The 436,355-nt window shown below is 33.4% G+C and overlaps 25 protein-coding genes across 30 annotated transcripts; 11 read left to right on the plus strand and 14 right to left on the minus strand.

Annotated features, from left to right (window-relative positions):
- Positions 1-524: 524 nt before the first annotated feature.
- Positions 525-1,601, minus strand: LOC106713614 (neuralized-like protein 2). The gene is made up of 2 exons (XM_014506450.2): positions 834-1,601; positions 525-748 (listed from the first exon to the last, which is right to left on the minus strand). The coding sequence occupies exons 1-2, from the start codon at positions 1,525-1,527 to the stop codon at positions 639-641; spliced, it is 804 nt and encodes a 267-aa protein (XP_014361936.1). The 5' UTR covers positions 1,528-1,601; the 3' UTR covers positions 525-638.
- A 575-nt stretch (positions 1,602-2,176) lies between these two features.
- Positions 2,177-12,679, plus strand: LOC106713637 (leukotriene A-4 hydrolase). 2 transcript variants are annotated; one of them, XM_014506475.2, is made up of 11 exons: positions 2,177-2,395; positions 2,879-2,937; positions 3,056-3,168; positions 4,466-4,608; positions 5,888-5,999; positions 6,109-6,329; positions 7,404-7,602; positions 7,791-8,012; positions 8,459-8,606; positions 9,328-9,499; positions 12,072-12,679. In XM_014506475.2, the coding sequence occupies exons 1-11, from the start codon at positions 2,199-2,201 to the stop codon at positions 12,514-12,516; spliced, it is 2,031 nt and encodes a 676-aa protein (XP_014361961.2). In that variant the 5' UTR covers positions 2,177-2,198; the 3' UTR covers positions 12,517-12,679. The 2 variants fall into 2 exon arrangements, with proteins under 2 accessions (XP_014361961.2, XP_014361962.2); XM_014506476.2 differs by lacking the exon at positions 2,177-2,395 and adding an exon at positions 2,489-2,699 and having other exon boundaries at positions 12,072-12,678.
- Positions 12,680-14,839: 2,160 nt separating this feature from the next.
- LOC106713634 (RNA-binding protein spenito) lies at positions 14,840-18,182 on the minus strand. The gene is made up of 2 exons (XM_014506472.2): positions 18,030-18,182; positions 14,840-17,929 (listed from the first exon to the last, which is right to left on the minus strand). The coding sequence occupies exon 2, from the start codon at positions 17,901-17,903 to the stop codon at positions 15,651-15,653; it is 2,253 nt and encodes a 750-aa protein (XP_014361958.1). The 5' UTR covers positions 17,904-17,929; positions 18,030-18,182; the 3' UTR covers positions 14,840-15,650.
- A 346-nt stretch (positions 18,183-18,528) lies between these two features.
- LOC106713615 (peroxisomal membrane protein 11B) lies at positions 18,529-19,987 on the plus strand. Its single transcript, XM_014506451.2, has 4 exons — positions 18,529-18,550; positions 18,694-18,813; positions 18,912-19,027; positions 19,103-19,987. The coding sequence occupies exons 2-4, from the start codon at positions 18,755-18,757 to the stop codon at positions 19,645-19,647; spliced, it is 720 nt and encodes a 239-aa protein (XP_014361937.1). The 5' UTR covers positions 18,529-18,550; positions 18,694-18,754; the 3' UTR covers positions 19,648-19,987.
- A 594-nt stretch (positions 19,988-20,581) lies between these two features.
- Positions 20,582-21,430, plus strand: LOC106713624 (28S ribosomal protein S17, mitochondrial). Its single transcript, XM_014506460.2, has 2 exons — positions 20,582-20,812; positions 21,045-21,430. Exons 1-2 carry the CDS (start codon positions 20,687-20,689, stop codon positions 21,402-21,404), a joined length of 486 nt encoding a protein of 161 aa, XP_014361946.1. The 5' UTR covers positions 20,582-20,686; the 3' UTR covers positions 21,405-21,430.
- Positions 21,431-21,855: 425 nt separating this feature from the next.
- LOC106707522 (RNA polymerase II subunit A C-terminal domain phosphatase) lies at positions 21,856-28,236 on the minus strand. Its single transcript, XM_045681595.1, has 11 exons — positions 27,939-28,236; positions 27,337-27,484; positions 27,092-27,229; positions 26,636-26,886; positions 26,126-26,268; positions 24,982-25,318; positions 24,452-24,687; positions 23,801-23,946; positions 23,093-23,251; positions 22,581-22,764; positions 21,856-22,037 (listed from the first exon to the last, which is right to left on the minus strand). Exons 1-11 carry the CDS (start codon positions 28,199-28,201, stop codon positions 21,919-21,921), a joined length of 2,124 nt encoding a protein of 707 aa, XP_045537551.1. The 5' UTR covers positions 28,202-28,236; the 3' UTR covers positions 21,856-21,918.
- Positions 28,237-32,376: 4,140 nt separating this feature from the next.
- On the plus strand, positions 32,377-64,256 carry LOC106713639 (ceramide transfer protein). Its single transcript, XM_014506477.2, has 12 exons — positions 32,377-32,690; positions 33,227-33,343; positions 34,373-34,472; positions 36,000-36,170; positions 36,805-36,958; positions 37,617-37,677; positions 60,119-60,301; positions 60,886-60,992; positions 61,513-61,634; positions 62,078-62,259; positions 62,614-62,737; positions 63,183-64,256. The coding sequence occupies exons 1-12, from the start codon at positions 32,472-32,474 to the stop codon at positions 63,308-63,310; spliced, it is 1,668 nt and encodes a 555-aa protein (XP_014361963.1). The 5' UTR covers positions 32,377-32,471; the 3' UTR covers positions 63,311-64,256.
- A 16,639-nt stretch (positions 64,257-80,895) lies between these two features.
- On the minus strand, positions 80,896-110,232 carry LOC106716784 (high affinity cAMP-specific and IBMX-insensitive 3',5'-cyclic phosphodiesterase 8). The gene is made up of 16 exons (XM_045681485.1): positions 109,598-110,232; positions 100,250-100,315; positions 99,698-99,903; positions 97,450-97,509; positions 88,618-88,675; positions 87,288-87,455; positions 86,961-87,163; positions 86,621-86,801; positions 86,200-86,376; positions 84,382-84,474; positions 83,702-83,953; positions 82,676-82,892; positions 82,201-82,382; positions 81,874-82,007; positions 81,515-81,669; positions 80,896-81,257 (listed from the first exon to the last, which is right to left on the minus strand). The coding sequence occupies exons 1-16, from the start codon at positions 110,039-110,041 to the stop codon at positions 81,088-81,090; spliced, it is 2,766 nt and encodes a 921-aa protein (XP_045537441.1). The 5' UTR covers positions 110,042-110,232; the 3' UTR covers positions 80,896-81,087.
- Positions 110,233-165,904: 55,672 nt separating this feature from the next.
- Positions 165,905-169,073, minus strand: LOC106709808. The gene is made up of 3 exons (XM_045681626.1): positions 169,004-169,073; positions 168,104-168,957; positions 165,905-166,003 (listed from the first exon to the last, which is right to left on the minus strand). Exons 1-3 carry the CDS (start codon positions 169,071-169,073, stop codon positions 165,905-165,907), a joined length of 1,023 nt encoding a protein of 340 aa, XP_045537582.1.
- A 17,883-nt stretch (positions 169,074-186,956) lies between these two features.
- Positions 186,957-290,283, minus strand: LOC106716620 (protein dead ringer). Its single transcript, XM_045681527.1, has 10 exons — positions 290,065-290,283; positions 252,591-252,851; positions 252,079-252,351; positions 223,318-223,390; positions 191,328-191,511; positions 189,239-189,380; positions 188,780-188,957; positions 188,280-188,427; positions 187,797-188,092; positions 186,957-187,180 (listed from the first exon to the last, which is right to left on the minus strand). The coding sequence occupies exons 1-10, from the start codon at positions 290,110-290,112 to the stop codon at positions 187,056-187,058; spliced, it is 1,728 nt and encodes a 575-aa protein (XP_045537483.1). The 5' UTR covers positions 290,113-290,283; the 3' UTR covers positions 186,957-187,055.
- A 5,257-nt stretch (positions 290,284-295,540) lies between these two features.
- On the minus strand, positions 295,541-298,055 carry LOC106716767 (protein lethal(2)essential for life). The gene is made up of 3 exons (XM_014510355.2): positions 297,960-298,055; positions 296,266-296,496; positions 295,541-296,068 (listed from the first exon to the last, which is right to left on the minus strand). The coding sequence occupies exons 2-3, from the start codon at positions 296,494-296,496 to the stop codon at positions 295,724-295,726; spliced, it is 576 nt and encodes a 191-aa protein (XP_014365841.2). The 5' UTR covers positions 297,960-298,055; the 3' UTR covers positions 295,541-295,723.
- A 1,330-nt stretch (positions 298,056-299,385) lies between these two features.
- LOC106716764 (GPI ethanolamine phosphate transferase 2) lies at positions 299,386-308,248 on the plus strand. Of its 2 annotated transcripts, XM_014510353.2 has the most exons (13): positions 299,386-299,971; positions 300,191-300,377; positions 300,941-301,006; positions 302,705-302,914; positions 303,377-303,580; positions 303,890-304,026; positions 304,320-304,513; positions 305,072-305,262; positions 305,351-305,931; positions 306,110-306,222; positions 306,291-306,895; positions 307,457-307,629; positions 307,907-308,248. In XM_014510353.2, exons 1-13 carry the CDS (start codon positions 299,814-299,816, stop codon positions 308,145-308,147), a joined length of 3,060 nt encoding a protein of 1,019 aa, XP_014365839.2. In that variant the 5' UTR covers positions 299,386-299,813; the 3' UTR covers positions 308,148-308,248. The 2 variants fall into 2 exon arrangements, with proteins under 2 accessions (XP_014365839.2, XP_014365840.2); XM_014510354.2 differs by lacking the exon at positions 300,941-301,006.
- A 3,117-nt stretch (positions 308,249-311,365) lies between these two features.
- Positions 311,366-316,005, minus strand: LOC106716696 (peptidyl-prolyl cis-trans isomerase FKBP5-like). The gene is made up of 6 exons (XM_045681627.1): positions 315,832-316,005; positions 315,618-315,764; positions 314,383-314,645; positions 312,860-313,106; positions 312,437-312,682; positions 311,366-311,440 (listed from the first exon to the last, which is right to left on the minus strand). The coding sequence occupies exons 1-6, from the start codon at positions 315,988-315,990 to the stop codon at positions 311,366-311,368; spliced, it is 1,137 nt and encodes a 378-aa protein (XP_045537583.1). The 5' UTR covers positions 315,991-316,005.
- A 6,259-nt stretch (positions 316,006-322,264) lies between these two features.
- On the minus strand, positions 322,265-326,305 carry LOC106716803 (peptidyl-prolyl cis-trans isomerase FKBP8). The gene is made up of 7 exons (XM_045681430.1): positions 326,121-326,305; positions 325,806-325,997; positions 325,592-325,738; positions 324,626-324,888; positions 323,490-323,736; positions 323,028-323,309; positions 322,265-322,377 (listed from the first exon to the last, which is right to left on the minus strand). The coding sequence occupies exons 2-7, from the start codon at positions 325,995-325,997 to the stop codon at positions 322,291-322,293; spliced, it is 1,218 nt and encodes a 405-aa protein (XP_045537386.1). The 5' UTR covers positions 326,121-326,305; the 3' UTR covers positions 322,265-322,290.
- Positions 326,306-326,647: 342 nt separating this feature from the next.
- Positions 326,648-328,090, plus strand: LOC106716624 (cyclin-dependent-like kinase 5). The gene is made up of 2 exons (XM_014510175.2): positions 326,648-327,468; positions 327,633-328,090. The coding sequence occupies exons 1-2, from the start codon at positions 326,811-326,813 to the stop codon at positions 327,869-327,871; spliced, it is 897 nt and encodes a 298-aa protein (XP_014365661.1). The 5' UTR covers positions 326,648-326,810; the 3' UTR covers positions 327,872-328,090.
- Positions 328,091-329,199: 1,109 nt separating this feature from the next.
- On the minus strand, positions 329,200-330,257 carry LOC106716682 (DNA replication complex GINS protein PSF3). The gene is made up of 3 exons (XM_014510249.2): positions 330,094-330,257; positions 329,740-330,008; positions 329,200-329,513 (listed from the first exon to the last, which is right to left on the minus strand). The coding sequence occupies exons 1-3, from the start codon at positions 330,185-330,187 to the stop codon at positions 329,289-329,291; spliced, it is 588 nt and encodes a 195-aa protein (XP_014365735.1). The 5' UTR covers positions 330,188-330,257; the 3' UTR covers positions 329,200-329,288.
- A 343-nt stretch (positions 330,258-330,600) lies between these two features.
- On the plus strand, positions 330,601-344,626 carry LOC106716781. Its single transcript, XM_014510377.2, has 18 exons — positions 330,601-330,844; positions 331,081-331,192; positions 331,798-331,913; positions 332,219-332,289; positions 332,401-333,951; positions 334,241-334,304; positions 334,598-334,702; positions 334,785-334,915; positions 335,427-335,505; positions 335,860-335,943; positions 336,105-336,154; positions 337,053-337,171; positions 337,914-338,088; positions 339,678-339,804; positions 339,888-340,090; positions 340,488-340,671; positions 342,295-343,832; positions 344,220-344,626. The coding sequence occupies exons 1-18, from the start codon at positions 330,837-330,839 to the stop codon at positions 344,573-344,575; spliced, it is 5,073 nt and encodes a 1,690-aa protein (XP_014365863.2). The 5' UTR covers positions 330,601-330,836; the 3' UTR covers positions 344,576-344,626.
- Positions 344,627-345,093: 467 nt separating this feature from the next.
- LOC106716644 (TM2 domain-containing protein almondex) lies at positions 345,094-346,751 on the plus strand. Its single transcript, XM_014510198.2, has 4 exons — positions 345,094-345,251; positions 345,486-345,724; positions 346,174-346,295; positions 346,370-346,751. The coding sequence occupies exons 1-4, from the start codon at positions 345,158-345,160 to the stop codon at positions 346,647-346,649; spliced, it is 735 nt and encodes a 244-aa protein (XP_014365684.2). The 5' UTR covers positions 345,094-345,157; the 3' UTR covers positions 346,650-346,751.
- A 173-nt stretch (positions 346,752-346,924) lies between these two features.
- Positions 346,925-348,899, minus strand: LOC106716600 (X-ray repair cross-complementing protein 6). Its single transcript, XM_014510141.2, has one exon. The coding sequence runs from the start codon at positions 348,773-348,775 to the stop codon at positions 347,006-347,008; it is 1,770 nt and encodes a 589-aa protein (XP_014365627.2). The 5' UTR covers positions 348,776-348,899; the 3' UTR covers positions 346,925-347,005.
- Positions 348,900-354,215: 5,316 nt separating this feature from the next.
- Positions 354,216-392,827, plus strand: LOC106716736 (guanine nucleotide-binding protein G(o) subunit alpha). Of its 2 annotated transcripts, none has more exons than XM_014510313.2 (8): positions 354,216-354,586; positions 359,954-359,996; positions 368,285-368,426; positions 372,275-372,435; positions 389,043-389,171; positions 389,527-389,656; positions 390,027-390,180; positions 391,863-392,827. In XM_014510313.2, the coding sequence occupies exons 1-8, from the start codon at positions 354,469-354,471 to the stop codon at positions 392,048-392,050; spliced, it is 1,065 nt and encodes a 354-aa protein (XP_014365799.1). In that variant the 5' UTR covers positions 354,216-354,468; the 3' UTR covers positions 392,051-392,827. The 2 variants fall into 2 exon arrangements, with proteins under 2 accessions (XP_014365799.1, XP_014365798.1); XM_014510312.2 differs by lacking the exon at positions 354,216-354,586 and adding an exon at positions 355,533-356,026 and having other exon boundaries at positions 391,863-392,825.
- Positions 373,343-378,999, minus strand: LOC106716735 (probable cytochrome P450 49a1). Its single transcript, XM_014510311.2, has 7 exons — positions 378,516-378,999; positions 378,200-378,316; positions 376,706-376,782; positions 375,987-376,461; positions 374,443-374,521; positions 373,757-374,074; positions 373,343-373,457 (listed from the first exon to the last, which is right to left on the minus strand). Exons 1-7 carry the CDS (start codon positions 378,851-378,853, stop codon positions 373,347-373,349), a joined length of 1,515 nt encoding a protein of 504 aa, XP_014365797.2. The 5' UTR covers positions 378,854-378,999; the 3' UTR covers positions 373,343-373,346.
- Positions 392,828-396,200: 3,373 nt separating the features above from the next.
- Positions 396,201-397,234, plus strand: LOC106716638 (cyclin-Q). The gene is made up of 2 exons (XM_014510191.2): positions 396,201-396,953; positions 397,088-397,234. Exons 1-2 carry the CDS (start codon positions 396,288-396,290, stop codon positions 397,175-397,177), a joined length of 756 nt encoding a protein of 251 aa, XP_014365677.2. The 5' UTR covers positions 396,201-396,287; the 3' UTR covers positions 397,178-397,234.
- Positions 397,235-401,112: 3,878 nt separating this feature from the next.
- Positions 401,113-421,618, minus strand: LOC106716808 (cAMP-dependent protein kinase type II regulatory subunit). Its single transcript, XM_014510425.2, has 7 exons — positions 421,171-421,618; positions 419,014-419,204; positions 415,841-415,978; positions 414,040-414,252; positions 402,353-402,524; positions 402,020-402,109; positions 401,113-401,451 (listed from the first exon to the last, which is right to left on the minus strand). The coding sequence occupies exons 1-7, from the start codon at positions 421,382-421,384 to the stop codon at positions 401,321-401,323; spliced, it is 1,149 nt and encodes a 382-aa protein (XP_014365911.1). The 5' UTR covers positions 421,385-421,618; the 3' UTR covers positions 401,113-401,320.
- Positions 421,619-422,218: 600 nt separating this feature from the next.
- On the minus strand, positions 422,219-428,992 carry LOC106716793. 2 transcript variants are annotated; one of them, XM_014510403.2, is made up of 7 exons: positions 428,701-428,992; positions 428,013-428,285; positions 427,232-427,573; positions 426,627-426,970; positions 423,726-426,359; positions 423,057-423,162; positions 422,219-422,780 (listed from the first exon to the last, which is right to left on the minus strand). In XM_014510403.2, the coding sequence occupies exons 1-7, from the start codon at positions 428,986-428,988 to the stop codon at positions 422,256-422,258; spliced, it is 4,512 nt and encodes a 1,503-aa protein (XP_014365889.2). In that variant the 5' UTR covers positions 428,989-428,992; the 3' UTR covers positions 422,219-422,255. The 2 variants fall into 2 exon arrangements, with proteins under 2 accessions (XP_014365889.2, XP_014365888.2); XM_014510402.2 differs by having other exon boundaries at positions 427,220-427,573.
- Positions 428,993-431,977: 2,985 nt separating this feature from the next.
- On the plus strand, positions 431,978-433,780 carry LOC106716622. Of its 2 annotated transcripts, none has more exons than XR_001357287.2 (3): positions 431,978-432,194; positions 432,726-432,815; positions 433,032-433,780. XR_001357287.2 is itself a non-coding variant. In XM_014510172.2 (3 exons), exons 1-3 carry the CDS (start codon positions 432,500-432,502, stop codon positions 433,740-433,742), a joined length of 954 nt encoding a protein of 317 aa, XP_014365658.2. In that variant the 5' UTR covers positions 432,456-432,499; the 3' UTR covers positions 433,743-433,780. The 2 variants fall into 2 exon arrangements, 1 of the variants encoding a protein (XP_014365658.2); XM_014510172.2 differs by lacking the exon at positions 431,978-432,194 and adding an exon at positions 432,456-432,652.
- Positions 433,781-436,355: the final 2,575 nt, after the last annotated feature.

Consider the following 436,355-nt stretch of genomic DNA (forward strand, 5'->3'; position numbering starts at 1 on the left):
TTCCATTATTTGTATAAATAAATAATTTGAAAATTGTGGGATAGGATACTTTCAAATTAAATGTAGGAACTTGCTATAATTCTTAAATGTTATATACAAATATAATCAATAAATGATTGGAAGATTTTTAAATGAATAGAGGTTAAACAAGCAGTGTTACCCTTAAGGATATGCGGATTATTTAATTAAAATTACAGCTGGCAATTCTAAATTAACTTTTGTGCTTCATTATTACAATGATAAAAATATGTAGAATATATTTTGAACTGTCTGTGATTCACTTTTCAACTTTCTATGTCATTGTCCATAATCAAGTTTTACAATAGTTTCAATACAGAAATGTTTGTTTATTTCATAGTCTTCAACAGTATAAAAGAAACATTTATGCTAATTGTCTTTTGAAGCCATTTTAAAATACGTCTCAAAACTCACTTTGTCTTTAATATTAAATTATCATTTAATCAAATATTAAAACTTTTAAAGTATTTATTGCAATATTTATTTTTAAGCATGTGTTCAAATACATACTAAAACGCATACATACGTTTCATAATTTCAACAATAACTGTCAATGTTTAAATTTAAATTCCCACAAATAGTCTTATTATTGTCACCACAAATTAACATTATCACATTTTCTATGAGAGGAGAAAGTCTTTCAAACACTTTGGCAATGGTAGTGCTTTGACTGATCCATCATTCACATACTGAAGTATTGCATCTCTGCAAACATTTTGTAGGGATTTTACTGAAATAAAATGTTAATTTTTACATTAGACAAAATATGTTTTTTCAATTTAAAGACAGTATATGAGAAATAACTGATAACTTACCTCCATATAATTGTACAATTTTAACTTGCTTTGTTGTTCCGTACACATCTACCACAGCATGAAGTGGTCCACTAGTATATGGTATGGCCTTAGTACATGGCCCTTGGTCTTCGCCATTAATTATAAAATGCATTTCAGCCATATCTGGTTCATCCCTACTAGTTTTAGGGCATGGAACAAACATGACCCCAATTCTACTGCCAGCATCCATAGGCAATATACCTTGTGGTGTACCATTCTGTGACAATATTTGTGGTCTCAGCAGCATTTTAGATATAAAGCCTCGAGGCGTACGCACAGTATGTCCATCACCTAGGACTGAAATTCTGGGCTCATTTTCACGGCGGCCGCTCGCCCCTTGGTTGACAAGCTCAATCAGCACATTGTTCTGTGATTTCGAAATGGGAAAGATCCATGACATACCAGTGTTTGCTAAATCAGGTAAAGCGTACTGTGGAAGTCCTTTATCTCCGAGCGCAGCAGTTTGCGGATCAAGCAGGGTTAATCCTAATCGCATATGGCCACTCCATCCCCTTTCTGTTTTCTCTATTTCAACCAAAAATATTTCACCAGGTAATAAAGGCTTCTCACTAAATGTCAATCCATGCGCAAAACTTGCCTTCCTATAGGCCACGGTGTTGTCTTCGAAAAGAATAATATTTGATCCATGATAATGATGAAACTTAGACAACATGTTTTCTGTCACTAAAAAAACATTTAACACTTCACCACTTTTTAATTAATAACTTAAGTAAGAATAAATTATTTATCTTTAATGCTCTTTAAGAATACATTTAGAAAATATTAAAACACTTCATTTTTAAGAAACCAATTGAAACCAATTATAAACATTGACACCGATGGTTTATTGTATTTGCATAAAAAATGCACAATACATTTTTTTGATGTCAAACTTGACAGATACGTTTCAATACGAAACTTAAAAAAACTAATGTTATAAATTAATCATGGACAAACATTGTTGTGCCAAAATATATAAAATTTTATAGTTATTAAGATAATTAAATATGTTTCGCAATTTTGTTTATCATATCCTTGTAAGTGTAAGTTGATCAGTAAAAGGATGCTTATTGGATGCTTATTTTTATTTCCATCACCACTGTAATATAGTAATATAGCATACCGTACCGCTACCGGCCGGCAAGTCACGACATCAAGAATGGAACGTCATAAACTCATAAATATAACAAATGAAAACCGATGTACTCTGAAAAAAAATTTGGTTTCGTATTGTTCGATTTAGTTTAAACTAATGTATCAAATACACAAAAAATTTAATGTATGAAAAGTACTGTTTGTGTTTCAGTAACTGGTTGATGAGCCTAACTTTTTTATCTGTTAAAAATGGCTGTCATCTGCTCAAAAGTTGTCAAGCGGCATTTTTGCCAAGCTTTGCAAAAAAGCACAAAAAGTCCAATATTTTATGGACGTGAAAGAATCTGCAGTAGTGTTTTAACCAAACCTTTATTTTCTAATACCTATAAACATAATATAATAACCTTCTCCAATTCTGCAATAAATAAACATTTCGCAATACCCAAGTAAGTGCTTGCGTGACATTTATGATAATATCTTATCATTGTGCAAAACTTTTATAATACAAATATATCTTTATCTCGGTACTTGTACCCGGTAGAATACAATGTTTACATAAAAGATTTTACACATATTTATGTCCTTAACTCTTTAAACATAAGGTATATAAGTCCTCATATACATTTTACTTAGCATTGCCCCTACGTTAATCGAATTAACAGAAGCAAGTTTAAAAGTTAAAAATTAGTCGAGAGTAACTGGTAACTTATTTAAGTTCGTAAGTTCCTTCTTCCGCTTATTGTTTACAAGGTATACCCTTTATTTTATTTTTTCATATAATTGCCTATTGAATTGTTGATGCGAAACTATCAATTTTGATTTTTATCTTGACATGATTGTTCATTGTTGAATTGTATTTCACTGGTGAAGTACATGAACTCTGTGATGGGCTACTATTGGACTTATTTCTTAACTTTTTTTTGTTATAGTCAAGTGAAAGCCATGGGTGCGCTAAGTCCACTAGATCCTTCTTCATATTCAAGGCCAGGTATTTTTTATTTTTTTTTAATATTTTTTTAGTATTTGAACGGACTTGCATTTCCAACGAAAACATTTTATAAGCTTATTTATTTATGTTTTGTTAAATTGTCATGTTTTTTTTACAGAAATAGCAGTTATAAAACATATACATTTGGTGTGGGATGTGGATTTTGACACCAAAGTCCTATCTGGGATTGCTGTGCTAAACTTTGATTTACTGCAACACACTGATGAAATAGTATGATTTTTTATTTTTTTAAATACATAAATGTAATTTGTATACAGCCTAAACAATTGTTTATTTAACTTTTTATCAGTCAAATATTTATATTTTATTATAATTCTACTTCTAAAAGAAGCTTTTGGTGATGTACATTGTTTTTAATGGATGGATATTCTTTCTCAACTTTTGTATAGTTTTTAATGCTTGACTTTTTGTCTTCTTCAATATTTCCAAATAGATTACTACTAACTTAGGAGGCCTAAAAAAGTGCTCACTTCTTAAAGGCCGGCAATTCATCTGCGGTTCCCCTAGTGAGTTGATGTCCATGAGCAATTAATATTAGACAAACCATTGTTTGTTTGCTTCCTTATCCTATATATAAATAACTTCCGTTTCTAAAACTTCACATATAAAAATAATGGATGCATGAACAATGTTTCAGATATCTTTTATACTATTATATACTATATAGATGTCTTATATACTATTTTTTAACTGTGATATTGTCCAGTTAAATGTTTGGACTAAGTACAATTTTCTTTTGTTGATGTTATAAATGGAATTTTTTTTATTTAAAATTTCGTATTTCCGTCATTACTCAAGTCCAGTTCCAAGTAATCCTATATGTGACATTTGCAAGTGCAAAAGATAATGTCCATCAAAGTTTCATTCTTATCATTTGAACTGTTCCTGTCAGGTTATCATTCGAGATAACAACAATATATGATCTCATATTATTTGTGTCAACTTTTACATATATTTCACTAATATTGTTTATATTTATAATAGAAACACATTACTTAAATTAATCGAAACACCTTTAGTGTAGTTATAAGTAAGAGATGTCTAAGTTATTTGATCTAAGTCAGTGTTTCCCAAAGTGGGGCATACGCCCCACCTGGGGGACATTTGAATTCAGAAGGGGACAATTCGGAGATTTAAAAACTTAAGGCTACATCCTTACAATGATAGCCAGTGCTAAAAAGTAAATAAAAACGTTTTAGAGACAAAAATCCGTTGCATTTAAACTATTTATATGTGTTTTCGTGTTTAAATTTTTTATATGAAATTGATCTAGTCAGCCAAAAGTAGTATTTAATTATTTCTCTAACATTGTAAATTTAGGCCTCGAGAGAAATTTATTTCTAAACGAAATTTATAAGGGGGTAATAGTCATCCTGAAAAATGGGACATGGATCCAAAAAGGTTGGGAAACACTGGTCTAAGTGATCATAACAATATGAAATAATTAAATTCATCGAACTTTGTGATATTAATGCTGAATTGTTTAATTTATCAACCAATTTTTCAGGTTTTAGATGTGAACAATCTAACAATACATTCCGTAGAACTATCAGATGGCTTAAAGTTGAAATATACAGTGGACAAACATGTACCTAACTTTGGATCTAGATTAGCTATCACATTGCCGCATTCACACGGACCGCAGGAGCCGTAAGTAGTAGTCATACTTTTGAGACGTTCACTGCTTTCATTAACTAACTCCATTCAACTATAAACATATTGGCAGCTTTCTAAGGGTCCGTTAAAATAAACAGGGGTACAGAGAGCAGATTTTTTGTCTTTTCAGCTTTATACGATTGAAAACATAAATTACATACCCGATATGACGTCACCGTTATGCAATATTTAGGCCTCATATTATTGTGGGTGCGGTCTTTTAGCTACAAAGCATCTAACAGTTCGAACATTATAAAGAAAACTTCAGGCACCCAAACATTTTTGTATAATGAAGTTACATTAGGTCTATTCTCCTAAGTATTTTGTTTTATATAATGTTTTGTAGACAATACCAATCACTTTTATTATATTATTGAATTTATTATGTTATTGAATGTTAAGATTCAATTTTTATTTCAATTGGAGTTAATTAAATAATGCAGTGAACGGCTTAATATATATTGAAATTGAAATCTCCTTTTAAATTGATAGAATCAAGCATAAAAATGTCTTTTAAAGCGTTATAACAAAAAATGTAGAAATTGAAACCGCCATCTCAACGATATTTCTAGACTTTGAGGATGATGTGTATAAACCTCATGCGATTGACGTTTGTTATGAAAATAAACGAAGAATGTACAAAGAAGATAAGGTTTCTAACCGTGTATCTAAATTGGAGAGGATCGATGAAGAAACGGAATCCTCTAGGTTAGAAATTAACTATTGCATTATATTTAATCATACTTATATTAGAAATGCGTAAGTTTGGAAGGATGTCTATTACTGCGTAAATCCGAAACCAATCTGGAAGAACATATAGGCTACTTACTAAGTTGTTTTTATAAATCTGCCAGGACGAAGTCGCGAGCAAAAACTAGTAAATTTTTAATTGGTATCCACATCAAACAGGTATGAAATATTGAACAAATTTCATAAAGTTCACAAATTAGTTTCGCTACAACGAAAAATGTAGTCAAAAATTGTTTTAGAGTATCTTGTTGTATGTTATTCAATTTTTGTATGTAAATTATCACATTTTTTTTGCTTGATTATATCAATTTTATTCTTTTGTGCGTTTATGAAGGCGAATGAGCATTTACAAAATCAGATCGACTGAAAAATCTTAGATATATATTGCAAACAAAAATATAAATAAAATATGTCCTGTGATTATTACTGGTTAATTCAACTTAATAGAGGAAACTGTAAATTATGCTCCAATGAAATACCAAAAAATGGGTACATTTTTTTTTACTGTAGTATTTTCCTACAGAATAGCAATAAAGGTAAAATATCAAACCGCGCCGTCAGCTTCCGCGCTACAATGGCTGGAACCAAATCAAACATCAGGAAAAAAACATCCATACATGTTCAGTCAGTGTCAGGTAAGCTTTTTTTTAGTTATTCTAATCCTTTACTGTAACTATTAAAGATTCAAATTGCTTAGTTTAAATTTCCTTGTCACTTAAAAACTTTTTTTTAACTTTTTCTTAGCCTATTCACGCTCGATCTATCTTACCATGCCAAGACACACCGGCGGTGAAATTTACGTACGACGCTGAAGTATCCGTCCCCAAGAACTTTAAAGTTCTCATGAGCGCCATCAGAGGTGATAGTAATAACACCGTGACCAAGTTTTACCAGAATGTGCCAATACCTTCGTATTTACTGGCTATTGCCGTGGGAGCGTTGGAGTCCAAACAGCTTGGACCTAGGTGAGGCTATTTAAATTCAAGTTTTAAACTGTTATAATATTACACCTAAAATTGTGTTTTCGCAGCGACTTGCCCCAATTTAAAAACCGGCAAGATATTTGAAATATTTTTACATTGACGGTCAAATATCTTTAATCGAAAACTTTTCCGTTCCGAATTAAACAGTATCGTGGTTTGTTAAACGAAAATACGATCTCAGGGTGACAGACAAAACGTGATACTATGTTACCTTTCAAATTTCAACACGTTAACGTTATTGTTATAGATTCCACTTATAGTTTTCGTAATTTTATTTGAAATTGAATATCACAGAAACGTTTGGTAATGTGCATATTATGCAATGAATAACCTAGTCCTAGTTGTAATAAACATTACTATTACATTAACATTTAACTGACCAATTCAAAACGTAAACCAATGAATAGCGTTGTTTTCCTTAACCACAATAGGTAACTAAGCCAAGGTTCCTTTATATATTTATTATCATTATTATATAACTTACACATAATTTACTTATCGGTTGGCGTATGATTTATAGATAAAAGTTCCATGACATTAACATCAATTATTAATGAAGCCTTAAGATAGATAAAGTCGTCGTACGATAAAAATGTAAACAAGATTATTAGACTGTAACTAAATGGTTGATATTTGAGCTACAAAATCTACTAGTCTTCTAGTTATTTGAAAAAAAAAAAATGGGACCCATCTGCAAGCACTTCCCTTCGATTAAAATAATTTTTATCAAAATCGGACCACCAGGGGCGGAGAATCGCAGTAACACACATAAAAAAATACAGTCGAATTGATAACCTCCTTCTTTTTGAAGTCGGCTAAAAATGCTTTACTCAGCACTCGACGTTTAATGTTTAAGTCTCTTAGCTGTTGTTGTAAAAACACTAAATAGAACACGGACGGAATACGCTCTTAGTAGCCATTTAATGACTGCGGTAGTTGAATTTAAACAGTGGAACTTTGTTTGGTTTGTTATAATTTAAATTTTTAATAGAATTCTATTATAAAAAGGATGGTTTTTTGTGTCAATCGGGTAATAATTATTTTAATTAATTAAAGATCTTACGTATGGTCTGAGAAAGAGGAGATCGAGCGCAGTGCGTGGGAGTTCGCAGATACAGAGAAGTATCTGAAAGCTGCTGAGAGTCTGTGCGGGCCGTACCAGTGGGGGCAGTACGACCTGCTGGTCCTGCCGCCCTCCTTCCCCTACGGCGGCATGGAGAACCCTTGTCTCACTTTTGTCACACCCACCTTACTGGTGAGTTATTTTTTTGATGTTAAAAACCTGTAGCAGCACACACTCAGGGTACAAAGAATTCGTGTGTATTTCAAGAGATAGACTGTTGACCTCTTACCTTTCCCCCTCACCGCACTTTATATTTCACATACAATTTATATTTAAAAAGTATTTAGTGTTTTTTTTGGAAACTTTGGATACCTTTTTAGGCTGGGGATAGAAGTCAAGCGGACGTAATAGTCCACGAGATAATGCACAGTTGGACAGGCAATCTGGTCACCAATAAGAACTTTGAGCACTTCTGGTTGAACGAGGGGTTCACCGTGTTCCTGGAGAGGAAGGTGGGCGCCTCCCTGATCGCGGACCCCGCGGAGGCCAAGCGTAGTCGCGACTTTCATAGCTTACTCGGACTACAAGAACTCACTGAAACTGTAAGCTAATTGTACTTTGATTATAAAAAAATTATCTAACTTCGTCTTATCGTGAATTTCTGAAACCAATATCTCTGTATGAAACATATCATATGTTTTAAACCAGTGATTATCAAACTTATTTCTTTTACCGCCCCCTTTGAAAATCAATTATTTTTCAGCGCCCCCTTATTTTTATTCAACCTTTAAACTTAAAAACCACAATTTCATTACTTTAATTAATTTCAACGCCCCCCTTTTTTTTGGGCTCCTTAACGCCCCCCTCTAGGTTTTAAACGCCCCCAAGGGGGCGTTATTGCCCACTTTGAAAAACACTGCTTTAAACGGAGATTTTGGACTCGGAAACCTACAATTACTAGATGTACTATGACGAAGCTAAATTCTAACCAATCAAATTGCTTCGTATATGATGTTTTAAAAACTTAAATGTTTTTTTTTCTTTGTAGATAAATGAAGAATTTGGACCAACTAATCCATTAACACGTTTGGTGCCGGACCTAAATGGAGTCCATCCGGACGACGCGTTCTCACGAGTCCCATATGAAAAGGGATCACTCTTTCTACGTTATTTAGAAGACCTTGTAGGAGGACCTGGTAACATCTTAATATTTATATTTACGAAGAGATAAAATACATATTTTGAAAATTTAAACCCACAGTAATCTTACTAATATTATAAATGCGAATGTTTGGAATGGATGTTTGTTTGATGGTAACTCCGGAACCGCACAACGGATCTTGATTAAATTTAGACAAATCGCCTCTTTACAAGAACAACGTGATATTTTTAAACCACAACTTTACAGGAGAGCAATTTCAAACATTTAAGCGTTGATAAATTAATTTAACACATTAATTACCGTAACAATTTTATTGTTTTCCGACGGTAAAATTATCAATATTTTAGAATTTATCAACATTTAAATGTTAAAAATTGCTTTCCTCTAAAGTTGTGGTTTAAAAATATCACGTTGTTCTTGTAAAGTGGCGAAATGTAAAACATAATCTAGAAGAACAAATAGGTTACGTACTAAGTTTCTTTTAATTTCGCGCGGACGAAGTCGCGGGCGACAGCTAGATATATATATAAACGGGTTTCGTCTATTATGTTGAAGAGATGTTCTGGAAAACATTTTAAAATTGATGGAAATATACTTAAAATATCCTGTCCTACATATGTTTTTTTATCGTAAAATGCCTTAAACATACCACCCTTGTGGGGACAAGGGTGGTATGCATAGCATATGCATAGTTATGAAGAGGAAGAGTCGCTCAGGTGTGAAATGTTTTATTCATTGTTGTTATTATTTTTCAGAAGTCTTTGACGAATTCCTCAGATCGTATTTGAATTATTACCAGAGGCGTTCGCTGGAAACGAAAGAGTTCAAGGAATATTTGCTGGATTACTTCAGTGGTAACAATAAGTTGAGCAACGTCGACTGGGACGCTTGGTTCTTCCATAATGGCATGCCTCCTGTCATACCCAAGTTAGTATTCTTCTAGTAAATTCAACCTATTTAACTTAATAAAAGTCAACCATAGACAGCTCTGTCTATGGTCTATGATGGACATAGCTGTCTATGGTTGACATTTATTGAGTTCAAACTTTACATTGTCAGCAACATTTTAAATCTAATATATAAAATTCTCGTGTCACAGTTTTCGTTCCCGTACTCCTCCGAAACGGCTTGACCGATTCTCATGAAATTTTGTGAGCATATTCAGTAGGTCTGAGAATCGGCCAACATCTATTTTTCATATTCCCCCCCCCCATTTTTTAACTGCGCCCGGACGGAGTCGCGGGCGACAGCTAGTCACTTTGTAAAATTTAGCCGAAAAATATTACTAACTTATATAGAAACGGCTAAAACACTCATGTATATATGTCCGGTGTCGTCACCGACTAGTTTCGAGCCCTTCGGGGGCTCTTCATCAGGGTGAGTGGGATTGGTATTATTTCGCGGACGCGGCCCGTCGCTCACTGCGCGCCTGCGCTCTTAGGGCGCGTCTTGAGGTGGCGGGGGGCGCGGGGTGCGCCGGCGTCGTTGACGAGGTTGATACCAAAGCAGTGTTGGTGTTGTTATTAGAGTTTCCGGGGGCACAAAATGTACTGATTATATCCACAATATCGTCTTCAGCACTGTTGATGTTGTGTCGCGCCGCGTTCATTAAGACGGGTTCCCATGTACGTGGCAGAGCCCACCCCTTGTCTCTGTTGAAATTAGGTCGACGACCTATTTCAATAGCCTCCCGAAGCTTCCGAGACACGAAGTTCCTCTCACGGGCCAGCACTTTAACTTTGTCGAACCTAATATAATGCGAGGTTCCGGAGTTAAGTGCGTGATCCGCAACCGCCGAGGTGTTGCCGTCTAATTTACGCATACTGCGGATATGCTCAGAGAGTCTCGACTTTATATTGCGCCCCGTTTCGCCGACGTAACTTTTACCACAGTCGCACGGGATCTCGTAGACACCAGGACTATCTAGGGGATCCCGGTCCTTTGGAGATCGCAGAAGTTGTTTGATCTGTGTCATTGGGCGGAAAATTGTCCTGATGCTGAACCTACGGCGTAACAGGTGTCCAATTTTGTCCGTGACCCCTCGCATAAATGGTAAATAGACCGGGACCCGCTCTGCAACTTGAGGCCGTGGTTTGCTGGTCGTGTTCGCTATTCGGTAACTCTGTCGCCAGTTGTATCCATTGCTCTCTAATACGTGCCGTACGTGCGTCAATTCAGCCTGCAGGAATTGAGTGTCGCATAAACGTATTGCGCGACTTATAAGCGTGCGCGGCACTGAAGATAGCTGAGATGGATGGTGATGAGAGTCCGCCCTCAAGTACCGATCCGTGTGTGTAGGCTTTCTATACACGGTGTGTACTAGATCACCACTAGGTTCCCTCTTCACTAGTACGTCCAAAAATGGGAGAGTTCCTTCATTTTCCTCCTCCGTAGTAAAATGGATTTTTGGATGTACGTCGTTCAAATGGTTTAGTAGTTGAGTGACGGCTTGTCTGGGAACTATAGCGAACACGTCGTCTACGTATCTCCACCAGTATCTGGGTTTAAAAGGTGCATGCTTCCACGCCTCCTCCTCGAAGTATTCCATAAATATATTAGCCGCAACTGGTGCTATTGGCGAGCCCATCGCCACTCCATCCATCTGAAGGTAAAAATCCCCTCGCCAACGGAAATAGCCACTCGTAAGGCAGAACTCTATTAAACTCATGTAATCAGTAGGTATATTGTGTGATATAAGGCGTTGTCTTATAATATTTATAGTTTCCGCTACCGGTACATTTGTAAATAGAGACGCCACGTCGAAACTCACCATTATCTCGTCGTTTTGGATTTTGACGTCCTTCAACAATTGAATAACGGCGCGACACAACATCAACAGTGCTGAAGACGATATTGTGGATATAATCAGTACATTTTGTGCCCCCGGAAACTCTAATAACAACACCAACACTGCTTTGGTATCAACCTCGTCAACGACGCCGGCGCACCCCGCGCCCCCCGCCACCTCAAGACGCGCCCTAAGAGCGCAGGCGCGCAGTGAGCGACGGGCCGCGTCCGCGAAATAATACCAATCCCACTCACCCTGATGAAGAGCCCCCGAAGGGCTCGAAACTAGTCGGTGACGACACCGGACATATATACATGAGTGTTTTAGCCGTTTCTATATAAGTTAGTGATAATGTCTCACGAAAGTTTGAATAACGAAAAATATTACTTCAAATTAGAGGGTGATTGTAATATCGAAAAAAACATCCGTCATGTTTGTGGTGTATTTTGTTTGGTGTATAAACAAATTTTAAATATTTTTTTAATGTGAATAACCGATTTAATTCTTTTTTTATCTGAAACGGCTAGTTAGAGTTTGGTGGGAAAGTAGTTGATACATGTGAACATATTATAGACAACTTTGTTATTTAATCCTGCGCTAACGAAGTCGCGGGCGAGTCCAAGTCTAGTAAAAAATAAATCAAATCAAATTCTTAATTATCGAATATTTATTTCGGGTGTACTTTATTAAATTTAATACTTTTTTTTTTAGTTACGACACGTCAATGACGAAAGCGGTTACAGCACTAGCGACAAAGATCACAGAAAGTGGAAACATTTCGCCTGATGATATAAAAGGCTTCACACCGCATCAGTTAATCAATTTACTGCAAGAGCTTGTTGAAAGAAATGCAATGACCGTTGAAAAGCTGCACGCTCTCAATGACGCTTATAAAATCAGCGACAGCAAGAATTCCGAGATCCAATACAGATGGATGAGATTGTGCGTAAGAAGTAAAGACTCAACTAAACTGGAAGATGTGTTCAATTTCCTGAACCATCAGGGACGTATGAAATTTGTACGACCAATATACAGAGACCTCTATGCTTGGGAGGAAGTTAGGCAAAAGGCCATAGATAATTTCCTTCAACATGAGCCCTATATGATGCATGTCTCTGCCTATACCCTTAGGAAGGACTTGCATCTCAGTGAATAATGTTAGCGTAAGATATGTTATACTGTACCCGGATTACAAAATTGTGTCTTATTGAAAAAAAACATACTTTAGTATGGAATCCCATTGATATTGTTTATGTAATATATTTATCAATTGTAAGGTGTCAGTAAATTATTTATTCACTGTTTAATAAATGCATTTGACATTATCACAAACTGTTTGTTATTCTCCCTTGTGTTGAAAAAGAGTAATACATATGCATTGCTAAAATTAAACACGCGCCTGCTTTTGTCTCCATCTTTCATTTTTCAGCAGTAAATTTCAATTTACAAGGAATTGCTAGTGTAAAGCCTACAGGCGCAACATAATTTTATTTATGTTGGGTATAAGTCCTTTGGACGACACGGTGGGCGGGACACGTTGCACGCATGGATGATTGCAGAATTCCCAAACGCCTGTTGGAGAGTTAACCGGATGGACGTAAAGCACATGGTAGGCCGAAGTTGAGATGACGAAATGACGTCGAGCGCGATCTTAAAAATATCGGCATTAAGAGCTGGACGCAAAAAGCACAAAGTAGACCAGTGTGGAGGAATTTACTTGACCAGGTCCAGGCCCACCCGTGGCTGTGGCGCCTCAGATGATGATTATAAAAGTCCTTTAATATTTGTCTAAATGAATAAATATTATGGTAGTCATAACAAATAATTTAATTTGCTATTGTTTTAGTAGTAACAAGGCGCGTCTACAGACTTGTTTCCTCCACCCCATCCATCTGCTCAATGCTTAGATCAAATTCATAATACGTTGTCTTATTTATGTTGTGTGACTCCAATCTTCAAATTTAAATAATCTTTATTTTACTGGCATAATAGTCTATTGAAACTTGATTATTTTAGGACTTGTTGAATTAAAAGACTGTATGAGATAATTAATCATTTATTTATTAAAAAATATCAAACACTTTTACAATAACAAAATGCAAAAGGTTAAGAAAATAATACCGATATGTTCCAAGTCTATCACAGATTACCTGTTTAATAGAAATAGTTGATTAGCCAAATAAAACTAACTAAATATACTTAAGATGAGTATTTTGACCTGACTCACCGTCTTTGGTATGAAGAAGATTAATGACATACAAACCATTTACGCTACAAGCCACCAGTACTGCAACTATACATACTTTGAAGAACTGCATTGAAACCTGGTCCAATGAAAATATAGGTTTTAAAAAATTTAAAGGGGTATTAAGCAAGGGAGATGAAGCTTTTCTTTCATGTATTTGATGCACTGGAGATGAATATAGCTGTTCTTTTCTTTTTATAAGACTGTTTCATTCTAATCGTGGATTTCTGATACCAAAAACCCCATTTAAAACATATTATCTCTGTTTTGTCAAAGGTAATGACAGGGATGTTTTTTAATCAGATTTTGGCTTTGGAAGCCAGCGGCAGCTCACATAATGTAATATGGCATATATCTACTAGACATTTCTAGACTCAGTCTTCTATAAAATTCCTTGTTAATTCTTAAAACAATACCCAGACAAACCTAAACTCTTTCAGTGTTTCCATTGGAAGCTAAAATGAATGGAGGGGGTAAAAATGTTTTAAATAATACTGTTCGTAAGAAACGGGATTCTTACCTCGATTAGGCTGTTTGAGACCATTGACCATCAGTCAACCCGTGAACATGGCGCATGCCCGAAATATCGGGAGCTCAAACAGCCTAATCGTGGTAAAAATCCAGATTCTTAGGAACAGTAAATTAGTAAAAAACTTGCGTGAAGTTTGAAGTTGTTTTAAATTAATTTGTGAGTAACAGGCAAATTCCATTTTAGACATTAACATTATTTGCGCGAAAGTAATTTAACACTTGATTTTGTTTATTTTGGAGACAAAAATTGTGTCTCGATAATTTTATCCTCTAAAGTTAATTAAAGATTGACAAAACGAATCATTTCTTCTTTCATTGTAAATTACCTTCACCAAATATAAATCCAAAACACATATACATTGCTCGAACTTGTGAAAGCATCAAATGAAAATTTGTAAAGCGGCACCCAGCCACTGACGATACTCCTTTATAATTATTAATATTTACCTTCTTAAAGACAGTGGTGTATTTTTCTTTTACAGCAGAAAGCGGCACCTAAATAACTTAAAGAAGGTATCATATATCCTAATCCCATCTCATTATCCTAAAAAATCGGACCATCTGGCAGGTTGAAATTTTATCCTCTGTTCAACATAAAGGCTGATAAAACATGTGCTACTATAGAAATGTACTAATGTTCATAGAGTAGCATCAATTTTAATCATCTATAAAAACAATTTGCCTAATGAGGAGGAAAAACGTCATTTAGACTTTCCATTAGTTCTTTTCAAACACTATACAGAAGGCCCTAAATATTATTTTTAAACAGTATATATTTATGGTAATATCCTTTGCTTGATAACATTTTAGTGTTGTTACTTACAGATTTGGCACCCCATTTTTCCACAATAACCACAATATGTAAATAAAACTAATTATTGAATCTAAACTGACCACCAGCACCACACTTAAGCTATCACAAAACCCCACAAAACTGTGCTTAACAAAGCATTCACTTTTATGCTGCACAAATTATTCCCAGTCTCAAATTTTTTTTTATTCAGTATCTGATATATGAAAAATTTAGCACCTTCATTTACCACAAACTATTCACAAATTTATAAAAAAAACTGCACTTTAAAGCAATACACTTACTCACAAGGTGTAAAAAAACTACAACTTCAGATTTAATATTCTATTTGCATATTCACACACAACACAGTCACCTAACTTACACTGGATAAAATTATACACTATAACTTGCCTTTGCCAACATTAATACACAATTGAAATGTTTTGTCCAAAGTTAATCCTAGCAAAACTAATATAAACTTTACCTAGATATGTGCAATAATTATTGCTTCTCACAAACTTGGTAATTACATTCACAGCACTACACAATAACAATATTTTAACCTTCACAAAACTAAGTTAGAAACACCCCACAGTGCACTACACGCCACATAAATTACATTATAAAATAACTCTATAATAAAAATAAAAAATTGTCGTAACCTATATAGAATACTTTTATATGCTAAATGTTTTGTCTAAGCAAAATAAAAATTTGTGATTTACGCAGAGCCCCCACGGACAACTACAATAACAAGATGATCTTCTTTCAGACTTTCCTCTGTCAAGTTGTGGCAAGTCCTTTTTAGGAGCTCTGTTGAAAATTCACAAGGAGGAAAGGAATAAAGTACACCCGTGGCTTCTGTTTCTTTGTTCAACAGTGATATTACTCCTGCAGCCTCTTTCTGTTTGAGGTATGAAACCAAATTTCGCATAGGCCTTGTCTGAATACTTGTGTCTTCATTTGTTATAGATGCTGTTGAACCTGCCACCCCTAAGAATATAGCATGTGAGCTAGAAGTAGCAATACGTTTCTGTACGTCGTCCAACTTTGGCTGATCCAATCTCAATCTTTGAGTAATTCTTAACTGATTTTTTCCATCTTCGTCTTTCATCAGACTATCAATTATTTCAGAGTCACCATCAGTTAAATGGAATTTGGTTGGGAATAATGAATTTTTAAGAATGAGAGCACCATTCCATATTGTTGCCGCTTTACGGACTACTTCAGGTAGAGTCCTTGCTGATGATAGCATTCCACTACTGCGCCGAGGAGATCCATCAGAGTCACTTTCAGGTGACCGGCGACGTGGCGATCGGGATCGAGATCTATCAACACCCGGCTCGCGTGATCCAGAGCGTCTGACTCGACTCTCGTAGTCGCCATCTGCGGGGGCTCTTCTCCATTCCTCATCTCTATAATCCCCTGCACCATGATATGCCCCCCTATACATTCCCCTGCCACGACCACGATGTCCACCGCGACCTCTATAACCTGATCCATACCCATATCCTTCATCCCATGATCCTCCTTCATATCCCTCATACCCTTCGACAGGTCTGCCATCTTCACCTACAGGTGGAGCATAAGGCTTAGGTCTATAAGGACCCCCTGTACCTACATCAGCAAAGTCAATACGAAGACGTCTATCAGGTCCACCTAAAGGAAAACCTCTCATTTCTTTTACAGCAGCCTGAGCTGCATCTATGGAATCATATAAAATGTATGCATGAGCCTCTCCTTTAGCATATTCAATCTTTTTAATGGCACCAAATCTATCAAATTCTCTTTCTAATTGAGCTACTGATGTCCATGGTCCCAGACCACCAACCCAGACACGAGTTGTAGGTGTTGCCTTGCCATATCCTATCTTACATTGGAATTTTCCAATGTACTGTCCAGAAAGTTCTACTTTGGCTCTATGGGCCATATCTAAAGTTTGATACCTTACAAATGCAAAAGCATTACCAGTACCAGGAGGGGGACGTTTTATGTCAATATCTTCTACAATACCATAACGGCCAAATATACGTCGGAGTTCCTCATCAGATATGTTAATTTCTAAATTACCTGCAAAAAGCGTTCTGGTAGCTAATGGATCATCTTCAGGCTGAACATGGTGCAAATAGTTTGGAAATTTGTCTTTTTTGTTTTCCATTTTCTCAAAAGGTGGATGGTGTGGTCTGGGCATGTAGGGCCTTGGCATATAATGTGGATGGGGAGGGTGGTGCATTGGGGGTCTGTGATGCATTGGAGGCCCATGTGGGCCTGCCATTGGATATTCATGCATTGGAGGCCGAAAATCTCTGTGGTGCGGGGGCACAGTAGGTGGGATGCCATATGCCCTATCATCTGGTGGCGGCCTCCTTCGGTCAGGCACTGGTGACCAAGCATAAGAATATGGACGGTCATAATCTGGTGGAGTAATGCTTCTTGGCCTACTTCTATATTCTGACCTAACAGGTTCGTAAACTGGGTCAATAATAGCTACTTTATCGTATAAAATAATTCTTGGCTTGGCGTGCTTCGCATCCCTAGCGTCTTCTGCACTCCTGAAGCATACATATGCGACCCGCTCATCAAGTTCGTGAGAAATTTTGATGGTAAACTCACCATATTTTTTATACTCCCTGTAAAGAGTATCTTTAACAATTTCATCGGAAGCCTTAGGGTGCAGCGCACTAACACATAGCACTTTGTAGTAAGGACGTACGGAATCTTCACGAATCTCCCTAGAACGTACGTAGTCGTCACGATGGGGTGAAACATACCGACCTCGGGGACTCGGCGACCGCACACGACGCCGAATGCGCTCTGGCGTAACCCGTTCATCAGAACTATCGTCATAACGACCTATACTACTTCGCGTCCTCTTCGATCGCGGCATGCTATCCCTTGATGAGCTTCGCTTCATGTTACGAATTTTCACCGTTATACGATCTCTATCTCTATCGCTACGCGGTAATCCAATCATGAAAGCTCAGTTTGGTGAACCACTATCTGAAATGCACAACATTACACGTCACTTCAAAATGTCGTCTGTTCCAGAAGAAATTGCATATTGTATAACACTGCACGTTACAAAGTTATCAAGTCTTACCACAAACTATCGCGACCAATGTTCGCTTAAATCACAACACCTCAAATCAACCAAACAAACGATAGCTTCCTGGGAACACTATAAATTAACATAAAACGCTTCACTACAACGTGAGTCACAAAATCAAGACAATCTTATGATACAAAATGGTTGCCGGCCGTATCCGTATCCGCAACCGCAATCCGGTTGGTAGTGTTGTCTGCAATAAAATGTTTGCCTTTTGGCCTGCTTAAAAATGTCAAAACAGCACCAATTGGCGAATGTAGGAAAATGTCTCTTTTTTTTTAAGTAGTGCTACGGCCTGCTGCTAATCTTGTTCCATGCAAACACGGATTTTTTTACACAGTGCACACAAAGGCTGAGTAAAAATAAAAAATTTTCATTGGCAGCACTGAGTCAAGTTGACAAGTCCAAAAGTACAAGTGTTTTGATTGTTATGATATATTTATATTTATTAACAAATTATTTATTTACTCAATATAAAAATTATACATTGCAAATTTTAAGCTTTGAATCTCGTTGTAAGTTGACATAAAATATGATGACAATTATTACATTTCAAATAAGTTTTATTTAATGTTATCAGTAAAAATTGTTTTTTTTTTAATTGGTTGGTGGTAAAAGTAAAATATATGTTTGATTTGATGAAATATATTTATTTCAGATTCTGGAGTACCTTTTCTATATTATGTGGTTAATACTACTACATTAATATTTCTTTATCTATGATGGATATTATAATAAAAGTAAACAATCAGTCAGTGGGAAGAGACAAAATAGCCAGGTTAGTAATACTAATTTGGAGGACTTTTTACGTAATTCTCAGTGATTGCTAGCATCAAATGGTCTCAATGGTGTAATATATTTTTTATATTATTATAGGTTGTTGCAATATACAAGTCGGCTAGTTTGGCATCAGCTTGAATCCAGAAATGCTAATAAGTATTCTGTTGACAGAGTAAAAAGTTTAGAAAATACTCTAAGCTCATTTAGAAAAGGTAAAATATTTCCAAGTATACCATTTTCTATGTTTAAAAACATAATTAAAGTTTATTAATAGTATTTTTTTACAGTTCTTCGACTCGGACGGTGTGTGGATATTTTCTATACTGCACTTAGCACCATACATATTGAAGATCCCATCCTGCGTTTTACTCTAACAGCAAGTAAATTAGCGCATGCTTTATACCTTTACGCAGACCACATAGTATGGTTATCAAAAAATGGCTTTCTAAAGTCTGATTCAAATGGCTGGAGTCTGACTGCAAATAGATTCTGGCTGTTATCAATAATTGCAAACTTAGCAAGAGATTTTTATGAAATTCTACATGTTTTAGATTTTAAAAAATCCATGTTTCTAAAACCTTCAGACTTAGTAAATGTTTCTGTGAGAAATTTCGATTTGAATTCTAGTTTAAAACACCTTTACGCCATTTTAAATTGTCATAAAGATATATTTGTTGATACTGCCAAGAATTCTTGTGATTTATTCATTCCATTGACTGCATTAGGATATACAAAATTAAGTCCAAGCACAGTCGGGGTGTTGGGAGCTCTGTCATCTCTTGCTGCCTTGGTTACTTTAGTTAAGCCTATCACAAAATTAGTGCCATCTTGAATTAACCGTATACATAACAAGGAAAAACTGACATCTTTTATAATTTTATTGTTGGTCAACTTTCATAAATTTTATGTATGTGATATCAGGTGGTGGCAGGTTGATATTGATACTGGGATTTTTAAGTAACAAATATTGTCTTATTGTTTTTCTTAATATTGTAACAATTATTTCTGAAATTGCAAACAATTTATCACAAATGATACTTATTTAAATTGAGGTAAATGTTGTAGACCTACCTACCATTTTTGAATCGATGTCAGATACTGTTGTTATTGTACATTTGAAATTGAAACTTAATTGCCTTAAATTTGTATGATTAAGAAATATAGTCAGTTACTGGGCCTTAATTAAAATATATTCTTTTGATAATAATAATGAAGTGTTATTTTGTAACAAATATCAAACTTTTTAAATGTTATATTTGGGGACTGTTATAAGAATAAAAATAATTCTTGATAATATTTCTTTTACTGCCACACATTCCATGTACCCCCGTGACCTTTTTATCTTAGAGTATCGCTTTAAATAGCTTATTATTGAACAAGTCTACCGAAAATAAACTATTCTGTGACCTTATTTAATGAATGATTAAAGTTATGTTTGTATACTTCGTACTTGTATAAGCGAAAACTCTATAAACGAGAAACCTCTATAAGCGAGACAAATATCACGGTCCCGTAGATTTTTACTTATCCAGGTTCGACTGTAATTTGAACTAAGAAGAAATGGAAGCATACTAAAGCCATGCCCGTGTAGAAAAGAAATCATTTATCTGTGCCTGTTTTTTCAATTTACGAAAGTGAGAAAAATAGTAATCATTTCGGACACTGAACTATTACACTTTAAAAAGTAATTGGAAATGCTTGGTAAGAATTTAGGTTTTCAAATTCCTTTCATTGTTAACTAATTAATAAGTATCAAAGTTGCAACACTGGCTGTTATGTCATTCTTTAGTTGAAGTTTCTATTTCTAACCTATAATTAAATACCAAATAATTCTTAATATTACATTATTTGCTTTGATTTTATAAGTTATAATGGCACGTAATATAGCCGATAATGTACGAAAACTGTTATTGCTTGGACAGTGCGTACCAACAGTCAAGCAGAATGCCGCTAAAATCAGAGTAAAGCGGTTAGAATTAGATGAGAATTTATTAATGGTTTGTATTATAGATTTAAGATGTTACTATCAAGAGAACTTTCTGTTTTTGTACGACTTTCTCTTTTCCAAAGCATTGTTAACCATCAAAATATAATAAATCTTATTGTGAGTAGTCATGTGTGAGTGTCAATTATATACATCTACTTCAGAGTATTTTCTTATTTCTATTTATTATATATAAATATTCAATGCCTTATTCTATTTATTGTTATACTTTTTGATGTTTTCAGTACTTCAGAAAAGATGAATTCTACTACTGTTCAGATCCCGACAAAGTATGTAAAACAGGAGACATTGTACTCATAGAAGCTTTACCTCAAAAACTAACAAAACTCATAACTCACCAAGTTAAAGAGGTTGTATATCCATTTGGCGATGTTACTGACCCTGTTACTGGCAAGAAAGTAGCTAAAGAGAAGTATAGAGAAGACATTGAGAGACAATCTGAGCTCTATGGGAAGTTGGAATCAGCATTTAATTACAAGAAAGCCCCACCTCGAGGTTGGCAAGATGGAAAGAAAGACTTTACTTCCAAGCCTACATATACCAAATTTCATGTGTTTGATGAAAATGATCCTTATGCTATTTAAATTAACTGTTATTTGTAGTTTGTAAATAATTATAGGTAGTCAAGTATGAGATATTTGTTTTTATTTTTTATTATGTTGTATTGCTGACAAAGTAGGTAGGCAGTATACTTGTAGATATATTAGTGTTTCACATTTACTAATTGCAGTAACATGTCATGTATAGTTTGTTACTAACTGATTTTGTTGAAGTCAGTAGTGACCCTGGCAGCTTGATTCCAGGGTCGCTAATTCTCACAAGACTCAAGTTATAGAAAGAAAAAATTTTTCAACAACTTTACAATTAACACATATTTCTATTATATTATATTATATATATATATATATATATATATATATATAAAGTGTTGACTAAAAGAAAACAGATTTGAGACTGCTAAATCTAGCACACCTTGTGTTAGACACCTTTTTTTGGATCTCGAAGCTAGAAGGGTGAATGATAAATAAAAACACTTATGAACCATAGAGAAATGTATTGCGACATATTACTTTATAACTTATGTTAGTAAGACTGGCATCATTCTGCCAAGAACTCCCGCTCGAGCGCTGCGCCCATTAAATTCCAAGAACTGTCATCGTCATCTGGTGGCACGTCATCCGATGACCTTCGCCGTCGCTTTCGTGGCCTTGGTGTTTCTAAAGAGAAAAGGTAAAATAAATAAATAAAGAATCAATATTACTGTGCCACTTTAACACTGGGCAGACACAAAAAAATTTAGTACCTGTCAATCTTAATATATATAAATCTCGTGTCACAATGTTTGTCCTCAATGGACTCCTAAACCACTTAACCGATTATAATAAAATTCGCACACCATGTGCAGTTCGATCCAACTTGAGAGATAGGATAGTTTAAATCTCAAATTATAGTCGCAATTTTAATTTATTGCTAATTATTTGTCTGTTTTATCTGTTAACTCCAAATGATTCTAACAGATGTCGATACCTTTTGACTGGGTTGAGTAAGTAATCAATAGATGGCGCTGCTATGGTAAATCTACGAACGTGTCATATAAACTACATTTATTTTTATCTATTTTTCATACCCCAATTAAGTTTTTTTTAACTGCGCGCGGACGGAGTCGCGGGCGACAGCTAGTTGAAGTTATATGTTATGGTATGCATTTATATGTTTAATTTACATACATTTCTTTTTCATATACGTAAAAGTAATATTACCTTCATCTGAGTCACTTGAAGCATTAGGATCTTGTGATTTTCCTTGTGAGCTATCTGATTCTACTGACAGTAATTTGTCCTCGGGTGGGTTTTCTTCATCATCAAGATCATCTTGCATTTTGTTAGTTTTTTCTTCATCATCTGAAGATGCACTTTCATCTGATTCATTGAAAATATCTTCCACCTAGTAAAAACAATAAAAAATTATTTGAAACATTCAAATTTCGTTTTTAATGAAATATCTACACATATAAAAGAAAGTCATGTTAGTTACACTATTTATAACTCAAGATTGGTCGAACTGATTTAGCTGAAAATTGACGGGGAGGTAGCTTAGAACTAGGAGACAGACATAGGAACTTTTTTATCTTGTGTGCATTTTTTTATTCCGCGCGGACGGAGTCGCAGGTAAAAGCTAGTTTTTAATAAATGTCTGATAGAATTTTGTAAATTTAACAAACTAATCAGGTTAACATAAAAATTAATTATATAAAATAAAGTATGAAGTATACCTCTCTATCCATATCAGCAATGTCATCACTTGAGAACGAGAGCAGTGGATTAATGGTGTCCATGAACCGTCCTGATGGCGTGCGCTTGCGCAGCGCGGGCAGCGGCGGCGGCGCGGGCGGCGGGCTGCTGCAGTGCGCTGGAGGCCGCCGTGAGCTACTCTGTACACAATATACAATTACTTGCTTCTTATTGTAAAATTGATATGGGAAATCTACGCTATGGGACTCATTAAGTATGTATAAATTGACATTAAGTCAGGTAAGTCTATTAATTAAGAAAAATACATAGTGTTTTATCCATTTTCTGTAATAAAAAAAAAACTTGAGTGGTGTCAAGGGACACCCGGATGGAACGAAGTTCCTTTCAATTAATTAGTGAAGGAACCAATGTTTATTCTATGAATAAAAACTTAAGTCTTCACAAGAAGTACATTTTATTTCTATAAATTTTCGTTATATATTGTCACGTCGTTGCCATGGTGAAGTAGCGCTCATTCGTCTATAGCAAAAAGTGTCGTGACAACTTTTCGTAAGAATTTTTTCCGACTAGCGCCCTTTCACAACGCGCGATAAGGAACTTTGTTCCAATAGTAGTTTTCCCAAGTAACACAAAATTTGAGTTCCTTCAAATTACATCTTGAATGAGTAATTTTTTTAACTTATTTATTACATCAAGATCTATCAATAAAAGTATACTATTATATTTACCTGTCCACCTCGTTGTAAAGAATATAGCCTCTCATCCACCCTCTCCCATCTCTCCGCACATGTCCACAGCCATTCTGGTGTCACTACATAAAACTTTCTTCGTTTGTCCTCCGCCATACGTCGCGCTATATTCACTTTCGCCGTACCTATAAGAAAAATATATTTTTAATAACAAATATATTGAACGATTTATCTAGTGATAAGTAACTTGTATTTCAACTACGTATTAGTTCAATGAAATATAAATTGTGATGGTTTAAAAATCTTTTCTTTTATTTAACTTTGGGTTTGATTTAAGTATTTGTGTAATCACAGATTATTTTTATTATCTTTGAAAATAACAGAGACAACTATAAGTTGAAATACACAAATAAGTGTCACGGCAATGTAATTTTACAGTAAAAAATACTCTGGGTAAAGTTTTTAAACGGTAATTTAAAAAAAAATAATCTTAAATCTATATATATAAAAGAAAGTTGTGTTAGTTACACCATTTATAACTCAAGAACGGCTGAATCGATTTGACTGAAAATTGGTGGGCAGGTAGCTTAGAACCAGGAATAGGACATAGGATAATTTTTACCCCGTTTCCTTTTTTTTTTTTTATTCTGCGCGGACGGAGTCGCGGGAAAAAGCTAGTTATTTATATACCTGAACGTACTGCAACTAGATGTGTAGATTTCTCCGTGAGATCTTGTGTGACTTCCGCACCCAGGCTCCTGGCCACTAAGTACGCGCGGGATGTCTCCAGCCTCTGATGAGTGGGCACCAGGCCACTGAACACCAGACTGACACCCGCTAACACTTTGCTCTTCACCTCAGGTATTATAGTCTTCAAGTCTGGTATCTGTTTACGTCCCATATTCTCGTAAAGATCGTAAAAATGCCTAAAAAGTAATTAATTTTTTTTAGCAAGAATCTTGACTAGGCATAAAAAGCACATAATTTACTAAAACCAGTGGATTCTTGAATATTTCCGGCATGCATCAATTTATCGTACAATATTCACAAAATAATTGAAAAATTTAAATAATGCAGTAAATTGAACTTGACATTCATCTGCTAACATACTTTAGTAGTTAAATTGAAACATGTTTACACGCTAATATTTGTTAAACTAAAGTTTTTACTAATCAAATGTAGGAATGGTTTAGAATAAGTAAATCTAAGTAATGACTTACTGATGTATCCTGTTAAGTATGTCTTCTAAATAAATAAGATAATCATCAGGATCATCTATTTCAATCTCTCCGTCTTTTGGTTCAGGCCACTGAGGTTCACTTTCCGTAGTCACTTTGTTTCCATCATTTTCATTGTCCTTTACTTTTGAATTCACATCTCCATTCTCTGTCACTTCATTTGATACTTTACCATTTTGTATGTCACTCTTTTGGTCTGTATTATTTATGTCTTTAGTTTCTTCTTTCTTTTCAGGTTCATCGTCTAATGTTGGCATTTCCTGATTAGATTTTTGATCACCATTTTTAACATTATTTGTTTCTTGTTTTGATTTTTCATCTGTAATAATATAAAAATTAATTATAACATTAACATCAAACATTATCTTTTTATTTAAATTTAAATAAAATCCTTGATTGAAAAATTGTAGTCCTCGTATCTGTCTTTCTTTCAAGGCTTGAGTAAAAGAAAGTCTTCAAAAGGAAAACAATGCTCTTGGATTGTTCATGAAGTTACAAAAATTATAATTTGTAACTTGTATCTCAACCCATATTATTTATAAGTTCATATAAAACAAAACATATAGTAACTTGGATTGTTTAAACGTTTGTAAGACATATAGTAAAAAGAAACAACTTCAATCAAGTAAACTTAGATTGCTTCATATGTGAGCGGAAAGGTTTTTATTTAATTTATTACTTTTTTTTAGCTTTAAATTTATTTAAACTCTAGTCAAGTGTTACAAGTAATGGAATGAAACAAGAACAAATTAATGTCAAACTTTGAAATACCTAAAACATTTTTACATCATCATGATCATCTTACTTAGGGTAGGCTACGTCCCCACTGAGGGGCTCGTAGCCTACCCTAAGTTAGGGGTGACTAGGCTATAGTCAACCACGCTAGCTAAGTGCGGGGTGATTCCAACATATCTTTTGAATTTCTTCTCAGATATGTGCAGGTTGCATCACGATGTTTTCCTTCATCGTAAGAACGTCGGATAAATGTAAATCGAAAATCATTACATGGCGAGATTCGAACCCCTGAGTCACCGACACTCTTTTTTTTGACGCTCGACGAACATTTTTACATACTTGGTCATAAATATTGTATTGTTCTTTTCACAAACACAATATACAAACTTACCTAATGGTGGAGGTGCATTTATATCTCCAGTAGACTGAAAGAATGAATATGGTCTAACTTGTATCAAGTTAGCTGCATGACGCCATACATCCTCCCTGTCATCTATAATGCACACCATGTTATCTCCACATGGGAATAAAGCCCTAAAAAGTAATAAAACATCATTAAACCTAGTAAAAAAAACTTAGTACACCATTAGTGTTCTTTCTCAATTCAATTCTCAAATTTTTATTGAAATCCATTTTGGATACTTAACAAACATCCATATCCATCCAAACTTTCACATTTATAATATTAGTATGTTTAGTTAGAAGTCAGAAAAGATAATTTGTAGGCAAATGAAATTGAAAAGTGGTGAATTGTATAATAGAAAATGTACTTAGAACAATGTGGTGTTAAATGGTTTGGTATTGGGTGGTAAGTTATTTACTTTTATCTGAGTTACATAAATTTGAACTTTTCTATTTTATTAAAATTACATAAAAAATCAGAAAAATTTCTATAACTTACTTCAAATTAGCAGATTTTGTTCTAGCATCAAAAAATTCATCCCGTGATAGTATTCTGTGTGAAAAATATTTTTTCTCGGGATCCAATAATTCGGTAACAGCATGTGCATACTGTCTTGCTCCAAATGTACATACATGCAGTTCATACTTTTTGGAGGCGGATTCTAGGAAAGTTTTAGTCCTAGGCCTTAATCTAGTGTGACACCATCTTCCAGTATTTCCGGGACCACGGAGGAAAAAGTGAAGAACATCCTACAAAGAAAATAAACATTATCTCTGTATAAGGATTTTTTTATTGTGTAGCTACCTTCCATCCTATAGTGAAACATAGCAATGTTGTCAAAATGTAAGCAGTTACCAAGATTATTAGCATAAAGTTGACAAAATAATCATCTAGTGCAGGAAAAAAACGAAGAATTAAAAATGGAAGTTAGGAAATTTGCTGAAGTTTTGTTACCTTAAGATTTGGTGGTATATTATCATTAGTTGTATGCACTAATGTTTGATCTAAATCAACGAGAAGAACCAGTTTCCTATTCCTCAAGTGACGTTCAGCATCTTCACGTCCTAACTTTAGAGCTAATTCCTCAGAAACCTGAAAGATCACATTTATATGGGTTTTAAAATAATTGAAGCTAAGTTAATAATGTATCTACCATGCATGATGTATTTTACTGATCTTAAATTATATATTCTTTGTACCTTTAATTCAGGTACGGAATGCACCATAGGGACACTAGCAACTTCGCCTTTGACACGTTCATCTTTACGGAGGTCGGAGCCGCATTCCGCGCACATTTCCTTCATCACAGTTGAATGTTTGCATTCTTTTAATTCTGCCACACAACCCCTAGAAAATTAATTATTATTTCATTGAATGAAAATATAAACTTTACAACATTTACAAATAGAAGTTTTACATGTGCATCTATGTTAAGTTGGTTAGAAAATGATATTCTGTTTACTTCACAAGACATTATTTACAACTGTGGTGATATTTATTTTAATTATGTATATTACGAGGTTTTAGTCCTTTAATTCCTTAAGAAATAGAATTAAAAATGTATTTAGTAATACCAAATATCTCAGCGTAGTTTGCAATTTTTTTTAAATTACATTGCTCATATTTGTATTTTGCCGCGCAAAATTGAATGTACTTTTACATGTTTGATTCATTGACAAACATAACAATAATTCATGTAAATTTTATAAAATAGTCTGAAATCATTATCACAATGCAAGAAATACCAAAACGTACAGAAAAAAACAAATAATAATAAAACGTGTAATGTGACGTCACTTACCCAGGTTCGGCGATGTCTCCTTCTTTCACCTTGATTGACAAGATAGTACCACCACAGGCAGCTTTAAATTTCTGCGGTACACTACTTTTGCCCGAAGAGTCGCTGTATAAAAAGAGTATTTGGCCATGCGATACAACAGCACCTTGTTTAACTTTCCACTTTATCACTTTAAGAGGCTTTTCTGATGGAACAAAAATAGGCATAGTTTTTTCGGCCATCTTGAACGGAAATAGTGCTTCAAAACTTGGATGGAGGATTTTCATTGGTTCTTATGACACGATTTTGGCGGTTAGTTAATATCAACCAATGATATTCATTTCTTGAAAAATCGATTGAAGTCATTAAAACTCCATACGTCAAAAAACACCTATCACATGAAAGTAATGTTGCTATAACTTAATAGTAACTAACACATTTCATTATACAGATTTGAAATACCCATGTACGGAAGAAAATAATATTTACCACTATTTTTCTATACACTTACATTTGACATTTTTTTACCGAACAAAATTGTTTTATTACTTAAAGCAACATCCAGCGGTCCAGCAGCTTCAAATAGCAATGTTATAGATTATAAAATATTTTATTTATATGTGATGTCTACTCAGATGAAGAATTATATAGATATGGCATGCGCAAGTCTATGACACGGTAATAATAATACCGTGAGTGAGAGAGATACAGTTATACACAATTCCTGTGACGTGACAAAGACAGGGATAACTATCTTCCGTCCCTTTCTGCGTACCAGGGTTTGGGCTTTGTTTGGAACAAAGGTTGTCCCCTACAAACAACCTAGGTTGTTCCTAACAAAGTTTGACATTCGTGCTATTTTTCGAAAATTGTGAGTACTTAGTGGCTGTAATTGTGCAAAAATATTTTGATATTACAGTTTTAGTAAGGTAAAGTTTATAAAACATGGTATACTGCTGTATCGTCGGTTGTAAAAGCCGTAGTGAGCGAAAAGAGAAAAACATAACCTTTCACTCGTAAGTACTGAAACTACGCACTTATTCACATGTATTCATACAAAATAAGGAAGAAAATACAAACTAGTTGTTCTTTACAGTCTTTGTAATAACTAATATGTTAAAATACGGGTAAAATCAGCTAAAATAAAATAGTATTTTTCGAACATTATGCGCCCAAACGCAGATGTCATTTGTGTCAAATAATATACTGTAGATCTGGGAAACAAGCGGCCATATTAAACTTCTTTTCAAATTGGTTGGTTATTACCCGTAAAAATAATACCACCATCTTGTTGTAAAAATTACCCTGAATTTAGGGGAAATAAATTATAGTATGTATAATGTATATAAATGAAACAATTCACATTTTTTTATACTATTTTCAACAGATTTCAAAAGGAGTTTTTAATTCTGGTATATGCTGTGTTTTTAAATATTTGATACTTTCTTATCCCGTTGATTTTAAAGAGTATGCTTTTTAATTTGTCCCATGTAAATTTTGTTTCTTAGAAATTACAATCAAAATAGTTTAATATTAAGTAGTTTTACATGTAGTGTTCACTGTAATGATATACAGAGTAATTTAAAATTATATGACTATAATATTGGTATGTTTTTTGTAGCTTTTTATGAAGACTTAGGGCTTCGTGCATATCGAAGAAAAATAGGACATCGTTTGAATGCTCGTCTAATGGACCTAAGACTGAAGAGATGCCGCGCTTTGTTGAAGCAGTACGCGGGAAAAAAATATCGGGAAATTCTTTTTTTGGAGTCACTCAAGACATCCTTGATTAAGGCAGCCGCCGATATTGACATGGACCTCGTTCGTGCTGTGATAGACGACTGGCCGAGCAGATTGAAGGCCTGTATTCAAAATCACGGATGTCATTTTGAATAAACTTTAGTGTCATAAGAATCTATGTTTTGTTAAGTTCATTTTGGTATATAAATGGTCACATAATGAATAAACTTGTTTCAATTATTTTATATTAAACATGTAACAGAATTTATGACCTGACTAAGTATTACTAAAAAAAACTGTTTATGTAATCTTAGTCACATAAACAAAAATTACGCATTGTTTTTTATATTTATTACGTTTATTAATTACAATTTAATTGGGAATATATAAATTGGTCTATATTAAATTATATCGTAATTATTCATTTTCGGGACAAAACAAATAACTGGTAACCCCAATCCTTTTACTTATATATAGGTATAGTCTATAGTACTCTCTATCTGTCCCTTACGGGTGAACGCGCATGCCATATCTATATAATTCTTCATCTGAGGGCATGCGCGTTCACCCGTAAGGGACAGATAGAGTACTATAGACTATACCTATATATAAGTAAAAGGATTGGGGTTACCAGTTATTTGTTTTGTCCCGAAAATGAATGATTACGATATAATTTAATATAGACCAATTTATACATTCCCAATTAAATTGTAATTAATAAACGTAATAAATATAAAAAACAATGCGTAATTTTTGTTTATGTGACTAAGATTACATAAACAGTTTTTTTTAGTAATACTTAGTCAGGTCATAAATTCTGTTACATGTTTAATATAAAATAATTGAAACAAGTTTATTCATTATGTGACCATTTATATACCAAAATGAACTTAACAAAACATAGATTCTTATGACACTAAAGTTTATTCAAAATGACATCCGTGATTTTGAATGCAGGCCTTCAATCTGCTCGGCCAGTCGTCTATCACAGCACGAACGAGGTCCATGTCAATATCGGCGGCTGCCTTAATCAAGGATGTCTTGAGTGACTCCAAAAAAAGAATTTCCCGATATTTTTTTCCCGCGTACTGCTTCAACAAAGCGCGGCATCTCTTCAGTCTTAGGTCCATTAGACGAGCATTCAAACGATGTCCTATTTTTCTTCGATATGCACGAAGCCCTAAGTCTTCATAAAAAGCTACAAAAAACATACCAATATTATAGTCATATAATTTTAAATTACTCTGTATATCATTACAGTGAACACTACATGTAAAACTACTTAATATTAAACTATTTTGATTGTAATTTCTAAGAAACAAAATTTACATGGGACAAATTAAAAAGCATACTCTTTAAAATCAACGGGATAAGAAAGTATCAAATATTTAAAAACACAGCATATACCAGAATTAAAAACTCCTTTTGAAATCTGTTGAAAATAGTATAAAAAATGTGAATTGTTTCATTTATATACATTATACATACTATAATTTATTTCCCCTAAATTCAGGGTAATTTTTACAACAAGATGGTGGTATTATTTTTACGGGTAATAACCAACCAATTTGAAAAGAAGTTTAATATGGCCGCTTGTTTCCCAGATCTACAGTATATTATTTGACACAAATGACATCTGCGTTTGGGCGCATAATGTTCGAAAAATACTATTTTATTTTAGCTGATTTTACCCGTATTTTAACATATTAGTTATTACAAAGACTGTAAAGAACAACTAGTTTGTATTTTCTTCCTTATTTTGTATGAATACATGTGAATAAGTGCGTAGTTTCAGTACTTACGAGTGAAAGGTTATGTTTTTCTCTTTTCGCTCACTACGGCTTTTACAACCGACGATACAGCAGTATACCATGTTTTATAAACTTTACCTTACTAATGTTGATTTGGTAATCTCAGAATATACCTATACATACTCCTTTGATAATTCTGACCTACTTGGCTTTTTATGTAGTATGTTTAAATTATTTTAAATAAGGAATGTCAGTATTATTTTCTTAAGTTTGAAGTATGTTATAATAAATTAATTCCGTTTATATTCTCAAATAAGTAAGATGTATAGTATTCAAAAATAACTGTTTAACTTTTATATACATATTTAATAATAATCTTGTATCAACTAAATTATATCCAATATGTTTGAGTTAGAATAAATATTTTCCGAATCAGTCTATAAGTGTTTATTTGGTTTGAGAGTGATCCCATCATCAACATCCACCATTTCAAGAGGTTATGGGCCCAGCACGCTTCCACATCCACCATTTCAAAAGGTTATGGGCCCAGCACGCTTCAACATCTACTATTTCAAGAGGTTATGGGCCCAGGACGCTTCCACATCCACCATTTCAAGAACTAAAACTGTAATATCAAAATATTTTTGCACAATTACAGCCACTAAGTACTCACAATTTTCGAAAAATAGCACGAATGTCAAACTTTGTTAGGGACAACCTAGGTTGTTTGTAGGGGACAACCTTTGTTCCAAACAAAGCCCAAACCCTGGTACGCAGAAAGGGACGGAAGATAGTTATCCCTGTCTTTGTCACGTCACAGGAATTGTGTATAACTGTATCTCTCTCACTCGCGGTATTATTATTACCGTGTCATAGACTTGGATGTCTATCACATCTCACATCAAACCTTCATATCATCACAGATTTTAAACATCAAACCTTTACATACTCTATACTCTTTGTATCAAACTTTTGACAGCAACAATATTATTAGGTGTAACGACATTGTGTACATATTTAGTAATATTTTGTTTTGTTAAAAATTTGAGTTCATATATTTTGAAAAATGGTCGATGAAAATATAACAGTGAGTGATAATTCAGACATTGACGAAGGCGGTACTGCCGAACTTCGCGGTTACTTAAGTAAATGGACGAATTATATTCATGGTTGGCAAGATCGGTTCATCGTTTTAAAGGATTCTACTTTATCATATTATAAAAGCGAATTAGAGAGTAATCTTGGATGTCGAGGTGCATTATGCTTGAAAAAAGCTAAAGTAAAGGTAATACAAAAAATATTTATTGGTCAAAATAAAAATTGATTTGTCCTTGTTCGTCTTCCTCAATGAAACAAATAATATCAAATCAGGTGCAATAGAACAATGTATTCGTTTTATTGCCCACAGCGACCCTCGTTTTTTATGTATTCTGACACGTGATTTAGTTTTCTTTATCTGTTATGACTGTATTGGGTTTTATTTATCAGCATCATATTATTTTCGACATTGTTGATAATGCTATAAATTTTATATATTTAAAAATACAGTGGCGATCATTTTTGTGACCAAAATTTATAATACACTCAATGTAATACTAAAAAATAAATTTTTATCTTTAATTGATTCTTGCCAAGTAGGGTTGGCGATAGGCAAGCAGCCAGCTCTTAAAAATTAAGCCAAACATTAAGGTTTATAAAACCTTGTGTGCCAACCCGCGGGATAAGACCAGGGAGATGGAGAATATTATGAAAGCTTTTAAATATGAATTGATAATTTCGTTGTGGTAAACATAAATGAAATTCTTTAATATTTTTTTCTAGCCACACGAATTTGATGATTGCCGATTTGATGTATCAGTAAATGATTGTGTATGGTATTTAAGAGCATCAAATCCTGAAGAGAAGCAGCAATGGATTGACATATTGGAATCATTCAAGGTAAGAATCAATCAAAATATTGTATTTAACAGTAAAATATCAATTCATGTTCAAGCAGATATGTGTCTGAACTAAATTGTAAATAAAATACAACATTAACTATCAAAGCCTCAACATGCAGGAAATTATCAGCTTTATCTTTAATTTTTACACACAAAATACCATAAGAAATGAGGATATTTTCCTAGCTTAGCTATTTAACTAGCTGAGAGTGACACAGTGATCCAAAGTTGACAACAATAAAACTACATGTTTCTTAACCTTGACTAAGTCTTAGTGCTTGTTTATATCTAATAAGAAAAAGAAATTTCAAACATATGAAACCTGGCGATTTGGATTTGGTGCCAAGTTGGCTGATTAGCTCTACTAATACTAGTAGTTCATATCTTTACAAATCTATCCTTTTTCATTTGAGTTAGTTATCAGACACAGTAATCAGTTTTTCAGCTCTATAGTAAGTGATATTATAAAGAGCCTCTAAATTATTTTTTTAATATATAATAATATTTATTTATTAAAATAGGTTAGGATTACTCATGTGTTATCAGTTAGACTTTCATATCATACAACATGATAAGGCTTGTTTAGCAAAGAATTTGTATAATTTAAAATTGTGTGGTACTATTAGCCTTATGATCAAATCATTTGATCAAACCCACTATTTTAGTATTGTAAATCTGAGCAGAAACCTAGAACTTAGTAAAAATGTTTAACACAAATTTACTATTAAATGGTTCTTATGTATAAGGGCCAAAGTAACAAATTGATAATTTTTACTTTTTTGTATTTAAAGCTACCTCTTGGTTTAGTTAACAACATGCACTAAACAATATAAACATTTACAGGTGTAATGTTATTTTTTTGCTGAAGTAAAAGGGCCTATGTGGACTATTTTCTTATATGGTTGAAACTTTGAGAGCTTCTCCTGAAAAGTTGTCAATTTGTACATTGACCCTTATTCATAGGAGCCATCGTAATATTTCATAAAAAAAAACTTGTTATAGAATGACCTTTTTTATATTTTTCAAGGTGGAGTCAGGGTATGGAACAAGTTCAGACAGTAGTTCTAATGGGGGAGGTCTTAGGAGACATGGCTCCGTTACTTCACTGCAATCAACAGGTTCAAATGGTAAATATCATTACTATTTATTAGAATACTAGCGGTTGCCCACGACTTTGTTAGCAAGGAATTTCAAAAAAGAAGCCTTAGTTACTTCTGCACACATTAGTATTAGCTATCTTTCAGTGAAAGTCTCAATCAGTCCAGTCTTTTCAGAGATTACCTGGAACAAACGAGGACTTGCGGACAGACAGACAAAAATGGTTTTTCATTATTAATTAATTAATTAGCCTTTATTTTTATGACAGTTTGATACATTAATTGTTTAAATTAAAGTTAACAAATATAGTTAATTTAAAAGAAACAGTCATGACCCCTGTTGGGTTTAGGCTTCCTCCATTTATCTCCATTTTTCCCTATCTGTTGCCGTTTTCCACCAGGATTTTCCTGCTAATTTTATTATGTCGTCTGACCATCGGGCTTTGGGTCGTCCTCTCATTCTTATCTTATTTTCATTATTAGTAAAGAAAACACATCATGTTCACAAAATATAAAATTTTGTATCGATATTACACACAGATGCTCCAATTTTATTAATTGTATAGATGTAAAAGTTGAGGTAACTTTATAACGAGTTTCCACTGTTATACCACTAGTATGACAGCAATATTGCCATGGTGGCATGGTAATATGTTGGCATGGTAACATGTGGAAGTTCGCTATGAAAAAGAAATAAAGGTATGCCAATATCATAAGCATGATGCAGGTGTGTTACAGTTGCAATTGAGTGATCAATATTAATGATTTTTTTTTAGCTTATTTAAACAACCACATTATTGACATTCGTATTTCGTATAGTATATATTATGTATAGTCGTATTTAATTTAGTATAATAAATCGTGACTTGATGAAAAAATTATCATTGAAATTCATACATTAATTTGAACATGGGTTAGTTATCATTTCCTTTGTTATCTAAATAGCAACATTGACTAAATATTTCATTTTTATTTACTTGTTTGCAATTTATATGTACTCATGGAGATAAGTGTTGGCTGTGAATTTAAATATAATTATTATTTTTGTGGTATTTTTTACGTTTATCTAACTTTGAAATTGTTATGTTAAAAACTTTCTTGGCTAATTAAATTATACTAAATTTGATCTATTATTTACTTTTAATATAAATAGATAAGGTTGAAATATTTACGAAATATGTATAACAAAAAATCTAAACTTTTTGTTTAAATATAAAAAACAGTCAGACAAACTTTGTCAGTCTGACACGGTTTCACGCCAAAACTATTAAACTGATTTAAATGAAATTTGTTACACATATAGTCTAGAGCCTGAGAAAGGACTTTTTAATGCGAAAAAGGGATGAAAGGGGAGATGAAAGCTTGTATGGAAGAAATTTATACGTCTGTGTTTTATTTGTAAAATAATTATCCTAAATATTTAAAAATGCTACCAATTCCACGCGGACGAAGTCGCGGGCACATCTAGGAACTTATAGTTAAGTTAGTTAAGAAAGCCTTACTTCTTGCATTTCTTTCAATGCGTAAGATCTTTATAAAGTTAATCTATATTTACAGGTCGTACATCACGACGTCTGACTGAGAAGATAGCAGAGTTGGATACATACAGTGAGTTGTTGTCGAAGCAATCTGTTCAGTTGCAGCAGTACTTCGACAAGTGCGTCGCTGCTTGTCCCCAGATCAATGACGAGATTGTTGAAGCTATTGATGCTGTTAAACTGGTCGATGGTAAGGTTATGTCAAATATAATTTTATGTAATGTAGCAAGTTTTTCGACTTAGGAATCTCTTGTTGCTTATAATTTTCTTTATATGCAAACCTTATATGTACTTGGAAAACGTCTTTAGGTTGGGTGGAATTCCTGAATGTTATTTATTGATGAAGCTATAATTGCTTTGAGTACAATAATTTATAAAGTTTCTACAAAAATCTAGAAATAAGTTACATATAGTGTAAATCCGATAATGTCTCTAAAGGGACGTTAAAATTGCGACGTTATAAAGACTGGACGTTAAATGGAGAGAAGTAAAATATAAGTCAATCAATTTAGATGTTTTAAGGAGTTCAACATTATAATACATTAGTAGACAATTGAACAAATTACAATTTGTGTTACTTATCTCCCAGCTAATTGATAAATTACCAGAATTATTGACGAATAAAATAAAATTGCACATATCTGTGAAGAAATTCAATGATATGTGTGAAGTCAACCCGCACTGGGCCAGCGTGGTTGATTATGGCGTATTCACCTCTAACTTGGGGTAGGTTCCGAGCCCCTCAGTGGGGGCGTCATAGTGAGCTGATGATGTCAAAGGAAAAATTGTCACAACTGTATCCAGTGTCCCCTATGTATGTGTAGGGGGGGCGGACATGCGTACGTATACGGGCGAAGTACGCGCGACTGGCGCGTCGTTCCGTGCGACGTGCGGCGCCACACTCGCCACGCTACAACACTGTGTCGACCTGTTGCGTCGCAGGGAGAAGCAGGCGCGACAGGCAGAGGAGTTGTATATGTAAGTCTGTTTATACTTTTGAACTGCGGTAATCCGCCCCTTGTTATCAGAAGTCTACAATTTCATGCTTCATTTTTGATTATTTTAATACATATGTACATGAATTTGTTACTACACAAATATTTTCTTATGTAAAGTTATTGTTTTTTTGTAAGTTTTATAGCATTTATGGATAAGGATTTATGTGTAATGTTGGTGGAAGGAAATTACGATTCAAGGCAGGGAATTAGGTGCTTTCTCATAGTTAAACGAGACCGCGAAATTTCAAACATATGAAGTTATATTGGAGTGTTTACATCTGACTAGCTGTGGAGCTCGCGATTTACTCGCTATGTCGAGGAAATTTAGGTTTGAACCGATCGCGTAAACTCTTGGCGACTATAATGAACACGCGCCCACGTCCGCTTGGTAATTTTTCGCAACGTTTACTAACTGGCTCTTTAAAAATCTCTTATCAAGAAGACATAATAGTGTATTTACCTGGAATATTATATAGAAAGTGAGGTATGATTTTAGACGTGTTTCATTATTCATGTCTTGCTGCTATTATGATTAGGACAATGTTCTGAAGGATTTTTATTTTTAAATGAAATAAAGATGCAAAAGTAACACAAAATTGATAACCTTTGTGATAGCTAATCTGACCATTTTGTTTTAGGGCATTAAAGAATCAATTGACCGAAGCAAGATTGGCGTCAAAACCTGGACCTGATCATGAGGTTAGTGATTTATATGTTATCTATTTGTGTGCTTCTCCAAAATATGCTTGTTTAAATACAAAATTAATGCAAGTTTACTTTAATTTTGTATTTAATTAACTTATGAGTTACTTATGAGTTACTAACTTGAGGGTTTGAAAGCAATTTTACGGAAAGATCACTAAGCGAAAATAGAGCATAGGTGTTTCAAACGTATTGCACAGTTAAAATTATGCTGGTTTTTTTATAATTGGGATTTATTTTGGAACTGAAATAAGATGACTTGCTATTTTGTTTTGGCACGCCTTGGAGTTGATTTCCGTGTAAATTAGCGCTTATTTTCATATTTTCTATGCGACCTAATGGTGTGATAGCTATAAATAAAACGATGAATGTTTTTTTTTCATTCCACTATCTTGTTTATTTTTAGATATGTGATTTTTTTACATCACAACGTAAGATAAACACTAAGATCCATCGTATGCAAGGCGACGTAATTCTTCGAAACCCGGCGATTTTAGTCGCTAAGTGATTTACACAATACAATGTCATAGAGCTTCGTACACAGGCACGCGTCTCTGTCATTTTGTTTTTGTGTCACCAAAGCCAATCGCTCGTAATCTGGGAGCCTAGAACGAAAATCTGTCAGAAAGTATTTGTAACGTCATAGACATTTGTATTTTGTTGGTAGGGGCACTGTACAATTGTCATATACAGTGAAACTTGGTTAAGTGGGACCTGGATAAGTGAGAAACCTCCATAACTGGAACTCATGCTGAGGTCCCAACACTTTGGCACTGAATTACCTCTGTTAGTGGGAAAAGGGAAACCTCTATATCTGGGATTTGTTCTTTCGATTTATCATCATAGTTACCTCTATAACTGAGACAGCGAGTAAATTTTATATGCATAAACCTCTGTAACTGAGATAACATTGTTTTTTTTTGAGCTTCGAATTTTGAGCTTCAATTAGCTTCAGTTTTAGTTTCGCTTTACTATCATACAGATGTTTATTTGAAACTGAAAAACTGAAATAACCTGTATTCTCACCTCTATTAATGGAACCCTCTGTAAATGAGACAGATATTTATTTATACCTGTATATCTGAGACACTGGGTAAGTGGAATACCTCTATAAGTGAAACGACATTGCAGGTCCCTTGATGTCTCACTTAACCAGGTTTCACTGTATATTTTGTCGAAACCGATACGAATACTTTCTCGCAAATTTTCGTACTAGGCCCCCTGTTTATCAATTTCGATTTTTATGATGGCGGTGTAAGTCTATGCAGTTGTACGTGTAATTGCTATACCTGTACTGATCAAATAGACAACTCTCGTCTTCAATTCACCGTTGTGTGCACGGAGCGCACCACGCGATACTCGCGACGCAAAGAAACAATATTAGTTTTAAAGATTTACGTTGCCTTGTGTACAAAGGGCCTAATAAAATATGAGGAAATTAAACAAAACGGAGAAGTATTATGCATTTAGGGATTGCAATCCGGAAAAACGGATCCGGTAATCCGGCGGATCCGGCATCATTTAATGGTTACCGGATCCGGTACCAATATACCGGATCCGAAAACCGGATCCGGTGCTAGCAGTTTGTGGGAAAATAATATAGCTGTTGCATGAGTAGGTACTTTAAATGCGTTGTGCGTATATATTTGCAGCTCTATTAGAAGTCGTTTAGCTGATGACACAATTAACAATATTTGTTTTCTACGATCTTATTTTCAAAATCAATATTGATTTTCTTTTAATAGTTATATTTTTTACAATTATTACTTAAAATAATTATTTATCGTAAGTTGATTAAACTAAAGAGTTCTAAACTCATTATTGTGATAATTTTTGCCATTCATTCGTTCTGTTTTGCGGGCGGCGCTGGGGTTCTTTTTAAAAAGAAAACCCAAAACTTTTCCACACACTTTTTAATTGAAACTTATATGGTCTCCGAATCCGGGTTGTCACCTCGAGCTCTAGCAATCGACTAAATTATTTGAATAAATTACTTATAAAGAAAGCTATATCTGCTGATGGCAGATATTGCACAATAATTACAACAATGGAAAACTTCGTCTTCAATATAATGCTGATTAATCAATACGTCCATACTGTGAAGGGTTATAACAGCTCCCCCTTTTTGACGAAGCTTTATCCATTTAAGATGAAGCGAAGTAGAATTAGAATTGGAATAAGAATTAGAATCGCGAATTAGGAGACCATTGAAAATAGAAATAACATACAAAAATTGAACATTATTAAAAATAGAAAATTAGAAATTGGACAACATTAAACATAGAACATAGTAAAAATAACTTAGAAATAGCAATACAATGTTGTTATTAAAATAGTAGAATTATAATTAGACACATGATATAGTAAATGTAGTAAAATTTCTTAAAAATAGTAATTGAACAAAATGTCCATAATTCAAAAATAGTAGAACTAGCAATTAAACACATTGATATAGTAAATATAGTAATCATTCTTGAAAATAGTAGTTGAATAAAATATTCACAATTCGAAAATAGTAGAACTAGAAATTAAACATAATTGATATAGTAAATGTAGTAAAAATTCTTGAAAATAGTAATTGAATAAAATGTTTACAATTCAAAAATAGTAGAACTAGTAATTAAACATAATTAAACAAATGATATAGAAATTATTAATTAATCTTAGAAATAATAAGTGAACAAAATTAGTAACATTCAATTACTTAAAAGTTTATATTTCTTTTTGACATTGTCAGATTTTTACCTGGATTAGATTTACATGATTTGTAATTCATAACTGGCAGAGATCTAGTAGATTTCTCATCGTCGGATGTAGAAATATCTGTCATTTCTATGACATTTGACAACTTATTACTTTGTTTAGTTGATTTTTTATTATGGCATTGATTGAATATTTGTATGCAACAGCCAACACTGCTGTGACGACTTTGTTTGTAACATTTATACAATTTGAAACAAATATAGAAAATTAAACAAACAATAAAGATATAAGTAAATGTAGAATAATATGAGACATATTTAATAAAATGAGATTCGTTTTGTACATTATTTAATTCTTTCTCTAAATCATCCATTTGGTGATTTGCGTATTTTAATGAATCTAGATTAATTTTGCTTAAAGATATAGGAGTAAGATATGGTAATGATTTATTGAATATGTCTTTCTTACAACAATCATCAATAGTTATATCAAAATTTATGTCTAAAGGAGACGATATTTTAACAGAAATTGAGCTATCTGGCATCAACTGAATAGTCTTAGAAAAACCAATACAGTTATCGGTGATTTTGACTATTCCCGTTCCGATTAACGAGTGATCACTAATTGAGTCATCGCATTTTATTGTAAGTTTATTTATATTTGACTGAACATAAATCCATTTATTATTATTCAACTTATGCCAAATATCAATTTCACCATATAATAGTTTAGAATTACATTCGGGTGGTAGTGTAAGGACTACCTCTGTTAATAACTTTGATTCACAACTTGGATTTACAAGTGTTGAAAGTATAGTAGTTAATTGACATATAGAATATTCGTCATTTAAAGATTTACAAGTTTCTAGACTATCCAACATTGCATAATGCATCCTATCGGTACTAATGGCAATATAAGAGTTAGAAGGTTGGATAAGTGCAAATGTTTTGTAATGTGAATCTTCATGAGCTGTAGGCAGAGGAATGTTTTTATAAACAATGTATTTGTCTTGTGTAATTAGTGGAATTTGTAAGACAAAAATAACCTTATTATTATAATAATAAGACATTAATTCAGAGACATCAATTATAGAATGAATGTTAGCTAAGTTTAATTGAACTGGAAAATCGAGTCTTTTATTTATTTGGTTACTATGTTTTGATAATTCGGTGTATAAACCTAAGGGACTAATTACGCTAGGATGTAGTACATTTACCTTAGAAAATAAAATAGCATTTAATGTAGTATCTAACAAATTAGAAATCGTTAATAAAGAGCCTTCAATAATATTTAAAAATGTATTTATCTTAGAAGTATAGAGTAACGAATTATCGATTTTAGTGATTTGAGATAGTATTTCATTCATGTTATTAATTTGCGTATTTAACTTTAATTCGTTTTGATTAAGTTTGGAAATAGTAGAGTTAAAATTATTTATAGTTGATTTAACAATATGTATGTTATCTTTCATAAGACGAAATAATTCTGTCTCACTCTCTTGACAGGCGTTAATTGCAGCGTCATATTTCCTTGCGTCATCGGCGTCTAAGGTACCGAAAATAAATTTTAAAATTTCTCCACCAAATTCTAGAGACCTTCTGGTCTTTGTGGAAGATTTATTAATAATGACGTGAGACAAAGATTGCAATTTAATGTAATTTGATTGTATTAAAACTTCTATAGGACTACAGATATCTTTACATTGAATTTCGTCTTGCGACTGAATTTTAATACATAAATCTTGAGTTTTGTGTAATTGTTTTTCAACATTTTCAAGATAAGGTTCTAAAGAAATTAGATCGATGTGCGTTATTACCTTCCAATAATCATTATAAAAAATAATATTAGTAGTAGGTTCAAAATAAATTCCGGGACTATGCGATATAGGAGTAATCTTGAATTCAGCGCGAGATCCATAGCATATGGCTCTGGAAATAGAGATATAGTAATTATTAGAGATATAGTATTCATAAGATAAATTAGGATGTAGAAGGTTTAATCTCGTTAGTATGATATTTCACGTGTTTTCGACCTACTTGTAACGTAACATTATGTTTATTGTGAACTTTTATTATTTTAAATGGACCTTTCCATACGGGAGATAAGGCCTTCCGGAGCCTGTGGTGATGTTTCAAATACACCATGTCGCCGGTTTTATAAGTAATTTCGCGAGAATTAGAATCATAATATTGTTTAGACTTTTCTTTGCTATTAATTATATTTTGTATTGCCTTTTCTCGGCTAAACCGCATACGATATTGTAAAGCACGAATGTAATCGTTATAAGTGTTATTATTATTATTTTCATATAATGAATTAGGAATGTGTGGTTTATAACCATATAATAATTCGTATGGGGTAAAATCAGTGGTACAGTGAGGAGTAGTATTGTAGGTTAAAATAGCAGTGAATAGATAACAGTGCCAATCATTTTGATTTTCATTTGTAAATGACTTGAGATATTCTTTTAAGGTAGCATGAGACCTTTCTAATGCTCCATTAGTTTGAGGATGATAAGGAGACGTAAATAGAGCTTTAATTTTTAAGATTTCAGTTAATTGTTTAAATAAATCTGAGGTAAAACAAGTACCTAAATCCGTTAAAATCATTTTTGGAAAACCGAATAGAGACATAAAATGTACAATGTTACGAGCTATCTCGTCACTTGTAGATGTGACCATGGGATAAGCGCTAGAAAATTTAGTAAGATCATCTTGAAGAGTTAGAATGAATTTGAATTGTTGGGGCCCTGATTCTGGTAAAGGACCTACAACATCAAGAGCTAACCGCTCAAATGGTCGTGTGGAAGTAGAAGTTATCTCCATTGGAGCTTTGTTTGATTTACGTAAAGGTTTATTAATTTGGCACAATTTACATTTCTTTACATATTGTTCAATGTCAGAGCGCATGCCTTTCCAATAATAGGCTGCTTTAATTCGCTTATACATGCGATTTGATCCTGGGTGACCTGCGATAGGAGAGTCATGATTTTCTTTTAATATCTTTGGAACTTCGACTGGAGTAGGATAAATTAATTGATTTTTGTAAATATGAATTGTAATATTAGTATTATGAAAAATATAAGCAATCATATTATAAATTTTAACATATGATATTTTAGAAAAAGGATCTGAGAAATCTGATAGAGCGAGATCAGTAATATCTGCATCTTCGCTTAATATTTGGTTTCTTAATTTTATTAGTAAATTATAAATATCTTTGAATTTAGTTTCTTCGTAATGATGGATTTTAGTAAATAAGAAATAGTATGTTTTGTCTTTATCATTAACACGTTTAACTGTGAACGGCTCGCGTTCGGAATTTAGTAACTCAGCAGAATTATCGAGTTGCGATAATATTTCTTCACAATGTGGCAAAGAATAATCAAAGTCTAAAGAGACTGGACATGCAATTGTTTTAAACTTGGATAAGTGTAAACCTTGTGAACATTCTTCGATAACGGTGTTAAGACTTGAAATATTTTTTGTAAATTGATCTTTGAAGTATTTTTCATAACTTGAATTATTTAAATTATTAATCTCAATTGTATTTATTGGATATCGAGATAATGCGTCAGCGTTAGAATTAAGACGACCTTGTTTATAAACGATTTCGTAATCGTATTCTTCGAGCTTTAGGCGCCAACGAATGAGTCTACTGCCTGGATCTTTGACATTAAATAGCCAAACTAAAGGGCGATGATCAGTTACTATTTTAAATTTTTGACCATATAAATAAGGACGGAAAGTTTTAACTGCAAAAATAATAGCTAAAAGTTCTTTTTCCGTAGTAGAATAATTACCTTCAGGCTTGTTAAGCGTTCTGGACGCATAGGCGATAGGTTTATCTTTACCTATGTCACCTTGTGAGAGTACTGCACCTATGGCGTAGTTAGAGGCATCCGTAGTTAATACAAACGGAGCAGAAAAATCTGGATATTGAAGCAGTGGTGCCGTGGTAAGCTTATCTTTGAGAATTTGAAATGAACTGTCCTGCTCAGAGGTCCAGTTAAAAGGAACATCCTTCTTTAATAAGGCCGTAAGAGGCTTGGTTAACTTAGAAAAATTTTCAATAAAACGTCGATAATATCCAACAAGACCTAGAAATGCTCGAATTTGTTTTACATTGACTGGAGTTGGGAATTCAGAGACAGCTTTTACTTTATCAGGATTTGGAGTGACACCTTTGTCGGTGATAATATGACCTAAATATGCAACTTCGCGACGTAGAAATTCGCATTTATCAGGCTGAAGTTTTAAATTGAATTGTCTGAATCTATCAAACACTAATTTAAGCTTAGACATGTGAGATTCGAGATCATGTGAGTATATGATGCAATCATCTAAATAAACATATGCGTGAAGACCTTGAAGACCGGATAAAACCGTATTCATGAGACGCTGGAAAGTGGCTGGAGCATTCTTTAATCCGAAGGGCATCCTAGTAAATTCGTAGTGCCCAGACATGCTAGAATTAGTACTAACAGTGAATCCTGTCTTTGGCGCATCTTTGGCGCTCATCTTCAATTGATGAAAACCACTTGCTAAATCCAGTGTGCTGAAATATTTGGAATGACCTAATTGGTCTAGAATATCAGTGATAAGAGGCAGTGGATAACTTTCGGAAACAGTGGCATCATTAAGTTTTCGATAATCAATAACAATTCTCCATTTCTTTTTACCAGAGGCATCCATTTTTTTCGGGACAACCCACACCGGGGCGCTCCAGGGCGAATTAGAAGGGCGAATAATGTTTTGTTCTAACATTTTCTGAATTTGAGTGTCAACTTCGTTTTTGTGACATTCAGGAAATCGATAAGATTTTACATGAATTGGGGGCGTATCCCCTGTATTGATATTATGCTCGATTGCGTTTGTGAAGGATAACGGTTCACCTTCAATATGGAAAACATCAGAGTACTGAGAGCAACATTCGAGAAGAGACTTTTTCTCTTCTTCATTTAAATGAGAACAGCGAATTAAATTTAGTACTTGATTGAGACGATTTGATTTAGTAGTAGATATAGTATTAATATCGCGACATTGATCTGAGTTAAAATTATTGCGATCTAGAAAAGTCAACTCTACGTAATAATCTTTGACTTCAATATCAGAATCAGTTGTATTTAAAACTGATATATTTATTTTACCATTGGGTTTAATTTTAACAATGGAATTGGCAACGTAAACACCTTTACATATGACGTGATGCAATACCAGAGCTTCATTGTCGGGACAATGTTCATAAATGTAATTTGATATGCCGCATTCAATAACCGTTTCAGAGCGCGCGGGAATTATATAAGTTGGTTGTGTATAAATAATAGGTATAGAATATTTTTTTATTAATAAAGACTTTGAGGCGTAATTAATGTTTGCTTTAAAGTAACTACAAAAGTCGCTACCAATAATGCCGTCGTAGTGATCTAAGTTGACGTCATCGGTAGTAACGTGAAATTTGTAATGTAATGTTTCATGACATAAAATAAATTTTAATTGGAATGTACCTAAGGTTTCGACCAACTGCTCTGAGTTATTAATTCCTTTTAATTTTACTTTTTCGGAAGAGAGATTTGGAAATCGTTGTAAACTAGATTTTTTTATTATACTGATACTAGCTCCTGTGTCAATTAAGAAGCATAGCTGCTCTGTGGCATGTTTAGTTTTAATAAAAACATGAGGTAACGATATCTTTTTATTGTTAGCATTTATTTCGCAAATAATTTCAGAGTTAAGATTTGGTAAATTAGAAATAGTAGATATAGTAGAACTCAATTGCTTTGATTGAGATGTATTTGATTTAGTAGAACTCAACTGCTTTGGTTGAGATGAATTTGATTTAGTAGAAATAGTAGATTTAGTAGAACTCAATTGCTTTGATTGAGATGTATTTGATTTAGTAGAACTCAACTGCTTTGGTTGAGATGTATTTGATTTAGTAGAACTCAACTGCTTTGGTTGAGATGTATTTGATTTAGTAAAAATAGTAGATTTAGTAGAACTCAACTGCTGTGGTTGAGGTGTATTTGATTTAGTAGAAATAGTAGATTTAGTAGAACTCAACTGCTGTGGTTGAGGTGTGTTTGATTTAGAAAAATTAATAAGATTAGTAGAATGTGTCGTGTCTTTGCATATATACGATTTCTTAAGACACGCGTCGGAAATCGCCTTTAGTTTAAATTTTCATTAAAATCGCACAAGTGTACTTTTGCCTTAACGTTTGAGTCACGCGATGTACATTGTTCCGGTTTTGTAAGCGATGCACTCTCGCGACGCTGTTCATTGAATTTGCGCTTGCGACATTCCGCGATCGTGTGACCCAAAGTTTTGCAATAATTGCATGACTTAATGTTAGAGTTTATATTGGAACATGAGTCACGCTTCTTATAATACTTGGCGTTGTAATTTGAATTCACATGAAAGAAGCTTTGCGGTTGCTGTTTATTTATATTATTATTTTTTTTATTTTTGAAACATTCCGAAGAATTGTGACCTGTTTTGTTACATATGTGACAATGTTTTTGATGTTTAATTAAGTGTGTTTTTGATAGATTGTATAACTTTTCTTCCTCTATAGCATGTTGTATTGCCTCGTTGAGGTCAGTCGGATTCCTACATCTAACAATGGTTGATATTGTTGAATTTAATCCCAGAAGGAAGGTATTGAGTGCTAGATCTTCCATGGCCGCTATTCGACCCGCAAGTTCGCCATCAACTTTGCAACTATAATGTATATCTGACTGTAGTCGGGTTAAGATTGATTCTAACCTCAGAGAAAATTTAGTAACGTCTTCTGTGCTAAGTTGTTTACAGTTTTGTAAGTCTAACAATAAATGCGTAGAATGTTTTTTTTCTCCAAATGTATTTCTAAGGAATAATTTTATTTCTGACCATGTATTAAATGATTTTAGACTACATGCTATTTTAGCTTTTCCGTCTAATTGTGAAATAATGAATTTACATAAAATACTTTGTTGTTCTGCTGTTGCTAAAGACATTGCGTTGTCACAGTCAGTTAAAAATGCGGGGAGCAGATCTCTGTCCCCATTATAAGGTTTAATGAATTTAGTAAGAACTGAGAGAGTAACTTTTTCCGTCATGATTGCTTTGGAACTTTCTGATCTAGTAGGTGCCATTAGCATTTATGCAATTTGCGGATAGAATAGAAAAATATATGTTTATACACACAAAATTCACAAGAAATGGTAAATCATAAAAATAAACACATCAAAAATGGTAAAATAGCAAACAATAAAAATAGTAAATAATTAAAATCAAAATTGGTAAAATGTTGAAAATAGTAGAATGTAGAAATATTAAAACATTTGAAATAGTATAACATCAAAAATGGTAAAACATAGAATATAGTATAAAATTTTTAAAACTTGTAAAACTCTGGAACTTCTGGAAAACTTCACTGAACACAATAAATAATTTAGAATCACTCACTGTATGATGATTAGAAGATGTAGCTTCATGAGGAGTGATCAGTTGGTGAGTCGAGTTGCTAACTCGCCTGCAGCGGGCTCACGTTGTATAGTGGAGGCTGACCGTCGTGCAGCGGATCGGAGTTGCGTGGAGCGGGCTCACGCTTTAAGCGGAGGCTGACCGTCGTCCTAGTAGTGTGTTGGTAGAGATCAAGACGCAGGCTTGAACGAGTCAAGGCTTACTGTCGATCTTGCAGTGCCGGAGCCGGGATTCAGATGTCAGAGCCTTAAATGTTAAGACTTACCGACATCCCACTTCTGACACCAATTGTTTTGCGGGCGGCGCTGGGGTTCTTTTTAAAAAGAAAACCCAAAACTTTTCCACACACTTTTTAATTGAAACTTATATGGTCTCCGAATCCGGGTTGTCACCTCGAGCTCTAGCAATCGACTAAATTATTTGAATAAATTACTTATAAAGAAAGCTATATCTGCTGATGGCAGATATTGCACAATAATTACAACAATGGAAAACTTCGTCTTCAATATAATGCTGATTAATCAATACGTCCATACTGTGAAGGGTTATAACAGTTCGACAAATTCATCGAATCATGATGGTATCTGTTATAATCATAAATACCTATAAGACTTGTTTGTTAGCATTCTCAAATACTTTAATAATGATTTTGATCTCATTTCAGTTAATTACGTAAGGTTAATTGTATCTATTAGATATTATAGTTACTTGATAATTAATATTGTTACTTATAAATTGATCTATCTGTGAAAGTGAAATCTAGAAAGACTAAGCTACTCGTTACGTCGTAAAATTATTACTAGTTACCTACACTACTAAATTTTAATTGTTTTCTTGTTGTCTATTTGTCTTAACATTGGTTAAGAAATAAAGTCGATTTTATATATTTGTGATTTATTTTTAATAAACTACCTACATATAAGTGCAGTGACACTTGATTAACTTATTTATTTTGTACTAAAAAGCGAAAATCATTTTGATTTAATCAATCCGGTCGGATCCGGTCGGATCCGGCCGGATTGATGGGAATCCGGTCGTATCCGGCCGGACTGAAAATGACACCGGATTGCAATCCCTATATGCATTATTCCACCAATTTTAGATATAAGAATAGACATGGACATAATTTTGTCATAAGACAGATTTATGTACCAAAAATACATGTAATACGTATCATCATCATCATCAGCTAACTATACGTCCCCACTGAGGGGCTCGGAGCCTATCCCAAGTTAGGGTTGACTAGGCCATAGCCACGCTGGCCAAGTGCGGGTTGATTGACTTCACACATATTGAATTTCTTCTCAGATATGTGCAGCATCACGATGTTTTCCTTCACCGTAAGAACGTCGGATAAATGTACATATGTAAATCGAAAAACACATTGGTACATGGCGGGATTCGAACCCAGGACCTGCAGATTTCAAGCCATATGCTTAACCCCTGAGCCACCAACGCTCTCACAATACCGTAATACCTCGAAGTTATCAGAATTGGTAAATTCATTTATCTGTCAGCAGATACGTAGTTATACGGAATCTGCCACAACATACAGTTTCAATACTTTATCTTTCACTTAATACTGAAATAATATCACAAGTGTATCTTTATAGTTATGTCACGGATAAAAATAAAACAATCTTCTAGAGATTATGTTGTCCAGTTTTTTTTTGTTATTTACCTAAACTACTCACATTTCAGAACAATTCTTTAAACACACGAACAAAGACATTGATATCTCATTTTTTTCTTCATATGTAGGCACTGGATGAAAGTTTTGTCCAGATGTTTCACCAGTGAAAATACAATGTAACCGTAGAATTCGATATTACAATTGTGACGGCTAAGTTACGGTTATGGCAACCCATAAATTGGTTAATATAAACAAAAGTATAGCGTACTGTGTACAACATACAGACCGGGGTAGTTTCACCTCGGCAGAGTAAAGGCGGCCGTGTCGGAGCACGGACGTGTTGCGCGTTATAACTTCGTTCTTTCTGTTTATGTTTCATTATCAATACTCTTCAGTTGTTTCCTGTTCAATTATCTCTGGTTTATTCGATTTGTTATTTTCGTACCTTTATCTGTGTATGTTGCCTTAGTAATGTTCCTTAGTCGTGTGTAATATTTTGTTTATAGTTATTTTTGTTTCCACCTGAAATTCGAGAATGAAATTTAAACTGTTTAAGAAAATTTTGCGTGAGGTTAGTTGTGTTTATTTGTTTATTATTGGTTGTTGTGTTTTTTTTAATATATTTTATTATATTTGTAGAAGTTATGTTTGTTGTACGACATTTCATATCATAAAGGTATGTTTGTTTTGTGCATCCTTTCTTAATGTGTACATATTTGACTGAATTTTGCTATGCTAACCAGGGTTTGAACTCTTACTGAGCTAATTTATAGACTAATTAAAATTTTGTGTAATTATTCCCACTTTTACATGCAAACTTCATGTAAATTTAATTAATGGGTCAACTTTGAAACTTCTTTAAAGTTTTTTATTTTATTAGAAAGCATCAGTGTTGACTACCGTAATTTTATTTCCCCAAATCTTTACTGTCACCATATAGTTCAAACGTTATTTTAGATATGGTTCGTAAAATTTGTAAACAATTTTTAACATTTTTGATAAAGGAAACCAAACATTTACATTTCGTAATAAACTCTATGTTTACTTGATAAAAATAACGCTTAAATAATACATAATAGCGAAGACGTCTGGGTCTAGAGACTTTAATTTTTATATAGAGGTTTCTGTTACTTAGTAGGCGTCCTCTAAGAAAGGATTTTACGAAATTGATCCCTTAAAGGTTCAAAATGGGGATCCAAACTTTGTATGCAGCAACGCTATTCCTTCGGCTAAGTTTCACATATAATTATAAAAAATTTATATCAATCCTACATCATTTGATATTGAGATCGATCGAATGATATCATCCATGTTTATTTATAGCCTATGTATTGTTTTATGTTTATATACCGTGTTGTTCTGTCAACATAATATTTGAATGACGTATTCGAACCACCGACCTAATATAACGCTTTACAAAAGTGCGTTATGCCATTGGCACTTAAAGGGATAGCATTTGGCTCTTAAACCTTGTTTGTGTTAGTTATCGTAAATCAGACGCCTAAAAGGTAACCATAGCTTGGTTCATTACAATGGCCGCGATGACAACGTTAATGAAAGGTGTAATTGTCAAAACTACATTTCTATGTAACCGAATTAGCAAAAATTATAAAAAAAAAAAGTTTTCTTCGAAAAATTTTCATTTTCAACGTAAATTAATTTTAACCGTGCAATTTATTAATTGGAAATATTTCACGCTGCCGCCTTTAAACGCCTCATACGTTTTTATGTGTTTTTTGTGAATGTGCTAGGTTTACGTGAGCCAAATTAGAGCAGAATATGTCGAAGTTCGCCTCGTAAGGATAAATAAAGATACATCTCTAGTACCAAATTTGAAGAATGTAACTGGAGCTACTGATTACTTTATCTTTATTCCATTATTTCTTAATATTTGTTTCTGGCTATTGTTTACTATGACTGAAGGTTTCGTTTGACCCCCTGCGTGTCTATGATAAATATCATAAAATTATAATTTTTCCCTTTGAAAGCGGTTGATTTATTCGAGGTCATGTGATCACTTTTACATTGTTTAGTTTAATTTGGTTTGAAATTAGCCCGTTACGTAAGCTCGGTCGGCCACGTTCGCAACCATTACCCGTCTAGCATTGCGGAACGCGTTTGTTTATGAAAACGGAAATACACTGAATATGCTTGATTGTGAATTTAGACAACCTAATCATATAGTATTACATGCTTTCTTTGTAGAAACAAATTGTATTCTAGTGAATTTTAATCAGTAATGAGTTCAGAAATAACTGGAAATATCGTCTGAAATAAATTAGTTTCAAGTTAAACTGGTGTATGTTTGAGTCATGTTTACTTTTGGTGCATACATGATTAATGTGGTCATATTCCACGAAATCAGTCGATTTTGTGTATTACTAATATTGTTTATAAGAGAACTTGTGAGTAACACTAAATTTACTAATATTATGAAGAGGAAAGATTTGATTGTTTGTTTGTATTGAATACGATACGAAACTATTGGATCGATTTGAAAAATTATTTCTTGTTGAGAAGCTACGCTATCCTCGGGTGACATAGGCTAAACATAATTGCGCTAACGGATGAACGTGAAATTTAACACAATTAAATATAATGTGGAGGAAATGTGCGTAAGTTTATTTTTAATCAAAAATTGAAAAACTTTATTAATTCGACCAATGGGCGAATACAAGTATGTTTTAATTATGTCAATGCCTCTGCCCTTGGGTCTTCAGGTTACATAAAGGTTGTTCACATACATGGCATCTGGTAGTGGAATTCTGATGGCAGCCGGTTACTGCAGTGTTGCCGCCTTTATATTCCATTTAATTTTAGTTTCAAGGTAACTTAAGTCGACGACGGTTCAATATTTAAGTTTACTACACTTAAAGTCGTTATTTAGGTTTAGTAAACTGTTTGGCCTTTTTAGAAAATCCATATGTATTTAGAATGCGGACGCAGACTACAAAAAATGATCAGTAGTATATTAGTGAACTATAAATAAAAATTAATTTAGACATCGTTTACTCGCAAAGTCCTGTCTGGCTTCTTCCAATCAATTCTAGTTCAATTTATTCCTTTACCCAACAAGTCGGTTGCTACTGTGGCTTGTTACTTGTCGACTTGAAATTGACATATTTTTGTGAAACTAATATTACATTTCACAAAACTTTTTATACTGCTTTCAGTATACTTTATGTGTATTCATCTCTTGCGATTGACGTTGATATAAATAAACTTTAATACAATTGCCCACAATTACCAATTTAAGGGTCCGTTCACACAGGTCGCGGCGAAGAAAATTTTACTTTTCACATCTTTTTTACGCTTGCCCTTGATAATAAAATACGTCCGTAAGTAATGTTAAACGTTGTTTGTTGTATAAAGCCATATTATATTTGCGATTAAAAATCTCTGCTCTTCGCACTGGTTTGTCTAAACAGACACGTTCAGACTCACTGTCTACGAAAAAATCGTAGAACGTGTTAATATCCTAAAGTTATTATAAAGAATTAGGATTCTACCGTATGACAAGCTCGTGACAGCCCTGCCAGGTTCGCTAGGTCGGTGCGTGGCCCGGACGCCTTGTCCGTTCGTTGCACTCGCTTATCATTGAACATGCGCCAACGTAAACATTACTCCTTTTTTTTGCTTCAATCTTGTTATACTCTTATTTCTAATACTGTTATTGTAACTAACTACTTTGATTGTAAGACAAGACTGCTTAGATATTTATATTACAGAATATTCGAATCAAAATTGATTAGGTAATTGGATTAAAACAAAGAAATTTTTTTATAAAAATAAGTTATTATATTCTTGTCAACTAAGAGATAAAAGAGACAAACTAATTGTCAAGACGATTCAAACGTACCCAAAACTTGACGAGATTGTGTCATTTCATTGTGAAGTTACTATGACCGCTTTCGAGTTCCATCATCAAATCAAGTACCATATTTCATTTTCACATAATTTACACTCATTTGCAAAATTTCAGCTAAATCGGTAACCGGGAAGTGGATCTAATTTAATTTGCAAAATTTGGTGACAAATATCGGGACAGGTGAAACTAAATAAAAAGCGTGTAATTACTGATTTGTTCTGTACTGTTTAACCGATGATTGTCCTTGAAGAGGCAATGCACATTAGTGAACCTAAAAATAAGTGTAATTTAATTAAGACAAAACATTATAAAATGTATTTATAAATTTGATGCAGATTCTTATCAATTGATTCAAGATTCAAGTTCATAACAACACCATACGTGCGTTAGTAACGAAAATTCGACTATAAAATATTCCATTGAAGAGAAGCTTACTCATCGGCTATTCATGTTTGAATATCTATCATTGTATTCCGATGCCATTAAACCTCTAAACCGACGTTCCCCGACGTAATAATAGAACAAAGTTATGTGTTTGTTTATTAATCAATAGGTTTACGTTCATTATCGTATCTTGTTGCTAATGGTTACGATTTTGTGTTTGACTGTATCGCGAGGTTATACAGAAGTACAGAAGTATTAAATCATCATACGTAACTTCTTGTTTTGATGTTTTTAGCGGGCCACTAAATATATATGTATTCTCATAGTGATAGTGATGCACTATCTATAGTTCAGATGAGAGAGAAGATGAGTTTATGGTTCACTTTTCAATACAGTGCATGAGTTATGAAAAGTCTAGTTTTGGTAATACCATCGACAATCAAGCAACACTACTTTAAACTTCATTTACCATAGAAATTATGCGATCAATTTTTAATGCCGGTTGCTTTAAGCTGTCGATACAGACTGTAGTTGTCGTACGGCTTTATGACAAATAAAATTACTCATAATTTATGTATGGACTTGAATTGGTTTGTGAGGTAAATGAAGTACCATCTGTTACCATAAAGTTGGAGGTGTGTCACACGATGACCGGGCCAAGGCAAAGGGTGTATCGATTTGCAGTACACGTTGACTTAATTGCATGCAATTAAATCGCGCACATGCATATCTATTGTCATGTAAATATCATATTAATATATGTATTGGAAAGAAATTATATGGTGGATATAACATGATGGTAAGATATCAATTTTTGTAAGCTCTTACAGTTCTAGTACATAATATATTTATAGTCTAAATCAATAGTTTTATCCGTTAAGTGGTCTCCCCTTAGTATAATCTTACTAAAACAAGTCTAAGGGTCTTCACTAACTTCGTAAGAAATATGTTCATAAGTAATTTAAACCAGTGTTGTAACGGAGTCCTTAGCGGAAGTGGAGGCGCCTGCGGAGGTGAAGAGCTTCGGCTCTGCGGTTTCGTTGGTTAACGTTTCGCATGTAACTTATCATAAGTAAACCTCCGTTACAACTCTACAAAAATAAATGAGGACGCATTTATTCGGAGCCAAGGTTTCATTACAACCCTAGTTTAATTGACAGTTTTTGTTACAAAATGATTGTCTAGTTCATGCGCCTTTCCAACTTTAACATCGCCTGTGGCACAACTCACTTCCCGCAGTCACTCTTCATTCTTTCACTTTCTTTCATGCTCTAGAAACGTGTCTCACGCACACGTTTCTAGAGCAGCTTTAACAAAAAATCTAACACATATAATTTTATTTCGTCATGACGTAACCTCACAATTGGCCACTGGTTACGACAGCTGTTATTTCTTATTATGTTAATTTTGATTTTAATTGTATTATCTGTTTGTATATTGTTTTCAGAGGGCCTAGCACGAATATTTGTGACAATCGCCATCCTATCGTCATATTAAAATTTGTGCAGCGGGCGTAAAGTTCTCCCAAAATCTCAAACCAATTTTGACATAATTGACGACACGCAGGCGATTGTCAAATATTTGTGTTGGACCTACAGTACTTAGTAGTGATACAATTTTAAATGTCTTCATTTCTAGTTTATATCAACATTAGTGCTATTAACGATATCCTTATTAAAACGCTAATTTTGAACTTATTAAAGAAATTCAAAACAGGGAAATTGTACCATTTATCTTCATCCGTCAACCAATCTCTCATGATCATGCACACAATCCACTTTGTCTTATGTCACAATATTATAAACAGATACTAAGCGAAGAAGGCTATGACTTGTATAAGGGATAATAAAGATCCCGTCGGTTGCTAGGCACAGTTTGAAATCTATGGGGCGCGGCGATGTCGGAAAGGCTGCGTGTTGCGTCATTGTATATTAGTGAAGACATAACATTGGACGGCACCCTCATAGCTCGGGGGATAAGCCTGGAGTGACGTCAGTGTTTTATTTACCCAGAGGTTTTGTTGCTACGGGGGTGCGGTTGGTGCTTTTTTATGATTATTATCCAGCATATTTGGTGAACATTTTTTGTTGTTTGTGATTTGTACAGACGTCATTGTTGATATTTTTTTCAGAGGTTATTTTTGTTTTTTCGTTTGTAGTTTTGTGTTATAGGAGTATTTTGGGATAGATATAAAACAGTTTATGTGGATGTGAAGAAATCGAACGATAAAAATGAAATATATGGACATGTGTTGAGATGTGAAGGCGAATAGTCAATATTACATGCTAATTAATGTAAGTGGCAATTAAATAATTTAAAATTTTAAATATATAGCTTAAATTAATTTATCAATGCCATTGTTTTTGTATCACTGTAATGGTGTTGAAATGCTGAATTTTTAACTATTCTACTCAACATGACAAGATATTAAAATTTAAAAAAGGATTTCGTTCCTTTTTTCAATTTGGTTTTTACACCAGTTCGTTTAATTTAAAAGGATGAATGATAAATGAGTGTCGTTGTTGAAATGGATTTAATTTTATCTAATTTAAATTTACTTTAGTGTTTTATAATTTAATGAGGTATTACTTTTTCAGAATATGGTTTTTCCCAGACACAGAGAGTTAATTCCTATTTATTAAGTTAACTGCTCTCTCTGAAAAACTGAGTATGATATAAAGGCTTTCTTTGGTCTTAAAAGAATGTATATTACTTTTTTTTTATTATTTAATTTTTTATTTAGATGTATTATAAACATACAACGAAATGCTGTGTTATAAGTAAAAGTTTTTTTAAATACCATTTTAGTTTTCATCAAATAATTAAAGGTTCAAGAATTCGTAATACAATGCCGAGAGTTTTAACAATTATATTTCTAAATGTCGATTTGAAATGCAATTTCAATAAAGTTATTGATATGTTTTAAATTCCGATCCGAGACGATCGATATTCTAAGTTAACTCTACGATAGTAATGTATTTTTGAAGTGCTTTCTAAGATACCTGTATATTTATATGTGAAGCGAAAACTTTGTACTCCTTTTTATTTTCACCGGTCCCGATGTTTGTCATCAAATCTTACAAATTCATCCATTTCTCCGTTACTAATTGGGCTGAAATTTTGCCTACATATGTAAATCGCGTGATAATGCAATATTATGATACCATGGTGCTGATCTGATGACGTAGCCATAGGAATTACGCATTGAAATGACACAACCTCATCGAGTTTGGGTTCGAATAAATTGTCTTGACGGGTGGTTTGTAGTATTTTTTTATAACTAACAGGAATATAACGAAAGTTTAAAACAAAATAATTATTTAAAAATTGGTCGAACGGTTGAACTTGAAATTAACACTTAATTTAAAAAAAAAACATTTTATGAATTATGTTCGAATTTCGAACATTAGACGATCACTAGTTTATTTAATGCCGTGGTTGTTCTTTTAAACTCTATAATGTTTCATAAATTTCTTATCGTAACTAATGAAGGCTTACGAGCTTATGTTGATGTAATAAATATTTGCTACATGTGACGTGTCACCGATAATAATATAATCTTATATAACATCATGTAACGGATTAGAATATATGTACAGGATGGTTACACGTTCATTACATTCGATCGTATACAGTATGTTTAAACATTATTGCTTGAAATTTTAAAAACACTGCTTAATCGTACTCTGTTTTATGAGGCTAGTTAATTGACTGATCTAGTATGTTAATAATTAATAAAATTGTTTAAATTTTCGTGAAACATTATAATAAATTTACTAGTGTTTATTTTGAGATCTCATTAAGCCGTTTTTAATTATTTTTATTTGATTATTTGTTATCGGGAAAATTTTAGATGGGTGCGTAAACAGGTTTATTGCTTGAAGATGATAAATTGCACAATTTTTCCTTTATAGGATAGTTTTCCAATCGGAAAATCTTTAGCTATAACATATTGCATAATTCGGAAACTAGGAAACTAACTTTTTATAAGAATTTATAGGATATATTAAGTAATAATACATCCGAATGGATGAATGCGTTTCCTGTATCCTTTTCAATTCCTGTCGAAATTAAATTGCATATACACGTAGTCGAAACTAATGGTGATAACGTATTAGTTTCAATAAAGTAATTTGTAAAGAACACTACTCTAAGAAGACTTTAATAATTGGACTGAATCTCTTTCTGAATGTGTGGTTGGAAATAAATTTAATATTATATGTAATTTTTTCATTTTAAACTTACGACATTTTCTACATTCAAGTAATTTAAGACTCGAGTGACGTATTTTATACGAAAATGTAAAAGTTAACAAAAAAAAAAACTGATGGCATTTCAATTGTTTTTTTATTATATATAATGGTAGTTTCCATGGCACGTCCACTTGTCCTAGATTGAAACCTCTCTGTGTATAGAAATAAGAGAATAATAATAAAGGTCTTACACGTCAGGGGAGTATTACGGAGAAAGTATTTCCAAGTAGTGTTAGGGCTGCGCACTGACACACTTTACAATTGAATTTACTTCGTTCTTTTAATATAAATGCGAAAATATGAACGATTTTATCAGATATCTTAACGGAATCGGATGAAATTTAGCATAGAAATAGAAACTCATTGGAAAGTGTGTAAACAATACTTTTTATTAGGAAAAAATGTACGATTCCCAGAGTATAGATTTTTGTTTTTACATAATTTTTAATAACTAATAACCTCGGACATAAAACACAAGTTTTTTTTTAATTCAACACTGACGATTTCAACTGCATCAGCTGGATATACTCTTGGCAATTTTTAGTGGAAAAATTGAAGTATGAGCATTGAGGACATTACCTATATCGCGGTAGCGTCTGTCAATTTATCTTTGTCATTAATCAATTCATATCCCTCACCCTTTATGATGTCATTGTTTATGATGTACCCTTAATTGAGTCGTGCCAAATCACAGCTGTTAACGAGACTAGCCTGACCCTTTGTTCTTTTGGGCGCTTTGTCTAGTTAACCTATATATCGTTAAAGGTAATCGGGTAATCTAGATTCTCTATTAGGACACTGATTTAAGTAGGTTATACATTAAAAAAAAATCTTTTAAGACAAACAATAAAGCTAAAAGAATTCCAATTTCTTATAAGACTATTAACTAACTATACATTGTTCGATTTGACATTAGTTTTTTTTTTAAATATTAATCTTAAAGCGACTTCTGCATAGGTTGTAATATTTCTAGTCTTTCAAGCAACCCTAAAGAACCGCTCTCTTCGTTCCTTTTTCCTCGTATAATGTACTATTGATTCGAGTTCCTACTGTTCCATATTAAAACTATCTGTCGTTTTTTAAAACAGATTGCTAGACGACGTGTTGTTTGAAATTCTAAAATCGACTCTTTATGAATAAATACTAAGTATCTGTAACTATTTTTCCATTCGCCATCATCAATCTCGGTTAAGAAATAGGCACTAAACTTTGAAAATGTAGATTTGTAGATAAATGATGAATGAGATTTGCTCACCATTGGTTTTCGTTGTCATACAAAATCTTATTATTAACTTTGTTTTTTCAATGAGTCTGAGTAGGGTACAAAAATGTTTTTGTGCAGATGTTCTGCAAGTGAAAACACACGGTGACGTTGAGTTGTGCGATTCTCGTGTTAATATAATGTCTCCATTTAGGAAATCTGATTAATTTTTAGCATACGAGGTCAGGTGTCCTAAATAGTTTATAGACCTGACCTACAAAGTATGACGTACTTCATTGTTATGCTGTCGTTTTGTTCAGTATATTACGGATGCCTTGCACGCTTATGTTCACGCAATCGGTGAAATTCGTTTCTTAACCCTAACTCAGGTGTTTGAAAGCGACATTTTAATGAACCATTCTATCATTTTTTATGCGATGAATGTTCCTAGATTAATGTCATTTTTGGAAAAGCCTGATGAGTTTGAAAGGTTGTATTTAATTACCTCATCATGAAAATTAATGTTAGGAATGCACTTGTTAATTAGTAATGTTATATGAGGTTGTTAAAGGAAAGCGCTTATCAGCGATGTATGACGCCGGATCAGGAACCTAGCAAGGTCGCACGCGTTCACGTTGCAATCTTCGTCTCTACAATGTCTGCGAAAATAAATATTTATAATGCTTGTTTTAGTACATTTCAAATACTTAGACCGAACTTGTACCAAACTGATAATGTGCATTACTGACCAAAAATATCTTTTGATGATACTGTATTTAGTCTTCTTCCTAAGGTTAGCGTTTATTATGGTTAAGTTGTCTTCAAACAATGATTTCTAGTTCAGTCCACTAACGTAGAGTTTCTCATCCGGAGTTAGTTTTATTGTTATGTTGGTTACTGCTGTTTTTTTAAATATTGTATGTTTTCCAGGAGGGGCCGCACTCAACGTTGCCCGACGACGAGTTCTACGATGCGGTGGAGACCGGCTTCGACAAAATGGAGGAGGAGAGGTGCGCTCGCGTGGCGCCACCCGCGGAGCGGACTCGCGACCAGGTTGAGCTGCCGCCTCCCGCGCTCGACAACCGCCTCACAGTGCACTCACTATGGCCAGAGGTGAGGCTCATATCAAATTTCAATCCCACACGCAATATGTAAACAGAACAGCCATTACCATATTTTACTTGTACATTTATTTCATGAAAATAGTGAGATAAATACAATTAATATTGTGAAATACGATTAAAGGTAGGCGACGCATCTGCAAATGCGGATGTCTATGGGCAGCGGTCGCTTTGCTATTTAGGCGTTTTCAGGTGACCGCTTGCTCGTTTGCCATCGTATGACATAAAAAGTAAGGGTGTTATTTTATAGTTTTATGGGATAAAGTGTTATAACATAAATATTTCACAATTTTAGATCCTTGCCGAAAAATATACAGTTTGTCTATTGTTCAGTTTGTGAAACAATTAATGTTAAATAACCAATATCGTCGAGTGACGCCCCTTTGCCGAGCGCTAGAATACAAACGCATATCATATCAGTAATGTCTGCTATCTCCACTTCCCATTTTAAACTTATAACTATATTAACTTTAACTCTTTATCTATTCCTATATTATGTTGTAAAATGCTAATGTTAGTTCTAATTTCATCATACTTGCAGGATTTTAATATGTTATCTACTCATACAATTTGCAGATAAACAGAATATCAACTGAACAAATACAGGCAGCCTTCGAAGAGGTCGGAGGAGGTATCGGCTGGCAGCTGTTCGCGGAGGAGGGCGATATGAGAATGTATAGGAGGTGAGAATTTTATTTAGATCTATTTAAACCTTGTTGCAACTGTAATGTCTAGTAATTGCAGATATTAGGTAAGTTTAGATAAGGAGCCTTATTTTAGATTTTGCGCTTTATCTTGAATTTTTTTAATATAAGTAATGTTTATTATTTACGAGACAGATTAAAGAAATTCTTCTTCTGAATTCTACTTCTCTTCTTTTAAGACTTCTACTAAATACAAATGTTGCAGGCCTCGTAGTAATAAGCTTCACAAGTAAGTTTTTAATTATAATATGGGATCAAGTATGTGTTATTTTTAAGCCTGTACATTTTATGGTGATGGTGTTATTCATAAGGATAATTACTTGATTTGTGATCTTTAACTTGTTTTCAATCAACTTTCAAGTGCATTGATCTTGTTAAGAATGGACTAGGCATTTTATTTTCATATTTTTCTTGAATATATGAGGATTAACATCAGTGTAACTTTTACACATTATTTTTGTATGTTGTAATAATGTGATATGTTGTTTGCTTTGTGTAGGGAGATGGAAGTAGACGGAATGGTGATGGATCCGTTGAAGGCGATGCACAAAGTTCGCGGAGTGTCGGCGCGAGAGATGTGCCACTACTTCTTCAACCCACGATACCGTTACGAGTGGGAGAGTGAGTTAATATAAATAATACGAGAAATCTACATCTATATATATAAAAGAAAGTCGTGTTAGTTACACTATTTATAACTCAAGATTGGTCGAACTGATTTAACTGAAAATTGATGGGGAGATAACTTAGAACTATGAGACGGACATAGGAACTTTTTTATCTTGTGTGCATTTTTTTATGCCGTGCGGACGGAGTCGCGGGTAAAAGCTAGTATTCGATAAAAGAGTTACATCTCTTATGGGATTTGAATAGATAACTGAATAGACAAATGGCTTGAAGTTTGTAGTTGATTGCGTGTACAAAAACACATTTTTATTTTTAAAAGACAACGAGACGAGATGTCAATGTGTTGTTATACAGATGTTTCAGCAGTGAAAACCCAGTATAAAATGGAGATTTTTGTTTTTTCGTGTCTCGATTTTTACATAGAAATTGCATTCCAGCAACATTGGAGACGATGACGATAGTGGAAGAGATATCTTCTGACGCGCTGGTGTTCCACCAGACGTTCAAACGTATCTGGCCTGCATCACAGCGGGACGCCCTCTTCTGGTCTCACGTCCGCGCCGCAGAAGACAACACCTACGCCGTCACCAACCACTCCACCTCCAACACTGATTACCCTGTAAGTGAAGATAGAATAGTTGATTAACTCTTAGGCTCCTTTTCCACTAGTGCGACAAGCGATTGCTATTTTGTATTTGATTGTATGGAAATCATGAACCCCGCCTGATGAAAATGGTATCATAAAACTAGAAGACAGGATGAGCTAGTTGAAAAAGGGTCTATTTTTATGACTAAATAATCCCTTTTCCACAAACCCATATGATATTGATTCCTAATGTGGTTAGAAAATAGACGATGGATTTTTTATTTTTTCATAAATGCGTTCGTAAATTTTAAATCTTTTAATATGGTTTATGATGTTATGTAAAATTGAACCTTAAAGTAAGGTGATAAGGTCGATATTGTATTGCAGCCCAACAGTGGTGCGTGTATCCGTCTGTTCGTGACGGTGTGCCTGGCGTGTCGCAGCTCGTGGCCGGCGGGCGCTGCGCCCACACGAGACAACATCACCACCAGTATAGCATACTGCAGCACTGGTACATACATACATACATACATACATACATACATGTCTCTCTCATCTCACATTTTAACTAATCTAAAAGTTTTGGAATTGTCGAAGGTTGATGTTTCAAGGTTATGGGAATACAAAAAATTAAAATTTGAGGGTAAAGATTTTTATGGCTCAAAAATTAGGGTAAACTATACAGTAATGGACATGTGGTTAACTGAATTTTCATCATTTTTCTGTTTTTATCCCACATTCTAAATCATGTGCATTAAGTATTCCATCCATCTCTTCCTAAACAACTACATATATATTTAAAGTTTTCCTTGTCACATGTAACTGTTCCCACATACTATGGCTATCTGCATGCATATGCAGTTATAAGTTTTCCTTGTCACATGTGACTGTTCCCACATAACATGGCTTACTGCATGCATATGCATATTAATATATATTATTAATGTACTTTCCAGTGAACCCCGGCGGTTGGGCACCCGCTGGTGTACTCCGTGCTGTCTACAAACGTGAATACCCCAAGTTCCTGAAGCGATTCACCAGCTACGTTGTCGACCAATGCCGGGGAAAGCCACTCGCCATCTAGTGTATGTTCACATCGAATGTGATATGCGATTATACACCTTAACACCTTGAGATACTATTGTAAGTGCAATTATTTAATAACATTGTATTCGATTATGAACCTTATTGCAACGTAATACGGTTGCGCAAAGATCTGTCTCCAGATATGAAAATCTTTTTAAATGCCGTTATCGTATACCTGTGTTGTAGTTTATTGGTAATAGATGGCGTTGTTTTTAATATAGTTTTTTTTCCACAAATTCATTTAATTACTTAACTAAAATTTTTAATAAATTAAAGAGCAAAGCATGACTTCTGTCTTACTTTGAGAAAATTTTATTTTTAATGTCATAATCGATATTGCCACAATATAATTCATAGTCGTCTAACATGTTTCTGTGTAACTGGCAACAAATATAAATATTTATAATAAAAGCTATGTTTTATGATGTCCATGGAGACCATAGACAAGTGAATCTTGTCATTATTCCCGTACCACTGATCACTAAAGATGGATAGAAGTAACATATTTTGGTTTGTTCCGATTTATTATCTGTTAACATTCCTGTCTGTTAATTCTATTTCTATTATTAATTCGAATCCTCACCACCGCAACAATCAGCGCCAAAATGGCGACAATCAAATAGGCACAAAATTAAACAGCTTATAGCCTATTTATAGCCATTAAATAGAGATCAGTGTAACCACCCACCAAGAATTTAACAGTGTATAATATAGATTATTTTCATCTGTATTATTTGTCTAATGTAAATTAAATATTTCAATGTAAAAGCGGGTGAAAACTTGGGTTCATATATTTTGTTTTATATTTGTTATTATGTAATAAAGAGGTATATTTAACTATACGTACCTGTAATTTATATGGTTATTAAGGGTTTTGCACAGGGGGTGAATATTTAATTCAGTTATTTTACGTCATTACATTAAGTTAGTCGAAAATGAAAGTATACAAAGAAATTATTCGTCTAGGGTCTTATACCAGTCTGTCGTATGAAAAATATCATTTTTTTTTTAAATGTGAGGCTTAAATCAAACGATCTGCTAATTTTCCAGGATTTTAATACTTTTTTTTAGATAAAAGTTCTATAATGTTTTATATTTTTGAATATTTTTTTTAAATTCACTAACAAACTCAAAGTGTGATTTGATTAATTAGTCAATAGACTTTTTCGTTATTGTCTAAATTTGTATTGGTGTCATAAATAAATGTTAAATCTCAATTTGCATTCAGAAATATTATATATAGGACATAATCCCAGGTATAGACCCTAGAACGAGATGTCTTCTTTTAGAACAAAATATCATTTTCGCAGAGCTTAACTTCATTCCAGTCTTTTATAAAAATGAATGTAGATATATCATAAAGATTGTTTTTTTTCTTAATTTTTTTTTGAAGTTGTCTACGTATTACGTCATAATAATTTATATCTTGTAACGTCTGAAAGTTGATTTATTCTGGTTGCATTTATAATAAGGCAATTTTAAAAATTATAATGGAAAATAATATATAGATGAGGTCTGGGAACAGTTGGGTATGCGTGTACCGTAACTTTGTAAGACGCGGTCGCCTAACAATGGGTTTCCACTGTCGTGAAACTTGTTTTAATACATATTTTTGAAGAAAATTGAAGCGATGATAATATGTATCAATACAAGTATCATTGCAGTCGAAACTGAGAAGGTTATCACTTATTACATCTACCTGGCAACACTGCCATCACACGATGTCGCTGCGTAACCGCGGTGTTCACTCGTTCTTAACGCGTGTACGCCGCGGTGAGGCTGTCAGGTGGAAGCAATGAGCGGTCGCCTGAAACTATTGTGATCACCTCTTCGACGTTTACATTATTCGCCATAGAAGACTGTTATTGGATTATCTGTATATAATATTATAAAAAAAAATATGTTTTTTAATTATTGTTTATAATAAAATGTTTTATCATAATTATTAGGTGTTTTAATATGAAAAATTGGGGTTTTCTTTATATAAAATGGTGGCAAACGAGTAAAGTCATCTGAATTCGTTGAAATAGCGAGACGATTGTTTCCCATAGACATCTGCAAATGCAGATGCAGAGGGGACACACAGAAGGTGGATATTTCTCCTTCCGATGTGTACCCTCTTCCGACAAATCCACTTCCCCTTCCCATCCTTTCCTAATAAGAAGAGGGTGGGAAGGGAAAGAGGACTAAAATTAGGCCTCCTGCACCACATTTTCCAGACTGTACGCGGAATTGCTTCCGCTTCACACCTGTCTTCTGTGTGGTCGTGATTTTTCAATTAAGGTATATTTCAAATCTTGGTAATTTGGCATTTTTTCTAACCTTCCTTCCTTTAACTTTATTTCCTACCATATCTTTTACCGTATCTTTCGCAGTTCACTGAGAGTTCAACAGGAACACTTTGGGAATTACTGATTGGAGTTGTAAATGACTACTCATAAAGACATATAAAAGATAGTAACCTTTCTTTTATTATCAACTAGCTATCGCCTGCGACTCTGTCCTTGCGGAATTAAAAAAAATAGTAGTCTGTGTTCTTCCAGACTATGTTCTATGCCAGATTTCAGCAAGATCCATGCAACCGTTCTGGAGATAACTTCTAAAACTATCCATCCATCCATCCAACCAAACATTTGCATCTATCTATATATATAAAAGAAAGTCGTGTTAGTTACACTATTTATGACTCAAGAACGGCTGAATCGATTTGACTGAAAATTGGTGGGCAGGTAGCTTAGAACCTGGAAACAGACATAGGATAATTTTTACCCCGTTTTCTATTTTTTATTCCGCGCGGACGGAGTCGCGGGTAAAAGCTAGTTTATAATATTAAAGAGATTATGTGCGATAATAAAGTTACCCACATTTACCGATATAACAAGATCAGAAGTGGCCATTAACATACAATTTCCAGAAGGCTGACGTAAAAAGTTATTATTCGACACATAAAAATTATATTGGATCCAGTTACTCATTTTTTTCATTATACCATAATAAAGATTTAATGGCGATTATAATACGTGCTAAATGACTCATTTGTCTATGGAATTAAATTATATACAAGAAATATTATCTTTCTACGTATTGATGTAATAATTTGAAATTAACTTTTTTAGCCGACTTCAAAAAGAAGGAGGTTATCAATTCGACTGTATTTTTTTTCTATGTGTTACCGCTATGCTCCGCCCTTGATGGTATGATTTTGATAAAAATTATTTTAATCGAAAGGAAGTGATTGCAGATGGGTCCCAACATTGACAAGGCATTTATCATGGTTTTGGATAGCCTAACTAACCTAACCTAACTTTTGTTCGAATACGAACCGTGTCGCTAAATATAAAAAATGCATCTTAAACATTAATAATAATTGCCTAGTACATTTATATTTTTATGAATAATAAACCTGCTATTGCTTGAAGCCTGTAATATTTCTTATTACTTATAAAATATTATAATGGATTGAGATGATACGCATATTGCGGAGAGTTCTATTGTTAGGTGAATTAAAATATAGATATGAGGAAAATAGTACAAAAGGTTGCTCGGAGTTACTGGAATCGGGACGAGTTTCACAGATATTAATAAAATAAAAGTGTAGTTACCGGCTAACTATGGAAATTGCCAATTTACAATCAGACTAGGTCATAGGACCTAACTAAAAATAAATATATTAAAATAAAAAAATAGTAAGAGACGGACTTGAAAATTGAACTTCAGACAGTGGAAACTCTTAAAGTTCGTAGCCAAGGTTAATCTGGGTCGGTAACTCTCTTAGGCCTACATCCATCTGAAGCTTTAATTACTCAAGCTATTAAATAAAAAATATATAACAGCCACCTTATAATGTGTCGCATGAAGCTAATAAAAGCGACCACAAATCCGTACCTAACTAAGTTTGAAGTGTTCGAGGATTTTCACATAATTTAGCAAATATTTTCGTTGATGTTACATTTCACAGAGGAAACTATGTCAGGTATTCATGAAATAATGTAAAGAATCTAACAAAGGCATTATTACTGAATATGAGAATTTGTCCTTGACCTCGGAGACTAAAGTATTCTCCTTAATATTAATAATCAGGTCACAAGGTATGAGATAAATTGTATTTATTTATTCTTTCAATTAAAATTAACGCTATTGATTTTTAGCGTTTTATGATTTAATAAAATATATTTTGTAAATTTCGACAATTTTGATAATGATGACATACGCTAATATTAATTATCTACAAACTACTTCAACTTTAAATAACCAATCATGATTAAGCAATTTATTTTTAATAAATGGCAACCCAATATATTTTGTGGGTCTAACTACCGACATCACTTATGGGTACAACAACAATTTTTTGCAGATTTCATTTAAAAAAAGATTTTATTATTAAATGTGGGAGAGTATTTTTGTGATTGAGGGTACGTTAATTTATATTTATTATATAAATAAATAAAGAAATCATAAGTGATATATCAATCGTGGGTAAGGTATTAACAATTTCTTTTGTTTATATTGAGATTTTTGTTATCGTAAGATATTAATAGCTGTCGCCCGCGACTCCGTCCGCGCGGGATAACAAAAAAAATCATAATTAGCCTGTGTGTTCTTCCAGACTATGTCCTACATCTGTGTCAAATTTCATCGAGATCCTTTAAACAAACATCTATCGATCCATCTAAACATTCGCATTTATAATATTAGTAAGATTAAGAAGTAGTATTATTTTTTTACAATTTCATGTCAATAAATAAAGATAATAAACAAATAGATGTATCTGTGTTTACACAACATACCGAGAAATCTTTGCTAGTATATTCAATTGAAAGTCATCATTGCGAAAGAAATATGTCACGTACTTGCGAAATAGTTTCGGCAAATACGCAAACGAATGCCTCTGCTCCGATCATAATAGAGAACGTATTTGCTAACTGCAAATATTTTCTTCGGATTTCGTTTCGGGTAAAGTCCTTAATAGAATGGATTCTGAGGATGGCGCGTATTTGATATTTCACGTTAATTCTTTTGTTGTTTTTATTATACACAAGAAATCATATATTAATATCATCAAATATTTTCTAAAACATTGAATTTGTGAGAAAATTATAGTTTCGCGGCGATAAATAATTTAGTTTTGTTAACTATCGTCCGACATCGTTAAGAACAAATTAATAAAAAATAATATAGAAACAAGAAATAAATGAAGTTGTGTATTGAAGAAGAAGAAGAAAGTCAGTCGTCATCCATCCATACATCCATCTGTTCGTCCGTCCGTCCGTCCGTCTATCCGTCCGTCCGTTCGTCCATCCATCCATCCATCCGTCCGTCCGTCCGTCCGTCCATCCGTCTATCCGTCCGTCCGTTCGTCCATCCATCCATCCGTCCGTCCGTCCGTCCGTCCATCCGTCCATCCGTCCGTCCGCCCGTCCGTCCGTCTGTCCGTCCGATCGTCCGTCCGTCCGTCCGTCTGTCCGTCCGTCCGTTCGTCCATCCATCCATCCGTCCGTCCGTCCGTCCGTCCGTCCGTCCATCCGTCCGTCCGTCCGTCCGTCCGTCTATCCGTCCGTCCGTCCGTCCGTCCGTCCGTCCGTCTGTCCGTCTGTCCGTCCGATCGTCCGTCCGTCCGTCTGTCCGTCCGTCCGTCTGTCCGTCCGTCCGTCCGTCCGTCTGTCCGTCCGTCCGTCCATCCAGATATAATGGTCATTTTAGTCCATTTAAATTTATATAAATTGTTTTGACACAACACGAAGTCAATTATTGGATAGAACGTCACTCGATCGTAATGGAATTGTGAGTTAATGTGTTCCGAGCGAGTTAGGACAGACGTCATTTTTGATTAATTAAATAAATTACTTCAGTATTGGATGAAAGGGGAAACAATATTAGAATTATGTTTAAAATTGTTCTCTTGGAATGTCTATTTCTCGAACGAACGATGGAAGTAAAATAGAATTAAAATAACCAACAAAACTTCACCTAACATTTTATTTTATTACAGTACTAGCTTTTACCCGCGACTCCGTCCGCGCGGAATAAAAATTAGAAAACGGGGTAAAAATTATCCTATGTCCGTTTCCTGGTTCTAAGCTACCTGCCCACCAATTTTCAGTCAAATCGATTCAGCCGTTCTTGAGTTATAAATAGTGTAACTAACACGACTTTCTTTTATGTATATAGATAAATCTTGATAAATTTAACTGGAAATGTTACTTTCTACAAGATTCATTAGTTTTTGTTTAATATAAATAAAAACGTATTTACAACGTAAACGGAATAATATTGGCACAAAGTTTTTGTTTTGCAAAACACTAAACAATAATATTGTATTGATGTTTATAAACAATAGTTGCTGAAGATTTATAAACAGATGTTCAAAATTAAATCTCAAGTTTGTCGGACATTGAAAATAGTTATTTTTATAAAACAAATTACAGGATAATGAAAAGGTAACGTTTTTAAAAATAAACAACGATTAATTTGAGCCCGCCCTTTGATTGAAAAATACGCATTTAAGCCTTGCCATTAGCAGTCTCTTCAGAAGTAAGACAGGGATTCACAAGGAAGGGTCCAGCTGATAATACGACCTCGACCTTTATTAAGTGCTCCTGAGTGCTACTCGGGGATCTTAGATTTGCAAACAACAATCTTTCTGGTGTTAACTTGAAATTCGACTGCCGTGACATCTGTATTAAAGCAATTGTTGTCTCCACTTTTCCAAAATGAGTGTATGGGATGACAGTATGTTTGTTAATGAGTCTACAGTGGAAATCCACCCATGGAATTAAATTGTTTTTTTCGAATTTCTTTACACAACGATAACTTATCAGTCATTTTTGTTACTCTTTTTAAGGGAAAGAGCACAAACAAGTTTACGTAAAAGTATCAAAGATGTTGCAATTAACTCTCACGTTACATGTCATGTAACAGTGCTATTCTAACATTTTTAAAACGTCGTTTTGTACTACTAAAAATAATATAAACAACTAATATAAATGACAACTTACAGTAACACAACAAATGATAGTTCTTTGTGAATAGAGACGTGTCGCCACAGTGATAAATACAGCATTCAGGCTTTCAATACGACTAAAATACATGTGGATCGGTGTTTCTCAACCTTTTTCATGAGGCGACCTACGAACATGTTTTTCACAAACCGCTCACTACCATGGCGTACGTAAAAAAGCTTTACTTAGTTATTTCTTCATTACTGTTTAATGTATGGTGAACACAATTGTTGCGGAAATTTATCAAAGCTTAGCACTAAGAAGGCTCTGCGAGCCGCCTCTGGGACGTAACAGGTTGAAAAACACAGTCTTAAATAACATCACATACAGCTGTAGCACACTGCTGTGGAAGCGAATAGAGGCTGAACTGCACGTAACTTTGATATGAACCAGGCTTGAATTTGATTTGTTCCAGTGTACCATTTAGTATTTAGATTGAACACAAAATAAAATTCACCTTTGAACAAAATCTATGTTGCCGTTTCTGTACAGGTTCGCTTTCGAGATTGTGTGCTACGGAACTAATGCCGTTTTACTTTTTATCTCGTCGACCTTTGATAGGAAAATCTATTGTGTTCGCGTACAAAGGATTTCTTAGACTTGAAATAAGATATTATAGTATTATAGGTAACAATTACGTGATATGTATAAACGCTTTAGAACATTTTTTCAATGGAAAATTATAACAATAAATTTCTGTACAAAAATAGACTCGATACGTAACGTAAAAAAATATTTTTGATGATAAATGTACTCACGATGAACGTTGATAGTTATATTATAAGATTCAATTAATCATAACCGATGGAGTACTGAGACATAAGATACGATATCTAATATATAAAATTCTCGTGTCGCGGTGTTTGTGGTTAAACTCCTCCGAAACGGCTTGACCGATTCTCATGAAATTTTGTGAGCATATTCAGTAAGTCTGAGAATCGGCCAACATCTATTTTTCATAACCCCCCATTTAGTTTTTTTTAACTGCGCGCGGATGGAGTCGCGGGCGTCAGCTAGTATCTGATAATAGATTAGACATATGGAATTTTCTGTTACATTTGCCACTTATATCTCATAAGAAACCATCAATCATTTCTGGCCAACGTAACTAATATCAATACTCAAAATCGTTACTATTTTCTGTAAATCAATTTTAGTCGATTGGAAAAGAAATTGAATCTGTACTTCAATTTGCTGCGATTGAATTTTTCAATTGAATCTAAAGTTTACTTAGACAACAAGCCACTGAAATTCATCATACGACTTCGGTCTAGCCCGTATTGATTGACAAGGCTTTATAAAAAATTGCTTTTGTTGAATAAAATTGTATTTGTATCCTTTATACAGCCCTTTTGTCTTTTCTACCCTTTTTAAATTAACTTGACTTCTGAATTACATGGTGTATTTTCGATTCAATTAATTTAGTTATTTAAATAATCGTGTTTAGTGTATTATTTTTTATTTAACTGTAATTTAAAAGTACGTGGTATAACACACAAAAAATACAGTTGAATTGATAACATCCTTCTTTTTGAAGTCGACTAAAAAAGAGCTTGTAACATTTCCATAAAACGACAAGCTTAAAAATAAATTACTTTTACTTATTTTGTAATAAAATTTGTAAACCATTTTATTAAAATGAGTATACGACGTAATAATGCGGTGCTAAGTTGTTGAGTACAAGCTTTGTGGAAGCCTTTGTATACTCAGCTAACGATTGTGTTATTAATTATGAATTTATCGAAATTTAAATATATTTACAGATAATTTAATTAACATGAAACCTGTCTGATTTTAATCACAATTTGGAAAAGACTTGATGAAATACACACACACCAACACCTTGGTTACATAAACACCTTACATTTAATATTAATCAGTTTAGTTTCCCCTGGTTAATCATCATCAGCTCACTATACGTCCCCAACGAGGGGCTCGGAGCCTATCCCAAGTTAGGGGTGACTAGGCCATAGTCAACCACACTGGCCATGTGCGGGTTGGTTGACTTTACACATATCTTAGAATTTCTTCTCAGATATGTGCAAGTTGCATCCCGATGTTTTCCTTCACCGTAAGTACGTTGGATAAATGTACATATGTAAATAGAAAATCGAAAAACACATTGGTACATGACGGGATTTGAACCCAGGACCTGCAGATTGCAAGTCAAGTGCTTAACCCCTGAGCCACCGACGCTCTCAAATAAAATAAACACTCATACTTACTCATATTCATTTGCACGATACATTTATTTTGATTAATAGAACACTAACGGAAATTTTCAAAACATAAATTTCAAAACATAAAGAGTTGTTCAAAGTATCCACTTTAATAAGGCGGTGAAATGAATTTCAGACTTAAAATGTACATATTAATTCAAGTAATAATTCACATTGGAAATTCCTCGAGAGGGAGCTAAGCGGAATGCGCTTGTGGAATTCTGAATATAATAAATTCATGGGACCGATCGTAAATAGAATTTCGACCATAAGGTTTTTTTTTGTCTAATATTCATTAGCTTTGTTTCTAACGATAGAATTATGAAGAAATTTGAGATGCCAGAAAAAAACATTAAAATTACCGAAAAATGTCAAGGAATCCAATATTTGTAGTCTTGGTATGATTAAAATTACCGATTAAACGTAATAAAACCTTTAACATTTTAGTAAAATATTTACCAACCTATAAAATAATTGTCAAGCACAACTCCTTACCTTCTTAACTATGTCATGTTCATCCTTCACATTTTCTTGCAGAAAAAGAAACAATATGTTCGTCTTTCAACAATTGAAATTCATGATTATGTCATCATACCTTATTATCTTCGATTATGTATACCGACAATGGCGCCCTAATGACTACAAGTATTACCGTTCACACATAATGTCGCCCATTTCAATGTAAATCGACCGTAGCTAACATTCTGTTTTGCATTTTTAAATATGCAAATCTTGGTAAGCGCCCGATAAACAGACATTATCATATGTCTTAATCGATGAAAGCAGAAACCTCTTATGTCAACATTAATCCCATGTTACAGTGAATAAACAGAACAAGCGGCTTAAGAAACATTTTTTTAAAATGACTTACAAGGTCTGCCTTTTAAGTTCTGTCGTTTCAATATTTCCCGGCAGTTTTGGATTTTGAACTGTTTTATATTCGAGTGTGTTTACATTTTGAATCTTAAAACAGTTGAAAGTATTAAGATTAATGCTATTGTTTAGTCACAGCGTCGATTTGAATCTGCCAGGTAACGTACGAAAATGAATCTTTCTAAGGAAACTGTTCGTGCAATAATTTTCTACAACTTTAAAAGACGCCTGACACGGCATCAGTGTTTTGAAGAGCTAACATCTGTGTTCAGTGATGAAGCCCCATGTCTGCGGACTGTCGAACGCTGGTACTTAGAATTCCAGCGTGGACATACTAGTCTTAGTGAAAAATCTCGCGAAGGACGTCCAAAATCCGCCTTCACCGAAGATAACATCATTGCTGTGAGACAACTAATTCTCGAATATCGTCATGTGACGTATCGAGAGATAGAGGTTCTATTAGGCATCTCAGGGACAACCATTCAGAAGATCTTGCATCAAGCGCTTGGTGTGAGAAAGCTAGTTTGCCGTTGGATACCGCATCTGCTTTCAGACGATCACAAGGCGGCCCGCGTCAGATGGTGTAAGAAAACTCTGCAAAGGTTGGACCGAGGAGAGTCAAACCACGTCTACGACATCATCAGTGGTGACGAATCTTGGATCTATGCCTACGATCCTGATTCCAAACAACAATCTACAATCTGGGTCTTTCAAAACGAGCCAAAGCCGACTAAAGTTGTGCGTTCGCGAAGCACTTCAAAGAAGATGGTGGGCCACCTTCGTTGGAAAAAAAGGCCATGTTGCGACTATTGCACTTGAAGATCGTAGAACTTTGAATGCAGAGTGGTATACCATAGTTTGTTTACCACAAGTCATCGCCGAAATGCGAAAATCTAACTCAAAGCGACGCATCATCCTGCACCACGACAACGCAAGCTCACACAGCGCTCGTCAAACGATTGAGTATTTGTAGCAGGAAAAAGTAGAAATTCTTGACCATCCTCCATACAATCCTGACCTAAACCCTAACGATTTCTTTACATTTCTTAAAATTAAGAAAAGTCTTCGTGGTCAAAGGTTCCAGCCCGGTGAAGAAGGAGTCGACGCTTTCAAGTGAGCCATTTTCAACACCCCCACTTTAGAGTGGAATAAATGTTATAATAACTGGATTCAGCGAATGGAAAAGTGTATTAAGCTACGTGGTGAATACCTTTAAAAACAATAAAAAGTACTATAAGATTCTAGTTGTGTTTTTTTCTTCAAACGACAAAACTTAAAAGGCATCCCTCGTATTAGGCATATCGTCGTCAAAAAATCTGATAGTACATAGATGTAAGTTAAAACTGAATAAGGGGAAAAATATACAAAAAAGAAAATTCCAGAATTTTTACAGCTTTTCGCTTTCAAGAATATTCCTTTTCCCTCTCTAATTTAACAATAGCTATGATAGGTACGTATATTTATTAATATGGAATATGATAGTAAAATAATTGCAGCTTAAATAAATCTTACACCAAACGTTTTCCTCGATTTATTGATGAGTGATTTAACAAAATCATTTATCTTATGATGTAATCTTACTAATATTATAATTGCGAATGTTTAGATGGATAGATGAATGTTTGTTTGAAGGTATCTCTTGAACGACTCAACAGATTTTGATGAAATTTGGTACAGTTGTAGAACATTTTCAGGAAAAACACATACTTATTATGTTTTTTTTAATTCCACGCGGATGGAGTCGGGGGCGACAGCTAGTCTTATATAAATAAAGAAACAATTTATTGGTTTATTTTAATAAAATACTTTGTAGAATTTTCTATAACCTAACATTCATTATTCATTCAAACTTTTATCCATCATTCAAAATTTCGTTCGCTTATAAAAGGTTTAAGATTACTTTAGGGAGAGTTTGCTTTGTAAGTTGTAAATAAAACTGGGGAACAAACTTTTAGTCCAGAAAATACCAGTCATTTGGGAATTTGTATATTTCAAAAAATTACATTATTTTTATACTTTGTAATTCTATTTAATTGAATATACATGTTCTGGCATTGTATGGTAATGTGTTAATAATTTTGACACCCCCCCTTTGATATAAGTATCTCAGATATTAACCCTTTTATACTTAGCGGACGAAAATACACATAAAAGTTATTTAGAATCAAAGACAAACATAGATTTGTTTTTTATATTTCTAAAGAAAAGCCGAGATTTTTTTTTTAATTATCACTTATTGATTTTATTTTGTCACTTGCATAAACTTGGTTTCACTTGGACCAATATTAAAAATCTCTTACATGCATATGAGTGGTAATAAAAGGATTTGGAACTTGTATTATTCTTCTCAACTGATTCACGCTTCGTGAGTTAACCTCATTTATATTTATAATGAAATATATCACATTTACTTCCCGTTAGCGCTGGAAAATAAATAACAATATCTTGCGGTCCGTAGCTTCTTCCCCTGGGCATTACTGCTACAATAAAGTTACTTTATTCCACTGTCTAATGTTGTTACGATAAAAATACATTAATTTTATTCTTAACGCCAACTTATTATGGTTACAATTTAATAAATGTATAATAAATATTATGCTAGTTGTCGTCCGCGCTTTCGTTCTTTAAAAACTTAATTAGTAGCCTATCTGTTCTTCTCGGTCTAGAATATGTTCTACATCTATGCCAAATTTCATTGATATCCGTTGAGCCGTTTTGAAGATACCTTCCAATACACATCCATCCGTCCATCTATACATCTAAACATTTGAATTTATAATATTAGAAGGATTAATATTCTAAACGTAAAGAATGAGGGTGAATGTTTGTTTTGAGCACAAAAAAAAAGTTATGACATAATTGATTAAATCGTATAACAATTATCTGTGCGTATTAAATTAGTTATTAAAAATTACGTGAATGTTTTAAGGTCTGATTTTGCCGTTCTATATTTGCAAAAGTTTTTGTTCATATTTTTCTACCTTTTCATAGTAAATCTACATAAATAAACAGCAATTTTCCAGTATATGGAATGATCTTGTTATACGTTAGAAACCTCTCTGATACATGATCGGATCTATTTCTAATCTTAGAGAAACTCTCGGAATCTATTCAATTCTGTATACGAAGACGGAGTTAATAAATGCAGTGTAATTCTTAACGTTACAGAAGTTTCCTCGAATCGAAATCCAGGTGTATTTCTAGGTATAAATATCCAAATACTTCAAAATATATTTACACCTGGAACTTCACTTGGTTTATATATGTATTGTTTATATTATGTGTCATTACTGGTTTTATATTTTGGTTCATATTTAAACAATTGTAGATTAATTAGAAATTAAATTTTCGTTAAAAATTTATTCTTAGCTAAATGTAAACTTTTAAAACTTGATATTTTAATGTGACTTTAGCTCATCGCTGCTTGAACAATCGAGAACAAATAAAAGAATTTCATTAAAGTAAGATTACTTCGAAAAATGTCGCGGGCAAAAAAAGAGCAGGAAATGGTTGTTACTTAACCGGAAATGTGAAAATCGTCTATACTTCTTCCGGTCGCCGATTCAAAATACATCTTGTACCTTTTCAATAGAATCTCAATAAAAGAGTAGCTATTTTCTTAATAAAATGTTTTTAGGGTAAGGTCACATTACATGTATCACATTATATTGTATTTCGTAGGCACTTAGACAACCTTTAGTTACAAATTAAACATAATTATAATTGATTGGTTCAGAATAAAATTAAATCACCATCTTTGTTAAATCTATTTAAAAGATAATTAAGTTATCATTTTTGAGTCTCTGAATAAGTCGACAATTCAGACACCAACTTTTGCAGTGGAATCTCACGGTATATAATATTCGGCGAATTCTATAAATTAGAATAAATGAGACTTCAAGATCTAAAGTTTTTTAAGTTTTTTTTTAAAGTGACAATCGAAAGCGCTACTTCCATGTTAATACAATTTCTGTACAATTCAATTTCCAATCCAATCTAGTGAGTTAGTGTGTCAATATGGTCCGACAGCGAGCCACTAAGTGCCGGCGGACATTGATCGAGTGGTGATATGTTTGATATAAACCTAACCTACAAACATTTTACTAGACAATTGCATTTAAACAGTTATTTTTTTGGTAGGGAAATTTAAACTTTACATGATTTATCACAACATGCAATACTTAATATAGAATTAAATAAAACCGACAGATAACAGCTGTTACATAAAACTTTATGAAAACGTGACGTTACGTAACGGCAAGTTAATGTAATCGTCGATGTAGACGTAGACGTACTCGTAGAACAAGCGGACTTAGGAAATGTAGGCGTAGGCAGAGCCGTAGACGACAACAACAACGTCTGTCGTCTCAAATAAAAAAAAAATAGAGAATACATTTTGTTTTAATTCCTTGTTAAAGTAGTGTATAATATCAGCTGTAAGAAATTGTTTGTTTTGTAAACACTTTTCTAAAAGTTCTTTATCGATATGAGATTTGACGAAAGTATTTGAGGTTAGCAAATATTTGTTATGTTCGGTTAAACTGTGTTTGCCGAAACTATTCGTACGAATACGTGACATATAGCTTGTATATATGTAGGTATATAAATACGACATATTATATGTGTATTTATAATTACTCTACTCAATATTTTTTGATTACTACTACTTGAAGTTTATCAATGGTTTTGCTTCCGTTTTTTTGGATTTGATTGCAGTGCTACACGCCATAGGTTGTTTGTTTATACTATACAAGCTTTTACCCGCGACTTCGTCCGCGCGGAATAAAAAAAAAAAAAGAAAACTGGGTAAAAATCATCCTATGTCCTTTTCCTGGTTCTAAGCTACTTGCCCACCAATTTTCAGTCAAATCGATTCAGCCGTTCTTGAGTTATAAATAGTGTAACTAACACGACTTTCTTTTATATATATAGATTATGCTTCAAAACTGATGACTGTATTCATAAGTTAACATGTAAATCGCTGTTTTTTTTTTTAAATAAAACTAACACACGTTTTATGTATTTCTTTATTTACAACACTTAACAATGTCAATTTTATTATTTCAAACATAGACATTCATTACAAATTCTTTCCACTTGTTTATTGATTCATTTGCAAATAATAGATTTTGTCTACAAGTTTCAATACATCGAAAAACCGTAATAGTAATATAGAAGTATATGTAAATCAATTCGTATGATTACAATATATGTTTTCTGTTATGTTTGTATTGCATTTTTAATCTTTTAGTTGATTGTCTTACAGTTGAAGCAATAAACAACTCTTACACTTATTTCAATGTAAAACTACAGTTAAAATATTTTTTCCATCGCTTTAAGTCTCATGTGTGCTTTTGTAAAGTCAACAAAAAAAAAACAATAGAATTTTATAAAATTAAAATTCTGCTTAAACTTGTTTGCTGTAAAAAATAAATAACACTTTTTAGTTAACGTAACTTTAAAGTTAGCTTATGAAAATAAAAATCGTATTTCATTTTGTTTAATTTTTTTGTTTCTAATGATATAAAAATATTCGGATGAATTTATTAGTGCCTTTATATATTTAAGACTTAAAGCGATTATTGTAGTGGAAGAGTATGTTACACAAATAGAAAATATTTAGTTTTAATACAACATTTATTAGTTGGTAATCATTTCACGCATATAATTATCGCGTTAAAAATTCATAACAATATATCATTAATTCCGTAAATAAATATAGGGACCAGCCCCCCGTCATCTCACGCACTCTCATCTTAACATAGTATATTATGTAATATATAAACATTGAATATAAACATGAATAGCTTAGGATTTTTCCAATCATTTGGAAGCGAATATTTATATATTTACTTTGTGCATGTAATACATAAGGTTAAATTAATTAAAATTCAATTTTAATTATATGAAAATTGAGCTATTCAGCAGTATTATTAAATAAATACATGTACAGTCAGCTGCACAAATAGTACGTGCGTTTTATTATATATTATATAAATATGAGATTGAACACACTGATCTACAGTAAGATATATACTTAATAATAAATATATAATATAAAACATTGGTAAATGTAGGTAAGAGTAAAGTATACAAACGTTGAAGTATTTTTTTTTAATTTTAGACCGTTTTTATTGACAATGACATTGAGCACAAGAAAGCGTATTCTTAAAAAAAATCAATAATGTTTTTTATAACGTTCTACATCAATACATATTACTTATATATTACCAGCGTCATAAAGACGAATTAAAAAAAAAACCTTAATAAATCTTATAGACATATAATTTATTCTTATTCGAATATAATAAATTATTAAATACGTACATTAAGTAATGAAGCGATTAGTAAATAGGTTGCTTAAATATTACCAGTTGTAACATACAATATATTAAAGATATCAAATTTAAACACTCAGAAAGGAACGTAGAAATGAAATTGTAGATAACAAATGCTACGTCGGAGGAATTTTTAAATCGTTCGAAAATTGGAAATTTTGATATGAAGTTGCCGAAATAGTCGGTAAATAGGTTATATATAAAAGTTATTATAAAAATAGGAATTCTCTGAAAGCTCAAGTGTTAAAAGTGGACCAATACATTCAATGGGAAAAGGATTTTACTGTATCACGTACGGCGATTGAAAAGAACGGTTTAATAATTAGTACTGTCATGGCGCGCGACCAGAGACAAACTCTGCCGCTTTCCGATTGGCTGACGTTACATGTCTATGGCACTCTAATCACGGACACGAATCGAAACAAAAAGACTTTACCTACACAAGATAAATTACCCGTCTCAAGGCATACTTACCTTCATTCCAAACTACGAGAAAAACCTACATTATCAATGAACCAAATACTCACACAATATGAGACAGCTACAATGAAATATATAGAATCAAATATTATCCTAATATTATATGAATATATAGATAACAATAGAATTTAATATTACTTATATACTAATACGGTTACAAGTAGTATAAAATAAGCGTATTTTCGGACACATCCGTCAGGCAACTAGCGTGCCTATGATCCAATTCAGACTTTTTACGTTGACACCCAAATGCGTACCGTGCTCTTTATCCATCATAAATCTCAATCCAGCCTTTTTACGCATCGTTTTTCGTGCTTTCATTGGCGAAACATCTTTACAAAAACATATTGTCAACCCGCTCATTATCTTTGAAGAAAAAAGAGATAATAATAAATTATAGAAATAGTTTCAAATACGAAACATGTAGAAAAGTGTCGCATCGAAAAACAATTTCCAAAGTGCTAACTTACATAACATTTATTCCCAGCACAATGTAATGTAGGTTTGTCAAAGACACAGCACACAGTTAAAGCATATTCCAAAATAGGTGTCAATTTACTTGACACAACATAGATCAACGAGAATGCTACATAAGAAAGTGTAGTTAACCTTTTGCATGCTGTAAAATGTTATAACATAACATAGTCATAACATTGGAATATTATTATGCACGAATATGTTGCTCCCGTAAAAATATTTCCAATTGTACTTTACTCCATAATTTGTGACAATTTTGACTTCAAATTTTTATTATATACTTTACGTACTCGACTGTACTTTGTGTATTATCTGGGAGACTGTACTACATTGATATAGGAGTCATCGCTCCCTTGCGTGAGGTTCGCTTGTGAGACATCCATTGCGCGCTCACTCCTCGGCGGTGGGCTCTGTAGTTGATGTAGGCGGGGCTTGTATGGCTTGCTGGCGCATTGCTCGCTTTACGTCCGCCATCGAGCTAACGCCGGCTTCATCCAGTTCCCGCCAGCGCGTGTGGTTGTTCCGCGCGTGGTTCACCAACTCCGGCATATCAATGAATGCTATAGAAAGTTCATCAGTTAGTGTCAATTTGGGTTATGATGCTTTTCAATAATAATCAGTGACTCCCAAAGTTTATTGGGAATCGATCCATCTAAATTTTTTTTTAATTGTCGAAGAAAAATGGGACAATAAATATTTAAAGATCGGCAAATTGCGGATCTAAGGAAAAAATCAAGGTATTAAACCTACTAATGTTTTGCGACCTATTGTTTTCTTATGTTTAAGTAAGCACATATTTTAAAATGGCATTACTAACCGGCCCAGGCCTCCATCATGTCGATAATGATGTAGTCAATGAAGCCGATCTGTGAGCGCGGCACGGAGCAGGTGGCGCGGTCGAACATCGGCATCACGACCGGCAGCGCGCGCGCCTTCTCCTCCTCCGTCTGCAGGAAGTACTCCTCCGCGATCCTACACCACGAAGAGATGGGAAACTGACGTAAATGGAACCCAACAATAACCCCTTCAACAGGCAAAGACAAAAGACACTAAAGCAGCAGGAGTTGCCACTGTTTTCTTCTTTTGCTTCTTTTATTACATTGGCAACATTTTTTATTGGTAATATTAATAAAAGTTGTGTAAGTTTTTAATATTGTAGCAATAAAAAAAAATCACCTCCTCGCCCATTCAAATGCGAACTTCTGGGGTCGTGATGCATTGGATACGTCAGCGCACTTGATCATCATTCGCTTTACAAGTATCACGTTTTCAGGAAGAGATAGTGCTGTAGTGTCCAGTGACAAAGGTTCCTAGTATAAAAAAAATTAAAATAAAGTTCAATTTTACATACGATTTTTCACCTCGATGTTTATAAGTTAATAAGTAAAATTATTAATGTTAACAATAACACAAAAAGTTTGGAGTGAAAAAAGAGGTTAGACATCAATAAAAAAGAAAAAAAAATTGTTTTGTTACTGGCAGGTTGAAGTATAGTTTACTCACGTCAGTGTTCATGCCATCCTCCTTGCTGCCGCTGGACTTAGCGTAGAAGACGTTCACGAACTTGGCGAGGTGCTCGAAGTGTTTCGTCATCTCGGTGGCCAGCACCATGTCGATGACGTTGTGACGGACCGTCTTGTACGTGTCTCGGTCGAGATTCTTGAAGATGTTCACACGATCATCATCTACGAAAAAAACAACAAGTTATAGAGTATTCCCTGATCCTTTTCTTATCTACTTTTCTCATCTTATATTCATTAAAAGAAAACAAACATTTAGAACGAAATCAGTGACTATTATTAACTTGTCTTTTTAGTTCATTTCGTTTTTTACTCATCATTAATTTGTCTTGAGTAAGGCCTTTCCAAGTTATGTCTACTTTTCCTTGTGCAAGCAATTTGTACGGCTTTCAATTAAGGATTCCTCTTTCAAGAACCTTTACTATAGGAAAGCGTGTACTAACTGTGTGTTAACTTACTGAGTGTGAGTTTGAACGTGAGCGCAGCGTGGTGGGATTCGAGGACGCAGATATCGTTGTAGAGTATAGCGAGTGGATGTCGCGCGTTGCAGAGGAAGGCGGACGAGGTTCCGGGGTGGTCGATGTCGTGCGCCGCCGCAGCGATCAACGCCGCCGCGGCCTCCAGCGGCTCCAGGAGTGTCTTCAGACGATCCTTCTCCAGGAAGTATGCTACGGCCTGCGTTACATTATTCTTTATAGCAGAAGGCAAACAGCGAGTCCTAACAAACATTTTATACTTTTTGCAGATAAAAAACAACGTTTTTCATCTACGTTATTACATAGCAGTATTTCATTTATAAATATTGGACGAAACGAACAATTGTTGTTCAACAATTGTTGAAAAAATTCAATTCATTTTTTATATAATTCCGCCAAATTTCATGCCAAACAAACGGAGATATATTATGAGAATAATTTTAAATAATAACAAAATTGTTGCAGAAATAAGTAGGTGAATACAATTTAATCTACCGTAAGCTAGATACGAGAGTGGTTCCGCCATTTTATACGTTTGCGAATCCTAATACTGTATAAGCCCTCTTGGGACCTCTACCGGTTTATTCAGTTGAGTGGACCATCTTGTTTAACTCAAGCACCTTCAGTTTCCTTGTAATCCGGGAAACTAACATAAGAGTAAAGAATGCTTTAGCGGATTAAATGTAAAAGTATTCTAGTTACGAAACGACGTTTGATGAGTATTGCTTTCTGAATAAATAAAATTAATATTCGATATTAGACATCGATCCAAAAATTCTTTAAATTAATGTATGAAATGAGTACAAATTATTGGAGCGCCCTTTAACATTATATTTCTCGACTGCTATTCCAATCTTAAGATCGATTAGAAATGAACTAAATGAATTTTCATTAAAGATACGAGATAAGCAAAATTTCAGGCGTAACGTATTAAGTCCGCCCTGTAAACCATCACGAGATATAAGGTTGCCTTTATTAGTGAGGAGAAAATCAAAGTCATAGGTTTACCTGAAGCACATCGGCGGCATGTGTAGAGTTATGATAGGTGTTAACCGCGTGATAGTTGGTCTCTATGACGGTGAGCCAGTGCAGCAGTGTGCGCTCGTCACACTCGAGAGTGGCGCACACGTCGAAGCGGCCGCCCAGCAGCGCCAGCCCGAGGTGCGCCAGCGGCCTTCCGCGTGTTAACTCCTCCAGACGGAAGATCTCAAACTCCCAGCTCAGTGCGGTATCCAAGAGCTCGCGGAGCTGACCCGATGTCTAATTGGAAGGGTTAACGTTGTTGATAAATAAGCAATAGTGTTATGAACTTGAAATAAGTTTTTTAAATCAATTTTAATGTTTTGTTGGCTTAAGAGCCTTGCTTCTTCTACGTCAAATGATCAGTTAAAAATGGGATTAAAGCTACTTTACAACAATACATGTTAAATACGACTCTATATATTTTTTTTTAAAAGATAAGGGGACAAACGAGCAGCGGGAACACCAAGGTGTTCATCGACGCCCATGGACATCTGCAATACCAGAGGAATCGCAGATGCGTTGCCGGCCTTTAAAATATCCATTCCAAATATCTATTCAAAATAGGTACATTTTAGTTTAACCTGACCGTTAATTTGCTTCCCAAAAAAAAAAAAACAGATTGGATAAAACTGTATAAAAGATGAGAAAAGTAAAAGTTTACTTACCTTGTGTTTGATATTAGTCCTGTTCGTCTGAGATCTGACAACTGTGGAATCATTGCTGCTCCGCCGCGATGACAACACGTTAGTCGGCCCTTGCTAAACAAAGGTAAATACCGCATTATATTTCTTCAATATATTAAAAAAATCAATCTATCTACATCTAAATCCAAGATTAAAAAGTAAACGTTTGTGTTACCAGTATAGTTTGAATTTACATGCTGAAGTTGGTAGTATTAATAGTAGTTGGTATATTAAATGTATAAAAATATTATAGGAAAATAATATAACAAGAATACGGAAGAAATAGAATATAGATAAGGTAAATTGGTCTATTGAAAGAAGGTAGATAGTTTAAGCAGAGAACATAATATTAATTTAAGTCTTAAAATAATAAAAACAATTATATTTCTTACATTTTATTAATTAACTATTAAATTATTAACTATTTAATTATTAACTTATGTTTGTTTTAAAATTATTTTTTCAAAGTTTACAATACGTTATTAAAAAACAATATTCATTGTTTAATTTGTTATCCAATATCAAATGGACGTTTTGACAGGTGTTTGCGTAGAAAGTAATTACAAACATTGAAAAACACGAGCAATCGATACAAAATTTACTGTCGTTTTTGTTTTTCACACAATAACATTTTAATGAATTATTATTCCCATAATTTCTAATGATGAATGAAGATTGACGAGTGAACAAAGCAATTGGACATTCGCTTTGTGTTTAAAAAAATCTACTAAAGTTCAGTGTCAGGTTTTGACAGATTATTTTCTTTGAGTGTTTGTGGTATAAAGAACATTTTAAAAAATGAACTCTGCTTAAACGTAAGAATACCATGGAAACTAGTCTATTGAGGTATTTCAGGCAAGATGTGAAGGTCAATTGCAGGTTACGGTAAACATAACTTCCTACCATATAGAACAAATTTGTGTTCACTTGCTCCCGCTGTCCGAAGTTATTCAGGATTGTACGCAAATAAATAACAATTAGTCGACATAATAAATATATTAAAAGTATATTATAACAATATTGTTAGGGAATTTTAAGGTTTTTTATAATTTTATGGCATGTGTAAGTTGGTAGAGTTAATTTATCTTACTAATATTATAAATGCGAATGTTTAGATGGATGGATGTTTAATTGAAAATATCTGCGGAACGGCTCAACGGATCTTGATGAAATTTGGTACAAATGTAGAACATAGTCTGGAAGGACACATAGGCTATTTGATTCCGTTTTTTTCCGTTTTTTTTTGATTCCGCACGGACGGAATCACGGGCGACAGCTAGTAAAGTATAAAGTTCAGTGATCGGAAAAAAAATAGTAACTAGAATAAAATAGTCCGCGAAATAAAACATTCAATATATGAAAGTAGAGAAACATCTGCGAAAATTTTTAAACTACATCTGAAATATTCGTCTCGTGTTTTATATTTTGTGACAACGATTTTTAAATTGGATTTCACAGACCCAAAAAAATACACCAGAATTTCGCAATATTTCTTATTAACAACCAGTGAAACAGTATTTTCACTAAAAAGTCAACGCAAATTACTCTGTAAAATAACATATAAGTTTTTTTTAATAAAACAAGTAATACGAGTATATTGCAATGTTTCGATGTAATCTCATAGCAGTACACACTAGTCAAATATTAACCTTTCAACTTTTCTCTTAACAATCTTAAAGGGCCAATCGATGAGATTGAATTTTTTAAGGTATTCTCGTCATGAAATTTCGGGAGTGTCAGTTTCCGAAAAGAGACAAAATATGTTTGGACAAATTTTTCATGATATAAGTGTGTACTTACCGACAGTAGAGCTCCAATGAGGTCGGTAGCTATGGGATCTTCTGCTCTGAGTTTGGGGTCCTCCTTCATCTGAGGCGAGTACAGCTCCGAGGTCCGCAGCATGTCGACCGCGCGCTCGATGCAGGCGACAGTGGCGGGCGGGGCGCCCTCCGTCGCCGCAGATAGTAATGATATCACCTGAAAAACAACCTTATTTAATTTCTGCCTTCATTATAATATTGGTTAAATATGAATGATACGCAGGCTACTAGATCTGAGAAACTTCGTCGATTTTTTTATTTTCTATGCTTTCTAAAGTCTTTTTACAAGCATTAAAGGTTTTCTGTTATAATCTACAAGCTTCTGTGATGTGTAAAAATGTTTAGCTGTCTATTGTTGTCAATATCTCAATTTATTGTTACGTCTTTCATCCATCCATTACCTTAGTGATAGGAGCTTCTAGCGGCAGTCCCTGCAGCTTGGCTAGAGACGTTCTACGCAAGCCGTCGGAGGCCACAGACCGTACGTCGAGCGAGCCCCGTCTGATGGAGTGCAGCGAGCCACGCGCGCGCTCTCCGTCGCCTCCGCCCGGTTCGCAAACGAACACTACGTGAGATGTGCTCCTACGTAACACACAGATAATTTTTTAATGGTAATTCAATTGAAGGAACTTGTTGCACAATTGACCATAGAGTGATTTGTAGGTATTTAGTTCGCACTTAGTTACTATAGTCTGGTTTTTTACTGGTTTCTTGATGTTGTGGGTATGTGTAGGGTGTTACCTGGCCAGTGCGACGGAGGCGCCGCGGCAGGGCAGCAGTATGGGGTCAGGCGCGGCGCGGCGGCGCAGCATGACGGGCGCCTCCCAGTCGCGTGCGCCGCTCGCAGCCAGCCGCAGCGCCTCGCCACCCACAGTCTCCGCCAGGGGGCGCGGGCCCTCGTCGCCGCGCCAACCTAGCATGCGGCCCCACGCCTTGTTTGTCAACTGATGGAAACAACGATCTTAGTGAATACTAGTTGATATCGATAGTGAAAAAAGCAACAAAAGATGCAACTTCTTTATTTCTTCATTTCTGTATATCTTCATGTGTATATAGTATAACACTCACGAGGATCCTTTGTTGGTCGTCAGTAACGGCAACCAGGTCCCGGCAGCGATCTGCAGCGGCAGAGAGCGCGGCGACCGCGGCGACCTGCGCGCGGGCCGTAGCGGCTGCAGCGCGCGCCTGCAAGATTTCGCCGCACCACGCTGTGGCACCAACTGTCTCCACCATCACCTGAAAATGTGGTCACTTACAGATGTCTGACATAAACAGTTGTAGAGTAACAGCGGTTTTATAAATATACAGAATGTACAACTTTTCCATACATGTATGTATCTCTTACAACTACTATATCTGAAAATTTTACACATTCCATCCATTTTTTGTCTGTTTCATAATCGACAATAATATATGCGGAGATGTATGAAGTATATATGTATGTAAGCGGTTTTCATACTGTCGTAAAATTATAAACTAATTTATTATTTAAACCGTGACAAAACTATTTGCAATTCAATATGATGTATTAATGAATGTAGTCTGGAGCTGTAAAACCTCAAACGCAGGTGTTGCACGGATCGCATTAAAGTTGCTATAAATAGATACTGCAAGCTGTGTTTTGATCTAATATGATCGGTTTCTATCAGTTGCAGTATTCACATGTGTATCGAAGCAGACACGAGTATTAACAGCTGGGTACTGTTGCGTGATCTTTGTTATTGTTATTTAATTTTATGTTATGTAATTTTATAATCTGATCAATTTTTGCGCTTAAATTCAAATATTAGCACTGTTTTTTCTTAATTATCTCTTATATTTTTTAAGTAGGTTGAGTTGTGTATTTAAATGTGAAATTCGAAAATTGATGATGAAAAATTGGTATAAAGTATCTATACTTTAATTTGAGTCACTTACACAACTTATACAACTCGGACTTTTACTTCAGCTTACTTTGATGTTGATGACCTAAGTAAAGTGATATAATAAAGTAATAGAAACATATATATATTATGACAAAATACAATATATCTATTATCTGTAGGATTGTATGCTATGACGAGGATCATCTAAGCTTCTCAGGTATTCTATTACGAAGATATTGCGAATTCCGCAAGGCAAAAATAATCAAGAACTTAACGCTAACGTTCTAAGAATAATTTGAACTTCCCACGAGGATATAAGATCTTACATTTTATTATTTATTAGTTTAATGTTCAACAAATGTTTACAGACGCAACGCTATAGTAAAAAAATCTTTAGCATATTTTCGGGCACTGAGTGATTTTGCTTTAAAAAATATTAGTAGTTTTAATGTTTGAAAAAATTAAAGAAATGTAATATTTTTAATAACAACTTGTATCGTTTAAAATGGCGAGTAATTTATTGCAAAACTTACCCGGTTGAAGCCTGCTTCCAGGTATTGGAGAACTGCAAAGTCGTCTTTGAGGTAAGCACTAAAACAAATGAAAACTAGATTTTATGAAGGTTATTTTTTACTTCCCTTCATATATTAAATTTCTTTAATACAATATTATTTTTACGCTATAATATTTTTCAACAAGTGCAGCTTTCGAAGAATATTTTTAACAAAGGTTTTTATAAAAGTTTTATAAACTTTTCGGAAATTTGATGAAAATCATATCGTTACTACATACAGTTACTAAACTATACTATAAATAAAAATAAAACTGGCAGCAGTTAGTGAAAATTAAAAAGAGTCACAACAGCTTTTGTGCCCTTTTCAAGTTTTATTCTCCTGCCATTTAAAATCATGTCCAGGGTTCAGTGCGTTTAGAGTAACTTTTTTTTTCTGCTTTTGACTTTGTTATACTGAAGGTCTACTTCCAAAATGTTATCGATATCACGCTAAATTCATAAATAAAGACAGCCATACGTAACGGGTACGATTACGAATAAATTATTTAACAAATAACCATATCTAAATGAGAAGTACTTGTAGTTATACACATTCAGGACAAAGACAAAGGTCTTCCTTATTTTTTTTTTATTTTATGATCCATTATTGATTGCGGAATGCAAAAGGCAACGTAACGGAAATTATGCCTAAAAAATATTTGGTATGTAACCTTGATACGTTAACACAACTGTAAAGCCCTAAAGCTTTTTAGTGTCCTGATGGCAAGGGATCACTTTGTGGGTTCTTTATGGGCCGTAAAAGGGATTGCTTCATTAAATGGATTGTGGGACGCCAGAAATCGCAGTGCCTTTGAAACTCAGATTCGTAATATTTTAATCTGTATGGAAAAAAAATTGCAGCACTTCCAATAGCCACACTCCGAATTGTAAGTCTATCTAAGTGTAAATTAAATTTGAGAAATCAGCACTAATGTCTCCCTTAGTAACCAATTACCGAATCTGAATGATTCAATTAGTCTTTTTCCTTAGTTAGATTGTGTGTAATTTATGCTAGCGACCTTTGCTAAACTAGTAGACCATAGTGTTTTGAAGCGTGAGGTGTGATTCGATTCATATTCTTTTGCAAAATCATTAGAATCAGTAATTACAGATTGTAGCTTTTTAAATTAACTATTGTTTACATATAACTTCAAACTTTCGTGGTTTTTACTAATATACTGTTCGTAAGAAACGGGATTTTTACCACGATTAGGTTGTTTGAGCTCCGGTTATTTCGGCACAGTTGCATGCGCCATGATCACGGGTTGACTGGTGTTGTGCGGTAGTGTGAAAAATGTTAAAGATAGCCGTATCGGTCTACCTTCTTTCTGATTCGGCGACCACTACTACTGTCCGCGTTCTCACTGCACATTAAGTCCGCACTCGATGTTATTTTTTGTTGTCGACAAATATCGGGAGCTCAAACAGCCTAATCGTGGTTAGAATCCCGTTTCTTACGAACAGTATATAACTATTGTTTATTTTAAAACTTGATTGCAATACGCTTCTATGTTACATTATTTACAGCAAGAAGTTTTGTACCATACGACTCGTATCTTTCTTTCTTACTCGCCTCGTTCTTTGCCCTGTAATATATTCCAGAACATTTACCTTCCGGCGAGCGTGCATTTCCTGCTGCTACGATGTTTATAGAGCATGATTCACTCTAGTATTTCGGAACAACGTTCAAAAGCATGCCTAGTTTTCTGATAACAAGTAGTAAGTACTTTAAAAGAGCTTATATTACATTTATAATATAATAATTTAGTTTTTTTTGGCAATAAAATATTTATGATTTTTAAATCGCACTTACATAGTCCTTAATTATATAATATAATAACACATATTTATTGTAAAACATATGAATTAGCAGTGTCTGTCATGTTAGTTGTATTGCTGTTAAGCATACCTAGATTCGCGGGTCGCTGTTGGTGTTAGTGGGAGGGAGTCATCGGCAAACCTTCTGCGCGCGGCTAACAGTATTTCGTTTTGATTATTAATTTTATTATTGTACTATAAAAGTACGTTAAGTAATTTAAATCGTATTGTGCAGATGTCCAATCGATTCTGTTCTACTCTATGGAATAATAGAGGCTGATATATTCAGCTGATCATATTTCAATTGGTTCGATCCCTCTTGGATATGTTGTTTTAATTACGAACGGCCATAACTCGACCCTCGAGCACTAGATTGCGAACCTTTGTTCGACATAACAAAAGAACGCGTTATCCACGATAAGGATTAATATCTCTGTAGATTTTATTTTTCTATCGGGAAATATAATACGACAAGAAGTTTTTTTGTTTTAAAATTTGTTCGATATAAGTAAATGTAAATAAACCTCTTGAATTGTAAGTAGGGATTGCAATCCGGAAAAACGGATCCGGTAATCCGGCGGATCCGGCATCATTTAATGGTTACCGGATCCGGTACCAATATACCGGATCCGAAAACCGGATCCGGTGCTAGCAGTTTGTGAGAAAATAATATAGCTGTTGCATGAGTAGGTACTTTAAATGCGTTGTGCGTATATATTTGCAGCTCTATTAGAAGTCGTTTAGCTGATGACACAATTAACAATATTTGTTTTCTACGATCTTATTTTCAAAATCAATATTGATTTTCTTTTAATACTTTTTTACATTTATTACTTAAAATAATTATTTATCGTAAGTTGATTAAACTAAAGAGTTCTAAACTCATTATTGTGATAATTTTTGCCATTCATTCGTTCGACAGATTCATCAAATCATGATGGTATCTGTTATAATCATAAATACCTATAAGACTTGTTTGTTAGCATTCTCAAATACTTTAATAATGATTTTGATCTAATTTCAGTTAATTACGTAAGGTTAATTGTATCTATTAGATATTATAGTTACTTGATTATTAATATTGTTACTTATAAATTGATCTATCTGTGAAAGTGAAATCTAGAAAGACTAAGCTACTCGTTACGTCGTAAAATTATTACTAGTTACCTACACTACTAAATTTTAATTGTTTTCTTGTTGTCTATTTGACTTAACATTGGTTAAGAAATAAAGTCGATTTGATATATTTGTGATTTATTTTTAATAAACTACCTACATATAAGTGCAGTGACACTTGATTAACTTACTTATTTTGACCTAAAAAGCGAAAATCATCTTCATTTAATCAATCCGGTCGGATCCGGTCGGATCCGGCCGGATTGATGGGAATCCGGTCGTATCCGGCCGGACTGAAAATGACGCCGGATTGCAATCCCTAATTGTAAGTGGTTAGAATTTTAATATTATAACGTGGACGATGCGTTATTTATTATCTATATTATATATTGATAAGTGATAATCGATGAGCAAGCGACATGGCGCCAACGCAGACTTCTTTATTACGCGTCAATATATACAAGCAGAAGTGATCATTACTAGTTTAAAATTAGCTGTAAGTATCTCCTTCAACTTAATATATCAACAGGCAGAATGTATTGAGATTGAATATATCTTATACTAAGACCATACTTTGCACCTGCATTATATACAAGTAAAGATATTATTATTTTTCTTCATACTAATTCTGTCTCCGCCTGGCTGGTTTTTATATGATAGATAAAGTAAATAAATAATGGTTAAATAAAAACTAATAAATATACTACGTATTTACGATAAATACATATATATAAATCCTAAATTACATACATACATACATAAATAATCCTAGCCAGGCGGGAATCCCTCGGCAGGGGAGACCAGACGGCCAAGGGTCAGGGAGAAAGGGAAAGAAACCGGCGGACAATTCGGGCGGTATCGAGAAGCACCGCTTTCTGCATTTGAGCTCGGAGCACACCGTCCCGGAGCCCCAGCCTCCTCAAGTATCCAGAGAGGCTGACTGGAATTAAACCATTTGCAGAAACCACTATCGGTATAATTTCAGTCGACAAGCTACCCCACATGTCAGAAACCTCGTGTGCCAAGTCTAGATATTTTCTTTTCTTCTCTGTTGCGGCATTCTCGAGATTCTCGTCATGGGGGATCGCTATGTCTACCAAAAATATCCCTGACTGTGCCCGGTCCATCAGCACAATGTCAGGCTTATTCGCTGGAATAGTCCTGTCTGTGATGATGGACCGGTCCCAGTAGAGCCTGGCGCGGTTATTTTCGAGCACGGCTTCCGGGACGTACTTATAATAAGGCAGTCTAACATCCAGAAGACCATACTTCAGAGCGAGCTCCTGATGGACAATCCGGGCTACTAAGTTGTGTCTGTGCAGATACTCAGTGTTAGAAAGCGCCGAACAACCGGAGATAACATGCCTAAGTGACTCACCGGGACGGCGACATGCTCGACAAATGTCGACGGTGCCGTCCTTTAGGATGTATCTCCGATAGTTGTTGGTCTTAATAACCTGATCCTGTATCGCACAGACAAAACCCTCGGTTTCCCCGAAAAGGTCCCCGAAGCGTAGCCAGTGGTGGGATGATACAGTATCTACAAAGGGCTCATGAAGAGCCTTGTAGAACCTCCCGTGGAGCTCTTTCTCTTTCCATATTGCCTCCCGGTCAGAGACGCTCTGCACTGCCGGGTCCTGCCATTGTTCGTTGGCCAAGGATAGGGGGGTTAGTCCTTTATCACAAGATATGACATCCGTGTGGATTCCATCACCCGATTTCGCCAAATAGTAGCTACGGAGGCTGCACACTTCGCGATTATGCATGGTGAGGGCACTTAAAAGGCCTCGCCCACCATGCTTTCGCGGTAAGTACAGTCTCATAATTGACGATCTCGGGTGATGCATCCTGTGGGACGTCATAACTGTGCGGACTTTTCTGTCCAAGGCGTCGAGCTCGGTTTGAGTCCACCTGAGTATGCCAAAGGTATACATGAGGACGGGCATGACCCAACAGTTATATGCGCGTGCTTTATTCGCGCCTGACAAAAGACTGTTAAGAACTTTTGTCAGGCGATCAAAAAACACATCACGAACCGATTGTTTTACGCTGCCCTCATCAACACCGACATTTTGTGACATGCCCAGGTATCGGTATGTTTCAGCCTCAGAAAGGGTTCTAAAGTTCAGAGGATTATCAGTGCCCTGTGAACTTGTAATTCTACCTTTCTCCACATGAACGGCCGCACACTTATCCGTCCCAAACTCCATCCTGATGGCATTACTAAAATCACTAGTGATTTGTAGCAACTCCAGCAGTTGGGTATAATTAGGAGCAAATAATTTGAGGTCATCCATGTAGAAAAGGTGGGTCACTTTTGCTCCTCCTCTCCGAAGTTGAAAGCCCCGGCCAGAATCCTCCAGCAAAGTACTGAGGGGATTCAGGGCGAGACAAAACCAGATTGGACTCAGGCAATCACCTTGGAAGATACCCCTCCGTATCCTTATCCGGTCTTCGGCAGCCGTCATGCGCTCACCCAGGAGACAAAGGGTCGTACTCCATTGGCCCATACAATGTCCGAGGAAGTCTCTTACCGTACAGTCGACCTTGTACAGCTCGAGGACCCTCTTTAGCCATGAGTGGGGCACCGAGTCGAAAGCCTTTTTATAGTCAACCCAAGCAGCGTCAAGGTTGCGACGGTTGCGCTTCACCAGTTTACCAATAACCGCATCGATGAGGAGTGGTTCCTTGGCCCCTCGGCTACCGCCCCTACATCCATTTTGGGCATCCGAAATCACCTGATTCGCATTTAGATGCCGAGTGATTTTTTCGCATAAAATGGAAGTCAGTGTCTTATAAACAGTAGATAGACACGTTATAGGGCGGTATTTGGCCGGATCAGCCGTGATCTGGTCTTTAGGAACCAAGTGAGTGACCCCCATAGTGAAGAGGTCCGGCAGTGACTTGCTATCGAGGGCTTCCTGGAACTGTTGGGCGAGCACAGCATGACAACTCACGAATCCTTTGAGCCAGTAGCAATGCAATCCGTCGAGCCCTGGGCTTTTCCAGTTAGGGGTCCGCCGTAACGCATGTGCTACATCCGCAGCCGTAATGGCTACAGGGTCCATGGGTGTGATCTTAGAGCATGTATCCTCCACAACTTGCATCCAGGATCCCTCACTGTGGTCAACGGGCACAGACCAGATGTTTCGCCAAAAGGCCACTGTAGCGGTCTGATCTGGGCCTGCACCCGTTCCTTATTATTATTATTATTATAATTAACATAATTGCAGATATCCTGGCTAAATAATTTACGCTAGTTCGAAAATAGCTTAGTCAGAGTCAAGGTTTAGAAATTAAAGGTTGCTCTCATGATCGCCGACTTTCGAAAGAGGATGGTGCTGTAAGAATACGAAGTATTAACTTTATTCTTATCTTAATAAAATTTTTAAGACTATTAACGTTTATTCATTTTGTTCAGGGTTTCTTCACAATGAATGTTCATTACTTAGCATTGCGTACGTTTTTAGTTTTATATGACGTCAATTGGCCATAGCATAGATAGATATCTTTACATATCATAGTTAGATATATTTGTGAATTATTAAAAAGTCAACGTAATCCAAGAATGTTGTACGTCACAGCCTTATCTACGTCACTATCTTAATAGCCCACTCCATCTACTTGAGCAATTCGACTTCAATCGAGTGTAAACATACTGATAATGTTATTCGAATTTATTACATTTCCTCAATCGCATAAATATCTGAGTTATTTTCATTGCACTTCTAACCCCTACTATTGTATAAATATGTACACTCACTTTCATACACATAAGTAAAGTATTTATGCGTAATACAGTGGTAAGGGACGACTTATAAACGAAGTGAACATCCTTTAGTACAATTATTGACAGGTTTTAACAGTGGTTGAGACAACAAAATATTTGCAACAACATGACCACTAGAAGACAGCCGTGAAGTGGAAGAAATACTAGTTTTAATAGAAAGGCCAAAACTGAACTTGAAAATATTAATAGTTGGTTGTTATATAAAATATTTTAGTATAATTTAATTAAAAAAATACATAAATAGGAATAGAAAGTAAATGATCAACCATCAGAGTAAAAGAAAGTTATCTACCTCTGATGGAAAACTTGGTCCTTCGAGCACACAACAAAATACCAACAAACTTTGCAAAGTTATCGTCAGAGACAATAAAACAATACAGCCTGCTGCCAAAACGGCTACCATTTCATCCGCTGTCATCGCTTTTATTACAACTTTTGTTATTTTGACGTCTTTTACAGGATGAATATTAGTTAATTCACATTTAATCTAACAAATTAATTGATAGCAAACTTTTATAAAATATATCGAAACTAGCTGTCGCCCGCGACTCCGTCCGCGCGCAGTTAAAAAAAAAATCTAAATGGGGCGGGGGTATGAAAAATAGATGTTGGCCGATTCTCAGACCTACTGAATATGCTCACAAAATTTCATGAGAATCGGTTTCAAGCCGTTTCGCAGGAGTTCAAGTTCGAACCCCGTGATACGAGAATTTTATATATAAAATATAACTTATATCGAAGAAAATTATATTAGTAAAACAATTAAGAGTATGGTTCTAAAACTGTATGTAATACAAAATGGTTGCTATCAGCTTTAAAGTGATGTCATGGAAGCTTTCAAATCGTTTATCGATCCCGTTTAACCGCATCTAAAGAATGTTACGACTTATTTTATGGTCGCAATGTTATATACAACCACAGATAATACAATACTAGTAGCAACTAAATACTTCTTTTTACTGGATGCATATTCAATGAGTATTTATATATTTGTCCGCGATTATGCGAGAGCCCTTTTATGTGTATTTTAAAATTGATATGCATGTCTACATAATTCATAAAAAACCTTTTCGATGTATAACGTGTTTTTCACTAAAATTTATATAAAACTCTTGTTTTTTCCTGAAAATCATATTGTCTCTGTAAACAATTTATAAAAATCCTTTTCTTCAAGTAAACTAAGTTACAAAGCGCTGCGACGTAAACTAAATTATGTTTAATTTTGTCTGGCGCTAACAAACGGCAATTGTCTCCGTGTGATGAACAGCGACATCTCGTGGGAATTTTATGAAATATCGAGCTATTCAATTTAGAGTGGATATTAGAAAAAAAATCTTTCAACTAGATTGCAAGTAGATCGTTCAATTTATGATCCTTCAACAGGAGAGCATTGTTCCTTAAATCGGCAATATTTAACATCAGCTCCTCTGGTTTTTTCTTCCATTCGCCTACCGAATAAACATAGAATAAGCCTTCTGAACCACTTAGCTTTATTGTTTCTAACTTATAAATAAACGATACATTTTTAAATCCTACTTTAAAAAAAGTATAAAGAAGTATTAAACTTTCTAAACCTTAAAAGACGTGCCTCAAGTTGATAAGCATGCTTTAAGCTTAGTTATTATAAATTCCCTACGTTTCAATCCACGGAGAAAATTCCCTGGGTGGAGAAAATTCTTTTGTAAGTCGACAAGATTAAATAAATCGGTTATTCCGAGTAATATGAGATCAGTTTTAAAAAAGGAAAGAAAAATACAGTTTCCTCTTTGTTTGTTATTTACAATGGAACCTTTGTTCTTGAGATTTTATTTTATACGAGTTGTTTTTGAGTTTATCTCGGAATTGAGAGTTGAAACATTTTAAAAAGACATTGTTTATCGTAACATGGATAGGAATAAAATAAAAATTGTTGTCTTAATCATCTTGAAAAACAATTGCGTCTTTTGTTTACTTTTTAGGAATAGCCATAATAAAATAGCCTATAGAAATATTCATTAGATAGAGTACAAGTAACTTCACCCTTCAATTTGAAATGAAAGGTAATAGAATTAAATGTAAGGTCTATTTCTAATATGTAATTTGTTTTACCTTTTCTTCACAACAGCTACAAGTACTATATGTTGAGTGTTCTTTATTCCTCTGATAGCTCTGTAACAAATTCAAAAATATTACGATTATTTATTTATTATGCACGTTGTTAGTTTTGGGATTAGAACAAAGTCCCACAAAACAATATAAAATGAAAACTGCAGGATCAAAACAGAATTATAAATTTATAGTAGTGTAAAAGGAATGTAAATTAAGTTAAATTTAAAGGTAAAGTAATATTTGATTCATTTTATAATTTTTAAACATAAAACTATACATATTTACCATACTGTCATATATTATCACATTTATATATCAGAATTAAAAATACTTCACTACTTATTGTACATTGAAAGTTGTTTACATAAACATCTGCATATTCTCCTCTACTTTTCTACAAAGAAATCTCGAAGAGTTTTCTAAGATCTCGTATAACTCGCATTACACGTTCGTGAGTCCTCGTAATTGGCGTCGAGTATCAATTGATGCGAAATGCGAATTTAAATGTAGAAAATATTTCTTTTCAAACATTATTAATATTAAATATATTATTGGAATCTGTAGCGTTCTCTGCAGAAATTAAAAAAGAGCATCGATTTAAGATAAAGGGGACACATAATAATATTTATCAAAAAATACAAATCAAAATTAAATTTAAACAAACTTTACCTCTATGTATTTGTAAATATGTAAATATCTTTGAAATATTAAATAACACTAACAAACAATTATTTTATATAAAATAAAACCGTATATAAAGTATTTAAAAAAGCACGTTATACATTGATAGATAGTGGACATATTAATTCAAAGTATATAAAACACCTAAAAAGGGACGAAGGGACCTTACACAACTGTCAAACCTACGTCAAATAACTTTGGTTCATGATAAATGTGGCTTAATATTATGTAGCTTATGGTCTTCATATAATAAGATAAAAGAGACAAGGTCGGATAATTCATACGTATTTACGATCCTGTGGAACATATTTTATTACATTTTGAATACTTTTAAGAAACATAATTAGAAGTGTACAAGTTAATTGATTTTGAAGTATAAATTACGAAGTTAATTACTTTTGAAGACATAATAATATGTAGATACGTAAAATTAATTTATATCACTACAATATCAAAATCAGAAATATTTTGCAGGCTATATTAAAGTAAAATGAAATTTAAATATTATGTAGTTGTATGTAATACAAAATATATAAAATGTAGTTGTCGCCCGCGACTCCGTTCGCGCGGAATTAAAAACAAACGTTAGAAGTAGCCTATGTGTTCTTCCAGACTATGTTCTATAACCGTGCCAAATTTCATCAAGATCCAGTGAGCCTTTCCGGAGATACCTTCAAATAAACATCCATCTAACTAAACATTCGCATTTTTTATATTAGATCTGTCACATGTGACCACATTTCCCTGTACGTATTATGCGGGAAGCTTAGTAAGTAAGCGTAGGATCATATTGAAATGGAGAAATCTTGTGACACGGTTAAACTTATTGTATTTAGTTACCTTCATATATCTCTATGTAAATCATTGCACTGAGATATTTTATTGTAAACTGAATAAACATTCCGTATTTGGGCTAGTCACCCCTACCTTAGTGTAGGCTCCGATCCTATCAGTGAGGACGTATAGTGAGATGATGATGATGATGATATTTAAATATTGTAATAATAATTATATGGAAATCCTTTCTTTGATTACTTTGTGCTAAATTTTAGATTAATTAATTTAGATATTATGCAAATAGAATTTAGATCGTATCTTATAATTTTAATGGAATTATATTTGCGTTTATTTAGAACTTCACAAAATAAATTGATGATAAAGTAAATGTTAAGTTTGCGAATTGAAATAGTAAAGTTTATTGAGAGCCTGTAACGTCTGTGACTAAGTAAAGATTCATGTATGTAGGTCACAGACCTCTATCAAAGTCGACACAAACCACTTCGCTCGCCGCACATCGCCGTATTGATTTGCCGACATTAAGTTTCAGTGAAAATTAAATTATCTAAGTCGAGAGAGTAATATGTTTAACTGATTGATTGGCATTAGTTAATTTGTGTTGAACTGAATATCGGATAGAATGCTTCTTATAAATTAAAGACCAAATAGCTCTATTCATGTTGCTTCCATCCCAAAACACTACGGCTACAATGGTACGAAGTCGTCCAACATGTTTTAAACTAGATATTTAAGTAAAATTAAGACGTTAGATATTAAAATACTTACGTACCTAGCTAACAAAGTAGCATCGAGTGTCTGCGGTTGACGCGCGTCTACCACCACAACGTGCGGCAGACGCGCGTCCGCGTCCCGTCGGAACGTGTCGAGCGCCTCCCGCGCTCCACGAACCGCACGTGCCTCGCCGCCCGCGCGCGCCGCCGCCGCGCACGCCGCAGCGCACACGCGAGACCCGCGCTCCGGGAACACGCATACCAACTGGACACAACCGACGGTACTTTGAAACACACATATAGTATATTAGTGGAAAAGGTCTCACTTAGTATTTTAAAGTGAAATGATAATATAAATCGAAATATAAAACGTACAAAAAAATAGGTTTACCTATATATATTTTAGGCCAAAGTAATAATTTTTACATCCAGTTATTGACTCCATATTTACTCTAGATACCAACGATGCAGTTTTAAATTTAATACGTCACTTTCAGCATTCCTTTGATAAGATATTTCTGCCGACTTTTTACAATTTGCATCGGAAAATTAAAGGGGTACCTAGTATTTACGATTGGTCAGTGACTTGACATATAAATCAATAAGTTTACCTCAAGCGGCTCCGGCGGCGCGTAAAAGAGGGCTGCCGGAATGTACGACGGCGGAGGGGATCTGTTCTGCAAAGATAGAAACACACGTGTTATACACACGGATAAACAAACACATGCAACAAGCGTGGTAGTGCCCACATGAATGGCCGACGAGTGCAATACCACGAAGTAATGTAGGCCCAATTCTAGTCCTTTTCTCTTCCCGCCATTTTCTTACTTCCTCAGTCTCGTTTAGATAATAATAGATTCAATAAGAGGGTAATTCATAAATGTAAAAAGAATTCACCTTAGGTATATCAGTCTCGTAAAATGGTAGAAAATTATTAAATTCCCAAATATTCCCACTCGTTACTCAAATGATGTCTAAAATGATGAAAGAAATAGCACAGTCGAAGTAGTAAGGCAACGAAGCGTTATAATGCGGATCTCTTTTGACGCGGGGATGAAGTTATTTCTTTTATGTTCAGGTAGAAAAATTGACTGAAAATCATCATTGAATTTCAGTCTTTTTTGCTGAATTTAAAAGTTAATTCTCGAAGCTAACACAAGCTAAATAATTTAATGGCTAAATTTAAATAACCCATTTCTCAGATATAATTATGAAAACTAATCTTACTAATATTATAAATGCTAATGTTTAGAAGGATGGATGGATGTTTGTTTGAAGGTATCTCCGGAACTGCTCAACAGATCTTGATAAAATTTGGCACAGGTGTAGAACATAATCTGGAAGAACATATAGGATTCTTATTAAGTTCTTTTTAAATTCCGCGCGGACGGAGTCGCGGGCGACAGCTAGTTTATAATAGAAGTCCAAAATGTCACCCAAGTCCACCATTTTGGACTTCAGTACCGAATTATTTTGCTCGTTTGAATGCCTTTTCTGATATCATAGAAAGATAATAATTAAGGTTTTTAAAGTAGATCAGAACACCATCAAACATAATTACAACAAGTTAAATTAAAGGGGTTCGTTGTTGACATGAATTGGACAATTATAACATCGGGTTTCATAAAAGCATCCATTAGCCGCTTTTATAGTTACAGGGTAGTTCCGTTAATTATTTACAGTGTAACTTAACTTTTGGGAGTTGGTTAATTAATAACTAGGACACGTGTTGGGCCGTATTACGAATTGGTATTAGTTTTACAAGACTCGTCACGAATTACTAAAGGCCTAATGGATAATTTAAAGTCACGCGAGTCGGTTTTCTCTTAACAAGCTCTTGCTATTTGCAAGTTTATAATTCACACATAATTTGGACACCTTCTCCTCTGACCTCAAGTCTTTTCTTTAATCAATAATTGAAATTTTATTAAATTCTTACGATTACAATTTTTTTAATCAAATGTTTACAGCCCAGGAAACGGTAACTTGTTAACTACTGATTATAGTTTTAATTTTTTTAAATCCATGTGATTCATTTGCAGTTATAAGATGTATATTTTAATGAAATATAAAATAAAATTATGTAACTTTCTAGCCGTAAAACTTGATGGATGAGATACAGTAATATCACTTTAATTTAAATAATGGATCGTCATTGAATACAATGTAAATGTTATGTCAGACCACACGGCAGTCTCTATTCTGAATTTATAACACAAATTGTACGCCAGGTACATTGTGTGATACAGTGTGATAAAATTTATATACCTATCATTTCTGAGTTGCTACGTTTTCTCAGCTTTTACCAACAATCTCATATATTTATTTATTTATTTATTTAGCCTTTTTATTCCAATATTTGGACCCCTTTCTGAGTATAGGCCTCCTCCAACCTTTTCCACCTGTCCCTATCTCTTCCCTGTTTGATCCAATCTCTTCCCACCTCTTGTACTATATCATCTTCCCAACGTTGTTTTGGTCTGCCGACTTTTCTTGCGCCTGATGGACCTTTCCATTTGGTGGTTTCTACTGTCCACCTTCTGTCTTTGCAACGTGCTATGTGACCCGCCCACTTCCACTTTATTGATAGTGCGTCCCTCAGAGCATTTCTAATCTTTGTTTTTTGCCTTATCTTCTCGCTTCGTACTTTGAAAATTTTTCTGATCCGCATTATGCTTCTTTCCATTGCTTTCTGTGTGTTTTCTATCTTTTGTTTTATCTTCTTTGTGTATATCCAGGTTTGGCATCCATATAATAGGCATGGCATGATACACGTGTCCATCACTGTTTTTTTCATGTTTAAGTTATAATTTCCTTTTAATATTTCTTTTAACGACCAAAACTTTTTCCATGTTAAAGATATTCTTCTCGTTACTTCTTCTAAGTTGCTATTTACGTCGAATGAGACTTGTTTTCCTAAATAAATGTAGCTATCGACATATTCTATTGTGTGTCCGTTTGTCTGTATTAGTCTTTTGTCGCTGTTAGTCATTATTTTTGTCTTATTCGGATTCATGTCGAGTCCAACCTTTTTGCTTTCCTGATCGAGTGTTGTTATCATTTCTTCTAGATCTTTAGGTGTTTCAGCAATAATTGCAATATCGTCTGCAAATCTCAGATGGCTTAGGTATTTACCATTTATCATTACGCCTTTTCCTGTCCAGTTTATGTTTTTAAATATATCTTGAAGAACCGCTATAAAAATTTTCGGTGAAAGCGGGTCTCCTTGTTTTACACCTCGTTCAATTTTGAAGGGTTCTCCACTAGTTTTTTATTGTTTTTATTGAAAAAAAACAATCTCATATATATTCCTGATTAAATTAACCCGTATCATCAGTCTGCCTTTGTTGTATCATCATCAGCTCACTATACGTCCCCACCGAGGGGCTCGGAGCCTACCCCATGTTTGGGGTGACTAGGCCATAGTCAACCACGCTGGCCCAGAGCGGGTTGGTTGACTTCACACATATCATTGAATTTCTTCTCAGATATATGCAGGTTGCATCACGATGTTTTCCTTCACCGTAAGAACGTCGGATAAATGTACATATGAAAAAAGAAAATCGAAAAACACATTGGTATATGGCGGGATTCGAACCCTAGACCTGCAGATTGCAAGTCAAGTGCTTAACCCCTGAGCCACCGACGCTCTTTGTTGTATAGCGGAGTTCTAATTTCAAAATGCAAGTATAGATCGACAAGGATGTCTGACCCGGTGGGTATATGTCGAAATAAATTATGATAGTTCACTAGCGCCCCTGGTCGTACTGTAGCAGTCATGTCATGTTTTTTTTATGCCATTTTCTATGAACACGTAGGTTTTATCTGTTTTAGACAGAACTAATCGCGACAACAGCGCCTCTCTCACGGCTCAGATATGTTTGTTTGAGTATACAAGAACATCTTTTCGTCGCGTTTATTCTTTTTGAAATATTAGTCATAGGAAAATGTAAATGTTTTGAAGTATTGAAAAATTTATAATTATTTTCAAGATGTCTCTTTTAGTCACTTCATTAAAGTACCATTAATGTAATTAGCTCTTCGTATTATGTTATATTTGAACTTTGAATTAGTACATGTAAAATATAAAATTCGACCCTTGTAACGTTGGCTATCGTGATCGGATTTCTTTAGGGCATTAAAATAAAGTTAAAGGGACAGATTTGGATAATCCAGTTTTATGTTTCTATCATATCCTTAACCCTTCCGATTTAGATTTAATTTACCTCGTATACTAGAGATGATATAAAATAATAAATACAGCAGCTAGAAGTATGGTGTTCGTGTATACATTTATAGGAAAAAGGAAATAATAGAAATAGATACTCAATCTAAAGTTTGCATAACTTCATATAAAAATAACAATTCGATATTGATGACAATTTGCATGTTTAACTATAAAAAAATACGAAACTATGAACCTATTTATCAACTATTTAATTGAGATAGTTAACTGTTAATATTTGCCTATATTTTTATTATGTGTTAAAAATTCTAATAAGATTAGTCTCTCGTTTTTTTCAAACTTGGAAAGCAATTTCGATTTCATCTAACTTTCTAAGTCGTTATTTACGATATTGCGCTAACTTGTATAATTTTATTTACAACTTCCCTTCTAAGGCTCTTCGTACACATGGCAATGTATATTCGAAACCTGGCAAGTTTAGATGCTAAGCGACTTACGCAGTACGATGATAAATAGAAGTTCGCACACAGAGCGCGTCGCCGACATTTCTATCTGTCATCGTCAAAGTCTGTCCTTCGGAAACTGTTTGCCAAGGTCGTCGTGAGAAAAGTTGCTGTTATTTTCAAGACGGTACAGCAAATTTTACAATTGCCATGTAGTCGCTATACCTGATTTGACTGAATAGACAACTGGCGTCGACAATTCAACGTTGTGTGTACGGATACAGTATTATTTTCATCTTTCCTTGTATACGAATGGCCTTTGTACAGTCCAAAGCTCTTGGAGTATTATTAGGAAAAACCGGATCATAAACATATACTGTCACACTAAGGGTGTCCTAGTGAGAGTTATTAACGTCTTTGAGGGTGGATTTTATTTATGTATCATTACATAATGTGAATTTCTTATATCAATGTATCCATATACATAAATGTATCCTGTTTGATGGATTGATATACCCATTCTCGTGAAAGGGTTGGGCCGAGTGTTTGAGTTTCTAAGTATTCATAAATGCTTTCACCAAATATTATAGTTTGAAGTAGGGTTGCCACTAATACTTGGAAATATACGCAAAATATTTTATCAAACAGCGAAAGTGAATACCGGGATTATATAAAAACTTTGTTATATTTCATCAATCATTTTATAACTACAATCTGGTAAATAGAGAAACAAATAAAATTTATAGCAAACCGACCCATTCGTAGCTCTCGCGGCCGTATGCTCGGTACAAGAGTTATAATCTATGTCTGATATTTGACAGGACTTAATCTTTGATTTTTTGACAACTTCAAAAATGGCTTTCGTTCTGGATGTTTTTTTTTATGTAGTAAAATCACAGTTTTCTTTCGATTAAATATTTGTATTCCGTAAAATAGTGTTTTTCTTGTAACTCAACTCACAAGTACTTTTTGTGACTCATATAAAGTGATAGTCGACATACGAACCTTTTTTCTGATTAGTGAGTTGCTGAATCTCTTGTCACGTTTTATTAACGGTTTCACTGTCATAATAAAAAGTTGAACATACTGTATGAGGTATGAATGAATATGAATGTGGTAGCCCTGATTTTGAATTATTCATTGAAACTAAAAGATAATTGAGGTATATGTATACAATGTATATTTCTGTCTCTGTATTTATATTGATGTATATCATTATGACTTATGAATTAATTTACAGAGCATTAATTGTATGAAAGGGAAGATTTTTTTCGATATCGTAAAGATTTTTGAATAGCAAAGTTATAGACCGACAAGGACGTCTGACTCGGTGGTCATAAGTTATGCTAAAATATAATAGCTCACTAGCGCCCTCCAGTCTACGTCAAAAAGTGTCATAGGATCCTTTTCGTATGCTGATATAGCATGGTTTTACTTTTTATGCCATTTTCTATGCCCATGTTGGTTTTGCTGTGGATATGTCAGATGTCACCGCGATAGCAGCGCCTCTCTTACCTTGCCAGATATACTTGTTTGAGTATAGCATAAACTTAAAAGTCACTTTATGTCACTAATGAGTTGACAACAAACTTCACATCATTTATAAATAGATGTACATAGACTTTTCTAGAATGGACGTACATAATCTGTTATAGGTAGACGATATAGACGTACCAATTGTTGACGGAGTCACGGGCAACAGATAGTTTAGATATAATAATCTTTTAGTCTAATTTGTTTAAATCAATATGCAACTGCTTTAAATTAAACTCGTAAATCAAAACATGTCGGACTTTAAATGACTCTAATTATGGTTACATTTATTAAATATTGCAACGAATAAATTGTGCTCAGTTAAACCTTAAAGCGTTTGTTTAATTTATGGTCTGGAATATTATTGAACGGCGAATGTGTACGATTTGAAATGACGCCTAGAGTAGATTCCGATCGTTTATTTGTACATAGGTGGGTCGCATGAATTATGCATGACTTTTTTTTTCTTCATTTATAGTCACCAGTTATCTAATGATCGATTACGTGATCTCATTGACTCGCCTGAGGCATCGAGTATTGATGTACAGTCAAGACTATCTATAACAAACGCACACGTCCCATTACACCAAAATTTAAATAGATAGAAAATAGAAAGAAAACTTTTTATTCGTGTTTTTCGAGTCCATCAAATTCGGTGCGTCCGGGAAATTAACTTTTGAAAATAATTATAAATTACTGCAGGTTGAAATAAAAAACTTCGGTGTCTCGGAGCAGCGGAAAGTAGCGCTAAAATTATCAACGTCAGCGTTTTAATTTTTTTTTTCATCTTTTAAGAGCTTTTTAAATCATAGTGAGTTCAAATATTTAAAAAAATATAATTAATTTATAATAGTTTTTTGGCGCAACTTCGTCTGAGCAGAATTATAAAAAGTATCTCATATGTTACTGGAGACTGTGTTTTATATCTGTGCCAAATTTCGATAAGACATGTTGAACAGTTTCGAACGTTTCCCACGGGAACCGTACACATTTCCTGAACTATAAGTAGTCTACGTGTTCTTCCAGACTGTGTCCTAAATATATACCAAATTCCATCCATGAGATCCATGCAGCCGTGCTGGAGATACCTCCTAAAAACCTCCATCCATCCATCCTTTTAAACATTCGCATTTATAATATCAGTAAGATTTCAACGTTGTTCGACTGAAACTAACTTTAAAAAATTTAAAATTATTTACTTCACTTCCGTGATGAAAAGCTTCTGTTACTTGAATAATATAGCTTGTTACGGTAAACTTTTTTATCAAAATTTCTTAATTATATTATTCATTAATTTTATTTTATGCATAAATACTGTAAAATCGTGGTTATTCAGGTATTTTTTATAATTAACTAGTTATTTATACGAAATTATGAATCTTTGTCTGCGTTCGTTAGATTTATCTACTTGCTATGGAAATCCGACGTTAAATTTTAAAGAAAAACAGGAACCTTCCTTTTTCTAATTAAGCCACAAGATTTAAGAGCTTCGTGATATTATTCGTTTAATTTACGGCAAAATAAATCGGCCGGTGTACACACGGCGGCAAACATTTGCACACCTATAAATTACAATTTAGTACACACGGCCGTCGGATTTGTTTAGACTGGTGTATTCGTAACACGTACGCGGCGCCCGTATCAGATTAATTCGACTTACGTCGATGGCTTAATGGTTTTAACTCAAAACAACGAAATTTACAAACATTTGACAAATTAAATTAAAAACTGAAGCTAGCGGGTGAAGTGTGTCAATATCGGTTTCTGATAAGTAAATTGATTTAAATTACGATTAATATTTATTTAAACGTTTAAAATGAAATGTCAGTTTTTCTTTTCTATAATCTCTCTCTATCTCTCTCGTTGTGCGATCATTGATTCGAATAACTAAATGGTCCTTCGAGTCGGATCATTGTGCGACGAATGCTTCGATAGCTTATTAGTATGTTCTGAATATTTTTCAAGAAAAAGATTTGTATTTTCATGATAGACATGTATTTAAGTAACAAGAAAGAACTAAAAATTAAAAAACAAAAAACAGTTCGAATTTTGGCGCACAGCGCACACTAGCCACGCAACCCCGGGCCGGTGTTGCCGCAATAATCTAAAATTAAAATTTAATAAGAAATTAACTAACATATCAAATTATAATAACAATTATCCGGAAACAGAATATGAATTTCTTTTGATCACATAATATTTTTTGCTTCTATAAGTTTTATACAAGGTAGTAGGACTTATGTTTTTTTTTATTAAGTCTGGTAGATTGTGGCTGCGACTATACTATACTAAATAACATATAATTAATGCATGAATTACTAACAACTACATGTCACATTCACATAAAATCTGCATAATAATATATTTGAAAGTATAATCATGTTTTATTAATTACATAATTTTAGAATAATGAGCAGCAAGAAATTATATTGTAAATATAATTTACGAATCTAATAAATTTTAATAAAAACGAGTTACTAAACAAATCTGCATATTAAAGATAAATTGGTTAGCTTGTTTTTAAATACATAAACTATGGTGGCGCTGCTACATAGGTTATGACATAAGAAAATAAAAAATTTCATAATTTACCGAAGCTTCATTTTCAGACTATTGTCGGCAACAATGATAGTCGAACGATCACGTTCCCCGCCATATTTATTGTGGACATTTTCACTCGATTTACAAGTAATGTTCAAAACGTAATATTTACATCTTACGACATAATTATTTCCCTCGCTCACCGTGGGTCATTCCTGCCGAAATATACTTCCAAAAAATATACATAATTAAATGTTTTTATACACGTGTTTCTAAAGTGTATACACCTAAAATACCTGAGTTTACGTTTACGATCGGTACCTATTTCAATTGCGTCACTGATTCGGTTTATCCGCAAACATCCTTTTCAGTCTTTATACATTTCTTCTAGGCAATAATTAACTTTTATTTAAACCACAATGTTTCCCAAAAATAACGTTGATTGTTACGTTTTCATTTTTTTAAAATAAAAAATAAAAAAATCGTTTATTTTTCCTTACTAATTCCGCGCTTATCTACACGATTGTAAGATATATTATTACTTGAACAATAAAAGTACCGCTACCACGTAATTAATTAATAATTATCTATTAATTAATTTATTATTTAATACTCCACTTTAACGTTATTATGAAATGAATATAAAATATTTCAAAAGAAAACATTTCTTACATGGGAAATATCGATAACAAAATAACGTACTATTTCAATATTTAAAATTATATAATTATAATTATAAATTATTAAATTATATAAAATTACATATATATATCATTTCAATCATCATTCAATCATCAATCATTTAGAAATAAATAATAAGACAACAGTTTTTAAATCATTGGATATTATTATTTATAAGTCACCAAGTGAATGACTACAAAAAGTGCAAGATTTACTGATTATAATCAGTTTAAAGAATTAATTAGGCTATAATTGATACGGTTATGATTGATGTTCATTAACGAGAACTTGTGACAACTGTTCGAACACATCCTTGGTTATTATGCGATATTACAGAGAACAAAACGATCACAAAAACAAGATTTAAAACCAAGCGATTTGAATTAGGACGTTCAAAAAACAATATATATTTTAAGATTGTTTAATGTTACTTGCCACTTCACTATTCATTAAATGTAGACCGTACTTAAAACATAGAATTTACTAAATTGCTAATCGAAATTATTAAGTTTACTTTTTGTGTAAGTAATTAATTTGTATTGTAGATAACATCATCAAATTCATTAAAGACTTACCACTTCTATGTCGTCCATTTCTAAATCACTAATAATTTCTTCAGCGATTTTCGTAAGTGATATGCTTGGTCTCACGGAAACTCTTGGTCTATTCACCGCTGACTTTTTCCATAATTCATTTTCCTTCGTATCATCATTCAAACTTGCAAGTTGATCGTAAAAATTGACAACATCTGACGTATCTTTTGTTTTGTTTACGGTCCGTGATACACGTTTTTTAGGTTGAAATTCAACTTTTTTATTGTTTATCTCTTCAAATTGTCTATAACCATTTAAATTATTCGATGTTGCAACAACATCATGAACTGAATTCACATCTTTATATTCACATTCTAAATCAAAACCTCTATCGTCAAAGAAACTTTTAAATTTCGCCCAACAGCTAAGTTCTTTTACTGAAACACTTTCGTTCCCGACAGTCGAACTCGGCTTACTGTTTTTCATGGTTGCTTCTAAATTGTTTCGATTTAAAATGGTTTCAATGATTAGATCTAATGTAGATAATTAAAAGGAACTGTTAGTTATCGTATCGCAATCGCTTGATATGAACGATAATCATTCGACGATATGCGCAAAGGCTACTAAATCGTTCTTATTGACTCTAATATGAAACAATTTATATTGGTTAATATTCATTGACAGCATCGATTAGGAGTCATATCTATCTAACGTTGGTTATTGCTGATCAAACCGATTGTTGTTATAACAAATGTTCTGTCATCAAGCCAAAAAATTAAACTTTATTACACTTTGTATTTTTACACACTTTTGGAACACTATTTTACACTTTAATATCGGTACACTAATTTATGCAACTTTGGTACAATCACAAACATGTTTTTAATCATCACTAATTTGTTTATTTGATATAAAAATTATAATAAAATCAAACAAAAACGTACACTTTCAGATTTAATTACATATCACTGTTTACAACGTTTACTTAACATTCTACATTAATGGAGTATTTAAAAGAGATCAGTAGTTAAATTTTGTTTTGTTAAAATAATTATTTCACATGGAACAATCGATTAAGGAAACTTTTAAAAGAAACACGTATAAAATGGCAATTTCGCGGTCGATTCGCAAGTCGTTTATTATAATACTGAGACATCTCTACAATTAGCTTTTACTGTGACATCGAGCAATATTGATAACATTGATATTTTCAAATGATATCAACTAGTGATGTGACGCGTACTGATAATAATTAATTTATTTAATCATACATACGCATGTGGACAACACTACTTGCTATATCTTGGAATGTTTCAATCAGCAATAAATTTTTGTTTACTAAAATTGGAATGGTAGTCTGGAAAGTTGAAATATAATCTTTCTCCGATCCGGCACTAGAGCTCTTCCTAGGGAACCTTACGTAGGTCGGTATAATATGTACTACTTTTATATCTCTATCAGCCGTCATATCTTTATTCACTCCTTACTTATGCTTATCCTCTTTCACATAATCCATACTTTTTTCAGTCTTCCTCTACCTTTATAGGCATTCAATGTCATTAAAATGTACAGACTGACAGGAGGAATTTATAATTATAGATGTCATCAAGTCATATATGTATATATACATATACGATCCCATAGAGGACCTCAAGCCTTCCAAGATAGGGTTGATTGATTTAATTAATTAGTTTCCTGCGGATTAAAGATATCAGATAATATTATAATTAGGTAGATATTTGCGGATAACTAGTCATGTTACCTGGATCAATGTCAGCACAAACTTTTCAATATTAGTATTAAATACATTCGTTCTAAAACATTAATGTATCATTTAAAATGTATTTTTCACAAAAATGGTGCGATGTTTGGATCAAATTTCCTGCTGGTGAAATAAACAGGAAAAGAATTGATATAAAAAGTTAAACCTAAAATAAATTCTCTAATCTAAAAAATAAAGCATTTTGTCAGTTTGTATATATCATGTTTTCATCTTTGAACTAAATTACTTTTTGGAAAAAAAAACAAAACGACATAATAATATTAACATCACTTCAATAATAAAACCTATAAAGGACGAAAGAGGTAAAAAGAAAGACGGTGGACTTACTCATTTCATTTCCAAGGATAAGATATCGAGGACAGTCTTCAAACATTATTTATCATAGTAGTATCAACTAAGCTGAGATTAAGGAAAATAGATTAAGAACTAGTTATTGTAAACGAAGTCGCAGACGTTAGCTAGTATTTCTATATATTGTAATTTACAGGTAATATCTATGATACGATCTATAATATTAATATTTTATACTTGATGTTGAAATTTTATCAGATTTAGATCATAATGATTACGTATTAAAAGATTGTATGGACGTAATGAACTAAATTTATCTTGATTGTCATCTTTTACTGCAGTGTCACGTGTTTTGTTAAATATTTGGTCCATTTGTCGTAACATCTTTTAATGTTTAACGTAGCAAACGAGAAAGCGGCCTTCATAATTCGCCGAAATAACGAAACGACCGCTGCCTATGTAGCACTGCACATCTGTCATTGTAGATGCGTTGCCTACTTTCAATCGACAAAGGAGAAGACGTACAAAAACAGCATATTTTCCCTTCCTGAGCGTTTCCTCCTCCGCCAAATACACTTCCCCTTCTCATCATTACTATATAACAGAAGGGTGGGAAGGGGACGTGAACTAAAATTAGGCCTCCTTCACGCACACTCATCAGACGAAACGTGGATTTGCTTCTACTTCAGGTCTATCTTCTGTGTGGTCGTGGTACTCCAGGCGAGCCTGTCCATTCACTAATCCAACAAATATTGTTGTTATGGGCTCTACCAATGTTATACCTGTTTAAAAACATTTTGTTTTTATAATATAGAAAGAAAGGGTGATCTGTTTTTATACACGTGTTCCAGTAGTGGAAATTAACATTTATAATCTGATAATGTTCACTAGTGATTACTGAACAACAGATTATAAATTTACTAATTTAGTTTTAGGAACTAAACATTATCTTGTATGTCAATCGATCAAACATACATGAATCATGATCAATGTCATGATGAATTGGCGGCTATTACGTACTATTCATCTTTTTCATTAGCAAGAGAGTAACAGGACGTTGTTTAATAAAGAAAATGAAACGAGTAGTACCTTATTAATTTGATGTAAAGTGTTCTAAGTGAAATAATGCATAAAGAATAGCAATTTATTATTTTACTAATATTATAAATGCGAAAGTAAAAATGTATGAATGTTTGTTAGAGGGTGCCATTTTTACAACCTTTAACACTTAGGGGTATGAAAAATACATATTAGCCGATTCTCAGACCTACTGAATATGCATATAAAATTTCATAAAAATCGGTCAACCCGTTTCGGAGGTGTATGGTATCTAACATTGTGACATGAGAATTTTATATCTGCGTGAACGTAGTCGCGGGCGACAGCTAGTATTAATATATTTTATACCTTATATACTTTAACTATGAAACAAACAAATCAAAAATCTATTTAGATATTATGAACTTTTAAGAGTAAAAGTATCCTAGTTAAATTAATGAAATAAAATTTATTCGATTAAAAATCGATTCCATATGAAGCTTCTGTAGGCTTTTATTTAAATTCAACGAGTAATTTATTCGGATGGCGTGTCGACGTCATAAAATACGACGAATAGAAACGGGTTATCGGATCGATACGCCAGCGACGTACATCACTTATCGGTTTATCTTTTTACGTCGATCTGATCCATGAATTTACGTTCCTGTTCTTTAATTATTTACTGCTGTTATGCGTAATTTTAAATTAAATACATGTAAATTATTTTGTACTGAACATGTTTCAGTTTCGTAAAAACTTTGCGATAGACAGTAGATATCTAATATATAAAATGCTCGTGTCACAGTTTTCGTTCCCGTACTCCTACGAAACGGCTTGACCGATTCTCATGAAATTTTGTGAGCATATTCAGTAGGTCTGAGAATCGGCCAACATCTATTTTTAATTTTTTTTAACTGCGCGCGGACGGAATCGCGGGGACAGCTAGTTTTAAATAATAATTCCCTGATAAATACATTTTTATGTATTTCTCACATTCTATTTTTAAACGTGTTTAGACAGTAAAAAGTAATGGTAAGTTGAACACAATCGTCCAGAGAACCCTTTCACAAAATTCCCCTTTGTTAACAAAACCTAATTCATAGTTTCGCTTTAATATTCTGGTTACTGTTCACTTTTGCAGCTGTGACCTAGGTTAGGGTTATATTGTGTGACCATAAATGGTGTACTTACAGCGACGTCGACTAGGGGCTCATCTTCCGGCGTCAGTGCGAGGGAGGAGCGGCGGCCCGCGCGAGCTCCCGGCGACCCACTCGAACTTCCTGGTACCAAATTATAATAAAATTTAATTATGCGAAGTTGACTTAGGTACCTACTAATTTATAAACCGTTTAAACACTTGCATTTTGTAGTATAACATAAAAAATTGAGATATTGTATTAAATATTGAAGAATTATTTAATTAATATTTGCATGCGGTTTCATTAGTAACCTAGTACTAGGAAGAGCAGTACAACTACATAGATTTGACACTTTTCAATAAACGTTTAAGCTGTCAAAAAATTACTTAGCGAAAATCCGAAAAAAAAAATGACGTCCAATTACTTGTACCCCTTAATCCTTAGCAGATGACGAAAAAAATAAGTCATGAATTGTTATATACCATTCAATCTGACAATCCCGAAGACACCGATATGAAACCTGTAGGACAAATATACGCAAACCCCTGAGAATTCTGGTCAAATCCGAAGAAGTGGCAGCCCTAAGTACAAACAGCTGTCACCGGTTGTTCGGGGCCATTGAACGACCTCGTTGTTCTAGCTCGTTTTTTTTACATTTAAAACATACAAGTAATTGTAGTGAATTGCATTAATTATATTTAATAAAAAGACCTTTATTTACGTTGGAATAGTTACAGAGTCTCTACTCTTTATTTAATCACTAGCTTTTATCCGCCGCTCCGTCCGCGCGGTATTAAAAAAAGTAGCCTATTGCTTATTCCAGACTATGTTATACATCTGTGCCAAATTTAATTAAGATTATTGAACCGTTCCGGGGATACCTTTAAACAAACATCCATCCATCCATCTAAACATTCGCATTTATAATATTACTCTAGCTTTTACCCGCGACTCCGTCCGCGCGGAATAAAAAAAAGAAAACGGGGTAAAAATTATCCTATGTCCGTTTCCTGGTTCTAAGCTACCTGCCCACCAATTTTCAGTCAAATCGATTCAGCCGTTCTTGAGTTATAAATAGTGTAACTAACACGACTTTCTTTTATATATATAGATAGGTAGATAGACAAGTATATACATCATCTCTATTTTATATCTTTATTTTGAAAAATGAGTGGGAAAGGTGTTTCCGGACAGGTGTATTGACAGTGGAAACCTATGGTTACTTGAGTTCAAGACAGAGTAGAGGAAATTTTTTCACAATTTTAATTATTACGTTGACAAATCTATTCTTTGACTGCTAAGAATGGATTGTATCTTACGTAGTTAATGTAGCAAAATTACGCTGTTGTTATCAATTTACAGTATACCTATCTTGTAAACATCTCAAATTAACCTTGTTAGTTATTAAAATTATCATTTCAAGACTTATAAATGTTTTTCAACTTCAATACAAGGACTTCAAACGATTTTGTATTAAAAAATACTTAGAATACTTTGTCTATTTTATTTTATCATTTTTAATATATCTTATATATCTTACTAATATTATAAATGCGAATGTTTGGATGGATGAATGTTTGTTTGTTTGTTTGAAGGTATCTCCTAAACGGTTGAATGGGTCTTGAAAATTGGCACAGATTTGGAACATAGCCTAAAAGAACTACTAGATTACTAATTAAGTTTTTTTTATTCCACGCGGACGGAGTCGCGGGCGACAGCTAGTTGTTTATAAATAGCAGTAAGTAAGAAACATGATAAAGAGAATGTTTACAATGTAACATTGCTTTATCGACTAGTATTATTATTTTTTTATTTAAAAACATGTACAAAACAATACCGGTAGTGTTATTCGATATCTCAGTCGACTTCAGTTTACGTATGTATAATGTTTATTAATATACTGCGTTTCACTTTTTTGTAGCCGTTTTATATTTCTTTGTGTACATTTATTTTATAACTGGCTGTCGCTCGCAGCTTCGTCAGTGCGGAATAAATAAAAGCATTAGTTACTCCTGCATGCGCAAGCTACATTTCAGTAAAAGCCCCTTCAAAATTGGTACGCCATTTTGGAGATTACTCGAAACAAACGAGGATTTGCGGATAGACGGACAAAAAATTTAAAAATTGGTTTTTCCTTCTAAGTATATTTTATCGATGTTAAATGCAAATCTACATTAAATAATATTAAGCTACGTATCATCATTTCAATAAATTAATGTCATATTTTGTCACAATTTACGGGATTCATTTTTTAAAGTCCGTATAACGTTTGTATATTGTAGTAACTACCAGTAATTATAAATACGTCACCAGAATCTACATATTAATTGTTATTAATATAATCATATATGTATGATAATTATTCATCATTAATTAAACTTTTGTTAGAATTGAAAGAATTATAAAAATTTAAAAATTATTTTCCTAAATAAGATTGCTGTTTTAAAATATAATATCAATTAAATTAATTGGTATTAAACTTTTTTTTTAAATACATTCACAAGAAATTCAAAAATAGACAAGTAATTTTTATAGGTATATAGAATAATAGTTAATTTAAACTAATTATGACAAATAGAATTTATAAATTTACATTCATTTAGTAAAGGTAAATTATTTATTTATTGTACTGCGTTTTATATTCTATATTTACTTATGGGATTTCTAACCTGTGTCAGCTTCATCGCTATTTCGTCTTTGAAGCCACCGTTGTACTAGTTCTATACTGGCCTCTTCACCAGCCAACATTTTAAACACCCATACTTATCAATTATTGCAGATGACTTTTTTAATTTACACATATGAAACTAACTAACAAAAACCTACATCACTGATTTTTAACACTATTTTTAAGCATTAATACAAAACAGTACATTTCATTTCACATCACTCAAACATAACCTCAAAATAAACAACAATAATTTGCAAACAAAAATATTTAAATCACTTCACTCGTTTAGTACGCACCCGGAACACTCACAGACTGACCAACAATTAAAAAAATATCCAACCGCACAAATAACATGACAGGTCTTTGCCGCGTTAAAATCGTGTATTAATTAAATGATGATCGTCGACAGTGGAGTGTAAACAGCGAGTAGGCAAAGACAATCTTTTATATTACAATTTCAAAACGTTTTTGCTTTTAAATTATAGTCTTTATTACAATTACATCACGATTGTATTTCACTTTTACTGATTATAAATTAGTTTGGTCGTAGCGAGGAGTTCGTAAGGCGGCCAGTTAGGTAATGGCCGTCACGTCAGTTGATCGAAGAAGGGGGGTAAAATGTGGGACGAATGTTATACCGTTTAAGTATTATTTACTAGAAGAGAGACTCCGATTTCAAATTAGATATTTTCTGCAAAATTATAAAATTAATATTAAATGACCTTCAAAAAATATTATATTATTTTAGGTAATATAGTTTTGACATGTTTATTAATTACTATTACAGTAAATATGCTAATTTAATTTAAAATTAAATCTTCCTTGAATTTTTTACTTGTAATATATAACTCGCCGGTGTTAAATATAAAATCATAAATATCTTTATATACCTGTTTATGAATAGTTTCATATAATTTTACGTCAAATCATAAGACATTAGTGTACGTGACGCAAATGTACAACAGTGTCATGAATATTTTCCAAAATAAAATTACATCTACAATATTGTATTCCACTGATTCATGCCTAAATAAAAGTATGCTTCATTGTTTTAATAATGAAAATATTAAAAAAGACGACATCCTTTTTCTATTACATCAATTCAATAATTAATGATAAGGTTCAAATATTTATTTCTTTGTATATCTGTTTATCGTCAGTAAAAAAATTGTAATTACCATAGCTCTTGGAGCAGATATGTAAATAACATTATTTCGTATCGTCTATGAGAAATGAACACACCCAATAGAGCAACACACCGGACTTTGGCCGCTATTAATAAAGTTAATGCCCTGTGGGGTTTGCGGACCGATATTAATTGCAGTTTGTAGTCTAATTCATATGCCGTAAGTAAACGTTCGTTATGAAACATGTCTACAGAGTTTAGCAACGCTTTTCTATTGTATACAAACATGAATATATTTTTATTTCGCAAATTATTTTGATTAAAATAATCGACATGTTAAATAATTAATGTAAGAAATGAGGTTATATTAAAAAACTAAAGTGACAAAATTATAGTGAAATCCAAAGGCTATGTTGTGTGTGTGGGAAACTGTAATAACTTACGGAGTACGTCTTTATCTATATATATAAAAGAAAGTTGTGTTAGTTACACCATTTATAACTCAAGAACGGCTGAATCGATTTGACTGAAAATTGGTGGGCAGGTAGCTTAAAACCAGGAAACGGACATAGGATCATTTTTACCCCGTTTTCTATTTTTTTTTATTCCGCGCGGACGGAGTCGCGGGAAAAAGCTAGTATTAAATGAAAAATATTATTTTATTTTAGGTAGTATAGTTTTGAAATGTTTATTAATTACTATTACAGTAAATATGCTAATTTAATTTAAAATTAAATCTTCCTTGAATTTTTTGCTTGTACTATATAACTCGCCGGTGTTAAATATAAAATCATAAATATCTTTATATACCTGTTTATGAATAGTTTTATATAATTTTACGTCTAATCATAAGACATTAGTGTACGTGACGCAAATGTACAACAGTGTCATGAATATTGTCCAAAATAAAATTACATCTACAATATTGTATTCCACTGATTCATGCCTAAATAAAAGTATGCTTCATTGTTTTAATAAAAAAAAGTATTAAAAAAGACGACATCCTTTTTCTATTACATTAATTCAATAATTAATGATAAGGTTCAAATATTTATTTCTTTGTATGTCTGTTTATCGTCAGTAAAAAATTGTAATTACCATAGCTCTTGGAGCAGATATGTAAATAACATTATTTCGTATCGTCTATGAGAAATGAACACACCCAATGGAGCAACACACCGGACTTTGGCCGCTATTAATAAAGTTAATGCCCTGTGGGGTTTGCGGACCGATGTTAATTGCAGTTTGTAGTCTAATTCATATGCCGTAAGTAAACGTTCGTTATGAAACATGTCTACAGAGTTTAGCAACGCTTTCCTATTGTATATATACAAACATGTATATATTTTTTATTTCGCAAATTATTTTGATTAAAATAATCGACATGTTAAATAATTAATGTAAGAAATGAGGTTATATTAAAAAACTAAAGTGACAAAATTATAGTGAAATCCAAAGGCTGTGTGTGTGTGGGAAACTGTAATAACTTACGGAGTACGTCTTTATCTATATATATAAAAGAAAGTTGTGTTAGTTACACCATTTATAACTCAAGAACGGCTGAATCGATTTGACTGAAAATTGGTGGGCAGGTAGCTTAAAACCAGGAAACGGACATAGGATCATTTTTACCCCGTTTTCTATTTTTTTTTTATTCCGCGCGGACGGAGTCGCGGGTAAAAGCTAGTTTATGATAAATATAAAATGTTCAGAATGCCACTTCCTGCAATTTACAGTTTTCTATTTGTGTTACGCCTTATAGAGGTGTTTGTCGCAACTAGTCTAGTCGCCTTTTGTGCACCAACCAGTTTGTATTTAGTGGTTACACTGCGCGTTACATTGTCCTTTAACACTCGAGAAAGGTGAACATAAATCAATGGCCACATATGTTGATAGAAACACACGCAATCTTGTTACATGTAAACTTGCGAAACTGGTCTGCGTAATTGATAGGCAACTAAAGGCATTTTGTTGCTGCGACTTTTATGGACCGTAGTTAACGATAGCTTTCACAGTTTTTCCGGATTGTTAGTTATTATGTATAAAGACATCTAAAAGTATATAAAACATGAGTAGGTATATGTCATAAACTGTTGATTTGAGTCACCGACATAAAGTTGGATCATAATATAGAAGTACATAAGTAGAGAAATTACTTTAATGTCAAAGTTTAGAAATACAACAACTTCATTTGATTAAATAAGCTTATGTTGAAATAAATTAAAGCAGTTTCATCCAGTCATTTGCAACTTTGTTTTGATTTCTCCATACCTAACTATCAAACTAATCCATTTCCATAAATCATAGGATAGTAAAGTTAGAGATAGGAATCTAACTTAATTAGTCATGTTCTAGAGTAGTGCATGCCTCAGCATAGTAAGTTAGATGCAACAACAGCACCTAGATAGCGATGCCTAATTGAATTAGGAGACCGAGAGTTGTGGTAGAGATTGGTAAGGCAGATCACTTAACTCAACTGATTTATTACTAACGAGCAGATCAAATTGTGTAGTTTATTATGGTATATATCTCACATAAGAGATGCAACTCTTTTCATAGAATGAGTTGTTTGGTCGTACCACGAAGCCTTGATACACAAAGCAAAGTAAACTCTCTCAAAACTCGTTCAAACTAATATTTTATGGTTACCACGCGAGTATCGCGTCGCGCGCGCTCTGTATACATAACGTTGAATCGTCGACGCAAGTCGCCTATTCGTTCAGTACAGGCATAACGACTACATGACAACTGTATAGATTTGCTCCGCCATCTTAAAAATTGCAGAGACTTTTCTCACGCTTATCTTGACAAACAGGTTGAGAACGACGGTATTTGTCAATGACAGATAGAAATGTCGGCGACGCGCGCTGTGTAAGTACGTCGTTCTATAACATTGCATTTTGTAAGTCGCTTTGTAAGGGTTTTTAAGATTTATGTTGCCTTGTGTACAAGGGCATAAAGCGATGAGTTGCGATACAATAATATCGAAGAGTATATCATGTCAAATATGAAAAAATCATATGTGTTTGTGTCCCGTCCTGTATGTCTTTTGACATAACTATTTACGACGGATACACGTGTTATTACACATTTTTTTTTTATTTGAGTAGATTAGTTTAGTAGTTATATTTAAAATTGATAACAAGCTTATTTTGTTTTATATTTTTGTGCATCGTCTTGCGTGTGCTTGCGAGATCTTCTCAGAACTCAACACTTTAATCGTTAAAAATTCAAATTGTATCGGAGACTTAGTGATTTATAAATATTTGTCATGCAAAAACATTCAAAGTGCCGCGTCCCTTCACCGGGCACATTTCGCGCCGTACGTGTTCATTAATTAACGGATAATACATATTATGTTTAACGATTGCTTTTTGTTTCTTAGTTAATATTAAATTAAATAAAATGATGCAAAAGAATGTATTTATAATGAGCTGATTTATAAAAAATTCGGTATCAATTGTGCCACTAATTAAATCAATTTGTACTCAAAGTAATGACCTGAACTCAGTTGAAGAACAGTGGAAAAGTTTATTAATTTCATGTTTCTTAAGATCACAATAATGCTTTGTGTAAATATTTATTTCGAATATTATTGTTAAAAATTCGTTCCAGAATTCCCGCCAAAGGGACATCAGAAAATTTAACATATATGAAAAACCCTTTTAACGTAAACGTTCACGAAATATGAAAGGATAACATTGTAAAATATCAATTGCGAATGTAAATACCAGCAAGGAACCGCATTTGTATATCGTAAAGTGAAATTGGTTCATGAGTTTATTGACATGAATATAAAAAGGTACCGACTCATTTATGGCTCCGACAGGTAATTTTTTTTTGTGATTTGCCAGTGTGTTGCGAATTAATTCATAAATGTTACGAAATGGAATTTCAACATAAGTGCAAATTGGAAACGCAAAATCATTTGAAATCTGTTGAATATGAAATTTGTTACTCATAAAAATATTTATAATATTTTGAACAGACATATATTACTTTATGTAACGTGTTCTTTCAACTAAATTTATTTTCGATTTTAATCTATGGAACTCCTTTTCTGGGTTTTTAATATGTTGTAGCATATGTTTCAATTTGGACTTATTGTAATAATTTTTTAATTATTTCTTTTATTTTTTTATTTAGCCTTTTTATTCCAATATTTGTACCCTTTTCTAAGTATAGGCCTCCACCTGTCCCTACCTCTTCCCTGTTTGATCCAATCTCTTCCCACCTCTTGTACTATATCGTCTTCCCAACGTTGTTTTGGTCTGTCTACTTTTCTCGCGCCTGATGTACCTTTCCATTTGGTGGTTTCTGCTATTGTAATAATAAAATTGTAATTTAGAAGATATTTATGTTTCCAGTTGCAAATTAAGGAAGTATTTATTTTGTTAATTTAATTTAAATTTGCTTTATAATTTTTAGACACTCGTTAACGTTCTTATTGTAGTCCAGTTGTGTATTAGCAGTTATTTATGTCCCTAAAAGGTATATGAAGATACTTGGTAACCTGCACGGTGTAATAATGCATAAATTAGCACAAGGCTGTCATTTGTCACATCTCTGTGCAACTGGTGACAACTGTCGACAGATGTCTAGTGACGTAAATAGACTCTTGTATGTAATGCATCAAACATTTGTTACATTTTTTTTTATTTAAAATCATTTTATTCGTGTCAAAAGTACTATTGTAATTATTTCAAAGCGATATTTTCTTCGTAATATGTATAAAATGGTTATATTTTTACAAGTTAGCAGCTATGAGTTTAAAAAATTTAATTTATTTTTTTATTATAATATTTTTTCTGTGTACCTTCATGGACTTGAAATCAAAAACATGTCTTGTTATATTTTCAGATATTAAAATTTAAATCATCTTAATACAAATTTTAAACTAAAATCCAATACCAAAAGTTTTAGAACTTTATTTTAATGGGTTCTTTGAATTCAAATCTGTTTATTCTACGTCGAAACTTTTAATATAGTAAGTCGCAAATATAACCTGTATTATATCGTACAAATGCTTAAATAGAAAATTTATAATGTTTCTAAGGTAATTTGAAAGTTAGTGCAATATCTTAAAGAATATAAATTAGTTTTTATATGTATATTTGCATAAATTAGAATTTGGCGTAGCGTAGCGTGTTTAAAATATTCTCGTTTAAACTTAGTTAAATGAAACAAGTTCATTAATTTAATAATTTATAATTTCTTTAGTCATGTTTTTTGAAACTAAAATTTATCATTTAATATGAAACTATAATTTTAAATGTATTGACTTATATAATCTCTAAATCTTATAAAATTGTAAAAGGACTGGTTCTAGAGAAGACTAAGAAGTGAAATATGCAAAGAGGTTCCCATTTTTCTTTTCAAACTTTTCATGGCTTTTCAAAGCAATGCTTTCACTTTCTTTTTTATTTTAAGTTAAATACAGACGGTGAAAAGTTTGTCAGTTTGTCTGACAAGTCAGGAAAGTTAATAATGAAGTATATATATTTTTCCAGTACTGGCTTTTTTAATTTCGTAAACTTGTTGAAATTATAGTTTTTCTTTTGAATTTATTTTTGTTAAATCTGTACTTTTGAGTACAACAAATTATTAAGAACAAAAAAAAAATTCAAAAATATCGCGGCTAATTTAAATTCCAGGTGAGATTTCAAAATGTGCTATAAAAATTTTCAATACATGAATCTTATTGCATATACCCCAAGTGGTTGCCTGTATGGTTTTCTTGACTGACTTAGACTGAGTAAGACAATGTGGTTCGTGAGTATGTATGTTTTTATGTATAAGGATTTTTTGTGCAATTCCTTTTTTTCATAATGAATAAACTAGCGCTTATCCATGACTCCACCTTATGTAAAATGGTGATGTGGTTAAAAGATAGTACGCACTAGTTTAGTACCTAAGTACATAATTAATATATATTTTCTATCAAGTTTATTGTGATCTCAGAACAATTATTATCCCTTAAGTCATGACGTGTTTGGGGCGATTTCTACGCATTTATAAAGGTAGCATTGCTCACGTCACAACATCGAGACGTCTAGCCATCGCGTCGGCGGATTATTTCACTGGAAAATAGAAACGTTTCCTTCGGCGACAAACGTCACTAGACAGTGCAGAGACGGACTAAGTAAGATCTTATACAAAAGTATTTGTGTAGAATTAAATTAGCCATGTTGTATTTTTTCATTTCGCTTGTTCGTTCAACTCGTTATATTAAATTAGATTGTACGAGACATGCATTTTTGTTATAATAATGCACAAATGTTGTACTGCCCTTTTTTAGCCGACTTCAAAAAGAAGGAGGTTATCAATTCGACTGAATTTTTTTAACTACACAAAGTTGTTGAACGTAGTTAATTAAGATAGACGCGACTGCTATTAAAACACATTTTAAATTGGATTCTAAACATATTATATTCTAAATATACTAGCTGTCGCCAGCGACTCCGTCGCGTGAAAAAAAGAAAAACCTTAATTCTTAGTTTATGTGTTCTCCCAGATTGTGTACGAATTTTAGCGAGATGCAGCCGTTCTTGGAGATACCTCCTGACAAAGATCCATCCATCCATTTGCTAATTTATTTTTTTACAAAAGGATTTGTTTATGTTACAAAGGATGGAAAAAGAAAGTCTGGATGGATTGTGTGAATGATAGTGTGATGGTGATTTATGGGGGAAAATTTATTGCGTTTCTCTTGTAAAGGTAATTCTTTTATAATCATACTAAAATTGACAAGAAAAATTTGCTTCAAAATTCTTTGCGTGGATTCTCAACTATGTTAATAAGAATGGTAAGCGTTTCAAGTTAAATTCATGAAATACTTTATAAACTATTCGGATGGCGAAGTCGTTATTAACTTTATGGAAAGTTACTGCGGGGCGTTGAACTAACTACCAAAGGCTGAATCTGCAACGAAATATAAATTTGAAGTTAGTTTTGGAACTAGATTTTCTGAGGATTAACACATATTTTATATTAAACATACTTTTATTTTGATGTACAAACTTGCTATAATAATAATTATTTTTTTAATAGTGGTATTTCGCTTTAAATATTTTGAACGTATAAAAATTCACGTTTCTTCAATTAAGAGTATTTATGTGAAATATTTTAAATTGACTTTAATTTTTTTTTCATTTAAAGGTCAGTGTTGATTGCTCACTTTTAAAGTATAACTTTAAACTAATTCAAACATTATATAAGATAAAGTATCAAACATGTTGATTAGTTTTACTTTGAATTTTATATTGAATTGCCTTCAATTGATACAGGTATAACATTTGGTAATTTATAACGAGAAGTATCAATTACATTTAATTTCAAACTTGTATAACCTTGTCAGCGGATCTTTTGAAATTTATTGCTCGATTAGAAGGGTAATGTTTTTCGCTTGTACATAAATATGGATGTTTAAAACTGTGTGCGTATGTCCGTCATAGTGACTACTGATAGCTTTAACGGCTTGATCGACTTTGATGTTTATGTGTAACTGTCGCCTGCGACTCCGGCGAGGAATTCAACGAAACTTAGTAGCCTATGGTTTTTCAGACTATGTTCTACAACAAAATCAAATTTCATCTAGATCCGCTCTAGAAATATCTTCTAACAAACATCTATCCATCCATGGACAGTATACTTTCGTATTTACCTATATAATATTAGTAAGATGTATTCTTCGCCGAAGTGTCACACAATAGTCAGCAGAACTCTTTTTTTTTTAAATTAATTAGCATGGTTATAAATAATTATGATGTTATGGTCTATTCTCAGTTTGTATTCATTAAATTTTATTTAAATCGAAGGAGATTTAGTTGGTATAAAAAAGCTATTAAAACAGCAACTAGTCGAATGTTAGAAATGTATTGATTTTTTGTGGAGCCGTCACGTCTGCACGAGGTCGCTGCAATTGGCAACAGGTTCTATTAGTCTGGCTTTATAAAGTTAATGAAAATTTAATACGTGCCGAGATCTGACCGAGCTTGTCCGCTACTTATTATCGGATAAGATCTAACTAAAGGTTGAAGTGATTACTCTAATAAATCCTCGACCGAGTGCCTTAAATGTTTACCCGATCAGTTATGTCGGACAGTCTTAAGTTACGTAAGGCAATATGCGACATTTATAAATTATATTTTTATGTAAATATATATTTACAAAAAATATATATACATGTGTGGCTACAAAATAGTTAACAGTTAACGCGATGTTAATTGAAATTTCGTATCTAATCATAGGTATCACAGGCAAGTGGCGAAACACGTATAGAAAAACGTTTTATCGTTGTACAAACAATGCCCTTCCTTACCTTCTTTAAAAAACTGAAGTAACATGAAGTACAGGTATTTCGACAGTAAAACTCTACGGTTACAACGTACTTTTATATTGAAGCTCAATACATAATAAGAATTTAACAAAGCTAACTTGTAACGAATGTTATCCCATTTCTTGCTGGAAATAAAAACTAATTGCACCCGCTTTAAAACATGACTCGTTTATCTTTCTTAATCTGTGGCAAAGTGCTTTAAAACAAATTGGAGTTGACGTAATAAACAAGTTAATCTGTTGTCGTTTTAACGCGACCGCCGCGCCGAATGCAGGTTGGGCCGATACGACGCACTAATTTTGAGGCCGCGGAGTAATGCCTGGTTTATATTATACCAGTACAGTAGGACAGTAGCGCTCAAAGTCAGCGGTGGCATGCAAGTGTTATAATGTAAACAGTGAGCCAAAACAATTCATACCAGGCCAGCGCTACTGTCCTACTGTTTTGACTTGCTATTTGATCTAATTACATTAATTTTGCTTTCTAAGTACACTGGAGACAATTTTGAATTTTAATTCTAATCTTAGTAATGTTATAAATGCGAAAGTTTAGATGGATGGATGGTTGGATGGATAGATAGATAGTTGTTTGTTAGGAGGTATCTCCGGAACGGTTCAAAGAAGCTTGATGGAATTTGGCACAAATGTAGAACATATAGTAGATTATAAAAGAATACAGTCTGGAAGAACACATAGGCTACTTATGAAGTATTTTTTTAATTCCGCGTGGACGGAGTCGCGAGCGACAGTTAGTGTACCTGTATAAGAAATGTTTTATACATACATACTTATTTTATATTATACTACTAGCTGTCGCCCGCAGCTTCGCCCGTGTGAACTTTAAAAAATAACTTGTAGACTAAGCGCTATTCCCGACTATAACCTATCTCTGTTCTAAGTGTTATCAAGATCCTTTCAGCCGTTCTCTAGTTACGTTTTAACAAACAAAATGTACAAACTTTAACATTTATAATATTAGTACTACTAGACTAGTATGATTTACGACTTAGCAGTAATGTAAATAAATGAAATATATGGCTCATTAAACGTATAAGGTTGATCGATCGTTTGCATCTGTGGACATCAGAGTAAAGTTGTCAATTATACAGATAACTTATTCAAGTTAAATGTAACACGTGCTTGAATATATTACGTACGCCCAGCTACTGACACAACTAGTATGTATATCAGAGTAAACGAAAATTGTTTCGGTATTGTTTATTGAATTGTTATTACTTCACGAATCAAAGCTGTTTATGTGTTTATTTGATAAATGAAAAGATTGACAATCCTTCATCCTTTTCTTCTCTATTTCTTCAAAGAAAATTACAATAATTATCATCTTCTTGTCCGAATTCTACTTTATAATGTTGGTACACCAAGTTTTCCATCGCTAGATCGATATATAATTAAGTGATCTATGAGAGAATTTAAAACTGCCCAGCTTTGTATGGTTATAAATGTGTATTTTTCAAATAAAAAAAACTCCGGAACAGCTGGACGAATTTAAACGGGACTTTGAAGGAAAGGTAGCTGATGTACGCGGGGACATTATAGGCTTTTTTTTAATCTGCGTTGTCGAAGTCGCGGTCGACCGCTAGTATTGAACATCAAATACTCAAGATTTATGTAGCATTCTAATGGAGAAATAATTGTTTAATACATACTAGTAGTTAGAAGTTTTTGAGTTTTTTTCGCTACAGATATAAAAATAAATCTTTCCTGTTTTGTAAATTGATGTTTTATAGTTGCAGTGGAAACATTTAAATACGTATTCCCATACGTCATAATTTTGTACATATTTACGTTTGTTATTTAATTAAATAATTATCAAGTTTCGGTGTCGTCAGAAGGTTGTCGCAACATGATAGCGATTGTCGTCAAGTTACCGTTGGTTTCTGAGACCAAAATCTCTGTATAAAACATATCGTCATCCATGTCATTATCTTTGCTAAGTTAACAATATGTTTTAAACTGAGATTTGTGGACAGTCAGGTAAACAAAAATTTTAAAAATGAATTACAAGTACATTATGCGTACGAAATATGTTTTCTTTGCATATAGGGACTCTTACTAATTTTATTGCTTTATTTATAGATTGACATAAAGATAGCTTAAACACAGAATTATATCAACTATAAATATTTAGAACACGTAGATTACTGATCGTTTATCAGTTTAATGAACGTGTCAATTCCATATTAAGATATCGTGTTTTCAAACGACTTGCGCATACGGTGATTTTAATGTAATGCTTCTTTACCACGAGGGCAGAACAGTTAGGTAGTGTGGTATGTTAGTGCAGTACTGCTATTGTTAACTAAAAGATAACTGCATTGAAACAAGAGCAATACAAAACTGTACTACTATTCTGCCTGACTATCGTGCCCTCGTGTGAAACTATCATAAAATATTTCAATACTATTAGGATACGAATATAATTTGCTAATGACCGTTGCTAGCACGAAAAAGGCTGTTAGTATATTTAAAGGTTAGTTCCGTTGACCGTAAATGGTCGCTAAAAATATGAGTTAACTAGCAAGATAACATTTAAATTCGATTACTTAGAAATAAAATACAAGAATTTAATCCCGAGACAAACAAGATTATTATATACTTATCAGATTTTATTCTATAAAGCGAAGAACAAAAAGTAAAGAAAATTCGACACAGGAATTTGTAAACTTTTTTTGAAGTCGGTTTAAAAATGAGTAGGTTGTCTGCAACCAACAATTTAGCAACGTAATAAAATATATTTAGAACATTTATTAATGTCCAATCAAATGAGATGGACATATAGGTACAATACGAAACATACAATTTATTAGACTCATTCTTTTTGGCTTGTGAAACATTGAATCGTGCATATCGAGCCCTTGTGTAGTCACGAGATCTCGATTACAAATGATTATGTATAGGAAAGTTGGATTGGGATCAATTGTTAGACAGTTCGAAGACCTCGGAGCAATGATAAGAATCAATATGTCCCCTTAAAGGTTTAAGATATATTGGATCAGTCTAGATAATATACACGTGACAAGAAAAATATATACAGCACTTAAAACTTTTACTTCTCTCTGTTATGCGGTCGTAATTGTCTGTCTTCTTGTGTTCATAAACGATATTAATATAAGAGTTAAATTACTTTTTTTTTAAGTATTCTTTGCTTCGTTCTTTAGAGAAAGGAGACAAAAAAGAGCAGCAATGCAAATATTCAATATTATACATATAAGAAACGAGTGATTTTATAATTAACTAGCTGTCGCCCGCGACTCCGTCCGCGCGCAGTTAAAAAAAATGGGGGGGGGGTTATGAAAAATAGATGTTAGCCGATTCTCAGACCTACTGAATATGCTCACAAAATTTCATGAGAATCGGTCAAGCCGTTTCGGAGGATTACGGTGACGAAAACTGTGACACGAAAATTTTATATATTAGATTAATAAATTATTAATTATAAAATTAATTATTATTAATAATTTTATAATAAATTCTTTTCTGTTAACGAAACTAAACTTGTTACAGCTAATATTAAATTACTTTATAATTTCAATCACAACTGATGATGTTTCATACCATAAGTAATGGTTAAAATATTTTTTTTTGTTATTTGTTAACGTGCCTACATATGAAGTGATATTTTTCGTGTCCATATAAAATAAATTCTTTACGAGTTAAAAAAACTAGTCCTATGAAAATGTATATTCAACAATGTCCATTTATGGTCTGAAAGCATCCGGCCCCTCTCATTACTACATTAGGGTTGCCAACTTTTAAGAAACAGGTACCTGAACACTGGCAGCAAATAAAACTTCTTTACATATGAAACCTTGACTTCTTGGCGGACGAAGAACAGAAGAAAAAAACACTATCACCCTTGATCCTCAGCGTACTAACGACATATTAGTTTCATGCTCTCTCTGGATGCACCAATGCTGAACAGTTCGCAACCCTACCTATTTCACACATGGCGCCTAATTGACCACACGGGCGATAATTGCACCAGTACATCGGTCTTGCTTCATTTGACTTTTATAAAGTTAATGTGAACTTGTTTAACTGCGACGGAGTCTTTAAATGATCTTTACAGGAGTGTATTGAAATTAAATAACACATATAATAACACTAGATGTTGCCCGCGACTCCATCCGTGCGGAGTTTTAAAAATTTACATCAGTGCCAAATTACATCAAGAACAGTTGAGCAGTTCCGGAGATACCTTCAAACAAACATCCATCCATCCATCTAAACATTCGCATTTATGATGTTAGTGAGATGTAAAATAAACTCTAACTTTTTAAATTAAAGACTCCCGGAGTATAACAAAAAACGGTAGAGAAATGCAAGAAATATACACACAAATAAAAAGTATCACGCAGTTAACTCGTGGAGCCGCGGTTACGTTTATTTTTATCGTTACCTATACGTACACAACAACAAAGTAGACAGATTTACGATGTAAATGAGTACATTCGCGCAGATAAATCACTAAAATAGCAAATATTATGACCATTATTGGTCAGATATGTTCTGGATTTATTCCATGTGCGTTGTCCATGTGCCAATGATGATATTTCCTATTATATTTCTTGCTACCTGATTAAACCTTTTTTTGCTAAATGTATCAGACATGGATTATTAAAAAGAATAAGTAATAAATCGAATATCCTCGTCGTTTCAAAGAAATCTAACCATTATTATTCAATTACATCGTTTGCCATAGGTAGGTTTGTATCAGATAAGCTCCCAAGTAAAATTTATTTTAATAAAGTAATGTTCTATGGTGTTTTTTTTTTGAGTAACTTACGTTCACTTTGCCGAGATGCCAGTTAAAAATCCACATCCATCCACATCCGTGTTGAATCTAAATATTTTTCTAATCCCGATAACTTTGAATTATTAATTATTAATTGATTATTAACACATTTGCTTACTATTTCTGTCTTGGTTTAATAAAAGACTATTCATTGTATATTTATTGTAGAACGATTCATAAAATTGGTACTCACCTTTCCAGAGTTCACTAGGCCTGTACATTGTTAAATAATTTTCACACACACATTTCACTCTAAAAAACTCGACTCGAGTGTTTCAAAGCGCGTAAGGACTAAAAAAAAAATCCAAAGACGACTCTTCTTGACTTAAACGACTTATCAACTACCATCTGACGCAAACAAGTGATAAGAGACTTTTCAGGTGTCGCGTGTCAATTCCATTGACATTTACGACGAGATAATGTGAATAAATTGGAGACGTTGCACGTCCTTGCCGCTTACGTTGTATTTTATTTTACAAGTACCGTACATTACAATTTATCAGTATTACGTATACCGTTGATAATACACCATAAAGTTGCTTGTTGAAGGCTTTTTTCACGCTTGTTTGGTATATTGTACGTTTTATAATATTTCATATTACAACTTTAAAATGGAAAAATATATTTATATTAAGATTTATTTACGAAAAATCTTTATTTAAATGGTTGGTAAGACAATAAAAAAATAGAAATACCACTTACTTTATAATAAAAATTCTTTAGTAGATTCTAAGTAAAAGCAGACCAGACTAAATATCTATGTTCATACGTAGTTTAGTATATAAAAAAACGCTTCCTTAACCACTTATTGTGAACTAATCCGTGAACACAATTAGTTAATTCATTCAGTCACGTATACTCGTAATATAAACTCAAGAAGCGTAACCGTGTTTAGTAATAATTTTGAAATATTCATTTTAGAACAGTCTTGGTCCTTTTCAACGGTATCAAACGATAAGAGTTGATGCTTTGCAAACAAGGTAATATTTTTTCTTTTTTAGTGCACATAGATTCATAATTTCTAGAGACTTAACAAGTCCAGTTCTAGTCATAAATCGTTTTAAACGGTTAAGCCATAATCACCGTACTTAATCAGTGTGTGCTAGTTACGCAGTATAGTTTATAAGAATTTTACGTGGCTACCGTATTTGTATATTTTTGAGGAAGCTATAGTGTATACGCACCCTAAGGTTTATTTATAAAGTGGCGGTAAAAAAGTAAATTTTTGGCGCCAATTACGTTAAGTTTTTACTCGATTACGTCGCTTTCACACGACATCCCAACACCTTTGAGTCTTAAATTTAATTAAAAATTCGTAAAAAAACACTGTCAATGTTATTAAAAATTCATTGTATTACTCCTTGGTATTTTAAGTAGTAAGCAATTTAAAGTTTTTCTTTTATTAACTGACATAAAGTGAATAACTTGATGTGACCGAGAAACCATGAGATACTAAAAAAATTACAAATGTTACACATATATCGTTTCGAAAGAGCAAAGTAAATAAATAGTTGACGTTCTAAATTAAAAGTTCTCATGGAAAGATTACAAAATTCAACACAATTTTTCTATTTTATTTCCCCGCGTGCGGCGTAGTTTCAATCGCAACCGACTATGGTTGTTTGTTCTTTGTTAGTACATTAGTATACATTTGTTTTTGCCACTTAAATTCTTTTTTTTTAATAATATATTTTGTGTATGGTTATAAGAGTGCTAGTAATAATTTTCTCTAGGCTTGGTAAAAGAATTAAAGTTTTAACACGGTTTTACAAGGACATCTTAAGATCTAGCAAAATGTCCGCGTAAGAAGTCGATTAGTGGGACGATAACTATCGTTGGTCGTTTTAAATGTTTCTATACAAAATCTGTACATTCATAAATTTGCCAGTCACGTATACAGAAAATATTAACTGACTCAAATGTTTATAGTTTGCTATTAGGTTTTGCGAGAAATATATTGGACAGGTCTACAAGGAAGATAAAACTATACGAACTGTAGAAATTTAACTATACATTAATTTCTACAGTTGGTTTGGATTTGTTATATTCCTTTTTATTTAGAATGAAAAAGAAAATACAATCTGATTGTATTATTTACAAAGTTACCCCTTAATAACAGAAAAACGTCAAATCAATGGTCTAAAAAACTTCATTTATAAGAATAGTAAAAAATTACCGTAATATGTTTTGATATAAAAACATATTAAATAACAAATATTGCATAATCTTTAAATCCAAATAAAATTTGAAGCTTAATTTTAATGTCCAGGTGTAAAACAAAAACATTAATTTCACACACCCTGTATTTCATGTCTACATCGTGTTCTTATGTAAATGCAATATTATTAACATGCGAAAATAATGATTCATTTGATTCCAATATAGCAGTAAATAAAGGAGGCGGTTTGATTATCTGTAGAGGTTATTTCGAGCAGGTTCAATGGATGTGTGGCGTAGTGCCAAGTAACGCTCAGTGCAGGTAAATAAATGTTATTATTGTTTTATTTGTTTGTGCGGTGTCAGTTCTCGGTTATGACATCATGTGTACTAGAAATGATTGTTAATTTGAAATTCGATTTATTGTGATAGATAAAAGCTAAACTAATTGTAGTACTTGCTAATTGAAAGAGATGTATAAGATCTGTATGTATTATATTCTAGTTACTTAAGTCTTGTATAACAAGTGCAACCGAATCATTACATTTACAGTGAATATTAGGCGAAAAGAAATGGATGCCAGGTATCTGGTCTACAGAATACAGAATACAGATTATCAGTATGTATAAACCTTTAAATCTTACTAATATTAAAAATGCGAAAGTTTAGATGGATGGAGGGATGTTTGTTAGATTCGGTCCCGTACGGTAATTTGGCATAGATATAAAACATAGTATAGAGGAAGAACATAGAGGCTATTTATGGAGTTTATTAATTCCGCGGGGACGGAATCGTGTGCTACAGCTAGTTATTCAATAAATTTGAGATCTGAACTGACAGTTTTTTCTCAATATTCGTTGGTTTAGACATGTATAAGTATAGTTGTGGCTATAAGTATGTCTAACGTTGGTTTATCTATTAGGAAAATACACGTGGATGTGCTTATGGACGATACTATAATAAAATTGTCTGATGAATCTAAAACACCACATTATATCATAGCGAGATGACATCAATGGGCTGTCGAAGACTAATGTTACGCGATGGGAATGTAATATAAAAATAAACTGGCCGCACGATCTCTGGTGTCTTGCCAAATGTCAGGGGAGTGCCGATAGTGATGTGGCTGACAGCTAGTTGAAGGATCATGCGCATTGGCTTCCCATCGATCATTTATCTACGCGATGTTAGTTTAGAAGCACTACCCACGGACGGACTGTAACAAACCAAACGTTGTAATATATATTTTGTTTATTTACAAGGATTAATCGTTGATTTCTGAGACCAAAATTCCTGTTATTTCCGTATTGTTAAAGATAATGAGAATATTGACGATATGTTTTATACCAGAGGTGTCAAACTCAATTTCGCAGAGGGCCATATATTACATATTGAATTTGTAAGTGGGCCAAATCGAAAAAATGAACTGAATTATTATAACATTTTATTTATTAAATTAGAATCGAATGTCTAAAACCTCTAAAAACATGATTCTTCTTTCTGTGACACATTGCGATCGCGGACCGTATCTGTGATATGACTGTTTTATACAGATATTTTGATTTCAAAAACCAACGGTAAGAGGCGTAAAGGAAATAATTGCTATTCAAAATATTGTATTGAACCATATTAAAAGAATTTCTTTTAATATGGTTCAATACTTTTAAGAAACTTGAGAACGATGTGATTGTGGCTTTAGGAGTTGTTTCGTAACCTTAGAATTTTATTTTTATTTAGAGCTTGGATAATTAAAAAAGTGTAATTCCGAAATATAAATATAAAACGAGGGTCATATTTTATAAATGCTAAGCAAACTTTGCATAGGCTCCCTGAGGACATATGGGAGCGAGATAGCAAATAGTTTCTTATGTCTCTTCCAAGGTTTTAATAAAAAATAAAAATAATTATACTACACATTTTTATTACAATTTTTTTTATAAAGAAATAAGAGATAAGAAGATAATGTACATAATAATAATTTTATCGTCTTGATAATTGTTTTTTTTTGAATCGGTGGATATTTAACGTAGACTAACGTAATTTTTTATAAGTTCTTTTATTAACAATGAAAAAAACTGTTTCTTTATACGTGTGGCGACTTTTTAAGAGGAAACCCTCAATTAAGCGAGATTACGTATTTACGTAATACGTACGCCGTAGTACGTATATACGTACGCCGACTCAGTTCGGAATTTACACTTTTTTTTTATAAAAATTATGTTGATAAATTCAATTTAGCTATCGTCAATTTCAAATATTTCAATGTTTAATGATACAAAAGCTTAATGAAGGCTTAAAGTAACTTTACCCGTCGCGACCATTAAGTTAAAATAATTAGTAGCTTAATAAAGTTATTAAGTGAAGTACCTGTTTCGTGTTTGTTCTGACGCACGGGAATATACTTTTAATTAAGTAAATTAATTTTTGTTATTTGACGCATGGAAATTATATTCCAATAGCGAATGGTTACAAGGTACAAAATATTTTCGTAACACGTCCATATTTAAAACCAACATAAACAGTAACTGAATTAATTGAATTTTCATTTCAAACTATGATTCCGGAGTTCATATCAAGATTCTAATTAGATAATCGTAGCGTGCTCTATTTGTTTTTCGTTTGTGTTAACTTCGACACTACATATTGTTAGACATTATATCCTTAAACTAGCTTTTACCCGCGACTTCGTCCGCGCGGAATAAAAAAAATGCACACAAGATAAAAAGTTCCTATGTCCGTCTCCTAGTTCTAAGCTACCTGCCCACTAATTTTCAGTCAAATCGATTCAGCCGTTCTTGAGTTATAAATAGTGTAACTATCACGACTTTCTTTTATATATATAGATAGATAGAAGATAAGATTAGGAAATAACTAAGATAGAGCTGTGATGGTCTAGGGATTTTCTTGTTAGTTTCCTCTTCTTCCATTCAAGATTTATTTTTGTATTCACTTCTCTATCTACAATTTTGATTGCGGAAAATAAATTCATGAGTTGAATAATTAGAGTGTGAAAACTACGGATAACATAGCATATTCTTATTATATTATTCTCTTAAGTAAAAATAATCTCATTAAAAGAATTTGTACACATATAACACTTTATTATTTGCGACTCAGATATATTATAATAATATTGCGAGAGTTCATTAACAAACTAATTAGCGCGGGGAATTCAGCCAACCGTTTGAAACGGCACATTCATTCTTCCAAGGGATTCCTATTTTAAAATAACTAAATGCCACCTGCAGGCATTTTCCAATGAACACGATCTACATTTGAAATGAATCTAGCATTTAATGTTGAATTCATTACGAGGAAATATTTAATTCTGTTAATAGAATCATGTAAAAAAGAATAAGTAGTTAAAAAAGAACCATTTAAAACAACTAATGCGCTAAATTAAAATGATAGTCGTAGTTTTGTGACTTCTTATTAATTCTTTTAATAACATAAATACATTAAGATTACTTCCCGAAGTGAAAAGCTCGGATATAAAACTGTTCTCTTTATAAAATCTCGTATAGAATACAAACGTAAAAGAGTTTTATTTCATTCATGTGCACTCGCGTTTACATGAATAAATTTTTCAGCGGAAACAAAATTTTCCAGCTTCCTGCAACATGAAATATAATTTGACATCTCGAGTGGCTTTTAAATTTCTCCCTGTTTCTAGAAGTGAGTCTTGTATTCGGGTAATGTGATTTACCACTCATGACGACTATATTGCTCTACTTACAGGAAGGTAAAGTTTTCCTCTTGTTAAGTTCCATTTTGATTTCCCGCAGTATAAATAACTATATTGGTATGATTTTCAACTGTGATTCATTCATTCAATTGGTTTAATTCCTAAGACTTCTGTCAATATAGTCAGTCGATTTTATCAGCTTTTTACTTAATCAGTAGTTTGCCCTCATAAGTCTTTTCTTCGTCACACGAAATCGTTGTGAAATGTAGAGCTAGAATTACCAATCAGCATACAATACACAAAATTACACCTTGAAAATAATGTATCCTATACAAAACTTACAAAAACTATGGGCATTTAAGTAGTACACTCTGGTTATGATAAAATAAAGATGTCGATTGCTATCGAAATAATATATAAAACACCAGAATATAAAAACTTTACACCTTTTGTTACAATCTCATTTAAAGATAAACAATTTCTGATGTATTTCAAAGATACTGCGTTAACCGGTTATAATACAAAAAAAAACTTGAGAGGTGTCAAGGGACACCCGGATGGAACGAAGTTCCTTTCAATGAATTAGTGAAGGAACCAATGTTTAGTCTATGAATAAAAAACTCAAATCTTCACAAGAAGTACATTTTATTTCTATAAATTTTCGTTACATATTGTCACGTCGTTGCCATGGTGAAGTAGCGCTCATTCGTCTATAGCAAAAAGTGTCGTGACAACTTTTCGTAAGAATTTTTTCCGTCTAGCCCCCTTTCACAACGCGCGATAAGGAACTTCGTTCCAAAAAAATAAAAATAAATTTTAACAGTCGTAGACGAAAGCAACAACAACATCTGTTGCTGAAATTGGCCGTCTCGATCGGTGAAATACCACGATCACACAGAAGACACGCGGGAAGTGGAAGCAATTTCGTTTCATCTGATGAGTGTGAGTGCCGGAGTCCTAATTTAAGTCCTCTTTTCCTTCCCACCCTTTTCTTATAAGGAAAGGATAGAAAGGGAAGTGAATTTGTTGGAAGAGGGCCGCATAGGAAGAATCTTCTCTTTGTTTGCGTCTCCTCCTCCGACCATTAAAGGAAGACGATGCATCTGCAACTGCCGATGTCTATGGGCAGCGAAGGTTTCGTTATTTCGGTGAATTCTGATGGCCGCTAGCTTGTTAGCCACGTTACAATAAAAAAATGACTATATTTTCGAAATCTAAACAAATATGTTATAAAAGAAAGAAAAAATAAGATAACATAAATAGGAATTTGTCAAAGCGTTGTCTCCTACATTAAATGTAGTATTAATATGTTCATATTTTTTAAACGATGCCAAATTTTTAACCCATACAAGGAAGAGTTATCTTTTAAGCGACCTCATTTAAGAGGTGTAACTGTTTTCCGGATAGGTCGTTTTGTGAACCGGTTTTAATTAAAACCTTACGTAGTTGTTAATTAAAGCGATCTTCGATAATATAAAGATAATCAGACACCTCGCTGTGGACTTAGTGTCAAGATATCCGTTTGATTTTTTTTAAATGGCGACTCTCAGTAATTAAAATGATCGAAATCTCTCCTCTTCCTGAGGTACTTGTCTGGTTTTATATTTAATTGCAGTATTAAATCCGTTTGACGTGGTTTATATCAACGGTAAGACAAACGTGCAAATTCTTTTTGTACAATTTAAACTCGATTCCTTTTAATTTATATTTACCCATAAAATTTAATCGTTTCATTCGCCCATGTTTATTGGATATTTTAATGTAGGGACTAGTAATAATGAAACAGGAATCATTGATTCTTTGATTTTTTCTGGATTAAATTTGAGGAACTTTATATAGATTGCCTAATTGTATCGTATATACGAAAATAATTTGGCAATCTATAGTTCCCCAAGTAAAAAAAAAACCATCTAGTCAACTTAAATATTTTGATGACTTTCGTTACCTATTCTTTGACTTGTCCCTAATATCTATACTTAAATTTCTTACTCCAGAAAATTATTCCTGAAATACTTTTTAAGAGTCTACCTATGTTTTGTTAATGGCTCATGAATTCATTTCCTTTAAACTGAAATAAACAATCATTCTAGGCGCAGCACATTTTATATCTGAATCGATATTGTATTACGCGTTCCGAATGAAACATTTTACATGTCATTTCGATGTAATCGCCGGAAGATTGGAGTGTATTAGTCGGGAATTTACTGTGAAATTGGATGCAGTCATACTAGATTATGCTGTTTCATATATTAAGTTATATTTTTATAAGTACACAATGAATATGCGATGAATTTCACACGAAATATCGTACGTTTCACCTACTTTTTAGGTAATTAAATGTTTTTGAACGAGTGGCCAAAATTTGACACATGTAGATTGACTTTCTTTTAAAGAATATTGTCAATACAGTGAATACATTGCCTTATTTAGTTCTTAACTGTACTATATCTACTACGATACCAACTAATACGTATTCCCAACGTCATTCGAATAGAGCGAAGAAAACAAACAAATTGAGACGTCTATTTGATGAAGAATTTTTGAATCGATTACGTTTTATTGGAAACAAATAAACTTTGTTTTAAAATTCTTGTACAAATAAGGTATCATGTAAATTGGATGACCTCATGACGAGTTCTGATAAGTAGACAAATAGATGTTTATAAATAATTTTGTTTTCTGCAGCTCGATATATACTCGTATAATTTTATTTATCTCGTTGCACTTCGCCCGGTTACTTTGGCACGTAATCAAAGCGTTAGTCCACAAACCAGACGTTTATTAAGCAAGTTAATGATTTGCTGGCTTACTGTTTACGTATTTATAAATATTCACAGTATGACATTATATTACTAATCTAGTTGACGTCTGTGATTTCATCCACATGGAGAATGAATTTTCATAAAACTGAAAATACAAAAAGGATCTATTTTATGTAATAGAAGAGGTGTGTCAGGACCGCAGCAAATGGGTACCAAAATCTCGCCTGCTGTTATTATTTGGGGTTTACCACCGACTCGTCAACTTCTTCCATCAGCGACGTCGAGCGGTGGCGAGTAAGAGTCGCTGCGACTGCAAGACGGGGCATTGCCAAGTGGATGATGTATGGACTAAACATTGATCCGCGTGAGAACCTTCAATCGATACCATGACGATAGTGTCGTTGATCTTTGTCTTTTTTTATAGCCTGTTATTTTCCGATGTAAATATTTAAATGCATGTCAAGATATTAATTATTTTGTTGTTACATATTTGTTCACATATTTCTTAAAATATGAATGATTCTTAATTGTTTTACTGTATTCAGTAAACTTTTCGAAATTAAGTAATGTTGAAGTAATTTAACATCACAAAATATACATATAAAGGCATTAATTACATTCGTAAACCTTCTTTTGTGTAATTGTATAGGTCTGCCGGTATTATGAAAGGCCCTTTGTTAACAGTAAATTGTTAATTGAAGGTTTCTCATATTAAAGGGCGAGTTGCACTTTAAATCGAGTCATCAATTATCGTACGTCATGCGATCTTTGTAAATAGTAGCCATTAATGTAAATTGTGGCACGAGTGCAATAACTTGATGATAAAATAAATTTACGCTTGAACAATTGAGCTTTCATTAAATTAAATAAGATACCAATAAAGTAGTTTTTTTTAGAATTATTATTAAATTCAATTTTATAATGTTGGATACTGAGCGACATGGGTTGCCACGGCCAAAACTGTATAAATTATATTGCCATGCGCATAAAATATATTTTCATAGAGGTTAAGAGTGATGACAATATGCCGCTATCCAGGTACAGCATCAGTGAAAATCTTTGGTGAAGATAGAACAATGGTTTTAAAAAAACAACACCTCCAATACAATTTAGACCTACATTGTAGACCTACAAAATTTTTTTGACATTGTGAACATAAGTCAAACTAAATCATTACAGCTCACTAGCGCGACCCTGTATTTATCCAAAACTGTCAAAGATTCTTTTTATACTGTATAGAAAAACAAGGATACCTGAGCGAGTGACAGAAATTTTCTGCCAGATAATATAAATAGGGAAAAGTAATCTCAGTGAATTCTCGGCTTTCGGACAATAGACTAAAAAAAATAGAAAGAGAACCATTTGTTCAACTGAATTAACCATTTCTAGTCTAACATTCGTGTTAGTTTTTACTATTCTCATAAAAGTAGCAATAGAACAATCGATTTATCAACTTTTTCATTAACTGTTAGATAGGCTATAATAAACGCTTCCTAATAACGTATCGTTTTATTACGCTATTACAATGTGATAATGATAAACAGCTGATAACAGTTTACACCGACTAGAGGCTACCGGGAATCACTTTTGGTAGTTTTATTTGACCCACGCGTGTCATAACCTTGAATACATTACTCAATAATATTATATAATGTTTTGTTTTCACCGCAGAATTTAGCAGCATTACTGTCGTCAATAAAGTCTGTGGCGTTTTTTATATTGTCTATACAAGAGTATTGCTTCATTTTTAAAGTGTAATTTTTATTTCCCATCAAAAATAAAGTGACCATTTCACTTATTTTAGTTCGTATTATTAAGGATTCATAATAATTAATGAATATTTTATTTAAATTTAAAAAAAAATGGTAACACTAATATATTGTCATCTCTCTTTTATTCAGACAGATTGAGAGAGATGACAACTTGTTTTTATATATTGGCAGTGGATACTGACGTTAAGTGATACTGTTCTATATTTTGTTATACGTAACTACTACTTGAAAGTTATTCTTCCTCGTTTGTTATTGAAGTGTGGCTTTTTCAATAGACAATTGAATCAATATGAAAAAGCCACTCAAATAACTTCATTATATGAATACATGTGTATTCTGTACTCATGACTATTAATTAGTTGTTATTAATATGTACCTACATTATCATCATTATCAGTTCACCATACGTCCCCACCGAGGGGCTCGGAGCCTACCCCAAGTTAGGGGGTGACTAGGCCATAGTCAACCTACATTATATCATTCTTAAATTAAATTAACGTAAATAAAAAAACTTGAGAGGTGTCAAGGGACACCCGGATGGAACGAAGTTCCTTTCAATTAATTAGTGAAGGAACCAATGTTTATCCTATGAATAAAAAACTTAAGTCTTCACAAGAAGTAGATTTTATTTCTATGAATTTTCGTTATATATTGTCACGTCGTTGCCACGGTGAAGTAGCGCTCATTCGTCGTTAACATACTATAGCAAAAAGTGTCGTGACAACTTTTCGTAAGAATTTTTTCCGTCTAGCCCCCTTTCACAACGCGCGATAAGGAACTTCGTTCCAAAAGACTTCTAAAGACAGTTACTATAGTTTAATTTAACTATTTATCAATACTTTACTTTATTTATAGTAAGTTACTGCAGTAATTTTCAGTAGTTAGAAGTCAGCTTTTAAGTTTGTAAATTTTTCAAATACCAGATGTCACCACCAGCGAAAATGGTAAACATCACTATCGTAAAATAAATATAAAATTACCTGAGCTATCTTCGTTGTCTATATCCATCTCGTTTAGCATTCATTTTCTTCACTCATCTTTATGTCACTAGAACTAATTCACACTTTATATATTTACTTAAACATTACTACGTTATTCAACTGTTTTAATAGTTTGTATTTAAATTCGTTTAATTTCGACACAGTAGTTATTTTACACGTTCACATGTTTTAAACGCTTTAACAGAAGTTGGACTGGACTAGTGACGCGAAAGTTATACAGCTTTATCGATAAATCGATGTGAAATGCCCTCGTTTTGCAAGTATATTTAATTACAAGATAGCGCTACAATAATATTATTCACTGCTATTTATAAAATATACTGCCTTATTTGTTTTTAGTCTATGGTACAACACAATAGTTTGTTATTTTGTGCACAAATCACGTTTCATATAACTATAACAATTCAAAGTATAAATTGTTGAAAAAAATCCGAATATTTTCCGATTGCTATAAAATAACATGTACTACATTTTTATTAATTAACAGCTAAATTTAATAATTAACCTTCTAGTTACTAGACAATATTAAAAATACATACGTGTACGTATAAGAGCAAACATATCTTTAATTATCACTGTTCTAATATTTTACATAACCTCAAAATGTTAATACATTATTAAGTCAATATAAGGATATATCGCGCATTTAGATAAATAGCGTTTACTCGAGTTTAATCTACACTGGCAGGTTTTTGATTTTTACACGTTTTAACTGCTGTTCTTTGGTTTGTCTTGTATTGATGTTCGCGTTATCAGCTCGTCGGCATAGCAGGCATGCCCGAGGCTGGAGGTCGACTGATAAGCGCCGACGCATGTCTCCGCGAACAAGCTGCTGTGTTGTTAATGATATATGCACACATTCTGTCACATCGTGGATTCTCTCTCGTGCGCTAAACATTATGTTGGTTTATTTGATATTTTATGTGAACATCGATGTCGATTCAGAATTGTTTTTGGCTTGTATTTTAAATTTGATTATTATTGACAACGTTGTATTAGGAGTATTTTTATCAACTAAATAGTTTTGCAGTTAAATAGGAAAATAAAAGATAGAAGAATTCATAACGTATGTCTAGTGGTAAAATCAGAAAACATTCTAAACTCCACTTTCACTTCTAAAATAACCAAAAAAAAATGTTAGCTGTATATTTCTTACAAACAGGAGTTTACTACTATAAAAATCGCTGTATTTTACGTAGTTTTAAGTAAATCAACATAATTTTATCGTCGATAAGTATCTTTACGATCAGTCGTAAAGTGACGTCACTACGCGGTATTGCTGTTTAATTATTATCAAGTAAATAAAATATATACGACGGCTTTATGTAAAACATTTACATATGTGCTAATACTAGCATTTGCCCGCGACTTCGTCCATGTGAAATTAAAAATTTATTATATCCTATGTGTTCTTCCAGACTATGTTCTACACTTGTGCTAAATTCCATCAAGATCCGTTAAGCCGTTCCGGAGATACTTTCAAACAAACAACCTGGATGGATCCATCCTTTCCATCCGAAAGTTAAGATAGATAAAAAACAATGAAATGTTTAAAACAAACGAAAACAATTTATGATTTTTAACAATTTATGATAACATTTGTAGCTTGAAATAAAAAATTAATTATTATTATTATTATTTCGCATATTTTCATGCATTAAAACAGTCTACACTGTTGTAATGTTGAGGCTCCATACCACAAATATACCCGGGTTCGATGGATGTTCTAAGTTATGATCAAAAGTATTGATTTAGTATACATTTCCACTAAGCTATACCACTTGCGGCTAGATTAAGAGTTATGGCAATTTTCTGTTTGTTATAAGGTATCTCTAGAACTGCGGAATGGATCTTAATAAAATTTTGCATATATGTAGGACATAATCTGGAAGAACGCATATGCTACAAATTAAGTTTTTTTTTTTACAGCGCGGACTGAGTCGAGGGCAACAGCTAGTTTTATAATGTCGAGAGAAATTTTAAGCATGTGCACTCGACCTGGTACGGTTTGTACAATTTCAACCTATTAGAATTTATTCCGTGCGTTGTTTATGAGTTGTAGTTAATCCGATAAGATAGAGTATGACATCATAGAGATACGCGAGCGCTGGCCAACCGTGTCAAGGTAGTCGAATGTCATAAATCGTTTCCGTAGGCCGTAGGCTCCTGTCTTTTTCGAGATAACAACTATCTGCATATACGTCACTTGTTACTGACTGAAGTATCATAGTAGTGTGTTGGTAACGATGGTATTATATTTTCCCGTTAGAATTGAATGCGACGTTTAAATGTTGGTCGCATTCAACAAACATTGGTCCAAACTTATTACGAGTCTGCAATTTTACACATTCAGGGAATAAAAAATGGTAAACAGCAGCGGCTGTTGTATGTTTTAGGCTTCGGTTTGGAGATCTCTTGGGAGATGAGTTATAAAGTTTTAATAACACAGTTATTTTCATCCTGTGAAACTGATTTGGCCTATCTTTTTCTCGAACGCAACTAAAGAAGTCAGTCAATTAGTATCATTTAAGTTTACCTTGTAAATTAAGAGCTTCAATGTTCTAGGATTTTATAATCAATGAGGCGTAGTCGTAGGGAGGGTTCACACGTGTGTTTCTGTAGGTGTCCGTTGGGCGTGCGTCATTGCTTCGTTAATGTTAGCGAGATAACGAGGTGGGTGGATGCGTCACGCATGTTGTAGCTATGCTAACAAGTTATTTTCGAACTAAAGGGCTACGTGAAAATTTAAGTGACACGCGGTGAATTAATATGCGTGACTTGCGATGGCTTATAAAATTATAGGAAGATAAACTAACGAGGAAGTTTTACTTGTATTGTTATTTGGTAGCGGTACTGGAGTGTGGATTTGGTATTAAGCTTTAACATTCACTGTATATAATCATAGTAATACTCCATACAGATCTCACCCGACGATATCAAAACGTTTCCACAATCTGTTATTTTTTGTCCATAACTGTTTTTTTGTTAATCTAGTTTTTAGAACTCATCGTTCCCTCCATATGCACTCATATTGTACGCTGTTTATAAGATTATCATTAATAAATATGTTATGACTCCCTTTGGTGTTTTTAGAGACACTTTCATTTAGTTTTACATTAATTCATAATTTTATGGTATTTTTAATTTTAAAAAAGTCGTCATCTTATGTATGACCCCATCGAGGGACTCGGAGCTTACGCAAATTAGGTGTGACCAGGTCATAGTCACGTATGCTGGCGCAGTGCGGGTTGGTTTGATTAATGCATATAAATTTCTTCGCAGATATGTTTAGGTTGCCTCACGATGATTTCCTTTTTCCTTCATAGAAACAACATAGAATAAAAGGAAAATACATTGGTACATGGCGGCGAAATACCATGAAAGACTAGATTTCGATCCGGTTCGATCAAGCATTTAACAACTGCGCCACGGACTCCCTTATAATAAAAACTGCTAGCTAATTTAAGTGATCACTTTTTTTTCCAAAATGACACCTACATTTTCAGTGACGTTAAAATCCTAATTGTAGAATCGTGTCAGCTAAAATATTTAAGCGGATTTTAGAGACCTCTTAAACTGTCAGTCGTCACCTGGGGCACTTTACCATCGCTTGATGAAAGAACGCGCAAAAAATGTCAGTATTAAGCTGTGAGAAATATAGAAAAGGTGAATATTTTTTATATTAGACAAAAATAATATTCTTCAGTAGATGTTATAGTATTAATAACTCTTAATTTGTAGAAATTAAATTACTTTCTACGATAGTCTAAAACCTTTCAAAACAACTAAAATTATGACACGGCGTTGAAACAAAGAGGTACGGTACGTGACTCGAAACCTCTCGAACGATTAAGATTACGAAGTCTGCTGACACCTTTTCTTAATGGAAGGACTTGCCTGACCCTTAAACTAGAGCAGCACTTTACCACGACCCTTCATGTTCCCTACAATTTTGTGCGCGACATTACTTTCGTGTGTGCACAAAGTTTTACTACAGAAGTATCCTCGGTCGAATTTGAGTTTGGATAAAAGGTCGCTCCGACAAATTTAGGATGGAAAGTTGGATAAAATATAGAATGTTTTTGTCTTCGTTTACCGCTTTCAATAATGAGTTTTGATACACACTTTATAATAGATCCAAAACTTGGACGTAGCAAAAATTGGACTTTAATTATTTTAACACTACGACGCACTAAAGTAGCTGTGATAATTGGTATACCTAATTACATACTAAGTTCATCTCATTTTCACATGATAATATAAATAAAATTGACGACAGTTACTATTGCATTATTTGAGCAACATGTTAAAATTATTCCTAAAACAAAATTATTTCTAGTAATTGTAAATTAAAAATGTTCAAGGTGAGCAGTCTTCGAAACGACAGTAAAAAGTTAATTAAAAATGTTTACTACTAGCGCGTCGAATATCAGAGCAATCAAGCAACGAATTAACCATTGGCTTCAAAGCGAAATAAACTTAACTTATTTTTACTATGAGTGCAGTGTTGTGAAATTGTTTCCATAATGAAGATCATACTGATTGTAAGAATTTTCCTTGGCAATAAATTAGTTAACAATGTGTTTCTCTAAAATTTGGTATTTTCCTAGTTTAATAAAGATTTGGCTTAGTAAAGTGTTTCCCACAATAAAAGATTACATAATCATCTTGATTCTCCAGTAATGAAAGATAAGTAATTAATATGGATTAATCAATTTCAGACAACAGTTATAAGTGTCCATATGAGTATAAGTTTTCCCTTTAACATGACGATGAAGGAAAACATCAGAATCATTAAGAAACCTGAGGCAAAATATTACGTAGCAAATTGGAAGGAATTTAAAATGCCCGAAGAAATAAGTGAATCAAAATTAAGAAATATTTTATCTGTGGCTGCTTCATTTAAAAGACTAGAAAAATGTCCCTTCGGTGCTGATCAATTTCATTTTTGTGAAAAACTTAATATGGATAAAGTTTACGCTAAGATTATATCAGATGCTATTCAAGTTGAGAGTACAACAGAAAAGGAAGTCTTGAAGGACGAAATTAAATGTACAGATAGTTTAAGAAATGGCACTTGTGTGACAAAGACAACACAAACATTAAGTAAAAAGGAGAAGAAAAAGTTGAGAGAGAAAAAAAAGATGAAGTCAAATAATTAACTACATATAAAAAATAAGAAACGTGTAATAATCATTTTATATACTACAGATAATCAATATTATACTAATTGTAATACTGACTGTCGTTTTTAATATTTAATTTCCTTATAAGAAATTTTTGTGTTTTAAAAATGTTTGTATGAATACAATAGTTATAACTTCCAAGTTGTGAAAACTACTTGCGACGAAATTTATATAAACAATTTCGTTTTGTTTGCAATATTTTAATTATAGAAACATCAATAAAGTTAAGCCAATACTTTGTTATTTACATCTGGCGCAACTAGTAAATTACATAACAAAAAATATCTAAAGAATAATGAAAGAGATTCATGTTTAATAAGTTTTATAATAACTCGAGTATAAAATTTATTTGAAAATATACAACTGTATTACTGGTGGCAATAATTATAATTATTTGTATATTTATTCTCATTATAAGGCTTTTTCAATGTATTAAAGTAATAAAAATTATTTAATAATTATTTTTTGGAGAAAATTAATGAAACCAAATAGGTTTTAAGCAATTTAAAATAACCACGAACCTATAAAATTTGCCGAGTAACCTAAGAGGGAAATTAATTAATCGCTAAAAACGCGGTAATTAGTGCTGTCTACTAACATTGAAAAAATAAAATAAACTTACCAGATATTCTTTTTATATGTAGCTGGGTCGCAAAATTGTTGCCCATTTGCGATACATAGCTATCCTTCTTGCTTGACAGTTGTATGCTAAACCCGTCGGACTCTAAAGAAGCCCTGGGCGCGCGGGCCGCTTGAACCGCCTTGTTGCAAACGGGTGTTGGCGCAACTTTAGCCAATGCAGCCTCCTGCGACCCCGTGCTGTCACGACGCCTGCTCTTGTGATCAAGGAGCATGCTCGGCGTGCAACCCATGTTGTTACATTAGCACGCACTACACCAATCTAACACTGTTTAACCGCATCACTTCGGATTGATCTGTAACAAAAAAAAACTTTATTAATAGTGATCGAAATCTGTGTAATTGCATGATTTTTCAGAAGACCAGGGAAGTGAACTCGCAGTAGTAGAAGCATTTTATAATGTTACAGTATTTTAAATAACGGAATTTTGAGTAAACATATGGAAGTAAAACTTTTGAAACTCTTTTATGTAAAAACTACTATTTCAACTATCAACCACTTAACATCAATGAAAACGAGTGCTCGTTTGTCTTTTCGTTTTTTTATAAATGTTCATTTTGAATTGGTTACCAATTAAAAATACATTACAATTAAATCTGCTTGTTAATTTAGTAACTTATTTCCACAAGCAGTAAGGGACTGACAAGACTCTATCATTAAAAATATTTAAATTAATCGATGGTATTCCCTTTATTAGTAAATTAAATACAAATTTGATAATTTTTTGAATGTGACAATGAGTTTGTTGACAAATAAAGCTTTATTGTAATGTCAATAGAGTAGGAGTAGATAATCCAGAATTATAATTATTACTGTTGTTAAACTAAAATACACGATAGAAAATAACAAATTTGTACTTTAAAATAGCACAAAAATATTTACATAACACAAGGACATTCATCATCGCTGTCTCATTTTAAAAATAAAATAGTAAAGTTAAGTAAATACAATTTTGCGGCCATTTGATTGACAGGATTTCGTTCGAGACACAATTCTGTCGCTTTGAATATTTTGACAATGTGGAAATATCCAAATGTCAATCATCTGTCACAGTTAAAATATTCTTTATTTAAATGTGAATTTCATGAGACGAATTATAATTAGAATGGTACTCATTTTCACACGTTAACAGAGGATAAATAGTATTCATTCGTTGTGCTAATTCGTAACAGTTTGACAGTTATGGAAAGTTACATATAGTCAAACAATATATGGCCTGGTGAGAGAGGCGCTGCTATCGCGGTTAGTTCTGTCAGAAAATACGTAAAACCTACATGTGCGTAGGAAATGACAGAAAAAAAATGACATGATACAGTACGAAAAAGATCTTGTGACAATTTTGACATTGACAGGGTGACGGTAGTGAGCTATCATAATTAAGTTTGCCGTTATTCCGACCGTATCAGAAAACGTTGTCAGTTTATCTTACTAATAATATAAAAGCGAATTTTTGGATGGATGGGTGTTTTTTTCAAGGTATCTCCGGAATGGCCGAACAGATCTTAATAAAAATAATAAAGGAAAATATTATTTTAATACATATTATAAATTCAATGTAAGTATTAAATTCTTTAAAGTACTTTTTGAACCTTTGTCCGGGAAAAGGGTATTGATATTATTCGGCAAAGGAAACTTCAAGTCAACCCCATCTTAATATTCCATGTTTGTGCAAAACTTTGAGGATGGGAAGGAACTCTCAAGATATACGACTTCATCTCGAATATTCCATTTTAGTTTATAGTGGGATGTATCGTTGATGATTTCCGGCAAGCAACTACCCACACTGTTTTATGATTTAGTTTGAGAATTGAAAACTTTGCCTTTAAAATCAAAGTTTATTTTTGGTAAGTTCAATCAAAATATTTTCTTTCCGAACTTTGCATTTAAATATTTCCTGTATAAAAGAATATATACTTAAGTATTGAATAATAAAATGTGTAAACATTAACAGTGTTAACAGTTTAAACATGATGTTTTTAAGTAGCAATAACTGGTCACTATTTGAACCACTTATCGTGGGTTTTTGAGACCAAAATCCCTGTTTAAAACTGGTGTGTCAAGGATAAATAAGGAATGACGATATGTTTTATACAGAGATTTTTGTTCTCAGAAACCAAAGGTTCATTAATTCTTGTGGAATTAGTACGATAAAATCTTTGTTGATATCTTCGATGTCGCCGTCTACGATTATTGTATCTTGGACATACGCTAATTTCTTGTGAACTAGATTGATTGGAAACGTAATGCTCTAGGGGACAAAACCAATTACATTGAATCGTATCCGTCTAATTGAGTTATTATCATTGACAGATAGTAAGCCTTACAGTTAACTAAAGCATTTAGTTGTGCTATGATATGAAAAGTAGTGTACTCGTACAATATGTAGTAATACACACTAAGGCCGCGGTCAAGAAATTTGCGACGAAAAGGCAGCAAAGCGGGGCGATGAAATCAAAAGTATAGCACAATACAGCGATGCGCACGAAACTAGCAGTAGCGAAGTAATACTTGTAGCTTGTCGCCGATTTCGTGGCCCAATACTGAATACCACACTTAGCATTGCTTACTGATTCAAACATTTTCCATATAAATTAAAAAAAAAACATGCATCATTCAGAGATACCGAGAGATATTTAAATGGTATTTCTTTTCTGTAAGTATATTATGTAAATGTTTCTATATCGTCATCAAGGTTGCCTTTGTTCCGACATCATTTGTATCGGTTTCCTCGCCCGGGGCTCTGTGTCGACCCTTGTGTTACACGGTTACGGGTAACATTCTCTGTCAAATTATAATTTGTATATATAACTTATTATGTATATAAGACTAATGTTACAGAAGGAGGCAAATTATTTGGCGACATTTAAGATATAATAATTAATTTATAAACCAACCAATTTAATTTACATTTTGTCCTTTTAAATGAAAAATGTTTAAAGATTATCTTGTTAAGTCAGTAATTATTTTCATTTAATAATGAACATCGCTATTTTTTACAGTTATATGGTTGCATGGTTTATCCATTGATATCTTGTTCTGGATTAAAAGGATCACGCAGTTATAAATTTAATCCATTTTTATAAGAGAAGGGGGCAAACAAGCGGCGGGAACACCAAAGTTCATCATCGACACCCATGGACATCCGCAACACTAGAGGAACTGCAGATGCGTTGCCGGCCTTTAAGAATGTTATATGCTCGCTTCTTGTAGGACCCTAATTAACTTTGGAAAAAGTTTAGGTAAAGTCGCAGAAAAGGTATGCAAAACTTAACAAATAATAGTTTTTTGGAATTCAACATGTTAAAACACCGAACCATTTATGATCTTTTTAGGAAGGCAATCGAGATACCCTTCAGTCATTACCAATACCGTCTAGACGTTAACTACTCCGCAATCAAACCTTTAAATACCTCAATAGAATTAATGTTAACTGCTTTGTAACTACGGACTATAAACTTGTGGCTACAAGTTACCTCAAATTGGATACATCAAATATCGAATAGGGCAATGTACCTACTGTGAATTTATTAGATTATAACTGGATTGTAAACTTAGATATAATTTAGCAGACAGTATTTACTCAAAGACTTGGACTTAATGTTGGTCCCTCAGCAGTCTACAGCCATGAAGAGAGTTAGAATATAAACTTTGATAAATCATACGATGAACAGTCAAATAGATTTTCGTTCTATAAAAATGCTACTCGAATTATTTTTATTTTACGACTAGCTGTTGAACACGACTCCGTCCGAGAGGAATTGAAAAAAAAACTTTTTAAGTAGCCTATGTGTTATTCTAGACTATGTTCTTCATCTGTGCCAAATTTCATCAAGATCCGCTGACCCGTTCCGGAGATACCTTCAAACAAACATCCATCCATCTATCCAAACATTCGCATTTATAATATTAGCAAGTTTTAAAAGTTATTATAAAACGGTTTTGCGTCGAAGGAAAATAAGAAAACCTGTATCTGAGGAAAAAATCACGAATTGGTGTTTTGACTGCTGATTAATAACGCCTAATGTAATATAGACTCGAATCGCTTGTTGCTGACGTACTGATGATGACGAACATTCATACTTTGAATATTTTTATATCAATTTTAGTTTAAATCAAATTTTAAAACACTATAAAAGTCTTATTAAACTTCCTGTCAAGTAACAAACAATGCTCTTAAGAAGCAAACACATTTTATTGCTTTCAAGTTTCCACTTGTAGCGGAGTGTTGTGTTGGAGCAGTGCTAATATAAGATTAATTTCCAACTGTTAAATTGCTTCCGCCCCCACAATTCAACTACAAATAACATTCGTATTGCAGTTAATTTTACATCGCTGTCACTTCCACGCTGAATTAGCTACATTACTTTGTAGTATTTACATAAAATAGACAATATAAGATGGAAAATACATTAAAAGGTTACACCTTTTTGGTATAAAGAGCTTCTAGTATTTGTTTTGTATCATTTATTATTTTTAGAGAAAAAAAACATGATTAAAACAATAAAGTGTAGTTTAAAATATTCACAAAATAATTTCTACTTTCTACTAAGAGCATAGATAGAACTGTTGAATTGATCATTTTTCTACAATTTATGAATTTCAAAGTTAAATAAGAGAGCTGGTACACAAAATGTATTCAATCTACTTTTAAGACATGTCGCAGGTCAATGACGTCTAGACATCGTATTTTACCCTAAAGTTGCAATCTCCTGGAAATGTATGAAGGAAAATTATACTTTTGTCTGCAGCAACCGTCATGTTGATTCGTTGTGCGATGCAAAAATTAACATTTGCTATTATTGCAATTAAATACATATTTTAATGATATATTTTAGTTTTTATGTATTATATTTAATCTAATATTTTAATTTATAATTTTATAGATAGGTATATATTATATAATCTTTGTAGATAATTTGTGTAATTAAATAAAACAATTGACAAATTAAATTATCTACGCATCTCCTTATCTTGTTAAAAGTGACAATGTCACAATAAACGTTATTTATAAATGACATAATAATTTTGTAGAATGTTGTGATGCCACACCAAAACCATATTAAAAAAATACAAACGATGAAGGCGAAATAAATCATCTCAAAATATTTTTGGTTCGTCCTAACAATTTAAAAATATTAAACTGTCTTAGAAAACATAATTAAACTTAATTAAGTCAAGTAAGATATAAATTTCAGCGTAATAAGAGAGAAAAGGCTGGACGTGCAGGCCATTGTGCGACCTGAGGGCAAGTAATTAAAATATCCGACCTTTTACCCAGCCTTGAGCACCGATAACATCTACCTAAACGCTCTTAAATATTTTCTGTGAAAGATTTTTTAAGCTTTAATCAATTAAGTGTGTAATATGAAAAAATAAAAGCGAGGGTATCTTATTTCGCAGTTGCGTTAAAAACAATATGATTTCAATTTCTTTAATACATGAGAATAGCTTAATAACTTTACATTCACAGACGCAGCTGTACACACATGCATGGTCAATTTGTGCGAAGGGAAAGTAAATCTATAATCTATATTTATAAAAGAAAGTTGTGTTAGTTACGCCATTTATAACTCAAGAACGGCTGAATCGATTTGACTGAAAATTGGTGGGCAGGTAGCTTAGGACCAGGAAAAGGACATAGGATAATCTTTACCCCATTTTCTATATTTTTTTTATTCCGCGCGGACGGAGTCGCGGGTAAAATCTAGTTATTTATAAGGTAAACATCAAAATTATTTATTTTTCAAAGAAAACTACGGGGCTTTATATATTATTAATGAATGATGAAATTCAATTGCACAGCAAGAATGTTTTCAACGCAACGAAAGCATAAAAAATTACTTTGAGATATCAAGTCAGACAATATGACAAGTGTAATCTTCAAATTAAAGAAAATTATTTTAATATGTAGCGTTCATTAGAATATTCACAGGGAATTTGTGATTTATAAAACGTTAAAGTTGTCTAGACGTCATTCTTGTGAGATAAGGAAAGTCTAAAAAACTGATCTTAACAAGAATCAAATAAAGTGAATGTTTTGTTTTGATTTAGAAGGAAAATATTCTTTCTATTCATATCTACCAATAAAATTCGTAACTAAAACATTAAAATGTATTCATTCTGTACATTAAAACATTTCATAAAAAGCTTTTCTACGTTTTGTTATTTCAACAGTCACATATTTTAAGCTTGGTTAATGGAGCGAAAAAGTAAATCTTTTAAAATTCCTTTTAGTTCTTTTCAATATAATAAATTCTTAATCTTAAAAATGTATTTTGGTTTCGTTTTTTTTTTTCACTTTTATCCAAGTAATGAGTTTATTTTGTGACGTTTCCTTAACATATATTGACAGGATAAAGTAAAGCAAATAGTGAACATTTTAGTAGTTCGCATTTCTTTTTTTAAATTAATTTACCAAATTTAATCAAATTGTTTAAACTTTCGTGAGACATAATAATTAATTAATTAAGAACGGCTTAACTTTCCAATATGTTTGTTTTATACTATATGTTTTCCCATTGTTACACGAAATAAATAAATAAATAAATAAAAAATTAACTCACGTGTGACGGCGGTGACGGCACCGACTAGTTTCGGACCCGTCGGGGGTCCCGCACTGTGAGTGCGAGATGCGACGCGACTGCGAAGTCCTCAAAATAAACACGGGCCCTGAAGATGGACCCCCGACGGGTCCGTCCGAAACAAGTCGGTGCCGTCACCGGACGATCACAAATTTAATCAGTTTTTGTTTATTTAAAATATCTCAACCAATAAGTTTTTTAGATAATAATAACATAACCTTCTAGTAAATGAATATTACATAAACATTAACATATAAGTCAGCACCACACTGCAAGTATCAAGGTGAAGGAAATTAAACGTTCGTTTCAGAACAACCGGCTCCGCAAGCGTTAACTAAAACAATAGTGGGTTCTCATTGTTAGTATGTACCAGTCCTCACTTAAGCGGAGCTTACAATGGAAAACCTATTAAGTATAACGTTCCTTCAACTGACAAACGAACGATATAGTTTTAATAATATTTTTTTTTATGTAATATTTGATAACCGTTAAAAGACCTAGACATCCGTTTTAAATGTTATTAATTTTAATTATTGGCTTTTTTAGTTAATTATTTTGGCTACGTAATTTAAGGTTATTGCAATGTCGCTGTTTTTTTTCTTGTAATTTTTTGACTCTGTCTTCAATTGTGGTATTCGACTTTATTAATTAGGACTGACTATAATATACAAAGAGGCATGATAAGTGCAAAGATTATGTTCAATTCCCTTACTTATTAATGTTTACTTATTTTCTTAAAACTAACCTTTTTTAAGTTGAATATAAAATTATCTAACGTTGCAACTTTATCCGTGGATATTAAGGGGATAAGCTAAAGTCGTTTACTATACAGCTGGCATTATGACGCCAAGTTGCGAGACAGTGCGGCGGTGAATTGAATTAAAAACTATTCCGCCAACGTGCATTCCACTATCATAATAAATTTTAAGTTTTAAGCTAACTTTAACAACTTAAAGAATTTCTAAAATAAACTTATACTTTTCTTAATAACTTAAAGTTAATAACTTAATTATGAACGTTGAAACGTCAGCACTGTTCAAATAAACTCAAATATTTGCATCAAAATTATTCTCGCGATCAAAAATCTATAGGTAGTAAAGGTACTTATTATTAAGTCGAAACATTTAATTAAAAGGGAAAGTTCATCAACTTTGACATGATAAAAGAACGCATGAATTTTTAGACTTTATATATTTTATATATATCTCTTAGAGATTTTTTAGTTCCTCGATGAAATTGCGAGACCTGTACTGCGTGCACTGCGGGAACTATATTATATCGAGAGATAGAGACACTTAGATCTAAACGATTTGTTACTCTAATAGAAACTAACCTCTATAATTAAATAAAGAAAGAAAAGAGTTACACCTTAACTGTTTTCGTGGGTTGTGAAATAATAAATTTTCTCTTATCTGCAGTAATAATTCGGAAAAGCTAATAATTTTACAAAAACAACAATGTAACATAATTCAATAAACGAGCTTTTTCCTTTGTTTAAAAATATTTTATACCGCGTTGAATTTAATTTCTCTACAAGTACGGAGATCTTACTTAGACCACTTTGTTCATCAAATATGTATAGCGAAAGAACTGCGTATTTTCACAGGGGCCTTAGTGAAATTTATGTGACAGCGGTTAAATTCGGTACCGATGTTTCGGGATCCGATGTCGACGGTGACATGTTTATGTTGCAAAGATGTCAAGGACGTCTAAGTTAATATTAAAATGTAAGGTTCATTGAAAGATACGATATCTTTATCGAAGAAAACTTGATGAAATGTTTTTTATCCTGTCCGACCTATGTTTTATATGAACCAGGATCTTTTTCCCTTGTGTATCTATTTTGTACTACACTTTGCCCGCGACTCCGACCGCGTGGAATTAAAAAACTTAATAAATAACTCGTGCGTTGTTCCAGACCTATTTTTACGTCCGAGTTAAATTTCATCAAGATCCGTTTAGCCGTTCCGTAGATACCTTCAATCAAACATCCATTCATCCACGAGTATTTAAACTTTCACATTTATAATATTAGTAATATGTATGTTTTTTGTACTATAATAACTTTATAATATTTTTTCGTTTAACTAAAATAAAATAGGTAAGATAAGGAGTTAAAAAATAAATGCTGATTTATTTTGTAAAGCAAATTACTGACGTAAGGAGATAAAAATAAGTAACGTACGTACAAATTTAGTAAGTACACATTTGTACTTGCATGTGCTTACTGACAATACTGCCATTAGATCCAGTTTAGCTGAAGTTGAAGCTGTGGCTTGCACTGAAGCTATACAGAGACCATTTTGCAGTTCAATTGTACGCAACAATAGAACTATCGGACCGCCAGCATTACAGCCGGCTAGTTAAACTTATATTGAACTGTACTTGCCTAACCACTGTGAAAATGCTAAGCCTAATACATAGCCACTAACATTTGGCAAAGATAGACATTGATATCTATATAATAATAACATTTAAATTAACATATTCAAAGAAAAAAGGTTTTATTCTAATTAATTAAAAGAAATAATAAAGACAAATTCCTTATTAAAACGATTCAAACTTCGCTCTTGTTCTGAGAATTATGGTCTCACTCAGGGTTATCCCTGGCAACTTCCCAACCCCCCCCCCCCCCATTCGCATGGTAAAAAATCACACCCAGGGATATCCGTTGATAATGGTTTTAGATCACCTATAGTTATGAGTCTTATGAGTATCAAATATAAGTATAATCATGTCAAAAACTCCTATCGTTGAGTTTTGCAGCTAATAATGCCAGAAAGCTCCACATCCAATTAATTAGTGAATCGCAAACGTAAAATATTTAGAGAAGCGAACGCATATCATACAATCCGATAATTGGATGCGATGCGATGCGATGCGATGCTTGCGCACGGTCCGTGGACTCAGCTGTATTTACGTTGCAAACTCAAAGCCAATAAATTGCAGTTAAAGATAACAAAAAATTACCTATAATATTGTTTAGGATATATTTAAGGGAACTTATACGAATTAAAATCGGTTTCTGGATTATTAAATAAACCTTTTAATTGTGTACTAAGGTTACGTTTAATTCACTGCTAGATTCTAGTAATTTTTTCGGATAATTTCTCATCAAATACCATAAGTATTGGAACGTTAGGTAAAACAGTAGTCTTGTTATCGACGTGCCAAATCAAATACTATGAGTCCTTAATATCGTAAAGAAGAGATTATAATGCGAAGCGTCCACGGGTCTAGAAAGTTACGCAACTGTTTACAATGAACCGCATTCGACACCAATGCTCCGAGAGGCACACGGAATGCCGAGCGGTTAAAGTGCGCTCTGTAGTTACGCGTCTCCCCCGCGGTGCGTTCGAAATTGTTCTTCGTTTTCCTTCATTCTAACAAACACACGTACGATCACTAGGAAAATTCGAATGAAACTGACTACGACTATCCGATTACTTGCAATGGCAGTCCGACACAATGGACACAATCATTATCATTAAACGTAAGCCTCCTCTTCGATAAAAATGACATAGAATTAAAAAGTAATCCGTATGATGCGATGCGTGAGATGCGGCCGATATCGACCTGTGGCCTCTTAAAATAAGAATCTCTTATGATGTTATCCTGCATAGAAATAGTACGTTACGGTAGTACGGTAATAACGCAATTCGTATTACCGTTTTTGTGTCGCTTCGAGGAAATGATAGTCTACGTAATTTGCTTTACACATTTCTGGCGCCGTGTTAATTATATCGACTCAATAAACAACGTAACAAAGTTAATTTGTATACATTTAACTTCACAAAATGAAGTTGTAATGGTCGATATGTTTATTAATCCGTCACGATTTTACGACGAAAGAAACCAGAACAGAACGATTTGCCCGCCGCCCGCAGCGCCCTCTATAAACATCAAACGATTGTTTTTCACTTACAAAGAATTCGTGACTGTAAACGTAAATCTTTCTACCGAAACTTTGATTGAAATCTAAGACGGAATTAATTGTTCATTCCTATTTTGTTTCTTAAAAACAAATTAAACAATGACAATTTGTTTATTACCAACTAATTACAAACACAAATTGTCTTATAAAATTTCATCTATTTTAAAACACACATGAACTTTAAAATTACACAGTCATTCAAGTTTTCAAACTTTAAAACAATAAACAACATTAATATCGCGACAACGAAGTTATAATCAAATTACTGTTTCCATTACAAAAAATTAATTTCATATTTTTTTGTAATAGATTGGAGTTTCGTATAATATGTCTGATTAAAATGTTACACATTCAGAAAGTTAAATATTAAGTATGTTCTAATAATGCTTTTCAAAGGTGAAAACTGCATCAAATTTTGTAGGAAAATATTTAATATCTGCAGTAAATCTGGTTAGTATAATTACATTCGGTCACGCCTCTGGCTGAATTAACGAACGGAATATTGTCGGCAGAAAGCCGCTACCGCGCCGATAACAACGCCAGATTAAAAAGTTAACACATTTATGCATCTATAGTTATTTTAATATAACATTTTTTTCACTTTACTCACCCCTAGGTTTGATGGCATAAAAATATATAGCCTAAAGGATGTCGTAATTGTAGAGCCTTTTATTACAAAAAGGATTATTCAAAAATATGCCGTGATTGCTATGATAATACCCCACTTATTTAAAAGACTTCTTCAAATTTCTGTGTGAAAATCACGAGCTTTCTCTTCGGTCCTCTGATAATCTCTCACTATCCGCGCCTATTCATCACGCGTCCTTCTTGGATAAATCCTTCTCTGTGACAGCTGTTAGACTGTGGAACGATCTTTCACCTAACATTAAAAGAGCCCCCTCCAAAATTATTTTCAAGCGTCTGATTCGGCATCATTATGTTATGAGACTCCATTCATAAGTAGCCTTCTCGCTGTTATCGCTTATTATTGTACTTATTAATCTAGAGTTTTAATTTATCTTATTCTTTTTCTTCTACATGTACAATGTTTTATTAATATTATATACAATATTTTATTTATACCTATTTATTTCTAATATATTACTGTATTACATAATATTGTATTAGTAAAATAGTATCTTCAACTCATATCTGCCTTGCACATAATTATACTTTCCTCTCATATACCGGATGACTGGTAGAGAATGCCTTTAGGCATTAAGTCCTCCTTGTACTTATAAAAGTGCTAAAGAATAAATAAATAAATAAATAAAATAATAAATTATAAAGAATTGGTTGTCGTTTATTTTATTAGTATAGATATTTGACTTGATAGAGGATAGAGAAGCTTTGTTTTATTTCTACGTTAGGATTGTAACCATCAAGGAACATTTTTAAACACCATAAAAAAGGTGTGTATAGAATTTTTTAATTCAGAGAATGCAACAACATCGTTACATTCGTAATAAATACTGATATAAACGAAACAAGTTGCTAAATTGGGACGAGCATCAACGCAATCTAATTCAAATCCCTCTCCACTCGACGCTCGCCTGCCGCTCGTCATTAAAAGACACAATTTGCACGCTTTTTTTGGATTTACTTGTACAGTTCTCTCCAAACTTGATACTAGCTCGCAATTTCGCTCGTATCTTTGGGACGTAAAGGTAAGGTAAGGACGCCTTGCCGTGGCCCACTTGTGAGTGAACTTTCCTCCACCCGCAGTGGGCCCACCTGGCACTGACCTGTCCAAACTAAACCTATGACGTTCGATTATTTCTCGTGATCCGGGTCGACGATGAATTTTGGCTACGGTGATCAGGATCATAGGACCCGTTCACGCGGGTCTCGGGTCTAAAAGCTGTGGGTTCAAAAGAACCTGGGTTCTTTTGTGGCTCGCCATTAGATCAATCACATAAGGCTAGTGATCCAATCGCAGTGATCTAATCCCTCGTTACCGACACAGGTGTAGTGCGAACAAGCTGGCAAATAACTTCTAGCTGCTATAATGTTTGAATCTTGTTGTACGTCGGGTAGAATTAATGTTTGATTATTCTGTCGACAGTACTGGCGCCGATCGCATAAATTCGAGTCGAATATCGGTATTGGCGCCATCTCTTAATAAAATGTTAATATTTTGAATAAATTGAAGCACTACGCTCTCTTTGAACATGTTTTTATTTCTTCATGCAAGTGTATTATGTACTTGTATAAATTAAATTATCCTTATCTTAGTAACGTGTTAGTAACTCTTAATTAATAAAAAGAATTGAATAAAAAATGATAAATAATTTTAAAGTTTTTTTTTTAATTGGGCAGAGTCTGTTCACAAAGGGCGGACGATAACCAATCTGACATCACATTATTTATTAATCATTGTATTTACAAGTCTGCTGTTTTAGCCTAATTTCCTACGTAAAAGTATAAAAAGAGCGTCCTAAAATGCGGTTACGAAACGACTCCGAAACATTATATCAATTCTCGAATGTTCCACATTCAACGCTTTGGGAACTTCGTGTTTACATACAATATTTCGACTCTCACGAAACTCTCATATTTTATGCAATTTTTACTTTATGCTGGAGACATAAAGTCTAAATTTATATTGAAACGCATGAAACTTGATCACAAAACAGTACAAAATGAATACAAAGACTAATATTAGGTTAAATAATTCGTTAACATTGACTTTACATTTTTTACGTATAGAGTTCACTTACCTAAGTTATTAGGCACCACCTGTTGTTGCCTGGCTTGAGTCCAAGTTTAACTATCAACCAATGATTCTTGATTCAAACATACGTCGAATCTAGTTAGTTCAATTTATGAGGCAGCGAACACACAGAGGTGTGTTAAAACAGGTGCGGACTATGAATTGAACATACATGTAGTGTGTGCTCTATTTATAGTCAAATTCTGATGATAAGTGATTTTTGTATTAAAATTTTATTCGAGAAAGTTTACACAAGCGTAAAAAGTAATTTTACAAACGTAAAGTTTAATGACATTAGAAGTCATATATGTAAATTTTTATCTATCGTTCGGTCCATAAACTTGGAGCTCTACATCTCCCACGCAAAGTAAAGTTACTAAATGTGTATTGTATTCGTACTTACGCCTCGCAGTCTTAAAAGTTTTCTTTTAACGACAACAATAGGCATATTCAGTTTTATTAAAGTACAATACAATATTTTAAGCGGTAAAATTTTTCTTATAATACTCACACAGTAAGTAATAATAACCCGCACTGGGCCAGCCTAGTCACCCCTAACTTGGGGTAGGCTCCGAGCCCCTTAGTGGGGACATATAGTGAGCTGATGATGATGATGAAGTTGTTCACGTCTTAACAAACTGTATCACTTTAATTATTGTACAACGATTACACTTCCTTTGCCTAGATGGCGTTGTTTGATTTTAATTCGTGGTATGGTTATGTTTTTGTATTGTGAATATAAATAATAATCCTGAAATTGATTTTCCACTGCTGATTTGTTTAGATTCCTTCTGTTTTATTCCCCTTATAAAAACTTACCTAACATATTAAACATGCTGATGATTAAATGATATAGTGCATTATCTAATTTGTGAACATCACTACGTTAAACTTGTAGTAAAATATTCAGCTTTGGATCGCAGAAAAGCAATGTATAAGGCAACAATTGCATTGATTTGTAAAGCGATTTTCTGCACGCCACCCTCCATTGTCCAAAGTCCGCCTCATTTATAATTCCAACTCAATATTCAGTTTACAAAGCAAAAACCTTTTATTCAGTTGTACTATATAAAGGTGAAAAATTTAAATGAACATTGTTTTTTAAAATCCAGCATAATTTTTTTTATATCTGCGCACTTCTTATTGTTTTGTCATCTAAATAATTTGGATTTAGATTTTCATAAAAAAATACTTATTACTGAAATTAATTTAAAAATCACACGTAAATCGAATTACTCAACTTGTTTTTCCTAACGAAGAATTGTGATGTGTTTTATTAAGTTTGAACTTTACCCTTTAATCCTATATGAAGACGGTTAAGTTGACTGGTCGAGCGTGAAATGTAGCTTACTCGTACGCTGGACGCTCGACAGGACAGCAAAGGGACGACGAGACTGCGACGTGACTGCGACGTGATAGCGAGGAGCGACGTGACTTGCATCACGTTATCACGTTCTTATTTAATAAAACGCTTTCGGTACTAACACCTATATTTATTGTGCAGTACTTTTTACATCTATAAAAAAAGGTTCGATTCGTTACTTACTATATTAATACTTGTATACTTAAACTTTGTTTTGAAGAAAAGCTTTAAAAAGACATATCATATTATCCATATGAGAAAACAGTATTACATGTAAAGAAAATGTCGACAAAATAAATGTTCGCAACCTTATTCGGAGCAGGTAGTTTTTACTGTAGTGTTAGAGACAAAAATCAACACTGTGCCGGTGTATCGGCGCAGCACTAGACATATCAAATATCTAACACTGTTGAGGGTAGTCTCACAAAAGGTTTTATAAGGAAGCGTGCGCTGCTGCTCGAGGCAGTCTCTCTCCATCCGTCATTGCGGAACGTCTGACATTCTTGTTACATTTTTGTTTACTTACGTTCGGTTTGAATTTATACTATTGCGAGGATTATTTAGAAGTAGAGTTAAATTCACTATTTCGCTGTTAGTTTATTTCTTTTAAAATACTTTTGCATCAAATATCTAACATCAGAAGTGGGATAGGATCCGCGTGATTCTATCCACTTTGCTCACTCTGTGGTTGTGTTTGTATTTTCGTGAAAATAAAGGCTAAGAGAAAAATGTCAGAACGTTACCGTGATAATCGTTGTAGTCGCAGTAAGTTGAGTCGACATCAGAATCATACCAGTGTTCGCGAATCAAGGGTGCGCGGAATGCCAGACACATGATCGATAAAAGAAAATCAAAGATTGCCTATGGGGCGTATGATTGGTAATAATAATAAAACTTTTATTTCAGACACATGATTGATAAAAGAAAATCAAAGATTGCCTATGGGGCGTATGTTTAGCCTCAGGGCGTATATGTTGCCTCCGGGCGTATGTTTTGCCTATGGGGCGTATGGTTAATAAAACTTTTATTTCAGACACATGATTGATAAAAGAAAATCAAAGATTGCCTATGGGGCGTATGTTTAGCCTCAGGGCGTATATGTTGCCTCCGGGTGTATGTTTTGCCTATGGGGCGTATGATTAATAAAACTTTTATTTCAGACACATGATTGATAAAAGAAAATCAAAGATTGCCTATGGGGCGTATGTTTAGCCTCCGGGCGTATGTTTAATAACAATTATTATTAGTTTTATTTCAGATACATGGTTGATACAAAATGTGCTATATGTTTTGCCTACGGGGCTAAGTTGTGCCTACGGGGCTAAGTTGTGCCTACGGGGCTAAGTTGTGCCTACGGGGCTATATGTTTGCCTACGGGGCTATATGTTTGCCTCCGGGCTGTGTTTTGCCTACGGGGCTATATGTTTTGCCTACGGGGCTAAGTTGTGCCTACGGGGCTATATGTTTTGCCTACGGGGCTATATGTTTTGCCTACGGGGCTAAGTTGTGCCTACGGGGCTATATGTTTGCCTACAGGGCTATATGTTTTGCCTACGGGGCTGTATGTTTGCCTACGGGGCTATATGTTTGCCTACGGGGCTATATTTTCTGCCTACGGGGCTGATTTGCTTTTAGGTCCTTTTTCTTGGAGGTGTTCTGGCTCTTCATGGCGCTTGGGACAGCGTGTAAAACGATGCAGCAAGGATCAATACTCCTTCGAGGACGAAGGAAATGCAGGATGGCCGAACTGTTAGAGACAAAAATCAACACTGTGCCGGTGTATCGGCGCAGCACTAGACATATCAAATATCTAACACTGTTGAGGGTAGTCTCACAAAAGGTTTTATAAGGAAGCGTGCGCTGCTGCTCGAGGCAGTCTCTCTCCATCCGTCATTGCGGAACGTCTGACATTCTTGTTACATTTTTGTTTACTTACGTTCGGTTTGAATTTATACTATTGCGAGGATTATTTAGAAGTAGAGTTAAATTCACTATTTCGCTGTTAGTTTATTTCTTTTAAAATACTTTTGCATCAAATATCTAACAGTAGGTACCTTAATACTGGCTGCAGACTTTATGTGATAGAGAATTGTTGCTTAGGGCTACGGTGAAGGGCTTTATTATATGTATCTATATTATGTAGATGGTCCAATAAGACTGGTTTTCCACAGGTGATACACAAGTACATAAAATGTTGCCATTACATTTATTTTGAAAAAATAAATAAAATTAAAGATGCTTTTTGTATGAACTTTAAGAAGTGGTCAATATGTAACTTATTATAGATTACTTTATTAATCAAAAAAATAGTTACGATAAAATGGTTATTTCTTAACAAATAAAATAGAGGAGAAACCTAGAAATATTGGTTTCATCTTTTCGCAACAAATAACTAGTTATAACTTGGAAGGTTCCTCACCTAAAAGCTTTTATTAAACTTTGTTAATTACTTTATAAGCGAGTCAGTTTCTTAGCAGTTTGTTTCCGCGGTATCAAACTTTTTATTTAAAAATATGTATAATTTTTTACTCGATTGACAAGAGGATGATGTTTTTCACGCGTACATAAGTTTGTTTTTATGTATATAGGTTTGTACATGTGTTAGTTACTTTGTGACGGCTTAGAGCCTAAACAACTGAACCGATTTGGACTAGTGATGTGTCATTCAATTAGTTTTATTTCCTGAAATGTTATAGGATATATAAAATATTATATCAGCACAAAGCCCATGTGCCCTGTGTCTTAGGGAGTAAAATTCAAAGTTAGTGAAAAACGAAATCTCACTCGTCATAACATTTATACACAACATCGCTACATACATCGCTAAACCAATTTTTAGATTGTTTCGAGTAAATTCTAAGATAATAAAGTGTTGCAATATTAGAGTTTAATCATCTCCCTGGCCTTATCCCACTCACGTAGGGTCGGCGCTCAAGATTTTATATGAAAACCTTTATGTTTTGTGTTAAATTTTTACGGAAGGCCGCATGTATAATACTATATTGCTTATATAGTTTAGAATTAAAAAAAAATACTTTTGAAATCCTCGTTTGAAAAGCAGCCAATAGAGGGCGCTATCTTATTCATTATAGCTTCTGAAGCTGATGTTTTTTATATTTATATTGTAACACTAGATGTCTTCAGTTATTAATAAGTCACGGAAAGAAATCCTTACCGTAGATTTTCCATAATACCACACTAAGTGGTAATTTGAACGAGGTAGTTTAACTGATTACTGGCAGAGAACACTGACACAGTTCGTTATCTCCACGCTAAGAATATATCGCACTAATGCGGGAGACGGTATCGTATAAAATCAACAATAACTTTATTACCTCGGTTCACGGAGATTTTTCAGTCGGTACGAATCAGAGGCACCTTGCCAGTGCCGAGATTGACGTCACCCAGAGAGAGACGAGGCCGCTGTAACGAGCACTTTGTTATGTACTCGTCCTAAAATTTGAAACGGATTTGTTTTTTTGATGCAAACCTATTTAATACAGTACAATAAGAAAATCCTAATTTCATTTATGATCCAATTTTCATGTAGAGTATTATTATTCTTAGTTACTTTGGATTTCACCGAGGTTTCAAAGTTCCAAAAATTTGGCTTTATCTACCATAGATCACATCTTTCATAAAAGAGCTGGTTTGCTTTCTTTATTTTGTAAAAATTACATGCACATCGTGTGCAATTTGAAGAATTGTGTCAAATGAAAACTTTAAAATATCTGGCGAGACGTCAAGCACTGAAATACATACATTATTTTTATATGTATCAGCGCCTTGACCAATATCGTAAAATGAGAATAATTAAAAATATATTTACATATATGAGTATGTACAGATAAACAAGACTCATACATGTTTTCTTGCAACATTTTCACACTATTTAAATAATTTGAAAAAGTCATTTTATTAGAAGCACGATCGTGTATTCTTTTGTATGTCTACTTATATTGATAAATATTTTTTTCAAAAAATCTTGATAGTGACGTATATAAGTTGAGTTAATTTTCTCGTAAATGAAAAAACGTTACATAAATAACTGGATTCTATTGGATACGAACGTGTAAATCAATGTCAACAGAACACCACGCAATGCTTACGTGGCTCAACCTTGATCGGTGGTATTGATAAATAGGTATCATGTGATTTCATGTAAACCATTCTATGTTGATACCTATCTAGGATTTGGGGGGCTTTGACCCTCTTTGTGTGGCTAGACCCCTCTTCATGTGTATGTCTTAGTTAGACAAAAACTTAAACGATATTTTGTATGTTTTCAACTAATTCTGTCATGGTAAACGTTAGAAATTATATTTAACTTCAAAAATATTTTGTAGTTCAATTGAAATAAAACCATTGGAACATAAATATTTGGACCACCATTTACGTAATATATATTTATTGTTCATGTCGTCAAACACGTACATTTAATATTGACTGTTGACGTGATTTAACTTCCGAGCTTTAAAACTGACACCTCGTTATGGTTGTCACTGCTTGATTTTTTATATTTATTGCCGTCGTAGTTTTTAATTTGGGACTAAGGTACAAAAAACTCTTCAAGTGAAATCTTAAGACCCTGACATATCGTTATTCAAGATTTTCTAATTTGACCAGGATATTTTATCGTTTTATTTAGTTTAGGAGACGGAACACTGCATCAAAAATTAAATTGAACTGTCGTTTAACTGATGACTCCATGAAGTTAATAAACGCTATCCCACTTTGTTAACTGCAATTTTTTTTCAAGTTTCGTACAATTCCTACCAATTTTTTAATCGAACCTAGGACTATCACCGAGCGTAGTTAGATGCTCACGAAGTGAAATTTTATTTGTTTATTTTTCCAGTACATAAATGTGTTATTTTTTTCTATACTAATATTGTAAAGAGGAATTATTTGATTGTTTGTTTGCATTGAAAATACTGAACCGATTTGAAATATTCTTTTACTGTTTAGAAGCTACACTATCGCCGAGTGACATAGGTTTTATTTATTACAAGATTTTTTTTAAAATTCCGCACGGACTAATTCGCGAGCAACTGCCAATATTTAATAAAATTACCCAAAGTGACAACCCTGTTGTCACCTTGCCACTGAATACGAACTCCGCACCAATTTGTCACTGTGAAGTGACTAAGTATTTTGCTAAGACGGATTCGCTTCATTATTTTCATAAATAATGCCTTGTTTTTTTTAAGTAAATACCGCGCGATACGATGATAAACTCAGCCCCTTAAATTTGCATGGCTGTTAAATAAATTGAATGATCTTCGAGTTGATTGCTTTTATTGTAGTTTATTGAAACATTTATAGTACCTACATTGTAAAATAGATTTTAGTCATAATTTTTTTTAAATAAAATAAAATAAAATAAAAAATAAAATAAAATAAAATAACTTTTATTTCGGACAAGTTACATCCATAAAGTGTTAGTAGAAAATAAAATAGAACAACAGATCCTACGACTATGTTAGTAAAATAAAACAGTTCATATTTAAATTATTTTGTTACTAGGTTATTGTTCGAAATGCATCTACGAACAATTCCTAGTAACAGCGGAGAGTCAAATCTCCATGCTATGGTGCCCAGGATGGAGTTGGAGCTAGCTCTCAGTCTGCAGAGCAGCGAAGCAGACTTTTTTCTTATGATGGCATGGCATCCATCAACTCCTGCCTCAGCAAGCATACCAGATGCACTGCAGAAACGAGGCAGCCCCATCAGCATCCTGAATCCATTATTGTATTGGACGCGCAAAGCACTGACAGCCCGCTGCGTATAGTTGGTCCAAAGGCTGCACGTATAGAACACTTGACAGTAAGCTTTGAAAAGCGTTACTTTTACTTGCTTGCTACAACGAGCAAACCTTCGCGCCACCATATTACATCGGACTGCCAGCGCCCTACGCTCCCTCTCTATATCCACTTGATCCTTAAGGTCGGCAGTCACATAATGACCTAGATATTTAAATTGATAGACGCGTTTTAGTTCAGTACCATTCAGTTTAATTACAGGTACGACCTCTGGATATTTACCACCACCTGCCCCAAAGACCAAGTATTCACTTTTTGCCACATTATATACTAGGCCATGCGTCAGAGCGTATGACTCACAACAAGCTAGTAAGTTTCTCATTGCCCTGATTGTTGGACTCAGCAGCACCATGTCATCAGCATAGCTGATGTTATTGATACTCACGTCATCAATGCGACATCCAATTTTCTTGCTGCTGAGCTCAACAATCAGGTCATTTATATAGAGATTAAAAAGTTTCGCCGAGGTTATCCCGCCTTGTCTAACTCCACAGTTCAAACTGTATGGCGACGAGAGCTTATCGGCCCACCTAACGTAGTTTATCTGGTTGTGGTACCAATACTGAAGTATACGCAACAATTCGACTGAATCGATTAAAGATTCAGTCAATTTAGATTTGTAACTGTGTACTTTGGACTAGTTTTGTTTTTAGAAATGCCTGTAAAGTAGAAATTTTTGATGCTAACCTTTCTAATTCCATTCTGTCTTATCTTTCACGTGAATTCGTCTACAAAATACTAATTGGTCCTTTAACCTTGTTATTTTTTATCACCTAACTCTCAATTTTGCTCAGCAACTGTACAGCTGTTATTTGTCTTTTTTTTACTTAACAAAAATAATGACATGCATTTTCGGTCTTAAAAAATTCTGGCAACTTTTTTATATTCTTTCCACGCACAATAAACAATGATACACATAGTTCCCTTCGAACACTAAGAAGCACGAACGAGTTTAAGGTAATTGAAGATAGTAAAATGGTTACGTGATAAAACATATTTGTTATACTTGGCATGATCGTACACTGGTCATTCGATACCTTCACCTGAAAACTGTTGCATTTTGTATTCAGTTTGCGTCACAAGGCGCATCGACGACTGTTCTCGAATAAATTTAAAAGCAATTCTTTTGATGCAAAAACCTTGATACGTTATTGCTTAGTAAGTAGGTAATTTTCCTTTGTTATTTTGAAACTCAAACGTATGTAGATATATGTTCATATTAATCACCACCCATAATCTACCTTTAGAGTATATTTTAGTCCTAATATTTTTTTCCGTCCAATTTGTTGTGAAAATATTGTTTGGATAAAGGTTATCGCTCAGAACATCTGATCGGAAGAACTAACATGTGCGTTGCCGGCCTATAAGAAGGGAGTGTGCTCATTTCTTGGAGGACTCTTAATGATAACTTCTTGGAAATACTGAAAAGAATATATCATTTCATAACGCGGCTGTGAAAGGTGAAAAATTTTGCGAAAATTTGCCTATACTAAGCTGTATCAAATCACGTTTTCATACAACGTGTATGGTAGTTGTTAGCGGTCGAGTTCTGTCTGCAAAACAAACGCAACACGCGTAAGATACGATCTTGAACATAGTCTGCATAAACAGGCATCCTACAATAGCTAACGGCCCGAAGCAACGACCTCAAGGAAAAGCGATAATTCATAAGCCGACAGCGATTTTGTTTTTCTACTTTGGCGTTCTTATTAAACATCGGCAATTAAATACGCTTTACTCGACGAATTCAGATAGATAATGCTTATTTCTACAACACGAGAACGCTTGCTCTTTTATCCTGTCTTTTTTTTTAGAACTAAATCAAATTACCGTAGAATTCTTCTGCCGAAACCCAATTAGAACATCAGGTCATCCCTCTTATTTAATTTAAAAATAAACACAGAAATCACAATACATTTTACATTACAATAAATAGTTACACATTTTTACCCGCTGTAAACTCTAACTTAAGCCATACAAGATTCCTTGACACGTGACAGTGAAACAAATAGTGATAATATCTAATAGTTACGAGCTCTTTAAGAAATGGTAAAAGGGCAGAGCGCGCATATAAAGTATATTCTGATGTCGTCGAGGAGGCCTTGATGATAAGCAGGATGTTATATTTTAAGGCGGGGGACAATCTATTTAGGTAAGAACACGGCCATGGGCTACATAACTCCTTACTTATATGATACTAGATGTCACTGCGCCTGCGTCCGCGCGGAATAAAAAAAACGTAATAAGTAGTCTATATGTTCTTTCAGACTATGTTCTACATCTGTGTCAAATTTCATCGATATACGTAGAGCCGTTCCGGAGATAACTTCAAATAAATTTTCACACTTATAATATTAGTAAGTGATAGACAAGCACATACCTTTTTCCATCATCTATCTTTCACTTAATGTCAAATATTGAGTAATAAAAGCTAAGCTACATCATTTCAAAATAACAATTTCCATTACATTATTAATATTTAATAATCGTTGTGTTTCGAGTTAGCGGAAAGTTGCGTCCTCTCTTGTAAACTGTCTGTTATGATTTAGTATGTCCGCAGTCGTGAATTTTATATACTATATAATTTTTAACATAACATGGAAAACATCGTAAACAGGAAATTTATAAGTATTTGAAATATATAGCTCTAGCTCATTCCATGTTACGTTATGTGGACCTTGGTTAGTTAAAACCTCTGAAAAGTACTTAAAATAACCTTTGCCATATTTTAGTGAATTTAAAGACTAATATGCTTTATGAAATCCAGTGAAATATTTTAAATGAAAATTAAATTAAATCGACTATTAAATAAACTAATTTATAAACTTAACTTACAAAAATTAATAAAATAAATAATGGTTACCAGTTTTGTTCAGTTAAAACTAATTAACTCACAAGTGTCACATTTTAGTGTCATCAAATTGTCGAAAAGTGTAAATAAAATTAAGTCAGCTATTAAATAAACGTAGAAAAGATATAACTTTAAAACAATGACTGGGAGAAATCAAACAACAACGACCCATTAACTTGAAATAGTCAAAAATCATTTGAAAAAGAACATCTGCTGAAAGTAATAAAAAATGAAAATGTTAGTTGTGAAACTACTGAAGAAAATTAAAGTCGAATTGAACTGGGTGATAAAAGCAGACGTTGGCTGTAAACTTTCAATTCGTTGCAATTTGTGAACGTGAATAATATTTCTGAAAAGTAATTAAATATTTTATTTCTGACTTCTAATTTATTCTTTCGTCGACTATTTAATTGACGTTTATTCAGTTGATTTATAAAGTTACGAGGTAAACCGAGAAATAGTAAGGGTATCACCCCTACAATTCGAGACTCTTTTAATTCCATAATATTATTGTTTTTATAAAAAAACTATAGTTAAATATCAATTTATAAGTCATGTGAATCACTTAACAAGTATAAAAAATTGGGGTTTAAGTATGATTTTGTTGGATCAAAGAAAATTTGAAAATTTATATTTAGGTTAGCTAAAGCTTGAACGAAGTGCTTTTAAGTTTGAATGAAATCTATTTAGTCTCATAAAAAAAACTTTCGAATAGCTTACGCTTAGATTGGCGTTAATATTATTACCGACTTGTAGTCGGAAATAATACGTCACAATCCGCTAAACCAATTCCCTGTTTTGGTCCATAAATGCATCATAAACACGCACGTCACTGGTGTGCTGACGCAAGAGCATGTTACGACTACGATACGGTATTATACAATCTGATTTTCAACTGGTATATTCATAATGTTAAAACCACAGCAGTAATTACTTTTTATCTTAGATTTCTCGTCAGTTTAAGCTAAAACCAGTTTAGTTTCAATACATGAAATATATTATATTATATTACTTTCTAGAAGTAGTCTAAGGTAAGATTGTTAATAAAAGAAACTCTTAATATATTAACTACTGATTTTATCACATAGTACAACGTCCACAGTACACATCTATCCTATTCGTTTTGTAAACATTATTTTAACCAGTCTCGTTATTTAAAAATATATTTTGAAGCTCTATTATGTTAATATCAAACAGCTGTGTGTTCTTTGAACTATTAAATTTAACTATTCTTCTTAACTCACAAAACACACAGCCACAAAAGCGAACTGGAACCGAAGTAAAGCGTAACGCCAAAGACATGAAACGAAGAGAAAATGGAACGTAGAGTTTACTGCACGTAAGATATGGTTTTAAACTAGCTAGCTATTTCGCTGGAAAACAAACCGAACATATGCCAGATTCATATCACCATTGGGTTCGCTTTGGTTCTAATTGGTACCTCAGTACCGATTAGTGTGGGTACCTCATTTGTCTTCTTCTGTGGTTATAGGAAAATTTATCTTTTATATGAATAGAACCGGGTAAAAAGACGATGGTATCCATTACGACGTTCCAGCAAAAATAAACAATCACCTGTAAAAGCTACATTCAACTTTTAATATAACCTGAAATAAAGCCGTTGAGCAAATTTAATATAGCTTCTTTATTCAACTGAGAACAAAGGGGTTCTTTATGTGCATCGTTTCCATGCCAATTGTTAAGATAAGCTTAAAATGTACAAGCGGTCAAAGATAAATTGAAATATTCACAACTCGAGTGTGCTTCATAGTATTGAATTACTGAGATTTCCTTACTTCTTTATTATTTCATATTCCAGGGCTACGACCTTCAGGTTAAGAAAACTTTTGAAATAAGATATTTCTTTTTTCATTCCACAACCATCAAAACAAAAATCGAAACTTCTTTACCGTCCGATAACTGTTTTAGAACTCTTAGTTTATTTTTAAAATTAAGATGACAATGTCTGCAATTTCCTTATATTTTCCGAAGCAATATAACAATCTTTTGAAAAAACAAAAAAGAATTAAGCATTGTTTTTATTTTGACTTTTTGGTTTAAAGTGTAATTAAGTTTTTCTGACTGATGGGTCCATCAGAATAAAGTCAGAGCATCAGCTTGTTAGTAATAAGTTAATAAACATTCATTGTAGATAATAAATAACCTTTCTTACACAAAACATATTTCCATTGTTGTATTTATTATGTCTTTATGTATAATATAATAAAATATTATTATCAAAGTCGTCTGTATTAATGTGTTTAACACAACATGACAGCCACACAATGAACACAATGTCCGTACTATTGACATGTGACGTCTAACCGTGTGACAGTCGGTATAGACGGGGTTGCCAGGTAACATTATACATTATCTTATCACCATTGTTATCAGTAACAGACATTGAATAGTAACTGAGAGTTTAATTAGAGACGCTATGTTTAAATATCTATACTAATATAATAGAATGTATATTATATTCAATTATTACTTTTATAACAGACTCGACTGTAATAATTATTTTACCATTGGTCAATATGGTTTGTTACATGAGGTAGATATACTTTATCTGGTAAGAATCAAAAGAATACATCAGTATTTCTTTTGATTATTTTCTACTTATTATACTTATATATGCACCTAAATCTGGCAACACATTAGCATCTATCGGAGAATGAACGTTGGTCACAAACACATAATATTTGGGATATTTGGCAATTGGTGCTTAGTAAAAGCCAAAGCACGGGCAGCCAGTATTAAATATAGTGTACATCCTAAATCGGACCTGGGTAGGGGACTAACTGCTGATATACAGAACGACTCCCACGGGAGGTGCACCGGCAATAATCAACGGTGCACCCGAAATGCGGAGCACGGGGAAATAAAATCACCGAATACTGGTAAACGGAAGAGGTTTATTTGATATGTTTTTCGCCCTATATATGTTCTTAGATGCCTGACCAAGCATGAGCATTTACACGATCTACATAGGTGTGTGTGTTGCGTGCGCCCCAATCTTTTAGACATCCTGCCACATATCATGTATGCTCTACATATTTTAACGTTGCTGTGCAATCTTCCGGTACTATTCGCAGGCTCTGCTCTAGCCGTGGTCGTTGATACGAACATACAGCAAAAAGAAAGTGTTCACTCACCATAGAATACATATAAGGAAACGTACAGTGACAAACATTATAATTTAATAATAGTACGTGATAGTTTGCGACGCACAGCGGTGACTGCGTGAATTGAATCAATAATTACATATCAATAATGCCAACAATTCGATGTTGTGTCCTCTAGTAAGCGTTTAAAAAAACAACTTCATCTATTAATTAAGAAAACCGCAACTAATTGGATCATAGTAATCTTCAAAGAAGAAAATACAATGTGTAATGTAAATAGACATAGTCTCAATTTATAAGAGATTCTCAAATTCCATCATATCAAAACATCCTACCAAATATCACCAGAACATATTTATTGTTAAGATTAACTTTTCATATTCTCAGCAAACAATATGCACCAGTTATATTATTTTGTAACAATTCAGTGAACACGCTGTCAATGGTGTCAAAACAAAATTTAATATTAACTCATTTCCATATTTCATAAACGGTTTTCGGGAATACAATTTTAACTTCAGCTGAAAATGGATTTCCAAGTAAATTTTACTGTGAAAAAGGCTTTGTTAAAATATAATAGTTATACACATATACCTACTATTCTTTATATCGAATAATAATTCAGATTTTTATATACAAACATTCAATGTAACTTTAACATCCTGAATTCGAACTAAAACCATTAATACAGACCTACATAACTAAGAAGTTACAACAAAGAAAACATTCTAAAACTGAAAAACAAGAGTTGTTCTAAAAAAAACTGTTTTTTAAAAACCTACAAAGAATTAAACAGCTGTTATATTTTACTCGAAGTGTTCTATAACTTAAATTTTTATTAGTTTATTTAAGATTTAAAAATAGAGAGCAAAGTACGAAACGTGTAACAAACAAAGCCATTAGAAACTATTTCTGGCAGGTGGTAACTAATGCATCCTCAAGCCATAATACGCGAACGACTCACAAATTGCCCAACTATTTTAAGACAAGCTGATAGCTAAGTGCTTGGTGGCCTCTTATCTTTATCTTGCTGATAACAAGGATGATGAGACCGTTATCTCAGACCTCAGCTACTAAACAATTTAAACAACCGCACGCTTCGCTTATCGATTTTAGGAACAACACGGCTTCTTAATGATTTTGCATCTTTATCTACTACGCATAGTTCACGTTTATAGATTATCTGAGAATGTAAACAAATCAAGTATGTCTATGAAGAGAAATATTATTTCTTTCTCGCAGACTAAGGCCGAAGTCACGAAATTTGCGATGTGTGGAGCGGCAACGACATGACGCTCGGAGCGGGTGCATTATAATCAAAATTATAGCGGAATAGTGACTCGCACGAGAAGACCATGAGCGAGTAGTACTTTTATTTGCATTGCCCGTTCCGCTGTCGCTAATTTTCTAAACGCGGTCTGAGAAATATCGTCTTTATAATTAAAGTAAGGTGTTTTCAAAGGCTACTTAACAAAGTCCATTTCCAACCATAATATTAAACACGTATTTTCAAAGAAAATAAACTATGTATATAAATTATAAAGCAGTAAGTTATTGTAGAAATTTTTCTTCATTCAATTTATATAAAAAATCTTAACCGCTCTTATCGTATAGCTTTTCTAATGGACAGTGGAGTATTAGCACTCAGGTCATTGACGTCACAGCGGAGTGCGCCTCTCGAGAAGTGATCTCCAGACTCTATGCGTCATGATGCATCTCTGTATAGTGTTACGTAACCTAAACATCTATTGTAACTTACTACTAGACTATTATTTTTAATTGATTACCATTGTTGTTCGTTTTTGTGTGATTTATAAAAATATCGCGAACAGTTGAACACAGTCAATTTTAAAGACCTTCCTAAGAATTATTGTTTACTTTTTGACTTTCTATCACTAACTCTAATTACTGCGCAGAGCGCAGATGACCTTGTGCCGCCAGAATATTTGAAAAGAACTATACAGAGAATGATATAAGATTTGTAAGTTTGATATTCTCAAACGTAAATCATTTTCGCAAATCAGTTACAACTAGCTTTTGTAAAGAGAAAACACATCGGGGAAAAAATAAACAGTGTTGCACACAGATTTTCCAGTGATCAACATCAAAGAATACCACACTATAAAATGTTTTGTAAACATTAAACAACACGACGTATAAACAATCTTCTCAATGTGGCTTTCATCGACCGTTTATATCTCAACTTGCATTGACTCACTACCGTTTAAAATATATTGCTATCCCTGATTTGTCACAGATATTGACAGGAATGACAGTATGTTTAAAGCAGAGATTTCTCAGGAACCAACGGTAAATGAAGATGCGTTTACGGAACGTAACATTGAGTAATATCCAGGCATAATAAATGAGTAAGTCACACCACAGCGCAGCGTACAGACTTTGGCATGTGCTGATAATGTAATCTATTGATTGTCGTTTCGCAGGCAAATGTGATCAACGTCACGCATCGTCGCCTCCCCTCCGCATACGTTCTAACTATATACATTGGTTAAAATATAACATGGTAGCATATAACAAAGAATACACCTGCCTGAATGGATACTTCGATAATGTTTCTTTATGATTTTCAAAATAAATTGTCTTGTTAAAAACAACATTTATTACCATAATATAAATTGACTTTGTCGGTGGAGCAATTTCCAATTTCCATGTCTGTGAAATTCATTTGACTTCTTGATACGTCAAGACGTCTACTTTCTCTTTCACTTGCTGTTCTATTTTTAATGCTATTATTGTGATTATAAAACCGTTATTTAGAAGAAAGTTATTTTTATAATATGATAGGATTGCATGTGAACACTTTATTATCACAGGAGAAAAGTTGTGACTAGTTTTATTTGAAATTTAGTGTACCAATTCCTAGGTTAGTCGTAACGAGCACCTCAGGTAATTTTTTTTTTGTTTGATGTCGGTTATGCGGGATACAAAAACGAACTTAAATTGTAAATTAACCAGTACACAGACATTCCACAGACCAGTACAGTCTTTAACAAGAAGAAATGACATTTTATATTCATCCAAATTAGAATAAATAAAAAAAACTAACTATTATTACTACTAGCTTTTGCCCGCGACGACATCCGCGCGGAATTAAAAAAAATAAGTAGCCTATGTGTTCTTCCGCACAATGTTCTACATCTGTGCCAAGTTTCATCAAGATCCGTTGAGTCGTTCTGGAGATACTCCTCTAACAAACATTCATCCATCCAATATAAACTTTCGCATTTATAATATTAGTAAGATATACTATGCACAAATAGAAATACTATGGTACCAAGCACACGATTTGGCACTTTGGAAACAAGCGTTCTTTATTCCCAGATGTGTCGAATCTCTCCGGCTACTATATGTGCGTATGTGAAATGTGTCTGCATTCATATACTAGTAGATATAAGTAGCTTTAACATAGTGCGAGCCTTTTGTAACGCAACTTCGCTACCTGCAAAGCTGACGCGTGTGACCGCCGGCCGTCGACAGCGCACAATGCCCTATTCACTACAGTCACAACTTCACTGCCTTCAAATATAACCTGAAGATATATGACTCATATATTAACAAAATAAATATTTCAATTTTAGACTATTAATTCTTAACTATATGTTTGGTCCGTAAATTGTTTCATGTACTAGAATTAATTATCCTTTTTGAATTTCCAGTAATAAAATTTTTACACAGTGTCAAATCAACAGGCTTTTTAGATTAATTCCATTACTCTCGGAGCTAAACATTTATGTAGCTATTTTTCTAATACTAAAGCCATTATTTGAACATAACAATATTCTAGTAATAAAGTCTGCGCTTGTATTTGGATAGTGGTTCAAATCAATTTCAGAGAGCAAAGCATTATATTTGAGAGTAAACATCGCCCAGTAGCAAAACATTTGTAAATTACGCAGTTCAATTGGAAATTGCTTTAAAAGAGCATTCGATAAAAAATGTTGTAAACAGAATTATTTATTCAAAAAAAATATTTGATATACAAACTTATATGTGACTTAAAGAAGTTTTGATCTTTTGTAAAAGAGAAGATTATTTAATAATTTAATCAGTAAAGAAATATTGATGTTAGTTAATTTATTATTCATATAAAAAAATCCTCATAAATCGACCGACGCAACCTAATAACACTATTGTGAACCTCTTTTATTTAATTTCTAAGTTGCATACTTCTGATTAAGATATATATCTTTGTAGAGAAAATATTACTCCAGTTCCAATAAAACAACATATTTAACGCAATATAAAATCTCGAAACTCGTAAACTGTTTAATTTCATAAACAAATCCGAATTCGAAATAAACAAAAGTAACGGATACTTGAAATAAAAAACGATTTCTCAGTATTTATCTTTACATTAAAGGCATTTTTTAAATAATGTGTTGAGAATTTAATACGAAATTGCTCACGAAATGCAAATGAAACGTTTCACTGTATTTATTTGTATTCAGTGTGCACTCTCTCAGGGTCGGCTCCGTTTTACTTTCAGAACGAAGATAATACGGCCAATAAACATATTGCAAGTGTTATGCTAGTTTCACACGAGGGCAGAACAGTGAGGCAGTACTATAAGACTGAACAAGCACAGTAAGATTCAGTCTTGTTGTGCAGTCAGCAGTATTGTAAGCAGAACGAGTATTGCTATTGGTTGAATGCACAGACCGAGATAGAATTATCCTCATGGACAGTTAATTCCGTTAGTATAGCTATTAAAACTAGTCAAAAATATTTTATTAAGAGAAGGAGGCAATTGAGCGACGGGAACAACGAGGTGATCATCGACCCATGGACATCAGCAACACCAGAGGAACTGCAGATGCATTGCCGGTTGTCGAGAATGTGATAGGCTCGCTTCTAGATGGACCCTAATTCTTACTAGTTTGGAAATACCGCCGATATGACACTAACTTTCGAATATGACAAGCTTGTCTCTTTATTACTATGCATTTCGTCACTTATTCTAACTATAACTTTTTCTAGGGGATTGGTAGGTTACTACTGTTTTAGTGGGTTCAAATAATTGCAGTGCTGCACGGTCCTATTGTACCTTGATCTGACCTCGTGTTAATCTTTACTGACTCCTTTGCGAGACGAATTTGCAACTTCATGTGAGGTCAATGGAATATTCGATGACATATCTGTGAAAACGATCGGGCTGGCGACATTATTCTTTTTTATGCAGTGACAAATGTGCACTCAAGCCACTTGATAAATCCGACGCATCCATTCTCAGACGAACGAGGAAATCGAGCAGAATTAATATCATATAAAATAAATACATTTTTATCACAATAATGTCAGATTATGGTATACTTGTTGTTCTTGGTAATACGCATCGAAAATAAATAAGATAAAAAGCTTTTACATCAACATCATTGAATTGAATTCATTTTTAACCGACTTCAAAAAGGAGAAGGTTCTCAATTCGGCCTATTTTTTTTTTTATGTTACTGTGTAACTTCGCAAAGCTATAGAAAAAAATTCATGTCATTTTCAGTTAGTCAGACAGTTAGTGAAACTGAATAGATCTTTGCCTTTCGTTCACATAAACTCACAACTACGAAATCAAGAAACTCATATTTTAATGTAGCAGAACAGTTTTAATAAGTTTTAATCAAGTAATAAAATGCTGGCATAATAAAATACAAGCATTAAAATATTTAGATTAAAAAGTCAAAACCAAAAACTAGCGGTGATACTGACAAGCGTATACTATTAAATATTGGTCCATTTGCAAGTGACGTGGCTCTTCACCGGGTCCTTTGGGTGGAGACAAATTTGAATATTGATTATTTAACTAGATTGGATGTAGTGAACCATACCCTTACACTATCTGCTTCCGATTATAATTATATCTTCCTGCTCGGTTACATTAATGAAGTTAAAATTCCTAATTTCAAGATTAACAAAAGAAATAATAAATAGGACTAATTTCATTAATTAAATGCATGTAGTTTTATTCTTCAACAAACGTTAACTATGAACTATTGAAGAACAAAAATTAAAAAAAACCCCTGAATATCTTTATATCTTTAAAAGCTGTGTATTTTTAAAATATATACAGACTTTAAATATAGCCTGCATGATTAATACACTACAATCTGAGCTGGGAATTATTCCTAAATAATAATTGTGGGAGAGTCGAATCGACGGAAGATGGAACGCACTGAAAGAGAATATTTTCTCTTACTGTGCTCCTATTTTAACCATATTAGGGTAAGTTTATATGGTAACTTTTCTAACGGTTGACGTAAGTCGTAGTAAATACTCTACTCACACTGCTGAACGTTTATGATACTCTTTTGTTTATTTAAAAGTACCACATAACCTAGCGCAGGATCCATCGATGTGTTTGTAGAAGAGATAGAGATGTGGCAGGACTGTGCTAAATATAAAACCATAGTCTTTTGGTTATAGACAGGGCCGCCGTACCCGTGCGTGCAAGGCGTGCACCGCACGCGAGCGGCACATACAGGGGGCGGCAAATCGAGCGTCATGAAAGATAATCACGTAATTCAAGTAATTCTCATAATGCCCTCTCTCTCTAGAGTCGGTCCCTCATGTCTGAGGATCGTGGTCAGCGTCAGGGTTAGTTCTGGAGTTGATGATTCTTTTCCAACGACTGCGGTCCAGCGCGTCCCTAACGACCGCGTAGAAATCAGATGATGACTGGCCCTTCACTTGGTCGCTCCATCTGATTGGTGAGCGGCCGCGCAGTCTCTTGCCGTCAGTGTTCCCGACCACTATGAGCTTCACTAGGCTTTCGTCTCCTCTGCGCACTACGCACATAATGCCCATACGTATGAAAATCATAAAAGACCCGACCAAATGTTTTTTTTTCTATTGATTTTAAGGCGGCATAGTCGGTATTGCACGCGGGCGACGAAACATCTAGTGGCTGGCTTGCTTATAGGCGTCATTTGTTTTTATCAAAAATATTTGTTACTGGCTGTTGCCCGTGAGAAATAATAGCCTTATATACTCCCGCGTACATCAGCTACATTCCAGTAAAAGTACAGTCGAAAACAAAAGCAATCTTGAGGACAAACAGATTTTTTATACATGGTTTTTCTTTATAATTAACGGACTTACATCAAGAGTATTTTTTATAACATACACACTACAATTTTATGAATTGTATATATACTTAGATAGGTATATAGTATTATTGATGTCTTTCTGTATGCAGGAAGCCAAAAGTGTACACACATGACAAAGTCATTAGCACCCGTCGATATCGTCATATTTACGATGTCTTCTGCTCTAAAATACGATGCATTCACCGGTTACGTTACTTCACAATGTGTGATAACGAAATTTTCTCATTATGTTCTTGTATAATGTAATAATGGTATTACTATTATTATTAATATCTTTTCGAATATTGTAAGTATCGTAATATGTTTAAATTATAATAACTTTTGTTGTTTTGTTAGTAAGGTTTTTATTTTTTTTTATTTTTGATTCAAATCGTTACGTTGTTTATTTTAGATTAAGTGACAATTAAATTGACGTTATACGTATTCATTCACCAAATTCAAAATCGGAAATGACATAATAGAACACAAAGGAATTTAATGTGTAAAATTTTATTTAGCACTTTAAAACATAATATGTGACGATTACGTTTTTAAATTTAACGTTATAAACTTTTAAACATATATTAAATTACATATCAATTACACAGTATTAAAATAAGTTATAAAAAAGAATCAATTGGATAAGGTAATTTGAAGTATCCATCAAAACATACCTTCAGGAAGTTGGCGAACAGTTACGCGTAAATTCTTTCAAAACAAACACAATCACTCAACGAAGTTTTTAAAAAGTTAAATTCCTTTGACGTTTAATGAAAAATTAGGCACAATATTGACACTTAGTCCTTGGCAACCCCCTCTGACCTGTTTACGAAAATGTTTAATGCGAGAGACCGTTAACCGATTCAAGGAGCTGCGGAGCAACGAAACGCACATCCTATACATTCGACGAGCGCATCGCGACTGAAACTGAGCTGAATCAAGTCCCCGCCGCCCGCCCTAACTTCGCCACCGCCCAAGCGAAAAATATTTAATAGGTAAGCAAACGGGTTTTTAATACAGTTCTTTCGTCTACGAGTTAATGCGTTACCTTCTTGTTACCTCTATTATACGTGTTTGCAATTGGATTGTTTATTTATAAATGTCAATTGAGCAAGCATCATCGTACTTTTAATATTGTATTATCTCCTCGTATAGAGATACAATATGTTAGATAGACTTTCTTATATTTTTCATATTCTAATAAATTAGATTAGTTAATTTGATTCTAGAAATTAGTTAAGTAAACGTAACTAAAAAGATTTGTTTATAAAAAAAACATTTCTACCTTTTTATTGAAAAGATTAACTAAGTACGTAACATTTTATTAAGAAAATTATACACTTTTATTTGATTTCTTTCAATGTACAAAATTAATCAACTATACCACCTACGTTACAATTATTCTTCATTAATCCAAGGTTCCTCGGTATTAACACGATGTATTGGATTTCCGTTATTAGGGGAACGGTTACCATGGTAACTACAATAATAGGTAGATAAATTCGGTTTACGTAACGATGTTGTGGGATGATATCAGTAATCAGTGTGTATATGTTAGCTTTTAAATTGATATACACATAATTTAATACTGGCTTCAATAATAAATATTGACGAATTGGCTAATTTTCCTTAATTTGTGTTGATTCTGGCTGAAACACAATTGATCTTTGCTGTCGATTCCACCGCGTGCAATTGAGAGGACCTTCGTGGCGGGTGGTAGTTTATATATCCGCTTGCATGTCATTTTCGACGGACAGTCCGGAGAAGACATAAGAAGTATTAAGAAGTTGTTGCAAATTATCAATGTGTCAACTACTGAGTTGTGATGGATCATACAATTCTACCTGAATTAGAACGATTATAATGAAATATTGAAAAACAAATAATCAGTACTACTTTTTATTATTTTTAATTGTATAAAATACATATATATGTACGTTCAAGATATTTTAATGGTAATAAGAAACCAGACGCGAATCTACAATTTTGTTTTGGGACATTTGGGGAAAAGTTTTACGTAGTTTAGACCCAAAAAGTGACGGTGGTTTTTTGGATTCTTTCTACAAAACGTTATTTTCAAATTAACGATAGAATTCAAATGAATCGTAACTTTAATTAATGTCATTAAAATATGTACAAGCACTACCTTTGTGCATGAAAATGCTCGTTAACCGGTAATTAGATATCCGTGTACCTTCATTAACCACACTGGCGAAAGCTTTAAAAGCTGTACTGTAAAAGTGTTCTTCCGTCTAGCTTAACCATTAATAACCTGTTTGATTTTTTTTAAAAAGGTTACCTATTTATTTCTTTTTTATGATTACTAGGATAAAATGTGTGGACTTTCCAACGTTTACAATATTCAGGATTTTATTTGAAATTTGAAAAAAATCTTTCCCTTAATGTCGCTAATAAAAAATTAGCAATTTCGCTACTAATAATTTAGAACGGTTACTTATAAGATGTTTTAAACGTAACTGAAATGAAATGATATGAAATGAAAGCATTTATTTTATTTAACACCTGCGTAAAATATTTTGTATTCCTATGATCTTATATTTTGAAATAGTTATCAGTTATAATATGAATTTAAAAGTTACTGGAAACCTTACATAAAGTCTAATAACACAACGAACTTGAACTTTATGGTGCTGTAAATGAAAACTAAACACTTAAAGCCACTTAAGCTCAGTTTGCACCAAACTTATTGCAGTTTAGTTTTGCGGTGTGTAGTTGGCGCTTATGATTTTGTCCGTTTGCAGGACGAATATTCCTATGAAATATTTCAATATATTCCATCCTTACAAGTATTCGATGCAATAGTGTCACTCTACCAATTACTTCCAACTTTCAACCATTGACCATTTAAATCTACCAACATACAATTTGTCCAACATTCCGTACTTCACAGAACAGTTCTAGATCAAACCAGACAGTTACATATAAGCAAAAACATACCTACAGGGGAATTAAAAAAACTCTTTTTTCTAAAATCTCTGTTAAAATAATACGGCAAACAGGAATTGGAAGCATTCCAGCCGATTTAAGCGCCATCTACATTCTCCTGTGAGTATAGCCATAGCAAAGTAGCTTACTCAAATTTTAGTATTTTGTTATGTTAACGCTAGATGGCGATATTTTCATTTGAAAGGGGTGATATTTAAATATTTCATTTATTTAAAAACATATGTTTTTTTTAATACAACATTCATCCATTCAACTTCGGCAAACTTGAGACAAATCGCAATTTCAGCTTTAACACCCTGAAAATGGATATTTTACACAGTAAAAATAAAAACAAGACTTTTCATAATTAAAATTATTTTATTCATGTATATTATTTGAATACATCAAAAATTTTTGGTGTAACACGAAAACCGCTAACGCCACCTAGTGGCGATGGCCAGCACTAGGCCACTGCACGTTCGCATGTCGTACATCCGGAATGTACCGAACCTACCGCTAAACGCTTACCTCGAATAATGTTTCTCTAAAAAAAATAATTGTAAATTCAATTATACAAGTTAATGTTTAAAAATTAAATACGTTAAATAAACTAACTATAAAATATTAAATCAGTCATTTACAAAGCACTTTCTTATTTTTACAAGTACTACGAACATTAATTTTGTGTACCAATTTTGTATTTGGAGTTATAATGAACTGGGCATATTGCACTACGATTGGAAATAATACCCAAATCGACTGGTTCATTTATTTTATACCAAATCTTTTAAGCAAAAAAAAACTTCCTACAGCCCAATCGTGTTAACATTTAGGTTAAATTACATACTATCATTAAATCTTAATTTTATAAAAAATTATTATAAACATAATCCTTTTAATTATTTCTCAACAACTATTTCCGTTCTACAATTTTTTTTTCGATACAAAAGACTCGAGAATCATTTTCAATATTGCTTTCACTTTCAATTGCACGCCTAATATTTTATCTAATACAATCACTTTGAAACTTACAATCTACTCTAAAAGTCTATTAAACTAAGGAAATGGCATAAATTGAAACTTCCTAAAATTTATGTGCACCGGCCGAGGCCATATTATTTTTAAGTAGCTAAAGTTTCCGATCTAACATTGACAGATACAAAGATGGCGTTTATTTTTTAAATGTACAAACAGAAGATAATCACAGAAATAATGACAAGGTGACATAATTCAAAGTTTAATTTCAATACTGCATTTTTTTGTATTATAAAACTTAAATATGTAAGGTATAGATAAATAGTTGATGTTTTTTTTAGGTTAGCTGTCATTTATAATTTTTTTTATCTTCTGTCAGAAACATCAAGTCAATGTTATTGAAACTTCTAGAAACGATGTTCAAACTTTACTAATTTACTTATTATTATTCGAGAATTTAATAAAAAATTCTTATTTTCGTTACTTTTATGACAATACAAAAACATATAAAATTTAGTTACACAATGTTTTTTTAACAAAATTATCAAATATTTGCAGACAATTGTTTACTTAAAAACAATACTATAAATAACTAAACTCTAATAAAATACTGACAAAGTCCACAATAGAAAATATACACCTTCCTAAAAGAATTAGGTACCTAAAAAATCACAAGCATACATGTTGTAGAATCAAGCTATTTATTATACAAGATATTTACAAAAATTTACATCACAAAAAATAATAAAAAATAATTCAAACGAACACACCACCGAGTTAACACACATCCGAACAAAAAAAAATCAAAATATAAATAAGTAACATAGCTCTCAATATAGAACTACATCTACATTGTCATTTCGTGACCAATTATCATTTTTCTTCTTAAAATAATTCAATTAATAAGCAAATTAAAGAAATTTTTGTTGAATTTTTTTCTTAAATATTGAACGTTTAAAAAAATGTTTTGTTTAAAAATAAAAATTGAAACAAAATAAATTTAATATTAAATTGTTTTCTTCTTTATTATTTTTAGAATTTAATATCTAAATAATAAAATGAAAACAATGGAAAAATACTATTAAATTACATTATATTTGATTATCCATTAAAATAAATGAACAAACTAAGATAAGTTTATTTTCTATTATAAACTGTTTTTTTTATTATTATTGTTGAACATATTTCACATAATAATTAAATTGGGAAATAATTTTGAGATCTAACTAATTCGAAAACCTAAAAAATTATGGTACCAATTTAACATTTTTAGGTTAGAATAAAAACAATTAAAAATACTGTGATAAAATGTAGCGGTTAACTGTTCAAAAATATGTTCATCACGAATTAGTGAAAGCGACCTAAATCTCTATTATTATTGAGTAGTTTTTAGTTTTTTTTTTTTAGATTCGAATGTAATAATTAACAATGCCAATCCTCAATCAAACCTATAAGATCTTAAAAATCATTTGTAAACCATAAAAACTACTAACAGAGATTTTCACATTCGTTATAACGTGATAAACTAATAGATGGTTATTTAACGTAACAGTTAACCGCTTAATTTCATATTAATTAACAAACATTTTGCTTGTTATTTTTATTTAAAACAACATTGTGTTACTTCAACACTTTCGTGGCCAATCAGCCAGTATTTCGTGACCTGAATTTTAAGTAAAAAGTTTTTATTTAAGAGACCATTTGCCTGTGGGCGCCCTGGCCGTTGCTCTGCGAGGGGAAGAGAACTCCTTCATACGTCACTCCATTCAGCTCTATTGACACCACCAGTTGCTGGTCTCCTGTGTTTGCATCACCTGTAAGTTAAAGTTTTTTATTAACCTTAATTATAAAACAAACGACCTTACACGGGCCTTGATTTCAGACAGTAAGTCTCTAATACTTATTGTAATTTCGTTCCAATCAAATGTTAGTATAGGCCACAATCTTACTAATATTATAAATGCGAATGTTTAGATAGATGGATGGATGTTTGTTGGAAGGTATCTCGGGATCGGTGCAACGGATCTTGATAAAATTTGGCACAGATGTAGAACATAGTCTGGAAGAACACATAGGCTACTTATTATTATTTTTTTTTTAAATTCCGCGCGGATGGTGTCGCGGATTTCAGCTAGTCATGTCAGAAAGGACAAAAATTTGGTGCCGGACGACTAATTTTAGTCCTCTTTCTTTTCCCAGCCTTTTCTTATAAGGAAAGGATGGGAAGGGAGGTGGATTTGATGCAGGATGCATAGGAACGTTAAATATTCTTTTTTTTTTTGTGCGTCTCCTCCTTCATTGATGAGGGTAGGCAACGCATCTGCAATTGCCACCTTGTAATATAAAAAAAAATGCCATGTTACTGACTTTGAACGCCTGATTTCTATTATATCATATAATAGAGCTTCATAGTTATCATTAAGATGTTACCTCTGGTTGTGATCTTGAATGCGGCACCGTTGACGCCATTGTTGAGTCCGTTGGCGTTGCCGTTGAGCTGCGGCGTGTGCGCGTGCGCGCCGTGGCTGCCGTGTGCGGGGTGTGCGGGATGCGCGACGTGCGCTGCGTGTGCGGCGTGTGTGACGTGCGGGTGTCGCGGCGAGGTGTCGCGGGGCGATGGCGGACGCGGCGTGCGGCGCTTGGCGGGCGGGGGCGGGGAGCGGCACGCCTCTCGCTTGCCGCCGCTCGCCGTCGAGTTCGGACTTTCGCTTAAATTCAACGCCTCACTGGAATAGAAATTAATATATTAGCTTAAATATTAAAACTATTCGATTTATATTTCAGTTTTTATAAAATAAAATATTCACAAAATAGTTTTTTAATTCTTAATTTATCATTCTACAGTAAATAGAGGTAATTTTCTTAAACTAAAAAATAAAAGAAATAAAAATGGAATAAAATACAGACTCGTACCGCTGCGGCTCGAGGTCGGGCTGCGGGCTGTTGTTGTTATTGTTGTTGTAGAGCGACCAGAGTGTGAGACGCGAGACGTCGATGGCGCTCAACGCGGCCTCTCGCGGCGACATCATTGTACCACCATTGCCAGGAGGCGACTCCGACCCTGTCAATTACAACATTTGATTATCTATGCTAACTTTGTACTTACATTCATATTATTACAAAATAATATTATGATAAAATTATGCCATATCTTAAAGCCTTTTATCTCATGTTCATAAAAAGCATTTACATAAAATGTACGTTATATGTAACAAACGTTATGATACAAGTTTTATACAAGGATTAAAAACATTCCTCTAATCAATCCTTCCAACCAAGACGGATAGGCAAAATTAAAATTTTATTCGACAACGCGATTTCCACGCGATTCCACGATGAGTGAAAAAGTGCGTGTTCCCCGCGGCGCACCGATTCCATATGTTATAAGTTAGAACCTTGGGGTGTATATGTACCATTTCTGATGAGGTCCCGCTGCTGTTGTATCATCTTCATGTACTCGCGCACGCGGTACTCGATGTCGTGCGCGTGTAGATGCGGCGCGTGCATCGGCAGCCGCGGCACCGCGCCCAGCGGCAGAGCCAGCGGCTGCGTCAGCGGCATCGACAGCGACACGCCGCGGTTCAGCGACGGCTGAAACGTAATACAACAATGTTCAACTTAAATACCCGTCTTTATTAAAGCAGCAAAATCGATTCTAAAAGTGTGAAATAAAATAATTTTTCACATTCATCGTGTTACAAACTTTACGTTTAATGGAACACTGAAAGCAAGGGAGCAAACTTTTCCACTCTTCCGCCAATCCACCTCCCTTTCCCATCTTTTCCTAGTAAGAAAAGAGTGGGAAGGGAAAGAGGAACTATAATTAGGCCTCCGCCAAAACTCCAAAACATACTACACCGTGTAATACTAACCATGGCGAGTGCCGCCTGCGCGTCGTACTGTCCCGAGGCACGCCGACCTTCGCGTTTGTTGCCTTCGATGGCCGCATCCAACTCGCTGCGCGTCGACAGATTCTTCTTCTCACACTCGTAGTCGTATAAATACTTCATGTATCTGTACATAATAAATAAAATAACGTTAAATAATAAAAAATAAATAGCCTAAGGGGCTCGTACAAAGTTGATGATGCATGATCGGATGAAAGAACCACCATCTTTGTATCTTTTTCCTATGTATGGTCAGCATAGTATGTACTTCTTTACATTGTTTTCATACATTTGAAGTAAATAGTGTTTTGTAGTTCTTGTAAATTCCAATCCGTCGTTCTTATTCCTCTTAATTTGCTCTAGTTAGTCTATATTTTAAACCTTCATCTTAAAGACAACTTTCGGCATCTCGACAAATGATCAAATCAAGAATAGTTATTGTCACATAAAATTCCAACCTCTATAATATGGTATAACGCCTGCATTGTACTTTGCACTGTGACAAGCCTTTAAATCATATCTTTTAACTCAATAAAGATCAAACGCATTACCTTTATTAGTATAATAGAACAAGCCATTACATTCCTAATCCCATTTAGAGTAGAGTTAATTTTATAGAACATATTGTCAACCGTTCGTTACCATCAGTCATAGGAACTGTTCACATATTTAATGCGACACTACAATGACAATCTTTGAGTCTCCCGACGCGACGCGACGTAAAAAAAACTAGCTACCTTTTCATAAACTGTCAAATGGATGACTTAAATTATACGACATTCGTCATTAACGGTTTATGATTTAATGCGCGGTCAACGACGTTTGAGAGACGACGCATTTTTTTTCTCAGAGGTAAAATTTTAGCTCATTAAATGCTTAACTTGGCCAGAGATTTTCCACTGTGTATAAAATAGATATTTTAATTTTGTTAAGAAAGTTTTTAGAGACAACGATATGTTTCGCCAGTGGACAAAAATGGAAACATAGATCTTAAGGTAATGCTAATAAAATCGACATGAGGCATCGGCGTTAAGAGAATATCTTACGTAACAGTAGTCGCAGAAATACATTCAATGAAGTAGCCAGACATCACAAACCAGACTGGAAATCCTCGCGTCATGCGTAACGGGCCCACTTTGAATACTAAATATAAGATACCTTTATGTTGGACCGACAATAAACGAGGTGAAGGAACTGTGTTGAATGATAAATAGGAAATTATATTGGTCGAGATGAGTTAGAAGATATTAATTATGAAGTTGTCATATTGTCGCGCTGGACGTACGTGGCCATTGTCGACGACGCTTTGTCTACAGCTCGTGAGAATTTGAATGTACGCACAAAGAAAGTCGAAACGAAGCTCCCGGCTTGGACCACACATATATTGGAACCTATTTTGATGTATATTAGAACACTCGAATAGAATCTAACCGAAGCAACAAATAAATCTATACGGTCTAATGGTGTAAAACGAATTCAGGATACATGGAAACATTAATGTCAAGTGAGTAGTTAATGTTTACGTTCTACGTCTATTTTAAGTCGCGTAAGTAACGCATGTGGAAGTGCATTTTATACGGCTGGGAATAAGCATCTGCAAATTTTACAGCACATACAGTTGTATAACATTTAAATAGAAACGATTCTAATCTTACTTCTGACTACAATATTATAAATGCGAAAGTTTAGATGGATGGATAGGTCGGTGGTTGGATGGATGGATGAATGGATGGGTGGGTGGATGGATGTTTGTTTGAAGGTATCTCAGAACGACTAAACGATTCTTGATGAAATTTGACACAGATGTAGAACATAGTTTGGAAGAACACATAGGCTACTGAATATATTTTTTTATTTTTTTAATAGCTAGTCTTCTATATTACAGTTATAGAACTAAGTTATAGAATTCAAATCAATTCACTAAAACTGTATCTACTATTTTGGCAAAAGTTGCTGGAGTAAAGTAAGTCTCACAAAGAGCTGTAGAGGTAGAACTATTTTGACAGTTAGTGTGTTTTCAAATAATAGCAGTACAGCAATATCTACTGCTCACGAGTGACACTAGAAGACTTACTGTGTACGCAATGTGAATGCTGCGGAGGTGATAGAGGACGGCAGTCGCAGACCCTTGATGATCTCCTGCCAAAGCTTCTTGTTGATTACTTCGACGAGACCGCCGCGCGCTATCACCAGGTTGTACAGCTCGTATAGATCCAGCACAGACTTCGCCATTATCGGCAGCCGGTTTATAGGAGTGCCTGCAACAATGAAATATTATCTTAGAAATTATAAAGCAATAGCAAAATAAAATTTCGACAATTTACTACAAAGATTTTTTTTCTTTCGGTAGGAAAATGTCAGAAATGGTTTTGAGCTTTTGAGTTTATTTAAAAGTATGTAATTAATACACAGGATTAATAATTTTTTTATTTAAATTACAACACGTATTTGCCAATCTTATTAGACTACGTGTTTTTTAGGTTACGAACAAGACAAGAACACATCAAAGCGATACCAACGACAAGGAAACGAGCTTCGCGGGCGAGCGTTGCGCCGTAAGTCAGATCGTTGCGCGCTCCCGCTGTAAAACCCTTTACAGCCACGTCGTGTAAGGGCCGTAAAACTCGTAAAGCCCGTAAGATCCGTAAAACCCCTAAAGCCGGGAGAGCGTGCCAAATCGTATCGCATCGCATCGCAAGATCAATGATTTACGAGCGCAGATCGACGGCGTTTTACGAGGCGCGTTGCCGGCGCGCGCCGCTAGGTGGCCGCGGAAGCAGTACTAGCGGACGCTTTGCGCCACTTAACACTTGATTTACAGTAATTTGGCGGCTAAACAACGCCCGGATTACGTGACGTCGGAGCGTCGAACTTAAACACGCTTTCTACTGTTGTAGCGAACGATGTACACCTAACGTATTTATTTACAAAATGTTCGCTATAAAGACTGTCTTTATATTACGTTTCACGAGTAAATTAAACAAACTGAAAGATTGAGTTGATTTGATCCGACAAATTCAATTTCTACACTTTTTACCTAAAAGGTATTATTGTTGTTCGTATCTCATTCATTATAATTAATAAGGCTTCAAAATTGACATATATGTAGGTATGTACATAAGTACGTTGTAGAAGGGGGCGAAAACACGGGCAAAGCGATCGTTTATTGATGAGAGCGAGGCATTAACGAATGCCTAAACGCCTATTTGTCAGTACGCCTTCCCGTCTGCACTTAATCATGGAGTTGGTTATCTGGAACGGGTGGGGGGAGGGCTTAGCAGATGGGGGGCAAACGTCACCTCTTCCGAGATTAATTGCCGTTTTCATGTTTCGAAGCAACTTTGGGTGATGCGATGGGAAAGTAAATAAGGAAAATGAGATAAACAAAGTAATCCTTACGGTCGTATGTTGATTGATATATGTATGCTTGAAAAAGAATTAAGAAGTCAATATGATGTCATTGTGAGACATATATACAAACATACTTAAATATACCATAATGGATAAAGATAACTGATAAAAAGCGCAGAATAACTACAACTATTTGTTCAATATTTTATTTTTACAAAAATGTCTAACTTTAGTCACTACGTAACATAGTCGTTTTATAATTTCCCAAGATAAAGGTAATAGGTGTAATATTAAAATTATGACTACTGGGAAGGGAAACATGCACAAAGGGCAAATGAGCGATCGCGTGCTGATCGAGCGAGCTAATGATAAAGCACGACCAGCGCCTTTCCCCGCGTCGCCCTACCGCGCCCGGCCACCGGCTAATAGTTTCTAAACGGAATTGCAGAGACGCGGAACGTGTTATCAGACACGGAGCCGGCGGAAAGCGACCCGTTATCCGGACAAATAATAACTCGGTTGCGAGAAGCGGCGGACAAAAGCTATTGTTTATGAAAGCGATCAGCCTAATAACGATTTCCACAAACCGCGCCCCGCGAGCCGGCGGAAAACGCGCGATTCGACGCGCGTGTGTCCGACCGCCTGGTCGCGCGGCTGCTAGCACCCTGCCGAGTCGAAAACCCCTCCAATCCGACAACTAATGTAGACTCCAGCCGTACACTCGATTCGGTCGGTTAACCAGTAATTTACGACGTATGCTAAATCGCCGCCGGAGCCGATCTAATCGCGCCCAATTGTGACAAATTATTGCTTTTCCTATGAAAACCTTACGCTAAATTTGTATTATGAATTTCACTTTATGGACGGGCGTCAGGTTTATGACGTGGTGCGCGCGATTCTTTACCGCAATAGCTACAGTGTTGCACGCAGTGTCGCTCGCACCTCCAGCGATATTTATTGGCAATCGATGTCGCTTAGAGCAGCTAACTCTTTTGTACAACAAATGTGCATGTGTCATAAATCCTCAGCTCGACGCCCCCCGATCTCTCGATAAAGGGTTGTAAATAACTAACGATTAGCTCCTTTAATCTTATTCGAATTTTTAAGTAGTCGAAATTAGGTTTGGTGTAACTTTTTACGGTCAGATTTAAGTTTCACACAAATTTTGTGGTTTTCAAATACTTATTCTCAATAAAGACATTAAATGCAGAACATTTGTAAAGTTTTGTCACAAATGAATGATGATTGCAACATAAGTGGAACTTTCGTTGGAATTGGTATGTAGATATAACGTTACAAAGTTGATATAAGATAGTGATTCGATTAAAAGTTGGGAGCGACGCGGACGATAATCGATCGGGGCAAGAATCGACGCCTCCCGCTTATCGAAGCTGTATCAAGGGCCTCTATACCCCTCGGCCCTGCGGCCGGCCAATAGCGCGCTTGCGAGACGCGTCGCTGCCCGCTCATTGGCTTGATACGCTTTTGATTGCACCGCCCAACTCGATTCACGACTTGATCGATCTCAATTACTCGCCTATAGACTGTACCTAGCAACTTCCCGCGCACACCAATTCAAACTCTACAGCAAAGCCAATACCTCCCACTGCTGTTATAGCCTGGTCTAATCTGGGTACATTATTTCTTTCTGTAGATATAATATGAATTCATCATTGCGAATAATCAATATGACAAGGTCATGTATTTATAAATATAATAAGACTGAAGTTGTTGGTAATATGAAAGGGAAGGAAAACGATGCAACACCATAATGCTAACGATTCGACGTATAAATTAATGTCGAGGTGACAAACGTAACAATTATAATCGAAATAACATAAATTTCTGAATTTAAAACTTAATTTTGATTTGATATAAATATAAATTGCGAAGTGTCGACCGTAACTCCGTCCGCGCGGAATTAAGGAAAAAAAACACTTAATAACTAACCTATGTGCAGAAGTGTTCTTCCAGACTATGCTCTACATCTATACCAAATTTCATCAAGAACCGTTGCGGGGTTCCGGAGATCTTCTAACAAACATCCATCCATTCATCTACCTTTTTAAAAGTACACATGAAGAGTAAGTAGTATGTGCTTTTTGCTACTGTTAACATTTATACCAAAAACGAACATTTCTGGATTGATATAGATGAATTTTGCTTTTAAAAATTAGTTTCAATTTTCCCATTTATTTGTTTAATTCAATTTTCATAAAACTGTAATCAAACTATCAAATGTTTAAGTAATGTCGGTATTTTAAATTCGTACATTAGGGCCGTAAACGACAGCTAGCCTCTGTTTAGGCGGTCGTTATGACTTTACGAGCGGGTGAATTTATTGCAGCTCAGAAGGGAGTTTTAATTTAGGCGCACGGCAACCTCTAGTGTTAATTTCCACACTTCGAAAATTGCAATTTGTACGAAGAATACATAAAGTATTGCATAAATGAAGAACAAAAAAGAAAGCGAAAATAAAACAATACGATGATAAAAATGAATCTTAATGCTTCATACAACTTGCACAATACGAACGCAAAAGCTCGGACGCAATAATTTCGCGCGCGAAGTTATCATAACTCAATATGTATTTATTGCTTGTAGTACAAATTCCGAGAGATACGGCGCGAGAATGACATAAGGCCGAGGATACGACGATCAATCACGAGGGGAGCAGTAAACTTGAGAACAATCCAGCGTAATTCCGTCTGAGAGACATTAAAATGGCGGCCGCCCTATCCGGTGCAACAAAGTGGCGAACTGCGCGCGCGCACCATTACATTTCTTATTAGATATATCCCGCACACTGACAGCTTTATCAAGTCAACGTTCGTTTGAAACTGAATTTAAAAAAAGTGTAATTAAACGATACCATTAAGTAATAACAAATGAACGTGCGAAAAAACACTCTTAAAAACGTCACTATTTTGCAGCCGTTTAGTTTAATATCGCATAAATCATTTATACACGCTGACTCAAATCAAAGCTGCACAGCCTATTTACGTCGTGCATCTCCGTGGAATTCAGGGGCCATTCGATGTAATTGGCAATCATTCTGAAAAGAATATTCTCCCGCTCCAACGATCGAGACAAAGGCGGCCGATAGTACCTACGGGCGAATCATTACGGGTCAATACCCATTATTATGCGATATTTTCGCGAGCACAACCCTCCGATATCTCGTACACCCACATGAGAAGGCAAATATCTGTAATTAAAGGTTGTAAAGTTGATTTACAACCGGGCTCGAGTATCGAACCTTGGGGAACGCCTCAGCCAATGGCGGGGCCGGAGCTCGTACTACCTCGCCTCGTATCAATTTATTAGAAACGTATGAAATCCGCGGCTGCGGTGGCTTCGGTTCCCGATAATACTTGCGCTGCGGTCGCGCATCCCATCTGCGCCGCGCCGCCGTCGTGGTGGATAGTATCGAATGCTGTTGCGTGGTTTATGATCCGCGCGGCGACGGTAACACTGCCAATAAAATTGCAACAATGGAAATGTCGGATGCGGCTGAAAAGCGACGCGACTATGGCAGATCATTGCGATGAATGCAACAATGGAATCCTTGAAATGATGGTGGCAACTATCGACGGCCATAAAGTTGTAACAAAGTCCTAACAAAACCTCGCAAATTGTGAAAGTCAGTCCATATACAGTGGTGCAACAATTGCAGATTTTAATATGGATTTCACTCGTATTGCATATTTTTAATGTTTTATACTTAATACGTCAGTTTCAGATACTTTTAATTAAGACTAATAAAACTGCAATTATACGCAATAAGTAAAAGACTTTTAAATATTGATTATTTAATTTTACCATACAATAAAATACAAACTATATTGAAAATTTTTCCAAATAAAATATCATGTTAGTTATTGCTGCAGCGTCTATTTAGTTTTTACGACTGGCTGTTGTCGCTTACGGGAATCGTAAAATATCATTGGAAACCTTTAATTTTGTTTATCATTTCTTTTGTTCGACACATTGTTGCTAATTGTTACTATACAATGTATATAAAAAGACATAGTAATATCAACGTAATCTTATGCTAGATACACGTCGTGTTGTAAAAAAATTTATGATTATTAATTTTAATGTTAAATTATCTGAACAATGTGATACAATTTAATGAAATCGTTCCTAGAATAGTGGGACAAAAGTCTGATTTACTGACACACTATCAAACAATTTGTTAAATGTAATAAAGTTATATAAGCAATAAAAGATAAAGTAAGCAGCAACAAACAAGCTCCTGGCTTTGCTAAAAAACGAATTAATCTCCACCTACAGACATATGCAGCGAGATGTAAGGTTGTTGATTCGTTGTTTATGGACATAGGAGGGGATTATAAAGTGCGTTAAATTATTAACTGATACTGAGGACGAAATAAGGTGCGGAAACGAAGAATGCCACCGTGTAAAGATCCTCGTCTCAGTTCATTTGAATCACAATAGGACAGGCGTCGCCGTGACTATGCACTTTCAAGGCGTCACTTCGAATTTATGATATTCCAAAATTGAACATGTTTTAACCCGAGATGGAAAGACTCTTTCATTGTTTACGGTTTAATAATGCAAATGGATTCTTAAATATTTTATATAGAGGAAGCAGTTGACACTTGAATGATAAATTAACTTTCGATTTTATTATTATTTATAAACAAAAAATAACTATAATAAAGAACAATAGAATTAGGAAAGAAAACTTGTAGAGCCAAAATTAAAATCTCAGAGATGTGTAGTTTAGTTAGAAAGGAGTAGCACCACTGTTAATTTTTTTGATCTTGTAATGGAATACTTCCTGTCTATGAAGGAATTTCTGCCAAATACAGACATTTTAAATTGAATTGCAGCATTCAAACGTAGAAATATTATATATTTAATATTATTTTCAATAATAAATTAAATGTATACAAGGGATCGTTAAATTATAAAGTACCGTTTCAATAAAAAAAAAAAGTATGAATCAACAAAGCAATATAACGCATAAGGAAAATAAAATAATCCAGCGCAGTAGTGACAAAAAACTCACAATGGAGTCAAAGGGCACACTGTTTGACAATAGCCGTAGGGACAAATGAGGCGTCGGTCACAATGGGCCATTAACATAAACGACTAGAGTCGGGGTGACATTCAGCAGCAAATTATTGGGAAAGGTATACTAAAGGGTCAATTTCTGATTTTCCTGTTCTTCATAACTATCTTTTGAACAATGAACAAACCAGTAGCATTGTTTCATTGGTTTAGTAGTCAATATTGAATACGGCAGCAAATGAAATTTAAATAGAATCCTTTGAAACAGCACAACTCATGACATCTTAAATTTATATTTATATATCAGGTTGAGAGGAGATGTGTTAAAGTATTACGAACAGTAACACAAATGCAGCCACAGGAAATATGGCGCAAAATATACCTCCTTCAAGGTTTTATCTATCGAAATTGGACCAATACAATGAATGAAGTTTCGTTCGACAATTACAAAAGATATTTACTCTTTGATCTTTGACATTACAGATAATCAAATTACAATGTAATAGGCTTTCGATTGTAGATAAGAAACTCTTTGTTGTTGCATGTACAGATATAGGATAGTATTATGGTTATCTTTGTATTAATATCTCTTGCTTCCTGTCTCCCGCCGCGCCTCACTTTAACGCCTTGTACGTAGATATGAGAATCACCTAGTTTTGTACAAGTTACTATACAAATTATATGTTACAATATATTACGTAATATTATAAACAAAATTAAAACATATGGCGACTTCAGATTAGTACAGATATTACTACTTTAATGGAGTGAGAAGACATAGAGTATAGAAAAACAGAGAGGTGCATAGATAATACTGTTAAAGTTAGAAGAGAAGCTGTAGTGAGCAATCCGCCTGGAGAGGGCGTGTGATTTGAACAGGCACCGCCTACTCTATTATATGATATACGGTGATTATACTTACCGTGTATTTCTAAGACCAAAATCTCCGTTTAAAACATATTGTTTTGTCAAAAATAATGACCGGGATGACGCTGTGTTTTATAGAGAGTTTTTGGTCTTACCACGGTTAGTCGAAATATTTTATAAGAAAACCAAGCAAATGATGAAAGTTAATGATATAAAATAATATTTACTCTACAATTCATATTTGTGAACTTTTCCTGAGTTTCTTTCGCTTAGTAATTTTAATAATTTAATAACTGTATTCGTATGTTTAGCTAACGTTATTTTATCTAGATTTAGCAGATTATTTTCTTCTAATGGCTTTAACTAGACCTGTACATAACGGACTTGATAATACCATGGGAAAAGTACACATAATTAATGTCGTAGTGCGGATATGTGATAATGCAGATACCTTGCTAAGATAAGCGTTTCCTGCGACCTGACACACTGACCATACGGATGTGTTGAACAAACATGTGTTTGTAAATACCATTCGCGCTTTTAGGAAACTTCAATCTCGTCGATTTCCGTTGGATATAGACGAAGAGCTTACGTTTCCAGTGATAATTGTCTTTCCACAGACTTTCTGGACATGTCTATAGTTACAACGAGATTACCTACACTATGGTACTGCTTACGTAACCATTAATGACTTTGAGTGCGAACAGTAAATGAGCGTGTTTTGAAATCATTGAACTTTGAATTAAGAATAAAGTATCTTTATTTGTAATTACTTAAAAAATTTAAAATGATATTTCTTAATATCCGCTCATCATGTGACTATCTTCCAATTGTTTTGGCACGAGCGCACAAATAAACATCTATTTTTGTAAAACGAGAATTTATTCAGAGAAAAATTAAAATATTAACAGATTCATTTAATTTACTTACTCTTATTTTAGAATTTCGGACATGTCGAAAAGAGAGAAGACAAGTCTAGGTTATAAAAGCAAGTGGCAGTGTCGGTTGAGGAAGTCTCGGTCAAAATATAAGGGCAAACTTAGTGATATACCAAGTAATAGAGTGCCCCACCCCCCTCAACATGCCGAACACGTACACATAAAACCGATATAAGAAAAGCGATAAAGCTGTAGGATCGAAACAAATGAAAATAGTTTCTGTCTTCCTTACTAACTTATACAAGCGTAAATCTTACTAGTATCTTAGTAATATTAAGAATGCCTAAGTTTAGATGAATGGATGTTTGATTTTTGAAATGTGATTATTTTTGGAACGAAGTTCCTTATCGCGCGTTGTGAAAGGGGGCTAGACGGAAAAAATTCTTACGAAAAGTTGTCACGACACTTTTTGCTATAGTAAGTATGTTAACGACGAATGAGCGCTCCTTCACCATGGCAACGACCTGACAATATGTAATCAAAATTCATAGAAATAAAATGTACTTCTTGTGAAGACTTAAGTTTTTTATTCATATAATAAACATTGGTTCCTTCACTAATTAATAGAAAGGAACTTCGTTCCATCCGGGTGTCCCTTGACACCTCTCAAGTTTTTTTTTAATTCCTCGCGGACGGATTCGCGGGTAAGAGCTATCTTATGTAAATTAAAAACGTTATGAATCATTCTGTGAAATACGGGGAAAAAATCTGCAGTAAATCGTAAACGTTTTCGATATGCCCGTCATACGTATAAAAAGAAGTCGGAAGTGCTGTCATCGCGTTGTATAAATAATCACTTTTGGGCAGCAGTCGTTAGAGGCTGCGATAGGCGGGGATAGGCGAGGCAATTTGGACGCTCATCCATCAAGCCAACCTCCACCTTCGCACCGACCTGTATGCCGCAATGATTCCACGACTATCTAAACAAAACTCAACTCTTAATTGCTGTTTGTTTACGAACACTTCGAAACTGAGTTTATAAATATATTTTGGCGATCATTCATTCTAGAGATATTGGAAGAAATACTACAGATTTTTATGTTGGTTATTTAAAAAAAAGAAAACTTTATTTGATTGTGCCAAAATGTTGTGTTTATAGATTCACGATAATTTTTAATAGAGACGTAAGCATGTAGGTATTTGAAAGCTTATTTTATCGCTTGAAAGATCTCTTTAAAAATCCTTTGTAGGTTTTAAGTTCTAAGACAGAACTGTTAAGTTCTACTGTTTTAAATTGAAATGGACTGTGCTAAAAGTCATTTGTTGTTCGTGTCTTTATTAGAAAGTGTTATGTAATAAAATGTAAATGATTTGTTGCATAAATAAAATCAAAATATTTATTAATTGCATAATTCAACGTAAACTTCTGTAACGAATGTGTTTCAATAATAAAAATCTCTTCGAAATAACACCTTTACGAAATATTTGCGTAAATAATATCACATCGGTTATAAATTATTCGTTTGTTATTGAAATAGACGTACAGCTGAGTGATCTGTGAGCTAATTACATTCTAACGAGCGGCGATCTGTCGCATCTCCCGAGATATCCCGATGGTCTGCCGCGACGAGTGATGCCTTTTATTTCATACCAACGGAGGTGGCAACTATTCTCGGCTTAGGGAAATGGATACGCGTCAATCGTCCACTGAAAAAAATGAATGAAGTCAACAATAGAGACGTCTTCCGCGACCGCTACTATCTTTGGACGGTGTATCAATTTCATAAATGTTTTCGAATGCAAAACAAACTTGACATGTTTGGTCACAAGTTGACGGTGACAGTTTTAATGATGTCAGCTAAGCTTTGGTGAGAAAAGAAGACAAATAATATGTATACAAAAAGGACACAACGAATATGTAGAAGATAGAAAAACTTATTGCTCAGAAGTGGATATTAAAACACGTCACGGTAAAAACAGTGCGATCAATCGATTAGTAATTTATTGATGTATCGATAAGATTCGTTTGTATCGAGTACAGATATTCAGATTGGACATGTGAAGGTGTGAGGCTTGTTAGCACCTCGGACAGACGCGATCGCTTAGGCCCGCGGCCGCTCACATTCAATTATTTATTTATTTATTCGTAATTAAGGGCCGGGAGTTATGAACACTTCGATTTACGAGACTGACTGCTTATCGCTCTGAAAAAGGGATGCGATCATTCTACAACAAACTATATAACAACAATAAAAACAACTACCTTACATCGAATGCAGAACAAAAATCCTTATTAATATTTTACAACAAAAATATCGATAGTTAGTTCCCTTATCTTTATTTTCCTGTTTTCTTTCCTCTTTATAGAAACGTAATTTCTGTTCCTATTTATATAATGTTACCTATATTTAAATAACATTAATATCTTTTGGTTATCAAAGAGATAACTATCTTAAAATTAAAACTGCAATATATCAATATTGTACTAGTGCTGGTCGACTCGTATCGATATATCTCATTAAAACGATACAATAAGTTTGCCATTAATAACTCTTCGATATATCGACGTATCTACATCGGTTTTATCGAGCGGATAGTCGATAAGCGAGCCCGCCGAGACCAATTTGTACTGGGCCCATAAATTATTTTATTAAAATAAATCAACCGGTTTATTGTTCTCTTCTCGCCTTGTCGAGTATTGTTGTTTCGACCGACTGTACACAGCTGTGAGACCGAAGACAGATCTCTCTACGTATTACAAAGATCTCATTCGACGCCTCGCGATTTATTAAAGTATTTTCGTTGGTGATAAATTGATTTGCGTGCGGATTGTATACTGATATGTTTAGAATGTATCAAAATAAACAAACCGACAAAGAAGTAATTAATTACTGTACTACAAATAACCTGCTGTAACTTTATCGTATTATGATCAAACGTCAAAGAAACGTTACTCATTTTTAGCAACATACTGTTTTTATCATTGTTGTAAACAAGCATTAATCAATACCCGACATAAATACATTAAAAAGAATTAACCGCAATCTTATAATAACAAATTATTTTCATTCATTAACCGTAGTAATATAGGTTAAATTAATAGTTAACTCAAATACAACATTGACACAAATTAACTAAGAAAGGAATTGCTTGGTGTTAAACGTCAAAAGGTCGAGCCTCGGGTGAGAAGGTTCTGGTCAGTAATTCCAGCGTTATTGGAGTGGCGCTATAAATAACGAGGCGAGTAACTCGTTTGTAGTCAAATGTACAGCTTTGTAAGACCGGAGATTTGTCTTGACCAAATTGCTGTATCTCTAAGACTTGTTGATAGACTTTTCAAATGCTCTCCATTTTCGGATATTTGTTGAGAAAGTTAGTGTTAATGGAAATTAAGTTTTTAGGTCCCAATTTCACAAATCCTATATCACCTTTGTTAGTATTGGATATTTGTCATAACAGTCTTAAATTCTATTAGTAAAAATCTTGCGAAAGATCAATTTATCGTATCGAATCTATTTAATATTCTTATTATTTGTAATTGGTCGCATTTATCATGTGATATAAATTCTGATGAATGTGATGCACCTTCGGTAATTCATATTTTTTTGTGACAGGACGCGCAGCGCGAGGCGCGAAACCCGCCAGCATTAATAAACGATTATTAATAAGTTATGTTTTTAATTACAAGTCGATCTCGTCGATTATTTATTCGAATAATTTTATAGGGCCCCGCGGCGATCCCGGCGCGCCCGCCACAACAATAAAATATATGTGTCCAATGAATAAATTCGACCCGTAACGAGAATTATTACGCATTCCGTTCCCGACCGGCCGACGTCCCTCATCCGAGGCTAATAAGACATTCTTATAAGACGAACTGCAAAAATGTTATGATAAGAATTATAATAGCTCTAATATTGTCTAATATTCATGGCAGCCCTTTCTTACAAAAAAATTGAGAAGACCCCAACTAAATTTACCATACACATTCTATTCTACAAGAAACCAAAAAATTAAGAAAAAAATTAAAAGATATTCCAAAATTGTAGTAATTTCAATGCAAAATAATAAATAAAGTAATAGGTAATACTCAGTAGGGTTTAGGGCTTATCGTCTTTTATAGTTAAATGGGTAACTATTACATAAACTACAAAACAATGGTACTAGAATGTTATTTATTTAGTATTCTAAAATGTGAGATAAAAATATCAAGCGATGTTAGACAAGTCATTGCTAAACAATGCTAAGGAATTTCGATGAAATTTTCAGTGACACAGTGACGTTGCGTCAACGTGACAGACAGACTATTGGATACAAATATAGAACATATTATTCCACATTCATTTGATTATAGAATTGATTACTGTTTGAAAAAAACTAAGTTGGATGTTATAACTTAAATGAGATAGATAGGTAGTGCTATCCACTTTTACTCGACTTCTGGTCTCCGTTAAAAAAATAACGTATTACATTTTGACCAAACCACATTAAGATTTAGAATTAAGACCCTTCATACACAAGACAACGTAAATGTTCGAAACCCGGCGAATACAGTCGCTAAGCGACTTACGCACTCTTCTCATAGCGGATTGTACAGTCAGCTTCATAAATATAGTGGCAGTCAAGATATCCAAATATATAGGAACACCTAAAGTGATCAATTATATAAGTACAACCAAAGTTATCAAATTAATTGAAGCATCCACTCTGCTCAAAAACACCGGAGCGTTCACATCGTCATATATATGAGTACATTCAAAGTGCCCATAATTATAGTTACAGACATAGCGTCAATAGTAACGAAGCATCGAAAGTATGCAAAAATATCGTAACATTTGACAAAATTGAACTCTATCTCTATTTCCTTAAGATACACTTTGAAATATACTACTTCTGTTAAATTCATTTGACGCTTTGTATCAACATAATAGGTTGTCCAATAAGTTCGTTCCGATTTTCAATAGGTATCTTAGAATAGACCCGAATATATTATAGGTACAATTATTGAAAACATATGACATGTTTACATAACACATACATACTGAAAAGCTTAACTTCAGCCATATTTTGACAAATGGTAGGACACGATTCGTTCTTTTCTACCAGTTTTATAAAAACTGATTCACTTAATTTTTGCCGAAATACATAAGACTTTTTGCTATAAAATCGAACAAATATAATTTAAAAGACGTATGCCAAAACTTAAGGGCCTTTAAAATTTCCCTTAAAAATGGGCACGAACTTATCGGACAACCCAACATTTTTCTTCTTATTTATAACGCTTAAAATTTATAAATTTACGATACATGACAGATACCTAATCTACGTATCTATATATATAAAAGAAAGTCGTGTTAGTTACACTGTTTATAACTCAAGTTCGGTCGAACTGATTTAGCTGAAAATTGATGGGGAGGTAGCTTAGAACTAGGAGACGGACATAGGAACTTTTTATCTTGTGAGCATTTTTTTTATTCCGCGCGGACGAAGTCGCGGGTAAAAGCTAGTAAGTAATATCAAATTTTATTCTGTCACAATATGTGCTAGTTTCAGTGTTTTACTATTTTCGCCGCAGTACGTAGGTTTAATGGTTCGAATCCCAGGCTTACAAGGTTTTTATTTTTCAATATTATCAATATATGTATAGAGCTTGATTTATTTTTAATGAAAAGGAAAAATCTAGTAATTTACTTAGAATATGTTTTTTACTTAAGAAAAACAATTTAAAATTTTAAATTTTTGGGTATTAAATATTTAAATAAAATTAATAACGATTAGGTTCGGCCATCTATACAACTTCTGTTAAATTAATTGACAATTTGTATCAAATTATTTTTCTCTTACTGTTAGGTATCTTCAGTCCGGTTGCAGTAGAATTTTCCAAGCATAGATTTATTACACGTATTCGATGTCGCCAGTGACAGTCCGGGCGGAATTTAATGACGAAACTTACAATAATAAACGTGAACAATAAAAAAACATGCTAATGATGTCTCGGTTAAAAAAAGTGACAAGGAATATTGTGGTTCCTTAATTTTTAAAGATGTCGAATAATAACCAATAATTGTTGCGAAAAAGTTCAATTTTATATAACGCTTTGATAATAAAATTAAAAACCTTAAAAATGTAAAAATAAGTTTGGGATTCGAATCGCCAAAACTGCGTATTACAGCGAGCAGTTAAACCGTAAGGCCAAACTGGCATATATGGTGACAAATTAAAATTTGATATTGGTTATCAATCTAGTATCTGTCATGCGGGACGTAAACTTGAAGTAAATAGCAAAAAAATGTTTTGATATAAAATGTCAAATGAATTTAACAGGAGTAGTATATTTCAAAGTGTATCTTAAGTAAATAGAGATAGAGTTCAATTTTGTCAAATGTTACGATATTTTTGCATACTTTCGATGCTTCGTTACTATTGACGCTATGTCTGTAACTATAATTATGGGCACTTTGAATGTACTCATATATATGACGATGTGAACGCTCCGGTGTTTTTGAGCAGAGTGGATGCTTCAATTAATTTGATAACTTTGGTTGTACTTATATAATTGATCACTTTAGGTGTTCCTATATATTTGGATATCTTGACTGCCACTATATTTATGAAGCTGACTGTACACAGCGCGCGTTGCCGACATTTCTATCTGTCATCGACAAAGCCAGTCGCTCTCAACTCGTTTGTCAAAATCCTCGTAAAAAAAGTTGCTGCGATTTTCAAGATGGCGGAACAAATCTATACAGTTTACATGTAGTCGCAATGATTTGATGGTCGATACTGATCGAATACACGACGCGCGGCGATTCAACGTTGTGTGTACGGACGCAACGCAATTCTCGCGACGCAACCACATATTAGTTACGACGATATACATTGCCTTGTGTACGAAGGGTCTAAAACATAAGTTGTTTCATAACTAGAGAAAATAATTACCTTCGTCACAATTTAATCGTATCAAGGTCTAGTAGTACTTTATAGGCCGAGTCGTGTGGTATTTTGTAATTAATCAATCTAAAATTACGTAGCAAATATTTTCGCGCCTAATTCATTTGGAACAAAGGATTGAATAGTTGAGTCAAAAGTGTATAAACATGATTGAAGGTCTTATTACGTCTGGCCAAGCCGTCAAAATATCGCATATCACTTGTATATAGGACAACGCAACATTGTGCGACCTCTAGCGGCCAACTAATACAACTCACAGCATTATTAATCAACTTTTATACGGTCGTAAAACCGCGGCGGGATTAAAAACCCACTCGAAATCATATTTTTATGGCGTTTAGATCCGTGGTTATTATTGGGATGGTTTTTTTCTACTTGTAGTGGCGAGATGTGAGCGGCCGGCCGATTTGTGGTGCGTTTGATTTACGACTGTCGCTAGACGAAGGACAGACGAAGTCGCGGTCGCACAAAGCCGGATTGTGTCAACGCTTTACTATTATTTCGATAGCAATTAACTTTGTTATGGTTTGACACACATAGTTACATCACTGTTATTGCCCAATCCTTACTAAGAACTTGTAAAGAAATCATGTAAGAGAAAAATGGTTCTAAGATAAACCAAGTTTATAAAACATTTTTCTTAGGAGTAACAAATTAAACCAAAACAAAAATAGTTGCATATCGATTAACAGTTCATTAAATTGGGAAAAAATAATTAATCTCGTAATTCGAAATGAATGTTTTTTTTTTACATTAATTCTTCAAAAATTTAATTCAAATCGCAAGTGATACGGAAAGAAAATGGATCCAAGGTAAGCGCAAATGTTGGCCGCGGTCCCGAAACCGGCGGTTACCGGGAGTCGGATGGCGGAGCCGGACAGTTGATATCCGTCCGTCTACAAATAACGAGAACATTAGCTGCTCCTGAATTAGACAAGCCATTGACGAAGCAGACGATCCTCAACACTTGATTGATCACCTTTCATTTAATACAAACGTCTATCTTTATCAAAATTTCGAAAGTTGTAGTACGGAAAAAAAACTTTTTTAAAACTAATGTATGCAAAAAAAACAAATCCATCTTCCCGAATGCATTAAATCATCATTGTTTCGTATCCAAACAATCCAATGTATATAAATAAAGTAATTTTAATGATTAAATTATAAAACAAAGTTCTAAAGCATAAAATGCACTAAGTGATCTGTCTGAACGGTTCTGCGCTCAACCAGTCTGGGGCACGGCGAGCGAACCAAATCTTTGATACGCAGCACCGATGGAATCGAAATTCGATATCCGACACCGAATTTTATTCATCGCAAAATGCGACGATATTTCAGTCTGTCCGTCATTCAGACAGTTCACAGAAGCGGGTAAGATTAATTGTATTTCGTTTGAGTCATCAAAATAATTAGAATGACGCTATTTTCGTTTGTGATGCTAATTTGACAGACGTCGCGGGAGATTTCGTGTCCCCTTGTTCGCTCTGCTATAGCTGAGTTATAACTCGGATCGCTTATTTGTTATTTATAATGTCACAATAAGCTCTTCGATTTAAATCCAATATCAGAAATAAGAGCTAGCAACATAAAAAAAGAAAACGTGACTACTTTTGGAGTTTTATATTAAACCGTCATGAGATTTCTCAATCTTTAAAAGTTACGTAATACAAAAGAATTCATAGATAGAATAACCGCTATCTGCTTTCAATTGAAAATGTTAGGCTTCAAATAAAAAAAAAATCATTCATTCACAAATAAACGAAGCTACAAGGATAAATTTTTTTTGCAATCCTAGTAAATATGTAAATTTTGTTCACATCTTGACTTGTCCACAACTTTTTTCATTACTATTTATAATTTATTCATTCATTATCGAAAACGGTCGGAAAATCAAAATGGTAAGACAAGAATAATAAAAAATTACGGGATAACAATAAAAAAAATAGTCACGCTGATTGTCTTACGATAACAAATATTCATTAAACATTGGCGGTTATCCAAGAATATTATGTCGCAAATAATCATTGTCATATGTTTGAGAAACTGTGGTTATAGATATAATATAGGTTATAAGTCGTAAGTTTATTATAGGAAATATTTGATAGCCCAGTTCTCGGAACGTGCATTTAATCTACGGCAGTTAATTTCGTATGAGACCGCTATAAACGTGTTTGATTAATATCATTCAGAGGAAATAAATGTTGCGGCACGGGTCGCTGTGATCAAAGGATTTACTAAATCACTGTGAAACAATGCCTAGGAACCGAGCTCAATCATGAGCTATGGCGAATTAAAGTCGTCTATTATAATTAGAATTGTGTCTTTTGTGTTCTTTTATTTATGATCTAAATGTAAAATTTAGACAGAAAAATGTATTTAAAGAGATACTATATATTATGTACGAGTTATATTAATGTAATTTGTACCAAGATATTAAAGAAGTTGCTTCTATCTCTACGTAACGTCTTGGACAGAGCTGGCGAAGCTTAACCTGTCAATGTACCTTTTTTAATGTTTAATCAGGTCATGAACGTACCATCGAGTAATTTTGACGTTTCGATTATTGGGAACATTCCGTAGTTGTGGAATCACTCTTCGTGAACTTTTTTCGTTACTTGCCAGTGTTTTGCCTTCCCTAGTCTAGGAAGAAAAAGAAATAACAAAGTCAATACTTTTGAAAGTAAATTAACCTTAAAATGTCACTACCGATACACTCGTCTTCATCTCGCTCACGAAGGATCAGCGCACAAGGTTTTATAAACCTTAATGTTTTAATGAAAATCCATAATCTCTGTCTGTATCCCTTATTAACGGGTTTGTGAAGGTATTTATTTATTAATATAAATAACTTAATTCGGTGTAAGCTAATAACTTATTTTGATTTATATTAGTTACCGTGTTTATCACTGATAAAACAATTCTGATTAATTTATGTAATCGTAAAACACATTCCGATGATCTTTACAATCGGCGCGAGTTGGATCTTGTCCAACATCATTTCGCATCCGACAATAAATATTCTTCGTTTTATTGTTATTTCTACAAATTGACGACGTTTGATTAGTGTCGGGAAGTCTTTTTGAAATTATTTAGCATTACGTTTCCGCGTGTTAAGAATTTTAACTGTTTTGACAATATTCTGACAAATGAGCTCGGATATAAAAGCATAGCTACAGTTTAAATGAAACTTTTTCCTTTAGATGTTTCGGACACATAATAAAAATAATTATGTGTATGCCTAGTACGAATATTTGCCGTACGCATCTTCGTAATGTGATCGACAATATGTCAAAATTTGTATGAGATTTTGGTACATTTTGTCGATGACGTTACGAAAACGTTCATACGAATATTCTTGATAGGCCTTAAAATCAACGTAATAAATCTTGAAAAGAATGTTATGTTTTAGATAAATTGACTTATTAACATAACAAAGAAAAATAAAATCAAAAAGAAATTAGTGGTAAGTAGAGCACGTGATGCTCAGAAATTTCGGCTCAGATATTTAGACAAATGTAATTGTTTCACGGTAAAGTACGTGATAGTTCCGCGACATCTTACATCGAATGATTAATGAGCGAAAAGCTTATAGCGACTGTTTTTTGAAGACGACCTCGTAGAAAATTATTATTTGTTCATACTTAAATAGACCACTAGGTCAACTCTTAATTAATTTAAAATAAAACTGTATTAGTTTTTTCGTACTAGTATTTATATCTTTAATACAATTTCTGATAATAAAAGGAGCATATAAGTATATAAGTTTTTGATAAAAGGAAAAACTGAATGTTAAATCACAGTGAACGTATACTGTTTAGTTTTTTTTAATTCCTTAAAAAGGATTAAAACAGGTATGGCCAACCGACCCACTATTAGACCAGTCGCTCTTAGCAAGGCAAATAATATAAATACGTAAAACATAATGTAGAAGAAAACGTTCAAATGCAATGCTCACACTAATGTAAATGGATATTTCCTAATAATTGTTTGTTTATTATTTAACTTTAAAAAATAATAAATAATTGTGCACTGAATTATACGCAATTTAATTTACGATTTCATGAACTTTTAATTGTTAGAAGGTTTAATGAAAAAAGTAGATCTCTGTTGTTATAAAGTTGGCCACCCCTGGACTACAAGAACTGTCAAAGGTTAGTTCAAATATTTGAGTTCCAGTCCACGAATATCAGCGTTCTTATTTCTATGAAATTTAATTAAAATTATATTAGCAGTGTTGGATTACAGATAGTGTTTTTCATTTCCTCGGCATTCGACCTCCGTGTGTATTATTGTATTTCTCTACATTTAGACGATTACAACATTCGACTATTTCTATACGAAGTTTTTCAGCGAGTTTATAAATTTCAACTCCGTTTAAATAATATTAAGTCGATTGTATTGAAAACAAAGACGCATTGACGCATTTCATCTTCATAGTGGAGTTTATCTTTGCATATTGTAATGTGGAATTCTTATTGATTAAAGTGTTGAAAAACAAATGCATACTTAAGAAAAACTTAATTAGTAGCCTATGTGTTCTTCCAGATTATGTTCTGCATCTATGCAACGTTCTGCAGATTTGTACCTTCTAAAAACATCCATCGAAACTTTTGCATTTATAATATTAGTAAAATATAAAGTAAAATAAGACTGTTATCATATTTACCAATTTTAGAGTGTAATTACTTTATTCTATGCGTTTCTTTTCAATTAGGGATTGCAATCCGGAAAAACGGATCCGGTAATCCGGCGGATCCGGCATCATTTAATGGTTACCGGATCCGGTACCAATATACCGGATCCGAAAACCGGATCCGGTGCTAGCAGTTTGTGGGAAAATAATATAGCTGTTGCATGAGTAGGTACTTTAAATGCGTTGTGCGTATATATTTGCAGCTCTATTAGAAGTCGTTTAGCTGATGACACAATTAACAATATTTGTTTTCTACGATCTTATTTTCAAAATCAATATTGATTTTCTTTTAATACTTATATTTTTTTACAATTATTACTTAAAATAATTATTTATCGTAAGTTGATTAAACTAAAGAGTTCTAAACTCATTATTGTGATAATTTTTGTCATTCATTCGTTCGACAGATTCATCAAATCATGATGGTATCTGTTATAATCATAAATACGAGTACCTATAAGACTTGTTTGTTAGCATTCTCAAATACTTTAATAATGATTTTGATCTCATTTCAGTTAATTACGTAAGGTTAATTGTATCTATTAGATATTATAGTTACTTGATAATTAATATTGTTACTTATAAATTGATCTATCTGTGACAGTGAAATCTAGAAAGACTAAGCTACTCGTTACGTCGTAAAATTATTACTAGTTACCTACACTACTAAATTTTAATTGTTTTCTTGTTGTCTATTTGTCTTAACATTGGTTAAGAAATAAAGTCGATTTTATATATTTGTGATTTATTTTTAATAAACTACCTACATATAAGTGCAGTGACACTTGATTAACTTACTTATTTTGTACTAAAAAGCGAAAATCATCTTGATTTAATCAATCCGGTCGGATCCGGTCGGATCCGGCCGGATTGATGGGAATCCGGTCGTATCCGGCCGGACTGAAAATGACGCCGGATTGCAATCCCTATTTTCAATGCTATGCTATTACATGATTTAATTGTTACTTTCCTAATTAATAGTTTAAATTTTCTTATCCACTTAATAAAATCTTAAGACGTCAATTAAAGATATATTTTTACAAGGAGAAGTATTAGTTAATTACTTGTGTTTGTCAAAAACTATGAGTAATTTCACAATATCAAAATCATCATCAAAATCTGATTTGAATAACCAGTACCTAGTAAGTAGGATCGTGTAAGATTTGTGGAAGCCAAGCTCAATATTAGAATTATAAGCTTACAAATAGAAAGTTCACGATCGGTACAATTAGGAACCGGCCGGTAGCGGCGGCGGCAGTGGCGGCATCTGTACGTCTGTTTGTCCACTCTTATAACTAAGTACCGTGACGTGGGTTAATTACGATTCCCGCTTGTATATCTGCTTCCATCCGCAAGTAAATAATAGTGATCAACTATTAACTAATGCTTTATTAATTCTTGTTAGACTGGATTCCAGTTGGAATTGTCAAGGGTTTTTCGAAATCTAACATTTACTCATTTACAAAAATTATTATTGGATAAAGCTCTATTTCAATAATTAATTAATTAGACTATCTTCTTTTTTATCCAATAGAATGGTTTATCTGTTTTCATTTCTTTTGTGATAAAAAGTATAAAGCATGTGAGGTATCTTGTAAATGCGAACATAGTTGCCGGCACGCCGACTTCAAGAAACATTTAGAGAGGGGGCGGCGAGGGTACAATTACAGCGAAATAACCAATAAATTACATACGGAGTGCGCCGGCGCCGCGTGACGCCGCGCAAGGTTTCCTCGAAACGCCATCTAGCGGCGGCGCAAATTGCAGCGCCATCACGAGCGATATCGACTCGTACGCCAAATGAGGGTAGAAACGATTCGCCTACGCTACATGTTAACTTATTTGATACACACAAGTAGAGATAGATAAATACACTTATTTGAGATCTTCTTCTCACTATCTCCAATCATACTGACGCTAAAGCATATTTATGTAATGTTTTTGGTGATAAACAATGTATGCGGAGTAATAATATTACTATTTTTCACGTGCAAATTGTACTGCACAAAGCGCCTTTAAAAAGCGTAAATCGATTCTCGCATTAACTCGATTGTGATCGATTCGTACGACTTCATAAATCGGACACATTGTTGCCAATCGTTTGTTTTACTTCCTTTGCGTTTCCTCATGCCTCATTCGCGAAGGAAACGCCTGTTGACATTTACAGAATAGTCCTTTGTTCGTGTTCTTTCTGTTTTCAAAAATAACTGATTGTTTATTTTCAAACCAACAATTTCTATTAATATTTTTATTGCTTTACAGTGTGAGATCAAGATATAGAATTCCTTTGAATAATTTGTTACTATAATTATTATTTAAACAAAAAACATATACCTACATATAATCCTACTACAAAAAATTTATATGACTTACTAATATCATAGTTTATGATATATATCATATGTAGCTTATCTTTACTAATTGAATTCTAACAATTGAAAGAGCTATGTAAATTGTTTCAAAACATGTTAACATTTTTACTTCATGATTCAGATCTGAGTCAACAGATTGTCTCGTTCATTTTGGGTACATCGAGTATTGTTCTTGTTACAGGTAGATGAAGACACAATAAAACATTTCCCAGACTATGTAAAAAATGCATTTCTATGCAATTAACTTAGTGTAAGCTCACTTGGCGTCAGCAAGATTACAAAAGACTTATCACTTTTTTGTATAATAAATTGTAATGTGCAATATTAAACTTTATTCCATTTATAGAAGATTGAATTTAGCAAATTTTGTATTGTATAACCTATCTTTGTCCTTGAATAAATGGTTATCAATTTGTTAGTGCGGGCTAACAAATTGGCTTTATCTATCAGACCTCCGGTATAGACGTGCCCAAGGGTTGACAATTGTTTTATTATTCTATGATAAATGATAAAATTTCCTGTTATGGATAAAACTTTTCAATCTACTGTACAGTCGCCTGCATAAATATATATACATGTACAAAACTTTAGTAACTTGTATAAGCCTTCTGTTCAAAAGTTAGTACGCACTTATCCGAAACTAACACGTACTCATGGTCGGAAAGATATTTTTGAAAAAGAAGGCGTATATAAGTTTTGTAAATGCATACTGTATTTATTTTGTTGACTGTACTATAAAAGTGGCACCAGTTTGCATCAATTATTAAAAAATCGGTTTAACATATTTTGAGAAATCTCTGAGAATTAATTAGTCTTGGGAAAGGAGTTAAGACTTTAGAAAGAACTTAAGGGCTTAAGTAAATCTTCATTTATAAAAAAGTTTATGAAAGCCGCTATCAGCAGAGTTCTTATATCGCAGTTTTTTTAAAGATCGACATTGGCACTAGAACAAACGTCGCGAACCTTGGCATTGTAAAGTCTAAATAAAGCCCTTATAAAATCCGTTTCACACGTAGATTTCAAAATTAGAAAGACGCCTTTCATAGGTTTCAGCAACGCATCTTGATATGCGATAATCTCCGATAATCCATTGTAATAAGTGCCAAGACAAACGCAAATGCGACGGATAAAGTTGTAGAACAGATGTCGCGCGACAAAGTATAGCGTACGTGCTCGTCGCATAAACAGTCGTGGTGTGTGGGGCCCGCCGCAACAATAACTAGAACAATTTGTGATTCAGCTATATAATACGCCATAATTACCTCTCGCTCGTGAAAAGCCCTTTATTTTTGCTAATTTGGTAACCGAGAAAGGTGGTCTCCGTGTGGAAATAGCCCATTCTTAACATGGATGCCCGCCTTCTACATTGTAATCGATAATAATTCGTAATTATTTACGCATTTTACGAGCACGCCCGCTCCAATTGTTTGGTGTTTATGTGTAGCTAAATATGTAGTCCGCTTTTGTTATAGCTATATATTTATAGAGCTTTAACTGATATCGCGTAAAAGTTGTTCATTGTTAACTACCCACAATATCATTCAAATAACATTGAAGTTGCTTAAAGATGAAGTCTTATACTAAATCTATAATTACGTACATGAAATTTAGATATGTGATAAAAAATTTAGATGCAGAATTATTTAGTTTTAAAAATAATTATGTCACTGATGGAGGAACTTCTCAAATTCATATAAGAACAGATCTCTCATTGTAACTCGCGTCGAATTTACGACGAATATGATTTATGTTCGTATTTGATGCGGACGGACAGACGGACAACAATAGGCGTCGTACAAACCGACGGGAATCGCCGGCTCGTGTTTTTAGTATTATAATGCGGTCGTACTAAACCCCCCCCCCCCACCTTAACGTTTCCCCTACTGCCCAAGTGGGATAAATAAGTTTTTATTGCATATCCTTCGAGGAAATATTTTTTTATAATTCCTTTTATCATAAGTTTAAGGAATCAATGTAGACATTAAAAAGTTTGCAAAACATAACAAAAAAATTGCTTACTTATTAATTACACTAATAAAACGGGATCTAATCGATTCTTACTTTTACAGTATCGAATGTAGTTGCGCGTAGTTCTGGAATTGTGACAAATTTCATGACATTAATAATAATTAATAGAAGTTAATCCAACTTCATTATTAAAACTGAAACTAACGATATCCTTTATTCAAGTGTTGAAATCCAAATCTCCGGGTCACATATCAAACATTAATAAAATCGGCGGTAAAACTCGAAATCGATGCCTAAACAAAATCGATTAAACACGCGCGTGAATATCGAACAATGCGTTTTTGGTTACGAATTAAATTTCAACATGAAATATCTGAGGTCATCGACCACAATTTGGGAATGAACCAAAATAATTCGTACATTGACTATTAACAAAAAGTTTTTTTTTATGAGTTACAGCACATTTGCGTCCGTCCATCCGAAAACGTCCCGAGAGTCCTCTTTTACAGAATTTGTCATTTAATTTGCAACCCACGTTTTAAAATGCCATTCTATTTACCGCTGGTGTGTATGTCTCCTATTTTTTTTAAATGTATTATAATAAAAAAAATTAACAATCTTCAATTTAAATATTTTTAAAACATTATTTTACATATTAATCTTTTTAAAGGAAAATATTTTAAATGATGGACAGCCCTTAATATTTTGGTAACCTTAAAAATTCTATTAGACTTCAATACTGAATAAACAACCTGTAAATAGAAACAGAAAGCGTAACATTTAAATCACACAAACATCTTTAAAATTAATTTATATTTTTACAACACCACGTAAAATCTAAGTATAATAAAATTTCAGACTAGCACTTTATCAACGCATTAAAAACAACGCAAATGAGCCGTTACATGTCTGAGAATTAAAAAAAAAATGCTGCGTTTAGATCAATGGCACACTTTATACTTATTAAATAGCGACCAAAACATTTAATTCGAGATAAAGAATATAAATAGAGTTGTAAATGTCCGCGTTATAGTTTTTTTCTTTTCTTTTTAAATGAAAATGTAGCACTAAGATACGTGGCTGGCTTTGATATATTAATAAAAACGCATTTCGTTAAGAGATTAACATCGAAAAACGCGACCGCAACGGGAGACATGCGCCGCATAGATCGCGCAACATTTAGTGATGTTCTTTATTGTATTCAAATTGTCATTGTTTATTAATATTTAGTTCTAGTATTAAATGTAGCGTTAGATATTACTCTTTAGTAATAAATGTTTGCAATAATCGTAATGAATTTTTCGAATGAATAATTTTTTTTTCACAAATACATTCTTTTTTTTTTATAAGAGAAGGGGGCAAACGAGCAGCGGGAAAACCAAGGTGTTCATCGACGCCCATGGACATCTGCAATAACTTTGAAATATTAAGTTACTGAAAGACTATAGTCACATAGAGCGTGTAACTACATAAACGAAATCTATATATATATAAAAGAAAGTCGTGTTAGTTACACTATTTATAACTCAAGAACGGCTGAATCGATTTGACTGAAAATTGGTGAGCAGGTAGCTTAGAACCAGGAAACGGACAAAGGATAATTTTTACCCCGTTTTCTATCTTTTATTCCGCGCGGACGAAATCGCGGGTAAAAGCTAATATGTTATAAAGAACTACGGGAGTAATTGGATATTTTTTCATTTCAAAATCACTATAAACAATTTCGGTATCTTTCAAAGTTTGAAAGCTTTAAAATATGTCACTAAACGTGCTCAGAAACCGTGAAATATAATATCAAACTAAACAAAAGACAGCTACAAAATACGTATAAAAGTGTCACATCACTATACTAGAGTTGATTAATTCTAGTTTTATTTGTATTAGTAGGCAGCTGACGGCGCTCGCTCGTTTGATCGCGACACGCCCGCCGCCATTGCGCAGAACCTGCCTACACCGCGATCACAAATCGTCTCAAACATTTTTCACGACGAAAATAATAGATCGTAATCTATAAGGAATCCGTTGAAATTAGTAACACACCTGTATCGTTTGACTCATTTAAATCAAATAAATTAGCTGTGAATACGTTAAACATTTTAAATTTCATAAATAAAAAAGATTAAAATTTAAAACGAAATAAATAAAATCTATAGGAAATGTAAATTGTAAAATTATGTGTAAAATGTATTATGCTGTGCGTTTTAAAACACCACCAATTTTACTAATATTCAAAATGCGAATGTTTGGATGTATGTCAGAAGGTCTCCAGACCGGGTACATAGGTCTCACTGAAATTTAACATAGATGTAGAACAAAATCCGAAAGAAAACGTGGGCTACCAATTAAGTTTTCTTTTATTTCCGCGCGGAGTTGACGGCGCGGGCGACAGCTACTTTTTAAACAATTCGAACCGACACAAAAAATATAATAGATTTAAAAATAAGGAAATATTAAAGAAACCTAAGAACTATGCCATTATATCTTCTATCTTTAATGAGTTATGGTAAAAAAAATCATATAATATTTTTTATCCAAAGTTAGTATGAAATATGATTATATAAACAATATAACCGCTAACGTATATTTGGTCTGTATAATTATTAAACTAAGAGTATGTTAGCCAATATTATTTACCGGAATACTTTGATCGATTTCTATTTGATTTCATAATTAACAAATCATTTAGACCACGGCGACTGTCGTATCAAAACGTTTACCATTGAGGCGGTTTCTTTCCGACTCATTCATTGTACGTTAACATCGATAGACACTCCAAGCTTCTGGCCCTTTGGCTCGTTTCATAAGAGGAAAGCGATTTCTAATATAACTTTTGGTATTAATCGAATGTGACGAATAGATCACACTTCCATCATGCTGTTGACAAGTTTTTATGTCTTAAACTATTTAGTTTTTCATTGCATGATTCCGCAACAATATTTATACGATTACTTTAGAATAAAACAATAACGGGTGATATTTTAAACCACTAAACATTAAAAAAAAAATGGTCGAGAGAAATTTTTAATAAGCGGTTAGACAATGCCTATTTTTATGAAGATTTATTGCTTTATAGTTAAGCTACTTGATTTTCTTTTCACAATATTATTAGTTATTAGTTAATAACGACATGTTTGAAAAAAGAAACGCTTTGACGAGTCGAAGTTCAAGATTAAATTATATTCATTTGAGAAAAAGAAGGCATTAAGAATTAACCGAATATAGTTTTGGAATTAAATAAAAATATTAATTTGATATAAAAACGCTGCACTCTTATGACTTGAACAGCATCGGGTCGGGGTGGGTCGTGCATGACTGGCGCTATGCGACCGTTATTGGCGCGAGATGACCGTCACAATGTTGTAGCTCGTAACTGACGTATGTCGTATTACAAGTTACAAGGGAAAACCTTTGCCCAGGCAACACTTATAAAAACAAACAATAATTCACGTATCTTTTGTAAAACAACATTTTAAATTCTTTCTAAAGAAAGAGTTTCTAATCTAATATTTGTTTATGTACCTATTTTGTAACAAAAAGCTTCTGTATCACATGATGTTGTCAAGAAAAGTTTTCTTAAAGTATAAATAGAAACATTACAACTACTACTGATGTCATATTATTAAAATGTTTCGCACCTCTGTCGTAAATAATACTAAATTATATCTGTACATTTAGAACAATAATTAAAATCACCAAAGTCCGTGGCGCGGTAACGCACCGCGACATAATTCCTGTCTCGAGGCACCATCATCAATCTTCGCCCTTGTTCTAATCGCATCGCATCGCATCATCAATTCACGAGTTATTTTAAAGCGCGACACGAAGACTTTGACAATTAAATGTTTACGGCATATGCGCAGGCAGGCGTATATTCTTTTAATTCAATTCTCTGACGTACTGTGACATTTTTTATTCATTTATGTTTACTATAATGCAAACTGGCCGGTAGTTATGGATGCAGAAAACCTTGTATTTTAGATCGATATTCCAAAAAATCTTTGAGGAAGTCAGACATATTTTATACCAAAATTTTGTTTGTTATAGAAAAACGAGGTCCGTCAAACAAACGAGGAAATTACCTTTTCAAAGGAACATATTAATGTTTTTTTACAGTTTTATACAATTACATCGAAATGAGTCTAATCAATCAAATTTAAATGAACACTCGTCGCGACCAACAAAAAGACGAAGGCAAATGAGCTAAGGTAAAGCTCGGCCCGAAATCGAATTAACTGCGAGCCAGTTTAAGACACCAATTAAACCTCCAACAAAAGGCTATCTTCAATGAAATGATGAAAAAAATGATAGATCAACTCTTTAATCTAGTCTATGTCCAAAACTGAACACACGAAAATGAACTTTATCCTCCAGTCATAAAATACAAATTAGAAAAAGTTGTTGCTGGTTGAAATTTGAGAAGACTGTTGGCACAACATCTCATATCGATTAAACAGATAATTAATCACGGGAAATGAATCCGAATGAGATGTTATTAGTTATAGCGAAGTTGCCATTAACAAGTGAAACAATGGCTGGCCACTTACAGGCTGATCTTAGTGTACTTACAAACTGCGATCTAATGATTCGGATAATTACGACTACATTTTTTGACACTAACTTTCTTTATTGCTATCGACTAAGTTCGATATAAATTTCAACCCAAAAATTAATTCTAAAGAATTAAATGCGCCGCCTTTTGCAGTCCTGAATTGATAATCAAATTAAAACAACAATTAAAAACTGAAATCTTAAAAAAAAATTGTAAACACGTTCAATTTAACAAAAGTTGTAATTTAAATACGTTTAATTGACATTCTTTGGAATAACTTAAAAACCAAATAAATTATTATTATTATATAGTAAAAGATGTCATAAAATCAAACTAAATATACTGTTAAAATTCCTATATGACGCTTTGTTTTCATGGTTAAAATAAACATGTTACATTTTTATATCAGCCTGTATACTTTAAGGACGGGTTGGCCTGATAGCCGATCAATCAGCGGCTAACAAGCCGATCACGTGCTAACATCGCCCGCACTTATGTGCTTTCTATTTCTACAAAACAACCAGCCTGTCGTGATTTAAAGATGATAGCTTTAAGATACAACATGATAAGTTCTATTATAGTGTCTAAAGTTATTCACGTTATTAACTTAGATTGTAAGCCTTATCCAAACATACATTTGTACTTGTTAAGTACTTAATGGTTGAATTTTTAGCTAAACAATATTGCGCCAAAGAAACTAGTTGATATTTTACAAAAATACGATAAAAATATATTGTAAAATTATTTTTACAAACTATAGCATACTAACTACATAACCTTCATTTACACCATCTGTCAAAAATTTGGGACCGCAATATAATACATAATTTTATCACTATGACAATACGCAAACATCATACAAATCAAAAACACGAATAAACTAAAACGTATCAACCACCCACAAAGTCTTGGCGCTTTAATTAGAATTTACATAATCGTTTGTCGCTGTCTTTAAATTAAACGCTTGTGCCCGTGATTGATTAAAACAAAAAAAAATATAAAGCGATATTATTTTTAATCTGTTGTTTTTTTTTTCGTTCGCGAGACGAAGACGGAGTGGAGTGGTGCGCGGGGCGTGGCGGGTTCACTTTCATTACTCATGAGCAATAATAAATGATAAAACATTATTAATACGCTGAGATCGAGCCGAGTGATGCCTCTCCACTCACGTGAGGATTAACCCACCTCGAATAAATTAATTCTAACTAATTAAAACTTGATGTTTGCTATGACATGGCAATATGAAACTCTAATTATATGTCTAACTGGAGAACTATCCCGAGGATATGAGGCAACTATTCTATCCTATTCATTTTTAAGCTTTAGTTTTATTTAATAAAAATATAATAATGTAAAATTATTTGAAAGTTATAAACAAGAGAGATATCAAACATAATATTAATATAACGTAATGTTACTTTCAGCCTTTACCATCTAAGTGGATATATTAACAAATAGTATAATTTTAAATGAAGAATGCTCCAAGCTGTCTTGATGTTTCTAATATTCAACAGTCACTCTGCACAAAAAATATCTTCAATCGAAACACATAATAAAAACTATGTAAGCAAAATCGAAACCCTTATTCGATTCTAATCCGATCGTGAGTGTACAAATAAAAATCGATATAAAAAAATCAAATCGATTAATTCTCGTCCTTATCGCGGCTCGCGTAATAACAACCAGAAGTTTGTTGGCCACGACCGGGGGTGATAAATTGAATAATAATTTATTCCGAACGAGATAAGCCGGACTCGTTCCGATCGCAAACCTCGACACTCGGTCTTTATGGACTGATTTACACCGTCTCGTAACATGATTGCGACAACAAAACTCTTTATGGAGTATTACGTATCCTGGTGGGAGTCCTAGTTCAAAGCAGAATGTTAGGAGCTTACTTCGATTTCGAAACTTCTAACAAATTACGCTATGGTGAGTACCAAAAATACGATCTAACTCAAATTTTTGGAATTGCAATAAAAACGAAATGTCTCTTAATTGAATTAAAGCCTAATTTTAAGTAGAAACTTAGTTTTGTAATCTTATGATACGATATAAATTCAAAAGTTTAATAATTAACGGTGTGATTTAAGTCCGAAACAACATTCTGTTTCAATTACTCGCTTGCAATAAACATTGGAGCGCGGACAGTAGCGCCGCCCTACACCCTATTGGCCGGATTAAGTAATTGGGACACTTTCACACTGAATTCGATGACTAAACACCTGCGATTTCTACCTAAGATCCATATTATTTTGTTCAAATTACAGGCTTTGAATTCAATATTAATAAACCTTTGTGTATGTATTTGTACAGGCAAAGCTGCTTTTACTTAAATCTGAATACAAAAAACATTAATATAGTAACGACGCCATAGCAGTGACGTAATGAATAGTGCGGGGAACGCTTTATCGATATCAAACTAATCGTACAACAATAAGCATTGATTCGACAAGCCGAGCGATCGTACATCAATTGTACAACGACATTGATGGCGCCATTTGCAACGAAGATCAATTAATGAGGAACTGAGATAGAATATCTTCATGTCTACGTGCGAGACAAGGTAAGTTGTACGGTTATCAATCACGCGCCCGCGCACTAACTCAACGCCCCAAGCGATTGAACGATCTCTCGCTTAATTATTTCTATTATGATATTTAAAACACAATGATTATCTTTGCAGATAACACTGTTGCAGCGAATTCCCACACTAGCGCCCTCATTAGTTCCACATTGGACTTACATAGGTCTTACGATCAATATTGCTATGATTAATGTACATTTAAATCGATAAGAATGATTGTACATTTAATATAGAAGGCATAGATAAACAATCTATAGACACGCAAAGAGGTTTAATATTGAGGCGATTCTTGAAATGTCATTTTAATTTTATATTGTAAATGACAACACTAAGGATTTAACTTCAATAAAAGGGTTTTAATTTTTTCAAATTTATGCTCCGGATGATATATCTATAAGTTTTGTATCTATGATAGAAGGTATTACTTGTAAAAAAGGACAAGAAATTCGATGTTACATTTTCTGAGTTATGTAAAATATATTCCATAACTATTAAAGGTACCTACAGGGGAAAACTATTTCATGGAAAGTCATCAATCATAGCAAAACCTAAAAATAAATAGAACACAGAAAAAAATAACTGCTTATTTCACAATAAAACCGTTATCAGATCCTAAAATAACAACATCGTTTGATTCATTATCACGGCACATACCAATAAACACATACCTATTTTAGGCAAATAAACACAATAAAACGCAGGTCTTCTTAGTTTGGACGTTTGAAATCGATGAATGTAGTTTAAGTGGCCAACGATAAATTAGATCTAAGGAGGTTGTATCAAAAAGTTTATATGTGTGAGAACTTACCGCGCTTCTGCATGAATGAGAACAGATCGTCCAGAAACTCCTTGCGTTGAGGATCGTCACTGATCTCGTATAACTGAAACAATGGAAACAGTTTTGTTTGTTTATTTATACACATCGGTAATAACGTCTCAGATAAATTTAAATATATTTGAACAGAGAGTTTAGTTTAGTATAACAATTAATATTCTGCTAGCGTTCTTCAATAGTATTTTTTTAAATAAAATACTGTCGTAAATTTTTTTTTTTTTTAAGTTCCTTTTATAAAAATCTAATGAGTATTAAAAAACATGTGTCATTATAGGTATTAAATACGGTGATTCTAAGAAAACGTTCTATAAATATTTGTGGTATGCTGTAATGCATGTAATTATTGCGAACGTTTAATCAACAGTTCACAAATTATTATTCGATCTAGGAAGTGATGTGCAACGGAGCGCAGACGCGAGGCACACGTGCGCCCGCCCGCATGTCCGGGAAAATGTAACCGTTCTATACAAAAAACTCAATATTTCACTCATACCTTATGAATTAACCAGTAGACATTAAAATAAATTGCGTAACTTGTTAGTAAAAAACACCTACTTCTACCCTTATCGTGCAGTTCTTAAAAATATTGAACGCAACATGAAAACAAAGAAACACCAAATAAAACAACATAAAATTTATGACTATCAACAACATTTTATCAAGTTACTAAAGCCGAAATTTCTGCCAAAGCTGCCAAATAATTAAATAAACTAGTTTAAGAAATAATAAAAATACCTTCAATAAGTTTGTTAGTTAAAAAAATGAATTTGTACAACCCTATTACGTACACATTTGTATACTGGGGACATCCCTAAACAAGTTCACACTATCTCACATTGTACACGGCTGCAGTAATCGGCCACCCCATCGTGCATAAACTGACAAAACATTGGTAGCAAATTGTACAATATCCGGTTTCTGAACGCACTTTGCAATTTAAAAAGCAGATCAGGCTTTATCAGTCGAACGCAACGATAAAATTGCTTGATTGGTCTGAAGTGAAGGCCTACCACTGTGTTATGTATATCTATTTTCATGCATGTCAAATAGTAGGTATATCTTTTGCATAAAGTAAACAAATTACATTTATACAAATAAGCTTTTTTAGTTTTACTAAAACTTATAAAATTATAAAACCTTTTATCCACATTTCAACTGTCCTTTATGATCAAAATTTGAACTACGAATAATCCAATTCTCTTATAATCTTCTACAATGACGTCATCGAATAGGAAATCCCGCTACACAAGTCATCCGGTCCACATTAGAATGGGCGAATGTTCAAACGCGGTGTCAATGTGACGCTGGCGACGATCAAACATCACAGTATTTGCATTGGCCGGACAATTACATCGGAGCACTTAACGCCAAAGAACTGGGCCGTGGAAACAACGAAACGCCATTTGACGCTTCCTGTTTCCGTCTCATATATTTGTATAACGCCTCATTAAATAGTCTAGGTGTTAGGGCATTTGGAGCGTGCGAAATGTATCGCGGGTTTCACTAACAAAGGACTGTCATACTAGACTTAGATAAATCGATAGGTACACGGATCAAAATATCTAAAATCTACTAAAATACTACTTCACTTCTTGCATGTTGAATGTAATGAAATGTAATGATGTAAAAACCATAAGCTATAAAATATGCCAATAATATTGAATGAAAAAGCCAAATTCAATTTCTTTTGCGATGGTGACAGCAGTGATTCCTTTTCGTAGAAATGTACTTTACATTTATTAAGTTTCTTAATTAATTTGAAATGCTGTGTAATTAAGAAATCTTACTTATATTATCGACGCGAATGTTTGGATGTTAGAATGTATCTTCAACGATAACAGCTCAACGGATCTTGCTGAAATTAGACACAAATATAGAACATAGTCTGGAAGAACACATTTGCTACTAACGAAGTTTTGTTTTAATTCTACGTGGACGGATTCGCGTGGAAAATGTAGTTATATAATATGTACAAAAAATTAAAGTTTGCACATCAATTAACCCTTTGTTAAAACAAATGATACCAAAGCCGATGGTTTGTAATTGGAACGTTGTATGTTTTTTCTTAGTGCACTATCCGGCGCTAATCGAAAACGTTCTGGCGGGTGATTAATCGCGGAGGGCGCAACCGGCGGACAGTGACGATCGCGAAGATTGATGCGCCAGAGGTCGCTGCCGTACTTATAGCTCACGTTTACGCTCATTAGATGATATCGACACCGATCAACTTAACTCATTTAGGTCTTCAAGTCGAAAGAACTGTCTTTTGTCATATAAAAGAGGAATAATACGAAACATTTAGCTCAAACATTATATTATTAATACCAATAAATGTAAGTGTTATATGGCATACGATACCACTACGGTTTATGTCGATAAAAAATCATGACGTAATGATGGTTTGGACAAAGTTGAGGTCAACGGGTACGTTGAGAACGTAGTCTCCAGGGAACAAATATAATACAAAACATGGCTTTAAATATTAATGTGTGAACTCGGTTTTGCTTGAAGAATCTTTAAAGAAGTTGAAGAGATTAAAAAGTTACAATAGTACAATAGAGGTGTAAGATTTGAATTTTTCTTTAAGGAAGTACTCGATTATGATATAAAGCAGTCAAGAGATGTATGTGGACAGTTTGCGAAGCTACGAGAATATTATCATAACAGGGTCTGTTGTCGCCCACCGAGCCGTCGATATTTGAATGACAAAACTCAACACTAAGCCGCGTAATCTCCATTGTGGTGCACCAATTACAGACTCTCCCCTTCCGCCTGAATAAATAAATAAATATTGTAAAACATCACACTGTTTGGTAATAATTCCCTGAACCACGCTACGATAGTTCTATAGAAACTCGGATAACTGACGACCTTCATATAGCATGAAATATTTTGTCCATGAATAACGGACGAATATTGTAGCATTACGACATAGTAGCATGCTCATATGACAGATGGACTCGTGGTTACTGTATGTAAAAGAAATGGTTGAAGCACAAAACTAAGTTAGTGGAAAACTTGTTACCAACTTCGAAATAATCAATTATATTCTAGTGAAAAATGTTTAATATCAATGGTTAACATATAACTAGTGATATATCGTATGCAAGCCAAGGTTGATATGTCGTTTTCTATTGATGTATCACGAATTATATAAATCAAAAGGCTCAGTGCACGGGTCAAGGTGATCACAAGCACTAAAATTGATTTTGACACAGATGCGGACGATTGTGCTAAGATTGACTATTGTATTGGGAGCTTACATCGCTTCAAAGCATTCCATTTTATTGGTGTGTGCACCTTCAATGTCCGATTATTATAATGGTCAAAGTTATATAATTTCGAATTGTGAATTTGTGCCTTCTGGAACGTTTGTTTTTTTCTTTGAAACAGAACTGAATTAAAAAAATACTTTAACAGGTACCTATTAAAATAAATTATTGAATTATAATAATAACAAGAATTAAACCCATGTGCGGCAAAGTTGAAATACAAAAATAAATAAACAATCATGAATATCCGATCCTTTGAGACTTTTTAACTATGCCTGTTGTTATAGTTTTGTTTACTTTAACTCCTCAATTTTACTTACAAGTTTTCCTTAACAACTGTCTTGAAATTTGTTGTTACATTAATTGTAAATAAGACATTTATATGAGTATGGATAAGCATATCACGTTAAATAACATCTCAAGTGTACCCGCGAACTCTTCGAAGCTAAACTACGACCGCGCCGCCGCAAGACAATTTCAAATTGCAAGCGATAATTCACACTTGTAATATAAGGATGGATTTATAAATAAAGCACTCGACTCGCGCCCTGTAGGAACAACTGAGACAGCATTTATGGAAATACCGCAGATTTACACTTATTGAGTTTACATCTAAATGCGATATGATGAATTCGCGAGCCTCGTGTGCGATTTATTGGTTTATTCATTACGATTGAACAGCTTCAGCTACAAGTGAAAGATATACTAGATTATTATTTATTATTCAACTTTGTAGTGTTCGTTTTTTTTTTTTAATACAGCGATTTTTATAACTGGCCGTGAAGAATATTAAGCAAACTTGAAATTTTAATATGTATTCGAAATACCTCAATTTACTATAAATTAGATTTATTTTTATTTTTTACATTTTCTAAATTCTGTCGTCGATCGTTTCGATCTGCTAAACTATAAGCTTCCAAAGCAAAATCAATTTATAAATTCATCATTTGTTTCTGTACTTTTTTACGACAGTCGTAGTATCAAAAGCACGTTAACTTTGCAATTTTTTTTTTTTTTAGTCTTTTACATTCAAATAAAGAACAGTTAGTACTTATTAAAATAATGTCATCGTGGTTTTAGCATACAATGCAACACTTATTGCGCTGCAAATATAATTACTGCCTACCGCGTACCGCTTTCCGTCGTTCGACTACCTCAACAATGTAACTTTTTCCATCAAACAAGTCGTAAAAACGACCCACCTTAATGTCTAATCGTGTATTCGTCAGCTCGATAAGTCGACCTATTTTCATAGCAATCGTAGTAATTACTAATATAGCAAACGGTAGCAAGTAATACTTTCGCATAATATGCGTAGTCGTAATTTACTTGTGTCGTCAGGAAATCATAGCAGGATCGTCACGACACGTATGTAACTGAACATGATTACAGTTTTACGTCGTTGCAATTTATAACTGAAAATACTTAGCCTACATTTTAATATCGCTTTAAAGTTTATTAACCTCATACCTACTTGTCAACACAAATATAAAATCTTATATAATTTTATACAAGTAACTATAAAATAATCGATTAATTTTTACATTAAAATTCGACTGGTTTTTCAATTTAAAAAAATTGATCTGTGCTTGCGTTAAGTTGCTGCTAATTGATAACTTGACATTTGCTTATTTTTATGTTATAATTATTTAATTGATATTATATCCGTATTTTCGTATTTACATCTTAATTATGAAATTACAAATGCTGCAGCACAAAATTATAGCAATTATCATAAAAACGCAATGTATAATTTCGTCCGTCAACAACACAGTTGCTTGAACTTTCACGAAAAGCTCCCGAAATCGATTTCATTGAAGAATTAAGTTTCAAAGAATCGATGTAAATTGGTGGCGTTTAATTTTCGGGCGAGGGCAGTAGAGGGCACAGCGGAGGAGGACAGTGCAGGTGGGGCAGGTGCCTGTCTCACACAATTGCACCACAGTTTTAACCGGAGTTGTAATGAGGTAAACAAACATGTCAGCTTTGTGAAGCAAGGCATGAGATGCAGCGATTTTCAAAATTTTTAATGCATGAAATAAAAACCTTGTACCAATCACGACACGATAAGATAATTTTGTTGTTTTTCATTGACTTTACCTGACCATTCAGTAGAATGTAAATAAAAAAAAGGAGAATAAGAGATGATAATATCAAAATATTTTGCCGTTAGTTAGTCGGTACGACTGTCGTTATCGAAAATCAATTCTTTTAGAGATTATTCGATGCTGTTTATTGCAAAATGAATCGCATTTTAACAACAATTTAAGCAAACCCGCTTTACTCTTATATCTTAAAATTGGAAAAGTTAATTGTTTATCGCGGTATAACAACTTTAAGGGCGTTGTCCGATGAAACAAAGCCTCGATTGATACGAGGAAAGCGGTGTCGAAATTTAAATGCCCTCGGATTTCAGTCGAAAAGTCCATTAAAGGCACATAAATCTAAGAATCAATTACCATTTATTATTCTTAAGTTACGTAACTAAGTGATACTTACAGTCTTACTTAATTTTAAAGGTATAAAAGGATCATACAATGTAAAGGTTATGTAACAGTTATTTTCATTTATATACAAAGCAAAAAAATAAAACATCATTATCCAATCCCCTCACCTTTTTTCATTATCGTATATTTTTATAATTTTTTTTTATTAACAACTAAAAATAGTCTAACTTAACAACTAATAATTAGTCTTGTAATATAAAAAAAAGTACTTAAGTAAATAAAGCAAAAACTGAGATAGGTAAACAAGTTCCGTTAGTATTTACACACAAATTATGGTTAATTCAAACCTCGGCGGGCACATCCTATGATTGATTGACACCGACCCACTATGAAAAACTAACTGTACTGTCTAACTTATATGTGATGTGCTTATTTTTTCTGTTAAAACTGTTTAAATCGTACTACAATATTGCGACTAATTTTAATTGGTGAACACAGGTATTTTTAAATGTGGAATCCCGATGTTTGAACTTTTAAAGACATTCAAAATTATGAAATTTAGAAGCAGTAAACATACTCTGTACCAACCAAGCATTCTCTGTACAATTGGAAAAGTAACTCTTAACGAAAACCACAAAGTTTCGCGCATAAATCTTAAAGTCAATTCCAATTGTCTTACAAATGTATTAAAATTATTAAACGTCATCTGCGAATATAAAATCATGTTATATTGTCAATGTACAGTTAGCAAATGCCATTGTGTTTATCGAAATGTCTTGAATAATGATGTTTTCTAGTTTCGCCTTTCTTCTTAGCAAGCATTTTATTGTTCAATCTCTCGCAATACAATTCTGCTAAAGTTCATACCGGAGATAAAATGTATATTTTATTCTACATTTGTTTTGAAATAATACTTTATCTTATTACTGTGTAATGATAATTAAATTTTAAATAAACATAATTAAAAATAATACATATTTAGTACTAATTTCTAGGAAGCAACAAATCGTTACTTGGTCAAAAAAAAAGTTGAATGATAGTCGTTCGTCAACTAAAACAAAACACATATTTTTAAATCGGCAATGATATTCTTAGTACTTAGATCAAAGATTCATACGTTGCAATAATAATAATCTTCATAGTGTTGTAATGTAAAATACCTATTGTCCCATGCCCACCCCCAGCGAGTGAAGCGTATCATACGAGCGGGTGTCCGGTAGTGGATTTATTCCGGATAAGCAATCGCGTAATCGACAAAAACAATAGTCAGTGGCGGTCACCAATGCGTGCTCATTACATTGATTTACAGCTACTGGATGCGACATAAACATGACCTATATTCATTGTTTGCACAATGGTTCTCGTAAATAATTAAATTAATATTTTTCATCGATATCATATGGGGTAAATTAGTGATTACAAAGACGCGTTATACCAAACTTAAAAAAAAAAAAATGATTACCAGTTTGTTATAATGTCAGTAAATTTGAAATCTACTATCGCCGTGTTAATCTTCCTGAGCTGAATTACACATTTCATTATTAGTTAATTCGTATGTGTAAAATATAATAGTTTATTTCTGTCATCACTGACAATTACCTAGGACATTTTCTTGTACAGATTACTAAAGTTTTCGAACGTATAATAATAAATACTTGAACAAGTGCCACATCTAGTATCTTTGCATCGTGGTATCGTACAACTATCGAGTATACAGGCAGTATACACGATTACACGCCCTCTCTTTGATCTCCAATTAGATGAACATTTTGGGGACCGCATTACCGCAGGCGCTGGGGAGAGGGTGACGATTGCTAGCGAATATGTTACGTGTTGACATTACTCCCTTAGGGATGTACAATTTTCCAGTTTATACAAATCATAAACAATTATTGCCGCTGGTCTTAAAGTAGTCACTAAGCACCTAAGTATAGATTAAGTAAGAGAAATCTATACTAAGCGGATGTTCAATTATCATCAGATGACTCTGAGTACGGTTATTACTGTACATAAAATCAATTGACGTAATTAAAATTTATTACACTTATTCCATAATAACTTAATAAATTTCTTGTGTTCGTAATTCATATTAAACTTAGTAGAAACTAAGAATTATTTATAAATATAAGTAGACTATGTTAACGTTTTCCAAGAATACATTTATAGGAATAAGGAAGTATACAAAGGCTGAAAATAAAATCAATTAATAAAGAGATTTGATGTAGTGATTAAGAAGGCGCGTTATGGCGGACGACCTAGGGCGGGCGGTATACGGCGACGTAGGGCGGCGCGGGACAGGGGACTAATCCTCCGCTAAATCTATTGGCGACCACAATTATCTGCAGGCCATTAAGCCTCTTACTGATAATAATTGTCAACTTCCAATCAGTTGACCGTAACAACCATATTATGACGTACTAAAAAAAATCTAACGTATTTAGTTAGTAATTATAACTCACGTTAATGATTTAATTGTGTTGTTATTAAATGTTTGATTACGACATTATTTATAAAATAAAACATACCATTATTTAATCCGTCCAGCCACTAAAAAAATTATTCAAGAGAATTTGACAGCCGGCTGTGGCCCGGTGCTTGAGTAACTACCAAGTTTATTACTCGAAATTAAACTTAGCTCGAGTCTTAGAACTGGGCACAAATAGAGAAGATATGCTGGTGAAAAGTAAACTTTATATTCATTAGAAAAGATTTCGTTCAAATAAAGTTGCTATAGTGAATAAATGGGATTTCAGAACTTCTTTCAAATGTGCTTGACCGATAAATTGCAAATTTAAACGCTTTCCTAACCGGATTACGTGTAATAATGTCCTTAAAGAATTTCTATCCTACGAGTTTTTAAGAAACACGGTAAAATACTTATCTTTCTGATTTGATGTAGAAATCAAATCAGAAAGATAAGTATTTTACCGTAAGTTCCTAAAATCTATTTTCTTTTAAAAAACCTTGACACAAGAAATCAAATTTGACTATGACTCATTCTATCATTAACAACTTATAAATATCTTTTCAGAATTCCTTCGCCATTCATCTACAGCAAATAGTTGCTTTTTTTAATTCGCACAATGACAAAGGCAATGTGTCAATACGGTCGCGGAAAGGGACGAACAGCGCGTGTCAAAGGCATTAGCACAGCCGCAACGCCATTTATATATGAACGACGCGTCTACATAAAGCATATTAATATAGCCTTTATTAAGTTAATTTGAATATTATTGTAATTTAAGTGAGATTGGTATGTACGATTAATTGAAAAATTGTTAATTGACAACGCAATCAGCACAAGCGCAACAATTCCTTCATTTTTACTCTACTTCATGTGTTTTTTATTGTTGCAGCCTCACTAAGTTTACTGTGAATTTCCCTTCTATATTCCCTTCTATGAATTTTTATGTGTGCACAAAATTTTTCGAAAAATTCTTTTTTTACAATGATTAAGTTATACGCCTACATATATAAATGTTATTTATCATAGTTTTCAATTAACAACATCGTATTGAAAATTCACATTTCCAATACCCACGCACAGTGTTTGCAAAGATTTCCACTGTGCGAGAGCCTTGATAAATACGCGCACACGCATATGCGTTTATGCGCGATTGTGCAGGTGTTGCGGTCATCGACCCCGCCGGCCACACGCACACACACACACACAACGGGGATGACCACAGCGGCGACATGCTAATTCCCCGCACAACAAACCTCTTCCTTTGTGCAAGTTTGCACTCACAGTCGCTGTCCGACTGTCGATATATTTGCATTGCTTACCAATGTTACGAATTAGCTGGACGTTGCGATAATATGTGTGAGCGGACTTATATTAAAGCTAATAAAGAAGAAATTTTCACAGCGAATAACAAGCTAGTTGTGGTCGGAAGAAGTTACATCGAATACATTGAAAAGGGAAAAAATCAGTTTCTAGGCTAGAAAAAGCTTCACCGAACTTACGTAGATCTCACTAAGGACTTTAAATAAATAAATAAATAAACAGGAAATAACTACTTTAACCGATTGATGTAAATCAACTAATAATAAAATAATCACGTTAACTTTTTAAATATACAAAACTAATCATATTAGAAGATATTTAAATTTAACGGTAATTCGAATTTATTCTAATGTCTGATCACATATTAAAACGTTTCGGTTAGTTCGGTTCCCTAATAAAATCGTTTGCAGTAAACCTTAAAGCGTAGACGTCTGATAAATCAACACGGATAAAAAGGGCACTTAATCCGATGGTTACGATAGGTGCCCGGTTATAAAATCATACGTTTCACGCATTATCCGGCAATAAAATGGAGGCGGCTCGTAAAAATAATCGGTGACCGCGTGATTGACCACCCCTGACATTATACCCTGTACCACAAGCAAACAAGCATCTACTTTAAAAATATTTTTATATAGTTTAGTATAGTTATGTATCACCTCATAGCTTTTACCCGCGACTCCGTCCGCGCGGAATAAAAAATAGAAAACGGGGTAAAATTATCCTATGTCCGTTTCCTGGTTCTAAGCTACCTGCACACCAATTTTCAGTCAAATCGATTCAGCCGTTCTTGAGTTATAAATAGTGTAACTAACACGACTTTCTTTTATATATATAGATAGATAAGACACTTCAAAATGTCCCATACTAAATGTGATGAATTCTATAGAATTGTTATTGTACACAAACATAAGAAAATGATAAAAAATGTAAAGCAATTTACGATTCTTGATCTTAATGTGTTTCTCAAAGAAGAATTGTAATCATGTTCTAGAGAAATCATAAAAAGACGGATCTTAATAATTTAATAAAATACACATTTATGATTTCGCAATAAAATACCTTCCTAGAAATATACGTAATAAATTTTAGATATAAATACTAAATATAAAGATCCCATTCATCATTTAGCATCCCGATTTAAACATTAACGACTTCAGATTAAACTAGTATTAAATGCACCATAAATATTTTAAATTTATAACGAATCCATTCGACTTTAATCCGTCCACATGACAGTATTAATTTTGTATCGCCTTATATTAAGCCTATAATTAACAATCACATAAAAAGGACCCTTGCTGAGATCGAATCCGAACTTTTTATTCCAAGATTTAATATTCATAAATCAATTAAGTCCATTCTACATTTTAACAAACGAGTTCTCAGTTCGAAATGAAAATAAACTTTAACCGTAAATTAAAATATTCGCATATAATTTTGATATTAATTAACAGGTTGGAATATAATTTTTTAATTATTATAATTTATTTTTCACTGGCTCATTAAAATATAAATTAATAAGCTTATTCTGTCGCATTAAATTAATTATAATTTCGCCAAGCACTAAAGTTGATGCATATTGAAAATTAAAAGATATTTACTGTTACTTGAGTAACATATATTTTATGAAATTATTGTACAGACTTTCTACGGTTCTTTTTAATTTTATTCGTACATTTTATTTTACCCATTGAACAATTAATAATTTAATTTTTTTTGGATAATTCTCTCCCTCTCTGCCTAACTCGTATCCCACATGGTGGTGAGGTCAGCTTTCCCAATCAGTTTCCTCCAACTCGTTCTGTCTTCGACATCTTCATCTGAGACTCGGCACTCACTCATGTCAGCACTATATCTTTCCATCTAGTTTTGGGTCTGCCTCTGAATCTGCGGCCGGGAAGGGAAAGATGTAGTTCTAAATTTTCTTTGGATAATTTATACTCCTATTTCTTCGATTCCAGAAATCGGATTATTTTTCAAACAGACATAGTTATTTAATTATAACTACAACCTTTTTCTATGAGTGATTCCAAAAAAAACTTCTAGGAAAACATTACTATTAAATATTAAGTCAGAATTATAAGAATAATAAATAATACAATAACAATAGTAAAAATTTAAACGTACCACATTTAAATAAAACTTCGTGGTACAAAAGCGAAATTTCTAGAAAACTTCAAAATTCACCTGTTTTCACAAAGGCCTTTTGTTTAGTTAACGTATCTATCAGCTAGAATTAGAACTTACGGACTTTGTTAAAAAACAATCAATATCAGTAATCCTTTACAATCCTTTACAAAGCATAATGATAAAACGTAAAAAACAGCTGTATGTGAAAACTGGCACAACTTTAAGCCATAAAATAAAACTAGCTTGTTTCGTATATCTTATATTGTATCAATACCTCAAATTAAAATTACATTTGAAGGGAAATTAATTCAAATAAAATAATGTTATAAGCACACGGTAGTAAAATCCATTTTTATCTAATCAGTAAAAACCTTCTGTAGCAGGGGTGGCCAACATGATGAGACTTAAGATCTGCTGTTTTCTGATGAAACTACCTATAACTTAATTCTTGAAATCTTAAAAGACAACATAGTTCACGCGACAATTCTGTAGTTTTTCTTTTTCCTTTTTAACGGAAAACACAAAACTGACAATTACTGCCGTCTTATCGTCATTAGTATTAGTGTGTATGTTTTACGTATTTATTTTTTGCCTTGCCACAATCGACTGAACAAACTATCATGATCGACCGGTTGTCGACCCCTGATCTATTACATACTGTCTACTATATCTTCTTTAATCACACGCTTAATCCCATAACTCCATTACACCGGCACTTTTTATACACAATGTCACCCTTTACATTATCCTTAAACAAAACAGAGACACAAGTTTCATTACAGTCAAAACCCTTAGTAACAAAATTACAGATACCAACAAAACTGAAAAACTTTGTACTAACTTGACATTTAATTTAAACTACATTATCTATAAAATAATTATTCATAACAATTGAATGGCTTATCATATTAATTATGTGATTAACACAATTGTTACTACTTTAATTTGTTTGTTTCCCATTCAATATCCGTTTGAATGTAGTTATTAATTAATTTTTACACAAACAATATTATTTAAATCGAAATGATTTCTTTGAATTGTTATAATGTTTTCCATTCAATTGATAACATTATCATTTAATTTGTGATGCTGGTAAATATAATTAGGACGAATAGCAATTATATTATTATTACTCTTTGACTTAAATCACATGTGACTTATAATCTTATTATAACATCTATTTATCTTTAGATCCATTCTAGAAATGTGATTAATGTATATGGATTATAATTGGCAATATATTATAATATACTTCAATTTTCCCTACAAAAAAAATAACTAAAAACTATGTAAGACGATTCAATAAAAATGTAACGTAGCAGAGCTTTCGCGTTTATGTCTTTTGATAGTAGAGTCTCAATTCTGCTAAACAAATTGATTGCAACAGAAAACATGGTAACGCTATTTATCGGTATCGATATTTCCATGATAAAAGAAACTTAAAAGAAATGTTTTGTAAAATCAAAATAAAAATCGAACTAAAACAATGAAAAAAGCTTTCATCAATCTTAAGATAACAATTTCAATAAAGTATTTATGGATAATTAATAATTAAAAAAATTACAAAATTTAATGATTATTTAACAGCATACCTTCTTCTTATCAACTTCAAAAAAGTTGGGCATTTTCGGAGGATCATTGTGCGAGTTCTGTCGCTGCTCCTCCATTAAGGTGTTGAAGAAATCCATGAATTCCATTTAAAACAATATCACAGTCCAATATATCACATAAAATTGTCACGTTTTCACCACAAATAGGCAATAATTAAAAAATGTCAAAATGACGCGCGACGCAAGCACGTGGACAGAGCGCGACGGCGACACGCCAGACGTCTAGCCCGTGCCAACATCAGATATAAACTAAATTGAAAATTGGAAACAAAATGCAATGTTCGAATCTTGATATGACAATAATAGGCGAGACAAAGATAAGAAAAACGCGCGCGGGAGAACGAGACGGAAGGTTTCGGTAGACGCGCCGCTCCACCCCATCGGCACCGGCGCAGGGGTTGTCGCCACACCAGATCGCTACGAAATTTAAATATTTTACCTGCTTTCCAAACGGTATTAAATCGATTAAACATATAATCGATTTTCGACTTTATCTCGACGCGATAAGTTTAACATTAAAATAATAGAAAACTTGTCGTTACATTTTTCTTTCAAACAGATATTATAAGTTGTAATTATAAATAGCAAACGTGTGGATACAATACGCAAGGCTATTCCGAGAATTGGGTTTGTTTTATAATCTATGTGCACAGTACGACGATTGAAAGATTTGTATTGTTTAAAATATTGCAGTACGGACATACGGCACGACTCGTAAAAAATAACGGCAAATATCTTGGGATCTTGGGAATAAATATTCATGTTTTGAAACCGCATCTGGGTTAAGAGAATCGTAATTTACAGTCGGTCGTATTGAAAATTAATGAAAACGTACGCTAAGTGTGTAAAGATAATTGTTTGACCGCAGGTTTATTACGTAATTTCCACCGTAGTGATGTGCCGAATTGCAATCGTGACGTTTCAAAGTTGCACGCAAAATTACTTCGGGGTTCCTACGACTACGTCATTAGTGTAAATTGAAGGGTGCTAGAGTTGTTGTATTCGTTTTGGGTGGGTAATAATTTCATATTTCACAAATAATCAATTAAATCCGGTGATTGAATGCGACGGGATTGCATGGGGTGGATATTATCTCGTTATTGATATCTTTGTAATGGGGTAAAGTGGAAGCATTCCGCGATACGGGCGGTTGTACCGATACGGGTCGGCTTGCGGGTTACAACTATTATGACAGGTCCGTTGATACCAAAGGGTTGCGCGGACATATGATAACTGTGAAAACTTCGTACTTGATACATATTGATTTTATGTCAAATTTATTATGTTACAGTGAACAAGTCAACTAAGAAAAGAGAAAATTTATAATAATCGAAAAGGTCACACAATTTTACTACAATAACATGATGACTAAGATTAAAAGCGTCATACGAAAGTTAGTTTGGATCACAAAACAATTCATATATTAGTATAATTTCTTTCGAAGTTATGCGGTGAAATGAATAGTCCGTGGGGAAACCCCGAGAGCGGACCGCTGCATTGCGAGAATTGGGACCGTCTACGAAAAACTTAAGTTGAACTATGACGTCACAACGTCATCAATAAACAGTGTAAACAATGTTTGTTCTATTAATATAAACTAAGTTATAATTTAAATACATTTAAAACTTAATCAACCAACAGAACACACGACAGAAATAAGCAGGTATTACCCAATATCCATTCATAACAATCAATCTTTATCTATGGAAAAAGATAAAATAAAACGCCCAAAGACCTTATTTATTTTATTCCTTTTTAATTTTTTTTATGAAGCAATAAAATTTCTAGTAAAGACCCAATTATACCTACGGCCGACAAACGATGATTCGTAAAATAAAACGAGTGCAATAAAAATTACAATGGAATAAGTAAAACAGGCAAAGGCCCTTTCGAATGACGAATTAAAATGTTATTTTTGTAATGCGGAAACAAAAGGCGAAAGAATCTTTAGTTTATTATCAGAGGAAGTGAATAGATACGGCTTATTGACCAGGGCTTCGTAGAATCCGCCTGTGAAACAATAGAATGAGCAAAATGGTCAGTCGCTATGTGGGTGCAATGAAAGAGGATTTAATAAAAATGATTCCTTAAAGAAATTTACTTAAAATAAATTCATATAATCCTTAGATTTAGGATTTATTGGATACTAGGAATTCTCGATTTATCATATAAGCTGTCACCCGCGACTCCGTCCGTGCGGATTTAATAAGAATTACTTTATAATTAGCCCATGTGTTCTTCCACCCTATAGCCTACATCTGTGCTAACTTTCATCAAAATCCATTAAGCCGTTCTGGAGATATCTTCAAACAAACATCCATCCATTCATCTAAAATTTCGCATTTATAATAATAAGAAGTAAGATTAATAAGATATGTAAATTCACACCCTTTTTTGGGCAAAAGAAATTTAAGATGGTCGACGATAGATAAAAGAATCTTTAATATCTAGCATAAATGTGACGTTGTAAAAATTTTATTTCAGCTAACTACAGTTCTTATAATCATTTTATTGCATTTAGTTATAAATTCAATAATATTGTAGTTAATAAATATATTTGTTTTATTATGAATTAATGCAGGAAAGTGCTGTTAGCTGAGAGATTAGAACTTAAAGCTATTAAGACTATAGTTAACGTGGTATTCGTAAAGACTTTTGTAATTAACATTCTTATAGACAAGATGTATTTGTACCGAGGGCAATAATTATATCGCGATATAATGGAACAGAGGGAAATGCGTCAATGCTATTTGTAGAGCTATTTCGTAACGAGTTTTTATGAAGCTTCGCGATTACTATATAATACTAGCTGTCGCCCGCGACTCCGTCCGCGCGCAGTTAAAAAATGGGGGGGGGGGGGTTATGAAAAATAGATGTTGGTCGATTCTCAGACCTGCTCAATATGCTCACAAAATTTCATGAGAATCGGTCAAGCCGTTTCGGAGGAGTACGGGAACGAAAACTGTGACACGAGAATTTTATATATTAGAAGATAAGGTAAGCAAGATTTGGTACTTGTATTGTAAAGACTTATTGTTATAAATTATATCTATCTATACAATTAATTAAATCTGCAGTGTCTGTATGTAATCTTAAAAGTTAAAAAAAAATTACAAAAAAAAACTATTTTTCGTCTATCTATATGTCGGTCTGTCTGTCTTTCTGTAAATCAGGGTATATCTGGATAATGTCTGATACAGCTAGACCGATTTTGACGGGAATTTTACTGAAAAGCATCTCATGTGTACGGGAGTAACTTTTTTTTAATTTCCTTACTGACGAAGTCTCGGACAACCGCTAGTATAACATATGAATTATGTCTCTTCGGATAATATTAATATACTTAATTGTATGCACAATAAACTTATCCCATTGACGTCATAGTCCCATGTCTAGAAAAAGGTAATGCTATAAAAGTAGTTCGTTCTAGACTTTAACATGAAATAGAACTGACAACGTTATTAAAGGGTTATTAAGTCATATTTTATCCTACTCTAGAATAAAAATAAAAATGTGTAATTGACAAATGACCTTTAACAGTTCCCTTGTCTCATCCCAAACATCATATCCGTTCCATAAATCCGTAATGTTGTAATGTTATTTGTCAATTACAGTCTTTGTGGAGCGGAAAGCAAAAACCCAGAGAAACGTCAACTATATCCACGGAAGATGAGTGATTCATACACTAACCAAATATTTGATTGTTTAAAAATTCAATGGAGGTAATGACGAATGTCCGAAGACTATCAATGAGATTTTGTAAGCTTGAATCAGGGTCAAAAGATCAAAAATGGAAATTGGAAACTAGAAGTATTCTCCTAATTCGTTGTAGTATAACATACATACATTTCTTGAGGTTTCATTGATGATTAACCTAACATATTATGCAGAATAACAAACTAAACTTTACCACGGTATGTTATTGCAGATGTCTTTAAGTAGAGGTCATACATCACGTGACCTGTTTGCTCGTTAACCGCCTTCAAAAGACATATGAACATAGCTTTCTTAAAACAAAAATGTAGTACAACATAACCCTCCCTTCAATTATAAATTACAAATAAGGAATTTACAAAGAAAAACTTAATAAAACCACAACAATAGTCTACAGATGATTGGACCTCTCAATTACCCGGGGCGTTATTATTGCCGTAACACTCGCCGTTTCGCACGGCCCGGGGATCGACGTGCCATTTTAATTATCACCCGATAGTCAATAGCTCAATAGTCCCCGGTGAATCCGCACCCTACACAACACTATAATTACATCATCATTCACTATTTGTACACGTTATGTTACTGTCTAATGTTTTTCATATATTGTTTTTCGATTACACACTGTATTATAAAATTTATGAACTACGTCACTATGCTTGAAGTTGATTCATATTTTATTTGTATGCGAAATTAACGCACTAAAAGTATACATAAATGGACCCATCCGATGAAAAGGGTTACATCTTTTAAATAATGTTTTAAGAGATGTATCTTTTTTCGTCTGGGTCGAAAAATAAGCTGATTGACAAGAACATCTCTAATGTAAAAAGATAAATTGTAACGATATTTCCTGGGCTATAGACATATTTACTTTCACCTTTTTACGCTTAAGAGTAATCGATGAACATTAACTGAACAAACTTCCTAGCCACAGGCTTTGGCAGAACACCATGTAAATCCTTGCCATCATTCACTCGATGTAATACACGTTTCACAATAATTAAAGCAGTCTTTAAGAGACCAATAAACCGCCACTAAAGAGTTAATGGACTGCCTTCATTATGGTACCACGCCTCGCCGCTAGGTGGCGCGCCCGCATCGCAATTTTTATAACCATGTTTCATTTAAACGCCATTTGATTGATTACACGTAACATTGAGTGTAACTTCACATCTGCTGTATTTTAAGTCACAGACACACTAAAACTACTTGTTAGGAATATAAAAGTTGTCTTATTAAGCAAAATTGGGACTAAACTATTGTTACACCAGAGGCTACTTTCGCCACCCTAATAGGTTTAAGTCTTAATCGAGGTTGCCATCTAATATGTTACCGATTGCTATTTCAGACTTTTTGTTTGGGTTAAGAAAAATTATATTATAAATATATCCAATCACTTGATATACTGCACAGCTTTCAATCATCACATTTATGATAAGCAAAAGCAAAATAATTACATTTTAAATCACAACAAGCGGTATCGGCGTTTAGAAATAGAATGATCTCGTCTACATTTATACGATGTTTTTGTTTACTTCTCAGAAAAATCAAGAATCACGCGATATTTTATGTGAGAAGAGACGCGTTCCGTTCTCGCTTAAGTGATAAATTATTGAAATTGATAAAACAATGGATAACGATACAAAGTGTTCCACAGTTGGGGAGGTCGTAAAGAGGAAACGTTGCAGCCGCGCTTTGTGATCGCCGCCGCACAAACAAACGTAAGTCGGCGCCCGCAGCGTTGCAGAGCCACACACCAATTCAGTATTAGACATCACATTACACTCAAAACGAAGTAAAAATTACAATTGTAAAAAAATATATTACCTACTTAATAATTGTATGTTATGTTAATTTCAAATCAAGAACCCGTAAATGAATATCTGAATATGTTTAAAATCAAGTAAACAGTTGAATGTCAAATTCCATGATAGCCAGTTCATTACTTTAGTGGTTATTTTCGAAAATATGTAGTGCCATTGTGAAGTAATTACAAAATAATGTTAACTTATGTAGCCGTACGTGAGAAAAAGTATTTTAAAGAAAATATTTTAGAATTTTCGAGTGCTGTGAAATTGGAGCGTAGGACATTAATATAAATATTTTATGGTGTTGTTTACGACACTTATCAATATCCACGTATTATATCAGAACATTCTAGCTATAAATCGAAAGTACAGCCTATTTCTGAAACATCGGTTAGTTACCGAGTAACTCGTTAAGTTATTTCTAGGAACTCTTGTAATAATGGACTGATCAAAGAGGCGTGAGATGTTTTGACAACACGATTGTTAGGATTCCCTGTATGCCGAGGAATGTTATCATTTGACCATATTGCATTAAATTGGATCCGTTTCTGAAAGACAAACAACTAACAAATACTATAGATGATTATTTTTATGCAGAATAGTAAAAGACCTCAAGAACAAAGAAATTTTAGTCTTTTCTACACTTTAATTTAATTTAAACTCCATACAGGTATAATTTAAGGTAATAGGGGAAGTATAACCTAGGCTGGATCGAATCGGTGGCTATAAAATGCCGCTGTCGCCAGCCGACAAAGCGAGTCTCGGCGGCCGTGCGCGACCTAATAAACAATTACTCGTATAAAAATTGAAATCGCCGCGCGATATTTTATCGCCCGTGAAGCTTGGCACACGGATTGCGGACCTCTCGCGCACCGATTCAATAAAAACAATAACTCAATTTGTACAGCAATAACATTGTGTTGAACAATTTTGCAATACAAAACTTTTTTATTTTTTAAATTTTTGCAAATGTATGCAAAGTTTAACTGCGATGACGTAATATGACTGTAATGTACTAAATAATTTCGACTATGTCGTATGGTCCTATTAGATTTGCGTACATATCCACAAGAAAAGGCGATATGTACAAAAATTATAGTGAAATAAAAATCGCCTATGCATTGTAAAAATGTTGTATGGTAATGTAGGAAAGATGAACGCTTTTTCAGGAGATACGGTGAAATAATAAAACTTCAGCTTCCCGGGTGCAGGCAAAAAAATATTATGTTGTAAATTTAAAATGAGAACAGGAAATGATAACCCACGGGTTGCGCCTGCGCCTGCGCAGCCCCAACACTAGAGATCGCGCACACACAACAACATATACAATGTATAAATATAATCATAAACATTTCTTATTCATTCGTTTGTTAACAACTTTAGTTATTTTGTTATTGAAATTATTCCTTATAAAATTAAATTTCTAATCGAATGCTGTTTTCAAAAACTGTATTGATTCTATATTGTTTTTAAATCAATAAAAAAGAATGTTGAAAAAAAACATTGGATTGAGTTAATCTTTTACTTATAAAACGACTATTATAGGCGTTAATTAACAAACTATACAATATGTATTTATTATATAATATGTAAGTAACTATTTTTTTGCTACAATTCTAAAATTCTCCAGCGAAAAATAATTAAAGAATTAATTTCAATCACCATACTCAATATTTAAAGTTCATTAAAATAATAATTAAGTTTTTATACGTAACATTGTACAAAGTTTTCAAGACTAATTAATAAGTACATGCATAATTAAGTCGGTCTTGTAACGGTAAATCGATGTTTCAAGGGGGATCTCGAGTATTCGGGACAAGTTTTTGTGCGGAGTCTGGATTTATTTATTTTTTGCCCGGGGGTGGCAATCTGGAAATTTTAGAATAATCTCCAGTGAAGAGGCCGGGCCACATGTGCTCGGTGATAAACATTTTATTGGAATGCATCGAACAAAAACTGCCAACCAAATGTTTTTCGGCTTCAATTTAGTAGTTTCACGTAAAGGAAGTTGTTATTTAAATATTAAGACGATACCATATTTAGGTTATGCTTCGGTTGTATTCCATCATTTGAACTATAATTATTTATAACTTCACACTATATGTTATTATATTTACATTGAATTTAACCAAATAGTTTTTATAGAAATTAATAATTTTGGCGTATTAAAGATTATCAAAAAATAATTGCAGATATCCGTTTTCAGGTTACCGCTTGCTAATTAACCAACGTAGACTATTATTGTACAAATTTTTGTTTAATTACAACAACTATAGTTTAATTATGATGTTCCAATTATTAGATAGACATCGTAAAGAAAACGATCAACATTCTTATAATTGCAACAACTTTATATAACCTGTAAAGATGAATTAAAACAATGAGATAAACAATGACGTCCTTGGTCCTACATTGAGGGTGCTATTTATAGGGAAGCAGATGGTTAGCTTGTCCCGTGCGACGGCTATTTGTGGCCGCCCCACCCGTAAGGGCGGCTCTGCTAGCCTCCCAGCCCTCACAGACAACTATGAAACTTATCTCATAAACTTTATTTAAATTAACAATACTAAAACAAAACACGATTTAATTTAAATAGTTATCTGATGTTTTACACATTTTTACACAGTTTATGAGTTCTGGTATTACTGCGTATTTCCAATGTGAAAACAATTCACTTTACTATGTAACTAACTCCATTCAAAATAAAATAAATAACCAAAGCAATTAACAAAGCAAAAAACGTCAAAATGGAATTATAAAGTCTTTAAAGTCAAAGAACATATAATCTGCATTGAATCATACCAGAATCGAAACCTGATCGAGATCAAAGAAGAAAAAATATCATAGAATAAAAACATAACTCGATTATGATATTAACATCGATTAGTAGCATCTCGTATGCAATCCGATTTATAAATAGAGTTGCATAGTGGTCGGAGTGACGGGCCGACTGCCACCCGACACTATAATGTGTGCTGAGTCGATACACATGGCAAACATATCGAATTAGGATGGCCATTTTGAACAACACTAGGCTCCGAATGCAGAATATATTTTAACGAAGGTTATTAAAATATTAACATTAAATATAACGAAAATAGTATTTGGGTGGTCCATCCCTTACTTTACTGAGGAAAAATATTATTGCTGTGATAAAATATTTTATATTTGTTTTTGTCCCGAAAGCGAATCGAACCCAATCTTGGTTATAAAACTGCTTAAGTTTCGTTTTTGCAGTTGTGTGTAACGGGTCGACAATTCAAATTAATTTGTTAATGGTGTTTGATTTTCTCATTGTTACGCCACTTTATGAATATACGTATTATGGTCCTTAGTGTCGGATAAATTTCGATGCTCACATGATCTGTAAAACTATTAATTATATGTCAAAATTGTTACAAATTTTATACTACATATGATATTTTAAAATAATTAAGCGAACATTTATGATTTGATTGCTAAAACATTATAAATCGAGGTAAGTAAACAGAAAATGTGAAATAACGCTGTGTGGGTTTGTATGTGTCGGTCATAAAATGTTTTATTATTTACAAATACTATTATTCACTTATCTTATTGTATATATCTAACCATGAGTTCTACCGTCGAAACACGTAGACAAACACATAACCATCCCTCTCATTACCTTATTCACCCAATTTTTATACAGCGTGTTCCAACATTAAAATCCCACAATTATTCATACACGAACGTTGCATAACAAACGCAACAATCATAAGTTAATTACTACATAAGTAATAAACGAAAAGCAATTAAAAACTATCTCTCTATTACAATATCTACACAGTAAAAAAACCTCCTCTTACGATAACACATACTATTCGTTAATTATTATGGTTATTAAAAATAAATTACAAAAATAGCATTCAGTGTAGATAACGTATGAATGTTGTCGTTTGTGTATCGCATAAGTTGCATAGAAATAACGACCCCCGTACACTGTATGACATAAATAGCGAGTCAGCTGGGGTTCGTCAGTGCGCCCGACATCTTGTACCATAGTGTAACACCGCACGCGAAACCAGAACCTATAAAAAAAGATATTCAAACCTGTGACATATAGGAATAAGCAGATATTATTAATTTCAATTTGAAATTTTGGCTAGTTGGTTACTCTTAATATCAACGTACCTTACCAAGTTCGTTTCATTTTCTAATTTTTTTTAACGCAGTTGCACAGGACTTCGTTCGCGGAAAATTAAAAAAAATCTTGTTATATATAGCATGTCATCCGGGGATAGTGCTGCTTCCCAACAGTGAAATAATTTTTCAAATAGGTTCAGTAGTTTCGGAGCTTATTCATTGTAAACAAACAACCAATCGAATCTTTCTTCTGTATTAAAAGTGTAGATAAAAATTATTTTTTGTTATCAACTTTCAAGTTAAAAGTCAGTTTATTAATTTTTTGTATTAATAAAAAAATGTTTAGAATGTATAAGAGAAAAATAGTGCACCTTAATTAGGTTCGGAAGTTAAGAATGCTTTTTAACGTCTCACTAATTTGTTTGTTCGGTTGTATGTTTACTAGAAAGAAGTTAGGTACGACGTCGATTAGACCATTACAGATTTGTTTACGCCATTTACGTGCTTATCACAAAGGCATTGCGCCGATAATGGCGTCACGTTTAAAATGCCATTAACTTTTGGTATATAGAACCGGTAATAAGAGTTAAGCGACTAAATTATATTAACTAAGTTAGTTGTTAAAATTCGACATACTTTGTAAGTATTTTCTACAACAAACCTCACACTGACTTGAAACTACGATATGATGATGATGACTTGAAATACGAAACGAAAATACTTAATAACTTCTCTTAACTTACGGAATCAGTCTGTTTCTAACTGACGTCTATCAATTCTAAAATACTATATTAATTTTAACTTCACCAATAAAAATAATATCGTATTAAATTACTTAATAATATAATGTAGATATTCATACTTAAATCGAAGCATACATTCCGATATGTAGATTTAAAATTCATATGTAGCTAAACTACCGTATTACAGAAATTCCTCAATCATTAGAGACTTATCTATGTAATCCTTCAAGTGTATAAAACATTCCATCCAAAACGATAAACCTATCGAAAGCGCCCAACTGATAACACGTCTAGACGAAATAAATATTCGAAACACTCGAATACTTGTTCGATGGCTCACTTGGCTAATCGTTTGGGTTTCCAGTCGGAAAAAAAACATTTGTTTTTTTTCTAAACGCACCCATAACGTACTGGCACTTTAAAAAGGTTGAAGGCGAATCTAATAGGACACGTGCATTTGTGGCATTTAAAACAAGCCTATGTAGAGATTAGGGGCTACGGGTGTGGTAATGTCTTGTCACCTGTTTTACGACCATCTTATTGTGTAACAAGATAAGTCTGCCGGAATGCTTTAGTGGTAGCAACATCGCTACTGCCTACAGCGTAACATGTGTCATGTAAAAGGGTGCAATAAAAGAAAATCTTTGTTGTATATCAGCATTTAGAAAATATCAAATTATATCTATAATTCGTCAGTTTCAAACTGACACCGTTTGACCGCTGCTAATAATGCTTCGATTCTCGTTTTCGATATTCGATTCACAGAATATAATTTTGTTGTGTAAATATTAACTTTGAATCCTTGACTATGTTAGAATTCTCAGTCTTGATATGAGCACTAAATTTTGTAATCCACAAATGACATAAAAGTGCAATGTTCCAATTACTTACAGCGCAGACAAATGGCATGCATGAGTGTACGGCGCGACACAACCGCCCCCTAGCGGGCGAGACAAACGCGCGACAGACGTGCGCGACGTGACACAATTGAATCTTACCTTTACCTCGATAAGCATTCGATTTGCAAAAGAACTGTCAAGCAGTCGTACCCGCGATAGCTCGTGTTCTACGAATATATTATCCACCAAAATATTTAAACAGTTAAAGTAAAACAAACATCAAATTTAATAAATCAGAATTACCTTGGAATTGAATAGGGGCAATGATTCACTTTAAAAGTTAAAATAATTCATAAACCATTTAAAGAAACTCGTGTGTACCTCGGCCCCATCAATGTATGAAGATATTAAAATTGCCCCAACTTATGTCTACTATCCGACAATTTAACAACACTGTAATGACAGCTAATAAAAGGACAACACAACAATAATTCGCTACGATGATTTAGGGTCGAGGAATAAGGAGTCCACAACAACGTTTATAGACTATCATTCTGCCAACATAATTGCAACATCGGCAATTTAATTCAGAACTTTATTACAGCTACATAAGATACATTATTGTGTAGCCATTTATCTGTTAGTTGCAGTAAGTAGTTAGTTATTCATAGGGCGAGTAGGACCAGTAGTTGACAGTACATAAGACTGTCGTCGACAACAAATTACTTGAAAACGATGGCCGCTACTGAAGCGGTCTGGCTAACAAGAGACATTTGTTATATTTAATAATGTTATTAAAAGAAAACTCCTTAGATGGCGATGCAATTTATTAGACGAGAATTAAAATTAATTTGTTAAGAGTAATAATTTCACTTATCAATGTAGGTACACGTATTAGAAACAAAAAAAAAACAAATGTCTTAACTAAAACATATTTATTTTACACCATATAAAAATTAATTTAATTACAGACTTAAATAGCAAATAATAAATATGTTTGGGGAACGCAAGCCTAGTGCACTCACACTGCATAAAAATATACGAGTAGTGTTCTTGGTAAAGTTTAGATTTGGTCAAGTGGTTTGCAATAAAACGATATCAAATAGAACAATAATTATACAATAAGGAAGCAATTAGCAAAATCTAATGGCGGTGCCTAGCAATGGATCAAAGCGACTGCGAGACATCCGTGAAAATCGCAACTATTGCGTAACGCGTTGGTGTGATATGATTCGCTAAGGGTATTACGTAAACGATTGTTACAATAAACTAAGTGAGAATTATGTTATTTTAATCATTTAATAGAAGAAGTTAAGTAAAGAAACATATAGAATAACTTTTCGCAATCGAAAAACGCTTTTCGATCCATCCGAAGAAAAAAAGAATTGCACATACCGGTTCCATCGCGATGTTTTTCTTTACCCAAAGAATGTCGGATGTACATAAGAAATTCGAAAATCCAAACACACTAGTATAAGTAATCAAACCTGGACGCGTAGATTACAGTTCAGTCCGGTCAAGCCCTTAACAAACTGCGCCACCGACGCTCCAAGCGAGCGTAAATTCAACATAAACTGTTTACAGATTGAGAACAAAATCGTAGATATGAGCTTTTATGAGCTTATAAAAAATAAAACGAAAGACTATAAAATTGTTTTAATTTTGTTTAAGTTTGATATCTCACTAGTGAAACGTAAAAAGACTTTTATTAGACGATATTCTCACCTCGACAAAGTTGCTTTAGTCTGTTTCGCACGTTATTTTACAACCGGCATTGTGTGTGCTTGATTCCATTGTCATACGACACGTCATGTAGGAGGTATTAACGCGTGCCGAGCCCACGAGAGCCACCACAAAGCGCTCGTGACGCAGCCGTATGGCGCCGGTGAAAGGCAACCAATGTGAAATACATTAAACACGAACAAACATCGCTTTTGACTCTTTAAATTAACCATATTTGCGAAATGCTATATAGAGCACAATAGGCCGCGATCTGTATGGACTTAACATGTACCTACGCAGTGGTTATTGTGTCAAAATTTTAAATTATCAGTAAATTATTTTCACATCTGTCAATTTCTTCGTAATATACTTTACCTAGAAGCTGAAAATTTTTGTTATTTAATTAAATTATGAAAATATTAAATATAACGAGAAGTTCTACTAAAATACAGGGTTTTTTATTGACATTTTATATAGTATAGTTGCCCATAACATCACATTATCGTGAGAACCAAGTTGAGAAAACAAAAAAAAAAAAAAATTACAATCCTTGATGTCTTAACATAACAGTTCTATTAGTTAATTAACAAAATACTACTTAGCCGACTCTATTTACTATACAGTGCGTTTAACTATCTACTGCAATATAGCAATATCTTACTAATATTTTAAATGCGAAAGTTTAGATGGATGGATGTTTGTTAGAAGGTATCTCCAGAACGGCTCAACAGTTTTTGATGAAACTTGGCATAGATATAGAATATAGTCTGAAAGTACACATAGACAACTTGTAATGCTTTTTTTTTTAATTCCGCGTGCATGGCATCGCTGGTAAAAGGTAGTAAGTACGTATAGATAATAACAGATAATAAGCCTCATATAAGCATCCTATTTCTGTGAATCCCATTCTGCGTCCATTATAGATAGGCAACGTATCTGTAATTACGGATGTCTTTAGGCAGCGTTTGCCACCTTATAATATAAATAAAAGTTATTTAATTACGGCAACATTCAATTAATCAATTTTCGTTTACGTAACACCGCATTTATAAAATGAAGGCTCAGTTATAAAGTGAAATGTTTGCAGACAAATGGGTTATTAATAATTCCTTCAGAAAGGAGGTTGATCGATTTGTGTCCTTTGAAGCCACCGCCGCGAGCTCGCGAACGGGATAAAAGCAGTTAACACGTTAATTTGACTTCAATAATATTGGTATGAATAGCTGTCTCTCAACAATGAGAAAGGCGGCCATTCACGCAACGATTGCCTGCGACAGCTGTGCGAAAGTTTATTTCAACATTGAGTAATTTTTAATAGGTCCATTCGTATTATTTTTGTATGAACTATATATGAAAATTTCCGACAAGTATAGACCCTGTGCTTTTCGGATCACGTTTGACCGGACACGGAGCTTACTTAAGAAGTCATACAACGTAACTGATCTCAAACTATTTTTGCTATTATTAAATCATTGCATCTTTTGCCATACAAAATATTGTAAGGCGTTAGATGTCACAAAATACTTCTATTACGTAAAAAGACGTTGCTTGAACAGTTAACTTTACGTAGCAATAATTTTCGCACAACTGCGTACGTCTCATCGCTAAGTATCAAAGCAAAGAAGCGTCATCATAGATGTTGATATTATTATTCGTTCTTTTAATGAAGTTAACAGCTTATTCGCCCGATCCCCAAATAAGTAACTATTCATGATACATTTTAATGAGAAAAATATTTGAAAAAGAACAAGTTCCCAAAAATGTAATTCACAAATTTATGAATGATGACTCAGAGGAGTCGTGGTGATTTTCACGGGTTACGTCTTCTTATGTTGTATATCGGCTCTATTTTGATCTCTTGTGGCACAAACGACTTCACTTTTTTAAAATGTGAGATAACGTATAAGTCAATTGAGCTTATTTTTTATTACCTGGTATTTAGGAATAGGGTAGATACAGCTATTACAGGAATCTTACAATGGTATAGCACTTTGTGGTACCGATTGAAAATACGTGACGCAAATTTGTAACATGTTTGCTTCGACCCCAACAGAATCGGCACCCTTATATTACACAATTCAATGCCCACTCTTCCGCTACCCCTCGCTATAATCCCTCTAAACCAATGAAATATGGAACAAAGAGAGAACGAGTTATGACGGACCAAATAAGCGAATAAAGCGCGCTTATTGGGCACACCTTGCCATATAGTGAATATGAATAAGTAAAGAGGGGAAAACGAGGAAGGCTTGTACTTGATTATCTGTAATTAAGTTATCAGTACGTTAATATTTGTATATTACTTCATCAAAAAGTTTTACAATCTCGGAAAAATATTAATGAAATCTTCATTCTGTAAACTAACAGCACAGATTAGAAGATTTGCGCATGAGTGGGTTTTTAATTTTGAAGTCGTAATAAATATAATATGACCTATAATAGCTATATGAAATAACATAAAGACGAAACACTATATGCACATATAGTCAAAATTATTAACCATTACAAATATAATTTGGGGGAAAAATATTTGATAAAGGTAAAAAACTTACTTGACGGACTTGCTTGTATTGCTCTTCAAAGCTCCATCCGGCGGCGCTGCCTTCGGACGATGAGGAAGAGGCTGAACCTGCGGGTTGCGCGGGGGGCGGTGGCGCGGGAGCGAGGAAGGCGGGGGGCGCGTAAGGAAAGCCACCCGTCGCGCCCCCGCCTGCCAGCGCGAACACGCTACTCGGCGCTGATAATGGCGCCCCCTGCGCCAACGACGCCAGCGATGATAGGTGCGGGTGGAGAGATGTCTTCAGAGATTCAAAGTCATCTCGGACCTAGGAAAATGAATATTCACTAATAATGATATCAAAATCGTCATTCCTTTTCCCTACAGAGAGTCTTCAAAGCAACTCTTGCAAACATCTCTATCTGAATTCGCTCTCTTCTTGTGCACATCTTCTTTTAAACAATTATCCGTACTTTCATTGGCAAACACCACCCTACCAAACTTGCCTATACCAATATTACAATAAAAACCAAATATTAGAATATGCAACAATTTACAAAATCATACCTTAAGTTCCCTTTCAAGAGGTCGCGGCGAATTCCTTTGATGTTGATTGATTTGGTTGTTGATCGGCTGGTGATTGATGGCGTGGTTCATGCTGTGGTTTATCTGGTTCATCTGGTGCATCTGGTGAGGTTGGTGCAGTTGGTGCGGCTGGTGGGGCTGATGGGGTTGATGGGGCTGATGAGCTGGTGCATCCCGCCCCACACCCTCGTCAGAACTCTCACACGACTGCTCCCCCGACGATTCACCTTCTGACCGTGCCGACTGCGGAGAAAAACAAACGATTAGCGAATTGCAACTAATATTGATTTTATAAAACATATTTGAAGTTCGTTCCAAAAATACATATAATTTTCATAGTGCTCGCTTTCGAAATATTTTAAAATACATTTTAATACGACAACTACGTACGCTTTCTTCACTAACCGTGGGTTTCAGAGACCGAAATCTCCGTTTAAAACATACTGTTATCTCTGTTTTGTCAAAGATAATGAGAGGGATGACGATATATTTTATACAGAGATTTAGATCTCAGAAACCCACGGTGAGTCGCCATTTTAAAATTAAATTCTAATTGTCACCAGCAAAAAATAAAAGTACACAACAGAACGTAATTTAATCACTCATAATGGCACAGTTTTATGTTTACCTATGTGTTTTATTTCAAATTGTATTCGAGAGGCAGGTGTTAGTAGCGTGAAAAGCATCTACTGGAACCGACAAACAGACGAACCGACAATTACAGATAAATGTCGCGAGGTGTCAGAACTCTACATAAAAACTTAATAATGGCGTCGTCGTTACAATGTATTTAATTCTTGATACATTTATCTTCCACTCAGTTATATTTAAGTATATTAGAGATTTATGCTCTATCCCTTGCTTTGAAAATCAAACCATATCATCCATTAAAAATTTATCATTTAAAATCTAAATAGAGTTGGCAGTAAGCTCGTTCAATTATTTTAAACCATTATCGGTCACATTCGCATTTGTCCTGGTTAACATAATCGGTCCGTGGTCGCGTATCATCTGTAATCACACCGCCCCGGGATCTAACTCTTCAATTACAATCCTTATTTGCGTGCAACAGGTATATAAACTCATACTAAGTATCGCCGGCAGATGGCAGTGTCTCCGCAACTCGCCTCAGGGACTCATTACGACTGAAAATGTCGTCCCAATTCCAGAAATATATATAAAAACGCATCCGTACTCGTCTGATATAAGAAGATAGAATAAGAGATTAAATACATCTTTTACACTTATTTTTTTTACTCATTTATGATTAACATTCATATTAATTAAAGGGACAATCATTTCTATTCTAAACCAAGTGCAGAAAGCATCGATTATCCTATATCAGTACAATAAAAGAATGGAATCGACATCGATATAAACTAAAGTCCTGTCTGTTGGTAACCAAAACGTCAGTCGGAGTCGGCATTTTGCGCCGCCGCCGGCCCCCAATTACGACATTAAAATTATTATTTTATTTCCATTTTTATTTATTATTCGCATTATTATATTGTGTGGAGTTATTATCGGTGAAATGTTTCGTTCGGATAAACGTTCCAGGGCAAGAGACACGCAACCTCTTTTGATTCAACAGTTTTAGAGATCCGCGAGAATTAAACGGTTACCTACTTCATTTTTTATTTCATAAGTATTTACTTACACATAACGAAAGATCATTACATAAGAAATTCTACCATCGAACATTGTTTTCCAAGTGAGAAATTTCAAATCTGTGGATTCAAAAGTGCATAAAATTGTAAACTAAGCCAAAGCAAAATCAAATTTATTGATTAAATATAATTCCAAGACTGGTATTTTTAAATTAATTTCGATGTACAGAACCCTTTTGTTATATTCTGTCAATCTGTACGATAATACTTCAATTTAACTTTCTCAGGGTCCCATGCAGCTACTGGATTCCATTTAGTACTTTTTTCTTTCGATTTTCAAACCAATCACGATTTTATTAAGCAGTTTGATTACTGCGGTTGTTATAATAACGACTTACGATCCTAAAAGATTCGAACGTTACATAAAAGACGAGTGACATTTGTTCTATTCTTTTGTACCAAGTCATTATCTAATAGGCTCTCGATACTCGCTATCGATATCAAAAAGACCAATCTATCAAATATGTCTAAACGTCAACATAACGTATATACCTGTAGAATTACGAAGACAAAGTTACATTAAATCGATTGCTTAAAGTTTTTTATTGTCCACTACACATTTACATTGATTATACCAGATCCAAATCTCAATGCAACCTAACTATAAGTAGGATAACGTTAGTTAAACCCACGCTAATGGCAAAGCAAACAGAATAGAGACCGGCACTGTGCGGACATCGCGCGTGATTTTATAATATAATATTAACTGTTAGTTATTTAGTGTAGCGATGAGAAGGTGCCGCTCGTAATCGACGAGTAAATAAAGATGACCTGAAATTTCGCAGCGCCCCCGCGACACCGCAACACAGCCGCGTGTTGTAATGTTTATTTTGTTCATACATATATAGTTAAAACGAATTATACAAAGCTTATAAATGCTTTTATTTACATATATAGCATATCAAAGTGAGGTTTAAACTATGGTTTAAGGTGCTTTAATATTACTACAACAACTTTATTTATTTATTGGAATTATAAAGGTACATTCGTTCAAAAAAATGTGGAAAGACGTTTTATGAACTAAAATTAAATTAAATATTATCATAGCTATCAAATTACGTAGCTACTGAATTACTATCTAAGGTTTGATTATCATTTCAAACAAATATTTGTAGAACTTATGTTTGTAATGCCGGCTAAAGATAATTCCAAGTTTCTTACGTATATGAAAATTTATTTATGTTTTTGAATTAACTGAGAAGTAAGATAAAAGAAAAACTGAATCAAAATTCATACCACAAATTCTTCAAGATAGTCGTATTCCAAAGAGTTGAAGCATACACGCCCATAGAGTTCTAAAAAGCGAAGTAACAATTAAAAACGTGATAACACTCGATTCCTTGATGGTTACAATTTAAAACGATTTGAACATGAAAGTGAAAATCGTCCATCGGACGCCATTAAAGTGCCGACTCGCTTATGTTTTGGATAAACAAGGAGCGGCTTCGAAGACGTTCTCGGAATCCCGTAGATATAACTTGGGACACACTATTGATTAACGCCTTTAATAAATACAAAGTCATAGGAAAATAAGCCTAAATAAGTAACTGCTTAAGAAACATAATTGGATATACTCGAACAGCCTTGATATGTCAATAAAAAATAGAGAAACTACAAATATAGGGGCAGTAATAAAGTAGTCCATAGACTACCGATTTTCGTACTTTATAACTCCAAAATATAATATCAAGCTTCATTGTTAAACTGACTGGAATTATGATCCTCAAAAATTATGTAATGTTTTAATTAACACTTAATATAATCATTAAAATTGAATGTCGATTTCTATCTCTATATCCCAATCGGGTCTAAGATCGTTTGAGCTTTTATATATACATATAAGGAAAGCTCGCAGGTGAAAACAGATCTCGATACATTGTAATATTTGTGATAGAAATCATAATCACATGTCCGCTAGCATCTTTTATGGAGCTAAAGCAAATAGAAACTTGTATTGAAAGATGTCGCCACGGCGTGTGCGTGTGCGCACAGCAAATACGAACGGTGATAAAATATCGAACACTATGATGTTAATGCCGACGCGCGGCGCGGCGGAGACGTCGCCGATACTGAACTATAGAAACGTGTTAATTACATCTCATTAAATATTCAGATCGCTTTATCCTCTCACCTTGCTGATGCGTGTTAATTTAAAGAAACAAAAATTGACCAGCTTAGATCTAGAAGGTAAAATCGACAACGTGGCGAGACAATGCGAGGTGATGCGAGGCAAGATGCTGCGAATATTCGCCCTTCAGTCCCTGGAACGGTTATTAGCGGGATCCATCACGACGAGTTTTGTCCACGCATTAGCGATGTCAGCGGCTGTATCCTGCTACCTGCGTGTTTGCCTAGACCGTCCTACGTGTTTGACTAGATATCAACACGTTTGCATCTGACTGTATCCACGAGTTTATTGCGACACTCGCATCACGCCGCGTGTGTGCAGTGTCGCCGACGACGAAGGGAAATCTGCCGTATTTGCGCAACATTCGAGGGAATCGATCGTATGTCGCTTGAGCAAATTCAATACACAAACACCGCACCGTCCATTAAAATCTTAGCATATTCAATGATCAATAGTTCTGTGAATCGCCATTAACATTTACATCCTGCGGTATAGTTTTATTAGCGTGGTCTTAAACCGATCGTCATCGAATCGCGAAATAAAATGTAACAAAGGATCGGCCGGCAGAGGTCGCTGCGGGGCATTGAGGGGCAGTGCGGAGTAAGTTAAGAGCCGCGGCGTGTCACAATGTTGCTATTAGCCAGGGTTCCGTCCACATTAGCGGATGTGAAACAACCGCCAATAACCCGGCGCACGCATCGAGACCTCGGCCACGCAACAGGTTCTCGTCTCGGCAAACAATCCGTGTTTACATTATGATCCTGGGGCTTCATTTAATAATTCTCGGGAACTAAAAGCCTTTGAACATTTCATCAGATGACCCTCGCTGTTTGCACACACTCCTGCCTCGAGATGCTAATGTGGACACAAGGACCTGTATCGCCGATCGGGCCTCGATGCTTTTATTGTTAGCCATTCCAATAGCGGCTCTCTTACGCTGCCATGTTATCCTTTGCTATTCGATCTTCGATCCTACCTGCGCTAACACAACATGCGACTTCTTTTTATACAAATTTAATTTTTCAATTCCTACTATTCATCGACTATGACTATACTATATGTTTAATATACATTTTGTATGTATATATTCAATATTCCGATGCTAGTCGGAAACAAAGAAGTAGCCGATAACATTTTAAAGTGTCGACACAATATGTGGGCATGCGAGGAAGCTATGCTTTACAATAAGGTAAGTATTTGAGCAAAACAAAAGGTGATAAGACGAGGTAAACAACCTGACCTATTGACGATGTCGGCGAGGTGTCGCGCGCGCATGCCGCGCATATCGTGTGCACGGCGCACTGCGCTCTCAAACATTGCTCTTTGAAGATTAGTTACAAATGCTTTTTTTTTAATTATTCAGTGATTTTAATTAAAGAAATGTTAAAAAGTAAATATTTGAAATATTCATTAATAACAATCGGACATTAGAAACTCAATAGATGTTCACATTCGTTCAGCCAATTTCTAATGGATGTCCCTCACAAAAATTCCGTCATGTTGAATTTGAAATCGTTAAGCCGTTTAATTTTATTCAAAATACCGCAACAGCGGTAAGTAAAAAGAGATCGTGTCATGCATTGTGATGATAATTATTTTCAAAAACAAAAACTAGAAAGCGGACGCACAGAGATCTGTCTATCTGTTAATTATTGTCACCAAAATGGCGGCCGTTATTGTGAATGAGTCAAAATGGCGGAGTGACAAATCGTCGGGTTTAGTGTACGTTCCGTTTGATTGACGCGTGCCAGATTCCGCGGCGTCGATTTACCTTTATTCACATATTTATTTACGCGTAGAAAGTGCAAATAAAGACGAGTTCCACAAAAATTACGATCGAAATAATGAATTGGCGGCAAAGAAGACTACACAAGTTGCAACATCGAGAGATAATTGTAAAGTACGGTGAGAAGATTTGTGAGTTTACTGTCAATTAGCTGTCGATATTTGTGATCGGAAAATATCGATATCGTCGAGACAATTTTGAAACGTAGCGGAGGCGAAACGACTAAATATTGACAGTTCTCACGAACGACGCCGGCGGACGCGGCTCGTGCTGTAACACACCTTGTAGCTATTCCACTGACCCTATACCTTCCGCTTTCCACACAAATAGGTAATAATCAATCGTTTTATTGCCGACGTACGAAGGCGCGTCATGACTGGCTATGAATGAAATTTCGAAGAATCCAAGGGTTACCGAGTTTACCGACAAATGCAACGACTAAAATGTAATATGGAGTACTTTTTTTGTATACATAAACTTTTTGTCATTTGAACTTCACACAACTACAAAAATATACATAGCACTCTCATATTTCTGACGCATTGCATAAATTCCTCAGATGCAATTTTTTTTTTTGTATTGACATTACTCAGTTTTGGCGTAAAACTGTAAATATCCATCATTGGATAAAAGCCTTTGTGATACTCTCTTATTTAACTTGACTCATGCGAGGAAACGAGATTCATCAGAATTTAATCAAATGTTTACCTACATTTGGTACTAAAACAATACAATATTAATAAATTATGGAACGTGACGTTTTAAATAGATGGTAAATACTATATTTTATTAACTAGTTTTCTTTCAATACAAAAATAAGGTAAGTTTTATGGAACCCTACCAAGTTCGCTAATATGTTGTTAAGAATGATAATCTTTGCGCGCCAAACGGACGTCGTTTTCTTAGTATTTGTACAAAAGATGGCCGACTTATGTCATTTCCTTTGTGAAAAGCTTCGACTGCGCAAGTACAGATCCAGACATAACCACATCGTTTAAAACGTGTGACGGACATTTCGCAATGAATTTAAATAAAACGCAAATATTAGAACTTTGAGCAGCTTTGAGCAGCAATCTTACTAATATTATAAATGCGAAAGTTTATATGGATGGATGGATGGATGGACGGACGGATGGATGTTTGTTTGAAGGTATCTCCGTAATGGCTCAATGGATCTTATGAAATAGTCTGGAAGAACACATAGACTACTTATTGCTTTTTTTTTTAATTCCGCGCGGATAGAGTCGCGGGCGACAGCTAGTAAGTAAATAAAATTGGTTGTATCTTAGACCTAGGCAAATAACATAGTATTATTAGATTACTTTTTCAGTTCTAGGATAAAGACCTCTTTCTCAAAATCTATTCCTAGTTGTTTTTATGTACAAAATTATATCACACTACAAAAAATACGAAGAGGAAAAATGATCTCGTAATTCGTCTTAATATCAAAAATCAATTATAATCTGTGGCAATATAGAATTGTGCATTATCTGTTTACATTGTTGTTGATTCCGTAAGAATGAAGACAATGGTGCGCGTGACGATTGCAAACCGTATCGTTAAACGGAGTTTAAACCGCGTTTAATTACCGAAGGCTTGCGGCCATCGTAAAGTCTGAGCAGGAAACTAACTCCCGACCGCAGATAGGTCAAAAGCAACGGCTATACATTGTAGCTATTTTACCTCTATCTTAATACATCTAAATACCACGTGCTCTTTACGTTGACAAAGTCTGTACTTTACATCAGATTTTTTAAATGAGGTTTTTTAAATGTTATAATTTGTGGTTAATATTCAACTGGAATTTATTTTCTTCTCAAAAAATTTATTTCAATAACGAACAGAGACAACTATGTCTTTTATCAAAGATTACGTTATGCAGAATAAAATAAAAAATACTGAAGAATGTCAAAGAGCAACAATTAAACAAACTCAAAATTAGGCACTATACTGTTGTTAAAAATACACATTATCAATGTAATTTTACATTGACCAATACACTATCAAGATATATACACTTCTTTCTCTCGCGATCAAAAAATATCTATATCGATAAGTGGAATCATAAATTATAATGTCAAACGTAATAAATAGTACGGTAAGAGGCAGGACATTCAATTACACGTTCACATAAATCAAAACGCGTATCCGATCGAGATCGCTCCGTTTCAATCAAAATGACCATGAGTCCGAGAGCCGAGTATCGACAGTGAGCCACTAGTTTCACACGAAGGCAGAGCAGTAGACAGTACAGTACTGCTATATTAACACCCATCCCACCATCCATTTTCTTCCAATGAGAAAATGTTGCTTTTTGTTCATGATTTTCCTTTACACTCTCACTCAAATCCATTAAATATGGGCAAGGCATCTGCTTCCTTTAAACACTTAATTAATGCATAATTATATGGGCAGCTGTCACTTCGCCATTTAAGCGATTTCAAATGACCACACTCTCCTTTACTGTGAAAAAAATACAACACTGGAATAGAACAAAACTGTTTTGAAAATTGTTGCAACACTTGTAAAGATCTCCTTTAGCACAGATTTAGTATATGAAATTAACACTAAGAGCTTCCTTAAAGCTCAAGAATAGACTACTAGTGCGGCAGTAAGTGTGCGTTCATATAGCAGTACTGCATTATCCATTACTCTGCTTTACTGTTCTGCCCTCGTGTAACTAACATGTCTCATATCAGACGTACTCACACATTAATTAAATTCCGATATCCTTACTGATTGAATATATTATAAGAGATGAGATTTTGATTCGATTGTTGCATTGCTTAAGCTTTTTGCACAACTAACGGGAAGGATTTCTTTAGGCTTAATATGTGTATGTCCGTTAATATAAACGGATTGACCGATTTAAAGATTAAGATATCTTTTACTTTTTTTAAGATATTTTATTTTTAACATGGACATTACATATATAATAAACATATTATGAAGCAATAGAAACAAGACGAAGTTACGATAATTTAAAAAAAAAGTTATGAAAATCGAACTAGCCATACGACTCAAATAATTCTATTCAGTAATATTTACTTCGAAAACGGAGGTAATTCCATTTACGTAACATTTACAAAGGACACTCAGGCGTAACAAAAAAAACCATAGAGGTTCCTGACTTTTTTTAAAAACTCCAAAAGTCTCGCCCATCAAAACAAACATTCAAAAATCAATATGAACCCTTTCCGATAGCGTTCAAATAACGTCGCCTTGATTTAAATAAAACAAATCAACAAAGACCTGTTTGAAATATTAAGGAATAGTGGCTAATCGAACGCGTCCGATCTGTCAAACGACATTGTGCTTTGATAGTGTACGGAATAATACATCAGTATTGTTGATGCGATTGGGTCGATGGTCGATGCGATTTGACGTTTTTGTACATCATCTCTGTACTGATAAAAATCGATGTTGTATCTGAGGTAGTTTAATATCGATTCATGAATAACATCGATTTAACATTTTTTTTATTGCATATTAATGTAACTGGCATATTTTGTCATATTGTAAAGATTTTTTTTAACTTACGGAATATGCACATATTTACTTGCTTCTTAAGTATAAATAATAAAAATGAATTGCAAATTATGTGTTGATCTGCGCTTAACAATTTAGCAAAAAATTTACGTACATATTAAATTATTTAAACGTACAAAAAATTCATTTGAATTAAGATGTCTGGAGGATTTTCCAGAAAAACTTTTCGAGCATGCGGAAATATTATATTAATTATGTAATTACTAAACTTTAACATATAATCCTACATTTAGAAAGTACATCAGTTCGAATGAAAAGTTTATAAAAAAAATTGAACATATTAAAACAACACTTAACCATTGACTGGTCACACTTTCACAAGGTCTGTAGCCGGCGACGACGCACCCCGCGGCGCGGGCGCATCCGATTTACAAACAATACTCGACAAAACCACACGCATTCGCCTTTTATTAATCTCACCCTTCTAATATGCTTTTAATACATTTCGATGTGCCATAAAATCTTTACTATTTTGTTCCTCAATGTCATGTAAAAACTTTCAAGGTCAAAAAAATTGATAAGTATAAATATGACATATAACATTATTTAAAAGCCAAAACATGAAACTGTTAACTGTAGGAACTGATATAAATTGTACTTACTACGAGTGCTTATATTAGTATAGTTAATAGATACGTAAATTCCCGTAATATAGGTTGCGTTATAACTTTTGGTCCTTCGATGTAACAAAATTAACGTTTATAAAAAACCTCTCTTCCCTACTATATGAACATGTGGGGTATTGATGAATTTATTGCTTGCTCCAATCAGATAATACCAAATAACATTATTATTAATGATTAATCTCCAATAGTATGACATGAAAGTAAGATCGTGCCTTAAAAATACCACGCTGGCATACTTGAAATAATTGATAAATCAATGCAGTTCTCAACGCAAGGGGTACTAAATCAAAAAGTGTAAGCGGGCGCCCATCGCGATGTTTTGACGTAAAGAAACGCGCTCAATATTAAACCATTCCCGCTAGATGGCGCGATAACTAGCTGTCAAACAGATCTGTCATTAGTTTATTAATGGCCGCCGGTCAGTGCATTAAAGACAGATCATAGCCCTGAGTGGTGCGTTTTTGTTTTGTTTAGTTATTAAGTCAGACGAACTATTAATAATGTATTGTAATAATTGCTTTCATGTTTGCATCACACGTGCTACGTACAGTATGATGCAAGAATGTAGAAATTACATACAGCAGATTTTACATGCATTTTTTGCATATTAAACATTCTGGAATGGCTATGATTTAAGCCATAAAATAAAGGCAAGATGGTAAAAACATAAAATATTATAATTATAGGCTTTAATATCGGTGAGATTAATTAAAGCTAAGTTATTGAAATTAAGACAACTGTTGTTAATATTAAAACAACAGTTTGAAATACGCTTAATTACGTTATTTATTGTAATACACGTTTAATAATATACAGAAATGTTACTTTAGATTTAAGCTCAAAGGAAATATAACAAAGGAGCCTCTCTCTCTTAGGCGCTTGACTATACTTCTAGTTTGTCTAGAAAAATTTTACATAATTCCTATACAAGTAATATTATACCTCTGAACCAAAATATTTTGTATTTAATAAAATTTATTTAACCTATAAATTGAAGTCAATTTTAAAACCATAAAGTTTATCGTCCTAAAAGTTTCCACAATTCTTTTTTTACGTTTGTTACTGTATAAATTTTCAGCTACTAATTGATGTTTACATAAATTATCTACTTTAAACGCATAAAGTGTGATAATAACTACATTAAAAAAAGCATGCGGGTGTTTTGATATGCCTTTATATCCAACATTTAAAAGTCTTCGGCGAATGAACGATATTTTATCAACACTTATAGAGAAACGGACTAGACAAAAAGCCGCCGTTGTACTAATTAAATTCTGACGCTTAATTCAGTGGGGTTATGTAAAGATGACAATCATACAAGTACATAATCATTGCTGGGTTTTATTCGACAGAGGGGAATGTGATCTTGACACGTCCTGTCTCTTAATAATCAAAAGAAATCTTAAACAAAAAGTGCCTAATTAGATGTCTGCATACAACACGGGATACGTATTACCCTTGCATCAATATTTCACGCGGCACAATGGATCTCCCACGCAACGTCTGGCTTCACGCATATCCATTTGCAATTTTTAATAATCTGCATAAACATATGTACTGAGAATCCGTAGTAGCGTATAATTTGATATGAGTAATGCACCAAATTATATCTCACTAGCTGCCGCCCGCGACTCCGCGTACGCGGACTAAAACAAAACTTAATATAAGTAGCCTATGTGTTCTTCCAGACTATGTTCTACATCTGTGCGAAATTTCATTAAGATCCGTTGAGCTGTTCAGGAGATACCGTCTAACATGAATCCATCCATCCATCTAAACTTTCGCATTAATAATATTAGCGGGATTTTAATTATTCGCCTAAATAATGTTGACAGAGGAACGTCAATTTCGATTCGTATCGTCCATTGCAATAGCAAATAACTGCAATAGCAACATACTCTATGTTGCTATTTGCAGTTATTTCGTAAAAATTGTTAGATAAAGTAAAATGAAATCGTATTTTAAGGATGGCTAATGTTTCATAGTAATGCGTAAAAAGTGTTTTACCTGAAATAATTTGTAAATTTCGAGTTTTAGCGCAAGAAATTTGTTCATGATTGAAAATATTTAGGCTTTTTATTTTAACTAATTGTATATAAAATCATCAGCTCATTATACGTCCACCGAGGGACTAAGAGCCTACCCATTTTAGGGCTGGCCTAGAAAATAGTCGACAACGCTGGCCTAGTGCAGGTTCATTAACTTCACATATATCTTTGAATCATATTATGTCTTTCTTCGCCGATACGTGCAGGTTGCAACACTATGTTTCAAAAAATACATTGGTATATGGCGGGGATCGAACCTTAAGCACTTAACAACTGAGCCACCGACGTTCTGAATACAATACAGTTAAAATAATTACAATTAATAATAGTAACACTTAAGTTATAAGGAAAGTATTCGCAAAAATTTCCGAACCGGTTAAGGACACGCGGTCATATGTCAAATAATTTCTGCTTCCATAGAAACGAAACTTGTTCTATCCATACCAAAACCAAACAAAGCTGCATTAACACTTTCGCTATTGCATATTAAAAAAGCTTCGCCTAATTTAAACAAACTACTTTATCTAAAAACGGTATCGATCAAAATCGATCCTTAACTCGAGTGAATTAAGGTTAAAAATTAAATTCAAAGGATCAAACTTACACCGTTTTGATTATAAGGTAAGGCAATGGGACCACACACGGTCGCTCGTCGAAATTCGACCTTTGGAACAACACAATATCACTTAGTATAGGAGTGAACCTACTTTACAGGTAAACCAAGCAGCTTTTGAAGATGTCAATAAGCTGATGACAATTTTGTCCTGCTTTTAAATAAACCAATAACTGGTGGTCACTAAGGAAGCCCCTTAGCACAAACATACTCAGAGTTATCTTCATTAAACGACATCGATACATAGTATTTTAAATAAACTTGAAACTACTTCGTGTTCGGAAAGAAGACAATTATTTAACCGGTGAAAATTAATCAATTACCTTATATGACTTTGAACAAATTTTGCATGAATTCGACAATTGACCGCTGAATTTGACATGTTTTAACATGTTCGTACTACTGATTAGTTACAAATGAGGGACGTCAATAGATTTTTTCTTAAGAGAAATCAGCGTGACTTACGGTTTTAATGCAAAAAAAAATTAACACCATGTACATATCTACGGACTACTATGGAGTCAGTACCCTGATCATAATTCATAATAGGGATATTTTTACACAATATTATTAATATATCAATAACATAAGAACTTATATATATTGCAATCCGTTTTTTTTTTTTAAGTGAATGTGATTATCTTATGTTTTTGTACAAACACTTCTGTTTTCTTTAATGAAGAAACTATTCGGTTTACTAAAAGTTACTTGTAGCCTCTAAGTTACTAGACGAACGTGTCGACAGCGAGTGGGTGACAACTGACAATTGCATCGGTAGCTAGGCTTCGTGTAAGTCATACAAAATTAGCATTTTTATTACGTCTTTACCATACCATCGAATCACGTACTATATATTACTTTTACAAGCGTAGTATGGTTAAAATTAATTCAACTCATAAAAACAGGGAGACTGCTGATACATTTGGCATTTTTTAGCTGAACGGTTGACGTATCCCACACAAAAAGTTTTAGAATTGTGGATATGTGACATTGACGAGCTACTAAGTCACGTGTGGACAAAACCTTTCAAAATAATCTATGACTGGTTACTGCAAAACTTTAATTCACAAGAACTAATAACAACTCTAGTATACCAACGAACTTTATCGTATATATCTATGTAAACACGATAAGATACCTGTAACAACATATGAATGAATTGTATGTTATTGTGTAATCTACAAATAATCAACTTTTAAACGTTAAGTAAGCGTTATGTACTTGAATTACGGTTTTGACAAAAAAAAACTTAGTGTACAGATAAAAAAGTACAAATTTTTAAATTATGTCGTATTGATGTACCTAATGTAATCCTAAAGATACCAATGTTAGTCTGTTTGTTTCGCTTTTATAGCGAATAATTTTAGTAGCGTAAAGCTTTATAAATAAATATATATAATATTTATAAAACACTTCTTTGTTATTTACACATTTCGAGGAAGTTATGGTTGCCTTTCTTTATTTATTTGTTCAGAATAAATAACTTAAACATATCGTACTTTTATTAAAAAAGCACGATGTTAAGGTCATTAATGTTAGCGAATCCACATGTAAAACCTATAAATAAGTTAAGCAAATATAAGTCGTAGACAAAGTAGCAAGGCAGCCGCGCGACAGGAAGAGGCGGGTCGGTGTGGCGACACTTCGACGAATCCTGCCACGAGCCCCTGCTTATTTTGTAACCATTTCTGTTCTATTAAAACATTTAAGATACACATAGTATTTAGTTAAACAAACAATGCAACTAGGTTTCATCACGGACGAAAATTGGGGCAATATAAAACTTCATCGATTTACCGTAGGTTCAACTGACGTTTCGACAAGTTAAAAAAAATTTATCTCTGTTTTTATAAGAGAATCAGACAGATGACAATTTTTTTTTGTAGATTTGTGTCTACAGAGGAAAAACATGGTAATGACAAGTTAAACGGGAGAACATCATGTTCATCATTGAAGAATTTACTTCATACAACCTACTAAATAGTAATCAGGGAATTCTCTTTATAATAATAATATTTAAGTAAGTAAGTAAGTAATAGTAATTATGTAGTTAAAATTAAAATTAAAAAATGTGAATTAGTTAATTTATATTTAAACAGTGAACGAAGATAACTTAAGCGAATCAACAAGCTACTGTATTACTGGACCACACTGGAGTTAAGAAAAGGCAATTATGTGACAACATTAAGCATCCCAAGTGAAGTTGAGAGGACAAACATGACGCGGGGGCGGGTATCCATGGACGTAACACGGTGGCAAGACCCTCTTAGATACTTCAAGTTACGATATGGGAGGCCGATTTCGAAACTGTTTCATACAATTTCTGGATACGGTCGAAATCGTTTATGGACCTAAAACTATTTTGGTAATTTTTTTTAAAATCTATTTGTTTCAAATTTAGCAATCGCAAAAACCTGACCAAACCTACAAAATATTGGAAATATTTTAACATAATTCTAATATCAATAATAACAACAGTTGAAATATTAAAATAAAAAAATACAAGAGTCAACGAACGAAAAAAAGAATACAAATTTAGGTCAGACAGTATACAGTATTAAAACCAACTGATAACGATTAGAATCTTTAACAAAGTGGTGGTTTTGCTAAAATGTAGATATTCATAGGACTAGCTACTAATCACAACAGGCATATTAAATTCAATAGATGAAAAACATTAAGTGGGGGCGTATCCATTTAACAACATGTAAATTGTAACGTTAACAAAAACTATATAGCGTGATAGAATTAACATAATTGAATCCATAACCCCTTAATGCGGACGCATGCATTAACAAATAGAAGATTGGGGCCCACTAGACCACCAGTGGTAGTCACAAAGTCATTGACTATAAAAAATGCACGTCATTTTAGGCTTGTCTATAGAAACAATTTTTAATGCACATGTACAATGAAGTATCAAAAATATAATCAAATCTTAATGTTACTAATATTATAAATGTGAAATTTAAGAAGAATGGATGTATGGATGGATGTTTCTTTGAAGGTATCTCCAGAACGGCTCAAAGGATCTCGATGAAATTTGGCACAAATATAGAACATAGTCTGGAGCTGGTCTCGGTTACTTATAAAGCTTTTTTTAATGCATATGGAGTTGGGGGCGACAGCTAGTCTAGTTATAATTTAGCTATATAGATAAAGATAAAAACTAAGACATTGCGATTTTAAAACTGTACTACTTTCTTTTGGTGTGAAGATTTCTTTAGATTAAAAAACTATAGATATGTGTAGAGCAGGAATTATTCACATTATTATTTTTAATTGTTACTTTGGGTGACAGATGTTATTAATAATAATAATAGGTAACCGATACATATAATAATAGGATATAGATAGATATAGGATATAGATCTATATATAAATATAGGATAATATATAAATATAGGATATAGATCTATATCCTACATATAAATATAGGATATAGATCTTTTAATCATGAAATAATTTTTTCGACAGTAGAATCTCGAAAAAAAATATTTTATCGGTGGAATTATCGCTTCGATATAAAGATACGTTACAAATGACACATTAAATATCGTCCATGTAAGAGCAAATGTACCGTTATATGAAATTTGAGGCAATATGTTAATATACGCTAATAATACGAGTACATGTGAATTTCCATCCATGAACATTCCAGATCAACGACCATACAAATTAATACAAGTATGTATGCAAATTAAACTAAATATATAAAACTTCAAAATTCAAAAAAAAATTGAGAAACGGATAATCCGAAATTTGATCTTTTGTCAAAAACTGCATAAGCTTATTCTTTTGTACTTAAAAAGTGAAAAATATCCAAACATCAAGTTTTTTTTACTTCAGACATGTTCCTACTTTATATCGTTAGCTTAGTTTACGCATGTCATGTGCCCAAAGCCAAAAACGAAATCTCGTATGCATTGTGCTACCAAATCTAATCAGATAATATTTATTGAGGCAAGATCAACAACTTTATATGGATATTTGTCGACAGCTATAAAATTTTCATGTATAAAAAATATCAAATTACCAATTCTATTCAATTGTGTAATTGAAATTAAATTTACTAGAATATTTTCCCTTCTAGTTAGTTTATTGGACTGGAATTAAATTTCTCATTAATGCGTTTTAGTATTGTTTAATTTCAGACATTTTAATTAATTTTGTATATACCTTAACAATTAACAATACCATCGTAGAGATTCTATATTTGTAATCTGTATGTTTAAACTTTTACATTATCAAAGGGTAATTCTAACCACGGTAATTCGAACAAAAAGCGAGTCGGTCGCACGAAAGCTCGCTAAACGACTTGTTTTAATGCCCCATTCGCACTTCTATAGAGCGCTCCGTCGCGTCGCCGAGAAAATACCTCGGTCGAAGCGTGAATCGATACTTATTTGCATACGCTATAAAAGAGGCCAGTCGACAACATGCATGATATATTAAAATCACGTCGTCCGGAACAATTAACTGAAACGAGTGAGCGATCCAAATAATAAAAAGTGCCTTTGTCATTACAAACAGTCGAGATACGTACGTATTCTAAGAAATACTATAACGACGGGAATAATAAGTGTGTAATGTCGATGAATCGGTTTTCAGACGGCCGGAGTGCCGGAGTGTCGAAGTGTCGAAGCCAATGGGGCGCGCGCTAATCTCCAATATGGCCGATATTATAATTGTTGCGTTCGCGCGTTAATATTGTGTATGCGATTCTGGCTTCATGTTCACTTTTAACGAGCCTATTTACACACACACGATTTCATTTTTTAACAATAAACTTTTGAAATAAATTTCCATTTTATAAATTAGCTTTCAATAATGTCTAACGGGCCTTAATCATTTATTTCCTGAAATTTTAAGAAATCAATTATAACTTACATACTTCATGATACCCGAGAAAATAAGTAAATATCTCGGGACTTTAAATATTCATAAGATTTAAAAAAAAACTGAATATTCAAAATTGGTATTGAAAACCGACTTCAAGTAAATATAAAATATAATAATTAAATATTTGAAGAAACAACCTTGGTCATTGTTATATCTTAAAGTATTAAATATTGATAATTGGTTAATTTTCCCACTTGTCAATCATCATAATTAGCGTCAAACAATGACATTAGACACGTTCGAATAATATCAAATGAATGACGCAGACGTCTCATTAACCAGTCAATATGATATTGAAAATAATTTTACGTCGCAGCAAAATACGCGTTAGTTAACCTCAAAATCGTAAGAGGAACAAAAAGAGCGGGACAAAACACATCACCTCCAACCTGCGATTGAGAAACCTAATTTGAATAACAATCAATAAATTAATGTATCGCTTTAACGTATTCAAGAACGGGAGGCTGCGACAAAACGCGTCGCACGAGCTCTGAATCTAAATTAAATTTTATAATAAACGTACCTTTTCAACGCCTTTACAAACAGAATGTGATACTTTTCTTAACTTATCATCATTATCGACCATTACAATGCTCCTTTGACTGTCGTTTAAGTGGACTAATCTCTTTACACATGAAAAAATACGATGCCGAATGTGTTTCTCGTGTCGGCATAATTAGTCTGCAATTGTAAGCTTTTATTTCAAGAGACCGGACAGACACGGTTAGTGAAGGCAATACTTTCACGTGCTATACAATAATTAGTTCAAACGGTTATGAATCGAAAACTAAAGTCATTAGTTCATGTCAAATTAGGAATTGGCAAACGGTTTTAACTAAAATTACATACTAAAATAAGTCGCTTTACTTATCTATTTACGTTATTCAACTGTTATATCAATTAAAAATAATCATTTTACAAGAAATGTTTACCTCTAAATACAAACGAATAATCTTTATCATTAGATTAAATGGTTTATTTTGTTATTACTGGCGAAGTATTTTAATTTTGAAACTAAACAAATATTTAAAGAGTTACGTAATATACTTGTCATGATCATTGTATGAGATAATTTTCACATTAGTTAATACATGGGTTTTAAAAATTAAGTTGTTAAATATGATTGTATTTCGATCATTCAAATATTTAACATTATAAATATCACATATATATTAAAAAATTAATTATATACGATCGGTTAAACTTATCTACCGTCGTACATTATCTGTAGCTCATTAGATCGTCGGTGTTCGAAATGAAAATATTTAAATTGTCGTCGTGCGGCGACACAAATAGCAGCTCGTTAATTACCGACTGTAATCACATTTCGCCAAACGCGTTACGACACACATGTCCCATCCCTTCGCTGTTCTATATTTAAATATTATTTAGGCGGGAGCTCGCGCCACGCTCCCTGTCTCAATACAATCGAAAATAATTTATGAATCGATGTTAACGTCTCTTGATGGAATTAAAAATATTACAGTAAGTCTAGCTAGATAAAAATAACTTGTTTAAACTTACAGACTACATGGATCTCGTAAGTGTGGCAATTACAAAGTAATGTAATTTTTATATATTCACCATTTTAATTAAATTTTTAGGAAATTTGATATGTTTCTCAGTTTCAACTTGCTTAAATTTATAAAGCGAATTTTTATAATCTATTTAATCTTTACCTAAGACCGAAAATTATATTGATAAATATCTCAATTTCCATGTGTTGAGTCAGTTTATTCGTTAGAAAACAAACCACTATACATTAGCATAGGAATCTAAACAAATATGATACATCAATTTTCCTTATAAGTATTGATGTAACGCTAAAAGTAAATATTTTTATTAGACATGATTGAAACGTGAAGCTCAGATTGTTTCACGTACATAATGTATATTTATCTTAGGATCCTTTAGCACATTATTTATTAAGAGTACTTTCGAGAATATACCATAAAAGTTATCAATTTCATCGTATCAGAGAAATTAAATAATAAGCCGTTGATTGTAGTTCATTTTAAGTAATCTTTGTAACTGCTAACATGTTATCTAATCGTAAAAGATATTTTTTAAATTCCTTCACTTTAAAATTTATGTCAAAATCATTGAATCGATTCCCGCTGGGTATCGATTCCCGCCGAAATTCGCATGCCGACACGCCACCCTGCGGCCAAATTCTGCGTCATTGAGTTTTCGTGAACAATGCGTTCGTGGATATCAGCAGATCAATTTAGTGTACCGATGGAAGTGTGTTTATAAAAACCACAGTAAAAAATATGAACCATTTTTTTACTATTGATACATAATACGACAAATGAACAATCAGTTCGAACAATTATAAAACAACAAAGAATGAGTGATAATGAGAAATTCGTGATAACGACATGACTTAATTTTAGTCCTCTTCCCCTTCACAATTTTTTCTTATTAGAAAAGGATGGGTAGGGGACGTGGATTTGGCGGAGGAAGGGACGCATAGGAAGGGGAAATATCCTCTTTCTGTGCGTCCACTTCTCCGTAGATTAAAGTTAGGCAACGCATCTGCATTTGCGGATGTCCATGGGCAACGGTCGCCTCGCTATTTCTGTGAATTCAGGCGACTGTTTGCTTGTTTGCCACTTTTTCATATAAAATAAAATAATAAATACAATTAATGAAACTAGCGAATATTAACCTCATTATAAACCTCAAAATACCTGCTACAACTTATCATACTAATGGTATGAAAGATGTTTTTGTCAAAACAAATTTTAAGATGATATCCAAATTATATCCAGTAGGTTATAGTTATTTAATCAATTGCCTACACTTCTTTGTAAATTGGATGTTAATAAGAAGCTTCCTTGGATTTAGTGGCGAAGTCCCCTTGCGTGTCTAAATCATGGCCCCCGGGGAACAGTAGCGGAGATCGCGACTTTAAATTGCCGGCTGTCAGAACCGCCACGACCCACTCACTGCAACCGCTCGATTGAGCCCGATTAAATAAATCGTGGGAAATACTTTGATATCAATATTTGTTATAGTTATAGGTGACAAAGAACTACTGGCTTTGTTTAATATCTAATTGGTGGCCGCGCTGCTATAATGTGAAAAATGAGAGATAGAAGAAGAAACTGAATATTCTTTTTTTTATTTTTTTTTTATTTATTTAAAAACAACTGCATAGCATCCTTACAGTACGCAACCAATTTGACACTATACATACTAGTTTACACGATAACATTTATAATAACAGTAAAAACACATAATAAAAAAAAACACAAAAAAAATACATAGATAAACAGTGCAAGAATATATCAACGCGTAACTACGCATCAATATTATTAATCAATAATCAATAAATTTAATATTCAAACGTCTTCCACACATCTGTAGGCAGCCTCTGTGAATTTCGGCTCGCTGCAACTAAATATATCTATATCCCTAGATATGATATTAAGAAGCCGTATAGCCCGCACTATAGGATATATAGTCATATTTGCGCAGTACATAGTAATAGATCGCAATATTGTCAGAGGGTACAGGATTATGAGACAAAAGCAGAATGTTTGCTAAAGCTACAATATTTCTTCGATTAAGCTACAGTTTTTGGCTCGATCACTGTTTTATTTCAAAACGAAATACAACTTATTGTTTTCTTTCTGGAAATTCCGTTTATCTTGCAACTAACTATGAAGAAATTGAAGAATTATCTAAACGAAATAAAAATAGTAGAAAAAAATAATAAATTTTATATCAAAGATCTTGTCTACATAAATTAACTACAGCGGATCTGTAGTCGCTGTGCAAAAAGTGATCGCCCGTCAATCAGGGCATTACGATGTCTCGATTCTCGTTCGATTCTCACGCGTATAGTCTGTGGCAGCACGGCACCGCTCCTTGCCGCTTACTCTATGACACGCCACTCCGCTGCGTTCAGGATAAACGATCTTGATTCTTGGAATAATGCAATGGATATACATGATGATACCTTTCTGATTCCACCGACGTATGTTCAAATACTATATAATTTAGCATTAAAAATAATAAATCCAATCAGTTATTTCACTTTATATTTTAATAATTTTAACGATACGGACTTGATATGTCAATTTCGTCGTGAGAAACATTCTAATTAAGGAATTTTAGATTCATACAAAAAAAAAAAACAAACGAAAGCGGCATTTCTCAAAATTTTATTTTATTTTGGAATCAAGCAAATTTATTTTGTCAAAATAAGATTTTCAACGTTTTGCATAACACTGCTAAAGTTGGTGAAAAATGACTGCAGTTTTAACTAAACCTTTAATATACTGAATGGTGATAAATGTATGTTTGGTATTTTATTGTACAACGGATCATAAGACTACCGTTTAATAGCTGTCAATTTGATTACACATCGCACCAATTTTATAGATCAGTATAGCGGCGCTGGAGACTGCACCGCTCACGCAAACATCCTGCCACCGAACGCATTGATATCTACGGCGACGAAACGGATTATTTAAGTTAGCTACTCATATTACAATTTTTGTTAGTTCCATTTCGCTATCTTAAGGATTGTTGTTTTGTTATTTGAATATATTTTTTTTCACTTCTGAACATTGGCTGCAAATTACAATGATGTGTGCCTTTTATTCATCATCGCATTTCACATACGATGACTCGTCCTTGCTACACAGAGTTATATTTTCTATTCATGTTATTGATATTTAAATTCTTTCCAATGAATATTAAAAGAACGGTTTAATTCTGTAATTTAAATTGCAGTTAAGTTTATCTACATCGGTATAAGAAGATTGCATGAGGCATGTTTTTGTCGAAGTAATCATGAGCGGTTAAATAGTTTATTTCCTGTATTTAACGCCTCCTGTAGCCTTAACATCAACATTGCGTTTCCAGTTTATAATATGCGATATTATTGACTTGGAGAGGGGAGGAGCGGTTCATAATTAGAGGATAGCAGGCAGGTCGCACGATAACTAGACTTAATGTTCATAATGACATCGCAACCGACGACGCCATTTTGAAATGATCGGGCTAAGATTGCAACTCAGTGTTGCCGTACACGTCGATTGAAAAATGTCACATAAAAACAAGTGATTTTTTTCTATATATGGCGGAAAATTAAAAAAAATATATCTGAAAATAACAACGAATGACGTCGTCCATTAAATTTCATTTTCACTTTTGTTGCTAGTAGTGAATAGTGAATGAGTCTTTCGTACAATAATGATGATTGAATGATAAATAAAAACTTTATAGCGCATGCGCCACATCACTAGCGCCGCTTAAATGGCTCTACAAAAGAAACGTCCAAAAACTCAAAAGGCTTTTATTTTCATTCATAATCCGTTTTATTATACAGACTTAATTAATTATATTTAATGTGTCTGGCTCTTTATATTATTCTCGCCTGATGATGTCTAAAATGTTATATGTATTTAGTACTCGTAGTGTACCGTTTTCTATTCTATTGTTTTGTATAAACAAAATAATTATGCATTTTAACAATATCTCGTTACCATTGAAAATGAAAATTGTATACAGTATTTTGTACCGCTACAAAAAATATTATCAAAAGACGATTACATTTTATTTCAGTCTCGTAAGTTATGTCTCGTGTGGGTTTGCAGTTGCACAAACTTGGATCGAAACTCTTCTGAATGTTGGAAGTTTTTTTATACCTTTGTTTTCTACTGCCGAAAACTGTAAACCAAAATTGTCAGGCACAGGACATAAGCTATATTGATTTTTAGATATTTTTCTCCGTGCAAACGAAGTTGCGGACAATTGCTACTATACTATGAAAAAATTAACAAGATTAAACCAAACAAAACCACGATATATTCATGACTTTCACATTATTAATACATAATAATAAGTTGACTTTAGCCACCAGATTTACTAGGATAAATTATAAGTCAGTATCAAAAGATTTTTTATTAATAAGTAGGGTTGGAATAAGTAATGTGTACATGTAAGTAGAGAACAACATAGGGGGAGCGGTCGCGGCGGCGTGCGCACGCGCCGCTGAGCACACTTGCAATGACATGTTTATAAATAACTTTATAAAGAGGGTAGGACATCACAAAGCATTATAAGAAGATACAATGAAATAGGGAGTGGATGTATAAATATAATTATAGTATTATTTTCTTCTGGAGAAGTCAAGATTTTTTTTCAAGTCTGTATAATGTTTTTGCTTACCTATTCCAATACAACATGGGGGACCTTAGTACGTCGTAAAAGGTCCAGTTACATTTCGTCCGATAGCTATACCTATTATTATTATTAGGCTAAGAAAATTAACAAGAAGTTCAATTTAAATCACATTTCTATTGTGCTTTTAGGTATTTGTTTTTATAAAACGTAAAGTTTTGTACTGTTTTCATAAATTTTAATTTTGGGTCCTTTTTGATTTGAAATACGATTGTTTAGACAAAAGTAACGGTACTCACTATCCTAGTTACAAACAAACAGTACCGCTACCTTCCTCGCCGAACGCAAAGTGTAAACTTACCCATCTTGGTACTTGAATTTAATTTTCGATGTTCAATTCTCGATGACAAAATTACGATATATAATATTTTATTTTACAATATGTTTTTTACATATGTTTAATACGTTGGCAAACGAGCAAACGGTCGCACGAATTCGCCGAAATAGTGAAACGACCGTTGCCCATAGACAACTGCAATTGCAGATCCATACGTTGACTACCTATAATCAACGTATAGTATCTTCTTCCTTTGCGTCCCCACCTTTGCCAAATTCCTGTCCAGTCATTTTCTTGTATGAAAAAAGTAGGAAGAGAACGTGAACTAAAATGAAGCCTCTTAAATATCACGTATCTGTTGAATTATTATCAATGTTTTGTATTGCCAGTGACACATATGGCACGAAACATGTGTAGCTATTTTTTTTTTTGTAAATCTCTAAATTCATCTCTCTAAGTCTCTAAATTCATAAAATTTATCACACAAATTAGCATTCTAGTCATACATTTGACACAGTTCAAATTCACAATTCTTGATTCGATAAACATAACATTGAACAAGTGTATTCAACGATTACTGGCATTCGCACAGCTTGCACATTTTTAGCACATAATTTCGTTATTTATGCTTTAGTATCTATTTTATTTAAAAACGTCTAAACAATGTAATCAGGGATGGTTTAAAAAATGTAGTATGTGCAATAAGCAATCAGAAACATTTATTAAACACAAAATACAGTATGTTGTAAGCTTAAAATGCTCACTTGAATTGGGTCTTAGGTACTCCATAGTTAAAAATCAATTTTATAAGACACTAGCTGTCGCCCGCGACTCCGTCCGCGCGCAGTTAAAAAAACTAAATGGGGGGGGGGTTATGAAAAATGTTGAAAAAAGATGTTGGCCGATTCTCAGACCTACTGAATATGCTCACAAAATTTCATGAGAATCGGTCAAGCCGTTTCGGACGAGTACGGTGACGAAAACTGTGACACGAGAATTTTATATATTAGATAAATACAATGATCAAAACATGTTGTTCGTTCTATACGACATCGAACCTAAATCACGAGATTTCGACAAAAAATTGTTAACAATACAAATGCCGACAAACAATTTAATAGTCAATTCGATGTCTTTGTTTTTCATACCCAGGTTATTCCGTAAATAAAACTGTCAGCAAGAAATGAATTTCATTCAAGGAAAATTTTCTTAGTTTCATATTTACCTGATTTTAAAATCGCAATTATAAAAGCAACATACAAAAGAATGTCTTATCATCCCTTTTCCTCTTCACTTAAGCTGTCTCTTAATAATACAACTCTTTAACCGTAACACTTATAATTATTACATACAAACTGTCGCCGACTCCGTCCATGCGGAATCAATAAATAATAATTAGTAGTCTATATGTTTCTCCAGACTATGTTCTACATCCATGCCAAATTTCATCGAGATCAATCGAGCCGTTCCGGAGATACCGTAAAACGAACATCCATACATCCAAACATTTGCATTTATAATTTTACTAGCTGTCGCCCGCGACTCCGTCCGTGCAGAATTACAAACAAAAAAAGGTATAAGCCTATGAGTTCTTCCAGACTATTTTCTACATCTATGCCAAATTTCATCAAGATCCGTTGAACCGTTCCGGAGGTACCTTCCTATAATATTCATACATACATTTAAACTTTCACATTTATATTATTTATAAGATAGTAAGTAAGTTGATGATTTCTATGTAGACGTAATAATAAAAGTCTAAATTCGAATAGTACATAATTTGGCGATGTAAGCGGCGCCTTTATATCGTCTGTGCAAACAGTGAGATCGCAGTCGCACGCCGACACTTTACCTCTGCAAACAGTTCCATATAATGACCTGATATATTTACCTATGTTAAGCTACGGTTACTCATTCAACTATTCCGTCGTTTTGAATAACTTAGCCACAATCGTTTTTTTAAATCTTAAATATGAGCCAAGGCTAGAAGGTTTGCGTTGACTTCCCCTCCCACTAAAACCGAGCTCGTCTGTGCAATACCTTCAGTTAACGAGTGACGTCATCACGCCATAGGCAAAGCTTCTACATTCTTCATTCTTATTTTTATCAACACAGAGAGTAATTCGATTAACTAAGTTATAAACATAGAATTAAATCGTGTGCCGACTGGAAGTAAGAAAGAACGAATACATAAGAAATGTACGAGTAGTAATGTACAGCAAATTCTTAATTTCGTTAACTCAAGGAAAAATACACCTGCTCTGACAGACAGTTGTCCAACAGTTTTATTTCTTCCCAGCGCTTTAGTGCCGAAAAATGACCACCGTATTTTGATCCCTCGGGCACCTTCATTCTCTCTCTATGTGGACTGTTTTATTTAGTAACGAGGGGGTTGGAGGAGGTCATTTTACATTACTCTAGGTTAACATGGAGTTTTACTGCTAGTAAATAATTAAGGGGCTAATTTGATGCGCAAAAAGGTGCTGTTTTACGTTGTTTATGCGGCCCGGCCTCAATTGTAAGATATTGGGACAGATGGAATCATCTTTTACCCAATTAAGTGTATGGGCGTCCTATACTTATTAGTCTACTAAGTATAATAGTTGTATTGGCTTTAAAAGAATTCAGTATATTCGTAAACTGATTGATTTTGATTCACATGTAGTTGCAAAATACGAATGAAAATGAAAATCTTTATTATTGCACACTAAGTTTACAATTATTAATGTTGCCTTGGCTCCTTAACTAGTGAAACCTGAATGCTGAACTAATGAATTAAAGTATACCAGATATAAAAATTACCTCCATAATAAGAAGAAAGAACTGCTTAGCACATTAACTTCTATAAATGGACAGGCTATAAAACGTGTTTTTTTTTTCGCCATTTTGGCGCTGACGGTTGCAGTTTATAGCGGTGATGAGAATTCGAACTGAACGAAGCAAAAGCTGTCATTTCCAAGTAATGTATTTGTAGAGAATAGTGGATTAGTATCTTCTAAAGTTTTCATAATTGTCAGAGGATAATACTTTTAGTTTATCTTAACATGAATATGTGATTTAATGTTTTGCATCATAACGTCATTTATAACGTTTCAAAACGATTATTGCACAAGAAAAGTTAGCGAAGTAACGTTTAATCGTAAAGTTGCGTTTTACGATCAATAAATCGATACATAATTATAGTCATACTAATCAATGCCGAACATTAAACTAAGGTTATCAAAAACAGCACAAGATACCACACATTCATGTTATTCAAAGAACTAGTACTTTTTACACTTCTAGAACTATTTAGAACTACGTAGCAACTGTTACGGTTATCTAAAAGTATATTTTCCATTGCACTGCTATTTATTTACGTCCAAACAAGTCTATAAATATATTTTTAAACATTATTGAGATTGAATATCCCAGTATACAGGCGACATATCAAGAAGTTAGTTGTTCACTGTCATAAAATCAATGCACCGCAATCGGATTTCGTACGCAGTCTCAAGTCGGGAAGCCGCGCAAATGTTAAAACTATCATTACCACATCAAAACTTATCAATTTAAATACAAAATGTAATAAATAAATACAATTGTAAATTTTATTTTATTTTCATAACAGAATTTAAATTATTTTTTTTTGTTTTGAATACATTTTACCGAAATATTTCAAGCAATTCCGTCACCCCTTACCATATTATTATTTATTTTAAGTCCAAAATGTTTTTAATTTTTGTTGCCTTCGTTTGCCATTGTACATTGAAAAAGATGTCTTAGTTAATTGGCACAACTTGGATACTTCGTTATAACTTGATAATTGAACGTAATAAAGAAGTATCATATAAACGCATGCCTGCAAGAAACAGAAAGCGAAAGCAAGGTAAACCGCTTCTTCATAGCTTAAGTATTGATAGGTAAATACAAAGTAAAATATTTAGAATTTTATTTTCTTTTATTCTCTTTTTAGCCGACTTCAAAAAGAAGGAGGTTCTCAATTCGACAGGTTCTTTTTTATGTGTGTTACTGCGAATCTCCGCCCCTGGTGGTCCGATTTTGATAAAAAATATTTTAATCGAAAGGAATTGCTTGCAGATGGGTCCCATTTTACTAGAAGACTAGTAGATTTTCACTATTTATTAAAGACGCTTTATTTTTTAAAATGTGTGCGTAAATACATAATGATTAAGTTCGAATTCTAAGAAAAAACAATATGAAAACTGTTTAACTGGATTAGTGTTCGACGAGCGATTGATTATCGATGTCAGGCTTCCCTATAAGAAAATGTAATCGCGAAGCACTTTGATTAAGAATTCTTATGAACACACATTGCTTTGTTTATGTATACTTATATTAAAAACCATTCAATTATTACATAAATTTAAAGAAAAACTAATGAATTCCTTCGGGAATATAGATTTCGCGTAAAACTATTTTTATATCAAGCGGTTTTCTAAAGTAAAAGTTAAGTCCACTGCCAGAGTGATACGATAATGTGTAATTTAATTCGAATTAGCAATAATAATGAATTAATGATACTCAGCGATCGTGCACACGACCGCCCGGTTCGCATAGCCGCTGCACTCTGCGTATCAATCATGCCTCCCCCGCCCACCAGATGGAGCTGATCGTGAAGCAGTAATCGCCGCCCGCCATTTATTGTTTTCCGAGGAACGATCAAGCCTGTAAGAAGCCATTAGCTTTCTTTACTAATGGCGATGTACCTAAATCATTTTAAAACATAAACAATCACAGATCCCTGTATGTACTAAATTTTTACAATATATTATTTTTTTATCTAAAAAATAACCTAGCTAACCTTTAACCTTACTTCCTAATTATTTTTTTCTTGTAATTCATTAGAGACTGAATGTATTGTAAACTTTAAATTTCAATTTAAACATTTAATAATGGTGCCTATATAAACTGCGTAAAATACGCAAACAAATAGGTATATCAGTGTATCAAAAACAATGAAATTGACAATATTTAGTTATTAATTTATATAAATATCATTTATAAATCAATATCGCATACCTGAGTACCTACGATATCGTAATGCAATACTTCGGTTACGAATAAGACAGTCACCCTTATCGATTGGCGGGAACTCGATAGTCTTAAGTAGACTGTACGTACTTGTGTTGATATCACAGGATTATACATGTTTATGGCCTGCGCCTTAGCTTCTTAATCAGCTTATCTTTTATACTTTCGCTACCGATTTCTTTTGACTTTCTATTATCAGTAAACAATAGGTAATAAATATTTTGAGGTTATATATGCGCAATCATGATTTACTGGCGATGAAGACCTGGCTGATATTAATGTGATCAATTTATCACTCTAAAGTTTGCCAGTTATTTAATTTTAACGGTTTTAAATTCTTATTAATTTACACCAATTCAGTTTGCTAAACAGAGTTATAACCTGAAAATATATGATATTATAATGCATGTCAAATATTGGCAAGTTCTCTTTTCCTTAACTTTTTTGAAAAGTACATTGTGGTTGTAATAATGGCAACTTAATATGATAAATTAAAATATGATTGCATATAAAGAAGTCGTTTACTGCAACGGTTAGATCTTTTTTCCACTTAGCAACTAGCCGCATGCGACCAGCCATAACTGTTTTCGTATAAAGTGTCGTTTTTTATTTCACTGACACGACCACGATTGCTATACAAAATGTTAACTGTGGATTGAGCCTCGCAGCCATCTACTACTTGGAAGCAGGAAATTAAGCCATTTTCTTCTAATGCGACTAGAAATACCGATCGCAATCTGTTTATGAGCGTCCTTACAACTGTGCGCTAACGATTGCGATAAAAAAAAAGCTGTGCAGCTAGTCGTGCTAGTGGAAAAGGGGTGTTAAGGGTGAGTGGCAAGTCGTGTTTAATTAAGGGCAGTCCTGCGCCGATCGGAATATCGGAACGCGATTATAATGTTCATATGACTTCGCGAAGACTTATCAGTGCGGCAGTGATACCGGTATCAGCTTACATAACTAAACACATTGTTTGCTATTTGTCCATTTGTACTAACATCTGTGCCGATTGATTAAAATAATATGTAGTCATGTTAGTATAGTTAGAGACGACGCGACATCGATTTCTAAATCGATTACACAATATTGTACTTGTCCATGTACCAATACAGATTTATTTGTTAAAGAGATTTAAGATTTGATTTATAATACTCGAATGAAAAGGTATTATAAAATTAGCGACAAGCGGACAGACGGCGTGTAGGCTAAGCGAGGCGATGTAAAATAAAAGTACTACTCCGCTCCCGCTCGTGTCGTGTGCGTTGCTGTATTGTGCTTATACCTACTTTTGGAAACATCGCCCTGTTCCATCATTCGCGTCGTAAGAAAATCACTGCTAACGTTTTTAATTTCATCAGTATCAAAGAAAACTTATGCAAATGTAATGTATTAAAGAATTTTCCATTTACTTTTACTGAATACAATGCACAGTCGACGATACTGGTTGCAAAATACGCTAGTTTATTTTCGTTTTACCCCATGTAAGGATATAGTCTTGTCATTAGGAAGACTAGATTTAGTGTTTTTTTTTTTCATTAGACTTGTCTTTGTGTCTGGTAGGTAAGCCCAAACAAATTGCAACTTTTAAAGTAAATAAAAAAAGTTTTAACAATATGTAATTCTAATCTTTTCACTTGTTACAATATTTATCACGGTGTTACCAGCATTGCCGAGGTGCGGTGGTAAGTGGTAGAATAAACAAACACATTCGACCATCTCATTACCGTTACTTACCATCAATCTGACAGACGTCGGAATTGTCTGTTACATCCGTGAGATTGCCCTCTATTAAAACGTTTCCTCGAACAAATACAATTAATGACGATACATTGAATTAGAAACTATCCACAAAAATCTTTGTATGAATACTATCGTTATAAAAATTGAGTAACAAATAAAATTGTGTAATAAAATAGTGATAATATTATCCCTAGTCAAATAAGGTTTGTCCTATATTAAATAAGCAATATATTCCTTAAAAATTGGTCCACGCTATCAACGGTAATATCACTTTTAAATTAATTAAATTCACTTATTCTTACCTTATGTAATAGTTTCTTCTAGAAATTAGGTAATAAAACTTATCGAAATGAGGTTAGGATCAATAATAGCTTGGTAGTGTAAATACTGCTTTAGTTTATAAAATATCAAAGTAAAATAATAATAAATTGTACGCAATTCCACCTGGATATGTTCCAAATAATCGATTCGATCAAATCGATTTGATAAATCGAGTATTCAGTGCATATAATGCGAACACGTGACTCGATACAAACCCGTAGCAATTCTAAGTTAGTCTTATCGTTCACGACATTTTTCTATCAACTATTAAATTATACAATACTATTATAATTATAAAATTCTGTACAACTTATCTAACGAATTAGAACTTAATTGCATTTAATTAAAGTTTATTTTAGTTTGATTGTAAAATTGGTTAATACATTTCGTTGTATGCAGGCGAATAGTTTTAGTTCTGCGACTCGGGGCCGCGGGTACCCGCATCAAAATGGAAACAATTTATTCGTTAATACCTTCCCTATTGGTTAATATCGCATTCCTATTAATATTGTTGATTAACAGGAAAAAATATGTTGGTTAACGGTTTTAAGGTGTGACGTTACACAATTGTGCAAACGTACTTTAGACAAATGTAAAATTAATTCGTATAATCACACAAGGCACAAAATTATTAATTAGGTGTTTAGAATCCTATGGGATACATATTAAGACAACTTTAAAACCTTCTCTCATATTATTTCCATTTTAAATCCAAGGAAGAGAACCCGTACAATACACGGGGTTGAGTTACCTTAAGATTTCTACTTATAATTATTACTTCATAATTTCCGTCGAGACACTTACTGCAGCCTGAAACCAGGCCAAGCGAAGCTATGTACAAATTAATACATTTATGTAATTCCATTTCCTTGTCATTAGCGACGCCGCCGCCATATTTGCATGTCCACAATTACCCGCCATTTTGTATCTGGTATAAAATAATAGAGCGGCTAGATCTGAAGACATTTTATTCAAATTTAATAGCTAATTGAAATGTATTCACTTATACGCTACGTGCTGTATTTCATCTTGCACAAAGACCTTTCTAGAAAGTTCGTTCGACTTTCATATTTATTTGTAATTAACATATACATATTTATTACTAGCGAAGCGTTCAGGCTTATCAGGTCGTAAATACAATTATCGCTCTCGTTTACATTAGATCAAACGACAAAAACTGAATTTCATCAAAATCTGTTTTAGTAATTATAAGTTCACTAACTGTCGCCTGCAATTCCGTCCGCGCGGAATTAAAAAAATAACTTTTGTGTTCTATATGTTCTTCCAGACTATGTTCTACATCCATGCCCAAATTCAGCGAGATCCATACAGCCGTGTTGGAGATACCTTGTAACAAATATCCATCCATCCATCGATCCATTTAAACACGCATTTACCTATATAACTAGTAAGATACACATTACACCTGACATTAAGATTCAAAATAGCAAAAAAAGTATAAAAATAATTGATATATAAATTTGATGTTACATACATATTAAAAAATTATCATGAAAAAGTGTCGTTCAGACACTTTTTCCGGGCAAAAAAATCTTATTTAGGCTAAATAATCCATAAATAGCAATGACAAGAAGCGGTTATTCACAATAACAATTGAACAGGTGCTTTTTTATGAGACATCTATAATTTCCTAACAATATTTAGTGACTAATACTTATTTGCCTTAAATTAATCATTTCAGTATCTTTATCGACTAATGTAACAACAAATCATACATTGACGATGACTTCAAACTATATTTTCAATATGTTCATATGTCAATATGTTCCCATTAATATAAGATTGACCATATCTACCTCACCCGTTCTTCCCATTCTCATACACCGATGACACACATTGAAATACGTATTAAATGTAATCTAATTTGATAATTCCACAATAATCATCTTGATTTCCTTGGCATCATCTCACTTACGTGATTATGTCTGGTTTACATTGTGCAAGTACAGTAAAAAAGTTGCATTTAAAATCATCGCTGGCATACAAATGGCATAATGTAAACAACCGGCGCTAGTAAGCCCATATCAGGACACCGCTACTGTTCTACTGTACTTACATAATATAAAGTCATTATACCGACACCCAACCCAAAAAATTTTTTTCGATCACTGTATGAGCATCGTGTTATGACGTCATTACACTTACCTACGGCTGAATCACGAATTCACACACATAAAAATGTCACTAACAAGTCTGAATTCGACTACCCCCACAGACCAAACACTCTTTTAGGCTACATAAGGTCAAAATAAACAAGAAATTTATACTTTGAGACGAATCTCCACGAAAAATATTTAGTTATTGCCGGACTATTGGATTAAACTAACACAGTTGTTACAATAAATTGTGTCAAATATAATAAGCACAATGAGCTAATCAAGCTATTTAACTTAACCCTTTACAACGGATGTTAAGCCACGTCGTCCATCATTTACAGCTTATTCTATATTTTGACAACAAAACTGAGCATTGATGTGGGAACTTGGAAGTAAAATGATGTCTCAGAGAGAATCATCAAAGTGAAATACGCAATCAAAACAAACGGATTATCAAAGAATTATTTAAATAAACTTTTTAACTGATAAAAAAGTGAAATCCATTCATCTGAGTGAATTTTAAATCCTTAAATAACGAAGTTAATTTGTCGAAGTACATTTAGGTCGATAAGTGCCGTTGCGTCTGCGTCACTTAACCCACGCAACCTTCCTTTATAAATATTGAATATCAATACAATTATTTACGACAGATATATTGAATATAAATGACGAGATAAAAGATCGGGCTCGATTCCTGTGTAAAGATCGGTGACAAAGGCGCTTTGTCGAGTCAGCCATTTTATTTGTATGCAAATTATAGCTTCGACAAAGGAACGTGATGTTAACTCAAATAAACGAAGCCACAATCCTTTTGATAGAATGAAAAATATTATATTAATAGGATTTTATAGCATTTGAATAAATTTTATTCCTATATAATATACAATTTTGAACGCTGCGATTTTGAACTAATTTGAAATGGATTGTACATACGTCAAACAAGAAGTTATAATAGTATCTGCATCGTATATAATTCTACAATTTCAAGATATAAGTAATTAAATAAAACTGTTTATATTTTTTACAAACATAAAAAATTAGCTTTTACCTGCGACTCCGTCCGCGCGGAAAAAAAAATAGAAAACGGGGTAAAAATTATCCTATGTCCGTTTCCTGGTTCTAAGCTACCTGCCCACCAATTTTCATTCAAATCGATTCAGCCGTTCTTGAGTTATAAATAATGTAACTAACACGACTTTCTTTTATATATATACATAAATTAGAAATTTTCTTTAATAATCCATGTGTAGGTACTTGTACAATTATATGAAGGGATGGACAAATCATAAACATTTGCAACATAAATTTAATGTTAGTGATACGTTTAACTTCTTTTGTAGGCAGTGGCAGTGACAGTGGGCACGCGACCAGGTAGCTAGCGGGTGCGACACCTGCCCGAATTTCTGACACCACACGTCACACCCCTTTTGAAACAGATAACAGCAAATGGCCGAATGTTTTAAATATCATTGACGTTCCATACTAAAAAAAACAAACAAACAAACATCAAACTAATAATATTTAAATTTGGAACGAATTGTGTAGATACATTGAAACGACAATTTTTCTCAATTTAAAATTATTAATTGCCAGCTACAAAGGTGTGAGCCGTTGAAAAGTAATGTCAACGGATGAAGAAATAATTTCGTGTGAGAGTCGCCAATTATTTCAATTAATGAAATGTCGCGTCGACAGGACAGGAAAGGGAAGCGGTCACCTCCGGGGCTCGGGCTAACTTTAGTGATTGTGCACTGAGTGACGGGAGTTTGATTAATTAATTCGTGGCCTATCCGAGTGGGGATAATAAATTGTGCGTGTACCTCCCGTGAGATGTCGCCGGTGGACGCACCGCTGAATAAATGATATACTCAAACGCTAACATTAAATCCGTCTAGACCGAAATAGATTGCTAACGATGTCTTATACAGGTAAATGAAGTCCTCAGAGACGATGGATCATTAAAATTTTTAGCCAGAAATAACTTATTAACTAAGTGCATTTCGGTAAACCAACGAGGACAGATGTAGTACCTACCAATCATGCGGATTCTCATATTATATGCGGTTCCGTCTTTTACTGTGAAACGTGTCTAAACCCATTTCTTTAGTTATTATTTCTTTTTAATATCAAAAACACATAGAAAAAGAAAACTATAAAAATATGTTTTAGCAATAAACACATACAACTTATTGTTAAAACTTTATTCCTAGAATTACAAATTAAAGCGGCTTATCGTGACGCCGTTTATGATTTTTTGTTTTGTTAAAATCATGAATAGCGGCAGAAATGGTTCCGCTAAATAAACAATGCCAGACCGATTGCCCTAAGCCCGCACAGATGTTGGAAGGGACGTCCTTTATACCATGTTATGGAACCCAAGACGATTTTTGTTATATTAATAATCATATCGGCGCCATTTCTTTAAAAGTGTCGCCAAAGCCGCCCCGCACATGTTGCGCGCCAGACACACTTAGGATGCATTCATTAATTTACATTTAAGATGCGTTCAAATTTTGTAACATAGATAATACAACGATTGAAGTTTTTAAGCGAATCGTAAAAAAAATACTGATGATGTAGAATTAAAAAAAAATGGCAAACGAGCACGACCAACGAGTTGAATATTCGAGTTCAAACAGAAACTCCAATTAATGAGTCTGAAAATTCATTTGAAACGAATAAAATCTAGATTAATGACCACATTAATACAAAACGTAAATAATAATTTGTAGCTACTTTGTGGGAACCCAAAAAAAGGTTGCAACAAAACAATGGCGTTATTTAAACAAACGAATTGGTAGGTAGGATTTTTAGAGGTACAGAGCAATAAAAATAATGACGCGAAGTCAGGTACTCACTTTCTAGCATTTCAATGGATGCAGTTTTATTCGTGTTCTTTTTGTGGTAAGTCCGAAACATTTTGACACTTTATTGACAAAATTAAGATATTTTGTAATCGATTGACAGCAGTAATATTTGGAAGTGAATGCCAATAGAGTTAGAGGAAGATGGAAGAAAGTACGGGACTATATATGTGAAAGAGATTTGAAAGAAGATATCCATAATATGGGTGTGAATACAGATAAACCTGATAGAGATGTACAGAAGAGGGTACAAACTGTGCTGAACAGGGCCGTCGCGGGGTTAGGGCGCGGTTGAGCGTCCGCTCAGGGCACTAGACAGAAACGCGCGCCATACATCTGCGAATTACACAGTCTAATGTCACCCTGTTAACCTCCTCCAAAGGTATGGTAAAAATATGACGACGCCGTAGAAATCGCCCAGGGCGCTAGTAGGCTGATATTGTTACTGGTGCTGGCATGGAAAACAGCAGGATGATCATAACTGTATTTAAAACTCCTGTATCCTTAACTAGAAAGATTTTAATTCGTGTAAGAGAGATATGTGGTGCTTTTCTTTTATTAAAAGTTTTTTTTTTACTTTAGTAACAACGTAATCGCATATTACGTAAGTCAATTAAAAAAAACTATTGTTTATGTCACTAAAACCAAATAGTAATAGATAGGTATTTAATAAAATATAATGGTAAACAAAAAATATTAACGTCATTTGTAAATGGGAATAAAATTAACAACCTTAGGTAAAAGTCCAATTTTACTATGTAAGGGATTGTTAACTTCTGAAACATTCACAGAAACATACTTTTATTTGAGAAAAAAATGAGACAAAATCATTTTGTACGGCTGTTTCGTCAGTATTATTAGCCCGCAGTTAAACAAGGTCAAATTACTTAACCTGAATAAAATAATAAAAACTATCCATATTATAAATTCGTTCAACAATCGAAAATATTAACCTTAAGTAACAGTTATTAGTTATCCCGCAGAAAGCACACTAGGTTAAAAATTTAATTTGTAAATAATTAAAGCTACCTTCGATTTCTTTCAATGACGGATCAGCATTAATAGAACAGTGTATCAATAGGGCTTGTAAATGATATCAATAACCTGTCAAAAATAACACGCCGATCTTGATATAACTCGACAAAAATATCCGTTCAATTGGGATATCACTTTCCATTCAAAAAAGTTTAGACGACAACTTACCAATAATCGATAGGTTAGGTATCTTTGCAATTATATTTTTAAGATATAACACCTTTAATATACTGTTACATAAATTGCAGCAAATATATAAATGAATATGTAGAAGACTTTAGAGGTAGTTTTTGATATGTTAAAATCCAACTCAATTGCAAAAACTTATCTAAATAACATGATAACAACCTTAATTGCTTCATCTGCAAAATAATCTTAAAACTTGTTACATTAACTAACTTGAACATGTGTAATGCCTTTTTACTTTTGTTTTTAATCATCAAATATTGCAAAGGTTGCGTTTTTTAGCCAAATAGTTTAATTTAAATTAAGATCACTATTCAATTAAAGTTATATGATGTCTCTTATAAATGCAATGAAAACAAACTCACCACAGGGCTGTCATCGCCAAGGTCGGAATCGCGGTCGGCGTCGGCCATGGCGTACGCCGGCACCGGATCGCGGTTCTTCACCCGAATCTTGGCGGCTGTTGTGCACGGGCAAAAGAGCAGGCTGGGCACGCGGCACACGCGTTCACACGTTGCACACGCGCACGGCACACGCGACAAGTTACACGCGACAGCTTGGATACGAGCGTCGCCGCGGCTAGCACGGTGTGGTATGGCGAACTCTGGCAACACTGCGATCCCCCCCCTCGCAGCTCCGTGGCTCCGCCCCGGGGCGTGCGGCGTCACGGCGAATCAAACCGCGCGATATCAAACCGATATTTCAGTTATTACGCTCCGCCCGTTTCGCTTGTATTGTTTTTATTCAAAGCTATAAAATAATCGCGTCGATAATCTCGTATAGCGTTGCGATTTTTAGTTATAACGCAACGGTTATCGATGTTGAATATAATATTTGCATTGAATCATCAATTAATATGAATCTAGACTTTATTACTTATTTAATTGATTACTCCGTATTAATATTAAGGTAGGTATTTATGTGTAGTGTTATGTCATATATTTATTTAAACTATAAAAAGTTTAAACAATAGTATAAACTTTTATCTGCTCTGAAAGCATCGAAGATTATAAAAATTTAATTTATTGGCGAACTTTTTAAAAGCTGATGGAATATTCAATTACTTAACGAAGATTCATTAATTTATTTATAGGTATACTTTACACATTGTATCCATTTGTTGTTTTCTTTGTAGAAGAATATTTTTTCTTGCACATTCCAGTGGCTCCTACGACTGGAGCGCTTTTTCCATAAAGATCATCAAAAGCAATACAACTGTAATACTTTTGATTAAATTGTAAAATGTAAGACAAAAAATTTAAAAATACATTAAATATTATTATAAAAAAAATAACGAATATTTTTTCCTATAAACACATCGCTAACATCACAATCTACCTACAAAATTCCTAAAGATTTATTTAACAAATTCTTGTATCGCACGTTCGTGGTTATTGTCCGATAAAGTAACCAAGGATAATACTATAATGCTGTAAGTATAATGCAAAACAAGAGGCGCTTATATATCGGCACCTTCTCTAAGCCGATATATTAGCATGGGTCCGGTTACAAACCTCGTTACAGCATCAATTACTGCTCACACAATGCATGTAACAACTAGATAATGTTGAAGATCATCTCAAAATTAAATTATACAATATTTTATAACATGTTATAGATACATTTATGTTTCCATTAAACTTGGAAACTAGTAACCTACAATTATAAGCAGGCTTTTTGAGCCCAAATATAAACATGGAAACTTCACAACAATTCTGGTTGTTATTTATTATTAACGGATCTAGCTTAGCTATAGCTATAGGTATGCCAAGGAGATCTTTTTGGGGGCATTTGAGTCTTTTCAAGTGTTGGTAAATAGATGAAGTGTAAGCTGACAGTTCGGTGTAATTAATGGACCGAGACGAGGTTCCAATGGAAAGAGCCTCAGTAATTCAGAACTTGATTTAGGCAACGACGTCTTCAAACATGGTTATATTGTAGTTACTTCTTCCAGGCGCTCAGTACCTGCCATAGGGCATAACGCTGGTCAGATAGGAGCGCCACTAGTCTGTGAATAACATATTCTCACGTAACCCTGTTAACTCCAATCTAGGCATGGTAAAAATGGGGCACGGTAGAAATCACGCTCGGGGCGTTGGTAGCGCTAAATCCGGCACTACAGGCTACAAAAGTGCAACAGTGTAGCCCAGATTCAGGAATATTATAGTATGCGAAAAGTCACCGGATAAACTCTATAAGGTAAACATTTTTTTATCGATAAGTAAACAATGAGCTCTTAAAAGCACTCAAATTATGTCGATTGCTACGATCACTAGGTACTTATCGTTGGTTTCTGAGACATATCGTCATCCCTGTATCGCCGTCTTTGAGAAAACGGAAATAACTATATATATAAATATATATATATATTTTAAATGGGCATTTTGGTCTTAGAAACCTATGATTAGACGAGTAATCTTTTGAGTTAAAACTAAACACACACCTCCTTTAATTTGTCACTAAAACAAACCTTTATATATTTAGTAAGATAAGTCTACACTGAGCTAGTGTCTAATTAACCATGAGATTACTCTGAATTTATAAGTAAGTTACAATAAAATGAAGTAAACAATTTATAAATCGCTTGTGTTTAGATTATAAATAATTAATAGTGCAAAACTTTTCTGCAGTATATAATGTAGAAGATAGGTCGTTGCGGGGTAGGTGCGGGACGGCGGCGGCAGGGGGCGCTAGGTTCAGACAGCAACAATTAATGCGGCCGGCAGATCAATCGCTTGTCGAACATAGCACACCGGACCTGCTTACACCCGAGTACAAGATAAAAGCGATAAAAGAACATATATTTTAAAGTAAGGAGCACTTTTATTGTAACTTAAGCTTTACCGCTGTTTGGTGCTTTTATCGTAATTTCTTAACTGACTTTTTAATATTCGAAGATAACTTCATTCTAAAAGGCTTCAATTCTGAAAAGTGATAGCATGAATTTATTTTGAATTATCTAACTAAATAATAACACCTTTGTTTATCATAACATGTTACTTTTGGACACTTTAGCTGGCCCAAAAAACTTACCACGACTACATTAATGTCTAATTAACAATACTGCGAATGATATTTTTATTTTAAATCTACATCTATTTGTCTCATGAATAAATAACTCAAAATTTAAAACAACAAAAGACAAACTAGGTAAAAATCTCGTAATTTGGGCCACACGCCTTTGTAATCGCTCCGGGCTGATTGATGAAGACCCCCTCCTCCGCTGACCGCCGCCCGCCCCGCTACCCCCTGAGCTCACCCGCCGCCGTTTACACCGAGTGATACATTGCTACGAGATCTATTACCGTCACTACATTACTGCTTCTATTTTTTAATTTACTAATTCGAAGTTATACATAAGTATACTTGATATATTCACTTCTGTAATAAAGATGCATAATGGTCGAATTTGTTCAACAGGTTCCGCGTAATCATAAGAAAAAATTATCTTCCGTTTTACACTCATTTGTCCTTAGGGAACATACCCATACTACGTGACCTATTTTTTAAGATTTTTCGACCCCTCCCTCCCCTCGGTGACCATTCGTAGTATATGCCAAGACCCCCCCCCCCTCCCCCTTTAGTTTTCACGTAGTAATTCATAATTATGATTTTTAATCATTTCACAGGCAAAAATTGAAAAAAAAAATAATTTGACTCATATTTGTCTTTATTGCATAAGACTGCATGCATACTTAAATTACTAGTGAATTATGTATTATGAAAAAGAACAACATTTGTGAAAACATATTGCTATACAGTATGTAACTTACAGTAACTTAATTTACGAACACAACAATTATTTTCTGTTTTATTTTTTATTTTACATTAATATTCATCTCATACGTCTTCAACAAATACATTGCCAGCATCAATCCACTTGGATACGTTGATTAAGGGGGCAGTCATATCAAAAGTTTCTTCAGTCTTAGCTATTTCTTGTTCATCGATGGTCTCGACGACTAACCACTCCACGTTTTCTTCCAAAACACATAAAACTTCTTGTAGCCTCCTGGATAGAATCCGCAGAGGTCGCACGCGAGACAGGTTGTCCACTGCACCACCATGCACCAACTGTGAGTTTACAAAGCGCTAAACACCGCACTATATTCGAATATAGGTCGAAAAAATACGAGATTTCTCTCATTAAAATCGACTACGTGACAAAAAGCTGAACCCCCCCCCCCCCCTCCCGTGACTGACCGTAGTATTTTAAAGACTCCGCCCCCCCCCCCCTAAACGGGTCACGTAGTATGGGTACGTTCCCTTATTTTAATAACTATTAAACTATGATTTTATCTACGGCCAGAAGAAAAATGTAAAATGAAGCAATTAGTTTATTATAAAAGGAGAACAAGGTATGCGAAAGACAATCCCGATAACTCTGCGAGTAATTATTTTGGACACAGATGGCGACAGTGAAATTCGATTTTTATCAAGATGTTTGATCTTGTCATTAGATGGCGCTATAAACGAATTAATTCTTTGTAAATTGTAATTTGCCAGTGTTGAAACTTTTCTGGATAATATTTTCGCAAATAATAAAATACAAGATTTTTATTTGAGAAAAAATATTATAATCATATTGTAACACATTTTTTGTATGCCAAACATATCATTTTCTAATGTAATTTTATCAATAACCTCCTATGTTCTCTAAGACCATGGTAATCCGGTGTAACCTACAAAAATACATACAATAATCTATTTAAAGTGAACTTTTCTCCAAATGATTAATGTACAAAGTACCTATAGAGACGAAGTGCAAAAACAATCATCAAGTACGCATTGCAGGGTATCGGCATTCCTCACGCCCCAACCCTCGGGACAATGATAAATTAACAATATTATTGAGCAGCGAGACTCAGCGAGAAAATTAAATTAGTCAAACACCTCCTTTATTACTGCCTAACAATTTGCCATGTTAAATTATAGAAAGTTTGTCAGAGCTTTTTGACATTTTTACACATGTCTCGCGGTTTGTCTTTTGCGCTAACTAGTGATGGAATTTTTGTTCATTATTATTAACTCTTTTGTAGTGGCCTCGTTTTTCTACAAGTTTTATCAGATGTTACGAATTTTCCCAAATTGTATGGAATTATTGCTTTTATATTAAAATCATTTTTCCTGGTACCAATAACACCAATCAAACATTCAGAAATTCTTCGTTTTTCCTAAAGACTAAAAGAGAAACCCTGGTGGACTGATATTTGTTTGCTGTTTTCGATATAAAAAACACATAAATTTTTATTTTATAATATTAACCGATTTCTAAAAGCTTTTGTAATATCGTCTAATATTTATAAACTCGAGGTAACCCTAAACGTTATTGCTTTTTGTGGCATTTCACATTTGCTGAACATTAATGCACGGTCGCGGTTTGCTCGTTCCATTGCGACTATGTTTAACTGCTTCTCAGTAATGCGTCCTGTGAAGGTGCAAATAAACAATTTTTTACGAACCCATTTGACATACATTTTTCATTTTGTTGCCTATACAAAATAACACATAATATTTACATTACTTGTATTAATGGTGGTAAAAGTATTGACAGGAATTTTTTGTTTGTACTTAAAAATCAAAATTGACTAAGTAATCGTATTTGAGACCTTGAATTTTCGGAAATTTGGTGCGTAGTTTGATCGTAACATCTAGTTATTTATCTATTTTTTTATGAACGTATACGTAGCGCTTAATATCATTGCTTTAGGGATTCATTCGTGTGTAACTAATATTCAAGGTATCTTATAGTTTGCTTGGATGTGGCAATACCGTGGGATATTCTGTATCCTATAAGATCAGGATTCAGTTGAATTTACTTCTAACAATGAAACAACCGAATAAAAAGTATTACAACATCGTTTATTACATTTTATACATTTTAAGTGATGTTTTCATTACATTATCTAATTCGTTTTCGAATCAATTCCCGTTGTTGGCCAACATCGGGTTTAAAAATAAATGCTATTCATGATTCGATCGTTGCATCGATTTTACATCGAAGTCTCGTGGCACTTGATTGATTTAAGGGGATGTGACGATTGGTACGGTTTGCTCTCTGGGCTGTTCCGTCTTGGGGAGTTCAGGTTGCTTGGCTGGGCCGGTTTTCGTGATTGGTACGATTCTTTCCCCACTGTTAGGTGGGGGGCGCTTGGGAGCGGCAATTGTGAGCACTCCGTCAGATGAGAGTGTGCTGACGAGGTCCGCAGTGTCATAGCCAGATGGTAAGATGTACCGGCGTGTGAATTGACGGGACACGAAGCCGTGTTCGTCCTGCTTTTCCTCGTGCTTGCCTTCGACCACCACGCAGTTGTTCGTCGCTTTAACGGTGATCTCCTCAGGAGCGAATTGTTGCACGTCTAAGATGACCTGGAAAAAGAACAGGTCCGGTTAAATTTTCGTTATTAAGACATCATAAATAGGTAAGCTGAATTAACTCCTATACGATTCGGAGAAAGACGATTGACGCCGAACATTTGCCTATTGAATGAATCTTAATGAAATTGGAGCTTATTTTTCTTCGACGTGTAATGTTCTATATAAAATTATAACTTAATAATACATACTTCGAATTTCTCCTTGGTCATGTTAATGGTTGAGGCGGACTCCTGCCTGGCAAGGCTGGTCCTCCAGGGTCTGAAGTAGGAGTTCCTGAAGAGGGAGCTGGATGGGAGAGAGGAGAGGGAGGACAGCAGGTCGTCCTTGCGGAGGCCCATGCCGAAGTGCTGGTCCAAAAGACGGGAGGGGCGTTCCCAGTCGTCCCACCAGTCACGGAACATCATCGGAACTATCGACATCTGGAAATTGAAACAATGAAAAAATGAAAGTAGCGCTCGCCTTTTCAAATCAAGACTAATTTAACTTTAATTTTATGCACATTTTCTAATTTTTACTTATTACCCAAGTATATACGCGAAATATGATTAAAAAACTTTACTGCTCGGTCATAAAAATAGCAACGCATTAAAATAAAAATTGTAAATGTCTACAATAATTGTTACAGACTTGATTTTCTACAAATTGTCATCACCTAAAAATGATCAAAAAACAATGTGACTAATATAACTTTTGCATCAACACTACAAATAGCGAGGTAAATAAACAAAACGTGTCTTAAAATCGACTATTTTTAGCTTTTACTGTTCGCTGCCAATAAATTGTAATTTCGCAGTTCGATAACCTTAATTTATCTGATCGTTTGTATTGTGATATTGTTTTAAACACAAGTATCTTGTAAAATCTAATAATAATCTTACGTTAAGTTAAGGGCAAAGATGAAAGACATGAAATTTCGGCGCTGCCGCTTTTGTCTTTACTTTTTACGAGACTTAATAGTGTTTTTTTATTTCGCTGATTGGTATCGGGGTAAACCCCGGTATGAGCTAAAACTGTCCTGTTTAGGGACAGTTGTGATAAAACAATTTATTACATTAGATTTTAAAAGGGAAGAGCTCCTTAGCTCTATCCCAATAAATTTGTAGTTGCAGGTATAAATTATATCAAATAATACATGGTTTACATTATGCCAGTACAGTAAGACAATAGCGCTCAAAATCAACACTGGCATACAACTGATATCATGTAAACACTAACTGCCGCCAGTGAGCCAAAACAGTGAATGACAGGTCAGCGCTACGTTCCTACTATACTGGCAGTAAATCAGGCATTATTGAAATAACACAAAATATAAATAGTGTGCATCAATATTAACAATGCATATTTGGATTCTATGCATAAATTGAAGGGTTATTTCTTTGGCATAGATTCAAAAATCAATGTAACAAGATTGTAAATGCTAGAATTATTCTGGAACTATTCCACGTATGATTCACCTGGAACATTTTTAGATCTGATGCAACTACCCACAGTAATTTATTGTCCGCCAAGAATGCTGTATTCAATATATAGCATGGCATGTCAGTTTTGTCGACGATAAAAATGAGCAACTTATTTTGGGAAATGCGCCATTACATTTTAAGGCAGCTTTTTGCGTCTTTATTCAAATTAAATAATATTATAACTAAAATTATCAAGCAGAGAAATATGTTATATACCAATTTGTCATAAATTATTGCTACGAAATTTATAAAAATTAAAAAAAAATCATATTAACAAACAACTCACTGATCAAACATGAACCACACGCGTTGTGTTTTAAATAAATTTTAAAATAATAATTAAATACACAATTTAAGGCGCGTAAAATTAAAAAAATATATTAAAACTGTGCCCAAAAAATATAATAGAATAAAAGTGTTACCTTTGCGTTGATATTATTTCGTTGCAGGCGCGCGCTGCTCAGTGCTCGAGAGACTACGGTAGCCACGGCTATGAGTTGATTTAAATAGAATTTTCAGCAGCCCACACCGTGTGACTCAACGGGAAAGCACCTTGAAATACAAACTACATCATTCCCGACTTCAATAGGATTAGTCTGGCTTACAGATATTATAAAAAAAAATAATCAATCGTAATTAGTCTCTGAAATATAAAATCTCGTGAGAAGTAAGTAAAAAAACCATTTCTTTCACTTATGTAACTATTTAAAACGAGATTTCAATTTTATTTCTATCCAATTCATCTATTTAATATCTAATAAGTTCCATAGCCATAAGAGGAATGATATATCGATCTGAAAGTCGAAAATCTATTGCGCTGACCACACATAAAGTGGCATAAAGACAAGGCAGTGATGTTGTTTTACAGGTGCGGAACCGATATTATATTTTGGAGTTAAAATATTTCTACACTTAAGTATATGTGAAGAACCTAAGTAACATTGTACAAGCTGCTTTTAAACAGCCACAAGTTTTTCGTTGAAGTGATATGTTATAAAATTGTGATTGATTAAAAAGATTTTTAATATCCGACTCGAAGGACCAGTTGTTTCCGCTTCGCCTCAGGCATATAGAATGAAGTAGTATAATAACTACCGCAGTAGGCAGTTATTTTAAAACTTAGTGAGGCAGCTGAAACAATAACAATATACTGAACGCACAATAAATGCGCGAAAACCTGAAAAATTGCAACGTCCAGCGGCTCCTTTTAGCGCAATGAAATTAAGGCATGAAGCTATTTGAAAGGGACAATAATTCGCATAGCCGTATAGCTGAGATTGTTTGTTTCGTCGGCGAGTATAGAAGTTTTTCAGTTTTCAGTAAACATCAAGTGAGGTCTGTTTGCTCCGTTAAAAATATATTGTCACTATAGTACGTGATGCGTAAAACATAATCGAGAAAACATAACACGTAATAAAACGTAGGTGTTAACTATTCCAGAACAATTGTCATACCGAATTTAGTACAATTTTTAAGGGCGTAAAGGTGACGAAGCAGACTTTTATAATTTTTTTGCATCAGTGAGTTGTTTTTATACGATATGACTAAATGTCTACATGATGAATGAATTTACGTATACTAAAATAGATTTTACGTACGATCTCTTGAACTTGAAAATAAACGAACTTCACGGTTATTAATAGAAAATACAAGGTTATACTTGTTATTTATTTATGGCTTACACTTTTCTTCTGAAATAAAATGAGCAGTAGTTCCGTAAGGTCTACGGTTCTACGAGGAATGAATTAAAAAGTAATATCCATTCATATGTTGATTTTTTTTAATACTTACTTTTAATAAAAAAACAACATTTTGATGGTCTGTAAAAGTAATTCACAGACAAAAATATTAAAATGTCACTGAAGCGTCATTGTCAAAAACGTCAATAAGATTTATCTACAGGAAATTGATAAAAAAGGAATGCCGGAATGTTGTTATTTTTCATTTTCAGAATTCAGGGTGCTTTTATGGTTATTCGTTACATGATATTGATTGTAATCTTATATTTATTATTTTAATTTTTAAGTAGGTACGTTATCAATTTTTAGTGGCATAGTACTATCATATCAATTTCCCCGGCGTCACTGAATAACAAAACACGATTAAAGAACTAACCTTCAGTAATCGCCCTATGCAATATCAGGTGGAAGTGATTGCGTACATGTCTTACGAACCGTACCGGTGCTATTACGAATGTCTGTGAATGCATGGTTATATGCATTTAGTGTTTTATTAAGAATTTATATTTTCGCCGGTTTGCTTCTCAATTAGTCGTCATGTTGTCTTGGCTGCAACACCGATGGACTGGTCTCTGGCTGCTGATGTTAGCTCTGGGAGCCCTAACCCTATTTCTATATGGCTTCTTTCCATTAAAATATCATTCGGGGAAGTTTGCTCATATGGATGACTTACCTAATTTTATAGATGGTATTGGGTTAGTACCGCTTGTTATTATCTTTACAAAAGTAATTATATGATGTCATTATAAGATTTAGCTGACTAGATGATAAATAAAACTGTAACCTGTAAATTTTTTTTAGATCATGAATTAAACCAAACAATAAATTGTAAACGGAAATACGTAATAAATTTCAAAAGTTACTCGATAAATACACGAAACATCTGTAATATTCTCAACATATTACTTTTTCAGTATTGATGGGCAAGAAGTATACAATGCTGGTGAACATACTGTGGTACTCATGGTCATAGATGGCTTGAGATATGATTTTGCCACAGAAGAATACATGCCTTACCTAGGTGAACTATTGAAGAACAAATCTGCCTGTATCTATGTATCTGTTGCTGAACCACCTACAGTCACTATGCCTAGAATTAAGGTTAGTTAATATCATATTTCTTTTAAATAAGTCTCATTTAAATATTACATGGTACAACAAAAATTTTTTGTTTGAGTACCTAAATTATTAGTTGTTGGATTATGACTTGATTTGTTATGTTTTGATTATCCATAAATAATAATTACATCTATATATATAAAAGAAAGTTGTGTTAGTTACACTATTTATAACTCAAGATCGGTTGAACTGATTTAGCTGAAAATTGATGGGGAGATAGCTTAGAACTAGGAGACGGACATAGGATTTTTTTTTATCTTGTGTGCATTTTTTTTATTCCGCGCGGACGGAGTCGCGGGTAAAAGTTAGTGTGACATATAATATACACTTTAATATTGCACAGCTTTTCTTTTACCTGTAAGAAAATGTGTGACTATAATTATTGGAATTGACAGTAAATGGATTTAGTTTGTGACTGTACTAAAATTTCTACATTGACTCACAATACCAAAGAAAATAATGTAAAATATAGCTATGATTAATTATTATATAGTTATTTCTAAGTAAATCTTATTACACATTTACAAATTGTTACTTGTGTACAGTCACCGGAGAGGAAAAAGGAGAAAGCACAATGGAGACGCACCATAAACTTCTGGAGAGATATATTTGCAAGTGTCACTTTATTATGTAAATGCTTTAGACTTTTCTGGGGTTGTAATTAAAGCTAGAAAAAAGAATTTAGATTCTCTTTTTAGTATTGTTTTTTTTTAAATTATTAATATAGAATTAAATTTAAATATGAATTACTTTAAAATAATGTCAAACCTGGATAAGCAAGAGCCAATGTCTGGTCCCAACAGACAACCTTCATAAGAGAAAAACTCTGGTTGGACAGAGACCTCTATGAGAGAGAAAAATATTGTGGTCTTTTGGAATCTTGCTTATCCTGGTTCAACAGTAGTTGTAAAAGTAAGGCAAACATTTGTTTTATTAAATTTCTTGGCTTAATACTTTAATAGTGTTAAAAATAAATGTAAACAGCTTGATTACAACCCTACATCACCATTATCCAAAGAAAAAACATTTAAATTAAATAACTTTCTGGAAAATTACTTATTATATTTAGTAAAGGACTTATAAAAAGCTGTTTTTTCTTTGGTATTGTGAGCATTAAATGTTGCATGAATTTATTTGATATTTGCATGTAGGCTTATAGTGTATGTTCTGGTAATTTGTTTGCTTTGAGTCATAAATAATAGTTCTGCTTCATTAGTTGCTTGCATGAATTACATAAAATTCAATAGCACTATTTTATGTCTAGTAAATAAGTAATTTACAAAGAGAATTGAAATTTTAAAGTGTTTTGGTATCATTAGATTTCTATTATCTTTTCTATAATGTAGGTAATGTGTCGATCATTTAAAAATTGTTTCTTTTAAATCAGAAATAAAATTCTGTTATGCAGGAAAAAGTATAATAAGTTAGGAAACCGTAACGCCCATCCGTTTGTTTTGTAATTACCCAACTTAAATGTAATTAAATGCAAAAACTAAACAACATTGATAGTTGATGCCCTCATAATCCTTATTTCTAAGCAGTTAAGGTTTACATTGAAACTGTTTAGGTTAATAAAGAGTTAACATTGATTTCCGCAATTTATTTGGCATATAATTTCTCCACCCAGTCACTCGTGCTACACGCAACTGAAAAGAAAATAGACGGTACTCATGCACTAGGTAGTTGTTTTAAACTAATGTTAACAACAACTTCGTACAGTATTTCGTACAAGATATGCTGAGGTTAAGCGTCAAAAATTTTCCGCATTTCTGGATAGCAATTCGTTTGATAGCACCGCGAATAAACAAATATTTTGCAGAGAATTGATCACAATTTTTGCCCGCGAAGTTTGGAATCGCGAGACTTTATTGTAACTATATCGAATAACAGAGTACCTTTCATAATCGTTGCATGTTTAATGATCTTTTGTTTTCTTACACTAACACTAACCGTGGAATCCCACTGTAGTAACACTTGTATACATACAAAAACTTATTATTGTCACTGGCCTTTAAAGGTGGGTTTCTGAGGCCAAATTCTACATTAAAAACTTATTATCGCTGTTTTGTCGTAGATAAAGACAAGGATGACAATATGTTATATACAGATATTTTGGTCTCAGAAACCCACGGTAAGTAGGCTGACAATTATGTTTTACACAAGTGTTTTCTAACAGTGGAAATCTACAGTTAGAATTGTTGCATGTATTTTTGTGACTTGGCACTGTTTACTGTTGTCCTAACTGTATACATTAAAACCTACTGACTACCAATCTTAATTACTGGTATGAGTCTTCGTGTCTTCTGCAGGCAATGATGACAGGCAGTATATCAACGTTCGCGGACGTGGCACTGAATTTCGGTGCACCTGCTGTAAGAGGTGATAGTGTCCTACGTGTGGCGGCCTCTCGCGGTAGACATTCAGTTATGTACGGAGATGACACGTGGCTCAGACTCTTCCCTGGTCTATGGGCGGAACATGATGGTACCACTTCGTTCTACGTCACAGATTATACAGAAGTAAGTAGTATTTATATCAGCTTTATACCCTTTAATAAGGTCCTTAAATTTTTGTACTGTAATATGAAAGACCAGTACTTCCAATAAATAAATAAAAATAAATGAATACAGTGTAATTTTATTGTTAGATAATTTTCTATCAAATAACCTCAGAGACTAACAATTGATTATGACTATACTTGACATCATCTCCAAGGCCTTATCCCACATAAGTGGGATCCTTACTGTTTCGTCTTAAATTTTACTTTTAACAGCTTTTCGCCAACCCTACTTGGGAGAGAAATCAAATAATTATGGCTACATATGACGTTACATGATTTATAAGGACTAGATAACTTAAGACATGTTCAAACAATTCAAAAATTGTATTTTAGCATTAAGCAACCAAAAAAATTCAAAACAAAGCCCATTTAAACAAATAAATACTACCCATGTAATAAATAGGAAATGTTTTTTTTTCAGGTGGATTATAACGTGACCCGTCATTTAGACAAAATTCTCTCGCCGGATGAAGACATGAAGCCGATATTCGATTTCCTAGTCCTGCATTACTTAGGGTTGGATCATATAGGACACCTAGAGGGTGCACGGAGTCCAAAAATAAAACCTAAACTGATAGAAATGGACGAAGTAGTCAAGAAATTATACACTGCAATGCGACAATGGGTAAGTATAATATAGACTATCTTACACTTTTTGCAGATTTACTACTGTATTGTATATAACTATACTGTATACTGTCAAATACTACGTATCTTATACAATATTACTACTGCCATTGCCAACAACAGCAACTACATTGATATCGACAATTACAACATTGTATTTTAATGCACTAGTACTCCTGAATTAAATGGATACTACTTTTGTATTGTATACTTCCATAAAAATATTTCGATTCAGTTGTATCTTTGAATATTCAACTGTATCAAATGGTATTTGTAAGAGAATTGTATGGATTTGTATGTATTACAGTCGCGTACGGGAGTGCTAATAGTGTGCGGGGACCACGGCATGAGGGACGCGGGCGGTCATGGCGGCGCCTCGCCAGCTGAAGTACTCGTGCCCATAGTCGTTGTTAAAACTGATGATGGCTTCCGTTGCCCGCATCCGTAAGTTATGTCACAAAAAACAAACATACATATCCTAAGTGTCTAGTATTTCGGCAATTAAATTTTAAGGTATTATTTTAAACTGTGATATGATGATTTACGTACTGTTTTATGTTCCAAATAAAGTCCTAAGCTGTAATAAAAAACGTTATTTACTATATCTATAATATTGTCATTTTATCTAAATTGCAAGGTAAAATAAAAGATAAAATGTCCGTCTGTGTATTAGATTGATATTATACCAAGAAGTATTACAGTGGGCTTTCTGAGTTGAAATGTTATTGGTTACGTAGTAGTGGTCCGGGTCCAACAGTGGGCCAAGTGGACATAGCTCCGACAGTAGCGTGGCTGCTGCGCGCGCCGCCGCCCGGCGACAGCGCGGGCCGCCTGCTGCCGGCGCTGATGCCCGCAGACGTACGACAGCATCTCTACCTGCTGCATGTCCTCGCCTCACACAATGCCAAGCAGGGACTGCCCACTGATACTGGTATTAGCAATACCTACAATAAGTATAACTCTTTTCAAATATCTTGGTGGCTCAAGGTCATAGGCGCGCTTCGCAGTCTCCTGTATACCGCTATGGCTCGCTATACCTAAGGCCCTTCGTACAGAACGTAAATCCTCGAAACCCTTCGACATCATCAGATAATTTCTCGCAACATTTTTGTCAAGATCGTCAAGAGAAAAGTCACTGCAATTTTCAAGATGGCAAGAACGTTGTGTGTACGGAGCGCGAACTACGCGACTTTCTTGACGCAACCATACAATATTAGTTCCAATTCGCGCGAAGTTAAGAGCCGCCAAGATATCTGAAAACGTTTATAAGATCACTTGTTATCCAGTGACTCTATCCGCGCGGAATAAAAAAACTTTATAAGTAGACTATGTGTTCTTCCAGACTATATTCTATATCTGTGCCTTTCGTTAAGATCAGTTGAGCCATTCCGGAGATGCCTTCAAACAAATATCCATCCATCCAAACATTCGCATTTATAATATTAGTAAGATAAGTGTTGTTATTTTAACTTACATGAACATCTTTCAGAATTCTACAAGCAATTCAAAAGAGCAGAGAAGCAGTTTGCTCAGTTCCTAGCGACGGGGCAACAGAGTGCTGCTAAAATAGCCAAGGAATTCTATGACGAGTCTTTAGACGCTATGTCCAAATACCTCACAGAAACCACAGCGGAATTTGACCTATTTGCTATTAACTTCGCAACAGTTTTGCTATATATTGTAAGATTTTATATTCATTTACATAATACATTGCACTTAAAAATTTTAGTGACTAAAAATTATTAATTAACCTTTTCCTTGTTTTCAGCTGGCGGCCGCAGCGTCATGCACAACTCTGTACTCATTACAAACAGAAATACGCAAGCCGAGTATAACTCATCACCAACCTTCCAAACTCAGTTTACTCCTCGCCTTTGCTATCATGTTCATCATCTTCTCCATCATCCTCGTCATCTCCTGCTTCATCACCGAGACAAAAAGTTCCTTCTGTTCCTTCAGCCCTCTTTGGTCTATCGCATTTTTCGCAGCAGCTTTAGTTCTGACAATTGCATACTTTGTCATAAAAACCGGTGTTGAAAAAGTCAAAGACATGACTGCATTAAAAGAATTGAATGCAATCGATTATTTATTAATTTTTGGAACTCTTTTCCATTCTTGGTCCTTCTTTGGTACTAGTTTTATAGAAGAAGAGCATATGACTTGGTATTTCTATTGGAATACGTTGATGTTCTTCGTATTGGTAAGAACTGTGGTCGTGATTGTGACGTATTTGAGTAAGAGATGGTCAGGTGCGACGGAGACTCAAGAGAAACCTGAGTTAGAAGTGAGAATGAGTTCTGTAGGAATCAGTATACTGCCTCAATGGGTCGTGCTCATAGCTTTACATAGGTTAGTGAAAAAAAAGTAATTTAAGTTTTAGTTTACGATTATTTTTCAATCTGGTAACCCAAATTTGAATTCTCAATTTACAAATTTTGAAGTTATTAATATTTTAAATTCTGCTAGTATTTATAGTAATTTTCAACTAAAACTACACTAATACTAATTGTTTTTGATTAATTTCCAGATATCTAAGAACAATGAATCAAACGGGTGACAGATGGCTGTTTTTACCAGACACAGCAGATTGGTTAAATGCACCTGAAAATTCTTTCTATCTTCAAGCACATCTTTTAATAGGTAATTTACTAATAATCCTAAAATTTAAAAACGACTATAAAATATTTATTTAATATATTTTTTTTCAGGTACTCTGGCAACATTAGGTATATGTCTTTGGAATGTAAGATATATGAATAACTATATGTATGTTCATTCAGTACTAACTATATTAGCAACAATCTGCATACTATGTTATAGAATCGCTTCGGACACATTAGAAACTCCTTTCCCTGATATAAAGACGTGGGACACAATAACAATAGTTAATTTATTCTGGGCTATATTAATAATACAAGCTTTGTACGAAATTATAATATATGCTGGTATATTTAAAAGCTGTGGATGTGATCCCGGTACTAAAAAATTTGGGTATAGTAAACCTAAAGTTAAATCTGAAGATTATTACTATGAACCAGCAGAGGAACCTTGGAATGTAGATAATGTTAAACTGTACCTAGCTCGGTCTCTTTCTCACATAATGTTGAATGATTTAATGTTAATAGTGATATTATTAATGAGACCACATAATGTGATTATGGTGCCAAGTGTTTTTGTGACAAGTGTTATGATATCAAAGTGTTTGGATCATAAACTGTTGGATTTGAGAGCGGGCAAAGGCAAGGAGGTGGCCGATTTGATCGGACAATCACTTGTTCATGTATGGATCGGAATGGTCTTCTTCTTTTATCAGGTTAGTAAACTTCAAGATAAAACATCTTCCAACTTCAAGATAACTTTCCTGATAAAATAGGCTGGCCTAACGACTCTACCAACTATGGTCTAGTCCAGTGTTTCTCAAAGTGGGCGATAACGCCCCTAATTAAGTTATATTTCTACCCTGTATGATGTTATAAAAACTTGAAATACTTAACATAGATTTCGTATGATATCCCGCACAATGTACACAATCAAGTTGTAACAAGTTTCTGCGGATAAAGGAACATGATCGATGATAGTTAAAATATTAGAGCAATTTTATCTTAATTACATTGCACCAGAAATTATTTAAATCCCCGGTAGAAATTTCTAGTTTAGAATGTAAGTTTAAACATCAGTACTGACTAATTTAACTAAATTAATTAAAGTAATAAAATTGTGGTTTTTAAATTTTAGGGGTGTATAAAAATGGGGGGCGCTGAAAAATAATTGATCTTCAAATCGGTAAAAGAAATAAGTTTGTTAATCACTAATCTAGTCACACCTTAAGATAGGTAGTGGGGACGTATAGTGAGCTGATGATGATGTATTTCAGGGTAACTCCAACAGCTTAGCATCAGTAGACCTGGGGTCGGGGTACGTGGGGCTGCGCGAGTACAGCCCGGGGCGTGTGGCGCTGCGCATGGGGCTGCACGCGTACGCCGGGCCCGCGCTCGCCGGCGCCGCGCTCTACTGCCGCCTCGCGCGCGACTGCGACACCTGGCAACGGTCACTTACATATCTACAAATATACTTCCCGCACACACATCATCTACATCTAATTACTCCAATAAAAGTGCTGCCTTAAGGCAACCCTCATCCATCCAAACATTCTTATTACCTAATAAATTTGTTAGAGGTTTTTACTATAAACCCTATAGTGCCAAAAGAGTACATTTTATTATGTATATCGTAGTAGCATTAAAAGTGTTAAATTGTCCATACACATTGTATTAAATCGATCACTCTACTTTTACTAATAATCAAGTAATTATTTAATTTTCAGGTACTTACAATCAGTGTGGCGTGTATGTAACATTTACGCACTACACCGGATCTACGCAGTGGCGGTGTACTGCGTTGTCGCAGTCACATTCCGACATCATCTGTTCGTGTGGTCAGTGTTCTCGCCAAAGTTGTTGTACGACTTTGTGGCGACTGTGTTCACTGTACAAGCACTGGCGACCATCGCACAGATTGTACTATTGACAAATCTCACTCGCTGGGTCGCAAGTCTACGATTTTAATTCGTAAGCTAGCGGTTGACCTTGAAATGGACTAAATTTGACTTGACTAGAAAACTACTGCACTGACATTCCTTCCAAAATATTTGACAGAACAGACTACAAAACGCATACGATATATACGATAGTTATAGTTATTGCAGTCAAATTTAATATTGTATCTATAGTTATTATACCTCTTGACAGCTTAATAAATAGGATACAATTATTTTTTTTTGTAAAATATACTAAGAATTAGGAACCTTTATTTAAGCACTATAGATGTAAAAATATTGTAATTTTTACATATAAAATTTGGTACATATGGACTGACTAATTTAACATTTAAGACTATATAAACAGTATTCGTATAACATATATAAAAAAATGTAAAAAGCCTGTGTTAATGTATACATTTATTATCATCAGCTCACTATATTTCCCCACCGAAGGGCTCGGAGCCTATTCTAACCTAGGGATGACTAGGCCATAGTCAACCACGCTGGCCAAGTGTGGGTTGACTTCACACATATCATTGAATTTCTTTACAGATATGTGCAGGTTGCATCACGATGTTTTCCTTCATCGTAAGAACGTCGGATAAATGTAAATGTGTTAATTGAGAATCGAAATACACATTAGTACATGGCGGGATTCGAACCCAGGACCTGCAGTTTACAAGTCAAATGTTTTACTCCTGAGCCACCAATGCTCAGGTACATTATAGTTTCCATATATATTTATTTGGCTATATCGCTTATTTGGTTACCTTTTAACATTTCAATCCCGTAAAAGTATTTAATATTATTATTAAATTACATTTGGCATAATAAAGGCAGATTGGTTTGATAATTTTGGGGAAAAAAAACAAACCCAAAGTAAATGAGTATTCCAATTATAATGATTTTCTACTTTTACTTTTTAAGGACAATGTACATTGTACATGTTGTACATACACTAGTCATGTAATTCATTATTTTTAAGTTATTTAATATTTTCAATTGTACGATATATATTTATATATTATAACATATTTATTTTATGATAAAATAAAATATAATTAAGATTATAAAATTTAAACATTATAATCCATAAGTTGTAGTTTTATTTATATAATAACTAATAAAATAAACAACAGGCTTCAAAGGATGTTAAATAAAAAAAAAACCGATATGTTTTCAACAATTTATTAATTTACGTAATATATGAATACCATTGTCCTCCGTTCTACTAAATAAGACCCAATACCTAATGAATGCCTAAGTGGGTTTTTTGGTGAGTCAATAATAATCCACAACAAAATTACGCGGTTTATTTACAAACTATCTACAAATATTTTTTTAATTTGTTTTTTAATTAGGAAAAAATGTAAATACCCAAAACTTATTATTGTTAAAAAAATATTAATGACACAAATTATATTTACGTTTCCTTGACTTTTATTTCAATATAACTGGCTATACTACATTTATCATGATTTACACAAAGATATTTTTTTTGTAACAATATGTAGAAAAATATATATTAATATGCGACATTATGACTTCTTCAAATTTCTGTGTGAAAATCACGAGCTTTCTCTTCGGTCCTCTGATAATCTCTCACTATCCGCGCCTATTCATCACTCGTCCTTGGATAAATCCTCCTCTGTGACAGCTGTCAGACTGTGGAACGTTCTTTCACCTAACATTAAAAGAGCCTCCTCCAAGAATATTTTCAAGCACCTGATCCGGCATCATTATGTTATGAGACTCCATTCATAAGTAGCCTTCTCGCTATTATTAATCTAGAGTTTTTATTTATCTTATTCTATTTCTTTTAAATCTTCTTATCTCTATATCTATATATATAAAAGAAAGTCGTGTTAGTTACACTATTTATAACTCAAGAACGGCCGAATCGATTTGACTGAAAATTGGTGGGCAGGTAGCTTAGAACCAGGAAACGGACATAGGATAATTTTTACCCCGTTTTCTATTTTTTTATTCTGCGCGGACGGAGTCGCGGGTAAAAGCTAGTATAAAATATTTATAAATTTAAACTTATTTATTTCTAATATATTACTGTATTACATAATATTTGTATTAGTAAAATAGTATCTTCAATTCATACTGCCCTGCACATAATTATACTTTCCTCTCATATACCGGATGACTGGTAGAGAATGCCTTTAGGCATTAAGTCCTCCTTGTACTTATAAAAGTGCTAAAGAATAAATAAATAAATAAATTATGTATCAACAAAAAGCACCAAAAAAAAGTTATACAAAAGTAGTGAAAGGCGGTAGACAGTAGTATTGGAATGCAGTTACAAAAAATATTTTTTTCAAGTTCCTTTTTCCTAAGTAATAAAGATTCGAAAAATATGTAGTTTTTTTTTATGGCGCTTTCATAATTAAAGCATAAATATGCGAGATTACTTCTACATTACCATATTATAAAGTACCACTGCTATTGTAAAAACTTTATTTAGTAAAATAAAATAAATATCAGAATTAAAATAAAAAAACAATGCGTGTTAAAAAATATTGAAATAGTTTTCTAAAGAAATTAACGTATTCATTATTAAAAAATAGTCCAAATGTAAAAAGATGGAATGTGAACAATTAATGTCAGATAGAAATGTAACTGTACGAGGTAAAGTTATTGATTATTATTATAAAATTGTTTTTCCTAACTCTAGGAAGCCTGTTTACCATAATGTATGAAATGGGAATCTTATACATATATATAAAAGAAAGTCGTGTTAGTTACACTATTTATAACTCAAGATCGGTCGAACTGATTTAGCTGAAAATTGATGGGGAGGTAGCTTAGAACTAGGAAACGGACATAGGAACTTTTTTATCTTGTGTGCATTATTATTTTGCGCGGACGGAGTCGTGGGTAAAAGCTAGTTTATAATACGTTTGCCAGAATTAACTAATGCGCACGATTCCCAGGAAGAACATATCTTGGAACTCGTTTTCCTGAAAAAAAATAATAAGAAATAAAAAAAAAATTTGCAAATGGGGAGAAAAACTGGAACCTCTAAATACATGGCACTAGCGTCAAGAGTAAGCTGTCATCTTTAATCTGAAATCTATAACAAAAGGCGATTTTCTCCCAATTGGAACATTTCCAAAATGGGCAAAAGCATCAAAAACAGTCGCATATCATGAAATAATTTTAGTATTTATCGAAATCTTACTGTTAATGTAAATATAATTGACCTTTTCAAAGTCCATAGTACTGCATGTGACATCAATGCGCCTGCACTTTGTATCTGTACACCAGAACACTGGCAACACCCACCAGCACCGAGCCCCACACCAACATCTGCAACATTTATATCTTTATTACATATATAAAGATTAGATATAGATCTTTCATATATATATATTTAAAAAATATAATTTCATCAGTATTTAGTCTGTAGAAATATTAGAAAGGACTGTCAATGTTAATGTCAAAATATAAAAAGAATTTTTTGAAATAAAGTTTGGATATTTTTTCATGTTAAATATATGTAGTTTAGTTTAGGATTTAAAAAAATAACATTAAATGTCGTTCCTTTTTTTACAATCACTACAAACTCAGTTATGTTTTATTTTATTCTAACATTAAGGAATACGAAAACGTCTTATATAAATATAATTATAATCTAGAAGAGTAGAGTATAATTATAATATAGAAATATGATTTTTTGTTTTCCAAAATTACATACAAACACTGCAAATTTTATTATACACTAGCGACCCGCCCCGGCTTCGCACGGGTGCAATGCAAAATATACCTACTACAGAATGTCCTTATACACAACGTTCACAGCGTTCACATTAGAAACCTTTAAATTTATCAGTGTTTCTCTACTATATTATGCATTTATTATACATACAAACCTTCCTTTAGAATCACTCTATCTATTTAAAAAAACCGCGTCAAAATCCGTTGCGTAGTTTTAAAGATCTAAGCATACATACGGACATACAGCGAAAGCGACTTTGTTTTATACTATGTAATGATAGGTTGCATTTAATATTAGTGAGACAAAACTACAAATGTCTTTTCTCTTTATCAATTTTTATGCACATATCATAGTTACGTGAATTTAATCAGACATACACATAAATTATGATTCTTTATCAATCAATCAATATTCATACCAAAAGGTAAAGGAATTGTGGGGAGACAAAAGAAAAGATGGGTCGATGATATCATAATGACTGCTGGAACAAGTTGGTTGCATTTGACCAAGGACAGAGAGACATTTCATATTTATTTCATTGTTAAGTGGAAAATAAAGCTTAAATAAATAAATATCAATATTCGTACCTTAGCCCTGGAAGGTTTCTTATCCGGTGCGACTTCAGGTTTGTGGCTGGTGGTACCCGACAGACGCTTGGCGAGGTAACGCTCCGCAGCTCCTCCGCGCACCCCAGCCTCGTACGGCAAAATGCCCCCCATCGCCATCGCCGCTTTCAGAGCCTCCTCGTTACGGCCCATTGCGGACAGGATACGAGACTTGCGGTATAAAGCTTTTTGATTCCTTGGCTGGCATGACAGCACTCGATTTACTGTCTGGAATTAATTGGTTCATCTATCATAATGGTCCCGTCATTTTCTTTTCATTGGGTTTATTAAATCCTAAGTCCGACTCAGTCATTCTGAAACATTTGTCAAACAGACACTCAGAAACATTTGTCACTGCTTGTTATGCTCATATATACTTGTTAGCATAATATATTAATGTTATACCTGTAGCGCAGCATCAAAATCGCCAGCTTTTTGTTGTGCGCTGGCTATATTGGTTTGCGCTCGAAGACGTTCTTCCAGCAATTCCTGCCTAGCGTCTGACGCTTGTGCCAGCTCTCCAGATGGTGTGGGATCAGTGATGCCCCCCTCGCTTTCATCCAACACATCAAGTGCACGCCGGTACAGCTGTATAGCTAGTTGCGGCTCTTCGCGACCGTACCACCAATTGCCGCGTTTACGACGACGAATTCTATTAAATAAAAATTTCCTTAAAAAAATCCTGACAGACTGAGTAAAGAAAACATCCACAATAAAATTCTTAGGAATATATCAAACGTCACCTCATTAATATTCAATCAAGCTTTTTAGGCTACAAGTCAAAATAGAAATACGAAAAGAAATATGAATATCTGAAAAATCATTATTTCTAATAAAAAATTAATTACACTATTAGTATACAAAAATTAATATTAGAAATATTAGGAAAAATCTTGAAAGCTAATTCTTGAGTTTAAATTAAAAACTGTTATTACTCATGTCATACATCACATATTCCCAAAGCTGGGCATTAACTAGTTAATCCGTTAATCGTTAATTCACGAAGTTAACATTTTGCTTAACGGATTAACTTTTAAGTTAACTTTAAAAAGTGTTACCGCTTTCGTTTACTTCCGTTAAACTCAACTTCCGTTAATTACCCCCAAAAGACGTGACCAACAGGACAAAATAAAAAGAAGGTTCGAAAACACTTAACTGCATTCATACTTTTGTCTAATACTTGAGATACAAATAAAACTAACTGACTTTAGGTTCAATTGCAATCAAAACAATCAAGTATGAAAAGATCGAATTAACGTGTTATAAAATCTATAGGGATATTAATAAGTCGACACAATAAGTGTGAAATTGTTAATTAGATTTTCAAAAGTGTGTGCAATTTATGCATAGTATCAAAAGTCTTCAAAAGATCTTATTTTTACTAGTTTTACCTATTTCTCTTAGCCCCTAAAGCAATTACAAATAATTTCTCACACTCTACTTACCCAAATATGATAAACAATAAATCTAAAACTATGATGAAGGTCACAACCTTAAAATTATTTTTAATCAATATAAAACCTTGACCACATTCCTATCAGATTTAATAGTTATGCGGACAAAAAGTGAAAAACCTAATTTAGGATGTACTCATAATTCTGCCATATCAAATTGCTTCATGTTAACCTAACAAATTAATTTTAGAAGTTAAATGTTGAATCAATAGAATCACAATTACATGTGTGAGTTAAAATTTAGATTAAATCTCAATACTTTGTTAATTCGAGTGACAATGAACTGTGGAACAAATAATACGGCCCTGACACATTTTACATTAAATTTATACAAAAAAAACGGCTTCCACTGATAAACCATTTGGATAAAAATTCATCCCTATTAAGGGAGATAACAATACACTTTAATACAACTATTTCAACAATAGAATTTTAGACTTAGAATTTATATTGAATGTGTGCATTTATACATACCCTATTTCCATCCTCTCCGCTATAGAAAGGGTCTCATGCTCTGGCTCTTCTGACCAGTCATGCAGCTCAAGCTTAGCCTCCAGCCAAGTATCAGGTCCTATGACAGAACCATCATATTTTGGTCCATCAGCTTCCCCTATCAAACCCAAGCTCTCTCCAGGCTTCAATCCAGATTCTCCATAGCCAAAACGTGGAGCCATATGAAGGTGACATGCTTCTCCTTTGCACATAAGGGTCAGTGCTAAATCTAGACCTTGAAGAATCTGAAATATATGAATAAAGTTATTTGTGGTAAGAGGAACTATTAACTCAAGTAGGTATAGTTCATTATAATTGCTTAAAATTGGTAAACAGTTGTACATCATATTGCAGACATCATTTTAATAATAGTTAAATAATATAACATAGTTAAGTTATGTAAGAAAGTGTTTGTGTTCAAATAATTTTAAATTGATGGATTTTGGTATGGTGCACTGAGTGTCCATGATTGAAAATGTCAATAAAGATATGTGTGCTATATGCCATATGCATATGAATAGACTATTTCTGAACAGATTTTGATTAAGATAACTGTTAAGATAAGCAAGAAACGATGAGATGAGATGTTGAACATTTATCTGTGTTACATGTCACATTATTTATTGGTATTGTAAAGAAAAGAACTTTGACATGACAATACTCTCACTATAAAACAATATATAATATCCAAAGCAGCTTGACATAGTTTCAGAATTCTAAATATATGTGTACAGTTATCTTATAATATATCTTGAAATGGTAGATGTGGCTAATGGGATCACTTTTCAAACCAAAAAGACACTTAAGGACTGATTAGTAAACTATTCATTCCAACTTAAACATTTTGAGTTTAATTTTACAAGCTCATAATGATTTCATAATGATTTCATAATTCTTTTAAATTAGGAATGTCGGTTTTATTTAATTTGATCAAAATAAAACTGACATTCCTAATTTAAAATAATTTAAACATACTACATAAAAACCAACTAAGTTGGAGTTATCAAAAGAGTATGTATATTCAGAGATTATAATCATATTATTATTATGTAATATAACAAAACTCTTTAAAATCCAAAAGGACAGACAAAAGAACCAAATAAACATAATCTGTTAGAATGATAAGATAATATTATTATTATTTGTATTATTAGAAATGGATGACAATCCTTAGCTTTTATTATGATAAGTATTACAAAATACACATATTTACTTACTTCATTGTCCCCTAGATATATTTTGATGTTATCTCTCTTTTCAAAACAATCTTCATTGCTGTCCTTGATTTTAATTTCGTAACTTATTCTGCAAATGTCGCCTCTGTGTGGCCGCAAACCTTCGGAATCATCACCTGATTTTATAATCTGCAAAAATATTTTCAAATTAAAAACAAGAATACTCTAGCATTATTGCACACAGCATGATATTTACTTTTTTAAGGAGTGCACCAGACACTGAAAGATCTTGCCATTCGTCTTTTTGCGTCTCGGCGGAGTTTTCGGCGATTTTTTGCGGAGTAGCCGCGGATGCTAGGTCCTCGAATGAACTACACTCCGACTTCTCCGCCAAAGGTTTTTCTCCTTCTCTCATCTAAAACAAATCTCATGATTTGAAACTTAAATAAAAGGCCTTAAATAATGATGATTTTATCAAAGCTAAACTTGCGGTTAAGCTTTAGATTACGTACCGTCAAGTTGGCGGTTGCAACTTTTATGGCGAATAGAGTTATATCTAAGGACTTACTAGCCAAAGCCAAAAGTTGCGGGACTCCGCAGATTTTACTAAAGCCTTGTTACAGCAAGCGGGAACTGCTCAATCTCCGCGCCTCCGGCTTTTCATAAACACTCTAGGTAGGGGGTTCTGTCTGTGACCTGTGTTTTGTGTTCCGTTTCTTCAAAATTATTAAAAATTAAACAATATAAATGCCACATTTTTATTACTTTAAATCAATTTAAGATAATATTTCGTAATTAAAACTAAAATCACAGATGGGCACAGTTAACTGAAAAGTTTATTTCGTTAATCGTTAATTCGTTAATTAAAAAATTTACTTCGTTAATCGTTAAAGCGTTAAAATCTCCAAAATTTAACGCAAGTTAAAGTTAATCGTTAACAGTTAACCATAGCAAAATTATACATACTAATTTCACACTTATTGTGGCGACACTTGTTAAAAGTATTAGTTTCAGCACGGGTGGGCACAGTTAAGCGAAAAGTTAACTTCGTTAATCGTTAATTCGTTAATTAAAAATTTAACTTCGTTAATCGTTAATGCGTTAAGTTCTCGAAAATTTAACGCAAGTTAAAGTTAATCGTTAACAGTTAACCATACCAAAATTATACATACTACTTTAACACTTATGGTGGTGACCACAGGTGGGCACAGTTAATCGAAAAGTTAACTTCGTTAATCGTTAATTCGTTAATTAAAAAATTAACTTCGTTAATCGTTAAAGCGTTAAATTCTCGAAAATTTAACGCAAGTTAAAGTTAATCGTTAACAGTTAACCATACCAAAATTATACATACTAATTTCACACTTATGTGGCGACACTTGTTTAAAATAGTAATTTGACTATACATTTATAGAATGTACATTGTACACATTAGTATTAGAGACAAATATGAATGCATTATAGTATATTTCATTACGAGTGCGGAAAGCCTGACATTGCAAAGAGTTCCAACAAATGTCTACCCGAGCCGAGTAAAAAAAGTGTTTTAATACAGTTGCTCAAAAAGTGGCGTATTGCAGGGACGAAGAGCGTTCGGAATGTGGGCTATTACATACTCTTACTTTTATATACTCGTAATGAAATATACTACTTCGAACATTCTTTTGATTTTGTCCTGTTGGTCACGTCTTTCCCGGACGTTCTGATGCATCACACTTGCACGCGAACTTCACATATTATATCAATTATCAACTCGTTCGTTCACCATTCAAGTCGCCGACAATCGCCCAACATAGTTGAACTTACGAGCGTGGCGTGGCACGTAATTTAAAGAAAATGACAGCACGTCTCCAAGTTTCTAATTTAACGATTAACGGACTTTTATTAACGGAAGTTGAGTTTAACGGAAGTTAACAAAAGCGTTAACACTTTTTGAAGTTAACTTGAAAGTTAATCCGTTAAGCAAAATGTTAACTTCGTTAATTAACGATTAACGGATTAACGAGTTAATGCCCAGCTCTGGTGGTGACACTTGTTTAAAATATTAATTTGATTATTTTAATTATGAAAATTAATTTTTATTATTTTAAAATTAATTTTTATTAATATGAAAATTAATTTTTACTAATATAAAAATTAATCTTAATTCTATAAGACATTAGTATTGGAGACAAGCAGAGCTGGGCATTAACTCGTTAATCCGTTAATCGTTAATTAACGAAGTTAACATTTTGCTTAACGGATTAACTTTTAAGTTAACTTCAAAAAGTGTTAACGCTTTTGTTAACTTCCGTTAAATTCAACTTCCGTTAAAAAAAGTCCGTTAATCGTTAAATTAGAAACTTGGAGACGTGCTGTCATTTTGTTTAAATTACGTGCCACGCCACGCTCGTAAGTTCATCTATGTTGGGCGATTGTCGGCGACTCGAATGGTGAAGGAACGATTTGATAATTGATATATGTAAAGTTCGCGTGCAAGTGTGATGCATCAGAGCGTCCGGGAAAGACGTGACCAACAGGACAAAATCAAAAGAAGGTTCGAAATAGTATATTTCATTACGAGTATATAAAACAAGAGTATGTAATAGCCCACATTCCGAACGCTCTTCGTCCCTACAATACCCTCCAATCCCTTTTTGAGCAACTGTATTAAAACAATTTTTTACTCGTGCTTTTTCTTTAGCTTTTCCAAACTCGTGCGTTCTCTTTCCCAACTGTCAAAATAATGTCTATTAAAAAGAAAAAAACCAACCACGAAGTTTTTACAAAAAAAAAATCATTGAAGTTTTTATGATTCATGCAAATATTTCTAAAAAGAAGTTCCTAATTTGTTACAATATCAGATTTAATGATTTGATTCAATGAATTAGGTTGGTTTCATTTTATTTCATCTCATTAAATTTAATTTTTATTTCATGTCAATAAAAATAATCTACTGAAGACTTGGCCGTTTGGGCATAGTTCGCTTTGCCTACCCAGAATGGGTGAAGCAAAACAAAAAAAATCTCTGTTTGTATTCTTTTACAGTTGGCGCCATTTTTCAAACATTTTAGTTAGTTGACTTTATTGTGTTTTTATTATTCTATTAAATTGCTTAATTTTTTCGAAACTGTATTAAAATAGTTGTTTAGTACACGTGCGGAACTGTCATTACAACTTGTTCCAACTGTCAACCCTCACCTTCGCCTGCGCCTCGGCGCGGGTAGACATTTTTGTCGGAACTGCTTTCCGCACTCGTAATGAAATATACAATAATGCATTCATACTTGTCTCCAATACTAATTTGTTATAGAATGTATAGTCAAATTACTATTTTAAACAAGTGTCGCCACAATAAGTGTGAAATTAGAATGTATAATTTTGGTATGGTTAACTGTTAACGATTAACTTTAACTTGCGTTAAATTTTCGAGAATTTAACGCTTTAACGATTAACGAAGTTAATTTTTTAATTAACGAATTAACGATTAACGAAGTTAACTTTTCGATTAACTGTGCCCACCTGTGGAGACAAGTATGAATGCATTATAGTATATTTCATTACGAGTGCGGAAAGCCTGTCATTGCAAAGTGTTCCAACAAATGTCTACCCGACCCGAGGCGCAGCCGAAGGTGAAGGTTGACAGTTGGCGCAAGTTGTAATAACAGTTCCGCCCATGTACTAAACAACTATTTTTAATACAGTTGCGAAAAATGAAGCAATTTAATATAATAATAAAAACACAATAAACTCAACTAACTAAAATGTTTGGAATATGGCGCCAACCGTAAAAGAATACAAACAGAGTTTTTTTTTGTTTTCTTCACCCATTCTGGGTAGGCAAGGGGAACTATGCCCAAACAGCGAAGTCTTCGGTAGATTATTTTTATTGATATGAAATGAAAATGAAATTTAATGAGATGAAGTAAAATGAAACCAACCTAATTCATTGAATCAAATCATTAAATCTGATATTGTAATAAATTAGGAGCTTCTTTTTAGAAATATTTGCATGAATCATAAAAACTTCGTGGTTGGTTTTTTCTTTTTAATAGACATAATTTTTCTTTTGACAGTTGGGAAAGAGAACGCACGAGTAAAAAAGTGTTTTTAGTACAGTTGCTCAAAAAGAACGTCGTAGAGCGTTCGGAATGTGGACTATTACAAACTCGTGCTTTTATATACTCGTAATGAAATATACTATTTCGAATCTTCTTTTGATTTTGTCCTATTGGTCAAGTCTTTCCCGGACGCTCTGATGCATCACAGTTGTACGCGAACTTCACATATATCAATTCGTTTGTTCACCATTCGAGTCGCCCTACATAGTTGAACTTACGAGCGTGGTGTGGCGCGCAATTTTAACAAAATGACAGCACGACTCCAAGTTTCTAATGTAACGATTAACGGACTTTTATTAAAGGAAGTTGAGTATAAGGGTAGTTAACAAAAGCGTTAACTCTTTTTGAAATTAACTTAAAAGTGAATTCGTTAAGCAAAATGTTAACTTCGTTAATTAACGATTATCGGATTGAAGAGTTAATGCCCAGCTTTGAATATTAATATTAAATTATATTTGGCATTATAGCAGGTAGTTTTGATAATTTTGAAAAAAAAATAAAAACCAAAGTAAATGCGCATTCCAATTATAATAATTTTATACTTTTATTTTTTAAGAACAATGTACATTATGTTGTACATACACTAGTCATGTAATTCATTCTATTAAGTTATTTAATATTTTCAATTGTACGATATATATTTATATATTATAACATATTTATTTTATGACAAATAAAAATAAGCTATAATTAAGATTATAAAATTTAAACTTTATAATCCATAAGATGTATTTTTATTTTTATAATAACATAAACAAAAGACTTCGAAGGATGTTAAATAAAAAAAAACGATATGTTTTCAACAATTTATTAATTTACATAATATATGAATACCATTGTCCTCCGTTCTACTAAATAAGACCCAATACCTAATGAATGCCTAAGTGGGTTTTTTGCTGTGACAATTGTATTGACAGATATTAATTACCTTCTCTTTCATTCTCTATGACAAAAGAGACAACAATATAAATGTCACAGCAATAGTAGTCCACAACAAAATTACGCGGTTTATTTACAAACTATCTACAAATATTTTTTAATGTGTCATATAGGAAAAAATGTAAATGCCAAAAAATTAAATACGAAAAAATTAATATTATTGTTAAAAATATTATTAATGACACACAAATTATATTTACGTTTCCTTGACTTAGATTTTAATTTTTTTTTTTTTTTAAATATCTGGCTATACTACATTTATTATAATTTAGATAAAGATTTTTTTGTTGTAACTATATGGAGGAAAATATATATTAATATGCGACATTATGTATACAATAGTGTATCAACAAAAAGCACCAAAAAAAAGTTATACAAAAGTAGTGAAAGGCGGTAGACAGTAGTATTGGAATGCAGTTACAAAAAATAATTTTTTCAAGTTCCTTTTTCCTAAGTAATAAAGATTCGAAAAATATGTAGTTTTTTTTTATGGCGCTGTCATAATTAAAGCATAAATATGCGAGATTACTATTACGTCTACTTAATTAACATTACCATATTATAAAGTAACATTGCTATTGTAAAAACTTTATTTAGTAAAATAAAATAAATATCAGAATTAAAATAAAAAAACAATGCGTGTTAAAAAAATATTGCAATAGTTTTCTAAAGAAATTGAAGTATAATTAATCGTTTAAATCAACGTATTCATTATTAAAAAATAGTCCAAATGTATAAAGATGGAATGTGAACAATTAATGTCAGATAGAAATGTAACTGTACAAGGTAAAGTTATTGAAAAATGTCAAATTTTTTATAAAATTGTTTTACGTAACCGTGCATTTCCACTGCCGAAACACTTGCACAAAACATATTGTCATCACTTTCGTTCTCATTTAAGAAAAAAAAGGAAAACAATATTTCGTGTAGTTGTTTCAATAAAAACTGTCGGGTAAGCTCAATTTAAACTGGTTATCGCTAGTACACATTTATCTATCTGACATTTCTTGATACGCAAAATAAAACAATTTTTTTTCAAACTATTGATATGTCGCCGTACAATCACAATTATTTATACATATAAAAATAATGTACTTCTGAACTTTTAGAAAACAACGGAAGATTTTTTATGTAATTTTCAATTTTAATTTTTCCTAACTCTAGGAAGCCTGTTTACCATAATGGATGAAAGTGGAATTTATTATAAGTTTGCTAGAATTAGCTAACGCGCACCATTCCCAGGAAGAACATCTCTTGAAAATCGTTTTCCTGGAATAATAATTATTATTAATTAAAAAAAAAAACCAAATAGGGAGAAAAACTGAAACCTTTAAATAGCTGGCGCATGCGCCAAGAGTGAGCTGTCATCTTTAATCTGACAATTTTTTTTCAAAATCAAATGAAAAAAATTAAAAAAAAAATTTTTTCATTGAAATTTGCTATGACTACTGTATGTATATATCCTCAAAGTATGTATACAAAATAAAGTGTTTTTTATGTACATCTGTGGTATATTTATAACAAAAGGCGATTTTCTTCCAATTGGAACATTTCCAAAATGGGCAAAAGTATCAAAAACAGTCGCATATCATGAAATAATTTTAGTATTTACCGAATGCTTACTGTTAATGTATATATAATTGACCTTTTCAAAGTCCATAGTACTGCAAGTGACATCAATGTGCTTGCACTTTGTATCTGTACACCAGAACACTGGCAACGCCCACCAGCAAGCTCAGCAGCAGCGAGCCCCACACTAACATCTGCAACATATAATATATTTTATATATGCATATAGAAAAATATAATTTTCTTTACAATGTTTATTTAATCTGTGGGATCGTAGCCATTTCATCAGTATTTAGTCTGTAGAAATATTAGAAAGGACTGTAAATGTAAATGTCAAAGTATAAAAAGCATGTTTTGAAATAAAGTTTAGATATTTATTACAAGAAACTCAGTTTTGTTTCATTTTATCTTAACACTAAGGATTTTTTTTCTCTATAAAACAACTGCTATCAAACATGAACTTTACTATTGCCATATATTTGCAATTGCTTATAAAATTTTTCAATACCAGAAAACACCTGACTCCGTCAGCACAATATTAAAAAAATGTACCCTAATATTGCCTCGTGCATCAGCTACCTTCCCGTTAAAGTTCCATCGAAATCGATCTAATTGTTCCAGAGATTACACGGAACAAACACTGTCTTACGGAAAGACAAATAATTTAAAAATTGTTTTTTGAAGAAATTACATATAAACACTGCAAGTTTTATCATATATAGGTTGCATTTGACATTAATAAGACAAAACTACAAATGTCGTTTCTCTTCATCAGTTTTTATGCAATACATGAGATTAATCAGACATACACATAAATTATAATTTTTTGTATGAATATTCGTACCTTAGCCCTGGATGGTTTCTTATCCGGTGCGACTCCAGGTTTAGGGCTGGCGGTACCCAGCATACGCTTGGCGAGGCGGCGCTCCACGGACCTGTCTCTGGAGACCTTCTGCTCGCAGAGCAGCAGCTGCCGGCGCGCCCCAGCATCCGCGGGCGCAATGCCCCCCATCGCCCTCGCCGCCTCCAGAGCCTCCGCGTTACGGCCCATTGCGGACAGGATACGGGACTTGCGGTATAAAGCTTTTGCATTCTTCGGCTGGCATGACAGCACTCGAGTTACGGCCTGGAATTAAATGGTACATCTATCATAATGATCCCGTCCTTTTCTTTTCATTGGGTTTATTGAATCCTAAGTCCTGACTCAGAGATAGCAGTCCTTTAGTGTACATTTCTCATTACATTCAGAAACATTCATCACTGCTCACTCATATATACTTGTTAGCATAATATATTAATGTTATACCTGTAACGCAGCATCAAAAGCGCCAGCTTTATGTTGTGCGGCAGCCATATTGTTATGCACTCGAAGACGTTCTTCCAGCAGTTCCTGCAAAGCATCTGACGCTTGTGCCAGCTCTCCAGAAGGTGTGGGATCAGTGATGCCCCCCTCGCTTTCATCCAACACATCAAGTGCACGCCGGTACAGCTGTATAGCTAGTTGCGGCTCTTCGCGACCGTACCACCAATTGCCGCGTTTACGACGACGAATTCTATTAAATAAAAATTTCCATAAAAAAAAATCCTGACAGACTGAGTAAAGAAAACATCCACAATAAAAATCTTAGGAATATATCAAATGTCACCTCATTAATATTCAATCAAGCTTTTTAGGCTACAATTCAAAATACGAAAAGAAAAATGAAAAAAATATTTTTTTCTAACAAACAATAATTACACTATTAGTTTACAAAAAATAATATTAGAAATATTAGGAAAAATCTTGAATGCAAATTCTTGAGTTTAAATTAAAAACTGTTATTATTGTTATCTCACTCATGTCATACATCACATATTCCCATTAGCATTGTGTAATAAGTAATGTAAACATTGATTACAACTGAACTCTGGCATGAGTCCAGTTATTTATTTGATAAATAATAACAAATAATTTCTCACACTCTACTTACCCAAATATGATAAACAATAAATCTAAAACTATAATGAAGGTCACAACCTTAAAATTATTTTTAATCAATATTAAACCTTGACCTCATTCCTATCAGATTTAATAATTATGTGGACAAAAATTGAAAAATCTAAATTAGGATGTACTCATAATTCTTCCATATCAAATTGCTTCACGTTAACCTAACAAATTTATTTTAGAAGTTACATGTTGAATCAATAACATGTGTGAGTTAAAATTTAAATTCAATCACAATACTTTGTTAATTCGAGTGACAATGAACTGTGGAACAAATAATACGACCCTGACACATTTTACATTAAATTTATACAAAAAAAACGGCTTCCACTGATAAACCATTTGGATAAAAATTCATCCCTATTAAGGGAGATAACAATACACTTTAATACAACTATTTCAACAATAGAATTTTAGACTTAGAATTTATATTGAATGTGTGCATTTATACATACCCTATTTCCATCCTCTCCGCTATAGAAAGGGTCTCATGCTCTGGCTCTTCTGACCAGTCATGCAGCTCAAGCTTAGCCTCCAGCCAAGTATCAGGTCCTATGACAGAACCATCATATTTTGGTCCATCAGCTTCCCCTATCAAACCCAAGCTCTCTCCAGGCTTCAATCCAGATTCTCCATAGCCAAAACGTGGTGCCATATGAAGGTGACATGCTTCTCCTTTGTACATAAGGGTCAGTGCTAAATCTAGACCTTGAAGAATCTGAAATATATGAATAAAGTTATTTGTGGTAAGAGGAACTATTCTCAAGTAGGTATAGTTCATTATAAATGCTTAAAATTGGTAAACAGTTGTACATCATATTGCAGACAACATTTGATAATGTCTATTAGGAATCTAATAATATAACTATATAACAACATATATATTAATATACAGTAATATAGTTATTTAGGAAAAAGTTTTTTAGTATTCAAATAATTTTAAATTGATGGATTTTGGTATGGTGCACTAAGTGTCCATGATTGAAAATGTCAAGATATGTGTGCTATTTAAATATGGCATATGAATAGGCTATTTCTGAACAGATTTTGATTAAGATAACTGTTAAGATAAGCAAGAAATATATGTTGAACATGTATCTGTGTAACATGTCACATTATTTATTGGTAACTGAACATTGTCATGACAATACTCTCACTATAAAACAATATATAATATTCAAAGCAGCTTGACATAGTTTCAGAATTCTACATATATGTCTACAGTTATAATGTAATCATATTATTATCTAGTATTATATGACAAAACTCTTTAAAATTCCAAAAGGACAGACAAAGGAACCACATAAACAATCACTGTTAGAATGATAAGATAATATTATTATTATTTGTATTATTAGAAATGGATGACAATCCTTAGCTTCTATTATGATAAGTATTACAAAATACACATATTTACTTACTTCATTGTCCCCTAGATATATTTTGATGTTATCTCTCTTTTCAAAACAATCTTCATTGCTGTCCTTGATTTTAATTTCGTAACTTATTCTGCAAATGTCGCCTCTGTGTGGCCGCAAACCTTCGGAGTCATCACCTGATTTTATAATCTGCAAAAATATTTTCAATATAAAAACAAGAATACTCTAGCATTATTGCACACTGCATGATATTTACTTTTTTAAGGAGTGCACCAGATCCTAAGAGATCTTGCCATTCGTCTTTTTGCGTCTCGGCGGATTTTTCCTTCTCCGCAGCTGTCGCCGCGGCTAACTTCGCTTCTTCAATTTCATGAGCCGCCGCAGACGCTAGGTCCTCGAATGAGCTACTCTCCGACTTGTCCACCAAAGGTTTTTCTCCTTCACTCATCTAAAACAAATCTCGTGATTTGCAAGTTAAATAAAGGACGTAAAATAATGGTGATTTTATCAAAGCTAAACTTGCTAACCGATCTAATCCCGTAAGTGAATGTTACTAAAAGCAAATACGCACCTTAAAAATTTATATCACAAGTAAAATAGATTATAATCTTAAAGAATCAATAAATTTCATACATTACAATATATAAAGACATTAAAATACGTGTACAAGATGACACTTCAACTTTCTGGATTGGATTGACTTTTTGTTGACGAATTGTAATGAATGAATTATAAAATTGCAAATGAATGAATTTGTGATTTGAAAATCAAAATGTCAAAAATTCTGCGGCGCAAAAGCACAGAATACATTTACTCTCCAAGCCACAGATTAACTTTAAAAGACTTTGCAACAAACCTACTGCGTTTATCCAAAGATTCATATTAACTTTGAACATTGACTCAAGCAATGCTAGCAGTTATTTTTGCGACTTCGTGGAACCTTACTAACAGGGTCTCATTTTTAAATTTGATAATTACCTAAGAAATAAAAAAAAAAAACATCACAAAACAAGTCCTTGACTTGTCAGTTTTGGTTAAATAATCTATGTTTTTGTATAATGAGCCTGTCAATATCTGATTTTCATTAAAATCCTGAAATTCGGAACTTTCCTATATTTCTGAATTGATTTTATTGCAAAAACCGGAATTCTACAGGAATCTAGTTTTAACTACATACTTTTGTACAGTTATATATTCTCGCAAACTGTGTGACTAGTCATCGAAAAAAAATAACAAGTGCCTTTCATTTATACGATCCGTAATGCAGAAATACGAAAAACTTGAGAAAATTGGGGAAGGCACATACGGAACTGTATTTAAAGCAAAAAATAAAGAAACTCACGAAATAGTAGCATTAAAACGTGTGAGATTAGACGACGACGATGAAGGTGTTCCATCATCTGCCTTACGTGAAATATGCCTTCTCAAAGAACTTAAACATAAGAATATTGTTCGTCTTTACGACGTATTGCATAGTGAAAAGAAATTGACTTTAGTATTTGAACATTGTGATCAAGACTTAAAAAAATATTTTGATAGTCTTAATGGTGAAATTGATCTAGATGTGGTAAAGTCGTTCATGTATCAGTTACTTAGAGGCTTAGCTTTTTGTCACAGTCATAACGTTTTGCATCGTGATTTGAAGCCACAGAATCTCTTGATTAATAAAAACGGCGAGCTTAAGTTAGCTGACTTTGGCTTAGCAAGAGCTTTTGGTATACCCGTTAAATGTTACTCAGCGGAAGTAGTCACTTTGTGGTATAGACCACCAGACGTATTGTTTGGAGCTAAGCTATATACCACAAGTATTGATATGTGGTCAGCAGGATGTATTTTTGCTGAGCTGGCAAATTCTGGCCGACCGTTGTTCCCTGGGTCCGATGTGGATGATCAGCTTAAAAGGATTTTTAAATTACTTGGTAAAGTACCCTTTTCACGCTTGAATTATTGCTTTAAATTAAATAATTCTCTAAAAAGTTATAAAAATAGCATTTTATGTTTTTCAATTTCTGATACAACTGCACCATATAAACAGAATCATTGACTTTTATACAACCATACTTTAACCAATTAAATGTTTTAGGAACTCCAAATGAAGATACATGGCCGGGCGTGACACAGTTGCCAGATTACAAGCCTTTACCGGTTTACCAGCCTAGCTTGGGCCTTGCACAAGTTGTTCCGAGGTTACCAGCAAGGGGTAGAGATCTACTAGCACGATTGCTAACATGTAACCCAGCATTGAGAATGCCCGCCGATGATGCCATGGCTCATGCCTACTTCCATGACCTCAATCCATCTGTGAAGAATGACAGATGTTAACAATCAATACACCCGTACAAATGTACATCAGAACTATTATTTTGTGATAAAGACAATGAAGTGCAAGAGAATTGTGATGGAGACAATTAAGTGATGTATATATATTTAGCAAGTGATTGTAATTATTAATTTATTGAATAGTGTTTTAATAACAATTATGCAATTATACTAGTGTAGAGTTTGCATATTCTTGAGTCTAGTTTTATAAGCGTTTTTTCTTTTAAAGAGTCCCGGGATCTCCAAAGGAACGCACCGGGACTCTGTCCAACTGGTTAAAGCGCCCCCTCTCCTGCCCTCACTAAATTACGGTGACTCAGGACTGTCTTCCCAAGATCATTTAGTAAGGCAATCAGGGCCCCCACCCTAATCGCCCACAATCCCTAGCATCCTTCTTGCCGCATGCCGCTGTGGCGGAAGAGACAAAGTGACTTTTTTGTGCCTAAGCCTAAGTGGCATGAACCATCATGGTGCACTACTGGAGGATACCAGATAATTGCATTATTACAAAAATTGTAATTGTTTAATACTATTATATAGATAAATGCTTATTAAATAATTTCTCATATTTCTAATGCTAACATTGTAGTGATTCTCTCTAATTTGTTTAGCTTCATATTAAGACTTTTTTAACCAAAGTAATAGCAAAGTGTTGTATGCATAGTGATTTCCTTAACAAAATAATAAATTAATAATAGGCTTGATAAATTGACTGGAAATTAGGATTACTGATTTAGAACCTTATATTGACTTAAATTGTGGCCGGAGCAGTGATGGATTTTTGCAGCAGCTGCATTCCGTTTGTCAAAAAAGATCTGCATAGTTTTTCATACTTTTCTCTTTGATTTCTATATTGTAGTTCAAATCCCTTGCTTTAAATATAATGTAATTAATTTAATAAATATCTGCCATTTATTGTCCTTCAAATTATTAGTGAAATCAATTGACAAGTCTTATATAATAATGATCTTAATAGAAATTTGCTCATAGTTGTGATCTCATTGCATTTTATAAACTTTTTATTAAATACATTTCAATTCATGACTAAGTTTATAAACATTTTGTATTATATATTTAGGGTATTTTAAGATTAAAATGATTGTATTTAACATGCAATAAATATTTATTATTCTGTGTGTAAATTTTATGATTTCATTCATATACAAATAATAAATTAGAACAAATTTTTTTAACCCAATTAAACTGTTCAAAAAGGATATAACAGGGGATAATGAGAAAATAACATTTATTTTTAAAAACATATTATATTTTAAATTAAAAACTATATTCTTTAGTACTTTTTAAACACAAAATATCTTAGTTTAGTTTGTTTTATTAATTAACTTACTTTCTATTATTTTTTGTTAGTTACAAAGAACTTCCAATGAAAACTGCAACATTGATAATGTAATAACATAATTCAGAACATTTCCATTTCAGCTCTTTTACGTTTCCTATGACTTGCAACCATATTAGCAGTACTCAATGGACAGTCACCTCTCTGCAGCCACAGTGATAAAGCCTTTTCAGTCACTGCAGCAGCTGTTGTGCGTTCTCTTTCACTTTCTGATAATGGTTGCAATGAACTAATGGAATCAGTTGAAGCACTTGCAGATAATATCATACGAAACCTTTGCCTGAAAGTCTGAAATTATATAAAATAAGATTTGGTGACAAAAAACATGTTCTTACTAATTAGCATTAATAAAAAAGTTTGTAAAAACTGACTCTTTGAATGGCTTGTGGATGGAGCTTGGAACATGACACCTCCCATTTTAAAAGCTCATAGCTCAGATTCAAATATCAAACTCAGTTGTCGCTCAATCTCATCCATATGGTAAAGGGGATAAGAAAACAAAATATTTACTTACATTAATCAGTGTATTAGCAACTTCACCCTTTATATCATGTTTTGCTATATAACAGCCAAGTTCATAAAAATGTTGTCCTAATTTATGCAAGTCTACTGTGCATGCATCTGCATTGAGTATCTCTCTGTATGCTTCCTTATATATTTTTGGAAGGTCAACACTGACCAATGGAGGTCTTCGGAAATATAAAGACTCTGCTAGCCAAAGAGGTATTTCTACATTTGTTCCCATTTTTAAATCATCTTCTGTTGACGAAGGATCCAAGAATCCTAAAATTAACAAAAATTACCACAATATTTTGAGCACTGAAGATATATGACTTACAAGAAAATTTTCTTAGACGTCAAACCTTACCCATTTTTGGCAAATCGTGTAGAAATTTACAAGGTATTTTTTCGTTTGTTACCAATATATCCGATATTGACAAATAATTCGATTGCCGAGACATACTAGTGTTTTATTGAGTCAATGTAACTTAAAACTAGTCTTAAATTATTGTGCTAGTTTAAATAACATCGCAACACTGGATTTTAGAGTGGAAATGATAAGTTTATAATTTTAATTTGAAATTTTCAAAAAACTGTAAAAATCTACGTTACTGTCAGGTTGTCAAATCAAATGTCATTTTGGTTGGAATCATAGAGAAACGTAAAATATCAGAGAACACAAAGGTTAAAAAGAATTCTGAAATTTAACACCAATACATGATGTGTTTTAGAAGATTTGCATAATTTTGCCTCGATCGAAAATTTATTATACTTTTCTTTGTGTTTTAACAAATTTTTTAGGAGAAATATTTATCTTTTCTCTTCTGTCAAATAATTTACCTTCAATTTTATACTCTTTATTAATGCGTCGGTTTTGGTCGGTTTCATTTATTCGTTTTTGTTGTTGATTAAAGTTTTTCCGTCGTGTTGTGATTTGTGATTAGAGATTGAGTATTAAATTTGATATATCGTGCTATTTTCTTGTTTTTATTATGTTTATTCATCGAATTATTTTGTGACTTTTCTTTTATAATATGCGGTAGTTAAAGCACACAGCTAAAATAATTGTAATAATATATAGACGCCGGTATCAAGGAAGAACCCTCCAAAATGTCGGGGTAAGTTATAAGTAAACAAATGCATAAAATAATGTATTGCAATATTTCAATTTTTTATTTCTATCATTATAAAATGTCTTCATCGAAATGATAATTTTTTGTCTGAAATAATCAAATCAAGTTCGGTTTTTTCTTATACCTTTGTTTTCAATTTTAATATACCTCTTTTCAGTTTATGAACACAAGTGTATCCCAACTTTAATTATTTAAATATGTATGTTATACTTTTGTTTCAGGAAAGCATATACAATGAAAGAAATGAAAACCATTGTGGATTATTTGACAGAACACAAGGCTTACAATGAAACTAGAGGTAGAAAGATGTGGGTGGATTTTGAAAGATCAAAGGTAAGTCACATTGCTTATACAAAGCTTAATGCTTACACTTGATAATAATTTGCATTATTTGATTGTTTAAATTCGTTTTATAATCATTAAGTTATTTTAGCCCCATAATTTATTTAATATACCTAGCCTAGTAAATAAAGGAACCATAAGGATAGGTAAGGATTTATAAAAAGCTAGTAAACCAATAATAATCTTGGTATTAATTTTTAAATATTCTAAGTTATACTAAGTTAGAACACAATTTTAAGTGCGGTAGACGTAATGTGTTAGTAAAGAGATAGGAGCTAGACTTGGAGCCACCAAAAAGGTTGATATAATTAAAACTAGCTGTTGCCCGCGACTCCATCTGGGGGGAATTAAAAAATAAATGTAATAAGTAGCCTATGTGTTCTTCCAGACTATGTTCTACATCTATGCCATTTGGTCACAATCCGTTGAGCCGTTCCAGAGATACCTTCAAACAAACATCCATCCATCCAAACATTTGCATTTGTAATATTAGTTATTACAATTAGCACAACCATAATTGTCAATAATATTTATTGCTATTTATTTTTTTATTTTATTTTATGCTAATTGTTTCCTAAGTATTACTATTTTTTTAGGTAACAGATAGAACATGGCAAAGTTTGAAAGAAACATTCCTAAAGCGTATTCTACCTGATATCCACAATCCTTATTATCAATTGTCAGCGACCCAGATCAGCAGTTTTAGAAATGGGTAAGCAGAAGTTATGCATCAAATATTATTTGATTTTAATCAATGTTTTCATTGGCAGTTCTTACTTAACATTAGGGAGTTAAGTTGTTATAAATTCAACTCATTAAAAAAAAATTATGTTGTCTAGAATGGACTTTGATGGGAACTAGTAAACATTTGTAAATATGTTTTTATATAATGTAATGATAAATTAATAAGACAAAATTAACCATATTTTATTTTAAAAATGTATTTGAAATAGTTACAGGATTTATTTGTTAAAAATATTATTTAATATTTCTAAGTTGTATTATTTAACATTTAAGGTATGATGTAGAAGCAAAGCTCAACAACAAACTGGAAATTATAACAGTAGGTGAAGAATCAAACACAAATAGTAAGTCTATTATTTGTAATTCTTAATAAAGAAGTCATTTACTTTTTATTAATAATTAATTAATTAATAATAATTTTAAATGTTATAAATTACTTTGATTATAATTTTTAGTTGAACAAGAAATAGATACAGAGCACCCTAGTACAAGCAATGGTAATGCAAGTGGAAAGAAATCAGGTGAGGAACAAATAAACACAAAAACCATATCACAGCATAGATCATCAGCTGAAACTGTTGTACTGGATACTTGTTACGATACTGCTGAAGATATACAAAAAGAATTGGAAGGTAAAAATGATGACAAGAAAAACAATACCAGTCAAACGACACAAAAATCGTTGCGCGATTTCATAACTTATTCAGAACCATTGACTCCGATGCTGCAAGAAGTAATTGATGATTTTGCTACCGATGAAGAGTCTGATTCTGGAACTAGAATGGAAATTGTGGAAGATATCAAAAACGAGAAAATGCCTGAAGTCACTAATGAAACCACTGAGGGCCCTATTGAAATAAGTTCAAATTCAGAAGATGCCTGCAATCAAAAGGAATTACCAGATCAAACTGAACATAATAATGGAAACCATCAAGATAATGTAGCTGCAAAAGAAAACCAAGAACAAATAAATAAGACAGGGCAAGTGACACAAAATGCAACAGAAACATCGGTTCAGGAAATCTCATCAACTGAAGATGTTGTAAATGTTCAAAGCAGTAGTGACCTTATTTCAGGACAAGTACCTATTATTGATACAGACAAAAATATTAAAGAAGTTACAACTTCAAATAAAAGAGAAGAAAACATAGAAACAAAATCTAAACAAAACAAACCCGAAACTACTAACAATTCAGAAGAGATTGTTATGACTCAAAATACTACTAATACAACTGACTCAATAATTCCTAATAATCAAGAAGCTTTAAATACACAATCCGAAATTGTTAGTCAAACCAAAGAAAAAGAGTCTAAAAGTACTAAGAATGACAAAGAAATTCTATCTAAAGACTCCGAAAAAGACAAAGATGTGCCAACTAAAAGTAATGAATCTAATAAAAGAAAACGGGCCACTTCTCAAGATCCAACGTCTTCAAAAGGTAAAAGACGTTTAATTAAAAATTCGAAACTTGTGTCAGTATCTGATACCGATGCTGGAATCAATCAAAAACAAAATTCAAAAAGCAAGTTGCTGCCAGAGACATATCCAACACTAAAAGCAAAAAGTTTCAAATCATCTGATATAAAAAACAAAGAAGAAAGTATCACAGATAAAAATACAAAGGAATTAGAAAATGTAATAGAGATCAATGAGGAAGAAGTTTCTGTGCCAACTGAAAATGTACCAAAAATACAAGTTACAAGAAATATCAGCCCTGAAATTGATAATCCTTGCCTAAAAAGTGTAAGCTTGTATGACGAGCAGTTTACATTAACTAAATATAGTGAATCAAGTGACGCCGCTATACCAGAAGCCAAAGAAAATCGTCAGGAAGAAAAAAAGAGAAATACCAACAAAAATAATTCAGATAATGATATATTACAATTAAAATCACACTCAGAGTCAGAGAGTGAAAATATTAAAAGGAAAACAGCACCGGTACGCACAGTTCCCACTAAATCTGAAAGAGAGAAAGTTTTATCTAATATGTTTGGATTTTCTAGCGGTAAGTTACATAGACTTTCAGTGTGGCATGGGTCTGTATCTAGGTACATTCTATTTAGTAAATAAAATGATTGGAATGATTTAAAGCAGACATTATCTATGCATGTACATGTTTTTATCTGGCTTATGGAAAAAAATTAAAGGATAATATATGAGACCAACGACTGTGCACATTTAACTTTTGTCGTGAAGCTTAATGTTTTTTTTTTTAATTCGCTTGCTTGTACTAATCTTAATATGAATGTGTATTCATACTTTGCCGTATAATAATATAATTTTTATTTTTTAAGGCACAATGATGCACGGCCGTAAAAGACGTTTAAGTTATCGTAAATCAGTACCTCGACAATCACGGTAAGACAATAATGTTAAAAAAAAAAAAATTTCAGTGATATAACAGCCCCAGAAGCAATACTATACAATAATTTCCATCTTTCATCCTTTTTTTTTATAAAAAAAAAAGTTTGGGAAGGGGAGGAATAGAATGTGAACTGTGGAAGAAGATTTAGCAGGGAGAAATATTTTTCTGTGTGTACCCTACACTGTCTTAATGCATTTGCTACTTCAACTCATTGCAGATGTGTATGAACATCTTTTAAAATATATATAAAAAGTTTTTATATTATATATATTAAATTTGTAAACAGAAGCAGATTATTGAGTTCAGGATCAAGTGAGTGGACTTCAGAAAGTAACGCAGAATATGTTTCTCCGCCGCGTGGACGTAAAGACAGACATTCAAAAAAATATTTGTAAGTATGCAATTAATTATTTTTAAAAAATGCATCAAAAACCAAAATAAATTATATTGAGTATTTTTTATTTGTTATACAGGAAACCAAAATCAGCCCGAATATTTTCTCTGGAAGAAGAGGGTGGTTTATTCGTAATGTATGGAAAGAAGATATATCCTGTTGTAAAAGATGGGAAACTAGTCAAAAACTATGTTACCTACGCACCAGAACGTAAGTATTTTGTATGTTTAAATAAACCTAACGCAAAATTCATTTTGCAATCTAGACGGCAAACCTCTATATGCGAGAAAACTGGTTTAAATAAATAAATCGCGGTTCCTTGGGCTCTTGCCTTTCCAAGTTCAACTTTACTATGTTTTAAATTTTGTTGTTAACCCTTTCAAGTTCAAGTGAAACATTTTTGCCTTTTACAAAAATCGTTATTGATTGTAAAATTATTATTTAATCGATATTTTTTTTTAATGAATGTCAAAATAAAACGTATGTCCAAAGAAGCAAATGTGTTTCTGAACGAATAAAAAAACTGTGCTAAGCTATTGTAGCTAAAATATATAGTTTTAATGTGTCTAATAAATAGTCTTGGAAATCTTATGGTTCTGTAAGGGTTATGATTTCATAAAAATTAATTTTGATTTATTTCCTTGTATTTTATAATTCGTGATACTTTTTGTTTTAATATATTATTTAATTTGATGACCATTCTTCTTTAATTTAATTACAGGCGATTCAGGTAGCGAAGATGAGTCGTATTGGAAACTTAAATATATGGAAGAAAAGAAAAGAACAGCTCAATTGACTAAGTAAGTTTTTCAGTTTATTTTCTTTATTTCACAGGGGATCCAGATCCGGACCATCTTTTAACCAGACTTATTTTTATTTTAAACTTGCTTTTACCCGCGACTCCGTCCGCGTGGTATAAAAAAAATGCACACAAGATAAAAAAAAGTTCCTATGTCCGTCTCCTAGTTCTAAGCTACCTCCCCATCAATTTTCAGCTAAATAAGTTCGACCGTTCGTGAGTTATAAATAGTGTAACTAACACGACTTTCTTTTATATATATAGATATAAATGTAATTTATACTCGTTTTTTTAAATTATTATATTGGTTAAATTTTAAACTACTATTGACAAAATTATCATTTTTAATTGATAGATTACTTCACCAATCAGAGGAGAACAACCAAGATACAAGTGAAAGATGTCCAAAAGTTGATCTCACAAAAGCCAGTCCACCAAAGTAAGTATCAAACACCTTTCATTATGCATTTAAAAACAAATTTGTTTTAACACATTCCATGTCATTACGATTTTTTCTCTTCAGATATTGAACAAGTAAACATATGCATGAACTATAACAACTTTTTGATTCATCTTTAAAGTATTTTTATATTGTTACAGAAAACAAAAATTGTCAATACCACATACAGAAACTCAACCTGGATGTTCTGGTATGTATTCTGGTACTAATACAGTTGAACTTGGATAAGCGAGAGACCTCTGTAAGTGAGAAATCTCTATAAGCAAGGAAAATATGAAAGAAAGAAAGAAAAAACATTTATTGCCACACATATATATATATATATACAGTCAAAACCGTTTATAGCGACATCGTTTAGAACAACATACCGGTTAAATTGACCAAAATCAAAGGTCCTGGCTGAATGTTATATACATATCTTTCCTATTAATACCTGTCACCGGTTGTTACAACTATCGGTTTTTACGACTCAATATGAGTAGTCCCTTCGATGTCGTTATAACAGATTTTGACTGTATATATCGACGCCCCCAGCCAACAAGTCGGTAATGTGCTATTACGGACTTTTTGCTGTTATATCAAATTTGGCATCTACGGGTTGGGATACACCTTTGTGAATTTTTTCGTATTTTTCCTGTGTTTTATTTAGGTCAAAAATGATAAGCATTTATATTTTTATTTATTTTATATTTTTTATTATGCTTTTTAATTAATAGCTTGGATTCTATTATTGAGATAAAGAAATTAAACGTATGACTAAATAGCCCAAAAAATTAGCTTTCATTTGATGTCTTATTGTCATCATAATTTGCAGGCGTTAAATAAATATGAATCAAAACAGTTTTTCGTCTCTCCTGTAAAATTTGTATTTTGCGATTACCGACTTATTGGCTGGGAGTGTCGATATATAAAAATAAAAAACACACACAAGGCACAAAGTGTGGCAAAAGGGAGCCAGCTCAGCGAAGCAGGGACAGACTAAACTGTCCCTGCGCTGGTTTTCAGCTGGCATAAGATGATCCTTTGGACTACTCCTTGTCCAGGTTCAACTATACATTGTAACCGTCTCACGTTTTATTTATTTTTAGCAATACCAGAAAATGTACCAAATAAACCTTCACCGGAGGTATCAAAGGATCCAGTGTTACCAACAGAGCCAGTAATTCAAAATAAGACCGTTAAAATAAAAATAACTAAACAGAATGAGGTATGTATGTATGAATCTATATATATATAAAAGAAAGTCGTGTTAGTTACACTATTTATAACTCAAGAATGGCTGAATCGATTTGACTGAAAATTGGTGGGCAGGTAGCTTAGAACCAGGAAACGGACATAGGATAATTTTTACCCCGTTTTCTATTTTTTATTCCGCGCGGACGGAGTCGCGGGTAAAAGCTAGTAAATAATAAAAATTATAAAATTTCTTTATTATATTCTGTTCCTATTAACAGTGGTAGACGCCAGCAACAACATCAGTTGCACGAATCGGCCTCACTCAGTGAAATACCACGACCTCACAGAAGACAGACGTCAAGTGGAAGTAATTCCAAGTACAGTTTGATTAGTGTTGTGCCAGAGGCCTAATTTTAGTCCTGTTCCTTATAAGAAAAGGGTGGGAAGGGGAGGTAGATTTGATGGAGGAGGAGATGCATAGGAAGGTTAAATATTCTGTTTTTTGTGCATCTTCTTCGTCGATTGAGGGTAGGCAACGCATCTGCAATTGCGAATGTCTATGGGCAGCGGTCGCTTCGCCATTTCGGCGAATTCGTTTGGCCGCTTACTCGTTTGCCACCTTGTAATGTAAAAAAAAAATTTAAAAATTAAATTTGTTTGCTTTTAATATGTTTTGCAATATTTTCGTAATATAAGTGAACTCGCCAAACGACTTATTGACACTGAATGTGTTAACACTAGCATAAAAGTACATTATTTAATATTTTTTTCAGGAAGTAGAATTAGAAGGTCACTGGTCACAACTACACCCGGTCCTGGATCATGTGGTTCAAATATTCCATAAAGAGGTTGAACCTAAATTGGATTCCAAATCTTCAGCAGCCTCGGAACAATCAAAAGTCTGCCTTAGTGGACTGTCTACACCTATTATACCTCACATAGACCAAGGTATGTTATTAAATCTCTATTATTGCACACTTTACAATATTTAATGTTGCCTTGGTTCCTTAACTATTAGGTGCGCAACTAAGTTCTCGCTTTTTTTTTCGATAAAAATATAACTTTATTATTAAAAAATGGTTACAAATGAATCATTTAAAGTATTGCCCATCGCTAGACACAACTTTTTCCCATCTTTCTGGTAGAGCTCGAATACCTTGACGCCAGAAGTGTTCGTCTTTTGAGGCTATCCACGAATCAAGCCATTTTTGATGTCTTCATATGAGTGGAACTGTTGATCAGCCAGGCCATGTGCCATCGAACGGAACAAGTAAAAATCGGACGGCGCAATATCTGGGGAATATGGCGGGTGGGGTAAGACTTCCCATTTGAGTGTGCCCAAGTAGGTTTTAACAGGCTTGGCAACGTGAGGCCGAGCGTTGTCATGCAGTAAAATCACTTTTTCGTGCCTTTGCTCGTATTGTGGCCGTTTTTCGCGCAGTGATCGGCTCAATCACATCAATTGAGTTCGATACCGTTCCCCAGTGATGGTTTCGCTCGGTTTCAAGAGCTCATAATAAATAACACCGACCTGGTCCCACCAAATGCACAGCATAACCTTCGCAGCGTGAATATTCGGCCGAGCCGAAGACGTAGAAGCATGCCCGGGTAGTCCCCAGGATTTTCTCCTCTTTGGGTGCCTGTAATGAATCCATTTTTCATCACCCGTCACGATGCGATGAAGAAAACCCTTCCGTTTTTGCCGCTGGAGCAGTTGTTCACAGGCGAAAAAACGACGCTCAACGTCTCTTGGCTTCAACTCATAAGGAACCCAAGTTCCTTGCTTCTGAATCATCCCCAACGCATGCAATCGCTTTGAAATGGCTTGACGGGTAACTCCTAATTCTGCAGCAAGCTCTTCTTGAGTTTGGCACGAATCCTCATCGAGCAATGCCTCCAAATCAGCGTCTTCGAAGGTTTTGGGTCTTCCTTCACGTGGATGGTCGTCAATATCAAAATCACCGTCTTTGAAGCGACGGAACCAATCACGGCATGTTGTTTCGCTTAGAGCAGCAGCAAATAACGATTGTTTGGCACGAAATTCGACATTTTTACTTGACCAGAAGTATATAATGCGAAAACAAAATCACTCATGTGTCGCAACGGTTTGTTTACCATATGTCTAAGCTTGGTTCATGACGTTTTGGATATGTCAAAATCGACCAGCTCTTACTGCTAGAGCCATCTACTGACAAACAGCGAGAACTTAGTTGCGCACCTAATAGTAAAAATTGTATTTAAGGAGCAAAGGACTTCTGTTATGTGAAATTACATTTATATAATTCAATGTCTTCTGTTTGAAGTAAAGGAACATTAAATTTGTTCGATTTTTGGCTACTAAAAGTAGGGTAATTTAGGGGTAATGTATTTTGCCTATCTGATACAGATAAGATAGAAGACAACAGATATTGTGTTGTAATTTTCTGTAGCTTAAATTCTACTGCAGTAGGTTGGGACCTTTTTTTATTTTATTTATCAAGCTTACATTATATGTTATGTTCCAAAATCGTAGACTTTATGTTTATAAACACTTGCAGAAGTACATGAAAAAGTGAAAAAATTGGAAACGGAAATATTTGAAGAGATTGAAGCTCGTGACAAACAAAATGAACGAAGCGTTACTCCACAGTCTACATCCACTGACTTTTCTAAAGTCACCACAAGGTATGTACTTTATATTACAAGAATAAGTTGCGATATGTATCTTAAAAAGTAATTTTTTAAAACTTTTATTCCATAAATCATAGAAAAGGGCAACCAAAGAGAAGTAAAAGTTCAATATCAAGTACCCCATCGACACCAGAAGTGGATAAGAATGAATCAAATGCATCTAATAAAGAGAAAGAACGAAATATGGAGAAAATGGCTTCAGGTGATGTAGAAAACGGAACATCCCCCTCTACTACTGTCGCAAGACGGATAACAAGAACGTCCATGAATGCTCTTCGCGGTAAGTGACACTTAGAATTGACCAATTACTGCCTAATTTGCTATTTAATAAGTTCTAAGGGTGACTTTTAGTGGAGATTTTGCAAGCAATGTTCGGAATTTTAGGTACAGTCGCAAAAAATCATGGTGTTCCACTTACAGAAAAATTGCCTTGTTCCTTGCAACGAGACAAACTCCGCATCTTTTTAATTAGGTAGCAGTGGGATGCGAAAACGACGGGTAATAATAAAAAGCAATTAGTCTTGTACCAGTGACTGATCTTTTTTGTATAGACAAAATTACGTCCTATTCGACTGCGTCTTTCTAGATTTTAAAGTCAACCACCGCTAGATTCCCCGATTGTACCTTAAAGTGCTTAAAGTCTGTTTTAATATAAACACATTTTTCCTCTATTGTAGATAGCATCGATAAAAATGAAAGTAAAATAAATACAAGAACGAAGAAAGGCAAAGAGTCTATCGCTAAGGCAAATGAAGAGCCCAATGTGAGATACAAGTTCCCTTCGCCGCCGACTTCCGTCAAAAAGACCACCAGATCCTCTGCCAGCAAAACGACGAAACTTACAAAAACTAAGAATAGATAGTGAGTAGTGATATTATCAATGTCTACCTAAATGATAATTACGATCTGTTCATTTTAACATAGCCTTATTTGAATAATTGGGAAAATTTTACATTTCTGCAATTCTTTCTCTTATATATTTATAAAACTGAATCTAACGATCTTTGATCTAGTTATTATTCTACAATAATTGCCTTAGTTTCTGAGATTCCTTTCAAAGTTTACTGATTTGGGTGAACTCCCTTATCTTATATTACTTTTTCAACTGGTATTTCACCCCCTATTATACACTCGTTGGTTTTTCAGTGACCCCACAGGGGGTTCATCTGGAACATTTTAGCAATTATTGTTCTACTTTCCTTAGGGGTTCTTACCTTATATTGAACCGATGTTTATTATTCGAAACCTTTTTGCTAAATTGTTGTCATTATTATTCAAAGATTAAATGATTCAATACTTTATTAATTTTCTCTGCCTTACTGGTTTATCAGTTTATTGTTGGAGTCGAAGTAAAATTTTATTCGAAAACTTTTTTATAGTTTCTTGTTAAACATATCAATGGTCTAATTTAATTCTTTATATTTACATTTATGAATTATCAAACCAGTTTGTTTTTTAAATTATGCTAAAGTGAACAGGAGTTTGAGATCACAAAAAAAAGTTGAAATACCTACATTTTGAATGTTTTTTTTTAATGAAAACATTGACTGAATCAATTATTATATACATTTTATTTATTAAGTACACAATTAAGGTTAAAATTGTATAAAAGAGTTTTTTTCACTTGATTTATCATACATCGATGAAATTACAGTACAAGTATATGTACACTAAAATAATTGTAGTGATGCAAAACATATTTATGTATTATGTCTTATATTTTACTGTGCATTTATATTTCTTCATATATATATAAGATGACTCGAAAAAATAGATAATAAAATAAAAAAACATGTCATATTTTTAGTAATTTTAAACATAAGTACCGATGTCGTAAAATGATTATGTAGAATGGTTTATCTTTAATGTATGTATGAATGGGAACATGTGTGTAATTGTGTCAAATAAATTGTTTTAGAATCAAATTTATTTTATTTTCTTCGACATATTTGAATTTAAAGTCAAAGTTAAGTAGTTATTGATTTTGGCATGGATATGGCTAAAAGCTTTTTATATGCTTACTTAATTTAGATATTAAATGAAAGGAAGAGGAAAGAGTGAGGCAAATAATGCTGCGATTGTTTCGTATGAAAGTGTACTAACTAGGCGAGTTGGTAGTATTGAAAGTGTTAAGATATTGACTGAACGAGACTAATATGATGTATTTTGCTTTATTACAGAAAAGTGTGCATGATTTTTCAGAATGGTAGGTTGTGTTTCTTAACCACCTTTATTTGTTTGAGTGCTTTATTTTACTTAGACATATGCAACGCACAGTAAATAATGACTTTATAAAACATAAATTCATCACTTCCATAACATCTATACTTCACTGTTTGTAATTTTTATTTATTTATAATTAAGCTGAGAAATTTTGGGCTTTATTTTTTTTTTCTTTGTCTCTCATGCATTTTTCTTTTGCGGCACTTATAATGCTTTACCTGCTTGTTCGCATGCCATAACCATTTTTTTCATATTTAACAGCGTCAAGAAAACCGCGGCAGTTTCATCACTGGAAAACATTATTCTGAACACTATAGAAAGCAGTCAAGGTTACCAGGACTCGGATATCAGTCCTCCAAAACTCATTAGAAAGAAAAAATTTAGAAGAAATACTTTAAATGACAAAATAAGACAACTCAGTCGACAAAATATTCGCAGAAGGAGCCATTTGAATTACTATGAAATGTCTGATCAATCCAGTAACTCGTGTCCAGATTTTGGTTTAATATCAAACTCGGATATTTACAGATCGGAGTCTTTACAGTTGTTGATGCCGAAAGCGAAAACTACTATTGGAATAAATCCAAAAAGTGAAGTGTTTAGTGCATTCTCAGAACACTTAGATAGAATAATAAATAATGCTTGTAAAAATGATATTGAACCACCATCTGTCGATAAAGATGTACTTACAGTTACGAATATCTCTAACGATAATAGTTCCAGCAATGTGTCTCTACCGCTCTCACCAGTTCTATCTATTGTTGAAAATTTATCCATTGACAAAAATTCCTTAAAAGGTTTTTTCGATGATAATGGTGTTATACATGAACATCTAATCGAAGAATGCAATAACAACGATCTTTTTATTACCAACGAAGACGTTACGATGCCTTCAGTGGGTCAGGATTGCAACAACCAAGCTACAACATTAAATAATACAGAACAAATTCACAACAAAAACAGTACAAATGCGATGGACACCGATTCTATCTTAAATAAATTTTGCAAAGTTGATTTGAATCAAGATAATCCAACTATATCCGATAGCTTACACCAGAAAATACGTAATCTAGTTTTGGAAAGTACAAAAAAAATACATCCAATTCCAAAAGTTATCGAACCTGTAGACATTCATAAAATGGATGTAGAAACTGATGTAGAACTGAACAAGAAAAATAGATTAAATAAACGATGTTCTACGCCACTAAAGCGTCAAGTCAATAAAAAGATAAAAAAGAAAAACCCTCTTATAGAAGCATTCATTGAAGAAGAGCATACAGATTCTTGTTCACAAAGTGCAAGCAGATCGTGTCCCCCTTTAACGTACAATCCATCTGGCGTCGAATATCTCAACCCTGAATCTACCAACGTAGCTAAGAAACCGAGAAATTCAAGAGGTAGAAAGAAAAAAGAGGATATTATCAAAGTTAAAATTCTCAGACCTAAAGCTAAAAGTCATTCAAGGGAAATAATACAAGAACAAACGAGAACTAATAGAGAAACGAAATCCATACACGGCGATAGTGGAATAAATGAAACAGAATGTAGTATACTTCATCAGCAGTTAGACAGAAGTGTGGAACTTATACATAACCATTCTGAAACATGTTTGCAAACGGACGAATGTTTAGATAACAGTGTTGAATATGTAGAAAGCAACAGATCTCTTATATGCCTTCTTACTGACTCGGATCTTTCAAATAACAGCGAAGTCAAGGATCAGGCGGGCACTGATTCTGCTAAAAAAGCACAATGTGAAATTTTTATACGCGACAGCGCTGCAAATATTTTGTGCAGTGGTAAGTACAAATATTACTGAATTTTTAAAATCATTTCTTAAACAATACACAATCTTACATCTTACTACTATTTCAAATGAGAATGTTTAGATGGATGGATGGATGTTTGTAACAAGGTATCTCCAGAATGGCTGCATGGATGTAGATCATAGTTTGGAAGAACACAGACTACATATACATTTTTTTTTAATTCCGCGCGGACGGAGTCGCGGGCGACAACTAGTAATGTTATAATTTTAATAATTGTCGTATTCTAATAAACATGTAGTAAATTACGTTTTTAAAGTAGTAACAGATCCACCATGCAACTCGAAAATCTCTTATTTAAACCTTGTTAGAGTTGGTAGTATTAATTCGTCATTTTTAACAACATTGTTTTATTCACAGCTATCGAAACTAATCCGGCTGTTGCAAATAATAGTGAAGTGTATCACACAATTCTTAACAGAGAATCTCCAGATAGCCTCATAACAGAAGATCTATCTGAACCCGAACAAGAACAAATTTCTGATAGGGCTTCTAAATGGTATCTTTTATCGGAAGATGAAAATACGAATACAAATTTTCCCCAACACCTTGATTTTGGATCTGATCTAGATAAACTATTTCCTGTGGCATGTGCAATACCGAATTTATCCACAATAACAGAGATGTCCAGGGAGAACGACAATAAACCAGTAGACCCGGACGGAGACACAAGGAATGATCTACTTTCACAGAGCCTTTTTGATAGTAACTTTTAAGTTTTTTGTAATATCAACCTATTTGTAGATTAAAACATTAAACAATTTTGAAAACGCAAAAAGATTATTAAGTTTTAACAAAGTTCAATAAATGTTTTTTTATTAATTTCTAATACATTCATTTTTTTCCTATGTCAACATATTGTTTTCTTGGGTAATCTCAAACCTTCATGGGTTGGAACCATTACCATTGCTTGCGGAGGTGTAAAAATTGATTATGAAAAACTTATTTTTTTATTTCCACTTATGTTGTGTACAATAATGTGTAATCCCAAAAGAAGTACCGAGTAGATTTTGTATCTTAATAAGTAGCTGTTTTGCGTGTCGTGGTTTTTTGGAATCAAAAATAAATCATGAACAAAAAGGTTTTTCTTTTCATGCATACTCTTTGGTACTTTAGTCGTGTTCTTTTATTCTGTCTAGTTGACATTGACATTTAACATTGATCGTTTGTTATTGTTTGTGATAATTTTCTTTCCAATATAGAAAACTAAACAGTTATAAAGTACTACAGTTATTGAAGAATTAAGAAGAACTATATCTTGATTTCATGCAATGTAACAAATACCTAAATTCACAAAGATGCAGCGTTTGTTACCTCTTAGGATTACGATTAGAGACTGTTTCGTTTTAATTTTATTAATTATATTTAATACAATTCATGTAACTGATATGGGTAAGTACATTTTTTATTTATACATAAGATTCCGAATGATAACAATCTTCGAGCTATTCGTGAAATTGTCAAACATATCATAATGCATAAGAAAACAGGCACCATTATAATTTCCTCGTTTCCATATTTATTTCTTCGTGATTAAAAATGCTTAATTACCTTGATTAAAATTACAAAGTTTTTATAGTATTAGATCACATTTCTGTATTAATATTCTATGGTTTATTTTTATAGCCAATAATAACATGGATATCCAGAGTAAGGAAAATAAGTTAAAAGGAGATACAGGAGATAAAGCTATTAACTTCAGTGGCAGTGATGATTATTTGAAAAGTTGTCCAACATTAGAACAAGAAGTTCCAGATTGTGCTGTACTCAATTATCCTTGCATAACTTGTGACAGAAGTATTGACTGTATCTACGGAAACTTGTACAATTATACTTGTTTCGTAAAACCAAAAATTGTATGCAATGTAAGTTTCTTTGTGATATTTTGTTGCCAAATAATTTAGTAACTTAGCATTTTCCAATCATCACTAATATATTATTTTTACTTCTGTAAAATTATATAAAACTAGCTATAGCTATAAGAAACAAAAATACTTAATTATTAACCTATATGTTCTTCAAGACTATGCTCTTCCATGAGATGTATTCCAAATTTCATTGAGATCCGTTGAGCCATTCTGGAAATACCTTCAAACAAACATCCATCCATCCATCCAAACATTCCCATTTGTTTATGTTAATCAGAATAATTGTGAGGTTGAAGTATTAAAATTTTAATAGTAAAATCCAACCTGGAAAAGCAATAAATATCCATAAGCAAGAAAAATATTGCTCATTTTGGACTCTCGCTTAACCAGGTCTTACTGTTTGTTTAGTGGCTTATATTTCACACTTAGTTTTGTTTTGCTTTTAGGGTTCCAAGACATTTAACAGAACATCAATGTGTCGCTTTTGCTATCAAACAGACAAATGGGAACATCGCTGTGATCAAAAAGCTAATTGCAATTCTTTGGCATCACCTTTAAAATATTATACGTAAGTAAAGTAATATTTATTATAATCAAATTCAATACATTAGAAAATTAAGTTTATTATATCTTTTGTTTTAGAACAAACTGTACTGTGTCAGATGATATAATTTGTTTGGGTAAACGAAGATTCTTGAAGAAAATAAGATGTTCATGGACAGCAGGAACACGGTGGGGCACAGCTCTTATACTTGCATTAACATTAGGTGGCTTTGGTGCAGACAGATTTTATCTCGGACATTGGCAAGAGGGGATAGGAAAGTTATTCAGTTTTGGTGGATTAGGAGTATGGACATTAGTTGATGCTTTGTTGATTGGAATTCACCATCTTGGGCCTGCTGATGGCTCATTGTATATCTAAGGCATATTATAATGTTTAAGATTTAATAAAAACTTACAAAACCATTGAAGTGGATCAAAATGGCAAGATCAAAAACTACCCACACTATTTTCCTTTGCGCTAAAGTCAACAGAATACATCTGTGTAATGCCTATATGAATTTAGTTTAAATTATGATTTTGGAAATAAAAGTCTAAATATATAATTCGTTGATTTATTGTTTAACATTTGTAATGTGTTTTAATATTACAAGATTAAAAGGTGTATAAAATTAATGACTGTTTAATTTTGTGTTCATAAAAATCACACTAACAAAAATAGTTTTTATTTATCTCTTAAAATAATTATAAAAGCTTAGTCTTTCTCTTACACATTGTTCATGAAGCACAGTTTTCATAAACTAGCTTACAGAGATCACTTTTGTTTAAACTTTTTGAAAAGGTTATGTCTCTTTTTTTTAATACATTCTTTATTTGAGCGACTGTTAGTTTATCAACTGATTTGTTTACTATCATTTCCTGGACCAAGTTTTCATTAATATCCTCGGTTTTTATTTTTTTAACTGTATTACTTTTATCTGTATTGCATGATCTTTTTATTGATGATACTCCAAAGGGTCCAAACAACTCTTCAAATACATCTTCTCTTATAACCTGATATACTTCAGGCTTTTGTATTGTTGTATCAACAAAGGGCTCAATAGATATTTCTTGTAAAGCTTTAGCTTCTATGGCTCTGTATTGTGACTGCAGTTTAGGATTTTCAAACATATCGGCTTTGTAATTAAATTGTAAACTATTCAATATTTTATTCATTTCTTCTTTCTGTTTTTTTTGTAGAATTAGTTTTTCAGATTCATCATCAAGCTGAGGTATTTCTCTTACATTTTCTGCAAATGGTATGTGAATAACATCAAAACCAATTTCTATTTCCAAATCCAGAGGCCTGGTACAAGGTGCAAGAGCTACTATATTTGGTCTAGAATTGGCTCTTGTGCACAACATACATATAGCAACAGTTTTCATCTCATCACAAGCTTTATGCAAAGCCTTGAATGCTATTGTTGATCCTTCAATAACAGATTCATTTGGGTATAAAAAATATCCAGTTTTCAGAAACCATTTCTCCTTGCATAATTTTATAGCAGGTTTAAAACCTAACAATTTTAACATAGGAGGTCCGAAAGGATTACTCATTTCCTCCTTTTCTTTTTTAGTGAACTCTATTCTTTCACCACCATATTCTTGACAGAACAACAGCTCTGAATCCAATAAGGGAAGTTCTTTAGAGTCTTTACTAACATCATCATCACCATCTTGGGGAGAGTCTCCTGAGTTAACTGTGACTTTTGTCCTCATTGTTACTCTTGTAACTGCTTCATTTGTATTTGCATCTATATTTGATGTTTTGAGATATGATTGGTTTGATTTTCTTAGTAAGCTGTAAACACCTACACCTATTGAAAAGCCAGGGCCAACTTCAAAAGACAATTTGGCAACAGCTAAGTGCCGGTGAGATTGTTGATACATCATATTCTGTATAACATTTGGATTCCAAACCGCTTGTGGCAATGTATACTCCTGAGACTTATTAATATCAATCAACAATTCTTTGTAGAATTTGTCAATTGGATAATCATTTTGTGAAATATTGATAAATATGATCTTAGTGTAGGATCCAACTAAATTTACAACTCTATCAATAGATCGTTTTTGATCGGTTTTTACTGGTGGATTAAGTAATTTTGTTAAAATAAGAACAGTTTGTGAGGACAGCTTCTTTTTGAAATCTTTAAATATTTTACTACAGTGCCATAAAACCTCGGATAATATATATTCTTTGGCTTTACCATAAGATGCAATATCCGTTGCGCGTAATTTTTTATAGCCTTCTAGGGTTGGGGTATCCATTGATATTATATCAATAATATTGTTAGAGTTTAAGTCTGTTTGTGTTTTATCTGTGCCATAAAGGCAAACTCCAATATTGTGAGAGCTCGATGATCTCAAATACTGCCTAATCAGTAAACATGTTGCTTCGTGTGCAACGTCAATTGTATTCGAGTCTTCCAAAGCATTAATAAGTACAATGGTACCTGGGCTTCCTTCCCATTTCGGAGTCTCTTCTATTTCATCATCTGAATCCATTGTTGTAAATAATTTGTCAGAAATTTGTTAGAATTATAAAAGTTTTGGCCTTCCCGCCTTATATTTATTTTTGGTGATGTTACGATAAATGACATGACATGCAATTTGAAAATGACAGTCTGAGAAGTGCCGGGAACGAACCAAAGAGTATTACCGATTACCGATACCACAACCACAAAATGTTTCTTCATCAAAAAAAAAAAAAAATGCTCGCCACAGAAACAGAATTATATTTAAAAAAAATAATTGTAGTCAAACAAGAATACACATATCAGCCGCGATGAAATGCTCGTTTAAATGCTCTTTGGATCATTGTGGGACTATATATCCTTATCGGTCTATACATCCATGAGATTAATTTTAATGTATTTTAAAAAGTAAAGTTGCATTAAACTTGCGCTTATATTTCTCATAATACTTTATTCCCTATTCGGAGCAACGAGAAATTTGATGAGATATAACTACTAAATTGTTAAAGAAATGGTTGGGTTATTTCAATAATAGGTCCGTAAAACTTATTTTATTAAACTGGCATTTAAGGGAAACACCTACGTCGAAAACTGTTAAAGACACTGGTTTAAGATTTTTAACTACATCATAGAGTTTTTATTTACAGATATGTCATATGTCACTATATTTTATTAGTTATGTCAAGTGTCATTGTTTTTCTAACTTTTCTTATAATATTAATTTTGATTAAAATAAATCCTTAAATACGGACTTTAATATGGTAGCAGAGCGTTAGCGTTACCATGAACAGATTTGAAATTAATATAGGAAAGTTGGAATGTGCTGCAAACTGGCCAACCTGGAAACATAAGGTAACCCTACTGCTTCGAGGTTCGGCAAATGATTTGGAACGAGCAATAAATGGTACCTTAAAGAAGCCAGTGCTATCTGACAATGATGTTGCGTCAGAAGAAGCAAGGGCTGCTTATGAAAAAGCTCTTAAGAAGTATCATGAAATTGACTGCGCAGCACAGCTGGTACTCACAGCAAATATGTCTGATGAAAATGTACAGAAAATTATGAGATTTCGTACTGCTCAAGAAGTATGGGACGAGCTTCACCGTCTCTATGATGGAACTTCCGAAGACCGATCGTATGATTTATGTATGCAATTCTTCAGTTACAAAAAGAATCCTGAACACGACATGACTACCCATCTGTCTAAGATCAAGAACCTCTGGTTTGAATTGAAGACTGAACTAGCGAAAGATGAGAAGTCTGACCTCCCGGATATATTGTTAATATGCAAAATACTTGACACATTACCGGAAGCCTATTTCTCATTCAAGTCGAGTTGGATTTTACTGTCGAAGAAGAATCGTACTGTAGAAAGTCTTACGTCTCAACTATGTGCTCATGAAAAAGCATTATTTTGCAAAAATGAAGACACTGCTGCTGAAGCTTTAGTGACTTCAAGCAATAGAGATGAAGTCAAACGGAAAGGGAAGAAGCTGAAATGCCCATATTGTAAGCAAATTGGACATAAAATAAAGAACTGCTCAAAATGGATTTCTGCGGGAAGACCTCCCAAGCCAACAGTCTCCCAAAATACCAACCAAACTAACCTTTTGGCAATGCAAATCACTACAAGCCAAGCTATGAATACTGTAGTTGAAGATCCAAATAACTGGTATGTCGACAATGGTGCCACTCATCACGTCACCTTTCGCAACGACATTTTTGCCACTTTTGAATACTTCAAACAAGATAACACAGTGACAACAGCAAGTGGTACGATTAAAGCTATTGGAAAAGGAGCGGTTGATATAATTTCCACTGTAAACGGCAAAAGGTTAAATATTAGACTTCATGATGTCTGGTATGTTCCTGAAATTAAAAGAAATCTCTTCTCAGTTCTTGCTGCACAAGACATGTTAGATAAAAGCAAATTCATATCAAAGAGAGAAGTTTGTTATTTGAAAGTGAACGACAAAGTTAAATTAGTTGGAAAACGAGTGAAGAACGGAGGGCTGTACAAGTTAAATATTCAATGTTTAACAAACATCACTCCTAACATAAACACTGTTGAAGCAACTGATAACGTCCTGCAACTTTATCATGAAAGGTTTGCCCACCAAAGTAAAAGGCATGTTAAGAAGGTTATTGAACACGAGCTTGGACTCAAAGTTAATCTGGACTCTGAATTATGCACTGGCTGTATTTATGGAAAAATGCACAGACGAAAATTTGGGACTAGAGAACGAGCCAAGACACCAGGAGAGGTCATTCATACTGACGTTTGTGGACCTTTTCCAGAATCCTTCAACAAAAATAAGTACTTCGTACTATTCAAAGATGATTTTACCAAATATCGTCACGTATTCTGTATCAAACATAAGTCTGAAGTACATTTAAAACTACAGCAAGTACTACAAGAATACAAAGTGGCCGGATATTTAGTTAAAGAGATCATCTCGGACAATGGAGGAGAATTTGACAATGAGAAAGTGAGAAAAATACTTCGACAGGAAGGTACATCTCAAAGACTTACAATGCCATATACGCCGCAACAAAATGGAAGCAGCGAGCGTGAAAACCGGACATTAGTCGAGGCCGCCAGAAGTATGATGCACGCTCAACAATTACCCGTTGCCGCCTGGGCTGAATTAATATCAACTGCGACGTACATCCTCAACAGGACTGGACCTACTCCAGTACCAAATAAATCTCCATATGAACTCTGGTTTAATAAGAAGCCATCAATCAAACATCTGAGAATAATTGGCTCAGAATGCTATGCACATGTTCCTAAGCAGAAGCGGAAAAAGATGTCTAAGAACGCTGAAAGATGTATATTGATTGGCTATGATGGAGATGATGGTTACCGTCTTCTAAAACGTGAACAAAATGGAAAATTTACTTTGATCAGATCTAGAGATGTTTTGTTCAATGAAAATGTCATTAAATCTATTGGTCTCGAGGAACCTGAAGTTTTTGAAGAATCTTCTGTTGAAATTGAGCTATCTTCAAACAACGACAATCATAAAATGCATGAAGCAAGGGAGGAAGAACGTGAGAAACAATGCGAGCCAGAATTTAATCTGCCAATATCTGAAGTTGAATCTCAATCCGAAGTTCACATTGAACCCACTTGTGATGTGCCTCAACCATTTAATGATTTACCTGACCAAACTGAAAATGAACATGAAGAATCAAATGACGAACAAATCTTTGAGCATGATATACATGAAGATGAGATACCTGTTGAATCGAGAATACAATTGAGAGATAGATCTCAACTACGACCACCAGTTCGATATGATGATTATGTTTTGATGTCTGCAGCAAATGTTTTATCAAATGGTGAAGATCCAAAGACATATCAAGAAGCCCTTGCAAGTCCAGAAAAGAATCAATGGATTCAAGCTATGAATAGTGAAATGAAATCACTTAAAGAGATGAAAACTTGGATTTTAGTGCCACTACCTAAAGGCAGAAAGCCAGTTTCATGCAAATGGGTATACAAAACTAAAACAAACGCTGATGGATCTCTTGATAAATTTAAAGCAAGGCTAGTAGCTCGTGGCTATACACAAAGAAAAGGCATTGATTACGAAGAGACATTTAGCCCAGTTGCCAAAATGGCTACAATACGTTCTGTATTGAGCATAGCTGCAAATGAAGGACTAACGCTAACACAATTCGACGTGTCAACAGCTTTTCTGAATGGATCGTTATCTGAGGAAATCTTCATGAAACAACCTGAGGGTTATAATGATGGTTCAAATAACGTATGCAAGCTGATGAGAAGCCTTTATGGTTTAAAACAAGCGCCACGGTGCTGGAACAAATGCATCGTTGATTATCTAACATCTATTAACTTCAAGCAATGTGATAATGATAACTGTTTATTTATAAGAAACACAAGGAACTCTAAAATCATATTAGCTTTATACGTAGATGATGGTTTGATTGCTTCAAGCAACCTACTTGAATCAAAAAGAGTTATGAAGGAGCTGACACGACGTTTCAAAATAACTGTCAAAGCAGCAACTTACTTCCTTGGTCTAGAAATAAAAAACACAGAGTCTAGTATTAAACTCTCTCAAAAGAATTATACAGAAAAGCTCTTAATACGTTTTGGAATGAGTGATTGTAAAGCGGTTACAACACCTATTATCAAAGAAGACTTGGAGAAAGAGTCAATAGATGAAATTACATTTCCTTATAGAGAAGCTGTAGGAGCCTTGGCCTATCTTATGGTTGGAAGTAGACCAGACCTAGCTTATGCTATAAGTGTGGTATCTAGAGCATTAGATAAGCCCACTCCTGCAGATGTTTCAAGGGTCAAGAGAATCTTAAGATACATTAAGGGAACCCTGGACTACGGTATTGTCTACAAAAAGGAATATAAGACAGGAATCCTAGAATGCTATAGTGATTCAGATCATGCGGGTGATGCCACCACAGGACGTTCAACGTCTGGAATTTTATGTTTATATTCAGGAGCAGCAATTTCATGGTGCAGTCGTAGACAGACTTGTGTTGCCATATCCAGCACGGAAGCTGAACTAGTTGCTGCTAGCGAAGCAGCTCGAGAGATAATCTGGCTGAAAAGATTATTTAACGAAATATCAACTCTCAAAGAGGTACCTAAACTCAAAGTTGATAATGATGCAGCTGTAAAGATTGCTAAAAATCCTGAAATGCATAGAAGAATTAAACATATTGCTATACGACATTTCTACATAAGAGAACTCATAGAAAATGGTGATATTACTGTAGAGTATGTACCGACAGAATTTCAATTGGCGGACATTCTGACAAAAGCGGTCCACAGACCAAAGCTTCTTCAGATATCCAAAGAAATTGGACTCACAATGATGTAGTCAAAAAGGGAGGATGTTAAAGACACTGGTTTAAGATTTTTAACTACATCATAGAGTTTTTATTTACAGATATGTCATATGTCACTATATTTTATTAGTTATGTCAAGTGTCATTGTTTTTCTAACTTTTCTTATAATATTAATTTTGATTAAAATAAATCCTTAAATACGGACTTTAATAAAAACGTCATGATCATAGAGTCTAAACAAGGAAATTAGAGACCATAGCGTAAAAAATTTGATCTTGTGTTAAAATTTTTTTGAAATCCAAAAAAAAAAATATACGCAATCCAAAAAAATAGGGTCAACTGTATAATTGATGATTAATGTACATTCAGATTTATCTAGCTTAGTACAGGTTAATAAATATCAGATATCATGCTTAATACAAACATAATACACTCCTCTCTTCCCACATTGCTTGTTTGCAAAACATTTGAGACATGGGAAAGAAAAGAAGACATAGATGTATATAAGGGTGGGATATAATTAGTGTTCCAGGGTGGAAAGAGAGCGTGTGGCAGTATGCATCGCATATTTTGGCTTAGGCGATGGTAAAGACTCGAGCCTGCGCATTGCTCCCATGGGGGAACTACTGCGTCGCTCGTCATTCGTTCGCGGGAGCACAGCGCGACGCCACCTCTATTTGGTAGAGGTTTTGGCTTGTGACGCTCTCTAAGGAAAAGAAGGACGGGCAATAGTTACCGTCGCGGCAAAACGCGAGTTTTTACAAGCGAAGTACGCGTGCGCGATAGAGCGCGTGCGCGGCGCCACCTGCGCGCGACGACGAGCCGGGAGCATGCCAAGAGCACGGCGCTGCCGCGCGTAGCGAGCCAGGCCGTGCGCGCTATCGCCATGGGCTGCGCTTCGTCGGCCGAGGAACGCGCCGCTCTGGCACGCAGCAAGCAAATCGAAAAAAACCTCAAGGAAGATGGCATTCAGGCCGCCAAGGACATCAAGCTGCTGCTCCTTGGTAATGGAGCCTGTCTCTCTCTCTTTCTATCTCTTTCTGACTTTTGATATACAGCGCGCGCACTTTCTATGGGCCTCGAGCCTCGATCGACTGCGGCACATCGAACCGGCAAGAATTGACAAGGTTTCTGCTTGTTGATTCTCTAAATGATTACAGGCATACATTTATTATGCAAATTCATGCTAAAAGAGGATGTTTTTTAAACCGACTTCTTATTAACAGACAACCTTTAAGTCTTCAAGGAAACAAAGAGAAAATATGTTAAGTATGCTAACGATTATATTACAACCGTGAATCAATATAGGTATAGGTCATATAAATAAGGTGAACAGAAATGACCTTGCTTAATAACGATTTGGTATGATTAGGACTGGATTTATATTAAGGATAAGGACTAGAATAGAAAACTATGAACTTCATGTATACCGACATGCCTTTATGTTTACCTATAGCTAGGGGAACAACGTTAAAAATCATATTTTAGCAGTCTTACTTAAATATGTAAACTTATTGCTATTGATATTTTTGCGCCATAACAATAGAATTCAGTTTTATAAAACAATTAACTTGATAGTATTTATCACATTATATTATAATTTATAACTGTAATAACACTCCATAAAAGTAGGTTTTAATTTTCGTTGTTATTATATTTTATGGAATGAATAGTAACCAAATTAAACGTTTATTTCATACCACCTTCAGACATTTCTTTCTGTCATAAAGTTTTATACTACCTGAAATAAACAATTCTTTTTTTTAAATATTAATTATTATTTTTGCAATAATAACATAACATTAACTGTTTTCGTTATAAAATCCTGCATTCAAATGTTTTCTGCCGTATTAGAGTTTTGGCTAAACAATATTTTGTTCTCTTTCGTGTGTGAATTCGGTTTCACGCATGTGTGAGCGAGTCCGAGCGAACGGCGCCGAATGCACACGAACGTCAGTCGAGCGGGGCGCGGTCGCCGTCAGTCGTCACGGAGTGGAGCTGGTGCTTGTCATCCGGCCGCCATTATCTCATACGGATTCATAAAATCAATTAAAGTTACGCTGCCGTTACGCGTTTCAGTGTGAAGTGGATTAGAAAATTGTGAAAGTTTAAATAGTGCGGCCGTATTCCTATCTTAGTGAGTCAATCAGACAGTGTTTAGTGGTAGGTTTAGGTTACTGTGTTGGGTGCTAACATTGTGTAGGGTGGCTCCGGTGAAGTCGGGGCAGCAGGACGTGTGTGAAGCGTATGCAGAGGGAGCGGTGAGAGTGCGCCCGGCTCGAGAGTCGGGGCGGACGGCGGCACAGGCACACCAATAGCTGCCAAAATGGGTTGCGCTCAGTCGGCAGAAGAGCGCGCCGCCGCTGCTCGCAGCAAGGCGATCGAAAAGACCCTGAAAGACGATGGAATCCAAGCATCCAAAGATATTAAATTGTTGCTGTTAGGTACTGTGTCCCGCTATTCTGTTCTACAAGCACATGGCCGCACCCATGTATATAATTTGCACTAACAAACGTTACATTTGCGGTGGTAGCTGATCATGTAATTGGAGTAGTTATTTACTTGTAGTAATATATTGAAAGGGCAAAAATATTGCAATTTGCAATTTTATTTACGAAATAACGATGACAATCCATCACAAAGTGTAACTTACTGCGGAAATTTAAACATGTACCTGCTTTAGCTAGTAACTTATCAGTATTCCGATATGCATTAGTATTCCCTGAGTAAATGAAAGCGCCAATTGCTTTCATAATTAGAGAGTTGGCAGTTTTGTTCCTGCCTTGAATATTCCATTCTGACATGATTATTTCTATTATCTTGTTGTCTATGAAAAGTTGGTAAAGAAGCCTATAAACCATGTAAAGTTCAATTACCTTAGTTATCTAATATGATTAACATATGCATGCTAGTAAGCAGTAACAATTTAACAGCTACTCTTCTTGTTAATTGTTATCTTTCATTTAGTTTCACTGTACTCAATAGTTGAGCATGTTTTATGTGCTTCTAACAACATAATATATTACATTCTCTAATTAGATACATTCTTTTAGATAATTTTGTGCAACAAGCAATGTAATATTTTGAAATTTTAAAGATTTATATTTATTAGATGAACATTATAAGTTAAAAATAGTGACAAGCATAAGAAAACATACCTTTTTTCCTTATACAGTCTGTTGGTGGAAAACATCTCTAAAGTAATGACTTGAAATTTATTTAATAATGTGTTTATTTCACTATACATAAAAGTATGCTTAAGACTGTAATAAAAGGTGTATCTCTAGTGAGTTACCTTTTAAATGTTATCAATATCTTGTCTGATATATATTCTAAAATTATTTGATTCAAATAAATTATAATATACTTGCTTCAACAATAGCAATATACTTTTTTAAAAAGGTTCTAAAATTATGAACAGTCCCACAGATTTTCATCTACTTTGTCAAAACTTATGTTAGTTGGTTTACAACATGCAGATATTTATTAAAAAAAATCTTAGTTGACATTGAACATTACTAATCCTATAAAAAAGCTTAGTTACATTAGTTAAAACATCATTGGTTATAGCAACCAGAACCATAGATCTCAGCTGCACAGCCATATCTATATGTATATATATAAAAGAAAGTCGTGTTAGTTACACTATTTATAACTCAAGAACGGCTGAATTTGACTGAAAATTGGTGGGCAGGTAGCTTAGAACCAGGAAACGGACATAGGATAATTTTTACCCCATTTCTATTTTTTATTCCGCACGGACGGAGTCACGGGTAAAAGCTAGTAACTTATAAACCATAAAATATTGGTTACATAGACCTTTAATTATTATGACTGGTTTTGACTGTAAGTATTTACTTTAACTACTTCAAATGCGGTGACTAGTCATTGATTAATCATTGTAATTAGGACCTGAATTATGAATCATTCCAATAAATGCTACATGTCTGGACTTGTTTATATGAACATACAGCCATTCATTTAGTAAATTATTATAGTAGTTATAATTACTATCATAGTACTACAAAGTGAGACAAGTGTGTTGTATTTAATTTTTAGCCGACTTCAAAAAGAAGGAGGTTATATTTCAGAAAATCAAATTATGTAGGAAATAACAATAAGAAATGAAGATATTTTATTTAAATTATACAGAAACATGGATTATTTCTTCTAAAGCTTCTCGGTAAAGAAATTTGTTACAAGAATTAATTAGTATCATAATTAATATACAAATATGTAACTAATTTTCCTTCCTTATATTTCAATAATCATCAATTCACATTATTAGCTATATTTACTAGTAAATGAATCTTTATCAGCTATTATGTAAAAATATAAATATTAATAATTGTTTTCCATAAAGCACAAAAACAAAGGTACAACTTGCCCATGCACAACATTGCCTATAAATTTGTCAATATAAAGAAAAAAAAAAAAATTGAATTTTGTTAATAATTTTCTTTCATCAACTATTAAAAAAATAGTTAAACAATTGTTCTTACTAGAAAAAGTTTAATACTGCATTAAAAAGTTTTTATTATAAAGTATACATACAAAAACTAATATACTTATGACTACTTTAGAAAAAGAGAGGATGTTCATATTGCAGGTTATTTTGTAATCTTTCCCTCTAGGTTATAAGCATGATCGCCTATGATATATACCATAAGTATCTACTGCAAAAGGACTGTCTGACTGTCATATATGTACATCCCCATTAAGGGGTTCGGAACCTATCCAAAATGTTATAAATTTTTGGTCAAAAATAATGGAAAGAAGATGCATGACAATATATTTTGTATCCATACATTGTTTCACAAGTGAAAACTCAAGTATAATAATTACGCTATGTCCAAACATTTTCACAAGTCTTGATATCATGATTGTCTCAACAAGTTCTTCATAAGACCTTGAAATTTTAATACTGATGTTCAGATCATTCGGGCTTCGTTTTACCGATATGGCGTCGGATGTAGTAGACAGCTCTCGTGACTATCGGTGAGGTAGATATTATCGCGATGATGCCACAAAACTCGCATCTTAATCGCCACTTCGGCTTTGATCGATAAAATAAAGGGTACAATGAAAATATTGATATTTATTATACGGGCATTATTTGCTGACGAAATTCTGTGGCGTCAATGGAATTTCGTTCTAAGGTCTTTTGACTTATTTCTGTTAAAAAGTAGTTGCATGTAACTTTTTAATGAACGAATTAACGTCTAAGATCTATTATGTTTCCATAGGTTTTTTATTTAGCCACAATTCTATAGATTTCATATACATTACTGAATGGCAGTTCTTCCATTATATTTACTTCTAGATATAAATTTTTTTGCTACCATTCTAGCGTATTCTCATATTATCGTTGTCAATGTCTTTGAACACATATCAGTATGACACATAAAAGGATTTTATTCAATTCATAGTTACACTATCTAGCTCGCGTCCTGCGTATTAAATCAGGAGACGCCACGATGTAGGTGATATCGAGGGGTCAGGGATCGGCCGTTCGCAGCTTGGCCAATTAGATACAGCTGGGGTCAGGATTGAGACCCGGGTATGACAGGCATCGTTAAGTGACGCCCACGCACCTTCCATTGTGTCTGATGGCCCTTGTCTCGACAATTGTCTGGAATGTACCTGGAGATGTAGGTGTTGAACATAGCTTTGTAACATGGTAATTATCAGGTTGTATTCTGTTGTGATGAACTGTCTTCAGATATGTACTATCTATATATTTTCAAAAGTTAAAAAAGGCAAGGTAGCTATAGAAAAAATTGTTCCTCTAGTTGATAGTTTTAATAGAAACTACACTAAAGTTTCATTACGATTGAAGTCGGGTTTACGAGTATAGTACACTAACTCCTAAACATTGGCAGTATACGACCAAACTTCACTGTTTCCGAAGCTTTATTATATTGCGAAAATTTAAAACCACGTATTAGATTTACGTGTCTGCGCATACTTTCTATGCTCCGTTCAGCATCGTTTTATATTTTCTATCCTATTTTTATTCAGTGATGGCATTTAAAGCGAGATGAACGGTTTACATTGGTTAGGTAATTAACCGTTTTTATATCACTGCCGTTTTATATGCGGCGGTTGGGAGAACATTTATTATGGACTCGTACATCATCACTTCTATGAAAATCCCGCAATGATATTACAAATTCTTTGATGATAATTATTTTTTTGCATTTATTACGAAAGATCTTTCAGTCGATTCAGTAATTATTGAAAATGTAAAAATACACAAATTGTTTCTATTCGAAATATTGATTTTGAAAATTTGTTTAAAAATTGTATGAATACTTAATGATTTCGGTAACCGTTTGTTAACTATGTTAATATAACTTTTATGTTTACAGGTGCCGGAGAGTCGGGCAAGAGTACTATCGTCAAACAAATGAAGTGAGTACTTTCGTTGTTCTAGTGCTTAAGATAAACGAAACTTTATCTTAAAATATATACTATTCCAAATCTTACTAATATTATAAAATCGAAAATTAGGTGGATGGATGTTTGTTAGAAGGTATCTCCGGAACGACTTAACGAATCTTGATGAAATTTGGCACAGATGTAGAACATGATCTGGAATAACTCATAGCCTACTTATTAAGTTTTTTATTCCGCGCGAACGGAGTCACGGGCGACAGCTAATATGTAATAATTTAGCAAACAAGGAGTAAACTATCGTAGATATGTATTTATATGTAAAAAATCTTGAAATCGTTTTAAGAGGTATACGAAGTTTTGTAGTTAAAAAAATTATCAATAACTTCTTAATATTATAATTATAGTTATAGTAGAATATCGATTGTCTTTCACTCGATCTTCTATCAGAGATTAAAAAAGTAAACAAACCCCTGATAAGTTAATCAAGTGAAGCGATCAATTATATTTAAGCAGTCATACTTGGACATTGCAAGTGGCTCCGATATCACAAGCAATATGTTATCACCGAAATGTTAAGCGCTTGTTGACAAGTCGTAGATACAAAGATAAGCTGATAGAGCGTGATACCTCTGTGGCACGCACCCAAACTCTATATTGTTGCTGCGTCACTTAACATATTATGCAATATTGATTAAGTACCTATGTAAAACGCTGCAAATTTTTATACTAGTTGTCGATAACGATTTCATCTGCGTTGAATAAAAACACAGTGGCCTACGTATTATTCTAAAGCAGGGGTTCCCAACCTTTCACATTAATCTTGTTAGCAAGGACCACCAAATAAAATATAATATTTTGGCTTCTGTAGACCACTGGTTGTTCCACTCTGGAACTCTGGAACCACTGTTCTACAGTATGATCTATCACTATTTAAAATTTCATCCAGATCCGTTCAGCTGTAATGAAGTTGCGTGGTAACAAACATCTATATTATATCTATTTAAATAAAGGAAGTAAGATAAATTTAATAGTTTTAAATGTTGCCAAAATACATTATCTAATTTAACAATCTAATCCAACATCTTAAAGATGACTAAGTTTTTTTGCTATCAATTATTGTGTAAATATTGCTATAGCTAGTAGTAGTGGTGGTTTCTTTACTTAAATTATAGAAAGTAAAAATACATTTATAAGTCGTAGTGAATTACTCAATATGTAATGTCACAGTAGCTCAAAAACTAAGCATTCGCTAATTCCTTTCCCACCTTCAATCGTCTATAATATTGTGGTATGTGACATGACTCAGTAAATTAGTACTCGTTATCGCTCAAATGACTCAACTTAGTCACTTTGACTTTTACAATAGCGCTGCAAGATGTATGAAATCGTGTTCCCCTACTACTGGTCATTTCGGGAAAAGCTGACCCAATTGCGGTTTATCCGACTTCGAGATGAGACGGAATTCAGTGAAGTAGTCAATTATGATGTGGCACGGTGACTAAATAGTAAAAATACTGCACGCAATATCTGTTTTCCTCACCAACAATTGAAATCTACATAACCGGGATCTAACATAAATAATTGGGATATAAAAATAGCGGTTGCTGTTCTTGCTTAGTCTAAGACGATATTAAAAAGCAGACAGTCTATAGTGTAGGTCATCAGTTTTATACAGTCTCTTTCCTTTTGTATGTATAGTCCATGATAACCAAGCGGCTATTGCTTTGTCTTCCCAACATGGACGTATCGTATATGTAACCAAAGCTTTTGGCAATCTGTCTGCGTAGCGAAATGAATACAATGCATTATTATACACCTAAAATATTTGTTTTTGTTATTGCGTTCACGTTTGTCTTGTTATATGATGCTAACGTTTCACTGTTTACTGAGATTAAGGTATGAATACTTCGACAAATCTAAATTGAATTAAAACTTGTATTTTACCAAATATGTATTTTCGTTCCTAATATAAAGAAGTACACAATAAAGTCCTAATTCTTTTGTATTACTTCAAAAATCACAACATAAAAGTTGTCCCAGATAGATTACGTCTCAACAGTATTATCCACAGAGAGACACACTAGTCTTGTAGTCTAGTGAAATCCCAACATTTATTACTGCTTGGAGAAAATATAGACAGAGCCCCGTCTAGCGGTTCGTCTTGACAGGTAATCTACCGTATCCCATTTATATTGTAGCTCTCAAGTATGTCACCAAATATATATTATAAATACATACATATATTGTAATCTTTCCACATAGCGATGTCATCACAAATCACGATATTTCAACGCCCACATATTGATATAAAGGTATTGATTTAGTGATGCAAGTGGAAATATTGCTATCTACTTTGATTAAATTGATTGTAGAGAATACTTGCTACAACTTTTGATTAATGCAAACGAATTATTATATAATTTAGGCTTACCATTGTTCTAAAACTAATTGAAACTGCTGCTCAGAACGCAGCAACAAACGTAGAGTTTTCTAAGCTAACTTAATGCATGCCGGGTTCAGATCAATATACTACTATTTAGTTGACAGAAGGATGCCGTTCATCTAGACCCTAAAGCTAAAGTTTAGAGGTCATATTTTCGATGATAAAATACACACTGTTTAGGTAACAGGGCTCTTTAGAAACTAAGTATTCTAGGTAATACATCTGCGTGCTAGACAGACTTAGCGCATCGCTAGACACGCGAGGCAATCAATTCTACAGACAGTCTAATGTGCCTATTACTAAGACGTTATTAGTAATGTATGGGCAATATATATTCTCCCATATATTTTCTGCAGATACCAAATTATACACGAAATATTAATACTACGGTGAAATACTTTAAATGCAAATAAAAATTAATTTTGTTCAATTTATACCTACAGTAGAATCCGTTTATTATGACTCCGCCTATATTGACCAACCGATTATTATGACGTAATTGCACTAGGAAGTTTGTTTTCCATATAAAATTCTTATAATCAAGTCGGATATTATGACTTTCCTTACAGTGACATGTCGCTTATTATGACCGGTTTTAATGGCCGACATAATTCTTTACACCTTCGGTAATGTTCACTGATTCCCAATGATATTCACGTGGCTCATTTTTGTTTTGAATCTCAGTTTCTCAGTGAGTAATTGACACTTGAAGGTCACGCAGAGTGAAAAAAAAATCATCTAAACGGCGCGGCTTAAAGCATTTACGATTGAGGAGAAAGGTGCAATGCAGATTAGAAAATGGAGAATCAAACTCGTCTCTCGCAAAGAAATTTGGCGTGGGTCATTCGACAATCTCAATGATTTTTAAAAACAAGAACCGCACTAAGCAATCCTTCAATTCAAATGTTTTGAAACCGAAGAGGCTTCGAAAATTGCGACAAGAAAATGTTGATCAAGCATTAATTCAGTGGTTTAAAATCATAAGAAACAAAGGAATACCTATCAGCTGCCCTGGGTTACATAAAAACGGTTTTTTTCCATAAAATGCTTTGTATGACGTCCGCTTATTATGACGTGTTTGTCAATTCCTTTCGATGTCATAATAAACGAATTCTACTGTATATATAAATTTAGAAGCTTTTAATTTTACTGAACAGTATAAAGTAGATAATCCGTAAAAGGTAATCAATTATTTCCGCGGAAATGAATTATGCAGATACCTAAACCACATCCATTATTTTCTAACCGATATTTAGTTGTAAACATGTTTTAAATCTATATTCAAACATGTTAACATATTAGGTCCTTACATATGAAATTGGCGTTTTGTATGGGAGGAAAAAAAGTCGAATATTTTTTAATATAATATATTTAATTAATCAAAGTATGAACCATTATTTTCTATGTACTTTTGCCATCTCATAGGTAGTTCATTGATCCCTTTACTAAAAAAAACAGTCGGACGGGAATCAAAAAAATCTTTGAAGACGATTTGGACTGCCCCATCGGAGTTGAATTTTTTCCCTTGCAAGAAGTTATCCAAATTTCGAAAAAAATGGTAATCTGTTGGAGCAAGGTCCGGGGAGTACGGAGGATGTCTTAGACTTTCCAATTGAAGCTCTTCTAATTTAGTAGCCGTCTGTTACGCAGTGTGTGGTCTAGCGTTGTCGTGAAGCAGCAGTGGCGTGGAGCGATTGACTAGCCTAGGTTGTTTAGCCGCTAGCTTTTCCATCATGGTTTGCAATTGCTGACAATAGACATCAGCCGTAATAGTCTGGCCAGATTTGAGAAAACTGTAATGAACAATACCGGCACTAGTCCACCAAACGCTTACAAGTAACTTTTTTGGGGTTAATTTTCGCTTGGGGCAGGATTTGGCTGGCTGGCCAGGATCCAACCATTGCGCTGAGCGCTTCCGATTATCGTAAAGAACCCATTTTTCATCACAGGTAATGATTCGGTTTAAAATACCTTCATTATTGTGCCAGTTTAGTAATGTAACGCAACAGTCGACGCGCGTTTGCCGGTTTGCTTCAGTCAATTCGTGAGGTACCCACCTTTCAAGCTTTTTAATCTTCCCAATTTGCTTCAAGTGAATTAAAACAGTTTTATCACTAACATCGCAGCCTGCAGCTAACTCGGACGTGGTTTGCGATGGATCCGCTTCCGAAATAGCCTTCAACTCTTCATTATCAACTTGAGTCTCAGGCCGTCCACGGGGCTTGTTTTGCAGATCGAAATTTCTTGAACGAAAACGTTGAACCAAAAACGAACTGTGTTTTCTTTTGCAACACGACCGCCATACACATCATTCACCCTTCGAGTCGTTTCCGCAGCACTAGTGCCACCGTGGAACTCGTACTCGTAAATAATGCGATATTTTTAGTTTTCCATTTTGTAAAATGAGTGACGCAAACAGAAAAAAACAGAAGAAAAAAAACAAACGAATGACGGTCATCGAACCACAAATACATGAGTCTATAGCTGTACAAATTTGAATTTGGAATTCCTTACCAAAGAGGAGAAATTCGTGATTAAATTGGCCAGTACGAAAAACGCCAATTTCATATGTAAGGACCTAATAATAATGTATTAAAAAAATTAGGTATTGCTATTTTTGTTTTTTCATTTCAAGTTGTGTGTTTGGGAGTAAAATGCCTTTAGAATTAGCCATGACCCTCTCACCACAAAACGATTGACTAGAAATCCCACTAATTTATAAATTAACTAAAGATAAAGTAATGAAAACAGAAACAGTAGTTATAACACAAATGAGACAGATTGCTATAACGAAGAACAAACTTTTTCTCTTCATTATAATCTTGTAACGGTATGCGTAAATTGTGTTCTATACAATAATAGCGTAAATCCGTATGTATACTCTTTGACGTTGTCTATGACGTCATCAGCGTCCCGGATACAACTCAGGCTACTATAGGTTCGACGTGACGTCACAGATCGCTTGAAGATATTTTTAATGTTGTTTTAAGATTGTGAGCTATAAAGACATGATGCTAGAATAGTGATTCATGAATGACAAGACAAGGAACTCGTGTTTATCTTGTGACACCTTAGCATTTTTGATTGATATATTCGTAAAAAAAAATTGTTAAGTAAAAGAATATTCTTCAACTTATTTTTCAAATTTTAGCAAAAGTGTTGCCAACATAGTAAAATTTAACAAGTACAGAAAAACTGATACAGTCATCTGCTCATGTTGTTAATTTTATTGTATTATTAGCTGTCGCCCGCGACTCCGTCCGCGCGCAGTTAAAAAAAAGAAATGAAAAATAAATGTTGGCCGATTCTCAGACCTACTGAATATGCTCACAAAATTTCATGAGAATCGGTCAAGCCGTTTCGGAGGAGTACAGTGACGAAAACTGTGACACGAGAATTTTATATATTAGATGTACATGTAAAATTATTAAAGTTTATAAATTCTTCATAAATATTGAGTGAGACACATCACCCGTGATTATATAAAAGTGAGAAAAAAATGTATCTCATGTGACAGAAATGTTTAGTAAATCCTTCTTTATGTTTTATTTATTGAAACGAATCACTTGTATAAACATCTTGGTTAATAAGATTATTAGAAATCATGACTTTTCTTGTGAAAGGCGACATAAAAAGCATGACTTGGCAGTCGACACAATATAACTTGAAACTCATTCCACAAAACGTATAACTGGTCGTGGCTACCATTGTTTCTATTCTCGAAGTATAAAATGGAGTGAGGTTGATACCGAAGACATCACTAACATGTGACGTCATCCATTGTATGGACACCGCGTTTTTATAGCTTGTTTACAAGTGGTAAAAGTAATCTAAATTTGGTCAGACGTCGATGGTTATTTTATGGAGGTGTTGCCATAAATAATAAATTAAATGCTTAACCCACTTTGCTGGTAACACGGGAAATGTTAACGTTGCCCACTCTTGCATTTATAAAAAATATTTTTAGTCGATTATATTAGATAAATTAACTTCGTAAACATTGTTATTTTTGCGATTTTTAATTTATGCATTCCAATATTTTTTACGTCTAGCGGTCGACGACTTCGTCAGCGCAGATTAAAAATAAAGCAGCCTTTAATTTGCCCGCGTGTATCAACCACCTTCCTATCAAAATCTGTCCAAACGTTCCAGAGATTACCCGGAACAAAAATTTGGTTTTAGTTATCAGTGGACCTAGCACAAATATTTGCGACAAGCGCCTTCGTAATCCTCAATTAAGTCAAGCTTCGTGCTAAGTCCACATCAAGCCAATACATCGCTTGGGCGAAATATGATTATTTTTCTCCATATTACATACAGAAACTCCAATTTTAATAATATGTATAGATAAACTACAGTGCAGCTAAAAACTTATTAAGGAAAAGGAGACAAGGAAAATTTATGTTGCAAAAAGATTAACACTGTTAGTGCGGATTGTATTTGGTAAATTTATTTGGACAAAATTGGTCATATACCAAAGATGGTTCGTTAATCAAGGCTCCCGTAATCGACTAATGTTTGCCGTGAGATCCCACTTGTAAAACACGTGTACAAAAACCGATTTTTTATTTTTTTATCTTTGTTTAGAATATGCACAGTTTATAAGTTTTAGCAAATAAAACAAAAGAATGTAATAAAATAACTATTTGTACATGTAGGTCATATTTCCTGTGAAACTTATCTTTTGTCTTTATAGGGCAATATTATAGTTGCAATACATTGTTAGGTACTTATTAAGGCAAATATTAAGGCATAAATTCAGTTTATTCTATTTATTTATATTAAATTAAAAATTACCGTTTTTTTGTTAAGTAATTTATCCTTGGAAAGCGAAAATTTTTTTTTTCTACATTTATTTACCCTTATTAAAGTATGTTAAAGAGATAGTTTTTTAAAATTTGATAGATTTGGTTAACATTCTATAAATAAACGTGTTAGTGTTTAATTTTGTAATACATTTTAGTGGCACTAATGATCAAAAGACGCCATTGATAGCGAATGTGGCACGAATTAAACACGTCGGGTTTACTGACATTTTATTGCTCTAACAGTCTTCACACAAATTAGTTAATATAAATTATAATCTAATTTCCATTAAACAGTTGTTTTTTTAAATATAATACTATGTGATAAAAAAAAATTATTGAGGAAAATAAATTCTCCGGTACGATCAGGCTATCTCGTTGCATAACAAAAGTACGAAATTTATTAATTATGGAAATATTAAATTGGATTAAAAGAACAATGTTTTGTAATGCTTATATATTTGATAATATTAATTATTTTATTGTGTTGAAATTACTTAATACAAAAGCAATTCGCAGTTTTATAAAACCTGTTTTCCTTTTAAGTTCGTTAAATATCCAAGAATGAATATCGGTTCAATTCGTTAAACATAGATAGCAACTTCCGTTTAATTAACAGAAACTATTTCCTGTGTCTTTGTTAATGCAACTGTTATAATAAGTAATAATAGTTAGTGAAAATAATGTATTTAATGATGTCTATTAAATCATACTGTAGAATTAATTATTGATACATATTGAGTCTGGTCGCTAACTACAAAGCTAAGTTTGTTCCTTAAAAGAATGCTTACGTAACTGACTATAAGTTGCTTACCTTATGACGTCATTCTACAAATGTTTCGCTGTACTCTTTTATATTAGAATAACAATGTTTTGTATTTTTCATTCATTGTCACACAATCATCTTGTGCTAGTAAATCTTATAAGCCTATCCAATTTGAAGTCATAAAAACAAAAGACGAAACCCAAATTTCAGCAAACTTTTAATGAACGTTTTCTTTTTAGACCAAAGAACGATTTAATTATATTTTTAACGTGTATACAATTGTCAACAGAATTATCCACGAGAGTGGTTTCACAAATGAAGACTTCAAACAGTATCGACCCGTGGTGTACAGCAACACGATCCAGTCGCTCGTCGCCATCTTGCGCGCCATGCCCAACTTGGGTATCACCTACGCCAACAAGGACCGGGAGGTATTACATATTTTTATCATATGCCACGTTCCACGGGAGAACAGAACACTGGGCCTAGCACGAATATCATTGTGAGATTCGCCATCGTACTTATCGGGCGTAAACTACACTTAAATCTCATACTAATTTTGACACAATTGTCGTTGATAATACAAAGGCGATTGTCACAAACATTCATGCTGGGCCTACTGTTCTGTCTCCACACAATAGACTCTCTCGAATGTTCGGCTTATTGCCATTTCTATTATATGAATCCTTTTAATAGTTTTGCTGAAATAAGAAGCTATGAATGATTAAAACTCGGTCTTGATTCGTAAAATTATGGAAATTTAAATGAAGGATAGGATAAGAAATTGCGTTGTTAATATACAAAATGTGGTTTTAAATATGTTTGAACGTTGTTAATAAATGTTATAGTAAACACTTAAAATTGTACCCATTAATTGTTCAAAGCCATCGATGACATATTTAAATCAGAGTTCCTTATTAAATCACGTTGGCGGTAAAAATTAAAATCTTTACCTAATTTAAAAATACTTCATTATACAGTTTATAGTGCGGTAGTTAACAAGTGGTGGACTCGTTACTAATTTGAGTATCAAAGCTCGTACGTTCCAGTTACGCAAGCCATAACCGCTTCGATTACGAGCCGGCAGTGTTCTATAAATAATGTTTTTGGTCGTTGGAAAAAAAATCATCTTGGTTGCACTGCAGTAAAAACTTCCGCGTGCTTTAATTATGCACACAGGAATTGTCCATTAGTCACGTGAAAGCTATAGGATTCTGAATACTTCAACATAGTAATAAATACACGTGATTTTGAGTAATATGGAGTGGGGGTTAGTCTAAAACCTTACCACATATCACCAGTAGGGTTAAAAACGTTGGTTAAACATCACGTTTCGCACTGTTTTGCCTCGCAAGGAACAAAATAAAATTTGGAGAACTGATCGCCAACTTTCGCTAGTCAAAGATGCACTTCAAGAAGAAGAAGAAACATCACGTGATTAATGAACCGACCTCAAATTGGTACAGACTAGTGCAATTATGCAATTCTTCGTATTTTCAAAGCAGACGGGCAAATTCAAACATCCACTAGTTTATGGTGTTCTTTGCGAGATTTTAAAATTTTCTTGTTATAAGATTGTAATCGTACATTTAATTAGAAATAAGCTCTAGAAATAATAAATTGTCTTTGATTTCACTAAGCCACATTCCAAAAGATAAATATAACAGTCGATATCCGCTTTTTACTTAATCTTTAAAGCGTTAATTTTGTACTATAATCCAAATAAGCTTTAATCTTATCTGATTAATATTCTTCTTCCTTCAGTATTTAAATTTAAAATATTGTACGAGTAAAATATTTTTACAATGTTCAATATCCATCATCATCATAGTAAATAACATATGTTGGAAGGTGGTAGTCCTCGAAGCTACAAAAAAAACGAGATCGATTATATCCTATCAAAGCGGAGTAAATAACATATGTAGTCTTTTGCAATTAAAGGCTGAAAGTTGGCATCACGAAATGAGAATAACCTTTAAATTTAATTTTTTTTCTACGTCTTCGTATAAACTCGTGCCACTTTAATTTGTTGAAATAATTGCTATATCTAAGAATATTAAACGTTTCAAATTAAATTATTTTTAAATAACGTTTTTGCATTTATAATAATAATTGCATGAAGTGTTTCGAATTGAAGCGTCACATGATTTTATATCGGGTTCCTTAATAAACATGAGTGTTGATATGAAATTGTTATTTTACACTAAAAATAATGGCAGTTATTATTAGCTGTACGTAGTATTTATAATTAAAAACATAAATATTAGAATCTCTCAATATAGTGGTTTATCAATTGATTTGCTAAATTTAGTTATGTATAATTCAAAATCAGTAGGGCTTGATTGTACAATTTTAGTGTAGTTTGACTTACCTTTAAAAGGCAGCTTAGGCTACACTTATCTAGTGTTTCTATTCAACAATATGATTCAAAACTACATCAATAGAAACAGAGCTTTCGAAGCAATAGACAGAACTTGGAATTATGTTTAGTACGATCGTACTTAGCAAAGATGCAACACAGTATAACAATCACTGCTTTCACTTCGTACTAATTCAGATGTTCGTGATGTTTGTCCAATATTTGTGGAAAATATTTGTAGCAAGTTGATCAATGTTGAGTATTTCTTATTCATGAAAGTGTTTCGATGCATATTCAGAGCGGCCTTGTTCGCGGCTTATTGCATTATTTGTTCTTTGCATTCATTATGCATTCAGTTGCGCATTGTAAAATAATAGGGCCAATTTGCTGCAGTCTTTTAATTTCCTTCATTGTTATAAAGCAGAACTTTGGAAACTGTTTCGATTTTAATTTACAATAATTTTCTTTATACTATGCTTATTCGTGCCTTTAATTCACGGTCTTTTCATGTGCACAAACTGACTCAGAGTCTTTTAATCATCTCTAAGGGACTCCCATAGTGTAAGTTTAGTCAGAGAAATGAGATAAGAGACTGCTGAGATGACCATCTCAGATTCATGTAGGGTATGAAATGAACTTGAAAAGACTTTATAAGAAGCCAACAGAATCTTCTTTGTAGGCATCCAAAGCCTTAATGATGATTGATTTAATACCAACAAAAATGGCTAAATGTTTTACAGGAAATTCTAAAGTTTTGCCATTTTTGGCAAGACTCCAGTGTCTTATGAGAAAACATTACATCCCACATATTTCATTTAACTTGCTAGACATTAAATCGTAGGTATTTTTAGGTTGTTTATAGTTTATCCATTTTTTTTAGTTATGTAAAAAGGTTTTTTTAGGATATAGTGGGCCACAATTTGTGGCACTGCACTTTACAGTTAAATCGTGGAACACTAATTCGTACAGTTAAATTTATTTAGACAGCTTTTTGATGAACGCAATGAATACAACATTTAATTGACACCATACAGTTCTTATGAACACGATGCTGACACGAGCATTTACGCAACAAAAAGGCCACGTGAAATATTGTAATAATTTTTTTTGTCACGCAGCGTGCTCGAAAAACTTTTGGAAGTAACGGGTACTTCCTAAAGTTGTAGTTCTTTCTAAACACATTAATGGAAATGTCACGATTAAATTTTCGTGAGACAAAATGTGATGGTAATTCGTCGACGAGCAAAACAATGAGTGACGTAAATTGTCTTGTTGGGCTATCGTTGAAGTTATGGTTAATTACAATTTTAACAAAGTTATAAAAGTCGCCTAAAGAAATGCCACGGTATTGTTTGGTAAAATAATACCAATGAGTAAGAGAAAATGTTGTCTTTGGTAACTTCATTCACAAAACTAAACATAGAATTATGTGAATAAGTCTTTGTATTGGTTAAGTAATAGACAAGTTATGTTTATTTTATTAGTATTGTAGATTAATAGATCTTCTGCTCTAACATTGAATAATTTTAGCTACTGTGTACAACACTAAAATACATATCTATAATCTAATTTGATAATTTTAGCACATCTAAATGTGTCCGCGTAGACCTAGACGTTTCGGCAACATTTTGTTTTAAATATAAACCCTAGTTTGTATGTTTACTATCGCTAGTTTAAATGATGTACTATTTTGTTGGCAAAAATCTTTTCTATTGACATTTTTGGTTAAACAATTTATAGAAATTAGTTTGAATTTTGTAAGTCAGTTTTATAAGTCATCTTATCCGACCGAGGGGCCTTAGAACTTACTCTATGTTTGAGGTACCTAAGACCTGGTCAGTTCTAACGTAGGTTAGTGAGTAGTCAACCAACCCTAGCCAACTTTCCTTTATTTGATATTCAAATGATATATTGTTGTAGAGCGACGGCAAGATGGTGTTCGACGTGATCCAGCGTATGGAGGACACGGAGCCGTTCAGCGAGGAGTTGCTGGCGGCGATGAAGCGGCTGTGGGCCGACGCCGGGGTACAGGAGTGCTTCGGCCGCTCCAACGAGTACCAGCTCAATGACTCCGCTAAATAGTAAGTCACAACATATTTTAAAAACAAATAGCATCAATTTCCATTTTGAGGTCATCGCACAACTTGCGGTTTTCATTTTGAGCATTCGCAGTTTGGTTTGTAAATAGGACAAGTGACTCTAAAAGGTGACCATACGTAGCCGGACTCTCTAGCTGGCTAACAACTATGTGGAGATTGAATCATAGAGGACAAATACTACAGAATCAAGGTTATACACCCACTCTACATGGGTGAATCCAGTGGCAATAAGATCTAGTACAATATATACTTAAAAATCTCATGCTCAAGGTTATAAATGTTATTTGTTCATTAAAGTGATATTTGCTAATTATTAAATTATAGAACAAACAAAATAATTGCCGCTTTAGTTATCTGAAGAGACTATATCTGTTTGTATAGTTGAAACATTTCATAATATTTTATAGAAGGTTTTAATGTAGATAACGTGGAAAAATATGCAATTTTATCGTAAGATTTCACATGTTTTCCATCCATGTGAACAAGAGATAACACCGCGGGGTTCTTAAGTGTACAAAATTGTTTTTCGTGAATATAATATGGTTTTCAGTAAAATTAAAACATACTAACCGTATTATCGGGTTCTTATAGTAATTAATTTCAATATTTGATAAACATTATGACGTAAGTCTTTTTTTCATGTTACATTTTTTAACTTATCTGTTGCATAATACTGGTATGTTATACGTACTACGAAACTTTATAACAATTTTATTTCTATATAAAAAAAACTTCATATACCGATTTTAATACAAATAACTATGTTATTACATAGTATGCATAACTTTGGCATAACTTTAATAGTATCATAGTATCGCGATAGTTTAAACATATCAATTATAACAGTATTATTACAATTCTATGCAATAAGAGTAATGTATAAATACAGTATGTTATTGTCGGCGTAGTAATGTAAACTGCAATGGCTCGTTCGGTATGTACGTCGGTGTGACACTGTATGTCAGTTCGCCGTAGCGCCATCGTACCGAGTACTTGTGGAACATCTGGAATGGATAATACTGCACTTAAATGTATGACATAATAATTATTTAAATGATAAAATGTAGCCTGTCACCATACTCGAGACTAAATTTATGGTTAAATGTTTGTGTTTAGGGCAAAAAAATTGTTGCATTTATTTTATGTTTAAAAATACAAACGAATTGAGAATTTCCTCTTTATTGTTTGTAAAAAGGAAGGTTTTTCTTTGAGAAAACGTAAATCAAGGTATAAAGAATTCAAAAAAATTACGTCGGATATAAAATTATTTCTTTTAGGATTAGAAATTCAAATTTGAAGTTACCTTAGCCAATAATAATTGTAGTTCAGCTTCCGCGAATCTCTTTCCAATGCACATGCGCCTACCAAAGCCGAAGGGGAGTGAGGCAAAGGGGTGTATTCCGACCTCCTTTTGTTTCTGCCAAATTGACTTTGTCCGACAATAGTCTGATTTCATATCCTCAGCGTTGTGCAACGACTCTCTTTCGTAGTCGAATTCTTCTGTATAACCGTTTATTCTATCGAAATCTTCTCTTACCCATCTCTCAGGGACGTATTCTTGTGGTGACGGAAAATATCTTTCGTCATTTGATAAAATGTAGTGCGGAAATACGATGTGTGACTGAAACAGATGTTTTTTTTTAAATGTTACATTACAAGTCACAAAAAACGAGGACAAATTTCATATGATTGATTCAAAATGAATTTAAAGGTATAATGTCTGTTTCTATGTTTTTCTTCATTATTTTTTGGGTTTAATTACACCTTAGTACTAAGTGTTAATGTTGTGATAGCAAAGGGACCATCTGAAAACCAGCGTAAGGTTGGCCTTGGCCGTCCTTGCACCTGGGAATCTGTCCCTCTTTTGCCACATTCTTTTTTTCTACTATAGTAGTGTATAAGTTGATTTTTTTGTGTATTTTTAATGAGACATTAAACGTTTATTCTATTCTCTTCTAAATAAATCTCAAAAAATGATGTAATACTTACTCCTTTGGGAACTTCGTAACCGGATATTATGGCGTCTGATTGAATGCATCTGCCGTTTCCTAATATTACTGGTTTTATTCTGCAAAACATTATAAATGTTATGTATATGCCAATCTTTTTAAATGCTTTGATAAAATGATTACTAAAACATGGCAACAAGTCCCTACTAAGGGTCTCGGAAACTACTCAATTTAGGGGTGACTAGGCCATAGACAACCACCCTGGCCCAGTAAGAGCTAGTAACAAAAACCTACCTAGTTATTTTGTCATTTCGGCCCTTTTTGTGACCAGAAGTTGTTTTAGATGAACACAATATTGTTCAGGAGGAAAAATAACTAATAATGAAATGTATGACTAATCCATTGCTTTTGATTACGGAGGTGACTGTTTTCAATTAGTAGGATTATAATTGTTGACTTCTAAGTCATTGTTTATAATTTGAAATATAAAAAATAAATAAAAATATCAATGGGGTATTCTTCACTATGAAAACTGATTTAAAAACAATAGTATTTGTTTTATGTGGTGATCATAGATAACTAAGAAATTAACAATATAATTGGTTTGTTTTTTTTCACATATTATGACTAAGAGAATATAAATATTAAAAAATTGCTAGTGTTTAACCTCATCTCTGGTTTGTAATAATTTTTTATTATACATTTTAATCTAAACAATCTTTTAGCAAATGCAACCAGTTTTAAATTGTTTCACACGATCATTATATGTACAAGTACGCACTTAGAATCGCTCCAGATGGTCTTATTGGTCACCGAGAATGACGAAACCTGTGCACTTCTCAGTACAAGTATATAATACTGTAGAACTTATCAATTACCCAATACCGCATTGACCACATTGCAACCAGATCTTACGTTATACATTGTTTCGAGTTTACATCTTATTTTTGAATACTGTTTTTGTCAACTACGGTTGCCCTCAATTTTATATAAGTTTGAGATTTCCTCGTAGGAATATGTTGATTATGTGCTTTGTCCTTTTTATCATACTTCATACTTATATTATGAATGTGAATGTATAGATGGATGAACGGCTCAATAAGATCTTGATAAAATTTGCTTACTTATTAGGTTTTTTTGATTCCGCACGGACGGAGTTGCAGGCGACAGCTAGTATTTAAATAAAATTTCAAGTTTCAAGCACCAAGTAGCTAAATAACATAGAACTAATTTGTTTATGTTATTAATAGATATTTAAATATTATATTATTAATACCGTTTTTGTAAAATAAAATATAGATTGTTTAAAAATAACACGATGTCACTCGATGATATGACATAACTCTGTTTTACTTATGGTGTTATGTAAATAATACTCGATATTATTTATAATATTAAGTTGAACAATGACCATAGGTGAATGAACTACGACATAGGAATTAAGGCTTTAACAATATTGTGTATAATGTGACAAAGATTTATGTCAAATTATTTGTTAGTTTTTAGCGTTTCTTTAGAAAGTCCAAGATGTAAATGCCATTTCAATTTGCAAGAAAATGTATAAAACGTTAAAATTTATCTTACCTTAATGCCTCTTTTATACAAGCTCGTAAATACGGCAACTGATCCAAATCTTTACACGTCATCTCTTTATCAGTAATGAGATTGGCGTCGAGTTCCTCTTGCAACCTCTTCTGAACCCTTTCATTTCTGGCTAACAGATAAATAGTACTAGCTGCCGCCGCTGCGGTTGTATCAACACCGACTAACAATAGATCTAAAGCCAGTATTGTGGCAACTTTTCTGCCATGACTTTGGGCAATGTGAGCACAAATGCCCTTATCAGTCAGTCTTTTTAAACACAGAGATCTGAAGGAGTCTAGTGCGTTAACGTATGTCTTGTAAGCGGTCGTAGGGTAGAGACGCCATAGAGGAGCAGACAGTTCTAATTCAGGTACGCTGTGGAAGAAACCGTGGATACTCCTTATGATGTCTTGGGCTTCGTTATCGTTGTCCTGTAAGCATCCCAGTCTTGTGCCAAGAGCCCATGCACCGACCGCTTTAAGAATAAATATTGCTTTATTTCTTGTTCAAATATATGCCTAATAGTAAATACTCCAACCAATAAATAATGTTAAGTTTCTCCACTTGATGGTAGTTCTAAATTATGTACATTCTAGATTGACATGAATGATTTATTTTATTGCGTATCATATGCCATCTGGTCTGTCTCGATTTCATTTGGAATTGAATGTATATAGAAACATTTGTAACTTAATCAATAGGACAGTAATGCGACTTACATTCAAGTGCCCATTTGTAGAGTTCTGTAAGAAAGTCCTTGGGTAGCTCGCCATTTTCATCCAGAATGTTATCCATTCTGTAAGGAAGAAGAATTTTTTTATTAATTGTGAAGGAAATATATATATCTCATTAATTTGAATAATATACACAAGTTTTAAAATGTTAAAAATAATATGGTTTCCTTATAAAATTGCAAATAAGGTACAACACAACGTATACAAATAGATAAGGCAAATATTGACTATTTCCCAATGTGAGTTTTGTTATCGTACACATTTTAAAGTATTCTTTATAAACAATACTAAACGAACAAGTTTCGTTACGACTCTCTTATATGACAAATATATCCGTTCAAATATTTGCCATAATCACAAATATTACATGTATTAAATTACACACAGTATTAAATATTAAATTTGTTAATAGATTAGCTATTATTAAAAAATATAAATAGTATAAGGATGGAACTTTACCTATGATAAATGTAAAATAGGTAATTGAGAATAAAGTTTTCTCTAACAAAATGCCTATGTTTACGTAAAGTTAGCCGTAACGTGGAAGCTTTTCTTTTACATTATTAACACAGAAGTTTTACAACACAATGTAAGAAATGCAAACTCGAAAATTTGTGCTATCTCATTAAATAGGTGGTAAACGCTTAACGCGGGATGTGAAGTCAAATGGCAACGTAGCATTTTCATTGAACGCTCTCTGTTGTTTTCCGTTGTGAGTCAGCGACCGTCAAACAAGCGCAGACTGTCGGCAACGGGATGTATTCGTTAAGCCGAGATTCTCAACTCGGCTTGTTGAACCCTGACTATAATATGTGCCTTCAACTTGTAAGTTTTCATATCAAACATTCAATTTATCATGTTGAAATAGGACTAATATTTAGGGTTACAATGAAAAGTTTAAACCTAACACTTAGATTGATTGCTTAAGAGCTTTCAATTTATTAAAGAAATTAAAAAATCAGTTTTCTATTTTTCTAAGATCACGACAGAACAAAGTAAACAGAATCTTTTTTGTAAAATTAATCACGTTTTATTTCTATAAAACAATAATTGCATTTTTAAACTATTTTTTATTTAGGTAGATAAAAGTTCTCTTGTATTCCTGATGCATTTCAAACATGCATACTGTATCTGCTGCCAACATAACTGACATGTTATTATTTATACATTGCATAATAAGTACATCGCATTCCTTACCTCGGGCCATTGGAACGATAATATAATCATTAATTATACACTCAGCACTGTAACTACTTAAATTTACTAGTTCAGAACAAACTGTACCATAAAGCGTCTAAATAAACCAGTAATGATTCTATTCTATGAAACTTAGTGATTCTCCCATCTTTATGAGGACAGTGAATCGATGTAATAAAATAAATTATGATGAATCTCATAGTGATCCCTTAATATACGCACTTAAAGTTTAAAAATAAGTAAACGACACAATAAATAATCTAAGATAGCAAAATAACTTACCTGCAAATAAAATCTTCGGCTACGTAATGTAGAGTTGGCACCGCGGCTCTTGCGGCTTCGGGAGCAGCAAGAGCCTTCGTCACTTTGGACCTGAACTTCGACCACGGCATGCCATGTCTGAAAAATTATTATCTATTTAAGTTTTCATATTTAAGATTATACTGAAAAGAGAAGATTATACGCGAAAAAGATTTCGTGTTCAAGACGCGTTTTCAAGTTATGGTGTAATTAAACCTTCCGTGATAAAGGATGTATCAGGATGTTCATATACAAGTTAACAACCTGATCCATCCCTTATTGAATGGGGTTAACTTACACTCCAATTAGTCCCGGTTCTTCACCGAAAAATTCCTTTCTCAAAACTTGCTTATAATGCTTGAGGCAAGGTGCGACTGCCCGATGGGGCATCGTATCCTCCCTTCTGTATATTCTTGCAGTTTCGTCGGCACAGAATGGGAACACTAAATCAGGATGGCCGAACAATTTGGCCACTTTAGCAGCACCACATGATCCAGCGAGATTCTTCAAGTACCATAAAGTCTGGTCCAAACTAAACGTCACCCAAGGTTTCTGCCTTAGGGCGAAACGCCACGAGTTGCCCAAGAGCGGTAACGGCCTAGGGCCGGGCATCATGGTGAAGCGTCGCGTGTTCATCGCGCCACAAGAACAAATGTCAGCACCAAGTGGTGTTTGGGCCCGCAGTGGGGAGACCCACCACGGTTACGTGAGGCTTTTCAGCGTACCGTTTCGTAACACTATATGCACATAAACAATAACTTATTAAAAACCAGAACTTCAAGAAACAACAACCTATAAATTAAAACCTGTTCGAATTAATAGTAACGATAAAAAAGATTTAAGATACGATGTGCGTAGATCATGGACGTCGATTCGATTTTCACTGGCACTATTTATCTTTAGTCTCAAATTTTCATTAATGCCATCTAATAATTGACAGATATTATAGGAATGAAACCATTTCTCTCACATAAGTTAAAATTGTCTTTTAAAATTTAATTTTTTTTAAACACTTAAATGGTATTATGACACAATTTAACGTGTCGGTGTTAATATAAAAAAAATGTCCAGTCACGCCTAAAAGAATGAAAGTTAGTGTCGTCAGTAGATTCTTATTTGAAGATACTGAAAAAGGACTATTGTGTAACCTTTGGTTTGTGATTGATATATAACCTTATAAGTTGGCCAAATGCGGCCATTGCTATCATTTCCCCCTACTCTTTGAAGTGCAATTCTACAAAGGTTAAAAGATTGACGCCTAAAAAAAGGCATTTCGCTAGTATGTCTTCTACGAATAAGGACTATAAGTCGTTTAGTACGTGTGTAATGTACACTGACAATAGCGTGCGCGTGCAGATGACGTCACAGCGCCAAACGATCCCGTCCCTCGCGGAAGCGGGAGCGCGATTGGCTCGTCCGGTCGCCGCACTGTTTGCACACCTTCCGCAATCACGGTGTTTAAGCTAGTTCTCACATCTGTCACAATACTAGTTAGACTAGTTGATTCCTTGTTACCCTGTCGAACTTTTCAACATATGAATGTCTTTTGGTTGACCAACAGACATATAAAATCTCAAAAAGTCAATTTTTCGATATCCATCTCTTTTCTTTTGGTACGCTGATTATGGTATATCGTCGAAGTAGACTTGTGTCAGTGGGCCACCACCGTGACCCAGTACGCAATGTGTTAGCGAAGAAATTTGCACGTGTTAGTTACACGCCTGGAAAATTGACAAAGTGCGAAACGCTAATGAACACCTTCATTTGCTATTGTGTAATGCTACGTACGTGCGGATGTATATATACTATGAAAAACTGTAACTTGTACCTACTCATTCATGTACCTACCCAACAAATTTTGTGTATTTTTTTGTCAGATGTTTGATTTCTAATCTTAATAATAATAATAAATTTTATTTCTTTCAAAACACAATTATTACAAACAAATTTCAATGAGCGTCTTCATAGTATGGTCACCCCATTCTTGTTATTTTTGAGACCTGATAAACTCAGAGTAAAGTTACGTTTTATTTTGGATTTCATGCCCTTTATCTTATTCTATACGTTTGTAGAATGTTTTATCCGTAAGATAGTATATGTATATTCCTCAGATAAATTCTAAAAACATTCAGTTCATTTTGCGTGCAAATCTGTCTGTTACGATTTAATATAAATATGTACATTATATAAAGACGTGGATTATACTGGCGATGCGCGAACCGACACCAGTAACCTGATAAGGTGGCTTGTTCTTTTTGTATTTGTTTCGTACGGCTGACGCCTCGGATATGTGCTCGCTGTTACAAGGAGTCCATTGTATTTGAAACTGGCTACTACTTTGTACATATATACATACGGGAAGAGAAGTTAGTCTGGGAGTTTTGTGAGGAAATTAATAAACAACGAATGAACCATTGGATTTTACCCAATACTTTTTTTTCAGCAATTATTTTAATTTATTAATGTTAATATTATGTTTTCCCGAGTTTGGTAATTTTTTTAACAAGGTCATATATCTGTACATGAATGAAAAGTCTTTATACTTAAACAATTCATTAAATATAACATAGTATGATAATTTACAATGTAAATAATTCTTTGTAACATTATTATGTTACATATATGTGATTGGTTCAATGGTATATATAGTTGAACTGACTACTGCGTAATCCATATTACATGCCAACCATGCATGACACTTCATTAGCTCATACAAAGCTCCACGGGTCATGGGTCCAGAAAATTATCCAGCCATTGTCGTACAATTGCTTACATGTAACGTGTTACGCAGCTACACTTATATGTGTCGCTTCTACATACAAATAGCCGTTTCTATTGTCCAAAAGTTAGGAAATACTAAACTATATGATTTCAGTTATACAATATCTTGTGCACTAAGCTATTTGCTATAAATATTATATAACATATGAAACTGATATGGAATAAACTGTTATTTTAACGTCTAAACCGTTATTTTCATGTAAAATATTGTAAATACACCTATGTAATGATGAAATGTTTTTGACATGTAAAGTCTTAACTAATACATAGAATACCTGACATGTTATATCTGACCGTGGGTTTCTGAGACCAAAATCCGCCTTTAAAATATATCGTTATCTCTGTTTTATTAAAGATGACAGGGATGACGAAATATTTTATCCAGATTTTGGACTTAGAAACCAATGGTTACTTTAGTATTTATCTTGTCTATATATATAAAAGAAAGTCGTGTTAGTTACACTATTTATAACTCGAGAACGGCTGAATCGATTTGACTGAAAATTGGTGGGCAGGTAGCTTAGAACCAGGAAACGGACATAGGATAATTTTTACCCCGTTTTCTATTTCTTATTCCGCGCGGACGGAGTCGCGTGTAAAAGCTAGTTTATAATATAGACTAGTTTGTCTTGAACCGATTGAACAATATCGATATGCTAATACTTTGTGCGAGGAAAAACAGTCAATAACCTCATAAGCAATTACATTCACAATATGTTGCTTGTATAAAAACAAACTACCCACTTAACACCACTTCTCTTATTATATCTTAATATTACATCGGCGAGGAGTGAAATGGATGCAGATGCGTTTCGACCAACTAAGGTCCTGACCTCAGTTGAGATCGATAGTTTATTGTGTTGATTCTTTGCTCACCATGAATGAATGAATGAATGATGCCAACGCTCTCAACTATTGTGCTCGGTTCTCATGGTTTTATATCTATTTGTCATGTAAATTAGATATACGTTTACTCTAGACCAGAGATTCCGAGAATTCTTTTCTCGTAGACTACTTTCAAAAGTTTAGGTACGACACATAATTATAATGTTGCCTACCTTTAACTATAACTTGTTCCTTTCTACAAAAATGTTTTTAATTTAAATTTAAATTTAATTCCGATAAAATATCACATCTAAGTTGAATGATAAACATGTTTGTGATGTTGGCATCACTGACATCTAGTTGACACCAGTTGAGCAAAGTTAAATACCTGACTATTTGCACTGGTTCTTGTGATGGCGATGTTTTAACGGCTTTGGACCTCGGCCAGGAAACAGCGCCGTAAACAATGATATACTGCAAAATGTCAACGTGTTTGAAATTATTTATTCGCAAAATAATAGGAATACCCATTTATTCGTACTCAAAATATGACTTTTAGATAATCTGAAAATATTAAGCTTTTCCTCTCTGATGTTTAATTTTGATTAGTTTAATGTGATTACTTGTTTTATTTCTTTCAAGTTTTGACCCGAATTTATGCTAAGTGGCTACCTTCTTTAGTATTTCCAAGAAAAAAGGAAAGTAACTTATCGCTTCACTTTTGTGCGTGTTTTCTTGAAACTAATTACATTGCGTGTGCCCAACAAATTTTGTGATTGCAACTTTTTGATAACGAGCCATTGTAAAAAAATTGTAACATGTATTCATAGACGTTATTAGAGTTTAGATGAGGTCTCAGAATGCCCTGACCCATATTTGCTGCAGTGAATTTGAAAGAACTAGCCGTCGGGGTTGCGTCAGATTTATTTACGAGAACGGATAGACCAAGTGACACGGAATATATTTTTCTGAAGCCTCACTTAGAATCCGCTAGATATGTTAAACTCGACATAAGTTAAAATCAAAGTTGCAAGGGTTCTGACGACGCTCGCGTTCGAAAATATCCAAAGTATTAAAAATAGTGTATTTTTTTGAGTTACATTTTTGTATACCATATTAAAAACTATGGTTTGATTTCATTAAGTTCGCTCAAATAACGGTACTGAATTTGTCGCCATTAGCAGACATCTATTTGTAGGAGTCAAATTATTTTGCGAAACATTATTGAGTCGAATGCTATTGAAACGGCTTCGCGCAAGTGAAGTGGGTATTGGGCACGGCGCGGCGGGGCACGCAGCCGCGCCGCGACGGCCGGGCGGCGGTCCTACTGCGGCGGCGCGATGCTCTATCGATCGCGCCGACCTGTTGCCGGGCGCTGCCGCTGCCGTTCCGATCATATAACGTAACTTTAAGCCACTGATATACAGGGATGGACAGAAATAATGAAGTTAGATACAATCATGTCATGGTTTCATTGTTTTTCTTATCATCAATGAACAAAAATACACATCGATTCCATGAAACTTCTTCTTGGCCTTTTTGCAAAAAAATTGGCACCTACTTTTACTAATATAATCGTGTCAGAATGGTCACTATAGCTGTGCATACAACAATTAATGTGTTGAAATAGCAGGATTAAAACACCCGTATCATAATTCCTTCATAAAAATTAGCTTAATACTGTTTTCACAAATTATGTTACATTTGATAACGATGTGCAATTCCTAAAATATAATAACTTTTAGTAGTTACATGTATCTCAAGTACCTAATAAATATAGCCCTTATCCTAACAATTCCTCTAGTTCTCGGAAGTTCGCCCGCACAGTCCGACCCGGCGAGCAAAATGTTTTGCCAGTGGAAACCATATTGACCGAGAGACACGGAGAAATCGATACAGTTAGATCATAAGAACAGCCAGTCTATCAAATTAGTTTACTAATACTGCTGATCAATTCAAATATATGATTAAAATTACTTTTTATTACCGATAAATGTCATATAAATTTATCATCATTCCAATAATATACATAAAATTACAATGGAATTTTCTAAGACATTGCGAAATACCGTTTTAAAAGTATCGTCGTAGTTTCACTGGAGATTTTCGCTCTGTAAAATCCCTAAAGAAATGTTGAGACCGAGAGGGAATGATTTTTCTGAAATCTCAGCAATGCGCAAAAACTGTCTGTGGCTTGACTTTATATTTTATGTAGATAGAATTCAGATAGTTTTTTATTCATTTTACTTTCTGCATCTTACAGAGACGATTATAGTTGGCGATAGTCAACGGAACATTCAGATTAGGATTTTTTGTTAAAAGAATATTCAAGCATTATTTTAATGGTTCGTCATATAAAGGTATTTGTGGTATAATTTCGAATGATCAGAGTTTAACTTATCATCTGCTGACCCGTTTTACGTAAACAGCGTAATGACGTCAGCAGGACCGTTCTAATATTTCGCGTCTTAAAACATTCATCGCCCTACGGAGTACACATAAATTGAGTGTTTTTTAACGCAACAATAACGTACATTCCGATTGGTATTTGTTCGTGACTTCTGTTTCTATATACGAGCCTATCCTAGTCTACATCGGTCTGGTTACTTGTTTTTGACTCGCAAATATCCAGCCGGCGTCTATGTCGAATTGAATAATTCATGAACTCCACACATCCGTAAAGAAACACTTGTTTTTGTTTCCGATTCAGAGATAGGCGACTATCGAATTTGAATCCGTTTACCTTGCAAACATATGGAGTACATGCCTAAACATAGATTATTTTGATGATGCCTCTTGTTTAATTACCATACTCAGTCCCTAAGTTGTCACCGATTAAAAAAACTATTACACGGTTCGCAGTTAAAAGTCGTATGAGTTTTGTTAAGTTGCATATTAAACTTTCTTATTATGAAGAAGCGGTCTCGTGTCGCGAATGTGCGATGTTCACTTGTCGCTCTAAGGGCCCTTGACGCCGCGTCCTCAGCTAAACAAGCCCCTATTGTGCACTCGTACCAGGTGAAAATAAAAACTCACTCTAAAACTAACGCCATATTTATAAAATAAACTAAAAGCAGATGTTAGATTTTTGTGTCGACTCTAGACCACTATTATTCTAATGTTGTGACTGATCAAAAGATGATATTTACTCCGGTTTATTGAATACGTATTCACCCTATTTTACCTTTTGTTTTAGTTTATCAAGCCTTTTTATCCATGTCACTATATTCTATGTATGTACATAAGGTACTATGTAATCTTATAGAGGTTATCTCAAGTTAGAATCGATAGTGAGTTAAAATCGGTTTATTAATGTTATGGTTATTTTTAACATTTAGCTTTTAATTCCAGTCCTTTTTGATCTTAGCTTTAGACGCTATAAATTTCAAATGCCAAAGTTTTATTATGAAAGACTTCCTGTCTATATCTGCTACATATTTAACGAAGAGAAAATCGCCGTTGAATAAGAAATATGTTTCCTAAAATCCGTTGCCCACATAAATAAAACGCAATTCTACGATAATTATTCCATTTGGCACTCATAGTTATTTAATGAATACATAAGTCCCTTAGTGTAGATTTCAGATATTTGAGTGTAGTAATATTAGTAGAAAACTAATATACCTTGAATTAAATAATCCTTTCATCGTCTTTTCACCAATCCAAGTTCTATTCATTCAGCAGTTGTGGACGGAACAGCATAATGGATTATTAAAATTTAATAAAGACAAAGCTTTACGGCTTAAAACGTTGCTACATCATTAATATAGTCTTTCTACCGTCATCATACCTATATATGCATATAGCACTACTGTTCAAAAAGGCAATATTTTAAATTAAAAACTTATTAGAGTTTTAAAACAGTTACACAAAAATTTAATTAGCGAGCAAATTTTTAAAGATGAAACTAGAGATTTTTTTAAGACCGCTTTTCCACTAACGAGACTCCAATATCCGTACCATTTGCACTTACTACATTTGAATTGGTTCATGGTACATGCGTTTCTCGTTAGTGTACAAGTAACTTGGTGGAAAAAAGGTTTCAAATGAATAATATAAGTCGAGTGCGTCACTGGTATTCCCCTGCGCTGCGCACTCTGATTCATTACATAGCACGAACTGCCTTACATAACGCCGAGCTGCTATTGCCTCCGTAGTTCCAATCAACTTTTTGCTGTGGCTTTTGAAATGTTGGAATTCACGATGAAAATGTAACTAGCTAAGGACCGAACTTCACTTTGCGTTGCATATCTTTTTGTGGAAATTTTTGGCTGCTCTTTGCAGATATGTCAACTGTTATTGAATTTAAAAATAGTAACGTTGTTGAATTTTGAGTGAATCCAAATTTTGAATGTCCTTTTTACGGTATCAAAAATACAAGGATTCATTAATACGATAGATCTATATGAAAGGCTAGAATTAATATCTAGTGAGAAGTACAGGAAGTGGCTGGACTGGATGACGCATCATGAGTATAACATAATTATAAATTACAATAGAATAGTTCGGCGCCAATAAGCAGTGAGACATCTATATAAAATAAAATCAAGTAAAACAATTAACATAACATTAACCACTTGTAGTACATTGAGGAGTAATCCACAGGCTTCCTCTAAGTGCATACAATCTTGGATCAGATGACGCTGGCGCACGGCCAGCCACTTGTCTCTTGATTTACACCCCCAAATGCCTGCATAAGTCTTGAAATATAAAACATAAAGGCTAAATGTAACCTTACTATGATCTAAAGAATTTTAAGTGTAGCAGCGACTATTGTTTTACGTAATATTTCTGAAATAACCTTTGTTTCAATTTGAAAAAAAAATGAATCTTAGGATTAGAACAAAGAAATCAGTCTTTTGAGTGTTATAGATGCGAAAGTTTCGATGTATGGATGTTTATTGCCACGACGAAATTATGAAAAAACCGTGGCAAATTATTGATCTAGCGTGGTTTACGCTTTTTTGTTTTTGATTCCGAATAGTATAATACAGGTAACATATTACCTGTAGCATTTTGATTGAGTATTTTAAAGAGGTATTTTCGACGACCAATTAACACACTTGCAGTCTATAAAAGATGCAATTATTCCGGTACCTGTTATTTACCTGTTGACTGCAAATGGAATTGTTGCTGCGGGCACCAGTCCAACTAGTTCTTTAGAAGATGTCAGTTTCATAATAGTGGTAATAATGTTATATGTATTATTCAATCTTCGATATTGAAGCTGTTTAAGTTAATGCTGCAATATTTTTGGTAAACTTTTTAAAACTTCTGCTAAGTGTTGTTACCAGTCAGATTCTGTCTCTTCAGAAAATGCGGCCTTTATTCTTATTTATTAGTCTTTGCACTTCTAAAGTTAGCTAAAGTAAAATACATATTGTGGTACACGAATAATTACCACCAGAGTGTATAAAGTAGTACGCATTCCGCACGTCAATCAGTTTTTGTTTCTTCTATAAAAAGTCACCGTGTGCATACTTCATGGAACGTGCAACTTATATGGGTCATCACGTAGCGGTGCGGTACAACTGGTCACATGCACCATTCAAAACCAGTATGGATGGAAAATCATATCTCGTCCTGTATATATATTTAAATAATTATGACGAATCGTCACGATAAGAAAAAAGAATTAGATATAGATTTTTTTACATTGTTAAAAAATAGTAAGGTTTGTAATACGATTAAGGTGAATCATAGCCGATCTCGTATTTCTTAGACTATTTTTTTACTAGAAAACGTCTGTATTTGAATGTGTGAACTCCTTAGTACATAAAGGACGATTCTTTTTCAAAATTCTTTGTTAATACAATTGTATAATAAAACATGTTCGATCACTTCTGTGCGCGATTGTACACGAGTATCGTTGTCAGCGCGCTCTCGTTACTGTTTCCTTATAAGACTTCGATAAGAGCACGATTGCAGTTATATCGAATACGTCGTCGGCTCCGCACCGACATTCATACTGCTATTTACTGATTCATATGTTGTACCTTAAATTGAATTAAAGTACCCATATACTTCGTCTAAATACTCTTTTCGTCAGATTCATAGATCATACTCACGTTTTTTGGCACCTAAAATTTTCTCTGTACAATTGTTGTTCATCGCTTAATAAATATAAACTCCATACATCCACAAATAAGATTCAGCAATGAAACAATTTTCGTTTAACTTCTTAAAAATAAACTGGAGTCTGTCAAGAAATCTGCGTACTGTCACATAATTATCCTGTGGGTATGCATATTATGACAGTTTCGATTGGTATCCGGAATCATTTTGTTTTTTATTAGTTCGTCTTAAAAGGCAAAGGTACGTTTGTCAATGCCGCTTTTGTAAAGCCTCTAATGCCACGTAACCGCAAAGAATGCAGCAATGAAGTTGCTTGAATCATGCGCTTTGATGTTTCATATTAACTGTAATTAATTGTCCTTGCCCACCAATTGTCCTTGGTACGCTCAGGTCAAAGACTACGTCAGTATTAATTTAATAGAACCCTAGACCTCAAAGTGAAGACGAACTATGTATCTTGTAGTGTATTTCATACTAGTTTAAATATTGCGTAAATATTAGGGTTACTAGGACTTACTAGAATAGATAGACATCGTATTTTTTTTTCACTTGAGTTATCACTTGCCCAGTGGCAATATTTCGCTTTTTATAATTTGTAAATATTACAACCTATTTAATAATAATAAATACCGATAATTATTGTATGCTTCAAAAATCATGCATTCAAAGAGAGCTAAATCCTTAATAATGTGCAATTATTCAACAGATCTCGGCCCATGCCTTCAACTACCGAGCTTAATAGTTTTTTTTTTATATTAATAAAGTGCATTGTTTGAGTGACGTTGCAGCGATAACTTTTTCTCCTTACAATTATGTTTGCAAATATTTGATTGTTATAGATACGAAACGATGTCTGCCAAATTTTATATAAAGTTTTTAAATTTGTCACATAATTTAAAAAAGAGCGTAGTGTTCGTTATAGTAAAAGTGAGATATAAAACGCAATGCATACAGCAATAGGATCTGTATTAGTTCTTGTCCATGTTCCGTGATATTTTAATTCGAATTATGAAACCAACCTATACCATACCTAATTGTTTTTACTACCTTCATAAATACTTGCAATATTTTCACACTCCGATAAATACCTCGATAAATTAGGACATGTTGAAGCCGATGATATATAATGTTACTCTTCTTTCAGCTTCCTCGACGACCTGGACCGGTTAGGCGCCAGGGACTACCAGCCCACCGAACAGGACATCCTCAGGACCAGGGTCAAAACCACCGGCATCGTTGAAGTTCATTTCTCCTTCAAAAACCTTAATTTCAAGTGAGTATACATATTTTGCTAAATAGTTGATATAACTTGCTATTCTTTGATTTTACACTATCTTATCACACATATAAGAACACTAGCTGTCGCCCGCGACTCCGTCCGCGCGGAATTGAAAAAATAATAAGTAGCTTTCAGACTATGATCTACATATGTGCCAAATTTATTCAATATCCGTTGACCCGTTCCGACGATACCTTCAAACAAACATCCATCCATCTAAACATTCGCATTTATAATATTAGTAATATTATTATTATCTCTGAATTTTCATACAGAATGAGAGAGATGGTAGTCTTGTTATAGAGATGTTAGGGCAGTGAAGAATCATAGTTACGTTGCATTGTTCCAGATTGTTCGACGTGGGCGGGCAGCGGTCCGAGAGAAAGAAATGGATCCATTGCTTCGAGGATGTGACCGCGATCATATTCTGTGTGGCCATGTCCGAGTACGACCAGGTGTTGCATGAAGACGAGACGACGGTATCTATCTAACTTAACTATATCAATATCTACATACTATGCGGACATTTAGCTGTTTTTTTATAGCTTAACTATTAGTTGAATTTATTTTTAATTCTACTTATGTTCAAATACAAAAATCAGTATTTTTTTAAAGGAAATAAACACTTTAAATATGTTTACATTAAATCATCAAGTTTTTCCTCTTACTGAGTTATTTCTATTATTAGTTAATTTACTACTTATTACTGTAATAAGTTTACCTATTAAGCGCAATCGTATATAACCATTTTAATCTAGCCGTAGGTGATTAGTGGTTATTTTGCCTGGAGGGCATCCTTAAGGGAACTCTTAATTTAATTAATTCTTAAAACTTTGTTGACGTTTTCAGAACCGTATGCAGGAGAGTTTGAAGCTGTTCGACTCTATCTGCAACAACAAGTGGTTCACTGACACCAGCATCATCCTGTTCCTCAACAAGAAGGATCTCTTCGAGGAGAAGATACGCAAGTCGCCGCTCACCATCTGCTTCCCGGAGTACACGGGTAACTTAACATATTAATATTTTAACACTCAAACTATAACATTTTATGTCACAGCAATAACAGTTTGTTATAATAAGATTCAAAATATCTATGTTCGTAGTTTATGGATCTCATTTCAGTCAGTTTTCATTAACTTGGTTAAGTGAGAATCCCAGGGACCGCGATAATTTACTCTCTTAACTTGAATTTCTCGCTAATGGTGGTCCTCTGCCGGGACTGGACAATAACTCTCGCTTATAGAGAATTCTCGCTTTTTCAGATATGACTGTATTTGCAATAATTGCATGACTAAGGCCTATTTTGTATTATATTCACTAAATATTTTCGTTGAATGAATTGATATTAAGCAATTCGGATATCTTTTGATTTAAATAGCTGACGTGATTTGAATCAAAAATAGATTATTATCTGTGTAATGTTCTCACGTCACGCGATGGCTTTTAACAAAAATCTAGATCCTAGTGGACAGATCACTTTAGTAGTTAGACATTATAAAAATTTATAACAGATATCTGAATTTACCTGAATTCAAACTGTTATTATCTGTGATTATATTTCTGTAAACAGCATTGTTTCTTATATCTACAAAATATGGTATTTTAGCTGACAAACAAAATTAATCAATATTATAAATCATATCTCCATTTTGAATGAAAAAAATAAATAAAAAGTACTATGTAAGAATTCGTATATGTATGTTGAACAGTATATATGTACTAATGACGATTTGTACATAGATATTGTTATTACCCTTTAAACATCCTCTCTTTATGATGTCAGCTGTAAGAGAACTATTTTAGAGTTAAGCTCACCAGTATGTCACCGCATTTCTAATGTAATGTTACATAAATTATATTGTTTACAAAACTTAAATTAATAAAAAATAAAAACTTGTGAGCCGTCACGGGACGCCTGGCAGATGTGAAACATCGTGTGTGTACAAGTAATATGCATAAAATATTAAATATTATAATTAAAGAAATAATAATAATAATGAAAATAATGATAATAATAATAAATAAATATGTAGAATAATAATAATAAAAATAAGTAAGTAAGGTCTGAGGGTTGTGTAATGTTAGTCGATGTCACTATTCCACATGACGAGAATCTCGTGAAAGCTGAAAAAGAAAAATTACTAAAATACTTAGACTTGGCTCACGAGATTACCGCCATGTGGCGTATGAAATCGACTACCATTATTCCGATAGTCGTATCGGTGAATGGACTGATAGCGAAGAGCTTCGACCAACATCTTAAGAAGCTCTCGCTAAACAGTTGGATTAAGGGCCTGATACAAAAGGCAGTTATTTTAGAAACAGCGCGCATAGTTAGGAGGTTCCTGTCTCTGTAGCCCTCACCACTGGTTGTTTGAGTAATGGGATTCCGCAGCCGGTGGTATACTATTTTTTATATAATATATTTTGTTAATTTTCTTTTTTATAAAATGTATTATATAAATAATAAGATAATAAATGAATAAGGAAATAAAAATAATAAATAATAATAATAATACCTTGTGTTATGTACCTACATTATGTAATACCTAATGTATACCTTAGTATAGCTTGGCGACCCGTCGCCACGGCAAGCGTCGCCACGCCAACGATTCGGTTTACAAGTGATCCTATAGATGTTTCACATCAAAAATCTTAATAAATTATTTGTTCCTTTATAAACAGGAGCGCAGGAGTACGGGGAGGCGGCGGCGTACATTCAGGCACAGTTCGAGGCCAAGAACAAGTCCACCACTAAAGAGATCTACTGCCACATGACGTGCGCCACCGACACCAACAACATACAGTTTGTGTTTGACGCCGTCACTGACGTCATCATAGCCAACAACCTGCGCGGCTGCGGATTGTACTAGACTCACAACGAGCACATCCGCCGGGGCTATTCTGTCACACAACTCACCAATACAACCAATACTTTATTGTATTCTGATTGTGGTTAAATTTTGTCGCTCCTAAATCAAAGTGTCATCAATATACTTATTGTTTTCAGTTTAATATGACATGACGAGAGCATAGTGTCACTAGTTCGAAAGTTGTTCGTTGGTGATGTTCAAAGTTACATAATAGCCCCCTGGGGCGGCGGTGCGACCACTGATAATGTGAACACCGCATTTGGAAATGACGTCGCTACGAACGTATTTGTTCGTATTTTTTGTGTTTTAAAGAAACTTGATGATTAATCATAGAAATTGTAAGTCAGTAAAATAAGTTACGGCGTTTGAGGAGTCATTGAGATACAATTTAATGTTTTTTTTTTTTGTCTCATTTGGTCGTTATATAAAGTAATTACGTGTAAAATTGAAATTGAACTCGTTCTCGTGGTCGTACCGGCGTCGTGTCGTCGTCGGCGTGTCGACTCTTGTGTTTCGCGACCGCGTTATCTCGAAGTGTGACAGTCGTTCGCCGTCGTTAGTGTGACGCAGCTGAGCCTATAACATATATTTTGTATGGGAAGTGCTTACACAGGATATACCGCCGATGTGCAGATATCAGCCGCGTGGCTTCGACGCATCCTTCTCTATGTTTCAGTGCGGGCTCGCGACCCGAAACATCGTGACTAGATCCATTACGTGAACTACTCAGCCGCTTCTACCCCTTCTAAACGTAATTTTTGATACACGCTTAGTTTTTTTTTTTTGTATGATTTTTTATCGTATAAGATATGTTTTACTTTGACCATTATAATGGCTTTGCCATGCGTTACGTCAGTCAATTTTTTTTCTAACGAAATTGCGTAAAAAATGACATCTAAACGTAATATATGAGTTTTGTAATCGTTTAATCGTCTCTTTAGATAATGTTTGCGATCAGCGTATTCTAGTTAATTCGTATTCAATTCTAAATTTCGGTGCTAGACGTTTCGTATTAGTTTTGGCTATCTGTGATCTAGTTGCGACGCTTCGGGTTCGATACGTCGCGTCGCGTTCGGTTCGGGAACGATCGGAGGTTCGATTCGTCGGTTCGGCGAATGCGACGCGAGATCGCGGCTCGCAGCAGCAATGTGCTTATATACTCACTCTCTTACGGACCAAACATCAGGAACCAATAAATTAGCGCAGAAAGTCAGTAGTTACAACTCGCGGGTACGTCACGGGCCTACTTTACTGATGCAGAATATCATTCCATTGTTAGGTATTATCAACGAGAACATTATTTTTGTAAACTTTTGAATGCACAACTGTACCCGCTAAGTCGGATTAAGGAGATGTCATTTATTTTGCATACTTTGCAACCTTTACTGTACTATCCCCCCCTACCCCCACGATAACTATACGTTTTAAGTTAAGCCTCATGTTAAGCACAAATGATTAATTACTTGTAAGAGCATGGATTCGTTATGCCATATATACTATCTTTAATATTTTTGTGTTCATATTTTTTCTATATCACTTTACAATAATCTTAGATGTAGTCATATAATAACTACTATTTTATTGTATTCAATTATAACAACCGTGTTTAGATAATTTATTTGACGTAGCGTGTTCGTGTCGGAGATGGTGTAATGTGACATGTCACTTTTCATTTTATATTTAAGTGAAGTAACCAATGTTTGTAACGATGTTATCTTGTATCGTGCTGTCAGTCGGCCAGCCAGTCAGTCAGTCAGTCAGTGTGTCAGTCAGTCAGTCAGCACGCCGCGCCACGCCGTAGGTTCTATTGACATCAGATGTAAGATATGTGAGTATATAAACTTTGTGTACACTCGCAATTTTGGCGTAATCAACACTATACATATACATATATATACTGTATAACATAATTTATTAATAATAATAAAATAAAAATCTTACTTTTAAGCATTAGGGCAGTAATTGTATCAATAACATTAATGAATAATGCAATTAGACAGTAACCTTTACTATTGTCATAGTTAGGTCATTTTTCTTTTCATTTTACGTTTATGATGTATGTAAAAAGTGATTACTTAAATGAAAATGTAACGCCTACAAAGAGCTCGCGGGCCGCTACATGCGACACGCCATCCAACACAGCACGAAACATGTTGCGAAACATTTCCAAATAAAACCAGGAAATAGATGAATATTGTAAATGTCGTCGGCGGCCCGCGTCCCGAGCGACGCTCGCTTGTTGCTAGGTAGGTTTTTTTACTGTTACGTAACAATATGTGTATGTAAAATCGAACTAATTATATTATTAGCGCAGTTCTACTCCCGACCTGGGATACATTTAAGCTTCACTATATTTTAAAACTTTCTTCCGAGGCGGAGCTAGGAGGCGATCTACTCGAGTGGTCTCGCTGAGTGTCCGTCGGCGTTTAGTTAGGTTCCAGAATATTCCTCATATTGCATTTAAGGGCGACCTTTTGTACTAAGCGAAAGTAGATCGGAACATTGTCAGGGGACGTTTCACAGTTCCACATCGAGTTGCCCAACATTCGTGTGTTGCCGGCTTCCCCTCCAGCGTGTTAACTTAATGCATTTCAATGTGTTTTCCGCCGTTGGACTTTAACTCGTATTGCTTTAATATTTCGAATGAATGGGATGTAAATTTTGTACACTGCCGCATTATTTATTCGCTCCAATCACCTTTAGTTTATAAGAGTGGTGACAGTGATAGACCGCGCACACCTCGCCCCCCCGCGGGCATGTCCTCCCGGTGATAGTCTCGACGCTCAAAACGATCCATTGAATTGTGAGTGACGTGGTTTGTGCAGAAGCTTCTTTTTTGAAGACTGAAATGTTGCGGCTCAAATGTTCTCGTGCTTTATTAGATTCGCCCCGGGGGTAGGTTATCGGAGTGTGTTTTATAAGAAAATTAGCGTTAGTGAAGACGGCATAGATCAGCTTAGATACGGTAAGTTACGGCATTGGAACACTACCCCCGGCTACAAGTTAGCGACGTTCAATTGTATTTCTTTTGACATTGTATATGCTGAATTTGTCACAATTGTGTCGATTTAATGACGTCATCACCATGCTTCATTCGTATTTGCCAAAGTTAATACTAACCTCACTATTTATACCTTACTATATGTACTTCGATGGCTAATTGATGTGTGAGATGCGCGGTAAAGGCGGAGCTCGCCGCCTCGCTGTGTGCTGTGAGGCACTATTTATGGCGATGGCGACGTTGCGAGCCATGTTAGAATCGACGACATGTAACTTGTAGCGCGGCGGCCGCTCGCTCCGCGCGGTTCCCGTTTGAACAAACGTTTAAGAAAGTAAAAATTTTTAGTCACTAGTGGGTAATTTTTGAATGTGATTCAATCTTATCTTTATTTTTCTATATCGAGTGACATCATTTAACTTTATTTCTATTATGTTCCAACTTATATTTTGTAATGCATTTACTGAAAGCGAAATATATAACCAACGATGTAATTAAAACAATATTTTTCTCTTTTTTGTATCTCGTCTGCACTGGAATTTTTTATTGAATTTACTATAAATGTACTTTTAAGTGTATAATTTTAAATAATTACTGAAAATGATTATATTCTAATTTTTATGTTCAAATAAAATAATTTAGTTTTATTTTACCCCTTTCCTTTTCCCATATTTCTTAGTTTTTTTGAAATAATGATAACCCTAGTCTGATGTATTGGGGATGTCACAATAATTGCATCTCTACTTCGGGATATTTGGAACATACATAACAGCGCACACGAGAATCATAGTCTTATTTATGCTATCTTTATTAGATACAAGGATATCTAAATCGGAGGAATGAATTAAATTATGGCAGCTCACAAGCGCCCCTTATCAACGTCAAAAAATCACAAATCATGTCTATGTACTGTAGAGGCATGTCTTGTCATTTTCTATGTCTAAGTAGGTTTATAAATATTCTGAAAACCAACCGCGATAGCAACGCCTCACCCGATCTGACATTCTTGTTTGACTATATCTTCATAGTATTATTTCCATTACAAATGGTAAAATTAAAAAAATCGTTCAAAGAAACATTTTCACTGTAGTATACTATCTGCGAGTGATATTTTTTAAATGTAAGCACTTATAGATCTGGCAATTCAATCATAAAGTCAACAACTGTCAAAGTCAGAAAAATAGGTAATATAAACGGCTTGTTGTGTTTGTGGATAACCTTAATAGTTTCTTTATAAATATGAAAGACGTAATAGATGTAATGGCTCTACAAAGTAGCAGACGCGAAAGAAGATTGCCCGACTACCGAAGTATTTCCGGTCACAGTATGGCCACGAATTTTATATTTGAGTGCGGAATTAAACTCGGTTTGCAGCCAGCTACAGTAGCGACCGCTGCAATATTTTACCATAAGTTTTTTAAAGAAGCTGATAAAAATGATTACGACTGCTATGTTATATGTACAGCTTGTCTGTGCGCAGCGGGCAAATCGCGAGATGAACCGATTCGCCTCCGGGACGCAGTGAACGTAGCTCATAACTCTATCAACCGTGGTGCTGGACCTTTGGAGCTAGGAGAAGAATATTGGTCAATGAGAGGAGCAGTAGCACAAGCTGAACTGCTAGTCCTACGTTTATTGGGCTTCAACTTAGATGCGCCGTCGCCACATCGATATTTGTTGCATTATTTACGTTCCCTGCAGGAGTGGTTTCCCGCCTCGCAGTGGCGCAGTGCACCCATAGCTCGCACAGCGATGGCCTTCTTACAAGACTTCCATCATTCCCCTGCAATACTGGACTATAGAGCACCTCATGTGGCGGTGGCTTGCTTGACATTGGCGTTACATGTTCTGGGAGTGTCAGTTCCTTTGGCCTCAACACTAGATGATGATGCAGCTTGGTATTCTGTACGTATTTTAATAATTCAAATTAAACAACTAAATGGTGTCGGAAACATAATCTAAACAGTTTGTTAATTAATTTTACAATTAAATACAAGTATAAAAGATCAAATAATTTAAGACCTTTGTTTTAATTCCAGGTTTTCACTAAAGATCTGCAAAAAGAAAAGAATTGGGAAATAATGGAGAAAATTATGCAAGTGTACAGCCGAGAACCAGAACCTATATAAATATTACATTTTCTTATAAAATTTGCATGTATTGTGTAGCATAATTCAATTTAATAAATTTTGACAAAATGAGGCATTAAATGGTTTTATTGATATTACTATATTATTAATTTTAATATTTTGATAGGCAGATGAAAGTAGGTTACTGATGATTAATTGTGTTACAAGATAAAAACAATATTTCATTCAAAAAAATTAAGATTAATAATTTTAAAAATCAAACACTTACACATTTAACTTCTGCACATCCTTTTTCTTCTGTCTTGATATTTTAAATTACTTGAAGCACAATTTGGTTTCATGCACACTCGTGATACATTTCCTATTGAAATGAAAACCACTTGATTTTACTTGAGAATTCAAAAGATATGTTTAGTGGAGCGAAACACATTAAAATGGTCTTCACAATAGAACATTCCCATGGGCCTCTCTGTATGCTGGGTTGTATAACATAAAATAAATAAATTATCTCAATATGGTAATCACTTTCTCACCCTAATAGGAAGTATAAGTAAAGGTTAATTCTAATATATTAATATTCAATGAGAACTCACTCGGGGACACACTGATATAAAGTACTACTTAAAAGGCTACAGGTAGGGTAAATGAACAACACCATTTTAGATCTACAAACAAATATAATTCAGTTGTCTAACATTTTACGATACATAATTATATAAATGTACAGGGTAAGCTCATGACGTGGGTAAAGCGGCTAGTTGACTTCAGACGACAGACGCCGGGCGACAGAACCGAGATGCTCTGATATGCTTCGATTTGTGGACAGAGGATGACTTACAATCTAACGCGTGGAAATGCGCCAAAACAATTTCAATGTGCCGTCAGTTTACTAATCTACATTAGACATCGATGACTAGTAATATATAAAAGGATACGCCAATTTCAAGCGTACTTCTAGTTCCATCAATAACGCTAAAGATTATATTTGAAATAATGAAAAAAAAAAAAAAAACATTCTGTGCGTCCGAATGGAAGACAACAGAAATTTAAAAAACAATCAACATAAAGTTTGTGCTTTATTATAATTTTATTTATTGAATTTAAATAATAGTTAATATAACATATAGTTAGCGTGTCGGTGAAGAGAAAACATTATATTAGAGAAAAAACACCTTAAGCTATTCAATTTTATTCTATAAATAATTTCACATCGATGAAAATTTTCATGTAAACGACAAAAATGACTGTAATTAGTTATTGCACTATACTCTAACAACTACGAGGATCAACACGTAGAGGAAACAGCCACTCGCCTCACCTGAACATAACAAAAATGTTACACAATACATATGGGACTTAATACTTTTAATATTAAGTGACGTCACCAAAAAATTGAATCATTAAAAACAAAACTTCAAACATCCAAAGTCTTATATATATAACTTCAATATGTATGGTTAAATTTTTAAATAAAAATACTCTAACATAAGTTGTATTTTAACTAAACTGAAATAAGTTAGAAAAAATTAGTAACATTAATAATTTAATATTAATAGTTATTCTCACAAAATCCATACATACAGACAGACAGTAAATACACATAGAAAAAGGCAGTTTAAGTAACACACGCACACACACAATTAATTTTATTAGAAACGAGACAAGGATTTATATTGAATATTTTTAGGAAAGAGGCACTTGAAGTGAAAATTAGAAAATACAAAAAGTAAAAAAAAAAAACAAATTTCAAATATGACTGGAAAGGATAAAGAAATCTTAAATAACTGAAGCTAAAAAATAAAGTGACTAAAATAGAAAATAAACGAAAATTTAACAACATTTTTTTAATTATCTATTAATTTATAAATAAAACAATAAAATCTTGTATGGCAGCTGAAATAAATTTGTACACATATTGTACATAACATTGAGATGACATCTCACACTCAAGGGTTCAAACTTCCATCAAATTTTCCTAATCTACTAATATATTAAATTACAATTAGAAGGTGACAAAAACTAACGGCTACATTTTATACGACTTATATTTAAGTGCTACACATGATTTATGCATTCACCTACTTTGGCTGGATTCATAAATAAATCAATTTAATATTTATTTTCACTTCAAAACAATGATTTAAATACATAGAGCTGACCTTTACATTTAAAAACTCATACAAACATACAATTGTTATTAGTTCCGCCCGGTTTATATTATTCCAGTCTACCGATTGAAAGCAGCGCTGGATTACAACTGGAAAAATGAAAACCTACGCAGTGCATTTCAGTATCAGTTTACATTATTCCAGTTTTTATCTAGCGCTGGTTTCGATCACTAAACTGGAATAATTTAAACTTAGAAATTAGTTTTCAAACGTAGTCAGATGCAGATTTGATGTTTGATTTTAAACTCTGTCAATAAATTACAAGAGAGAAAACATTACATGAATTTCCACTACCGAAAAAAACACCAAAATATAGAATTTCAAGAAAAAAAAATTTTTCTCGAGTTTTTTGGGTTTACCTATGTATAGAAATCATTTATTTTAAATAATACTGGGATTTTTCTGCGCCGAGTCTCTATACGTAAAACGTATTAATAAGAGCGCAAATATAAAAAAAAATCTTCATAAACCTCTGTAAGCTTGTAACATAGCAAGGATGTTTCCTGTTGGGTCCACTTTAGTTCCTATTGAGGTGACCAAACATGGATTCAATGGGAAAAAAATGTCCCAAAGGGAAACACTCCATATCAAACGTTTTACTAAATATAAAATATATGTTAGATGTTTAAAAACCAGTTAATTACCTACATTTACGGCGATCTCATTAAAAAAAAAACACAAACTTCAGATCTATAAAATAAAACATGTTAGAGCAAAACAAATAGGAACTCTCCGCAACATAAAATAAATCAAAACATAAATAATAAAAATTAAAAAAAAACACAAAAAAAAAAACATTATAACCTCTTTTCTAAATAAAACTATACCATTTGTATTCACTCTGCAGTTAAATATATATATATAAAACACAACAGTACAGTCAAATTTATCTATCAAATTTGCATCTATTTGAATAAACAAATATTTTTTTTTTAATAGGACAATGTATAGATTAAAATGTATTGTAGATTATTGAATTATTATAGCAAATAGATTAAAACTAATCACAATTTTACATACTTAGTGATACATAAAAATTTTAATCAGGAAAGCCTGCGTCAGTTAAGATATATGAGTACTTCGTAACACTGCATCAACACAAAAAAAAATATTTTATAATAAAAATTTAAATCTAAAATGCCTTCTCAATCAATCATAATTACTTCTAGACTGTTGTTGATTACAAAAAAAAAAAAACAAGAAAAAAAAAAGGAAAATTTTGATTAAATCGTATTAAACCAGCTAGAGATAAATGGTCCAGCCATTTCTCTAGATATATCAAAGCAGTTTAACTGAAATTTATACACAAATATAAAGTAACAACAACAGTTATGAACTCTTTATCTTTTTTGAATTATATTTACACAAGGTTATGAAGACATATATATATATAATATATAAGATAAGCGTATTTAAGATGCAGTATTACGATATATCTCACAATAATCGTATTCCAACCAACATCCGAATTCTAACACTAACTATAACTAACTGATTTAAGTTAAAATCCTTTGAAATGGCACTGTCTCTTTGATACAACAGGTACCTTGTTTATTTATTAGTCGCTGTTAAAAGCATTATATTTAAGCTAGAAGATAAAACATTATGGAGATTATATTAAAAATACACTGGTCTTAGTTTGAAAAAAAAAATTAACAATCAATTGTCACATTAAAAAAAGGACCAGAGTAATCAAATGGAGACATTTATGACAAACAGATTGTGATTAATGTATGGATGGTACAATAATTATATCGAAATCTCCATACTATAAGTTTATAAATATGTTAGTTATGTTGAAAAAAGTTTAATTCAAAAACACAGAACATCAGTTCATTTATAAGAAAATTGATACATCCATACATATTGCTTTGTTGTTGGAGATCAGTGAAGAATGGGGGGTCGTGGTTTGTGTATGGGGTCAGGGAAAGTAACAAAGTGAGCTCTGTTGTGTGGAAGGGGGGGTGTGTGCTGGGGGTGGTTGGGGGTCGCGGGGGGTCACTGCGGGGGGCGTTCATCGCACGTCAGTGAGATTGCTCTTGTCACCGAAGAGTTTGACGAGCTGCTCCTCGTAGTCATCGATGTTGCGCTTCATTATCTCCATACACGGCCCCAACAGGCGCTCGAATGTCTCCACGTCCAAGACTGTAAATTTAATTTTTTTTTATATTTAAATTTAACAGCTTTTTGTAACTGACTCAGTGTTGCCAGCAAAAAATATCAATGTAAAAAATTTTAAACTTTCTAAATTAACAAAAATTAGTCATAAATGCACAAAGTCAATATATATATATATATATAAAAATAAAATAATAATATCCTAAATATATTATATATTTTTATTCCGCGCGGACGAAGTCGCGGGTGAAAGCTAATATTTTATATTAAAGTGTTTTAATTCTGTTAAGTAAATGATCGTTTCCCTATTGTTAGGAGTGTTGAGGGTAGCCACACAAAAAAAAAAGGGTTTTATAAGGAAGCGTGCGCTGCTGCTCGAGGCAGTCTCCATCGGTCATTGCGGAACGTCTGACATTTTTGTTTATTTACGTTCGGTTTGAGTTTATACTACAGCGAGGATTATTATGAAGTAGAGTTAAATTCATTATTTCGCTGTTAGTTTAATTCTTTTAAAATACTTTTGCATCAAATATCTTACACTATAATATAATGCATATGAGATGTATATAATATAATTGTTTGCTGTAACACTCACATGCGACCTTGGTGGGGCCGACGGCGTAAGCGGAGGCTGCGCGCGGCTTGTGGGTCACCAGAGCCAGCTCTCCGAAGTAACCGCCCTTGCCTAAACATGTTGACCACACAAATTATATATTTCATTTCAAATTCTACTGTTTAATAACCTAACTTAAACACATCGTCATCGGTATTTAGAAGTTCTAGGGTACTTAAAATCTAACTTCTAGGATAGATTATATGTAGATTTAGATAGATCGTTACTGTGGTTTCTTTGCGTAAGTCGGTACAAATGTCGCGGCAATGTGAAGCACACACAGTCACATGTCAGTAGTATATATGTATTTCGTACCGAGACGCTTGATCTCGTGTTCGTTGCCGTCGTCGCGTGTGATGCGGATGCTGACGGAGCCATCTTCCACAAAGTACATGCCGTCAGCGGTGTCTCCCTGCCGGATGATCAGCTCGCCGTCGATCAGAGAGCGAGGCAGTAACGCGTCCGCCAAGTTGGCGCGCTCGTACGGCTGGAACATACATTGCATTGTCAACAACAATTTAGTAAAAATAAATAAAAGATAAAACAATAAATCAGAGTGCCTGTGACCTTTCGTGTCTTTGAGCAAAAATACGACTCAAGTGACACTTTTTGGCAATTTGGATAACGACCGTGAAAAACAGTTGTCGGTCGACAAGAATAATGATACAAAAACATCACACTCAGTCAATCATTACCCACTAAGGGAGACGTTTAGTTCATTTTCATACAACACTAAGGAACTTAACAACTCTGCGTGTGGCAGTTAAACTTCCTAATTTATTTTGAGTAAAGCTAATCATATATAATCATTTAAAAATAAAATGAATACGCTTTCAACTTTTGCAAAATGAATGTATTTATCTATTGTTATGTGATCACTGATGCATAGGAACTTGTGTACCCTTTTAGTGAACAAACACTAGTACTGTCTCCGGCCTAGTTATGCGGAACGGCGGATGCCTGTGCCTGGATAACTATTTTTACTTTGTATAGATAGTTATCACTTTTATTTGATGTAGGCAACTACCATCTTTTAATGTATTAACGTAGTAGCTGTCGCCCGCGACTCCGTTCGTGCGCTATTAAAAAAACTTAATAAGTAGCATATGTGTTCTTCCAGACTATGTTCTACAGACAAATTTCATCAAGATCCGTTGAGGCCTTCTAGAGATACCTTCAAACAAACATCCATCCAACCATCTAAACATTGGCCTTTATAATATTAGTAAGAAGTAAGATAAGACATATGTAAGAAATCAGAAAAGCATAGTTACACAGACAAAACACAATATTGGAATGGTAAATTCATGGCTACAATATTTAGAAGTTCATACTAAAATATCTGTTTCGTAGATGGACTGATCTGCTTACATACTATTAATAGAGAGACAATAATACAATTTAATAATCAGCCAGTGAAATTAGTGTAGTCAGTATAATAAGACAGGCGACATGTTGTAAATTACTCGCGCATTAACAAAGCTGCGCCACTGGCCGGCGTGCGTACGTATTGATTGATTGACCGTAAGGCTAAGTTCACATGAAGGTTGGACAGTAAAGCAGAGCAGTACACTGTTCAGTACTGCATTCGAAAGTGACATTCGTTTAGCGATATTACTAATCGTAAAGTCAAAATATTACAGAAGCCATATTTTATGTATAGATTTTTTTATAAACTAATAGATATTTAAATTAAAAAAAAAAATTTTTTTTCTACGGGTTCAGTTATTGCCTGTCTTATGAGGGTTCGAACAATAACAAGTCCAACTGTTCTGTGCACTTGTTATGCCCTCGTATGAAACTGGTATTACAAACGCACGTATCACGAACAGTTGGCAAGCAGCTCGCTTACCTTCGTTACTGTGCGCTCGATGACGTAAATATATATTTGGAAAATATTTTATTATATAGTTTATAATCTTACTGTAATATGAGTATATGTCAAAATTAAGGCAAAAACAGCGGTGAAGATAGTACAATTATAAATTCAATTGAAAATTTTAATTTCAATAACCGCATATTTGGCTTTGACAATCGATCTAAAATGTGCGTCCTTTCAAAAATTTATGACAAACCTTTTATTTAGGTCATATACTAATAATGTCAAACATGTACGAGGTTAACCGCTTAAAACCAGAAACAAGAATAAGTATGTGTTAATTGGCAGGATAATTATAGCGTTTGGTAGTTACCAGCTTGCCTATTTGTCTTTTTTCTTTTTTTTCTACTTAGAAAAGAAGTAGGAATTTTATAAATACATACATAGTTAAAAATAAACAACTTTCGCGTCAGGTTAATGACTTTGAATTAGTAATTAAACATTTATTACATTGTCGTCACGTCGACCTAAAATTGCGTCGCGTGACTCCACCGCGCTGACGCCATCTTACGTCATACAGCGTGATCTTCGAATAAATATAACGCGATCACTTTAATACTATTTTAAACGAGGATACCGTTTTCCATAGAATTTTCCGCAAAACGATTGTATTTAGGATGTCTATGACCTGAAGATAGTGACATTTTTAGCGACATCATAAGCGAACGGTGTGGATTTCACCAAGTTACAATAGATAACTTTGTTAAAATTTAGCTTCATAACTTTGATGTCTTAATTTTTATTAGGTGTTTGCTAGCTCTGTTACATTATTATCTATAACCAAATTAAATGGAAAAGAGAAATTATATTTGACCATGTCACTGGCTGTCATTTATTCTCTATGGATTTATTTTAAAGATCATAACGTGTCTATATTAATAAATCTATGATTACAGCCATATAAAGGTAAAATTGTTTAAATAGGTTTATTACAGTTCCACATTTCCATTGAAATCCACTAAAGTTCGAGGCATGTTTCGGTAATTAAAATTAAACTTTATAAAACATTTTAAACTCAGTAGCAACTACTTAATAGCTACCTATCATTTTGATTAACATCTTATTCGCCAATTGTATTATAGACAAGAAGTTCTCGGCATTTTTTGTACTGTTCAACTAAAATTTCATTGGTATTATCCAATTTTTTTTATCCATACATTATTTTACGTTCTAAGTCATTACAAAAATAAAGTTACCTAATAAAGGCACAATTTAAATGTTTGTTAAGTAATTAATATATATATATATATATATATATATATATATATATATATATATATATATATATATATATATATATATATATATATATATATATATATAATTACTTAATATATATATATATATATATATATATATATATATATATATATATATATTAATTACTTAATATATATATATATATATATATATCAATATATATATATATATATTCAATGCCAATCTTCTTCAAATTGTATCTCTCATTCCGGTTTTTCTTCGTAATTTCATAAGGTCCAAGAAATTTGGGGTACAGTTTGCTACCTTGGCTAAACTGAGTTTTCTTTATGGCTACTAAGTCACCAACATCGTATGACTGAGCTTCTCTTCTTTTCTTATTATAATTTCTGACATTTTCTTCTTGTATTTTCTTAATAGATTCTTTAGCTTTTTCTCTCAGGTCTTGTCTTTTCTCATTAAATTCTAAAATAGTTTCTTCTTCTATTAGTTTCGAAATTTCATCTTCATTATCTCTCATCTTCGTACCAAAAATTAGCTCAAATGGAGTCATTCCAATACTTCTTTGGTAAGTTTTATTCAAACAGCGTTGGACATGTTCATCTTCATTTTGTGCCTTCTTTAAGCGTGCGGTTGTCTCGGTAAGTATTAGACACACAGGATGGCGGCCGAGTGCATCGGCGTGCTTCATTCTCGTTGCTTGTCTGTGTTCAATCTCATAATCGTATTCTTCTAACAGCAACGCCCATCGTGCGACACGCGGAGGTAAGTCTTTTTTCTTTAGAGTCATAGTAAGCGCAGAGCAATCGGTAACTATCTTAAAGTGTATACCTTGTAAGTAGACACGAAACTTTTTAATAGCCTCTGCAATAGCCAGAATCTCCAGATAATAGCTGTGATATTTCTTTTCCGCTGGTGTAGTCTTTTTGCTCATGTAATGAACAGGATGTAACAGATTGTCTTTAGGACTTCGTTGTAAGAGGACAGCTCCGTATCCGTCCGCGCTAGCGTCGGTGTGTACTTCTGTTTCTAGCTCGGGGTTGTAAATTTGTAAGACAGGTGAGCTGCAGAGTATGTCCTTGAGTCGCAAAAAAGCCTTTTCACATTCTTCATCAAAGTTAAATATTGCATCTTTTTTCAGTAAATCAGTCATTGGTTTGGCGATCAGGGAATAATTTCTTATAAATTTTCTGAAGTATCCGGTTAACCCTAAAAATGACTGTACGGCTTTGACATTTGCAGGTTTTCTGAATTTTGCTACTGCCTCAATCTTCACTTTAGATGGTCTCACTTCATTTTCTTTTATGATGTAACCTAAGTACTCTATTTCTTTTTTCATGAAGTGGCACTTCTTCCAGTTAAATTTTAAACCAAACTCTTCAGCTCTTCGTAAAACTTTTTCTATTTTGATGAGTCCTTCTTCTTCAGTAGTAGCTGGTAAAATAAAGTCGTCTAAATACGTTAGAACTGTGCCATCAGCAATGAGATCATGGAACACGTCGTTTATAAATCGTTGAAATACCGATGGTGCTGTACATAGTCCGAAAGGCATTTTCATAAATTCGTACTGGCCTTGTGGTGTGACGAAAGAGGTATACTTTTGACTTTCTTTATGTACATCAACATGCAGAAACCCATTCTTCAAGTCAAGGGATGTAAAAACTTTAGCTTCTTTTAATTTGTCAATCTGGTCTTCGATCAGAGGTAGTGGAAATCTTTCTTTAATTATCTTCTTGTTAAGACTTCGATAATCCATGCAGACTCTACTTGATCCGTCTTTCTTACCAGCCAACACAACAGCACATGCAAAATCAGATTTACTTGGTTTTATTATTTTATTCTGTAACCATTCCTTGATTTGTGTGTTAACAACTTCTGCTTCCAATGGTGATAAGCGTCGTGGGCTGTGGAATATTGGTGTTTCATCTGTTAATATTATTTTCAGTTTCACATTACTCTTCTTTACTTCATTCGTCGGGTTGTAGTCTTCAATCAACTTCTTAATTCGTTCTGCGTATCGTGAATCTTCAATGTCATAGTCTTCAATAGCACTTGAGGTCTCAATAGAAAGTGCAAAGAGTGGTATCTTCTTCATAAATACACCATCTGTGGTGAAATTGATTTCAAAATCTTTCAAAATCGGATTTCCTATTATTAGTTTTACCGGTATAGTATTTTCTTTAACTATGTGAAATTTGACATCAGCAAAACCTTCATCAATTTGTATTGTAGTCATAAAAGCTCCTTCTGTAAAAATTTGTCTTCCAGCTATACCAGTTAAGCATATCGACGAATCGGCTTCACACTTCTGAACACCTTCTTTAATTCGTTCGAATTCAGTTTTTGTGATAAGGTTTACATCGCTTCCAGTATCAATCAAAGACAACATTTCCACTCCGTTAATCTTAACTTTCTTATAAGGCATCTTATCTTCTTTTTGATCCTCCTGAATATTCAAAGTTTTCTTAGGCACTTTAGTGCATTCATTGCCTTTGTGACCAAATTCATTGCACCTGAAACATTTAATGCCCTTGGTACAAGTCGGAGATTGATGATCAAGGTCACCACAATTAAAACATCTTTTCACATTTGCGGTCTTCCGATATGGTATGTTTGTCTTGACTGGATTTGAGTTACCACTCGGCTTAGCATTATTTTTTTTTCTGAATTCGCTATAAATGTCTAGCTTCTTACGGAAATCTTTTATGTCGGATGCACCATATAAAATTACTTTATTTGTTTCGGTGTCCCGAATGCCGTCGATTACATATTCTATCAGAGCAGCGTCTTCAATTTTTCCATGTAATGCTATTTCTTTCATTGAGAGGAAGTATTGTTGAAAAGTTTCATCAGTCTTCATTTTACGAGCAGCAAGCGTCTTATGGATCATTGCACTATTTAATTTAGGGCCAAATTCTTCTTTAAGTAATTTCTTTAAGGTTGTATAGTCTTTAATTCTTCCCACAGATCTGAGAAATAATTTTGCAGTGCCACCTAGTAGTCTCTTCGCATAGATTAATTTTTCGACCTTCGTCCATTTCATCAGATCAGCAGCGTCTTCAAATTCATCGAGAAATTCAGTTATCGGGTAAGTATCATCCCCAGTAAATATTGTCATAGACTTTTCCAAATCTTTGAAGGAAATATGCACTTCTAGCTCTTCATCCACATCATTTTCAGAATAATCTTCAGTCTTATTTTTTTTAGGAGGCATCTTTTTAACTTTAGGTAAGGAAACCCGTCTTCGCTTTGTACAAAAAGATAATTTTCTTGGGCTCATAGAATAATGTAGTCGTCAAATTCGTAATCGTCGTTAGTCTTTAAATCTTTAAAATAACGAAAACATTATTTATTCGCATCCCGAAGTCTTCAATGAATTATCTTGCCGCATCCCGAAGCATTCGCCTTATCAAAATCTTTCATCAGCGGCCCGCAGCATTCGATACCGATTGAGCAAACAAAGGAATCGAACGAGTGATTTGTATGTCGCGTGGTGCGTATGATTTCTTCTTTAGAACTCGACAATCCACTTCATATTTTAACAATGCGCTATCCCGGACGAGCCCCCAATTAAGTTGTGGGATTGTTATTGAAAAAATACTTCAGTAAACTGCCAAGAAAACACTTTAATCTTATTCAACATATCGTAGCTTCACAGAACATCTTTTCTTCATCAAATCTGACAAATGTCATCTGTCATATAAAATCGTACTTGCTAATAAACTAAACATGTAAAATAATTAAAATAAAACCTCCTTTTTCCACATATATATATATATATATATGAAAGAAAGTCGTGTTAGTAACACTATTTATAACTCAAGAACGGCTGAATTGATTTGACTGAAAATTGGTGGTCAGGTAGCTTAGAACCAGGAGACGGACATAGGATAATTTTTACCCCGTTTTCTATTCTTTATTCCGCGCGGATGGAGTCGCGGGTAAAAGCTAGTAAGTAATAAAAATTACAGTTTATATAACGTGTTGATATATGAAGTATAGATTATCTTATAATCAGATGATAGTTTTATATCTAGCTGTAGATTCAACACAGATTAGAAAATAACTGTAGTTTTATTTCTGGCCACACGAAGCTCATTAATTTACTTATAGAAAATATAAATTGTATATGTAGTTAGCCAATTCTTAGAAGCATATAAAATGGTCTTGTTAGAACAGAAATTTTCAATACAGATTCATTCAAACGCCATTTTATGCCAAGACTCTACAGTTACTAATTATATATTAAATACATTATATAAAGATTACATAATCAACAGGCAAGAGCGAGATATACAGTCGGTCAAGACTATCGTTCAATAAATCTCGAATGACGTCACGGGATTACGTGCGGACGGCATTTACGTTATCCCACAGATAAACCTGATCGTATTTCGATAATATTGTACTACGTCAGCTCGATTGCTTGATCCGATCTAGTTTTATATCGATATAGATCGATAATTTCGTACAATCGATTAGAATCACTTGAACACTTGATAAAAATTTGTACGTTGATTGTTGATAACGATCATAATTTGAAAAGTACTTCAACGTCTCAAGTGTAACGAAAGAAGTAGAATTTTCTGGAATGTCGCAAAAAAGGCATCTTGTAATAACAGCGGACAAACACAGATTAAATTAATATTATTTGAAACATTAACGAACACTCAAAGGTCGGCAAGTCATACCAAGAATAATCGTAGTTCTAATTATAACATCGGCCAACTTACATTATACGGAACTCGTTACTGACAGGGTGAGCCCACCTGTTCAGTGTAGCGAGAACATTGCTAAGGCGGGTTTAGTTAACATCAATCAGCTTGTATAAGCAAACAGGGAACAGTATCACGCCCCTACACGTGTCATATGAGATAAACTACAATCATTGAATTAGTAAACGTTCAATGGACATCAACTATAATAATTAATACCAAGAAAAAACATAAAGTACAATCTAACAAGTATACAAAATTCTAGAAAAAGTAAGTAACCTTTGTGAGTTCTATTAAAAAAATCGTAACTCAATGATAATTGGTACTCAGTATCATTCTAGTATCATGTCAACCTTGACCTACGGCTTGTAGTAAATTGGATCAAAGTTCATAAAAGGCAGGTCACACTAAGCAGCGACGAATAGGCCAGTACTTAATTTAAAATCCGTCATAAACAAGTGAACAGTTTCGACCTTCGTCTGTTAAAATCATTATTCTAGAATGACAGCTCATTGCTTTGCTGAATAATTAGGCAAATACAGACTTTTAACCTTAACATAATGATGGTCTTTAGTATAAGCTGTCGCCCGGAACTACGTCAGCGCGGAATTAAAAAAAAAACATAATAAGTAGTCTATGTGTTCTTCTAGACTACCTCTACCTCTATGCAAAATTTCATCAAGATCCGTTGAGCCGTTCTGGAGATACCTTCAAATAAATATCCATCCATCCATCCAAACATTCGCATTTATATTATTAGTAAGATTGATAGTATAAACTTATCTCACCTAATAACAACATATATGCGATATGCCTTTGACTCAGTTACTCATTTCTAAGACTAGCTGCCATACACGGTATATTAAGTAATTACTAAGGGGACCTCTTAGGGTAACAATAGCAGCGAATAAGGAATGGAGTTGACAAACGTTATAGAAAGTTAAAAAGAGGACACAAGTAAATGAAAACTTTTTGGGCGTCACAAGTCTTTCAAACTGTTAACGATTGATTCTGCTGACTTGTTTATATTAGTTATCTTGTTTTATGTAGTTTCTTTGGACCAGATATTGCGGATTATAATATCGTATATTAAAATTAAAGCATTTTTTATTCGACAGCTGTTAAAGTCTAGCTCTGACTTATCGCGTTACGTAACCAAATAAAAGGCGTGTATAATGTTTTCGATAAGATCGTTATGCTATTCATATTAAATGAAAGAAAACAATTTAATAACTAATTTATATTTTTATACTAGGTTACTTTATAAATTGTTTATCTTTGCATTTGGATTATAAAGTTTTTCTTTTAGGTTTTCACAACTTTCATACCAAGATTAATATTTGTCCTTTTTGGAGATCATTGTTTGTAAAATTAACTGCCGTTCATTTCTTTGTTTTTAATAGTGTAAAATACATCTATATAATAAAGTATAGTACTATGCTATGTTAACTAATAAAACATTTAACCAGGTAACTGTAATAAGGGCTTGTAACTGAATTGACGCAGCGGGAAATCTGACCTCTGACATCTAGCAAATTGGACGTTGTAAATGCTACCGAATCAAGTCAACGATGGGTGAAGAAATTATAGAAATAACATAGATTATAATATTAACATTTAAAACGTTAATTGCAAAAATAAATGTAGACAAAATTATAGAATCTATTCATTTAGTGAACATATTGATTAACTTATACTTTTACTAACGTAAGCAGGTACCATTGTGTATAAACAAAAATCAATGTGAATCCCACTCAAATTTTTAGGATCAAAACATATTTTTCGCTGTGATATAAAGCAAATACTATACAGATTTAAGAAGCTTGAAAACCGCTAACAATGACAACTCCTTTCAACAAAGCGTACGAAGTGAGGCAGCTGTTGTTTTTTTTTTAATCTTTTCAACATCACAAAGCGGTTTAAAGTTGTTCCACTTTGTTTGCGAGAATGATCCTATTAAATGTAACAATTCGAGTCGAGTACGCCTAAGTTTTTTACAAGAGACTTAAGTTAGACCTCTACAACACAGGCCTTTAAGGAAAAATTAACTCACTTACACTTGAAAGTAAAGGACTCGCACATTGTTATAACACACCATGATTTAGACCTTTAGAGGTATGACACTTTCAAGAGCAGCTATCGTGGACCCTAAGAGCCTAGCCATAAAATTTTCAGACAGTGTTTAAATTACATTTTAGTTTCAAAAATTTATGTCAACCCTTTTATTCGCTCTCTGATAATGAACATGCATAAATTTAATTAATAAATAATTTGTATTTTTTGGAGTAAAACAGTTTTTATTTGTAAATGGGGTCGTTGTTTAAGTTCCCTGCAAGGTTGTTAACAATTATTCTGTCAATGGCGCCTAAAATCAAATAAACTTTTCGCCTAAACTAGCCTTAAATTCTGGCCCCTTATTTTCGCCAGAAGAATAATAACTGTCACATTTTCCAAAAACGTTTTGTAAAGAAGTAAAACTGAGCTCCAAAACATTTTAAAACACTTTATAATCTGTACGTGAACGCCACTAGCTCAAAAAGAAATCTTGAATTAATACTCAAGCATTTCATTTAGTATTTAAAAACATTAAAAAATAAACTAATTTCCAGTTAAAACAGTTAATTATGGAGTATTCAGAATCCGAAGAGCTGTTATATAATATTAATTAAAGATTTAATTTTTCCCGCAAAAAATGAGATTGAAAAACTAATTAAAGTGAGATTAACAAACCATCACGGTACTTATTACTTTTGTTTAATAAACTCTGCAATTCCTAAATTTAATTTTAATTTAAAAAATAAGAAGCGATATATGGAAATTATTGAAACAAAAAATTATAAATCATTAGTTATTATGTGAAACTGTAAATTTTTCGAGGTTACATAAAGTAGTAGAAGCCAAAGCAGAATTTTTTTCAATATATATTTTTTGGCGCGTGTTTTACCATAGCCTATTTTTAACGCTAATGTCTTCTAATGTCGTTTACTTAAAATAAAACTTTTTATGTAATGTGATTCTGTTAACCCAAGGTAACAACTACAACTATGTAACATTTAAACAGAGTACAAGGAAAGTTACTTTAAACATCCATATTTTTCCAACGAGGTTACTTAAATATGGTTTGGTAACGTATATCTCTTCTGTGGCATTTTTATTTTAAAAGATATTTATTATTTGCTACAATTTTTGACTTTTTGAATATTTTTTATCAAGCAAGGATATAAGAGGCGCTGCTATCGCGGTTAGTTCTGTCAGAAAATATGAAACGACTACATGGCCATAAAAAATGCCATAAAACGAAATGAAACAGCCATAGTACAAAAAGGGACTTGTGACACATTTGACATTGACAGCTAGTGAGCTGTCATAATTTAAGTTACGACACACGGCATCCAAAGGAGCACACATAAATCTGGGAACCTTTACAGTTAGACTGAGAACACATTCACTGCGATTTGCCTAACTAGTTATTATTTTTTTACAACTGACGACAAGCGGGTCCAAACAGTCTAGAAAAATGTATGCGGGATATGAAAAACCATAGTAAAAAACCACTCCTGTAACGACGAATCCTGTAACTAATAGATATATATCCTCTAAGATATCGTATATGAATACGTAATAAGCGAAGTCATTGGCACTTGTTATTGTTAGAAAATACTAAGTGGATTGTGTCATACAATTCGCGTTAAGTAATTAAGCCTGGGTCACATCACACGCTACTATATTTTATCTCATAGCGTATGATTCATACTTGACGAGTGAAACGTGTAACTAATACAGGCTCGTTAATTTCACGTTTTAAGTGCTGTAAACTGAGATGTTTTTAACGAGCTTATGATATCTTTACTCAAAAGCTGACTTTTCAATGGTATGCAATAGCCTAGTGAATAGAGACTTGCACTTGACTTTACTTAGGTGAAAAACTGAGTCCGTGAGAAGTTTTTGCATTGCTTATGATATTAGATTCATATCATAAGCAATGCAAAAACATATGGTCTATATTAGATTCAAGTAGGTCATGAACAAATACATTTGGCTTAACAAGTCCGGAAAACTGATGCTGGGAAGTAGTCACTACATTGGCGGATTGCGAAGAAGGATTGTGTTACAGGGCCTAGACTTGATGTTTTGCACATATATTTTTATTACTGTGTAAATAAGCACAAAAGACGTAGAAGTATAGTTACCTGGAGTGCCTTCAGCATGGGCACCTTGTCGAGCAGCTCCTCGTAAAGCTTGCGCTTCTTGAAGGCGCTCTTGAGCAGGATGCGGCGGAAAGTGTGCCGGTCCATGGCCCAGAGCGCGCCCGCAGACTGCGCGCGCACGGACGCTGCACGCGGCATGTTGTACATCAGAGCCAGCTCACCGAAAGAACCGGAGCCTTCGTACGTATGCACCACCTATATCATACATTCTATTTACAACCTTTTTTCACTGACTCGTAGTCGCATTAGTGGAAAAAAGTGTGTAAGATCTCATTGACGTAGGTTATTCGATAGTAGTTGGCAGAAATCTGAATGAAATATTTAATTTTATTAAGAAATAGTTTTATTGGATGGAGAAAACAAGATTCTCTATATTAGAGAACAGAAGATTAAGACAAAAGATATAATCTATTTCTATCTGGTATAGTATGTCTCATTACAGATCTGAACAGTCCGTTAATATTTTAATGTCAGGTAATTAGTGTTCTACATAAACCTAAAATGTTCGAATTTCTTTTGATTTCTAAACGTATATACAGTCTAAATGCATGTAATCATACATATTTAATAGCTGTAGTAGGAAAACAAGTTGAAATATAACCTATTTCTTGTAATATCAGGTCACGGGTAAACAAACAATAAACGTTGTTATGCCAATAAAATATTTTAACTGCTACAAAACGTACAATAAAAACATCTTATTTCTTTGAAAGTGGAAATATAACATAATTCATTTGAATGAGAACGCAGATATAATTTAAACAGTTATATGATTGTTACTCGTATTAAGAATTAAATTTGCTTTCCACTGAGAATCGAATATTGAACAACAAACTGACATCATAAGAGCTATTATTTAGGTCGTACCTATATTGCTATGACAAGTTTTCGACCTAATTGCAAGCGTCAAGGACATTTCACCGTACTGGGTAGGAAATAAACGTCCTCGACTGTTGAGATAATTTGGTCATCACGCTATACGTAGTTTAGACAGAACGTGTGGAATTCCTTTGGCGCGCGCTCATCTTTCGACAAGACGGTCATTACAGCGCCATATTGTTTATTATTGATGTGCCTACACACATGCTGAAGATATTATGAATGCTGTGCTAAATGTTTCATGAAAACACGTCCGTTGGCACAAATATAATTTGTTCATATAGAATAAAATGTACGTAAAATCTTATGATTTTATATGTTTAATGGCTTGGTGGCTTAGCATAGAAACGTAATATCGACGCTCCCATCGAATAATCCTGTAATGCACTCTTACCGGGTTTTTGCTTTTCCGTCGTATTCGACATCTAAAGGTAAATTAAGTACAATGCAGCTATAAAAATTAGCTTTGTTTTGGTATCTAAAAGATTCTTGTACACTAATTATTGATGAAGTTATTAAAGAAATATGGTTTTTCGATTTTTCTGAAAAATTTGATTTTTCCTATTACGGGTTATTCGGTGGGGGCGTCGATTTTTACTTTAACAACGCGAGTAAATCCATTATCTCAACCTAACTTGATGTAAAGATGGATGTTATTTTATTTTTATGCATTTTAGGAGAGAAATTGTCATTGATATTTTACTTAAAAATGGCGCAGCTTTTTCTCACGAAGATCTTGACAAACAGGTAACGAGCGACTAGTGATAAGAAACGAATAACATGTCGACGACACGCGCTGTGTACGTAGGGTCATAGTATCAGAAATCGTCACTAAAGATTTCTCTAATAATCATTTAACAACCTCCAAGTTCGAGATATTTAACTATCAGAATGTTTTTATTACCTTCTCGATGCCGTCATCTCCGTTGACAAGCACATCAAAGACGCCATTCTCGATGACGTAGAAGTTATCGCCGTCGTCGCCCTGCCGGATCACGTACTCGCCCGGCTCCGCTCGCTTCTCGAACATGGCATCCAGCACCTAAACACACACAAATTGTTTCTTCGAGGAAAGATTTTATTGTTTGCATTGAATAAAACTCCGAAACTACTAAACCGATTTGAAAATTTTTTTCACAGTTGGAAAGTTATTATCCCCGTGTGACATATTTTTACTAGATGTTTTCTAATTCCGCGCGGACGAAGTCCGGCAAATGCTAGTATATCGGAAATATTTTTTAACATGTAAAGATAACACACAATATAACACCTTATAATTTTCTTATAAAATACCTATTAATGGTTAATAGGTATTTTATAAGAAAATTTAGTTACTAACGAACTTCTACACATAACTTAACGATCCGAATATTTTCATTAAATTTAATTTCAATTAATTTAATTTAACTGTCTGTGTACTTTAATTTTGATTTATAATATATACTATATATTTTTAATTTTTTTTTTTGATGCTGCAGTCAAATTATTTTATATAGCTTTGTGGGACTTTGTTCTCATCTCAAAGATAACAACGTATATTATAAATAAACAATAATAGTGGTCAGCGCTGTATTTGTTCGATTGATAAGTTAAATGAAAACAAAATACTTTGCTCTTTATTCACGTTTATAACTTTAACTTTGTTGAAAGGGCAAATATATCGCAAGTCTTCATAAACATTAGATCTAAATATCTGACTGCTTCTTTTGTTTTATAATTATATGAAACTTCTGACACAGCACGAGATTTAAAATTAAGGCAAAAAATAAGGTAAAAATAAATAATCACCTGTGCACGATTATTTTATACGACTAGTCGTCGGCGACTTCGTCAGCACAGAATTAAAAAAAAAATAGCCTATAATATTCCTGAGCGAGCAACAACTACCGTCCCGTCCTCGTCAAAATCGGTTTAGCCGTTCCAGAGATTACCCCGAACAAATTCGGCCTTGCAGACACATAGAACATTAAAAAAAATTTTTTTTTATCGGCAACGAAAATATATCACGTGTACGAAATATGATTTTTTTGCAGACACTCAGATTTTATTAATATGTATAGATGACCGCTGACGTTTACGTAAAATTAAATTAAAAGATGTTTGATTGACGCTCTATTTACACCGATTTGTTAGTGCGGTGTTTTTTATTATTTTATATTTAATTTATCCATAAAAATTTAAGGAGTTTTTCCACTGTAAAACAACATTCAAAATATGTGAGATATATTCGTCTCTTTGCTTATGAGGTCATCGAAACGCGTATCGTGAGAATATTTTTCAGTAAAATGCATGCGGAGAACAATCAAAATAATCTCCCAGTCTTTTTTGTTGATAGTTGTGAACGACGGGGTGACGTCATAGGGCTATCAGGGAAATGTTCAGCGTAGATGTACTACAGATTTTATCTTAACAAGAAACGCAAAGTTCGAAATAGACTAGAAATAATAATATGGAGTTTAGTCTGTATTAACATATTGTACATGTGTAAAAGTGGAGCTGGTGTGTCACCATATGCCAGCTCTTTCCTTAACGTATAAATTCAAATTCATTTATTCACAAAACGACCTTACGTATGTACCATGTCATTGCAATATTGAATTCATTTTCAATGAAACTAGTATAGAGTTGAAACTTGTAAAAGTAGTTCGTTGTACAATTACGAAGAAAATAATTATGTCTTTATAATAATATCTAACAAGCGGTAATGTCCGTAGAAACTAAGTTAACAGGGTCAACGTAGTAATATAAGTTAGAAGTTTGATTTAATCAGAATCTATTAGCAATGTGTCTGCGCAACGAACAGGTTCACATGACTTCAATGTATTACATTGAATTCATGTTTGTTAACTAAATGTTTGTTAACACAGAAATTAGATAATTGAAGTCAATGGTCACAGGAAGTTGAATTCCGTTTACTAAGTTTTAAAGTGCACATAACGTTTGAATACAATAACGAAAATATGCTATGTATAAACACTTCTGTATTGGAACGAAGTTCCTTATCGCGCGTTGTGAAAGGGGGCTAGACGGAAAAAATTCTTACGAAAAGTTGTCACGACACTTTTTGCTTTAGACGAATGAGCGCTACTTCACCATGGCAACGACGTGACAATATATAACGAAAATTCATAGAAATAAAATGTACTCTTGTGAAGACTTAAGTTTTTTATTCATAGAATAAACATTGGTTTCTTCACTAATTAATTGAAAGGAACTTCGTTCCATCCGGGTGTCCCTTGACACCTCTCAAGTTTTTTTTTTAACTAATGTACCTATTCGTTAAAGTAACTATAGATGTTTAATTTTCCTTCCTGAAAGTTAAAAAGGATAGTGTTGGTATGGGTCCCCAGTTCACGATAATTATGCATAAAACAGTGAGCAACATGCGAAAGTTATAACGCAATGGGACGTGCCTCGCCTAGTAAATTGTGAACGAGTCTTACACAAGTTGATAGAAAATGTTACAATGAAATACTTAATCTATTGCATAAAATAAACGATAGGAATACCCAATTTAAACACTACTATCACAAATATTAACAATAAATTCACGTTCAGACAAACTATAGTATAATTTTAGATATAACATTAGTTTAAAACGACATAGCAGCGATATTTAGGCTAAATGCTATTTAACTGGAATAAACAATACAATACCTATACAATTAATAAAATTTGAGTGTCTGTAATATCGAAAAAAAAAAACATATTTCGAGAACATTTGTATTTGCGTGATTTACAACGAAATTTTTTTTTCTGTCTATCCGCAAGTCTGCGTTTGTTCCGAGAAATCGCAGAAACAGTTGGGTCGATTTTGACGTGACTTGGACGGGAAGATATATGCTGGCATATTATGGGCTACTTTTTTAAAATTCCTTGTTCATGAAGTCGAGGGCAAACGTTCGTCCACTGTAAAGTCTATTTGCTTGTTCATATCTAACTCGCAGACGCGATCGACCGGTTTACAACGTTTAAACTTACTTGACACCGCAAGGTGCGTCATAATTTAGACATGGACAGCACTATTGGTAACTGAATTATTGCTGGTCGCTTCAAAGGTTACTGTATCAAGTATACCTGTTGCATCTGTTGGGCGTCGAGTGAGCGGAAGAGCAGTATACCGCGCACAGCTTCAGCGAGTCGGGCACGCTGGGCGTCCGACTTGGGGAACACAGCTGGCGCGCCCTCGTCAGAGTCATCTTCCTCCGGGTCGTACGTCTCCGCGAACACCGACTTGCGACGGTTGTTGAAGCGCGCCACTGGCGGCTCTGTTGTCAAAAAATTGGAATTATTACTATATGACTGAGAAAATGATTTACGAAAAACTAAAAGAAGTCTCACTCTGCATTTAAACCCAATAATCATCAAGCCATGAATAACTACGTACTGAAGGTCTACAAAAAGAAGAAGTTCAAAAAAAATTAATATAATTATAATTCCAGGTTTGTTTTATAAATGTATATATTATAGGCATAGTTAAAATTAATGTGACAAAAATCTATTGCATTGTCTCTTACATTTAAATTTGTACCTGTGACCTAACACTTCAACTTAACTTTATGTTTAATTCAAGAAAAAAAGAAACTAATTTCTAAATCTTGCTTTGTAGACTCCCTCTATGATAACAATAGGCATATAGTATTATCACATTAAATGGTAACAACATACACAAATGACTTATGTAAATATGACTCAAGGTCTATTTAGCAGCTGTTCATATAAATAGATAGCTTACTATAACTACATTTGTATATAAAAATTAAACATACAGCATAATATTATTCTAGCCGAAGTTCATACTTTGCACATTGGTCCTCAATACTGGAATCACATATTGATTCTTGTGATGATCAAAAAAGTTGAAATTCAAAGGTTTTTCATAAAAATGTTCTTTCATATATTGAAAACAATTGCTTGATATTTTTCAGTTGGGACAGTAAGATGAAAATATTTGTTATTAAATATTTGCTCTTACTCTAGAACTAAATATTATTTTTGAGCTATGTATTTGTCTTCCGACACCAAACACAGTTGGGTAATGTGCATAAATAGTTTATAACCTCTACCAAAAAAAAACTTCACTCCATATCCAAATGTTTTAAACAAACAGACAAATAGAATAAATATTGTAAAAACTAAAACTTATTTTCTGTGAATCTAAAGTTATTTATTATACAATTAGCATCGTTAATACCAAATGTCACAATGAAAACTTCTTCCAATTAACATGATTTGTTATCAATTTTCATAAACTCAAATAAACTTAATAATAAAAGATCCACAGTAGATTTCAAATTGTTCTAGTTATTTAGATTATTAAAATGTTTGATATTGGTTTCAGTAATTTTGTTCACTTAAATCATTATTTTTGAAGCAATCAATTTACATAAGCCTTGGATTAGTTAAACCTAACTTCATAATGGTTTAGGCGGGCCACCTCTAATCCAAGAGAGTCCTGGCTTGACACAATGATGGCAAGACATGAAATTAATGCTTCACAAGGGGAAAAAGAAGTATAGCAGTAGGGTGTTCAACAAAACTATTAAAATCTTGACAATTTTGTAAAACTGTAAATGCATAATGCATTTCATTGGTATTTTCTAGACTTGGCACAAGCTGACCACTTTCCAGTCTTCTATTAAATATTAGCTTATATGATTGAATGGGATATTAGTGGCATTTAGCCAAATCTTAAACTGGGACTCTTAACACTTAGCATTACACATGTATTTGTAAATATCTTTCTTAGGTTTAGATGTTTTTAAATAATCTAAATCTGATAATTATAACATAATTTTTCAATTAACAATTTATGTAATAAAATTCTAGTCTATAAAAATTAACTAAGGGCAATAAAGTTATATGATTAATTAAAATTTAACAAGATATTATGAAATCTTCACTGTAATCAAAACAAACACATACATTTTTTTAGTGATAAAGCACTTAGTTGCAAAATAATGATGTATTAAAAAAACCTTGTACCACAAAACAAAATAACATTAACCTATTTATATTTGTAGGCATATTAATGTGGCAAATGAAAACAAAATGTATAAAAAAATGATAAGAATGAGCACTAAGCGTTGTGACATTCAGATTTTTAATTATACATCTTTATATGGTTGATGCTATAGCCATTGCATTGTAAATCTTTAAAAACCCACCTTCCTCAAAATTGTTTCGACAATTATCTCGAGTCTGTGATTTTATAAGGAAATTGTAAATGAGTACCTTCTTCGTCTGATATTATGGATTCATCGGGCGTGCCGGCGGATGGGCCCCTCACTATAGTAGTGGTCCTGTTGTTCTGTAACCTTGTGAAGAACTCGACGGCGTAGTTGATCACGTCCCCTGGCTGCTCCAGCAGGTAGCTTATTGTGAATTCCAGTAAAATTTCTCTAAGGTCATCTGGGACTTGAATTCGACCGCCTTGAGGCCTGCTCATTTCTAACGGCGTCGCCTCGCTTTCTCGTTATTATCCCACACGGAGAATACTAAAGCGACTCGTTAGATTAAAATTTCGATATCATAGCCATTGAATTAGCTCAAGCGACACACCAAAGAACAAATCTTACGATGGGGAAGTAGCACTACATACAAACGTTAGTAATAAATAAAACCACACTATTAAACTAAGACTTTCTCAAATAATAGTCTTTGCTACAGGAAATTAAATACAATGACACACTTTTCGGAGAAAAATCCTCGTCCTCCAGCCTGACAATTATAAAATCTCCTTTCACTGAAAAGTAAAAATGGCGAATTCTGGATTGCCCTACTTCACATCACTAATCACTTCAATCGTTCAAAGTTCACGCCAAAGAGTTCACATCGCATTTCAGACATTGCCAGTACTAAAAATGATTCGTTAGATAAAAATCTGACGAATGTCAAAAAATAAATAAATAAAGGTTTACGGATAATAGTCGAAAACCCCAAATTAATAACAATTAACAAAAAGCTATATACTAATAGACTGACAAATAGATAAAGTTTGAAAAAATGTTTGATGTCCATAGCCATATAGCGCTTAACGCAGTCAACTAATGTTGTCATGTGCTAACATTAAATTTCTACTGTTCCATTCATATTTAAGAAAAAATTGATTAAAAGAAAATAAATTGTTCGATTTTTGTTTCGTTTTACTGCTGATTTTTATTTCTGCTGTTGTGATCTTGAGGATGTGTATTGTATTAAGGTTATAGGAACGCTGAATACATTTTTACAAGACTTGGTAATATATATAGAACAAATTTGACTTCAGGAAGACATGCGAATCTTGAATAAAACAAAATTTTAAAAGACAAAATCCATTTTTATAGCCATTTTTCCAATATCTTTCTTCGTACATAGGCATATTTACTAAGAATATTTTTTGTTGGAAATGCAATGATATTTCCTTGTGTGTCCCAACGGTTGAAGTCCATAATTTCATTAGGTGGTAGGTCATCTGAAAATAAGTCCGGTTCTGGTATTTCTACACAATTGAGTGTTATGCATTCACATTTTTGCAGGAACATACAAATATCTTGGACTGCTCTGTATGATAGAACTTCACAGTTGTCCGACAGAACAGATATAGAACATCCAGGGGATTCAAAGATTTTGTTGACAACAACCCCTGCCCATTTAAACAGTATGTCGAACCGTACTTCATAATCCAAGGACAGCCACGGAACTGGTATAAAGCTCTTGTCTGCTTCAACGGTTAAAGCCCAAGATTTGTAATATTCACTCAAAATTATTTTATTTTCATAATAACCAACTCGCTTTACTATTTTTTTCATCTCCAAATCGTTAAGTTTTGTACAAAGTGTTTTCGTATCGTAAGAGAATTGAGCCTGAAAGAAAAGTTCATTTATTCAATCAGTCTGCAACACAGTAAAGCAAAAAAAAAAAAGATGTTACAATAGTGTGGTGTCATTTTACCCCAAAAATACTGTCATAGGGGTAAAATGTTTGTGTTGTCAGCTGCATTACAAAAAAAAAAACATTAAAAGAAAAAACCTAAAACCTTATTTGTGTTATGAACGTCAAATATGTCAAGTTCACTGTCAGCAAAACACAGAACATTTATAGTTAATTAAATAAATTAATTAAGTTGTGTAACAACGTACTTTTAATTCTTGAAATGTACATCCCATTTCACCGAGTTGCCGTAAATGGTCTACTATTTCATCATCTGTAAGTTCCACAACATCTGTATGATCCACAATATTAAAACTGAAACCAATCATAAAAATGTATAAACAAAAACAAATATTAAACGCAATTATTTTTAATGGTTAGGAAAGAAATCATATGTTTATGGTTTCTTCTGTTATTCGTTTTTTTTTGCATTGCAACAGTTGGCATACGAGCAAATGGCCACCTGAATTCGTCGAAATAACGAGGTGACCATAGACATCCGAAAATGCAGATGCGTTGCCTACCTTTAATCAACGGAGAAGGGGACGCACAGAAAGAGGATATTTTTCCTTGCTCCGACAAATCCACTTCCCCTTACCATCCTTTCCTAATAAGAAAAGGGCGGGAAAGTGGACTAAAATTAAGCCTCCGGCAACACACTCACCAGACGAAATGCGTGAAATGGAATTTCTTCCACTTCACGCGTGTCTTCTGCATGGTCGTGGTATTTCACCAGTCGATCCGTCCCATTTGTAAACCCAACAAATATTGTTGTTGCAGGATCTACACTTTATTTGTACAGGTGAGCAAACTTTATGATCACTTAATAACAGGAACACATTGCACATTTGCTTGATTTTTACTAAAACAAATAATACCTTTGAATCTCCTTCATGCAGCCATCTATGTCTATATCTTCATATAAATCAGAAAACTTCTTTATATTACATTTTAATTTGCAACCGGTTAATCCAGATTTAAGAGAATATTTATTTTCTATATCAATTACGTTCAGTTGTTCCTCTTGCATTATAGTACCAGAATAACCCGATATGGCTGGAGTTGTGAGTGAAATTAAGTCAAAAATATCACAAGCGAGCAATTCACAAAATATACAATTCATTTCTGGCGACCCTTTAATGCCGTCCACAGGCACTTCCGTTTCCAAACTATCGCCTAATAGTTCTATGAAATCTGAATTGAGTCTACAGATCCATCTTCGTTGATAAAATGCGGATATTTTGTATGATGATTGAACAATATCTTCTATTTCAACTCTATGCATGTGATTGTTCAATATTTTGTCTCTTGCTGAAATCGCTCCACTTTTTCTCAGCTGCTCTAATGCCGTTCGCAAGAGAACTTCAGGATGTTTTTTAAATATCCCGTAAACCTTTGAAGCGACATCTGAATTTATTGTATTTTCATACGACAACATCGTGGTCATAATGATGCCTTCTTTTAAAGATGCAAGCACACGATCACAATCGACCGGGGTTCTGTACATATTGAACGTTTTAACAGCAGATGATGACGACGATGTGATATTGAATTTTTTATTAAAATCTTCCAAATCTACAGCTACACAAGGTACCCTCTGTGTGAACGATTTACTTCTAGATATAAGGCACATCGCGCGCACAAGTTCCAACATTGGTATTTTACATTCCTTGAATAATCTACTTAGGTTTGCAGAATAACGAATACGCAACCTTTTTAACAAGCCTTCGTACTTTTGTATCAGATCTGGTCGTCGTCTTACTTCGTTCAATATGCACTCTTTTTCGTGCATTAGAATCGAGTTAGATTCGAGAGCCGCTGCTCTTCTGTGACAAGCCGTTGCAGTCTTTTTATCATCGTGCATGTACAATATCTCCTTTGCCACTGCATTTCTAACTCGTAAGCAATCGGGATGCGATGTTGGACTCATTATAGTTATCGCGGCTTTACATAGCATTATTATTTTGTCCTCCCATTGAGACCATTTTATCAGTGAATCCGGTTGCCTTCTTTTGCGTCTATTCGACGCGAGCTCTGTAATAGTTGCCTTTGGAGGCTTTTTCTTAACCACCGGTCTCATCTTGGGCTTCTTAATCGCTTCCATTTTTATTTTTTTAACCTTTTTCTTCTTCCGTATCAGCGGTTGGGTAACTTTGGCCGCGCGGATGTAAAATGTTCGCCACAGGCGAGGTATGTCCATAAAGAAACTGGAGTCGAAGGCGCACGGTCCTAAACCGTCTCCGTACCGCTCGCCATTGTCGTATAACTGTACATCGTCGGATTTTCTTATTGGAGGCTTTATCTTCTTCCTATCCCGTTTTATAACTATTTCGACGTTCGTACTCGTACTTATATTATAAACGTCGTTCCAATAAGTTGTTACATCTTCAAATGTTTTGAAATGGTACGATTTTTCTAATTTTCCTATATCAGTATTCGGTTTGGGCCAAACACCTGTTGTATCTAATACTTTAGCACGTCGGTTAACATAGAACAAGTAGCTTAGAAGGTTGCCTTCGTAATCAGCGGTGGGCAGTGGTACCGTCTCTGAGATCAGCTGAATAAGACCCATCATGGCGAGTGCCTTTAAATTAGACCTTATCGAGTTTTGTAAGCTCTTTGATTGCAACAGTCTTTCGTACAAGTCTGATGGCGCGTCTTTAAGCTTGATGTCAAGCAAATTATCGCTTATTTTCATGTGAGATATGTCCGATATGGCTACATTACTTATATTGCCGACAGCAAAACCAATTGTCATATGAGGAACTACACTTAAAACGGATGCAAATCCCTCGGGGAATTCATTTTTAATATCACTGAAGTAAACAACACTTATCACAAGCTCATGTAATTTTTGAATTTTCATATATCTAGGGTAAGCAAATTGAGACAAAGGTCTCGAAACACCTTCTGTTAAAGCCGTTTTAACTTTCGTCTTTTTGCTTGTAAGTGCTTTTATGCTAATTTCCTTATATTTACTTATTATAACAGGATCATTGCTTTTCATCAGTGGATCACAAACGAGTGTTGTGTATTTTTGATGGAACCCGGGCCATTTTATTTTGTACATTTTCACTTGTCCATCTTTGACTAACTTTTGTACGAATGATTTCAAAGCTTTCGTATCCATAGGTGGTTCGCCTATTTCTTTAGAGACTAAGGTGCTCAAAGTGTGATAACCAGAAATCGCACGTTTATCTCGAACAACCTTTAGAAGTCCATTTGCAAATTTTAGCTGTCTTAATGTTGGATTCTTTTTCGAATTAAGTAATGACTCATTTGACATATTTTCTAGTCCTTCAATAACTTTAACTTCAGTAATATCAGTGTCTGCATTTTCTGATACTTCTTCAACAAGCATATTATTTTCTTCAACCTTCATTTTTTTCGCAGGTACTTCAACTTCTTCTTTGACCTGTTCAACATTTGATGTGTTCATAAAATCTAAAAATTTCTTTTTTTCTTCCGCATATTGATTGTCTATTTCAGTTGTAGCAGCTACTGCGATGTATCTAGAAATTGCAAACAACAATGAGAAAATTTCACTGGTAAAATTGTCGCCCATAAATTAAAAGTAACTTAATTAGTTGCTTGCTTGCTTGTAGTTTTACATCTAAGCCAAAAGCCAGTGGTCCGTTTAGCTATTCTGAAGATACGTAGTAACACACTTCCATCCATTTAACCAATTTACACATATTTACAATTACACTTATAATATGGGTCAAAATAAAGAAATTTTAAACCAAATTTTTATTTAAAAAAAAAACCTATTCAATTACCTTGCAGTTCTCTGCCTGCCTTTGTCTTCTAAAAATTCTTTAACAATATTTTTTGATTTTAGAGTTCTGCAAATTGTTCTACTAGTGTAAAACTCAATGCCCAATATCTGAGCTAGTTGAATCTGTGTCAGTCCTTTTAGACCTGCATCTAAGAATCTTTCGTATGCCTGTCTCAGTAAACTGATTCCAACTTTGTACTGACATTCTAAAGGTGCAGCAGTGCTCTCCTCATCCGAATGATCTGACTCTTCGCTGGACATTTCTAAACTAATGAATTTCTTTTTAACAAGCACTTTTTGTCTCCTGTTCTTTGATATTTCATCAACTTTTAATTGCCTTTCTTCCTGAATAAAATATTACCTTTGTTAGTCCAGTCATTAATTTTTATCCATATTAAAGAATACTTTATAATGATTTATTTTACGGATGCAAATTAATAATTAATTACATAATATACTACCTATATTCTTAATAATAAATACTCATTGTTTAAAAATACAGGTGGACATTTTTATTTTATCTTTATTATTTTCAAAGGGAACAAAAAGGATGGCAGTATTTTTATTACAAATATTATATGAATAGAGACTCACCGTAATACTTACAAAACGAAACACGTTAAGAGTCTTTTGAAGTCTTTTACTTTGCTTATGATTCAAATAGCCTGTTTTAATTAATAAATCAACTTTTTCAGAATGATCAGGTTTCTTTTTTAAATATTCTATTATATTATGTAATTTTCCAACTTTCGGCGTTGAAAGGAGAATCGGTTTATGAAATCTTTTCAGTCTAAGTAGAATACTTTTCATACCCCTGCCTTGCACAAATTGTGTGTGACATTGTGTTCTTACAAGGCCCATATCTTGTAAATGTTTTCTTATGTAGAAAAGATGTTTTGGATCTTTCATTATTTTTGTCAAATTGGTATTGCCAACAGTCATTTGACCCTGAAAACAAGTCAACTTTTGAGAATGTTTATTTACAATGAAGTACATTACTACTTAATAAATATTAATATAATATCCACATTAAATTTTGTTGGAAATTATTAGGTGAGGAAATATAGATAAGCAAAACAAAAATATTAAGTATAGATAATAGCACAGATACAAGACAAACATATTTTTATAGAAAACTAGCAGTAGCTTGCAACTTTGTCAACAGAATAAAAAAAAACTATTAATAAATATAACCTATGTCACTCAGTGATAGTGTAGCATTTCAACAGGGAAATAATCTTCCAAATTTTGTCAGTAGTTTCAAAGCCTATTCAGTGCAAACAAACAATCAAATCTTTCCTTATATAATATTAAGGTACATGTATAAAAACACAATAAAAATGAATAATATTGCAGGATTTAGACAGCTTAGTTTAATAGTACTTACATTGTCTCGAGCTTTACCAACTATTTCCAATATACAATAATGTGCTGTAGAAAGTTGTGACAAATATGAAATTGGTACATGACCGGCAAGAGCTTTCCATCTTTCTTCTTTTGTGGCAACAATTGCAAGGTGATCTCCATACTTTGTTATCACATCATCATATGACAATCCTTGTAGTTCCTCTTTATCAATTATTATTCTTTGATTATAGTAAACTGATGAGCCATTGTTTGACACTGGAGCATAGTTGTATGGACCATCTAAGTAATCAACCTGGAAATTATTGTTTAAAAATGTAGGTTGCATAAATACTATTTCAATTTAATTATTATTCATTAAAGCAATTAAGTCAGATGTCTAATGATAATACCAAGAAATCCAAATAATACTATAAATTTTAAAATACCATTTACAATAAGTATTAATGAATATCAGTAACAATTTCTAATAGAAGAATAATTATTATTTTTTCAAGGCAATACTTTGATTTTCTCCCCTTATTTTTAACGATAACCAGATATTGATTACCATCTGAGTTCACAAGAAAATAAGTTGGGTTACTTCTTTGTCAAAATGAGTTTTACCTACAGTCAAAAAATGCTACATAATTTCTCTGATTTAATTTTCTTACTGGTTTTATAGCACATAGGAGCGTAGTCTTAAGATAAAAACAAAACTATGGACTCACAGGATCGAGGAGTTGTCCTGTTTCTTCATGTACCATTGAAAACCTATCCAAAATGTCTATATTAGGCATAGGTTCTGGATTTTCATAAAATACTATGTTGTTAAATTTTACAATAAACTTCCAAAATCGTATTTTCATCTTATCCGTAACTGGTGATGAAATTTTATTTTCTATTCGTTTCCATAAGAATCTGATGCCAATTCCTTCAAGTCCTTCCAAAGCTATTTCGTCTATTATAATTTCTTTGAAATTAAAAGTGAAACTATTTCTGAAATTGCTGCTATCCATCGTTGTTATTTATACACAGTTTCAGAAAAGATCAGAAGTATTTATAAAACTTTTTGTATATATTTATATTTAATTTAGTATTTAAGAAACCTAACCTATTTATTATTATTTTACATTTTATTATACCAAAGAATATAATACTCTCTATAGAGAGAAGAATGACATGTTACATACTATAGTATTATAACTTTGGTCTAGGGATGGCGATCTCAAATCGATTAATCGAAGAATCGATTTCTCGGACCAAATAAATCGATTTTTTAAATCGATATGTCGTACTGAATCGATTCAGTGAATCGATATTTTACCCTTGAAAATCGACTTTCGATTTTTTCTCTTATGGTAAAAAAAAAAATATTTAGAATTAGCTGAATGTATTGAATGTGTGTATTGAATGTAATGAATATATGAATGTATTACGGCATTGCCAGTTAAAGGTTTAATTACTTTAAAATTCGCGAGATGGCGGTGTGCTTAGTTTTCGTTGCTTCTCTTTAGTAAAAAAAAAGTTACGTTGGTAATCTTTGACTTGGTTGATTGATATTGCGTCATTGTTTTGTCTTGTTATTATTTATTCATTTGTTTATATATATGCTTTGATTGGTTGATTGTTGTAATATACTGACCATATAATACCAAAATATATTTATTTTTCTGACCATGTAGCCTGTTCTCGAGCAATAAATAGAATAAATACTTCAATTTTAGATATTCAATCACAGCAACAACTTCCACAAAATAATAGTGAAGAATTTGACGTAATAGAAGGGACTGATTTAGAAAAAGGAATTTGGGATTTTCATAAGTTGTAAAAAGCAACTCTCTACATGTAATACACTTGCACTGGAAAGTCAAGGCTTAAACGAAGAGTTTAAACACTATTTATCACAGGCAGTTGTGCACCTAAAGTATGATCCTATACTTTATTGGCAAGAACAAAAAAACTCTATTTATCACCATGTTCACTCAATAGCCGTGATGTATATGAGTATCGTCGGATCTGGATCTGTTCCCTGTGAGCGCCTTTTTTCGATTGCCGGCAATCGCAAGTGATGAGCGGAACCGCTTGGATCCCAGTAGACTTGACAAATTGTTGTTTTTAAAAAGCTTAGATATGAAGCATTGGAAACTATAAGCTATGTTATCTACTCTCTTAAATTTTTAATCTAACAAATGCATTTAGAAAATAAATATCTTCTTTTATATGTGATCTGATATTTTGATATGGTAATAAAGATAATTGTAATTATCGAATTCCCTGAACTAAAAAATTCCTGATTTTACTGATAAGAGATCCCAGAGATTATTTATTATGGTACCATTCTTGTTTTTCATAAAATGGATTTATATTTACATTGTAAATACAAATTTGAAAAAAAATCGATTTTTTAGAAATCGATTTTTTAGACCTCGATTTTTTTATGAATCGATTTATCAGGTTACGATTCGAATCGATTTAAAAATCGATCTTTTTTGGAAAGAATCGCCATCCCTACTTTGGTCTATACGCTTATACTACTAGCGCCATAATGGTCGCCCATATGAAAAAATAAAACGCGGGAATTTTGAATATACGTTTAGTATTTTAATTTATAGTTAAAAATTTATATTGGAAATTATGATTATTTTGATAATTTGGCAAATGTAAGATTTTTTTAAAGAAAGAATAATTTTAAAATGAAATAATCATTATTTCCAATATATTGTGTTAGTAAAAGTTATTAACTTAAATTAGTTAAAGGAATAATGAAATGAAACAGAGTAATTTAACATCATTTATTTAATTAAATTTAGTTCCCGATTTTTTTTTAATTAAGAATCGCTTTAAAGATATAAAAATTATTGATTTTATTATGAAATCACAATTTTCATTATAATGTCTGTCACAATTAAGTAAAAAGCTGAAATCCACCATGCATGTAAGGATGGATTTTAAATTTTTAACTATATAATTTTTGTATCCATTTGATTCAAGTTCATTATTAATTATTGAAGCACTTATCTCCACACATTGAATAATTTTTTTACTGGCGTAATTTAAGCTTTCAGCATAATCTTTAAATTGTGTAAAAATGTGTATGGATTTATGGTCTGATGATAAAAACAATTCCTTACAATTATTACAATTTATATTTCGTTTTTTGACCATAAATCCACACACATATGCACAAGCCTGGGCCTCTGACGTACCACTATCAATGGTATGAACTGCTTCACCAATAATATCTTCAAATTGATCTTGATGTGGATCAAATTGCCATTCTATGTCATCTGACGTCTGTTCTATTTGGCTATCGCCGGCTATCAAAAATGCCTCTAGATTATTAATATTTCAATATTTCACTTATCAGAGTCAATATCTCAAAACTTAAACACTCGCGTTATTAGTTCAAAAATACAATGCAATATCAAAGATTTCGGAACCATACGAGAACACGTTTTGAAACAAATTTGAAAACTTATTTTTTTAACGGTTATGATTTAAAATTGCCATTACTACATTTTTTTGCGATGTAGATATAAGATAACAAGTGATCGTATATCTTGATTTATAAATACAAATGTAAGAAATAAGACAATTAATAATAGGATTTTTTTTAAATCATGTTTTCTTATTTTTAATTATAAATACTTTATTATAATAATAAAAGGATGAAATATTTTTTTTATATGGCAAGTATAGCTTGGACTATCGCGAGCGAAAACGGCATAGATATATGCTCTATCTCGTTCATATTATGGAACCCAGTTAACACAACAACAAAATTGTCTCTGTGTGAAGTTTCTTGTTTTTCGTTCGAAGTTGGCGGACCCTGGTCAAGCCTATGACTATGACAATGATGTATGATAATGATAATGACACTGACAATCGCCAAAGCCAAAAATAAAAAGAAGAAGAAGAAGAAGACACTGACAATCAGTGACAGTCATTATCAGCAATTGTCAGTAAAATGACAGCTTTTCGTCAAAGTTGTGTGTTTATTTTTAAAAATTTAAATAATTCTATATTAGTAAAAACATAAAAGCTATCTTGTTGTTATGTGTGCGACAGATATACTTTTAACGTAATCTCAATATTATAAGATAATTTTGATAATGGCTGTGAGAAAAGAAAGGTCTTGTGCTAAGTGCGGCATAACTTCGAAAGGAGATCCTTCATTGACCTTCCATAGGTTTCCTGTGGCGACCGAACGTAATTCTCTGAAGTAAGTAGACTATTTCTGTTCTCGAATTTTAACCTCTCTTATGTTCTGGCCTTTAAGAACGCAAAGCACCATCAGTTCATCTAATGTTGAGTATGTCCATGGGCTTCGTTGATCACCTCGGTATAACCGCTGCTCGTTTGCTCTCTTCTCTTATAAAAAAATGACTTACTAGTGAAACCAATTTATAAACTCTTAGAAGTAATTAAGAATTTGTTGTCAGGGCAAGAGTTTGGGCTAAATTTTGTTACCCAAGTGATGATTGGAGCTCTTACCAATCAGTACATAGTTTGCACAAGAGGCATAAAATGTTATGTGGTAAACATTTCGATGTTTCATCATTCACCGGCATTGATAGAAAAAAACTTAACAACTTTGCTATTCCTACTGAAGCGCAGCACATATTGACAGAGTTAAGAATAGAAATGATGAAATCATCCCCAGATAAACCTATAACACATGTAAGTAATGTTGTAATATAAACATATAAAAAAGATCACCACATATTAAATCCAAACAATACACTTGTTACAGGAGGATCAAGAGGCCCCTTCTTGTATACCACAATCTGAGTCTATGGAATTGACAATTGAATGTACACCTTGGCCCCAAAATCTTGATAAGGTAATTTAAATGGTTACGTTTAAATCACAGTCCGTCAAACATATTTCAATCCATTTTAATACTCCTAATTTAATAACAGAAGTACAACAAATTCATGGCTGCTTTTTTAATAACTTTTTTGCGATTACTATGAGATAAAGTGAAACATGTGTTGCAGTGTAACAACTTGTACTGTCTTGTATTCATATCTGTGTAACAGTTTTATATTCATTTCAGACAGTAGACTCAACAATGTCATCAGATGAGCCAGATGAAGAATTTGAGTTCAGTGTTCAGCAAAAACTTACAGCAAATTCAAGCAACAGGAGTGGAGGCAATGAACTCAACCTAGACAGTTTCCCAAAAATTCCGCAATTTTCTGGAAAGTTTTGGGATTGGCCTTTGTTTAAAGACAATTACATTTCGTTGATACATTCTTCAAAGTTAGACAATATTAACAAGTTTAAATGTTTAATATCTGCAGTTAAAGGTAATGCATTACGTATGATTAAAAAGATAGAGTTTACAGCCGAAAATTATGAGATTGCGTGGCAACTTTTGTTATATAAATATGATAATAACCGTTGTAGGGTTAATAATCTTTTGAATGAATTATTAAATTTTCCAATAATTAAAAAAGAATCTAGTAGAGACTTAAAATCACTGGTGGACAATATAAAAACCAGTTTATGTGCATTAAAATCTCTCGGACAACCAACAGACTATTGGGATACTATAGTGATTCATTTAATGGTGCGTAAATTAGACAGTGTCACATTTCGTGAGTGGGAAAATCAGTGTAACGCATTAACAACTTCTCCTAATTTAAAACAATTCTTAGAATTTATAAGCAATAAAGCAGATACATTAGAAATCATATATAAAGAAGATAAACGAAAAACCAGAAAAAAAATGAGGTTATTAAGAGAAAATATTAGTCCAAATTGAGAACATATAAATCTGTCGAACAGTATTAATAAGGAACAACAAGAAATAGAAATTTGAAAATTGAACTAAGGAGATTGAATGGTTTAAATTTTTGAAGTGATACTTGTTAAATCCATTCAATAATCTTTGGTAATCCCCAGTTCATACTCTATGAATGATCACAGTAATAAAAACAAGTTATTCAAATTTCAATATTTTATTTACTAAAGAAAAGGAATACATTTTTATCCTTTGCTAAAATATTTTTTAGCATATATTAATATTTTAATGAGAAAATGATCATAACATTTGTGGACAGTTGAAAGTGAAATGTTTAACATTGCATTACACATTTCACTTTAACCGTTCAACAATCTATTTGTTTCTAGTTATAAAAAATTGCACTCTATAAATACGGGCAGCGAGTACGGTGTAACATTTCTATCACTGCATTTGCATTATTATTAATATTTTATAAAACTCCTACTTAAACCTATGGAGTGTCTAAAAGCAAACCAATGCGGTCTTAACGAAAGATATTAAGTATTAAGGTAAAGTTAGTATATGTTAATGAGAAGGTAACTTATGTTTTTAAATTCAATGAACCGATCGAAAACATATTGAAGTTGTAATGTTATAATGTATAAAATTCTTTGTACAATATCTTTCCGACAATATCGTCATTAAAATATGGGAGATTATTAAAAAGCACCCATACATAATAAATGATTCCAATGACTAACAGTCTATTATTAAACAATGATTACATTTTTTCAATTATTCATTATCATTATACTGTGATTAATGATTTTTTGTGTTCGGAGTTGAGAGGAGCGTTAATTGATTAATCTACAGCTAAAACTGCAATAATTCTGCAGTTTCTAAACTGCAGAATTATTGTACCAAAAATATTGTTAGCTCAGATTTTAAAAGAAGAATGAAAGTGATAACAATCATTTATGTGAAAAACCGGTTATGTTTATTAGGATATACCAATTTTTCGTTTAAAAAACGAAAGCTTGTTAATTACTGAATACTTCATTATAGTTTGCTTTTAATTTTTCCATTCCAAATAATCACACCATTATATTTGTATTGTACGTACTTTTCATAAATAAAAAAAAATCATTATAATTTGTACAAAGCGTAAGATGTTCATACTATAAATATGTACGTAAATGTACAATCAGGGTAGAAAAAATTCCGCCGGTTTTCAAATTCATTTCATTATCAAGTCACATTTAGTACCTTTTAGACGACGGAAAGTTTTTTAACCTCGATTGTACTTAGGCACTTTTATTTGAAATTTACTCTAGTTATTGTGATTAACATCGATCTTTAAATCTGCCTATTGACTGAATTAACCCAAAATTTTACTGTGAAATTAATTTAATAAAAAAAAAATTAATGATTAATTTGTTTGGGCATTCGTTGTATTCAATGCACATTATATAAAATCCATAAAAAAAACTGTTAAACTCGGGTGTAATTGTACAATGAAAATTAAAGAACTGTTCCTTCCATTAAAAAAAAAATAAAAATAAAAGAATTTGTAGAAGTAGAAAAATATTGCACAAAATGCTTTTAACTTCATTTCTCTTCCAATAATAATGATACGATTACTACAAGCAAATATTTATTTTAATTAATCTTAAAATTAATATTATTTAAGCTTTATTAAATGAATTACCATTAGAATACGTAAAGCAATATATATGTAAAGAAAATAATGGTTCCGATCTTTAACAACTGTGGAAATTATTACCCCCACATGGTTTACAATCATGAAACTTAAAACTCTATATACATTAAATTACATTAATGATGGAAACTTTGTGAATAACGTTTTAAAAGCGCTTTTTAACGCCACACGTTAATAAAATGTTGTTCATTAAAATGCTATCTTTGTAATTTTATTCTTTTTTTTTATATTTAATAAAAGTCTTCAATTTCTAACACTAAGGCTTCGAGTTTCAAAACAAAATGAAGCTGCCTATATAATATAAACTACAGTCCGTACGATACCTTTCTATTATAATTCTCAATATTTTATAAATTAATAATTTATGCTTATATACGAAACTGTCTAGGCATTACAATGATTAATTAACTTTACGAGTATAAAAAGATGGTTCAGTGATTTAAACGTAGAAATGGTTATTGTACATTTCTTTCAATATTATAATTTAATTAATACAAAAAAACAATTCTTAACAATTCATCTTCAAAAAACTTTTTGCGCTTAGTCACTAGTGCTTACATGTAATTACTTGACGAATTATTAATTACACAGAACTCGCTATTTACATATATATAAACTAGCTTCTTACGTATGTTTGTAAGTGTTCTGTACCAACGACATCACAGACTTTGAAAATAGTATGCCAATTGATTTCATATTTGTCACGTTTAATTTTATTCGTATAGACCGACAAATTTATCTAATCCGATGAGCATAAAGCGCATTAATTTATGATAGCTCACGCCCTCCTGTCAATAGAAAAAAAGGGTCACAAGTTCCTTGTACTGTAGCTGTCTTGTCATGTTTTTAGGGTTCCGTATCCCGAAAAGAAAAAACGGAACCCGTATAGGATCACTTTGTTGTCTGTCTATCTATCAAGATCCTTTTTTTAT

The sequence above is a fragment of the Papilio machaon genome, chromosome 16, assembly GCF_912999745.1.
Source record: "Papilio machaon chromosome 16, ilPapMach1.1, whole genome shotgun sequence".
Classification (NCBI taxonomy): Eukaryota; Metazoa; Arthropoda; class Insecta; order Lepidoptera; family Papilionidae; genus Papilio; species Papilio machaon.

Bases quoted from the DNA above. Each gene is read 5' to 3' on its own strand.
- LOC106709808 (XM_045681626.1), bottom strand. From the start codon at position 169,073: ATGGAATTAGAAAGGTTAGCATCAAAAATTTCTACTTTACAGGCATTT. The intron at 168,958-169,003 runs GTACACAGTTAC...TAATCGATTCAG, and splicing joins AAAAACAAAACTAGTCCAAA to TCGAATTGTTGCGTATACTT. The intron at 166,004-168,103 runs GTTCGTAGATGC...TTCAAATTTTAG, and splicing joins CTCCGCTGTTACTAGGAATT to GACGAGTACATAACAAAGTG.
- LOC106713634 (XM_014506472.2), bottom strand. From the start codon at position 17,903: ATGATTGGATTACCGCGTAGCGATAGAGATAGAGATCGTATAACGGTG.
- LOC106713639 (XM_014506477.2), top strand. From the start codon at position 32,472: ATGGTCGATGAAAATATAACAGTGAGTGATAATTCAGACATTGACGAA. The intron at 36,171-36,804 runs GTAAGGTTATGT...ATGTATGTGTAG, and splicing joins TGCTGTTAAACTGGTCGATG to GGGGGGCGGACATGCGTACG. The intron at 60,993-61,512 runs GTGAGAATTTTA...TGCTTTGTGTAG, and splicing joins GATATGAGAATGTATAGGAG to GGAGATGGAAGTAGACGGAA.
- LOC106716764 (XM_014510353.2), top strand. From the start codon at position 299,814: ATGTTGTCTTGGCTGCAACACCGATGGACTGGTCTCTGGCTGCTGATG. The intron at 302,915-303,376 runs GTAAGTAGTATT...TTTTTTTTTCAG, and splicing joins ACGTCACAGATTATACAGAA to GTGGATTATAACGTGACCCG. The intron at 307,630-307,906 runs GTCACTTACATA...TTTAATTTTCAG, and splicing joins GACTGCGACACCTGGCAACG to GTACTTACAATCAGTGTGGC.
- LOC106716696 (XM_045681627.1), bottom strand. From the start codon at position 315,990: ATGAGAGAAGGAGAAAAACCTTTGGCGGAGAAGTCGGAGTGTAGTTCA. The intron at 314,646-315,617 runs GTAAGTAAATAT...CATATATTTCAG, and splicing joins TATATCTAGGGGACAATGAA to ATTCTTCAAGGTCTAGATTT. The intron at 313,107-314,382 runs GTATGTATAAAT...TTTATTTAATAG, and splicing joins GCGGAGAGGATGGAAATAGG to AATTCGTCGTCGTAAACGCG.
- LOC106716735 (XM_014510311.2), bottom strand. From the start codon at position 378,853: ATGAACACGCGACGCTTCACCATGATGCCCGGCCCTAGGCCGTTACCG. The intron at 376,462-376,705 runs GTAAGTCGCATT...TTATTCTTAAAG, and splicing joins CTACAAATGGGCACTTGAAT to CGGTCGGTGCATGGGCTCTT. The intron at 373,458-373,756 runs GTAACTTCAAAT...TATCCATTCCAG, and splicing joins TACAATTATTATTGGCTAAG to ATGTTCCACAAGTACTCGGT.
- LOC106716781 (XM_014510377.2), top strand. The intron at 331,914-332,218 runs GTAAGCAGAAGT...TTAACATTTAAG, and splicing joins ATCAGCAGTTTTAGAAATGG to GTATGATGTAGAAGCAAAGC. The intron at 335,944-336,104 runs GTAAGTATCAAA...ATATTGTTACAG, and splicing joins ACAAAAGCCAGTCCACCAAA to AAAACAAAAATTGTCAATAC.
- LOC106716622 (XM_014510172.2), top strand. From the start codon at position 432,500: ATGTTATGTGGTAAACATTTCGATGTTTCATCATTCACCGGCATTGAT. The intron at 432,653-432,725 runs GTAAGTAATGTT...CACTTGTTACAG, and splicing joins CAGATAAACCTATAACACAT to GAGGATCAAGAGGCCCCTTC. The intron at 432,816-433,031 runs GTAATTTAAATG...TATTCATTTCAG, and splicing joins GGCCCCAAAATCTTGATAAG to ACAGTAGACTCAACAATGTC.
- LOC106716644 (XM_014510198.2), top strand. From the start codon at position 345,158: ATGCAGCGTTTGTTACCTCTTAGGATTACGATTAGAGACTGTTTCGTT. The intron at 345,252-345,485 runs GTAAGTACATTT...TTATTTTTATAG, and splicing joins AATTCATGTAACTGATATGG to CCAATAATAACATGGATATC. The intron at 345,725-346,173 runs GTAAGTTTCTTT...TTTTGCTTTTAG, and splicing joins AACCAAAAATTGTATGCAAT to GGTTCCAAGACATTTAACAG.
- LOC106716784 (XM_045681485.1), bottom strand. From the start codon at position 110,041: ATGAAAAACAGTAAGCCGAGTTCGACTGTCGGGAACGAAAGTGTTTCA. The intron at 87,456-88,617 runs GTAAGTTTTGCA...CCACATTTTCAG, and splicing joins TGGAAGCAGGCTTCAACCGG to GTGATGGTGGAGACAGTTGG. The intron at 86,802-86,960 runs GTAACACCCTAC...TGTGTTACGTAG, and splicing joins GCCTCCGTCGCACTGGCCAG to GAGCACATCTCACGTAGTGT.
- LOC106716808 (XM_014510425.2), bottom strand. From the start codon at position 421,384: ATGAGCAGGCCTCAAGGCGGTCGAATTCAAGTCCCAGATGACCTTAGA. The intron at 419,205-421,170 runs GTACTCATTTAC...TTTTGACAACAG, and splicing joins CATAATATCAGACGAAGAAG to AGCCGCCAGTGGCGCGCTTC. The intron at 402,110-402,352 runs GTACGAAATACA...CAACATGTTTAG, and splicing joins ACACGAGATCAAGCGTCTCG to GCAAGGGCGGTTACTTCGGA.
- LOC106716736 (XM_014510313.2), top strand. From the start codon at position 354,469: ATGGGCTGCGCTTCGTCGGCCGAGGAACGCGCCGCTCTGGCACGCAGC. The intron at 354,587-359,953 runs GTAATGGAGCCT...TTATGTTTACAG, and splicing joins CATCAAGCTGCTGCTCCTTG to GTGCCGGAGAGTCGGGCAAG. The intron at 390,181-391,862 runs GTAACTTAACAT...CTTTATAAACAG, and splicing joins CTGCTTCCCGGAGTACACGG to GAGCGCAGGAGTACGGGGAG.
- LOC106713624 (XM_014506460.2), top strand. From the start codon at position 20,687: ATGGCACGTAATATAGCCGATAATGTACGAAAACTGTTATTGCTTGGA. The intron at 20,813-21,044 runs GTTTGTATTATA...TGATGTTTTCAG, and splicing joins TAGATGAGAATTTATTAATG to TACTTCAGAAAAGATGAATT.
- LOC106707522 (XM_045681595.1), bottom strand. From the start codon at position 28,201: ATGAAAATCCTCCATCCAAGTTTTGAAGCACTATTTCCGTTCAAGATG. The intron at 24,688-24,981 runs GTAAGTCATTAC...ATTACTTTTTAG, and splicing joins ATACTTAACAGGATACATCA to GCATTTTTACGATCTTTACG. The intron at 23,252-23,800 runs GTAAATATAATA...TATTGTGTACAG, and splicing joins CTTTACAACGAGGTGGACAG to AGTAGCTCACGGCGGCCTCC.
- LOC106713637 (XM_014506475.2), top strand. From the start codon at position 2,199: ATGGCTGTCATCTGCTCAAAAGTTGTCAAGCGGCATTTTTGCCAAGCT. The intron at 4,609-5,887 runs GTAAGTAGTAGT...ATTTTCCTACAG, and splicing joins TCACACGGACCGCAGGAGCC to AATAGCAATAAAGGTAAAAT. The intron at 6,000-6,108 runs GTAAGCTTTTTT...ACTTTTTCTTAG, and splicing joins ACATGTTCAGTCAGTGTCAG to CCTATTCACGCTCGATCTAT.
- LOC106713615 (XM_014506451.2), top strand. From the start codon at position 18,755: ATGATGGATATTATAATAAAAGTAAACAATCAGTCAGTGGGAAGAGAC. The intron at 18,814-18,911 runs GTTAGTAATACT...ATATTATTATAG, and splicing joins GGAAGAGACAAAATAGCCAG to GTTGTTGCAATATACAAGTC. The intron at 19,028-19,102 runs GTAAAATATTTC...ATTTTTTTACAG, and splicing joins TCTAAGCTCATTTAGAAAAG to TTCTTCGACTCGGACGGTGT.
- LOC106716600 (XM_014510141.2), bottom strand. From the start codon at position 348,775: ATGGATTCAGATGATGAAATAGAAGAGACTCCGAAATGGGAAGGAAGC.
- LOC106716638 (XM_014510191.2), top strand. From the start codon at position 396,288: ATGAAAGACGTAATAGATGTAATGGCTCTACAAAGTAGCAGACGCGAA. The intron at 396,954-397,087 runs GTACGTATTTTA...TTTTAATTCCAG, and splicing joins ATGATGCAGCTTGGTATTCT to GTTTTCACTAAAGATCTGCA.
- LOC106716793 (XM_014510402.2), bottom strand. From the start codon at position 428,988: ATGGATAGCAGCAATTTCAGAAATAGTTTCACTTTTAATTTCAAAGAA. The intron at 427,574-428,012 runs GTAAGTACTATT...ACTTGTTTTCAG, and splicing joins TTGGTAAAGCTCGAGACAAT to GGTCAAATGACTGTTGGCAA. The intron at 426,360-426,626 runs GTAATTGAATAG...TGCAATTTCTAG, and splicing joins GGCAGGCAGAGAACTGCAAG to ATACATCGCAGTAGCTGCTA.
- LOC106716620 (XM_045681527.1), bottom strand. From the start codon at position 290,112: ATGGCCGACGCCGACCGCGATTCCGACCTTGGCGATGACAGCCCTGTG. The intron at 223,391-252,078 runs GTAAGTTTTTTA...CCATTGTTTCAG, and splicing joins AATACAAGCAAGTCCGTCAA to TTATACGAGATCAGTGACGA. The intron at 187,181-187,796 runs GTAACATCTTAA...TTTAACTTACAG, and splicing joins ATTCAAGATCACAACCAGAG to GTGATGCAAACACAGGAGAC.
- LOC106716682 (XM_014510249.2), bottom strand. From the start codon at position 330,187: ATGTCTCGGCAATCGAATTATTTGTCAATATCGGATATATTGGTAACA. The intron at 330,009-330,093 runs GTAAGGTTTGAC...TGTTAATTTTAG, and splicing joins ACACGATTTGCCAAAAATGG to GATTCTTGGATCCTTCGTCA. The intron at 329,514-329,739 runs GTAAGTAAATAT...ATATAATTTCAG, and splicing joins TTGCTAATACACTGATTAAT to ACTTTCAGGCAAAGGTTTCG.
- LOC106716803 (XM_045681430.1), bottom strand. From the start codon at position 325,997: ATGAGTGAAGGAGAAAAACCTTTGGTGGACAAGTCGGAGAGTAGCTCA. The intron at 324,889-325,591 runs GTAAGTAAATAT...CATATATTTCAG, and splicing joins TATATCTAGGGGACAATGAA to ATTCTTCAAGGTCTAGATTT. The intron at 323,737-324,625 runs GTATGTATAAAT...TTTATTTAATAG, and splicing joins GCGGAGAGGATGGAAATAGG to AATTCGTCGTCGTAAACGCG.
- LOC106713614 (XM_014506450.2), bottom strand. From the start codon at position 1,527: ATGTTGTCTAAGTTTCATCATTATCATGGATCAAATATTATTCTTTTC. The intron at 749-833 runs GTAAGTTATCAG...ATTTTATTTCAG, and splicing joins AATTGTACAATTATATGGAG to TAAAATCCCTACAAAATGTT.
- LOC106716624 (XM_014510175.2), top strand. From the start codon at position 326,811: ATGCAGAAATACGAAAAACTTGAGAAAATTGGGGAAGGCACATACGGA. The intron at 327,469-327,632 runs GTAAAGTACCCT...TAAATGTTTTAG, and splicing joins AAGGATTTTTAAATTACTTG to GAACTCCAAATGAAGATACA.
- LOC106716767 (XM_014510355.2), bottom strand. From the start codon at position 296,496: ATGTCGATAGTTCCGATGATGTTCCGTGACTGGTGGGACGACTGGGAA. The intron at 296,069-296,265 runs GTATGTATTATT...TTCTTTTTCCAG, and splicing joins TGACCAAGGAGAAATTCGAA to GTCATCTTAGACGTGCAACA.